Below are 576,716 nucleotides of genomic sequence, written 5' to 3' on the forward strand. Positions count from 1 at the left end.
AGCTGGATAAATTCCAGACCTTGAACCTCCAAAATATAGGACCACTTTTGCGTGCGCATAACTTCCCATATGCTTGAGAATTCGCTGATTTAAATTATGCTCAGAGATCCTTTCTCCTAATTAATAAACCAAAACATGCACAGGGACAAACTGTATGGATTCACTGTGCAACAATGAATTTTCCCCCAAAAAGGCTGTTGATCTTGATCAACAAGCATTTTACTTGATTTGTGTCAATACAGATGCATTTATAATGACAGTTTGTAATGGCATTGCATTTTTAGCTAATAACACTTATTTAGGACTATGTTATTTTTTCTAGTCTCTTCTTCACACTTACTGTAGTGTGTTAAGGACTTTATGAAAAGTCTTTGTAGCTTGGCCAAGGGGGGTTGCAGTCTGCTGGCAGAGATGCACATGTTGTCTTATCAGAAAATTGAGTATAAATAGAAATACAAGGGTATGACATTGCAGCTCTGCAGAAAAAGCGAGGAGTACAGGATAGCAGAGAGGTGAGACATCAGCGCTCTGAGGGGAGCGAGGCTGCTGGAGATGGGAGGATGTGGGGGGAGAAGGGGTTGAGCAAGGGTGGTGAGTAGTGGGGGGAGAGCTAAGAAATTCTTTGAACATAGTGACTGGCAGCTTGATTTCTTCATGAGATAAGAGATGAGTTCTCAGAGGGGCATGAAGAGGGGAGCGATTTGATCAAATACACAGATAAGGGGCTTGGCAACTGCACCTCATTTGGCGTAAACAGGGTGATGCACCACAGCAGGTCTGACGGGAAGGTACTGCGAGGGGCAAGGTAAAAGAGAGAGAAACAAGGAGCAACTGAGAATACAGATTTGATACAACACATGCAGATGGAAGAAAATAATCCCAGATTGTGGCCCATAGTGATAGAGAATGTCGTAGCTGTGTTAGAACCAGCAGGATTTAGCAGGCTAGATTGGCCATTTGGAGTTTTCCACGTTGAGCTCAAACTGATGGTGGGCCAGCTAAGATATTAAGCAGGGAAAAAAAGTAAAAATGAGCAAGAGGAAGGAAACAAGACAACACAGCCAGATTTGGGTGCCATTGATATAAACATGGGAGCTGGTTTCAGTGGGAGCTGCTAACTAGCTCTGTTTTGCAATACCTCTATCAGCTGATAACTCTTCATTGTTGAGCTGAGGAGAAAGGTAAGGGCTGACATATTTTTGTATCCAATCTTGCTACGGATCTACTCCTTCATTTTTCTTTTTTCACTTTAAATCCAAGCCCCACGTGTAGCAAACACAGAAATAGTTGAGTGTTACAAGCCAAAACCAGAGTATGAATGCTATGTTTAAAGGATGTATAGCCAGGTTAACATGTATAAACTAAAATCATATGGTCTAAGAATTGTATTTGTATTTAATTATACATTTAGGAGAGAGTAACCTGATTATGTATATTTGAATTTAATTTCAAAGATCATGGTTTCCTGACTAATTTTTAAATAAAATTGTTTTAAATAAATTATTTCTTTCAAAACATGAACTGTAGACAAAAATAATTTTTCATTATCCATCTGGGTGACTAACAGGTTATAACCCTTTTAAAGAAAGCCTCAGACATTTAAGGGGTTCAGGACCTTTCTACAGTAGAGTAGGATGTAGGTATATATGTCCATATTTATTTAAATAGAAATACAACACTTGTCTAGGACCAAGTGGTCTGCAGAGCTGGAATATGTGAGGATATTTGCAGAGCTCTACACACAAAGTACAGAGTCTTCCTCAAAGGGCTCTCCTCAGGAGAGCTGAAATATCCCATTAACACAAGTATCTCATTTCTGGAAGCTGACACTGTATTATGGTACAGTTTTACACCAAATATATGAGCACGCTCCTTTGAAGACTTCTGGCACCACTATATATTTGCATGGTACAGAAATTATGTATCCTTAATAGAAAATACTTAAATATAACTGTCCTAAATATCTTAGAACCACTGCAAGACTATCCTTCAAGGGATGATGAATTTTTTAGGTATCCTACATATTCTCTGCTTAAGTGCTTTTATAAAGCCTGCTACCATGTATCCTTTGACACTTTTTCATCCATATTCAGGAAAATCTGAAATACTTTAAATGATTCAGATTTAAGTTTGAGCTGCTGTGTGCTCTAAATACTCCTCTGTGTTGGGTAAGTTGAGGTTACAGATAAAGTTATTCTTATCAACTGTGGCCTCAGTGGACTCCTTTTTTTTCTTTTAATCACCTTTGTTCATTCCTTGCTACCTCCTGCAAACTGCTCTATTTCTGCTTTAAAAAATGTTATTTTAGGGATTGGATTTTTTGTAGGGGATTTACCCAGATTATGCAGTTCACACTTTGATTACTGCCGACTGCGAAAATCTCCCCACCCGCACATCCTGCTCTGATACCAATGCTTATGTCCTGAAGGCGGCAGAGAAATGTATCAAGTTAAATATAGATTATTTTTGTTTTTGTAAAAAAAAAAAAAAACAGTCCACAAGGCTGCAACTCTCTCTTCACTCTCATAAATTGACCTATATACTTCTATCATGTGTAATATTTAGGTAAGTTTTACTGCCTGGGTGCCAGCTCTTCCTTTACACCAGCTGCTCAGTATGATGATTATTACTCCACTTCTAAACTTCCATAATTCCACCCATTTTGCTACTTAGCTTAGAGCATGAGAAACTCTTATTTAGGTTACTCAACTGTCTTGCTGCTTTGGCAGTTCATTATCACCCCAATAAACATGTCTCCAGTAGACCCAAAGAACAATACAGAAAGCTGCAGAAAAAGGGAAGAATTAGCCTGGTCTTTCTGAGCCAGATGCATCCAGCTTTCTCCTAGGTCTCACAATTGCACCTTTGAATCTGCTCACACTGCTTGTCCCAGTGACCAAGGGAGTTGCTCTTGTAGAACCAGAGCAAGATTCTCCTGTGAACTGTCTGGGACGCCTGGGAAAGCAGATGCCTTGTTCTGAGCATTGCTAGGAGGATGTAGTGAATTATCCATCATTTGAATGCCTGAAGTGAATCACTCCCAGACTTACTGATGTTGGCAGTAACATTGACAACATGCTTTATACTGGAGAACTTGCACAGGGTTAGGACAGGCTCTTCTGTGATGAAGGGACAATTAATTCTGTCCTCAGCTGTTCTCTTAGGGAAAAATGCAGAAAGGGAAACCTTTGGTTGTACCCAAACTGGGAATTCGTTCCAGCTCCTTTTATCGGTGCCTGCCTATCATGGTTTCTTTCTGTTACTGTCTCCCTCTGAAGACACAGGCATGACATACACTGCTGGCAAAATGGCAGTGCCAGGGTTTATTCTGGCAATATGACATGTTTGCTGCTACCCAGGTGGCTGATGGATGGACAGGGATTACTTCTTCATGCCATGCAGATGCATTTTTTGAGACATGTTCACTTACATGTTAGAATAGGTTGTCGCCGCAGGCGTGTGACCAAGAAAACACACAGCATTAAAAATCAGGCTGGGGAGCTGCTTTCAGAAACAACATTATGACTATGAGCACAGAAAAGACTATTGGATGATTCTATCAAAATGTGTGTGGATTTTGAAGCATGTCAATTTATTAACCAGTAGTGAGATACCTGTTTTATTGCTAAATATTCATTCAAGCTCTGTGCCGAGCTTTGAATCTGTTTGAATCTGCTAACAGGCTGTTTAGTAAGAAACAGGTCAACTGTCATGTGCAACTCCCATATGCACTGCCCAATTTTTACATGATAGGAACATTAAACTTCTTTCCTACATTAGTAGGTGTGCCGACAGGCTGCAGTTGATATTTTAGTCTGAGGAGTCAGGAAGAAAAAGCTGCACAGTACTGCACTGCAAATTCATTAATTCCCACAGCCACAGCAGGAGACAGGGAGATGGGAATTAACCACAGCAGATGGAGACATAAAGCTTGTTCAAGTCCCCTTCACCACCAACAGGCTCCTTTTCTCTTCCCCTCCTCCCTGGTATATTCTACAACAAAGCCTGTAACAATCACCAAAAAAGGAATTCCTGAGCTCATTGCTTAAGCAGATGTAAGATATAACTCACCTAAACCCAACAAGAGACTGGAAATGAGTTTCATTTTGGGTTTACTTTTTCAGACAACATGAGAAAAGCACACACACATTTATTTATTATTCAGAGTGAAGTAGCAGTCAAAAATGGAAGAAATATGTTGTACCACAGAAGAGAGCAGCGCTCTTCTAAAAAAATGCTTGAAAACGGGGTTTATATTTACTGTGCTTCCACAATGTTTGGATTCAAATTGTGCTAAAATAACAGCATACTGCAATGGTACACACTGTACACACTGCTGCTGAATTAATAGAACTGGAGCGTTTGATACTGAAACATGCCAATTTGCCTAAAATTAGTTATGAAGAAAACGAACATAAACGTAAGCAGTAAATTAAGATGTTGTCTCTTTGAGGTGAAGAATATCATTGTACTGATTCACCATCTGCTGAAGGGGTGTCCAGATTCAGTCCCACAATCTGGAGATGCTGTAGGAATTGTGATGCTTTATCAGTGGTAGGTTTGTACTGGACAGCATCCTTATTTTGGAAAAGAGCTGAAATGTAGCAGAAAGCAAATTGGAGAGTGCTCCTCATAACACTATCACTCTTAATTTCTCATTTAGAACCACTGTAAGGAGAAATGTTCACAGCTTCCCATAGGCTGGAAAGGGTCATTCATGGGTCTTCTGAGAACCAGCCATGCTACCAAGAATGAGACTGAAAAACTTTAGTCGACATTATATCCCCTCTGTCTTGGCCACTACCATACAGACTGAGAAAATGAGTCAAGAAGATCACCAAGATCATGTAAAAAACAAGTGCTTGGCCCTCACTGTCTTCTCCTGTTTGAAGTCAGGGTGTTTTACATCCTTGCTGCACAGTTCACTGAGTGCAAGGCACTAGAGAATCAAGCTCAGCTCCTGTTAAAAGAATGTGAAATCAAAGTCTGGAAAGTCCAATAAAACCAAAGGTGTATTAGTACCTCCTTCTACATGGGTTATCTCACGCATGTCTGGAGGTGATGCTGTTTATTCCTTGCCTGTCTTTCAGAGTATGATGTAACAAGATGATTTAAGAGCTTGCTGCCACAGAAATGAGGAGAACCGTTCCCCTCCCCAGCTCCCCAACCTCCTCCTTTCCTCCTGCCTATGCACTCTTCTCTCTTAAAAGCTCACCCTGATGCTCACAGGGTAGATAACACACGTTGACTTAACTCTCTAGAAGAGCTGAAAACTTAATCCAGAAAAATGGCAGTAAGGTTTTCTGTGTGGTTTGGAGCTGCATCTGTTTACTTTGCAATCCAATGCTTGACAGTGACAATACAAAGTGCTGAGAATAAAGGACTGCACAGCCAGAAGTGGGGGACTGGAGGAGCATTTCCAAGGGATGGTTAGCCCAGATCCAGAGCTGAAATGCTAAAAACTGAACACGACATGTGCAAACCACCTTATCCTGTTGTGTTTCTTCTGCATTGTGTTGCCCACTGTGGCTTCCCATTAGGATATTTATGCACAAAGGATGAGCACCTTCTGTACCCAACCTCTTGGGTCTGAGCAATCCATTCACACCCAAGACACTTCAGTCCATTTCAGTGTTTCTGAAAAGAACACTAGATTAACTCACATCTTGGGGCACCACAAAATCCTTAATGTAAGGACCTTTGTTTCATTTTTTAAGTCAAAGTAATGGCACCAAGGGCAGAAAATGTGAAAAACCACTTAAAATATCAGGCAGTATCAGATCTGGCAGTCTAGAAATTATTGATAAACACAGATTGAGCCCAGCTCAATTTCATTACCAAATGGCAAGGATACTCTCCTTTGGACAATATGCATAAATTGAGCCCTAGTTACTTAAAAAGAAAATCCTCAGCTCCATGTTTGAAAATATAACATAGTCCACATCCATATATACATGAATGTGGATAAATACTAAACTATGATGGCATCAGTGAAAAGGAAAACTTAACTCAGACTAAGGAATGAAACAATACAAGATTAAGAAACAATGTAATAATTAAAATCATCAGCAGCAGAACGTAAACTGTGTAAATACTGTACAGCACTGTCAGAGAACAAGGACATTGAACTTCACTTAGGGTAAGACTTCTTCAGCAAGTTCACTGAAATTCCCTGCTATGTGACAGAGACTCACTGAGAATGAATGTCTCAAAGGGGGTAATTTCCTCTTCAAAATATATTTTGCTTACAAATGAAACTAGATCAGCCTATTTCACCACCAGGGGTGTACTCACTGTCAACTGTAAAGTATATTGGTTTGGAATATATAAATATTCAACTATTCTGTAAAATATCTGTACATCATTTCAGGCTTTCTAATCAAATAAATCTATTCTAGGTCTTCTTTGAATCGTTTTAGAAATAATTAACAGGATCCAAGCTAATTATCATTCAGCTGAAACTTTTTCGATGACATGATCGATCTCGAAGCGTGGATCTGTAAATGACAGTGCGTGTGCAGGCGATGGGTCCCTGTCACACCAAGGCCATTGCTGCCATCTGCTGAGGGAGAGAGGACGGCACAGGAACGGCCAAGTGCCAAAAAAATACTCCCTGTTGGCCATTCCAGGGAGAGATTCCTGCAGAGGCGATGCCAGAAAGCCCAGCTCCTACAAGGTGAAAAACTAAAATCCACGGGTTTTACTTCAACTCCCTTTAGAACAAAACTGAAAGAAGAGCGACGGAGCCGAACTGTTTATTAGAATATGCTCAGGAATGCTGGGAACGCTTCCAGGGTGATGCTGTGATTCCATGGTCAGTGTTAATGCCCGCGGTATATTTGGATGCGTGGTACCGTGTGATCACCCCACACGTGGTCGCATTAAATGCAATCACTGCGTAATTCAGTGTTTAATATGCAACAACCGCGCTGGCAGAGCCCCATCTAAACGCGCCCCTCCAGCTCAGCCCGTGGCTGCAGCCAAGCGGCGGTCGGATTCTGCTCCCCGCAACCAGCGACAGGACAACAGGGAATGGTCTGAAGCTGCGCCAGGGGAGGTTCAGGCTGGACATTAGGAAGAAATTCTTCACAGAAGGGGTGTTTAGACATTGGAAGGGAGGTGGTGTGGACACCGTCCCTGGAGGTGTGTAAGGAAAGGCTGGACGTGGCACTCAGTGCCCTGGTCTGGTTGTTTGGCCACAGGTTGGACTCGATGATCTCAGAGGTCTTTCCCAACCCAAGTGACTCCGTGATTCCTACGATTCTGTGTCTCCCAGTAGCGGGGCCACCCTCACCCAACCCTGTCCCCGCAGGGACGCCAGGCCGGTCCCTGCCCTCCCTCCCCTCCCCTCCCGGTTCTTCCGCCTCAGGAGGGGCTTCTGGCGAGGAAGCCCCGCAGCCCTGAGGGGTGACGGCGACGGGACGGGACGGCCCCGCAACCCCCTCCATGTTCGCCATAGCGTGCACACCCCGGTGCCCAATTCGCGCTTGGCACCGCCCCCGAGGGAGCTGAGTGGAGAGAGCGTCTGACTGATGTTCGCGAGAGCCAATCAGAGTGCGGCACCGAGAGGCTGCGAGCCAATGGGAGGCGGAGGAGGGGCCTCTTTCCGGAAGCGGCGGTGCTGAGGGAACGCGGCGGGCGGTGAGGGTGAGTGAGGGAAGGTGGGGGCGGGCGGGTCTCCGCGGGCCCCGGATGGGTTCTGTCCCCTCCGCCAGTACCTGGTCACATCTCTTCTCTCCTCAGCACTGGTCTGAAGAGCCCTGCGGCCCAGAGCTCGGCCCAGCCCGGAGCAGGGCAGAGAAGCTCGGCGCGGGCGGGTGTGGGCCCGGCCCAGTTTCTGTCGTGGGTCGCGTGTGAAGAGGGGAAGCCACACGAGGAGCGGCTGAGGGCACTTGGTCTGTTCAGCCTGAAGAAGCAGGAGACTAAGGGCAGACCTCACCATGGTCTGCAGCTTCCTGACGAGGGGCAGCACCGATCTGTGCTCTTCGTGACCAGTGACAGGACCCGAGGGAATGGCTGGAGCTGTGTCAGGGCAGGGTTAGGTGCATATTAAGAAAAGGTTCTTCACCCAGAGGGTGGTCGGGCACCGAACAGGCTCCCCAGGGCAGTGGTCACGGCCCCAAACCTGACAGAACTCAAGAAGCATTTGGACAACGCTCTCAGGCACATGGTGGGATTGCTGGGTTGTCCTCTGCATGACCTGGAGTTGGACTCTGATGATCCTCGTGGGTCCCTTCCAACTCAGGATATTCTGTGGGGTTCACAGACTGGGCTCCAGCTAGGGAAGGGGTCTCCCCCTCCCTGTGGCTGCTCAGTTTACAGGCTGGTCTTTCATATTTTGGGAAATGAGTGTTCTGTGTGCTACTGTAGTTGATCCTGCTGTAAGTAAACCTTAGTGAAAAGTAACATGGATTTATCAGTAGTTTCCTGTATTCTGCACATTGGGTTGTCTTTCTTCTGGCTCATTTTCTCAAGGCCACTTCTCTTGCATTGTCTTTGTTTATATTTATCTATTAATCTTGTGACACAAATTGTTAACATATGTTTCTTGTTAACATATGTTTCTTGGAACATTCCCATAGGTATTTTCGTCTGGCAAAAATGGGTGAACCTCAGCAAGTGAGTGCCCTTCCTCCACCTCCAATGCAGTATATAAAAGAATATACTGATGAAAATATCCGTAAGGGCCTGGCTCCAAAGCCACCTCCCCCTGTGAAGGACAGCTACATGATGTTTGGAAATCAGTTTCAGTGTGATGACCTGATCATTCGGCCCTTGGAGAGCCAGGGTATTGAACGGCTGCATCCCATGCAGTTCGATCACAAGAAGGAATTAAGAAAACTTAATATGTCTATCCTGGTCAACTTTTTGGACCTCTTGGATATCTTGATAAGGAGCCCAGGGAGCATAAAGCGAGAGGAGAAACTGGAAGACTTGAAACTGCTTTTTGTCCATGTCCATCACCTTATAAATGAGTATCGCCCTCACCAAGCCAGGGAGACACTGAGGGTCATGATGGAGGTGCAGAAACGTCAGCGCCTGGAGACCGCGGAGCGATTCCAGAAGCACCTGGAGCGGGTTGTGGAGATGATCCAGAACTGCCTGGCTTCCTTGCCTGATGATCTGCCTCATGCAGAGGGAGGACTGAGAGTGAAAGTGGAGCCCATGGATACTGATGATGGCAACAACTGCATCGGACAGAGCGAAAAGCAGAGAGAGCGTTCAGGTGGCAAGAGAGATCAGGTTTTAGACAAGGATGCAGCGATGTGCAGCATTATTGACGAAATGACATGAAGAAAACACCTTGCTTTGTTAATGCACCACAGGGAGAGGCAGCGTGTATTCTGAGGCTACACATAGTTTGTTTTGCTGTTGTAAAAGCAGATAAAACATTTCTTGTGCACATATTGGAGGTTGTGAGTGAGTGGGCAGATGAAAGTGTTTGATATTTTGTGACCTGTGTTTTTTTGGTAGAAAGAAAAAAGTATAATTTTTGTGAAGTGTACCGTGAGGTGGTAGGCACAGATTAAAGTTGACTTTTTCTGTCGTACTTTCATTTGTCAATTCCTGCGTATTTTGGGTTCATCTCTCTGATTTTTGGGTATGCCATTCTATGGTTCTATGTGCTCTGAGTCAAGAAAAAATTTCTACAGAAGTGGTGCTTGTTTCTTGCACAAGGAAAACACAGGAACTTGGAAAACAGGCACATAGAAACTCAAATTGCACCAAGGCATTCCTTATAGTCTGTGTTTGAGGTGAAATCTAAAGCAAGTGGGTTAACTGTTGTCCTGTAGCTCTCCCATTCTCTTACTATGTGACCAGAACAGCTTTCCTGGGATACAGACAGCACTCAAACAGCTGTTGACTAATGTGTGAACAGAATAGCCTGGGTGAAGTGAGTAAAATAGACACAGACAGAGCTCTGGGATAAGAGTTCCTTTATTTTCTCATCCTGTTTATTTATTTCAGAGCTCAGACATGGCTCATGCAAGGGAGGAACCTGTGCAGACCCGTGCACAGCACATGTTTTGCTGGGGACTGTGGGAAAGGCCATGTCCTGGTGTGCAGGTGGGTGTTTGCTGCACACTGAACCACCAGAGCTCACCAGCCCGTGCCAGGCACTGTGGGGAATGCAGTCACCCGCCTCCTGCCAGAGCCAGCTCGCCAGGATCCTGCTGGTCATTATCAGAATTGTTCCTTTAGCAGCTGTCTGCAGTTTCCTGTTTCCACAGAAACACCAGGAGCGAAGAGGAAGCGCTTTTCTTAGTGTCCTGCTTCCAGCTGCTGCACACAAAAGTCACCCTTCATCCCTCTTACTCTCACTTCTCTCCTGCAAGTGTGTTGCTAGTGTTTGTCTCTCAGCTGCATTAATCCCTTGGTTTTCCTAATTTTCACTTAAAGAAACTGTCACTTTGGTGCCTCTGCTCTCTAAGGTATCCAGTGTGAGACAGCTCTGTTGGTTCTAACTCCTTAGTACTTAATTTCATCTGTATAAAACACTGTGAGGTAGACTAGTAGCTTCAGCAAAGAACACTTCTTGGCTCTAGATCAAATACCCTTGATCACAGCTGCAGTTCTAGTCCAAACAATATAAAAAGACAAGATATCCTTGAGAAGAGTTTGGTGATCCAGGGACACAGGGAGAGTGGCCAGGGAACAGCCTTTCTCAAAAGCTGTATTTCAGAATTCTGTCAGAGTGAGCCTTGAGTCTGGGATGAGACAGTTTCCACACTACTTTTTAAAGTGATTCTGCATTCTGGATGTTTTGTCTATATTGCAAAAGCCCAGGTGCATATGGAATTTTTAAGAGTCAGATGAAAAGAGACTGCAACTCTATTTGGCTCAACTGTGTAACAGTAGGACAGTTTTCCAATACTACCAAATTATTGCTGCCAAAGAAAATTTGCCAAAAGATGCTCTGAGCTGCTTCTAAGTATTAGAACCAGAAATTTATAATTAAAAGCTTGAGTAGTTCTTCCTAGGAATCTTTTATTTTGCCAAGTCCTTTCTACTTACCACAGCGCTACATATCCTATGTAATCTTTTATCCAGTTGCTGTCTACTATGGCAAAAGCAGGTGTGGGAAGCAGTCTGGGGCAATGGTTCTGGTAGTTGTGTGAGCTCAGTGGTGCTGACAAGTTTTACTTATGGTAATCAAGCAGATCTGGAAAAAAGAGAACTAAATTTCTGTGGTACTGCGAAGTGCCGCCTCTCAGTCACACCCCGTCAGCGGCAGCTCAGCCCTGTACACTTGTACCTTGCCTGCAGCTCTGCCTCTGCTGCAGGGGACAAACAGCCCAACCACGGGCAAAAAAATTAGATTGGACTGAAGGGCACCCACAGCTGTGTCTGGACATGGTGTGCTAAGAAGCAAACAAAGAAGTTTACCTAGAAGATAAGTTTTCTTGAATGAGGAGGGTGAGCGGGAGTGTTCCTCATCTTCAGCCACAATGTTGTCTTATGTCTGCATGAACTGGATTCTTCTGGTCCTGTTTACAGGTAACTAAGTGGGCCTAAACAACTAGATGGAGGTGGATGGAGGTATCATACATCAGTGATTCTGAGGGTTGCAAAGTGAGAAATTTTATCTTACAACAGAAAGAGTGGTCACATATCACAGAAACTGCAGCTTTGTGTTAGACTTTTATCACAGTGACTCAATAGTGTTCTAGTGGCCTTATCACCTTTTTAAGATAAAATCATGTTTGAGGGTATGATGGTTTTAAAGATGCTCCTTCTTGAGGTAGTCTTGGCTTGTCTGATTAGTGGGCTTTTAAAAACAATGATCTGAGATGAGCAAAGAACTTTAAATCATTTTAGAGAAGTTGTAAAACAAGGATATTTCACTTTGGCAGACTTTGTGAAGATGAGTGCTTAGGAAGACAGGGAAAAGGCCAACTATGGCTTCTGGTGGTTTTTAGCTAATATGAAATTGTATTGGAACAAATTGGTAATTGCTCCTTTTTTTTTTTTTTTAATCTGAGAAACCAGTCCTAGATTTTTAAAGGCAACAGCACTGTAAACAACAGGTTGTAAAGTGGCACTAATAAAGACAGACATTAAAAACTTGGTGGTAAGATAATTCAGCAGAAAGAAAAGGGATATTACAGATACTGTTTCTTGTAGTTCTTTATACAGTCTTTTATGATGAGATTCATTTCAAACTTCCTTTTTATATTAAATAAAAATTATAGACCAGACTGGACTTTCAGTAGAGATAATTTGTTGCCTGTTCTTGCTGCGCAGAACTCTATTCCTGAAATGTTAATATGGATGGATCAAAATATTTACACATATGATCCCATGTTACTGAATTTGATAAGAATGGGCAGTAGTCAGTATATAGAAAATGGTTTTCTTTGAAGTACAAACAACGTGTGCACTTTGGGAGCCTCACTGCATACCCTTTTAGAAGAAAGTGGTTACAGGATGACTGTGACTGGATCCCCAGAGCACAAATCATTTTGACTGGTACTTAACTAGCTTTTAATAAAACTCTTCTAAAGGGAGAATTGACTGGTGTGATCTAGATACACAAAAGAAACTATCTCACTGTAATGAATGGGTGCTAGGGCTCACTGTGTTCACCTGAGTAGTGTGACACAGCCTTCTGGAAACGTGAAAAATTACCTTTAAGGGGAACCAAACAACTTAGAACCTGCATAAGAGTGAGAAGAGAAAATAAGGTAGTGAAAAAAAAGAGTATAAAATTTCTCAGAAAAGCTCTGAAAAATCCCTTCTGATCAGAATGGGCAAAACCTGACTTTGGGAAAGAAAATCAGAAATTCATTCAGCAGTAATCATTCTGATGAAACCTTCCTTTTAGTGGGTCTTCATGGAAAGGGAAGAAGAGTTTCCCACAGTGATTTTGATTAAAGTCAGTGTCTTACTGCTCCCCTCTGTGTGGCTTGGATTAAATCTAAAGGAAGGAAAAGAGCTGACAGACTGCACCTGGCTCAAGAGAAGCCACAGAGTTGAGCAGATCCAAACACTGTTGTCTCTTCACCTCACTGCCTACCTGCAGAGGCTGAAGAAAGTGTATTTCTTCTTTCTGTGATGAGAGACACGTTCTGAACATGCAATTGGCCTGATCGTTATCCCTCACTGCATCATTCCTGCCGGGACAAATCTATTTGTGGAAAATCTGCTCCAGCAATGCCTGGTGGTGGTTGAGAGCTGAGAAGTGTCAGGACAGGCAAGATGCACAAAAAGCCCCCCCTTGCATGCCCTGTACTCAGCAGCTCTGTTGTTTTGTCCACAGGCCCCACAGTATCAGAAATAGTGATCGGAGAGGTTGGTCAGAACGTCACCGTGCCCTGCTTCTACAGCGTCCGGAGGACACAAGACATCACATCCATGTGCTGGGGTCGGGATAGCTGCCCTAATTCACGGTGTTCTCGGCCCATTGTCTGGACAGATGGATGGAGGGTGACAGAGCAGTACAGCAGCAGGTACCTATTGCGAGGGAACCTGACGAAGGGCGACGTTTCCCTCACGATTGTGAACGCCGAGGAAGCAGACAGTGGGACTTACTGCTGCCGTGTGGAGCACCGGGGGTGGTTCAACGATCAAAAAACTAATCTCAAGGTTGTGATAAGGAAAGGTGAGTACAGAGGTGTGCTCTTGTCTGAGTACCCTTGTGGTAAATCTGCTCTTGGGTCTGGGTTTCAAAGCTTGTGGTGGAAATAGTTTCTACGATCATCCATAAGGCTGATATTTAGGACCTTGCGGGTCTGCTGTTAGTGCTGTTCAAATTGAGCTGTCTTTGGCAAAGTTCTTATCCCAGCACAGTCACTTCAATTAACAAAAGAATGTGGTACTTTGTTTCACAGTGCACAGCACTACTGAGCTTTCTTAGAATAACTGAAGAGTTTAAGAGAAAGGGCAGCACACAGTACTTAGTTCATCCAAAACGTTATCGCTGCACTATTTTCATGGAAAGCCATGTTTGATTTTCCCTGCTTGATTCTAGAGTAAAGCCCAGGGACACAAAATTGATATAGAGAAGTTTTTTATCAACTCTTCCTTTGAGTTTTAGTTTTTCTCTTGCTTGTGAAAAGCATGATAATATATGGAACAACTGGCTGACAGAGGTACTTGTGTAGCTGGTGCTAGCAAATTCTTACTGTAGAAACACTGTCTCTTTTTCACTACATAAATGCACACTAAGGTTAATTATAACATGTGTTGGTTTTGTTTTATTTTTTAACATCAGCTAGGATCTCTACTGCAAGTCCTCACACTTACACCTCTGAACAGACATCAGGTAACTTTTATCCAAGTATTAATCTCAATAGTATATATAAGGCATATTGCAAATGGGGATCTTAGGAAGGAAACAAAATGATGCTGGATGATAGAAATGTCTTGGCTAAAATTTACTAAACATTACCATAGAATGAAAGATCAGAACTTGGATTTAAATTATACCTGATATTATATAAAGAGTCCAACAGAAGGAACATGTATATGTGGGAGGAAGCTTGCTTCCAGGTGTGATACTTTAGAGGTTTTAATGGTGCTGCAAACTTTGCTTTTATTGTGGCTGTTGTTTTGGTTTGTTGGTTTGTTTGGGATATAAAATCTCACCTCTTCTTCTAGAAATGCATTCCCTGAGGAGTAAAACTCAACTTTTGAGGAGTTGGGTGTACCCACTGCTTAATCAGCTAATTTGTTGCTCAATAATATAGAACTGTTTTATTGGAGTAGCTCAAAAGCACATCTAATCCAGGATCCTGTCTCCAGTAGCAGTCAATAGCAGATGATTAAGGAGGATCATAGAAACAGGGCAGTAATTTTGTGATACAGTGCCAAAGTATTCTTCTACCTTGGTATATGATGTGTCTCAGAGGTTGCCCACATCCTCTGTAGCCTGTGAACATTTAAAAACACGAGCTCTCTCATTGTGGTAGAAGGGACAGTGCACAACTGTTCCCTACTCAGTTTCTCCATTCCCCTCACAAGTGGATACATTTCTATCACATACCCGCTCAGCTGCATCTTTTTCAGTCTGAGAAAGACACCTTTAATTTCCATTACACAAGAGAAAGCTCATGGTGTAACAATATTTTCTGGATTCTGAAAGAAAAATCAGGGATGCCATTTGTATTTCTCCCTTAGTCTTGGATGTTTCCAGCTAAGCAACTCTAAATTAGATTGTTACAACAGTTGCATTTCCTTTTTGGAAAAAGAAGTGAAAACTTTCTCAGATTGTTTCTATTCTAGTTGCAAATAATATGGCTTCCCATCTTAGAACTCATGAGTTTTCTTAACCCTATGACATCTTTGTTGGCTGATGGTGGAACAGTGTTTTAAGTTTTCAGAACACAAGTTCTGAATGGCAGAGAACAGTGAAGCCAATGATCCTGTCCTCTTCAAAATAAAGCTTCTGGGAATAAGGGTAACAATGTAAAACATTAAAGCAACCAGCTAATGTTGTCATAAAGTGAACAGGAGATTTTATTTTTAGGAGGTTTTTGTATCATCCGAGAACTCGTGGAGAAACCGAGACTGATGATAAAGAAGTCAGAAGTTTGTAGCTCTTAATTTTAAATATTGCAAACAGCTTTGCTCTGGGAAATTACCTCAAAATATGCTGCAGGTCCTTATGCAAATATATCACTTTTTTTGTCAGTCTGTTTACTGCACAGCTGTCTGGGACTTTAAAGTATCACTTGCTTTTTGACTCTGCATCAGTTGCTGTTTCAAGGCCCTGGGATAACCTTCATCAGTTTTCACCAGATAACCTAAGTTCACTTTAGGCATCATTTTTGCTTCAAGGCCGGGTTGGATGGGGCATTGAACCAACTGGTCAAGTGGAAGGTGTCCTGTCCTTTGGCAGGGGGATTGGAACTGGGTGATCTTTAAGGTCCCTTTTAACCCAAACCATTTCATGATTCTATAATCCACTGCTTCTTGGCTCCAAACCCAGATGGCTACTTTGATAACTCCTTCCCAGTGTTCACATAACAGCAAGAGCCAAGTGTTTCCTGGAAGGAATTCAAAGCTCTGAAAAGGGCAGCAGAAACTCCAATATTCAGAGTTTTGTGCTGCCCTGTGAAGACACCAACCTCTTTATGATATGCAGAGCCCAGACTACTGATAGACATTTAAGTTCAGTGGTTCCAAGTCAGCAGTACAGATTCCTCTGTGTCAAGGCAGAATGGTTCTTTGTGCAGGTGATGTGTTTGTCTTGTCTTTGCTCAGCTCCTGGAAGCACCAGTGGATCCTCCTTTACTGTCACAGAAACGTGGCCAGCATCTGCCTCAGAAGCTCCTGAGAATGTAAGCATCTCCTTTGCTGCAGCATAGCTGGGCAGAGTGGATAGAAATGAGAGTTTATGGGGTCATCCCTACAGGCACTTCCACTGCTTTTTTTTTTTGATTGCAACAGAATATTGTTGTTTATAAGAAAGAGTTCTTATAAAAGAGGAGGGGAAAAAACCTGCTTAGCATGCATAAAGTACTTCCTACTAATGGAGGAAGAGCTTTAGCAACATCTGCATTGCCTTTCAGGCCTCTGGTCCCTGCTCTGACACCTCAGACTGCTCAGATGTTACTGCAAACCTGCAGGTATGGCAGGATGTGGGGGAGAGTGGAACTTGGACCACGTGGGAACACAGGGATGCCCTGCACTTCCTGTGCAGTGGGGTTCAAACAGGCTGTCCTGCCAGACCTCTCCCTGTCCTGCTGAGTCCTCCAGCACGTATTACAGGGTGACAGGCACTAACAGCACCCAAATTTTATCAGGAAGACCAGCCAGCCAAACCAGCCTTTGGGGAGGCCTGCTGTGATGTACAGTCAGACAGTCTGTGCTGTGGGAGTTCATGCTGCTGAATGTGCAGGATGCAAGTCAGGGACCATACTGTGCTTCCAGTGTCTTTCCAGGCCTGAGATACCAATGGCAGATTAGATACTAACAGCTGGCATCAGAAAGAAGTTTAGCCTAAATAAAAAACAATGCAAAGAGAAGGTGCATTTACTTATTGGTATAAAGCCTTGAATAATTGCTGAATAAGCTGATAAGAAGGTGGGAGGGTGTGACATCAGGAGATATTTTGATCATAGAAAAATTCACCAAATGGTATTAAACCTCAATAAATGAGATTTGTCATAACCTCAGATCATTTGACAATCTCAGAAATTTGTTTAACAGCATGGGTCACCTAAATGTTGCAGTGATTCTGCTTGAAACTTGTCCTGTTTCTCAGATTAGGCTTTTGGTCTCAAATAGACTTTTCCTGCAGAGTTGCAAAACATATAAATGGCCTTTGAGTGCTGTATGGGCTTCTTGCTGCCGGTTCCACTGATGCTCATCTGCCTTGTGTTTGACAGAGCACCTCTGTATCGCTTCCCAGTCAGCAGTATGCAGAAAATGGTCTGTACATTGGGATTGGGTCATGTGCAGTACTTCTGGTCATCCTGATTTTGGCTCTGTTCCTCACTAAACGTAAGTACTTTTCCTGGGCAGTTATTCAAGGATTGCTCAGGTTTGTCCCATGACAGCTGTGGCAGATGTCACGCGTCTCCCGCTTCGGGGCAGTGAGCTGAGGTCTCTGGATTCCTCACTCAGTCCCTGTGCTGTGGCTGCTCAGTCAGCTCTCTCCCTGTGGCCTCTGGGGCCCTGAAGAGCAAGGTGTGAATGTGGCCTCCTCATTTTGTGACTCTTCAGCAGCCAGACAACCCAGGCTGTGGTTGTGCCCTGCTCATTTCCTCCTACCCATTCCGCAGTTCCTTGTTCTCCCAGTTCCTTCCTGAAGATAATTATTTATTTTTGAACACACTGCTTTACTTGCTTCTAATGGTTTTAAAAAAACTATTTGTTTTTCTTTTTTTTCTTTATTTTCATTCTGGATGGTCCTTAGAATACTTTTACAATACGAAGAAGATGGGTGACTTTGCAAAGTAAGTATTCTGTTCCTGCCTTTACTGATAGGACAAATGAGGTTGCAGAAAGAGAATGTCAGTATGCTGACCATTCCACCACATACTTTGACTTTCTTTTTTAATCTCAAGTTAATAGAAAGCATTAAAAAAAGAAATTAATAAATTCTGCTACTTTTCATTACTTAGTAAACAAAAATGAGTAATAACTATCAGTTGATTGCATTAGGTAGCATCAAGTGTGGAAAGATGATTCATTATCAGTCATGATAATAAGAGTTTATGCATGTTTCACTCTTTCCAGTGAGCTGGTTGATGTGCTCTTCTTGGTTTTATTGTCTTTTTTTTGTTTAAAACCATTATTTTTACTCTTTTGTGCAGCTTCATTGCATTTCAGAGGCCACAAGGTGTGGGGAATCATAATGCCCTGGAAGATGAGATCCATGCAGAGGAAAATGTTTACATCATACACTAAGGACTGTATTCATGCTTGCCTTTGTCACTGTGGGGACGTTAAATAGTTGGCAAAATGTTAGCTGCTCCCTCTGCTCAGCAGCTGCATGTGTCTGCACTACTGAAGCATTACTCACATCGTTCTAATAAAACAAATAAAAGCTACACTTGCAATTAAAATCTTTATCAGCCTGTTCCAGAAAGAGAAACTGAAACCCTACTGTTTTAAATGGAAATTTCCATTTCCTAAAGAAAGTTACCATTATATTTATTATCTGCTTCAAATTCTCGCTTCCTTTTTGGAAAAAAGAGGAAGTGCCAGAAGGGCAGAATTGACTTCGCTGTGAGTTCTGTCTGCCACCTACCACAGAGCTCGTGCCATCAGAAGGCAGAAGCAATATCAAAGCTGCTGTGACAAACCTGTCACATGGGAAAACTTGGTAGTATTAGTGATTTAATGTACATTTAGTTGGATTTTCAGTGAAGACAGGTATACCCAGTCCTGGTAACAGCTCAGTAATACAATATACTAATTCCTGTCCACCTGCAGTTAAAGCTGGGGGAGCTATGGATGCTCACCCCTCATGGGATGACCTCGGAGCCTACAGCATCAGTACTTCAATGAACAATATTCACACCTTGTGTTAAGAGCACTATGACTAAATGTGTTTCTCTCTACAAAATACATCTCTTTTTTTCTGTGGTTTTCTCCTCAGGCCCACCTATACCCTGAGAAGCCCTTGGGGTGGAAAGTCTCACTTCCAGGCATCTAAAACAACTGAACAAATAATACCCACTTTGTAAAGTTAATTAAGTCCTCTTCTTAGCTTATGGAGAAGTCATGGACATTGCATGAAGTATTGGTTTGAAGTTGGCCTGCCTTCACACCCCTCTAAGTACCAAACAACTAATTCATAAGAATGCTGAATGTATTTGATGGATTTTAGCCCGTAAATACAGAGAATCTGTGGTTGAAGTCTTTCCTCCATTGCTCCTCAGTTAGTGATGTGTCTCAGCTCTTACCCTCTGCAAAACTAAACTTTGGTTTACTTTAAATAAAAAAAATGGAGGCAGACCCATGAGTATGAATCAATCCCTTAAGCATTGTTAAGCAGGAGATAAAAGACCAAAATCATCTTTGAGTGGAAGAATAATTTTCTTCAATTGTTTTTAAGAACACATTTTAAACAGGGGCTGGGGACTGAAAGAGCAGAAAAGTAGCAGAGGCAGGAGAGGGACCAACTCTTAACAAATATTGGTCAGTACATTTTGCCCTGAAGCCCATCCCAAGCAGCAGTGTGGAATTATCTAGTGTAGACATTGCTGTCACAGGAAAGATTCACAGATGTACCACAGAGTTTCTACCATTGAGTTAATTTTCAGCTTCAAAATCATTTTCAACTATGCAATGAGGCATAAAGGTGGAGTAATGAAATCAGCAGGTATTTATGTCAACAGCTGAGATGCTTTGAGGCCACGGTCTGGTTGTATTTAAGGGGAGCTGGGGTCAGTGGAGCAGTTACCCCTCCCTCTCCCAGCTGGTAGAGAGGGGAGGGCTTGGGTTGGCTGGGGAGGGGAGTGGTTCCCCAAAAGCCCTGGCTGAGGTGGGATCTTGCAGGTGAGTGTGCTTGCAAATAGTCATAAAGGAGGGAAAGGCTCCTCATCTTGTTGAGGAAGGAAGAACTGGAAAGCAAACTGGGATAGGTGACCCTGGTGTGCTCTGTATTTCACTCGTGCTGGGTGTTCTCTTGGGGCTGTCTGTTGCAGCAGGGCTGAAAGTTTGAAAATGTGGAGGTGGGTTCATGGCTGACTGAAGTGCTCCATGTGGGAGCAGAGCTATTACTGTTCCCAGGGGCAGGAAAATTATGGACAACACCAGCTCTGCCATCTTCTGTCTTCATGTCATGTGTAGCTTTGTGTAAGAAGGTACCGAAACTAGAAAGCACCTGCTGGTGTTAGACTGTATTTTTGCATTTGATTATTAATAACAATTACTAACCTAAAATCACTGCCTCTGCTAAAGACATTGCTTTTCTTCTGCCTGGCAGAACATGTTGCTGCTGTGGGCTCTAGCCCGTGACTGGAGATAGAGGAAGTCTGATCTGGTCTCTGAACTAGATCTCAGAAAACATCTTCAGCAATTTCTGCTTTCTGCAATTTTATGAAGTTGGTCTCTGCTGGGGTCAGAGTTAGACACTTGTAGGGTTTCCAAAATCATCTGATTGCAACCACCCCTGCTCTTACAGGGTTTGTGGGCCACCTTTAAGACTGCTAATCATGAAAAATGCTTGTCCATAAGGGTTTTTTTAATATAAGTATTTCAGACTAAATCAGGCTAATTATTATATCAGCAACTTTTACAGGTAAAATAAAGTTCTAGAATATCTGATAACCAAAATCTTGAATAAAGTCTCCTTTCTCCTGTGCAGTTACTTGGTAAACAGACTTCGCAAAGATTGTGCAGAGCAAGAAATTTGCAGTATAATACACACAAATCCATGCAGGCAGAAGCTCCCTGTGTTTTTTCATTTCTTCCACTTGTGCCAGTGGATCTTGGAACAGGCACTTCAAAATGAGTCCCAGGTGGCACTTGGAACCTTTTCACACATTAAGAGATTGTCCAGCTGCACAAACTGGCAGCACACTGAGCTGATGAGGCTGACGAGCTGCAAAATGATTTTTTTTTTTTTGAGACAACTCTCTGCCTGTCCTTTTCTGCCTGCAACAAGCCACTAGATAGCAGTACAGAAGCAGAAGGCAAGCCATGTTTTTCTGGTTCTTCCCAGCACACTTGGATTTTGGATGGCCCTTTTCAATGCACTCTGCTGCATTTAGCCCAGTCTTGCTATAGAAACAAAACTGATACAATGCCACGTTCATCCTGCTCCTTCTTTAGTTTCCTGGAACATATGACTGATTCTGTTTGGACAACCTCCATGGAAATTTGTCACTGAATAAAGACCCAAATTTGTCCCCCAGGTGAGATTGAGCTTCTCCCTGCATTGGCATTAGCTGGACATCAGCTCACAGCCACTGCTTAGTGGTGAGTAACAGGAGAAACAAGGGGAAAAGTCTCCAGGATATTGGATGCTCCAGGTTTCATTAGTTCTGTTCACAGAACAGCTGGGGCTGTGTGTAAATGACATTGTATGAACTGTATCTGGTAGAATATAGCAAATAAGGTATTTTACTCATTGCCTTAACTGCAAAAATTTTATTTGATTTTTTTCAATGCTAGCAAGCAGAAGAGTGATATTTTCATGGGCTTGACTGTTCATGATAAGCCCAAAATCTCTTTACTAAAGGTGTAATGCCTGGTTAAAAGCCCATCACTTTATTGTTTGAACTTGGAATTGCATTCTTGTTTTACACCGTGCTATATTTATTTGCACTGAATTTTGTCTATCTGAAATTCTTCAATCCTGAACTTAATGTCTTGAATTTTTGCTTTAGTGCTAAGCTTGTCCAGAGAAGAACTTCCAGAGAAGTTCTTTATTAAGTGGGCAGAAAGTTAAAAAGCAGCCAGAAAGAGTAGAAAATATTTCTTGAAGATGATGTTGCAAATCTTTGGGAAGGATGTGGTTTTGGCAAGGAAACATTTGTGAGATTTCCTCCAAGGCTGTCTTTGCAAATAGAAAATAAGAACCTGGGGAAAGAGAGGAGTCTTCAAGCAGAAATCAGAATCAGGGGAAAGGAGGGATTAAATGAATGTAACTGAAGACAAAGTCAGAGGTGGAGACTATGCCAAATGTTTAGGAGTGCAGGAGCACAGAATGTGTGCTTGCTACTCAGCGCTGTGCAACAGTAATGAGCCTTAAGAGATCTATGGGATGGCCAGAAAAATTCAGTATTGAAGTTTCTGGTGGTAGTACCATGCTGAGTGTCTCAGAAGAGGAAAGGAGAATAGGATGGCCTGTTCCACTGTTTGACCACCCTCTTGGTAAAGAAATGCTTCCCCATGTCCAGTCCAAACCTCCCCTGATGAGCTTGGAATCATTCCCACGTGTCCTTGACTGGGTACCAGGGAGAAAAGATCAACATTTCCCTGTCCATATCCCCTGCTCAGGAAGCTGCAGAGAGCTGTGAGGTTGCCCCTCAGCCTCCTTTTCTCCAAACTAGACAAATCCAGAGTCCTCAGCTGCTCCTCACAGGATGTGCCTTCCAGCCCTGCCACCTGCTCTGTTGGTCTCCTCTGGGTGCATTCAAGTGCCTGAATGTCCTTCCTAAATTGTGGGGCCCCAAACTGCATACAGTGCTCACACTGAGGCTGCACCAGTGCTGAATACAGCAGGACATCCCCTCTTTTGACCAGTTCCCATCCGGAAGTGTAGGAAAGAAACAGTTGCAGTGTGTAAAATCTGGAAATGGAGAAATGAGACTCCAGTGGGGCTCACTCAGCGTCTCTGGAAAGGATAAGATTTACTTTTCTCTTCTTCCACTTGCTGCCCTGGAGTCTCCATCAACTAAAATGACCCATTTTGTGCTGTTTCACTGGATTCTGATACAGATCTTTATAGGTGAGTCTTCACCTGCTTTTTTTGTGCTTGCTAAAAACCAAAAAAAATTTAAAAATTAAAATCAACGACACTTGTTTTGTGAAAACAAAACATTGAAAAAGACCATAATTGTATACAGAACTTCGAAAGTTTTCTTAATTTACTGAGTTAATACTGGTTGAGGTTTGATTTTTTTTTTCACTTTTTAAAAATGTATACAGATTCCTCTGTGTATAGGCTTGATTAGTTTCCTTGTTCTCTTCCCTTGCAGAGCTCCTTAAGGATGAGAAGGGTTTTTGTTACCTCCTTTTCATCTTGGCTCAGTGCTGAGAATAGGTGGCCAGTGAAATGCTTCTTTTCTGTTTATCAGTTGTATCCTCTGCAATTGCATCAGTATAGAACCTTCAATAAGAAAAAAAAAATGATAGGGCAAAGATGCCAAATATCTTCTTCAAAGTAGGAAAATTATTCCAGAAATAGATCAAGGGGAAAAAAATTCTTTTTTCAGCCAGCTGTCTTGGCTGGAGGATGTATGTTTTTGTCTATCCAATGACTAGTTTGTGGGAGAGAAGACCACTACAATAGCAACTATTGGGGTTACTGCTTAATGCCAGCTGTCACTGAGGATGGGTTCAAGGGACACTATGTACAAATATGTGTGTACTTGTATGATCTGAACAATTGTGAATACCCCTTTCTAATTTGAATGATATATTAAACATCTGGAGCCTGTTTCTCTCTCACTGATGAAGGACTTAGAGCAGGAAACCTCACAGACTTCAGTGGGACCACCCAGGCAGAGCTGATGCTCAAGGTGCTTTGGGTCAAATTTGGAGGCCTAGAGGGTAACTGCCATGGAGAAGGACAGGATTCCTCTCACAGTAGGACTAGGGTGTCACAATAAAACCCTCTCCTTATTTCAAACATGTTTATTCAGTCCTATTAACTATTTACTATTTCCTTGGGAAAAGGTGTCTGTGGAAGAGGCTTTGGTTGAGAAATAAGTTTTTCAACCCTTGCAGAGGTTCATACTGTTGAATCCAGGCTGCTGCAGTACTGAAGCTTTCCACAGCAACCTGCAGTGCAGGCAGATGTTGGCAACATTTGCTTCACGGAAATTAAAAGAGGATTCGAAACTGCAAAACCTGTAACTTTCTAGCATAACACTAGTGGGAAACTGCACTGGAGACACTCTGGTGCCTTGTGTCTTCCTTATTCTTCTTTTAATTTATTTACTTAGTTATTTGTTTACTACATCCAGGGCTCTGCTCCTTTCAAAGGGAAGAGCAGGCAAATTTTCATTTGTTAAAGGGCTGCCTAACAAAGCTTCTTTAGTACTGTGCAGAACCGGGCTGAAATAAGAGCAGAAGATGAACCCATTTCTCCTCAAGAAGCAGCAACCTTTATTCTAGCAACAGTTTTAGCTGGTTTTGCATGTATCATTGTTGGGCTGACTTGAAAATATGTGTTAACTCAGTGACTAACCCTTTGCTCCCATAGAAATACTTTCAAGGTCAAGTGAATGCTTTGTTCTGTGATCACAGAAAGAGGCTGTTTTCTGGTTTTTTGTAACAAGGCAAATGAACCTCCCTTTTCTAAGGACACTATCTTGCACAGCTTTATCCTGTTTCTGGCATATCCTACCATCATTTCACTGCAAAAACTTCTGCCCTTCACACCGTATTGCGTGTTGTTTTGTCTGCCTCTATTCTTCTAGCATTTGGAGCTGTGGAAACCTGAACAAGTTGGCTTATCTTGCCAATGGGATAAGCAATAATGAATCTGAAATGTCATCCCAATAACGAGTCATGAGGCAGCCTGCCACAGACTAAAACCTCACCTAGGGAATAGTCCCTTAAAGACAAAACAAAAGAGACATGGACACAGTTGGAAGCATCTGTTTGCTATCTGGGAGTCATGCCAAGAAGGAAAGGTATTCAAACAGCTGGCAAAATAGAAATGTTTGGCAAACCAGGGCCAAAGCTGGATACAATAGCAGCACCAGCAACTGTAAGTCCTCTTTGGGGTAAGCAAGCTGGCCATGAAACATCATATCTGCAGGATGATCCTCTTGCTGAAGCAGAGGACAGGTCTGGTTGCTCTGCAGATCCCTCAATTCCTGCTCCACCATATGTAAAGGATAAAAGGGGGAAAAAAGGCAGAAAGGTAAGATGACTAATACAGACTAGATGAATGTAAACCAGAAAATATTTATTCCTATATGGGAATCTGCTTTGTAGAGTGCTTTTCATGAAGAAGAAATCTGTTTTAGGGCAATCTGGGAACTGGATAGGCAGCTAAGAGGGAACAATCTATAGTAAAGATTCCAGCCAGGTGCCACGTTGGGAATTGGCTGTTAACACCAACTAAAGCTGGCCATTAAGAGTAAAAGGACAAGGAAAGCATGTATATGCTCTTTTAAACATCAGTGTAACACTGGCAGCTAAAGCTTCTGTGTACACAGTGCTTAGCAAGGTAAGTGGGAGGGTTGGCAGTGCACTTTCTCAGAATAGGTTCACATAGACAGATCCCACTGCTCTGCCAGCTTAATTAGGCCCTAATTTCACACATGAATAGATGTTTTGGACTCTGCTTTTGAGGCTGTCAATGAAAGGCAACTGTGACAGCATTTCTTTTTTGAAGGAGATGATGGTGTGGACTGAGAGAACCAGATGTCTTTCACACCATGTTTCTGAACAACTTTCAAACAGCCTCCTAGGTGAGGAGATGGGATGGGAGCAGAGTTCCCAAAATCCACTTGCCTAGGTCCTGTCTATGCTTGGGCTACCAGCGACAGACCTCAGCTTCACTCACCACATCTGATGTGAGTGATGTGCTTCATGAGCCTCCCTCCAGCAGCTGGCTGGGGCCAGAGCATGGAGCCCTCCAGCAGCAAGCAAAGCCTGTGGGCTCCTGGCTGTTGCCTGTAGTGCCCAAGGCCATGATCTGCTACAGGCTCCAGGAGAAGCCTTGGGGGATCAGCAGTGTGGCCTGCCCGCAGGCAGGAGTGTTTCTTCACCTGCCTCATTGTGTTGTGTAGGTTGAGTCACTCACCGGAGACTGACAGCACTCACCTTTCCTTGTTCTCCCTTGGCAGCACACACGGCATCCCAAACTGTTGTCAGAGCAGTGACAGGGCAGCCTGTCAAGCTGCCTTGTGACTACCAGGTGACTCGGCGTACGGGCATCTCCGATGTGTGCTGGGGCAGAGGCTCCTGCCCAAATTCAAAGTGCAAGAACACCATTTTGGAAACCCATGGAAGTACGGTGAGATCCAGAAAATCTCAGAGGTACGACCTCCAGGGCTCTATTTCCACCGGAGATGTGTCTCTCACGATTGGGACGGTGGAGGCAGGAGATGCAGGTGTGTACTGCTGCCGTGTGGAGATCCCGGGCTTGTTCAATGACATCAAGAAGAACATACGGCTGGAGGTGGCCAGAGGTGAGGCTGGGGACCCTGGTGATGCAGCCAGCAGGGAGAAACCTCTCCCTGGATAGTGAAAATCAGACCTTATGTGTACTTTGGGTGGTTTTTTGGCCAAAAATATTTTTCCTAAATTACATAGTTTTCAAGGGAGATCTGCAACTAGTTGCCAATTTGAGTCATATTTCATATGCGGTTTAGATGAAAACAAAACAAACAACTTTACCCTTTTTTTAAATTTTTTAAAATTAAATATTTTATTTCTCATTCTGTAACTGCATTTGAATTTTTAAAATATGATGGAATTATAAGAGGAACTTATAATTGGAACTGTTCTTGGAATGAAATTCAGTTTTTCATTTGGGTTCCACCCAACACTGCAAAGACTTCTGTTTCATTCATGTCATAAGGAGACCCACTGTGACTACCCACCCTTAAGGGTGCTTCCTTCCCCTTAAGGGTGGGTTGTCACACCCACATATTTGGAAATTATGTCTCAGAATCTTGAGGGATTTCTTCCCCTTCCTACTATTTTTCTGAGCTGCAGGATAAAGCAAGGTCTTACACAGGAAAAAAAAGAGATACCCACCCTCCATGCTGCAGAAAGACAATTTTTTGGGGACTTTCAGAGAGTGCAATTGGTGAACACAGCAGGTTTGCTTGTCTGTTCTAAGCAATACAACAGGAAAGTGGGTGAAAAGTGCTGCAATTGCATGTCTGTCCCTGAGTTTGAAGGCAACAGAATCCGTTAAAAAAAAAAGGTCTGGTTGCAAAGATTAGCAAGAAGCTCGTAGCTGCAAAATTGAGCTATTTTATTTATTTTATTTTTATGAGGACATTGGAAAGCAAAATCACAAAATTTGCAAGGTTTTGGGTTCTACCATGCAAAATTCTGGCCCTTCCATTTCTAAAAGAGGGTCAAGGGGTGGGTGTTTGAGACCTGCCAAAAAAAAAAAAAAAGGCAGATCTCTAAATCTGTGAAATTCTCTGGTGGGTCATGTCTTCTGCTAATGAAGCTTTCTGAATAGTGACTCTTCCACCTCTATTCTCAATATCTGAGTAGCTAGGGAATTTTCATTCTTTTCTGGCTTGCTTTCCCTCAGGGTTGGTTGTGACTGCTCTGATCTGGCTTTTCCCTTGTCTGTGTTTTTTCCATGCAGCCCCTCCAGTGACAACAACCACCACGAGAAAGGCTCCCGTTTCCCCCAAAGGTGTTAGAAAAACAACTTTTGCTCCCCAGGCAACCTCTGGTCTTCAACCAACAGCAGAGACTGCTGTCCTCCTGACAACCACAAGCACCGAGTCTCCAGCCGTAACTACACTGGAGACCATTGCTCCTCCAACAATTCCTATGACAGAAGATTATGCTTTTCCAGTAACCGTGGTGACAACCAGTGCTCCCCTGGATTCTTCAGCTATCTCCCATGAAGATGACATGTTTTGTGTCACAGAGCCTGGTCCCCTTCCTGGAAGTACAGAAGGTAATCAACACCAATTTTTCCTTTTTCTCTATAGCAGAGGTGATCTGTGTGAGCATGACTGTCACTATAGACACTCTCCAAATACTTATATTTGTACCTGGAAAGTTTTCTCTGAGATGCCTGTAGGTATGTCTAAGTGGGTTGAAGGAAACATGGGCCAGGTGTTGTAGGTAATGCTAAACTGGCATGAACAACCAAGACAGCAGAGGGTCAGACTTCATTCAGAGGAGTTTTAACAGCCTAGAGAAATAATGTGACAGAAACTTCATGAAGTGCAACAGAAATAAATGCCAAGTCTGGCTCCTGAGGTGGAGTAAGAGAGATTCACCTAACTATTTTTTTCTTGATTTGGAAAAGACAATTGAAATGATCTGGTGAAAAGGTTAATTTAGAACATGTTCTGCTGGAGCAATAAAGTCATTGAGAATTTAAAACATGTTAAAATAGAAGGCTGCTTCTATTAGTAGTCAGAGTGACCTGTTATCATCCTAACCATTCCTAGGTTGCTACTTTATCCTCATTAGTGACTTGTTTTCCATGGATAGATAACTGCACAATTTTGAATGCCATATGGAGACCCTCCTAATCAGTAATCTTTATAAGCATTACTTTTTACTTTGTTTCAGTGACTACTGAATTCCCAAATATACTTCTGACTGAAGAGGGAAGTACAAGTGCTGACACCTCTGTCATGATGGAAGAGGTGCCAAACGCAGGTGAGTAGGATACATTGCAAGGTCAGAAGTTGCTGGTTCAGAGAAATTAAGAAGTTGGCATAAATAAAAGTATTGATTATTCCTAAGAGTGTACTAAACAGATACTGGTAGTTATTCATTGCATCTGGCAGTAAGAAGTATCTGGGATCCACACAGAAATTGTTTCAAATCAGGATGTAACAACAGCTGAGAAAAACATGTTTTTAAGCCTCCAAAGAAAGTAGATTTTGAGTCACTCACTATTGTTGGGTATCTCAGGTATGAGAGAAGTTAAAAACTGAACTTTTCAGCATCCAAGCTGAATTTTCAGATATCTGATTTGTCATCTCTGTGAGTCGTTTGAGCTTTCCATTTTAAATCCTTCCTGAGTGTTCTGAGCTTTGAACCTCACTGAATGTATTCAGCCAGATATGGCTGCAAGCTCAGCTCTCCATGCTCAACACATCTCCTTGGTCATGATGGAAAGCAGCAGGCAATTACCACAACTATCAATCATGGGAAAAAGAACTGGAACACAAGATCATACATACCTGAGAAATTAATAAACTTGCATGAAGTTTGCACTTTATGTCTCTCAGTCAAGTATTCAAGTAGAATGGCACAAGTTATTCAGGTGTGATAGTTTGCTCACCACATGCCCTCAAATGAGGACCTAAAAAATGAAAACTAAACTTCAAGGATGACACATTTGGCCTTTCAGTTTCAATAAGTGCCAGGAATCTCTTAATTTTTAAAACCACAGCATTTAGAGTTTTACAGGTCTTCTTTTGTTAGACCTAGAGACTTGCAGCAGAAATAATGTTCTTTAATGCCCCTGGAGAGGGCTCACAGAAGAGACTAAATTGGTCTCCTAAGCATTTGTGAGGGTTTCTCACTCCTGTCTCACTTGTCATCCTTCTGATATAGGACTGGATAATGCCTGGATTCTGCAATAGTAAATAGGAAGCTTTGCAAAGGGTCTTAGCTATGGGATTCTTGTGTGCTAGAAAGAGCCACCACAAAAGCAATAACAGCAGAAGATGTACTGAGCTGATGTGAGCCACCTACACCCCCACCCGTGTGAAAACTTGTGTCAAACTGTCACAAGGTGTGAAAATGCTGAGGCACAACTGACTGCTGTCTAGCAAGAAAAAGTGCATCATCTTCATAGAGCTTTCTTATATCTGAATATAAAAATGTGTCCTGTGGTCATGTAGCTTTCAAAACCTGTAATCATCTAAGTCTGACCACAATTAAACTGAGGCAGTTCCTCCACTTGAACATATACCTTTTTTACTACCTCTGCTGTCCGTGACATCTTGTCATGTTACAGAAGTGAGAACTCCTTCACAGCAGACAAGTTTCTACCATTTTCTACCATCTTGCTTCATGTGCTGCCCCTGGGAAGCCTCCTCTTTCTTGATGAAGACTGACATTTCCCAATAGCTTCCTCAACCACCACTTGTGGTGGAAACTGGTTATTCTCTTTCGGTGCAAGGTGCTTTGTTTCTCCTACTCAGGGTCAGATTTTGCCCTCCTCATTCCCTGAGAGTTCATTACTCCTTGACTGAAGCAGTGACAGCCACAGTAGCCCTCACTCCTTCAGGTGACTGTGCCAGTAACAATTTCAATCTCTTTCATTTTCAGGGATTGCAGCAAATTCAGATGGCAAGGCTGAGCAACATGATGATAGTGGAGATAAGGTAAAATTTCCTGTAAGCTTCAAGAGTGTTTGAGTAGAAATCAGAAGGACAGCAGGACATGATAATGATTTTTAATGTATTCATACTAAAGGGGACAGCTTTTGCAAACAGTAGCTTGAACTTTTGTTTAGAAGCTCAGGAACCATCTGTTCATTTTTTCCAGTGGATAGAGCCAAAGCCTGTGAGCATCCCATCTGGCTTGGACACTTCAGAAAAAACTCATCCCCCTGACGCCCCTGTAAGAGAGGCAGAGGATAAAAAAGGCAATTTAGGAGGGTGTTACACTTCCCTCTGTCTAATTAAGAGGAGGATGAGGGTGAATAAGCTCCTACTTTAGACACATTATTAAGAAGTACATGTTAAGTGGGATGAATCCAGCTTCAATATTTCAGAAGAAGATTTATTTGATACTGAACAGGTTGTTTATCATGATCAACTTGATGTGTCTTCTCTGCTTTGTACTGGCAAGCTCAGAAAAGCCCAATGCAGATAGTTCAGTGCTCTGAGCCAGTAAACAGGCTGAAGTAAACAGGCTCCTAAAGCCTTTTCAGTTTTTCTCTTCTCCCTTCCAGTTTCCCAGCTCTGTCATTCTCATTGCCTGTGTCACAGCGGGGGCCATTCTTTCCGTGTTGATGTTCTCACTGTTTTGGAAACGTAAGTATCCTTAAGCACATAATTGACAAATGATTCTAACACTGGCCAGTTGCACGTGTCCCTCTGTGTCTCTGGTTAATCTTCTGGGAGCTCTGCCATGGCCCTTGTGACAGTGCTCTGTTTGTTTCATGGGCACTGCTGTCCTTACTCCAGCACTGTGTCACCACAAGGAGACCAGGGAGCGTGGTTTGGTGGGGATGAAGCAGGAGAAGGCCTGAGCAAAGAACTTTTTCACTCACTTGTGGCAGGTCTGGCTCATCTTGTTGGCTCTTTCTTTATAGTTTATTCATCCCATAGTTTCCTGGAATTGCTCCTGAAAGACATTGGTGTAACTGAAATCAGAATGAGAACCTTTCTTTCCTGCTTAGCCCACAGAAATTTTGCAACTTGCTCTCATTGCTTTTGAACTCATTTGACAGATACATTAGAATTATAGATTTTGTTTTGCCATTGTGACGTTAATATTATTTTGCTTCTAGGTAAACACGTAAAGAAACTTATAATAAAAAGGTAATCCATTTTGTAATTCCCTATTAAAAGTTCCAGTGTAATTTTTCTTAGAGACAGGAAGGTATTGGCCAGTGATTGTAATGGGTGTAGTATTGGCTTGGGGTGCTGACTACAGGAAGCTTCAGATAATTTCACTGCAGAAGATCAAAGAGTGTTTCCTGGATACTGCTTCTCTGTACCACTAGAGAACTTAAGCAGTGGTACTTACTGTGTAGTGACTTCAGCTTAAGGAAGTACCTCATCTGCTTTATTTTTGATCTAATACTAGGGAACTGAATACCTGTGCAGGTGTAACTGATCAGTTCATGTCTTCTGGCTTATCTTGAAAAAAAAAGGATTTTCTGTGGACAAACCACAGTGTTGTCAGTAAAATATCATCCCTTTTTCAAAGACCAATAATGTTTCAATGGTAGATGGTCCCTCACTGCATACTCCACCTCGGAGATAGGCACTGGGGGCCAAGGAGAGACTTTTCTGAATCCCATGGTGGTTACCCCACAGTCATTATGAGATCTGAACAGGCCTTTCCTATCCATTGCAAGCAAGGTAAATATTTCTCTGATGTAAAAAGTGGGTGTTGCTCCATTTCATTTAGTGGACTCAGTAGCTTCAGGCTTCTGTTTCAATGGGAATTTGCTGATGTTACAAATCAGAAAGGATACTCTGAAAGAACAAAATCCTTTTGCTCCATCCGTAGTGATCTCTGCTTCTCACTGCAGTGTTGGACCTCCAGAAGAGCGTGAGAAAGTTTTCAGTGGTGCCGAAGGAGAAAACAACATTTTTTCCCTGTGAAGACCTCGTACATTATCTGTAGATGCTGTGGAAAATAAAAAGGGCCTGTTTCATGCTGCACTAAGAGATGCTTATGAGCCTCCAAAATATCAATGGGTGTAAACCACAGGCCTGAGCTTCAACTACAAAAATTTAAAATCTTCATGCAAATTATGCCATATCACCCTTAACACTCATTGCATAAAGAAGCTTATTTGAGAAGGGGCTTTATGCATTATTCATGGATGCTTCTGGCATCTGCCTTCTTACTAACACCATGTTGCACAATTGAATTTATTTTTCTCCATTTTTGCTAATGCTCTTCTTTGAATACAACTTATACTGTGAGGAAGAGAAAAGATATTACATGGAAGGCTGCCTATCTTCAAATTGCCAAAAGGAAAGAAAAAAATCAGAAACTATAGTTCTTATTGCTTTCATGTAATCAACAGAAAAATTAGCTACAAGAATGCTGTGAGTTTAAATCAAAAATGCAGATTACTTAAGAGGTACCAATACTGCCTGTGATTCAGCATGTTTGAATGACCCTTGGAGATTATGTTAATAAACTTTTAATTTACCACTGGCAATTGTTTTTTTATGCCACATCCTAAGGTATATGAACAGGAGTTAGTTATTCCCCAGGTGTTGAAATGACTGGTGTGCCATCTCAGCTCTCCAAAGAACTACTGCAGCATTCCCAGAGGTGGGAAAATACCCAGAAGACCAACCTGGAGGCTACCCTGCTCCCACAAGCCCTCATACCACTCATTCCTATATCTGTTAGTGAAGAGGGACTGGCCATGTAGGCTGGGGGGATCACCTGTGGGATATGCTCCAGAGTTTTTGTGTGTCTCACTGGGGTCCTCACCGATTCTGCTGCAGCGACTGTGGGAATGGCATGGGAGAAGGTTCAAATCCATGACACTGTTTGTTACCTGTGTTGCCTGGAGTTCACCAGGGCCAGCTATGGCACTTCTGGTCAGCAACAACTTGAAGTAAGAGCACATTGTAGGAATAGCATTTGTTCAGAAGGAAACGTGTGGCAGCTCTGGACTTCCCCACCAGTCATGCTCAGCGCTGTGGTGAGACTTTTGGATCCTCCAGCATCCTCTCAGAGGCTGTAAGTTGGGGGAGGTGGGGGAAGTTCCTCTTTGGGGTCCCTCTTGGTCTCCTCTGGGTTCAGCACCCTGGTCTAGTGGTGTTGTGGCAGGCAGAGGAGAGTCCCCAGACAGTGGATGTGGCTCCAGGCTGGGTTTGCTCAGCTGAGCCCTGTGACTGTCACACTGATCACTGCCCCAACACACAGCACATGCTGAGCCTGGGGCCTGGCTCCTGGCACTTCTTCTAGGCATGAATCCCACACAAATCTGAAAGGAATAAGAGGAAAAAAAATCCCAAACGGTTTTGACGTACTCCTTTGAAAAACCCAAACTTTTCTTGTTGCCTTTTTTACCTGTCCAATAAAACCTGCTAATTAAGGCAGCAACAGCTCCGTTGCTGCTCCAACTGGCAGAGCTGGGCCAATCCTTTTGCTCTTATTAATTAGCTCTTCACTAATGACTTCTTTACAGCAGAGCTGGCTCTCACTTGGGAAGGTTCCAGCATATTTGCTGTGGTGCTGGCTGGACTTGAAGGCTCTGCTTTTGGGGAGCTGCACAAAGGGAAGAAGAGATGGGAGCCAACAAAGTGAGTTTGATCTGATCAGCCATGTGGAAATGCAGCCCAGAGATGCTGTAGCAATGCTGTAAGTTCAACCTATGTTGCTGAGTGTTTTTATTTATCTTTTATCCGCCCCAATTACTGAGGCAGAGGTTTAGGTTTAGAATGGCAATTGGAAGCAAGGAATCTGGGAGGGTTACATCTAAATGAAAATACACTGAAGTTATTTGTGAGGAACTGACTCTGGCTGTCAGTATGTTCAGGGAAAGGTTAAAGGGAGCCTTTTAAAATGTAGCTGGAGGAGACAGAAATGCTGCTTTCCAAAAGCAACAGAAGCCCCAGAATGCAGTCTTTGGGTCCAGTGGAAAAAAACTAGATGAAAGCAGCACATATTTAGAGAGAAAAGTATTTAGAGAGAAAAGGCTGTTGGAGAGGATGTCATTGGCATCTGGAAATGCTGGCCTTTATTTTTTAAAGACTTTTACCTTGGAAGGCAAAGAAATGCACTTGAGTAACGATAAAGCACTGTAGCCAAGAAAACCCTCTGTTAACAGATTAAAACAATACACAGGGCAAAGGAGCAAAGTTGTTTGCTTTAAAACTGTCATGCATTTCCCCAAAGCTCCAGTGCCCCCACCACCTCTCAAACTTCTAAGCACCAAGACTTGAAATCGCTCAGATTTGAGGCCTCTCCTCAGCACTCCAAGCTGCTGGAGTTACCTCAGCATTTATGGACTTGCAATGGGAGCCTGTGGTAGAACAAAGTAGGGTTTAATTTTTTCAGAGTCCATGTCAAACCTAAATGGTGTTGTATCTGGGGAGTCTGGCTCAGCTCCATGGAGCAAGGTAGTTAATTAATGAAAGATTTAGCTTTTGGTCCAAGTAAAAATTTTTACTGCCCCCCAATACTTTATGGACAATTGTCTGTATCAAAATGACTGATTAAACAGGGTAAAGGAGGTCTGACGTGAGGAGATAATGACTGAACTACCCAATTAGTGTGGAGGAGGTACAGAAAAGCAATTAAAAAGGGAAAGTTGAATATTTTGGGATATGGGATTGACTAATGAGAAAACAGGAGGAAATACTGAAAATGAAAAAAAAGGCAAGTGCTGAGTTAGGAATACAAATCCTTTAAAGGGAAACCAGAGGAATGAATTAAATATCATTTTGAGATTAATAAGAGACCTCTCTTAATAGACTTCATTGGAGCTGACTGTTCTGGCAGTCCCTTTCCATCTCAGCAGCACATTTCATTATGTTTCTAGGTTTGTTTCTTAGCCTTAATGTGCTTTTCTAGGCATTTTTTAAGGTTAATATAAATAAATCTCTTGGTTCCAAAGGTGAAATGTAATTGGGGCTTAAGAAAGAGCAAGCAGAAGGGAAGAATGTGGCTGAGTACATAGGAAATTAGAAATAAGAATAAATAGCATCATGGGACTTGGGGAAAGAACAGAGATAACCACACAGTGTGAGATGAATGCATGAAAAAGTGGAAAATTTTAGGCTAGTACAAAGAGGAAATGGGACGTGTTGCTGCAGACATGACAGCAGATGGCAAAATTGAGCTGCAGAGACTGAGCAGAGAAACATCTGGAGAGATTAGAAGAGGCTGTAAAGGTGATGCAGATTTGCTGACATCAAGCAGAATAAATGCAGCCCACCCCAGTGATGGTGGAGGTCCCAGCCAGGAGTTCAGTTCATGGTTGGCTCCAGGGAACTCTTTCAGCACGCTTGGCCTGGGCTCCAGCTTATGTGCCCTCTAGCAACAGAGCTTCCTGCAAGTCTTAGTAAAACTCTGGTTTTCTTGTGCTGCTGAGGCTGTGGTGACCATGCACTTCTTGGTTTCCTCTTCCCACTGCTGTCTAGTCCCAGCTGGGAATAGTGTGGTTTTGGTTTCTCTTCCTAACTTAAAACACAAACCCCAAGATTCAGCAGTTCCTGTAATCACACTGTGGAAGCAGTGACCTGGGAAAGGAAATGTCAACCCCAACTCATCCTATAGCTCATCTCAGCAGGTTCTCCCTCCTGCAAGGAACACTGTGATTAGAGTCTCCTCATCCCGTAGTATAGAATCACAGAATAGGATCACAGAATCACTTAGGTTGAAAAAGACTCCAGGATCATTGAGTCCAACTTTTGACTGATCACCATCTTTTCAGTGAAGAAATTCTTCCTGATGTCCAACCTGAACCTCCTCTGGTGCAGCTTGAGGCCATTTCCTCTTGTGCTGCCCCTTGTTCCCTGGGAGCAGAGCCTGACCCCTGCTTGGCTCCACCCTCCTGACAGGGAGCTGTAGAGAGACAAGGTCCCCCCTGAGCCTCCTTTTCTCCAGGCTGAGCCCCCCCAGCTCCCTCAGCCCCTCCTCACAGGACTTATGCTCTAAAGTCAGCTAAAGAGCTCCCAGTGGTTTGAAGCTGAGATAGGAAAGGCCACAAGGACACTGGGGAGACAGATGCAAACCATGTGCAAAGACTGTACAAAAACTGATGGAAGGATTGGGGGAAGGATGTTGGGAAATGATCTTTGGTATAAGTTCAGCGACTTTCTTTAGTCTTTCAAGCATTTCTCCAAGGGGAAGGGAAATCCACAACTTCCCAAAATAGCTTTTGTGGGTTTTTTTGTTGGTCTTTTTTTTTTTTCCTAAGAAGAAAATAAGATGTATGTTCTCTGGCTATTTCAAAATGCAGGGTTTTTTTGGTTTTTTTTTAAGCATCTAGAAAAAAAGGAAGGTTTTGTGGCAGTGTGTTTTGGTGTTTTGTTTTTTTTTTAATATCGAGGAAAAGAGGTATGTGATAGGTAATCCAAAACAAGGAATAAATCCTATCTGTAGTTATGTTTTCTAAACCAAAAAATGTTAAGGCTTGGCTCTCCTCTCTTGTGTACTGGTGTATGTTCTGTAGTTCTACTGATATTAGGGAACCTTGAATCCTTGAAGGTAACCCCTTTTCATGCTTAAATGTACATCTGATGAAGATTCATGACTTCAAAGGTGCTCTCAAGCACCAGAGCTGGTGTCATGCTTAACCAAGCTATCCAGTAGTTAATAAACATCACACTATCATTTGCATATTTAATGCAGGGTACAGAATTTTATGGAAAAATCTATAGCTTTTAATCCAGTGATGAATCATTTATGGGATTTTGGATTATTCACTTTACACTGAATTAAGTTGTCTCTTTTCACCAAGTGAGCCTCCCCAGCACAGTCTGTGTCAGGGCCGGGCTGCACAGTGATGGATGTTGCTGGGATGAATTATTTATTGGGTGTTTTAGATCATTTGCCCAGCAGTGAACTAAGCCCGTTAATTTTAAATCTGTTCATATCCATTCCTGAGTGCGCAAAAAGGTTTCCATGTGCATGAAATTCATCTCTCTTTCTTCCTCCCACTCTCTCCAGAGCACTAGTGAATTACTCATGGAGTTTGGGTTGGGTTGGTTTTGGATGCAAAGTTTTCCTCAGTGGATGCAGTGACTCTGCCCTGGTGGGAGGGACTGTTTGTCCAAGCCAGTTTGGGACCTGGTGTGAAGGAGGTGTTTGTGTGAGTCCTTCAGTTCTCACTTGTGTCCTACTTTAAGTACTGTGGAATGGAAACAACTGTGATTTCTTAGCTTGTCAGGCACATGGTGTAATCCTCCTTAGTCCAAGGGGGTTGTATCAATGGACCCAGTATGGTGAGCAAGGAAACTGCCATGGGCTGTAATGATCAAGCACTGATTTTTTTAAATTTTGTTTTATTTCAACCCAATTCTGGGAGAGAGCCCTTTCCCAGGGCTTTCCTGTGAGCTCTGCTTCAAGGACAAAGGGAATTTAGTCTCTCAATGGAGCAGGTAGTCTATGCTGCTTTTGAATTCTGCTTGGTGTTTTATGCCCTTGGTCCATTACTTAATGGGGAATATGATGAGGTAATTATGGAAATACACAAATTGCAACCTCGTGAATACCAAAGAAATTCATGATGATCCATGCTAAAAGAATGCATAAAAATGCAAATCATTTGTAAATGGGGAGTAGTAAATCTTGTTAGTATTAATAACTTGGAGCATTTAATTGCATCAGGTCTTGATGAATTCTAACCAAAGACCTCTGAAGAGATGGTTTTAAGACTCTATCCTGTGAACTGTGTACCATGAGGTCAAGGGGAACTCTAACTCGGATCCACTTGGTGGATCCACCTCTGGCTCCTTCCATAGCTGAGGGAGGCAGCAGAAGTATTGCTTGGCCTGTTTTTTTGTGGGCTAACAATGGGATTGGGATTTATCTTCAGGATTCTCCCTGTTTTTTGTCATATCACATTGAATCTTGTTTGGATTTGTGGGAGGTGCTCCCAGTAGCATCTTGGGAAGGAAAGAGAGAAGGCATTCTGCCTGTGTTCAGGTTTTTGCCTTTTTCATGCTGCTGTTGTGGTACATCTGGCCAGGTGTGTGAGGGGCTTTTGCTATGAGTCTGCTGGGGTGAGATTCCCTCTAGATATGCACTCACTTGAAACTTTTCCAAGTCATTATTAAACAGTTGTTTCTTTTCCTTTAAACTTTACCAGGCCTGTCAGTGTCTGGGTGTTTGGTAGGGTTCCTATTTAGCAGCTCATTCTTCTCTCTTTTAGTTCATTCATTGTCTGCCCACAGATGAGTTATTCTACCCTAATCAAAGATACTGAATGGTACTTTCATACATGAACCCTGCAGCTTCATAAAACCTGATGAAGGAGAGAGGAATATTCCAAGAGAAAACAAGAAACGGTCATGATTTATTGCTTATAAACAGCTCCCTGTATCTTATTATCTTTGCTGTGTAGAAGCCTGAAGATCTAGATTGGGCTTTATAATTCACATTGAAATTCAATGAATCACATGTCTCCTGTAAAGCCACATTTTTGAATAATACTCAAACCCTATTAAACAGGTACTCATTAAACCACAACACCTTATAAATTCTTCCTGAGTTTTGTTGACAGTACACATCAAACACAAACCGTTAAGTGCTTTTCATTTTCCTGGTAGTGGGCTATCATAATGCATTACATGACAAAATAATGTGTTTACATGACAGATTTAATGCTTGATCTGCTGCATGAAATGCTTCAGAGCACCAGAAGACAAAAATGTAACATTATACTTCCAAGTGTCTATTAATTCTTAACTAATAATAAATTACAGTGGAATGCTGATAGAAATGGATGAGAGAGGCACATGCACATGGGAGGAATTCATGAGGATCAGTGACATGGCAATGAATACTAAATGCAGACATCATAGCTAGAGCAAAAACATAGCATTTCTGTGTTGGCAAGAGCTCTTGGAGCCTGTGGACTTGCTACTGCTCCATAAGGGTGTGTTGCTTCTTTTTTGTCCTGACAGACCATATGGGCTTGTAGTGAAGGTCACAGATTTACTTTCACTTGTCCCTCCCTCCAAAATGATGCCAGCAAGCAGTGTCAGCTTGGCCTGTCCTGGGAATTGGGCAGGCATGTGGCCAGCACTGAAACTGAACCCCAGCTCTAGGGACATGAGGGTGCCTCACCTGCCCTTTGTGTCACCCTGGGGCTGGAAGGGTCACCCACTTGTCCATCAAACCTTGTGAACAGCATGGCTTACTAGATCCAGTTGTATTTCTTTATAAATTGTGAGCCTGTGCCTTGCCTGACAGCTGAGGGAGAACCATGGGATGGCTCTGTAGACCTTGCAGATCCACTGCAAGCCTCTGCAGGGACATTTTGCAGGGATAAGGGGTTCACTGAGGGCCAAAGGCAATCACCAATCCTCCTGGGGTTTGGAGAACCAAACAGAAATCAACCCTTGCTTACAAACTGTCTCTCACCAGCAAAAGAAAGTAACAAACTTTCTGGTTTTTTTTCCCAGCCAAAAAGCCTTTTTTCCTCTCTCCTTGTCTCCTCTAGCTGGGAACTGCTCTATCCCTGTACCTCCTGTGCTGATCCACACAACCAGGGATGTGCTGATCCATGAAGCCTGTGCACAGAACTGGGCACGTGGCTTCCCACCAGCATCCTGCATATCTCAACCACTCCAGCCCATGCACCTTCAAATCAGACCCAAGGTGAGGTTTGCTCCCACGTGAATGAACTGCTGTGTTGGAGCAATGATTTCATGCTCTGGTTTGGGCATTGCTTCCTACTTAAGCTCAAAATAAAGCACAGACAAATTTAGATAAAGCACAGACAAATTTAGATAAAGCACAGACAAATTTAGTCTCAAGGCACTCTGTATTTGATTTTTTTTCTGAAGATTTCAAAGGAAACTGTTACTTTTGTTTGTTTGTTGTTTTCATCAAAAATGGTTGTTAATTTTGGCATTTCTTTATGAAGAATTGTCCTTCAACAGGCTCCATTTCTCCACATTGCCAACCCCTTCCCTCCATACAGTCCTACTGTAATTCATGACATTGTTGACTTCCAGCCCCATCAGATAACTGTCAGAGCCTTGAATTTGGAGTTTCAGGAGTGATATTCAGCCACTCCACAAGTTTAGAGTATGAGGGCAGCTGTGTCTATTAATCTTTAAAAAGAACCCAAATCTCTGGTTTTTATTGCAAGTGGGAGCTAAGAAGGAATTGGTGTGTGAGAAAACAATGCTGTAATGATGACATACAATCAAAGGGGGGGTAATAAACCTGCTAGTTCTCTGTATTTACTGGGGGAGTTTGCTGGGGAGAAGGAGCTGAGGCTTGTTTTAACTACAGACAGCTTTCTCCTTTCAGTTTTTATGGCTTTCTCAATCACTTTGCTCATCTGCTGCTGGAGGTTTTATTTGCTGGTAAGGGCTGTTAACTAGTTGGAAGGTCAGACCAGTGAAGTTATGTAAAATGCAGCAAAGGTTTGTGGCAGGTTAGAACCACAGTGCTGGAGGAATGAGGGAGATGGGAGGGCTTCAGCCCCTCCTGTTGGAAAAGCAAAAGTCCTGAGGAGGGGACAAGTTGCCGCAAAACAGTGAGGTTTATATATATTTATAAATATATATAAAAATATATACATGTGTGTGTGTGCAAATATAGTACTGCAAATTGCAGTAAACTCAATACATATCCCTCACTGTTTTACTGCAATTTTTTTGCTCTTTGAGGAGTGGACATATATACATGTCTAAGTATATAATATTTATATTTATATTTATATTTATATTTATATTTATATTTATATTTATATTTATATTTATATTTATATTTATATTTATATTTATATTTATATTTATATTTGTCCCTGCCCTGCGTGCTGATGGCTCAATGGTTTCCTCTCTCTTATTCTGTTTCCTCTTTTTCAGAGAAATTTCTAAAGTCTCCTTTGACAGAGAAATGAATGACAAATGTTGATGCAATGGAAGGGGTGCTGAGACTGCCTTGCCCCAGGTCAGTGATCTGAGCAGCATCTCTTAGTGAGGAAATGACAAGTTAAACTCCAGGAACTCTTGGAGGTACATTAAAGGCTACTTTTGAAGTGACTTTGTAGTACCTTTCCTTATCTGGAAGCAATCAATAGTAGAAATGGGAAAAAATTACCAGATTTTAACACTGCAATTGTCCTTTGAGCAGACTGCAGAGCTGTGTCTCTGCAAGCCTGGATGCAGGCAATAGTGCTGTGGCTGCATCCATGGTGAACCTGTTTTCTTTGGTTTGGGTTTGAAAGTTTATTTGAGAGTTTGGGTTTTTTTGCAGAGGCAACAGTGATTACAGGACTGCTTTGTTCTGCTTTCTCAGCCATTATTTATTTATTCCTATTTTTCCCTTTATGAGAGAATTAAAAATTAATCTGGAATGTCATGTCTGGAAGATTGTGAACTATACATATATATGAAGAAACTTATATAGTTTTTAAATTAAAAAAATAAAAATCAAACAAACCCAAAACAAAAAACCTGTTCCCAACATCCAGCTACTACTTTTCAGGTTCCTATTGCAAATTGATAACATAATTCAGTTGACCTGTGAGCACTTTGAACAGTTTATCCAGTTTTACAATTTTTATAAGGTTTCTAATATGCTCATTTCATGTCTCCAGAGTGAAGGGTTCTCTTTAAACCCTCTATTTCTCACCAACTGGTTCGAGGTCTCAGTTACCAGAGAACGGCAACATCTGGTTTTCAGACAAATTGCTGGAAAAGCAGGTATCCTTTTCAAATGTCACCTTCATTTGGTCATCACCTGAAAAATGAGGAGTGTCAGGTTCTACTAAAGCATTTCAGTTCCTCTTTGCTGTTTCAGAATCTTTTTGCCTTGAGAAAAATTGGAAAAATTTTGTAATCCCTTCTTGTCTCACCTCTCTCAGAGTGTGTATGAGAGGTAGGTAGCTGCCTTTCTACCTCCTACTTTTAGTCTTGAGAAATTTCCATGTAACCCAAAAGAAATATGACATGATGACTCTGTCTGGAAACAGTCCACTGTGATGTGACATCTCCTCCTCCCCAGAGCAGAACAGCCGTGCACATATCCTGGGAGAAATACTGCTGACTGCAACAAGCCATTCACTTGACTTTCCTTTTCCTCTTTGGAAACAGTTTGTTCAAAGCCCTCTGCAGTCAGGAGCCTGAGAAAATAGTTTTAAAAGCTCCAGGAAAGGATTTACTCTTTGCATGAGCTGACAGACTGCAATCTTCAGTGTAGAACAGTTAATTGAAAACCAGGGAAGGAAAGGCTGTTAAAAGGTATCATGTGAATCTTGGCTCAAGGCAGTAAAGCCCAGCTTTCAAGCTAGTTTCTTCCCTGTTTTTTCTTGAAAGGTGTGCAAGTTCAAGGAACAGAGATCTGAGGGGGTTTTGGATGGTCATAAAACTGCTTGGTAATGATGGAGCATCTCCTGCTCCATGATGGAGAGAATGAGTGCAAGGTACTCACTGAGAAAGCCCCATGGGGCTTTGAATGCATCTTGGAGTAACTGATTTCCTCAGTTCAAATATATGTATTCCCTCCTTGCTATTGCATCTTCTCTCTCTCCTCTAGCAGTCTGGATTTTGGGTCCAACACACTGGGACATGGTCATAGCAGAGCAGGTTGGTGTCCTTGCCCGACACCTCCTGCCACCTCACAGGCAGTGGCTGCTGCATTCACCCTTGACAGATTTACCCAACTACTTCATAATTTGAAAAATCACTTTCCAAACTGTGGTCTGTTAACTGTGTATAACATTGGCACTGACTGTGAACCTCACTTTAGGAATTCAGAATTCTAAAATCCTTTCAGAAAAAGTGCAGCCAGTGAGTCTGCCCACACATCCGCTGGCATGTGCAGTGTGTTCCCCTTCCTAACCTCTGCAGGAAGGATTTGAGATCTCCTTGGCTGATGTTACATCTTCTGATGCAGATGCATTAAAAATGGATTAATTTTTTTTTTAGCAGGCTCCACTATTTCCTGCTGGGGCTATTTACGTAGAACTAGATTTAAACATCTCCTATTTCATCATAAATTGTATTGACCTGGTAAAATCCGTGCCGTTTTCAGCAAAGTCTGTTCCATTTGGAAATAAGATATAAATCTCCTGACTTCAGAAAGTTCTTCTAAGAAACCATCATCTGAGGCACAAGTGGGGGCAAAGTGAGGTAAAAACTGAGATCTAAGGTTTTCTGTGCTCCCTTCTCACCCACCTGATACCAAAATCCAGTGAAAGGGAGGCCTGGGCTCTGGACCCTTCCCCACCATTTCTTTGCATTTTCCATTCAATCAAGTACACAGGCTTTTGGACCAGGAACAAAGTGCTTTTCCCTTTGTGATTGTCTTAGTAAGTAGTTTGTACCCACATAGATGCCCTGCCCCTTTTGCCTGTTATGAAGATTGCAGGTGGATCTTCCTCTGGATGGTTCAGCTCTGGCTGGATCATTTCCAAGGAAGCTACTAATCCCCGTGCAATGCCCCTCTTCCAGGCCCTTCCCTCCAGGATCTGGATCCACTCCAGTAGCCAAGCACCTTTCCTCAACCCCAGAAACTGCTGAGCCTAAATTTCAGATGCAGAAGGTACTTTCATCCCACCCTGAGCGTATGCACAAAGGAATAGCTGAGCTACTTGGTGAACTGATTAAAGATTTATAGTTCTTAGAACACATAGTTGTCTTTTGGGGAAAATCCTGGATCAGAAATCCATCTCTGTCCTCACTAATCCAAGTATTATTCTCTCTCATTACTTTCTATTGATTCATTTTCATTCCATGTTGCAGCACTGGGTCACCAGTGTATATCTGATATTACAATACATTATTTAGCTGTGTCCTGACTCTCTGGTATTTGGTGGCATCTGTTAGCATGTTTGACTCCTCTCTGTCTATGTGTTTATTAATGGTACCTGAATTTTTTTATTAATAATATCAACATCCTACTGGTCAATTAGCTGGTCATATTCTACCTGAATCTGAAGTTAATTCTTTTGTGCCTTCTCTTTTCTTTCCATTTTACTATGTGCAAAGTGTTATCAGGAATTGTTTTTGACTCCTTTGACTTCCCAAGTGATGCAGACCCTATATATGGTGTTATCCCACGGGAATTTGCATAGGAAAACAGAAGGCAGAGAGCTCCCTTCTGCTCTCAGGTAGCTTTAGGCTGCTATTCAACTACTGAAAGGAAGTACACGGTGCTTTACAAGAGAATATGTACCCAGACCAAGTGCCACACAGATCCAGTGTAGTAGGGCCAGACTTCTGCTTATTTTATCTCTTCATCTATATATTTTTGCCTAAACATTTCAAGCTGCAGATTTCCCTCCAAGGAAGGGAGAGTGGGACCTGATTTTTTGATTAAGGACCCTAGACGTTATTTTAACACAAATAGAAAACCTTTTTACTTCCCAAAGCCCACTACACCCCACATACTTGTCTCTAAGAGTATGGGAATAAATCAGCAAGTCCTTGCTTTATAGTGACAAGTGGCTGCAGCAAACAGCAAGGCCAACGCCGTGCTCCTGCCTGGGCTGGGTGTAGGAGTGAGCTGGCACAGGCAAGGGCACAGATGAGTGACATGTTCTCTAGCTGCCTGCTTGCACAGCCCTTGTCTTTCCCAGAGACTGGTCCCTCTGAAGAGGGGCTGCTCCACCTCTCTCTGGGTGTGACCCACTTGCTGCCTCTCATCGGTTGTGATGGAACTTTTAATATTTTAAAATGTCAGAGAACGTGTATCAGCCCCAGCAGCAATGAAACCTTTCTTACATGTTCCCAGGCTTGTAAAAGTGATGTTGCAAGGGACTGCAGAGCACTTCTGTTTAGTTTCAAATCTACTTAGAACAGCTGGCCTGTACCATCTCCGGTGCTCAGAGCAGCACAGCACGGCAACTGCTCTCAGCAGGCTGCTTTCTCCATCTCAGCTGCATCCCTTCAGGGTGTCTCTCATCCAACTGGCCCTTCCTGAAATGCATAGCAGATGCAGAGTAACAATCCCCTCTTGGGATTTCTCATTGCTTTTATTTGCTGGACTGCCTGAGCAGCAACAACAATACCTCTAGCATTGCTCTTCATCAATTAGAAAATCCAGTGAGCTCCCTAAATTGCAGCCATTCCACTCATTTCCTGTGTTTTTACAATAATAATAACAGAAGGCAGCTGGACTGTGCTGTGTAACTCCTTCCTTGCTTAGCACATACTGTTTCATCTTCCAGTTTAGCATGGTCTGTGATTCTGTGAAGTTTTGAAGATATGGCAATACCTTAATTCCAGGTTTTCAGTACCACAGCTATGCCAACAACTGCCCCATCCCACTGCTGGATAGAAAAGCTGTTGGAGAGACATCACAGCAGGGTTTAGGGGAAGCTTGGCTCCTGGAACTACGTGTTACTCAGAAACACCTCTATAGGCTCCCTGTGACTGGTAGTGTGAACACAGAGGTCTTGCAGATAACCCACCCAACTCTTTTTCAGGAGGACTAAAAACCCCTAAATTTTTGATTCTTTTCATTTTCCACCTTACCAAGCATATGGGCCTCAGCTGTACAGTATTCTAACCAGAATGTAAATGGCCTAATGTTGTCCAGAGGGACAATTTCTGCCACCCCTGTTCAGACTTTGGCTCCCATTCATCCAAGAAGGGCTGAACCCCAGAGAGCGAAGCCAGAGTTGGTGCACCAGGACTGACTTCCCAGCTAATGCCATTCTTGTTTCCAGAGTTATGGGTGGCATCTGGTGTGTGCCTGTCCCTGCTGCAGTAAGATGAGCTCTGACTCAGTTCCCCCATGAGAAAATTGGGATCTTGACTAAACCACCTCCCATCAATGCAGTCATTTCTGTTTTGGTGATATTGATCAGGGGAATGGGAACTCCACCAGGATTAGTTAGAGACCTTTCCCTGCTTCCTTTCTGGTTTGATTGCATCCAAATTACAGTTATAGTTTCTTACTGTGCCTTTCTCCATCCAGCACCAATGCTTCTTCCCCTTGAAAGCACTCATTTCCAATACTGCCCGGCCTTGACTGTTTTAGTAAACAAATTTGACCTTTAAAATATCCCATGGACATTTTTCTAAATCCTATATTGTTTTGTACTTCTCTTTTTCATCTGGTTCAGTTTTTTTAATATGCTTTTAAGAAAAAGCCATTGGCACCAGAGTGGAACCAACATCCTGGGTTTGTCTCACCAGTGGCAGAGTTGGGAGTACAATTCACCTTCTTCCTTTTGCTTGTCCTCGTGTGATTGAGCTGGATGTGTCCACAGTGTGTAGTTCAAATACTTCCTGTGATAGAAAATCTATCAGGCACTAATGGAAGATGTTCTCATAGTTAATTACTCTCTTTCCTTTGTAGAAAAATAATAATTAGAAAATGACTCCCCATACTTAGCTTGGATTGATCCAGTTTCAGCTTCCAGCCATTGGGTCTTATCCTGCCCCTGTCTGATAGATTAAAGAGCTCTTTCTTAATAGAAAATCATGTGGATACTTTAGAGACCTCTTAACCTTCTCTTGCTGAAATCAAATAAATGGAAGCTCTTTGGTCTCTCACTGCAAGGCAGGCTTTCCTGACAAGGGTCAAGGCAGGCCAGCAGGGTCCAGGTCAGAGATCACAAAAGAAGAAAATATTTATGTTCTTGGCCCACTTTCTGGAACCCCAAAATAGATGAGCTGTGAGAAGGGACTAGGCACTTAAATATATTTCCTCTCTCCCTTATTCATGACTCAAATTACTAGAGAACTAATGGATAAAATTAATCAGGTGGTGTTTCATCTGTCTTCATGAAAAGGCAGGTGAACATTAAACTACATTAAATATTACTTTCTTATGAGCAAATTGAGATTCCATACAAATACAGTTAATTAAAAATTGAGACTGGCCAATTACATGAATATATACAAGAATGATTTGAATATGGATGCTACAGGATTGGAGGAGGGATGAAGGAAACCTGTGTATGCTCTGAAAAACCCATTTGAACAGCTTAGTGCTGGATTTCATATTAAACTTAATAAAGACATTTACTGTTAATGAGATGATAAATGTGCTGGAAAATAGGACTAAGTGATTAAAATAGGAAATTCATGAGGTGTAGCACTTGGAAAGGGTGGAAATGGGAAGGAAGTGGGTTACTGTGAGTATATGTTAGGAAGAGCTGCCTTGGGACACATCAGACTGGCAGGTGGGCACCCAAAGAGGTGTCTTGTAGTCCCTTTCTTGGCCTCTTTGGCTTCCTGACCTTCCCGCTCTTCCTGATGTTGTTAACTGTGTTGCTAACGAGTCCTGATTGTGCTGTTGCTCTGTAGGTCCGCAAGAATATAAATGAAAAGAAAATCTCTGCCCAGTGATTTTTCCAACCTATGTCCACTTTCTTGTCCAAAACAAGAGTACCAGAGGCTGGGTTAATGAGAAGTTGGTCACAGGAGCAGAGTTTTGTTGAATAAAGAGAGCATAATTTAGCCCTTGGATTGCAGGAGATTTGTGACATTCTTGCATTCTGCTGGTATAGCTGGGTGAATTTCATGGGTTTAGTGACCTCCAAGCAAGGGCAAAAAATACTGCTTTTCGACTAAAGCAATTGTCTGCAAAAATAAGATATAGTTTCTGGACACAGAAGAATGAAGGCATTGTTTCAGAAACTATGTATGGGATTTCTATTTGCAAAGTTTTCATTCGTTATAAAACATTGATCAGATTAATTCAGCGGCTCCATTCGCCTCTGGAACTGACCTTCTCCCAGGAACAGGCTGCTGAAGTATTTAATATTTAGATTGCTGCAAAAACTACCTGCAGCAAGAACTACACCAAAGAAATGGGAGCACATTAGGGTTCTCTCTTGCTTGTGCCATAAGCACTAAACCATAACAGCCAGAAATGGGATGGAGCCCACCCCTTTTGGATGCCCAGGGCTTGTCAGTGCTCTGTCAATGCCACACAGGTTGAATCTGAGGAGCTGAGCTTTGTGTTACACCTTAGACTATGTGACTTGCAGGATGGAGGAGAAAATAAGGTAAAGGTTGTTTTGATTTCAGATGTACAGGCACCATCTCTGACAGGGAAATCAAAAGCTGAATTTGTGAAAGGAAAGATTGTCTTTTTGTTTGTATTGTGCAGAACAGGATAGGGTGTAACACAGGAATGGTAGGAATGTTGGCAAGGGAGAAAAGGAGGGACAGAGCAGTTCCTTGAAAATGTTTGGCCATTAGGTGACACTCTTTTGCTACATTTCCAACAGGCAGACACAAACTCCTTTATTTTGGGTGATCCAAGTGGGACTGTTTCCTCAGTCTACAGGTTTAATTCATGTGGGAACTTCACAATAATTTTTCTGATCATCCAATTCCTGATTAATTTGATTCTCCACTTTAATGTCATTGATAAGTCAGGAACCAGCTTCCTTGCACTCAGAATGAAAACCTCCAATATATTTTGCTTGAATTAAATCTCTTTAGGTAGGTATTGAGAAATAATTCGATCATCAGTTCCAGGGTGTAACTATTTAATTTGAGCAGAGGGTGGCATTTTAGCACTGTGGAAGGTAAAGGCATTCAAAAAACCCCCATGAATAACAAGAAAAAAAAGAGGATCCAGCAGGGAGTTATTTTGCTGATATTTCTGACTGTGCCACTGAGCCATCTTATGACTTTGGTCAAAACAAATATGCTGAAAGCAGCACAGAATAATCCCAGTCAGAGAGACTAGTTTGCCATTTTCTGACAGCAAAGTCTGTATAAATGCAACTGTTCCACTGTAACAAAAGATAAATGTGTGCTTGGCCAACCCTCAAAAGAGCAGCATTGACTCCTCAGATTACATCCACATTGTAATGACTCAGATGAGAATGATGGCTTACATGGGAAAAGCAGTACCATTAATTTTTCTTTTCAGGAGCATTTGAAAGATTTACAGCAAACTTACATCTTAGTTCTAGGGAACTAACTAGATTAGTACTAATTAAAGACTATTTTAGATTGTAAAAAACCCAGTCACTTACGGATTGCAGATATAAAACTCCCTGGTTTTTGCTCCTGACTAAGATTTTGTTTGCTGCTGCTGCAGTCAGCAAATGAAAAGCTCTTGCTTTCTGCAGTGTACCTTGCTGGGAGGAAAATTGTCAACATATGAAGTCAAGGAGACTGGTGGGAAAGGCATTATTTATTCTGTTTTAATCTTTTTAATATCCATGTATAAGGGACACAAAGCCTGCAGTGATCTCTCCCCAGGTGACAGAGTGCCTCTGCTCAAGGTCACTTATTGATGCCTCTATTTGCTTGCTCCGGAGCCCACCTATCTGCTCGAATAATTCATGAGCACACTCAGGCCCAGGAACCCTCTTTAATGAGTTCAGGAAGCAGCCAGGGCTCAGGACTCAGGGCTGCAGTCAGCTTCAGAATGCTGAAATGCAGGGCATGGGCTGCCCTGTGCCAACATCAGGCTCCAGTCTGTACCTAAACCATACTGGTCTCCAGCAGTTCACACTCAGTGAGGACAGAAGAGGAAATAGGCTCCAACAGGAGGCTGCCAGACTCACCCCAGTGTTTCTTCTTCATCATCTCTTCAAGATAATTGAGCTTGATAAGAGGTGAGGGACAGAGATTTAATTTCTGCTGGGAGAGCACTCTGATATTTCTGTTCTCTTTTGGCTTGTTTTCCCTGTTTAGGGCCAGATTCACTCTGCTTTGCAGGTTTAACTGAGTCATCGATGCTGGAGGAAAGTACTATTTAATGGGAAATCAAAGGGATCCAGCTGGGCTTGGAGGAACCAGTGCATGCTCATGTTCTGTCTTTGTATGACAGGGATTATGTCTGCTTGCTCATCTGCTGAGAGTCTCCCACTCATGATGCTGTTCATAAACACCAGGGCACAGCATCTTCCTTTTATGCTGGATTTCTGGTTACGTGGCTGAGGGGTTTGGGTCCCTTGCAGGCTCCTGTTGCAGCATCTGTACACTACAGCTCAAGAATAAGAACTACTAAAAGACCCATGAGTTCCCCCCTTGCAGTGGCCACCAGCCTTCATCCTCCTCCAGCTGAGCACTCCCTCAGGAGGAGCTGGTGTGGAACAGGATGCACATGCCTGCTCCAGCCTAGCTGGGATTCATAAGCTTGCTTACAAGTTTTCAGAGAAAAATCAGCTTTGCAGATGTGCTTCACTAATCTGCAATGACTTTGGTGTTGGTTTTTCATTTCATTGACATACTTGTACTTTCTTTTTTTCAATACTTTAGATATTTTTTTGCTGTCTTCCTTTCTGCATCTGTGTGAAGTAGGCAAGGCAATTTTCTGTTTGAATTGCTTCTGGGGAAGGCACATTTAAAGTCATACACATGCTTAAAAGGCATGTTAAAGACTTAAAGGGTCATCTTAGGAACCCAGCTGTGTCCTCCAGTATGTGAAAAAGGGCCATGGTCTGGATGGGGTCTTCTGATGCTTTCAGGAAACAAAAGAAAATTAAAAAGTTTCATGTGCAGTAAGTTTTTGATTGGCTTTATGGAAAGGTTTATACCTCCAGGTTCATTGGAACAAGCTAAAGGAGGCTTTTGACAGCAGGTTATGTCATCACCCATCAAATGCTGGTGTATTAGATCTTGCAGTAAAAGGGAAAAAGGACTTGATGTCCTCAATGTCCTCTTGGATTCCCTGTTTCTGACCTGCTCTCCCAGACACGGGTAAGAAAGCACTATATTATTGACCTCACTGAGTTTGTAACAACTTTTGTCTGGATCTGCTATGAACCTGAACTAGACTGGTGGTTAGATTTGTGTCCTCCCTCATGGCAGTGCTCTTGTCTCTCAGTAACTTGGTTTTGCTCCCTGTGTTAGAAGCATGGGCTAAGGTGGGATTGTCAAACCTGGAAAATTATTTGGTTTTGCAACACTTGTTCCTGTTTCAAAATGAACTTTAAAGAGCAAGGATCATGACCCATAAAGCTGTATTTTTGGATTATGGGGTTTTTTTGGTTGGTCAGTTGAAATAGTTGATATTTTCCATATTGCAAAGTAAATACTGGAATGAAAAGCCACACTACACTGCTGCTGAAGTGATTGAAGTGCTCCATCTTGACATTTTCAGACCAGAAGACAGATGTTACACAGATGCTTATTGGATGGCCTGTGTTTTTCTTTAATGAGAAATCATTAGCAAACAAATGTCCACAGAAGATCTGAACTTAAATGAAATGATAGATGTTACAGAAACATGCTGTTGCTTTTTTTTTTAATTTATTTTTGGCAGTTAATTGGTATATTGTTTTTGTGCATATGTCCTTAATCCTGCCTGTATGATCAGACCAGAGCATCTTCCTTCCAGAAGACACTGCCCTGCATTCTGCCCTAGGCCACATTCCCAGGGGTTTTGCTCTATGGAGATGCTCTGTGAGAGCTGCCCAATCTTTCCCAATTGCCTGCTGATTGATTGAAAACATAACTAAGGTGTTAACTAAGACTGTTTTCACTAAATTGGAAGATTAACATTAGCAAATTGATATTAAACAAGTTTCAAGGCAGTAAGAGCTCCAAGTGCAATCTCTGCTTATCCTTCTGAAAGCCCTGGCTGGAAATTACAGTCCTATAGGGAAGAGCAGTGTTGGGTTTTAATCTCAGCCCCTTCTCTGGTTGGGTAGCAAGAATTTCATGGAAAAAACCGACTTGAGACCTAAGGGAACAATGTGAAAACCAGGTGTGATCAGTGGATCCACAAGACTGTGATACTTGCAGGAAATAGTACTTGCAGGGTGATCTTTAAGGTCTCTTCCAAGCCAAACCATCATCTGCCTTCATCCAGCAAGTGGTTTAGGAAAATACCAGTGCAGAGATTCCCACATTTGAAAAGCACTGAGTTTGCTGTCTTTGCATAGGATGTTTTCCCTGAGAGTCAGAGCTATATACAGACCAAATGAAAATTCCTGCTTGATCCTCAAGCTGCAGACCCGTATCCCTGAGGCTGTAGGAGACCTACATTTTAGTTGTTCTGCTGCAGGTGGCACTCCTGTTCCTTTTGTTTGCATCATCCCAAATCTGAAGTGATGAGTTATTTGCTATGGTCCAAAGGGCACCAGAAAAGCCTGACCAAATTTAACTAAACCAGAAGGGCAAAAAAAGGATTCTGAACAAAAGGTGAGTGGCTTGCTTGCCCTGCCCATCCCTTCTCAATTACCAAGAGCAAATAACTTTCATGTAATGGCTATGGGGGAGAGGTGTGGAGAGAAATCAGAAAAGTCTTTTTGGCAAAAAACAGTGAGCTTCGGGCAAAAAAAAGCAAATGAATTGCACAGTGTTTGCACAAACACAGTGTGTGCTTGGCTGCCTTGGACTTCATGACTGGCCTTGCAGCTGCCACCCCAGCAGCAGTCTGGCACTCCAGGCTCTGTGCTGGGGGCCCTTTCAGATTTAATGTCCGTCCCTTGGACTCTGGCTTGGAGGGGCAGGTCTCCACAGCACCAGAAGATATGCCAGCAGGGCTCTCCTAACTTAGCTAAGGACATAATGGGAATTTTCTCTCTTAGCACCACGGCAGTGCTTCCTGTCCTCCAGGCTGATGTGCTGGAGGTGCAGTGTGGAGTCCCCAGGACTCATCACGTGGGTGATGTCTGTAGGGTGGCCAGGTCAGTTTTCCCAGGCAGAACCTGGGCAGCCAGGTTTCTTCCATTTCTTAAAATCCAGGTGAAGCTTTGTTTTCCCTTGTGAGCTGTGTGGGGGCAGTGAGAGGAAGGAAGCCTGCAGCAGTTAGAGAAGCCAACACAATTATCAGGTAGGAGGAGAGAGGAGGTGGAGTCTCTTATCACCATCCCAAATGAGCCAGCAGGGTAGCACAGTGTTTGAGTCGGTTCCACCTGGCCAAAGATGTCCATCAAATCATAGTGGCTTAAAAAAATAACAACAAAACTTGAAGACATAAATGTGCTGGGCTGAAGAAACTCAAATATTTGGGGGTTTTATCCAATGGAATATTACGACGTGACCCAGTCACAGTCTATAAGTAACAACAGCAGGCAGAATAGTTTTGTTTAATCTGAGGGAAAGAACATAAGTAAATTTCAAAGGCTGTGAATAGAATCGACACAAATCCAAGTGGGAAATAAGGCATGTGGAATGCTATTCAGGGGCTACCCTGGCAGTAACAGGAGGGTGCAAGCGAGATGTATTTCTTGTCTTTGTGCAACACCATGTGCACTAATCTAAAAAGCCCATAAAAGTCTTCCTGCGCTTTAGCTTTATTCTGTGCAGTACAGGAAGAGTAAACAGAGAGGAAAAGTATATGGATTGAGATGATGGAAATTTACTTTCGACTGATTGAAACTGAGGTGACATAAAGCAGATGGAATTTTCTCTCACCACTGCTAGCTTAAGGAAATGAAGCCTTTCATGATGATCCAATTTTTTTTATTAATTTTCATATAAGGAACACAAAATATTGTGGCTGTGAAAGACCTGAATATGAAGCAGAAATAAAATATGTACATAAACCAGGATAACTGACAGGCTTAATTCATTTTCAATTTATATGTGAATATAGACACAATTCCCCCCCTGCATAAACCAAACCTCATATCCACAGGCTATGACATGGGAAGCATAAAATCAAAGTGATGTGAGGCACTTGAGCTAGAAACAGGGTGTGGAGTGGTGGCAGAGAGCAGGTGGTGCTGGTTGGGATCATCCCTCCCTCTTTCCATCAGACTTGCTCAGGACCTGACAGGCACAAGTCTTTGGGCTTTTTGAGCAGTTTTGAGCAGTTTCTGACACTTTCTTCATCAGCAGCTTGGATGTTATGCTAGAATCAGAGAAATCATCAAGGTGAAGGCATTGATTGTAGTGGCCAGATGTGACAGAAAGAAATTTGGAGGCAGAGCCAGTGTGACAGAAAGAAATTTGGAGGCAGACAATCCACAGAGGTGACTTCAAGACTGTACTAAACTGCACCAGGCTCAAGGCAGATCCTGTGTGACATCAGGCACGCTGGTGCCATAAAACCACCCTCACCACCCCTTACCACCCCACCTTGCCTACACTTAACTCCAAATTTTTGGCTTGCTTATATAAAAAAACCAAAACCCCACAGAAACTAAAGCGAACAAACAAAAAATACCCCCCAACAAAACAACAAAAAAGGAATGAAAGGAAAAGAGGACCAAAAAAAAAAAAACAGAAAGAAAAAGAAAAAAGGAAGAACAGAGACACAAATACAGAAGAGCAGAATAAGAGAGGGAAGAGATTAAAATTTTCTGCACCCACAGCAGTAACCTATCTGACTCCTGGGATGTCCAGCTGTGCCCAGCACTGCCGTTTTAATTACTGGCATAATCAGGTCGTGTGGCTAATCGGCACCCTGGTGCTGGAGCTCCTGCTCACAAGGAGCCTGTCCTCTGCCAAGGCTTTTTTGGAATTTGTTGAGCTGCACGACACAGTGAAACCTCATTAGGAATTAGACGGACTCTCCACAAAGGATAAGTTCTGATGAGTGGGTCTTTTCTCTTCTGCTTGAGCTACTGTAAAGGGCTTCTTGAATTAATTTAATGTAAGCAGCAGCAAAAGCCTCTCAGGCAGCTCTGTGCTCTCCTTCCCCAAATGGCTGTTTAGAAGGATTCCACTGCCTTACCTGGTGTTTTTCAACACAAAATTTGCAAATATTTAGCAGATCCCACCAGAGCCTGCTGCAGCTGTCATTCCCTCCTCCAGGATGATTGTCCTTTTGCTGTGGCTGCTTCGCCCTGGAGTGGTTGGGTGACAGTAACATATTGTGAGAACAAGGTTGTGCTGTGCCTGAGGACAAATATCTCCAAGAAAAGTGGAGTAGGGATTTCCCATGGCTTCTGAGAAATGTTCCAATCTAGTCCCTCTCTCTGAATCCTCCCATGGATTTCTAGTAGTGCCTCAGTCTAAATCTCTTCTCGGCATTTCCAACAGCTTTACTTGAATCCCTGCGTCCAAAACCTTTCTAAAAAATCCCCATGGCTTTCCAGTTATCCTTGCATTAGAAGTTTTAGGGCAATACCTCTGATTTTTCAGGAATTCCTCAATCTGGAGTCTTCCTAGGAATTAATGTGTTACTTTCCAGCAATTCCTTGGGCTAGAATCTGTCTAGGAAATTTCCTACTGTTTTTTAGTCAACTTCCTGCTACTTTTTGTTAATTTGCCAGCTGTTTTTCAGATTATTTTTTTTATGACTTTGTAGAAAATTTTCTCACAGCCTTTCAACATTTTCTAGGAAAATTCCCGTTGCTTTTTGTGGATTCTCTCCATGAATTCTAGGAGTTTTCTTATTCCTTTTTAGGAATTGTCATACTACTTCCAAGGAGTTCAGTTCATAGAATCTTAGAATCTTTAAGGTTGGAAAAGACCTTTAAGATCATCAAGTCTGGCCATCAACCCATCATGACCACCATGTTCACCATTAAATCATGTCCTCAAGTGCCACATCTACACATTTTCTGAACACTTCCAGGGATGGTGACTCCACCACTTCCCTGGATAGTCTGTTCAAATGTTTCACAGCCCCTTCTTTGAAAAAAAATTTTCTTAATATCTAACCTAAATCTTCCTACACCGTTTTTTCTCATCCTGTCAATTGGTGCTTTTCTTTGTTGTTTTTTAGAAAATTAAACTAACAAATTAATTTAATTAAAAATTAATTGTGGTTTTCTAGGAATTTTATTGACACTTTCTTGAAATTTTCCCATCACTTTCTAAGAATTGGCAGGGTGCTTTCCAGGCACTTACCATTAGATTTCTAGGAATTCCCAGCAAACCCACTAAAAATTTCCCCATTGTTTTCTAGGAATTTTCTGCTTCATCAGTTGCTCTCCAGAAGTTTGGGTGGTGCTTTGGGGGAATTGCCCTGCGCTTTCTAGGAATTTTCTTAAGACTTTCAAGGATTTCCTCTACTGCTTTCTAGGCATTTCCCCACTACTTTCTAGGAATTTGCTCTGCCGCCTCAATTAATATTTGAGGTGAAAACGTTGTAAGCCACTTTCTGCTCTGGTAGCACATCCTGGTGATAATGGGGCCCAAATTAACAGCACATACCACCTGTAGCCAGGTAACACAGACCAACAAGGCAGGGCAATGGTGTGGAAAGAAAAACAGGACAAGCTTTGCACCTTCACCCATGACTATAACTTGCTTCTGTTATTGCAATTTCTGCCTGTATTATGTCAAAGCTGAGATTTGAGAAGGAAATTCTATATTTTTGAAAAGAGGAATATTTTTTCCATAGAGTAACACTTAAAAGAGTTTTGCAATTAGAATTGTTAATGTTCAAGTGTGGTAACAGCCAAGCATGATGCAGCTTTTCTGTTTGGCACAGTAGTGATGAATTGTTAGAAACAGGAACTGATTCACTTTACTAAATTAGAACTGATGCCACAGGCACTATGAATGTTAACATCCATGTAATTATGCAAAATATTTGTACTTTTATCTGCATTAAGTATGGTACAAGTGTACAAGACACAGAGGCTGTCATAAAAAACACCCACAACTTACCCAAAAGGAAAGTTCCTTATCCCCTACAAAAAAAAAAAAAAAAAAAGGAAAAGAAAGGTGTGGTGACACACTCTTAAAGAGTAAAGCTGCTTTCCATAGTGCATAAAATAAAGCAGAATTCAGGGTTTGAGTTCTTGTTCCGCTCACATTCACATACCTGTGGTGATGACACAAACCTTTGCAGCTCTGTAATGCCATTGGTTTAATATTTTTCTCTATTTGGGGAAAAAAGTTAAATCTGAGTAGTTTAAAAACTAAATCATCCCACATGTTCAGAGCTGCCAAAGGAACTGTAGAAATAACGAAAATATATGATTTCCCTTTCAGCTGTTCAAAGTTTTAATCGGAATTTAATTACAGCTGGGGGAGTGGAGGTGGTGATGTTACTACAGAACATTGGAGCTCCTGTGATTGCCAATTTGAAGGTGACTTCTCAAAGGAGAAACTTTCTTAAGAAGGGTTTCAAGGTCAGTCACGTTTATTTTTAACCAAAAAGGCAGCTGTTGAAAAAGATTCTGAGCAGCAAAACCCTTGATCCTTTGCTTTGGTTTCACAGATTCATTTTAGAAGTTTTTGTCATTTTTTCCTGCTCATTATTTATTGAAGAAGCTTCATGCCTATGAGAGATATTTGATCTTTGTATGTTAAAAGTTGTTCAGGTAGCAAGTTCTTTAATAGAATAGGCACTTTCCTTCAACAAGGCAAACCTTGGCTGATGTATGTATAAAACCATCACTTTCTGGACAGCAAAATCCCCCGGTCCTGTGAGGGATGCTATTTGTTCGTCAGGTTTGAGGAATAAATGACTTTTCATCAGTATTAACATAGTTCAGGCAGTCAATACCCAATTCCTGTGCTTACACTCGGGAAGATGGTTTGAGACAGCAGAATATCCCAAGGCAATTCCTCCATGGGTCCATGGTATAAAAACCTGAGCAGTTTGTTCCCCTTTCTACTTTTCTGAGAGCCGTTGGAGAGGGTTGTTATTAGTGAGTCAAGATGACTTAGTTAACCTCAAAATATCTTGAGAGCTTTGTAGGCTGTGAGGTTCTGGGCTGGATCTTGCTGTAGAAAGGGGGTTGCTGTTTCCTTCAGCACAGATTGGGTTTTAATAATATTATTATCAGCAAAATAAGTATCAACACAGTGTTGCACAGGTCAGTCCAGATTCTGCCTTACCAGGTGAGACTTAAGGGGAAGGGATGTCTGCTGCTGCCTGTGACAGAGTCAGGATTTAGCCCTCACACGTTCTGAGTTTGTTGTTTGTTTGTTTGTTTTTAAAAAGAGAAAGCAAAAACTCGTGGTTCTGAAGTGCCAGCCTGTTGTAAGCCAGTAAAGCTGTATTCAGCACATCTCCTAATCCATCTCATTCACAAAACCCATCAGCTAATCCTTTCTATTGCTTGTGATGATCTACAAAGCTTCAAAGCAGTTTCTTTTTCAGATGGCACATTACACAGAATTGGTTCTGCTGTAGGTACTTTACTGCTCAGCAGAAACAGTCATGTTTAAGTGAGAAACTGCAGTAAGGGGGATGTAACAGTAACAGCCATGGAACATCAGTGGTGTTTGCTGTCTCCCCTCATGAGTGATGGTCTCAGAGCAGGCATTCCCATGACCATGGTTAATGCCTGAGGCTATGCAAGTGCAGCTCATGCTGTTAGCAGAATTAACTCTTCTTTTCCTGATATCATCTTTATCATCTTATATGTTATATGAGGGTTTATGATGTGGGGCTACTGACAAGTGCTGCCCCAAAGAGGGCACTGGGAACCTGGCTTGTGGGATGGTCAGGGATGGATTTTAAATAAGCTCTGTTACAGCAGAAATCATGATTGTACTCTTCCCTGATACTGTCCAGATGACTCACAGTGATCAGGATGAATCTTATGGATTTTATTTGCTGTTCTGCTGAGTCTGACTGGAAAACTCTGCAAGTGGTTTCTCACAGGTGGACCTCAGTCCTAGAGGTCCAGTACCAATGTGTGTTTGTGTTTGTGCACATGCATGTACAAAATGCTGGTTTGTGTTTGTGCACATGCATGTACAGAATGCTGGTTTGTCATGGAAAGGCATTTTAATCCGTGGAGAGAAGGAAAAAACTTTTCTTAAAAAAACCCCAACCAACCTATGGTTGCTTAGTGGTAATTGCTTGACACAGACCTTTAGCACTTTTACACCTTGTCTTCATAGTCAGGTTACTTTAAGATGCTTCAAATTATGTTCCCCAGATTGGATCCATGCCTCTCTTGGAGCACTGGTTGAGCATGGGGGAGGCAGCAGTGTGTGTTCACCGTCAGACAGGATGTGAGTCAAGGAGAAAGTCTGTCTGGTTGCTGCTGGGTGAGGCATTGTTCCTCAGTCCTGTTACCTCCTTGTTGGTTCATTTTCTGGAAAACAAGAGCTGAAATGGAACAAGGTGTTTTCCAGCTGCTGCTTTCAAGCTTGAAAATTAACTGCAACTGCTGGTGGGATAGGAGGGTCCACAGTGAAAAGCCTGAAGTGCTGATTATCCCAACCTTAAGCAAGATATCTGATTTTTAAGCTAGAAGATACACCAAGATTTAGCTTGGGAACAGCCTCTGAAGTTGTTTATAATTCTTTCTTGTGCTATGTCTGGATGAAATATTTTGTCAGTCATGAAATGTATTCCCAATCCCTGAGAACTGCTGGGAAAGAAGCAGTTTGTACGTGATCACAAAACAGCAGTTTCTTCAGACTTACTGTATATTTACAGCTCTCCTTCTCGGGAGTTTTCAGTTTCAATTAGAAGTCAGGATGCATAAGAAATTGCTTTCTCTGGCTCCTGCATAGATCGGGTCAGCACAGGAGAAGCAAGAAATTCAGCTGAGCAGTGGCTACTGTACATAGGAGGTATTTGATTAGTATTGACTATCATAAATAGCTTGAGCTCTGAGATGTGATTCAGACTGGGGACTGCCAAACTTCTGTGCCAACATCACAGAGGCAACAATAAGAGAAAGGAGGAGAAATAACCACAGGGAGCAAGCTCTGGAAACAATCCTTCACAGTGTAACTTTCTGCGTTGTTAGACAAAGAAGGAGCAACTAATTGGAGCATTATTTTCCTAACAGAAGCTCACGGTTACATGTCAGCAGCTACACTAAAATAATTGGAATAACACCTTCAGCAGCAGTAGTTCAGGTACCATGGTGATGAGAGCTAATAGAGAGACTGGTTAGATAAAGCAGGATGCACAGATGACAGATTGGTTCAGTTAAACGTATTTTACAAGTCAGGAGGATTTGCACCCGTGGCTTTCTTTGGAACCAAGCACTAAACCAGATAGCTTTAGAAGTCTTCTGCCCAGAGAGCTGTTCGTTTGCAGGAATTTTGCATTTGCTGTACTAATGCTTCAGAGATCTGAATTCTGTTTTCTTTGAAGTCAACAGAAATTTTGCAGCTATAAATTGTGATCCTCATTATGAAATCTCACTTATTACTGGAAATCCAGACAATATACATTTCTACCACATCCGCTATTTGATTTGAAAGAATTTTTTATATGATACTTCTAAAGATGTGCAGGTCATGAGTTTTCAGAGTAGCCTAATGAGACCTGGATACTAGTTCTGAAACACAGCTAGAAAATCTGTAGGTAAACTGTGCAGCATGTCTATAAATGTTTCATTGCTATGAATATTTGCTGAAGATCTGTTCCCCAGGCATTAATTACAGAGGACAGAAACTGATTTTTAAAATTCCCGTCTATATTTTTACCCAGCTAACAATCAAGTAAGATTAACAAAACTGTTCTTGACTATGATTTTTCTTTTCTTTTTTTAAATCATCTGAAGGCAGTGATTAGGAAGTTTAAATGATTAAACCTATGATCATTCTATGACAGGCCTAAGTCAATATTAACTTTATTCTCTGAGCTGTATCTCAGGTAAATTACTGTGTCCGTGAGGGAACTGGGCTGACGTGCCCAAAGATGAAATCAAAGTGGTTTTGCAGTAAAGGCAGTCACTCTCTGCCTACCAAAATCTAGATAATCCCCTCAGACTGGGACTTAGACAGTATTCCCAGACAGTCTGTGTGAATCTCTCTTGACAGTTAAAAGGGAGCCAATTTGCACCTCAGACTGCAACATTTCTTCACTGGTGTCCTCAGAAAAAAAGCAGCTCAGCCATCTAGGACAACAACTCCTCAGCCTCCTCCCTTCACTCCTACTCTCAGAACTGGGATCTTCCGTCTGTTATTTACTCAGCACCACGTACACCGGCTGACAAAGGTTTGCAGCTTTCACTAAGGGTTACTCCACAGAACAGAGCCTACAAAACTGATGCTTGTGAGAGCATTTGCTTACAACTGCTTTTAAGCTGTTCAGCCATTAAAACGCCATTTGCACTGAAATGCAACCGTGTATTGAATTGTGATGATCTTCAGCTGCATTTGTTTAGGAACCTCCCGAGGGAATAATGAAGTGCTTTGGTTTCATAGAGCTGCACAGGAGATCAAAAGCTTCGTTCAGTGCAGGGATACTGATGTTCATCCAGAAAAAGGAAGCATTGACCTGTACAATAAAGCAACCTGCATGAGCTTTTAGAAATCAAAGTTCACCTTTATAAGAGGGATCATCTTTTTCTTTTTAGCAGTGTATAGAAGTTAAAGTCACTGCTCGATAGGTTGTAGCTGACAATGAAAATTATATGATCTGACGAGGTCAGCTTCCATGGTATCAGGAATCATTCCTTTTATAATTGTTCTAGGTAAATATAGGTTTCTTTTATAAGTTTCAGTGAGACTATAGTATAAAAGCCCGTAGAAAGACATGGTGGGAAGCAGATTGTCACTTTATAGGTGTCTCAAAACTCAATACAAGCTGCAAGAATTCAGCAGAAGATGACTGCTACAGGTATCTTCTAGTGATACCATGTGGGCTCTTTTCAATTTCTTCTCTTCCTCAATTTCTGCTTTTGTCACATTTTGTCTAAGACTTTTAGATAAACAACTTCTGCATTATGTAGTGCTCAGATATGATGCAAATGGAAGGGTTCTTTGTTGACCCCTGCAAAAGGGCTGAAAATGTGCATTTCTTCTAATATGACAGATACTGGACTAGAACTAGGAAAGTATTCAGTATTCAGGCTATCTGAAGCTTCTTTGTGCTAATTATTTCACTGAGTAAGAGAAGAATCTCCCAAGAATTTTATTAATCCCAGAACAGACATACTAAATGACTCATATGGAATTGTTCTAAGCACAAGGTTTCCTGGACCCTCACCTCATGCATTTATCTCAAAGTCAATCTTCCTCAAATAGTTTGCTCTGCCTAATTTTATCCAAAGACTGAAAATTTGCAAGTTTGGCCTGAGTTCCACTTTGCAGTGAGAAGCCAGAAGTAATGGCACTTTGCTGAATATTAATATTTCCCCCTACAAGGAAGCTCCTCCAGTTCTGTGCCAGCCAGTGGCTGCTCTGACAGACGAGCGCAAGGTATTGGCACAGACAGGCAGTTTCAGAGCCCTGAATGGAGAAGTTCAGATCTTTTGTCCTACCTAACTATATGTCAGATGTTAATTCTGCCTTGGAGGTAACTCAGATCTTTCTAAATTCTTGGGCTAGAGCACAGTGAACTCACTCAGATGAGCCTCAGGATTAGTATCTGTACAACCAGACGTCATCTCTCTCTGCTGCTCTTTACAGTGGTTTCAAGTCTGGCCAGGGGGTGGAAAAATGCTGGTTCCACATTGAATTCATGTTGCTTGCTTGCCTTTATCATTTTTGAGAGCAACTGCTTGCATCTCAGAGGTGTCTGACCTGATGGCTGCAGAACCTACTGCAGGGAATGTCAAATCGACATTTGCAAACTTCTGCCAGTTGGAGGAAAAATGATCAGAGGAATACATCTGTCAGTCTTGTGCCAGCTGAACATCTAGGAAATAAAATGTGGTTCCAGAAAAGTTGGTGCACTGAGACATTTTAACAGCTATTTGCTAAGTAAACATTGGTAATTAACAGAGACCTTGAGAACACTGCCTGTCAGGTGTTCCCTGTGCCTGGCATCTCATTACCCAGTGCAAGGCACAACTGTGTTTGTTACTCAGTGTCAGGCTTCCATGTCAGGAGGTGCTCCAGGGAGAAACCAGAAGTAATACAGTAACATTTGATAAAGAAAGGTAGAACAAAGCAATGTTGGATGGAGCATCCTCTGCACCAGTGATTTCGGACTCATCTCCCCAGACTGCCTTTCTTCTGGGGAAAGTAACAAGTATCTTGGACACAGGAGCTTGTGTTCAATTCTCCTTAAGAACCATACTAAAAATAGCTGGTTTGTCCTACTGCTGCTCCATTGTGAAGTTACTTTCCTTCCTTTGGAATGAGCCAAGTCTGAATGATGGAGGCCTCCAGCTCTGTCATTTCTTGAGAGTTGTTATCGCAGGGACAGAACTGTGGTTGATTCTGCCTCCTCACTTCTCCCCAACACAAGAGCACAGGGAATCCTCCATCTGGGCAGAAAGGGAAAGGAAATGAGAGCTAGAGATGGATTGAGGCTTGATGTTGTTCCAACACAGCATTAGTTCTATATGTGTTTTGTCTGCTGTGTTCAACTCTTGACTCTCAGTATTAATGAGGAAGGGAAGGAATTGTCTTTTCTGGGAGCCATCCCATACAATTTATCTTTCTGTGCATGAAAGAAGATGGACTAGCCAGGCAAAATACCAATTCTCATCACAATGATGATATTTGCTTGTCTTCTAACCCTGTTGTCCCATTTTGACACTGTCTTCACATCTGCCATGCAGCAGCAGATGTCCTGGGCTTCAGAGATCAATAATTAGCAGCAGTCAGAGTGTTTCTTCCAAAGGCTCAAAACTGGCTTATCTACAAAGATAAATTCCTGGAAGGCTAGGTCTCTAAGCACTGCCTGTGGCTTTTCCTGTTACAGGATTGAGCCAAGTACCTGGGGTTCACTGAATGCACGGATGATGAATACCACAAGGCGAGAGAGAAGTTGTGTGAGAATTCTCTTCATAGCAGAGTCTTGCTGTAGTCAGACTCCCATCCTGGTATTTTTTTGCATGAGTGGGAAGTATTCCTGGTCCCCTGGAGACTTGCTCCCTTCAGTGGAGGACACAGATGTCCTTGGCTTTCCAACCCTCTCCCCCTTCCCCCACAGAACTTACTGCAAGTCCATCAGTTTAGGCTCTGTAAAGCTGGCTTTAAATAGAGCATGTGCATAAAGGTTGCTTCAGTCTGCTTTAGCCTCTCCCTTTGCACCTAATCAACCCTCTCATCTTGAGGGAAATCATTGCAGAGAGATGTCAGGATGTTAGAGGCTTGCTCTGCCAGCTCCCCTGTCCAGCAGAGCCAGAACTAGCTTCCTCTCTCAGGCAAACTGGGACATAATCCATCCCATTTTCCACAATAACTGTAATCCTAACACTATTTATTCAAGCATGGCCATGCTACAATTAGAGTCAAGGGCTTTAAACATCCAAATGATGCCACTGGCAGAGCTTGTGCTCCAGTGAGTGAATTACCAACACCTCCTCTATGATTTGTGCAGCCTTTTCCCAACCAATAACTGAAGTGCCTTAGTATGGTCTTGAATCTAAGTGGAAGAAAGGGCTTTTCCAATCTCATCTCTGACTTCCATATGAAACCCTGACTCCTCCAGCATACCTTGTCTTTAAAATAGCTGGCATGCCTGAAGGGACCTTCTTTTTCTTCTGACACTTTTAAACTCTCACTCGAGGCAGAACAACCTTCTATCTGAAAACTGGGTGAAGTCCTGAACAGCAGCTCCAGGGCCAGAAAAGGAAAAGCTTTAATTCCTCCAGGAATTCCTCTCTGTGCAGCATGTTTAAAATCCACCCCCAAATCTATCTCCTGCTGGTGAACAGAAAACCCATCCTGCTGGCACGGCTGTGCCCCTCGAGAGGGAGCCGCCTGGCAGCCTGCCAGTGGCCGCTGCAGAAGCATCTGCCTCTCCTCAGGTATGTGGATGTTCCTGCTGAAATCAGTCCTATCCTTGGCATTTTGGACCAGGAAATAAGATTTCATCGCTATTCTTTCAGCTTAAGCTTTCCCGTTTGAAGGGATTTTTGCTGAAGTCGTCAGCTTCCTAAGAGGCTCAGACTGAAATGGTGTTCCCTGGAAAATGCAAGTTAAAGCTAGTTGTTAGCAGCCTAATGCAGACAGGTCTTTTTCTTGTCACAACAAGCTTCTAGTGCCTGTTAGTTGACCTGTTGTTATATTAAAGTCCTGTAGTTCCCCACCCTGGCTCCGAGTTTTCATTACTCACAGGGAGGAACAGGGCAGGGCAGGGGGGTCTGTGAGCACCAGCCCAGGGGTGCTGCTGCCTGGGCAAGGCCATGCCAAGAGGGTGCATGTGCCTGAATCACAGCCTGACTTGTGCTGAGCAAGAGGTTTGTCTGCTGGTGTTTGGGTGAGGATGACTGTCTTTCCTGTGCTGTGTTTCTGAGTTTCTGTGCACTTTGTGTAAGCAAGGGATTGTGTTATACTTCATCCAAGTTTGATGTGTGTGGGGTTTTTTTTTTGTGTGGTTTTTTTTTTTTTTAGTGAAAACCATCAGCTTTTAAGTCTTTTCCACTGTAAGCAAACTACCCCAGGAGACTCCACTTGGCTTCTGGGGTTGAAGGAAGCCACAGAAACTGCCACTAGACCAATGCACCGTGTTTAATTTCTCATGGATATGACTAATTCCAAGAGTGAGAAATCTTGAGTCATGTAGAAAATTCCAAGGTGAGAAATCACTGCCTGCTAGACTTTGTAGTTCAGCAAGGATCATTTAGAATTGGCCATTTATCTAACTGCAACCAACTGAGCATTTTACAAGATCATTACATGTGACTTAATCTCTGCATAGAGCAAACCCAAATAAACCAGGACAGTTCCAGTGTCACTCCATTGTGATATCCTCCAAGGACTGTATTCTTTTCTAGATTTGACCAAAGAACAATTGCTTCTAGATTTGCCAGAATGTTTCTGGATTTGCAGCCTAGGTATTGTCATCATGGTGTTGAATGTTTTTGTTCAGGTGTAGATGTCAACACTAAAACAACAATACCCTGAAGTCCTGACTGCTCTCATAAATTGAGTAATTATGGTCAGGTCAGATAAAGCTATTTGCTGGAGTCCATGTAACTTTATAACAGCTTGGCAGTGACTTCTGGTGCACATGACACCAAAGCCATTGCAGCATCAGATCAGCTCTGCATCTGATGGAGTAACTCAGTTTCCCAGTGGTCCCCAAGCCTGCTGCATTTTTTTCCTGTTGCATCCAGTTTTCTGCTGCAGCCCAAAGGGCTGGAAGAGGTGCATGACAGCTCTCAGCCTGCTGCCTGCTGGGCTGGTCTGGGCAATGTGCTCCTCGCCTAATTATTTTTTATGTGGTGAGATGAAAACATAAAAAGACAGGTCCTTCTTTAATATGCAATTAGAGGTCACTTTATATAGGCCATGCAATGTTAATGAATTTTATCAGCTTATAAATGTTTTTTAATTGCGAATAACTCACTGTAATTTATTGAATTGTTCACCCTGAATTGCCTGACACCTCCATTCCTGCACCTCCTAAGGCTTATCTTAAAGTCCTTTTGGCAGTTCTCATACAAAGCAGGAATGAAAATACTATTCTGAGGGCAGTAGCTCTCAGATGGTGATGATACTTATTGTTATTAATAATTAATTTATTTATTTTTAGCCTTCCTCTTTTGGCCCTGGTGGCTGTTTTAGCCTTGTATTTCTCAAGAAGGGATTAGCCCACATCAATTCTCCTGAGCCAAATTGGCCTACAGTTTGGATGACTTTGGATCTGAACTGTCATTCATATCATGCCAAACTTTGGCCCTTTCATTTTAAGGTGGCTGTTCCATCTCTTAAAAATGTGAGTGAAAATCTATATGTTGACAGAACACCTACTGATTTCAGTAGGAATTTCTTGAACTTTCTCTAGAGTTGGAGAGCTTTCAACATTTCTGCTGTCATTTTTGCTCTCTTCCACCATCATCTTGAAGAAAGGAAGAGGTATGGCAGTGAGTATGTCTTAAAATGTCATGGCTAACAGAGGCAGCTCTTACATCAGTAATAAATGACATCCACAAACCCCAGACAGACACTTGTTAGGTGCTACAAATGTCTTCTTGTGTGAGAGGGGGAAAAGTGACAATTAAGATCCATCAGTCACTACAAGAAACTGGTACCTGTGTCCACCTACCTCTCACCTCTGGGACCTGTGAGCCCCACGAGCTTCCATCTGGCTCACCATGCTCCTACCTCTTTGTGATACAAGTTCTATGTGCAGTGTCCTTGTTCTGCAAAATGCAAAACCCCATGTTTCTCCTTGGCACATTGTGCTTATCAGGCTTGTCCCACTCAGTGCTTGATTTAATGGATGTGGAAAAGGATTTGGGTCCAGAAGTCAACAGAGGAAAGAGAAAGGAAGAAAAAGGCAAAATCCAGGAAAATAATTTCATGACTCTGCTGTTCTTGGCTACTCTGCCTGGTCTGCTCACTTTGTGAGAGAAACATTGACCATCCTCCCAACAGGCAAAGTCTGAGCAGAGTCTGAACTGTGAAGGTGTCTTAAATGTTTCACATGGTTCTTAAGCTCAGATGATGTCAACTTCTTTAAACTATCACAACATCTTTTTGCTTTTGTCTTCAGTCTTGCTGGTGGAAGACAGGACAAAGGGCAGCTTCTCACTTGAGATATCATGGCTTCACCTCATCATGCAGAGCCTGCACAAGTGTGAGTCAGACTTACCAGGGAATGTGATGCTGCTCTTCCCACAGAAAAACTGACTGCCTGGACACAGGGTTTCTGTCATGGCACTGCCAAAAAAACCCCATTCCCCACCTGGCTGGCAGGACTGTGCACTGCCACACTGTGCTTCTGGACAGGGGCACAGCCAGGGTTAAGGGCAGCTGGGATTCATATAACTTAGAAAAGTGACCATTACCAAAGTCAGTGTGGGAAGTGAGCTAAACCATGCTCAGAAGAACGTTTTAAGGGGAGCAGCAATCTCATGCCCTCTCCTGGAACCAGGCAGGACTCTGGTGTTGCTTTGGAAATTAATGAAAAAGAAAAAAGCATTTTAAGCTCTTCAAACTGCAGCAGCCAGAAGCTGTGCTGAGAATTGCCTGCTGCTCTATTTGCACAAGTAACTGTGACCCAGCACAGCTTGTGCCTGGCAATGCCACAGGAGCTGCAGCAGGCTCAGAACAGCCCAGTCCAGGCCAACCTGTCTACTCTGCTTTTGGGTTCTCCCAAGCCTCTCCTAATTCTGTTCTCCTATTAGCTCCAACACCTCCCCTGTCCCAGGAGCTACTGAATGCAATTCAGGAATCCACCCATGTTTGTTTATGTCAATGATCCACATTTGTGTAACAGAGAGAAGATGCACAGCAGTGTGTTAGCCTGAGAGCCTGGCACACAGCACAGTGCCCAGCAGCAGGACTGTGCCTTGGCTGCAGCTGCAGACAAATGAGGGATCTCAGCATAGGAGAAGAAAAAAGACCCACAAAGGCATTAACTTAATGCCACTCTAAAGGCCACTGCTGGTGTGGAGCCCTCAGTGCAGAGCCCATTCCAGCATTAGGCAGGGACAACCCATTTTACAGCCTGCCTATAAAAAATTAATTTAAAAGCAGGATGTGGCCTTTATATCTCCTGATTTCGTTGTTCCATCGTTAGCCTTAAGCAGCAGCTGACTGTACATGTATTTTAGGTTAGCAGAAAACCAGTGTGGTAGGGACAAATTGCCTGTGACCCAGCACTGCCTGAGCGATGGCATGTGCCACTGCAGTGTGCAAGTGAGGTCACAGGCTGTGCTGGGATATTAGTGCACCAGTTTGGAGTTTGCAAGGAATTGAATTCTTGTCTTAAACTTTATTAGTGTGTAACTCATCATGCACACTGCTAAATGTCTTCTTGCCACAGGAACAGCACTCCCGTGTCCCCTGCCATCACCCCAGGCAGGGCTGTGCTGCCTGTTTGTGTTTCCTTTGACTGCTAAACTGTTCACTGGAAATTAATTCATAAATAATTCATTGGACGTTGCACTCTGTGCTTAAAAGTTCATCGTGTAGGTGGTAGGTTGTGGGTTTTCTTGGAAGTGCTTTTCTCCTTTCTTTTTTCTGTGTTAATCATGTGTATGTGTGCAGACCTTCCACAGCATTTACAGCCTGATGGTTCCACTATAGATGTTTTAATGTCTTTCTAGCAGATAACAGTTATTTTCAAATTTAGTTATTATTGTTCAGGATTATTGTGTTGCAAAAACTCTTTTGAGATTGTAATATTGTAATACCCAAATGCTTTTGGGAGTTGTTACAACTGACACAAAATCAATACATTATTTAGAAATGCGTCTCCTCCCATAGGAGGACACACACACACACACACACACACACACACATTCACACACTCTCACACTTCCCAGTCAGTCACTTATTATTCCTAAGCTGGGTGATACTGGAAAGCAATGAGAAGTTTTCCATCACCCTGGTTTTCAAAGGCAGGTTATGTTTTTTGGGTGGGTATTACAGTAAACATGGTCCTCTCTGGAACCAGGGTCAGCTTTAACACTGCTTATTTTAGCTCTGGGACTTCTTTGATTTGTTCCCCAAAGAGCATTAAATGCTGTATAAATATGTAAAATATGTAAAAGGGGGTTTTTTTTGTCTTATCTTTTTTGGTTTTCTTGTCTCTCCAGTCTGGCAAAGAAGATGTAAGACCCATATTCAGCAAGTAAAATCCCATCTCAGTTGTGGTCAGCATCCTTTGGCTGGCTTGGAGCTCTCAGCTGCTCAATTCAAGTTGTAGGTAGAGTTTAGGCCAGGTAATATGGATATATTTTTTGTTTGAAAAGGTGCTGAATTGCTGAGCAGCACTGTGGTCTTACTGTCCCCTGTGTACCTGTGGGTTATGTTTCACAGTCTGAACCAGGGGGTGGCATGGGAATAGGGCTGTCACAGAATCATTAAGGTTGGAAAAGACCTCTGAAACTGAGTCCAACCATTAACCCAGCACTGCTGAAGGCAGTGTGGAGGAAGGAGAGGTGGGAATGGGGACTCCAAGGGGGAGCCTGGGCTGCTGACAGCTCTGCCCTGAAGCTGTGTGCTATGGTGGTTGGAATAGAAAACAAGCTAAAGGAGGTTATTCCAGACATATCAGAGGTGTTTTGTGCCTTCCTGCTCCCTACATGCACCCACTGAATGGAGCAAAGCAGATGGTCATGTGCATTCCTCAGCGAGGAGGCAGCTTTTTGCCTGCATTGCTGTGCTGCTTAGGAGACTGAAAGCAAAGCCTAGAAATAGGGTAAAAAAAATGCCCACGTAGGTGTGAAAGGGAAAATACCAGAGCTGATGATACACAGGCCTGGCTGTGTGATGGCCTGAAGCAGAGCTGTTATGTGAAGGGCTATTCACAAGCCCCAATTTTAATAAGTGCAGATCATATCAGTAATGTGTATTACAATAGCCTGATAGTGTGAATCAAATATTTAAAGACTACTTACATTCTCCTTTTTATCCTAAAATGACTGCAGAAAAGAGCCAACTTCTAGCTGCTGCCCTGACTTCTTGCTTTTTCTCTATTAAATGAGGCCATATAATTTTCCTCTGGGATACATTTGGCACTGGAGCTATTTAGGTCTCAATCTTCATCACTAAATTGAGGAGGATTTTTCTGTTCAGCTTAAGGAGAGAAGAATCAAGGTCATAGCACTGGAGAAAAACTGTTAAAACCAGATACTTCTCACTGATTTCTGGTCACTGTTCGTAAAAATAAAAATAATCACCCTGATTTAACAACTGAACTTCAGCAGCAGCAACTTGTCTGTACTGGACTCAGATGAAAAATATGAAAACACAGCTGCACATAAAATTTTAAACTGTTGAAGTTGTTTTCATTTTACAGAGTATGAAACGGACTCATTTTATCTAAGTGATTCTTTTCTTGGTAATTCTTCTTTTGCTTGGTTCATCTTTCCTATTTTCTATTTAGGATGAAAAAAAGAAACCATTACCTGTCGGGGTAGAAAGGAAAGCAAGAAAAAATTTGGAATTACTTCTTAAAAAGTGAAAGGAAAGAAATTACATTTTGATAATTCTCCCAGGAGTTGATTTTGAAAGACAATTATTTTTTTAAAAATTTTTTTTATTTTTAAACTACATATTCCCAGGCTTTTAAAATAGTGAGTACCACACTTAGCATTTCCAGCATGGGGGTACTGCAAGTATGTTCCTGTTCAGGCTGTTACAGAACTACTCACTGCTTAAATCACGTCACGTTCAGAGGTAGGTGATGAGGAGTTTTCCTGTGCTGGGGAAGGACCTGGGCAGTGGCTGCCATGGCAGTGCTGGTGCTGCCCGTGCAGCTACACAGAGCTGCAGCTCATGTGGATGCTGGGAAGTTCCTGCCAACATGCTTCTTAATGGGGGTTAATTCATGAATTATTTCATTGTCAGTTTACTAGAAATTCCAAATTCAGGCCAAGAACTGCAGCTGATGTTCAGCTGAAAGATGTCTTTTTTTATAAAGTGCAAACAGTCCAAAACCCAGTGAGCAACAAAAAGACTGTGCATGTCCACCCAACAGTACTGAGGGAACTTATTTGGAGCCTGGTAAACAGTAGACCCTGCAGACTGGTAAACAAGTATTCCTACAGCCTGGATTCTGGCCGTGTCCCAGCAGCAAGGACTGGGCTCGTTCTCTCCGTGCACTCGGAAGGCACACACATCTTTTCAGCAGGATTAAATTCTTGCTGTTTGTTCAGATAATGAGCCTCAATCAATGCTCTCATTTACTGACAAAATCCAGGGCAAACAAATTCAGATTTTAAACCCAGCTCCCGCAAAACGCCCTCAGAAGTGATTGTCTGGCATGTGCAGAGTCACCCACGAGCAGCTGATTAGTTGGCCAATTAAAATAAAACTGATGGATTGTTAAAGCAGCCAGAGGTTTCCAAGAGGCTTTCTGTGAATTTGCCCAGGCTGCTAGATTTTTTTTTAATAATTATATTTAATATAATTATTATTTTTTTGCAGGCAGACTTGAGCTTGTGCTCCCTACACTGTGTACAGGTGGGAGCTCATTCCCAGATGGGTGCACCTGCACTCTGGTCCCTTCTAGGCTGGAAAACCTGGAGTTCCTGCTGGTTTGGAGCACAAGCAGCACCAGATCCCTTCCACCAGAAAGAGATGCTCTTTGAGAGGTCTGTGATGCTCAGGAAGGACCTCAATGCCTGCAACGTCTGGGCTGTGAGTCTCTAATGCCAGGACAATTTCTGCAAAACTAAGCAAGACTCAACTTCCCCCAAAGGCAAGATCTTTTGTTTTGTTGTTGACAGGTTTTCCTCAGACAGCCATTCAGAGAGATTCTCATTCCATCCTCTACACCATTTTTGGCATGAATATCCAGTTACTTGATCCTGTGAAGTGAATTGCTATTGTGATCCAGTCTGTATATCCTATGGATATACAGAACAGATCCTATCCATATCTTACAGACATATGAAAGTTTGAGGTCTAACTCATGTTTGCCACATTAAAACAAACAAACAAAAAACCCTCAACATCTCTTTCCTTCTTAACAATCATTATTTTATTAATATATTTTACAAGATTGCAGTTGAAATCATTTAAATACAAACTTTTTTTTATACAGAAAGTGTAATAAAGTTAAAATAGTTCCTTGTGTAATTCATAGCATTATTGCAATGCTTACAAAATTTTGCATAGAGTGTGCAAGGATTGATGTTATTGATACAAAAAAGCTTTATATTTTCCCACACAACCACACACATACATAAATTAAAAAGAAAAAAGCCAAACAAATCCAAATTTTTTAATGAGAACTGTGATAAGACTTTAAATTCATTTTGTCCTGTTTACATGATCAAGGTCATTGGTGGTTTTCAGAGTAGAGGTCAGACAAAGTGTTTTACCATCACAGATGAAAACTGCTATAGCTTATGGTTCATGCCTTTTATGCTACTGCTGTAGATGAACAGGGGTTTGGTTCAACTCACACTGAATGTTGTTCCTCTGTTGGCTCTACCTACATGGAGCATTTTTTGGGTGAATATTGACAACTCTATTGGCATTTGCTCACAAGGAAACTAATTCAAATAAGGGGTGGGCAAAAAAAAGAAAGCCCTAAACCAAAACCTAAATGGATCTGAATCAGATCCAGCTTGTCAATCCCTTCCCTGCTCCCAAACTACTGCACAGTGAAGATCCAGACCAAGACCTGGGTCACAGCTCAGGAAAAGCTCTGACCTAGGGAGGAATCCAGGTGTGAATGCTGTCGACTTAACCCATCTCCAATAAGCACAGGGGACAATAATTGCTCAGATCTGCCCTTTATGAGGTTTCTGGCACATTCTTACTTGGCTGAGCAAGGGTAAGATTTGTTCATCCTAACTTCTGTTCTTGCTCTGACAACCCACAAAAAGGGACAAGAAAGTGAATTCCTCCAGCAGCTCCCACCCTGTGGAAGCCACTCTGCAACCACTGCAACCTTTCCCTATTGCCAGCAGGACCAGCAGACCCTCAGTGCTTGCCCAGAGAGACCTTCTGCTTCACACATGATCCACCAAATCACCAGCTGAAATCCTGCATGGTTTGTACTGGTGCCTGGAAGGAAGCTGGGTGACCATGCCTCCGTTGTCAGCCAGCATCTTGAGCTGGCAGTGATGGCAAGACTTGCCACAGCTGTTTATCAGCACCTGTGTGATAAGGAAATCCCAAAGGTACCTGTGTCCCATGCTGCCACCAGGAACACCCAGGCTGTGGGTTAGACAGAGCAGCCTTTGGGATCTGCCAAAAGGTGCTAAACCCTTAGGTCCAAACCCTCGGGCAGTGTAGGCTACCAGGGAGTTAAATGGAGCCAAATCCTGATTTACACCAGCTGCAGAGCCAAATTGCCATGCTGTGAATGGCCCTGTCACACTGCTCCAGACCAGTCTCCCAAGGCAGGCATCATGCCTTGCTGCCATTTCTAGCACAGAGGAGCTGGCAAAGGGATGAGATAAAAGTGAAAGGGCAAAGCCACCCAGAAGGCTCTGCCACCCTGCAGGCTTTCTGAGTGAAGGCAGAGTACTGGGAACCATCCCCTTGGATGCTGTACACGTATTAATGGGACAAAGCAGAGATGGCTTTAAGAGCTACTCTGCTTCACCTCCAGGAGTTACTGCTCTCAGGGTGGCCAAAGGCTTGTTAGAACAGCACCCAATGACTACCAGTGTTATTTATACCCCTCAGATTGCAGACACACATCATTTGTATCATCTCTAAAATCACTAAAACTGCCCAAGTGTTTTGTTATCTGTTACATCCATGACAGCACTGATATCAAGCACACAAGCCCAGAGGAAGACCTAGATGAAGACAAAATTATCAGGCTGTGGCTTAGTGTAGGAGCTAACTCCCTGCCCTAAGGCAGCCACCCTAGAGAGATCTAGCCATGGTGTTGGGGGGTGGTGGTGTTTGCAGCTAAGTAAGTGTGGGAGAAACTCTGATAGCAACATTTTTTTCAACTACAATCCAAGCTTCAACAAAAATAGCACCACCCACAAATAATTATTCTTTTGCTCTCCAGCATGAGCCTGCCTCAAGATATTTCAAGGACTCCATTATGAGGAAATTTTTAAAAGACCAAGGAAACTACATTGCTTTAGAAAGCGATAATGCAAATAGCAGTAGCATGTTTCGGAGTGCTTTATCTCCTATTGGCATTTAAGCCTTTGAATGGGGAAAAATGTGAGAACAAAGCAATTTAAAATTCCTGTTACATGCAAAGTTGCACATGGCCTGTGCTTTGCAATGGGCTTGTACCTATAATGGCAAACATGTTAGAAATGGTAAGATTTTCCATTTGGGTAGGACCCGATGAGAGACTCCAAGGAGTCCTTTTTAATCTCTGAAGAAAAGACTGTTTAACTAAAGCTGCATGTTGTTATCTGAAGCATTTCGTAGCACAATGTAAATGTAACATTTTCACACAAATTTCTCCTTCTGATATTTTCTCTTCCTGGCAGAAAGTTTTAACCAACTAAATGTGAGGCAAACATACAATTACATGTCACTTCACAGTGGACGTATCCTTACTATTTTTTGATACCACTTAAAAGCTAACAAAAGCTCAATCCATGGAGACGATTTGCCTCAATAGAAATCTGGCTTCCTGTGAAAAGGCAGCCCATCACTACTGAATGGTGGCAGAAAATCCCAGCCACCCCGTGGCTACCAGCTGCAGTAAGGTAAGACATTTCCTGGGAGTGACACCAGTGCTAACTTTCCCACAGGAATTACACTTGTAGCAAATTAATTTTTAAGGGACTTGCACCTCTAGTTTAAAGTGACTTGGATGGGAAATCTCAGTGGTGCACCAAGATTATATTTTCATCTCGTTTTGGATAAAAATCCTGCAGCTTTTCCTGTATTCTTTATACAGTGTGTTGCTTTTCACAATGGCACAATACAATTCAAGTGGCAGGACAGGAGAGGATGAAATGATAAACCCTCAGGGCTGTATGTGCATAACCACGGGCTTCTCAACCACAGCAGACTTAAAAGCTTTCTAAATACAAGCTATTTACAATAATTTCCATCCAAGCCCCAAGCCACTGTGGTTATTGTGGACGGAAAAAACACTCCAGCAACCCTGAACAGCCCAAGCTGTAAGTGGTTTCAGTGACAGCAATTCCAACTGTGCATATGATCAAGCATAATTGCTACTGTATTTAGTAAAGTGGATGTTATTAATTTAAAGTATAATAGTGCAAAGACACAGAGAAGTTGGCTGCATTACTGTGATTAGGATGATGTCTCACCATTTCTTCCCTTTCACTCCTACCTGCCTTTGTTTAATTCACTCCACTCTCAGTTGAATAACATCAGCACCACATCGGTGTTTTTAACCTTGCTCCACTCACAGCCATAAACTTGGCTACACGAGCTATGAAAACAGCAACTGCCACACAGAATTGACCTAATAGTCCTGAATTTCACCACAGTGCCACTGCTACACACAGGTTTTGGGGTTCTGTGGGACCGAGATGTGACACGATGCGGATTTAGGGACTGCTGGTTACTGCACCCAGGTGCAGGTACAGCAGGACATCAGCTACCAAAACGTTACACAGTGATTTCAGAACTGAGGAAAAATGGTTAAAATGGAACTCTTGCCAGGATCATGCTCCTCAACAGCAAGGGCAATAAAAAGGCTGCTATTTTTACGTTCGAAAAGCACCAAAGCAGGGCTTGGCAAAGCTTGGCAGGAACACACCCTGTGCTTGCTGGGGTTGAATTCTGGATGATGACATTTCAAAATTTAAAATGTCAGCCATAAAAAAGAGTACAGCCTCTGACTTTTATTTTGTTCTGGTTTTTTTTTGTTTTGTTTTGTTTTTACTGTATGTACTTCTAAAATGAAATCATTACAGCAGTTACTCTTCTTCACTGAGCAGCCACTGGAGCTCCTGATCTGCTAATGCTCAAGTGGAGGTAAGTGAACAGCCAGCACCATTTACTCAGTTTATGTATACTTTCAGCCCAGGATTATGTCTTTTGGTTCTGGGCTATTTCTTCACATTTCAGATAACCTTGTTCTCTGCACACATTTCAAGATTTTTCACATTATTTCCTCTTCTCTCCATTAACCAAGTTAGAGACTTCCTGCCACTTTACTCTCTCAAATGTAGCTTTATGATACACCTGTATTTCTCCTGCCCAGTTAAAAAAAAAGCACCATTAAAATTAATGCATTTCAGGTGTGAGGGCAACCAGAGAGGGATGGATTTCTTGAAATCTTTGGTCTTTGTTTACTCTCTTTTGCAATGCGAAACTTAAAGCCAACAAATATAAAGAAAATTGGCTTTTGTTGTAAACAACTGCATATGAGTGTGTGTGTATTTGTGTGCATATGTGAACATCTTATGCCTACAAAAGCTAACTTTCATTAAAAGCATTTGCATTTGCAAACTAAGTATGATGTGAACTAACCTGACATCTCCCCAGGTTCCACTGGAATCTCTAACTTTGGAGCAATTTCTAGGGAGGGTTTTTTATTGGCCATCACTTTGCCATACTGTATATTGCAGACGGTATTTTTAGTCTTATGCCTTCAACTTTTTTGTTTGTGCAATTTAAAAAGGAGAAAAAGAAACCCTCTTAAAATACAGTTGTTTGACAGCACATGACTGAGATAACCAAATACAAACCACTCTTCCAATATGTAGTTTTTAAAAAACGAATACTTAGGAGAGGCCTTACACATATTCTAGTAGTTACTGGCTTCTCCTTTTTATGACTTCCTTTACTGTTAACAGTTCTTTGTACTCTTTAGCTACCCATTTCACTGACAACTGGGTAATACACTTCAAAAAGCATAAAAACTCCAAACAAACCAACAACCAAAAAAACCCCACAAAGAAACTCGGAGAATGGATACAGATGTATAGTCATTATTAGGACCTCTGCTTTTGCTAATGGCAAAGTCTTTTTGCTTTAGAAGAACCATCCTAACTCAGCTATGACAGCAGAATTGTCATACACTACATATGGATAAGGTACCAGTCATGGGTGAGTACTCACTGTCATTCTTCTGACCCTTTACATAAAGTGTCACATTTATAGCAAATTGGACAAGGTCCTGAAGTCCTATGAATTTAAGAGCTACAATACATAAATGCATTTATGAATACTGCATGGTTGCCTAAGGTACTTTGACATTAGTGTCACAGTCCCTTGATTAGCATTTCGATGGGGTTTTAGTGCTCACAGCTGCAGTGCAGGGTTTGGTTTGGACCTACAGCAGCCCCAAGGGCTGGCAGTGTTCCCACTGCCCTCAGTGCCCTCAGTTGTCACCTACCCAGCTCCTGTCCCAGCTCAGGCCGTGAAGTCATTGACTCAGGCCACCGATCTCAGCAGAAATGAATTCACATCCAGCCTTCCCTTAGCATTGGGAGGTAAAATCAAACCAGTTTTGAGATAAACCCCTTTCCCAAATAGCAAATGCTCAGCTGAACTAAACTGCAGGCCTCATTCACAATGAAACACTCAAACCCTTGTTTGGTTTTGGCATTTTATCAATGGTAGGTAGAGCATACGGATGAAATTCCAGCAGGGAAGCTCTGATTTAAATGGATTCAGGGAAAAATCAACCCACACAGGTAAAGCAACTGCGAGGGATTTCTGGGCAAGGCAGGAGGAAAAGGGACTCATGCATTTGCCTTGTCCAACAGGTGAGTCAGTCACTCCACAACAGCCCCCAACAACAAATTGTAGAGTGTGAGATAGCTGGGTGTGTTTGAGTGCTGCTTTTTAAACAAAATACCTGGTTTTTTCCTTGGGATCTGACACAGACAGTCCCATTTGCTCTGGTTTCATAGAATCATAGAATGGTTTGGATTGGAAGGGACCTTAAAGATCATCCAGTTCCAACTCCCTGCCATGGGCAGGGACACCTTCCACTAGACCAGGTTGCTCCAAGCCCCATCCAACCTGGCCTTGCACACTTCCAGAAATGGGGCATCCACAGCTTCTCTGCGCAACCTGTGCCAGGGCTTCAGCACCCTCACCATAAAGAATTCCTTCCTGATATTTAATCTAAACATGTCCTCTGTCAGTTTGAAGCCTCCTTGTCCTATTACTCCCCACCCTTTAAAAAGTCCCTCTCCAGCTCTCCTGTAGCCCCTTTAGACACTGAAAAGAGCTCTAACATCTTCTCTCAGCTGAACACCCTCAGGTCTCTCAGCCTGTCTCCACAGTAGAGGTGCTTCAGCCCTCTGAGCATCTTTGTAGCCTCCTCTGGGCTCGCTCCAGCAGGTCCATGTCCTTCTCATGTTGAGGGCCCAGAGCTGGGCACAGCACTCCAGCTGGGGTCAAGCAAGAGCTGAGAATCCCCTCCCTTGACCTGCTGGCCTAACTCCTTTTGATGCAGCCCAGGACACAGTTGGCTTTCTGGGCTGTGAGTGCACATTGCAGGTTATGCTGAGCTTCTCGTCAACCAAGAACCCAAGTCCTTCTCCTCGGGTCTGCTCTTGATCCATTCTCTGCCCAGCCTGTATTTGAGTTTGCCACTCACTGAACAGTAGAGACTAATCATGTGGCCAACCCAAGCACAGGCAGCATCACCCAAACCACAGTCTTAAAACTCAAATGATTCAGTCATTCAGTGAGGGTTCAGATGATCTACAGGTCTCTACAAGGGTTCAATCTTTCTAGCAACAACTCCTCATCTGTCAGTGCAAAATATGATTTTATGTTTTTTAAGATGGAATGATTTTAAAATATATTGAAACAACTGGAATTCCTTTGAGTAGACATAATTAAGGTACCCTTTGTTCACCTCAGAGAAGCATCTGCAGTGATGGCACAGATGTTAAGGTTGTTTCCTAACGGCTCCCCAGCAGAAATTCACACCACAATAGATGGCTGAGTGTCCTTAGCAGTTTCATGTCCTTTGTGACACGAGAAGGTGATAACCTCATCCAAGAGCCCCAGCTGAGAAAACCAGCCACTCAACATTTATTTGTTGGGATGTAAATCCTCATCAGAGCAGCCAGAGGGTGCATGGAGATGAGGATTGAGCCAGTGGTGCCTCCGGAATGGAGGACAGAAATCAGGATGCAGCATCCCTGCTGGGTCAGTCCCTGTGCTCAGCCCTGCCTTCCTCACCACCACGAATACTCTCAGGGATGGGAAAGTTAATGCCACTCGTTTTCTGTACAGGGAACTCTTCCTGCAACAAGTGTCTTCATAACTGCTCACACAGGATTTGTTTATGAATTGGGCCATGCTTGCTATGAGATTTGTGATCAGTAATGAATGAAACAGGGAAAAAAATTCTACAGTAAATGTAGGACTATGAATGGGACTTCAGTCGTGGTCCCAGAGGTAACATACACAGTTTTCTGCTATATTTAACATGGTAAAAAAAAAAGTCTGTATCATTCTCGGTGCCCCTACAATCTTAATGTATTTCATCAATATCTGTTTTAAGTTGCACAACCAGTTCCCAAGACACCCTCCTGTCCCTCCCCCCCCAAATAAACTAGTTTTAACAACAAGATAAATATGATGTGCTTCTCCTTGCTGAGTGCATTGACTTAAGGCATAGGCACAATTCCCCTCTTTGAACAGAGATGGTATAGTCCTGTGTCCCAATACAATTGTTATCCTGGGTGACCCTTTGCATTCAAATGTTGACTCAAGACAAAAGAATTACAGGAATCATTCATTAAAAAATAGTTTGAATTCATTAATTCATGGAAAAGCATTACTGAAATAAAAGTAAATTATTCAATCCTCTTTTGGGAATAAATTTTACAGGAGTGCTGCTTTGTTAGGCAGCAACATATCTAATCTAAACTCCATAGAAATCTTCTCTTTGAGTCCAATCAGTTTTGGATTAAGACAGAATTGTTAATTTAAAAAAAAATAAAAAAATCAAACCCTGGTACTCTCCAGACCACAAGAAACTATGTGAAAAGCTGTAAAAAAGGAATGGGCTAAATTAGTTCTAAAGATTTCTGTTAGCTACATTTTATGTTGGAGATCACTTGAAGAATACCAGCTTTGGTTAGATATCACTAGGGATGGGCACAGATCTGTCTTATTTGCACATGAGGTAATATTTCAAAAGCATCTCAGTGGCTTAGAAACCTTGCTGTCCTCGTGAGATTTACTGCAACTTGGAAACTCTTGCCATAATTAGTATATTTGTTCTTCAAAGATTTTTACATGCTCGTGGATGTAATTATGGGTCAGAATTCAATGATCTGGGCTCTTATTATTTTCTGAAATTTGAACAGTGGAAAGAATGTTACCAGATCAGATTTCATGTTTTATGCTGCCTGTGACTCCTAGACTTATAAAATAAGGAAAAATGCAAACATGAAAAAAATCACAGTTTTGAGGGATCAAATTTTAGAGGAACCAGCATCCAGAGCCCTTGATTTTCAGTCATCTGGCTTTGTCAAAATCTTTCTAAGTTCTTTAAAAAAGTCTGTTTCATTGTCAACATCTCTGAGATTTGCAGTCTCCACCAAATCTAAGTGGCCTTGGACTGTATATCTTGAAAAGAAAGATGGAAAAAATTCTGGCATATCATCTACATTATACACCTAATTTGTATGATTTTCTCAGTTTCTAAGGGTAGGATAGGTAATTTTTTCTGTTTCTATAGGTATTTAGGCAATATCCAAATCTTAAATTTTCACACCTTCACGCCATATATGTTCAGAATTAAATTAATGGAGTGCGTGTAGGATGATCCAGGACTGTTAACTAAGGAGGTTCAGGATTTTTCTATGTAGTCCAATTTTCACAATTTTTTTTCTTCCAATGGCTAAATACAACAGCAGTGTTGTTAGCACAGAGATGACTTCAGGTTAGAGTTTGAGCGGATGCATCACATCTGAATGGCAAGCTGAGGCATCCTTGGCCATGCACAGGCAAGTGTTGAACCTCTTCAGAAAATCACATGGATTATTCCAGCAAGATCTAGACTGTCCTACTGGCCAAGTGCATCCATCTTTCCCAAGAGGAAGTCCTGCTTTGGGTGATAATTAAAGAGTGTAATTGAACCTCAGGTGTCTTGGATCACTGTAGGTGATCAGTACAGCACATCTGGCTATTTTGTTGTTTGTTTTTTAGTTTATTTTTTTCCATGCCACTGATTTAATGGTGCAAAAATAATCAGAGATGCTTCTCTTCCCTTTGTATGTTGGTGGGTCTACATGGGTTCCAGGGTCTTGACCAGCCAGCAATCCCATTGCTCTGAGAACAAGATCAAAAACGAGGGGGGATCATGACACTGCATTAATACAGAAGGGTCCAGGGGACCATCAGATCCAATTCGGCAGATTGTACCAGTAATTTTGGTGTGGGGAAGAGAAATGCTACACAAATGTAACAGGGTCACCCTGGGATTCCTTGTACTGAAACATCATTTTACACAGAGGATATATATATATTTTATATATATATTTTTATATATATATTCACACACACGCGCGCGCACACACAAAAAAAGTCTTTGATAGGCTTTCTGTGTTCTAGTAAAAATAGTTGGCAGCTGAGATCTGTGAGACCAGAACTGGCTTTTGTGCTGCCTGCAATGCCCCACTGCAAATTGTCTCTCAAAGGCAGACGCTTGTATTTATCTGGCAGGTCGAGCTACTGCCTGCCTGAGACAGGAATAACCTCCCATTGGGACACACACAGAGCTCGTAGATTTTTTGCCTGGACCCTGCAGAAGAGGAAGATCCTTGAGGCAAGTTAGGTAGTTTGATTTTTGCAGAATTCAACGTTATCTGAAGCCAGAGGGGGGGAGAGAGAGAGAGAAAAAGAGAGAGAATTAGCAGAGAGCTGTTATTTTTGATGTTGTGTTCAAAGATGCTTCCTTCAGTCAACTCAGCTGCTACAAAAACTTGGTAGGCAAGTGTATTAAGATGGGGAAGTCTGATATAAATCTGAGTAAGCACATCATCTGCCTTTACCACGAGTCACCTGCGACCTCCAGTTTGTTTCTGCTAATCTACCCACTGTGTTTTCTTGGTTTGTGGCTTCCCAGGGCACCTCCACATTTGGGTTTCCCAGTCAGAGGCTGGGGTAATGCCCACTGCAAGGTGGTGAGTGTGTATGGTTCACCTCCAACAACCCCTGCTCCTCCACCAGGATTTCTGTCACTGTGATCCCACTGCCAGTTATGCTTGCACTGACTTTTATGCATATTTCACATTTATGTATATTTAACACTTTTGTGTACATTAAAAATAACTTAAATGCTGTAACAGACCTGAATTGCTCCTTATAATACAACATGAAGTGAATATGTGGCATCTTTTAGATACATGGTAGCTATAGGGAATTGCTCTGACATCAGCAAGAACACCTGCACATCAGAATAACACCGGGCAACTAACAGTATTTACAATTACAATTTACATTTACAATTACAGTAAGAATCTCTAGTTCTAGTATCCAATCGTCTAATCTCCTGAAAGAGACAGGTCAATTTATGTATTTTAAAAGCAACTTAGGGTTAAAAACATTAAGGCAACTGCTTGCAGTTGTGAAATGCCTTGGGTTTCACTCGCAGTGTATTGGATAGGGGGTTTTTTTGGTATTTTTGAGAGGTTTTTTTGTTAACACATGGTCTGGATTTGGAATGTCTTAAAATGCAAATGTTTAGAAATAACAGCAATCAAAATCCCATTCTATTTTTTCCCCCTGACACTAAGATAGGAAGACATTAGCTTATGTTGGAGCCCTCTTGGTGGGGTTTCCATTTCATGGGTAGCTCCTCCTGATGAGGCTCTCAGTGAGTTCTCCTGTGGGAACTCCTCAGCCACCTTGGTGTCCTCCATCATTGTGGTAGAAGGAGGGGATGACAACCATATGCCCACGTATATTTGTGACACCAGAAGAGTCTTAACTCCAAAGCTATTTTACTTTTGCTCTGTGTTATCAGTTTTAGTTTTCTCTTCCCCTTTGGAATTTTCCCCAGTGTAACAACCTGTGTTTCCTAATGTGTCCTTTCCTTCCAAAATGAAACATCTACTACAAAAGCTTTTCAGATCAATACCAGTGAATTAAGGTCTTCTTATAGAAAAATGTATGATAAAAGATTTAATTACGTTGGCAAAGTAAATCTTGTTTTAAAGTGACAAGGAAACAAAGAATTTAGGTGCACTGTGTATATTACAGCTGCATAAATCTGCCGGAACAACAGATGCTATTATACACGCACTTTAAAAATAATGAATCAGCCCTTGCCACAGAGTGAGTCTCATTTGCATGTGATGTGTTCAATCACAGCAGAAATGAAGTTAGGAAAGCCTGCTGCACCTGGGCTTTCACAGCAGCATTTCGAACACAGCGGCTCAGTAACCTAGAAGGCTACAGACAGGCAGGACATCTGTGGCTTGGTTTGGTTTTGCTGCAGGGCCTGATGTGCTTTGCTTACCTCTCCATCTTTGGATTCCAGCCTGAGCTCTGTCCTGCACGTGGCTTTCAAGCTGCCGGCCTCGGCGTTGATCTCGATGCCTTTCGGAGCCTCCATGACCAGCGCGCGCGTGGGCGACTCCAGCCTGGAACAGAGAGGGGTTACAGGGCCTGGTGGGTTGAACAGTCATGCTCAGTCTCAGGCTGTTGCCTTGCAGACCCTGACTGCTGCCGTGCACTGCACAGCATCCTAGGACCTACTGATGTTCAGATCCACGCCTGTTTTAGTCAGAGGAAAGAATTCATGCACGGTGTGGTAAAACACATCACAAATCTGACCTACTCATGTTTTATGTCAACTTTTCTGTGCTGGGTCAAGATGCCAGGTGCAATAAAGCTGCCACCACGATCAGCTTGCTCTTATTTCTGGTGGAGATTTCCAACTAATCAGTGCTAACGGGGGATATCAGCAAAGCTGTCTACACAGAGACTGCAGGTGCTTCTCTTCCTCAAACACCTGTTCAAGCAGGAATAAATTAGTTCTCCTGACTTCCTGTAATGTGAGATTTGAAAGGGTTTAAAGACACAAGGAAATAGATGAAAACAACCAGGCTGAAGACCCCAAATTTTGTAGTGTCCAGTCCTAGGCTCATGACCACGTGCTCTGCAGTGCTTCAGCCCCTCCTAACCGTGGATACACTGCACAGGGATCTGACAACCCTGTTACAGCACTGTAACACAGCCAAGCCTTTTACTTCAGACAATTGGGGTTAATGCTATAAGATGCAGAAGTGCAAGGTTCAGTCTTCCTTGTTGATTATCCATTGTTAGGTCTTGTATTATACTTGTCTCTTCTCTTCTTTGTAATACAGTCTCATTACTTTCCGTATTGAAAATGATAATAAAAAACCAATTCTCCCTCTTTGGGAATAGCCTCTTAGTTGATTTTATCACCATTTATTTACTGTACTATCGCAGACTATGATCTCCTCAGGTGAAGCAGAACAGAAGCTCCTCTGCTTTGCCTGCTTTGGGTTGCCAGCCCCGACCAAAGCGAAGCAGGGGGCAGTCCATCACCACCCCCAGTTCATAGGGCAGCTCTCAGGGTTTGCTTGCATCAGCTGTTTCTCTGCTCTTCCTATATATAATCATTTGTGCAAGTAAGTGTATTCTTAAATGGACTCCTGCTGGTACTGAGACAACATTATGGGAGACTGAGGGAATTCAGCTGTATTTATTGCAGCCAACAGTTCAATAAAGCAAAGGCACACAGCTCCCTCTCTGTGGCACTTTTCAAGTTATGACTTTCCCTCTTTTTGGTGTTTTCATATTGCTGCTTTTTGAACACCTTTCCTCAAGACCCCCAAACTCATGCATAATTTCCTGTCTAACTAAATCTAAATTTCAGGGAACAACTGAGGCATATACAGCTTAAGGAAAGAGCATGGTCTCATGGTTATCAGCCTCTGCACAATCCTTCTGAGCTGCTTTTTGTTCTCTGCAAGGAAGCTACTTTTTACATAAACCTTCTTCTGATTCCATCCACTGGTATCACCCCTTGGCTGGTTCCTGTATGAGGAACCCAAGGTAACTGCTCATACAGGTAACTGATGTTACTTTTTTTTTCTGCCTCAGGAGAGGAGGAGAAAAAGCTTGCAAAGAGTGATTGCCATTAAATAGTGCTACCTGGGATATGATTCCCTCTGACCTCCCAATTGCAATAGCTGCCTTTCCAATATCAGTTAGAATTTCCTCATGGTAAAGAGTCACAGCGCACAGCTGCAGGGCTCTGGCACATGAACTGTGGTGGCTTTTGTTAGAGTGGCTTAACACACTGTCTGACCCACGTTTTCCCTGGAGATTTCTGCCCAGGGGTACAGTATGCTCTCACCCTTAATAGAGAGACACCTCACAGACTGGTGCTTACCCTGAAAAATGAAGGACCCTCTGCTTGCACTAAGCCCCCGGATCTGTGCTGCAGTGGCTGGGATGCAGGCACACATTCCCTCCTGCTTCCTCTGCCCCACAGCAGGATCCTTAGAAGGAGCAGCAGAGAGCTGGGACCAGTTATGTCTTAAGTCACTGTAGCTAAATTCACCAGAGGATGTGTCCAAACCCCAAGACAGCTGAGCTAATCTGAGGATAAAATAATTCCTAAGAACATGGCCAGGTGACTCTTCAGCACTCCAACATCTTAGTGATTCTCCAATTTCTTTGATGTCCTGGCTGTCTCAATGTATTTGTTCATGTGTTAATCTTGTAGCTCTTCTACCAACTGAGAAATAAATCTTGTAAGTGTAAAACAGTGTTCAGGCACCACAGTAAAAACACACTCCTTTGCAGCAGCATCAGCAGCATCAGCAGCACTCAATTCCTGCTTGTATTGGAGCAGCCTCCCAGTCCTACACCTTCACTGGAGAGTGTGGAGAGCTGGAAAATCGGTGAATGTCTTCCCATGGTGGTGGAGGATTGAAAGAGGACCTTCCTGCACATCTTTCCTTACGCACACAGGTCCCCCAAACCTCAAACTGAGTTAAACTTGTGCTTTGAATAAGCTACCAAAGATACGGAGTGTATTAGATAACATCATCCCAAAGTTTATCCTCTTGTCACATCGAACAGAGTGACAGAGTTATCCTCCCTCCTCCACCCGATGAAAACCCACAGACAGAATAACAGCACTGCTGAAAGCCCATTGATTTTAGACACATTCTAATCTGTGCAGAGCTTCTTGGCTCATGGGGGCACAAAGGACCCTCTCAAGCACCTCCCCACAGTCCATGGTGTGACGTGGGACAAATACACAACTCTGGGTCTTTGCTGCTGCTCCATCACCCACCTTGCTGAGCTGACCCCCACTCCATCATCCTAAATCACTAGCTCAGACAGCTACAATCTTGCTGACATACTGAATCAGCCCAAGCCCAACCCTTTAATAGTAAAAACATAATTTTGAAGCTCAAGGAATTTTTTAGAACCTTATAACTACAGAAATGAGTGCAAGTACTGTAACAGCAAAGTGCAGCTCTTCCAATAATGAAAAATTTGGGCTGCAGCCCACATGGTTTTGTATTTGTTTGGAGTCAGAGTCTTCTCTCTCTTCCATGTTTGATATTGGTGTAAGTCCATCTGTTTGCACGGGACTTTTGTGCCAATTTACACTACTGTAAAGGAGGATGGAAAGGTCTTAAAAATGTGTTTCCTTGGCATTTGAGGGGCATATGATTGTAAGGAATTTAATTTGATTATTTTCTGATATCCCAAATGAATCCCTGAAACACCTGTCCCCAAACCAGGAGCTGCAAAATCTATGCAAAGCCAGAGAAAGCAGTTGAGGAGTTTATGCTCTGGGGCTTTGAGTAATGTTTACTGAATACTTTCATTTGAAGCAAGTGTTTAAGACACACTCTGCTTTTGAACCTAATTCTGCCTTCCAGAGCAGAACCAATTTGGAGACTAATAATGAAAGAAAATGATTTAGCGATGAACAGATAATTTGTTCAAAATCAGCATTTGTTTTCCAGTGTGATCCTCTGGAGCTTTTAGTAGGATTCCCATCTCCCAGTTAGATGTAAGCCCATACTTAGAGCAGTAGGCTGGAAAGGTGGCTGCATGAATATAGATTGTTTCATTATTTGCTCCTGCTCTTGAATTTTCCATCCCAGCAATTGGCACATAAGCCCTTTTTATTGACCATGGGTGCTGCTTATTTTTGCTCCAGTATTTGCAGGACTGGATTTTGACCTCTCTCACAGAGCTGGGCAAGAAGGGTAAATGCACTGCTATCCACAGACTTACAGCTTCTGGAATTCAGGACTGAGATAAGGTACTGCCATAAAATTTCTCATGTCCCATCTACAGTCTCCTAGTAGGTGGATGAAGAGACATTCCACGGTCTGGGTGACTACTCACAACATAGGAACCACTCCTATGGCTCCCAGGGTGCCATGAAAGTCCAAACTTTTAAAAGAAAAGACACAAGTAACAGGATTTTCAGAACTATCAAAGTTCCCAGGTTCCAATTATTACAATGGGTGTTAAGTACTCTTGAAAATCTCACTGAGCACCTAAATGCTATAACAAATCTGACCCTTAATCTCAGTTCTTAGTTCTGCAACAGAGGAAATGGCACTTTCCAACTCCATAGGGAGGGTGAAAAGATAAATATATTATCAGTTGTGAAGCAGTTACGTACTGTAACAGCTGAGGCCAGGGAAGTACCATTGCCAGAGACAGATGGTTGGCACGTGGATAACTGATCTTTTCAAATCTGCAGTATTAGTCTCATACCTTCATGGAAAATACTGTTAGTCCTGTTCCTCTCACTGAGCACATTCACTGAGGGGATGATGTATGCAGGGGAAACCTTGCTCCACTCACCAGGCTTGATGGACAGTGCTACCCATGCCTCTGAAGGCCTTCTACTCAAACCTATCACCAAAGCATCTCACATTTTAAAGAGAGGTGATGGCATGTGTGCATCTTGCAATGAACCCCTCTCCTGCTATTCCCTGAAAATCTGTGCTCCTGGGAATCAACAAGGGAGAAAAATTTTCAGTGTCATCCCCGCTTTGCTTTGGAAACTTAAGCAGTAATTTAAAGTAGATCAGCACATGAGTTTGTACTGTGGTTCCAATGAAAGTTATTCACTTGGAAAGACCATTATTTACCCAGACTTCTAGTTTTCATTTCATTCATCATAAAGAGTCACATTAATCACTCCAGTACCATGGGATCTATTTCCTTCTTGCCCTTCCTCTCACCCCCTCCAGGATAATGCAGCATTTTTCTTATTGTTATGAACAGCCCTTTGAATTTGGGGAGAAAAAAGGGTATTAAAGATGTGAAGGCAGTATCAGCAGCTGGGGGCTGCTGATGTGCTTCCAGTAAAGTGGATATAATTTTGTTAAAAAGTAAAATTTATTGCAAATAAATTTTATTTTATATTTATATTGCGAATATAAACCATAAAATATAACGATAAATATAATATAAAATATTATATATATAAAAATATAATATAAAATTTATATTGCAAATATTTATATTGCAAATACTTCAGGGGGAAAAATTTGCCCAAGTCCAGCATTGATGCAAACTGGAGTTGCAAACTGTACCAAAGGCTGCAGCAGAGGAGGGAGAAGATCCTCAACATGTGAAAGCAGTTAGTGTGTTCAGAATTTCTTGAGCTCACTGGGGGATTTTTCTGTATGGGGCACAAACATTGCTTGCAGTATGGAAATGGGTAGAGAAATTTACACTCAGGAGGTGAGGAGCATATGATGCAACAGTGTGGTAACAGGAGCTAATTTAATTTTGCTTAGAAACCTCTGGACTGAGAATAGAGCCTGTATTACTGCAGCTGTAGCCCATTACTTCTAATGACTCTAATTATTTCTTATGGTATCCATCTGACCTGCTATAAGATTCACATTGAGCATAAAATTAACCAATGTTACCACTGTGCCTGCTTACATCTCATACAATTGGTAAATTACGCTGGCAAGTAAACATGGAGCTTCATCAATTTGCTGGTAATGAACCAGTATCTCAGGTTGAAATTTGTTTTCAGATTTAACTCCCTTGTTTCAATGAAATCAATGGGATCAGCCACTCACAGTGACTTACACTTCTGACTTCATTATTTGTGTGTTATCTTATATATGTCTACTCATAGGTAAAAAACACAATGCTTTTCTCACTATTAACTGTAAGTTAATTAGGTTTTACTGAATTGCAAAGAAAGCATGCTTAGTTTCTTTTTCTGAAATGCTTTTAAACCCTTTTTTTTTTTCCAATTTATCTTACATTTGCTTGTATTGGAACAGAAAAAAGTTTGGGAGGCGGAACAACAGGTTGAGCCTGGACTCACCTGGTAAAAACCTCAGCTGAACATAAGTTCAAGCAAAGTCTTGTCACCTCCCAAAGACCAAAAGGCTCTGTCCTGAGCTCTGCCCTTCATCACTAGGTTTTCTTCCTACTGGTACTGCCATTTCATGACAACAACAGAGACTAAAATATGGCAAGAACAGTGAGTCTAATATAAAACAGGAAAGAGAAAAAATAGAGTTGGCCTTGGTACATCAGAAAGAGAGGTTAAAATGCTCAATGTCTTTTTCTGAGACACCATGATTTTGAGAAAATATGACCTAAATGGCACAATAAAAAAGCAGCAAGTACTCTGAGAGCTTACAGAAGAGACCATCACTAATAAGAAAATATGTATCCCTGTTATTTATTGCTTAGCATTGACATAAATCTTGTTTTCAATTACATGTTAATGAAGCACGCCAATTACTGTTTGAATAGGGACATCTGATTACAGTCTCAATCAACAGAAATAAATCTTGCTTATGGAAGCTTTCCAGGGTATTTTTTTTTAGGAACATTAATTACAGAAGTAAACAAGAATATATTATCATGTCATCCAATTGTAAATCCTGCCTATTGCTGTAAATACTGGTTAGTTTGACACTGTGTATCACCATTCAGTTTCCAGTGTTTATTCTGCAAATCTAATAAGTGACAATTCCCATGCAGCCATACTCTGAAACAGATTGTTATGGCTGGGGGTCCAAAGCCTCATGTAATTCCCAACTGTGAACAATGAATGAAAATTCTTTCAGCTATCATCCACAAATGATGGTTAATTCCTAAGTAAAATCCAGTTAAATGTGTTAGAGAGCTGACAGGTGCAGAGGTCTAATGATGCTTTATTGGAAATCACAGTTTTCTAATTGAGCTAGAGATAAGTCTGGTTCAAATGGCAAGGGGTGCAATGACTTTTCTTCTCTGTATTTGGGCAGCACAGATGCTGAAGAGATTTTATACAAAGCTTAGTTAAAACAAGGTTAAAAAGGAATTGAGAAAGTAATATGAATTACCCTTGAGAGGGTCTAGATACATGAGGAACCAGAGGAGTTTGTAGGTATGGTACTGGCTTGCAGTACCAGGCAGGTGGGAACCAGCTCTCACTTTACCTCCAAAAAAATGCCATTCCTCAGCAAGAGGAAAAGATCCAACATATGGTTCCTCCCACCACACTGCAAATCCCATTGTAGATTTCCAGCACCCTTTGCACTAGCTGAGCTTATTCAGAGCACTAAAAAGCACCAAAACTAGGAAAACACAGAAAAGTCAAAATACTATTGATTGCCTACCATGCTATAGCAAGGGAATTACTGAATATGAGGTAATTTGGTAAAGTTGTCCTAAATGTTTGCTTGAGATCAAACAGAAGATATCAAATTAATCTAGGGAGAAAAAATGACTGTGTAATACTATTGAGATCTAGTTTCATTATGAACTGGAGGACTGATGAAGGGCAGAGACTGTCTAAGAAAAAGGTACAAGATTAATGTTTAACAAAGTGAAGCTATGGCTGAGAAAATTAAAATCATCTGCATAATTAAAAAATTCTGTTCCTTATAAATCAAGGAAGGAAATTATCATAGAAATTGGGAGATAGTTGAACACTATGTGTGGCAAATACACATGTGGTTAAAGAAGATAATGTGTTTAAGTGCCCAGGGCAGGGATTCAGGGATGCTAAAAGCATGATTCTTATTTCAAGTGTAGAGATGACTGCAACTTCACTCTCCTCAGACCTGGTGCATTGTGAGTAGATTGGTCTTGCTCCAAAACCCTACAGTGCCTGAGACACCTGAGCAGTGAGCTGGCTACGGGATTACCTCCATCCTGCGGTGCTCCATCTTTCAGCCTTAACTTCCCTTCTAACCCAAACCATTCCAGGATGATCTCTGACAGTAAACAGCCATATGAGACACTACATAGGAGCAAAGTAAGCTCTGGCTGGAGGAAACCAAAGGACAGATGCCCCCTCTCTTGTCATGGTCAGAAGTGGGACAGTAAATGACATTATCACAGAGCAGGCTGAGCTCCAGCTTAGTGCTGCTATTGATGCCACTGGCTGGCACTCAAAAGCCAGTAATTAATTTTATTACAAAAACCTCACCACTAAATGTCTCCTGTCACAAGTTACATAGTCTGAGTCAAAATTGCTTAAGTAATGGTCTGGAAATTCCCTCATGGCTAAACAGAGAGCTTGGGGCTGCAGAGTGGTTCTGCCTCTGATCCCACCAACCACAGCTTCCCTACACTCCAGCATGGCAAACAAACAGACTTGGAGTAAGACATGCCTGATCTACTACCTAAACCACCTATTCTTTTCCTTGTCTGATATACTTTGTTATGTGACTTATTGCAATAAATTAAAATAAATAGAGACAAAATAAAATCCTCCTCCTGTTGGGTGCATTAATGACCACGTTCATTTCGCATGGAGTGGCAAATAATTACTTTTCATGTTACCATAATTGCCTAAACCACAAATGCATTTTTTAAGAAGCAGAGGTTGGGCTGGTGTAAGTTTTTAATTATAAGCTGAAAGCTTGTAATTAAAAGGTATAAATTGGAAGAAACCCTTTCAAGCAGAATTACAGGAGAGGCTGCTAAGATTGGGTATTATCTTGATGCACTGTCACCGTGCTAAGGAGGAAAAGAAGAAATAGAAATCAAGTGTTGCAGCTCTTCCTCGGGGCCACTGACACCATTTGCTAACGAAGTGCTGCCATCATGAACATGGAGGAGAATAACACAACCCAAGGGAGGTCTGTAGGGCCACCAAATCTCAAGGCAACCCTGAGCCACTGGAGCAGGGAGAGCAATGCTGTCCTGCAGGGAACAGTTCAGGCTTAAATCAGCTTTTTCCTGAAGTTTATAGTGGCTTCTGGGTGGTGGCAGGAGGACAAAAGCCACCTGTGTTGGCCTAAAATTATAAAACCCAATGTAAAGATGGATACTTGAGTCAGCTAAAACTTGCTGTATTAACCCATACAGTATTTATTAACTGAGATGTTACATGGTGCTCTACCTTGGGGTGAGTGTCATGTGCAGTCAGTGGCTGACCACTGGGTCAATTTGGACCAACTCTCCACTACCTTCATGGTTTGATCTACTGCTCTACTTTGGAAGAAGGCAGAATGATGCAATTTTTTTATCTTATTCTTCTGTTTTTCAGGGTGTTAAATAATCCTGAGGAGCAGACAAGCATGTCATCACTGATAGAGAAATCACTTTCCTGTGATAACCCAGCATACTCGAATGAGAGGATTACTGGCAGGGGTGCAGTGCTATGCAAATATTGCAGTCATTATCATCAGTTCTTTGCATGCAGTCTTCTGCATCAGAACTGCTTGATGAAGAGATGTTGGTCTAGATTTTCCTTTTAAAATTCTTTTTGAAGTTTGTCTGTCATGGGATTTTTACCTGCTGTTTGGTCAGCCATAAAGGAAAAGGATCAAGTGGATTAAAATCTCACGTGGATAGCTCACAGGTTCAGCTTACAGCACTATCTGCAGTGATGATTTTCTCTTCTATGATTTATTCTATTCCTTCTAAAAAGACTGGAGTTAATAGTAAATCACTTACAATGAGAAATATAGAGATAACAAAGCTAAAAAGGATTTGAAATGGAAGAATTAAAAACCTGCTGGAAAAAAAAGGTGTGTCTGTATGCATCATATACTCAGTGGTGATACCCTTTGGAAACATGTACACACTTGCCTAAGTGGATTTGAAGAGCTTATTTAGCATGACAAATTGGCTACAACCTGATGGCTATTTCTGAAAACCCATTTATAGACCTTCAGACATTCACACTCCTGTGGCACATCCATTCACTGTACAGTCAATTTATAATGATTCCACCAAATTAAATCTTTATTAACAAACTTATTGACTCTGGCTTTGACTTATTGTCCCCCCTTTTAATTAACTGCAGTAATGAGACAAGCAACATCCAATATAACAACTGACCAAACATTTTGTTTAAAACCTGCAGTTTATTTCAAGCAGCTTCACAAAAAATGAAGGCTGAATTGTTATTTGCTAAATGTCAATTTTCACACTCTGTTGAACCTTTTCTGAAACCTGTCAACCACAGATCTGTAGTCATTTTTCCCCCTCTGATCAGAGCTATATAGAGCATATAACAGGTTTGCAGTTATTTTTCATTCTTATGCAGAAGATGTACCATTTGATGTCCCAGTATACTTTAAGGAATGGTAAATATGCATAAATTGTAAATGTAGAGGGATGCATATGCCAAAGTTGTGGCCTCTTTCACAGTCACAATTTACATCAGCAATATGGTTATATGTCTGCATGTGTAAGGTCACAGAAATGATCCAAACCCCTCAAATCCAGCCCCATTATCATGCAACAATACTGCACCATCTTCTTTTCAAATGTGCTGGCTCCTGCTCAGAGTTAGGGATGTGTTTCACCCTACAGGCCATTTGTTCACAGTCTTGCTTTTGGAGTAACATTAAGACAAAGCCAAGGACTGGGTAAGACCACCAAGGACAGAGACTGTGAGAGGGGCCCAGTGCTACTCCTTGTGACTGGTTACTGTTACTTTTTCAGCATAGAGGAGTTTGAAAGGGCAATGGGAGGGAGGAGGAGTATTTGAAGAAGTCAGACTCAAAGTTCTTTGATAGCGCAGAAATGAAAATCTTACAGCTATTTGAGATTTTCAACTAATTTCTTGCTTTCAAATATGCAAAAGAAAATAGGTTGGGAAATGGTGCAGAGAAAAAAATAAAGGAATTGCGTGGGTGGGTGGAGAAAGGAAAGGAGCAGAGAGAGAAAGAGATCAGGAAAAAAAAAAAGCCCAACTTGCTGAAAAAGAGAGTATAGAGATGTCTCCAAAGGGACTACTTTAATTCATGGAATAGGATATTTTCAAATTCTTAGCATCAATATATCTTCATCTAAAAACAAAACTGTTTTCTGTTTATCTTTTGCATATAATCACTCCTGAGTAAAACATGCATTTTAAGGTAAGGTTTGGCAATCTTTCAAGAGAGATATGTTAGATGATGTTTTCCATAACTACAAGAGAGACTGAACCTGGTGTTGACAATTCACCATATGCGGGGAGATGACCCTATTGGCATGAACCCGCCTTTACTTAGGGGAGGAACATTCCTGTCCTGTTCACCTGGTGAGAACTGGGAGCTTTGAAACCCTGTTGCTCACAGGTGTGTGTCTCAGGAAGCTCTGATTCCCTCATTTGGCTCTCCTTATGCTATTCAATATGTGTCCTGTGTCTATTGCTGGCATCCATGCTGTAGGTGGCTGACCTTATTTGTTTGAAGGTATAGAAATCAGCTCTCCTGCTCCTTGGGCCAACCACAGTAAAATGAGAATATGTTCAACATTTCTTGACTTCCACAAGGTTCCTTCCACCTTTCCTTGGGCAAATATGTGTTTTGACTGTAATAACCTCCCTCATATGTTTTTTTTAAGCAGGTAAGAAAGAGACAATTCTAGTTACTAATGTAAGAGGTCAAATGGAGGTGAAATGAAATGGATTAAAAAAAAAAACTGATGTCAGAAATGCCTCTGTACCACTCAGTGGCATAACTCCTTCCTAGAAACAGTTTTTTGTCTGAGATTTTCATTTCATTTTACTCTATTTTATTTTGATTTCAAAAAGTCAGGCAGGCAGAAGAACTGGCTTTGTGTCTGAAGCACTGGAATTGAATTTCCAGCCACAGGATGAACAGCCTTTCTGACCACATGTGAGTGCATTCAGTGGTCCCTGGGTTCGTTGCAGTGTAGCAGTGGTGGGGATGGCTCAGCACAGCCCAGGAGGAGTAATTCTCCCCAACACAGCAAAGTGATAAAGGCAAAGCTGCAAGGTATATTTTTTCCCATAGAATTCCTAGCTTTTTCTGAATTGTCTGCACCCTCGTGGTATGTCTCAGCAGTCACATTAACACTATTGATTGTCTGCTTGGTAGGTAACAGGAGGAAAAATAAAACAGGCAAGAACTTAACTCTGTTTAGGTTTCTCCAGTGCATGTGGAGTCTGGACAATTTTCTATGGATGGCCACCACATCTAACACCTTTCTGGTGAAAATTGCTACCATGGCTTTCCTCTGAGTCAGTAACCAAAACCACCATGGACTGGGCAGGGAGGGAGTCAGGAGTGTGTGTCTTCCCTTCTCTTTAAAATGCCGATGTGTTTCTGTTCTTTGAAGCAGAGTGTGCGAGATGTCCTGATTTCTACCATTCAAATCTGCCAACCTGCCAGGTTTGCAAATGTCACCTGCTCCCCATAGCAGAGAAAAGCTGCGTGCCAAGGCTGGCCTGTCACCCCCTAGTACAGAGAACACAAGTCTCAGCATTCCCTGTAACACCCCTGTGTCCCAGCAGCCAGGAGTGCTTAATTCCAGTTCCAGAACAGTGAATTCAGTCCTCACTCTGTGGCCCCATGGAAATGTGAACATTTGAGTCACCCTCACACACCACACTGAGGAGCCACATTCAACACTGGATGTTCCAGTTCAACCAGTACCACCACCCACTTGCCAATGTTACCTAGTGCCACTGCTGGGATAAAACAGAGCAATGAGTCAGCCTAACAGATCTCGTTTTGACACTGAATATCAAGCCAAACATATAGAGCACAGAAAATCTACATATCTGTAGCAGAGAAATACAATAGAAAATTTCCTTCAGAGAAATTTCCTCAGTAGGGAGGGCCATGTGAAGTCATTTACTTCCCGTTCCCCCTTTCCAGCATTAATGATACGGATGTTTCCCATGCTTTCTTTCATTTTTCACAATCAGACTTTAAGGTTGTCCAGACATCAAAATTCAACTTTTCAAGTTGGATCCAAACTTGAAGAGTGAAAGGTGAAGAACCCACAGTCCCAACCCATGGCTGTACATCAACCTGCCAGGGAACTGTTTAATCCTGCCAGACCAAAGCTTCAAAATGGAAACTGCAGTATTTTTTCAGTTGCTGTTCTAAAACACATTCCCATGCTCATGCACCATTCCAGCATCCCAATGTTTTCTGGCAGTGAATATTTCAGTGCAATTTTGAGGTGGTGGAGAGGCAGTGGCCTGGGAGTCCACCTGGGTTTTCTCCTGCCTCAGCCCCTGCCCCAAATGCACACCACCAGAGAGTCCATTTCAGCACATGGTGCCTGCTCCCCTTTGATTTTCTTTTTTGCTTGGGACACAGCTTTGTCTACACAGCATTATGCACAGCAAGAACTTGTTTCATCCATAGCATTTTGGAACTAAGCCTATGTAAGAAAACATCAGCCAAACATACCCTGGTTACCCAAACTCAATTAGCAGTGAATTGGAAGGAACTATACTTAATATAAAAGGACCATTAAAAAAGCCTGGGGTTTGTAAAGATATTTATGTGCCTGCTGGCCTGTTTCTAAAATTCTGGTGTTGCACCTTTCTGTGCCCATTGCATATAAAGGAGGTAACTCACTCTCACCTTCTCGTGGTATCTGCTGCTGGATCTTCTGGCCTAAATGATTTTCATTCCTATGTAACAAACCACATTAACACTCAAGGGAAGGAACCTATTTCATCCCTAGACTCAATAAAACACGGACAATGGGATCATGAGTCCCATCACATAGAACTCAATAGAACATGACCCTGGCTTAAACAGGAAGAGACAGCTGCCTCTTACAAAACCTGGAAATTGCCAAAGAATTACTTCTCTGTTCCTCAGATATTAAGTTCACTGCAGATCTTCCCTCCATCTCATTTCAATTATTTCTGTGGTCCTCTTTTTTTCCCCTGTGTTCTGCTGTAGAGTAAGTCACCAGGTAGAAACAACACTTGCTGTTACCCTAAAAGTGCACATTTGCAATTTTTAGTGTATAGGTGATGACAGTAAAGGAGCACGCAGGGCAAAATCACCAAAATCACACAACCCCCCAAACCAGAAAAAACATATTCTGCCACTTCAAAAGAGTTCAAACAACTTCATCCCAGCAGCATCCATGGTGGATGAGGTAGGAGCTGCCCTTCCTGCAGCCTGCAGAGAGATGGGCTCCTCCAGTGGGCATTTCTGCCCAAGGCTGCTGGGCATGGCTGGTTGTGGCAGGGCACAGCTCTGCCAGCTGGAATGAGGAGTCAAACCTGGGGTCAGGTTTTACCCAGCGATGCTGACTTCACTCCTAGTATGCTTTCACAGTATCCTGAGTATCTTTACCTCTCTAAAGGATATCTTCTATAAAGCAGCTACGTCCTGCCAGTCATGCTGCTTTAACTTTACTGCTCTAGTTAGAGGTGTAATGTGGGGAGAGCTTAAAGAGATGTAACTGGACAGGTCTGTTTTAATTGTTCCCACTAGACCTGTGCTCCGTGACCTTGGACATCTACAGAGCCATAAATATGAGCTTTGATTGCTGTTCCCATAGTGACTGGCAGGAGGAACACAGTGGAGGGTGGTCTAGGTCCGCTTCAAGCAGGCAAGCAGCAACTGGAAATGATTAAGTTCAGAAGCTCTGGGGACACTAATGTCACTGCAGGCCAGCCAACTTGGAAGATAAACATTGCTGGGCACTGCGAAAATGATTTTTCTATTTGCTTTCCACTGAGAGAGCGAACTAGGCTGCACTTTAGGCACTAGGCTTGGCAAGTGAGACCGTGAGCTCTTCTGAGGCAATTTTACCAGTCCTTTCTGCTGCTGGAGATGTCAAAGCTACTACTGGGGCCTGTCACACTTGTGCTGTGAACACTTACTGCTGAGGAACAGAAATCCAGTCCTTGAGTTCAGTCAGACTTGCACAGCTGATTCATGGGGAATGTTTCTACCTGGAGCAACACACAACGTGGGAGGGTAAATCATCCCATGCAAAGCTGCCCACTACCTGGGATGTCCCCCTTCAGTGTCAAAGCCAGTGTTTTTATTTCTATACTGCTCTGTGCTGTGCAGCAAGGGGTCTCACAGGGCATAGTGAGGAAATGGGACACCTTTGGCATCCCATTCCAAAAGGGTAAGGACCTGGTGAATGGACTCAGGGAGAGGAATGCAGCTTGTCCTGGGACTGTGACATCCAGCTCCCACTCTGCGAATACAGAAATACAATTCAAATGATTCTCTAAACTCTCCTATTTCGGTAAAAAAAAAAAAAAAAAAAGCACCATTTCAGAAAAAAAACGTAAAGACACATGCTGGTGGTCTGAGTATATATAATAGATGAATACATATAATAGCAGCTCAGGAATACTTATATTAGCAGTGCAGGAAGAGCTGGGCTGTGCTAATGGCAAAACTGTCAGAGTGTTTCTGAGCTCAACAGCATGGTGTGATGGGTGCTCTGCCTGCCCAGTCACACGGAGCTTCATTAACCCCCCAGTAATGAGGGCCTCCCACATCACATAGGAATGGAATTTAAACATGGTCAAATCCAGCATCTCCAAGAGATCACTCGAAGTTATAACCCTCAGAAACACAACAGCTTCACCATCTCCATCAGTATATTCAGGTTTGGAATGGAAAATAGCTCTTCTAACATCCACTGAATCTACCCATCTATACACTTTGTACACTCTCCAAAGTCTCCTATTTACATAAACTAAATTCTTCAGACTTTGGCATCATGGTAACTTCAATGCCAAAAGAAGGCAGATAAGCCCATCAAAGAACAAGTTCAAGGCATCACTTCTCCCTTACTACATATAGAACTTATGCATATTTGCATAGGTCTGTTAAAAAAACAGGGTAATGCTGACATATCTTGAAGCCAAGATTACATGGTCTTTTATAAGAATTTTAGTGGCACACCACAGGGAGACACTGTACTATTCTCACGGGATAAATGATTATCCCGGTCTCTTCTCCATGCCTCAGCCTTTCACTGAAAGTAGATCCCATCATTTTTCAAGTAGTTGAGTCAGATTTGCAAAGTCTGCACATTCTTTTAGTGACCACAAGTACTTAAAGCATCAGCTGTTTTACTTTTTTCTAAGTTTGGTTCCTCTATTTTTCTTTTTCTAATCAAGTAGAAAATGCCAGAATTGTCCAACATTCTGTTTAAAAAATGACCAGCCTGTGACCCCCTGATATTTATACAGTATGGACCATCCTACTCTGAAAAGTCAAGCACTAAAAAAAAAAAATCTCTCAGGTACTCAAATGTCTTCAGTTACTTTTGGAAATATAGACTAATAATAATTATTGCCTGCTCTACTTCACTGTTAATCTCTCTTTCAGAAAATGCATTTCTTGAACTGTAGAAAATGACACTTTTAAGAATAATTCTGCGTTTTTTCTGACTGCAGCAAACCATATGGAGAGTGCCTGACGGGTCCTGATGGATAACACATATACTAGCAGCTTCCCAGAATACTTATCTCGGAAAAGAAAGAAGCTCTGCAGAAGTAGCCTGGATAGCTCCATAAATCAATGCCACATCATTAATTCCTGACAGATACTAAAAATTAAGGGATGGTCAGTTTTAAGTACTGGTCCTACAAAAGTCTTGCAATTGATCTTTCAAGAGAGCCATAATCTCCATTTGAGGAGCAAGACAACCATTATACATAAGTATTCAGTGGTTCTGCTGAAATTTCAGTCTGGCTCTTGAAGGCTAATTTTGCTATTCATCACTCTAAGTAAAAGTTCAGCCAGAGATGTTGCTTTTGTTTATATCAATATTTTTTTCCCCCTGGAAATTCAAACCAAAAAAAGCATTTATTTTGCTGTAGAACTGTTTATTGCAGAACAGTCCCACTGGTAGGTCAGTCGGGGCTGTAACCTACCACAGCCTGGCCTAGGAAAGCCAGACTCTGAGGAGATTGAAGGTTCTTTGCTTCACTTAGGGAACTGGCATCCAACTAGAGGAAATATTCCTCAAAGAGATGCTTATGAAACCAACACTCTCTTTGGTATTGCAGGGACATTTAGACATACTGCGTGAGTCAGAGAAACACCTTTAGTGTGTATCTGAGCACCTTTGCCTGCAGAGCTCCCATTCCACTGACACTGATTCCCTTTCAAGTCACATCAGCTCACAAGGTATGATGCAACATCATTGAAAATGTGCATGTATTTATTAGAGGTTACAGCATAAAATATGCAGGCACCTTGAAATATATTTCAGACGGTGACAGCAAGCAGAGTGACTGAATATATGTCAGAGGTTTATGATGAACTCTGAAGTGTCTTCATTTGAAAGACAGCATCCTTTTTTTTATAGGCATCCTCTATTGCTTGATTTATTCTTTCTATCTGTAAGTAACCTCTAGACTCATAGATTTAGACTCCTGGTGTGATGTTGTTTGAATGCTGTGTACCTCAGAGCTCTGCAAAATGTTCTGACAAATTCATTGCTTGGTCCTCTCTCACTGTTCAGCACAATGCCAATGGATGGAGAGATTAAATGGTGCCCTACTGTTCAACTGAGAACCCATAAAATCAACCTATTTAGTGGGTGTTTTAGAAAATTTGTCACATGCTAAGCAGGAAAGAACAGGAAAGTACCAGGAGAGGTTTAGTGTTCCATTTTTCATCTCTTTAGCAGTATTGCCCTTAATGTTTTCAGTAAGAGTTTGTTGGTTTTTTTGCAAAGGATTAGGCATGAACTAATGGTGGGGATGAAGAACTAAGCCTAAGTAAATGACAAATTACTCTCTTCTTCATACAATCAGTTTGATCCCATATAGATAAAACTGAGCATTTATGGAAGCATACAGGGCACAGATGGGCCAAGGCCCTCTCTAAGGCAGCTGCCAGAACCCAGGGCTGAATTCAGGACCTGGGTTGTATCCAGATGTGCAGTTCCTACAGTGTGGTTATATACATTGTGGTTACCAGTGTGGTTACAAGCACACATTTTCAATCATCAATTGGGTCTTAAGAGAGAGAATTTAATTTCAGAAACCTTAGGAAGCAATAATAATCTTTAATCTCTGGCATTGCAGGAGAAGATACTGCATGTTTTCTATCAAAATGAACAGTTTTAATAACCTTCCATTAATATCCATTTATGTTGAAGTGAGTTATTCAGTAGTGACCAAGGGACACAATGTGGTGTGCAAGGCCATCGTTATCTCATGACTTCATGAGATCCATTCTTGGAATAAAGGCAAAGCACTGCCTACAGAATTTAGCCTATTAATAGTAACACCAATACCATAATGGTTATCCCACATGGCCAAAGTTTCTGTTCTTCAAAAGGTATTAGTGAATTAAGCCAATGCCTGTGGTGGGATATTCACCTAGGGGCTCGGATTTGGCGAGAAGCAGAAATGCATTTCCCAAATCTCCTGGCACCATATGGTTGGGGTTGGCTTTTTCCCCTGTGCTTTGAGCACAGATCCTTCTGCTGCAGGGGAACAAGAATTGATTATCTGGTAGTGTGAGATCTGGAGGCTTTAGAAAGAAACAAATAGCATTTATGAAGGATTTAATTTTTGTACCCTAAAACACTCTGTCAGAAATGTCATTTGTAATTAATTAGAAATGTATAAATCAGAAAAAAAGCCTGTTAAAGTCAACGAGTTTTTAACCCAGGGAACCATGGGTTTCAACCTCTGGCTGCAAGCTCAGAACCTTTTCAGAAATTGCTGTGTGCTTTCCGGGTGATCCTCCTGGCAGCATTTGAGTTTCCAAAATGGCTTATAAAAAAGCTTCCCCCTTTAGACAGAACTCCTCAGCTGATTCCTGTAAGATATCCTGTTTTTCTAAAGAGACTTTTATTGCAATACGAATTTATTACATACCATTTCACATGCACACATTTTCAATCATACCTTTTGGGTCATAAGAGAAAGAATTTAATTTCAGAAACCTTAGGAGGTAATAATAATCTTTAACCTCTGGCATTGCAGGAGAAGATACTGTATATTTTCTATCAAAATGAACAGCTTTAATAACCTTCCATTAATATCCATTTGTATTTATTACTCCTTCATTAAAGTTAAGACAGCAAATCCTTAATAAAAAAACCCCCTAAATAGACATTTTATTTTACTTCTTTCTCTATGTTTTAAAATGCTAACACTTAAGGAAGTGGACAGGACATGACATATTTTTATCACTGCCACACAGTTCAGCACTAGCAGCGTAAACCCTTTGTGTCTTGCTTTTCGCCCTTATTATATCAAATATAAGCAGATTTTCACTGAGTTCACTGGCAGGGAACATCTCCTTAGAGCAGCACATCCCCTCATTATCCAGCCCTCTCAGCTGTTCTCAAACTCACCAGGAGGCCATTTCCCCTCTGCTTTACAACCTCTTTTATGATCCTTGATGGCCTAAGTTTGGAGTTTTTTAGTTTACTTTCTTGCCTGATTCTCCTGTGCCACTTTATAACATGTCCTCAGCCAGCCTTCCAACAGCCTTCCTTAATGACATGAAACCAGGCAAAGAGGGAGAAAATGTGTTTTTCTTTCTGTATTGTGAAAAGCAAGAGATAACTCATGAACTGAGGTCTACTCAACATGAGAAACACAGACTGGTAGCTGAGTTTCAGTTGGAGGAACAAGTGCCAGGAGGGTCTCAAGATCCTGAGACCCATTCCCATGACCCTAACCCAGGGCAAAGCTCCTCTCCTGCCCACACCCTGGGGGATTTTCTCCTCCTCTCTGGAGATCTGAGCTGTATTTCTAGTGTGTTTTTCTCTGATTTTCTTGAGGCCACTCACCTGCTTTTGACTATTACTGGGTTAAAATTTCTGGTTCCTCATCTACTGCATGGCCCTGAAGCCACGAGACACGACGTGAAATAAATGATTTTAAGTTTGTTTTCTTCCATCCAAGGACACAATGTCCTTGCAGAGCTGAAGTGAATCAGGGCATTATTTTACTTGCCAGCAAAGCTGTGTGTATGTACTGGGGTATGTATTTATAGCAGTCACCTCTGCTGACGGATGAAATGGTGGCTGGTATTCAAACCAGCAATGCTTCACCTTTAATACAGTGATTTCACAAGTCAGGTCTCAAAAAAAATCCTTTCTTTTTAGAGTGAGTCACTCCAATGCCAATTCAGCTGGGAAGCAGAGCAGGGGACTGCCAGCTTCAGAGTGTCAGCAGAACCTGGAAATGAGGCGGTGAAGTCTCAACTTTCCTAAGATGGAGACGAGAAACAGGAACCACCTGCCAGCTTCTGCTGTGCTGCCAGCACAAGTAGCTTCTGCATTTCCATTTCCTCCCTTCCTGGGACATGAGTGTTCACAAGGTGCAAGACGGGTCACTGACCTTCCCCAGTCCAGCACAGCTGAGACAACTCACTACTGAGCCCAGAAGGTGCACAGCAGCACACAGCTAATGCTCACACTCTGAGAATATATTCTTATCATTCTAGATGAAGTAGAGACTGGGGGGGAAACTATGGGTTGTGCAGGGGATTGACTGATGAGTCATTTTTATTAAGGGGCTGTCATGAGCCACGTGCAGAGCAGAGGCCAAACACCACTCGAGAGCTGGGAGTGACGTTCCTTTAGTATGAACTCAGTAATGTTACTTGCTCAGAAATTATTACAATTCAAAACACCCAGAGGTGCCACAATAATCCATGGGATAAATCCATACTGCAGAATACACGAGCAGCAGCAGTAGCAGCCACCACACATTAAAAAGATAAAATCAATTAATGATGAAAGGACATAGATACTCCTGTTTGGCCTAAGGAAACAACTCTATTCCACATGAAAAAAATTCAGAATAAAAATTCCATAGTCACAGAGAATATTTATGATTTCTCTTAATAAGCATACAAAACACTGCTTTCAAAATTAAGGATCCCACTGTAGTTATGAACACATTTTTCTCCTCTCTTTAATAAGGTTATGCAACAGCTATTGATTCCTGACTACAGTCTAAACTACCATTAATGTATTTGTAAAAATGTCCTTTTTAATCGCAGTGGACTTGTATAGCTCCAAGTACCTCATTCAAACTAACAAATAAGTATTATTGCTATCATCCAGCCAAATCCCCTGGCACCAGTACAGGGTAGTAGGAAACAAAGCCCTGAGGAACTCCTCACTTGGGCAGGAAAGCATCTAAACTCTCCTTCTCTGTTTTGAACCAGGTTAATGAGAAGTCCATGTTAAATCCTGGGTTTGATGGAAGCTGTTTCTCTGGTTTTTAACTGCTGCAGTTCAGCAGGAGAAACCCCAGCTGTGGTTCCTGTGCCGGGCTCTGCACGTTGGGAACGTGGAGCTCAGTTTGCCAGACAGCTCCCAGGCTCATGGGTGAAGTCTTAGCAGGGAGACAGTCCTTCTTAAAAGCGGGTACCGAGTGCTGAATAAGGCAAAGATTTTTATTTTGCCTGCTTTGCTCTTCACTTGAGGTTTTAGAAATGTGATACACAGCTGGAGAGACGGATGGAGAGAAATATTAAAGAAAACTGTGTATTTTTCTACCAAAAGCAAACACGGTGCTCAGTGGATTATATTCGTCTCATTTCTTTAAGATAAGAACAGTGTTCAAAGGAAAATCTCCTTCGCTTTGGAGCTATTCAGTCATTTTGAACATGATTACATCCTAAACATCACAGTATTTGCAAAGGATTGGGATCATAGTGATAGGTGGGTAAGGTACTTTCCTTGCCAACTTTCTATTTACTTCTGTATTTCATGCTCAATATCCTTGGTACAAATAGCTCTATCTCAAGTACAAATGTTACAATAAAATAATAGTTTTTGCACCTCTCACAGAGCATGACAAGTGCTGTATCCCAGAGCAGCACACCAACTTATTCCTGGTGCATCATCGCCTGACTGCCCTGTGGAACAGCAGAATCAGCCAGACTCTGCAGCAAGGGAAACATGTTGCCCAAGTTGCACTTAAAACACCCCCTCAAAACGGTTTGCCTGCCCACCTTTCTGGATAGTTGTGTAATGACTGCTCTTAGGGCACTTCTGGTTGCAGTCAATCAATAACCTGCAGACCTTGCTACAGTTGACACCTCAAAACCAGTCCTTAGAGCCTGCAGACCAGGTATTCCTGCCAAGGCACAAGCTGTAAGGTATATCACTCTGGAACAAGGCAGTCCTCCTTAATCATTATCAAAATGTAAATGAAAGGCAACATTTTCTATAAACATCTGCATCGAGAGGCTAAAGGGTACTTTCATAATTTTCTATAAGACCTTCCAAAAATACCATCTCAGACTAACCCACTAGACAGATACATCATGTTAGAGGTGTCACCACATCCTTTTAATCAGTGCATAGTCAATACTCTGTAGTATATGAATAACTAATTAGTTTCACAACTTATTTCCACAGATGTCATTGCAAAATCTATCTGAGGAATGTCATCTGCACTTGAGAGAAGGACAAGCATTGTAATTAAGCATTAAGCCATTTCACCAGTGTGAGTCTGCCGTGGAGTGTGAAATGGCTATAATTCACGTTTTTAAGACCTCACATTTATTAGCATCTATTTTCTACTCAAGGTTAGCGGTGTGCTGCACAGAGAGTTAAAAAAAGCAAAACAAGCTCACTTTTTTGTTATTCAAATGGGTACATGTGCACGTCTGACTGTACAGATTGGTCACACTGATGGGGTTTCTCTCAGGTCCCAGAGGACTTCTGGCTCACACACCTTTGTGAGCAGCACTCGAAGGTTAGATGAATGCTCTGATTGTGGAGCAAGTGATGTTCTGCTGTTGAAAGCTAATGACAAATCCAGGCACAATGTACCTGGGCAGGATACAGATCTTGTATACAAGAAAGGTATTCAATCTGAGATAACAGCCAGGATTGACGATTAATATCTCCCAGGAAAAGATTTTGTTTGCGTTAGGAAACCCCTACAGAATAAATGCAGAGAGAGAATAATGAATCTGGCTGTTGGGTTTTATTCAGGGCTCAGAAAAAGTTAAACTGGTTTCTGTCTGGAGCCATTGCTCCAGTTGCAATTATGCAGTTTAATTATATGCAGAAGAAAAGGAATCTTGTGTCTTCCTACATCATTTGGTGTACCAACCAGGAAATGAGAAGGATATTTCCACTGCTCTCTACCTCATAAGCAGTGCTGTTTGGCAGCATTGCCTTTAGAAATCTGCCTTTTCTTCCCTATTCCTACTCCTGTTCTCACTTGAAGGACCACATAGCTTTGATGGAATATGCAGGCTCTTGCACCCACCCATGCCAGGAGCACAGGGGACAGGAAGGCCTCTGGGAAGACTCAGGCACACTGTGTAGGCTGCTTGACCACCAATTCCAACTGCTTTGCCTCTTTTCTCAAGTTTGAGACTATCTCATTTTTTACTTCAGCAATATACTGTGTTCAAAACAGCTTCCTGCCAAGCTCCCCTTCCTGCCAAGCCTGCCTTCACTGTCCATTAGTCCTCTGTGAAGAGGATCTGCCTGTCTATGGACAGATGCTATTAGCAGCACTGTGGACAGGGAAGGGCCATGATTTATCCATCTGGGATAAATCAGCAAAGCTCTGTCAACACCTCTACCACTTCCCAGGTGTGTGCCTCCTGAGCAGCTCATCCAAATCTAGGCTTCACTTTCTAAAAACAGGGAAGAAAAGGACACCAAGAGCTAAATCCCCCCTATCTGGCGCTGGGTGTGAAAGAGATGAAGGCCATTAAGAGATTTGCTGGAGTAAGGAAAGGGAACAACAATCCCTTCTCTCCTCCTTTTTGCAATAGAAATACCGTAACAAATGTAAAGATCCAGAAATCAACTGCCTCCTTAACTCCAAGTTTTACTTCCAATAGTGAAATATGTCTTAATGCACCATGCACAAGAAGCCTATAGAAAGACTGGCCTTGATTTGGGAGGGCTGTGGCTTATCTATGTAAGAGGATAGGTAGCAGCTTTGGAGGGATGTGAACAGGATGAAAGACTGAAGCAAGGTGGCTGCAAACTCAGTGTGCCTTCTGCTCTGAGAAAGTCTCATCCAACAGCAAGAGTTTCAGGAAGTGTTAACTGTCATGGGAAAACTGTTAGATCAGATGTGGTGTCCTCGATAAGAAAATGGAGTGATGAGGAGCTCTGCCATTCAAAGAAACTTATCACTCGTAAGGCCACCCAAATTAGCTTGAAGTTTAGAAACCAGGAGCCTGGTCTCTCATTTTAGTTGTATATGAATAGATATGTGTTGACTTTAATGGAGATAGTTGTATAAATCCAACTCATCTGTATCATGTGATAACAGTGCTACAATGTGGAAGGTAAAGCTCGTCCCAAGAAAAAAAGTCTGTTGTTTTTTAAGCTGGTAAGGACTACCAAAATTACTGTGATTGCACTGGTATAACAAAGAAAAAAAATTGCATCCTTTGTGGCAAATCAATCGGAAAATAACACTGGCTAAATACAAAGGTACATTGGTTATTTCCCCCTTGCTGACACCTCACAGGAATCCACAAGTGTTTGTTGTGAACTAAACAGTGTTTCAGTATCACACCCTAGTCTTTATAAATTACTTTCATTTTTCACCAATAACTTCCTCTTTCATACCATTCATTTTTTGCATTTGCTCTAATTTTTATTCTCTTAATCTTTATTAATGTAATGGGTTTTAGACAGAAACATTATATATGTTCCTACTTATCTATGCTGCCTTGTGAAACACAGCTGAGAGAACCCTTAATCTGACAAGAATTATTGTTTTTCGAAATGAGTATTGTTACGTTAGCCAAGCACTGTATTTAAATTGTTTTTTGTTTTAATAGGTCTCTCTTGGACTATTTGGGTAGTTCAGTTCTGTACATTGTAAGGTAGAATTGCTCTAATAAAACCAAGCTGCAAGCACATTTCATCTGCCATTTTGTACTTCCAGTGCTTCATAATTAACTTTGGTCAAGAATTACCCCTTTAAGCCCGAGGGATTAATTCTCCCTTAAATGTATTTGTGCATTACAGAAAAAACAGTCATCCCTTGGTTTCCTGGCCTTGGACGAGCGATTTACTGCATTTTTAACCTACAATATCTGTGGATGAATTCCAGGTGTGCGCTTGCCCCCTCATGGAGTGAATTTCATGCTGTCTGACTTCTTTTTATTTAACTCTGGGAACAGAAATACTCTAAAGCAGGTTTCTGTGCTGCGGGTGCCCCTGCCCAGCATGACCTGGACACTGGGGAGGTGCTTAACACTGGCTCTGAGCTGGGGGATGGGGTGGACACTCAAACACAGCACTCCTCCCCTCCTTTTAATCCTCTCCCCTCAAACTATTTCCCTTCTTCCTTATTCATTGCCCAGCCTTTATCCCTCACCTTGGAAGAGTGCTGATCTTGTGTTTGATGGACAACTTCTGTTGGCATATATTTGCTTTTTTTGGAAAAAGATAAATAGAAAAAGGCAGGTGATTCCTGCCAGTGTCAAGGAGAGGCTCTCAAGATAGGCTCTTGACAAGTTACTTGGATGCTACTAAAATAATCCAGTGAGAGAAGGTCATATTGAATTCAACTTTTATACACAAGCAATCACATTAACATATGTCGAAGGCACCAACCTGCTTTAAAAAGAGTCAATGCAGATGAGTACGAATATTTCAATGTCCAAACAAATCTCCCAAGCCCTCCCCTTAAACTATTTTGGGATGATACAGGATGGTAAAGTTAAACATTCCAAGCATTTGAAAATAATTTGAAATTGTTTGCTTTCCTTTTTACTGTTTTTGACCAGTTTAGAACCCAATGAACAACAACCAAAACATCTGGGTGTCTAAAATTACTTTAAATAAGTAAAAACATGGAATGTTCGCAGCAGTATATAAAATAATTTGCCAGCCATCTCTAGTTTCCCAGTAATTATTAAAGAATATTCTAGAGCATGGGTAGGAAAGTTAATTACACCCTCCACTAAACAAGACATTTATGAGCTCTGGCACTTCTATCACAGGGCACACTGAACAGGATTGTTTTAGGACACATTGGTCTGTCTGCAGCAAGGGAGAGAACCTCCTGAGAAGACTCAGCAGCAAAGTCCAGACCTGGCTCAATGAAGCACCAAACCAATTCTTGCAGCCTTGTAATGGGCTTAGCATGCAAGGAAAAGGCTACACACATTTATCCACCAGAACTGTCCCCATCTAATCCATTGCAGACAAAAGTATTTTAAAAAGGACACCGAGAAAAGAGGCCCACCAGGACAGTGACCACCTTCTAGAGCCACTGACTTACTAACAGCTGAATTATGAACCAAAGACCATTTGTCAGCTAAACGAGGACAAAGTCTGTTGAGAACAAGAACTTGGGCTGTGTCAGTTGTCATGGAACAGGGGCACAGCTGAAGGCCTTTGGGATATGGGAGGGAAAGAAGGAAAGAAACAGAGGTGACTGGCACAATAGCATACTGCCTGTCTTGGGGAATTCAGACTGTTAAGGAGAGAGGAGGAAGGGAAGGAAGACATTCAGGTGTCCTGACTCCCAGTGGTGACAGGAGCAGTTGGTCTCCTCACTTTACCATAGCAAAAGTGGCTGCCACCTTACTTTGGAGTCTAACAAAAAAGCAGGAATCCATATGGAGGTGAGAAGAGTGAACGGATAAATCACTTAACTAATCACAACTGTTTGGTCCGGGAAGAGAGAGGGAGGCTGGTGGTGCCTGAAGCAGCTGAATGTGCACTTTCCACCTGAGAACTTCAGCCTAAGGAGTGAAGAAAGTTTGCACTATTTATTACAGAAAAAGGTCTTTTAGAGTCAAGCCAGCTACTGAGTGTGTGTTTTCAATGCTGCTTTCCCAGCACCTCGGGACCTATAGGCTGCCATTTCATCCAGTCCCATGTCACTGCAGCATCCTTATAAATAGGCAAAAAGGACAACTTATGCACATGCTCTGCTATCAAAATAGGAAGGAACCAAAAAATCTCCCCTCAGAGTAAGATTATTTTCGCTATTAACTCTGTACTGCCCCCAAAAGGCACCACTTTGCCTAAGAAGCAGCCAATGATCCAACATGTTGAGACAGATGGATAGTTCTTGGTTTGGGAAGGAACAGAGGATTTGTATGGGAAACCTTGCTTTCCCAATACAGTGCAACCACTGGCTTTTTCCTTCTCAGGATGGTGGAAAAAACATTTATTTTTGCCAAGATAAAATTGTCAGAAGCACAAATAATATTTTAGGACTCTGTGGGACTTTTTTCCTCAAGGTAAATGTTATTCAATAATTTTCCTTAAAAAAAAAACAACAAAAAAACAAACAAACCAAGATAATCCAACAGATTTTTACAGGACTTTTTTCACCCAGTCCACTAATTTCAAATGAAGTTGGTTACCTAACAGCTCTCTACATAGTGAAATAAAAACATTTCTTAAAGCAGATACACTGAATCAATCCCTTGCATGGATACTGAGGCAAACCCCTACAGCCCTCTTGGTCAGGAAATATCAGGAGATTCAGTCAATAATTTATTAGGCCATATGGTTAGTCTCTTCTCAGAGACTAGCCATCTAGTCATCCAAACAAGCCTGTAGTGCCACACTTTTTTCTTTTTTTAATAAAATAAATATAACACCCAGCATTAGTTTGAGGGCAGAGCTGGTTCCCAAGGGCCGTGCTGTTTATTCCCTCCTGGCACATTGCTGTCAGCAAGTGCCATCTCTGCAAGTGTCAGCAGCTTCATACATGCACAGCTATACCCCGTGTAGGTCAGGGAGGGTTTGTAATTCTGCAAGGCAGATAATACTGGAGAACATTATCCTTTTGCCTGCTGCTACTCCCTGTGATCAAGCACAGATTCCAGCATCTCCCTGCAAAACCAGGAAAAGATCTGGTTTTTTTCCAAATGCTGAGCCCAGGGTACACAGAGCACGTTACAGAGAACAAACGATGCTCTCATGACCTGTGATTGCCTTTAGCTCGGTCATATCACAAGCAAATATGGCAGGTCCCTTCCCTTCCATGGCATCCTCTTCATGATGCCTTTCAAAGCCAATCCCCGAGCGCTTATGCAAAAGCAGAAATGATGCCCAGCAAAATGCACAACTCCAACAAGGCTCCACTGAGTTACCATTAAACCATATTCCAAAGTTTACCTTAGTTCCTTGAAGGGATCTGCCCTGACATTGGGAGTTTCTATAGATTTAGGGAACACTGTGCCTTCTGCTCCTGAAATCACAAAACAAAACAGAAGACAAATTGTAAACATTATAAGCTGTTATCAGGGGAGTGATTGTCAAATCATACCTAGGTGCAATTTAACCCATTACCTGACCCCATTTCTCTCTTGCACATCCCTTCTGTCCCCAGAAAATCCAGACCTTGATCATCTGCAACTGGTTGTCTTGATTACAACTGGGATTTGCCTGTAAGCTGCACTTCTGGCTGGAGAAGCAGCTGCTTGCACCCCAACTGTGGGAAAAGTTTGCTGATCCAAGTGATGCAGGGAGCTTGGAAAAGATACTCCTTGTTAACCAGGCATCTAATCCAGCTACATCCCTCATTAATGAACCTGGATGCATGTCACAACATTATTTTTTTTGCTGGGTTCTTAGAGATACTTAAAGGAGAAAATTTTTGGCTCTATTGCTGCAGATGCCTCTCTGGTCAGGCTGTGATCCTGCCTGGGCAAAAGGAGGAATGTGTCCACCTGACACAGTGCAGCACAAGTAGACTCTGCTCCAGTCCCCGCCTGGCCACCAGTTTAATGTGTGACCCAGAAGTCATTTAACTTCTGCTCATTTCCCTCTTCTCTCAGAGATGGCGGGGAAGAAGCACTCCCCCCATTTGCTGACTGGCTTTAGATCACGAGCTGTAAACTGCTGGGTACTGTGAACAGTTTGCCTAAGTTTCAGGCCACTGCAATCCTCTGCATGGCCACCTGCACAGCCCAGTTGGGCCATTTCACCCAGTCATCCCTAAACTGGGTCCGTATTTTGTGATCAAGCCATGCTGTCTTCTCTAGAAAGATGTTCTCTCCTCATATCATTGCCTCAAGACAAAGGCAGCCCCTGCCATCTTCTCCTAAGCCTTTCCACTAACTGTTCTCATTTAAAATGTGCATCTAATCTGAATTGGTCTCACTTCATCTTTCAACCACTAAGTCTTCTCGTGTGCACCAGCCAATCGACCCCACACGAGCAGAATCTCCACCCTCTGTAGCCAGATACTGCCAGTGACCCAACCACCCCAACCTGCTCTGGTTCTCTGAAAAGTTTGGGCTTTCTGAATCAATTACTGTGAAGCAAATTCTCTGGAATTCTCATTGCTCTTTTCTGAAGCTGTTCCACTTTTAAAATGCTCTGTTGGAACACAGGAGTCCCCAAGTGCTGTCACCAGCACTCTGTGCTGCTGAACATCACGTTCCCGCTCCCACTGAAACTTCCAGCTAAAACACAGCTAAGAATGGTACTAACTGCTTTACACACAGAGTGCACTAGAAATTAATGTTCATGTTCTCCAATATATAGCTGTCAGCCCAGTGAGCAAGTATGACCTGTCTTCTTAAATTAAAACCTGTGGTCTTGTCTTCAGATTCATTGTGAACAATTAGTCACTCATTATCTACAGTCATCACAGCGATCTCAGTGTTACATGCAGACAGAACCAGTGGCATTTCTTTATTTCTTTAATTCTTTTTTTTTCTTGATAAAGCTATTTATGCAAACTACAGATCCTGATGAGAACTTGTACAAATACAATTTGAGATATCTTGTAACATGTGCTATTACAATGGTTACCTATGAGCAGCCTGGAAGTCACCACTATAGAATAACAAATGTTCTGAGACTATGCAAAACATGTTAAGAAAACATCCTGCTGTAACTTCTGCTATAAGTGAGGAACACCTATGGCTTCAATAAGACTACACTTTCTTTGCACTGAAATAAATTAAATAAGCTGTCCCACTGGGTTAAAGAAAAAAAAAACAGAATGAAAACAAGCGCTCTAACATTTATTAAAGAACTCCAACTCTTGTCAAGCTAGAGAAAAACAAAGTAAACTCAAAGATGATAAAAGTTGGAATCTTTATACTTGGAGTTTGAAGTTGATCCTGTGGCACAATAGAGATATTTAGCTCTTAACTTTACTATAAACCTTCATCGTTACAAGTTGTCACAAACAGCTGTAACTTGCCAGCCACGAAGGTTATTACTATCAGATCTGTCCTCTCTCAACAGTTTCCAAATGATTTAAGTCTCTGCTTATCCACTCGATCGCCTTGGCTCTTGGCTTTGCACTGAAACGTAGCAAAAGATGGAACCTGCACATTTCTGCATAACAAACCAGTGATTTTTGGGGGAAGGAAGGAGGAGGTGCAGCTGGAGAGATGCACATAGATATTCTTGTGCCCTTTCCACCCATATGGTGACTTTATCATGGGAATTTTAATTCATTTTTACACACCTTAAGTCAGCTACTTAAGTCATGCAAAGCCCAAAATAACGAACTGCATATAACCAGAAATGCCTGCCAAATAAGGAGAACCTTTAGCTTGTTTCTAAACTTGGGGTTTTCCAGGCTTTCATTTTAGTTTAAATGTAGGAAGCAACATTGGAAACAAGGTTAGTGAAACTTCAATGCAGTCATTTCAGCAAGGTTGAAAATAAAAGAGCTGGCTATTCCTTTCCCCCATTTCCTTGTTTTCCTTTCCCTACACAGTTCTTAAACCCCCTTTCCTTGCCTCCTTTATTCCTAGATCCATGAATGAGTCCCTTATGTGCTGGGAAAAGGAATGAGATTTCCAAACCCTTCTGTTTCTCTGCTTTGATCAGAATCAGAAGTGAACCTGCCTTGATAAGGCTTCCTGCCCTGACAATATAATTTCTTATTATTCTCCTTTAAGAACACAGACTCTCCCAAAGGGCCACCTGTCCCTGTCAAGGAATAGGACATCAGCCATGAGGGGATGCTGAGGGACTAGGACTGAGACATCCCTCCCCTGACTCTGCCTGTCAGCAGCTGAGGGACTCCTTGAATTGGCTGTGTCATCCATCCACTGCAGAGACACTGATAAACTCTCCTCACCTCCCCTAATTCTCATTTTAAGCATCCCCATTCTTTAGCAGGGGGCTGATAGATGAATTAAATATTCTAGAGAAGTTCTTCCTTTGGTTTCAACCTGCTACCTGATGATTTCAGTAAAGAACCATCCTCTTCTTTTTGTGCTACTGGAAATTTATATTATAGACTTCAAATGTGCTCCCTCCCATCAGCCCCCCCTCTCTTCTGTGCTGGAGAGTCTTGGTCTCTGCCTAGGGGATTGGCAGCTCCCGAGGGAAACAACTGCCTTGGACTAATTCAATTCCACTGGACATTTGTGTCAAAGTCTGGCTTTTGGTCACTGTGGAAGTCCCCAGCCAGGCTGGGATAACATCAGTGCTGGATGGAGTTGAAAGTGAAGGCTGGAGGAAGTGACCTCGTTTAGTGGTTGTAGAATCATAGAGTCATTTATGTTGGAAAAGACATTTAAGATCATTGAGTCCAACTGTTACTAAAGGCTTTGGCAAAAAAAGAAGGAAAGTTTGAGGGAAATGTGCTGTTGACACTGAATTGGGCTATTCTGTCTCTGCTGAGGAGAACTGGAATGTCATGGAGAAACAAATGACTGAAAATAAGAAGTCCAAGGTTATGTGCTTAGAAGTAGTAAAAATTTCTTCTACATGCTTCCAGGATGGGAATATCCCTGGATAAAAGCTGAATGCTACTCATGATTCATGGCAGTGGGACAGAGCCAAAGGGATGGCAAACATGACATTAAATTGAAAGGCGTGAGGAAAGTCTAATGCGAACAGGAAAAGAAAAGCACATTATTTTAAGAATCATCAGTGAATCCTTGAACTGGGGGTCCTTGTGGTCTTCCAGCTCATTCCCAGGGAGGAGAGTGTACAGGGAGGAAATACTGTTATGACTGCACTAACAGGAAAAGTCTATCCTACAAAAGAAGCCTGGAAGGACTTTTCTTTGCAGCTTAGCAGCATGACGGCTAGGGAAGGATACTCATGCTGTGTATTAATACATTAGGAGGATAAATAACATGAAGGAAAAAGAGCTACTGGCTCTAGGCCAATGTAGATATGAGAGCAAGTGGCAATAAACTGGTCCCAAATATATTTTGGAAGAAAAGTGTTTTATAGCCAAAAGAGGAGCAAAATGGGAGCAGCTTTTCAGTTAGATGGGACAGACAAGCTAACAGATTTGACAAATTCCTGACTGTAAGACGTGGTGTCTCAAAACTAAGGGACAATATTTGCAGGACCAGCAATTGCCTTCTAGCCTTGCACTCCTCTAGTTTTGTTTTCACTGTCCTCTACCCGAGGTTTTGGCGAGCAGTATTAAAGCACAGCTCCAACAGTTCAAGAATCGGCTGCTACAATCTCCCTTTTCAATCAAAGTACTACCTCCTCCTTTCACTTTTACTGAGTCTAAAGCAAATGTAAATTGCATTTATTATTGTACAACACAGCTTCTGCTTCCTAAATTATCTGTTATTAAACTATTTTCTATTTACCATGAAAAATGCCTAACAGAAAAATTCTATTTCTTTGCAAATACTGAAAATATTTTCTCATCAAATGAGACTCTCTGCTGTTGCTAAGGGTAACTTATCTGCAAACAGAGGAAGACAGAAGAAAACAATACTATCATTAGTATATAAACATACTGTACTGGACATCCCTAGGCAATAAATTATTCTTTCTTACAGTGTTATATCAGAGGGACTTCTATTAAAGCCATACCTACTGATTCCCTCTTCTGACACTGTGTAATTTACCATCGATAAATGTTCATAAACAGTTTGACTGAAAAATCCATAAAGCCATTTCAGCTTTATTTTAAGTTCCATTTAATGTCCCTCAAAAATCATTTCATCAATGTGTTTCCATTAGCTGGTTCTCTGCCCAATAACTTAATTCCACACAATCAGTCAGGAACTTACAAAGCATATGACAGGATCTACCTAAAGTATTTTGAATCACCATAAAGATTCACGCAATGAATGTTTGGCTTTTGGGCTTTTTTTCCCCTTTCTAGGGCATAAGGTGTGGGGGCACAAATGGCAGAGACCCCAGCATGTGTTCACTTCATTCAAGAACAGAAATCAAGAGTCCCACGGCAAGAGAACATTTACAGTTCAATTTCAGGGTTTGGAGATTTCTTTTTTGTTTCTTTCTCTTCTGTCATTTGAGATTGAGAAGAAACGCTGTGAGAACAAGTCTGTTTGTATTTTCTCTGGCTCTAGTCGTTTCCTAGAGCTCTTCTGCCACATCCAGGAGACAAGCCTGGTTGTGGTTGGGATCACTGCAAGTGATCTGTTGGAGCAACATCCAGCTTCTCGATCTTCCCTCTTCCCATTCTGTTCCCACCACAGGAGCCTCCAGTGCCACTGGTCTGTTGCATCTAATGAACAGCTCCAGCTCTTGCACAGGAAGACACCATCCTTTCTTCTGCAGAGCTTCTGTGTGGCACAGCAGTCTGCTCTCGCTGCTCCCAACATGGAAGAGCCAACAAAAAGAGCCAGTGGGCTGGGCTTTTGGCAATCATCTTGTTCTATAACATGAACCCAAGATGTGGCATAAAACAATGTGGTTTTTTTATCCCAGTTTTGCATTGAAACAAAGCACAAGCATTATGTTCTGTACGTGCATATTGGTCTGCCAGCCTCCTGTCACAGAGTGCCTTTGGAAGCACCAGCCATTCTTGTCGAAATGTAGAGTTGGTTGAGCTTTATGAGAAAAGACTGAGAAATTGCTTACACTCCACCAAGGTAAAGGTGATAGTGTGAACTCAATGCTGGCTAGATGCCAGCAAATCCATAGGGAATGGAGGAGCTACAAATGCCACAAGAAGGGAATAAATATCAGCTGGAATGTGCATCTTAACTAGTAGCAGATCCAACCAGAGGAATGTGGGTATCAATATTTCAGCTTTTCAAAATGCCTCTTGCTTTCCCTGTGTGCTGCATGGCACTGTCCTGGCACCTTCCCTGGTGCAAAGGCAAGGGCCATCCCTGCTCCCTCTGGCCAGAACTGAGCTCCAGACATCATGGCAGGACACTGTTTACACACCACTTCCTCTGCACAAAACTTGCTTTAGGCTTCCCCTGCTATCAGCTGGAAGAGGGAGAAGAAGAGCTCAAATGCAATGTGATGAGAAGTATTTTTAGACTAATGATTGATGCTCCTGCTGTCAAGGGTAGGTGGCAATCAGCTGAACAGCACTTGGGGGTGAACAGAATGTGAAGAGAAATCAGGTTTCCGCTCAGGTGCAGATGCACCTTGTTGGCTATTCCCCACTTTCCTTTTTCTTTCCAGACAACACATTTCTTTCCAACTCTGTGTATTATTTTAGTGATAATTCCAGACCCACACTACACCTTTAGTGTTGTATATCACTGCTTTCTAATGGAATTGAAGACTCAGAGCCCTGTGACAAACTTGGAGATAAAGTAGGTGTATCTTATGTAGTACTGTGCAAATGAGGGGGGAGGAGAAGGATTTGCTGTGATTTTTTTTCCAGCTCAAGTCAAGAGGCATTGAATAGTGCGCTGGTGATCTCCATAAACTACCTCTATTCCCACTATTATTGATCAGGACACATTCAGAAATTTGTTCATGAAAACACCCATCTGATGAGGTTCTCTCCTCTGTAGGTCTCATCAGGATAATATGTAACACGCTCAGAAGGCTGTGTGCAAACAGATGCCCAGGAAGTAAATCCAATCCAATTCAATACAGGTAGAAATTATTTGTGGCTGCCTCTTTTAATTCCTCACTTTAAAAGCCTTATTCATCCTTAATTTATGTTTTTAAATGGGTGAACATAGTAATTGCTGTTTCTCCCCTTGAAACCCATCAAATCCGAAATCAATAAGAGCTCCATCTCAGGGCCCAACAGTAATAGCCTGGTTAGGTTAAGCCAGTGCACTGAACAAAAGCCATAAACTTTCATTCATGTTTCTTTCTAAGATTCTATAAAAACAGTTCATTGCAAAGGTCTGTCTGTTTGCCTTTGTTGTCTAAGTGTCGGGGAGTTGTTCTTTTACGGGCAATCAAGAAATCATGAATAATAATGGTAATAATGAAACCATCAACAAAGTGTTTGTAATAAAAATGCAATATAAATTATTTTAAATCTTTTGGATGTTGGTCTTGGCACTGTGTGCACATGGGGAGTGACTCAGCCCGTCGGCTCAACTGGGTTGTGGCTGAGTTAGGTCAGATGGGAAATCCTTGTGACTCCAGTCCCACCAGCTCTGCTGGGTGGAGGAGAAACAGTTCTCTGACTCATAGTCCCAAGAAATCAATGGAGCCTGGTTTTAGGCTAGAAAAGTTGCAAACAGTAAGATGGGATGCAAGCTCTAAGGTGAGCATGTGGGTCATTAGTGATGTATGTGCCTGTAGAGATACCATCTTCAGCAGCCTTGCCTCAGAGGTTGAATGTCTGAGAAATATAAAGAGAATAACAGAAAAGAACAGGCAGGCTCACATCCAAACTGAGAAAAGATACATGAAGAAAGGTTCTACAACTTATGCTGACCTCTAGATATTTCCTTCTTGACTAGTTTTTGGGGTCCTTCAACACTTTTTCTGCAGCTCAACAATAGCAATGTCATCACTGAATTCCTTTGAAGCTGTTCTTGGCATTCTTGTACAAAGTTGCAAAGAAACTCAGGAGAGCACCTGAAGTAGGAATACACAGTGGAAATTTATCAAGGAGAATATTATGTGAGCTTCAAACAGATCAGCTGGGGAAGACACTTAGGAAATAAAATATAAATCTGCCACACTTTTAAACTTGATTTCAGTGTTTGGTAAGTGTACAGTATGTTTCTTTCATAATCCTTGTGACATTTAATCAATATTAATCTGATGGTGGATGATTCTTCTTTTTCCTTAAACAGGATTAAGGTAACGCAATATGAACACACATTTCAGCCTGGACTCAAAGCCTATACACTTTACATAAATGCTGTCCTTTTTGCCTGGAATGTACTTTGAAGTAAAAGCAAACACCAGGAAAACTCCTCAGTACATCTCCCTCCCGACACAAATTGTTCTCACCAAGAAAAGACAAGTTTGCAATCTGGGTGACTGGATTTTGAACAAGAAGAACTTTGTTGGACTTGCCACTGAAAGGAATGTACAACAGTGTCTACAGCTATTTTCCTCAAGGCAGTAGAGCCATCAGAAATATTAATTCAAGAATTGGTAATTTTAATTTCTTCCCTTGCAGAATATGAGGAAAACTTTATTTGGAAGAAAACATCCAAAAAACCCATCTCAACCTCTGGGAAAAAAAAACCCAAACCCACCCAATACAACCAAATCAGGGGTTTTTTTTCTATATAGCTTTTTAGTTATTTGTCACTGCTGATTATAGGTTAAATCACTTTGTGGCACTTGACTTCTACGTGGATGCAGCAATGGCATGATTACTAACTGAGAGCAAAAAAAGAATTTTCTTGCGGCTTTAACCACTGATGTGAAACATATGTTTTTGCCCCCCCCTCCCCCAATTCCTTAGTTTTGCTAAACATAATTTTTTTCCATCATCACAGCTCTGCAAGGAGTGCAAAGAAATGTGACAGAACTCTGCTGCCTTGACTGAACGCTACAGACAGTGGAGGCTGTTTCCAGTCTTGTTAGTGACAGTGCTAAAACCTGGTATCTTCATTTGTCAGCACATTTCCCTACTTTCCTCATTTTGTTCCCTGTCCCTTTTGCACAGGACCAGTGACTACAGGACAGCTTGGCAATTGCTCCAGGACTGCGTTGCTGTTACTGCCTAATTACCTACGGGCACTGCGTGCTGAATATTCGTAGCTGCTTCCTAGAGAAGTTCATACATCTTCAGCTAAAGGTCAAATGCCTGTCCAAGCCTGGCGAGCAGCCGGCTGTGGCACGCTCTTTTCTCTGGCTGAGAGCACAGAAGGGAGCTCTGAAGCAACTGATACCTTTGAAGCAGACTAAGCAAGCAGGAGCTCATTTGCAACCGGGTGAACTGGGAGAGGCCAGTGGCCCCCTGCTCATGGAACAGTGTTTGCTTCCAGAAGCAGAGCAAGGTATCCCAGTGAGGTACCCCATCCACACTTCAGCAGCACCAAGCCAGCTCTGGGCTAGAGGCACCTTCCCCTCTGCTGCCTTTGTAAAGGAAAAGGATCACAGTAGGAAAATGTCTCACATTCCTTAGCAATAGGTATTGTAGCATCATTTGTCCTTCGAAAAAGCTACTCACAGACCTGTAGTAAGGACATGTTTCTCAGGAAAGCACACAAAACCCACACTACAAAGATTCAAGCTTGGCATTTATCCTCAGGCGTAAAGTTGCTGCAGACTCACTGGTGAGACCAGAAAGCTCAGTTTCCTCTCTGGGTCAGGCCTGATTTCAACACCTGGCTACCAAAGTTGTTCCCTCTGCCACAAACACAACAGCAAAATGCCATTTTGAAATTGTAATGGCTGCTGTAAAGGGCAACAGTGTATGTCCTGACTCATAAATAATGGCTTCTGAAGAAGGGTGCATACTGTAAAAACGTGTGGTAATTCCTGGCAACCGTTAAATTTCTAGCTTACACTACCCTCTGAAATGATTGATACCAGTCAAACAGCTTTGGTGGATTATTTTAATGAAATATAACTACTCTTGCCATCATTAAAGTTACTCTTCTGTAACTATTGCAGCAAGTATAAGCTGGAAAGGACATGTCAAGAAGCCACTAAAAGTGTAATATGGAGGAAATGTGAGCACAGCCCTTTAACCAGGCTGGCACTGCAGCCACAGGGCTTCTCCCAGATCAAGCTAATACAAGGCTTGCTGAAAATGTTTGTATATGTGAAACTTTAGAAACAGCTGGGCAGTAGTATTAGTTCAGAGTTAGAGACAGTAGTATTAGTTCAGCACATTCACAAAAAAAATGTTCTCCTCTTGTCCAAAGTGAAGGACACTGCAAATGCTTTTTTAACCCTTCCATGGGTAAGGAGCTCCAACACTTTGCTTTCTGCAAGTGCAGAGCAGGTTACCCCCTCTGCCTCCAACAACAGAAAACTCCAGCCACAACCCTCCCATTTAAAAGAGCTCTCTACAGGACAGTCACAGAATCATAGGAAGATTTGGGTTGGAAGGGACCTTAAAGATCATCTTGTTCCACCCCCCCTCCACGGGTAGGGACATCTTCCACCAGATCAGGTTGCTCAGAGCCCCATTTGGCCTGGCCTTGAACACTTCCAGGGATGGGGCAGACACAGCTTCTCTGGGCAACCTGTGCCAGGGCCTCATCACACTCACAGGGAAGAATTTCTTCCTAATATCTAACCTAAATCTACTCTCTTTCAGTTTAAAGCCACTCCCCCTTGCCATGTCTACATGCAGCAATCTCATTGATTATAAGCTTGGGCTACGTTGCTTTTATCATTGGTGTTCCCCTACTAAACCCTCTAAAGTCCTTAGTATACAGCTCATAAATAAAATGCTGGAAATGTGCCTTGAATTTAATTACTCCAAACTTATTCATAAATTTGCAATAACATTTCAACAGCTGACTCCTCTTTCCAGGTGCGTTCCCAGGCAGCTGGAGAGAAACTAGAAGAAAAAAAATGTTCCCAATCTAACATTCCAGAAAGTCTAACTTGTGGTCAGCATTGACATGCTCCACACGGTTCACTGCCCAGAGGGAATAGGCTACAGTGGAAAAAGGCTACAAGGTAGAAACAGAGCTACTGGCTAATTATTTGAAGGCAGGGCATGGAAGGGTTGGTGAGATCAAAGGTATATTTTAATCAGCCATGGTGCTGGGGAGGGCTGCCATGCCTGGCAGGTGGGTCACACTGCTCGGGTAGTCTTTATTCTGGGAGATGAAAGGCATCCTACCCCACTCTAAATACAGCTATTTTAGTTAGGGTTTGCCACGGGGAAATGCTTTAGCCAAATTTTTATCATTAGGCTCCATTAGCAGAAAAGCTTCTGCTGTGCTAATCTAAATGTCTAAGTGAGAGGCACATTTTCTAGGGACCCAGAGTGGGAGCAATCCCTCTATTGTTCTATTACAGAGAAGGGACTTTGTGGGTTTGTGATTAATCCTATCCTTATTGCAAAGCAAAAGGGTAATCTTAATAGTGGTTAAAAAGCGTGGTTGATTTGTAATGGGACACCATCCAGCCCATGCAATCCAACTTCCCACACAAACCTTCCTCCACATTAAAACCCAGGGACTTCCACAGCCTGTAAGCTGCAGGGACACATCTTTTGTGCTTTTATCTCAGCTCACTGCAACGCATGTGTATTCCCATCAATATTTAGTCTTTAAAAATATTGGTTAAATTCATCATAAATATTAAACACCAGAGTATACTGGCAAGTTTCCCTGAAAACAAACTTCAAAAAATAATCTCCAAAAAAGATGTCAAGGCCCTTGGGAGAACTGACACTGGCATGTCATCAGATGTTGTCTTATAAGGCTAAATTAAGCATCTGACCAGAGCTTAATTTCTGTAAAAACTCATGCTAATTTAAATTGCTTTAGATTTAATTAAAAATGGCTTTCTATAGAGATAATAATGTAACTCTGTTAATTAGTATCAAGTGGCATCTAGAGGGCATATTTAAAAACTAATCTGGAGAATAAATAGAGCTAATTAACAGTCAGAATAATGCTTTATGATTGTCTTTTATTTATAAATGCTATAACGTTCAATAAGCTATTAAATGAAATTGTAATTAATATATATCAAAGTTATTTTTTAATACTCTTTTAACTAAAGAGTATTTCTTACACACCATTTTTCAGGCGATCTGAACACGTTTCGTTTCTGGAGGGAGGGAGGAGGGGGAAGGAGAACTGCTGAACGATGTACATACAAATTCAATTAGCAGCAGCTCATTTATCTGCCCTGTGCAGAATGTCTGAGGTTGTGAGCCCACAGGGCCATCCTGTGAGGCATTGGTTTTGTCTCCGTGGTGTCTGCAGAAGTGCACTGCTGACCAAGGCACTGTGGGGCCGTGTAGTGGGCAGAGAAGTGGCAGATTTTGCCTTCAAAATCTAAGCCTTGCAAAACCATGGCCAAAGGGCTCAAAGGGCTGCCCTTCTCCTCAGATAGAAGTTCCCATTATCTTCCAGTCTCCCCTACGATGACAGGTTGGACTGAATTCACTACATCAAATAAAATCACTGAAGTACTCTAACCTACATCATGCATGAAAATCAGAGGCAACCAACTGTCTTTTGTGTCCTTTAATGCTTATAAATCAGAAATAACTCCACCAAACACAAATCAAATAAAAAACACTTTCATTTGTTATTCTGCACTGTCCATGTTGAGCAATTTTTTGAAGCACCATCAATGGCAGCACATGTACTACTTGCATTTGTTTTTAATCCATAATTCTGTGTATTCCTCCCTTTTTTTATCCCTTGCTAGTGTTGAAAAATCCTCTAGCTACCCATTTCTTTTCTCAGACAAGGATTCAGCATTAGTTTGTAGCACAAACTTTCAGAAGAAACTTTGAAGACCATACAAAGAAAAAAGTTACTGTCACTAGCAAGATTCAAAGCCAACCACAAGAACTGCTGCTCTGACCTGTGTGAGATGACTTTCATGCCAGATTGCTGACATGCACTTCCCTCTACAACAAATACTTGTTCAGCAACAACGAGAACAAGCTGAGATTATTTACATGGTGTAGGTGGGTGCCAGCAGACACATACCAACAGCACCTGAGATCCCAAACACCAGAAAAATGATCAAAGGAATTTGTCCATGTACTACAAGTCAGACTGGCCTCCAGCACAGACAAAAGCACTGGAAGAAATATGAACATATGGTATAACACTTCCCAGCATGGCAAACAGCCATGGCAAACACTTTTGGAGATAAAATTAGATTGTGGAAGCAAAGCTGGAGAAAAACAAAGCCAAGTATGAACTCTGAAAGCATTTCAGCTCAAGGTCATCGGAATACTTGCCATGTAACATCACCAGTGTTGTTATTCTACCTTTTCTTTTCTGACAGATTTGCAAAAGCCAAAGAAACCTCGAGAAACACTCAGTTGCAGATAAAAATGAAAGTGCACTACAGTGATCAGCAGTATTTTTGATGCTGTTTATTCTGGAGACTAAAACAAGGCAGAAACTCAAAATAGCTATCAAAATTAACTCCTGGTTTCTCAAAAGTACAAAGTAACTACAAAGTAATATTTTTGTAAGTATGTAATCTGAAAAGAACCTTGTAAGGAAAAGTTTCTGCTTTGGTTTTCTTTTTCTTTGTTTGGCTTTTTGTTTGTTTGTTGTTTGGTTGGTTTTTTTCGTAAAACAAGGATGTAAATCTCTCTTATTTAAAGGTCTCCAAGAAAACACTTAAAAACTGTTCCTTACTGACTCTATCTACCCTGCACAAAAATTGCACCATGAATTAGCTCTGAATGGTGCAGTGTGAAGGGAGATTTGTGGTAGAACATGGATTGTGACAAATGTTCCCCAGCTCTGTAACATTGCAAGAATTTTGAATGGACCTTTTCAAAGCTTTAAGCTAAAAAAGATACTGTTAATTTTGTGAAGCTCAACATTTATCCCGTAAAACTCACCCAACTTTTTACAGCTGGTGAGTGAACGTGTCCAGTGTGTAACAACAGCGACCTGCAAAGAGCTACAACTGGCCTGTCTATAAACAGGAACCATCCAGAATAACAGGACATCAGGCAACATAAATGTTAAGGATTAGATGCAAAGTCACATTTAGATTATGCACAGAACACTAATAATATACTATGTAATATGTAGAAATAATAATAATTAAAAATACTATATATATATAGTTCTAAGTTCCTTTATTGATCTGCCTGTTTTTAGGAGCTTACTAGAGAAATAAAGAACAGTTTGAAATGAACAGATGCATCCAAATCAAGCCCCTAGAAAACAGTTATTGGTGCATCTATAGAGACCAGTGGTACTGCTGTGTGACTAACTGCCAGCAACACTAAGATACTCAGTCTAGTCCTATGTGAAAACCTTCCTGAGCAAATCTTAGACAAACCAAAGGGCATGGATTGAACTGGAAAGCACGAAAATTTAAGTTCTAGACAGGCAATTTCATATAATTATCAAATAAATTTTAAAATTTACGATTACCACAACTGTTTCATTTCTCCAATTAAAGAAAAAAATCCATACAAACAAGAAAGAACCCCCATGCCCCAAACCCAAAGTGTATTCCCAGTTTTCATTAGGAAATACCTATGTAAAGCCTGGCAAGCAGGACAGCTGGGGAGTCAGATCCTGCACAGGCAAAAGGAGAGCTCAAGCTGCCCTGTGTGTCTGGAAAGGCAGATGGGGAAGTGGTGGCAGTGGTAACATTGGCCTTCTCTCCTGTGCACAGAACATTTATCCCTTCCACAACACCTCAGAGATGCACAGTGTGCTCTTGCAGGGGGCTAAGGAAAGACAGCTAATGGAAAGGCCACCAAACTCTTCAGAGAACTAATGTGGGATCCTAATTAATTTTGACCTTTTCACTGCAGGTTTCCCTCTTGGTGTTCATTTCAGAATGAAGGAGGAGCTGGTGACAGTGATGGAACCGAAAACATGAACCCTGAGGTTTCCCTGTGCACAGTAACTGCAGACATGGACACACCCTTAGAGCCATCCCTCACTGTCCTTCATCCCAGACACAAGAGATAAAGTTGTTCAGTTTCCAACACTGGTTTTAAAGCTACTTTGCTGTGCAAGACAAACCACTTCCAGGGGAGTTTTTTTCTGGAGGGGAAATAACATATTGTGAAAGTTAAGAAACCCCTCAGATAGAAACTCCTGGCCATTATCTGCTTGGAGAAGATTCAAAGCAATAAAGACAGCACAAGGTTTTATCTCCAAAAGTAGCTTTCAATAAGTATGAAGGAAAGTCAGGCAAAACTATACTAAAATTTGAAGAGGTGCATATTAAAACTGTGATTTAATGAACAAACTCTTACCTAAAACTCTCAATCTCTCTGCTCCAACCACCACTTCGTTGTCATCTGCAGAAAACAGCAATTTTCCAGAGAGGGTTTTCACCTCAAATTTTTGGCTGTGTGCTTCCACTGCTTGGGGACCTAAGAGGAGGATCACAACCTTTTAGTGAAAAATACAAAAAAATAATACATTTCATAAACCCATTTGCTGAGATTGTCCTAATAGCTCTGCAGATACAACCTGCATCTGAGACACTAAACAGGAGGTCTGTGCTTTTATATCTCATTAGAAAAGGGCAGTTTTCTACCCAAATAAGAACCTCTCAACTATTTCTATCTGTGGGGGTTTTTTTTAATGCTTATGTATGCCATAAAATCACCATTAAACTCGATACAGCTGGGAAATTTTTACAAAAAGACAGTACTGTGAAACAGTAACGAATATACCCAGCCTTGCTTTGAGAGTATTGGTGCAGTAGTAAGAGGCATCAAAAGCTTCAGAGTCCATTTTGCTTAGACTGATACTGCAGTGTAAAAGATTCCTGTTTTTCTGCCTGTTAAATATATCTGGTTTAAAATTCTATCAGTGTCATGCACAGCCCAATTAAAAAAAAAAAAAAAGAAAAAAGACAAACACCACCACAGGAGCAAATGTTTTCTTTCAGAATACTTCAATCATGTGCAGGCCAAGAAAAATGGCAGCCTCTCATGTTGCACAAAGTTTTTAGACAAGTAAAACTTTCCTTCGTAGATCTTATTTCAATTCTGGTGCTTTTCCTGCGGGCTGCTGTGCCCTGCAGTGCTGGAAAGCCTCTGGCAATACATTTTGTTGTGGAGTCTAATAAACATCAGCTGCCTGAATAGCAATTCTGTGCAGGTTTGTGGCTCAAAGGCTGCAAAGAGCAGAGCCCTCAGTTACTGACCTAGGCTAAAACTTCGGACAAATCACCTTCTAAAAGCCCAGCCAACTCTGTTCAAGCCACAGTCTCCCTGGAATATTACCCTGCACATGGCAGGCGACTGGGCTTTGCATTAATTCTGGCCATTTTCATGACTAGTCTCATTTCTCAAAAGACAAGAGAAAGAAGACCTGAAAGCCAGTATTTTCTTATAGGCAGCTTCAAAGTCCATCTCTACCCAGCGTTTCCCTGCACAGGCCATCTGTGTTGGCATCGGGGCACACACAATCATGCACATGGTTCTGACAGCAGAGAAGTGTGGCCATGCTGAGATCCCTGGAAACACTTAAGAACTGTTGCAGCCTTTTTGAGAAAATCCATTACTTTAAGTTTGTATTTGTGTCTTGCTTATTAACCACCTCCCTGCTCATCACTGAAGCAGGAGCTACATGGGATATCTTTGCTTCACTCCAAAACCAAACCTGCTGCCAAATGCAGAAAAAGATCAATAACCAGAACAGCACACCAGGAAATATCACTGAGTGTGTCCTCCCAAGCTCTCATGACATGGAGGTGCTTTAAGTTAACCAAACAGCCTCTTGAAAATATATGGAGAAACAACAAACTCAACATGTTCATTCTGAATGTGAGAATCAGGGAGCTTGGGGTTGAATTTATTTCCTTCCTTCAGGCAATTTTCACGCATTCTGCCTAAATAATTGCTCACTGAAGCTGCATATTTAATTATTTAATACTGTGACTAGAGGCCAAGATGTTATATAAGCAAACCAAACAACCCTGCCTCGATGTAGAAACATGTTTATGAATTACTGGTTCTGCCATTCAGCAATACTTCTCCCAGTCCATGGATAAATCTCAACAAATATATACCTATCCTTTATCATATATATATTATATTACCATATATAATGCATTAGTCTCTTTCAACCCAAATTACACATGCAATCATTCAAAGGCTGCTGTGCACTGGTGATTTATGAAACACCCATTCTTCTATCAAAGATACTCATGTTTGGGAGCACAAGGGAATTCTTCATCAGCAGAAGGACTCTAAATTACAAAGCATCACAACTCAGCCACAGATGATCTCCAGAGTTGCCAAGATTTCAGGCAAGTTGTAAGTGTCTTAGGAAAAACCTGTGCTTGTTACAGAAATGTCAGCCTGCATATGTTCTTCTTGACCCTGAAGTCGTACAACTAACATTTCTGTCTCTGCATTGGCTTTCAAATGAAAACAATGGTCTGCTTTGTTATCAGACAGCACCAGCCAGTTGCCTCTCCAGCACAACTTTCATGTCTCCAGTTTTGTTTCCATAAAGTAGAGCGAAGTTTTCATTTGTACTTCACAAGACACATGGGCTCCCCTCCTGAGCGCTGTCTGAAGCCAGCACAGCATCCCACAACACACCCACTTTCATCCCTCCTTAATCTTTCCAAGCAGGAATCCTTCCTTTTCCCCTCCTTACCTGTTACAAGGCGAGTGAGGACTTTTGTCTTCTCATTGAGGATGTTCACTGTCACATTTCTGGCGGACTGGAAGTACAGTGGGTTGCCCTGGAACAAGACCACGAGAACAAGGATGTGAGATGGAAATGGTTGCCTGGGACCAGCCTGCTTGAGACACCTGGAGCTTTGCCCAGCACTGGGGTAACGGCCCCAAGGTTGGGTGTGTGGTTGGGGTGCAGGCTACCCTGCAGTATTTCAGGCTACCCTGCAGTAATTCTTATTGTCCAGGATAAAAGCAGAGTGCACAACCACACCTTTGGCCCAGGCAGTGTCCCAGAGACCAGCCTTGTTTTAGGGATTGTTGGCTTTATTGCTGATATAACCCAACCAATCTGCTATTTTAAAATGTGCAGATGATATGGGGACCCGACCTAAGCTTTGTTTTGGGAGGGTGGCTGAGTGCAGCAGTGCATTTCAGAGTCAAACCTGCAATATTACTTCTGATGACTCCAGTGGGTGACTGTCTACCACAGGGCCACGTGAGCAGGCCATGCCCAAGAGCTGGGAAGGAGAAAACCTGGTGAACTTGTAGAGAGTGCCTTTCACCTCAAAGCACTTATGAATCATCTGGTATCAATCACCATCAGACTGAGGTGGGATGCCAGCTTTGAATCAGACCCATCCCACTGGGTCTACAGAACATAAGACATGAAGTCTTCCCCATTCCCCACTTGACCATAGAGATTTCTACCAATTTTTCATTTTTATGCTTTCAATACACCTCTGAGAGAAGAGCCAGAGCAGCTGTAAACACACAGGAGCCACACAGCTACCTGGCCACATCCATCTCAGGTATTTCTCCTGCAGAGCAAAGCCAAAGAAAACCCACAGCTACAACCATCTGGCTCCTTCTGTGTGCAAACACATCCAAGACACCGGGGAACTCGTGTTTTCTTCAGGCAGCTCCAGTCTGCACAGTTGGTTTCTCAGGGGCTATTAGCCACCTACAGCACTAGCACAGAGTGACCCCAACTTAAATCAGCCAAAAATCTAACATGCAAGGTGGAAATTCACTGCCAGTATCTCTTTGCAATGTCTAAAGCAGGCAGCTGATCAAATTCATCAACTGACTAATCCACAGGATAGGCAGAGGGGATAAAATAGCAAGAAAATCAGCAAGGAGTTGAAAATTTTACGTCTGTGTGCTTCTTCGACCAATGTCTTTTTTCAGCATTTCAAAATCTTTCCACTAGGAATGAACAATCAGGATGGGGACAGAGAATCGTGTAGGTCAGACATGTTCTCCTTGCCTCCTGGATTTCTAAGAAACACAGTTAATATTTTCTTAGATGCCATTTTTGGGGGGATCATGGCAGAAGGTTGTTTGCATATAAAACATAACAAGAGCACAGAAATTACTTATGGGAGTCCTATGATGGACTAGAGCTTCAAGTAATACTCTGGTGACAGACATATGATTCCCAGTGGTGTTTGCAGAAGACAAACCTCAAAAAACTAAAGTAACACTGGCCCCACGTATTCACAACAATTACATTTGCTGCTTTAACTTTTTTTGCAGCATGTGCCCATGGGATCAGCCTTTCAGTAAGAAAGGGGGAAATGGGATTTATTTGATCAGTTATAACTAGACCCTTATGACTACATTCAGACTATTTACAACTAAATAAAAATAACAAAAGGAAAGAATTCCACTTAATCATTTCCAGACCTTGGAGAAGTTTCAGAAGCTCTTGGTGTCTCTGTGTCCTCATACACTAAATGAGGACAAATCATCCTTCTACACCTCTCCAATGTTTTTGATAACTTAAGTAATATACTATATGAAATTGAATTATGATTAATAAGTTATAAGCAAGGATCACTGTTAATGACTTGTAATGATTTTCCTCTTCTTTAATTTTTATTTGTGATCTTCTACAATTCCTAGAAATTAATGCTGATTTTTATTATTTTATGGTTAACAGCACAGAAAAAAGGATGGCTTCACTTGAATATCCATTGCACAGGAACCTAATTTGAACACCCTTAGTGACAGCACTTTAGTGCTACATATTCATTTCCGTTTTAAAGGTAGATAGCTAAAATCTGCATAATGCATAGTCATAGGTGAGACTATAACTACTATAAACATGCCATATGAAGCACAGAAAGTCTCACTTTTGACTTGCACTGTTTGACTTTTGTTTACGGAGTTATGCAAATAGCTACAGTGTTTTGAAAAGGCCAGGAAACCTTCTGGTCCATATTCAGGTAGGAAAAATCATTCAATCCCCATGGCTTTGAAACTGTTACTGCTCTGCATAAGAGCAGATTGCACTACAGAAGTATTACAAGATAAGTCAAGTGGTTAACAGGAAGAGAGTCACAGAGAAAGCTGATCTAAAGAAGACTTACAAGACAAGTTAAGAGCTGGTATCCACCTACAAAAGACTTAAAATACATCATCAGACCTTGAAATGCTTACCCCAGCATAGTCATCTCATTCACTGATTCAGAATTCAGATTCATGCAGCCTTGAAAAAAGTAAATTTCCCTAATGGAAGAGTTATGTTTTTATTGGTCTGCAGGGAAGGAACATTTCAAGCACTTAATGCAATGCCTGGTCTCATTTCCATAATTCTTTTCCCATTAAGGAATGAAAAAGAATTGAAAAAATTACTCCCTTTTGCTGAAAATTCTGCAGATTTTCTGTCCATCATATTCTGTTTACAAAGGAAATAACACTGACATCTTTTAAATACTGAACATTAAAAAAAAAGTTTCCTCTGTTGCAAGCTTGGTGATAATGCAGCTTCTCTCAATCACGCAGAAAAAGAATAATTAAAACATTAAAAACCAGTTAGGAATCAAAACTGAAAAGACAAAACCTTTCCCTTCTCTTACACTTTAATCTTATCATGACACAAAATGAAATATTCTAATGCACATGAGCAAGTGGAAAACTAGATCAGTATGGCTTCACCACCACAATGAAAATAGTTATGCAGTGAAGCAATATTTTCATAAACTGTCATAACCCTTGACAGACTTAGAATATCAGCAGGAAATAAACAAGCACATCTTTTAAGAACTCTTCGGGCTGGTTACCTACTTCCAGCCCACCATGAACCTACTATTCATCTCTGCAGGAAATCCTACAGAGCAAATACATCATTTTGCTTCTTACTTGAGTCCCTCATTACCAGACCCAATGCCTTAACAATAATGCAAATGTTTATAGACACACAAAAGCATTTGCCACAGCTACTCAATATATTAAAACATTGGACACATGCTGCAGAATAAAGAATATGAAAAGTGCGAAAATATGTCAAAACTATATAGCTTAGTTCCTCACTAAGCAGTGAGGTATCCAGTAAAACATGGAAGACTTCACAAAAGGTATCAACTCACTGTTTGCTAGGTTAAACACATGGCAACACAAGCCTAAACAGCTCACTAGCTGTCTTTCTTTGGCTCACTTTGGAAGAGATGCTAAAAACTCCCAGATCCAAGACTGAAACAGAAAAAAAGCATTTTGACTGACAACCTTAATTTGCAGCTGAAGCAATCCCAACCAGTGCTGACTTTAGGAAAATTCAGTACTTTAACAGATGTCCTTAGACTGTTATAGGGAATTATTAAAGATATTTGGAAATCCTTTTAAATTTTAACAGGCAATTTAAAAATAATGCTTCACAGTCAGCGTGTTTGCAATTTGGATGGTCAAAAGGAGTAGCTTTGATTTGATCCTATGAATTCAAAGACTTCACAGAGTAAGTGCAAGTGAAGCTTGTGGAAATAATGGAAATGGTGAATTTCCTGCAGGCTGACAAAGTAATGGGAAAAATAAAATATTAAAGCATAATCGGGGTTGGCAAAGAGCAGTCTACGGAGAAGTCACTCAGAGCACCATATTCCTGCTCAATTCTACTTCTCACTGACATTACAGAAAGCAAACACTGCTCTATACACAGGTGGACTGTCAGAGGGTAAAAGCTTGTTTTCTGTAAAGCAAACAGCCAGCAAAAGCTCTCCTTCACTTGGCCTACTGCCACATTCCCTGCCTGCACCCCTGAGTGTTGTTCTAAGGAGCAGCTAAAAGAGGGGAAGTATTTATGTGGGTTATAACAAATATATTCCTTTCTTTAAGTCCAACCAGTCCTACTGTACCACCAGCTAAATGTGATGACAGTAATACAGCAGTGATACTCCCCTGAAATGCATTTTTCATTGGTAGGGACAACTCAGAGCTGCACAAGGTAATGTCTCAGTTTTGTCTAGTTTGGAGTGACAAGTATTCGTCGCCCAATAACGGAGAGACAAAGCAATAATTTTAGGGTACCTGAAATGTCCTTCATCAAGACTGATAAACCTCTAATGAAAAGCCACAAAGGCATCACCTCTTAGTCCTTCCTCAGCATCACACACTGCTGGGGACACAGCACTGTACGTTGCCTGGTAGTGCAGGTGTCAGGCATGTCCCCTTACCTACAAGAAAAGCTGACTTGGTAACCTTTACTGTGTCATTTTTTGTCTGTTGACATGGATATGCTTAAATTAGTATTCCTGACTCAGTTTTGTGTGTTCCCAAATGACTTGTTCATCTTTCAAAGGGAAGCACCAGTAATACCTCACTCAGTGCAGTTTCCTAACCACAAAGGTCTCCAGAACATGCTGTGAGCACACGTGTGCATTTCTTCCCCTCAATTCCTGCCTTAAGAATAGAAACTCCTTTGGAGAGTGTCTGATGCTGAAAAAACTCAGAGCTGCCCCCATAAAATGGAGAGTTGTGAGAAAAAATTGAGTAAACCCCCTTCAGAATTGATAACAGATGCTGCAGGGATCAAGCAACTGGCACCACCACGAGTCCCAGCAAACCTCACCAGAACATTGTACAGACATCACTCATCCTGAAGAGCAAACATGAACCACTGGACAGCATCTACCTTTGTCTGTGAAGAAGACAAACTTGGGAGTATCTAGTGAACCCCCAGCCTTAAGATCATGCTTGGATTCTGGTCTTCAGCTACATTAACAGAAAATCTCAACTTCAGGCTTGCAAGCCAAGCATTACTGTTTCTGATCAAGCTCCCCACAGCAAGAACAGGATTTTGCCCAGAAGCCTCCTGGTACAAAAATTTAAGGCATGTAGCTAAATCCCTAGGTGCTAGATTGAAAATAGCCCTTAATATGATTTAAACATACTTTTTGTTGTTTAATCCCTGAGTGTCTTTTGATCTTGATTTTGTCCTTCAAACAGTTGAACATAATGTTCATGTAACTAAATCCCTTTTCTAGTAAAACTTCTGATTTGACAGTGTAAGCTTTTCACAGCAGAATGAAAGCCAGCTGTGAATGGAATTGGTAACAAACAGATTAAAACAAATGCTACAAAATGCCCCAGCTATATTTGTGTCTATAAATGGTTGCTTTTATGAAGGAGGCAATAGGTCCAGCGCAGATATAACAAAATGTAGTCTGCATCCTCTTCTTCCAGGAAACAAACTCTTGTCATAGTTGTAATGAGCCCAGGTCATGTAACCTAGATCAGTAACAGAGTTGATACAGCCCTGACCTGCCATGGGCATTCAAAGGCATAAATGTAGTAACATGAGATGAATTAGTGTTCTGTGTTCTGACTTCTGATGCTTTATTAAGCATTCAAATGCTTAAAAAAAATAAATTCAAGTTTCTTCTTGTATGCAAACAAGGTGCAGCCACCTTCACAGAACAATACCTTTTACAGTACAATGAAGATGAGAAAATATTGTGACATATTTTAATAGCACAGATTGAGCATGTTAGAGTTTTATGTCCAATACCACAGACCCCCCTCTTTAACGGCACTTCTTGAAGTTCATTTTAATAACAACAGAAACAAAAGATAAATTTCCCTTTGCTCCATTAAAGCAATTATATCTCTGACTCTTCTCTTTAAAGTGCAAAGAAGGCAGGTTTGTGATGTGAGATATAAATGACTGGGTTCTGCTTTTGCAAGGCTACCCAAGGGAGTTTGTATCCTTCAAAGTGATTTATTTCTGGCAATCTAGGGGTTTCTCTCTTTAGAAGAATACCTGTCATAATCTCATGAACACAGTGCTTTGAGAGAGTGGCTGCTTCTTCAAGATGCCCAATCAGCTGATTTGCAACTGAGACTTCTGAAAATTAAATTACACCATCACTGCTGACATTAAAAACAACACTGAAAAAATCTCCAAGACATTACATCTGCCTTGACTTTTTTTGCTGTTTTTTTTTTTCTTTTTTACTTCATTGACTTATAATACAAGGAAAACCACAGATGACATGATGAAACCGACATACACATAAAAATAACATGCAGTTGTGCATGTTGGGAGTTCCATTCAGCATCCATGGGAGTGGGAAATCTGGGTTTGTAACATTTGAAGGCTGCTGCACATTCACAAAACTTTCTCTGTTGGTAGGACTGAACTAATCATTACTGGCTTTGGAAGAAAGTCCAATGCATTAAAGCATTCTCAGCTCCAGGAGTCCTCTCACAAGACACCCTCAGACAGTTGAAATGAAGAGAACAGCACAACTTGTAAAATGACCAAATAATTCCAAAAATGCTTCAAGCACTTCACTGCACTCAGAGTTCACCCAAAAGTGTTACACCAGAGTCAGTCAAATGTGTGCTGATGATTAACTCAGCATCAGTGGGGAACAACTCTCCCTTGTACAAACAAAGCTGGACTCAAGCAACTCTAATAGCTCTAAAACAGGAGAAGAGCAGTTCTGGGTTCACAGCACATTGATCACCCCTTCCAGTATAAAACCAACCAAGTATTCACTAACCATTTCAGTTTACTTGAACTCTTCTGCAGAAATGCCAAACTGCAGCTGCTGCTCAGAGGCAGCTCGCTCCAATCTGCTCCTCGTCTACAGGAGGTGTTGTAGCAGCGGGACTATGGATTTGTGCTAAGTTATAGCCTATTTTCTACCTCGGGCTGTCCTAGTTATGATCACAGTCCAGTGGTGACAAATCTCCTGCCGAAGTAAACACACTGTAGGCAGGCACAGGAGAGAGGGAGAGAACAGAAGAGAGGTCTGCTCAGGCTTCAAGTATTCTAAATCATCCAACTATATAGCTACTCCACTGCTCGTAACTTTTACTCCAGTCAAGCGTGCAAACCTCCATTTGTGTGTTTTCATTTTTATGGCCTTTCTGGTACCCCTACTGCTGCCTTAAACATCTTTTAAAACTGCTGGTAAATCATACTTCACTATCTACAAAAGACATTAGAAGACAATGTCATAATTATACAGAAGGACTAATTTCTGAGTAACTTTCCCTTATGATCAGCTTTACTTGGACCATACTACAACCACAAACAACTAGGATCTTTGTCAGTCAGTGAGGTGAATACAAATTCCAGAGCACATACTGTTAAAATTAAGAAAAGCATACCAATACATTCCAGAAGTCGCATTCAGCAGAGACACTTGGGTTCTACAGTGCTCACAGCACCTTTTAGGCATTCTGTTACTGCACTGCATAACACCAACTTATATATCCAGACATTTTTCTCCAAGAAGGCTAATAACATGGCTATCTCTGAACATTGCTTTGAAATTATAGCTTTCCTTTGCTGCATGTCATGGATCGCTTACTTCTTGTATTAGATTATAAATGGCTGTGCCAACTTACGTATGCATGTACAGCACAAAACACAGGCAAAGATCCCAGCAGAGGCCCCTGGTGTTACTGAAATTCAGCTGCTGCTAATAATAAGAAGGGAAAACATTTCCATATGTCTGGATTGGGAAAAAGAATTCACGAGTCTCTGATTCATCTGCATCCATATGCTGATATGTAGACAATACTTATGGACACATAGACATATGCGAGGTAGCCAGCAACAGGAATCAAATCAATCACAGATCACAGCATGTGATTTGCCTAATTATGAGCAACACCTCACATTTTTTATCTACGCAAAAAGCACTTTGTGAGCGAGCAGATGGCACTGCTATGGGATGGCACCAGCCTCGACAGTTGCAGATGCAGAGCATTTACACAGCACGCTGAAAAAATGACACAACACAAGCTGCTTCCTGGGAAAAAGATTCAAATTGAACAAGTGTCACCAAACAAAATACACGTATTTATTGATGTTCTGAACTTATCTGATCCAGCCTCTCTTTTCCAATCAAATATATATGTGCAGGTCAGGGAGTGATGATATCCAGACATCACTGAAGTCTCTCAGAACTGCCACGTGAGCTGCCTAGCACAGAGGAGAGGAGTTGCAGACCAACTTGAGTCTAGTTACAACCCGCAAACCATTTAAATCCACACAAGCAGAATCAATAGGAAGAAGCCCTGCAGAGAAAGCAATTACACTGCAAAAGCAACTATATTACAGCACGGTGAGGGCTGGAGGCAGGACACAGGCAGCCATCCTCACTTCTGTGATTACCCAGTAGAGTTCTCTCCAAAGCATCTGGTCTGTGAAATGACAAGGTTCAGCCCGGACATGTTCCTGAAATCAAAGAGTCTCTGTTTCTGGGCTCCTGTTGCAATTAAAAGCCTCTTCTTTACGAGCCCTATCCTTCAGGTTTGCTGTGCACCACAGGCAAATGCAGGGCTGTGCATCAGGAAGCAGGTTTGAAGGGCACAGAGTGCTCTCCTTTCCAACAGCTTCATGGGAGTAATAATCTCATTTCCTGGATCTGTAGTTATTTATTCATTGGAGACTGAGCACTTGCCACTGTACAAGACACAAAGAAAGATCATCTGACCATTCCTGGTGACAGAAAATTCAGCTTTTCTATTCCAATTCTTGGTTTTATTCGTGGTTTTTCTGCTTTTTTTTTTTTTTCCTGAGCTGCTGTAAATGCATGACAGGTTTGAACCAGCTATAAAATGATTGATGAAAACCATATTTAGGCCTTGTTGTGGGAATATTTATTGTGGAAATATACTCAGTTAACCCTGCAGGGGGATATCTGGGAAAACGGGAAGGATGGAAAAGAAAGGCTGGGCCCATGACTGTACCTCTGATACCAAAGTAACTTGATCTGCTTTAATTATGATACAGGGTTATGGGGTCACAGAAACATTAGCACAAACTAGTTTTGAATTGCTCTTATCTAACCACTCTGTTTCTTCTGCTGAAATGATCAATACTTGGCTTTAAGAAGGATGCTCTGTTGGTCTACAAGACTAGACAGAGTCTTCCTTACAAGAAAAAACAGACGGGCCAAGCTCTGACCGCAGTGACAGAACAGTTCATGTGTGAGTTACTGTCAGACAGGAACTGTCTCAAAGAGGGAGACAACTCAACTGTGCACCAACTGCAAACCTCCCTGTGCCTCAGAGAGGCTGAATGTCCAACAGCCAAGGCGATGGCACACTTGAACAGGTAAAATGACAGATGCAGCTAAGCGTGTGACATGGAATTGGACTGATCCGGAGGAAAGATGCTAAATCATGCTGGACTTCGCTACACTGAACACTGCACCTACAGAGAGCACAGGAGCAAAGTTCTGATCAGTGGGACAACTGCAGGATCAGGATGTTTTGTGTTGGGATTTGATTGTGTCTTGCAACTGCCAGTCAACAGACACTCCTGAGTATCTGCTTCAGGGTGAAGAGAGGAGAGAACACAGGGTATTGCTGTGGTACAGGGCCGATGAGCAAAAAACACATCTCTTACCAACATCACTGGGGAGCCGGGGAGGGGTATTTCAAGAGATGTCAGGCTCACAGGAAAAGCAGCAGATGCTTTTTCCATGCCTGGAAGAAGGCAGGAAAGTTGTTTGGGGAAATAGTGAGTAATGGCAAAAGCAGCCAAAGAGACTGGGGTGTGTGAAGGTAACACAGAGCACAGGGAGGCATGCAAAAGCCAAGGACCCAAATTACTCTTTGGCAATCAGCAGGGCAGCTCGTCCTCTTGTGGTTTTTAACAGAAGGCATTTGCCTCCCGGTGTTTTTATTCCTGAAGTTCTTTCAAAACTCTGGAGGAACAAAACTGATCAGTGAAAACACCCAATGAGTGGTTCCTACCAGCAAAGGGTACAGGAAGGGTCCTGCCTGCATCTTCCTTTTCCTTCTACTTCACCTAAGCTATGCTTCCCAGAATGCTGCATAATAGATAATGCTGCAGACAGAAACAAAAAGCCTCCTTCTTTGCCAGGTTGTACCAACATCAGGGCTCATAATTTATAAATAACAGTTGGGATGTTAAGAAAACATATAGCAAAGGTCAGTTTGCAGTAGGAGCTGGGGATTTCAAGAGGTAGCAGAATACAGATAGAATATTTTGGCATGAAGTAACAGTAGGCATGCAATCAAAGGTGCTTCTCAAGCCAGCACCAGCGACAACACACATGCCATTGCCCAATGTGGCCTTTACTTCATCTAAAGAGTGAAGGATGTTCTGCAAAAAAATGGAGGGTACAGGCTCTGAACACGCAACCAAAGAAAGCATCAGAGGAAACGTGGTCAGGTTCATGCCACCAACTTGCTGCCTTCCAGTCATGGACACCAAGACCCTAAATCAGCTTCAACTGAACACATACTCTTGACCTTTTACAGCAATTAGCGTGTGTTTGGATTATGGATTATTTGGCGATTCATTGTGTGGCTTCACCTGTGTGTACAACACGACAGTGAATCTGCCTAAAGGAAAATATCAACTGCTCTAGGGTAATGAACAGCTGTGCCCACTTGGTACTTCTAACCTGCAATATATACTTAGAAAAAAATCAGGATTTTAACAAAAATAATGAAATGTTCACACTCTTACTGATCAGTCCAATCAAAAGAAAGAAAACAGCTTTTGGCTAAAGAACTGAAAGCCTTGCTGGAGATCGATGCTTGTTCTGTCAGACAAGTGACCTTTCTTCTCCCCTCAATGAACCCACTGTCTGTAATTTTATTTGTTTCTCTGCTTTTAAATACTGATATCCTACAAAGCTTCTCATTGGAAAAACACATATTACTGTTCAGCTGTGCTGCCTTGGGCTGCAGTTCTATCAGATTACATCCAAGAAGGCTCAGTTTGCACTAATACTTGGAAAAGAAGACTTTCCAGGCACTGTGAAGAGGAATATGAATAATTCAGTGAACAGTAAGCCTCCCCCTGAATCCGTAACCACCCATTCATGGGGCCACAGGTAATCTTTTGCAGCTGCTGCTGCTTTCTCAGAAGAGAAACAGAACTCAGACATTCATCACTTTTATTCATTAGATGCCCCATGACAAATCAACTCCTTGTCTAAATCAATAGAGAAACAAGAATATCAACCTGCAGCTGGAAAGAAAAAGAGAGGAAAAATCCTAGGTCAAAAAAAGCCATTTTAATTGCCTAGTTTTAGATTACTAATTAAGAATCCAACAAAGTAACCTACACCGACTAAGAAGATAGTGCGAAAATCTTGGCATGTATTTACTCACCATTTTCATAAACAGACAATGATTTACAAATCGAATTTTAGCACTGCTGCATTTGAAATAAATGTTAAATGAAACTTTCCCTTGTAGACCATAAAGAATAACTTTCCAAAGGAAGATGTGTCTCTGCCCTTAGAAAGGATGTTTCTGGCGGAAGTTGGATGAAAGCAGCACTGTACAGATGATGCACTTTGTGGAACCTCAGAGGTGTGAAGGCAAAAGCCATGGAGGCTTCAGCTCCACTCCTGCTCAGGGAAAAAAAAGTGAGGTGCTGTTTTATGTAAGGATGGTAAACAAGGACTATGCTTGAAGGATGAACAAGGAAGACATACTGTGAGCCAAAACACTGAGTTTTCTTTCTGTTCCATGTTTGTACAGAGCTGAGCAGGATGAACTCCCACCAGTGGCTTTGCTCTGCCACACACATGCACTACATGCAGACATATAGACATGTAGACATTATAGACATATGCAGCAAAGAACCAACTCTAGGCATGGGAATAGCCTTACTCATGTCAGTGAAACTACTTATGTCTAAATTATGCACATAATTAAATATCTGGTTGAACAGTCAATGCCAATCAATGATTTACTGACAAGTCAGAATGTCTAACTCTGTGACTAGCTATAGCCATTTTTATCACACATGTACAGCAGTGTTCTGCACTCCAACACTGTGCCACTAACACTGGTGTGGGACTGCCCCTTCCTGCCCCGGGAGTTGATGGCCAGGCACAACCTCAAGCAAACAGAAGCAGAGATCAGAAACAAAGATATTGCAACCAGGAAGATGTTAAGAGCTAAAGAAACAATATTTTTTTCTTTCAAAAGCAGCAAGTCAGCTTTCCCAAGACTCTCAACTAATTTGTCCTAAAAGAAAAAGGAGCAAATTTAGAGTTGTCCTGGTTTTTCCCTGTGTTCTTCTTTCTCCAAAGACATCATCTGTCATTTAGAAACCAAACAGTCAGAGAAACTCTTATTACTGGCATAGCAACTGGCAAATGAATCCTGGAAATCCTTACTTTCCTTTCCTATTGCAAATCAAAGAACCGTCTGAGCCGTCTGTAAAACCGGTTGTGTGTGCCTGCACTTGCTAATGACAGCACAGCTTGTCTTGTCAACTCATGCCTCATAAAATACATAACTTTCCTGCCAAATTAGTTTTGATCAGCAGAAGAGTTGCAGAAGTGTTTGCTGTCCTGTAGTAAAAAGACACAAAGCTCTGCTTTCAGGCTTCTTGGAAACATGAGAAAAACATTCTTTTTCTTTATAAGTGGATCTTTCTATTTGTCTTTTAGTGTTTCCTTTGTCTATTTGCCTCTATCTTCCCTCTACCCATACTGTATAAAGTTTCATTTCTTTTTCATTTTTAGTATTAGCAAGTTGCTTTTGTATTTCAGATTTTCCAAAGCAGCCAGAATCCTGATTGTCAGAAGCAATGTTTAGAAATGGTAAATCCTTAAACTTTGAACTTCAGGGAGACAAATGCAGCCTACACAATCACACATGTTTTTCGTGCCCCACTGTCCTCCTTTTCACAGCTGAAATACAAGTGATTTCTGGGATCACGGCAAAAATGCAATGCAAAAGCTTAGAGCCCACAAAGCCCCCAGCCCTAACCCAGAGCTCACTTTGAGCTGTGACGCTCATCACTTGTTTTTAATGACCACAGAGTCCAGCTGCAAAAGTTTAAAATGGAGAGGAGGTGGGAATCAGATCAGAACAGCAAAACAAACACATGATCTGGGCAGTTTCCCTTTCCTTACACAACCAGTTCAAGCAGAGATATTCTACCTGTCAAAGGGAAAAAAGTAAAATACATTGAGAGACCATTTTAGCTCAGAAGCTGTTAACTTGTCCACATCACCTCCATGGCCCAAACTCCCTTAACAAGAAGGTGAAAACTACTGATTATAAAGTGGTTATTCAGCTTATGGGTTCAGATACTTCTGCAATGACCATATGGGGTTTTCTGGACACAAAGTCTCCACTGATGTCAGGATAAGAAAGCACGAACATGTTCCCAGGGTTAGTTCATAGATGTAGCCATAATACAAATATAGACAAAAGCTGAGGTAGGTAGCCCACTTGGCACAGCTGATTGGCTTTAATAGGTGTTGATTACACTGCTCATATTGCATGAAATTAAAAAGCTTACAAATGTTATAAGCCATTACCCTTCCATTTAAGAGAGCTTATGACAAGTTAGCAACATTTAATGAAATCCTTTTTTAAATGCCATAGGCAGCCTCCATGAGGTTTTATTTTGAAATGCAACTTGTGGAGTTATTTCAGAAAGTTTACATCAGAGCTTCCTTTCTTGCACTTCTTTGGGATACTCTGATTTGGCAGCCAGTGGGATACTTCAAGTTCCCTGTTGCAGTCTCAGTGTGTGGCTCCTTGCACAACCAACCAGGAAGAGGCACAGCAAGGTTTAATTCTGGTGTTATTGGACACGCCCCTTCAGCCAGCCTACACAATTCCCTTCAAATGCTGAGAGACTTCTGACCAATTTCACTATGAAGGTAAAGGGAAATGTTTTCATAGTTGCTGTAAAATTTACTTAACTTCAACCTTTTCAGCACACTGGAAATATCACAGAGCCACGAACTGCCCCCAAAGCACTGGGGCAGCCAAGGTTCAGTCTGAAGTAGGCTCTCTGGATTTCATTGCTTAGGAATGAAATTTATTATAGGAGAATGTATCAATTTTATAAACCCCACTGTACCCTCACAGCCTACTGCTGTATGCAGACTCCAATCTGCTTTGGATGGTGATGGCAAAAATATCAGTACATCAGGTGAGGACACTTCTGCCAAAATGATGCCTTTTGCAACTTGCTCTTTCACTGCATCCCCCTCTGACTGCCAGCTCTCCTCTCTGCTGATCACTGTCAGGCAAGCAAGACTCAAACTGACCAAACTGAGACACATCTATAGCAAAAGCACACTGGCATGGAATCTAACAAGCTATCTGGAGTGGTGCCACAAGGAATGCTCAACAAACCCTACAGGGAATAGAGGAGATGGCCAGGCATGGCTACAAGAAGCTCATTTCTGTTGGCTCTGCCATCACTAGAAACCTTGTTCTTCCCCCTCCCCCCTGCCCCAAGTTATTAGGGCAATATCTTAACATCTGAACCAAAAATCAATCAAGAAGGAGCAAGCTACGAAGATGCAGTCAGGATCTATCCTGACTGCAGCTATTGTGCTTCAGGAGTCAACCTCAGGTAGTGAGATGTTTTCTACCTGAAGCTACAGTGGCAGCTGAACTGCCCCAGAGGCCAATGCCAGGAGACCAACACCTCCATGAGCTGACAGGAGCTCTCACTGGCTTGTATGCAGCATAATATGCAAAGAAGATTCCTCTCTTCTATAAGATCCATTCTCTAAGGGAATAGTGAAATGCTGGGAGGAACAATGGCCTAAGAGGGGGTGGGAGCACCCAGGGACTGCTGACTGATGGTAGCATGGTGAGACAAACTTCACTTCCACCCTGTGATGGTTTCAGTGAGCATGCTGAAACCCTTAAGCACTTTGCTAGACCAAATCATCAGGATCTAATTCAATATCCATTTATTTCCCTGTAAACTTTGACAAAGGAAGGAAAGAAATTATTCTTTCTTCCACAAAAAAATAGCAGCCTTCTTTCATGCTATCTACCTGAAAGCTACATTTCTACTACACAGTTTGAACCTCATACAAAGTTGCAATTATCTTGCCATCTGCATTGCCTTTTTATCTAAATTAGTATGTTATATTGCTTATAAGTATGTATTTATGGCTATGAGGCAGGTATGCCCCACTGTGGGCACATGTCATTGTTTAATCCAAATACATGGTTTATTGTTTTTCAGGGCGTATTTTTAGCTTGGAGGCAGGTAGACCTGCAGAGCAAATAATACAAAAGAATAGGTCCATTACAGAAGTGCTTCTGTGCTTTAAAATAATAGCATGCTTCCTCCAGATCCGAACACAGTGAGGCAAAATACATTGGCAAAATAATTACTTATCACTCTTAAAAGCTTCCTTTAAATTTTCTATCATTCAAATACTGGCTGGGGAAAATGTAAAGGACAGACAAGCATATTTCATGCACTCGCTAGTCTAGCTTGTATGCTGATGAGAACTTACTAAACACCAGTAAAGGGAATAGCAGTTATCAGCCCTAATTCACAACTGTGAATTTTTTAGACCAAACAGATGCCTTTGCAGAATCCCAGCCAAGTGTTAATGACAGCCCCAGTTCCACTGGAGTCACTAGTTATTTTGTATGGCTTCAAATGAGGGCAGGTTTGCTCCAATGATCTGAGCAAGCATGCTGCTTTCAGAGAGACACTCACTGCTACAGTGAGTAGGACAGGGTCCTCTAATATTACCCAAAGAAAGGAAAATAACAAAAAGACATAGTCCTTTGCCTCAGGGTTTTTTTTTTTCCTTTGACGTATAGGATTTTTCTTCTAAACTCTTTTTTTTCCCCAGTTGATTAAAAATAATGGGGAGCAGGCCTTCAGCATGAGACCATCTAAATACAATAACAGATCTCTTCTAAAACACCCTTAAAAATCTCCCCAAAATCTGTTCAGTGAATTTTGCCATCTCTCTGTTCAACAACAGAGCTTGGAACTCCCCCAGGTAGAAGAGACCAAACAGGAAAGGTTACTGCCCACGTTTAGTTCTGTGTTCCCAGACCCATCAATAGAAGAGCCTGCAGAAGAGCTGAACAGGCAGGACCTCAGTCAAGTGCTTTTTTCTGAAGCAAAGTCAAAGTTGTCAGGCAAATCCATATTCTTGTCTTTAAAAGGATTCAGGATAAGAAAAATTAAGTCCAGGTGTAAACATTTGCAAACCGAGGTTTATTTTTTTCTATCTATGCACTTGAAATGAACATTGAAAGGGCAAACCCTTCCTAATCCTATCATGGCAATGTCTTTCTCTGCTTCCTAAAGCTGAGATTATCATCTCATTGGTTGTCACACAGCTCCTGAGAGAAGTAATTCACTGGATTTTCCTGTGTTATCACAGCACAGGATTTTATTTCTCTTGTTATCGGAATGGAAAATGCACATAGCTTGTTCTCTGTCTTGCTCCTTTTAAGTTACTTGCAGACCTGGATGTGGCAAGCTTCCAAACACCCCAACTGCACTAAGAAAGTTAAATCTGGGCAACCTGCTTCTTAGCAGCTCATCTCAACACAGGCAGGAAAATTTCCAGTTTTAAATTTCTATTCCAATTAAGGCAATGAAGACTGAAGACCCCTAAACTGTTGCCATTGCTTTCCAGCACATAAAATTAACAATTTGTGCTGCTGTGTGCAACTTTCAGTCAAAGTTGGTCTGATTTATAAGCAAGCAGATGGTTCACACGATAGTCTACAATAAATTACCACAGTTAGAAAGACAGCTACATTTTGAGAGTGACAGTGCAGCTGAGCTACAGATGGGTTTATAGATGACCCTTCCAATTTTTAATAATCTCCATAATTTATCTGCAAGCAAAGAAATGTGAGAATTCCTAATGCACCTTCTTGACTAAGTACAAATCACTTTTATTTACACAAGTAATACTTCATGGTCCAGTTAACTTCTTAATTAAAGGCAGCAAGATGCTCATGTTCCATGCAAGTGGCATGGAAAATACTGTTCAGTGTACAATATGTTCTGCTGGGAGTTTAAGATGCTCTGAACACTCCTGGAAAAGGGAACTCATCTATCTCATTTCTTTAAAACTAAGCATTAAGACTACAAGGGTGCAAACACTGCTACCACCAGTTACTTTTCATTAACCTCCAGATAAACTTTAGGGTCATGCAAAGCCTAAAGTTTATCTAAAGGTTATTTGCAAGATCTGATGCTTGAAAACAGACTTCTAATCCATACCATAAACCCGGTATTGCTGAGCCAGGACTAGGATGGGGAAACAGCAGGAACAGAGACCCTCATCTCTGTGTAAAGACAGAGGGCTTTGGAGGGGTCACTCTTGAGTGGGTGAGGGAAAACGAAAGCAAGCCTGGGGGGTGTCAGCTGTGGTGCAGAAAGAAACTGGCTGGAAGCAGCTTTAAGAAGCCAGTTCATGTCAGTGATTTCAATGGTCACTTCTCTGGCCTGGGACCAAACCACATCAGTCCAATCCTTCTGCTAATCCTTCTTCCCCTTTTGAAGGGACTTACAGAAAGATACCTTTGTTGGGTTGTTATTGATTGCATGTCATGGTACAACAGATTCAGTCCTTCATGGCTGTAGTCTCAGTTGCAATGAGAAGCACATCTAAGTACAAGTACTCTGTCTGTAGGGTGGTAAAAGCAGCAGAACCTACTAGGGCTCTTTAAGGCATGAACTACAGAAACTCAGAGGGTTTCCCACAGCCAGTCTCATGGAATGACATTTGAGGGCTTTTCCTCCTCTCTAAACCTTGATCTTCCCTTCCAGCCAAATTAATTTGAAAAGGGATCCACTTTTAAGAGGAAATCCAGAACCACTGTTAAAACAGAAGGCACAGCTCCCAGGAAAGCAAGTCTGTGTATTATTGTAATTACTGCCTTCCTGGGAATTCAGAGATGCAGCAGAGAACAGGCAGCAGTGACAAATTCAGGCCTTCAATAATAATCAACATTCACGTTTTGCAGATATTTTGGCAGGGTTGCCCAGCTCTGCCCACAGCAGGGCAGCATGAGGAGCAGCACCACAGAGACACACGAGTGGGAAAACCACTGCACAGAGGTGATGGGACTGCAGCCATTAATACAAAAAGTGATTCTTCTGCTTCCCTTCCCTGGCAGCACCAACACTCCTCTATCCACAACACAGAACAACACTGAGTGAAATCTGTTGTGTTTTTTAAAAAAATTAAAATTAAATTCTTCTATAAATAACCAGCATCTGAAAGTCTTTGGAACTTATATGAAACCATTACTTATTACTGTACACAACTCTTAGGTTGTTTCATTAAACATATGAAAAATTGTCTATGTCAGATTATTTCTGGGATGCTCTTTGCTGTTATTTGTCATATTGTTGCTGTTATGCTTCACATATTTAAAGCTGCATTATGCACTTCTGAAAACCCAGAGAAGATCACTATGGAATTAGTATGGATGTTCAGCTGTTACTGAGTGCTGAATTTGGCACTTTATTTTAACAATATTCATCAGGTTCAGGAGCTGCAGGCACACTTCCCTCCAAGACAACACTTGGTCATACTACTGTTCTTTAAAAAAATATAGTGTTGAATATTTAATAGTATTTTAAAATATTCTATAACTACAATACTTCGATTGACTGCAACACTTTCCTTTGCTTTCAGAAAGCCAAATTCACATACAGAACAATAAATCAGTTGTCTGAAAGCAACAGGATCACTCTTGTTGCCCCCAGCCCAACAGTAATTCCAGAGTTATCACGAGCAGCCGGAAAGCCAGCACAGGCTAATCCAGTTTATTCCAGTGAAAAGTCAGAGAAACTATACACATGGTTTGTGTAACTATATAATTAATACAGTTCCCAGGACTCATCTACTGAAGCCTGCAGGGATGCTCCAGCTCACTAGACTGTAGATCAAACCTTCTCCACTAACAGTAAAAATAATCCTGGATAGGGGATAAAGCAAGGAACGCACACAGGCATTACCTTCTACTTCTTGTTCCTTGTATTCAGTAATCTGTCAATGGTGTGGAAATTATTTTCACAACCTTAGGAAGGGGGTACCTTTTGTAGTGCCTGATGTATGAAAATGCAGATCAATATGAAAACAGTAAACTCCCCAGTAGCGAGTAGTTCTTAGTTCTCTTAATAATCAAATATTATTTCCATCAACGTAAGTAGCAATTTGTCAGTCTATTTATCAAACCAAGTGCTGCACTTGGTTCCCACACATCTTATGTTGAAAAGCACCTGACATGTAAGGTTTTATGGTTCAGTTTTAATTCAGGGATGAAAACATTTAGAGATATGAAGGTTTTCTTACTAAGTTTTCTTCCTAAATGATTATGCTTGTTCAAACCAATTCCTAGCCATCATGCAGAGGTTACAACCTTCAATAATTAAATCGGATATTGTATTGGCTGTTGTGTTCATTATGCTACAAGTTCCAATTTCTACAAGAGCACTGAAATGCTAAGATAAAAGGATGTTAAGTTTATTTAATTAGCTATCTGCCATTGTTATCAAAATGGAAGGTTGGTATCTGACTCAAATTAACACTTTAGATCAGGAAATAAGACAGATGATATCTTCTGAGGAAGATCCTGGAAACTCTCTGTAGTCATTTCAGTTATTTTAAAGCTGCTCAGGACAAACAGGATTGCACTAGAAAGAGCAAAAGTCACCGACAGTAAATGAAGTGCTGCTATGAAAATGCCATTGCAATCACACTTGGTTTTTTTCTCATTTTCAGTTGTTAACATTCTTGCCACTTTTGTTGCACAGTCACTTCTAGCAGCACTGAATTTTAACTGCACATAATTTTAAAACAACATAAAATAGGACTGAGCACATAATACAGGTTCATTGAGTCAACAAACAACAGGTCAGGCCCTTGTGCCAAGACATCAGCTCTCTGCTCTCTGCAGAAAAGGCATAACTAGTAAAAAGAGAGCTGGATTTCAGAACTACCTGCCATCCCTCTGCCTCTAATATCTCCTTTCTTACCTAATAGAAATATTAGGTCCTTCAGTGGAGGTTTGTTTATGATATATCTCAAAAGAAGGCAAAAGACAGTGTGAAACCTCAGAGGTCCTAGAAATGTTTTAACTGTAGCTTACACAAACAAAACCCGTGAGTATCAACTTTGCAACTGCCCAGAGGATACAGTACCTGAATGAAATCTTCAAAGGACACCCATTGCCTCACTCCTCAAATTGCATTTGTATAAAGTGGCCAATGGCCAAAGTAATTTATCCAATAATGACATCACCCTGCCACTTTTTGGTTTCTTTCTGTTAGGGCTACAGAAATGTGCTTATTCCCTTCCCAAAAACTTACTGGTCTTGACCGGATTTCTTTGGCGTAAAGAGGTTTCAAGAATTCTGAATCTCCTTCAAGCTTCAGACCCTTTTCCGTGATTCTCAGGTTCCCCATTCCATCCTGAAAGACAGACAAAAAGAAACAACCCCATTAGTTACAATTACTAAATTCACCAGGTTGCCAATAGCTGATTTTTTTCCATAGAAGATAACACATATAGCACTGGGAGGCACTAGAGAATGCAATTACTTCTGTTATCCTTGTCGCTCGGTTTCTGTGAAAAAAAAAATTCTATTCAGAGCAATCTGCAGTGCCCCCCAGTAAACCATTTACACAGATGAAAGATGTTCCTTTAAGCTAAATCATTCTCTGCTCACAGAGATGCAGCAATGCTCTGTGTTAACAGGAAACTATTCACTGTAATATTCACCGTCTGCCTGTATATTAATATACCTTCTCATTCATAGCAAATAATATAAAGACTGTGTGATTAATTCTGCCAAACTCCATATAGAGAATATGTGATTCCACTGAATCAAGAAAATAAGGTTTGGCTGCATAGCAGTATTGCAATAAAATGTGGTAGGGAACTTTACCCCTGTTATTTGGGGAAATCTTTGCAAAACATGTAATCTTTGGTGGGATTTCTTTAGGGCTATCAGCCTTTACAATAAAAAGATGTGGAATCACACTGATTATTTTCAAGTGTCACAGTCTTTCTGTGCTTTCAATACTGTTAAGATGCTGCACAGCTTTATTGGAATATACATTTATGCAAATATTCCCTCTGGAAGAAGTAATGATACAAAAGGAATAAGGCTGCTCTCCTGTCTTGGGCTAATTTCTGGCTTTTCTCTCCCTCAGTGATCAGCTCAGGATGGGAGCCCTCACTTTGCTCCTTGCACATCCGAAGGACATCCCAGCAATCTGAACCTCTGCATTCAAATATTTGGGTCTTCTGAGTCATTCCCATGCCCTTCAACCAACCACTGCAAAGACCATTGGCCAGGCATTAAGTGACTGATGGCTTCTGTTGAGTCCCAGTTCCACAGCTGTAGCTCTCAGTCCCCACCCTCTCCCCAGCCCTCCCAGGCTCCACAGTTCTACTGCACCCTGCACTTCCATGGCAAAAATCTTCTTGGCCCCCAAGAGATGACTGCAAATGGCCCCTTTAGAAATTGTTTACCTATGTTTGTGCAAGATGTAATGAAAGATCTGAAAAACCATAAGAGCAAAGAAAAGGTGTCAAATTTTTATGAGTTTTTCTTATTTTGTTGTTGTTGTCATTCTTTTTTTAATGCAATAAGACAGGTATATGGACACACTGGCACAGAGCAGAACTGTACCAAAATATATTTCACCTTTGACACATGAAAGCTCTAACTTCTACTAGATGATGGATTTACCTTCATTTAGGGTATAATTGTTCAGAAAGGTGAGTGTGTGACAGAAGCATGGGGTGGGTAGAGAATTGCACAGGTACATCCATAATCAAAACCACATCAAATGCAAGGTACTGTTTCTAAGATTCAGGGTGATTTTTAAAGTTTGCAAGGATTGAGGTAAATTGGTTGTTTTTCTGAGAAAAAGATGGTCTGCAGAATACCTTTTAGCATAAAATTGCCTGAAATCACTAGGATTTGAGAGTAACACTAGCACCTCAGTTGTTTCAGGGATTTTTTAGGAAAGGGGAATGCACTTGGGTAGAAGCCTTAAGAAGATCAAGAGGAGACCTGGAAAATCCAGGGAAACTGCATGTATTTGGATATACATCTTGCATGCTTTCTAATTCATCTGCAAAACCCCTTCCCACCTCTCTACTCCCTCTCTCTCCCATTGCGAGTGCACCTCCAGCACCAGAAGAGGAATCACCGTCATTACAAGTGAATGGAGAACCCAGAAAGACTTCCATGAACTACTGCCAAAAGGCATGAATTTGGAGGGATAAGAATCAAAGACATCTCACAGCTCGGCAGTGACACTGGTCACTTGCCAGAGCTTCTCCTGTTCCAAGAAGTACCATTCCCAGGTAGTTCTCTGCCAAGTTAAAATCCTTCTTGCCAGAGTGTGGTGTCTTACGAACAAAGGTGACGCTGGGTGATAAAGTGACCGCTGTCATCTCCTTTTGAACTGAAAGCTGTAGGCAAACTTGAGAGACATATGCTGAAAATGCTACGGATCGTTGAAGAGAGGGAATGAGAGATGGCTCATAAAACACCACTTGCTACATTCCTTGGCCTGGGTGGAAAATATTGGCTTGTGAATTCTGGGTTGGTGGTGGCACAGAAGGGGTTCATTTATTTCAAACAAAAGGATGGAGGAAAATGAGTGAATTGTGATTATGCACCAAAAAAACCCAGATTAAATTTTAATAGCGGTGTGCTTTGCGATTCGAGTGAGCAGGAATTATTACAGCTATCTGCAGACCCTCACATGTTTTGGGCTGCTAAAAAAAAAAACACCTGTATTTTTTTTTTCTCAAGGTAGATATTTCAGTAAGGTTACAAGCTTTGAGGGCTTTCACATAGCAGTGTCTTCTCTGGTTTTAAGAAAAGTGGCAGGTCAGGCAAGCTGGTATGTGTCCCATACAGCTGCAAGAATGACCACCTGTGTGGATATGCAATGCTGACCATTTCCAGGGCTTGCTCCTGAGCTGAAGTGGGGCAATACTTTACCAGTAATGTGGACCTATGGACAAAAAGGGACTTGTCAAGTCACCACCAAGCTGTGGCAAACCAGAAATTTTGATGGCTCACAACTATGTTCTATCATAATGATACATATGATTATATTAAAAACACACATTTAGCTCACAGCCAGCAGGTCCTATATACCCCAAGAGAGGTATCAGGTCTATGGGACAACATACTACAACCAAAACATCACGAACACATTTGATTAATTAAAGCAGGTGTATTCTCTTACAAAGCCACTGGGTTGGAGAAAAAGAGGTGTTTCCCCATGTTTTCTTTTCAATCTCCAATCCCCACTCACCTTTCCTTCCTCCAGTGGCCGCCAGAATTAATAAAAGCTGCACCCACCAGATGTCCTGCCTTGACCTCCCTGGTGTTTGGGAGCAGATGCAATGCTTAGCACTGACTTATGACTAACTCGCTGCTGCTCATGTTTCTCATGATTAAAGCTGACAGTTTTTGTAGTGACAGTCTGGGTCAGCAGGTGAAAAAACAAGCAAAGGTTGTAACCTGAGTTCAACAAGTATCGTGGCCTCTTATTGTACAGTCATTATAAAATAATATACATCTATTATTTCCCATTAAAAAAAATAAGAAGAAGCTTGCAGAATTATATAGAGGTCCCAAAATACAGATACATTAGAGAGATATCACTGTGTGAAAGACTACTTCACAAGTTGTTTTGGATAAAGTATCTTCATCCTCCCTAAATTATATGGTTTAATAACAAATAAATGTCATATTCTGCTACAGAGAATATATATGAAAGTTCCTATGAAATTTCACGGACTGTGACCTATAAAATGTAGCAGAAAACTGCCTAGAGTGACAAAGACCAAAATGTTTTATTAAACATTGTGTCTGTGATTGGTATATATCCTTTTCTGCCACTCTACTGCTTGTGAATAAGGACAAAAAACCACCAGTATTGATTATTTGATACTCTAACATCTGACAATCATTGTTTCTCTCCTTTTTATTAATAGACTCCTCGGCAGAGTGAATTACTTTACTGCACAGGCACAAGCCAGCTTTGTGGGAGCTCCTAGGAGGAAAGCTCCAAACAGGAAGCACAGAGTCAGGAACTTTCCATTACCACCTTGTTTGAATTATTCCATTTTTTGGTAGGACATGGCAAAAACTTTCACATCAATTATATCATCTATGCCCTCTCTCTTTTTATGCAATGCCTTGTACTGGACAACCATAAAAATGTATGTGCTGTTGCTGACTGCTCTGGGTTGAAAGGGGAGAGCAATCCTGAATAACATAAACATCATTTTGGAGATGCTCAATGAGAAGGGAATTTGTTTTTTTTTAGTATCCCGAGAAGCAATTCATTTTTACAGCTAATTATGAATGATGGTATAAGTGTTAGGGGAACAGCCCAGCATTGATGCCATCTGATCATCAAGGCTCCTCTCTGCCTTTTGGGTAGCAATGTGGCCATACAAGTGGCTAAAGCCCAGTTTGGTTTTGGTTTACTTTTTAACAGTTGTGGGTTACTTTAATTTTTTGGTTTTTTTTAAGTGTATGGCTGGTAGCAGAGAGATTCAGTTATCAGAATAAGAAAAAACAGCCAACCTAACCAAAGAGATGTAACTGCCGTGGTAGAGGCTTTAAACTGAGAGAGAGTAGGTTTAGATTAGATTTTAGGAAGACATTCTTCCCTGTGAGGGTGGTGAGGTCCTGGCACATGTTGTCCAGAGAAGCTGTGGCTGCTCCAACCCTGGAAGTGTTCAAGGTCATCTTTGAGCAACCTAGTCTAATGGAAGGGGGGGGGGGTTGGAATTAGATGATCTTTAAGGTCCCTCCCAACCCAAACATTTCTGCAATTCTATGATAAATACCTGGAAGTGGGACTGACCACACCAACCTGAACTGCTTTCACATAGGGACAGAGGTAATTTTCAGCTTTCCTTGCCATTCATGGGCAGCTTTATTAGACCAGGCTGGACTCACACTGCAGCTTAACCCAGTCAAGAACCAAGGTGGTGACGACACATATTCACTGTGTCCCAGGATGCTTTATCTCTCACAAAAAATAAATTCAGCCTTACACTCTTCTGTGCTTCCTCTGTTGTCCTGAAATTTCTGAACATAGAGGCAAATTTGCTGTTTACTGAGGTCTTTGTCAGGATTTTAAGGACACCTGTGATGGGGAACAGAGATTGCTCCAGCTGCCTGCTGGCCACCACCAGCACCAGCAGGTGTTTCCCCATGGTTTTTTCTGCACCTCCATTCCTTTCCAGTTTTCAGGAGGAAAAATGTTGTCAAGGTTTCTTTGCACAGCAGGTAAGCACTCACTTTTTTGCTAGGAATAAACTGAAGTTATGTTCAGCAATGTCCTGTGGGAGAGAATTATCTTTGGAGACTGCTCATGTCAGATGGCTGAAACACCTGATTATCGTTGCTTGTATTATTGATTGCTGTGCTCTGCATTGCTTCCAGATATGTGCAAGTTATTACACAGCTCAATACATCCAAAGTTAGGAAAAAAACCCAGCAAATGCAAGTGACCTGGTTTTTTTCTTCCCTTCCTAGGAAGATTTCTGTGCTGTTGTTCTCTCTCTGACTTGACATTAAATGTTTCCAGATTCCATGAATTTAAGGAAGGTCTGTACAGAACACATTGCTGCCAGTGCTTCAGAGCTATACCTCAGCTCGAACACCTACTTGCTCTAATTGGATCTTCCCTCCCTCTTTCTCATTTGCTTCAGTTAATTTGCCATCTTTATAAGAATCCCAGCATCCAGCTGTGGATCAGCAGCAATATTTTCCTGTGGAAGCCAGAAGAGCCTAAACACCTAACAGCAGCACCAGTACTATACAGTTAAATCTGGTTACACAGCACAGTCCAGAGCAACATACACTTCGACAAAAGGAGACAACACGTGACAGCTTCTTCCTCTGGTGTAAGACCTTGCTTTGAGACCTCATGTACAGACTCAGGTTTGTGTGGACAGCAGAGAGAAAAACAAGCCAACATAGTTTTACACAGCCTATATGATCATATCCCCGTGTGCACAGATCCAGGCTTATGCTGTGGATTGCACTGTGAGGTCTCACGTCCACAACTGGCATTCATCTCCTTCTTCCTCTGCTTATTGACCTGAGATGTCCCTGTCAGATGTCTTACTGGTAGCATTTGAATTTAAAGGCGACAGGCACAGCGCAGGATCACTGTGCTGAGACCTTGGTGGGTGAGGGAAGGTGACCCCAAGCACTTTGCATCACTGTGAGACAGTATATATACCCTCTCCAGGGAAGGAGGGGGACACAGATGAAGAACAGCTAAAATCTTTGCAGCTACTCGGTGCACTAAAACAACATTATAAATCGCAAGATTAGCAAGCAGCTCCCTGTTGAAGGCTCCATCCAGAACCTTGTGAACAGCCTGTGAGAAGACACCTCTAAATAATCTCTGGTGCTGCAGTCATCAGTCACAGGGAGACATGGATTTGAATGAATAAAAACCAGCTGTGGGAGTCACCCAATGGAAAAAGACCGCTGGTGTATAAGTTATCTAGGCACATTTAAGTTCCTTCCACAGGTATGAAGTCATTTGTGACAGCTACAGGAGAGTCAGGTGGCTTCTAGCTTATGAAGGAATTTTGTGCAAGTGGAGGAAATGCAGACCATTGTGGTTTATGTGAAATGCAGCCCAAACGAAGCCCATGAGAAGCTCAGAGCCCTTCCTTTCTAGTGGTAACTTCTGGTTTTGTGAGTTCCTCTGCACAACTGCACAACAAGAGGCAGATGATGAGGATACAATGAGAAGAGGACAAGAACTAAAAAGACATCCATTTACAGCAATGAGCTGTGATACAGAAAATCTTGACTTTATTCCCATCAGGCTCGCATGCTATGATGGCATTAGGGATGTCTTCCAGGTGCATGTTCCTGTAGCACCTTTTCCCTCTATCTGTTCCTTCCACAATGACCGTGTGCTCACCAGAGCCAACACCATTCATGATGAAGGTTACTCAAAGAGCCCTATGAAGCTCTCATGAAAGGCAAAAGGCACTGATGAATTGGCTTTAGTGGAAGTTAAGGAGAAAACTCTTAATGGGCAGAAAGAACAGGATCAATTGTGGTTTTCCAATTACTGTTTCAAATAAGTTACAACTGACCAAAGCAACTAAATGTCATCCCTTGAAACGATTCCAAACTAGTCTTGGAACAATTTCTAAACAAATCCTTCTGCCAAAGCTTGAAGAAAGCTCTGCTCTGGATTTACTGCATATTGCTGAAATTACTTTAGGCAGGAGGTATTTCTTTCCAAAGCAAAGTGCTAGTGAGTTTACTCAAAGTATGATCACGTGTGACACGCCAAAACCGGGATTTCTATGAAACAAGCACCCCATCTGAGAATATATTTTTTTGCAGGGAAAAAGATTAGCAGACCTTTTGGGGAGATGATTATGAATGCCACTATTGTTACTACAACTCAACCATCACATGCAGAATTCCTCTCTAGGGTTCCCTCTCCATCGGTACAGCAGGGAAGAGATCCACACTTGGCTTTCACGCCTCCAACTCCTTGCTACAGAGCACTTTGGCACTGAAGCATTATAAAATGAGCCATGTTCTCTTGAACACTTTTCCGCTTTTTTGCTCCAATGCAAATAGTAAGGTTTCACATCTTATCATCAACATATATTCCAAACGTGTCCCTCGAATTCTCCATCTTTTTTAGTCTAGCTCATTACCATAATTATGCTAACTAGAAGGGAAAAGTCCCATCCTGCAGAAATTTGTGCTCATTCAGAAGTGGAAAAAAAGATTCTTATACTCGTAGGAACAAGTAGTCTTCTAATGCAGTGATTTAATAATAAAATCAGCACATAAATCCACTGATGCAGAGGTTGCAGAAACAGGTTTTATAAATTATGGCCTAATACTCCTTAATTATGATAGTCTGTCAATCACCAAATGAAGGATAGAACAAACACTTCTTTTTTCAAACTATAAAGATCTTGGACACAATGTCCCCTGTGGCATCACTTCTCCAAATTACACCAGGGCTGATTGGACTCATTCAGCTTGATAGTGATGGAAGAAATTTCAAGGGAGAAGGAGGTATTTTTTTTTTTTCTTTTCTCTATCTTAGTGGATCCCTTCTGTGTTCTGTACTTACTCTGAAGTAAGATTTTTCTGACTAATCCAGTATTTAGCAGTTCCCCCAGCCAGCAATGAAGTTGCAGCTTAAGGCCTGACACTGTGAAAAGGAAAGTACCAAGTCTTCCGTGGCATTTCTGAAGGTGAGCTCTCAAAAATGGGGCCAATTATTGGGTCATTTGTGTCTGATGTGAACATGCCAAAAGAACTCAAGGCAATTATTAATTGGAGTATAACACCAGGTCTGTGCCAAGAAATAGAGCTCATGCAAACACGATTTCGTTTCAGTCCTGGTCAAGATCCATATCAACACTCAACATACCACAAAACAGGAGGAAAGAGACCCAGCAGGGCTGTGACCCCTCTCCCAAGTCCCATCCTTTAGGCACATATGATGATTCCATCTCAGCAGATGGATTTACAGCCTATGGGGAAACTCAGGAGAGGCACCTGTTGCACTGACCTTCTCCAAACCCACCGCACCTGTGAGACAAACTCGCTGCTATGGCAACATCAGCCTCTGAAGGCAGGGGAATCACGATGAGAATCTATATTTTAGCTGGTTCATTCACGCTCCCCCACTATTCTCTCCTCTACTTCCAAAAGCCAGGAGAAAACAGGGTGGATGGGGAGAAATATTTTCAATGCACCTCAATTAATCACTTCCGAGCCCCGACTCAGCTAATCCCAGGCATTTAACTGATGAGCCTGCACTTGAAGATAATCACCCCGTGCTACTTTTGCAGTCAGGGGAGAGAAAATGGCAACAGAGTCCACATAGCATCCAAATCATTCCCTGGAAGTGCTTCTTACCAGCTGCTGTGGAGCTCCTCCAAGGTGACAGGCATCTTTTCTGGCTGCCTATAGATTGTTGCAATAAACCTAGGCTTCAGTGGTGTGCAACAGGATTCAAACAGAAAACAAACGGGTTGCCAGGCAAACCAATAAACAGATACCATGAAATAAAGTATACCTAAATAATGTGATTCCAACTAGACCCACACTGAGTGACTTCAGGGATTATTTTAATGATTTCTTTTTTGTTTTAATCAAGACTCATACCTTCAATATGAAATAGGAGATTGAACACATTCAATTTATTTGCACAGGTAGGTAAAAAGAAATTTACTTTAAAATCAAATTCTCTGTGCTAAGAGGTTTCCATAGTCCCATTGTTAAGAAACTGCCCTCATGGCCAAAGAACCTCCACTGAATTTTTATAGCTGTATTTGTCGCAAAAATATATGATTTTGCTCTTTCACTATCAGAACATACTGAAAAATAATTTAAACTGTCTTCCAGACTTATCTACAATGTGTCTATGACATTGTTGTTAGGAAGGGAGGCTCTGGGGATGGTAAAGAAATGAGAGAACTGAAAGCACTGCTCCCAGAGAGGCTGAAATAAGTATATTGCTTCTATTGCTTTTTGAACAATTGGCAGCAAATAATTATTCATAGAGGAAAATATATGGGTATGTTCAGGATCTCTTGCTATCACAAATGGTGGGCAATGAATGAGATCTGATCTGTGGAGTACATCTATTTATGTGAAATAGCTCCATCAATTTACACCTACCTGGTACCTGGTCCTGGAGTAGGGGGAGGAAAACATAGAATAAAATAATGGTTTGGGCTGGAAGGGATCTTAAAGATCATCTCATTTCAGGGACACCTCCCACTAGACCAGGTTGCTCTCACATCTGTACATGACAGGTGCTGCACTGTGTGCACAGTCACATGCACAAACACCCTCAAAGGGGAAACTGAGGCACAAAGTCAGACATCCACCAGCAGTCACATGAGAAAGCTGTACTGAGGGAAGGACTATCAATTCTCTCTAGCACATTGTTGTGTCACAGCACTGCAGTTCAGAAACTATAAATATCTTGCTCATAAGAAACAACAGGTTAATCTTAGCAACTTTCAATTGCCAACAATTCAGACCCCAGATACTCTCTCATCTCCCTGCAGTTTGCATTCCTCTGCCTCCTTGCCAGAAGGTGCATTATGCTTAATGCCCCTTGTCTTTCTCACAACCTTTTAATGCAAATTCAAAAGTGTTTACCAGAATAAAAACAATGATGATTATACAGCAAGGGAAGTAGGAGCTTGCTGGTCATCAACCCAAATGCAGAAGCCTCCTGCAAGACAGCGTTTCCTGATGCAATGTCCAAAATTATCATCACAGCAGTTTATACATTTGAGCTGCAAAGTAACTGGAAAACATTGAGATAATCTTCTTACTGTTTATTTTTTGAGGAAAATAAAGGCAATAAGGCATTTTTTTTTTTTGGTATCCAGTACTCATGCGTGGGGTGTTTTCAATTTCAAATTATTTATTGAGTGGGTGTTTACTGAGTCATAGGGGACTTTTGCCAGATGCCAAGAGATTCTCTTGGAAGTCAGGAGTACAATATTATGCATGTGAAAGTCAGGCAGTTACCTGAAATAGAGACGAATCGCATGCAAAAATATACAGCTGGCATCAGCAAGTGACAACAGAGCAAGACACAGCAGCTTTTTAAAATACTTTTTTAAACAGAGTCTCAAATCCACAGGGAAGTGATTGCTCCTACCATGCTTTGGCCTTCAGAGAACACAGCTCTGTGTGTCCCTTCATTACAGAAATATGCCTTATTTGGGGATATTAGCATTTCTTTCTTCTTCTGTTCCTTTTTAAAACATGACACCAGCTGAAACAAATTCAGTGACTCACAACCTGCACAGTTATTTATTTATTTATCTGCTGCGTGTAACCTCAAGTCAGCTTTTTAAATTTTTTTTCAGTAGCACCAAGGTCATCTAAATAATGAAATCTTTCAAAATAAATACTAAGTGTCTCAGATCTGAATTTCTTTTGTCATGAAACACCTTTGAACCTTCTTCCAGGCTACGTGCATTTCAGATGTGAGCTGCTCCTGGGCACAGTTTTGCAGCTACACCAGCATGAGTCAGAAGCAATGCTCGCTCCCTCCAGGCCTGGCACACCAAGCAAGGGTGAGCAGAGCATGTGATGCTGTCAGTTTAAACATGTTATATTCTCAAGGGAGTGTCTGCAAGCTTTGGCAGAAGCCCCAGTTTATGCTCCCTAGGACCTTTGCAAAGAAAATAAACAAACCAGTCACAGGAGGAGGATGCAACTCTTGCAGGGAGCAGCTGCCTGGTCCCACAGGGCAGCCCTGGCTGGCTCTCGGCACGCTTACAGGGAGGGAGATGGGAGAAACATCAGGCTACATTAAAATAATGTTAAAATAATGAACTTGGTGAAATTATTTCCACCAGTGAGTGCTGGTGGCTGGGAGTGCACTGGGATTCTTCTCCACACAGCTCTCTGCAGGCAGAGTCAGGCTGGCTCAGAGGCAGCAAGAGGCAACTCAGCTCTTCACCATGATCCAGACAGGGCTCTGAGGACAACCTAGACTTTTCTTACAGCTTTTTGGCCATTTTGGCACTCTGTGCTTGTTACTGCCTGGATAAGATTTCTCTTTCCAAAAAGAGAACTGCTAGGGGATAACGACACGCAGTCGCCAACAGCCTGGTTAGTGACCGAAATTGCCAGAGAAGGAATCTCTGTTCATTAAAAGAACAAAAAGCACAGAGAAAAAACTGCCAAGGCTAACATTTATATTTCCTTTTGTCTGTCCTTTGGTGAGCATCCAGATCCTGCCTTCAGTCTGAAGCCATGAGATTTCGGTCCCTCTCTGCACTGAGGCCACGCATCAGCAGCTTTGTCTGGGACATGGCTGTGACAACAGGGTAGGAGCTCTGCAGCACTGTTACTTCCTCCCCTTCCCATCCACCTGAATCCTAAACAAGATTTCTCTCTCTTGTTTTGGCTTTCATCACTGACCTACTTGACAACATTAGTAAATTTAATCTCAAAACACTCAGAGATATAGGGCAAAAAATATTTTTCCCAGGCTACTGATAAAGAATGTAGTTCCCAGCAGCTTAAATGGCTCAATAGGACATTTTGGTGACCAAAGGAAATTTAGAACCTTATGATAAATTTGGGGTATTAATGTAAGAATAAACTCAAACTGCTAGAAGCAATATCTTATTGATAAAACTGCTAGAAAGTTGCAAAGGCAATAAACCAGGAATTGAGATGGATTACTAGGGATATGCTTTTGAATGCATTACTCAATGCCAACTGTCGGATACCTTGTGAAGTCCTTGTGTACTTGGGTAAAATACTGCACCTATATATATCTCCCTTGATTGGGACTGTTGATGAGAATAACTATGCTAAGTGTGGTCAGTGACTTGTTATCAAGGCAGAGGTACTAATGCAAGTGTTACAGTTAATTATTTTAATTGGTTATTTCAAGTCTGTCTTTGCTGACACTGTAAGAAATTTATATCTACGGCTACATATCATGGCTAATTAAAGGTTTAATAAAGAAAAAAAATCCAGTTTCTTCCTTTCAGTCTTGGCAATCAGTGCAATACACTGTGTATCTCTAGGAAATCCTGGAAAAATATCTAAAATTCTAACATGGGGAATGGGACCACCTCACCAGAATACACTCCTAGGGGATGGCTGCTGCTTTATCAAACAATTTCTAAGTCATGAAATGTCTGACAAAAATTTCTTACTTTAATTAGTGTTCCAAGTTTCTGTATGCTGTAGGAGACATTCCTGAGAAAACCATGTTTATTCCTCAAATGCTTAAAGATTATGTCATAATGTTTATTTCCAACATTTGCTACCAAATGCAAGCAGCAAATGCTGCAGGTCAAAATGTTGCATGACTTTGTCAGAAGTCCTAGAATTTGTTAAAATAAAAGACATTGCCTAAGTACAGGATATTTTTATTAAATGAAAAACTATTTAAGTATTTCCTCATGGTCAACAACATCCTTTCCAAAATAAAAGAAAAAAAAAAGAAGAAAAAACCCCCACAGTTCTTATGAAGTAGCAGTGGAAGTCTTTTAACTTTACAGACCTTTTTTAAGAGTAAGCTTGAAAAGATCTGTTTGGAAGCTGAAAATCCTCTGTATATAACTTATGGATAGTTTGAGTTATTCTGGGCAGAATTTTAATTTCTGTGAAATGATGAAAGAACTAAAAGAATATCTCAAAAGGCAGACTCAACTGAAAGAAAACAAACATTAAAACACTAATTATATAAACACAGGGAGTATTTCTGCTACTCAAAAAAACAAATAGAAAGAAAATTGGGATTCAGCTACAAACTCATTAACAACCTGTACTTTCAAAGCTTCCTGATATGTCTGGGGCAAATATTCCATAGACATATTGAAATTTATAGTAAAGCTACGGAAAGGCAAAAATAAAATCTCTCTGACTCAAACCCATCCCTCAATCAGCATTTCTCTGATCTCAATATTTTTGTTTTGTCTCAGCTTGGTCAACTCTTCCACATCTACTAAGAACCTCTGCAATGAGTTTGTTAAAGTCCTGCTAAAGGCTTGTGGTTCTTATCGTTTTTTTAGTTTGGTTTTTTTTTTTTTCCCCATCCTCCTCAATCATAATAATGGGGGAAGAAAATCTTATGTAATTTAAGATAAATAATAGCTTCATTTGTTAAATATCAGACTTAAGTATTTCTGGAAAAGTGATGGAAAGTAACATTAGTAAATAGAGAAAATAGCAGGGTATAAAATTCTAATTAGTAATTAATTTGTCTCTTTCAAGACAGCTCACTGAGTGATGTGCCGGTAGCTGATACGAAACACATTAATTGCGTTAATTTATTGCAGAATTTCATTTGGAGCCTTTGCCTTTGCCTGTTTTAAACAGGTTAAAATACCAAGGGTATGCGAAGAGGACCCAAGTCACCTTCAACAAAACTTTGTCACCTCTGAACTGCTTTGTTTACTCTGACACAAAAGAGGGCTGCTAATACATTTTTTCCCACACCATAATTCATGGCTCAAGATGAAGAGAGTCCAAACTTCTGGACTTCTGGATGGATCCTCATGTCTGGAATTTGTCACAGCAGCTCTGCAGAGGTGTTGAAAGGTGAGTGCCCAAGATGGTCCTCTCATGGACCACAGGCACACCTGCCCTACAGCCACACAGGACTCTCAGCTGTCCAGGATGTATTTGGAGGACACATCCCAAGGGCTTGGGCAACAGGCATTGGAGGGTGGGACAGGGCCCAGTGCCACACACAGATACCCAGCGTACAGGAGCTGGAAGAGGGAGCACTGAAACTCCATTACTGCCACACTTCACTGAGCTCTAAATAAGTGACCTTGTGGCTCCCTACACAAAACTGCATCGTACAGTACAAATTTACCCATATGAGCCTTCAGCTATTTCATTTCCCACAGGTCTCTTGTCATCGTTTCATTACCCGCCATCCTTTTCCAGTGAAACTACATTTTACTTAAGAAAGGCTATGAAGAGTAAATGCAGCTGCCATTGAACAAACAAGCCCGGTCTGTGGGTGCACCTGACTTTCAGAGGAATCTTGCAGCAGTTTCTCATTTACACTGAACGAACTGAACCCTGCTATATCATCAAAAACAATTTTTTTTGCCCATATAGCATCTAATTTTTAAAGTTTCCTTTTTTCTGTTGGATCTTATGCTGGTTTCTAAAGAACTTCTTGTTTGTTAGCATAAGGCAGAGATTCTGAAATCACTGAAAAATATGGTTTTATTTACTTAACTTTTGGATAGTGCAAACAACTTACACATTTACTTTTTAAGCTTTCCTCTCAATTTGTATACTACTAGCGTCTTTTTAAGCTCTCTATAAATCTTTCCAAGAAGTCACTTAAATCTGTAAGCTCTCCATGTTTTGGCTCCTAGCTGCGTTTGGGACCACATTCAAATATTTGTGTTCTTCAAGTTCCAAGAAACATCTTATCTGTCCCTACAATCACTCAAGGAATTTTGGCATAAAACTGCCTTTTATTTTCTGAACAAAGAGAAAATATTTGACAGCCAGGTTCTCTTTCAGCTATTAAAGGCACTGACTTACTGGTTAGTTGCTGCTTGTGTCCAAGTATTCACCTCTGGAACAAGCTGACACCATGGGAAAGGTGAGCACAGGCATGGCATTGCTGAAATGGCCTTTCTCCTCCATTGCCTGCAATTTTGGTGAAAGTCAGTCTCTGCAGTAGTTCAGTTAGTTCCCTAATGTAACATGAATTCCAGCTCACTGACTTCCAAGTCCTGTTTATTGCTCACATTGTTTTAAGGACCCGTAGTTAACAAAAGCTTGTGCCATGGTTAATAGGGGCAATATCTTCAATAGGCACAGCCATGAAACATCAACAGCTGTCCTTGGATTATCTGCAGAATCTTTCAGTTGGAATGGGAGTAGAGATGAATGCCTCTTAATTCAAATTAATTAATGGCCTTATGTATGTGTGGACATTCAGTAGATGCTTGTTCAGCAAAACAAACGGGTGCGTGTTTAATTGTGGTTCATTTCAGGCCGATCCATTAACTGTTGTGTGTCTTCCCAAGAATGCATGTTCATTAACTTAAGTTAATTGCTATTCAATTACCTTGAGTTATAGTATGTCCCTGAACACCAGTGCAGACAGACCCCCTAGAGATTTCATGTGCTTCAGCCCTTAATTAAGCTGTACTGAGTATTGTTGGTAACTGATTACATCTAGTTTTCAAATAATAACTTCACAGCTACACTTAAATTGTTTTCTATTAGGATTTTTGCAAATCTCCTATATAGGTAGTTGGAATGATAACGTCTTCCTTGCAATAAAGCACACTTGGTTAATATTATTATTATTATTAACATTATTATTACTACTACTGCACTTGGCCAAAGATGTTCTGTGTCATCTTCTTTTTTATATAACCCCTTTGTTTAAGCAGAAAAAACAGCCTATATTTGACCTGATTATCTCATAATGATGCTCATCAAAACAGATGTTTTGTAAATTTTAGGGTTCTTTCTCTTCTAACTTTTGAAGTTGTTATATCCAACCAGCACTCTAAATCTTCTGCTGTGAGTAGGGAATGTGAGGAGGGAATCCCACCCCCACAGTTCCCCATTGAACATTCACCCCATGAAAAACTCTTTGCCCTAGAGGAGAACTTCATCACACCATCAACAAAGCAAAGATACCATAAGCACCCATTTCCTCCCAATATTCTTTAGTCCACGCTAAGAGAGAAGCTTTGCAAATTTTGCAAACTTGTTAAAGTTCTCAGCTTCTAAGAAAGTGAAACTGGGTTTTGGATGTGTGTGTGTGGAAGCAAACCCAACTTCTGGCAGAGCAGCTTGCAGAGCTCCTGGTTTGGTCCTTGTCAGTCTGAGAAAAAAAAACCACATTCTGGTTGTGGTCTCCTCTATGTTAACTGGGAAATGGGCAGAGGTGGCACTACTGGCTCTGAATGGACCTCAGCAGACCAAGGGTTGTCTGATGGGCAATGGGAATAGAGGAGTCAGAAGAAAAACAAGTGAAGGATAGAGGAAGCATTAGAATATGCAGTTTTTTATATAAATGTAGCAGCAGATTTCTTTGTTTCTGAATCACAGACTCACAGAACCGTTAGATCAGTTGCTCTGATAACAGTCATTAAACCATGGAAAAATGAACTCTCTGCTTCTGTTCACTGGAGAGACAGAAATCACAAGAAAAACACTGCTCTTCCCTTCCCTGGGCCACGGTGCAGAGAAGCTGTAGAGAGGTGGGGCAGGACTGCAGCAAGATGAAGACACTGAGGCAGAAGATAACCCTGAACTCTGCAGAATGGGCTCTAGCCCCTGCTAGTCTGCCTCCCTTGCAGGGCATCTCTCTGCAGGGAGCACAGAGATGCTTCAGTGAGCTCCAGGGGCTGGAGAAGTCCTGATTTAGAGAGCTGGGATGAGCATCAGTCATGAAGGCTGTGTTTTATCCTTTACATGCACTGATTTCCCGATGTCATTGATCCCTTTTGCCAACATACTTTCTTCCCCCCAGTACAGTAATGAATTATGGCACCTCCAGTGCCAAGTGGAAGAGGCAGGCCAAGGAGTGGCTGTAACAGGGCTATGCTGAGCTGCAGAACATCTGACTAGCATTACTGAAGCAGCCAAAAAGCAATAGCAACTCACAGTGCATCTAACACAAGACTCCCATCACGATCAGCTCTTGCCAAGCTCTAATATCAGTATAAAAGAAGAGAAAAATTTCCAGCTGTACATGGCCAATGAGCACCCTCTGTGCTCCATGACAGCACCTTGGGAAGCAGGTGCTAAGTGACACCTGTCTTCTGAAAAATCTTTTCAACGTCTCTGATCCCCTAAAACAGAAAGGAAAACCCAATCCCCTCTGCCAGAGCCCCAGAGCCATTCATTACACATTTTCCTTCACAGTGTAGAAGACCTCCTGGTGCAGTTCCCATAGGAATAAATTTCCATTAACTTCCCCCAGGTGAGACAGTGGAGTTTGTCCCAATACCACAGACTCAGCTCCCACATGCAACATATGGCATGTAGATGAACCTTCAAAGCATCAGGAGATACAGCCAAATTCTTTAGGTGCCTTTAGCTAAAAATCCAACAATTATTTAATATTCCCTTTCTCAAAATGATGCTTCTTATTAATCTGAAAAGGCCCACATGCCATGGTCGGTTCAAAACATTTCTATATTTCACTATATGATGCAAGAACTCAGTTTGGATTCCTTCAGACATCTCTTCAGGACTGCTTTGCCCACATGTTGCAATTACATGGGCTCTGTTAACACCTCACAGTACAGCTGCAGAATTTATTCACAATAATTTAAAAAATAAAAATTACATTTCCAAAGTCACACATGCTGCTGATTCCCTTATCTCAAATTAAAAAGCTTCATCTTCATCTCTCTTTCCCAAATTTAACTTTCAGCATTTTAATTGTGTCTTCTTTCATTGTTAGATCAGTATCAATCATCATCTTCAGTTACCAGAACTTGCATGCTCCTGAAAATTATGTTAAATTTAGATGCTAATGAAAACTGTTTATGCTGTTTAACCACAGAAATGAAACCTCTATTGCAATCCATAAAAACTGTTAGTGATAACAAGAAACCTTAATTTGTACCTCAATCTCCTTTCTACCATCTGCTGTCCTAGAAGACCAATCCCAGAAACCACGGACTAAACAAACAAACAAACAGTAAAACAGATAATTGTTAACTTGCCTTCACAGCACAACAGACATTAAAAGAATTAAAATAGTCCCATTAACCATTATACTGAATATTATGATATAAAGAAAACTAACCCATGAATGCCAGCACATGCTGATATTCCTTCTCTCCAGACAGTTTCCCAACCAACCAACAAATCAACCACACATTCTATGTAGAAATATATAATTGACCCATAACACCCACTGAACACTCTCCATTCTTTTAGAAGGAATAAGACGAAAAACTTCCAGCCATTAAAAGAAATACCACAAATACAACCTACCACAGTAATAGGTGATAATTATTCTTTCATTTAAAGCACTATACAGTTAATTATATAAAATCATTTAAAATATGTATGTCTTAAATAATATTTGCTCTGGCTGATCCCTCAGAACTGGTTGTGTGAAACACTGAGACTGCACCTACATCTGTTGTTCCCAGATGTTTTCCTCATGGGTCATCATGTGTCGTTGTACAATTACAGACACTATCATGTTCTGGGAAATGCTGCATCAATCAGCATCAACTTCTCTGCGTGGTGGGATGGAGAGAGCTAAAGGCAGACAGTGGGTTTCAGGATAAGGACCATATTCAAAAGGCACCAAAATGGTCTAAATCTCCAAACATACACTGTCATTCATATTTCTTATCTAAATCCAAAATCTAAATAGTGTGTGGGGTGGGAGAAGGTTAAAATATAAAAAAACTCTAACAAAATATTTTAATTATTTTCTGTGCTGCAGTATCCAAGCAATCTTAGGGAGTCATCTTTACTTTTTTATTGGATTTAGATGAGATACAATCTGATAAGGAAAGACACTCTGTACTGTATTTTACTTCTTAATGGTTGAAAATCTTTATTTCTTCCTTTTTCCTTATCTGCCCCAAGAGGACACTCAACACACCTCCATCAGGGTTACAGTATGAACAAAATTGTTCCATTTGTGACTTGCACATTAGCCACGTTCCAAGGAAGACCAAGCAAAATCAAACACAGCCACGCTACACAACTTCTCAATATGTCCCATGAAGTAAGAAGGTAATGATCTCATTTAAGCAGTAGTGTGAGTGTGTTTTATGCCATCTGGAATGCACAATGAACATCTCATGCACTCCCTGCTTTCTCTTTCTGAGTCCTAAACTACCTGCCCATTTCCCCTCCCCAAGATACATGACTATAGGGCGATAGTTTTGATTCCTGGTGTAAATCCACTGACACACAGGAAAAAAGCATGCATTTTTACTTTTTTAAAAAAGAAAATAAAAGAAATAAATTCTACATAAATACATAATTCTTTTTATAATCTGGACAATTCAGTCAGGAGCTACAGTCTACCTCTTGACTGAGCTAATTCTCCACTTCAGTTATCTTCTGCACCTTCTTTAATGAATACCTGTTCCTTTGATTAAATTAACATTTTTGTGTACCTAATTAGCCCGAAAAACCTGTGCTGAACCAATCTAAAAGTGACTTCATTAATGCTCATTGGTGCATGTTTGCTACCCATCACTGTCAACTCAACAGGCAAAGGATTAGGAGAACATTAACTCCGGCTTATTTGGCTTTCCACAGCAATCGTCGCGCTCGGAGCGCGGAGCCAATCCAAGCTTTCAATCGACCCGATAGGACAGTGACAGATGTTTTAATTATGTGGCTTCATTCATTAATGCTCATTTGCCTGGTTGGCCAGGTTTGTGGTTCTGAGAGACAGCTGAAACAAAAAATAATTAAAGTAACCAGTTTAATTACCTTCTTACATTTATCCTTCAGCTGGTACTGCTCACCAAGTAATGACAAACTGAAAACGTACATAAAAACCAGTTTATCCAGACCAATGAGCGGTAAGTGTGCTCACTAGAAGATGCATCACTGCTTGTCTAGGAACATAAGCACAAGTCGCTTAACAGGCACTTAATGTGCATCAGTTAATGAAATCATAGCAGAGCTAATGAATATATATAATTGGGTAGGCAGCTGCCACTAAAAAACCAAAAACACAGTGAAACCATCTTGCTAATTCAGTTTGCAGAGATAATTAGAGAAGGCCCTTGAAGACAATTCAATAGACCCTGCTAATACTGTGACTGCTATCGATTATTCGCATGATGATATCACATTGCTTCTTTCCTGTCTGGCTACTCATACAGACAACCCCCATCCACCTCTACAATACTAAGTAAATAAATAAATTCAAATAATTTTCAAGAAAAAATGAAATAATTTAAAAATATACTATACTAAAAACCATCTAAACCAGTGACTGACACAATTCAATAAATTAGCCAAGATTGCACTCATCAATCATCAGTTCTGATTCCATCTAATGTAGAGGTAAAAATGTGGCTGAAATAGTTTTTTTACTGAATAAGCACAAGGAAGATCTACAGCTCAAATCTTTGGTGACAATTATTGAAGTCTGCACTGCAAATCTGGTATGTCAGGCCTTGAGAAACTTGTGCCACCAAAGACACTATAAAACAATATTTATTACAAACTCTCCAGCTGTTTTAACTTTTTTATTTCATCTGCTTTGTTCTCTCACTATTAGAACTTGCATCACTAAATGTCATTCTTCAATGAAAATATCTCTTCCTCTATCCTTTTCTAGAAACCCTTCAAAATATTAAAAAGCTTCCACATTATTTTATGTTTGGCATGATAAGAAATCCAACATCTGCATAGGGTGAGAAAGTGCCTCTGAGGATTTTTATTAAAGGTTCATTTGATTTTTTCAGCATCACCACAGAATATTTTTTTCCCTAGTTCCCAATAACTGAATGAATATGAGAGAGAACTGAGGCAGAAAGGTTAGAGCACCTTTTTTCAAGACCACCCTTGACTAAACCAAGACAGGATGCTCCAGCAAGCAGGAGTTATCTCTCTGGCATGGCTGACAGCCTGAGACAGGGTCTGTGAAGTGAAGCAGAGGCAGCCCCATGGACATCCCCAGCCAGACATCACCCCTCTGCAGCAGACAAGAAACACTCCCCTCCCAACCTGCAAGAAATCAGGAGATGCAACAGCATGATAACATGGTCTTCCCTCACATCATTTATCCTCCTGACTATCGAAGAACCTAAAGTAAAATTTGAGGCTTCTGCAGCAAAATTTACCAGTCTAAAACTACTTGATTTTTTAGAAAGTTCTGGATATATAATAAATATTGATAGTTGCATTTTATCCCAGTCATGGTTTGTTCTTACCCTTTCAAAGAGATTTTTTTCACAAAATATCCTGTGGAGACCATTTGGAGTTTGTTTTCATTTTCAGGCTCTGCTGAGCTAAGCATTTGATTCAGAGAAAATAACAGGTTTGAAAGAAAGGCTTTGGGAAACTTAAATGTAACAGATGCTTATTTGCAGACATCTGATTTAACTGAACTGAAAACCACAGCCTAAATCCTGAAACCCATAAATGTCAGCCAGCTAGAACAGAGTAATAACCACTTATCGATATGGATGCACCTAGTAGATAACGGAGTTCCGGGATCATAATATTCATATAACTGTGTTCAGTTTGCTGCTTCCGAGCTCTCAAATTACAACTGGCAATCCCATAGTTCATTTCTCAGGGCTGTGCAGATGGTTCATGGTGAAGGGATCAGTTCGCTACCAGCTGGTAGGGGTTTTTTTTCCAAATCAGGTGTAAACTATTTAATCTGGAATTAATGTCCAAGGAAGCTCATCCAGGACATTCCCGGCAGTATAAAGGGCCAACTGTAGGCACGTCCGTGGTTTTCAGAAGAGCCCATTGAATGCAAGCTGACAACTCACACCTTGTAAATCTAAATCTCTTAATCTTTGAAATCACAGAATCTGTGTGATCAAAGTAAAGTCACTGTCAAAACCACTGTGAAGAGTCAAAGCAGCCTGGATTGGGTTTGGCTTTTCTGTGTGTCCATAATGAGGTAAAACTAAACACTCAAATAGCACTGAAGTTTGCAAAAATTTGTTGAAAATCTGAAAATTTAGGACTGTTTGAAACAAAACTCTTGGCATCATAAATCGACCTGGATGCACAGAGCAGAGAAGACACCAGCATTTTAATGACGATTGTGAAATTTCAGCTTAGAAACCAGGTTTCTATTTAGCACTTTCTTATGCTTTACTCTTTACCTGGGTAAGGAATAGGACACTCACAGCCCAAATCACTTGGATGGCATTTTGCCCTTAGCCTGGGAGTTACATTTTGTTTCCTGTGCTCTTATCCTTTCAAACTCAGAACCACATTATACCTTCATGAGTCACTGAAGCATTAGGTGCACCACCCTGGCGAGGTGCTCAAATTAAATCTGTAGCCAAGGAAAATAGAAAGCAGTTACCAAAGAGCAATTCATCCTGCCCAAACCAGATGCCTACTATGGGATGTGCTAACCAAACCCTCTCTCTGGATACCTGAAAATTGGCAAAGGAAATTTCTCATCAGATGTGTAATTTTCTTGATTCTTAAGCCAATGGTCTATCCCAGCAGTCATAATACCACTGCATTTTCTGTTTGTACTTCTAATTATTTGTCATTATATCTTTCAACTTGCCTGAGACATATTTTGAGAAATGCTGGCAGTTTGATTCCTTCATGACTTAAAATAACAGCTAAAAGCCTGATATGACATTAATATATTTTAATTAAATTCATTATGCTGTTAATTCAAAGTAATCTGAGGTAGTCTAGAACATTGTTGCAGATCTCAGTGGGAATTTGGGTGAACATCTTTGACACGTATGAGCTGACAGACACGGGGGGGGCTGGGTGAGGTTGACTGGAGATCCAGTTTATGTTACAGGCTGTGTTTTTGGGTGGTATATATGCACCACATCTATTTTGTTGGGCAATGAAGTGTTCTCCAAAATCTGATGAAAGTATACAGTAGCCTCACTGAGACTTTATGCAAATCTCTCAAGAGGAAAAATGGATGCTGCATGTCATTAAAAATGAGTACAAACTTCGTTTATTAAATACTCCGTGATTGCTGAGGTGACCAGCTCCAGTTCAGGTGTGTTCTGTAGTGGAATACGGGATTGTGGTGTATGAGGGAGTTTCCTCAGTAGGGGGAACTCCAGGGAGGTATTGAGAACCTCCAGGAGCCAGCATCTCACACAAGAGCAGCTGAGGAGATGTGAGGGCTGGGCAAGAGTTACAGAGACCACCCCCATTCCCACAAAGGGCCCAGGGAGTATGGGTGCACAAGGTCATGTAAATGTTAAATCTGGGAAAAGCTAAGACTCCAGCATCGGTCACCAGAAAGAGAAAAATCAATTTTGTATAAAAAGTAGCTTATTCAAGTTAGTTGTGAAACAGAAGAATTTAATTTCATCGCTACATATTGTGAAAGGGTTGTTCTATTGTGTTGATTTTGGTAGGTCAGGCCACCGTGAAGAGAGGGAGTTATGGAATGAGACAACAGTAAGAAAGAAAAGGAAGGACAGCAACATGAAAAGAAAAAGAAAGGGAGACAAGGAGCTAATAATAACACGCTCTGTGAGTGGTCAGGAAAGGAAGAGAAGACAAATCACTATACGGTCAGAGAAGTCAAGAGAAGAGATCAATAATATATACTATGGGGCATAAGTCAAGCTGAAATGTAATGTATAATGAAGGGAAGCATCGTTAAAAACTTGGGTCAGGACTCACTGGGTGCTGTAAATGCTCAGGCCTGCTCTGGCAGCCCGGAGGGATTTAAGCTGTCAGTGGGATGCGGCTGTGCCAACACAGCTGATTCCTGGCCTGGGGCAACATGTCCCTGAAAGTCACTGTGGAGCTGCCCACAGCCACCTGAACACAGCTCAAAACGATGCTCCAGTCAAGCCTGGCCAAGGGTATTTACTGCCAAATGCAAAGCAGAGAAAAGCAGGGAGCAGCAATGGAAAGGGGCCCTGGGCAGCACAGCTCAGTCATGAGCCCTGCAGGAGGTGCAGGATTTCGCCACATTCTTGATGGGGCTCAATGTTATCTTCATTCAAGTATGTTCATAAAGAACAGAAGGCAAAAAAGGTCACATGAATGCAATATGAAAATGAACTCACAGCTTAAATATTACATGCACTGCTGCAACTACAATAATGTCACTGCATCTAATACAGCTTTCTCTCGCATCCATGCTCCTCCTGAGTACACAAAAATCATTATTCTTCTTTCTCCAATGGCCTTTAGCAGAAAAAAAATCCCTCACATCCCTAACAGAGCTGAGCACTCCAGCACACCCCATTTCTGGCAGTGCCACCCCACTGAACACAAAGCCTTACGCTCTATGCTCATCGCAGATAAGCAACTGTGCTTGAGAGCAACAGGGCAAAGCCCCACGTGCACAGCTGATGTGCTGCCTTCCTTGTATCAAGGCATGTATCAGAAATGTAGGGCTAAAAAAGCACTTCAATATTATTTTGGCTGTTCTGTGACATTGATATTCATTTTTCCTCGCATTATAGCCACACTTCTGAAGTTAAGAGTAGTAAAAGTAATATCTCTTTGCCACAGGGCAAAAACTTTCATTACGCACTTATGTAATGTACATTTCTATAGCAAAGAAAGTTAGTGAAAAACGAGCTTGTAGAAGGGACTCCTCTTAAAGTTAATGTTCCAAACTTTTTTTAATATGATGTGTATAAGTGAAGTTTTACATCCAGAATTTATTAAGTAAGAGGAGCTGGGCCTTAAACGTACTGTCAAAACCCTGAGGACACTGCAAGAACATAGTCCAACCTTTTAAATTAGATACTATCTTTTCTTCTTTCTTTCTTATTCATGGACTGCTTGAGGTAAATGGCTATGTGAAGAGTAAAAAGGAGAGGCTGACAGATATTACTGAAAAACACATCCAAATATTTCACTACCAATACTGACATGGGGAAGAGCTAAATCTCACGTCATCTGGAGAGTCCATTTAATCTGCCAAAACTCCATTAGTAATTACTTTCATTATTATCCCTGTCCCCAAAAGGCTTTTATCTTTATTAAATAATTGATAGTTCTGACTGTCCCTTTTCAAAGGTTGCAGTCTAAAATTTTTGAGAGGAAATCAGACAGGAAGCCTAAGTGCTGGGTGTTTGCAACCAGATAAATCCATGTCTATGTCTGCGCAATAAAGACCTGGGCACACAGGTAGGTCATGACAGCCAAATGCACTGGTGAGGGTCTACTGAGCCATTTTATCATGCCTGTTCACATTTGTAATGTGTAGTAATAGTTGAGTAACTATAACAAGCATTCTGCATTTAAACAGGGTTAACATAACACGAATTTTCTTGTATTTGTGGTGGACAAGCGCTAACCAGCCGCACAGCCTATTGTTTGGGCTTGGTAACTCTTGAAGATATGTCTGAAGGCTTTGCTGAGACTCTGTCTCAGCTGGGCTTTACCAGCAGTGGGCACCAAAAGAAAGAATTGCCTTTACCCTATCACTAGTTCACCATAATTCACAGTGGCTGGGAAGAGGCTCATTCACCCACGCCCGATCTCTGACAAGAGGGATGTTACGTGCCCTTTGTAAATATGCCCATTTCTCCTCTCTTTTCACAACAAACCAAAACCATTTCACTTTGGAATTCACTTGCTTTTATGCTGTGCACTGCAAAAATGCTCCTGTGTTTACAGTTGATCTGGATGACCAACAGTAATAGTTATGTTTTGCTTCAGCACTTGCACCTACGGCAGCAGTGATAACATCACAAAACTCACCAAAAAGATGGCTACACTGAACTTTTAAAGATATTTAAACTGAGGATCTACTTTTGCTCCTGGTTGAAGTTTCAGAAACAAGTACAATTTATGACTAGGTAGTCCCAAATCTGCCTGGGCCCTCTGAACGCAACATCTGCAACTCTGGGGAGAGATGCTGTGACCTGCAAGCAGAGCCTGGGGCAGGCAGGCTGGGGAAGGGGACACATGGACACTGTTGCCTTGCTGAGAGCCTCAAATTGCCCAAAGTTTTATTGCCAAATCCACCAAATGTGTAAGCCATATTTTACAGTTCAAAATGTTGAGTCCTTAATCAAGTTCAGCCATAAACACACTTATTTAGAATAGGGTTTTGCTGGGCTAGATTTTGACTCATATCATACAAAAGAAGATCTCCTAGGCTACACAAAAGCACAGTGTTGCACACTAGACAGCAGTTCTTCCTTTTAGGCTACTTAACAAAGAAGTCTGTCCTCCTTTCTTTCTGAAAGAAAAATCTTTCATAGTTTTCAAAAAGCAGTTGAGGGTATTCAACAATTACCCATCTCCAAAGGCATGTTTAAGTTCCCTCGTTTATAAAGCTGCTGGATAATATTTAGATGTTCTCAGCTCTCACTGGTGACCTCTCCTTCCCCACTACCAGTACTCCTCAGTTCCCATACTTGCAAAAGTAAATATTTTTACTTTCTTTTTTTATAAGCACATTGGAACCATTAATCCCTTTAGAATTTAGTGTATTCATATCTCTGGGTATAAAAGATCTCATCTTCAGCTCTACAGAATATTTTCAATTCACCCTGAATTGCAGGAAGGCTCAGAGTTTGCAGAAGGCATTCAGCACCAAAGTGTGCCTGGCCCTCGCCTCGCCTCCTCCTCCTGCTGTTTGCAATTCAGGCTTCTCCCTTTTGTGCTTCCCACAATAGTCAGAGGGATCAGACAATTTGTGGGACTAACTAATAATCCCTCAACATGGTGATGGGTCATATAATAGAGACACATGTTTTTGGAACCTGATAATGAATCCTTTTGTGATTCACACAGAGAGATGAGCACTTAAACATAGTGACCACATGTATAAAACGAGAAAGATGCACGTCCAAACTTGTATCATACATTTTAACAAACAATTAGAAAGAAAAGATGTCTAAGATTGAAAAAAAAAAAGAAAAAAATGGGCACAAGAGTGCAAAATTGTGATTTGTTCTCAAGTATCACTTCAGGTATTTAAGATTGCACCAAAGGATGATGACTATTTTTGCCTGTTTTTCAACATTGCTAAGCTCATTTAACCTGGCAGAACATTTCCTAAATCCTGCCAAAATCTCAAATCAACGTGTGGAAGAAACAATAATCAGCCATTAATTGATTTTTGATTCCCTATACATCCCAATCAAATTCATCGATGTGCTCTTATAAATCCATGACTACTTATCAGAGTCACTTTATCATCTTTCGCCTTCCTTGCAGGATGGAGCACAGAAACTGTCAAGGAAAAGCCACTGTAACTCTATGGGATGTCACCAGCCAGATACTACATGAACTGACACCATATGGGGTTTCCTTTTATTTTTTCATGCAGTTTGATTTAAGGATTTCCCAACAAAAATGTGCATATCCGTTCAAAGCTGTGTCTGTAACTGGAGCTGCTGTATTTGCATGTTTGGCTGTAGATGAGGCAAACTTACCCCCTCCTTGAAAGTCACAGTTCAAAATCTAAGGAACAAGTAAACTCAATGTTGACCTTAGACAGGAATACAACACATACAAAACACCCCACACATACATCGATTTTACTTTCTTCCTTAGCAACCTCTGTAAGGTAAATTTTCATGTTTTGGTTGCAATATTAAAAAAAAAAAAACACACAAAAAAACCAACTCCCCAGAAAAGCTTAGACTGTGCCTTCCTTCAAGTACTTTTCTGATAAAAATTCATCAAACCTCATTTTCATGTCACTAGCTGAAAATCTGAACTCATACATCTTTTTCATACCTGATGCTTAACTCGCTCCATTTAAAAAATACACAAATCAAGAAAGAAAAGCATTTCAGAGACAGCAGCGGAGCAAGAAGAACGATTTCGGCAGTGAGATTCACTCTGCAGTCCAGGTTTGAGCATAAACCAGGATCTCTTGTGCTCAGACCCACAATTTGGCTGTGCTCTGGTGGAGAATAACCCACAGCCATAACCAAAGTCCAGCTTGTCACACTTCAGTGCATACCATGATTCCCAAACATGTTCTGCTGCATGCTGTGTGCAGGGGGAGATGGGACAGATTCACTCTCAGAAAGATAAGAATCATTTCCCTTTTTTTTTGTTTTTAATTTGACATAGGCAATGGTTTGACAAAGGGGCCTGCAAAGGGCCCATGGGCTGCTCAAGAGCCAACTCGTGCTTAGCATTCAGAAGAGTATATTCACTTAGGAGTATTTCTCCAGAGCCACTCTTTGCTCATTAGAAGGGTCTGAGCTGCTGCCACAGTTGCAGGGTAAACTCATTCAATATCTTCCCAATAACTAACCAAATCTACCTGAAATATAAGCTTTAGTCTCAAGCACTGCTGAGGCTGTGGGCAGCACAACACCCAGTATTGCCAAGAAAAAGAAAGAAAATCCTATTTCAAACCCTTCAACCATATCATATTCTTTTCCTTTCTCTAGTTCATAATGAACTATTACATTTACTTTCATTCTGCTCTGGAAGCCTTTCAGAGTTTATGCAAATAAAAAACCCCAAACCCACTTTTCTAAAGAAATACTAAGCACCAAATTCTAATTCTTCATCTGTTTAAAGAGTTAGAAAAGAGATTTTTACAGCTTCAGCAGGGCTACATCTATGTTTCACGGCTGCTTTGAGGGGCAGGTATACCATGTTGGAGGGCCCCTTGGCACACTGTAACCTCCCATGCATATATAGCTTGAGTTAGAAAGGCAAAGACATATTTATACTACAATTAAAAGCGTGTTTAGCATTCCCTCAAGGAAAACCACCTTTTCTAATTATTTTCTGCTAAAGGTGCGTTAACCTGCTGTCACAGCCCACCACGATGAAGACAACAGTTGTTCTCACTGCTGAAATTTAAATACTGAGTGTGAAAACCAATTCTGGATTTTCATAACCTTGAAATGTCACCACACATGGATTATACTTATGCTTAACCACAGCCTGCTTTTTTAAACAGAGCCTTTAGAAGTCCTCACACACAAACAGGGCTTCATGCTCTTTGACAGAAACACACTTCACCAAGAAGTGTGTGATTCCATTTGCTGTGGGAATGCAATAAACAAAAGGCAAATGTGTAATCATGCAGCCAGGAGAAAAAGTAATACAAAGGCAAGGAAAAAAAAACCCAAACAAACAAAAACAGCAGGAAAAAGAAGGAAGGAGCAAAGCAAAACAGATAAAGTCCTTCCACACTCATCTTTTTATTATACTAAAAGAAATTACATAAAATAAGTTCTGCTGCACTGCAGCGAGGCCATTTCAACTCACTTCTGCTCTGGACAACTTTTCTCCAAACTCTGCTGCAGCATAGATCCCACACCACCACAGGTGAGCAGCCAGCTGCTGGAGTACCCACCAAGCATCCCAGACCAGGGACCACGTATTCCTGACATGTTCTGGAATCTGCAGCATCCATAAATCACACTTCTGCAGAAACAGAACTAACGTTGCCTTTTGCAGCTTTTCTGCATGGATTGCCTAACACTTTCCAAAGGTATAACAAGGCTCCAGACCAAGGCATGATGACGGCTCGCTACATCACTTTGAAGTTGGTTTCTGTGTGCAGCTATTGCTATTATCTTGTACCAAACTCCAACAGCTCAGCCGATATTTGAGAGCGAACAGAAGCTGCACAATGACAACCTGGCTGGTGATCTGCTCCACAAATTGCTCAGACTGGCTCGAGCTTATCGAAATCCGTCTTCTCCAGAACAACCTCCAAAACATGACTAATAGGCTGATTCTCCTCCAACAATATCTATCTTGGTTCCTGCTGTAAAATAATCAATTACACTAAATGGAATTATTTATACAGAATACGAAAGCAGTTCAGCTTTGGTGGAAGTAATATGCTTATCAGATGGATTAAGATCTAATAGGCTTTTCTCTCTCAAAGTATTGCTGTTCCTGATAGTCTATCAACCCTCTTATGTAAATTACTTTGCTCTTGACAACATAAATTAGATAAAAGAACTGGATTTTGTTTACAGATCTCAAGTAACAGGATTTTAAATGTATTTTAAAGCCATGCCAATAGAATCAAAAACTGTGTTTATGAATTAAAATTGCCTTAGCTTATTGCAACTAATGAAACAGAAGTGAACTCCGCATCATTTTTGTTAATATGGTGACTCCATGCAAATCAAATATTTATGTCTTTGGTCTAGACGAATTAATATACAATTTCTCTATCACAGGAAAAAGAAGGCAATGGCTTCCTTAATGTGTTCCTTAATGGAGTATCTTATTTCTCTAGGATCAGCTCAGAAGAGCTGAGGGCTGCACAACGGGGTTCAGGGCGATGGCTGAGGAAAGCAAGAGATGATGACCAAAGCCAGCCCAGGGGACAGCACCAGCACATCAGGATGACAAATGTTGCCTGTTCTCAGATTTTTAGAGGCTATGCTTTGACTTTTCTTACTACTTCCCTTCAGGAAGATGGTAGAAGAGCCCCTGTACTGCAGTTGGAATAAGAGGAAACATGTTTCTCTGTCTTTGGAGTTACGTTAAAAGTCCTAAAAGCATTCTTTGTAATACCTTTATTATACATAGGACTAAAAAAAATTTTTTTAAATGTTTGCAATAAGTAAAGGCAATGGTTAAATATACTTAGTATATTTAGCAATAAGGAAATGATATACAAAGCAAAACTTTGGACTTGGATTAACCTGAAATACAAGACAAGAGAGATATTTGGGCATTTCTAGATTCATTTTTTAAAACTGGGTAATGCAGCACAAAAGCAGTTTGGCTCAGTATGCTGATTTCACAGCTCTGGACTAATTAATATCAAGTAAATTACACTTGGCCCAGAGCTTGGATAAGCAAAACATAACAACACACGCTAAAACAAGTCTTAAATAATTTTTCCAAAGCCCAGATGATTTTTGCTATGAGATGCAAATAAGCATTTTTGCCAAAAGAGAACAAATAATTTATGATGCTGTATAAAAGCTGGTAACTGCTTCTCTTACCTGAAAAAAATAATAAAAAAAAGGTAAAAAATGAGTCTCTGGCTTGATTGTGATTCACTGTGTATGTCAGTCCTCTGCATCATGGGACTAGAGCAGCCTTTTATCTGTGTTATTCGTCAGGACAGACTGAATAATGACAAGTGGAGTGCCGAGCCGGAGTTTACTCACAGATTGGTTAACATCATTTTGTTCCCAGAACAAGTCTCATCGGCCCTTATCAGGAGTCTCCCAGAATTGTTTGAAAGTTACAGGCAGCGCACCAAGAAAATTAATTTCCCTGTCTCCCTCCCAGTGTTGTCCAAATCCCGTTACCCTTATTCACACACTAATTCAACGATCTGAGCACGCGATGCCTCTGCATTTTTGCTTAGTCTTACAAAACCCAGTAACATATAATTTCTAGGGACTCACGCAGGGTTCATTTTCCATTAGGTTTGCAGATGAAATTTTCTTTTATACACACATATTTTATTGCTGCTTACTCTAAGTTTACTTGCGGCAATTATGAACTTTGCTCACCAACAAACTGCAACATTAGGAGGGTCTTAAGAGGAACAAGGTTCATCCTGCTGTTTGGACCCAAGAGTGGAGCCCACTCCACCACCAAAGAAACCACACCAGCACAGAGATGCCACTTCTGATTTACAGCAAGATACACACCAGGGATGTTTTTATGCCTCAGGAAATCCAACACTCTGTATTTTCAAAGAATATAGATTTTCTGAGCTCGCTACCAGAATTAGGAAAAATATATGTGAATCAGGCTATGTATTATTCTTTCAAGTCTACCCTGAGATTTCAGCTTTATGAATGAATCCAATAGAAATGACACAATAGGAAGCTGCTTGTACAATGGACTGACTGGGAAGATGAATTCAGGAAGCAAGTTTATGGATAAAAAATCCCCACCAAGATCTCCTAATTCAAACAAGGATGGATGTAACTTTTAGTGCTGGTTTCCTACAACAAACATAGGCTGTCTGATTGCACTCTGCATGTCTGCATGAGCAACTGTGGGTCTGTGCTATGAATTTTTAAACATATATTACCTTTTTAATCAAATTCAGCAGAGATTATGTTGATGATTTCATTTACCTTCTGCTTTAGTGGAGACTTCAGCATGCAGCAATGTACTAAAGAAAACAAATCTATGGTTTGAGCTTTATGCTTGTTTTCAAACAAATTTCTAGTGTTTTATCTCATCACATCAACATCTGTGGAAGATGCCCAAAACTATTCACAGCAGCATGTATGCAAGTGAGAGGTGCTTCCCACCCATCTAAGTAGTCTTAGTCCTGGGATTTGTTTAGAGATGCTGCCTGTGGCTGTTTCTAGCCATTTTAATCCTCGGGGAAGTTCTGCACTGAAGCTTTACATTTCAAGTGACCGTGTTCTGATTCAGACGCACAGGTACTGTTGCACAGGGACTCACGGAGCAATTGCTAGATTAGGTTTCTGTTCCAAGCCCAGCAAATCCAAACATATTCCTCAAGCATGCACCGTGGTCAGATGTGCTGCTCTGCACAAAGCCGAGCGACTGCGAAGTCGTCACCTCACCCCCACACCCCGCAGTTCCCGAGTCCACCCCCACGCAGGGCACCCAGCCAGCCCTCGACCCAGTTCTGTCAAACCAGCCAGGATTTCCAAAGCCTGCTATTCAAAGTGTTAGAGCCAGTTTGGATCTTCACGACAGAACCGAGAGAAGGGAGCTTGATGTGTACATTTATGCCAGTGGATAAGAGACAAGCAAGAAATCTTCAAAGGATGAACTTCTCCCAAATCTGCTCATCACCCCTGACCACTGTGCACCCTCCTCCCTAGGACCAGTCTCCTTGTGGATCCATGCTCCACATCAGCCCACAGCTCATCATGAACTAATTCAATCCTCAGTTTTACCTTCACCACATTTGAAGACCTGCTTTTTTTTTTTTTTTTTAATTTATAGGCTGCAGGCAGTCATATTAAATAAAATTTACAGTACTTTACTGAGGACAAGGGAAAAACATTGAGGTTGCAGACCTCTCCAGCACGGATGTTAAACAGATGTTTTCAGTGTCTATTTGCATTTTGAACTGAAATTACAGGGCACAAATCTCAATGGCTTTGAGATCTCTGCCAGCAACTCGTGAATACCAACAAATGGCACCTAATGATGTATCAAAATGGGTGATTTTTCTAATTCTCCTTTCTGGGAAGTAAAGATTTAACCAACTAATCAAAATAAAAAAAGAGAGAAGTGAAAAAATATCAAATAATAAAATCAAGAACTTAAAACAGGATCTTAAAGCTCCAGCTACAAAGCCTGACAGCCATGCAGAAGTCTGACAGCAGAGATAGGGTTTAATATTCTCTTATGTGAGAGAGCTTTGAATCTCATTTAATTTTATCAGATTTAGAATCATTTGCTAGGGGCCAGACAGCCAACTAGTGTAAATCAGTTGAGGTCCATTAACTTCTACGGAATTACAGTTTCCAATTTACATCAGCTGAGAACCTTGCTGTTATGCTACTATTATTAGCTGCTATTTATAATGCAATAATACCTAAAGCAATCATCTTAAACATGAGGCTCAACAGGTTCTCTGACATTGCCTGCAGACACTGGAAGGCTCTGTTACTCCAGGCCATGTTGCCCAGAAGAGTAAAGTTTTCTGTATTGCATTACTTGTTCCACAGACAGTCAATAGACTACCAAGAATGAAGTCCACTGTTTAGTATTGAAGTCTGAGCCTAGGTTTGCTATGATATATAAATATTACAACTCATAAAATAATGTGGATTATTACACAAAAGCTGTCCCTTCCAAAAGGATCTCACAGTGGCAATCTGCAAGGGATTAGGAAGGAGAAAAAAGGGCCAGAGAATGACATGAGGTTACACAAAAGGACAGCTGTGGAGCTGCAGGGAGAACAGGAAGCCCAGCACTATCCAGTGTGATAGCTGGGCCACTTGCTTCTCAGGGAGTCAAAAATCATCCACATAAAAGCCGTAGAGAACAAGGATTACAGAGGTCCAAATCTCTCATTTCCTAGTTTTAAACAGAAGTTTCTGAAGTTGATGCATTGGGAATATTCACACTAACTAAATTTAGGACCTAACTTATGTGCTTGAATTAGGTGGCTAGAGACATTCTACCCTCTGCCATTCAGTGCAGAAGCATAACTTAGATGCCCTGAATTATTTTCTGAAGGATCTTAATTCTCTCTCTTGGCTATTCAGAAGACACTAAGGAACTCCCCTCCTCCTTGCTATTAGACATGAAAACAGATCAGTAACAGAAACAATTCCCCTACATCCATCTTGGGAACACAGACAGGTTTGATACCTTCTTGTGTCTCACTGTTGAGTGCTCATTTATTATGGCTGTACATCCTACACTGCCACGGTCCAAAGAAAGAACTGTCTGTGCCCACAAAGCCCACTCAAGTCACAGTCCTTCACAATATGTCAGGATGTTTTCTCCCTGACTCTGTAAAGCAGACAGAATCAAAGGAGGACAAGTCATGGTTTTGATCCACTTCCACCATTTGCTTACTTGACCTTCACACAAAATTGGGAAGAGCTTTCCCTCACACCTGCTAGATTACCTGCAGATCCTGTTTCATGCTCAGATTCATTTGTCTCCTCTTCTGCAACACATAATGAAGGCAGACCCCAACCACAAAGCTGAAACCCCCTTCAGAGACAAACCAGGTTTTTCTCTGAGGTTTGGCACTGTCCTGTTCCCACATCTAGGCAATGTGGGAGGATGGAAACTGAGATGCACAGATCTGTTGGGACTAGGAAGAGATAGACAGAGAAGAGACACCAAAGAAATGATCATTCCCATTAAAAAATGCAGCATGAGGCCCATATCTCATGGGACGATCAAAACTTTGCAGCATTCTTAATCAAAGCAGCCTGTGTTCACTCCCTGGTTGGCTCCCTGTTTTGAAGCTGAACTTCCCTTAAGTTCAAGGGCTCTGAAAGAGAAATCTAGTGCAGATCTTTCTCTTTTTATTTATGAACTCCTACTCAGTAGACTTCAGTCTCACAAAGTGCTTAAGATTATGCAAAGTCTCTCTGAAGCAAATGGGAGTGTTCACTGGTCTGAAGTGCAGCCCTTTGCTGGAGCAGGGTGGCAGCTCACTCCTCGTCAGTGTTCTGAGCTCTAAGGGTTACTGTTAAATATAGCAAGTCCTCTGTTCTATGGGGTTTTTTTTTTCCAAGACTGTCACTCGCTGCTGGGTGCTACAGCAGCGCTGTCCACAGCTCTGCAGGCATAAGGCTGCCACTGCTTGTCCCCCATGAGGGAAATGATGGCTGCTGGGAGAGTAATATAGATCATCTCTGAACTTATAAATATTAAGAGAAAGTTTTCCATTAGCACCCAATAACTGTTACTTGCTTATAGTAAATACCACATTAGAACATCTTATTCTGCCCCTGTCAATAATTTGTCTGACCACAAATCCTGAGCTATTTGCTGGGTTTGTGCTGCTCTCCAGGAGGATGATTGAGAGCTCTGTATAGACTGATCAAGCAACCCATTAATATTTCACAGTTGGGCTCGGACTGAGTGGCAGCAATTATTCCACAGATTACTTTTTCATTTGAAGTGCAGCTGGTCATCCATTACTTTCTCCATGGCTTTGAAGGTCCAATAATTCCAATTATTTTTATCAACAGGAGACAGGTAAACTGGCTCTATGGAAATCTTCCCCGACACGGGCACTGAGTAGGTGACGCAGCCCACCCCCATTACAAATCCACTCCTGAGAGCTGAGATGTTTGTGTACACTGGCAAACTCCCTGATTTTCCAATCTAGAACACAGTGTGTATTACTGCTGTAAAAGCCTGTAGCTTTGGCTTATGCTTAAAGTTGGCAGTCACTAAGCTCTCCTTGTGTTCTCAATTACCTTAAATGGGGCTGGGCCATCAACTGGTTTCCATTAATGAAGATACTGGCCAAATCTGTGAGATTCAAAAATAAAGCCTTGCATTGCCATGGGTCACCGACAGCCGAAATCATCCCTCAAGGCCATGTAGGGTTGTCTTCACTAATCAGCTGCCCACAAAACATAGGTCTGGTAGGACCACTGGGCTTGGGATGCTGGAGAGCTGGATGTGGCTGAAGGGACACAAGGGCAACTGTCTCACCTCGAGGGCATCTGGCTTTCACCAGGCATCACAGTGGGAATTGTCTGCATTGCTCAGAGCAAGGGACTTTCAAGCTCTACCACATTTCTTGCCAGTTTTCTCTATGCATACACCACTATAACAGGGAGCTCGAAACCTGCAGCAGCTTGAGCACTGAGAATTGTAAGGACAGAAAGGGTTCACCACAAAATTGGCCATCAGATCTAGTCTGCAAGCAAGCATTTAATCTTGGAAACATTAGCTGGATTGGACCTGACTGCTGATGAGTTATTCTCCCTTGCTTGACTGGAAGGTCATAAACATCCATGATATTAACAGCCTGGTAGAAGTCAAGGCTCCACACGGATGGACTGTTCTCTCCTCATTCCTCATCTGCTGAGAACTTTCTGCTCCACTTGCTCAGCAAGTGGGCACTTTGAATAATGTGGGAAAATGCCACTTATCTATTCATAGGGTTCCTCCGTCACTGCTGCAGTGCTGCCAACTTTGCTTCAGGACAGAATTTTATTCCGCACCTATTTTTCTTAATCTGAAGGTCCGTTTAAGAGGTCTGCTCTACAAAATGATAGTTCTGGTGTTCACTGCTCTGCTCTAATAGCAGCTACATTTATTTCATTTCAGTGGGAGTGAGATTGCTTCTCTTTGACTCAGCAGGAGGGAAACTGGTGTGATTTTTTCATGCCATTGCTTGAGCATGTGCACTGCAGCAGCTTCTCTTACATCGGGACCAGGCCAATAGGATTAACAAAGTGAAGCTGTAGGGCTTTTCCTTTCCCCATTATTCTGATCAAGGTCTTTCTTCTCTCCAGTGCCACCCACCAGCAAACTGACTGAAATGTGTGTGTGAAGTGCACATTTCTTACTGTTCCTCTATACACTACTCCTAACACAACCTCATGCTCCACTAGAAACACAGAGGCAGTTGAGACTTCAGAGGAACAGGAAGCCCAAAGGCAGATGTAGAGGGGTACATTTGGGATATTCTTCTCCACAGACTGCATTGCAGCTACTGCCTCAAGCCTACACTGCTGACAATCCTCAAGACTGTTCATGCTTTGCCACAATGTGAGACTCTGCACACTCCTACGCAGCACCGTGTGGAGCGATACCTCCCCAAAGCGTGGAGGCATCGACAACCAGCAAGTCCCAGCTTTCCACGAGCATTTATTGCATGCTTGTGAATGCTGAACTGGATTTTTCCTCTCAAGGAGCCACCTTCAAGGCTGAAGACCCAACTCTGCCCAGGGCCTATGCCAGTAACAGACTCACCTGGAAGCCAGGCTTCCTTATGCAAGACACAGAGGTGGCCCCTATATGGTGCATTCATCTAAAATACCTGGAAAACACTATTAAAAGTGCCCTTATTTCAGCTCACTGAGTATGAAATACATGCATAATATTCAGGAAAGATACCAGAAGATAATTTTATGGCTATAATAGCCCATCTTACTGAGTCCCTGAAGGCACACTCCACAATCCAGCAAGCACAGGAGTATCCCAGTGGGTATGTCTACATTGCTTCTTTAAAAGAAGAGGAAAAAAAGAGTTCTGGGAGCAGCTGAGAGCAGAGCTTATGGCCACACTTGCCTCCTGGCCATGCAGGGGCCTCCCAGATGACGTGCAGAACCTCCTGCAGCAAGTCTTGCCATTCCAAACTGCCTCCCAGCAGCCTGAGCCACCTGGCCTGCTTGGATCCCTGTGGCCCCTCCAGGTTCCAGGCAATGCTTCCCAGGCATGGCCTCAGGCTGAGCTCCCAAGCTTCAATCTGGAAGGGCAGCAGGCTTTGTGCTGGGAGTTGTAAATCCCCCCTGTGTGCCCTGCTCTATCTGGAGACCTGGGGCAATCAAATATTTAACCTACTGAATAAGAGAACTCCCTGCTAAGAGGAACAGCAATTAAAGACCTGCTGGCTCATCAAAGGGGAAGCGACACAGTGGGGAATAGAAACATTCTGAAGGGGCCAGACGTCTGCAATGCACTGGGCCAGGAATTCCCTTTAACAGCATCCCAAACAAGCTGGGAACAATATTTGTTTAAAATCCCCAGTGAGGAGGTGCATCATCAAGAGAGTAAAAAACAAAGGAAAAAAGGGTATTTTGAAATTTATGAAAAATATGTCCTATATTCTGCAATAAAAATGATGAAAGATGGCAGTGGATGCCTGGAAGCTGACTGTACAGCCAAGGAGCAGTGTAGATATTTTGGAAAACACAGCTTTTTCTGCAAGCCCACTTGCATGTGCATGGACATATGTTTTATTATGGGGCCAGTCCTGTTATTTCTGCTTGGTATCTCCTCCTGTTTGTGCTGCTTGTTGGCCCTGAACCAATGCCTTGGCTGAAAGAAGGTGTGTGTGATCACAGGTACTGCATCTTCAGGTCACATCTGATTTTGCCTGAGCAGAAGGCAGTGTGTGTAATTGCTGAATCTGTGTGCCGATAACACTTAAGGAAAAGGATTAGAAGGCAAACCTCAATTCCAATAACTCATCCATGAGCCTAATGAAAGCCAAACTGGACCTGCAGGCACTAACAGCCACCTGAGCATGGCTGCTGTGAGTACCCAGGTCCCATAAAGGCCAATACTATGTGAAGTGACTTGGAATCTTCTGTGATTTACTGTCAGGAGACACTAAAAATCTAAGAAATTGAGAAATTACTACAGCTGACAAAGCTGAAGGGATATTTATGACATAATTCCACACCCTTACAGATAAGCATGTGGCATCACTTACTGGTCAGCAGCACAACACTGGAGTCCAAACCTTTGTGATTACTAGACAGACTGAGCACCCCCATTGCTGCAAAACCATGCTTAAAACCAAGTAACTGCACAAGTCATTACAGGATTGGTGACTTATAGCCTGCCAGCTGTTCCTTTGGGAAAACACCCTTGATATCACCATATGGTTTACTTCCCCAAAAGTCATAACAAAAGACAAATAAACTTTCTCTCTGCAATATCAGAGGTGAAATTTAAAAGCCACCAGGGCAAGCCAAAGCTGCTGTTTCTCTCCACTCCAAAATGTTCCTCTGCTTCCTTTTCCACGCACCTTGCTGGTGTCCTGCAAATATTCCCACAGAATTACCCACCTGTGGAGACAATATTCTATTCCTCCACCTGAAGGTCACTCAAGCAAATTCTGTATACCTCAGTTCAGGTGCTCAGTTTGGCTAACCTTAAAGCAAAGTGCCCTTTAAGTGCATATCACTTTGGCCCTAAAACACTTAATCATTAACAATTTAAAACCAAAAGGAATTTAAGTGAGTTAGACATCCTGTAATAGGCCTTTTGACTAGGGCCATTAGGAACATTTTGGTTCAGTTCAGACATAATTTATCATCCTGAGTGGAATTTACCTGAAAGGCAGGCAGTGCCTTCTGCTCTTGGAGCTATTCTCTTAAAAAAGAAAAAAAAAACAAAAAGAAGAAAAAAAAGAAAAAAATCCATTCAGCTTTTCTGATTTTCTAAATACCTTAAGGTTATGAATACCAGATAACTTCCAGCTAGGCATTTACTGTGTTTGTAATAGCCAAAACCTATCCGAAATCTCCCGAGGCTAAATACAGAGGAGAGAGGGGAAAAAAGTAATAATTTTATATTCCAATTCCTGGTAGGAGAAACCTGCTGAAATAAGGTTAAAGCAGTGTAAATTGATTGGTCTCCTTACTACTGCTTACCTCCCCAGTTAATTATCACAGTTTGGCCAGTTCCTGAGCCAACATACAGCTTTGCTGATCAGGATAACCACAAAAGCAGCAGAGCTACCCCAGGACCTCTGCAGCAGCATCCCCCGACACCAAGGTACTTCTGGATAGCAACAGTAAATTAAGAAAAGGGCACAGCTTAGCTATTAAATAGCAACAGGGCCATAAAATAAGACATTTCAGCAACTATACGTGATTTTTAGGCTGGTGTCAACTTACAGTGATGCTCCAGTTATTCTGTGGAATAGAAAGTCTGACAACCTCTATAAGAATGGCTCATTTTTATATGGGAAACATATAAAAATGCTGATGCGTTATTCTGTTGTATATAAACATGAAAAATAGCAAAGGTAAGCCAGAAAAGGCTTAAGTCCTTCAGAATTTAATAGAAAAAATATCCAGCCATCTTTCTGAGTGATTACAGAAATTTACATCCCTATCACAGAACTGTGAAAGATAACAGAAAACTGCTGGGATGAACATGTTCTCTGCTTAATTTAGTAGATTTTGAATGTCATTTCTACCAAACCATAGTGATTTCATTACTGTTAAGTTTTAAAGATTTCTTTTTCTATACAGACAAGACTAGAAAGGGTATGAAATACCTGAAATACATCTCAAAATATCAGAATATAAAAATACCATATTCTCATCTTACACTGCTAATAGTGACATGTGTTACCTCTCTCTCCTCCCCATAATTTGAAAGTAGTCATGCCATTACATTTCTTTATGGCATGGACCATCCTGACACTTCAGCTGAAGAAATTTGGGTACACCTGGGCTGGCAGGTGTCAGCACAGAAAAAAAGATTGTATTGAGTAGAAAGGTTCATTACTTTGATTATAACAAGATGATGCTGGATGCCTGACTTGGCATGGTTTTTAATGGGACTGAGGTCAAGAAAGATGGGAACTTACTAAAAATAAATACATCAGATTGCTTGTTGTTTTTACTAGCAAATATGGATGGGTGATGAGGAAGGGAATATGTACACTACCTTCAACTGCAGATTTTTTAAAAAATCTAATTTTCTCATTAAAAATCCATGGAGACACCTCTGATTGGACTCCTTATCCACAGGATAAAAAGGAGGTGCAGAAAAACAGTGATGGAGCAAGTCTACAGTAAGGAAGATCACATCACATCCATCAAAGTCATCTGTCCCTCATCCCCACGACACAGACACAGTGACTGGTTACTGCCATGTGACTGCAGCCAGAAAGTGTGGGCAACTGCTCTGCTTCCACCCTCCATCATTTTAAAGGATTTTCACAGGAAGCTGGCAGCTTTGGTAACTGATTAGTGTATATTACTAAGACAATTTGCAGGGATTCTATAAGCCAGAAGGAGCCATGCTGGGAGATCTGCTTTCTGTCCTAAATATAGCAGCACGAGAAACGAAATGCAAGTGCCAGATTTCAGTGGGATTTCCCAGGGTGAAATGCATTGCACACATGGCTCATTAGAGACCTTTAAAACAGAAACAAGAACTACAGATTGCATCAGTGTATTCCCTTCCCAGTGCTGTTACTGAAAACATTTTGGATGAATGGTGGTCATTTCCCCACCATGGATCTCATCATCTCTCTACACTTGTTCTCAGTGAGCATTTCAGCCAGCTCCTCCAATAGGAGCATCTCTGATAATTGTGACTGAGCAGTGAGTTCACCCATTTAACTTCACATTTCTTATTGGATGGAATAATTTTAAGAACAGGAAAACATGCATTGAGGAAAAGGAAGGAAAGAAATGAGTACAACAGACCAGTTTACTCTCATTTATCGGCGTATAATTATCCACTATTTCCAGGTTCCTGTGCCATGTTTCCCAAGCTGGAAGCCTGCTTCAGCAAGACTTCAGAGCACAGATTTGTAGTTGTTTCCAGCTATTTCAGTCCACAGAGCTCTCTTGGGTCCTTGAATGTGTTTTGTACTGCATAAATCCTCACAGCATCTCTGTATTTGTTTTAAACTGACAAACTTAATAGGTGAGTGAAATCCATTTAACATGTCACCCTGCAGATTATTACCAATCCAGAGCAAGAGTTTCTTCTGTTGCTTATAAGGGGGGGGGGGGAAATCCAGAAAAACCCTCCAAACCAGGACAGACTCTTCCTTCCAATTGCCCAGATATTGTCTATATCTCAGAGTTTACAGCCCTGTCCTTTGCAGCCTGCCTTCTGGAGCTGTACACTGTCAACCTGTTCTCTCCTCTATATCTGTGTAATCCCGAAGTGATGCCACACATTTACATCCCTGTAAGAGGAGAACTGAGTCATGCATCAAATGACAGGCTTCAGCCATGTCTATTCAGCATACTCTACAGGCAAAAATGGAATTAACTACCTTCCCAACCTCAGGCTTTAACCCCACCTGCAGCACAGATTTCTGCCCTCAGGTGGGAAGCCATTCCTTCGTGCAGACTGCTCCTGTAGGGAAATCTCTTAATGCCATTTTGGTGAGTTCAAGTTTGTTATGAGTTACAGTGAGCTGCTCTGGCTGGTATCTGGGAGGATGGGAAATGACTGCGGTGGCTGGTGCTCCTGTGAGAAGGGAGCAGGGGATGCCCCAGCTCCTGTTGCTTTGCAGGAGTCCCAACATCGAAAGAACAACAGGGTCTTTACTGGCCTCAGCCTCCCTATACACAGAATTGTTATTCTAGCCCTGAATATGTAAAAGCTCCTCATTCTCATGTCAATATAAAAAGGGCTGACAAGGCAAACTCTTCTGTAGAAAAGCTTCCTAATAGAAGAAAGGTGTAACAGCAGCAAATGCAGCTCCACTGGGAAGAAGAAAAGAATTACATCAGCCTTCTAACATACAGCCTTCCTCTTGGGCCACATACAAGACTGAACCCTGTATCATACTAACAAATATCTTTGGTCAGTAGGTCTTGAAATGCAACTTCAAATAAAGATGAATTTTGTCTTTTAATCTATACCTGCTGGTGAACTGAATCATTCTCCCTTCTAGACAAAGTAGTTTTCTGTAAAACCACAGCAGAACTGCTAAAATCCATCTGATCTTCCCATAAACCAGCCATCAGCTGCTCAGGCTGAAGTTCCTCCCCTTCACAAGGCTCAAGGCTTTGCTGTAAACCTTCCATCAGTCTCTGTTGATATCTCCCTGTAAATAAATGCTTGATTCAGAAGTGGTGTGTGTGTACAAATATGTAATTAGCAGGAATTCCCTTTCCAGTAAACAGAGAAAATTCAGACTATAAAAGGCATTTGATCTTCTAGTTTCCTAGAAGAAAATTCCATAATGTGTTGTTTTGAAAGATTAAATATTTGTTGTCAGAAACAATACCACCCTACTAAATAATCTGAATCAAAATCAGCACCTACACACGTCTATATGACTTGCACCTACACGAAGTACAAAAGTGCTTCAGGACTCTGCATAAGGAATCAAGGCAATTTTTTTCTTTTTTTTTTCCCTAAAATGAAGACGTGCACTTTTCCAAGAATCTTTGCTTGCTAAGAATTAACAGAGGCAGGTCACAAGTGTTTTCATGTTTTTACCTGCAGCTGCAACTTCAAAAAATATGAGAAATCTCCTGCTGATGAACAACGATGTTTCCATTTCTGACAATTCACCCATAGCCCTTTCGAAGGTCACTCTGAAATATTTCAGTCCATCTAGAGATTTTATGTGTTTCAGTGTACATTAAAGAGAACCTTCAGGATAATAAAGAGCAGAATCAGATGCACATTCCTGCTAACTTGTGTGATATAAGGCGGTAACAAACAAGGCAAGAACACAGGAAAGCAGAACGTTCTCATGGTTTTCAACATCGCTATCTTCAGTGCAAAGAATGAACAGCAGAAAATGGCCATGTCTGCTGCCACAACATACACATTTTTATTTTTGTCATGCCTGTGTTCAGATCTGTAATACAAGGAGGGGTTTTAACAGACCCGAAGGGTGCAAGCAGAAAGACGTCACTGCCAGAAGCTGCACAGAAATGCTGAGAGTTGTAATTAGGCAAAACGTGTAACTGAGGTGCCACACGCTGGAGTTGGAGGTGGTGTCTTCATCATGATGTGCCACACTCCTCCCCACGTCACCCTAGACCCCTCCAGCACCACTCACCTCTGCACCAGCCGGGCACCGCGGCCCCTCGGTCAGAGGAACAGGCTGGTTCCAAACACCTGTGCCATGGATGGGTGGTTAATAAAATGCCACCCCTGCTGTAGGAACACACTCCATGCACTGGGATTACTGGGAATGGTGCTGGCATGACAAGGATACACTTTTTGCAGCAACAAAACTGTTATTTTGAAGCCTGGACAGGTGGAGGTGCAGAGAGATGTCTGAGGTGTTCCCAACCCCTGAGACTGTAGTGCTGCTCAACCCCAAACACCTCCAGCTGGCAAAGCTCCTATCCTGTATTTCACAGAACACACTAAGCCAAAGGTTTAGCTAATAATAAGTAAAATACTATTGGAGGTCAACAAGAACTGTACAAAACCAGAAACCTGTGAATGGAAATGAAACCATCAGGAGGACTTAGGCACCTGCACCCCTGCATCCATCTGGACACTGCCACACAGCACAGCAGCTCAGGAACATGGGATGTGCCCCTGGACTTCTCCTAAACACACCACAAACCAGTAATTAAACTTTAATTTTAGCTGGTTAACCCACACTGAAGAATCATTTGTGAGGACCCTCAGTCACCTTAATTGCATAAGGATAAAATAATTTTCAGGGACCCTCTGCGTGGGAGTAAACTTTTCAGGTTTGGCTTCTTTTTTTTTTTCCTTTTCCTGTGGTGGGGTAGATACTCTAAAGACTTCAATTAGAAGCAATTACTGGAGATGTAGAGGCTTCTCTGAGGTTAAGCTGCCCTTCATTTTCCCAAGAGAAGCCTTTAATTAAATGCAAATAATCACAAATTTCATATAGCAGATTGCCATAATTTCTCAGTTAGTTACTGGATCTCATTTAAAAAGGAAAGAGGTGGGCAGTAGTGCCGGGCGGATGCGAAGTAATGAGAACTCAAGAGGTCAAGGCTGATTTACCTGCATAAATCTATTCCTCTTCTTTAAGTCTGTCTGTAACCATCATCATTTCAGTGTTAACAGGTTGTCCTTCATGCAAGTGCACTGGAGTGTAATCCCACAGAAACTCAGGCCTCAATACAAATAATTACCTCCGTTCATCTTGCTGTTGACCACAGCAGCAGCGGCAGGATGGGTAATGGGGAAGGTGCAACTGAAGTGGAAATGACCAGAACTAAAACTCAAGCTATGATGAATTCAAATGATATATTCAAGTTCATCTCCACTGCAGAGCTCTGGAAGAACAGGCACAGGAAATGGCAGCACATATTTTAAATACATCTGTCAAATCAGGCATGGGAGTGGATGAGTGGAGAAAGGATAATACAGCATCTGCAGGAGGAGAAAGGCAGACCCTGCACAACCTCAAAACCCTCAGTCATCACAGCAGGTTCTGACAGTTGCAGAAGGTAAACAGAGTAAATGCACAAGTGTGGGGGGAATAGGGTACTTCTCTCTTATTCTTTTTATTTAGCCAAACACAAGCTCATTCCAGCAAACAGGCAGCACTGGGGTTTCACCCAAGGCAGATGAAGGTTTCTGCTGCTCAGCACTTCACAGTTTCCTTCAGTAATTTACAGTTTAAGAGAGAGCCACCTCCTTCCCCTTTCCATGGATCGTGCTCCGACGCAGGGTGCAAACAGCAGGGGTTTGGGACCAAATGCCAGGAAACATTTTCTGAAAAGCTGATGGCTTTGCAGTTCCAGGACAAGTGGAAGGAGGCATGGAGGCTACTCCAAACAGCACCTCAGCCTGAAGGCAACCACGCAGAAGAGGTGCTTCAGAAGAATTATATTTTTGTTACAGCAACGGCTGCTGGGTTTTGAAAGCCTAGAAGGTCATTGCTCTCTGCTGTGCGGAGAGTTCAGGAGGGATGTTGGGAAGCTTAGAAGGAAAAAAGGAGCTCAAGGAACAAGAGAAGTGGCAGTGGAAAACTTACTCTATGGCTCAGCATGGCATGTCATTTCTGTTTAGATTCCCAAATTAAATCATTTCTCCTACTGTACTGTGAGAATATGGGGAGGGATCAGTTTGTAAGCTATTCAGAGGAATCACTGATTATCGACATTTTAGAAGCAAGCTTGTTTTTGTTCTTTCGCACATTTATAATAATACCTTTTACATGTTCTCTAAGAGACAAATCTATCTCTGCTTCAGAACTGCTAGTCTGAAGATCTTTTGTTGGCACTGAGATGAATGTTAATAGGAAATATCTTATTTCTTTAGATGAGAGAGAAGCTGAGAACAATCCCCTCTGGAGGGAGGTGACAGGAGGCAGGATGTGGGATCAAGAGTTTATGACTCACCCCTTGCACAGCCCACCAATGCCCTCATTGCTGTTCCCTATCACCCTGTGAGCAGCATTAACCCCTCCTGGGCTGTTAACCCTTCCCATCGTGCTCCCCACATCACAGGATGTGGGGCCCCAGCAGACAGGACCCTCTCTGCTCACAGACAGAAATGCCTGGAAACGAAACATTATGCCAGAGACCAAATGATTAACCTCACATTGCAAACCACCCAAATCCCTGCCACTCTTCCTCCTTCTCCATCTTTTTGTATCCCTCTGTTCTTGGACAGATCAAACAAAGCCATCTTGTATTTTGAATGCAATGAGGTGTTTTACTGCTGTGGATATACACAAGACCAGTTACTGAGGCTCAAGAGTCTGGCCCATACAGCATCTGCCAGATGATGGTTTGCCTGTACTCATGCACTGAACTGCAAGTATGAGGAGATGGGTATTGCTGAGTTTTCAAAAGTTTCCTTCAAATCAGAAGTAGTAATAACCAAGAGATGCTGGATCCTGAGGTACCTGGATGTCAGGGCTAAATTCCCTGATGTCCAGTAGGAAAACAGCACCGATAAAAACATTTTTCTGGAAGGGGGACATTTATAATATCTCTCACGTAGTAAGTACAGAGCTTATGCAGCAGTTTCTTTCACAGTAGAAATGCTAATAAATAAGACTGCTTTGTTCTGCCTCTGAAAAATTCAGAAACTAAGTATGTTTGAGATATTCCTTTCTCCTGGATGCATAGTTCTGTTCAGATGGCTATGAACAGTGGCAGAAACATCTTAGAACTGAGAGCTGGAAGCCTGTCCATTGAGATGGAAGCACATGAAACCCAGCCCAAAATGTTTGAGGGGAAAGGTCCATCTGCCATCATAACACTGTACCACACAGACTGCCTTGTGCCATTGTCAAAGAAAAAACCCAAAGAATTACCTAAGTGATTGCAGTGCAGCATATGCAGCTTGATTTAGTGGTACTAGTACAAGACTTACTTTTTTTTTTTGCTCCCATGGCATAATCTGTCAGTGTATCCAATGCCATGGCAGGCCTCTGAAAAACTCAATGGTTCAGCAGAGAGTAGAGACAATGAGGTAAAAATATGGGGAGCTTTCATCACTTTTCGTTAACAAGGAAGAAGAAAGTTTATGTGCTTGTGCTGGCTGAGGAAATGTGATTATTAGGATAATAAAAATGAAATATTATCAGAGACTGAGGTTTCAAAGGTGTAGCACTAGAAGAAACTGATGCACTATAACTCAACAAGTCACCAGTACCAAATGATTAACACCATGGGGGATGCAGCAATGCCCGGGTCAAACTTCTAATAGCTTCACACGATAACCTATTTAAATGACTATAACATGACTATATTATTCTAAACTCCAAATGAGTGAAGGCAAAAACAGTACTTTATGTATCTTTAAAAAAAGATAAGTAATCCCAGTTGCTTTTCATGCAGAAACACAAAATCCGCCGGGAATGAAATTCGGATCTCTAAAAAAGAGTAAAAGAAAAGCATAGCACTTTTTTCCCCTCAATCTAGAGGAAAGAAATTAGAAATTACTGTAAAAAACCCTGCAACTAAAAAGCATTACAGTGAAGAGCTTGATCCACTGATGTCAGTGCCAAGATTCCAGTTAAATTCCAGTCGGTAAGGATTTCACATGTAGGAACTTCCTCACTTGATAGTACAATTACTCACAGTATTGCTGGTGTTGTCAGACCACTACAAGATTAACATCTTTATATCAGAAGATGCAGTCCATGTGAATGAGAAAAGAAGGGAAATACACAAAGTTCTTGGGTCATGCAGGCAGTCCCAGAACAATTACTTGTTTTATAGAAAGAGCAACATGAATTAGGATGGGAAAGTGCACAATTTTGTGTATGTGTGTGTGTGTGTGTGTGCGAGGGGGAGAGTGAGAGAGAGAAAAGCTTCACTCTTAATAAAGATATAGTAATATTAATTCTAACTCAAACCAGTTTTAGCTGACTGATTACAGTTGCCCTACAAAGCCTGAAAAGTCAAAAAGATTTCTTTCCCATGTTGGCCCTACCATTGCAACTAAAGAGACCCCAGAGAAATCATGTGAAGGGAATATAAACAGCACAGCCTTTTTCTTCTGAGGCAATCTCTAATTTAAAAAAAAAAAAAAAATTAGAAGAAAGTCTACTCCTTTAAATCTTTAATAGAAGAATCCTGCCTGTTAGGGCAATGAGCTTTCCTAAGTCTAATCCATCTTTACTGCTGTGTTATTACCCCACTGTTTTCCTGTAATTGAAACGTGGCAGGTAGTTTACACACAAGAGGGAGTAATTGTATTGGAAATAACCGTTCATAATCAAATTTTAAAAGCTCATTTTTCATATCAACTTTTAATAAAGAATGCAAGATAATAATGATATTTAGCATTTGTGCCACCTACAGCAGCATTTTGTCTCTCTAAATTGCCAACATTTCATTCAACGATGCTAAAACAGACCCCTTCAGCAATGAACACAGCCTGAGGCAAAAAAAGGAAAAATCTGAACAATTGCAGTCATTTGTTCCTGTTCAATTAAAATAATAAAATATGGCTCAACCTCATGTTGAAGTGTGTAAACCTTCAAAAAAAACTCGTGTGGTTACGGAAGGAGAACACAAGAGTTGGCACATGCTGTGGTTCAGGACTCTCCAGCCTCAGCCTGACTGGGCCAGGGGGAAAAGATTCCCCTCTCTGCACTCAAAGGAAAGTCCACCCTAAACCCTGTCTGTAAGTACCACATTTACATGTCTTGTAAATACCCCCAGGGATGGTGCTCTCCCAGTTTGGAGGAACATGTTAAGTTTGGCTCACAAAGGGACTCCTGAATACCAAGTTGCAGAATATTTTCCTTACAAAAACTAATCTGAAGCCTTCACTTTATGTGATCCTTAGAAGACAGTTCTCCAGGAATTTCAAGCCTTGCAGGTTGATTAGGAGGAAAATATTATTTTTCCATTTATTACAGTTTACAGTCTAGTAGAACCTGCCACTATACAGGACTACAGGATGCCATATGCAAACAGCTTCTGTCCCAAAACAATACAATCCAAAGCAGGCTAACAGGAGCTAGGATAGAAATACCAGCAAAGGGCAAAGGAAAAGCAAAGGGTCTGAAGTGGTTTGATGGGTGGACAAGTAGGTGGGTGTTTGACATTTAAATACAGCCACGACAGGACACAGTTTTCATCTCTCCTGTTTAGAGCTCTGCCTGCTGCCTAACAGACTATAAAGGAGTACTAATGGATAGTGCTTCAGATTCCTAACACCATTTAAAATACCAAGCATTGTGCACTACCCTCATGGAAAGAGGTCAATGCACTGTCATTGCCCATTATCTGAGCCTTCTAGCCTTGTACTGCTTAAAATAAGGATATTGGTTTGCTGTGTTTATGTAAGCACATCTTTTCTTGTGGTATTCAGAAGCTAATACAAGAGGAAGCTTTCAAAAAATGTTTTAAGCTCACTAGTAATAGCTGAAACAGAGATCCCCAGCACATCATCGGTGGGCAGCATAAAATATGCATGTGCTAATATGCACAGTTATGGGCAATCCTGCTGCTAAGGAGCTACATTACGATTAAGAGGAAGGGTTTTAAGAGCTCTGGTTCGAGCCTTAGAATTATGTTGGCACATAAGAACCCTTGCAGGGGTTGTGCCCACCTCAGCTGAGCTCTGTCGAGCTCGAGGTTGAGCCCACCACAGCTGGAAGTTGACACAGTTGGAGGCTGAGCCCTCCACCCCACCAGTGGCACAGCAGGACACAGCCATAGCCTCCAGACTTAGTGGCTCAGTCACACACACAGCCCACAGGCATTAAAATATTCTCCCCAAAACCAATATATGCAAACCATGCAGTACTACCAGGCTTGTCCAAGACCTGAACAGAGTTCCTTCTACCAATACATCATTGGAAAGTTGAGCACTGGATGGTGGTTTCTATCTCAATTAGGTTAGGCCACCTTCGTGGTACATTTGGGTTTCAACCCAAATTGGTGGCTCTAACCCAGATTCATTCCGTGGTTTGGCTTAAAATCTAAGCAAGGTTTAGAGGTAGCAGCCTTCCCAGAGCTTCCCACAGTCCCAGAGTAGCACAGCCAAGATGTAAATGAACAGGGTAAATGGAATTGTGTGTGGAAACCAGCTGTGGGACAGGCAGATGACATTTGAGGTCCCCTCTAGGCCTGTTTTCCATAGGGTCTGAGACTGATAAAGGCATTTAAAACAAATTGAGTATCAAATAACACAGGAGAAATGAAGGATTGTGCCAGAGGACAGAGTAGGCAGTGACCAGCTGTCCTCACACAAGCATGATACTGCCTTGACAGCCTCATGTAAAAGGCAATAGCCACACATAAATTTATTTAAGCCTTGAATGTTCAGATAAACCTAGAATAAATAGTGATGTCTTGCTTGTTAAAAGCCACTGATTGGAAGCTTGCAGCTTGATTTCACAGGAGTTGTCTCCTGAACCACAAGCCAGTGGGGCACATAGAAGACAGAGAATTTAGGGCTGGACCGGGAAGTGGAGTGCATGGATACTGCTAGAACATGCAGGAGAAGGTTTGTTTTTTTTCCCTGAGATTGTCTTGCTTCATCTCCTCCCCCCTTCTCTACTCCCCACTATCAGCATTTAAAACACCCCCGAGTTTTCCTGAGCAGGTTTGCTGTGCTCATTAAAATACTGTGAGCACTTATTGGCTATAATGAGCATTATTAAATTCTGGTAAGTGCCAGGACTGTTCTGTGGAGTTGAACAGACTCAGATTCTGGAAGGAGAGGTGGGAAGATACTGGAAACACTATATTTTCTAGAAGAATAGAAATACAAATTTTCCCCTTCTTTTTGCTCTGCAAGCACTGGGGTAACTCAGACCTGTTAAGCAGCAGCTATTGCTTACCGACTACTCAGATCATTTCCCTGCCTCAGAAGGACTCTCAGCTCCTCTTATCAGAACAGGAACAAATTAAAGATTTTTCCATATTTGCATCTGCTCATTTGATAATTCTGCTACATTTGTTACTTAGAGATAAAAGTCTGCCTCTAAAAATTCACTTAGCAAAGTGGTTTTCTCAGCCTTAGGGAACGGTGCAGGACGGATTGCAGAGCAGGATCCAAAGCAGCTGGCGAAGCTGCGGGAGCAGCAGGAGATCAGGAGATGAATGGGTGCATACTGGGGCAAGGATCACATTTTCCATGCCCAGTTCTTATATTTATTTCCAATTGGCTGTGTCAGAGACACGCACCCCGACTAGTGTGGCCTTGCCTACAGCCATAAAGCTGTTCCCACTGCAGGACTCAGCATGACTGTCTGTGTTTCACCACCAAAGGCCATCACCTACTAACATTAGTAGACATGAATTAACTAAAACCATATACAAATATACTTTACCCTGGAATAATCCCCAGTAATCAGAGGACAACTAAGGAAATAGAATCAGACAAGAAACTGAAGATCAGTGCATCCCCTAAAAAGCCAGTGTAAATCCTAGTAGGGTGGAGAGAGCTGCTGGAAGTAGCTCCCTGGGAGACAGCACTTCAGCACGTGGCCTGCAAAATGCAGTGCATCACGAGAGGGCAGTGAGGGAGGAAACAGCAGCGAAGTTCACCTGACTTCCCAAGCAACCTGTAGAGAGCTGACTGACCACCAACAAAGAGCAAAAAAACCACAGGACTGACATAATGAAGTTACGTTACTACAAAGAAATAAAGTTGTATTCCTGAAAAGTGATAATTTGAAACTCTGTTATTTTGTTCTTGGGTTGATACCCACACCACTCCTGTGTGACAAGCATATGACCAACTCTTCCCTCACCTCAGAAATACCTATTTTTCAAATACATTAATCTAAAGACCACAGTTCAGCATGAAATGGGTATCAAAATCAATTTCACAAGATTAAATAACTGGTTTGGTTAAGTATTAATTGCTCCAGTTTGGTCACTCTTTGCCCACTCACAGGAGCTTTTTGTGGATTACTGCTTTATAATTACTTGCTCCCTAAGCACACATGCACTGCAATTTTCTGCACACCTTGACAGCTTCCTGGTTACAGAAAATGAATGCTACATGTTCCCCTGACACAGCATTTTATCTGCTGGATACAGTAAACCAGAGATTGTTTATTCAACTTCTCATGGCCCATTAATGGCATAATGTAGGACACAGCTGTTCAGGACTGCACAAGACCAAGGCAGAGAAGGAAATGCTGTGAGACTCCAAACATGCTGCTCAAACCAGAGCTTGACTGGGAAGGCCCTTGGAAGTTGTCTAGGGGAATTTAGCCCTACAGCTCTCACATGAAGTAAATCCAGGATTAAAGTTGAAAATTTTCTCCTGAAGACTCAAATGATCTTAAAACACCCCTGTCTGGGCAAGGTGGCAATGACTGCTTTGAAGAAGGGACCAACCATTTCATTTTCACTCTCCTTGGCCAAATTATCTACTGAAAAACTAAGACTTGTCATACATAAAGGCTCACAAGCCCTGGAAGTGGGCTGTGCCTGGCCTGTAATGTCCTGACTTTCAGTGTGTGTGAGCAGGAGAGGTAAAGTTCACTCTGTAAAAAGACAATTCAAGGTCAAGGCACGTCTTGAGATCTCAAAAGGAGCTTGAACAGACTTTAAGTGATGCACAGAGTGCTCTGGGCCCAGAAGGCACCATCTGCCCCACTGCAATCTACCTCCCAGTACAGCTGCCCAACATTTTACTAGGGACTTCTGGAAGGCTAACCCTGGCCAAGGAGCAGGAGGCAGCAAGGTAGAGCTGCTGGCAGGACTGATGTGCACCGAGCCCAGCACGACAAGGACAAGTACAAGGACAAGGACAAGGACGTGTTCCACCTAAGTACCACACCTAGCCAGTTACCCTGTGAATTTTACTTCTCTTCATGAAGCTTCCAGAAGCACACCATTATGGAACAACATGAATTTTCCCCCCAAAAAAGCAAATCCAGTTTCTAATCTTCCCAGTCATGGAGAAAAGCAGGAAAATCTAAGAGAAAGGTTCAAACCCGTTCTGGATTCCACACCCCAGTTCAAAATAACCAATTTCAATAATTTTAAAACATTTTATAATTGAAATTTAGGTAAGGTTGGTATACTGTTTACATATATACATCTATATATACATATATACATATACAGCAAGTAAGAGGAATGTGATTTTCAATGCTGAACTGATTCCTCAGTTTGGCAATATTGCAGACATCTCCAGCAGAAAGAGAGGATCACTGGGTAAATTTGCTCTTCCCTGTAATAAGGATTATCCATGGCTACTAAACACCCCATTATGGAAGCTGTATCTGAAGTCATGCTCAAAGACCATCACCCCCCCTCATCGTTCCCAGACCTTTCAGGGTAACCCCTACTTACAATTGTGAAGTTCATAACCTTCAGAATCCAGATGGTCATAGCAAGGTTCACCAGGATTAAAATCATTAGGAGCAGCACAAAGAAATAGAGGCATCTCTTCCTCCAGCCATAAATCCCCACTTTGTATACCTGGGGTCCTTCTGAGGTCTGCATGGTGCTCCGGTGCGCGTACTGTTCCTGAGGCATCTGAAACGATCACAGAGAAATCACCACGTGTATTCAGTGGCAAGAGAAAGCTGATGATAAAAGCTGCTTGTGTCTGTGCCTCCTAGAGGGTTTTGTTTTTTCTTTTTCAGAGTTTACCGGCTGGGCAGCAGCTCTTTGGATACCTTGGTTTTGCGTTATTTTTCCTTCTGCTTGCTGCATGCAGAAACATAACAAAAGAGAAATTTATGTGCTAAATGTGTATATCTATATTTATAAATACACATAAGCATGCTGTCTAAAGGTATCCTACAGAAATCACTCTGGAGTGACTCTGTTCACTGCCCCAGGTTTTGCAAGGCAGGCACTCCAGGGCCTCTAAGGATCCTGAGGGGAAAATTTTGCATGCGTTTTGTAAAAGCAGTTGAGTTCAGCAGTTTGTTTGGAAGATGCAATATGACTTCTCAGAGGTTTAATTTAAAAAAAAAAAATCATCTCAAGCAAAATCATTCCTTCCAACCAAAGAAAAAAGTCAAAGGGGAAATGTCTGCCTTTCCCCTTACCGCACTCTAACTTTGCCTAAACAAGTTAATGTGAAGCACAAGTTTCTCCAGTTGCCACATCCCTAACAAATTATCTATGCTGGTTTAACAAGGACTCTGATATGCTGAGAGGGTGAGCCTGCTTAGACAACATCAGAGGCCAGAACCATGGAAAGAGGGAAAGAAGGAAAGCCAGTGCTGAGGAAAGCAGCGCAGTAGCATCCGCAGGAAGATCTGCTTTACAGCTCCCCATGGTGAACAACCTCCCCCTCCTACAGCCTGGTACCTGGCTGGCTCCAGGTAGTCAGGGATCTGGCTGCCCTCACCAAGGATGCAAAAACATGGATGCTTTTAAAGGGCATCACAACGAGCTGGGACAGGGGCCCAGATCACAGCCACCTCCCAGTGGCTGTGTGCCACCAGCTGTGTGCGCACAGGAGGGGGCTGTGGAGGTATTTGGTGCCACTTGAATTAAAGTATTCATGTTCTCACCTTCACATTGAGGTTCTGGAAAGCCACTTTCACAGCCTTCCCCAGGGATCGGTTTTTTATGTTTTCAGACTTTTTTTGATGCACAGGTTGAGGATATAATCTCTAGTAACACATACCTTGCTGAATTTTTTTGCATTTTAGACTCTAGACAGATAAGAACCCTCCAAAGACGTTCTTGCACTACTAATTCCATGAGCGCCTTCCTCAGTATCTGGCACTCACATTTCTATGTAGCGAGTTACAAAATTTACATCACAGGAGGGAACAATGTGAGTTCCTCTGTGGGAGTTGATCTGTGAGGTGAGAATGAGGCAATGGTAGAAATGAGATGCTCATGGGGGAGAGGAGCTGGGTCACCAACAAACACACAGACTTGGAGAGAAACAGACCTTTTTACACTGCTACAACCACTCTGATCTGTACAAAGGGAAAACTTACACAACAATAAATTACAGAGTTTCCACTACCTGGGGGAAATTATAACTGCAACTACTGTACAGTCGAGGATTTTATTGCCTAATATTTTAACAGGGTATCCTGGAGAGCACATATTAAATGCAGCTTCTCCCTTGGAGAAAATGAATAAATTGCATTGCTAACCCTCTCAAACCATGGAAGAGGTTTGACCAAGGAGAAACAATATGAAATATCCAGCTAAAAATACCTCTTTATTGCAAAACTTGTTTATTCACTTTATCTCTTTCCTGCTCTCGCTCCTTTTTTTCTTTACTTGCAGTCTCTAGGACGGAGAAAATAGCATATCCAGCTGGGGCAAAACTTTACAGACATCAAAAGAATTTACAGCAACAGAACACAACCACAAAGAGCAGCCTGCATCCATGCAGAAGCCTGGTGTTGAGAATTTCTCCAGTTCTGATAAAATATTTAGCTCACAGCTGCCCTAGCAGAGACAGAGCAACTAAAGTACTACAACACTCATGACGAGCAAGACTTAGTAATACAGAATCAATTTAAAACAAGAAAATAACTCAGCAATTGTAGATAGCATGTTCTTTTTATACAGACTCTCACATAGCCACATTTAAAGCAATATATGATTTCTAGCTAGTGTTTCCTCCCTGAATTGTAACTGCTCAAAAAAAAAAAAAATGCTCATGTCCGTAGTTTTCCAGGAAGACAAAATGATGGACCCAGAGTGCTGAGGTGTGTTAAACCAACAAGCAGAATAAGAAGGTCTGCAAGGCAACTACATGTGGAACCAGCTATATCCGCTATCAATAATCTGTACTGTGTGGGAGGGAGAAGTATGCTAGTCATAATTTACATTTTGGCAACTTTTCCTAACTCAAACACTAAAAAGAATTAAGGCACCAGAAGAAAACAGTATTGCTGTGAAAGAACATCCAGTGTCTGCACTTGCTAGGTGATATTCCCCCTTTCAATTACTGAATTAAGGGGAAAGGTGGTGGTTGCTGCTCACTAGGATTCTTTTCTTCTTCTTCAGGAAAATACTAGGAACCAGCACTTAATTATGTAACAGGAGAGAAAAGATAATACTGAAATAAATATACAAATTGGAAAGGAGAATGACATCTTCCAAAAGTCAAACCTAAAAGTGTCTGCTTGATCTGAGAGGGGTTAAAGACACACGTGCACACCACTGGACCACTACCAGTGTATGGACAATCCCATTTACAATACAAAAAATGCAGCATGCCAAATCTTTGCAATTTAGCCACAGACAACACAACTATGACTACAGAAGTGTAGCCTGGAACCTGGGTAATTTTCCAAATTCCAAAGAGTTCTTGGTGCTGCACAAAAAAAAGTAGAATAAAAAGTTTTTGTACAAGAGCTGTACTCTGAACACTGCAAACAGGGCCTGAGACAAAATCCAGTCCACTTAGAAAAACTATTCATCCTTTTGCTTTAGCACACCTTAGAGATATGGCCCACGACAAGACAGATATATATGGTTTTTTAAGGCCACTGGAAGTGTTTTGTCACCACATATGCTGATCTGCACAGGTTGCTTGACAAGTACTTCTGCAGAGAAGCTTCAGCACTTTCCTGCAGTAAAGTTGAAACCAGGCTCAGTCAGCTGAGGCACCATAAACCAGAACTGGCACTGAGATTCCAAAATCCCACCTGCCCTCACCAGTTAAGGCAAATCTTTGTTCCATGCCTCTCTCCCTCCTCCCACCATGTCCTCCTGCCCTGGCAGAAAGTTTCTCACTCAGGATGTGCAACCCACAGTAATGATTCACCAGGCAGAAAAGTGTTTTACATGCCCAGGAATGAATAAATACCTTTCCCATACGAACAACGGTGCTGTAACATTCCCTGGGCATGCTGGCTCTGTAGGCTCAGTGAGGGCCATGAGTAGGGTGAGGTACAGCATAAGGAATCAATAATGTTTCTCTGCCGTGGGGGTTTCTTTGATCAGCACTTAAATGATGTATGTTTAGTAATAGAACAATTTTAAGCTTAAAGGGGATGCAATCTGGGAAGGTGGTTTTTCTCTTACGAACCCTCTTGAAATTTGCTGCTGAAAATGTCCTAGAGCTCATGGGAACAGTTCACTGCAGCAGGGACTGAACACCCCTGAGCCTTGCACAGCCGACAGTCTCCTCTCCCGCCTGCTTGCATATAACTGAGGTGTAACAGCTTCATCAGAAAAATGAAGAGCATCTGACCCCAGGCTAACCTGAAGCATGGTGATGGGAACATGTTTCTAGAGATGAGAGAAGGGTTCAAATTCCCTCAGGTCTTGGACCTATATCTCCCACATTCGCCCTCTCTTTGTGCCCATATCACCAACATCCTCTTCTCTTTCTCTTTGTTTTCTGAAACAGAAACCTTTTCTTTTGGGCTGAAATAAGCTAAAAAACCCCTAAAAACCTTCAGAGGTGCTCTCTGCCATATCACTGGAAGGCAATGTACTTGTATTCACTAGCTGTAAATGCTCCACAGATTCATCCTCTTTAATTTCTCTGTCTTTTAAGTGCACAGTATCCACCAGGTTCAAAAGAACAGACATTTCTGGAGCGTGACTGAGAACAAAACGTGGCATGAAGAAGAGTGTTTTGAGCCATCTATCAATGAGACATTTTGCGTCTCTGCTCCCCGTAAAACTCTCTCAAGTTTGACACCCCCAGGTCTCTTAATCCACCAGTTTCATGGCCCAAATTTGATTCATGGCCCTGCACGTGGGTCAGACCACAGACCAGATCTCCATATAAAAGATCAGGCTTTGGAAAATTACATCTAACTTGTAGTTTGGCCAGCAAGGGCTGAGTACTGCAGAACAGTCCAAGGGATGAAATATTTGCTGGGAAAGTGTAATCTCACAGCACTTTTCTCCAGGACCATCTAAGCCATGAAACTGGCCTCTTCTACACTGATAGGTGTGGCATGAAACTGGCCTCTTCTACACTGATAGGTGTGGCAGTGTAGCCTCTGTTACTGCCACTGGTGCCCCTAAACCTTCATTCTCTGCTTGTCTCTCTGCTTCTGTCAACAATTCCCATCCCTCCACATGGGGAGCAGTTCTTCCATGAGTTGGGAAGACCATCATCACTCAATGCCCACTTCTCAGGTATCACCGTTATGTGATGTGTCCAGAGAGACAAAAAGTAAAAGGAAAGATCCTAAGGAATGCTCTCATCTTTTATAACTTGCCTCTATCAGTGGGGTACATCACATGTAGTGTTCTTCAAATATCCAGATTCTGGCAAACATAAGCATATGAACAAGCTCCTTCTGGTCTGCACAGTCCATTGGGGCATGCTCTGCCTAGTCCACTGGAAAATACCTCTTTTCCCATCTCCACCTCTTGTATCTCATGGAAGTTGGACTCACTCAGCACAGGCAGCTGGGGAGACCTTGGGGATTTATCTTCTGGTACAGTATTTCTCATCCAGATCCCTCAATGCTCCAGGCTACCCCCTACCTCTAACATCTTGAAAGCTCATGTGATTTCCCCAGTTGCCAGGGCTGACAGCATTTCAGCAACAAATGTGCTTGAGGATAAGTGCAGTGCAGAAACCTCAGCTTATAAACCAGTAGCTCTGAGCAGATGGACTAAACCAATAAGCTGAACATAGGACTTCTGCTCTGCCCTGTCACTTCTCTGCATTCAAGGAGCACTTACAGTAAAACTCTAAACCTATTAGAATTTGCCAGAACAAAACAAAGCAACAGGCAGCTCCATCTCTGAATAGTATTCCCTAAACCAAAAGTGGTATTTTATTATGCTGCAAGAGTCTGTGAGCAATGTGATGTTACTTTTGCTTCTCTTCTCTGAGAAGGAGAGAAACATGTCTGCTTTCTTATTTATGAGTCTCTTCCAAATTTCAGACTTTCTTCTTGATAGTTACCTTGTCTCAATACTTTTTCAGAATTAAGAAGAAAATGAAAAGTTAGCAAGGAAGAAAAAATTTCTGCAGTGAGTTCTTTTATGTATCAAGCCAGTCAACAGGGAATGTCTTTCACAAGATGCTCCACAATTTGTCGTGATACGTTCACGCCGCATGCAAACACCACACCAGCCTCGCTGCATTCACACGCTGGTTCCTCTGCACCACTCAGAGCATGTGAAGCAATCACAAGCCTCTGTCCATTGGTGCCAAGTTTACAAAAGCTCTTTCCCACTGGAGTGTCTCAAAGCAGGGTGAACAAATATGAGAACTACACCAAAATAGCCAGCAGCAGGTGTGACTGCAGGAGGCTCTGTGAACAGAAAGAGGAATATAATCAACTGAGAATCTCGAATCAGAGAGCAAGCTACAGGAGGTGATACTTTGCAGACTTCTGCCCCAACACACTCTCACCCCAAGTACCAAGAAAAAAAGTTACGGTTTGTAGAAATGTGCAAAGCAAGATCATAATATGGATTTATATGGCTGGAATCCAACCAGCATGGCACAAATTGAGAGCTGTGGGCTTGAGCATGTGCCAGGATCCAGAGTACAGTCTCTGCAGTGATCCTGCTCACACAAGTTAAAACTTGTTCTATCTTCCCTCCACCATCTTCCCTTCACATGATGTACCTTCTGTGCTTATGTTTGTTCTTTTGCATAGACACATTTGCTTTCTGGTTTTCTCCTGGGAAGAACCAGGAGAAGGAATACACGTAATAGGGTGGGCTAACGGCTCTCTTATCTACACACTTCCAAGATCAAGAGACCCTCTACACTCTGTCCACACATGCACACACCCTTCAATCCTCCTGGATTCAAAGCAAAGCTTGAATACTTGACCCAGGTGGAGCTGTAGAAAGGTCACTTCTGGCAGGGGGAGGCTCAGGAGCAGCTGCCAGATTTAGGGAGGAAACACCAACTCCCTTGACTGAACCCAGCCCAGGGCATTGCAAAGAGCCTCTCCTGCCCTTCCTGGACTCACACCCACACACCAGTGTCTCCACTGGGATTCCATCAGGAATGTGTACAGCAAACAGCCCAGCTGGACACTCGGGACATCCCATGATCCAGACTGATCCCATACCTGATGAAAACCTGCACGGTGTGTCTCATACACATGTGGCTCTGGAGCACCTCCACAGCCAGGCACATCAGTGCAGCCCTGGCTGCTGTTGGCTAAAACAGACATATTTCAGTCTTTTCATCTCTCTGGCTCTTCAGTGCTGATGATCAGATCTGGGAGGTGGGATGCTGCATGATCAGAGGCAGGAACTTGAATTTTATTTTATCTTTTTTTAAAGAAGCTTACAACTAACTTCTTTTTTAAAGAAGATAGGAGGTTGACTGGGTGCCTAAATTAACAACTGCTGAGAAAACCAATAAAGCTCCAAATCTGCACAGTAAGATGGCAGCCTGCAAAGGCTAAAGTATTCCAGATCATATGAGACCTTCATTTAACACAGCATTTTCACCGCAGGTGTATTTTATGCAAAGCAAACTTCGAGCTTATCAAGTCTCTTAGTTTTCATCATATGCCTACCCCCTCCATAGCTCATGTCTGTCCTTCCTCTCATTCCCTTTGCCCCCATCAGCCTCCAGGAAGGCACAGTACATCCATGTCTCTTGTAGGATGCCCTTTCTGCACTCCAAACCCACAAAGTCCTCACTTGGTTCAAACCAACTTAACACACTTCAGCAGCATTACTGGGAGAAAGCTCTGGCCCTGCCACATACTCAATCTGATGCCTTTTGGTGGGGGACCTCTCCTTGTCGCTAAAGTTTTTGGATTGCCAATATAAATGACTGCTTGAGCCCTGTAGGTGCAGTCCTGCTGGATGCAGGAAAAGCAAACCAGCCAGAAATGCTTCGCGCTGTCCCACTGTATAATTTAATGTCCTTAATTCATTCCTTGTTGAAAGGAAAAAAACTCACCACCACCACAAAACATAGCTGAAAAGCAATTTCAACACATCAAAAAACATTGCTCTGAAAATCCAAGGAAGAGGCACTAGCAGAGGCAAGGAAGTTTGTGAGGCAGACTCCTCCTGACACCTCCATCCCCTGACGAACGCACGTTCCCAAACTCCCGATCCCAAGCCTGCCATATAAGGTGCTGATATCTCTGCAAAGGCAAGACAAGCTTTAATGCTGCAACTAAAAGGATGAGAGAACATTGCCTAAATCTGGCAGGCTTCTAAAGAGAGAGCGAGTTTTTCATCATAAATGTTTCTTAAGTTATTTGGGGAAAGAAGCGCAAATCAGAAGAGAAGTTGCAGATAGAAGAGTCCCTAAATTAATGTTTTTCCGTCTAATCTGCTCTATGTGGCTTCTGACTGTGTTGTCTGTTGCAGTTTGCTCATGCTTTATAAAATACAGTAAAAAAATATGCAGAGAAATCACAAGGCAATGATTATTACTGAGTTACTGCCTCTCTTCACAAGCTCACTGTACTAGGAATTGCCAAACAACCCCCAGACAAACATGCTTTCAACTCATTAAACAACTACAGTCCAATGTACTTATAAATGTATTTACTGTGGCCAAATCACATTTTTCATCCAAATCTATGAGTGACACATGGAACAGAGTCAACCTTTCGGTGGCTTCAGGTTATGTACACACTTATTGCCCAAAAAGAAAAAGTTTGGGATTATTTGGGTGTAGCGTTCCCTCAGTCAGAGACGCAGCGCGGGCGTTGCTTTGCCTGCAGCATTACTATCGACACAAATTTAGCCAGAAACCACCACCCAACCTCAAGCAGCTCCCAACCCTTCACAAACGTGCCACAGTTTCCCGTTCTTGACTTTTTTTTTTTGCTCTGAACAGCAGTCTGAAAGCGAGAAGCCCCTCTGCACGAGCACAAAAGAACGGCAAAATCCCCCCAGTCGCAGCAGGACGGAGCACGGCAGCTCTTACCTCTCCCTCGGTGGTGGATGAACACACGGAGGGTGCGGGAGGCTGGTGAAGATGCAGCACAGTGTTCGGAGCAGCACGAGGCCTGGCCTGTGCTCATGAGCTGCCCCTGTCAGATTTTCCAACAGCAGAATTGCAGCCAAGTCCCTGCCCATGCCTGAAGAATTTCCTGAACAGCATTCCCGTTCTTTTTGTAACTGCTTTGAAACCACACTGTCTGTACTTCAATAAGGCTTTGTCAGGCCAAGTTACAGCTACTGGGCTGGCTCCAGAGAGCAATTGAAAACACATGTGTTTTGCATTAAAAGCCCCCTTCTCCATGCACAGAGTCAGACACAGACACCCCCGTCCGCACTCAGCCCCAGAGTCTGCCTGTCTTGCCTTCACAGCTATAGAGCCAGCCATTTCAGTCAAAAAGAATAAAAGGATTATGTTGGTGGAGATTTTCTTTGGGAAAAGCAAAAAGGGGGTGGGAGGGATCCCATTCCCATGGATAACACCTCGCCCTGCCTCCTGTATTTTGCTGGGATCAGTGGGTCACGGGTGCCCAGGTTAACAGTCGACTTCGCCGAACCCCAACAAGCAATGAAGCAGAGGGATTAAAATTTCAGTTTACCACTACTCTCCTCTTACCTTTGCCTCTGTCTCTTCTTAAACTATGAGAAAAGAAAGCATATTTTTAGCATCTCTAGACTCAGTTCAGCACATCAGAACTGTATCCTAATCTTGACACATACTCCTGTATCTGCTTATACTAAAAATAATACAACTATTTTTGAGTACTTTCATCCCTCTCTGCTTTCCAGCTGTCCAAACCCTTAAAAATATTTTAAGCACCTTGCATCTCTTTCTAAAGAGCATTAACATTGCTCTGGCATTGGTTTATGGAAAAGAAATAGAAGATATAATGTTATACCTTTAATCAGAATGGGTCCCAGTTCTTAAAATCTGTAATCATTTCCAGACAGCACCATGGGTCAAAGCAGCGAACGAGGGCTCTGCAGCTCAGGATGCCCTGCCTGTGGCATGTGCCTGTGAAGCAGAGCTGGAGTAGATGTGGAAATGCACATGGATGTCCCCCTTATTCCACCACGGCTAAGTCCCACCAAAGATGAAACACAGCAGCAGAGTTGTCAAGGTAACAATATAGAAAAGAGACAGTTTAAAGAGAGAGAGAGATATTTTTCCCTCCTAACATTCTTTTAAAAAACTGTGCACTCCACTTCTCTCAGATTATTCTGTTCTGTGATTTACAGAGGTGTGGTGGCCAGGTGAAGTGTTCACAAGGGATAAATGCAGTGGTGATTAGAAGTAACTGAGAGCCCTAAGATCCAGCACTCTCTGAAGGCAGTAGGAATCCTGCTGCCTTCCATGGGCTGTGGGTTTGGTCCATAGCAAGGACTCATTTACCCACAGGAAGGTGAGATCTGCCTTTCGCCCACGAGCAACGAGAACTTACAAAACCCACATGGGTTTCCTGTATTGAATGCCTGCAATTCTTCATCCATCCAACCTGTTTTGAGGGCTGTTGTGGTTACATCACACGTGGCTCTCTCCTGCACTCTGCCCTACTACCAACATGCCCTTTTCTTACTCCTGCCCAGAGCCACACACTGGTCAGCAATACTGCCCACGTGTCCTGGCAGAGTGCACAGGCCAGATGTGGGCAACCTGGACCCGCCCCCCCAGCTGGCCTCAGTGGTGACAGATCTGGACTATGATGCTATTTTGCAGAAGACAGGATGGTATAAAACCACATGGTTATTTTGCCTCAGTTTTCCAGACTGTCAAAGAAAAAGCACGCACACAAGCCACACACACACAAACCAGTGGTGATAGCATTTCACATATATTTGCACAGCTTGTGAGGAGTCAGTTTGTGCCAGAACAGAAACCACAGACTTTTGGATTACAAATCAGGACAGCTATGCATGCAGCTAAGAGAGAGTCTCCTAAACGAGCTGCCACAGCAGTGATAATACTCTTTGGGTTGGCAACAGGTAACGGCTGAAACCACAACGGCGCCTAAAACCTTTGGAGTCTCTTGGTATAAATAAACTGAAACAGAAAAATATGAACTGCAGATTCACATAATTAGATTTTCAGTTGTACAAGACAATCAGGCATCTGCAGAGCTGTTTGCAAGATGATAGCAGTCCATGCCTTCTGTCTTAAATTTCCCCATGGTCTTTATTCAGCAAACCAGTTACGTATGGGATAGGAAATAACTTCAGTGGATTGATGTGTGTTTTGAGTTAAGCACATGCTTTAGTGCTTTGTGGGCCAGGACTTCTCATGGCAGCCTGGCTGCAGCAGGACCAATAGTCAAATTATTTAAAACATGGCAGAATAGTACTTTGAAATTACTCAGTTCTTTACACAAATATGGTAAATCAGTGGTTTTCCAATTTTTCTCACTGTGTGAACCCCTAAATATTTGACAAAGGTGGTGCTTACCCCTGTGATCATTTCATAGAGAGATTTCTACGTACCTTACAAAAAACTGTCTTTACTTGTCATTTTTCACTGTTCCCTTGGGAATAGTCCACAGGCCTCCTGTACGTCTGGGAACCACAAGCTGGAAACCGCCGCTGGAGATAACTTAATCCTTTATTAAAAATCTAAGTGATCTCTTCTGTTTATGTGATGTACTTTCTACCTTCAGAATATTCATGTGAGCTACCATGCTGGCAGGTAGAGACATGGGGAGGTGACAGCATTAATATTGCATTTTTTCTATTGGCATAATTACTAGGCCAAGTCTATAAATATTTACATTAAATCTGTCAGGCATCACATCAACCTCAGTGATAACTTCAGGGGTGTCTTACTGTAAACTGCATTAATGCCTCACTATTTTGTCATCAAGTAACACATAAAATGCTCCTTCAAGCTAAGCCACTTTGTGAAGGTTGTTTTTATCTCTTTCTCATTTGGGTACAGGGTTTAAAGATGCTTCAAGCATCAGAACTGTGGCTCAGGGACTGTTCTATTTTTCTGTTATTGAGCTATCATTCGTATTAGTGCCAGCACTACCAAAAATATATGAACCTTGCAAGCATAAACCTTAAGTCGATGTCGACATAACTATCTGCGTAACTGCTATTATTTCTCAGAACTGGCAGGGTTATGAGGATTAAAAAAAACTAGTAGAGCTCTTTAGGAAGATGAAAACAAATTAACCCCCCTCAAAGCTTCAATATCTTTGCAGCTGGAGATTGCAACATGTAGGGACTTCCACTTTGTGCAGGAGATCCAACCCACCTGGATCCATGAATTTCTACAAAAGATAGGAAGGAAGTTCCTTCTTTACCACTTATACCTGTCCTGCATTTTGACATCCAGCATTTTCTAGAAGCAGTTGCAATTTACTTGGTATTTACTATTAAATTATCAATATTCATAACTAATTCCATTTAACAAACAATATCTATTTGCATAAAAATGCAACTTGGGAATTTTATGCTGTGCAGATTTCCAGGGACTCATTCAAATATTCCCCAAACCTTCCTAAAGAAATCAGCACAAACCAAACATGCAGAAAGAATCAGCATGTAAATGCAGGTGTGTGCGCACCTGGAGTGGAGGAAGAAGTCAAAATGAAAATTTTAATATCTGAATGAGATAATTAAGCAATTCCTTGTTTGAGCTTTCCCTCCAAATGACTTTTTTTAAATTGCTTGAAATATCACAACAGAATACATATAAATGTTTAAGTATTTTTAAAATCTCAACTGAAAGAAATCATCTGCCTAATTATTATTATTTTAAATCTCCCCCAGATTTGGACTCTTTTAAGAGATCTCTCGAGTACCCACGTGTAAAGAGAGAAGCCAAGACTCATTTCAGCTCCATCTCCTTAAATACAGAATTAAGGGAGCTGATGGATTAGAAAGTTAAGTATTTTGGGTCAGGAACAGCAAGTGGAGAGAAGGCAGCTACTGGCATTCCTGATGGATTCACACAGCCTTGAGTATCCAGAGAGGACAGAGGGCAATGTAATGAGAAAAGGAGGAGAGGAGGGGTTCCCCAAACCTGTGTAGCTAATGACAGTAGTTGTAGGAGCGGAATGCTTCACTGAAGGGAGAAAACCCATCCCTCTGTGTGTGTGTGTGTGTGTGCAGGGAGCAAAGGCCTGATTTGATGGCAGGGAGCAAAATCCTATTGAAGTGCTGCAGCTGCAAATGCTGAAGGCACACAGGTCATCAGGTAATCACACACAGGGCTGAGATGGGCTTGTTGGACAAGTGAAAAGGAAATGGGAGAAAATGAAAAAGAACGTGCATGTGTGTGTGTGTGTACACGACCATGTGCTGAAAGCAGCCAGACCTGCAGTGCCTACATCCTCACCCACTGCTCTAGTTTCTTCAGAAGAGATAAATATGGCTACACTTTAGTAAGTATAAATATAGGCCTGGTTATGAGATGCAAGATCTGCTAATGCTTGGAAACTTAAGAAAAAGAGGGGCAGAGCTAACGGCGCTGTGGCTGCTCTCACAGACAGGCATTCAAGGATGCTCTGAATTTCATGCAGATGAGAAACTCCACTAACAGCAGAGGTGACCCTGAAGTGGAGGCCTCGAATCACGTGACACTGAGTTATTTAGATATGAATACTAAATTTCCCCTTTTATTCATCCAGAGTTAGCAAATAGTATGACAGCATAAACAAATCAACAGAAACACAACAAAAAATCCTGGTTCCATGGCAATGGTACAGATCAGCTGGGCAATGGCAGGTCATGGCAGGTGTCGGTGTTACTTGCACAAGGCTGAAAACACAGTGTGAGGCGAAGGACTGATCTTTTATGAGAGACCAGAGCCAGAGAGCTGCTGCTCAGAGTCTGGACTTCAGAAACATCCACATCTCTGTGCTGCTGCTATGAGACAAGGATCAAAGTGGTAAAAAGTCATCACCAAAGGCAGGGACCTTCCACTGCACAGGCTCAGGAGAGCTGGAGACAAGGAAGGGTGGAGGATGGAAGTATTCAGCACGTGAGAACAACAACAGGCTCATGCTTAACTTTGCACACATCAATGTCTAACACCTACATTCAGAGCAACGTTCTCCTAATGGCTCTTTTCTCCTTAGGGCCCAAACCTGCAGACTCCCTGAGCCCTTTTGCAGACTGCAGTGTTTCTAATCCGAAAGTTCTGTGCCGTGCCCCTTTTCCCACAAAAGCTGCAGCAGTGTTTACCCATCAGCCAAAGAGCCACAGCCAAGACTTAATCCAGTCCACCCCTCCACCCCAACCACTGCTTTGTAATTACTCTGATGATTTCAGCCATTTTCAAGCTCTTCTCAGAAATAATTTAAGGCCAGCAGAGCCTGTTAATAGGTAAAATGGAAAGTGTTCCTTTTCATTTCTCCAGCAACATTAATGTAATTATCCTGAATAATTCTCAAACTACGTGGGCTGTAATTTCAAGGCAACATTACTATTACAGAGCCCTGTTCTTCCAGCCAGCACGTCATACTCCCCATCCAGAGGTTATTTATCAATAATCAGAAAGGTCTTCATTTGCAAACAACAGAGCCTCTTCATCTGCAGCATGACAAGGGAGCAGGATGTGTGTCACCAGGCAAAGATGTGCCACGTCCCTGGTTTCTAATCCTCTGGCATGAGAAATGCAAGAAAATAAAAATAACTGTGAAGATTAATTCTATATGGATATAAGAACAAATATTCAGTTGGCCAGGCCAATAATTGTTCTTCTATTAAGGACTTAATGGTATCCAAATTTATTACTCTTATCTGAGCAGCTCCACCCTTTGTTCTTTCAGAAATCAGGTTCAAGGCACAGAGCTGCTCTCTAAACTTCAGTTAGATATATATCCCAGCACAGAGACATCATCACCTCAGCCTGCAATAATCATCTTCTGGGAAAGCATTTCAGTTTCTCTGCTAGATCTGTTGTGGTGGAGATTTTTTGAGCACAGATGTGCCACGCTGCTCACATCTAATGCAGAGCACAGTCACTGGTCAGGCAGAGCTGTTCAGCAGCCTGTGCTCATCACAGCCTTTCCCTTTCCACTCCCAGCTATTTTTATTCTGTCAAGAAAGAAGCTCTGCTTGTTCTTACACTTAGGTATCCTATTATATCACAAAGTTTAACACCACTCGATGTACCCAAATCTGGCTCCACAGAACAATTTTCGTGGGCAGCAGATCTGTGTTTTCACAAAGCAATTAGCAGGACTCTTGCAGAACACTAACAAGGCAGACTGTCAGTCCATCAGCAGTCCCGGACACTGCCATCTGTTTTAACAAGCTCTGGACAGTAAGACTTTTGCATGATCCTGTTAGACTCCTGAGATGAGCAGCAGTGACCTTCATCCACAATATCTGATCCAAAGGAGAACTGTTGCCCTCCTCTTCCCATGACAACACTAGCTGCTCACCATCAGGCTACAACTAGATATACCTAGATCAGACTAGATATAGTTGAAGACATTTTTACAGTGAGGGTGGAGAGGCACTGGAACAGCTTGCCCAGAGAGGTGGTGGAATGGAAACACTTAAGGCCAGGTTGGACAGGGCTTTGAGCAACCTGATATAGCTGAAGATGTCCCTGATCATTGCAGGGGTGTTGGACCAGATGACCTTTAAAGGTCCCTCCCAATGCAAAACATTCAGCGATTTTAAAACCTGATGTACAAATCTGCTCAAGAATAAGCAGCAAGGAGACAGCAGTTCTGGTAATCAGAATGGTGAGCAACCTTTGGCCAAATTTTGCAAATTCTTTCTCTCTGGTTATATTCTGCAAGAGGTGGTGAGATACATGCTGTTCATAAAGCAGCTCCTCCTGACAGTATGAAGACACTTGGAGCTGTATCAGAATAAAGAACGATTATGCTTATATATAAACAAATGCACACATGCACAGATACTCACATATTTTCAATTTCAACAGAGAATGAGGGGGAAGGATTAAAAAGCAAGTTGATAGGAAAATTAAGCTACACTGAGATTGTGTGAGCCAGAGGGAAGGGAAAAAGATGCAATGGTTTGAAAAAGAAATACGTGTTTGTATGTCAGCAGTCACACCTGACCTTTGCTAGAGAACTCAATATGGCACAGGCATGTTGGTGAGGATATTTACTCCAAGGACCATGAAAAGGCCATTGTGCAAAAATTCCAGACTTGGATTTATCTGCAGAGATATACTCAAGGGCCTCTCAATCTCAGCATCTCTGCTTATTTTATTGGCTGGATGTCGCAAAGGGTAAAAAACTCTATTTGGGAAATCCCTTTATTTCTGTAGCTATTACCCCTCCATTTCTGAGAGGATTCCTTGTGCTTTCCCATACCTAACCAGTTTTTGGAGCCTGGGTTAGAGGGTTTTCCTGTGTGGTAAACAGCATCCGTAAGGGCTACAATGTCCAAGAAAGTTGATGAGACCATTTGCACTTGGTCAGCTGTCCTCTTCCAAATACTCACCTCATTCAGCAGCTGGTAAGGCTTACCCTCACTGCAGTGTCAGAGAAGGCTGCTGCTGCTTTCAAATCTCTCTATGAGACAAAGATTCATGCTAAGGATTTCTGTAAAAATGCTTGGTCCCATAAGAGTATGAAAGAAAGAAACAAATGTCCTGTCCCTTCCTCCGCAGAATGGAGAGCCAACATGCTATTTGGTTCTTGGCACCATGTTTTTATCCTATAACCTTATAGTTAGTTATGTTCTTGGATTACTTGTGAGCACAGTGACCCCGACAGCCTCCACTAGAGTCTGCAGAAATCTTCACTGCAGAATTAGAGGAATGGACTTAAGTTTTGGCAGTATTTGTTTCTACATGGCAGAAAAATGAGAGGCTCATTGCACGACTCTTCTGTGTGAGCGAACATATCCTGTGGTTTGGCAGCCACAGGATCTTTTCTTCATTAATAGGACACAGGGAAAACCTTGCCACATTTGTATATTTTTAAGTGAAATTTCATCACTGCTGTGATTAATGTTAACGTCATTTCTGCCCTAAATTCTCCACTCGCTCAGGCTAAAAATAACCTCCTGGATTTCCTGATATTGTCCAATGAGAATTACAAAAGGAGAGAGGGCAAGGAGAAGAAAGGAGAGAGAGGTGCTCTGTGTCTTTTCATCCAGACTTTCTTTTTGAGCACAGTAGCTGTTGGGAAGGTAAGAGAGATGTTCTGTTCTAAAATGTGAGGGATTTTACCTGCCCACTTTTCTCCCCTAATGACGACAAAAGTTTACGTGCATGATTTTCAAAGAGTAGCACAGTTTTCATGTTATCCCTCACTCAAAATATATTTTCAACTACAGTTTAACTGTATGAAGTCACTAGCTGATAATTAAATTAAATTAATTAAAGAAAGGTTATTTACTTTTCCTTTTTTTTTCTGAAGTGCTTGTGTGACTTATTCTCATCATCCAGACCTGCCCTGCCTTCTCTGTTTCTGTGGGTTAGGGGCAATCTAACCCTACTCAAACTCAAGTAAATTCTCCGTCCACAATGGCAGAACACATGCAAAGTGAAAAATTAAATCCTTTTCCCACAAAACCTGTTTTCAAATGCAAAGATGAGGGTCTAGAGGGGAAGCCATACAAGGGGAGGCTGAGGTCACCTGGTTCAGCCTGGAGAAGAGGAGACTGAGGTGAGACCTCATCACAGTCTATAGTTTGCTCAGGAGGGGAAGAGGAGGGGTTCTTATCTCTTCTCCTTGGTGACCAGTGACAGGATTCAAGGGAATGGCCTGAAGTTCTCTCAGGGGAGGTTTAGGTTGGATACTGGAAAAAAAGTTCTTCACTCAGAGGATGGTTGGACCCTGGAACAGGTTCCCCAGGGTTTGTCGTCATGGCACCAAGCCTGACAGAGCTCAAGAAGTATTTGGACAACACACTCAGGCACATGGTGGGATTCTTGGGGATGTCCTTTGCAGGGCCAGGATTTAGACTTCAATGATCTTTGTGGGTCATCCAACTCAGGATACTCTAGGATTCTATGGTTCTAATAAACAGCTTGGGGTTTTTGTAACCCCCTGCCTTAGAGAAGATCAGCATGAGAGAAATCAATGCAGAGCATTTACTCTCAATTGTCTGTGAAAACATATATATTTATTTAAGTAGAGTGGTATTTAAGTAAGAAGGAATGTCTTGTAACAGTGGGGTTAGGTGTGAATTCTATAGCAACTGTTTCTCAACATGCTGCTCTATGGGAGCAGCTCTGTGCTGTGTTTGCATCACCCTCCTCCTCTCACCCCTGCAGCTATTTATCATCATCACAGAAAATTGGGAGGAACTTAGCATGGTGGTACAGAAGTTTCCATCCTGACTACTACACAGAGGTTAAACAGATCTCTCTGCAGCACAACAGCAAAGCCAGTGCCTTTCTTTTAACCTAAATCACCCAGGCAGTTATTAGGCTTTAAAGGGGAGCAGGTGTGGGAACACGTGTTGGGAGCAGAGTCTGGAACAGTCCCAGGGTTTTATGGGTTCATCATCCCAACACATAAACTTTCTCCCAGTAGGGTTCCCTTTTACTTACCTGTTTTTATTATTGTACAGCAAGATCTCCATAGCAAATCTCTCAAAGGTTAACAGGCCTGTCCAGAAAGTGCAAGAAACAGCCAGGCTAGTCTATGAATTTTAATGCTCTACATTATAACGACATCCTATTTTTATACTGGATGGCAGTTCACAATCAGCACTATTTTGGTAACTGTAAGGTATGACAGAGGCCAAGGAAGGGTGCAATAACAGTTGTAAGACAACTCCAAATAATAGTGGAAGACCACTATAAAGATGGAACAGGGGGGAGAAGGGAAATAACGCACCAGGAGGACTCAGAGAAACCCCAGCAAGGACACCTCCATCTGCTATAGTCTGGGAAACCAAGGAAATGTTGCTGTGCTACAGCAGGTCAGAATGTGTTTCAGACAGATGGAGATCCCGATGTGAAATTAGTCCATCTTTGAGAGGTTTCAGAAGCCCTGCTGCTGTCTGCCTAAGAGAAATGACACCTTAATGCTCAAAGTTACAGGTTGTCGCAGGCAAAAGGACAGAAATAAACCCACACAATTTCCCCATCTGCTGTACACTCAAGCTGGCCATGTGTTTTGCAGCAAGGAATGCCTGCAGACACTGAAACATCTCTCAGACACGTGCTCTCCAAACCAACATGCTTTAAAAGCTATTAAAAAAAAAAAAAAAGAAGAAAGCTGGCTACCAGAATACATGCGCTCATCTCTTCAGTCACTGCAGTGCAGTGAGCAGCAAATCTTTAGCTGATGCTTAAGCTTTCACACATCCCTGTAAAGGATTTCTGAGCCACTTACAATGAGAGAATGTCACTGGGCCATAAACAGGCCCCATCAATTCTCTGGTAGTGCAGTGAACCCTGAACTTGCTTCAGCACTGGGGAAAAGGCATTTGCCACACCAACCTTACAAAGGTTGAGCAAATCTTGACCCTTCCCAAGGGGCAGATGACCATGCCAGCCTGTGCAGGATCAGTGCAGCTCTGGCTGGGATGCCAAGCTGCACTGAGCTGCTGAAGGTGTAACCAGAGCGTTCAGGGTCTGGGGATACACCCAGCGGGCTGCAGACCTCCTCCTGTAAACAAAGCACTTGAGCACAGGTCATGTTTTAAGTACTTTCTGTAATAGATGCTTACATGAGCATCTGACATAACTCAAATTACATCCAATTCTATCCACAGACAACTGGAGTAACCCATGAATAAAATATTTCAATAAAATCCTGCTTCGGTGACTTCATGAAATGAGCACCAGGAGCACATCAGTCTTGTAATTTCTCCTTCTTTTTATCGACTTTCAAAACTAAGTAAGCCAGGTTGCCCATTAATCTTCTTCCAGCCTCAAATCCATGAGAGCAAGGGTCAGACCCTTAAGCTGGAGAACACAGCACAAGGTGTGAACAGTCAGTCCAGGGATAAAGTGTGTAATCATGCTTGGAGAGTAAGGACAGGCAAATCTGCACCACAATAATGCCTCTTACACCAGGACCCAGAGAGAGCTCATCCCTGTCTATCCTAAAATATTTGCATTTTTATATAAAGACAAACCCAAGGATTCATTAAAGATAAAATTTGTCACAATTACGTGTTGGCATGTCTTTATAATTGCCTTAAATACTTCAATCTGAAGAAAAAGTGGTTGAAAATGCAAGAAAATTATGCTGATCATTTGCTCATAATTAGACAGATTTAATAAAACCTGGTGCTTAACATGTTTTGCATCTGTATAGTCTTTATACAAAATTAATCTCAAGATATCTCTATCACTTTTTAATCCTTTGCCTTCAAGTACATCTGATCTGGAAAGGATGATCTTCATAAACAGAAATCTCTTGAGGATTATTTAAAATCATTACTTTGCCCACAAAACTGTTCCTTAGCACTCCACTTTTCCCTTCTGCTACTGTAATGCAAAGCTTGGAGAGCTATGGGCTTTGGCTTGTTCTGAGAAGAAATCAATTATGAAACTGGTGATTTTTGTTGGAAGCCTGGTTATTTATGAAGGAAATAAGTCTTGTTTCCATGGTGGGAAGAAAGTGGGGGGAAAAAAAGTAGTAGCCCACTGCTCCAAATGTCTTTCAATCAGCATTCAGCCAAATGTTTGCTCAAAATGTTATCTGCTTTTTGAAGCTAAAAGCAAGGATGAATATGTACATCTCAGCACAAAAGATGTCTTACCTGGGGAACACTGATGAAGCTAAAGCTACTGGTGGACTCATAAATTCTACTGCCAAAGTTTACTTGTGGCTGAAACTTCCATCTCCTGGTCCAGATAAACAAAACCCCTAGGAGCTGATAAGCAATTGATTGTTTTCCTATGCAAAATGGCTCCTGTGTCATGGAAGTTCTACTAATTTTCTTGAGAGCAGATAAAATTAGCTAAAAATGCTTATGTGTACTAAAACAGATAAAAGATATTTATGGAGCTCCTTTCTACCATCTGTCCAGAGCAGTTCAATATGTCTTCAGCCCAAAATATAAGCACCTCTATTTACTACTCTGAGTATCTGATCATCTTTTCTCTCTGTGTGAGAAATTTTTCTTCTTCTTCAGAATACTGTCCTCATTTCTAAACCTGAAGAATATGAAATAAATATGAAATAAATATGGTACTGCATATAAACAGTGCATAATATAACAGAGCTTCTAAATTCAGAATCAGCTGAAGATATTAAGTTTTTCTTTCTCAGTGATTGATGCCCTCTAGAAGAAATAATAATTATATGGCACAAGGAGGAGGAAAAAAGGCATGTTGAATAATATAAGCATTTAGTCAAAACATAACTGAAACATTGAGGGGAAAAAATGCTTTAAAACTGCTTAGCCAGAAAAAGACAGCATTATCTGTAAAATAGATGAAAAATAAACCCCCTCCAATAAGAAAAGAACTTCAGAAATTTGTTATACACTAATGCCATCTACCAGACATCAGTGGAAGTAGCAGAAAGAAGTGTCAAAGAAACAACAAACACAACAAGGATTCAGTAAACAGGTATGCACAGTCCCAAGTCTTTATTTTTTTAACAAGTACTGAATTCCAAATCTTGTTCTGTCTTTTTTTTTTTTCTCAGAGAAAGGATTTCAGGGCATCCATGAATGCAAATATTTATCACTCCTTTTAATTGGCAAGGCTGCAGAAAAGTCTTTTAAATTCCCCCTCCAACACAACTTTGAGGCACAACATCGAACTATCATTTTTCTCCTGCAAGCTGATGCTCTCTTATGCAAGGAATAAACCCCCTTTTTCTGTGTCAAATTCCATGTTGTCTCAGGGCCTCTTCAATCTGCCCTGACTCTTTTGATCAGACTGCAAGCTCAGTGAGCTTTGCAAGCAGCTACACTGGGAACTTTACCCCCTCCCTTACCTGTTTTATGGAGACCAGTTTCCAAGATTCCCTGATAACTGTAAAGGGATTGCTACTTTTCCTCTTGTCCCAAGTGTCCCCAGATTTATAGCCAGCTTCAAAACACACCCTAAGGACTTGGTGCCGAGCCTTAACAACACAGTTGCTTTTCTAGGAGAGAGATTTCCATTGCCACTGTGGATGAGCTCCCTGAGTTCCCTCCTCCTAGAGCTCCTTCTCCCTCACATCTTCCCAGCTGTGCCTTTTGTGCTAAGACACAAAACTGAAACTAATGAACCCCAAAGCCAGCATTGAGAGTGTTTCTGTGTTATTTCAGAGAACCAAGAACATCTGTGTATTGTCATCTTTTGAATACTGCAAATGGGAGAGAAAACTACTACTGCATCCTGTCACATCAAGACTTGCATGGCCAGCACTGTTTTGATTTCTCTCTGTGCCCTTCCCCTGGCAGTTCACCTTTGTTATCCCCAGGGCACTCAGGCTTGGAGTCACACCCCACCTTCATCTTGCAAATACAGATTGTTGCAGCAGGACCAGTTTGACAAAACCTCTTAAATTGCCGATTCAACCTTTGCTTCATTCTTTAACTCCTGCAAGGAAGTTTCTAAATGTGATCTGAATTCTGTCCTGCAATCACCAGTTGTTGTTTCAGAGTTCATTTCCTTTTGCAAAGTTCACAGCCTCTTGGAATACTATTTTCAGTCTACTTGTGAAGGTTGTGTAGATTTTTGTGGATTCCCAAACACCCTTTATGTGGAAGCAGAAAGTCATGAAATCAGTGAGACATCATGCACATGAAATTCTATTTGTGCTGTAGCCTGGGCATAACAAAATACACCAAAAAATGAAGGTATCATTTTACAGCAGAAGTCTATAAGCAGCTGAGGACCCTAAAACTTGTGTCACTGAGACAAGAAAGAGGAAACAGTGGCCATGACTCTGTCCTTAGCCCGTGCACTTAACAACCCCAAAGCTAGGTTGTTCCTGGCACCCTTCAATGTTCCTTTGAGACACCCACCAGAAATAAATGGTAGATGCCTGTTCAGTCTCAAAACAGTGAGAAATAGATGCAGCTGCAAAATCTTCCACTTCTGTGCCATGGACACGGTGCCCATCTGCTGATGCAGAAAGGGGGAGACAGACAAACAATATCTGAAATCAGTAGAGCACAATGTAGACCTAAATCATGTTGAGGGCCTAGAGAATACTTCCATTTCAAAAGGAACATCATATATCAATGTGTTTGTCCTTTCAGACATAACCTCATTTCTTCCAATAACTAAATTTACCCCAAACTAACAAAATTTGTTAGACTTTTAGTCTTTAAAATTCTTACCATTGGAAAGAATCTAATTTTCTATATAAATGTATTCAGATCAACAACACCTCTTTGCACCAACTTTACCTTTTTACCCCCCTCTAAACAATCCCATGGTTCTCAGAATTATTTACAGATACCAACTAAGAGAGGCACCCTCCAAAAATTCTGCCAGTATTTGTCTCTTTCTGTTCTTCCAGAAGGACAGAAACAAAACCTATTTAGCTGCCACACTCTGTCTGTCTCTACAATGGAAAAGTTCAAATGATGAAGCCAAACTGAATAGCCACTGATTAAGAAATTGCAGCAGCGCTGAGAGCTGCTGTTGATTCAAGGTGAGAGGAATTGCACTGAGCTGGAGTTAGTTGGCAATGCACAAAGAGAAATTTCCATGTTGTCAAAAATCTTCTGCTGTGTCTGATTCTGGCATTATTTCCTACTGGCTTGTTAAGAAAAAAAGAGCCCTCATCACACTCCCCTGGTGCTTCCTTTGCTCCTTGGATGAATATGCTGTGAGTGCAAATAAAATGTTCAACAGCAGCAATTTATTTTCGTTTCTCACAAAAAGGATTGCAGGCAGCCAGGCTTTTGTATCAGGAGCTGGAAGCAAGAGTGTTACAGCAAAGCCTCCCTGCCATCCCCGAGTTCCCCTCCTTCTGTCCTTTGCTTTCTGTGAGATAACAGCCATAAGGTACCACAAGGGTCAGACTGATGTGGTGCTGGTTCTCAGTCTCATTTCTATTGCTCCAAGTCACAGTCTGACACTAGCAGGATGTAGCCACTCATGAAATTTAGTCATGAAGATCCAAACCCACGTTCTTGAACTGCAGAGAGAGGATGCACAGGCAGTCCCAAAACGGGCAGAGAATCAATATCAGGGAGGAATATCTCATTATTATTGCAGTACAAGTCTAGGACTTAAATAGCCCAGGTGAGAAGAGCTGAGACATGGCATCACAAAATTTTGATTAGCTATCCATTAGCTTCCAGCTTCCCAGAGCAACAGCTATGCTTCAAACTGTAAACTTTTTTTCCCTCTGTCTCCAAAATTGCAAATACACCATGCAACAGTGCTTAAACCTGTTGGCTCTCCTCTCTTTTACAGAACAGTCACTGCCTCTGTTTTTGTTCTCTTTTCTTTCTCAGGGTTCTGGCAACACATGGGTTAATGAGACAGGCATTTCCAATAAATCAGGAGATAGCAAAAGGGAAATAGCACTAGAGTAATTTCTCCTGCTCACAATTTCATTATGCTCTTGGCTTTGAGCCATTATAAGGTAAATCAGTCAAGTCATGTTGCACAGACATTTCTGAAAGAACAGTTATTTAAATCACTTTGTAAGCTATAGTCCTTGTTTTGAATGGAGAATCCCGCTTATTTTGTATGGCATTTTGTGCCCATTTAAAAGTTTTAAAAAGGAGAGCTGCAGTCAAAGCTAGAGCTGTAATTTGGCTGCAAAGAGTACCTCACAGCACTGGTCTCAGGTGTGTCCCCCTCCTATTCCCTTTTGGCAATAAACCTCAGAGTAATGCTGACCAAAGAAGGGATCACTGCTTGTACTACCTTGGCCTGGGCAAGTCCACCGAGCTGGAGACACTCACTAAACCTCTCCCCAAGTTTTCATATCCATCAGCCTCTGGTATTCTCTCACCAGCCCTCAGCAAACATGGAAAACTGCAAAAATGTCCCGCTTTCACCACTGGGAAGACTGTCTTGGAATGAAACTCCCAGAGAAAGGAAATGGTGACTGCTGGCAAAAATATTTTAGTTCTGTCAGTCTCTTCGTTCTGTTCCTCCTCCACAACACTGGTGAGATCAAGAGGAGACAGAACAGTGATGCAACAGCAGAATATTGTGGACAAAGAAGATGGAAGATGAAGACAACGCAAATACCACGTTGCTGCACGTGGCCTTGAAAGCACCAGCTTGTCCCTGCACAAAGTGTTTCCCAGTCATTTTTAATGGCTTCTAGCTTCACACACTATCATTAATGTTCAGTATTTTTCTTTTTATAGCTCACAGCTTTCAACTAAATGTGTTCATCGTTCTTCCCCCCGTTCTCCAACCATCCCCACCCCCCTGAAGTCCCTGAAAGTGCCTTTATCTTCATGATTTGGAGTCTTGCACAATTTACAGAAATACTGAGCATCAGTTATAAAAGCCACACATAAAAGCCAAAGACACGATGAGAATCTCAACACAGTAAAAGCATCCTCACAGGCACTCCAGCAGAGAGAAATCCCAATTAATGCCTTACACAGAAACACAAGCTCTTCATGCTTAACCCTCAGATTTTGAGTAGAAGCCTGGTGTTTGCTGAAAGTAGCTGTGGCACTGTTTAAACATCTGATTTCTGACTATTCAATACAGGGTGATGGCTGCTTGCTTTTGCTCTCCATCCATCTACCAACCTCTCACGTGGTCTAGGTTAGCACAGCAAGCAGCTACTACAGGAGGCAGAGATTCCTCACCAGTTTCTGAACTAGTTGACAGATATTTCCAGCTGATTTTCAAGGCACATTCCACTGTCAGTCAAAATTACAGGGTATAATTAAGCAGCCAACAGTTAAGCAATGTCTGTCTTCTACCCAAGAACCCAATGAACAGATTAATTTACCAGTGAAATAGAGTAAGATGAATTCCTCTAAATATAAAACCCTGGCAGAGTTAAGGACCCATCAATTTATTTCCTGTCTAGTAGCAGGTTAAATACTGTGTTTTTCAGCAGAGTTTCAAAAGTTGCCAAGAACTCAAAGCTTTCTGTATCATTCCATATTAATACTGGTGATCTCAGTTCAACTTGCAAATTCAGCTCCTGAAGACATCAGTGTGTCCTTCGGCCTCATGGTCAAGACAACAATATTTTTTACCAGACAAGTTCCACTTTGGTGTCCCACGAAAATGGCATTTTCTGCTCTGCACAGGGAACCCACCAGCACTGGTCATGCCAAACACAGAGCAGTGCTGTGTCCCACTACCCAGAATCATCTCCCAGAGCCAAGACACAGAACTGACCCAGGGAAATGCCCTAGAAAGATTAAATCACCTTCATCTCCCTCTTTTCCTCTCTGTGCCCCTCTGTCCCTCCAGCACACTCCCACTGTGCACCTTCATACAGACCTGCAGAAGCATTTTGGGGACCACAGACCTCACCAGGGCACCCCCTGTGCCTCCTTACAGCTATTCATAAATGGTATCAGATATCAGAAGGATGATGAGGTGACACATAAACCATTGTAGGGTTGACAGAACCTGCCCCAAGCTGTTGTAGGCTCCTGAGACCTTCTAAATACCTCGCCCTATCTGACATTTCTTTGTGCAGTATCTATTATATTCACTTTGCATCACTGAACTTTAATTACTTTAACAACTTGCAGGGGACTTTTTAAATAATATTTTATTTAATCAACAGGTTTTTTTCCATTGTAATGTTCAGTAGCAGCACGAGATCATGCTAAGATAATGAAAAGCATTGGAGCAGCTGAAACTTAATTAAAACACGTAAAAATTAATTATACTGCTCATCATTGATTTTGTCTGAAAAAGCTGATATTGCAAATAGGAAATCAAAAGCAAGGAGGTCATGTAGAGAATCGTTGATGCGAAAGTGATATATTACAGACAAAACACGTTCACGCTGAGAGGAACCATTCACTCCCAGTGCTGAGCTAAATTCCATCCCACATCACAAAATTGCCAATCAAGCACCAATAAGGAGCCTGATTGGGGTGAAGCAAGAAGAACAGAGAACATAGAATACAACTATTATGTAGACAATTTTATGTGAGATTAGAATCACACGATTAATAAAGTCAGCTTTTACAGAATCTTTTTCTGCCTTTGTACAGAAAAAAAAGGGAGTTTAGTAGTGTAACCATGAAATGTCACTTCCTCACACTCTCCAGATATGTCTGGATAGGACTACACTACTTGGTGTTGCAAAAAGGGATTATAACATCATTTAATGCCCATAACTAACCAGGATCCTGCTCATGCTTGCATTCAACCCCAGCGTTAGGCAGGCAAAGGGAGCAGACAGATGTTCTTACCCTTTCTGCTTTATCCTGGAAAAAAATTATGTACTGCCTTCTAGTTTAAATAATAATTTTCTCTCCCTCCTGTCAGTTCCTGAACTTGTATATCAAGCATATTATATCCTATTTTAACTTGGAATCAGTAGAGTCAGTTAATACATCCTTTGAATACAATACCACAGTACAGAGAGGCCAAACTTGTATCAGCATAAATTTTATCCAGAACTCTACTATAGACTCCTTTGGGCAAGTCACTTAACTACCCCAGGCCTGAAGTGTGGGATAAAGGAAATATTGTTTTATCAAATTCAGCAGAAAGATTATTTAATACTATCTAATATTTATAAAGCACTTTCAGATCCTCAAGTAAAGACCATGGAAATGTAAAGAAGCACTGACCCAGATAAGGGTGAAGAGCAAAATCTTTTTCCCACTGAGAGCTCTCAAATGACCTTGTAATGTTAGGATTTACTTTCAAGGCAAAGGAAGATCTGTCAGGTCTAGGAGCCATGTTTTGCTCTAACTGCAGATGACTTGCTATCAACAAGAAAACAAGTTTAGTCACTGATCCAAATGTCAAGAGCTGCCAAATCAGTGCTTTGATGAAATGTCAGGAATACTAACGTGGTTTCAGAGTTGCACTGATTTAACAGCCAAAATGGAATCTGGTCACACTCTTTTATTCCCCCAGGAAAATAACAAATAACCAGCTATATATACATTATATACACCGCTTCAATTTCTTTGAAGTAAAGTTGAACAAGCTCAAAAAAACACCTAAACCCATAAATATCTAAACCAATAAATATTTCCACTTCTGTGTTTTAAAGGAGTCTGATCTCCACATGCTGCAACTTCAGGAGTACAAAGATCCCATTTAATGAGAGAATTGAAAAATTCAAGGATTTTTCCTAACCTGTCACTGTACCTTGTACAGGAAGATACTCTGCAAAGAGAGTCTACCAGACATAAGGTTGCTCACAGGAATCAAAACACAGTATTTTACATGAATGAATGTTCAAAAGACAGAAAGCACAAAGCAGGAACATTCACAAAAGATGATTGTATACTTTAAGACTATTTTCTTAGACAACAAGAAACCAAAACCAAAACACTACAACTAATAGCTTTTATTTAAATTAATGAAACTAATCCCAAAGGGATGCCTCTTTTGTTTAAAGTAATAAAATGTTTCTAAATAAAATATTTAAAATATTCTTATGCTGTTGTCAGAAAAGCTCTGTGGGAAAAGAATGGCCATCAAATCCTTGTAATAGCAAGAAAAGCAGTGAAGAATTTCAGTACTGGGAGAAACTGTAGATGTCTCACATGTTGGGCAACTGTAAGAAGCTCTGTCCCAGCTATTAAACACAACCTTACAAAAACCTGTATAAGAACAATTCCACACTTAATACTCCTGCTCATCTCATTGACCACACAGAAAGCATAACTAAACAGAAACAAAACCATCTCCTTTGCTAAGAAAGAAGTGTGCTGCACTTTCCCTTTCTGCACCCAATGACTGGTAAGGAGACACCTGTAAAGGGGCAGCCAGGGGGTTGCATGAGCAGGGGGTTCCCCCACTTTACCTGAGCAGCAGAGAGGTTTGATGCTGAGGAGTAGGGATGATATTTCCCATGGGATATGTGATGATAAAAGCTGGTTGAGTTATTGCAAAAATACAGCTCTCACAACTGACACTACCACTCATGAGCTCCAGACAATACCCTGCAATACATTTGTCCGGTATTGACACATATTTGAGTGTTTCTCAAACAAAGGAGCCTTTTTGTGCAGCATATAATTGGTCTCAAGTTTTGGCACATACTTTAAGTTAATTATCTATCCAGCACTACACACTGAGGAAGTCATACTGTGGAACTTGAGAACCCAAATAACATCCCATTGCCAGCATGGCATTGATTCATTTTATAATTCAACCTGGACAGCACTTCCACAGGAGCGAATATAAAAGTATCTCCTGCCAGGAGAACACTGCCAGGTCTTTTATAAGTACTACAGAAGTTTCCTGAGCAGGTGGCCCATCAAACTCATATAATTGATCTATGTCAGTTAGACCTGGAAACTCAATAGTACAGCACATCATTACAGCAGTCAACATAAGAGGAAAGCCTTTGTGGTTTCCCCTCCAGCCAGCACTTGAAAGGAAACTGAAAAGCTCTGCTCTCTTTTCAGCTTAGCACATATCTCCTTTGAGGTATTCAGGGGAACAACAAATACAAATAACTCCTGCAACAGGCCCCTCCTCTAAGACTTGCTTACTTTTCTGAAACATAACTTCATTATAATGTTTGCTTTTTCATTACTGGAAACAGTTCAATGTGGGTGAAAATAAATACACACACTTGGCAGGTTCAAGTAGTGCTGTTAAATATTCCATTTCCTTATGGAATGTGCAATTTTAATGGGTAACTTTCCTCCCGTCCAACCACAACCCACTTCTCTTGGCGACACTGCCGTGACAGTGGCAGGTAGCGAAGGGCACCAGTTGATCTCCACAGGCAGATTTAGCAGTTGCAGCTGAAATCACTACTGCCTCACACCTACCTGCTGGAGGGGACGGGCATCTCGGTGCATGAGACCACCACTGCTCATAGCCTGACCCCTCCCAGTTACAGTGGTTCTCCCTGGTTACGCCTGGACGTGATTCTGGATCTCCTCCATCACTGCAGTTTCTCAGGTCAATCACAGCTTAAGTTGGTTATAAGTTTTGCTTAAGCATCCAAGCCTTAAATTTCCTGCAGTTTGGTTTCCTGTGAAGAAGTGAAGTCACTCACTAACTGTGTGTTAGGACTTAGAAAAGATGAAAGTGATGTCTGAATCATTGCAAGCACTGAAGAAAGCTCTATCAGCCTCAATCACTTCATGAATTATTTATTGAATTTGTACAGGAAAGTCAGAGGAAATACAGCTATTGAGGCAGCAGCCCACGACCTGTATGTTGCCATTAAGATCTTTCAGGAGCCACGGAAAATCTAGATGTTTCCACCAAAACAGTACAAAGGGTAAAGGCTGGTGCTGCCTGTGGTGTTTGCTCCTTCAATATCACACGTGTGTGGCCCTTAAAAGGTTACAGACCACTCCATTAAGGAGACATCACCATAAACTGTGACGTACCAAACATATTTCTTTTCTTATGATAAGCATTTCTGTTCCTAGAGTCTTTTTCTTAACTCATTTGGAAGCTCCGTCAGTAACTACACACATAACACTTTCACAGATGCTTACACGAGTTGTTTCAAAACACGGCAAACAAGCTGGTTGTGGCAGGAGGAGGAGGCTTAGAGATACTTCTCCCTGCCAAAATTTTGTGCCACCAAATACATGCCACAGCATCGACTGAGATTCCTGGCTGAAAATGAGCTGCTCCACATGAAACCAAATCTGCCCAGGGACTGCAGTACGAACAAGCCCTAATGGTGCCTGTAGGGATCCTTTGCCAGATCCCGGCTGACAGGCATGGAAACGTCAGCACTCCTGAGAGCAAGGAGTGAGAGAGTTCTCTCTTCCCATCTCCTCATTCCACTACACGTAAGGACTCAAGATGCAACCCTAAAATGCTGCAGGTGAATGAGGAATCCTGCCACGGGCCTCTGAAAAACCCTTGTGTGTTATGGCTTCATTCCTAAGACCCAGCAGATCACCTGCAATGTGAGTCGATCCTACAGGTATTGGGACCTTTTCCAACTGAGAAGGATGCTAAAGACACCTTGGACATTGGACTACTGCTAGAAACAAGTATGGGAGCTTTACTGATTTGAGTTTGGTTTTTTTGACCCCCTCAAATTTTAGGCAGTGGTGACAGTGAGCTCAGACCTAACGTTCCAGTGTTCCAATGGGTGATCCCAGGACAGCTCCGAACAGAGCTCAGGTGGGTTAAATCAAGTTCTGGAGATCCCTGCTCCCTCTGCTACCTAAAGAGGAATTTTGGGTGCCTGTGCTCTCACCTAAACCCTCCAGTCAATCTAATCAATGTCGAAGAAGGTCAGGGAAGGCCAAAGAACATTAGATAAAATGATATAAAGCCTTTATTTTTCAGTTTCCACCTCCACAAAATAGGTATAATCATACTTACTTACTTTCAGAGAGACTTGTAAGGCTTAATTAAATAATTATCATGAAAGTGCCTCTAAAAAGGCTATGTACACACAAAGCACTACTGTATTATTAGTGTAGGCAGGCATGGGGAGCTCTTAGAGATTTTCTAGTAGGTTATTTGTTATTCTGTGAGAAGTCTTTAGCTGCATACAGCAGTGGTATAATTATTATCATCAGATTCACTTCCTAAAGATATTTATGAAACACTGTATGAAAAAAAAAGCATCAATTTAAGTAGCACTGAGCTGAGCTTCTGTTTTGTTACACGTGCTGATTAGGAATGCTGTTAAAGTATTGTTTTGCTGTAGTGAAAATGCTGGTGCCCGAAAGAGTTATATGTTTCTTACTAGAATCATCATTATTTAGATATAATTGGTAGGTATCACTGATTTCCACTCCTTTTTGTTTTTATTTGTATTTCTTTGCAGCTGGATTATTTTCTGGAGTCTACTGGATCATTACAAGAATATGTAGAAAGTCATGAACTTGACTCGCACTGTTGCACAGCTGGTTTTGGTTGTACCACACATTCAGGAATTTCTCTCTTCTGTGCATTGCATAAATATGGTACATATATTAAAAATCACTGAATTGTGACCATGAAAGCAAGGATTTCCACCAGGCAATACCTGTACTATTCTGCCTTCATTAAAATATACAAATTGCAAGTACTCCACCTCAACTGTAGTACTAGGTATGGGAATAAGCAGGCCAAATTTACTCACTTATGTCATATAAATACTTCTGTAGTTCATAAAATTTCCCTTAAGAGCCTTGTGAGGAGGATTCCACCCTACAACTCTATTTCTTTGGTTCTTTTTCAATCAAATGTCATGGCAAACTATACTGTGATCAGGTTCACATGAGGGTCATACATCTACCTGAAGTAAAATCAGATATAGTCTTATTGCAGGTACGTCTCCACAGCTCAGGACTGAGACTTGAAACATTTCATTAGATATGCTTATTCAGAAGTTTCAGGACAGTCCAACTGTTGGACCCATCAAGGATGCTCTTCAATATCTAAAAATAAGGCAAACCTAAGACTGCTTTTCCATTAAAAAAAAAAATAAAAAATTCTTTAGAGAGTATTTTGTACTGTCCCTTCTGTTATGGCTTAAGGAATGAAGATGTCAATTCACCCATCAGGGTACAGAGGCTTTCATTTTTACTTTGTATCAGCAAGAAACAGAATTAGCTGAACAAATTCTTTTCAGAGTGATGGAATAATAAAATTGAGGGGAATTGGATTCAGCACCTTACAGTTTCTAATAGTCCATATCATTATTTGTTATTTTGAAGAAATCAATAAAAGCAACATAGTCTCCAAAGAGAAAAGATCTATAAACCTCATTTGCAATAACAAATTTAATTTTTAAATCTGTTCATTTTGATCATTCTGCAAGATTCTGGTACAAAACTGGGCAGAAAATGTGTTTCCACCCAACTCTAATTGAGTAGAAAACCCTCCACACAAGAACAGGAAAGGAATCTAAACAACATCAAATATTTATATCATGGGAAAACATCAAGAGATCTTTTTTGCGGCTTGTACTGTATATATTTTACATGTAAATGAGGCTGAGTGGTTCCTCTTCATAGCTTCAAGCTGCTGCTAATGCTTCATAGATTTTTCAGGCAGACAAATATTGGTGAAAAGAGTTTTATAACCTTCATACTGAAGATTTATGACTATACATGACCTAGAACCCTAACGCACTGACATGCGGCCTTGGCTCAGTCTCATTATAAAGTAATCTGTATCCCCAGTTTAATTGCTGTTCTTTGATTGTAAATCATCCCTCCTTCCAAGCTCTTCCACTTTGGATGTTAGTGGGACACACCAGATCTGCTGACACTAGAATTAGTGTCAGCTTGCTCTAAAAGTGTTGCAGCTTTGGAAAAAAGTTCAACCCCCCCTGTTTTGCTCTCTTTCCCAATGCAAGCTGGCATGGTTTCTTCCTGCTGTGGCTCCACTCATAAAAATATTCTGTTTGCTATTTTTAAATATGTGCTTAGACACATTGCTTCAGTTCAGCCCTTGTACTGCTCCTACAAGAACAGCACAGCCACACGACACGAGGTGAATTGCAGCACCTCCAGCAGCTGGCAAATCTCACGTCAGCAATTCATTGAGATTTCCAAACAGCATTACCCTAAATTAATGCTTGGGATGGAAATCGGCCAATGCAATTAGAACATGGTACTTACACTATGACATTTTCTATTAGCAAAAAATGTATGCCAGGTATTGCACCTGCTACGAGGGGCCATTACTGCAGTGGACAGCCATTTACCCAAAACAACAGACTTCAGCATGAGCAGATGGCAAACTCCTGCATTTCTCCTACCTGCTTTCAGCCTCAAATCTCTGGCTGGCTACAAAAGCAGCTGCACCGCTTTAAAATGTAGCAACTACTGTAATTAGCAAAACCATCATCCCAGCGGATATTTTTCAAGCTCATGAACTATTGAAGAGTTTAAATGGTTTTCAAAGGGACTTAAACGCATTCTTAGAGGGCAGGTCCATGGTGGTCTAAATACAATTGCTGGCTCAGAAAGTCTTTGCAAACTACAAACTGTCAGAAATGAGGAGCATATGGCCTGGGATGGATCACTTCATCCATCCTGCCTATTGCTGCTATGTTAGCATCCACTACCAGTGACAGATGAAGTAAAAACATTTTGTACTTTATCCAGACTGGCACAATGTTTCTTTGCATTTCATAACCCAGGACCTCCAGGAATAACCCCTCCACAACCACAGCAAGTTAATGGGTGTTCCATAGAGCCAAAGAGCCAAGGATGGGGGACAGTTCTGCAAAGGCCAACCCAGCACATCCACAGTGTCTGAGAAGAGAGATCTGCCTGAGAGACATTTTGTACTATCCTCATGGAAGAAGAGGGAGAAGAGCCTTTAACCTGGACCCAAAAAGCCACATCTGCTTTATGAGATGTATGTTTAAGGCAAAGTTGTGTTTAAGTGCCTTATCAAATTTACATGGATCTATCAAAGCAACACAATAATTTATGGAACTAAAGCCTGAAAGCAAGAGTTTCTCTTGTTTAACCCAAAGGTGTAATTTTTGGCTAGCAGCTGTAGAAGGCTGATTGTCTTTTATAGCTCAGACACCAGGGAAGGCAAAAGACACATTCTCGTTGCATTACACCCAATAGGTACATACAATTTCTCTCCCTACAGCTTCAACCAAGTAATGACCTTCACCTGTGTTTGACACAGATAAGCTCGTGAAAAGATATAAATATAGAGAAGATAGCCTTTTCTTTAAGAGCCAGCTATGCTGCCTTCAGCTGGGATTTGTTTCCCTCTTGAGGATTCTTGGTCCAGTTGCATTTTCTCATAGTTCTCTCTGCATAAATCTCTCAAACACAGACTGATCTTGCTGCGTTTCCTCTGGAAGATGCTGCACTGGGATGGACTGTGCCATTAATGCAGTATAACCTCAAGGAATTTTTGCTGCACATGTGGATTGTACTGTGTTTTCTACAGGGTATCTTCAGAGAAAAACCACCAGTACATTTCTACAAGGATTTTTGGCAAGTTTATGGCAGAATTCTGAATTGAGGACAGAGGAGCCTCAAAAAAACCCAAAAAGTAGAACTAGGCTTATTTGAAGCATGGCTGCAACTCTGAGTCGATGCTACAGGCGACTGCAGGTACAGGGCATTTTTTGGCAGCTCTCTTCCTCCTCAAACTGTGTTAAATGCTAGTTAACTTGGGGCATCCAGCACTAGCTTTCCTGAAGTTTTTTGTCATTTTATCCCATGACAAATGCCAGAGAGGGAGACCTGACCTGTTCCCTCTCTGGCTCAGTCATCACATTCATACTGAACTATCGAGTCTAGAATGACAACAATGCAGGGCTACACCAGCTTGCACTCCGTGAAGATCAAACCCTTGGTTTTCTTACCCTACTGTAACTCAAACCATTAAAGAAGAAAATCATCTATTATCACAATAGCCTCATTATGGCTATACAAATTGATTTTCCTGGAATATATATTTACTGTAGAGAACATATGTATACACGCACTCAGAAAGCTATTATGTATGGAAATACATTTGAGCATCTTTGAACTATGATTATTTCTTTAGCTACAACATCTATCTCTTAAAAATGAGTCATACATTTGCAGGATGCTTTTTATTTTAAAAGCAGGAATATTGTGCTTTGCTTCTGACTAAGAGTAAGCAACAGGGATTGCACCTGATCTGTCCCCAGAGAGTAAATCGCTGTTCTGATGTTAAATCCTGCAGATGGGAAGAGCAAAAAAAAATCACCTGATTTCACATCACCTGCAGTGATGGTTTTCCTAAAACTTTCCAGTTAACTAGTAGGTCCAACTTGCTCCATGTTATCCGACAAAACTCACTCTCCTTAGTTACAGTCTCTAAGGTAACTAAAATATATTGGAAGGTGACCCTGAACAGCTTTATCCTGCACTGTGCTTTTCCCATACCAATTATTTGTACTGAGCAACTGGAGCACATGGAAGATCCAACACAAGAAGCAAGTGGATGCCAACAGCAGCAGGATGAAGAAAGAAGGGGAGCAAAAGAAAGTTTTATTCCACGTGAGTGGGAGGTCCTGGGGGAACTGCATGCTCAGAGATGCCAGTTTTTTCTTGGTTTTCCAATTTTTTTCCTGCTTCCCTGAAGAAAGAGCTTTGCAGAACACCATGTTTACCCCAGACTACAACTTTGCCACAAGAAACTCCTCCTTCACTCTGCCAGAATGGTAGGTTTTTGACTTTCCTGTTGTTGCATGGGGGATGCCAGTCAGTGAGAGCAGTCTGGAAAATATTCCTGTCTTTTTCCCCCTCCAGTTAGGTCAAAACCTTCGAAAGGAACAAAATCCCCATCAGCTTTGCAGGCTGAGGACTAACAGCATTCTTTCCTTGTGTGCTTGGTCAAGTGGAAAAGAAGAGGAAAACCCCATATGAGAATCAACCCAAACAGCCACAAATTCAAGTTTGGTGGGAAGAGCTGGGAAAAATTATGTGGGATTTTTTTAAATACTTAACTATGGATTTTATCTTCCCTTTCCAAATCTCTGTGTTTCTTCTGTGGTCTAAGCATCTGTGCAAAGAACAGCCTGAGGGAAGGACCACAGGCTCGTAGTCCAGGAAAATACTTCACTCTCTTCCTTTTAGCATCACCATTATCCCTTCAGCAGAGTTTCCACCACCGGGTACATCATCCTGAGTACAATCAATGCTTAAAACATTTGAAAACAGGACTGTCACAGCCCATGAAATGTACAGGATTTAATGTCTGCAGAAGCACAAAAGCACTGTCTCCAGAGCACTTAACATATTGACAAGCTGTGTGAAAAGGGAACGTTTTTCTCCAAGTTGCCAGTTATTTTGGTTCCTCCGAGGAAAGCATCTCTATCACAATATCCCATGCAGACAGAGCCCCTTGCTGCCTCTACAGCCCCAGATGCTGCAAGTCGCCTCAGTGCACTTTATATCAAAATAATCATAGCAATTAATCTAAACTGTGCAAGGAAATTTAAACTTTAGGCAGGGAAGTCTGTAAAACATGTCAGAATATTTTCCAAGGAAGAGCTTATAAACAGCGAAGAATTTCACTTTCAAGCTTTGGCTTTAATAATTTGATAATGAAAAAAGCAATCATACAACCAAGTGGCACTCTCCTTAATTAAGGAAGTCAATTCAGAATCAATAAAAGGGCAATTAATCTGTGGGTGTCACTGGCTCTGAATTATGCTGATAGCCCCAAAGAGGGACCCTGTGACCTCCAACACTTCTCCCAGGGTCTGAAGGTTTTCACTCCCTGATCTGTTATTTTATGACAGACACATTGTTAGAAAATACACTGATAGATGTCAGGAAATGCTGAAGGAGAAGCAAACTGAAAAGCCTGAATCTTTTGCAAAATTATTATCGTTACATTCAGTCTTGCTTTGGATCCCTTTTAAAGACATAAAAGCTCATTGAAGGGAAAAGGGGGATTCGGTGGAGGGACCCCCACGCAGTTGGCAGCAGGAGTCAGTGTCGCTCTGGGCAGCCTTCTCTTCCTAAGGGTTTTCTGAAGGGTCTCTGGTAGGGTTTGGAGAGGAGGATCACACAATTTAGCACACTCTCTCTGTCCCTTCCTTTCCATTCTCTGGAGAAACAGGGCAGTGCAGGTTTTTCAAGGGGAAAAAGCAGAGCACTACGCATTGTCAATCCCTTGGCTCACTCCCTCCCACATCTGGGCACAGATCACTGTGGCACATGAGGATTTATGTTATCGGTGACACACACAGACTGGCACAAAGAGAGATTACTTGGCTTGTTTAGGGCCAGAGTTTAACAGCTGATGAGACATCTCAGTGCTATGGAAGGGAAATGCAATGATATCCAACAGAAGAAAAGAGCCAACTGTGTGGAGCAACTCCCTCCTCAAAAGACAATCCCTCTGACTTCACTGACACTTCATTACTTATGGAATATGGGGCTATTGGAGCATGCTAAACTATCACACTGAGCCCTTGTAGAAGTATTTTACTAAAGAATATGTAGAAGTCAGATCCAGGCTAAGCAGAGGTGCAACTAAGCTGCCATCCAGGGGTGACTTAAGAAGCTTATCTGCATTATGCTGTACCACTCTCCACTGACAACTTTAACATTCACTCTAAGAAGCATCTTATTTCCTCCACTGTGTCCCATGCATCTCTAGCTAATACCACATCCAGCAGAGACTTCATTACAGGTGTTTTTTCCTAGCCCATACCGCAGGAAGTGCAGTCTTGACTGGAATAGCCCCATATCTGAGAATTCAGACTTGATCTGTCTCTTCATTTCTATTCTTTTCCTGGTTCAGGGCTTTAGCTCATCTTTTGGTGCCTCCCTTTCCCTCTTCTTTATTACCAATCCTCTGTCATCAATTCTGAGTTAGACATTTCACCTCCTCTGGCAGGAGTTCTCCAGTGTGAGATGACTAACAGACATTAAATTGTTAGTCTTATGTTCTCTTTAAAATGTGCTCAGAGCAAATGCTAATAGCAGCACATCTCAAAAGACTCCTACCAGCATTTGTCTTGATCTTTCATTACCCATCTGTCAAAACCCTGGTGACAGTTACAAGTTTAAATCAAAGTTCAGAAGCACCTGTTAGTTTCAAAAAACTTTTGCCTCTAAGGCCTACATTTTAAGAAGCTGGGTGTGCTCGCCAAGTCCCAGCATTTGAAATGTTGGCAGAAGATGAAGTATGTGGGCATTGTACATGGAGGGAAAAGTGAGGCAGCTTTCCATTTAATAAACACACAGGGACAAATAAATCACAGCCCCCGGGCAGAGCATCCAACAAGTTTACTCTGCAGCTCCTCAGAGGGGCTCACATAGCTTCAACTTGACAAACCACGCAGGGTAAGGTGACAAAGAACAAAAGAAAAGAGGCACCAGCTAAACAGCTGGCATGACCAAAAGTCAGGCAGCTGCCTGTTTTGAGGCACTGGAGAACATTAGCCTGTGCTAATCTGACCAGAGAGGGAGTTACAGATGCACACCCCTGCTCATGGAGCAGAAAACAGAAGTTGTGGTTAGATGTGAGGGAGGATCATTGAGAAAGACAACCCAAGAAAGCTCTCAATCCTCTTCAGAAACTCCCTCTTCTCTACTGGAATCCCAACTCTTTCGATCTGACCTGCAGTTTTAGCCTTTGATGTATGAATTTAGCTCTCCAGACTGTTTTGAACTGAAATTAAGGTGAAAAAAAATTCAGAACCAAGTGAGAAAACCCTTCCCAAAGCTCTGGCAGACTTTGGTGGAAAAGTGACCTTTGTTCAAACAACTGGCAACTGTAAATCACAAAATCATCAGCCACAGCCTGACACTAAGTTTATTTTGCCAACTCTTTGTAGTGCCTGCTGCGGACTATTACTCTCATACATTTCCAACAGTTGCAGCACATTTGCCACTTGTTCAAATGGCTTATTTTAATTTGAATGTCACACATCTATTGAAAAACACTTGAAAACAGACTACTGTCAACATCTTCCTGGTAATTTCTGGATGCTGATCAATGCCAGTTCACGTCACAGTGTGTCCTTTAGAAAGGACAGTCGGACTGATGCTTTACCAGATATCCTAGAAGTTTGCTGGACTAGGAAAAATTTACTTTTACTTATAAGCAGAATTTCTACATAAAGACATTAGCTTTGGATTTCTATTTCTGTTTTCCTATTTTTCAGAAAACTTCTACCTGTATCAAACAAAATAATTCATGGCCATCACATCCCAGCTGATATTGAAACAGGTGTGGAAAATAGTTTGCAACACAGTCAAACAGTACGTTCCTGTGCAGAAATCATTTTGCAGCTCCATTATTTGCAATCAACTTGCAATACTATGCTTCAAGGGTTGATTTTGTTACTCTGAGTAGAAATGTTGTTTCCACTTCTCTGTCTTGTTACAGACAACTTGGCAGCTCAGTCTATGCCTTATTACTAATCCCGTGGTTTCATTCATAGCATTTGGAGGTCACATCAGAGTTGAAGCTCCCAGCTTCAGTGCACTGTGCATATCTATATCCCAGTCAACCCTTCCTTGGCTTAACCTTCACCTTGCCTGCACACTCCAAGCAGCTTTAAAAAACAGCCTGGAAGTTTGTTCTAAACAACAAGAAGAACACAAAAAAAAGCACATGCAGCTTAAAGGTACCACTGCCTCTCTGCAACAGGTCCTGCAGGAATCTGACTCACTTTCTGTGCCAGTCTCTGAAATTAGACCTAATAAATCAAGATCAGGCTATAAGCCAAGCAATGTGTCTTTTTCAGTGGATGGCAGAATACAAATGCAATAATTCGTTCTGATTATAGTGTTTGATTACTGAGTGTGAGAAAAGGCTCAAATAGAATGTAACTTTTAATTACACCATTTTATGGCAGTTCATTGCAAAGCCAGGAGCTCTTTCAGGGCCATGCAAATGTTTCCTCATCCCTGATAAAGCCTGAAATATGTCTCAGTGCCTTCCACAGCCTCTGGGCATAGTCTGTATTCGTTCTTGCAGATCTCACTGTTGATTTGCTATATTTTGCTACTGCTACCCTGGCAACCCTATGAAACACAAAAAGCTGATTTCTGTGTCTCTCATTAATATAAAAAATGTGTTTAGATACTTCTAAATAAACAAAACCTGCTATCTAATGTGAAACCATGAAAGAGTGTAATATGGTTGTCATTATGCAAATTATGGTTGACCAAAAGTTGCAAATAAATGCACCCCAAAAGCTCTGCACTTCCTCTGCAGGCATTACACTGAGCATGATGCATATTTCTCTCTGGGAAATCCTTTACATAAAAATGGTCGCCTAAGGTTGTAGGAATAAGGTGGGATTTGAATTGAATGTACTATGGCTATTTGAATATGTTTTATGTGTGTAATTGAGGGCAGAAATACTCCCAGCTGAATTTTTTTTTTACTTAAATATCTCAAAGATTAATTGATTCATTTACACAAACCTTTCAAGCACCCCCAGCAATATCTATTCGTGAATTTCAGACAAACTAAGAGCAACTCACTTTCCCCTATTTCCTATATTCTGTTAAAAAACCAACCAACTTAGCAGTGTCTATCACTGAAGTGAAACAAAAGCATGAAGAACTCAAGAAATCTCATGTTTGTATTAATACAAAAGCCTGTGATCCTCTGGGCATAACAAGGAAAGCATTTTGGTCTTCTGAAATTAAAATAATTTCCCTTTTTCCTTACCGGCTGTTTGTCCCCTCACCCAGTACCAGTTTACGGTGTGGGGAAGTGTGGAAAGGGAAGGGAAATGCAGGTTGTAGTAGATCCTCCCAACTTTAGATATGGAGAGACAGTACAAAGAGTTCAAAAAGCCCCAGAGGTGGATGCTATAGTTAGTGTCAGTTGCAGGAGCAAAGGAGAGAAAATACATCCAAGAGATGCTGCACAGAAAGCAGAAGCATTTCACAAAACCTCAGAGATGGGAAAGAGTGAGAAGTGACACCACTGCTGTGAGCCTGTGGGACATGGCATGGTGTGGAGCTGTCAACATCAATGGAAAAGGAGGAGGCTGGGAGGATTTTGAAGGGTAGATAAAGAGCTTGGGGCTGTTGGGCTTCAGTTGTCAACAGGACATCCTGGATCTGCCAAAGAAAAGGGAATGGAAAGAGAGAAGCCTATGAATCATCAGCTCTGGGTGGCAATTAAAACTTTCATGTCATGAGCTGCTCTGTTAGCAAGCCCCACTCCTGCAGCATGGGTGGAAGCTGCTCAACACCTGGCATTCTACCCAATCTCCTAGAGGAATACATGCAATCCATTATTCAGGGCCAACTCCTAATTATGCTCACATGAAAATTAAGCTCACATGAAAATTAAGCATATATAGGTTAGAGGTTGACCTGTGCTATCCCAACAAGCCAACACTGTCTCCTGATTTTGGTTCACCACACACTAGAGAGCAGCTGCCAAAAGAGATAGATACAAACTTAAGAAGCAGTTTTTAGACAGTCACTCCTTGCATAATAATTAGAAAGAGCCCATTGATTAGGCTCATGGTTAAATTAGCCAGCCTGCCTTTGAGGCTTGCTGGGGCAGCTTTCCTCTCAGAGCAGTCTGAAGTTTATCACTCTATTTAGCTCTGACTTGTTAGGACCATACCATATTATTACCGCTTCCAACATGTGCTTTGATCATTTTCTTGCTTTTTCATCTTAGAATGGCCACAGACTTGGAACTTCAAGACTCATGTCAAAAGAGGAAAATTCAAGATAGGGTGTGTGTGTCTGTACGTGTGTTCGTGTGTAACTTCCCACCTGAGATGCTTCACGTGATCACTCACAGTGAACATCTGTTCAACTGAACCCCCTCACCAGGTTCAGGCTGCCCTCACAGCTTCGTTCAAAGCAGACATATCTGTTACAGGGGTTTGAAGCAGATCTTGTCCCCACCTCTCTGCCTTTCTGACTGCCAGAAGGTTACCCCAAGGTAACCACTCTCCACTGCCCCTACCAAGTCCTGAACCCGCCTGTGATCCATGTCTTCTAGAGGCCTCTGCCATACAGCAGGACCATGTCCAGTCTTTATCAGAGCTGCCAGTAAATATATTATTTTGGACTGGTTTTGCATTGCACAGCAGGGTCAGAAGAAAGCCTCAGTGCCCTGAATAGAACATTGAGTCACCATGTCAGCAACTGCAGGACACTTTATTTTAGAGTATGATTCACCCTTACATCTTAAGGGATTCTTGTGCCATTTTACTTATCTTTAATTTCAAATTTTGTAAAAGATTTAAATGCAAACATTTTATTCTCAAATGTGAATCAAAGTATCTCTAATGAGGTCATAAATTAGGCATTTATGTCCCTTCCCACTAGACAAATGGCATCACCTTAAAGTATAACAGAACGTGCAGTCCACATCCCCTCCCCAGGGAAGTCTCTCTGTCCCACTTTCCAGCACCCAGGGAAGAAGGATACACCAAGTTTCCCCCATAATTGCCCTGTTTAGGCCCAGTTAAGCAGCCTGGCCAGGATGGGGATGAGCATAATCCATTCCCAAAATATCTCTGTACCTGCCAAGACGATAGAGATTCTGACAGAGATCTCCAGAAAGAAATCAGAACTATATGCAGGGTTTCCAAAATCCCTGAGAAAACCCAACTCCTAAGCTTTCCTCCAGAAATTCTTACTGTAATCACTTCACACTCACAGTAGTCCATGTAAGATGGGCTTGAGAAGCAGCTCAGGCTGCATCGAGCTCTCCTGCTTGTAAAAGCACTCTCCTGTTTGCAGTCATACAAAATGGGTCATCCTCCCTCCCCAGTCACAGCTTTTCTAACAGGGAGAGGAACGCCCCTGAGGCAGTGTTGGCCAGTTTTTCAACTGTATATTTTATTTTTTTTGGTTCTCAGAAACATCTTCCTACAGCCTAGTCAAGGAATACCCCCAGGGAGAGCCACATCTGGGCTAGTACATAAAGTTAAGTCAGCTCCTCTGAAGTATAAAACAAGCAAACAGCCCCTCAATGTGCAACTGTGCGTTGTGGGTGCAGATTTTAGATGGAAGTCAGAATTCAAAGCAAAGTTTAATGGAATTTACTGTTCAGAAACAAGCCTGTCTTATTATTATTTTCAGTACATTTCTCAGACTTGTCATTATGTACTTCTGATTTACAGTTTTAATGCCAGGCAACTGTGTTACCTTTATTCTTCCCTGCAGGATTACGTGAGAATATTCTTTAGAGAGAACATCACACTGGGCTAAGGTTAAAAAACAATCAAGACATGCAGCAAGCTCCAAGGTGCCTTCCCGTATCTCTGAAATATAAACGATTCCCTGGCATAAAAGATTCTGAAATACATACCCATAAAGTCAAAGCTCTGCTAAGCAAATAACAAATACAAGAAGCAGCTCTGCTTCCAAAGGCTCTGAATCACGCCGACAGCTACGGTATGTGTGAACCTAAAATATTTCCAAAAAAGCCAAAAGCTGTCACCAGAAGGTAGCAAAACACTGGCCAGTTCCTAGACTTTGATTATAATTCACACAGAAATACACACTGGTGGGATGGACCTACAGCCTAGGCAAAGTGCAGCCTGTGTTTCTTTGAGACTTTTATATCCAGGTAAAGACTGAGGGTCTTGCACTCTTCTGCAATGACACTCAGTAACTAACTGGTAACAGCTAAATACTAACCCATACCAGAATGCCAACTGGCTTGGGAATTTCTTCCTGCCTCCTGAGAGCCAATATCACTACTGGATACAATCAATCAAAACACACAATCTCGCTTTGCTTTAAAAAAAATTCTGTCCATTAACAACTGAAGAGTAAAATCAATGTACATTGAAGAAGTTACAGAAGCTGGTCACTGTCTGTATTCATGACATCATCACTTGTGTTTTAGGACTCAAAATGAGACTGTGAGCCTTTTTTTTTTTTACAAAAACATTTTTCTTTTTCCCAAAATGCAAGAAAACCATTTTAAAAGCCCAGCTGGGCAAACCATCTCCTGAAGATTCAACAAAGCTTCTCCCACTGACATACAGCACCTAAACATAACAGGTTCTGGAGTTCAGGATGAATCTTTCAAATACACCTCTAGCCACAGTTCAAACCCAGCAATTTGTATTTCTCAGTGTAGATGTGAATTCCTTCATCCCCAGACAAGACCCACAGTGGGCAGTTACCAGATCAAGGAGAGTGGATAAATTCAGTGTCTTTGGTCCAAGGCAGCACATTTCCCTGGCTGCTGTAAAGGAAAATTAGGGAGCACAGAAAATTACTCCAGCAGATAACAATATAAAAGTTCCAGAGTTAAAAAAAAACCCAACAAAACAACAAACTAACAACAAAAAAAAACCAAACAGCAAGATCAGGGGCAAGGCTCAAGTTCTTTGCAGGCAAATTCATGCTGGTTTTTTGCCCATCTCAGCTGCGTCTCTACCCAAAGCTGCAGGAAGGAGCAGTCTCTCAACCAGGTTTATTGTAAATACACTTCCACACCTTCTCTAAACCATAGCCTCTATTAGTTTAACCTGTGTCACTGCAATTGTCTTTTTTTCTTGTTCTTTCTCTTTTTTTTCCCCTAGGCATATAAGCCTTCTTGAATGTGAATTACTTGCCAGGAGACATAAAGGATTAATGTCAGAGGCCTGACATACAGCATGAAAGACAACGAGCCAGACTTTTCCTAAATTCTGAAACACAACCTGCAAGGTATGTCCAACAATTTTTCTTCTTATTCCAGATTCCAGAAGGAGTCATTAAATTTTTTATCACAGTGAATTTTTATTTTTTTTAATGACTGAAAATACAGAGAGTTATGTGTTGAGTAATTCAAGCTAAAGGTGCATGGCTGTATCTCTGCTAAGGCGTATATATAAGATTATGCAGATCATTAGTCAGCTAACTTCAAGCACTGTAACATGCTACACGCTGAAATACCCTGTAATCTGTTCTACAAAAGAAGTCACAGTCAGTAGTGATCAACCTGATTTGCCTGACAAAACCCTAGAATATTTCCAAAGAAAGTGCAGACCAAAGGACTATATTCAAAAATCCTGTCAGAAGCCCTGTTTTTGCTACTTACTTTCTGTAATCCCCTTTAAGTGAACATAAGCTGCTGGAGGTCCAGGTGCACGAGGCTGAAAGGCACTTCCACCACCCCAGCCCAGATCCATGGCACACTGGCTGCTCACATCCCATAGGTAATCATCCATCAAAGCCCAGGATAAAAATCTGGCAAGTTTCATATTAAAAATGCCAGAATGAAATAAGTAATATCCTGAATGCACATGGAAGTGTTTCAGTGCAAAGCAAGTGAAAAACCAGAAAAACGAAAGGAACCCTGTCTGCAGGACTAACCCTTATAATCATGCAGCCTCAAAAGATTAAGTAAGAACACACAGGCACCAGCTTCATTTATCACCAGCAAGTCTAGTAGCTCATGGTTATACTGCACAGAAAATTAATGTTATATATAACTCTAAATTCAAGTTTGCTTTCCTATCTCCTATTTATGACAAAGACAGAGCAGTGGTAAACAAAGATGAAAATATCCTTCTTAAGTAAGATCCCAGTTCAGCAGAGTGCTGGAGCACTGAGGCACTTCAAATTTGCCTGGTATTGTTCAGGCACACAAACTGCAAGCAAAACCCACCAAAATCTTCAGAATGCAAGACCAGCTTTCCCTAAACAAGTAATCCTAGTGTAGATGTATCTTTTCAATTCAATTTCCAAGCAAAGCAATGTTTTGTGATTTAGTCCCACTAAACCTTAACAAAACAGCACAAGGAATGCATCTTTATCTCAACTGTTGATACGGTCTTTCAATATTAAAATAATCTGGCATGGACTGGCTTGCTAATAAGCCAGCTTTTCAGAGATATTGCAAAACAAAACTGTCTTAAATGTGTGATTTGTGGAGGATAAAAACCATAAAAAATATGAAGAAAAAAAATGCTGTCATTGGCACAGCAAGATTAAAAAAAAACAATTACAAGGCTGAGTACATTAAATTAAACTTGGTGCAGTCATTCTTGACAGAAGTCCTACTGTCAGTAATTGCACATATTTGGACTTGTAATTGTTAACAATATCACACTGCAAGTGTTTGATGCATCTGAGATTCTGCTGCTGAAAAGCCATACAAAATTCCCAACAGAAATCTCAGGTTTTGTTTTAACAGGCACTTCTGTAATATTTGATTCTTTGCTGCTTGCTCTTTTACTGTTTATTGCCTTGGGATCAAGGATCTGTTTTGCAGCGGAAATAAATTCCAAATCATTGTTTGCGTGCTCCTTTACCACAAGAGACATAAGAGCTAGTGCAGAGTGATTGAATCCCATTCGTCTCCCCAGATTCCTGGTCCTCCAGGGATTCCAGAGCCACAATGTCAGATTGCAGTGGTTTAACAGGGCTGCTGTTGTCTAACTACCACGGCTTTTGCTTCCAGTCACCCCCAAACTCAACAAATTTGCCCAGTGAAGGCCAGCAGACAGATCCCAGGTGAGGCCTGAATTCTCTCCCAGCAGATTCTATGTTAAATTACACCTGAAAAGGGATGTGGTGTTGAAGTGCTCCAAAGCAACTGTCACGAAATTCCGAAACAAAGCCACGTACCACCATTGAGTTAATCAACCTGCTAGAAACTCAATTTTACACAATAAAACAGAATCTAGTCCTACTTGTGTCCTTCAGATCACGCTAACTTCCCTGAAGTAAGACAGCACAGATCAAGTAGGGGGGGACAAAGTGAGGGGGGTGCCCAACTATTTAGTTAGTAAAAATATTCTTGCTGTTTTATGTGCAGTTCACTGGTATTTACATATTTTTGTTTCACAGTGCAATCTCCAGACATTTTAATACATCTAGTAAGTTACTTGACCACTGTCATGGTTCCCAAGCTCATGTTTGTGAGACACAAATCCATTTGCTCTGCTGTTTCCCAGAGCAAATCTCCTGTCTAAAACACACCTATGCCTTCCACAGCAAGCACTCAGGGAAGTCCTGCTTTCTCTTGGGGAAAATACAGTTTAGAAACAGAGTTTGACACCTGCCATTTCCAAAATCACTGAAGAACATGAGTACCCAATTTCTAGGCAAGTTAAAGTGGCATTCTGGATCGATAGAAAAATCATTTCCTAGTCTGTACATCTGAATTGCATTATTGTAGAGGACCCTTTATTCTTTGTTCAAACACAGGCTTTTTCTTCTGAGCTTCTCCAGATCAGTAGAGACAGATGTTGGCAGAGGGTCAGGCAGCACCATGTCTGTGGGACATTGGTGTCCTCATTGACCACAATTCAGCCCCAAATCCTTTAAGCAGATAAATTAAAGCACATGTGAAGTTTTCTTGAACTCAAGGGAATTATATGTATGCCAAGTTAAGACTTGGGTTTCTGTATGCTGTTGAACCAGGAAACTGCTTGGCCCTTTCACAGCTGTAGGGTGGAGGAAAGAAACTAGTCATCAATATATGCCTATGGTATACCAGGAAAAAGTTACTATCTTTGTTCAATACCTTCAACAAAATAGTTTTGCCAGACTCCAATGCAAATCAGTTATCCAGGCATGTGAATGGCAGCTGATGGGATCTCCTGTAACAACTCTCCTGTTCCTCTTAAACAGACTGTGGAAATTTTTAATCACTGCTCTTAAAAAAGCACATTCCTTAGTGAGCGTTAAAAGAGTTGCATGCTTATGACATTTCAAAAAAAGTTGTCCAGAACAACGTACCAAATCTCATCTGACTTCACTTTTTTTGTGTCTGTTAATGTGGGATGTTCCCCACGTCACATCACTTGTGTGGCTAAACTTGGATTAAAACCTCCACAAGGCTAACTAAGCTCTTGCCACAGCTGCCAATCCCTACATGGCCCCTCCAGACACCCTTCTCTGGTTATCTCACCCTGCTCTGATGAAGTTTGGATGCAGCAGACAGGTCGTACCACCAACACATGGGCTTAGTCCAACAAGACCTCAAGACCTGAGAGTCAGGACAGAAAGGGGTAACCACAACTCTGCTACACACCAAAAAACCCTCCACCCGCGCAAACGTTGCCAAGCACGATGGGAATACAAAACATTATTATTATTAATTATGGTTGGCAGTTGTTTTGCCCTCACACGTCGGGCTCCTTCTCCCTCCCCAGCAGGCGTGGTGAGCGCAGGGCTCAGCAGGGCAGGGCCACCACGCCGGGGCTGCTCGGCAGCCGCTCTCCGGTGGCCTCATTAGCCGAGCTCTTGCGAGTGCAGCAGCCAAGAGCCGTCCCAGATTTTCACTCACCGGCTCTGACATTTTATAAAGTACTTTCAGTCATGGCAAGATCAAAACCTCAGCATTCTTTCAAATCTCACAATAGCTCTCAAACACCCTCAGCACAAGGATGGGGGAAAGAAAAAAACAACCAACAACCCACAACTGAAAGTGATAAAGCTCTTATGAGATAAAACTGGAGGAATTATGGGATTTGTCCCCCACCTCCACCTCACTCCAGGCTTCATTTAATTTCTGCAACATACTTTACTCTTAGAGAACACTAATCACATTACCTCCTGGTCAGGCCTCATTTGCAATCACTTCAGTCCTTCCCATCATCTCTTCTGCCAGCAACTTATTCAGTCGCTTGTGGCTCTTGTTGGACTCTCAACCATCTATTCCTATGATTATATTTAAATTTCAATGTGATACAACCCCACTTGTTTAGAGCCTCATCCTCCAGCCAAGCTTAAACAGAAGCTATGTCAGGGCTGTAGTCTAAATTATTTGTTCTGAGTTGTATAAAGGGACTGTTTTCTTTTATAGATTTTGCCATAAAAACTATTGATCAAAACTAGGTTCTTCATGTGCTTGCACTTAAGAATTGCTAAAAGTGACTGGGGTGGAAGGGAGTGTAAAAGGTTGGGAGTACAGTAGAAAGGACATCTCTTGGTCACAGCAGATCGTATAAAAGGTACCTGTATAGAAAGACATATCAGAAATTGTGTATGTGTTTACTTAGAATTCTTAAGCTGTTCTTCATTAATAATTCTCTATAAGCAACATAATGACCTATGGCACTCTCCCTTCCCTGTAACCACACATTCCTGTTCCTATGGCATGTTTGGACTCTCCTTGCACCACCAGCATCAGCAATAATTGAGGACACCTCCTGCTCTCATAACATTATTAATCCAGAAGGACAGCACAGAGTTTAATCTACCTTTTCTCCTACTTCAAAGTCAAGAGCTTGGCCAACACATGTGTTTCAACAAAAGCATGTTGTACACTGCAGGCTGCAGTTGTGCTTGACAAAGCAAGGGCACTCAGCCAACACCTCAGCTAACAGTGTAAGTCATGTGGTGCAGAAGGGAGGAAATGCTGAAGGTATCAGGTCCCTGGGAAAGCCTCTTCCTAACTTACAGTGTTAAAGTAATTCTCTAAAAGTGAAATATTCCTGTCTTTTTTAATTTTCTTGGTTGCTGTAAGTATTGCTTTTCCAACCCAAGATGTTCCTTAATCTATACTAATACTCATCTTTATTAATCTGGGTAACTGTATACCCAAGTAACATGCTGCAGTTTATCTATTGGCAATATTTTAGAAAAAACCAAAACACCATTGAATACTGCAGACACTGTGTTTCTTCTGTCTTGTTGTAATAGCTCTACTGATAGTTCCACCTAGAGTAAGCATGAGAGTCCCTGAAGTACACATGAATCAAAGCAAAATAATAACATGAGTGTACACATGGACAAAAGGATTGATGAATTTTCTGGGTTAGAAGGTATACAGTTTTGTTACTTATTTCTCTAAAGACTTTGTTTTTATTTTCCTTTTGTTGATTCATGGCCCTTAACTTTTCTTTTCACTTGTTTATTCCAAACATAAACCAGCTATTAAATTCAAGCTGTTCAAAAAATATACAATTGAGAACATTTCAACTATAAACAATACTTGCAGATTTACTCTATGAAAACCATAAATGAAAAGCAAAGAGTGACTCTTCAACACAGTGAAATCAGAGGCAAAATAGGCAGGAAACAATTTTAAGGAAAAACAATAAACCACACACCACCATTCCAGACCTGCTTAATAGCATTCCAGGGCTTCATAAAAAGAAATGAGCATCAACCATAAGAGCAGACTTTTAATTAGTAAACTGATGTATTCTATAGAACAGAGAGTCATGTTACATTGTTTTCAGAGTCTCAGGTGTGTTTATATGACTTACTATAATGAAATCTTTCATTCAACCTCAGCTGGGCAACTGTATGCAGCATAAAATACAAGTTTGTGTTTACATAGCTAAATTATGATTAATGTGCTCCATATGGAAGCAGGGGCCAGCCCCAGTGAACAGTTGTGTCCACACAGAAACTCGGAATGGGTTTGTAAAAGAGGCGACCTGGAGTTTGCTAGGGAATGGCAAAAAGGATTAAAACAGGATATCCACCAATGGGTTAGCAACTTCTAAAATAGCAACACTAGCAATTAGAATAAATATGAAATCAAACATTAACCAGGCAAAAATAATTCTGCAAGCAGCACTTATGAATGCAGTAGATAATCGGGACAGGTACTTAGGGCATGGGGATTATTCGTGGGTTTTCATTAATAGAGAGAATGCAACTGATATTTCATGGAGCAAATTGCATAACCAATCTGAAGGATTAAGCTCGTAAATTAATCTGAGCCAGGAATGCACAGGAATGTATAATTAACACCTTGTTCAGGCAGCTCCTGGCACGACACAGAATTCCGGTAAGCAGATCCCCAGGAGGTGTCTATAACCCAGCACAGCTCCAGGCAGCTACAACAACCCACAGGGCTGAAAGTACTCTCCCTACTGCCCCAAATTAAGGCAGCTGGCATGTAAGCACACTCCTACTGGCCACATAGTTGGTACAGGTAACAGGGGAGTGGAAATAAAGGTATTCCATGAACACAGTGAGGTCATTTAACCAACACTATCCAGACTCTTAGTAGTCCTTGTGTTTCTGATCCATTTTCGACTATGTTAGCCCTGATGCTGGAGCAGATGCAAATTTCTGGATTCCTGCTAAGTCTCTCTAATTTGAAATAAATGATGTATGAACAGGATTGAAACAACAGAGCCACAGACCACAGAATCTCTCTCTATGGTGTGCATCACAGAAAGGAGAACAACTCCAGTTTAATATCTCAAAAACTCTTTTTTTTTTCTTTTAATTAGAGTTGTTAGACAGAGAAGAGACCATAAAGTTGTCACTTGCCAGAAAAATGGAAGCTCTCCTGCATAACACCACCACACAGGTCTTCCCTGAACCCCTCTATAAAATGCTATCATAATTTGCAGTTGCTTACTTCAAGACTGAATATATCCTACTGTATGTGCCCAAAGCAACTATTTTTCGTAGGTTTTTTTGTGCATTTGGGGTGTTGGGGTTTTCTGTGGGGGGTTTTTTTGTTATTTTTTAATAAGATAGGCAGAATAAACGATAACTACAAAGAACTAAATATTAAATAACTTTTCTAGCACTTCACATGAAAAAATAATAAGTATATTAATCCCAAAAGAAGAGGAAAGTCCATGGCTTGCAGTTCTGAAAAGTTTATGTTTGTAAGATCCCAGCCCCAAGGGCTGTAAGTGAATCGTGTTCTGTGGGGCCAAGTTTGGCTTTTTGTAAAACTACAAGAATTTTAACTTTCCTGACTCTTTCATAGCACCAATCACAGGTGCAAAGCTGCAAGAATCTGGATCAAAACCACAGGCACAGTATCTGACACAAGATCACTCAGCTTTTGGAGCTTGAAAACCTACTTGACCTGAGACTGAACAGCTCCTTGTCCTGCAGAGCATTCAATTTGTGCCAAACTTGGCCACTTGAAAGGGTGTTACACACATTAAATGTTTATTCATACAACACTTAAAAAAACACCGCAAAACCACCAAGAACAAGATGCAAGCTCTAGCAGATATGCTTAAACAGCTGACATTAATCTTGAAGGAATTTGCTTCTGCTTATAAATCTCAACATAATCTTCAAAACCGACTAAATTTCTAGAAGCTCAAACAGCCTGATGGGTGATGCCCCAGCCTGATTTTCTGTGCAGCAGCTAAAGACTTATTTTCAAGTACTGGTACCTGTGAAGGACTGGGTACCTGAAGCATGAGTGCACACGTGGGGAGCACTGATGTCCCCCATCCCTGTTTGTGGCACACAGAGCTTCCCCATGATGCCCCAGTACCTGTGTCAGGTTTGATCATCAGTCAGTTCCTGTTCCAAAGCAGCTGCACTGAGCTGAAACATGGGCCTGGCTGACACATCCTGCCCACCCTGGGTCTGAATTACTCTTCCTGGACAAAATGAGAAGGTCCCCAGAACAGGAGTTCTGTGCAAAGGGACTTGCTGGAAGTTTCTGCTGTGGGCTACTCTTTGCCACCTAGACATAGAGAAATGGGGCCAGAAGGGCTCTGGAAATGGAAGAGACCTGGCAGTTAAAGCCCATGGGAGGGTGGACCTTGTAAAAGCCCTTCGATGACAGAAGCCATGAAGACCACCTGAATTGCATCAACAACAGAAAATTCACTCATTTTGTCAGTTCTGTTTCAAACCAGTCTGGCAATTTCTTATGCCCCTGTAAACTCTCAGAGCAAAAATATAAAGCTCTCTTTTCTCTAAAGATGAGTTTTGGGCTGGAAGCTAAATTATGGCAACTAATGCCTTGAGACTCCCATGGAAATGACACCCGTGGGGTGTGGGGCAGGTCTTGTATTACTCAAGCATGTTACTCCAGTGTAGAGAGGAAATAACTGGGAAAAAGGACTTGCCCCCAGCAGAAACAGCATTTTCTCATCTTCATTCAGGTCTTCACAGAAGGAAACAGAGCCCATTTTAAGGGCAAGTCATGGTGAATGTGTTGAGTGGAGTTTTGGGACAGACCACGGCATTCTTGAGCCTGTGCAAATGGTTTCACTCTGCAGACCATGGATTTGAGCTCAGAGCTGAGCACATTGCTCGCTTGGCTGCTGCTGCCTCCTCCACAGCCCTCTGGAAAGCGGGCAGGGAACAAGGCATCCAACACGGTTCCCGTTTCAGGTCCTGAACCACCTTCTGCTCAGTCCCACAGCTCCTTTCAGGTCCTGCTGCCAAGCAGATTCACCCGACATGGTGCTCACAGGACTGTACAGTAATGAGAGCAAAACAGGCTCTTCATTTCAGGGATGTTTGTATGCTAAGAAGGGTGTAAAAGTATAAATCAGACCAACAGACCTGCAAAAGCCTGCTCTGTATTCCTTCAATTCTCCTCGCCTCATTTTCTTCTCTTGCATATTTTTACCTTCTTTAGCCTGCTCTGTTTGGAGCTCATCTAATTGTCACTTGAGATGACAAATGTCCTTTGCCTCAATGCCCCTTCCTCAGTAACGGATGTTTCCTTTCTGTATCACTCTGCTTGTAGAATTAATTTTCTTCATTAAATGATGTCTGCATTTATCACTTCCTAATTTTTATTCTGCATTTTTCTACCTCTCTTTCCTTGGCAAATGTGTTTAAAAACCACTGCTCGTGCTCTTTTTTTAATATAAATCAAGGTTTAAACCTCATAAATCCTCCCCTTAAAAAAGCACCAAATGCTGGTGCTGTTGCTAGTTTCTACTTTAACTTGCTGGTTTTGCTACTTCCCATAAAATATAAACATCCATCCAGTTCAGTTCTGGAAGAAAAATGAAGCATCTGTATTGATCAAAAAGGTTTGAGGCCAAAAAGTGCTATTCTGATCATTAGTTTGACAGCCCATGCAACACAAAACAAACATTTGTCCCTGGGATTCCTGGCACATGCTAAATTCCATTTAAGAGCCAGTTGGTTGCTTTTACGTATGGATTTTCAGTCTGTTGACCTGAAGTTGCCCATGTTAGAACTAAAAGAAACCAGCAAATATTACATTCTTCGCTGTCTTTTGATCTGTTCTTTTTGTTATCGCTGTACTACTTTAGTCAACCAAGAAAAACACCTAGTTCTCAGCAATGATTGTGATTTATTCTTTTACTTTTGTTATCAAAACTGTAACCAAACATTTCATCCACAATTTGATTTTAAAAGAGGCCAAAGGCAATAAGCTGCCTCCGACAGCAAAAAGTGGTGAAGGTGAAGTCTTTTTATCTGAATCGGGAAAAAACAATATTCTAAGGTTCAATAGTATCCACCAAAGGTTTTACACCACTACCTCCTATGACCTCTGAACCCTGTTATAAATATGACTTTCTTCTGAAGCAAGAAAACATTTACCTAGGATATGAAAATAATTTGCTTTTTTAATTGTTTTAAGTATCTTCCTCTCTCTCCTTCCTTTCCTTCTCCAATTTTCATCCATCAAAACACAATGGTAGCAAAGCAGGAGAAAGTAAATATATTTCAATGGCATGATATTTGGTGTGGAGTGAGCAAATTGCCATTTGCATTGATGGTATTTGGGATTTCTTGGCAACCTCCCATATAAAAAGCTATCCGGGGTCAACACTACTTAACCTACAGATTCAGATGAAATGGAATACATTCAATCCATTCGATCTACAGACCTTATAACATCTGACATCATCCCTGCTACAAAAGGTGTCTAATAAAATTAAGATGGTGATTGTTTTGACTTAAGTCTGAAGAATTAGCAACCCATACTCTGGGAAAATGGCAACAAATGGAGGCAGAGCACTTTCTCTGCAGAGAGCCGACCCCTCAGGTTCACCCTCCTACATGCTTCACAGCACTCAGCTGGGAGAGCCCCCTGGAGCTCCTCCAAGTCCAGGAGAATGGGACCATGGACAGCTCCCCTGTTGGTCTCCCACCCCACCCCATGGTGGGACAGAAATGGACAGACGTGTGACAGTGGAAATGATTTAAGACTCATCTTGCAACTCATCTCACTCTACGTGTATAATGAAAACATCTCTATTTGGACAAGTTATATAAATATCTGTTACAGTTAATGGAGACAGAAAAGCCCTTCTAGGAGATGAGTCACGTATCCACTGAGATTTATACTTTGAAATAGAAGGATTGTGCCTAAGGGAAGGATCTGTTTTCATCCCCTGATTACGACAGGGATCTCTGTGATTACGTCAAATACTGATATCCATAACTTCATGAGATACCTAAATTAATAAAATGAATCCAGGTCAGTGTCCAAGCTGGTCACATATATGCAAAACAAACTGCTGAATAGCCCCGGAGTAACAAGTAACAGTAAAATATGATTCAATACATACTCCTACAGCCTCAGTGTCTGGTGGGCCCCTCTGCTAACAGGGTAGGTCATGGTACACCCAAAATGTCACAGCAATGAGGGAATTACATGGGTCACAGAAGAAAAAAGCCAAGAAAGGAATTTTATACCTGTCACTCCCTGTATAAAAACTTCAGACAGTCAAAACAGACACTGTGCTACACACCCAGAAAAGACAAGGAAATGAAAGGGAAAGGAGGGAAGAGGAAGCAAAGGGAGATTGTTAGTCTTCTATGAAATACAAGATGATTAAATACTGCCAGGCTTTAATCCCTGCTGACAAGCAGAGCAGGATGAGAGATATGAGTTGATTAATTACATGGAAAAAAGGTTGTGACACAGGCATATGAGGCAAAAAGACCAAAAAGGAGGGATTTGTTATTTATTTATTTATTGCTAAATAAAAGGCATTAGCTAATGAAAGGAGAGCTGCTCATCTGGATCTAAAACTTTCCACTCTGCTTCTAAATCCTGATGCAGACTCCCAGCACACACCGGGGAAAAAAGGATCTCACGGTTGAATTTGCTTTTCATACCAGAATTGAAAGCAGGCCCTGTGTAAACCTTTCTAGTTTGTACACTGGGATTTATTGCCAGCAAAGAGCAACCCTGGAAAGGCTGGATCAATGCAGTGCAATGGCAAGCAGACGGATGGCCAAAGGGACTGACGTAGGACAGCCCTCAGAGCCTGGAGATGAAAGAGTTCAGGGAGATGCAAGTGGAGACTTTTTGACAAGTCAAAGTGTCAGGCAGGATGCAGTTCAACAAGTATCATCAAGGAACAAACAACCATGGTTGTTTTCTCCTTTTTACATGACTATTCAGTATTCAGGGCTTTTATGGGTTATTTGCTGTATGAAGAGAATTTGATCACAGCATTATTTTTCTTTTTTTTGTGGTGTAGCCACCTTCCCTCCAAATATAAAGCATAGCTTTTTTTTTTCTAAAAATAGAAAAACTATTAATCAGAAACCTGTTGCTTTGCTTGCAATCCTAAGCCATGTGCTCTGGCCACAGCTCCCCCAACAATCCTCTCCAGAGGGCTTTCTCACTGGGCTCTGTTCTGTTTGAGGCACTAGGTTGTCTGAGATGTGACTGTTATTTCACCCAGATAAATCCTTGTCCCAACATCCATAACTGATCTGCTGTTTGGAAAGCAGTTTCTGTTGTTTTAGCAGTTGCTAAATAAATGGGGATTTAATTCTGGGCTTCCTGGAAATCAGTCAGCCTAGGTCTTGTATGGCACTGCTAAGGTAAGCTTTTGGGTTGTGACTTTGGAAAGACATGAGAGAACAGACAAAAGAAAAAGGAACAAACAACCAAAATAAAAAGGAAAACACAGTTTTGTTCAATGGTACATTTCCCAGATATTCTAGCAAGGGGAATAACTCATTTGAAGTAATTCATGTTATAGCTGAAAATACATAGGACACATTCCCACACTTTGGAGTGAAGAAAAACTGACTGAGACAGGTTGCTTCATCCTAATTTAGCCAGCAGAGATGACCAGGGCATCAAGATGTAAAAAATTCAAAATAGATTAAAAGTCCAGATTCTCCTTGATCACAATTTCAGTTTTCCTCACTAAACCACTCTAAGTTTTCAGATACTAATTCCAACACCAAGAAATAAAAGAAGGAAAAGAGGAAAAAGATATAAGAGAAGGAAGAGAAAGGAAAACAGAGACAATCTATTAGAGCCCCATAATTTCATCCTGCAAAATTTCAGTCTGCATGCACCACTGATTCAATTACTGTACACAGTTCTACCCTTCAGCAGAACTAGAGTTACAGAAAAACCCATTTTTGAAGGTTAGTGAAAGAGTTTTTCATTGAAAGTGACCTGCCTCAATAGGGGCACACAATATAAGGTAGGAATTGCATTTGCCTTTCTCCTCCAAAACAGATATTTAAACTTGTTTGGGGCTTTGACTGAAATACATCTGATGATCTTAATCTACTCCCCATAGAGAGCAAAGCCAAGGAACAAACTCACTTGACCACCAGGTTCTGTGCAAAATACTGAAACGGGTATTAAAAAGCACATTTTCCTAGACAGAGATGCTGATCCCTATGGCATGTTTAGGAGTAGATAAAAAACACGAGTCACAGCTACAGGGCTGGCAGATCAGAAGGGTCAAGGTTTAAAGCTCCCAGCATCGGGAACTCAGCTCCTCATCTCACGTTGGCCTCACCAACCGTTTCTCCCAGCACACCTTCATTGTTATTTTGGCAAATTGTATTTACTTAGAAGGTAAGTATTCCAGGCTATGTGGGACAACCCTGGTGCTGGTGCCAGAGGAGACTTGACATCAAAGCTGCAGCTCCTCAGTGCTTTCACAAGTGCAATTTAAAGCATTTCCCTAATGTTGTTCTAACGTGCTCAAAAGCATAAGGGCATAAGGGCTATTTTGATGAGAAATAAGTGGGGTTATTGCTTCAGTATAATTTTTAATTACCTAAACAATGGTAAGCATGTTGCCAGCACTTGTCAGACAAGGTAGTAACATTATTTTCTCCTTTTTATTCTCTCAAAACAATGTATTTCTCTAGCATGCTTCATTTACAAAGGTTATAACCACAAGCACGCAGACCTTTCTCTACAGTTTAGACTCTCAAAAACCAACCAATGAATAATGTCTCTTTGCAATCCAGGAAGAGCATGCCTACACCTTGGAATCATAGAATCTTTTGGGCTGAAAAAGACCTTTAAGATCATCAAGTCCAACTGTCTACCCAGCACTGCCAAGTCGACCATTAAACCATGTCCCCAAGTGCCACACCTACACATCTTTTAGATACCCCCAGGGATGGTGACTGGGCAGCCTGTTCCAGTGCTTGACAACGCTTCTGGTGAACAAATTCTTCCTAATTTCCATCCTGAATCTCCCCTCATGCAACTTGAGGCCCTTTCCTCTCATCCTATCGCTTGTTATCTAGAACGGACTGACCCCCCAACCTCAGCCTCCTTTTCTCCAGGATAAACACCCCCAGTTCCCCCAGCTGCTCCTCAGCAGACTCGTGCTTTAGTAAATACATTCAAGTCTCTGTTAGTTATGGAAACAGTTCTGAAAGACCGAAATGCTAGAGAAGAGGTCTCCAAAGGGAGCAGTATAAGTATGTATGGTAAAATAGCAGCCATGTGGCTTCACTGAACCTGGAGAAGGACTGAGCTTATGGGATGCCAGTGATGCCAAGAAAAGATAGAATTATTATAACTACTTATATAATCAGACACATTAAGACAAGATACAGTAAAGGTAGCAAAAGCACTACTAATTATATTATTCTTAACTTGGTGTTCTCAACCCAACATGGAGGTCTCCAGGGTAATTTTCTTGATTATTTGCTTTAAATCAGCTAAATTATAGCCTTCCAAAAAACTGGGCAAATGAAAGCTTATTCTTCAAGAAGACTACTGTACAATTGGATGGGTGAAATATCAAGATCATTTCCATGGAATATATTCCCATTTCCCATCCTAATTACTGGTGCATTAGTTAGTGTCACTGGAATTATAATAATTTGCCTAAGTAGCCGGTTTTTAAATAATGATGGAAATTGTATTCAGAAGCTGCTCTTCCACACATTATTTATACATACTGTGGGTCTGTTTACTCTCCATGCATGAGTGGCTATTTTGTCCCTAAAGACCCAAGATAACACGATAACAAGGATCCTACAAGCACATACACACATTCATCTTTTCTCACTTGCGAACATTTCCATTTACAGGACTATCACCACGTCTGCCAGCTGGCGCCCTGCTGCAATTCACACTCCCTCTCCCCCTGCATATGCACCTGCAAGACTCATGCAGGGGGTTGCTCATTCCAACAGTGACCAATTCCCTCTTCCTCTTCAGAAAAGATAGGAAAATTCCCTTCCAACCTTCCAGCTTCGATGAAGGTGGGCTAGTTGGTTGAAGACCAATTCTGATCCCCAAGCAAACCCCTCTTCTGCCCCCCTTCAAGTGACCGAGTCCCCCTGGGGTGACACCATGCACCATTTCAGCCATTTTGGGGGATTTTCCTCCTTCCCTCTTTGGTTTTTTCAGTCTCAGTAAGGCTTCCAAAAGACTATGAGCTGTTTTCTTTTTTAGTAATTCATTTGCACAAACAGAAACACTTTGTACTACACACAAGGAAGCCTTCTGGAATAGGCTAGGCATCACCAACTTGTCATCACTACACTGTTTTTAGCTTGTTGATTGCTTTTTCCCCTTCAAAAATAAACATAAATTATTTGGAGGAGAGAGGAAGATTTGTTTTCAAACTAAACCAATCTCTACAAATCTTTGCCATCTGCAATCTCCCACTGCACCAGGGTAAGAAAGCAATGCTCAGGTTGTGCCCAGCAGGCTCCAAAAGCTGGGTGAGTACAGAGATGAGACCTTGTGCTTTCTGCACATGCCCTCATCTCCACCAGCCCTGGACCAGACTGTGAGGCCAAAGTCCTGCAACAACACTAACTCTCATCCTGCCCTCAACTGACCCCTGCCAGCCATACCTCCTATATGCTAAGCAGCAAGATGATCCAGAAAGTATTTGACCAAATACTCGGCCTTTTGAAGCTTTCCAGAGTTCTGAAGTGTTCACTTTTACATCCGTTTTGCTCATCGTAAAAATCTCATTTCAACTCTTGTGTAGCATGAAAACTGAACCTAAAATTGAGCCATTTTCCCCCCTCGGCCACTAAAAAACCTCAAGTGTAACAGTTCTGATCAGCCCAGAATGGTTCACTGAGCTTTAATACCACAGGGGTGCCATAGCTGGGGCTGCATGTGTAGCACATGTGTCTGCTTGGGAGATGAAGTCAAGGAAAGGTTAATAGTAAAGCCACAAAGAGAAATAAGCCGCTGAACTCTTACCAAAAGCCACAGGGAACTGGGTGATTAATGTCCTGAAAATCCTCCTTATCAATCAGTGGCTATTCTGAGGACCAAGATAAGTTCAAAACATCTCCAATTAAAGGGAGAACTATATTCGGTTATTTGGAAAGTGAGTCTGTACTTGTTAAAAGCTCAGAAAATAATCTATTTTTACTATTCTTGTACTACTTTCTTTCTTTTCTTGGAAAATGGGACCATTTTGAACAGCAGCAACACAGTGTTCCAGGATGCAGAACTCGGCACATACAATATGAAAGAACACCACCACTGCTCCCATTTTACAGGGGGCACAACAGGAGGCAGTGAGGGCTCCAAGGACACCTTTCATGCAGTGAGAGGGAGAATTACATCCTGGGAACACAGAATCCCTTCTCCAGCCACACTAATAAATAATACTTTTACATATGAAGGTAGCAAGTACAAAATACTGGCAGGAGTCCTGGTGTGGTAATGCCCAAGTCTGGCAGGAAACCTGAATAATCACTTAACTTGGGATATAGAAGCAACAGGTCCCCAGTTCAGTGCAATATTCCAACAAGTTTGGAAAACACACTAGAAACTGCTTAAAAATAATTTTGTCTCTTTCCAGAAAAAAAATTCCAACAACCAGACCTTTTGAAGTTTGTGCATGTGATGTCAGTTCATTTTTTCAAAGGGGTAACATGACAGCTGTGTTGGAGATAATCGAGAAACCCAGAGGCAATTAGGTTTTAATGCTGCAACAGTGAGGACATTCATCAACCTCCCTCTTACAGCCACAAGTTTCTTGTGTTCTATAATAATACATGGGACATCATCACTTCTTTGGAGAATATTATTGTGATTTTTTTTTCCTGTTCTTTGAACCATTTGTGATGTTTTTCGTGTTCTTTGATTATTTGCAGATGCCAATCACAGCTACAGCACCCTATTTCACTTGAAGTAAATGTTATTGCAATTATAATCTACATTAGGTAGAGAAAAGGAAGTTTTGCAGACATTGTTTTTTTATAAAAACTGAAGAAAAAATATGACAGCAGGCAGTGCTACAGAGGGCACTAGTCTTCCCCAAATCCCAGGTAAGACTGAGGGAGTACCCTTGGAAAGATGAAAAATCTGAAGCAGAGAAGCCAGTGAATTTTTCACAGAAAAATATATTCCATAACAGATACTCAACCTGGGATTAGTTTTTTCCACTCTGTTACTTTCTTTTGTTGGCACACTGCAACTCTCTGTTTGTTCACAAACACTTATGAGCATGTCCTCTGTGAAAAATGAACATTCAAGGTCTGTTTGGAGTACAGTCTTTTCCTGATGCAACACTGTACCTTGGGCTGCTACATCATCAAGAACGACATGGACTTCACTATGTCACAGAAATCTCACCTGTAAACTACTCTCTGAGCCTAAAAGCCCATCTAATATTCATTAAAGAAAGCTGTAAAAATATACTTATTTTCATTATTTCCCAGAGCAGTTCAGCAGAGGAAAGGTTTGGGGACTCCCAACCTGCCACAGGCTCCTGACGTGCTGCTCATGGGAACGACGCAGCTGAGGGCAGAACTGCCATCCATCCTCTCCCTGCACACTTCTGCTCCTGGTGCAAAACGTGGTTGATCTTACCCTCCCTCCTCTGTATACTTTCCCTTCTCCAGTTCTATGCACACTATTTGAATCATTTCATCTCTTATCGTGCTCTTGCAGAGAGAGGAAATGGAAGAACATGTGAGTTAGAGGTCAGGGGGATCGTGCTTAAGTGATGTGCTGGGGAACTGGGAGGGGAGAGGATCCCAGCCCTGTCCCACTGTAACCCCCTTTCCTCCCCACCCCTCTCAGCTGTGTGAGTTCAAAATCAGCTTTAGCAAGTCTACGCTGTGGAACATAAAGTAGAGCAGTATCAGCTTCAGCAAAAGGTCTACATCACCCAGCAAGGCACCAAACACACAGAATCCTACCAGCACACCTCACCTGCCAGGGTAGAGCACCCTGGTGGGACATGCTGTTCAAATGGCCTCTGACTTCCAGACCTAGAGGCCCAGCCAGCTCTCTCCCCTTCTCCCTGAAGGGCCCCTAACGGCAGCATCAAATGTAAGCTCTCAGTCAGTGTTGTTTTACATTCAATTTGCACAGGTGTAAACTGACTACTCAAGGCAGAGGAGAATCAGCTTTCTTTGGCAGCCAAAGGTGAAGTGATGCTGTTTTCAGGTGTGCAGTCTCCTTCTCTCAAAGCTCCCCATGCCATACAAGCCTGCTGCTGTTTGTCTTCCCTTCCCATGAAGGAGATTATACATTCCCACACCACAACGTGCACTGCTGCCACACAGGAAGCCCCAGATTGCCACCAACAGAGAGAAGGGGAGCAAAATATGGACCTCATGGTGAAAAGCTCATGTTCTCAGTCTTCTCTCCTGGTTCTGTGCTCAGACTTTGTGCCTGACAGAGTTTGGTTTTATATGCAGGTCACTCAGTCATTCTTCTCACATATACATGAGGTGCTGCTGGAAAATGTGGCCATTATCCATCAAGTCCTTAGCTTTAGTCAGCTTCCAGCAGAAGAGTAATAGATGCACTTGTGTTGTCACATCATTGTCCAAAATGTCAGGGTAAGAAGCCCTGAACATTAACAACTCCCTAAGGAAATCAGTTCTTAAAAAAATAGAATAGGGAAAATCAGAGTGAGAGGGACAGAAAGATGCAGAGCTTCCCTTTTCATTAGGGATAAGTTATGCAGGTGCCTGACCTGTTCTATGTACCCACGCTGTGGTCTGATTTCCACTGAAGTTTATATTTTTTCTGGATAAAGTAACATATGCATATGTTGGTTTTAATTTCCAGGATCCAGAAACAGTCATCTCTTTGGACATCATACACTAAAAGAGACGTATCAGTTTGAAGGGTGAGTGTCATCTCATCTCAGGGCACTTGCATTAAGATTCAAACAGCATGGGGAGGTGATAATATCGGGCAGTGCAAATCTTCATAGACAGTACAGGGAAAAGGGGGAAAACAGAAAAGAAAAAGATGAAATCAAAGGTGACAAGAAGCAGTAGTCAAAGTTAGGAGGAAGAGGAGGTCAGGCACACAAACTAATCAAGGTGAGACACTGATATTTTCCTGGTGTGGTCAGCCTTTATGATCTGCTTTTAAAAGATTTGCTCAAGTTAAGGGAGAACTACACAGAGCTTCAAAGCTTTTAAAGCCAGGTAAAATGTAGGCATGAACAAAGATATTTCTTTGCTGAGATGGGAGGAAGAACAGGAAAGTGAAATGGGAGGGAAAGCATACCCTGTCCTGAAGAGCCTGAAGGTGAATTTTGGCGACCTCTACTCACAAATTCCTAAAAAAACCTGACCTGGGACTACAAACCCTGTAAAGGAGCAGCTGCCAGTGCTGGAAGGCTTATGAAACTAGTATATACTTTTCCACTTGCAGCTGCAAGTACACAATATCAGAACCTCAAATGAGAAAGACAAGGTGCAGTACATCCAAGAGCACTTTGCCCACTCTGTTTTCACTGAGTGTCCCTTTAACACAACCTCTCATTGCAGCATAGTCAACACATCCAAGAAAAAATGCTCATAAAAAATAGGAAATTAGGCCAAAGTTAGACCAGACTGCAGGAATCTGTCTCAGAGATAAGTAACACCACCAGTTCAGTCACCTGCACCAGATACATCCCTTCCCTCCCCAAACTGAGAGAAGCACAGCCACGCTCTCAGCATCACATCCCACCTCCAGTTCCTTAATTGGGTTTGTGGATTACTAATAAGTAATTGATACACAGGAAATGAATGCGAAGCCACCGCCGCCTCTGCTCCTGCATACAAATACCGGCAGCTGAAAGCGCAGCAGCAGCAAACACTGCAGCCCTGCCAGTCCTGTGGCATTTCCCGTATGAACGTGCTTAAAATATCTCAACATAAAGTGTTTCACTTTGTACAAATGATGCTGGTGTGACTGCTCAATGCCTTTTCAGAGAGGAAACTGTGGAGGGCCTGAGGGGGGTCAGATAAAAACCAAAGATAACGTGTTATGCAGACACTACTCCCGATGAGTATCGGGAGGAGAGAGACTTTAAGGGGCAACACAATAAGAAATCAAGATGAAGATATATTTTGTGGTGCACAAAGGTGGATATACAGCTCTCCATACATTCAGCCTTTAGGGACAATCTTCCTATTTTTTCCCTGGGAGCCAAATAAAGCCCCAAAATTAATCTCTGTGCACAGCCTAAATTTGTACTTAGTGCCAACTTTGCATCTGTATCAAATTTCTCCACAGCATAAGGTGCAACACTGTAAATAGGCTCATTTTTGTTATTTTATCAAATTACATTAACTTTGTCTCTGCAGCGTTCTCCGAGGCTGGCAACACGGAGACGTGCAGGAAATGTAAATCACTCCCCTTTTGATATGATAACCGGAGCAGTGAATTGCATCCCAGAAATCAGCTCAGGATTATAGCCGAGAACTCGCTGAAAGGCACTTAGCTGTGGCGTGGTGCCAGGAGGGGAAACTTCAGCTGGCAGGTCAGTGTGAAGCAGGCTCAGGTCTTAGGAAAGAAGAACAATATGGAACATCCAGCTACCTGCGGCTGCACAAACCCCAAAGCCAACAGCCTCAGGGTCAATCTATAATTAAAAGATGCAAACAGGTGTTAAAAAGAAAAAGTGTGTATTTATGTATGCAAATACATGGGAGGGCTATATTAAACATGAATAAGCACCTAGGAAAGCAACAGCCACAGGCTGTAGGATAAAATCTATCTGCCAGACAAATGCAGATGTTCATATAAGCAACCACACACCAAAAACAAATTGCATTTCCTGAATGGAACTATTTGTGGTAGAGAACATTATAATAATCATTTTAATCATGTATTTTAATTTAAATATTTTTTTCAGTTTCAAAGATTCAGAAGATGTTGCCATGCAAATAAAGATAATCAGAACGTGAAAATAATTGTTTTCCTAATGCCCTATTTTCATGTGTAAATGCCACTGCTAACAGCTACCAGCATTAACTCTGGGCCAGAACTCCACTGAATTCGGTACTGCACAAACAGTAAAAGAAAAAGCTGCCTGAACCCTAAGGAATTTGCAGCTCTAACAGCAAAGAGGCAGCAGATGGATATAGACAGAAATAATCAAGAAGTAGTAGTTAACAAGGCAGGAGTTAGTCTCAGCAAACCAAATCCCTGATTGCTGTGAGCCTTGTACAGGCACCACAACAAAGGGGAGTTTTGATCATCAATGCCCCAAAACACATGAAGCTCTGCACATCCTTCATCTCCACCGCTGTGCTCCATCTGTTGCCTCCACACTTGCTGGCAATCGTGTCTCGTTCTCCCACCATACTCAGATTTTTAACACAAAAGCTCTTTGGGCCAAGGACTGTCATGTATGACCTTGCTCTCCAGCCCTGAGCATAGCAGGTTCTCAAACTAGGGTCATGAAGACAGATAAAACCATTTATGAACAAAATGGCTCATTAGTAATAATGTTTATTAATAACTAGTCCAACAGAGGATGAGTATGCATGCACACAAGCTTAGTCAAACTTACCACACACAAACTCCATCAATACCTGAGCAACAGTGCCTTCTGATGGCTTTTATCGAGTCCACACACCTCTTGCTCTAAACATGAACCATGTAGAGGAGAGGAAGAGTAGCTGGTACATAATTATCTTGTGAAACATGGACATGTCATCTGTAAATGCACATACAGTGCCCAATGTCTGCTGGAATCTCCAGAGGCACCACACTACATACCTACTACAGGAATCAAAACCAGCCCAACAGATAGACAGCTGGACAAATGAATCCTGTAAAAATATTTAAAATGTCCTAAACAACTTTTTTGTAACAGAGATACATCTGCAGGATAGAGCATTCCTGCCAGAAGGTTTATTTCATTACATTTGACTCAATGATCTACTTATTATAAGACCTCTCAGACTAAGGCAATCATAGAACCATAGAATTAGCTGAGTTGAAAGGGACCTCTGAGATCATCAAGTCCAACCCTTGATCCACTACCACAGTGGTTCCCAGACCATGGCACTGATGCCACATTCAGTCTCATCTTAAAAACCTCCAGGGATGGAGAATCCACCACTTCCCTGGGCAGCCCATTCCTATGCCTGATTACCCTTTCTGTAAAGAATTTCTTCCTAATATCTAACCTAAACCTCCCCTGGCAGAGCTTAAGACCATGACTCCTTGATTTACTGAGAGTTGCCTGGGAGAAGAGACCAACCCCCATGTGGCTACAACCTCCTTTCAGGCAGTTGTATAACCATACCTGCCTTTCTTGATGCAAGACCATTCCACATGGTTTTCAGCTTCTTAAATTGAATGCTTAAAAGTGATGAGATGGGGAAATAAAAGACTACTCTACAGCATCAATCTGGCCCTTCCTTGCACCCAGACAGACCTGCATTGTGGGGAAGTGTTGTTCTTCCAGCCTCCACTTCCACATCATCCTCAAAGGGTTAAACAACAGATATATTTTTAAATTATTCTTTAGTGTCTCTTTGTTTCTTTTTTTATTGTACATTCCTTTTTTTCCCCTAAAGACCAAAAGTAACAAATAGAAAATACTGTTTAGAGTCCAAGTTCACAGAAGTTTCACTCCACACAGTTAGACTTGTTCCACATCTATTAATTACATTATGTTTTCAGTGAGGTATAGTGAAATGCAGGGTATGAGGGCAGCTCCTTCACAAAGACATGCTCAATAAAGTGTTACCTGCCATGCTTCAACATGCAATATGACAGATTTTCCGATGCAATTCAAACCTCAAAAGTGAAAAAGAAATGGCATGTAAACGGATCTCACTTGCCCTTAAATCACTGTTAGCAAATCTTAATCTCTTTAAGTCTGGTAGTTTCAAATCAGGCCTATTTAGCTTGCAAAGGTAGGTCAGGTTTTATTGATCACCCCTAATGTTTATAAATGCACTCTTAAAAAAATGAGAGCAGTCAGATACACAGCTCGGTTGATAAAGGCCTGCTGCAAAACTGTCTGATAATATTCCCAGCCTTCAAGCTATGCTGTTGTAAGTGCAATTTCTATATGCACCAGAATGCAGATTTCAGGCTTGCCAGTTCACACTGGAAAGGGAAAAGAAGAGCCCTACCATAGTAGAGGTGGATTACTCTTTGCATTTACTAAAAGCACAACTATAAACTTCTAGAATACAGTCACAGCAGCCCGAGCCCATTTACTTCTCAGTTATCATTCCTCAATCTTTTTTCAATGCAATATTTGGTGCCTGGATTTCCTACTCAGAGTCCATGCTATGCCCTGAATTTTGAACTGTGAACAACTGATGATATTATTCCAGTTGTTATAGAAATAAGGTGGGTTATTGTTATTTACATTATGGCATCATCTAGAGTTCCTTCTACAGTTCTCAGAGAGGGACCAGAGGAGAAGCAAGTTTGTAATACTGATGAGGTTTTTAAATACACAAGGGCTGAGCACTTGAAGAACCTATTTTTAAAGAAAGAGATGACAAATAAAGGAAACAAATATATGTGACCTGACTGAAGCCCAGTGATCCAGGGAACATCTAAATAAAAAGTGCAGTGTTTTCCACCCACATAGGTAAGCTCAGATCAAACACATTGCAGAATCTCAATAGTCTTACTTGGTACAGCTTTTTTGCTCCTCATTCAGAAAAATAAAAAGTATTTTTCCATGCAAAGTTAAACATGATTTTCACTTTGTTATTTTTCATGCCATGCTAAAATAAAGCCCCAATGGCTTTCCAGTTGATACCTGATATATCACTCCCATTCCAACTATTAAATACTCATTTTTTGGCCTGAAAGAGATTCTAAATGGAGTATTTAGAGACACAGAAACACATAAACAAACCCACTGCAGTATATATACCAAGATCAGACACAGGGTTTCTGGGTTTTATTCTACTGAAGACTTCTTGTGCATCTCAGACAAGTTCCTTAATCAACCTTTACACGAGGTTTCCTCCTCCACCTAATGAACAGGTGAGCTGCAGAAATGGATCACTGCCTAGGACATGCTCTGGAGCTATGCTGTCAAACAGAGAAGAGCTTAATAGTATAAATCCCCATCAACGACTTCTGGCAATTATCAAATGTTTATTAGCCTCCAAAGTGAAGGCTAATAAACCTGCTTATTTTAGCAGATAAAGTCAAATTACCTTGACTGAAGTTGGTAAGTGTTCGAAGATTAACAGCGCGGGCCTCATATGCTTTTAGTCATTGGTGATGAAATGTCAGCTCAAAAAACTGAAAGATACTTCCTAGTTATTTAGGCAATGTGAAAACTGGGCAGTTATTTTCCAGGAAACATGCCTGTTTGACAGGTTTTAAATGAAGAAAAGTGATATTATTACAATTATCATTAGAAGAAGATGTCCCTCATCAAAATGTGTCTGGATTTTAATTGACAAGGTCCAGGTTAATGCTGTGAAAATGCCAATGAAAGCAAAGCCTGTGGCTCAAACTAATTGTCAGCACTGAGCAACCTCCACCTCTAACCCACCACAGATTTATCACTCTGTGCACACTGTACTCATGACAAGAAACATTTGAATTAATCATTAACAACTAGAAATTCCTCCCAGAGAGAAAGTAAGCAGAGTGCAGGGCTGCCCAACTCCCTTTCCCGTGCTCCCAAGCCAATGAGAGGTTGCCGACAAGGAGAAGGACTTTTTTTATTGTTGTTTTGCCACATTTTTCTTTAAAGAGCATTCTGGGGAAGCTTTCAGTGATCCTCTGTGTTTTGTTGTCACCCCTGGGGGTAGGACAAAGGTGTAGAGAAAGACTTACAGCCCCCCTACTGGAGTCATAAACTCGGTAACACTTTGGAAGGTGTTACCCATCAGCTGCAGTGGCAGTCAGCACCCAATTTTATACATAAAATCTAAAGGGTCTGTAAAAAACTTCCTGAATTCTTTTTATTTATATTTCCTCTATATATGTGCCCAGCATGCTGGCACAGACCCACTAGAGTATCACTGGGCAGAAGGAGAGAAGCTGAGAACCTCCAGGACCTGACAGAGGCATGAGCTCTGCCAGGGAAACGGCACAGTCCCAAGCCTCACGTTGCCTTTTACAGTCTTTACTGAGAATGCTTTGGTTCTGTGCAGGTGATGGCATCATCACAACCCAGACTGAGCACACATCAACTCGGGAGTTCCCCCAGTCCAAGTCTTTATACCACATCACATGCAAAACCAAAGTGTTCCTTCCCTCACAACATTGAGATTGGAAAGCTCAACAGTATTCTGAAGAAAGGAAGAGGGGAATCTCTACAAAGGTAAAGGGCCACTTTCACAGGTGGATGAAAAGGCATCAGGTCTCTAATGCCAAAAGCACCAAGCTTGTCTGGCAAGATATAATTGGAGCTATACTTACCCCATATAGTAGAGAGAGAAAAAATAAAAAATTCCCCATGTTATCAACCGGCCAGTCAGGAGAAAACACCAGATGGCATTTGCTGTGGTGAAGGAAGAAGACCTTCCTTAGAGGAGGCCAGTGCTAGCAGGGGCTCTGCCAGCTCCTTCCCACCAACTTGGAGGCAAAGACTGAGGGGGGTGTCAGCCCATCATCAGAAATGGGCTCACTTCATCAGAAATGCTGCTCACTTCACTGTCCCTTTTCTCCCAGAGGTGAAAGGCAGCCATTTCCCTGCCCATTCACCTCCAGTGACCCTGCCTTTCTAGTTCTTGCTGTTTTCTATATATTCACCACAGAAACTACAGGCTGGAGAGCTCCCATTAAACGATGCCAATAATAACTCTCCATTCACAGCTAACACTTGGCTGCACACATTCTCTCTTATTTCCAAACACTTTCAGTATGTTTTAATTTCCCTTCATCAGACATGCATAATTATTTGCATCACATCTAAACATGTACAACAGGTTTATGCTTCCAAATACAGTCCCCTAGCTGCAAAAAATCAGCATGACAGCACTAGAAAGAAAGCAGCAGTTATGTCGATCAGGAGGTAGAGCTCAGGAAGAGGAAAACAAAAGCCACATCATCATGATTTGAGTCCATGACTTTCACCAGGCACAAGTTTGGACCTTTACAAAATCCTAGGTATTTCTTAGAGCATCTTCCCTCAGTTAACCACCAAATTAGTCAGCAACTGTGACAATAAATTTCATAACAAAAATCCATGAAGTGGAGACTTTTGGTACCTTACCTGGAAACTTGAAGAGCCAAAAGGATTTTTCTGGTCTCAAGAGACACTATTACAGAGCAAAGTATCTCTGCAACACTTCACACCTGTTACTGTTGTGGCTTTACAAGGCTCTTTCCATTGCACCCTTCAATACCCTTTGGACTAAGAAAAGGTTTCAATCAGAAAAGTCACAGCAAATGCTCACTTCTTTAGCTCAGCCCCAAATAGTCACTTAGAAATTTGTCGTGGCTTTCCAAAACCCTACCTCTTTCAGTCTCTTTTATGCATCCTAGAGAGCTCCCTAAGGAAGGGCATCTTTGGGACTTAGATTGGCCTGTGCTGGCTCTGCAGTTCTCAGCTCAAGTTAGTAGTTCCCAGTCTTCAATTATCAGACCAGAACAGCTCCTGAAGTACACACGGTGCTGGGACTTCCAGCAATTACTTCTGTGATCCTTAAGACAGGGGTTGCCCAGGGACAGAACTGCTCCTTTAGGTAATTACATTCCCAGCGCTGCCCAGTGTCTGTCAAACTCTCCCCCCACCACACAAGAGGCCAGTTTTTGAAGATCATTATAAAATAAATATGTCATCCTGAAGGATGAAAATATAACCAGCTGCAGCTTATCTGAACCTGAACATTACCAAGTCAGCACTATTTCCACATTTTGAAACACAAAATGTTGCTCTCTGACTGGATGTGGGACACAGGTGACTTCCCCATCACACACACAAGTCTTTATCAGCTTGGATGCACAATTAAGCTAATATTTGTCCAACAAAAGGTAAAAACTACTCTCTGGGTGGTGTCACAGCTGCAGGCAGAGCAGTAAAAGCTCTAGAGCATCCCAAGTGATCAGTCTCATATGAGACATTCTCCACTAAGCTTTGTTCTGGCAACATTCCCGCTATTTGAGGAAGGAAATGCAGTATTCTCCTTTATTTTCTGCACAGTTGGATGTAAAGCTTGGAATGCAGAACTGCCTTAACTACATGGCAGGAGGACAGCAGTCCATAATTAATTTTCCACATCAACCGTTGGCCGTCCTCCTCTTCCTCTCTGCGAGGCTGTAAACTGTCAGTGGATACTTATCCAAAGAGCAGACATGCCACAGAGCAAAAAGCAAGATTATTATTAGCTAGTATTTTACAGTGTGTGCTAGCCAAAAATCAGAGGTAAGCAAGCCTGGGCATAGCGAGAGTAGCACTGGTGCAAAGGTAGCCCTGCCTGCAGCTGCCTGTCATCCAAGAGATGCAAACCCAAAGGGGATAGGAAAACAGGATGAGGAGAGTAAGACAGATAGGAGAAGGTTGCAAGGAGACAGAAAAAATGTGTTCTCAGACAAAGGTTTTGAGCCAACTAATTTCAAAACATCTGCAGCCCAGAGAAACACGTGCCCTCTTCCACCCCGACTGGACTCTGCCCAACACATGGTCCACGGGCTGCCAAGCAGCAGCTCGGCAGAGGACAAGGGGCTCCAAACTGCTTTCTCTTCCGAGAGAAAGAAGGTGTGCTCCACTCAGAGCCAGCATTTTCCACTCCTCAGTCTCCAAATCTCTCAAAGACCAGAGTGCAAAGTAATTACAAGGAGGCTGTCAGTCCTCACAGGCAAAAGGTCTCCAGAAGAAAATAAATGATGCTACTTCATCAAGCTCTCTGAAGCACCACTACAAACATCAGAGTCCAGAAGGCAGAGCCACAGGCTGACAGCCCAGGGGTAAGGCCATTTGTACAACTTCAGGCAAACCCACTGACTTCTCAGTACTTCGACAGCACAGGTAAAGGACTATTATATTACTGGTCTGTGATTGATATCTTAAGAATTTCATTATCGTTTTGGAGTTCCTGATTTTCTTTCAGAAATTCAACTCAGTTCTGCCGCTGCTATCACCTTTTTAATTCATTTTACAACAAGATATTTGTTATCAGAAATTGTGCTTTGATATGTGTCAGGTTGATGGATTCAATAAAAGCCCTGTCAGGAGAAGTTGAGTGAATAGGGTTGCAGAAGTGGTGTCATCAAGGGAATTGATATGTTAACAGCCAGTCTGCTGATCTTGCAACAAAACATGCAAACATAATGGGTGTTTATTTCATCACCCTGGCAAAATAGTCCAGAGAAACACTAGAAAACATTTGCATAAATGTTACTCATGGCAAACAACCTCAGCATGCTCACTGATCAAAAAACATCTGTAAAACGTGATCCTGCACGCTGTCCTGTTTCCCTGTTTGGTATGCAACATTCAATCAAGAAGAATAAAGGCTTTATTCAAAATAAAGCTTTGATTTTAACTTTTGGAATTCAGGCAGACATCCTGTGATGCTCCAACTGAGCTTTTCCCTCAATAATGTTGGAGGACAATTTTACTGACACATTTTCAGGTACAACCAGTAGACCTGCACCCCTCAGCAAGTCATTGAAAAGTTGCACCAGGGTCTTACTTTGACAGCCTAACCCACAGGCATATAAAATCAGTCTTTGTTTCTGATTTAAAAAACGAAATCACACAAGAAACAAGAAAAACGTGAAGAGAGAAATAATAGCTTTTTATCAGACCACAATACAGGAAGTGAGACAAGGACACCAGTCCACTGCTCTGCTATAGGTCAAGCAGAAAAAAAGTCTCTGCTTCGCCTGATCAGAGCATCACATCTGCAACATCACCTCTGCACTGTCCTGTAACGCAGAGATTTTGTTAACTGGAACTGACTTACAGAACATCTGGAAAAAATGTGATGCTGAGATCCAACGTTTAGAAAAACGAAATAATACTACAGTCTAAACAAAGCAAAGGGAAAATTTCCACAGCAATTAATTGTAAAAAGGTGAATTACATTGAGGATTTATGTTCATGTAATGAAGACAATTAATTGCTACGAGAGCTATAAAACACATTAAATGAACAGGGTTTTTTCCAATTCTACTTGCAAGATAAATTTTATTAACTATGTTTAATGGTTACTTAAAATTTTTCTCTTACATATTTATTAAATGTGTCTTTTCAGCAGAACAGAGCATTTTACTAATCTGATTCTGCTAATCTAAAAATGAGTAATTTCAGAAAAAAATATTACTCTGCATGTTATCTGAAGATCCATTTAAAATAATTCCTCATACAATAAGACTGCCATCACCACAAATGCATAAGTGCTGCTAAAAGGGAATCTGCTTGTCTCACATGAGCAAACACTCTGCTGCAACTGAGTTCAGTTCACATTATTTGAACAGATGTTCCAGTTTCCAGTAGAGATATGGAGCAAACGTTGAGTCCTGATGTCATTTGGTGTTACTGTAATCACTTCATTAAAAACCCCTCTACTTGGGAGAGCAGGACACAGGGAAAACACTGGCTTAGATTGGAGCAGTGACCTCAAACAGATCCACATCCAAATCTTGTGCTTTGCACTATAGACTCAGCTGCTCAGCCAAGGCTATCTGTGTACCTCCAGCTGTGGGTATTGGATGCACCTTCTGCAGTTGGATTGCATGCAAATAAGAGACAGATGATTACCACCTAAAAGTGACCTAGAACTGACTCTGTTTCTTATTCACCATTTATAAAATGGGGGTAAGAAGCACTTCTGTCTAACAAGGGTGTTATGGGAACAGATAAAGTTGATGGTAGTCAAATATTCTGGTAATCATGAGTCCTCAAGATGAAGAGAATCGATAAAGAAGGGTCCTCAGCTACTTCAGTGAACAAGAGTTTGGCCAAACCTTTATACTGAAGCACAACCTTCTCAATCTGCAATGTTCTTCCTTAAAGATGAAGTTGCCATAAATGTGAGCTTCCCTTAAATAAGAGTCAAGTTTTTAGATCTGACAGTCACAAAGTAAAATGACCGAAGTCCAACCTAGCGTTTAATGCCTAAATAATAGTAAATCAATTATATAGAAAATGCTCTTTGTCCTCTGAAACTGTGAGGTTCTGCAAAGTTCTGCACAACCTCATGCTGCAGACTGACATGTGAACCTCAGACTGAGAGCTGGACTGACTCCAATGGAAAGGATGGGGTGAGCTCATCTAACCACCATCCTGCCCGAAGTAAGGGCAGCACCACCATCACACCACAACCAACATCTCTGGAGCAGATCCTCACCCGCCCTGGCAACCCTTGCCTACCCAGTAGAACACACATCCTCATTGCTAGGAAGATTTACATGTTTCAACTTAAAAATCTCAAACCTGAACAAAGAATAAACAAAACTGCTGTGATTTCTACATTAGAGCAGTGCAAAATTTTTCTCTGAAAGAGTCAAGCAGTTCTCTTAATTATGAAATACCTCTCCTACAACCTTCCCTTTTAAGTGTTTTAATCACAGGAACAGTAGCTTGGAAATAAACAAAAGTGAAGAGGATAATGAAGGCAAGAGCAACATTTAGCAGCCTCCTCTTCTAGAAACCAGGTGCTGCCAGAGCAGAGAGACAACTCTTGCCAGCAGTGCCGTGGGTTAATAATGGGAACCTCTCCTTGACAACTGTGTTGTTTTCCTGAAATGCCTGTACAAATTAACAGCATATGCTGTGGTTGGAACAGACCTTTCTTGACCCTCAACATTTAAAAGTTAAGCACCTAATTTAAGCTATTCCCTCCAACTTTTCCTTGCAATCGCTGGAGACAGTCAGAGCTCTGCTGAAGCGTGAGAGTTTGAGCCTACAATTTCCAGAGGTAACATGACTGGTGCAACCAAGATGAAAAGCAGGAGAACTTATGCACACTCACTTGGATGCATCATGTTTTCTTAGAGGTTTTTAAGAAAGTCTTGACTTGTTCTCTCCCCTACTCCACTAACATCAAGTGCAGGTGTTACATTGCTGCTGTACTTTTCTCAATGAGATTATACTGCTGGATCAGTCATATAAGAGAAGTCAATATCCATGTGTTAAATGAAAAAGGATAGTATCATCTGATACCATTCTATTAAGATCTAGGAATCATTGCTTTAAATTTGTTTGTTTTAATTCAGGAAACTTTACCTTCACAGAAATAACTTGACCTAGAAAAAAGAAGCTGTAGAACCAGAGACTGCATTACCATAAGAGCTTATATAGCACCATCTTCATCAACAATACATTCTCAAAGTCCTGGCCTTCAATTTACTGCTAAAAGATAGTTGCATATTGCCTTGCTACAGTTTCAGCATAGCCAAGGCAATTTGTGTGGATATCAGAACCTCCACACTGGCAAAACTTTTAAATGCCCCACGAAAAAGGGGACATACAATTATACAAGAAATTGGTAGTGGTATTTCTATCCTTGGCAAACAACAAGAATATACAAAGTACAAAGGAAAGCACAGGGATGAATTACAAATGGGCTACTTCATTTTATTTTTTTTCATCTCTGACCCTCAGAACTGCAGACATTTGTGAAACACAACAAGTAGGACTTTCAAAACATGGATGCCTATCACCAAGTATACTCCACCAACAGTAACACACACCCACCAGCAAGCATTTTGTTCAATAGGGCACTTAATATAAACATGCATCCCCTCAAGCCCAAGATCATAAAAACACTTCAGTCCTGATGAACACTTTCCAAATTCAGGGAGAGCAAAGGTTATTTACAGATGCAGTGCAAGCATGGCACGTGCACAGCAATAAACACAAAGGCTGCTAATGTTCTGTTTTCCGCGTATGTAGTCATTCAGAAAAGAGCAAAAATTAAAAAGCAGGGGAAAAAATACATACCTTACCAAACCTGAATGTTGGACACAACTTGTTTCAGAGCAACATTGGTGTGAAGGTAAGCTCCTCAGGCGACCACCAACTGCAATTCCTTTCTGAGCCCCCCAGAGGCTCCAGCTCTCCTTTGCCTGTGTCCCTGAGGAAGATGCGGTGTCCTCCAGTATTTCAGAGCCTCAGCTGCAGAAGACGCTGCTCAAAAAAAGGGGAAGAGAAGAAGGTGTGGCATTTTATTCTAGGGTCAGTTGTTTGGCAGATTCAGAGCAGAACACAAGACAACACTGGATAGGAATGAAATGTCAAGGCAGGACAGAAAGCCTGTGACAATCCATCATGTGTGGCACCTTCAGAGGGCAATCATTGAATTCAAGAACTGTGGTGCAAAGTTATTCTTGCTTTACAGTACTTTTACAGTGTCCCTAGACCAGGAAATGAATGACAGCCTGGCTGCTTTTTATTCCAGTCCAATATCATAATACAAAAGTAAGTAATGTACTTCTCCCATAGGGAATATTTTAATTCATAATAGCATTTCTGAAGAATAACAGGACTTTCATATTAAAAGCAGAGACATCACCTCAGTCTTAATACTTCGCACATTAAAACGGCTCTTACTCAAGGAATTCAAAGCTTAGGAGTTTACAGCAGATGGGAAGTGGGGAGTGTCCACCCAACACACAGCAGTTGCCAGTGCTCTGCCTCCAGTGCAATTGTCAAGACAGGTGAATGTCCTGGAGTTTTCTGGGCCCAGGGGGCTCAGCACCACCATGTTTTCTAGCTCACTGTCACTGCTAAATGTGCTCAGTGTTTTCAAGAGGTCAGATCCTGGCACTGAACACAGATGTGGGAGCCTCACTGCAGACACCCAGGTGAGAAGAAAGCAATGGAGACGATCACTTGGCAGCAGTGCTGCCCCGGAGAGGCACTGAGAAGTTCGAATATTCATCCCTAATCCTTGGCATATCGGAAAACAGTCAAAGGAGCATCCTTCCCCCAGCCAGATAACACAACCTGTGAAGCAAAACCAGGCACAGCAGCACAAAACAGGTGAGGACTGAGGAAAGAGCAGGATCTGACCACCCTCGGTCAGGTACACCCAGACTATGTGGTTTGTGCCCTTAAATCAAACTCAGAGGTTCCCTCCTAGGATTAACTCAGCAGCCATGAACACACTCTAACTTTGCCTAGGAATGCAAAAAAAAGTACAAGGAATAAAATAAGAGATATACAGGAAAAAGCCTGTGGCAGCTCAAAATACCACAAAATCCCATTCCATCTTCACAAAAAATCCTGAACCCCTGAACAGGTTATACCTATCTGGAAAACACATTAGCTTTTGGGCTTGCAAGAAGGAAGATTTCAGTAATCAGCACGTGAAACTGTGCATACCAAAAGTTACCATCATATAAATCATACCATATAAAGTTGCCTTTATATACATACACACAAACATACATTTTTTTTTTCGCTTTTTTACCAAAAATCCACATAGCAAGTATGGTCACACAGATCAGAACCATCAAATACATTCGCTTTATTTACCACTAATTACTTTGCTGGAACTCATATTAAGTGGTTTATGTTACATACACACCCAAAGGCTCTACAAGTGGAACAGCTTGTGAGACACCCACAACAGGAGTCACGGTGGTAGACCCCAGTCCTGCATTTCTTGGTACACATTTGCAGACTTTCTGCCTCTCTTGAATTCAGATATGAAGGACAAAAGTGGACCTTCACAGTTCCTGTCCTCTTCTAGGCTAACCATGAAAAATCGGACTGCCAGCTGAAAAGGCTGCTGAATGACTTATGGGTACAGAAATGGCTGATGCTGCAGTAGTTTGATCTGCAGGCAGCAGCAAGACCTAATTCTACTGCTTTTAAGGGATTTTATCTCTGGAGACGACAGCTACAATTACTTTTTCATTTCAACTCGTAAATTGTAACGCAGAATAGTCACAAAGAAAATCAGTACTACATTTTTGTGCATTAACCACAGCATCAGCTGAGCTGAGTAGCAGAAGTAACAGTAACAGGACTACATCATTACAGCAAGCTGAGTGCAGGAGCCTGGTCTCAGGTTGGAAAAGACAAGGTCTTGGAAGTACAGCTGGCCAATGCTCACTGGAGGCAAATCTCTATGGTAAGAAGTTGGTAAGTTGCCTTAATATGCTGCTATGTATGCACATAGAGTTCTTGTACCTTCTCAATTCCTGCACTGCTGGGTGCACCATAAACTCCAGCCCAGGCAGGAGCACGCACTTCCAGCTCTTGGAGAAGACAAAAACAAAGCCACCCTCTTCCTTGGTGCTGCCAAGTGGTTACCTGATCCAGACTGAAAGCACAGAGTACTACGAACATGCAGTAATGTGAAGGATGAGAAGTAATGGGAGGTGTGGACATGGAGGGGAAAACAACTTTAATCATGACGAAACGCACCATTCCCATCTTTCATGGTACAACAGAGATGGGGGTAACATAATAAAATTAAATTATTGGCCAGGTTTCCAGTTAGCAGTGCAGTGCAGATGCTCCAGCCTGAATGCAACGTGCTTCCTGCACACTGATGATGTGTATCACACAAATACAGAGGAAGGGAGGTAGGCCAGGGACCATCCTAGTCAGCTACAGAGTAAGGTAGAAGGCCACAAAATATAAATGCAAGAAAACCCTCATGAGCTATAATTTGTGTTGGCTCAGAATTTTCTGATGGAAAAAATGAGACAAAAAAAAAAAGTATACCAGTTCTGTTGCCCAAACTTGCCTGATTTTGCAGAAAAAACCCTTCACACTCAGTGAGCCACTACTGAATTGGTGGTCACTGTCCAATTGGTTTTCCTCTCACAGTCAAGGAACCTGGAGAACCCTTCACAGAGCTCCTGAGATGCTTCTCAGACCTCCTTGAGTCTGAGCAGCTCTAGTGAGCAGCCATCCTGAAGGGTGAAAAAGGTCAAGGTCATGGTGGGCTGATGGAGCAACTCCCCATGCTCAGAGCCCCAGGACTGCCCCAGAACTGCAGAGTGAGAACAGGTAGCCCAGAGAGCTTGTGGATGCCCCGTTCCTGGAAGTGTTCAAGGTCAGGTTGGATAGGGTTTGGAGAAACTTGGTCTAGTGAAAGGTGCCAGGGGAGTTTAAGGTCACTTCCAATTTAAACCAGTCTATGATTCTATGATCCCTGATAAAACCCCATCCATTTCAGTCTGCAGCTGCTACAGGAGCCAGCACTGTTTTTATTTGAAACAAAACCAAGTCTGAACTTACAGAAGTGCCCCATGCACAAGAAATTCCACAATTTTGTTGTGATGTTTCTAAGTTGTGCTCCCCCACTAGTCTTCGATCAGACACGTGGAGGGAACCACTGACAAACTGCAAATTACTTTCATTATCCCACTTCAGATTTTTACATTCAGTTAACATAGTTAAGTAGTATCAGATCAGTCTTCCAGTCACAAAAGCTGGCCTATGAATGTTCTCATTAATCGGAAAAGGCAGGCAAGACATTTTTCCAGTAAAAAGAGGGTATTTCCCTTGGAGGAGTCTCAGTCCTTTACTGATGGAAAGCATGAATTATACAAAATAACCATATACTTTTGATGTAACAAATAAGATCAAATATTAAATCTGAAGACACCATTTCTATCTTGAGATGTTTCCAGACCACAAATCAATGAAGTCTGGGAGGCTCTCTCCTAGGAAGCCTTGCTATATCTTTGGTTTTATACTTGTCTTTAGGCATCAGCCATTAATCACTGTTGGGGTGAGGACAGGAGCCATCTGGGCTCCTCTCTGACCCAGCACACTCATCCTCATATTGGTGTGTCACACAGCTTAAGGTGCAGCTTGGACCTTGTGGCTACATATGACAATATTGGTGAGCACATGCAACTTCATCAAGGGCAAAAAGAGGTATCTAGAAGCTAAACAACATATTTGCAAGCAAATATTGCAGTGTAGTAGATATTCAAATTAGTATTAACTTGTCTCATCAAAAATTAATTACAACGTACCTAACTGCAATTGAATAAATTAGTTGGGCACAGAAAAGATTAAATATTTAAAGAGGCTGATTACTTAAAAATAATTGAAACCGTAACTCCTTGCCAAACTGTTAAATTTCTTTTATTTTTACTCCTAGTGTGGCCCTTAAGAAATCAGAATTCCACATGTGTGTGCATTCATGTAGATGTGTATGACACATTCAGGTACACGGAACGTGTTCATGTATAGTCTCCTAACTTCCCTTTTTCTCTAAAACTAAACTTGGGTAAATATTTTCAACTAATAGAGAGGAGGTCCATTGGTAGAGCCAGAAGAAAGGCTGTGAAACAGGCAAGGGAAAACACATTTTTCTGCTAAGTATTTAACAAGGTCACCCGCCTCTGCAAGTGCAGGAAAAAAGATCCCACAGCAGGCTCTGAACACAGCAGGAGATTATACCAATTCATTAGCAGGTATACTTTCTAATTACAGTCTCGGACACAAGTCCCCTTACAGCTGAGAAGGGAACAACTGCCGCTTTTTGCCATATCCTCTGGATCAAGCTCACTGTTTCCTACTGAGCTCCAGGATAGAATGGCTTAAGCACAGTCCCACCACAAAAAGCAGGGGTACTCTGTTACCTCAGAGGATGCCCCTGGCTCCTCACAGCCCCCTTCCCGAGGGAAGCCAGCTTCTGCAGTTTATACGATCTGTTCCTCCGCTCCTGCCACATCAAGAATGCCGTGGGATCAACAGCTCATCCTGTCAGCTCCATCTCTGGTAAAGATCTCACATTAATTTAGTGTAAAGGTGACACTGGTGAAGAAGGGAACAAAATGAGACTTCGAATCCCTTCTTCCGAAAGGCTAATGGTAAAAAATTGGAAGCAATGCAACTTTGGCACCTTTCCAACTATAACACTTAGAGTGTTGCCCACAGCCGTGCCCCAGACATGCTTCATCATTCACGATGGCTCAGTACAAAACATAAATAAAACAGAAGTCTCCAGCACTACTGGCACTCAGCTGTTTCGAGGCTTTTTTTTTTCCCTTCCCTGCCAACAAAATAAATAGTGAAATAGAACTACAATTCAAATGATAACATCCACGATCAGAAACTTGGTGGGGGCTTGTGGTGGGGTGGGAAATTAACTCAATCAAAGAATGCAGGCAGTAATAAAATAAAGAATACATTGACTGAGATTAATATAATGGAATACTGTGATGTCGCTGAAGATCAGTGTTGTTTTTTGTCATCCAAGTACAAACTAACAGTATCCATGAGAAAGGAAATAAGTGGTTAATCATGCTTGTTGTAGGAAATGTTCCCATCATAATAGTATCAATATTACATTATGAGGTTCAAGAGTGTAATTAATATCTTGGTGGGTTAGAAAATGCTGCACAGGTTTTGCTGCTGTTGCACACGAGTAAATACTTTCTGAAATGAATCCAAGAAGTGCAGTGGAAATACGCCCAATTTCAAATAATATAAGCTCCTTCCTTCAGCAGGCATGTTTTAACCAAAGCTGCTTCTCAAGTTCAAAAGCATTAAGTTGCAGGCTACTGTCTAACTCTCCAGCTGCCAAGACTGCATTATACTATTAAGTGTTTTTATTATTATTACTCTTACTACTACAGTCTGGTTAGACTATAAAATAAGATCTCTTGGGCTCCTTAGACTCAGACGTTTACATCTGCCCTTGTACTGAAGCTCTTTCATGAGATTATTGTTTCTTCTGTCAGTTCAATTGAAAGCAATGATGAAGTTATTGCAATGCATATGTCCTTGTCAAATAATGCTTTCAAAGGGTTGGAAGCACATTTCAGGGTGGTGGTGAGGGGGGATGCAATGCTCGACTCACTTCCCAGATTTAGGAGAGAGTGAATAGCAAACAGCTTGCACTTAACTGGTCAGATCATCAAAATAATCAAGTAAAGAAATGAACCCATTTCTCCCAACAAGAGCTGACAGGTTTGTACCAGAGGCAACTGTGTGATACAACCTTTGTTGATAGAACAATATCTAACTGGATTTCCTCTTATTCAAACTCAAAATGGGAATCTAACTAGAAAACAATCCCATCACTCATCTTAGTACCACAGTCAGACTACAAGCCTTACTTTCACACTGAGTGGGGAGTAACTGGCTCTGTCAGGTTTCTTCTTTGCAAATTTGAAGCGTGTTCCTCTGGCCCCAAGTGCATTGCATCAGCAGTAACTTGTTTCCAAACTCATTAAAAAGCTTCATTTCCAAATTTAGGATGGCAGAGTCCTTAACTCAGTGGTAAGGCAAAGTCCATGCCTTTCTTTTCCCTTATCTTGTTATCCCCTTTTCACTGAGCCAGGGTCAGCTGTTTTGCAGAAGTTTGGACAGATTATCTCTTTTTCAGCCTCAGTTCTACTCCTGTGGCTCACATATTTGCACACCTCTGCCAGGGTGTTCCCAAGGCTAGGGCTCCACTCTGCAACCACAGCATCACAGAGGTGGAATGTGCTATGAAAATCCCAGCACAAGGAAAACAAAATTTATCAGTATGTGCAACAATGCATAATAAATTACACTAACTAGAGAAAAAACATTTTTTGAGCCATCCCACAATAAACTTCTACTCATGCAAAGCAAGCACACAAACTATTCTGGGATGTATTTTCTATATTCTATAATTCAGGTACATTCCAGGATGAAGAGCACTGTTCATTATGGGAAGGTTCAAATACCTTTGGATCTCTTTACCACAGCTGATAGCACATAAATGGATCCTATTACAGGATCAGGACATTAGAGCATAAGCTTTTTATACATACACTCTACTTCTCTTTCTCTGTATCAAAGGTATTAACTTGACCACTATTAACTTTAATCTCATTTGAACTCAGTGCATTTGTATTTTGTCACCCAAAACTGACTTCTCTGAATCTTCTTCAGATATGCTTTTACCTTCCTTATGCCTTTTTTTTTTTTTAATTTAACTTTCTGTTAGTTTGTTTATTTTGGTTCAGGGACTCACTCTTTGAACACTTCAGCTAAAACTTCCCAACATTTCTGGCACTGGCTGCACTCTACTCTCACTGGAATCAGTGAGCTTTATGACTTGCCTGCATTAAGACAGGTCAAAATGCCTTTGCTGCCCTAATCTGTCACTGCTCACAGATACTCTGCTTTGTGTTACTGCCACTTGTAACTTATTTTCTGTTGGAAAATTAATAACTAAATGCATATACACCTCCATCTACTGTTAAATGTCATTGCTAAGCAAGCCTTTTGTCCTTTGCTTAAGTTACTTATCTCTAAAGTTATTTAACTATGTAATGTTATTGTTTATCTTTGTGGAACATATTGGGATAAGCTGGTATACCCAATGCTAGAGAAAATACAAGTATATTGGATTCTCTGGCACCTTGAGGACACACAGCTGTCAGTCAGCTGTCAAGCCAGAATCTTAGCAGGGTTTTCCATTATAAATTCAGGTTATTATTTTCAAACTTTTGATTTTAAAAGCCAAACATAGCTTCAATCTCTATTGCATTTCCTGAGAGTCTAAAACATGATTCTCCTATGATGTTTTAACCCGACTTCAGTTGTATTTGGAAAAACAATTGGGTTTAGTAATTTTGCAAGCTTCAAAAAGTTTGGATAAATTATATACAATGTGCTGTCACTCTGGAATTCACACCCACATCTCTACTTTTACACTCTTACAACCCAGGGGAAAGGTAGGAGTCAACAAAGCCTATGAATGACACAGAAAGGCACTGCTCTCAGTGCAGACACCTGATACATTAGCCTGGAAAGTATATCAAATTCAATGACACCTGAAAAACACCAACCTCTGAAATGTCATTTTTCCTACATGGATCATAGATTTGGAGAAAAATAAACTGAACTAGAGCTGGTAACCAGCATAAAAGTCTGGTAAAACTCTAGAGCCTTTAAGTGCTTTAATTTCAGTCACCAGCACACAAAGGACAGAGCAGGAGAACACAGAAGAGATCATGCTGGGGCCTGGCACAGCATCATGGAGGAGCTTCCTAGGAGAAGTGTCAGGAGTTTGGAGGAAGCTGAAGCAAGTTAAAAAGGACTATAACAATAATAAAAAGCCCCAGAAGTTTGCCTTTTGGTCCACAGCCACCAATGCATTTGCAATTGCAAATCAGGACTTCCCTAACGTCATCTCCCCTTTCTGAATGCACACACACACATCTCTTTTCAGACTCCACATGAGCAAGATCTTGAGTTCACCCACGCAAACACCTCCTGCTGTCTGCTCTCGGAGAGAGCAGGTTTGTTGGACTTTTACAGAAAGTCAGCAAACTATCTGAAATACTGCACCCATAAAATAAAGCAGCGTCACACTGTTCCTGTTGGTAAAGGCTGCTTTCCTTGGTGTGCTGTAAATCCTAAGGAACAGAGCAGAAATACAGCACCCAGCAGAGCCAGCCTGAACAACAAGTGTCTGAACTGCCTTCAGTCTCAGGTGCTCAGAGCAATCTTTCGACTTGTGCTGAAAAGCAAAGCAGCTAAAAGGGGACCATCAAATGCAAGGGAGTTTAGAATAACCCTGTTACAAGATAAGCTGATTCTTGTCAGACACGGCTCAAGACTGCCAACTCCATTTGGAGCCCATGATTAGCAGACCCCAGCCAGAAATATGTCACTAAACCCAGGTAGAGCTTGGCATGAGATGAAAAGGCTCATTTAGTCATCATGGGCAAAGAAGACATGCGCAGACCCCACCTAAATCTAGACACAGCCAAAGTGCAATAATGAAATACAGATTAAAACTATTCCTAATAGGGCAGCATTTGAGATAGAAATTGGCCTTATCACTGATCTTTTACAGATGCACACTGACACACAGAGCAGTGCTCACATAACAACTGCCTGTGCCACCAGGTGGTTGGATCCCCACTCTCCCACTCACAGTTCATTATGGCAGCAAGTAATTGTGTTCAATTAAAATCTCTTTGGAAATATGAACCCACAAATACCGTGCATAAAAGTTTAGAGTGCTTTGACTCTTTCTAAAGTCCTTCTAAAACCCAAAATAATATCTTTGTCAAAACCATACTGCAGTTCTGCATGTATTTAGCCAATTAGCAAAAATTCAGCTCAAAGGTTGTTTGGGTTTTTTTTTAACCACTAAAGCTTAAACAATTGGATACTGGAAAAAAGCCTATAGCTATCTATCTGCATAGCACTGCAAACACTTTGAACACCACCAAAATAAAATTAATTGACCTGAACTTATTTCTGGTGTAACTTCACTGATTTCAGCGGGCTTTTACCAGGGATAAATTTGCCCATGGGTTTCGGGGACATGAAAGGACTTTGAAATCACAGCTTGTAGAAATGTCAATGAGCAGGTTTGGATGTGGGCAAGCCTGTGCATCGAGGAACTCTTCTCATTACAAATCTGTAAACCTTTGGCAGTTTGCAAAACACTGTTCTTAGAAACATTTTGAACAGCTATAAATAGACTGCTCAGCCCATGATAAATTATAATCTGTGAAGGCTGCAAGACTATAAATGTCTACAGCTCTGGCTTTTCAGTAGGAGCTTTCAGGACTTCTCTGACCAGACCCAAATTTTCACACTTCAAGTTTCTATCTATGTGTCTGTACATGAACATTAGTCACTTCTTCTGAGTTCTTCCCATTTCTAATGAAGACTAGTCTTTTTAAGAGTCACAAACTGACACCACTCGTACAAACTGAAATGCTCTTGTGAAACTCTCAGTTAAAAAATAATAGAGAAAGGTCCAAGTTCATATAGCCTGGTGTTCCTGAAGCTTCTGAGCTTCAGAAGTCATATGGTTTCAGACACTCCTTAACTGTCTCTCACAAGCAAATTCAGAAATTTTGATGCAACCTCCTGAAGTCTTGATCCAACCTGAAGTTACAGCCACATGCTCTGCTCTTTGGGAACAGCTACTGAAAGGGCTGAATTTCACCAGCTCTGACCTGCATTCAGAGTGCAAATAGCTACATGTTTCCACTAAGTCATCTGTTTTTATGAAGAAAAGCACTACTGCTCTGATTGCTCACTAAGCTTGAAGGCTGACATGGGAGGATGGCATATGCCCATCACAAAAAATCTGAAACAGTAAGTAGAAAAGGAAAGCGGATGATCAAATTCTCAGCTTGTGTAAGTCAGACTGGAGTCTGCAAAAGTTAATGACTACAGAGTAATTTTTACCTTTTCAGATCCATACTGTGCATTGTGGTTATCCAATCAATACAACAAAGAGATGTCACAACCATTTTACAGTGGCCATTACAATTATACACAGGCAATTACTGCAGTGTCAGAGACTGATGCTTTTCCCTTCCTATTTCACTGTGGAAGGACAACAAAAAGTAATTAAAGTATATATTAATGGTTGTTCAAACAATATACTTGATTACACCCACTACAGAATATTTTCCTTCATGTTTTTATAATGAATCTGACCATGAAAAACAAATTTATGCCCACAGTTTGTATCATTATAAACTCAACTCATTTGATGTGAAAAACCTACAGTTTAATTGCTTGATTTAGATTTGGTTGGTTAAATGCGTACTGAAACATTACTATTTTAATTATGTTAATTTATAACTGAAAAGCTAAATTTACAAAGGCAATAACATTAATTATTTACTTGCCCATTAAAGCTGAATATTTATTACCAGAGTAATTGGCTTCGTAAGTCTGCCAAAAAATTAAAAACGAGTTTATGAACTGATTTATACAGGAGTGATACTGAAGTATCTCCCAGCAGGTTGTGTGTGTTTAATAGATTCCTCTGATATACAACTAAATTTCTGCCATTTATAGTCTGTTACATATAGTACTTTCAAAAGATTTTATTTTTTCCTTTATAAATATGCCAGTTGTGACTTAGAGTAAGTTCCTTTACTGTTCTGCCCTCAAAATCCTTTATGCAGAATGATGAACTTTCACTGGTCTGTAATAATTTATGAAGATTGCATCTTGCCTGGTCATCCAAACTCTCCCTGAATGTGGGATTACACTGGGTTAAATCAACTGAAAAGGGAAACAGTAACTCAAAATAATCCAGCTCACAGTCACAATAGCAGAGTTGTTATGAAACACATATTAGTGAGGAATCTCCACCCTCACTAATATTTTAGCTTCATTTCCATTTGCAAGATAACAAATATATTCAATGTTTATTTATGCATGCATCCTCAAAGTAATACAATTAAGTTACTAATGTTTACAGAACAATTTGTATATTACCTTGATGTATGATGAAAGGCTAATTTTCACTGCTGTCTAGACACAAATTCTAATTCCATTTGGCAATGTCTTTCAAGCCCAGCACCAAGCAGATACCATCCTTTCCTGCTTATGTTCCTTAAATACATGACTTTCCCAGCAGGTGATGGGATTACTAAAGAGCTGCAGCAACACGGCCATTAGCAGGAGACAGGAAGCACTGCTGTCACCTTCAGTTTTCCTCAGGCTTGGGTGAAAGTCCTCTTTGACTGAGGTCTACTACTAACTGGTCTGCAGAGTGCACAAGATAATCCAAATAAAAGAGCCAGCCCTGAGACAGCGCTCACGGAGACACTGACTAGGATGTTCAATATTTATTTACATGGGTGTCCTCAAAACAGGATGGTTAGGTCCAGATTACAGTCTAAACTTCCAATCATGCTGTAATAATACTGCAAAGGAAGGACAGAGGCATTCATGAAAGAGAGGCAGTAGGTCAGTGGATTTGGCATCTCATGTGAGAAGGAACGGGTTGAACCACAGTTTAAAACTCTGCTGTCCTTAATTTTTTTCCTGCAAATCCTCTGCTCCTGTCTGAAGCCCAGCAATGTGGAAGGTGTGAACCTCTGTTTTGGGGAAAAAATCATCTGGCTTTAAATATCAACATCTCAGAAGATGAGATGCAGAAGGCTGCATGCAGGACATACAGTTGTTTTAATTATTATTGCTGTTGTTGATGATATTATTATTATAAAATTGATGAAGAGGAAGGGAAAAAAAACAAACCCCAAAACTTCTTTGTCCACATGCAGCTCCCATCACAATACAACAGATCTTTGCCTTTTATAAAATTATGCAGGACATTGATCCTTTTGCTAACAGAGCAGACATGCCAGTATCTCTCAGTGCCAATTTTCTCTAAATACAAAAGAAACACAGCACAGTATAGGTACAAGACACAGAAGTGGCAAGAGCCAGAAGAATTTACTAACATCCACATTCAACCCGTGATGTTGAAGACAGATTTTTTGACAGTTTAATTCAATGCCCCCAAAATGACATGGGCTGATATTTCAGGTGAGATTGTTAAATCAGGTTGAAGCTGGGGCTATTCCATATACACATGCAAAACATCATGGAGACTGCATGGCAGGTTGCTGCAGGTTGGACATGAAGGCTCTTACCTCTGGCTCCATGTCCAGACTGAGATACAATGACACCACTTTTAAGGCTTTGTCTCAGAAATATCTGACTTCCCTAAATTGCATCTTCCTTTCAACAAAGCACAGTTCAATGAGATAATAGCAAAGATTCACTAAGCAGGGCAGAGGAGGAAGTTTTTCTAACTTTAAAAATTTGTTACTTAGTCCAAAGGTCAAACTGTCAGAAATATTAATAATTCAGAAAGCTATTATGAGTTCAAGTCTATATAAAACTCATTTATTTGTACAATGCTTCACCCAAAGTTAAAATTTTTTAGAACTTTATTAACTCCAATGTATGAAATATTTGAAACTGAAACCTGAGTCTTTTTATTTAAAATGCTACAGAATAAGCTAATGTTAACTCTAGAAGTTTTGTGCTGTTCCATTTTGGTTTCAGCCCAGTGTATGCTGAACCTGGCCTCTCCCTTGCTATTATCAAGGTATTTATGGTTTGGCACCAACCAGTGCCAACACATCAGACTGCAAATTCCAGATCAGGTCTGGCACGAAGCAGCAAACCTCACCCTGGTATGAGGTAGGGGTGGTAAACAAGAATAATACTGTGTGACAGACAACTAGCAGGAGAGAGGAGGGCAAACAGAAGATAATTGTCAAGCATGTGGTATTTTTAGCAACAATCAACCAAAATGCCTTAGACATCAATTTCAAGCCACTTAATCCTCTTAATGACATGCTATGGCATTTGTTTGTGATTAGGGTTTCTCTTTGTTTTCTATAGAAGATTCCCCTCAGACTCTCACATCCCATGTGCTTCGTAAATAGTTCTGCCAGGACGCTGAGTATTAGGTTAGAGTTTAGTTATCACAGTGCTAAATTATTCCAGCTGGGTTATTATTAATTCTCCTAATTTTACTGTCATTCACTACGATTACAACAATGCAGCACCCTATGGGTACATTTATTACAGAGCATAAATCCAGTGCTTGCCTAAAGTGCTGGAATGCCTACTCTGCAATCTCTATGGAAAAGCCTGAGGAGTGTTTAAAAAGAATTATCTTTAAGAAAACTTTTTAAAGGTTTACCTCTACCTTCCCATCCTCCACCCACCTATCACACTTTTGCATGATGTTAGATAAGGTTTCCATATGTGATACTCCACTGCAGTACAGGCTATTGCCCACGGCAAAGCTCTTTCATAGTAAATACACTGGGGAAAGGGATGGTGGAGAGAGAGCAAAGAGGAGTATGCTGCCATATACACATTTTTTATTCAGAGAAAGCATTTATAAAAATAGGTATTTAAAAATATCCTAATGTATATTCCCCACTCCCTTCAGAGAATTTATGCACTGCATATATCCTTTCCCTAACACAAGCATATGCTTGATTGGGTCTCAATTCAGCAAAGCAATTCATTCAGGGAAGAGCTTTTAGCACCTGTAAAACCTGTCAGAAAAAGTTAAGCAGATGCTTCACTGTTTTTCTAAATCAGGACCACAACTGGATTTACCAGTGCGCAAATCCCTCCACATCATACAGATTTTGAAATTTTGCTTCTGTTATCAAGGCAACTCTCTCCCTGCTTGCACACCTTTGAGTCTGGTAGCAAGAAGCCATAACTCAGTTTTAAGCAGCTCCTCTGAAATAGTCCCCAACGTGCCACTGTCTGTCTGACCTTCCCAGGTTACTTCCATTCAGTAAAGCTGCAGCATTTTCTCAGCACAGTAAACCCCAGACTAACATTAGTGGTACTAGTCCTGGGTTAGTTGCTTCCCTCCAGTGTCATCTATACTGTGTGGGAACACCAGGTCACTGCAGCTTCTGTTTGACACTCCCCCATTCAGGGTCCACAGCAACATCCCCTGAGCTCTCCTGAATCAGTGGTCTCCATACAGCAATTCTGTATGTACAGCTGGTTTTGGTTTTTAATGACTGTGGCTCATCCACACTTGGGAAATGTACTTTCTGGTCCACCATTCAAACAACTAATCTAATTCATTAATGCATTCCCACACCCCATGGCTAAAATGCCCAATAACATTTGAGTTAAATATTAATAAACTGCCCTTAGATTTCAATAAAGCCAGGTGTATAGCCAGTGCTAGTTGTTGGGCAGTGAAATCCTTGCTACCTAGGAATATGCAGGTCTGCTAAAACAGATCTACTGATCCACTGATCAAAGATTTTGACAGCCACAAGTCTGAGCTCAGCTTTCTCTCAGATATGAGAACATGGTGCTTACACAAGCATCAGACTCGTGGCTCCAGACAAAGTGCTTCTGTTTTCCTCCTCTCTTTTGTATTAGTCAAACAGAGAAGGAAATTAGGTTAGTTTGTGCTTAAAGCATGTCAGTTATTATGTGCTGCTCATAGGTATGTGCTCAGAGGTCAGTTCAATAATTTGCTCTGTATCTTTCTGGATAACTAAAAACCTGTTTCCCTTGTAGTGTCCTCTTCGATGACAGGCACTGTGTTTGCCTTCTTTCGGAATTCTGACAATTGCCCTATTCTCCATAAGCTTCTGAGAGTTGTAAATACTTTGGTGGCTACGTTTTATAAGGCCACACTGACCCAAATATATCACACTTACCTAAATACTCCTTATCTTGTTCTTGCTTTTGCTCGTAACCCCTTGTTAAAGGGAATGCTGTTACAGATCTGACACAGTTATTAACCTTTCTGTGAAGTGCAGCACAAAATAATGGCATTTGGTATTTCTGTCTTCTCTGTCTAGTCCATTTATTTGCTTCCCTTTCTTCCTGATGGACTTTTCCCTTCTTCTTACTTCCAGTGCTTTTGTAAGTCATCTCAAAACCCTTTATAGCTCTAACTGACTTTGCCTCAAGGTCCTTTTGATTTTAGCCTGTGTAGCTGCACAACTGGTGGTGTTCTTGGCCACATATCTTTGGTTTGTCAGGTTTGTACTATCACACATTACTGAAAAGCTCCTGGTGCTGTCCTGGCAGTGGGAAACAGGGGCACACAGGATAAAGAACTAATCAGAGGTCTTGTTTCTTTGCTGTGCTACTGCCCTGAAATTATCTAGTCTTTGTGCAGTAGAGTCCCCAAAAGCCTCAGCTCTGCAGCACTGTTTTTTAAATAATAAATTCACACAAAGCATCTTTAATATGAATGTGTGGGGTTTTTCCTCTCCCAACATTTTGCACTCCAGCTTATATCCCAAAAAAGTTCAAAGGTCAATCTTTCTGTTAATCCAGTACCCTCTGCCCAAACCCAACCTGTGCAGACACTTAAAAAAGAAGATACATGATATATCCTGTACTTCTGACCATCAGTGTATCTGTGTCCTAAGTTGTCTCCCTATAGCCCACTGATAAGCATAAGTTATTTTTCTCATCAAGAGCAATACCCTTGCAAAAATGTCCCACAACCAACTTCAATCAAAATTTCAGCTGCTCTCCACTTACCCCATTTTCACAGTTTCTCTCTTGAATATTCTGGTGGCATCATGTTGTCTTCAATACCTTTTGGATTTTGTACACCTTGGCCATGACCCCTCTTAATCTCTTCTATTCTAATGAATATAAAAATAATTTTCTTAACCTCACCTCCTGTTTTATAACCCCTGAGGCCCTTTATCATCCTTGTCAAGACTGTATTCATAATTAGGGTATCTAAAAAGATCAAAAGGAAGGAACAGGAAAGTGCTTACTTAACACAAATTGTTACATGAATAACCAACATTCACCCTTCCCATCCCAACCCAGCTCTCAGTGTCAGAGGGCAAGTGGTTGATGATTTCTGCACATCAGGTGGTGTAGCCAGGACAGGTTTTGTCACTGCAGGGTGTACCACTCCCCCCAAGGGCATTCTGCAATATCACCTTTCTGCTGTTTGTGCTAACTCATTACAGCTACACACACAAGACACATGCATTGATACTCCCCACAGATAACTGAAAATTCACACTTGCCCATGTCACATATCAAACTGCCCTCCATCTGTGCACACAGACAGCAGACTGTTCCCTGCATGTACACACCTGTGCACGTGCACACAGATCTGGGGGCATGTTTAATATTGCTGTTACCAAGAGAACACAGACTGTGACCACTTTTAATACAAGAATTACGGATGAAGATAACACACTGGTTGGCTTCAGTGCTCACTGTAGCCAGTATTCCCTAGTTGTACAGATCCTTGAATACTCCACTGACAAGCAGTACAGAAGTCTCAAAGGGATGCAAGTAAAACTACGAAAGTGCCCAGGGCCTGGAAGTTAAACACCTTAAAGGGGATATCACTGTGTCCTTATGGATTATGTTATATGATATTTAGAATTTGTAATTTGCCATAGCAGATCAGACAAGTGCTCTGTTTAGACCATAAACTGGAATCAGACAGTAGCAAAAGCAGATGCTTCAGGGAAGGGTTTGACAAACCTTTGCAAACAGTTGCACAACTACTAAACCACCTGGTCTATTTTCCTCCTCATCTTGATTCACCAGATAACCTGAAAAGAAAGAATTTCTCTACCTCTCTCAAGCATCTCCCTTTCAGTCCTTACCATTGCATGTTGAATGGTCTCAGTGCTGTGAAATCAGGTCCAGCCCTTTGGACTTCAGCTCTTGAGTTTTTTGTCCCTAGTGGCACCTTGTCACAGTTTGTCCCCCTGCCTTGGCAACTCCACAGCTCCTCCCATACCCACAAAATATCACAAGATCACGGCCAGTGTGCTGCTCTTCTAAAAGGTTCCTTGCAAAATTTGCTCACACATTAGTGAATCACTTCCAATCTGTTTTGCATAAGCAAATTTAAGGTGTTTCATTATGGAAATGTATGCCAAAACATCTTCCCACAGAGCTTCATCCTGTCATGGTGTGACGCAGTTACGTAGGGTCGACACTGCAGTGTGTTTTACAGAACATAAAGCTGCAACCTGTTTGTAAGGGGGTAACAATCTATGCAAACATAAAAGGTGAAAATGCATTTATTTGTCCTTGGCATGCTTTGCAATCATTTATCTGCTACTCAGCAGGTATAGCCAGTAGTAACAACCTGCAGAAGGAAACGGTACTAAAACTGTAGCCCACACCAAACTTACGACTCTGTTTTTCTTTGCCATTATTAGATATCAGATGGTTACTATGAAACATTATCTGCATATTTTATCATGCCTACATTTATGCTACAGGAGCAAATCAGCAGCTGAAAATAGCTTTGTACTCCACCAAGAAATCTCACTGCCTTTACGAGATCTTAAGTTGGTAGTTCTTTATCACCATCTTATTTATCGAGGCAATTTCCGCGCTGCTGGGCTCCATCATTACCAAGGGTGGGAGACATGCACTGCTGCTAGGGCTCTCAGCTGCTTGACTGGGTTGAGGCTGCAGGATGCAACAAACATTTACAATGCTGCTATTTAGTGCCACAGCATCATCCATCAGCTTTGATACATAATGACAGAATTATTCCATAACATTTGCTTTGTGCAGTTCTTTGTTTTATTTGATTTTCAAAAGGGGTTTTAAGTCCCCTCAGAAAAGGAACGACTTGCTCTTTCCTTTCTACCAACTAACTGCAAATTTTGATTTTAAATCAACTCTTTGTGAACAACCTTGAGCAGCTGCCACATACGTACTTCTCATCACAATACTCTGGATGAGATTTTCATATTGGTAGGAGCTTAAAATAATGATGAAGTTCATATTTCTTCACTGGGTACATGTTTGTATGTGAGCTTAGGAGTTCTGCTGGTAATTTTACTCTCCTCCTGTAGATGCAAGGTACAGGAGCTCATACCTAGTTCTCATCTACTATCTGGGCAACTGTGGTGATAGAGCTCAGACTACAGAAGACTATTACTAAGCTAAAGCATATCCACCATGTTCTGGCCTTTAAACTAAGTAAATAATTCCATAAGATGTTCTCTAGTTCTTGAGCCACAAATAATAGGCGGGGGAAAAAAGCAGTTCACAGAGTTCCTGGCTGAAACAGGGCAAACATTGAGTAAAGATCAACATGTGCTCTAATTCTTGCCTTTAGGATATAACTGGTTAGGGAAAGTCTACATACAGATGTAACTGGGTAATTAAATAATTACGAAGACTATGAATGTTATTAAAAGTCCCGCTGATAAAAGAGAACTGCAAAGTTCAGGTCTGTGAAAAGCAAAACACACACACAAAAAAAAGGTAAGAGCTTTTTTTTAGACTTGGCTGTTGGTTAAAAAAAGAAAAAGAAGAAATATGTTATTACTTCTTACTGGCAAAGGTGCTGGTTTGACAGCTCTGAAGAGAGATCTATTTATTCAAAGTAATGCTGGTAGCAATGGTACATTTCTTCCAATGTGCCCAACCCTGTGTCTATTTTCAGTTCCATCAGTAAGCTAAAGGTTAAAGCTATTTATTTAAACCCACACCCACATGCCATTTAAATTGACCCAAATTATTGTCTGAGTTGTAACCTCTCTGTATTAAAGTCCCCTTAGGGGCTGCTTCTTCATTTCAGGCTCAAAAAATTCCTCCCTCGCAGGATAAAAGTGGGTAAGGAGCAACTCCAAATAGAAATGGAGAAGGAAATGGAGAGGAGGAGTTCAACTTCAAAGAATGCTCTTGCTGTTGTGGACACCTCAGAAAGCTTCAGTTTTATTAGATAAATAACTAGAGAGGTTAGCTCCAGTCTCAGTAAATGATGACAAAAGATATTGCCATTCCTGTTTTAAGGATTTCTTAAAAAATATTATTAAAAAAAGTAAAATAAAAGAAAAAATACAATATATATTCTGCCGGCCTTTGTAATGCAACTGGAATGAAGTTCACCAAAAGATATCAAAATTAAAAAGGAAAGGTGGTCCCACACAATCAGCTCACAGAGGAAACAAACCTCTGCGACAGTCCTCCCTGTGCCAGAGGACCAGGAGGACCAAGGAGGAGCAGGAGCCTCTTGCAGACATGCACCAGTTAACACGAGCAAAGAGCCATCCCAGCAGTGAAATTACTCTCTAGGCTGATAAAAGGCAAAGGGAAAGCAGCATCTGGCCTACAATATTTAGCCTTTTCTACACAGTTTAATGCTGTGTGAAGCATGGTAAAGGCAAAGCTTCCTCAGCCCCGGGAAGACAGCTGGCAATGAAACGCAGCAGGGACACCATATGATGGAAGGCTCCTAATTACAAAATCTCTGTCTTGCCTGTCAGAGCAACTGCTCAGTAGCATAGCATAGCTTATGGAGGAGTTGGGAAAAAAAAAGTCAAGCATAGATAAGACTTGAAATCCACCTCCAGATGCAAACTTTCCCTGCCTTTGAATACAGCTGGCTCCTGGAGCTAGCTCCAGCCAAAAAGATGTGGTTCAGCAAGGGCAAGATATTCCCAGAGCTCAGGGATTGTCCAACTTTGGCTTCTGATGGTGAGTCAGTTTTACAAAGAGATATTCAGTGGAGAATTTCTGCACTGACGCATCACAGACACCCAATTCCATCAGCATGAGTGATAATCCCTGGACAACAAGATTCACTCACTCCAAGACAAAGTACAAGAGTGGGGGGAAAAAAACCCAATAACCCAAGAGGTTTGAATTTCATTTGATGTTATTTAGACACATAACTGGAAAAGAAGGACTTTCTCTTTCAACCAATATAGAGTACCTCATTACATACTGATACTGTTAATTGCTATTCAAGTGCCCAGAGGCAAAGACACAGTACAGTTCTAACAAGCTGGAAAGTATTGTTAAATACATGAGTATTATAGAACCATATAATCCCAGAATGGTTTGAGTTGGAAAGGACCAACCTTAAAGATCACCTAGTTCCAAGTCCCCTGCTGTGGGCAGGGACATCTAACACTATCCCAGGTTGCTCAAGCCCCATCCAACCTGGCCTTGCACACTTCCAGGGATGGGGCAGCCACAGTTTCTCTGGGCAACCTGTGCCAGGGCCTCACCACCCTAACAGTAAAGATCAAAATCAGTAAAATAATACAGAGCAAGGTAAATGCCACCAACACCATGAAAACAAACCTGCAGAGAGCCAAGGGAGGTGACTCCACGCTGATGGACACACTGGCACTGGTATCCACTAAAGCTGATTTAACGTGCTACACTTCAGTCACCACTGTGACTACACAAACCCTTCAAGTCCCCAGCCATCAGCACCTCACTGAGATCACTGCAGTGACATGAAAGGCCACAGGTCAATGAACTTCTAAACTCGGGCTTTCCCTCCTCCCCTCTTCTATGGTCACTAAAGCTTTATTATATTAGTGCATTGGCACCATCGTAATTATAAGGGCACATTGCCTGCTAGGAAGGAAGTGAGCAGGGATATTTTCAGCTGCACTGCCACCATGTTTCTGCAGTGCCATGAGGGGAAAAAAGCACTGGAAAAGCTGACTGAACTTGTCAATAAATATAATTAAGCTCCTGCTAAACCATATGACTTTTGCTAAATTTGAAGCACAAAAAAGCCAAATCTGGTTTATCAGCCTTCTGCTGAGTAAGAAAGGGATAAAGAATTAGATTTTTACAATTCAGTATGAGGCAACCACAGCCGTGCAGAATCTGCATCATCCGGACTGCGCGCGGGTGGCAGAGCTGCGTGCTTAATTTTTCAGACAACAGTAGATGGATATTTAAAGCTATCGCTCAAAGGGCTTAAATAATGAGTTGTAAATTAATTCATTACCATTTGCTGTATAGCTGATGAAAAACCAGTCAGATCTCATATGCTGCACAAGTTTTGGTGAAATCTGACAGGTGACGCATTTGGCTAAGAAGCAGAAGCACCTAATGCTAAAGGCTTCATTTGTGGCCATGCTTCAAATTTAACAAGCATTTGTTTCCCACAGGAGTCAAGTTTTCATGAACTGGGGGTAAATTTGACTAATCTTGGTTAAAGTTTCAAAGTTAGCAAGTATGTGCCTAGAAGAGAGCCTGTCAAAACCCTCTGGGATCAGGAGATTCTTAATTATGCTGAAGCATCATAAGATCCAAACAGCTCAAACTCAAACCAAGTGCTGCTGTTTCAAAAAAAAACAAAGAGAAACTGTTAAGAAATGGTAACATAATGGACTAGTAAACACAAAAGTCAGTCAGAACAGTATGTATACTTTCATTTCAAAGAATAAAAATGGTCACTGAAATTGTCAAATAGCAAAACAAGACTGATAAGCACTGACTCTCCACAAAATTAAATTACAGCTAAAAAAAAAGAAAAAAAAAGAAAAAAAAGAGGAGCAGTGAGTTCTGGTAGGAAAAATGACTGGATTAACATATCAAAGGAAGGAGATAGGAGAGTAATCCAGAGGGTAACACAAAAGAAAAGTTTAAGGGACACCTTGGGATAAGTTTTCTTTGAAGTACTGCACTTCCTAAAATAATAGGAGGGTTATCTAAACACGCCCATCATGCATCACAATTATTGTACTACACTTTTACTTACAGAAAACTCATTGCCTAAGTAGAGAGTAAGTGCTCCTGTGGAACAGGTCTAATTAAGAAGTTTTCATTATGTGTGGAATTAGTATCAGGGACACAGAAGCCAAGCCTGTATTTCAGACCCTGGGAGTGCATCCCGGGCACACAGGATCCTCCAAAGCAGAGCAGCCTGGCAGTGACTGAAATCTTTACAATCAGTGTGTTTCATTAAGCTAAAAATGATGTCATCATCCTGTATCTCACCTCTTTCCCTCCCATCTTCCACCTCCACAGATTGTGCCGGGCTCTGACACCAGACACAACAGCTGCAAGTTCATCAACAACTGTTACATCACATGCAACTGGCAATGTTTCATTTTCCATTTTTTGTGGAACGAAAAGTCTTTTATCACTAAAACAGCATAAACCAACACAGAATGTGAAGACAATTAATCAACCATCACATTGCAGCAGATGCTGCAGGGGCAACTCCTTTGTGGAGTCATCCCATTTGTCTGCCAAAGAGAAGAACTGGACTTCTTTAGTGATTTACATCACACCTAGTTCTCAAGGAATAATTTATTTATTGGGAAGACTAAAAGTAGCACCACCTGAAGAGATGTCCACTTTCTGCAGAGCAAGAGACTACTCGTGGCTGTACAAGACCAAAGGGTTGGCCACAGCAAAACCCTACCAAAGAGGTTCCTTTGTTGCTTTTTTGAATTGTGGGAAATGTAGGGATTGTACAGTTCACAGGGAAACACAGAGAGAGTGTATTGCCTGAGGAACTCTTTGGGCAAGGCCTTTTTGGAAGGATAATCCTTCTTGCTTTCCTAAGACCATCCATGTCTTATCACAATGAGGTATGACTTTGGCACATGCTTTTATTTTTGGAGATTTAAGATCTAGAAATACTTTATCCTGTATAATTGTCTTTAACTTTAATGGAATTAATTTTGCCTAAAACCACTACCCCTTCCCAGCCCAGCTCCATGACCACAGAGCAGTGGGGCATACAGAGAGGATTTGCTCACCTGAGCTGTATTGCATCCAAATGGGATAACTCCAAATGAGGAGCAGCAGATACTAATTTCTGAATGTCATTTTCCAACATATGAGACAGATGATACAAATATCTCCATATGATTAATCTACATCCAATAATCAAATGCATGGTAGATACGATCTTTAGATGAAAATCAGTCTGGAAGTTTAAAAGGAAAAGGAAATCAGATAATTAAAACCCCGTCCTTAGTAGTACATTTTTTAAAGTGACAAAATCTATAAAAACCTAAGGCAGAAACATAAAGTGCAGCTGAAAGAGAATAATTGAAAACCAAATTAATATTTTAATTCTGTCAACATGGAAAAAGGCCTCTAAATGAGATGAAGTTCAGATTGAGTACCAAACACAGTGATTTATTACCTTTCTTCCATAATTTAAATTACGGTTTCTTTAATGTTCACTAAATTCCTCCCATAGAGTTTCAGCCATAAATTTCTTACAAAAGAAAAAAAAAAAGTTGAAGGAATAGTGAATTAAGAAAAAGCCAGTGGTTTTCCAGTAGCCATGTCAAAAATCAATGAGGCTGAAGGGCCAGAGGTGAGATTAATAAAGCTTTCTTCAATTCTGTAGCTCTGCACTTACTCCCTAAGCAGTAGGAATGGGCTTGTTTACCATACAGTCTCTGGGAACAAGAAGTTTCAGAGAATAAAACTAAAGACACTCATGTACTTGTAATGCAGCACGATGCTTTCAAAGCCAGATCAGTTGGTTGGGGCAATATTTAATTACACACAGACTTTAAATGATTTATCCAGCTTTTGCCTTATAAGGTGCTTCCTTGAAACATATCCTCTCGAAAAGCAGTGAAAATAAATTAATTAATTAATCACAAGCATTTGGTTTGCTTCAAAGGTCTACAGCAATCACTAAACGAAAGGTTGTCAAAATTGCAGTCTTAATTAAATGAAGATTAATTGTTAAATATACTGAAATTTAATACAATTATGTGATGCATCATGTTTATATAACTTGATAAAAAGCAGTTAGCAGCTTGCACTGATCCATATTTAATAATATGATTTTAATGTTCAGTTGACACCACATGACCACTTTTATTAAATATATACAGTGATTAGCATGGCACTGTCAGGCCTTTCCAACATTCTGTCATCAAACAAATGAGAATTTACAGATGCTATTCCCTACCATCAAATATCCATACTTTGATATAATTACACCAGTACATAAAGCATCCTGGCAAGGGGATAGGGGGAAGTCATGCTTCTAAAATAACACAGCTGTCAGTGGTGAGCTCCCTTGAGTTGAGGGGTAATGGTTGGAATGCAAAGCTCCAGTGGGCTGAGCCTGCAACCAGCAGTCCTGGCCCCTGTGGAGCAGGGATGCTCACTGTGCCATCCCACAACAGCCACCAGCAGCTCCACCATTTCCCAACTACACAATGCTCCCAGTGGCACATTGAAAATGAGTACCCAGGACCCCTGACTGAACCAGAAAGGGCCCCATGAAGGGCCCCATCAGCAGAAGGACAAAGTCAGATGAAAATGCCCAAATGATCCCAGAAGACAGCAAGTCCTATGTAGAAAAGGAAAACAAAAGGAAACCTGAAAACAGCTCTTGCCTTTGATCTAAAGAAAAACTTCTTCTTCACCTTAAGCCTTGCAAGTAAATTAATTCTGGTTAATCTCCTGTATGTTTTTTACAGCAGTGCCTCTGCCAGGCAGCCGAGATTCCCAGTAGAACCAGAAGCAGTTCCAAACACCACGTACCATCTTGCCAGGCAATCTCATTAACAATGTGATGTTTCTAAATAAGGCTAAAGGATAAGCAGAATGGAAATTGTGCATTAATGTGAGCAAATGAGTAACAGTCCCGAGGCACCACAGAATATATGACCAACAAAATGGCAATTCCAGTAGGCACTAAAAGGCATCCAGAGTCTCAATGGCCAGTGACAAGCTTGATTTTGCTCATTAGAGCAGATATCTTATGATGAAACCCTCCACTCCCAATATCATCTGTAGCCTCTAACACAATGCTTTTTATCGAAGACTATTTGTCCCCATCTTTAAAATAATATACGAAAATAAAATAGTCTTTCATGGGCCTGTCTTTACAAATTAGAAAATGTTTCTGAACATCATGCTTTAGATAAAATTTAGGTTCTTTCTGCTGAAAAAACTCAATGCAAGGTAACAAAGCATTCCCATACACTGGGAAACCAATTCTGGCGACTTCAGCAAGGGTTTTATTGAACAGAAACATTTCATAGACTCATGCTGTTGTTCTACATAAAAGTAATTTCTATTCCATCCACAAATCTCAGGTCTTAGCCCCAGTGTAACAATTGCATCTCATTAATTTTATTCTGACAGGCAACATATTTAGAAAACTACTTAATAATTCAGTATTTTCTCTTAGTCAACACACACCATCCCTTTCCAGAAACAATCAACACTGTGGGATTCGTTCTGATGTGCCAACTCATGCACAACTGGATTACAAGAATATGGGAATAAGATGAACAAAAAGAGCCACTCCGTATTCCTAAAGCAGGAATTCAATTTTATCTGTCACTGGCTTGAAAGTTATACTGAAATTAGCTTAAAATTTTAAGAATCCCTTAAGGGCTGGATCTCAGCTCCTGTTAATTACATCACACCACTGAAGGTAACAAATCCATGAGGATTTCTACTACCTCAAAACTGCAGAAGCAGAACTTCAGCAAGAAGCCCCACGTATATCTGAAGGCAGCACTTAAATCTTGTAAGGAAATGAAGCAGCTTTCATGTCAAATCCCCAGAAGAGCAGCACTGGAGCCTTTCAAGCTGTATGAGGAGAACTGACTGCACGTATGTGTCTCTGCCCCTCCCAGACAGGTGAATCACTGAGTGTGCAAATAACTGTGGGCTCCAATTACCTAAAAGTGAGCTCTTAACTGGTCAAAATTGGGGTCTTTGAGTAATAGCAAAACAAAAAAAAAATAATTTAGGGCTTTATTGAAATATTTATGTGTCACATCTCACAGCTCCTCAATAATCTTTTGTCCCTTCCTTACTAGCTTTCAGTCATGTCCTGATCCACATACTCTTCATTTTTTCTCATTTAAATGCTCTCCAAAGAGTTGTTTTGTTTGGATATTCATGTAAATTCTTTCTACACCTCAAACAGATGCATTATTATGCCAGGCACCAGGATTTGAGAAGAAGCACCACAGCAGTGCCGTGGGACTCGCTAACTAAACAATAACCCACTTCATTTGCAACCAGTCGACGAGAGCTGTGTTTGTCTCTGTGTGTGTCCTGCTGGCTCTGCCGTTGGCTTCTCTGCCTCTCACCAGCCCAGACACTGCTGGGCTTTGATCTACCAACCAGCTCCAGCTCACACTTCATTTTCAGGACGTGAATTATTCCAAAGATGACATTACGGATCTGATTTTCAGTATTAACAGTCACTCTTCAGCACTAGTAAAAACAGATCAATAAATTTAAGAAATCAGCTTGGTTTAGAATAGAAGAAACATCCCGGCAGCTGGATTTTGCCTTTGGGATATGCTCCACTGTGCCTCTCTCAAGCAGCGCTCGGTGTTTGCCCGGCAGTCATCCCACCACCTGTATCTCACAGCAGCAGCAAAAGCTATTGGTATTCAAAGCACACCCCAAGCTAAGACTACCACCATATGCTGACAAAATATCTCGTATTAGATCCCAGGACAGCTGTTTTGCTACCACCTCATATAACATAAGGTGAGAGCAAGAGGAAATTATAGGGAGGAGGAGAATTAAAAAACCCGAACAACTCAGCTCAGACATCAATCACTTGTATTATCCTGCTTGGGCGTAGGGAAACTTTGTGCAGAAAGCTGGATCCTGCTCTCAAAAAGTGCCTCTGTTGCACAGATTTACTTCCATGGACGTTTAGGAAAAATTGTTTCTAATTTAAGTCATTAACAATGGTGATTCAGAACTGCCAGGGGAAATACGAGGCACCCTCCCACCTTGTAAGAATAATGCAGCAATCTGGAAATATTACAGCAATATGGCACTTTCACTTGTTCTAAATAAAAAGAGAGAAATAAAAATTAACTATCGTTAAGCACAAATGCTATTTCATTCCAGATTTCTGAAGGGCATCAATTTTAGAGTGTAGTGCATCTAGACATCTCATTATTTAAAAAAATTAATTTAGCTGTGCATTAATATTAATTTCCTTAGTGAAATTTGATCTCACAGCTTTTCTAACTTCATTAGAAACCTCTTAGTGAAATGTGAACTGCTACACACTGTCCTTCTGCAAACTGGGCAAAAATATCCCTCAGGGATCCACTAGAAAGAGAAAGGGAAGACAGGGAAAGTGCCACTAGCAAAATACCTGAGAGTGTTTAAACTGTTGTTTTCATGTAGTGAGCAGTGCTGGCTGCTTCCTCTTCCATTGTTCCTTATACAATACAGCGCCTTGCAAATAAAATTACAATCTGAATGCACTGCTAAACTGGTAGGTGAAAACTATTACATGCACAATCTTTGCACAAAGAAAATCTAGCCTCCTCAATTATTTGTTTAAAAGGATTATTCTATTTATATACAAATATTTACACTGCATTAAACAGCACTACGTTGATCTGTTCTTGCAAAGAATATGTTATATTTTAAAAACAGAACTATTTCACTGCTTTCAATGACTTTTATGAGTATCTATCACAAAAATATCCTTTGCATTGGGAATATAAAGACTAAAAGACACTTAATTTGGTGTTTATATCCTACTGACACAATGCAATGGAGATCTAAAACAGTTCCATAAACATGAAGCTAGTTGGCCTAGAAAAACTTGATATTAAAAATATATTTGTGATTACAAATATTTTCATTAACCAAAGTTAAGCAGCCTTGAGCTACCTCGTATTTACCCTTGTGCATCTACTGTGGATTAAGTGGGATACAGCAGCTCGTTATGCCAGAGCCCACACATACATGCTGACCCCAGAGTAGCTTAGCCTTAAGATATGAATCAATAGGGTAGATCTCTAAGATGTCATCCCTAAAGAATATAAAAAGGTCTTCCTAGATTCAAGCAGCAGAATTAATGATATTCTCATGGCACAGACACTAATTTCTCACACATCTTGTGTCTGTCAGGTAAGAGAGATCCTCATGTGGCATGGACAACCACACTCAAGAAATCCTCCTGGGAATCAGGCAAGCACCAGGAATTCCAAGTGAGACTTAGTAATAAAACCACTCATTTTTTCTAAAGTGAAAAATATCACAAGAAAATGATAGAATTTTTAGCCCACCTTACTTTTCTTCTCCCCAATGACTTGAATAGAAAAGAATACTGAAAGCACAGTCAACACTTTTCCCTTACCATGAAGTCACTTTTTTTCCAGTCAATTCAATTTCTAACACCCATTTGGAAAACAGATTAGAAACGTTTTGGAGAAAAACAACAGTCAGAAATACTGGGGGCAGGGGGGAAGAGAAGGTCTAATTTCAAATAAAAGAAATAAAAAAATTACTAACCAGGCTTATATTTAGCAAACAAACATGTTCAGTACACCCAGTCAAATACACCTGACCCACACTTCCCATCGACCCACTGATATTAAGGGACCAGACACACCATCACGAGGCAAGAGTATCAGCTTTACAAAAGGGGGGGAAATAAAAAAAAAAATTAAGTGCCAACCCAGGGGGTATTGTCACAGAAATAGGCAGCCACCATCGCATGCCAGACCATCACTGGAGGCATTTGCAGGGGAAAGCAGCCGTGTGAAATGGATCTGCCCTGGCTCACACCACTGCCCCGGGAGGCTGCAGAGAGGCAAGGAATTCAAACATGAATGAAGTGTTTTCCTTGCACTGTCCAGCGTAACTCCCCAGCATGCCTGGCTGGCGTTACAAAATTGTCTGCTTCAGCACAACACTTGCCAGAAATTATTAACACTCAGATTTCTCACAGAGAAAGACTGGCTCCTCTGCTCGGGCGAGGCGGTGGGTGGAGGAATGAGCGGCAGCACGAGGCAGGGGGCAAACTTCAACACTTGATTTTCCCATGAGACACAGGGGAGCGCTGAAGAAGCTGTTTGGTTCTGCTTCACTTGCCATATGCAGGCAAAATTTAGGCAGGTGAGATGGGCAGTGATTTTGGACTCATTGTGTGGGTACAAACTTCCTCAATGCAAATTTCAGCTCCTTAAGAAAAAAGTCACTTTCCAGGCCCTGCTCCCAACCCCTTCTCACTTCACTGGCTGAAGAGCCTTGTTTGGCCCTGTATCCATAAGCATCTCATCATCATCAACAGATGTATTCTCACAAATCCCTGGGAGGCAGAGAATCCCAGTTGTGTCATTCTTGCAGTTTGCTGTTATGTGCCACTTTCCCAGGCATTGGATCCAAGTCCCACAGCAATGCTGGCAGGGCGAGGGAAGGACTGGTACCCACCCCACTCGGATGCAGCTGCATCCCCTCACCAATCACTCTGTCCTCAACAAAAATAACCTGTCCTTTCCCTTAATTCCTCCTGCAGCTTTTCAGCATCTTGAGTATTATCTAAAATACCAGATCATACCACCTACTTACATCTCATTAAACATTTGGGACTTGAACTGCAGTGAATTCCTGACTATGGCAGGTTCAGAACAGCCCATACACAACTGGCACATCAGTCTGCAGGCTGAAGTCCCAGTTGCTGTTGCCTTATACTGCTAACAAGCTGGTAAAACAGAATTAAATGGCAGATCTACAGCCAATACATCAGTCAGCCAATGCCAAGCCCAGAGCAAGAGTTTCCAAGAGCCACCTTTGCTCCTTGCCCAGCTCAGGACAATTGTTGCCTCTCCAGATACAAATGAATTCCCCTTCTATGCCCATTCAGCTACAAGGTATGATATTATAAGCACCGTGACTCACTTGTCTCCAGTTTTCCAATAAAAGAACTACTGTGTTATTGACAAGGTTTACTCAGATATTACCTACTACTCTTAACAAAAACACTGTTGAAATCCACTATTTTAAATCCAGAATACATATTTTTAAAAAACTCTTGTACTAGAAGTGTGCTTTTCTTTCTTTCCAAAACTGTCATAACTATTGTTCTCCAGGTAAATACAACTGCACAGATCATTGGGAAGAGGATCTGAGATCCATACAGAGCCTTTAGAGACCATCATGTTAATTTGGCTGCCAGTCATTCACCCTCAGAGTTGAATTCAGCTAAAAAATAAAGACGAACTCCAAACTCCATAAAGCTGCATGAGATGCCTCTCAGGTCTCTGGTGGAAACAAGCTTCTCTTTGCTTTAGTTCATTTCAGTTACAACACCAGACCTCAATGTCCCATGTTTACAGAATCAGACAATATTTTAATGTACATGGACAAATGCTTATTTGCCCACATGTGGCTTTACCCTGTGTTAGCTGGAACCCATCTGTGCACCTCAGGATGCTCAAAGAAGGAAAATGGGTTATACTAATTTATTTAATCGTTAAATACATTGAAATAAGTGCTTTAAAACAGGGATAAAACGAATTATGGAGAACATCAGAATACTCTGGACCAAAAGGTTTGTCAAAGGACAAACTAGGAAAAAAAAATTAAGAAAAAGCACATTAAACAAAGTTTTGAATAAAGACACAGGAATACATTTAACTTTCTTTTGAGTCTACTGAAAGGCATAGTCAGCTTGGGACAAAACTGGAGGAAAACTAAGAGTGTTTTGCTGAATTGGTCCTAAAAAAGACTGAAAAGGAAAATAAGTATTTGAGATGTGGAGATGTGCCACTGCTTTTTTTGTTTCACACTTTTGATGAGGAACTGAACACAATCACTTATTTTTTTTCCAAATTTACAATTTTTAAATCACTTTTCTAACTTGACAAAACACTTTTAACCTAATCTTCAGATTTCACAGGTTATTTTTCAGTGAAGCAGAGCAAATCCTCTGGGAGTCCCAGTGTAGGCTGCAAAATCCTCCACAGGTTATAAACCCCTCCCTCTCCTCTCTGGTTCTGTTCCCAGCTCCTGCCCAGCCTCCCACTGGCATCTTAGTGGATACTGGAATCATCAACTCACTGTCAAAGCTACCTTGAAACAGCACAGCTATATATCCAAACCATCTCCGTATGGCTTGTTCTGAAAGCAAATGCTGCAAATTACAGCTCCCAACTGTGTCATTATGTCACCAAAACAACAAAAACCAGCAATAAGGAGCAATTCTTTGAAGAAAACTAGGAACCAATATGATACACGAAGTAGCCACTTTTATTTGAATTGCGGAAAGCTCATCTTTTTCTTCAAACTCAAGACTTTTTGGCATGCTTTCACATGCCTAAAATGTGTTCAGGTCACATGTCTAACACGATCCAGTGTTAACTCAGAGACAATCCTAATGTAATTTACATCTCAGGTGGGTGAAATGATTTTAAAGTCTCCATTTTTCAGTGTACAGTAACAACTAACGGGCTGGGTAAGAAAAACGAAGATGCAATGAAACTCAAAACATGCAGGTATGTTAAGCCACCCAAAGTCAGGAAAGTCACTCACAGAGCTGCATGGGAAGGAATATGCTTATGGATTGACCCAGTGCAGCTCAGCAAGCTTGCTGTGTTAAAAGAACAAATAAAGACTTGTTGTTCTTGTTGTTGTTTGGGGTTCTTTTTTGAGGGGAGACAGCGGAGAAATAGGAAAGCCACATTCATGATACATGAAAGTAGACGTCTTACCATAGTGCACCTGCCTATTATTCTGGTCACCCTGAGGCAAAAGTTTGGTGTGATTTGTAGCCAGCTCTGAATATGCAAAATATGACCTGTGCAAAGCACCCCAATGCTGTCAGGCCACAGCACACTGCTCTGGCCAAATGCTGGCTAATGAGGAAGGGAAACAAAAGCCCAAATGCAGTGTTTTTCCCTTAGCAAAGGATAAACTTCAGCTAATTACACACTTTTTTTGAGAATGAAGAGAAATTTAAACCATGCTTGCTCCCTCATAGCTAATATTTATGCTAATAAAGAAGAAAACATCTACTAGAATGCACCTAGAATGAAGGGTAGCCCATTATATACCTTTTAAAGGATTACAGTGGTATTAAACATAATAAATACGAGTGTGGATGCTACCAGTTGAGACCTGCTCTGAACAGGACTCCACGCTGGATTTTTCTTTTTTATTATATAACATTTTAACCAATTAATTATCCTACTCTCATGGGGTTTTCTTCCTTTTTCACCCCTCGGTAGGTCACTGGATAGTGATGCTAATTTGTGAAAGCTTTCATGCGATTTTCTGCTTATTAAAAAGTGAGGAATCACACACTGCAGTTTCAAAATCTATACCACATGAGGCAACTCCAGTGCCAAGGTCTCAGAGTGACCTCTCCCTGCTAAGAGAGGAAAAAATAAGACTCCTTCATTTATATCAGAGATTAAAGTCTTTATCCCTTGCTGTATCAGACACTACAACTTCCTTTGCAGGCATATCTTGTTTGTGGTTTTGTTTTGGTTTTTAAGTACGTAGACAGAAAGAAGAGGGAATAACAAACCAGGTTTGTTATTCCAATCCAATTTCCTTCTGACCACAAAATTTAATTACATAAAGATGAAAAATGAATTTTATTTTAAAACAGCATTCAAATGTGTTGAAATGAAAATTCTTTATTTACCAAGAAAGGATGGAAATTATCATTCAAACACACATGTAAAATGAGAAGAATTAGAAAAGAAAGTGCAGTTCTTTGCTGTAAAGGATTCAGTCACAAGGGAGAAAACTAAAGTCTCTTTCCTCTCATTTCAAAACAAAAAAAAAAAGAGAAAAAGAAAATTTTACTGCTCTAATTTCATACATCCTTTTCAGTATATGGTATTTTGGGATGCTTAAATGCCCCCCAAAAATAAGCAAAAAAAAAAAAGCCCCAACATTTTGACCACTTCAGGCTCCCCAAGGAATCCATTTCAGTTGCTTAAAAAAAAGACCTTAAGCTCAGAAGCAGTGAGCTGGCCCAACACACAACAGCATGCTCAGCACTTGCTAGAGCTGCCCATAAATCTTCACATGCTCCAAAAAAGAGGCTTCAGACAGAGGCTGCTGGCTACCATCCCAGCAATAATTCACTTCTACAAAATCATTTTCTACCACTCATAAGGAGCCAGTGGCCAGCTTGGTCTTTGAAAAAAGAGAGGCAAATTCAGTAGGAGGTACAAGGCACAGGTTTGGGTTGTTGGGTTTTTGGTTTTTTGTTTGTTTTTTTTTTTTGGGGGGGGGGTTGTTTGGTTTGGTTTTGGGTTGGGTTTTTTTGCTAGAAAGGCAAAGGAGGAGGTCTCAGACTGGCAGAGGCCAGGACTGGATTTGGAGGAAGGGTGGAATACTGAGAAACAACAGTTCTTCCCACCCATGGTCAGATCCAGGTTTCATATTTCCAGGAGAACAGAAACCATAAATGTAAGAGTCTAAAATTATCAAAAAATTACATTTTGATGGGAGAGCAGGGACTGCTTGTGGTGTGCCCTGGAGAGAAATTGGAAGGTAGAAAGACAAATCTGCTCAAGGCAGACTGGGTTAAATGGAGCTTGGCAAGAACAGATAAGAGGGTCTGTCAAGAAGATTAAAATAAAGTAGATGGTTGCAATGGAAGGACAGAGGGAAGATCAGAAACCAAGCAGTGTGAAATGGGAGGAAACCACAAAACACAATGGACAGCCTGAAAGGTGAGTCCACCTGTAAGACAGTGATGGGGAACTGCTGCCCTGATTTATGCCTGTTCCATCAGGTCAAAATGAAGCCCTTACACAAATAGAAAAGGTGAAAACCTTGGGATCTGTTCTAGGCATAATATTTAAATTCATGGCAGTCTGGGGGGGAAATTACCTTCCCAGCCAAGAGAAGGAACATAGAAAGACTAAATTTTTCAGACCTAATTCCCAAGCCCATTCAGTGTCATGGTGTGCTAAATATTGCAAAGGTTCAAACTGACAGTAGCAGGTTATATGGATTATATTTCCATCTCTTTAAAAGTTATTAGTTTGAACAGGTTTGAACCAAGAACTCAGATCCAAGCCACATTAAACTTAAAAAACAGTTCAGAAATATATTTTATGCATAATTATTGTCCTTAACACAAGTGAAATCCAAATCCTAACATGATCTGAGAGGGTGAATCACAGCTTCAAGAGTCTTCATATTACCCAGTATCTTGCCATGCTTCTCACAAGACAGGAATACCAAGCGACCCCCTAAACCAGCAGCCATCACATCTTCAAAGGCAAAAGAAACTAAACTGGAAACAAACTGAGAAGAGAAATTAACACCTAAATCACAGCTGTGATTAATGAATCAACTATCTAACGCGACGACAAATACTGCACTTGACTGAATTTAACTGCATTTTACCTGGCAAAGCTAATTATAAAAGCATGAGATAACTTGCATTTATGCACTAAAACCATTGCATTTTTCAAATGGCATACAAATGTGATAGTGCCCATACATCAACATGTAACACGTGCCATCCTGATCTCTGGTTTTACCCCAGTGAGTGTGCCAGGCCAACTGAAGCAATAAACTACATCCCCTACACTCGGAATACCAAAAGTTTTTCCAAGCGCTCCTTCTCCCTTCCCAAACTTGCAAAGGGCTGAAAGCATTAAGTTTGACAATGAAACACAAAGCTCTGCAAACCGTGTTTGTGGGACGTTGTTCACACACCACTTTCAATGAAATACACTGGAGTGGGAGTCCTTCAGTGTTCTCAAAAAATCCCATCACGCTCCAGTTCCAGGAAATTGAGATGTACCATTACATTCACCCGTACGTTTCTAAGCTACGTGGGAGAGAGAAGCACCTACCTCCTCTTCACCTCTGATAAATTAATTCCCCAATATCACAGAGCAGTACAGCAAAATTGAGCTTTATGTTGTACTTAAGCTTAACTCTGAATTCCTTGTTTTTGCAATGTTTCTTTTGGTAAAATTGTTATATGCCTGTAAAACTGTGGAAAGGCTGGGAAAAGCTGCACATAAATGGTAGTCTCAGATCGAGCTTGGATGAGCTCAGGGTTGTTTTTGGAGCTTCTCTGAAGGCTGAACCTGCCTTGAATAATGTCACTACAGAAAATACAAAGTTAGCAACCACGGGGATGAGACAGAGCAGGATGATCCATTGTGTCCCTGGGATGCAGGTCCAGCAGATGTACCTCACTGCTCCAATCCGCTGCTTCCCACACCATATCCTTGTCCACAACCTCACAGGGATGGAAGAGAGGTGAAGGGATTCTGGAAGAAGCTGCAGTTGCTTTGCCTCTCTTCTGTATTTGCATCTCCAGTTCTACTCCTCTCTCTCTCCCAAATTTCTCTCTCCCCAGTTATTTTCCATCACTGAAGATGCCACAAAGTTTTCTCATCAGCATGAAATGTTCACTGGAAAGAGTAAAGTTTATTTTGTTCAATGTGTTTTTGCTAGATAAGCATTTGGGAACTGTTATTTGTCTTGCAGAAGTCCTGTTTCCTCTCGATACAGACCAGTACCCTGCAAGCCCTTTTCTGTAGTATTCTACTGAATTGTGAGTGCTGTGTCTTCAGTCAAGTCTTCATGATTATTCTCAAGTACTGCTCTGTCCTGATATGCATGCCGTTGTAACTTTTGTCAGATGTATTTATATTCAAATATTACAGGTCTTTGTTGGGAGCAATTTCATTCTTCCTCTGCAAGAACAGGGATGTGTTATGCTGGTGGTTGGTGCTGAAACAGTCCCCAAGAGCTTCTTCTGCAGGAACAGAAAGGAGGCTTAGAGCACACAGTGAATCTTGAACAGAGGTCAGGAGCATGCTGTATTTTCAGGCTTATCATCCTGATAATAACTGACCAGTGGTGGTGAGAAAATAAGTGCTCCTTGTCAAGTAGTCACGAGGTGATGGTTTGTCTCCTCGCAGAAATAACGCACCCGCCAGCGACGGGCACGGCTCCAGACAGACAGATTGAAGCAAAACACACATCAGCTCAACCTGTGTCAAAACTCATTTGTTCAGTGTCTCCCAACAACTTCTGTACTTTGAAACACATTACAGTAGCATAAAAAGGGAGGATCACTCGCTTAATGGTCTGTCCATGCCCTTGCCATAGAAGGACCTCATGGTGCCTCACAGCACTCAAGAAAATTCCCACTGATTTAAATTAGTCTTCTGATAAAAGTAAGCCAGAAGACAGGACAGAGTTTTTAATGCTAGAATACCACCCTCTTGATGGAACTACTTCTTCTGAACCATATGGCTGGAAGGACAAAAGCCTAAAGCCACTGCACCCAAGAGCAATACAGAGCAGCATCACCCAGCATGACCCTACTGGCACCACAGGTGGGTGCTGCACCTCAGTGCCTCCAGGAAACATGAACACGGGGCAGATGCCTTTGCAGCAAAGCTTGTAAGGTAGCAGTGAAAGAGACAGAAAGGGAAATGCTTTAACAGGCTCAAGGCAGCCCTTCCCCTGAGCACTGTGGTTTCTGTTGAGTCAGAGCTGTCATCTGCCCTGCAACAAACTTATCTTCACTGGCCATTTTGCAAGTAAGATTCAATCAGGGCTCCCTGGCTCCTCAGGGAACCAGCACTTTAGCATGAACTGCTTCCACTCAAACGTAATGGAGTGAGATTGCTCATGCCATTATTTTAAATGGTTTGAGGCCACACGGTCCCCAATTTCATTAGCTTCATTTATAAACAGACCTTACACTTGATACTGTGGAACACAGAGACATGTATACATGACGTGTCATCTTCCCACCACACACACACACACATACACACACACACACAAAAAGTAAACCCCAAAGAAATTAAAACATGTCTCAATATCAGCAGATGATCAGCATAAACCAGAACACCACTTTAAGTGTCTCCATATGATACATCATCTATGTGGAGAGGATATTTCTGCAGATATGTATAAGCAATAACTGATTGAACTCTTCAATCAACTGTTTGCAAGTGGAAGATACAGAATGAGTCTCCTCCTATACTGCTTCACAAATTAGAAATAGTTCAGTCAGTCAGATCAGCAGGCAGTGCAGAAATGTGGGAGCCCCAGACTTCACCTGCACACAGGAGTACATCCAAGTTCAGGTTTTATATTTAAACTAATTAGCTAAATTACTGCCAGAGGCTCTGTGGGCACTTAAGAGATGAGTCAGATCCATGAGCTTGCAACGATGCCCTTCCACAGCAGGTTGAGGGGTCTGGGAATGTGCCTGAGGAGCGCTCTTGGTCATTCACTTAAGCCAGTTTACCTTAGGCCAGTTTACACTGAATTGAAACAGATTTAAGCCTAAACTCAGGGGCTGATATGTTACTGAACTGCAATAACTCCCAGAGCATATGTCTGCATATGGGGCAATACCTCGGGGTCTCTATAACCACATGCAAGCAGGAAATAAGAAAATAATAATACACAGATCCCAAACTGAACACCCTGACAGGAGTGAGAGATGGAGAATTCAAACACAAAACCAAGAGCAATTCAGCTTTAGTGGCTGAACGGGTGAGTCTAATCAGTGCTCATATGCCTTTTTCCTGGAAGTCTTATAATTTTGAATCAATTTGTTTACTTTAAAAAATAATTACACAACTCTGATAGACTTTGCAAAGGTCTATAATAAGCTTATATACTTGCCTATTCATTTATTAAGTATTATTAGTGTCTTTTGTACTTTTGCAAAACCCACTTGAAAGAATAATAAAGTAATATTTAAAAAAAGAAATAAAAGTAGTGGAGTTGAATGCTGATATGTTATTACGGTTTGTTGTTAATTGCAACATGGATACAGTTAAACAACAGATGCTGTGAATACTTTTTAGCTGCTGGTACTTTCTGTTTTGTTCTGTTTTTCTCACAAAACAGATTTTTCATTTAAACAGCTGTTGGGTGATTTTCAGTATGGAAAATTAAAATCTTCTCCATCACTTAAAAAAGAAACAGTGATTTCCTAGTAATCCAAGGAATAATTTAAAAAAAAAAAAGAATAAGCACACTTGTATCCAAACTCAAGGTATTAGAAAAAGAAAGGGCATAATCAGCTGGAATACGAAGTTACCCTGCAAACAATGTCCCAGGCAAAACCTATTGTAATAAACAGGCCAAGTATGACAAGACAAATCTGGCTCATCCACCTCAGTAACTGCTTTATGGAGGCAATTTGCTTTATATTCTTCCTTTCCTCACCCCAGCACCTCCCGCTCCGCAACAAGGATACTGTAACACTGTATTACACAGGGCTCTGGGAATATTCAGTTGAGCGATCATGTTACAAGATGAACTTGCAGGTTTAAATTCAATCTGTATTTTGCCCCTTACTTTGTGTTAGAAAAGGGGAAGCCTGGAAGGGGAGAGCAGGGACCCCTTGGTGCTGGAGCTGTTTCCCCAGTTGCAGTATTACAGCCAGTACTTCAGTCCTACCCAAAAGTGAGAAGAGAGACTGTTCAGCAGACACAGAATCTGCAACCACCTCTGCCCAATCATCGTACAGGGCCCTTACAAGTAGTTTAGGCTGGAGTATTAAATCTTACACAGTTAAGTCCAGAGAACAGCAGCAGGATCCACACTGGCTCACCATTTGGCTCCCAAAACAGAGGGCATTGCCCAAGATGGCAGGACCCAAATGTCTCCAGACACCTCAATGACAGGCTCCAGGTATTTCTGGAAGGGCACTGGGAAGCATAAAGGGCCTTTTAGAGGCAAGTAGAGACCATGAGAGCACCAGGAATGAGTAACACCATCAGAGGGGGAAAAAAGAAGCAACTTTGGGTAGTTTTGCCTCACAACAATATTAGAACTATCCTGGAATGCAAGTATTATAAACAATGAAAAAGGTCAGGATGCAATCACCTAGGCAGGTCCAGAACAACAGTGATCTGAGATGGAAAGTGCAGGCACTGAGGCCATAAATTTATGGGATGAGAAGAGAAGCCGCCGAAGTACAATATTTACTGCCTACTCAGTATTCCTTTTTATTTTCCTATGTTTGTTTGTCCTTGGACGCTCCCTGTTTGGTATTCTTTGAGCAGTGCAGGGCTCCCTTTCAATACCCACAAGCCTTGGCCCTTCCAGGCTCACAGGGTGAGGTATTTTACCCTGCTAACATCAGACACCAAACACAGGAGCTGCCTTCTCTCCCTAATGCCCAAGATAAGGCTGCAGTGACAGGCTATAAAGCCCTACACACACACACACACACACACACACACACACACACACACACAGAGCTGATGAATATTCATTAAAAGTCAACACATAACATTTATATCATTCCAGCCACACATGGAGGATGAAGTGCCTCCCCCAGGTAGCAACACCTCACTCAATTCACGATGGGCCACTTTGTACAATGTTAGATAAAACCCACAGCCGCTCACATCCTTTGCATTTCAAGCCAGTTTTTCTCCTTCATAAACAACATTCAAGAAAGGAGACTGAGGCATGCAGGGTGACCCTGCCAGCACTGCAGAACACATCACCTTTTTCACATGCATACCCCAAGGTATTTTTCCATGAGATAATAGTTTTCAGGCTTTTTTGGACTTGGAGAAAAAGGGCTTCAGTGAAATAAAAACATCTCTTATCTTAAATCAACTGTCAGTTTAGGAAACAACTGAGCAGCATATCCTGGGTATGTACATTGTTTTATATGAAGGCACTCCTTAAAACAGAATCCCAGAAGTCCAATTAGTTTGTGAGCATATACCTTCCACTGACCTCTCCTTGCACCATAAATATGTATCCTAGGTTGTTCTCATGCTTTCCAAGATTGCATCTGGGCTAGAAACACTGTATAATTATCTTTAACACAGCAGCCATGAGCATTCGAGGCCTTTTAGGACTTCTGTACATTCATCATATTCAGCATGGAGAGCCCTCCAGATTAATACAGAGATACTGGAATGGTGATGGGGAGATAAATGGCTGAGACTGAACAAACTGTAGATTAGAAGGCTTTTAGGCACATTCCTGCTTCATCCTTATGGCCCCCATCACCTCCTTGTGCATGTGCACTTAGTCATCTCTTGTACACCTCACAGATAAAGTCACGTGGACGGATCCTCAACCTTAGTTATACTGAACTGCACCAGTTTACAACAGCTGAGAATTGAGCCCTGTAGCTTTGGAGAGACTCCATCAGCTTTCTTTCACCTCCTGGATTAAGACCAAACTCTGTGCTCATCCTCCCCCTCCGCTTCGCTCAGAGTTCATGACCTCTGACCATTCAAACTGGACGCATGGCAGTTTCCTCCCAGTATGTTCTGGGAAGGGGAACAACAGATTCCAGAAAACTCTGGCTGAATGTTGCTGTGACAGCGTTTATCTGAAGCCTCTTCAGCACACTATTGAGGAAGACTATGACAAAGACCACTGGTACCTGGGAAGGGCCAGCACACCTCATGCCATCCAACACCTGCCCTTCAGCTCCTGCTGCAGAAAGCACCACCATGATGGATGGCAGCACAGCTCCCTCACTGCTTCAGGCAACCTGACCTGAAAATATTAAGTAATACAATCTCAGAACATTGCCTGGTGTCCAAAGCAATCACTGGATGTGATTGTATCCCTACCCCTGTGTGTGAGAATGACTGCAGTGCTCTCTGGAGCCCACGAAGGAGACCTGTCCTCCTCCATCCTTCCTGATCCTTCCTCAAGCCCCCTAGGTAGAAGCTGGCTGCTGGGGTTGAGCCTGGGGGTCCCAAGAGACAAACATACACATTTCACAGATATTCACACCCTGAGCTCTAAAGTACCAGTTGTTATAGAAACATAAAAACAGATTACAATTAAAATCTGATCATTTGTCAATTTTCAAAGGTGATCAGACATCCCGATCTGACTCACTGAAACTCAGATTTTACAATCCCAGCTGCTAAGCAGCTTGCATCAGGCTGCTCATTTGTCATATGTCTCCTCACCCTGTGATTCTTGAATTGTTAAATGTTATAGAGTAGTCATACGGCATTGTTCCATTGCTTATGAAAGCTGTGCAGGAAAAAAAAAATCAAAAATAATCTAGGCCAGTTCATTTGAAGTGTAAATGACTTTTGCATGCAATACAAAACGCAACAAGTGCCTTTCAAGCTGTCTCATTTATGATAACACTGCAGTTGCTGATGGAATGAGAATTCCCAGGTAGTTATCAGGGAATTTTGCATATCATTTGTACTTCATACTGCATTAGCAACTCTCACATCATATCAGCAGCCTGAAAAAAATAAAACAATGAATAACATCTCTCCCAGTTTTATTCTGCTTTGATTGAGTAATCTCATCACTTATCTCAAATGATCTTGCATTCACTGCAAAATGCTTTGTTCTTTTTGAAAGGAAAAAAAGAAACCTAACACTTCCCCTGAATTATCCCAGTTTACTCAGATGAACAGTCAGCCATCAGCAGAAGTAGTATCTGGTTATAACATCTCCGAGGTACACAAGCTGCGTAAGACTATCGGGTATCTCACTAGTAGCAAAATTGATAGAAGCAGAGCTAAGGCTGTGTTTCATCCTTGACCTGTACAAGCAAAAGAAGGAACAACCAGCATCCCGAAGGTAAGACAGTCATGGTCATATGGATGAATTTTAGGAAAAGAAAGTGACACCAGTGAAAAAACCTACATTTTTACACTTTCACTTGAATTCTTCACAAAAGCCAAGGAAAAAACCCAAAAATTCTTCAGTTTTTTTGTTTTAGTTCATTGCCCTGGCTAGAGCTGTGTTAACATTTTATCAGCTTGACACCACAGTTGGCAGTTTGTACGGGTCAGGAAGAACAGGCAGTAAGAAAGTAAACACTCCTCTGTAAAACTGCATTTTTACCTTTCCAATATCTCCAACCTGGGCTCTGGGTTTTCTGTCCCACCAAACACCACTTTACCAAGGTTAGAACACACCCTGCAGTGCAGCAGCTGCTCTAAACGCTTCCCTGGCTGCAGGCAGGAGCCCAGACAGCATCTCCCTCACATACTGGGGAAGTTGAAGCCATACCATCACTTATGCACCAGTTTGACTCCAGCAGTGGAGAGTCAAGAGGCTGCTGGGCAAGGGAACCTGTATCTCTGGGATTACACCACACCACTTCTTTCCCCATCATGCCACAAGTCTATTCCCTAGGTTCCCCACAGCAACTTCATCCAGCAGCAAAGTTTAGAGCCTGAAGAGGTTTATATCAGCATGTGGTACCAACTCAACATGTGCCACCACTGGCTGGAGTCAGACAGAGGCTTTGTGGATGCTGTGACTGGCACCAGACACATGGCACTGCCAGCACAACTGAATCCTGGTCTGACACTGCAGCTCTGGAGAGTGTTAAAAGCAGAGTTGGATGCAAGGGACAGAGCTTTGTAATTTGTGCAATTTGCAATTTTGCATCGTTAGGCTTATGTCCCCTCGTTAGGCTGTGCAGTCTATGTCCCTCATTTCTGCTGTCATTTCTTTTAGTACCAGCAGCACTTCGGTGAATTTCTGAAATAGTCCTTACTAGATATTTGGTTTCTCTTAAAATAAAATTCGCAGAAAACAAAACCATAACATTTAAATGCCCTTCAGTGATCCATCTTCTAAATTACAGTACACATTAATTTTTCACAGACCTTTGTGAAGCAGTTTTATTTTCTCATATCACACTTCACATGACAAGAGGAAAGGATTTAGCAAAAGCACCGATGTAAGGTTTATCAGCAAAAAATATGCATTCAAAAGAATTCACTCTAAAAATTGCCTCCTGGTTGGTTGGTTGTTCTTTTTTTCCTTTTCTTAAAGATTGCCATGAAATTGCAATTTCTGAAATAAGGGGACTTTCATAATACCTCCAGACAAGTGGGCAGGGCATCAGAGGCCTGACACATACACTGAATAAAGGCAAATGTTGAAAAATCACGTTTCAAACCAAGAGAGGGGAAAATAAAACAAAATAAAAACACACGCAAAAAGCCTGTAGAAAAACCCAAACAAACAATCAAACAAAAAGAATCCAACCAAATGGAAACAAGCAAGAAAACTGATCCTAATAGTTAATGGAACATGGGCAAAATCAGGCAGATTTAATTGCCTTTCCACAAATGACACTTCAAAGCAAGTAAGCAAATCTCGGTGCTGAGGAATTTTAAGGACACCTTAGACAGCCATCTGTCAAGGATAAAGCAAGACCTAGATGAACAGGTCCTGCCTTCAGGCAAGAGGATGGACAAACTGACCTCTCACTATCCTTCCTAGCCTCATTTTCTCTGTGAAATTGGAGCAATGCACATATGTAACACCTTCTCAAATCTTTAGACTAGTAACAGGTTGGAACAGAGGATACTAATAAAGCTTGTTCTAAGCCCTATGATACACCAGGTTTTCTTTCCAAATTTCAGAATAAAGCGCTTTTTGTAGCATAATATAGACCTGGATAGGTAGTAGGGGAAGCAAGGTTAATTTTCGAGTCCAATATCCCTGCAGGCATCCCTTTTCTGTTGGAATTACAGCGTCTCCAAGCCAACTGTGGCAATTCACACACATTAAGCTCCAGGGTAAACTGCTAAGCACATACGAGAAAAGGCGACTGCGCCAGGTGGGCAGGAGAAAGGAGCACGTGGTGTGCACACACAGAGCAGCAATTAGGAACCTAAACCCAGACAAAATGGTTCTAAATTCTGGCCTAAACTTATAATTGTTTTCTGCACTGAGAGTTATTTTTCTTAAATTTCCTGAAGGATCTTTTGGAACCGTATTCCATGAAAACCTGGGAAGTTTTAGGTTGAGCAAACATGAATTTAATTCCAGCAAACTGAAAGCGAATGCAGTGAAATACCTGACTACATCCAGTGCCACAATTTGAGGTATTGGAGCTGTATCCAAGTTACATATGAATGCCCACATTGCCTTGAGTAGTCTAAAAACCTACAGGGGGTTGTTTCACACATTGAAAAATATAAAAACAAACTTGGGAAAAAGATGCCATGAGGAAATAGTTTACCTTTTCCATTCATTGCACATGCATTTTTACAGAGACAACACACACAAGATGGATAAGAACAATTTTCCATCATTAAGGAAGCCTTAAACAACCCCTGACTGCTAATACCATCATCTCTTAGGCTCCTACTAAATTGCAGTTATTTGTTCAAAACAAAATGATGAGGCCTGTGATACAATACAGCAATTTAAGCAATGAAGAATACAACACCTGTAATTCAATTTCATGGCAACTGCTTTCACAACATGTTTCTATAACACTATTACGATATAGGAAACTTCTCTCAGTGTAGCAATTGTTTTTTTAAGGAAGCCAGGCTCTCAAGAGAGAAGTGAGCTTTAAGTAGACAAATACTGTAAACAGTAAGCAATTTGTATGTCCATGCCAGTCCTTTCACGTCTATCTCCAGTTAGTTCCCACTCTTATAGTTCAGTTTATATTTCATATTGAGAGGCTGTTGTCAGAAAAGGTTAACAATAAAAGTCACCTGAGATTCCTAACCTTGAGAAAGTTTCCAGGCAGAGGAACATATGGGAGCATCCCTTCCCATTCATCTTTGCTAGAACAGTCACCAAAAAAAGCTGTAAATCCCAGGCATATGACCTTCCCAAAAAGTCAAGGAGGGAGCAGGGGGAAGATGGAGATATCAATAATGACTAGTCAGTGCAGGATATACAGCAAGCACATTCTCCCAAAAGGAGAATTCTAGTATTAGTTCAAAGCCCCACAGCTGAACTGCATCCGACATCAAATCTTTCTCATTCTTCATGGAAAATTATGAGACCACTTGCTATCCTAGTGGAAAGTTCTTTAGAGTACAAATTCATACAGATATAAAAACTGAGGTTTGGAAGGAGTAACACTGATGTTCTCCTTCATTCACTATTGAATCATGCCACCATGTTCACTTTATATACTGAAATTAGAAAGAAATCCTACACCCAATTAGAGATTTCCTTCTGGGTTTGATGGTTGGAACAAATATCAAAGCAATAGTTTCAGGAAGTCTTTGCAATGGTATAGACTAGCCCTTATAATGAAAATCTTTCCATCTCTTCTCCCCAGTTTTCTGTTCCTTATAAACCTTCTTTCCCTGCACCAGGGCAAGGATTTGGGCAGAGACCTGGATGGAGGAACTGTGCCAGACTGAAATGCCAACAACGGTGAAAGTTCTTCATGCAGAACAGAATAGAATTCCCCATGAAGAAAAGGCAAACATTTGTTCTGGAATAGATCTGGTGGAAAAGATCAAGGGCACCCACCTCTAGGTTTCATGGAATGTATGTGCAATAGGAACATGTTGCATCTCAATGACTGTAGGTTGGAGAAATGCCTCTCAACTGTAAGAAGAAACAAGAAATTTCTTCTTCTATAAGAAGAAATATTCCTACTGATGAAATGTATATCTGGTCATAAATCACTCCTGGTTAACCAGCTCTGCTTGAACCCCAAATCAGCAGGACAAGAAAGCCACCTTAAGTCCCATTCTATGCTACTCTCCACCCTCAAAGTAGAAAACCAGTATAACCAGAATGTTTTAGTAGCTCCTGCCTGCATTTAGTATCTGTTCATACTTATATTATAAATAGAAAAGCTACTGCCTTGAGCATGAACTATCCAATTCTGAGATTCTTCATCAACAACTATTACACCTACACTGATATTTCCCAACATGAAAGGAAAACAGCTAAAAATATTTGAACTCTATTACTATTAAGAACCCCATTTGAGAATGGCTCTTCAGTTCCCCCTGCTTAATTTTTACATCGCAAGGCATCAAAACAGGCTGATATGCTGAAAATACAAGAAGGTCCCAACCTGTTTGTCCACTTCAGGAAAATCTTGAATGAGATAATAAAAGTTGTTGTACCAAGCTCTATAATTACGGAGCGAAAAATTAAGCACCTCTGTAGCTACTCACAAGGAAATAATGATTTCTGGAAGTGTATACACAGAAAATAAGAGTCAACTGAACTAATTTCATCCCCTCTAACCCTTGATTTGGTTGCTTCTGCATGCTGCATCTGGTTGCACATCAAAGGTTCAGTGGGGCTGTTCTTTAAACTCAACAGGAAACCCGTGGCTTTTTTATCTGAAGATATTCAGTCTGTACTCATCAGTGACTTCTTCCTGTAGCCCATTAATTAGCTCTGCATGCTGCCTGCTATTAGAAACATGAAGGCAACTACAAATGAACATGTGCACTGCTTCTAACAAAATGAGACCGACACAACTGGCACCCTTCTACGCTGCAGATGCAAAATACTGAGTAGGACTAAAACTGGGTGTTTTGGGAATGAAAATATGACTTCAAAGAGGTAAGACTTCAGAAACACCAACAACACACCTGGTGTTTAAATAATTTTGATAATGAAATGTGCAGGTTGTTACACTATCAGAGCACAGAAAAGGAATGTGATGTTCACCAGGAACTCACAAGGAAACTGGATTCTCTTCTCCATTCTCCTTGAGATGGGGCTTTTACCCACCTACGAGAAAGTCATAGAATCATAGAATGCCCTGGCTTGCAAGGGACCTTAAAGATCATCCAATTCCAATGTCCCTGCCATAGGTAGGAACACCTTCCACTCGATGAGGCTTCTCAGCTCCATCCAAAGTGATTATTGAGGTTCCTTCTGGAGTCAGTGAAGAAAGACTACCATGTCTAGCATGCATTTCATTATATCCTAAGACAGAAGATAAAAAGATTCAACTGCATCTGGAGATGCCTTTATTTTCAACATCTACAGAGAGAATATTAAAAAAAAAAGAAAAAGACTAGGCAGTTTTTGTTGGCTAAAACTAAGCCAAGTTTGGTTCTACTGCAAACACCTCAGTGAACCTCTGCTGGCCATGGACATCTCTGCATCTCAAATCTGCAGGTAGAAGGTACAGACAACACATATCCCTTCATAATTCACAATGACCACGGTCACCTTGGATTGAAATATGGAAAAGGGACAGCCTTCAACAGTGTATGGCATAACAAAGATTTAATTTCAAGTAAGGCTTCATATTACTGATGAAATAACAACAAAAAAAATTCTGTAACTCCTGATGTTGTTTTTAGCAACCAAGCCTCTCACGTAAGCACAGTGATTTAAAGAAAGTCACCAAGCAGCCCCATCATTTCTGAGCACTATGACAAAAGCATATCAAAAGGCCAGAATAGGACAAGGCATTACTGATCTTGGTTGAGAAAGAAGAGGAAAGCCACAGCCTCAGCAACTGCTACAGCACTACACAAAATACAGCATTTACTGAATATTTCACCATTTCAGGACTCTCAATCATCCAGCTGCTTGTGGTGTTAGTTCTCTGTCAGGCCTGATGCTGATTAAAAATCCCTATGCCAATCCAATTCCCCTCATCACACTCCTATGGCATATTTGTCTTTTACAGGGGACCTTGATGTCAACAGCTAACAGAGTTTATCCCTTCTTCTAGCAGGTGAAGGACCTGACCTGACTGAGATATGAGTTTGGAGTTACCGTCTATTTCCTCACCAGCTTCTTTAGCTGAAAGAGGGTTTGCTGGGAGCAAAAAAAATCTCAGGCACCCTAAATTTTGAATGTTTTAAAAGGACCTCTCAGGGTTTCATCTTTCTCTTGTCACATCAGCTTCTCTTTGCCCAGAGAAGCTGTGGATGCCCCATCCCTGGAAGTGTTCAAGGTCAGGCTGGATGGAGCTCTGAGCAACCTGGTCTAGTGAAAGGTGTCCCTGCCCATGGCAGAGGGGTAGTAACAAGATGATATTTAAGATCCCTTCCAACCCAAACCATTCCATGATTCTCTTTAAGGAAAAGTATGAGACAAAACTCCCTTCAAAGGCTACAAGGAGGTGGGCAAAACCTAGCATCTTTCACAATTAATGCCTGAAGAAATCACAGGCAGAATTTTGCTCTCATTGAAAACACAAAGAGATGGGTTAGGCTTCTACTAAACAAGCACAGATTTCAAATGATGAGCTTATATAGTTACTTTTTGTTCACTTAAAGCATTCCTAATTTATAAATTACAAAAGAGATTACTTGTCACACAAACTCTGATCTTAATGCTATAACAGTCTTGGCCTAATATTAAAAAGGAGGGGGGGTGTATTTTTTGGGCTTGGGGGTCAGTTAAAGGTAGAAAGTTGGTAGTATGAAGGCAGAGATTGTTGTAGTATGCATTTCACAGCATCTACCTCAGTTGGCCTTTCTTTATAAAGTCAACATTTCTCTAGCTGTAACATATAAAACAGACAAAAAAAGATTTGGAAAGGTTTAGCACATTCATTTTACAGATAGAGAACCAAAGGCCAGGGAAGTTAAAGCACGTGCCAGGGCTCTCCAGTAAGTACATGCTGGAGGTCTATAACAAGAGCAGCCGTCCAGGACCTGAGCAGGATACAGGTCACAGGGCTATCTTTCTTCTTCAAGGTAATTTCCCAATTCTCTTTTCTTACATTTTATGAAAACATATTGAAAATTAACTCTTTGAATTCCCATACTGAAAGAAATCTTATGCAACGTATATTTGAGCTTCAGTTCAGGCAGTTTCCTTCCCCCACTGCTGAGGCTCCTCACACAAAGGACTTTATACCTACTGACTTGATAACTTTTACAAATACTTCATTATTATGAACCAACCACGGCCAGAGAAAATGTGCTACGGTTCAGGCAGGGTCTGTGTTACATATTCAAATTCATTAGCTCTATCAGCCTTCTAAACCTCTTATGTTTGATTAAGTCTCATCTCCCAAAAACTGATTAAATCTAGTCAGCCTCTTTAAATTATTATCCCTCATTGGTGCAACTGTGCTAAATGTTTCTAAATGTGACAGTAATCTAGTTTTAAACAAACCAGCTGCAGAGTCTATAAAATCATCTTTAGCAAGGTGGTAATCGCTGTGATGGATTCACCAGCAGCAGTGAGTGCAACGCGAGTCATGTCTGAGAACCTGCCCCAGCACAGCTGGGCCACGGAAGGCTGGAACTGCTCAGGCTGCCACTGAGAGCAAATGCACCAGTATTTCAACAAATTTTTGCACTGTACACAAAAAAAAAACCCAGAAGACAAGGCCTAAAGGCCAAAAGTTAAAAGGAAGGCAGCACGTCAGAAATACAGAAATTCGTGCAAAGATACTGGGCCTGCAAATCAGGGGCTGCTGACCCAAACGTACTGTATGCGTGTCTCAGCTTCAGCTGTTCTACTTGTAGCTGTACACCTCTAAAAATCTTTATTTTTAGATTGTTAACTTCCTTCTTCAAATACTACGCAAGATCCAAGCTGCCTTTTTAACACACACACACACAAAAAAAAAAAATTCCCTCCATAATCACTCGCCTGGCAGTGGGAGGAAGCCAACATGCCACTTCCTGCCATGCAGTTTAAGGATAAAAGACAGTCAAGTCTGATGTTATCTAAGGACCTTGGACCCCAAATTCATTTTTAGAAACATGATCATTCTTAGGCAGGTGAGTTGGCATCCACTTGCACCGAGCCATTAGCACAAACGGAAGAGCCCCTGCCTCTGTCTTCCCTACGTGCACGGTCTCTCTCAGGAAACACTTTGATCATTTTGGCAAATTAATGAGAACCAGATGGATTTTTCTCTTTTTCAGCCATTGCTCCGCAACTTGTACAGGGCCACTCACACTTCTAAGTAGTTCCACAACAAACATCAGGAATATAGAGTTATATTTCAGTGCTGTGTTGAGCTGGGGTGATAAATGTGAGAGAAATCTCCTGAAAAGGAAATGTCTTCCACTGGTCAAATTAAGAATGACTTTACAGCAAAGAAAACTCCTGATATAAAGTGTTCTTTTGCAAATTTAGCCCCAAACACCATTTTTCTGGTCTGACCTATTGTAACAGATACATAAACACACATATGGGCAGAGACAAGTTTTTTCTCCAGGGGTTTGTGCCCCTCAGCAACTGGGGAGTCTTTGGGGAAAAAACAATTATTATTAGGTCACAGGAGATTGCTCTGTGCGTTGCTCAGCTGAGCTTTCTGTCTTCCAAAGGTAAACAGCCCTTTCAACCCCAGCAGCAACACGATGCAAGCAATCACCAGTCATGTTGAATTGCCATCAAACCACTGACGTTTAGTAAATTAAAGTCCCTATGCCATCAGCTGTGCTCAGGGCCCGTTTCAACCTGAGGATGTTCCATTACGTTTCTTTCAAAGAACTTCATTTTTTTCAACCTGGGAAATTGCAAGTGATTGGATTCAGCAAGCAAATAATAGAAAACTCATACATGCTGGAGAATAGGAATGAGTAGCCTAGAAAGCATCAAGTGAGGACAAGGATCTGATGACGGTAATAGCAGAGGAAAACTTGATATAGACGTATGAGGGCAAACTGCTACACTCAGAGCCACTGCATCCAGAACAGCAGTAGACTCCCTTTGTGAAAACAGTTTAAATCACCACCTGTGTATCTGTACACCAACTGCAGTCTGGGGGCTACAGCAGCAACAGAAACTTTTTTTTTTCCTTGAAACACAAATTTCTATTGTAAAAGCCTGACTGCACATATATTCCTCCTGCCCAAGTCTCTTAGAGCTATAGGTTCCTCAACCTGACAAGCTCAAGCTCTGGAGCTCTGGAGTCCTCAAGATTTAAGGATGCAGAAGTATGGATCTGAAAACCACCTTTTTGGTGGGCCTGTCATACACAGAGACTTTCCAGGTGTGCAGCTGGGACTCACAGTCACACTCTCCACATCTGCACACTGGGCAGTTCTCTTTCACACTGGAAATGACTGAAAGAAAGCAAATTCGCTTAATGAGCATGTTCATAAGGTATTTTCTCATAAAATTGAGTCTTCCTCTTCCTGTCCTCTTTGGCACACCCAACAAATATCAGTAGAAGCAACAGAAATTCTCAGTGGGTTGGTGGATTCACAAACCACAGACTTCACTGTGAGGTTACAAGTTTCAGTGAAACCAAGCACAAGCCAACTGCATCCTCAGCAACATCTCCTGCTGTCACAGGCACTTATGGTGGTGTCTCACAACGGGTCTACACCCAGTAAGTGTGAAGCCCTAGGCTTGGATTTCTTGTTATAGATGTGCTGTTTTATTATTAGGCTACAATTTGTTTATTCTCCTCTTCTAAACTGAAACTCAAAAGGGACTGTCAAGACAGAAAATCCAATCTAAACGGGCTCCCTAAATACACCCATCCTGGGGCAGGTCCAGTGGTTATTTGAGGATGGCAGCTGGCACCTGTGGCCTTCGGTGCGGCACTTTCGGACAGTGATGGAAGAGGACAGCTGGCTGGGCTGGCACGAGGTGCCACATTTGATTGATCGAGTGATCCAAGTGTCACAGGCTGGTAGCCTGTCATTAACGCTCTGCGCTTCCTCCGAGCGGGAGGCACGCACCGTGCGGCAAAGCCGGGGCTGCTCCAAGAGCCTGTGTGCCATTGTGCTTCCCAAACACACCCAGCTTCATTAAAGTTATTCTTTACGTATATAAATATACATATTTTTTTTACAGACAAGGGGTATAGGGCACCGCAGCACACAAGTACCGAAAAGTCACTCCCTTTTACGTGAAAAATTCAGCCATTTTTATGGATAAACGAGTCGTAAAACATTTTGTTCAGGCTATTTAATTCATCAACTAGCTGGACAGAAAATATGCTAGGATGTTAATTTAACAGAATTATTCCCCTCTCAATAAGGTAAATGTTAGATGAAGATCATTAGGCAGGCTGGCAGCCCTGTCATCTTCCTTCTGCCAGATAAACCCACCAAGCGAAGTAGCTGCTAAAGAGGCTCTGGCAACGTGAAGGGTTATAATCTTCCCTGAGTGGACCCTCCTGCTGCCACATTTCCCATATTTTTGAAGCTGGTTTAGGATTGTTCTTTTAGCCCACAGTTTCATTTGTCTTTTAGAATACCAAAGCTATGATTTCAAAAGTCAAACAGCCACATGAAAATCCATCAATATATTCATAGGAAAAACAAAGCCTTCTGCCTAAATGCTGTTCTGTGTGTAACATCACAGCCAGGTATCCTACTCCTGATGCGCTATCGAGTTTATTTGACCATCAAATAAAATAACTTTCACAAATTGGGTTAGTGTTTTTCCCCACGGGAAGTGCTATTATTTATAAGTAGATCTTGACCTTAAAAATGAACTCCATCCTGCCTTAGATAGTCTAAAAATGGGCCAGAGTTTCTGGCAGTTCTGTGATTGAAGGCTGCATTTCCCTTTGGAAAAATAAATAAATAAATAAAGTAATTTCACTATTGGTTCAGATCTTTAAACTGAAAAATCTTTATGATAAAAAATATTTAAGTTTTTTTCCACTCTCGACTCACTGCAATGCCACAAGGCAAACAAAAGCCTAAACAGAGGAGAACAAATACTCCAAACTGCAACAAGGAAAGTGCAAGAGGACCCTTGCATGGAGCACCCCAAAAATGATTTAGCCTGCTCCTGGTTGCAGAAAAATATAGACACAGTTTTAATAAGAAAACAACCTGAATTTTGAGGGGTTTTCACAGAAACTATAAAACCATTCAGAACTGTTAATGAACCTATGATAACACAAGAGCGCACTATTTTTGCCTGTCCTAGCAGCAGAAGATGATAGTTGTTGAAAAGCACACGAGGCTTCCAGGCTGGAAACATTGTAATTCAACTGAATTGGAACTCATTTCTTATGTCTCAGTCCCTTATTTCCAGATGCTTCCCTTTGTCTTCACTTTCTACAGTTCGGTAAATTCTTGTAGCAGGGATTATAGTTTCCTGGGCATTCGTACAGCACCAGCACAGCAGAGCCTCCAGCACCAACACACACCCAGTCAGTGTGTCAGAAGGGGGTGAAAGATTAAAGGATAAGCTAAATTTACTGCCTTTTCCTATCATTTTTTCCCCATTCAAATCTCTGTAGGGTCTCAAGTCACTCTCATGGCCGTCAGATTCATTCCTAAGTGCACATAAAACAATATAACTAACATCTGGGTTGTTATTCATCTATGTTCTTCCCCAACATTAGGAATTCTTCTATCTAATGTGGCAAAGCTGAAGCCAATAAAGCTCCCTTGTGTTTACTTATCTTCATGAAAAAGCTATTGAAGCATCTCAAAACTCTCACCCCTCTGGGTCCTGAACAGGCTGACACACATCTCTCTCGTTTCTATTCCGTTTTTGTTCAATTGGAGCTGCATTACGTGGTTATTGTTTCACTTCTGAGCCCAGGACTGTTCAAAGCCTCCCTCTTCCATGTGGATAGTGCTTTTGTAGGATAGATAATAAAATTTATTCAGCAGCTCTTAAAAGTCTCCTCACATAGAAAGGCATGTGGGGAAAACAGCCTTTCAAAGCTTTGAAGCTATATACCAAAACATCTGTTCAGGTTTCAAGGAGTTTACAGCCCAGTTCCCAGAGCTCCTATCAGTAGGTTGAAGAATCCTTCAGAGCTCCAGTACAGCTTTTTTCAAACATCTTCCTGCGATCAGACATAGAGGTTTGAGCTTAAATACAAAATGTAATACTTCTTCCCCTCTCCATGTTTTCAGGGCTCTTTATCTAATTCCTCCAGTAGTTTTTTCCCATAAAACCTTTTATGACTTCTCAGCAAGAAAGGTTTGGATTTCTTCATTATTGAAGTTTCCAATTGAAAAGATGAGGTCCACCTTGCACGTCAGACAACGTATCACATAGCAGCATTTAAATAGACAGACTGATCAACATAATCATCCTAATATTTACCAGTTGTTGTAAAGATGAAAACTTTATAAGACACAGAAGAACATACAATATGTACAAACCTACCAATTTTGAGAAGCTAGATCTGACGAGCCAAATAAATCAATTGACATAAACCATAGAACTAAAACAACTATTGTTTGACCTGGGACAAAGAGAACAGGATACAAACACCACACTCTTCCAAAACAATCCTAACTTGTGGCCCAAGGGCTTCCTGTGTCAGCAGAGGTTATCTCTGCATATGAGAACCACAAATGCTTTTTCTTGCATCCAGGACTTGAACTCACAGAAACTTTCAGCTATCAGAGTATCCTGCATGGAGATTTCCAGAACCAGGTTCTGTGTGAAGAATAATCTCCTTCTGTATATGTTTAAGTCACTTGAAGTTTCTATATGATGCTTTCTGATTCTCCTACTATAAAGGAAAATAAACAGTATCCCCTATTAGTTTTTTCCATCTCATGATTAGCAGACCTGCACCGTTATCCCCTTAGTCTGTCATCTCTTTTCCAGTTGTTTTTCCATGTCTTAAATTGTTCACTCATTTCATCATTTTCTTTAAATTTAAAGCTATTATCACCTGCCTCGCAGAGAATGGTTTGAAATTTGACTTCTCATTGACCAGAAAATATGGAGCTATGGCACACCTGCAGGACATCCTCCTTCTTTAAAGTGATATATTCTTGAATAGAGGTGATAAAGAGACAGCACAGATTGTTTTGGATCACACCAAAATACCAAAACCCCTTTTCACAAGGAACATGTCTGCCACAAGGACTACAATGACACCACCATATCCTGCGGTATTTTCCACAAGTTATCTGTGCTACATGACAAATACTTTCCCAATTCGCTCTTTGACTTTTTCCTTAAGGAATCTCTAGGATGAAAAAAAAAAAAAGCCCATAGCTCTCATATTGCTCAGTTATCAGCAGCCACAGCTTCAACAAAACAAAAAACATTCTTTACAAAGACCTCAAAACAGAAGCTTAAAAGATTCTCAGTTTAGTCATCCCTTAAAGTTTTCTCTGCCTTTTTCTCTTCAGAGTATTAGCAGTCACTGAGAAGAATTTCTCATGTGGGTAATTTGATTTTTATCTCTGGAGTGGGTGGAAAGGACTAAGAGGATGATCGTTCCTGGCCTGCCCAAAGAAGGGTTGGGAAGGGTTTAACTTCTGTTTCTGGGTACACCAGATAAGGAAACTCTCAGGGGGCAAAAGCCTATTTACACTGAAAGACAGTGCTGGCATAAAAACAAGGGGTTGCAAACTAGCTGTGAGTAAATACCTGCTGGACATCAGACAATGAGGGTCTATACCAGTCTTCCAGTGGAAGTAGTGGGGGCCAAAAGTGTTTGTACCTCTAAAATAGAGTTTGATCAATTAATGAAAGGGCTCATGTGATATGATCGCTTATGATGGCAGGAAAATGCACCTAATGACCCAGGAGGTCCCTTCCCAGACATATATTCTCCTGGTGAGGGGTCAGCCAGCACAACGAGTACAAAGAACAGGTAATAGTAGACTCTGTGTAAAATTCCGGTGAATTTTCTGAGTTTTGCCCAGGACTGCAGGAAAGCTGGATTTTCAGTCCAGGTACACAAGTGAGGGTACTACAGTTTCATATAAAGCCCTATCAAGATACTCTTCTCTACACCACTTGAAAACAATCAAGTCAGTGCAGCTGAAAAGCACATCAGTACTAAAAAAAAAGAAAAAAAAACCCCAAACACATCAGAAATTGGATTCCTATTGAAGTTGGAGAGACAGTAGCCTTCAGCATTAATCTTCAATAAATACAATTTTGCCCCTTTAAGCTTCTACTAACTCTCCTGGCTCCAGGTGCTCAGCAGCCAATCAGGACACTTTGTTACTGAGTTGCCCTTGAGGAAAATTTAAAATTCTTCAGAAAAAAAACAAGATCAGTTGTTCGGAATGGTATCAAGCAAACAGTATGTGGAGCACACACCCAGCAATGCCCCCAGTCTCCTGCACAGGCAGGAGCAGTTGCCATAGGCACCTCTGGCCATCATGAACAAACATCAGCTACAGGAAGGAACATCAACTCATCAACATCCCCTTTTACAGCCAGGGGATGCTCTGCTTTTGTATTTTCCCTACCTCATATATAGAACCCCCTCTATTTAGCTTTAATGCAAATACAGCACCTTTTTCACAAAACCTAGATTTCTCTGACAGTGTGAAACTACATTTTTTAAAGGACTGCATAAACCATCCTAGATCCCCTGCTTGTGAAAGGCTTTGGAATATTACACCAGCAGCAGCATGGTATCTTGCACTGGATATCAGAGATTTTTAAGACCAGAACAAACCATTAGCTGATTTAATCTGATCAGTCACACAAGCCAGTTTCCCACAGTCCCCTCAGTATTAAGCTCACACCTTCAGTCCAGCCAGAAGTCTCAAAGTCATTCTGTCCTGATCTGAGAACCTCAACAGTAGTTTGGTCTTCCACTATCCAGCAGAGCCTCTGTCTTTCAATTTTAATTTGCCTGGCCTTAATTTGGAGCTGTGGAAATTCATATGCCTTTTCCCACTAAATTAAAGGCCTGTTATCTGTCACAGCAATATGTAGAATGGAGCAAGGCCCAGTTCTGCAATGCAGTCTGACAAAGAGAGAGAACTTTTCCTTGTCCAACTGGAGCAGCTTCCAAGGCTAGTGAAAAATCATCATGCTTCTAATTCAGCTATACTGATTTATACTGAGGAAATATGACCTCCATAGCCTCAGCAGCAGTTTACAATAAAAGGTGCTAAGGAAAATGCCATTTCCAAGAATATTTACTAATAAAATGTAAATTATAACAAAGCTGATGTCCAGCACTTATCTCACATTCCTTTTTCCCACTTATCCAGACTACGTTCACACTAATGAAACAAATGTTCATTCTCCTATTTATGCACTCTGTTCAAACTTTTTGTGCTCCCCTACACCTCTAGTCAGCTGTGTCTGAATGATGGCAACAAGATAAAGATAACATGATTATAAAAATAAATCAAAACAGTACAGAAATGCTCCTTCGGGTTTTTTTTTAGTCTACAAAATGACAGTCTATTCCCTTTGCTTCATTGCCAGTCATCACAGTTGATAAACTGTGCTCTCTCATAAGCAAAGTGATTTTTCTCAGTAGAGAAAGCAGACTATTTCTGCTTTAAAGAGAAAACATTTACACAATCCTCATGGCTCCTAGGATTCCTCACACCACAAGTTTCCTATTTAGAAATCTCCTCCCACTTACACACCCCAACAGGCTGTGTCGGTGGAATGGTTTAAAATCCAGATTAGCCCCTTCTCTATACAGTTCTTCCCTACCCTTTGCACTCTTCTAAGAGACTGAAGAAATCAGGATGGCTATTTAAATTACACAGCACACAACACACTCCCTACATGTTTGTTTTTAACAGGTTTTCCATCAGATGCCGTAAGTACTGGAGAAAAGTTGAGAATTTTAGCCTTAAGAGGTGATAGAGACTTCCTGCAAAGGTGTGAGGTTTAACTCTCTGAGGGTGCATCCCATGAGGAAAATGGAGAGCACAGATAAGTCTCTGTTTCGTCACTTTAGAGAAAATTAGAACCCTAATACAACTTTGAAATCAAACAGTGGTCTGAGGAAAGCCGTCCTTACATCAGGACACCAGAAACATTGGGACAATTCAGCACGAAGACTCCAGCCAGCACCTTCTGGACAGTGAGGTCCATTTTCACTGCTGTAAGAATATTTAACCCTCGAGCAGCTGAAGCCGGTGTTTGCAACAACAATTAAAATACAATTAATTACGAAGGAACTCCTAATAACTGTGGGCTTTACAGACCATACAGCAGCACCTCAGGCCAGATGCCTGAGCAGTCAGGGATGAGTGTGATATTTCTCTCAGTGACTGTGGGATAAGAATGCACAAATGCGGCAGTGCAGCAAACATCAGTGTATTAAAACTGCCTGCTGCAACAGAAATGAACAGTTGCAAAGAGCCTTTGTCAAGCCATGTGGAGCACTTTCTAACACTCTAACTGCGTCAGAGGAGCTGACCTGCTTGCATTCCAGCAGGAGTTTTGAGCTGACTTCAAGTCACACACAGGAGTTAAGAGAATGAAGAACTGCGCTGGAGTTGTTTTACAAAAGCAGCCAACAGCGAGGTCCGCTTTTGTTAATGTAATCATTATATGAAAAAGATGTCAAATGCTAGCTTTTATGCCAGCTGAAACTTCGTCTTGGGAAAAATGCTCTTTGAAAGTTGCAATCACTCTGGCTGTGTTCAAACCAAGCATTTAGACCAGAAGAATCATTTTAGTTTCCTTTTTTTTCCCCCTTCACACAAAGCCCAACCATTTCCTTGCTATAATATGAGGGTTCCACCTCTCCATTTGCCAGCAGATGTCCAGCCCACCTAGTCCCCACTGTTCTCACCAGACACTCAACCAGTACTTCAACTTCCATACAAATCCATTCTTGAATTACCTTCCCTCCCAAACTCCCAGCAAGGATTTCCTGCCCAATATCCAGTTCCCACCTCAGTTCCCTCTATATTCTAAAATCCCCTCCCTCTACAGCCTCAATTCTCCCTCCTGCTCCCAGTAAGGTTCCTGCCTCACAAATTACTCTCCTAGACCAATCTCACACAGAAAGCCTTTAAGCCTAAACTCACCTAAAGCATTTTGATAATAGAAAAGCATTTAGGTGTGGATTATTTTATACCCAAGTGAAATGCACAGGGAGATATGGCCAGACTACCCCAAGCATAACTTATCTTTAAGCCAGTGTGACAATCAGAAGCAACAGCACAATCAGAATCCCCCGTGGCTCCTCCATTAATGTGACACTTTGCCTACAGTGACTTCAGCAGCCATGGAAAATTGCATTGAGGTTTGTATGGTATTTCATATAAACTGTGGGAGCAATACTGAAGGTCAGAGCAAGAGCACTGCATCTGCCTGAAATTTTACCTGTAGCAGCCGAAGCAGCCAAGAAGTTTGTCCAGAAAAGTTTGAAGAAAGCTGCAAGGGATGGAAGAGATCTCCGGAGGTACTGGAGCAGACTTTAAGCAAGGTGAGGTGTGTATGGCAATAAACCTACAGCTCAAATATCGCTCACAGGCATAAGCACTCAGCTCCTCTTTCCTCTCCATTAAATCACATTTCCCTCCCACAGATGAGAGCTGTCGGGAGAGCTCTGTGCCAGCCAGAGGAACAGACTGAGATGAGCAGGGAAAGATTAATTGAAAACTGAGAAAGAGGAGGATGCTCAAGATAGCAAAGCAGTAGCTCTGCAGGGCAAACAGTGAAGAGAAACTGTGTTTAAAAAGGAGATTTAGAGAATTGGGTAGCAAATGTCTAGAGTCACCAGGACTTGGGACCGCAGATTTCCTAATGAAGGAAGCAATAAGACAACTCATTTTTTAGCTATACCAGCCTTGCTTCTGGGGTGACTAGTTCCCTTCCCCTGAAGCCTCTGGCTTCCTCAACCCTGAAAACTACAGTGTTCTCTGGGCTTCATTTCTCATCCATAAATTAGGGTAATGATGCCATGTCTAACTCCTGGGTTCTTCATGCAAGCAATACTTTCACCATTGTGACAAACTATGCAAATATCATTTACATTAGCACAGAGGATACCAAGACAGTCACAACAACAGGCAGTTCTGGTTTTAGTATCTTCCAGAAGAAATTAAGTCATTTGATACTGAGAATCAAGCACTTCTTTCTTTTTCTTCTTATTCAGACTAAGATAGCCAAATGACTTCAAATCTGTGCCAACAGAAGAGTTCTCATAGGTTAGGGGAAAAAAAAGTATATATCCTTAACTGACCAAATTTTCATCCTAAATTCTCAAGTATCTTATTTTTCAGCACAGGTGATGAGACACATCAGCTGTGTCAGGTCCTGTACCAGGAGATGGGTGTCAGCACCAGTCACAGTGAGCCAACCATAGACCTACAGGGACTCCCCTTCGTGGCAGTCAGAAGCTTCCAGGGAGGTTATTCAGTCAGAACCTCCTACACCTCCTGCCACCAGACCATATTCTGCCTCCTCTCAGTCCCCAAAGGCATTTGCTGGTGCCAGCCCAGACAGAACCAGACCTGCTCTTGTTTGCTCTGCCCTGAGAGGTGGAACTGCAAGTCATTGCCACTCCATGCACAGTGGCCAGCACCATCGTACCCAGATGAGGCACTGCAGCAGCAGAACAATGGCTTGCACCTGAATTGGCATCTTCAGTTGCTAACCCCAATCTTACCTGTCTTTCATGAACTTTATGATTTGTTCTCCTCTCGGTTTTGCTGAGTTTGGTTTCACATATTGATAGATGTTCATAAAATATTGTGTTAATATCAATTACTTCAGAGACTGCAGAGGCATGTGAACTAAAAGATATAAGGAAAAAGGCCTAGAGCAAATGCCTATTGAGTCTGGAATCAGTTTTGTCAGCAACTGGTATCTTAACTAGTGATATTCAATTCAAACCAGTCTCAACTGAAATGAGAGAGATGCTCTCTAACGTGCAAATGACACTAGAAACTACACCAGCAACAGCATTACAAAGTCTCCCATCCTGCCAGTGTTCTAAAAGTGCTCTTGTCCCACACAAATTCTGATTTTGCTATATGGGGTTGCATGTAAAAGGGAGAGCTGGTGACAGATTGAGAGTACTGGAAATAGAAGTCACCTAGTTTCCTAGTACTTCTGTTACATAGTTTCTTCCTTTAAGAAAAACAAAAACAAACAAACAAAAACACAAAAAAGAAGGAAAAAGAGAAAAATGGGGGGGAAAAAGGGGGAAAAAAGAACAAAAAAGAAAAAAAGACTTGTTCATGAATACCATAGGTCTAAGAAACAGGAACATGCAATGCCCATTGCCTCTCTGCTTTAAAACTGTTCATCCAGTTTAACCCAGAAGGGTCTTCGCACACCATTTGAAACAACTCATATGAGTCTTTACAGTAGATAATTCTTGTCTTTTAAAGAGGGAAGTAAATTAAACTCTGAACCCTAATCACGTTATTAGCCCTGCCTGACACCATAAATCACTGATGTAGCATTTTGTTCGTGCCCATAAATTACTGACACCGTGTCCTCCTGCAGAAGATTCCTTCTCCTTAAGAGCATATTAATACATTTGCACCCCCTCTCCTTTCTAAACACACTGGCTCACATGGTCAGCTTTCCTAGTGCTCTAGGCACTGATTTCAGGTTTCATAATCAATTATATCATTTTGCTTCGCAGCAGTAATTTGATTACTGCTTTTGGGTGTGACAGGCATTTGTGACCATTTCTGCCCATCTTCACCTGAAATTGCTGATCTTCCTTCCTTCCCTCCTCCCTGCAAAACCTGTGCAAAATTGATAAAATAACATCAATAAATCAAGGCACTTGCATTTTCCCTGAAGTGACTGTATTTCAGATTTCTTCTCTGAAACACAAACAAGGACATAGTTCATCTAGCTCAACAGCATGACCAAAAGCAGTATAAAATGATGATGATGTTTTGTGGCAGTTATTGCCAGTTTTGTTAATATGACTGACTGCTTTTCCTGTGCAAGCTGTCTCTTCTAGATTACCTTATCTTTGAAATAATCACCACTACCACCTAACATTTAGTAATAATTTACTCCACAGCAATTGGTATGACAGAGCCCACATCGGCAGAAACAAAACTGCAACATTCAAGGAAAAAAAAAATAATTCACATTTGTTTCTGTCAAGTTCAGAATCCCTGTTGACCAACCTGTACACTGCACTGTTGAAATATGGTACATTTAGAACTGTTCATATGCAGCATCGAAGGAATGAAGTTCAAACAAAAGTTGCCACCTTCTTCCCACTAATTTCAGAAGTTTTAATGAGAGTGAGAAAAGGAGGGAAGAAATCTGTGTATTAATGGGCTGCAGAAAGATGCATGCCTATCCCTGAATCTGGCTGATTTCATCAACCACACTGTTTCTTAAGGACACTTAAATCCACTTACATTTCCACAAACATCTGGAGAGGCTCTAAGTGGGATGTGGCCCGATAGCATCTACTGGGTTTTCTTTCATGCTAAGCGGGTTTTTTTCAAGGTTAAGCCACTGATTACTTTCTTCCTCAAGCCCCCATTAATACAAAGCCTCCCAAAGGCAGGCTGGGGATCACACACACATTCTCTTAGCAGGGTCGAGTAAAACAGATCTTTTATTTTTTCCCCTCACCCATAATTTTTGGGGACAATAAAATACTGCATGTGTGATACACAGATTTAGACCATGGAAGCCTAGAGTAAGTGGTTTAATTCAAAAGTAATATTTTCATTAAGTACACAATTCAATATTTTTTCTCCTAACTGCTTTTTTTTTAAGATATTTAAAAGTAAGTTGTGACCCCAGATTCCATAAAATATTCTGTTTTCCCTTGAACTATCTCACAGCAATCTAATATTTTCTGTTGGAAAACCACAGAGACGTAAAAATTTTCATTAAACTTTTATCTGGAAATATGATGCAATATGTTAATTTACAACTGCATAACAGAAAGTCCATACCTGAGCCAAAAGTAAATGGAGTAGAATGAAAGAATTTTCAAGCTTAAGTCAACTGTTGAATTAGGGCAAAAACAATTGTCCAAACAGTCATATTTAACCTGTGGGAATTATTTATCTCATGAGAGAAAAACATGTCAAGAGCTTGTTTGGTAGAAGGAACCATTACCATGAGAAACCCCCATAAGTCAGATGCATTTTTTTATGCAGAGAAGTTGTTAATCTTCTCCAGGAGCTAAAGCCCAAATGCTCACATAGGCACTTTGAAAAGGGTAAAGCAGCAGAACATAACTGAACAAAAAAATGTCTTTGAAAAGAGCAATACCTGAAATGAAGAATTCCTTCTAGCCCATTTTATTAATTCTTTCTCCTTGACACTCATATTTCTGTCATAAATTATCTGCAATTTTCTTTTCCCACAAAATGAAACCTATGCTACTAGAAAAGCATAGTTTTCATATTCATATTCACTGTGAATTACTGAAACATCCATGTAACTTTTTTTTCTTGCAGGTTATTTTCACAGAAATTCCCTTTAACCAAGTTAGAAACAAGTTCTTTTATGATGCCACAACAGCAATTTGTTTTGCTCTTGTAGGTCCCATTTACTGAGCTAATAAAGACATTCATAAATTAAACACTAAAAGTGACTTTAAATTTAAAATTAACATTCTGACTTCAAGCTACATATACGAAGCTAACATGTTGCTTCTGCTGATATTCATGGTTGAAAAGAAATAGCAGACCTGACCTATGTCACAAAGCTGCTTTGAGGAAGTTTAGCAGAAGAGTCACTTCACATTTTGCTGCTTTCAAATAACATCTCTTTGTTCACGGTCTTTTTCACACTGAAAAGATTTTACCATTTGTCTTAAGGCTGTGTAAGGAATTTAAAAAAAAAAATAAAAAATAATATCTCAAAGAGTGGTTGAATAGATACTATTGTAAAAAAAATCTATATCCACACATCCCTGTTTGCCAGCGTTACAGTTTGTGGAACAGAGAACAATTCAGTATTTCAAAGGAAGCCAATAACCATCACAAGAGCACCCATGGGTGACATTACTTAATCTGCAGTTTCATCTTCCAGAGGAAAAGGGAAACTACAAGGAAAAACTATTTTCATAAAACAAGGGACTTAACAGCCAAGGAGAAAAAAATGTTTTGGTTAAGTGTGAAAATTCAGGCAGTTTTGTCTTACAACCCTGATCATCCCCTTCCTCCCCTCAAAGCTGAGGAATACTTGAAAAGCAATGGAAGCTTGAGACTTTGGAAGATGCAGATCTTGGGGAACAGGATATCAAAAGGGGCCAGTGCAAAGAAGGAACTTCATTTCTGCATCAGGCTCCCTGCGGCTCTACCTAAGCAGCAGCAATAACACAATTACATCTTCCGGAGCGTGTGCCCCACAACACACCTGACTGGAGTGCCTCCATCCCTGCAAGGAATGTTAGAGCAGTTTGTTACTTCTCATCCTCCTCTTTCATCATTTTAAAGCTTTCAGCAGTGAGCAGTAATAGGCTGCTGGAGAGAGCTACCAACACCAAGAGGGAGAGAGTATCTGCTACAGCTGATACGCGGCGCACAAAGACAGCGTGCAAGGGATTTCCAGGGGAGGAGAAGCAGAAGGAATTGCAGGCACTTCATCCTACAAGCATCAACAAATCCCACAGACAGACTGCAATTATGTGAAATTGTTTTGCAAAGGGAAATACGAGAGGAACAGAAGTTACCTGCGATTTTAGAGTTCTCACTGAAATGCGACCTACATTTTTAGGAGACCAAGGAGGAGGGACATTATTTATGTCAATTTGGAGGGCACAAGGAAATCAAGAAGGGAAGGGAGGAGGATTCTCTTCTGCCACTTTCAAGACCAGACAAGTGACTTAGCTAAATAAAGGTCTTCACAAGTATACAGATAATAATTTAAAACTCTATAAGCAAAATATGCATTCCACTGGCAAAGCTGCAAAACTTGTCTGGAGATTACACACGATGCTCTAACCACACTGGCTCCTCAAAGCTGACCCATAAAAGCAAAAGCAATGACTGAGAGATGCAATAAAAGTTTCTGATGTGCTTTTTGGGGAACAAGCCACTGATTTGTATTTGGAAGCCGTTCCAAACTGTGCAGAGAATCCTGTAGAATAAACAGCCTTTTGCTCAGCTGCCAACATACCAGCCCGAAAGCTCGACGAGGTGACTTCAGACAGAAACAAAAAGCCTCTGTGTTTCTACCTACTACAGCTTTCACTAAATTCCCCTCTTCTGACACAGAGGATCTCGGTGCCAGGGAGCAACAATGAATTCACAAGGGCAAAGGCTCACATCTGCTGCTTCGCTTTGAAATCCTTCCTCGCTTTTACAAACTTAAATGAAAAGGAAGCCGGAGCCCAGTGCCACGTGGAGGACCCCACTGACAGCACTGTGGCCACACAGCACAAGCCTGGAGACCTGTATCTCTGGACAGCTCTAGGTTTTGAAGCATTGTTTCCCATATGTGGTTACATCGCTGATTCAAGACCTGAGTGGCCAGGAATCTCTCCTGTTGGTTGGTGCACAGCTGGTGGGATAAGAAGGTTCAAGGTGCCTCCAAATGTTAATCAGGAAAATAGGAAGAAGTAATGGTCTAATAAAGCTATCACGATCCCAGCTATGGGGGCAAAAACTGGAATACATTTATTGAACATACAAACCACTATTTAAGGGTCTGGGGAGCTTAACATGCTAATAAGGAGGCAGGGTTATGTCAAATAGGGGATTCCACAATCTATTAGCATTTCCAGTAACAGGGGTGACATAAGGGGAAAAATGGATTTACATTTCTCGGATACAGTATTTACATTTTGGGGGAAAAGGTTTGATATTTCCAGTAAGTAGGGTTATACTGGGGAAGTGTGATCAGCTTTACCCAAAAGAAGGATTTACACAGGGAGGGAGAAAACAATAGGATATATGATAGCATCATGCAAAGTCTTTCTACATCCTGCTGGGGGAGATCAGGACAATGGATCTTGTCTGGTCTTTTAGATGGTGTTTTTTTCCCCAGCCCCTGTGGCCCAAGGTTTCCTGTTTAATCCTAGCAGTTCCTTTTCTGTTGGTATCCGAATCTCAGACTGCAAAAATGAGTCCTTCCACAATCCACAAACACAGAATCATATGAACCCTAGAATGGTCTGGGTTAGTAGGGACCATAAAGATCATCTGGTTACAAACCACCTGCCACGGGCAGAGAATCCTTTCACTAGACCAGGCTGCTCAGAGCTCCATCCAGCTTGGCCTTGAACACTCTGGCATTGGACAACATGCTGATTTTCTTACTGGAAAGGAGATTAAAGACAAAACTGTTGCCTGTGTAAGTCTGTCCAGACATTTCTGACAGAAATGTGTTTCAGCCTTGGTCATTGCTTCACCAAACTAAGCACCAGCCTTTACAGCTGAGAGCTCGTCCTTCTCCACAGACTGCTGAGGAGCTCCCTCTGAAATTTAATCATGAATTGTAAGGTCTCCCCTCTGCACCCAGAATTCAGGACCAGAAAAGCTTAGTTAGCCAATAAAACACTACCTGTGAGTAAACACAACAGCCTTTTGGTTGTGACAGAAAACCAGATATAGGGTAATTCTTGTCTTTATTCACACATCCTAGACTAAACTGCAGTGATTTCAAACACTTGCCTGCTTTTCTCTGCAATGCATACCATATCATTACCCCCCGAGAGGCCACTTTACACTTTGCTCTCCTGCCTCCTCATTCCTGCTTTGTTGTATAAAGTTATATGGAAAATAATACCTAAGTGGCTCCGCATCCTGCAGGGAAGTTGCTTAAAACATCACTCAGTTTTTCTGAAAATTTTCATGCCACTGCAAACAAAAAAAAAAGTCAGTCATTATACCTCAAACTTGACAGTTTTTTTCGGCATGAAAACCATAAATTAAGTAAAAAATATTTATTTATTCAAATGCATGGGTTTGCTTTCCACTAAAACACTTCTGACAGTTGCAAAGATGACAGTAACCTGTGATACCTGCTCTGCATCACCCTTGTGGCTGTCTTGTTATTTCAGGAGACCCAAAAGGTACCCTCTGAAAAATCAAATCACTCTGTCCTAATTAGAATCTTCTGAAGACAAACTTCAATTGGGATGTACACTTCCCACACATTAAATACTAATTCAGAAAGCAGGAAGCCCTTCTCACTATGTCCTTCAGATGAGAGGTTGCAGGCTTAAAAACACCAGGTTTAAAACTCAAGCTGAAAACTCTGCTGTTTAATAATGAAACACAGCAGTTGCATTTGAGATGTTAGAGTTTCTCTAGTAATAAATAAAACCCCGACTGCAGCAAGACAGGTTTTGAGAAGCTTGCTCACAGTCACCAGGTTTTACAGAACAGGAATTTGCCCTCTCGATGCAAATGTGGAGGTGATAAACACTTTTTCCTCACATAGCTGCTATTACAGGAAGGGGGTATAACTGCATTAAAGGCATCACACTCCATGTCCAGGCATGACACTGTCTTCTAGTGAAGAAGACTGGTGATCAAACACACAGTTTGTGAGCAATCAGGTCAAAATACCTCAAGTACCACATTGTCCCCCATGCTCATCTTTGTTGCTACAGGAATATTAACTGGGCTGATTTAGCTTTTCTGAGCAAACTCTCAGCACTTAAAAACATCTCACAGTCAAGGTCATTCCAAATAATGCAAGTGTCACTGTTGGACAAGCAGAAATGGATGGAGAGGAAATGAGCCCTCCAGAGCCTGTTATTCCTCTCTGATCATCTAATGCTGCGCATAATGCTAATCTAACCATTTTTATGGATGTGAGATAGTTTAATGTCCATTCTTCCTGGGCAAGGAAGGGATTAACAGCAGCCAAAACATAAATTTAAGGACTATTAATAACCTCACTTCCAAAGGCAGTTAGTATTTTCATTTGTGGTGAAAATTCAGTTGCTTTGTACACTTTTCTGCAAAAACAGAACTTGCCTGCAGTAGGCTAGGAATTCGATATGACCCCATTTGAGCTTCTAAATTATTGATGCAAACTTTTCAGGGCAGGTATCCAGTGATTCAGGATTAACAATCTGACATTATTTTTGCCTGTATGCTTCCAAAAGCCAAAACACACTTTGGGATTTTCTGGCAGCATGTGTGGCTTAGGCAGCAAAGCGCCGTGCCCAAAAACAAACACCACCAGCAGTTAAATCACATAAGTGCTTCCTGGAAAACACTTGAACTCTCAATTTTTACCTACTTATAGGTTTATCACTTTCCTTTAAGTCTCACAATAAAAGTACTGGTTCATCTCACAAGGACAATTTATTTTTTACCTTCTGTACAAGGTAAAAAATGCTAACACGTATTTTTATTTAATTAAATATAATCTATTAGCAACAAAACATAAGACCTCTTTGAACAATTTGTGTTGCTTCTAGCAGTGTGCAGCTGAAGTAATCCAAATTTCTGCTACTTTCTGACATGATGTAAATTGGCATAATTCTACTGAGGTCCTGTTGACCTACACCAATGGGTTTTGTGGCTGGCTGAGCCACATAATTTCAAGCCCTCAAAAATATATTTGATATACCTCACCTGAATAACATCAGAGGCCAACTATTGTCATTTGAGCAGCATATCCCCTCCCAGTCCTCTCTCCCTGCCTACCAGACAAGGCCAGCACCAGACGGTTCCCTCCAGACACCTAAGCCATGTTTCACGGGAAGCAATAAGTACTTAATTAAGGGCTTTAATCACTTAAAAGTTGCTAGTGAAGTTGGAAAGGAGGAAACCATTTAAGTCCCTCTCTTAAATGTAATCAACCTGCGATGTTCTACTTTTGACTAGAACAATTGCAAAGGTAGGACTTGAATTGTCATTTCAAGTCTGCTCCTCGTCCTGATGCCTCAGAGCATTCTAGCTGAATTACTGTTGTTTACTCTTTAACTTTTAGCTGAAAGATATGGCCCTGAAATATAATCAATGCTCACTTCTGAAACCCTACGATTTTAATTACCATTTCCAGACACCCTCTATCACATGTTTTATGTACAATCAATGCTGACACATAAAAGGAAAGCACTCTCACATTTTGGAATACAAGAAGTTTGTTCTTTGAGAAGAAAACAATCAATTAGTGATCATCTAACTACCTCTGTGTGCATATCTATCGCTCTTCTGTTATTGCAGATTAGACATGATTATGTCCCAAGAAAGCAAAAATGCTATAAAATTCCACTTCTGATTTGTTTAGTATAAGAATTTATTTATGTTCTTACTTCTGGTGATAGGATTTATTTTTTTTAAATCTACACAAAGCATTGTTTCCTGTATAGGGGAATAATTAAATTTCGAAACAGAAAAATTTGATCCCTGTGTTTTGACACTGCTTCCTTCCAAATCATTCTTAATATGCTGAGATCCGAATGCGTGTTGAGACATCAAGATACCATTGTGTGAGAGTTGTCATGTACTGAAAGAAAGCTCCTCATATATGTTCTCTTGTTTTAACATGTTGTAGGAGGCCATTCCATAAGTAGCTTGTCATTCCCAGATTTTGGGCTTCAACGTTTCTTTTTGTCCTGTCAGGGGTGGGGGATCAGCCTGTAATTTTTTTCAAAGATGCATTATAAAGTGTCAGTAAGAAAATTACTGGCTTTGAACAGGCAAGGACAATGCTTTCCTTGTTAGCACACATAAATAAGAGGCGCAAAAAGCCTCTTGACAGACACTTGGAGAAAAGATGTGCCAGAACATCCACGTTCCTTAGTTCAAATGGAATAGGTTGATAGAATGCTTAAAAAAAAAAAAAAGCCTACCTTAAATTTCTGTTCAAAATCCTTAGTTCAGGTAGGTAAGGTAGGAGTACTTTTAAGTAAGTTGGTGTATCAGGTGCATTTAGCTCAGCCAACCTGCTGAAATCAATAGCATTTACACTGGCCACTCAAAGGTTATGAGCTAATAGGTGTATATCTGGGGCTAGAGACTTGAACATAGTAAGAACAAGCTCAGTTTTTCTTACCCCTCCTTCAAAGGACCTAAAAATGCACATCATATGCACACACGCCTCTGACAGCACGACAAAGAACAGCAACCCCCCAGTTACATGCAAACCAGAGATTTGCACAAATGGCAGCTAAACTTAGAAACAGAAGGGATGTGTAAGGATATACATCCTATGGAACACTAAACTGAGCACAAAAGTTGCATAAATCTTATAACTTAAAAAAATCAGGTCACAAATGTCAGTTTTTTCTCAGAAACAAGGACTGCAGCATGGAATTAAATGATAGGCAACTCAGGGTTACAAAAGATGGGTGAGAGAGCTCTGCTTATGCTAAAATCTTTTGAGACATTTCTACAGTCAATGAACCTTCAGGGATCCAAGTTACTTCCATCTTCAGAACTGAAGCCTTAGATACAGCCACCAATATCCCCACAGCTAATCAGTTTAGGAATTTAGGAACTTCTCTCTGAGTGCCAACAAGGCAGACAAAAGTCATCTTGCTGAAGTTATTTACCACACACCTTGAGCTTTACTGAACTCATTTATTTATTCATCTTAAAAAAACCCTGTCATTACATGCAGGTCTGGAGGAAAGTGGCAACCACAGCAGCCTGTCTTGGCTGTGCAATAATATTCCACTCCTTACCTTCTCCTCTTGCTATAGCAGTGAACCTTGCATGTTAATCCCTAGAATCCTCCTTATTTAATAAATGCATTAAAGTTTATTGATTTTTAGTGACTATGAAAGGTCAAGTCAAAACAAAGCAGGAACATTTTCTAATGCACAGGGCTGTAAAGAGGAAAAAGATTCATAATGAGAGTAAGTGGTTACTGTGCAGATTGAAGAGAGACTTCAACCAGTCAAGTTCATCTGTAGTTGCATGGATGTAAGCAGATAATAATTCCACTTGGGCCAAAACTTTAGGCAATACTCCCTGTGGTCTTATCCTGAATTTATATTTGCATGCCCTTGAGACAAATTTTAATCTCAAAACCTCAGACATTATTAGTATTTGTTTAAAGGCCAGGAGAAGCTTTTCTAATCTTTCATTGGGACCTCCTGTTCTATACAGACTAAAAGACAGCAGCCAAAAACTTCACCAGTCACCTCACAGGGGAAGGAGGAGAGCCAATGTCCCTCTACATACTCAGGGTATTCCAGGTCAAAAGAGGCAATGGGTAGGCAAATGAGAAGCAAGCATATTCTTCATTTTTAATATCTGTGATATGAGATCTCTCATGCAAAGTAAATTACTGCATAGTCACATTTTCTTTTTCCAGACTTTCTCATTCTACCCAAACCTATCCACAATGAAAAATGATGCTGTGATTAGAGGCATGCTTAATTACTTTTCAGCAATAAAAGTTTATGAACCCAAATTTTATCCTAGCCTGTGTATTGTCTTATTTATTTTTATATTGTCATAAATATGCAAAGCCATTAAGATGATTACTAATTGCAGCAGAATACAATTAGGTGGCTTTCTACAGTAGAAGCCTTTGAAACTGTATTGTGTATTCACTGCTTTTACAGCACCTGTCTCAAATTATTTAGATTTTCGAGGATCTCTGTTATCATGATATAATGAATGTTCTACTTAAGTAGCATCACTGCCTAAAAGAAAGAACACTGATCTATTACTACATTAAGCTCAGCCATGTAGTGAGTTGTGTCATATTATAAAACCTTCTCAAAATTGATTACCTGTAGAGCCTCACACTGTTCACAATGTTAGCAAGTCACACACTTTTTGGACACAAATTATCATCTTTCCCTTTCCCCAAAATAATTCCTCTTTAATATTTTCATAGACTTTTACACCATTGCTACTTAATTTCCAAGTTAATATATTTTAAAACATTCTGATCCAAGTCTCCCATGCAGACTGGATGGAAACAGTTACGTTGTGCCTGCAGCAGGGAGAGACCGTTTATAAGATTATAGACATTGCACACTATAAAACAACAAAAATTTAGTTAGCAGAGTGCCTTTTCAGGAGCTAGTCCTCCAGAAAGGAAAACTCCTTTTGAAGGTCAGCAGCCTGACCTCATTGATGTTTACTGCACTGACATCCCCAGTAGCCACTTACAGGATGGTTTCAGCATCTCACTTTGGTAAGTGGTGGCAGCCTTCATAGAGGGCAGGATATTGTTACAGCTTGCAAGAACTGACATTAACTTTTACCCTAAGTGGTAGATTTTTACCTCCAAAATGATCATTTGCTTTTGACTGCATGCCCTTAAATCATTTTAGTCCACCCTGACCTTACTCCCGTTCCGTGCTCTTCTCTGCCACACGCTCCCACAGGTGTCAGCGCCCGTTCCCCCCTTACAAGCCTATTAGGAGAACTGAAGTACCAATTTAGAAATATTTTACCCAATTATCCTGTTATCCTCTTCATCCAACTTGCTAATGGAGAGGCAACTCAAGGTGATGAAGAAAGCAAAAACAGAGTTACAGGGCACCGCCGAGGCTGCTGACGTTAATGCTGAACAAGTCAGCACGCGGAGGCTGATGGCTCCCAGGAGGGGACTGTAAGAAAGGCAGTTGCCAGCCGTGCATCAGCCCAGCAGCAGCAGCGAGGCACATGCTATTAGCCTGCACCATTCTGCCAAAGCGACTGTGTGGGAGACATGAAATGTGGCAAGTGCTCCCAGAAATCTCCTCAAGTCTCTCTTGGGATTCGGCAGAGTTTTATTAGTTGCTGCTTTGATAACAGTAAATCCAGCTGAAGGCACCAGGCGGTGGTGAGCATTGGACTTCAAAACTTTAGAATGTCAGGGATGGCGCTGCTCCCTGCATGCAAAACACAACTCGTATTTCTTCCAGAAATTCTCACATTTTTCAGCCTCAGCTGCATACAAAACCCTTCTAAGCAGCCAACCTACCACTGGTTTTCCCTCTGTGAAAAACTGAGATGTTCCTGAAATAGTATCATGTTATACCGCAGTACTATCCAACCCTGATCCTATAATTCCCTCTAAGAAGGGGGGACCCTGGCACCAGTGCTCAGAGTCTACTGGCAGCATAGGAGCCACCCACAAAGGTGCAATTTCAGGATGAAGGATTTAAGGAGGTGGTTTGAGGAGCCCTGTACATGTCCAGCAGGAGAGGGACTTGTAGCTGCCCTGGTGTGGTAGTTCACTCTGACTTAGGATCTAATTACACTTTTTCCTTGTTGTTCAGTCAAAATATAAGATACAGACCCACTACCTCATCTGAGACTACACTTTAAATTCAGGGTTCTAAACCAGTACAAAAAAAAAAATAAATCACATTCCAGTCAACCTTTTTCTTATTAATGCTCCTTGCAAAGAAGAAGAAAAGAAAAAGGAGAAAGAAATTAAACGAGAAAATTAAAGAATAAGAGAAAGAAATTCATAGTCCTATCTAATTTTCCTAAAGGTTTATTTACTCATCTGCCCCTTGTTCAGGACAAATATCTGTTCCACAGAAACTTCAGAAGAGGAAAAAAACTCATCATCCACATGGGACAGTCACACGTGCCAGCTACAACACACAACCTATTTCTAGAAGGTATCCAGAGCTACTGAAAAGGAGGAGGTGCAAGATGACGGAAAGGTGTCAGCGCTGTTTCTATCTGTGTAAGGCTGGGAAGAGAGCTGGAGCTGACACCAGCAAACAACCTCCTTACTTTGATCTCTTTAACCACTGATTTACAGCACGGGAGCAGCACCCACCACACCACCCTACTTGTTTCCAGTCATTATCCCATCAAGCTGGAGCTCATCCAGCCAAAACGCATGACATGAATAAAAGCAGTGATTAGCCAACAGGAGCTAAATGAATTATCAGGCAGCATCCCTACTGTAACTGCTATTTTTTTGCCACGTAATACCAAGATACCAAATTTACTTTCCAATTTTATTTAATTCAATTCAAAATTAATACGGCAACTAACTACAAAATTGACAACTATGTTTTACTAGCAGCCAAGGTTTTAATTAAAAGAACTTAACACAAAGCTCTCAAAATACTTTCAGAAATAAAGCTCTACTAAGAGGTTAACGTGCTAAAACTTGTCACGTTGGCATAGGAAAATTTGATGTATTAGGAAAGAACTAAGCTGAAACTGAATGTTTTAATCAGATCCTAGTGACATCATTTTTACAGAAGCAATTTGGAAAATCGGAGAGATTAAAGCTGAGATCCATTAGTAAGATGGCAAGTGAATATAAACATAATTTTTGCAATTTCTGCTGATTCAATTTTAAAAACCTACAAGATTAAAACTAAGACCTATTTAAAAGATGGCAAGCGAGCACAAACTTATTACTCCTCAGACCACAGAACTTTTATATGAAAATAATCAATGAGAAATCACATTAAAGCTACTTTTCACATTCATCAGGTTATTTGGTAAAGAAGCTAACAAAGTTAAACCCCTCCTGATATGATAATATGAAACAAATATAACATTTTCCAGATCACAAAAAAATACATTCCAAAACCCAGAATCAAACTTGCAACGCAAATCAACAAAATATTATTAAATTAGACCCAAATATGGAACAAGAGACTCTGTCCTGGGTTCTGGCTGTTCTGTACCCCAGCAGGTCAAGATGCTGCTGGGAAATCAGCCAGACCGATTACTGTTATAAGAAATCTTTTATTTGGCTCTTCAAACCACTGATGTCAGCTCCTCTCGATTTTAAAAGAACATGTTACATTACAAATAAGAGCACAAACTGAAGGATTATAAGTAGGAATAAAGAAGAAATAAACCTATTACTCTAGTAGGCATCCACACAAATATTTTCACTGGGGTATATTAGATGATATAAAGCAAGATTAAGCTGGGTACCTTCCTTCAGGGTCATCAGCAGAGGATGGGAATGGGCCACAGAGGTATCAAGGTTCAGGTTCTCCTCCTGCCCATCAGCCACAGTCAACAGTGCAATAATCTCTAATCAAGACCCAAAACCCACACACAGCTGCTGCTTCCCCTTGGCTCTGGCACAGAGCAAAAGCTGTGGGGAGCCTAAACAGCCAGATCCAGCTCACCTCAGAAAGGTACACCACCTAACACCTAAGGTAAATTAAGGAACATAATCCTGACCTCTCGGCAACCGAAGGAAAGCAGCTGCTTTAGGCCCCAGACCAGCAATCGTATCCCCACTGGTGGAGCCCAAAGACTACAGCAGCACCTGAGCAACCTTCCTAGTGCTCAGGGATCCTTCTGCTTGCTTCGGATTGCAGCAGCAGTTTGTAATGAGAGCATATTCTGCAGTTTATAAAGTGTCTGATACTTCCATTGCTCTGTCCCCTCCAGCCTGAGATTGGGGATTTTATTTTTTCTATGATTCTAATAGCACTGAATTAAGACACAGGTTCTGGCTGGCAGCCCTGAGTGACCTTTTTAAAGGCCCGAAATAGATTTAAACTCAAAGTCCCTGGCAAAGGAAGCCTGGCAGGCTGCTTTTACGTGGCCAAACAAGGCTCAGTCGCAGCAACACTCCCCCACAGACCAGATAGGATGAAAAGGGCAAGTCTCTTAAAATATGGTTCTGACTTTGAAATTCAGATGACAGGGCTTCTGTACATACGGTACCTGACAGCTCTCTAACACAGCAGCTCTGGTCACCCCTTGAAAAAAATTAATCAAAGTTTCCATAAAGACAAGCCCTTCCAGTTCTGCCTTCGTAACTTCGCTGAAAGGGTCCGTGGGTTCCAGCAAACAGACCCTTTAGAGGGAGCAGGCAAATTGAAGCAGACATGGCAACTCCTGCAGCCTTGAGCTACCAAAGTGCATTTTCTCCTCCTTTTTTACGTTTAAATTCCATAATTAAATACAACACATCAAATTCAACCATGAAGCAAATAGCACTCAGAACACATCGTTGAGCGTAGAATAACTAATTATAAAAAAGTCAGTTCCTCAGAAAAATTACACAACTGGCTTAGTCAACTTTTTTTAAAAGTTCATAGGAGGGAGGGATGATAATTTCCCGATTTAAATATTATTATTCAAATTAAACTTGAAAATCCTGCAAATACACTGCCCCATTTAGCAGAGGTAAGCAGTGACCAGCACAGGTTTCACAATGCAGTACTGTGCCCATCAGACCTCCACATGGCATTCCACCTCTTCTCCATCACTACTCCACTTCTACTCCATCACTCATCCTCTGCTCCACTGCTGCAAATGCACAGCTATTTACTGAACATAAAATATTCAGGGGAACATAAAACATCTAAGTGAATCACTGCATTGTGCAGCCCTGTGCAAAACGCCTCCAGGGATTTCTCATCTTCTGACTGTCACTTTAAGCCATGGATGGAAAAGCAAGAAGGCCAACAAGAAGGCCAAGAAAGTCATAGGCAGTTGTTGAAATGAGCACGGTGTCCTGAGCATGGTGCTTCTCTCCAAACACAGACTGCAGGAGCGGGGCAGTCACCACAGCAGGGACTGTTCCTCTCCACAACTTTGACTGTAGCAATTACGTTCAGACACGTGGAAAATTAGCACAGCTATTTCACAGACCAAGGCATCCTGGAGCTGAACTGGAAAACTACTATGCAATAAAACAGGACATTTGTTTACCTCGAGCCTGACACCTCGCTTTTATTGTGCAATCTTCCACTTTACTAACCCAAATTGAGAGCTGGGGAAGCCCTAAAGCAATCCTGCAAGGAAACCACTTAAAAACCATCACACGCCAATAACAGAACAAATTTAATTTCATGTCAGGAAGAGATGAAAAAGGGCAAATATAATGGGAATCTATTGTTTCACACCAGCCTGTGATACTCTCAGGTGTGTCAGGGAGAGAGAACTGTGAGGCTGTGTGGGGCACTTACTGCCACTATGACACCTGAATAAAAACCCATCAATTCCAATATCACACTGTCTTGGTTATCTTTTAATTTACTGTGGTTTTTTAATCATCCCTAAATCACCATGTTATCACTTCAAAGCACAAACCTTAGTCCTTTTGTACCTTACAGCAATGGTCCCTCGTGTGCCTCCCATCGTAAGTAAGGTTATTAGAGCAGCTCTTACAGCTCAGGGCCACACTGTACCAAAGTCCTGTACAAACAAGCAAAATAGTCTCTGTTCTGGACAGTTCCCCTTCTCATCATCTGCTCCTGTCCACATTTATCTTATTTTAACAAGGCAAAAACAGTTCCTATTCCTGTATCTGTTGAAGCACTGAATATGACATTGGTACTTAACAGCAACTCTAACTCATTTTGTCTAATTTGAAATTTCTATTTCCATAAAATAAAAAGTTTTGAGTGACTTTTGCTTTCAAAAAGTTTTGAAGTGAGTAGGATCCATTTTAAAAACAGAGAGAAAAGACCTAGAGGGAATGGACTGAAAAAAAAAATAATAAATACAGGCTATAAAAGAATCATATGACAAATGTAATTGAAGCCAGTCTCTCCAAATGAATAAAAACCATCCAGCAAAAAAAAACTGTGTAAGGGTAAAAATGAAGTGTGATAGTCCCGACACCTCTGGGGCTTCAAGGGATGAGTAATGAAAAGTCCTGGATTAGAGTTCATAGAAAACAGGGTTGAGAGGGACCTCCAGAGGTCATCTAGTCCATCTCTGTGCCCCAAGGCAGGAGCAGCTCTACAGATATCATTCCTGACAGATGTTTTTCTAACATATTCTTAAAGATCTGCAATGATGGAGTTGCCACAACCCCCATAAGCAATTTAATGGAGTATTTCATCCTACAAAGTTTTTGTCACAAAAGTAAATCTTACATGCTGCAATTGAAGCCCATCATTTCTTGCCTCATCCTCCATAGACAAGGAGTCTGTTCCCTTCCCTGAGTAGTAGAAGAACAAGGCAGCAGTGTCCTGAGGGACCCAACCTCGGTGTTTAAATCTTTGCCGCTGCTGCTCCCTCTACACTATTAGGTTTGTAATACTGATTTTTTGGACTGCATACCGAGGGTAACACTGTGGTAACAGGATAGAAATTTTAACTGATCTGTCCTGTCTCCAAATGGTTACTCTTGAACATAGGAGGACATGGGCCTGTTGGAGTTAGTCCAGGAAAGGACACGAAGATGATCAGAGGGCTGGAACAACTCTGCTATGAAAACAGGCCAAGAGAGTTGAGGTTGTTCAGCCTGGAAAAGAAAAGGCTCTGGGGAGACCTTGTAGCACGTTCCAGTACATAAAGGGACTCCAAGAGAGCTGGAGAAGGATTTCTGACAAGGACAGATAGTGACAGGATAAGGAGGAATGCCTTTCAACTGAAAGAGGGCAGGTTTGAAGGAGGGCAAGGTATGAAGACATTCTTCTCTGTGGGGGTGGTGAGGCACTGGCACAGGTTGCCCAGAGAAGCTGTGGCTGCCCCATCCCTGGAAGTGTCAGAGGATGGGTTGGACAGTGCTTGGAGTAATCTGGGTTAGTGTGAGATGCCCCTGCCCGTGGCAGAGGGGTTAGAATGAGATGAGCTCCAACGTCCTTCAAACACAAACCATTTTATGGTTCTATTGTTGATCCTCTCTTCTCTCTAAAGATGAAGGGAGGATCACAATTCTTCCTCCCATGACCACAGTGCTGGTATTTCCGTGAGGATATTAAGGCTATTGTGTCCAGCATTGCTCATCTCTCTGAACCTTTCCCTTTCAATTAACAGCTCTTGACTGTGACAATGCTAAAAAATGGGAAGTAAAAAAAAAAGAAGCAGCTGTTGAGTTCAGTTTCAAGGGCCAGCCTCTAGGTAAAGACAGGAAAAAAGCAAACCTCTCCAGTCAACTAAAAGTTGTTGGCTTGATGCAGATACTGCTCGGGAAACTACAATGGATTGTATTACATAAGATCTCTTGTTTGACCTGTAATATTATGGCATTAAGAGTGAGTCAAGCAGGCTTTAGAGAGCAAAGAAGCAGGAGGTAGTGAAAGATATATTCTCTTAATAAACACAAAATTATAAACCAGTTATTTCTGGGTATTTATACAAGACAGCAACACCATGGGAATGAAAGCTGCGGGGGTCCTTTTATTTGTTTGGTGGTTGGGGTTTTTTTCACATTCAAATCCAAAGCTGTCACATCTTCAAGCTGTTCTCCCCAAATATGCAGGCAAACATCTTTTCTATCATCTTTTTTGCTTTATCACATCACTCTGACAGCAAAGGTATTTCTAAAAACCACTAAATATCTTTGAATTCATAACATCAGTGCAAATAGGAGACTTCCTAGGGGTATCTCCAACTCAAACAGTCCTTTTTTTGTTCATTAGTCCAATGACCTGCTCTGTTTCCTAATGCCGATTAAATATCTACGAAAAGAGAAGAAGGGGGGACGTCAAAATCATTACACTTCTCTTATGCCTTCCAGCCAAAAGCTTGTCCCCTTTTCTGAGCCTTTTATAGTCTAGGCAGGTCTCACCAGCGTCACCAGCCAAGGGAGAGCTCTTGCCTAAGGAACTGTCTGTCTCAACTCCTCAGTTTGTTAGAGCCCACAGACAACAGGGAGAAAATAGGTGCAGTCAGCACAGATGAGTTGCAGAAAAACTAAAATAAAAAACATTCATCCATAAACAAGCCTTGACTGCAGAATTCAAAATGATGCGTAACGAAGTGCCCTGATTAATCATTAATTATACCACATATCTCTTAAAAGCTACACATTCACTTCACCAATCTGAAGGTCACAGCCAAGATGATGTGGTCACTCAATCCCACAGCTTCAAAGCACACAATACCAAGTTTTCCCCCTTCTGGATCAGATCCTTCCTCTGATCTCTTTATGGACATTGACTTAGTACAATTAGGAATACACATTTAGCAGGATCGAAATTAATGGACCTACATAAAAGAATTGCTTAGCTCCATAATCAATCCCAATGTCGAAGTCATTAGTAAGGAAAAATTCCCATTCAAAGTAACAGGAATACAAAATACTTAAGTCTTGGCCCTTTGGAATGGATTTTTAGAAGAAAGCTGCTTCTATTTCAGTACCAAAGCAAGTAGCCAGACTTCCCTAAGCAGTAACTTCACTTACATGCTCACCAGGTGCTAAGCCCTTACAGAAAGTGTAACAAAAAGTGGGTTTAAATGTGCTGCCATACCTGTGGTGTTTAATGACTGATCTTGACTCTTCTGGAGAAAAAAAGGGTAAGGAGGAAACAAAACACTGTACTTGTAGTCTGCTTTCCTTGCTTCCTAGTGGACTTCTTTCACTCATCCAAAAATTAAATCTGCCCTAGTGTTCCACTGTTTCAGCTAAGAAAAACAGATAAAATGCCGTTGCCATGAAGACATCTATGAGAGCTTGCATCCCCCTCTACTTATCAACATTTTAACTGGATATTGACATGCTCAAAATTAGATGTTGTTTAAAAAAAAATAATTAAAAAAAAAACCAAAACACACGACTCTTGCCATGTTCTTCAAGTTCTTTTCAGTCAAGACTTGCCCTTGAGTCAATTATGTCTCTTAATTAACAGCTAATCTTTTGAAAATTAACAAAGGAAAGCAGTACTAAAAGCTATGGATGTTACAAAAAGAAACAAGAATAATGTTGTTAGGTTTTTGCTATGCTGGATGAGACATTAGTGTGCCAGAGGCACAAGTAATGGAAATGTACTTTTACATAAATCTCCTTTCTGTGCTTGGATTATTTTAAATGACTCCACTACAGTGTATATTAACCTAGCCACCAAACTTCCTGCAGTCAGCTTCCTTTTTACAGTTTATTAGGAACACAACCACTGTGGAATCACCAAAGGAGGGTTAATATCATCATGTTCTCCCTTTGTTTGTTAAAGACACAGAATGATCATGCTAGAAATTGAACAAAAACAGATTCTAGGAAGCAAATCTTCTGCCCTTGCCATCATATATTCCATTTTTGTGTCAGATACGACATATGAGCAGACCTGATTTATTTTCAGCACAACAGCTTAGCCTTGGCCAGAGGTTACACCACCAAACAGCAAACAAGCACCAGCAAACTGGAGTTGTTTTCTCCCCCTTTTCTTGCTGACTTGACTTCTAAATGCATTTTCTCAGAGGCTGGGGTTCACACTGTTACTGGTTAGCCCACAACAGATCAGGGGTCAAGTCAGGAACACACTCCATACTTACTCAAAAATACCTATTACTGTTCCTTTGTTATTTTACCATTTGTTCCTGCTCTATCACAAAGCTGTGCTCTGACCAAACCTGCAGTCACGCTGCTACACAGGTAAATATTGTCCTTCATTTGCCACATTAAAGATACACGTTGTAAGTAGAAAAGATTCCTCTCTCCCAGAAAAGTATGACTGTGTGAATACACAACAATATTCAAAACCAAGTGTTGAATATCTTGCCACTTTATCTTCCAAACAGTATGTTGCATTCAACACTTTTCTTAATTCTCCTACCCTACAGCACAGATAGAAGCATCCTACTTACTCTGGAAGGGTACAGGGGAAGTTCAGCTTTTAGCAATGGTGAGAAAATTGGTTTAGATCCCTGAGGGAAGGTGCTAGAGAAGTGCATTCAATAGAGTTGTAATTCAATCCAGTTTGTTGGAGCTGAAAGCAAACAAAACACTTTCAAAGTTAAAGCGAAAGCCAACATTTATTTTATTTTTATGTGTGTGTGTACATATATATACAGACACATAAAATAGTTTTATATATATACTTATATAAATATAATTGTGCATGTTTTTACGTGTGTGAATATACATATATATATATGTACACATCTATACCTATAAACACACACAGCCTTAAAACTTTAGGAATTGAAATCTCTAAGGAGGACACTGGAAGGACAAGGTCAGCACGAGGCAAGTTGTACAAGATATACAGACGCATACACTATACGAAAAAGAGTAGTTAAAGGGATTTTCTTCTCCTGTCATCATTTTTTTGTCCCCCTGGGATATGAACAAAAGAAAAATCAAAGAAATTAAATCATTACTTTGAGAAGAAAAAAAAAATAAATTTAATTGTGCATAATCCTCTGAGTTGCTATAATGAACACACCTACTTTACTTTGACTAAGAGAAAATGTGTATTTTTTCCTCCAACATATGCCCTGGAAAAGGATGCTGATAAAGTCTGAATTCAAAGAAACCAAAGCAACTCCCATAATACTTCCCTTAAAAAAGGAGGGGGAAAAATAGCCCATGCTGTGTAATTAAACAACAGCCAGGAAGGCTCATGGCAAGGTGTACCATAATCCAGGTGATTTGTCATGCTGACGAGCTTCCAAAGGGGAGAGCCTGCAACAAGAGCTCTCCCCCTCTTTATCTCACACTTCTGCACAATGCAAATTGCAGAGCAGGGAGCTCAGTTTTCCCATTTAAATTCTGCAGTATCGGTATTTTGTCTCTGGAAGTTTGGTGTGCAGTGTGAGAACTCTCCAGTTATACAAAACAAGGCAGAAGAACTGCTTCAAACAAGCAAATTACATATCTGCTCCTCTCTGACCTCCAGCACCTCGGAAAAATTGTGTGGATGAAAGAGCCACTGGCACTGTTGCCAGCAGATCTCCCCGAGCTCCTGAGCCTTGGCAGAATTATAGGGGGCAACTTTACGCATGGATGAACTGTTCTGGAACGATCTTTCTAATGCAGCTGACACAAACAGGCTTTCCTCCAACTCTAGGAAAGCATGTCCCACATGTTTGTTTCTTTTGAACAGTATTCCTGCCGACAACCCAGCCACATTTCTGGAGGGCAGTTTCTGTCTGATAGTGGTGCAGGGGTCAGTTAAGTCATGGGGAAGGAAAGAGGGGTGGGTGGAGAGTCTCCAGCATCCATTACCAGACCAGGCTCTCTCAGGTGCAATCCTATAGAAACATGGGCACATTTCTATGGGGTCCCAAAAACTGAGGAAGAAACATTCGTTCATCTCTGGGTCAGAGTTCAAAATCAAGAGAGACAAATACTGGCCATACTCATGGCCAAAAAACCATGGAATCTTAGAATATCATGAGATGGAAGGGCCCCACAATGACAATTGAAGTCCAGCTCCTGGCCCTGCACACAACAACCCCACAAATCACACCACGTGCCTGAGAGCGTTGTCCAAATGCTCCTTGAGCTCTGCCAGGCTTGGTGCTGTGACCACCACCCTAGGGACCCCGTTTCAGCATCTGACCACCCTCTAGGTGAAGAATCTTTCCCTAATATCCAACCTAAACCTCCCATGACACAGCTTCATGCCATTCCCTGTGGTCCTATTGTCAGCCATCAGAAAGAAGAGATCAGTGCCTGCCCCTCTGCTTCCTCCCATGAGGAAGCTGTAGACCACAACGCTGGATCACTCATAGAAATAAGATTACCTTAGTGGAGAAAGTTCTGGACATCACCTACAAAAATTACATTGCGCTGCATCACGATGTCACAGCCGTAAAGGTGAGCACATAATGAGTATGGAAACTCCAGCTCCCATAGGAAGCCCCTTCATCCACAGGAGTGATTCTTAAAGGTGTTTGTGCAGAAAACACTTTTTCTCCTGCTCTGTCCATTACCAGCACAGGGAAAGCAACACAAATGTCAGCAGTGGCCAGTTCGACACATTGACACTGCTGCTCTTTGGTAGAGATGTACAGCATGAATATAACCAGCCTTGGCTTGAATAATTGTCCTACCCCAAAACAACCCAAGGATGAATGCAAGACCTCAAAGATTGCTGAGTTAGAGCACTTCCAGGATTCTCAAGTTTAACATTTCAACATTTAGTGGTGCACGTTTCCTCAGTGATAGAAATAAAGATAAGTATCTTCATCAATTTGATACACACCAACACATGTCAAACACATATATTCCCCATTTTCAGAGCAAAGCTGCATCAGTTTTTATCCCCAGGAATTCAGGAAAGGACAGGGTGGATGAAAAGTAAGGGCAGAGGTTGACAAAGGTTAACCTCTGACATCAGAAGGAACAGTGCCACAGGGAGCATCTCTGCTCAATCCCTGAAATCTCAGCACTTTGCACTGAGATTTAGTGCGATATGTACTCAGCAGTACATACAGTGTTGACAAAGTTTTTATTTTTAACTAAATAAAGCCCAGAAAGTACAAATTTCCTTAACTCTCCAGTGGCTTCAATTATGCAGTGCTGCATGCCCCATGTAAGCAGTATTTCCAGAGCTTTAGCACTTGACATTTTGAGATAAAATGTCATGAATAGTATTTGTGAACCTCTCTCCATCTTTGCCCATCCACACACCCAACTATGACTTTAAATCCTTAAAGGCATCAGACCACTGCTTCGAATTATCCCCTTCCTGTTCTTTCCTCGAATTCAGGATTGAAGACCCGACAGACTTTAATGGTGTCTTGTAAACAGTTTGCTCTGTCTTATTTCAAGACCTCCTCCAGTTTGCCCACTACTAGGCTAATCAATGATTTTTCTGCTCATTAAGAACTGCTGGTGGAATCACTCTTGCCTATCACTAAGACTCTCTGCTGGCTGGTTGCTTCTCCTGCCTTCCCTCTTCCCAGCCCAGGACCACAACAGTCTCTTTGAAAGAAATCCATGCTGCCTGCTCAGCTCAGAGTATTTTGGCCTTCTGCATTATTCCAAACCTCAGAGTCTTTCAAACGGTGACTCCAACTTAGAGCTTCCTGTGCCTTTACTCCTGCCTCCTTGTGCTCATCCTCCTCAAATCTACCCTCATTTGCTATGCCCTGAGTAAGAAATGACAGGCAAATAGAAGGCACAAAACTAAGTAACAACTTTTAGTGAACTTCTGTGAACTTCTAGACTGCCCCACATGTGAAACAGGGAAACAGGAAACCATTTTGCCAAGTTAAGCCAGTCAGTACAAGGAGCTTAATGCTGTCATGTGTGTGACTGGTTTCCCCATTGGCACGTGGATTTATCATCAAACTGAAGGAGGACAGTCATTAATTTTATCAGACTCCTCAAGAGGTGGGTTCACCACAACTCTGTGCTCAGAAAAGTAGATTTTGGACGCATTTTCTCTGCCTGAAGATGGAGACAATCTAAGTCCCAGCATCCTCTTGCTCTTATCTGATGCAAATACGCTGCTTTCCAATTCCACTCTACCTTGTCTGCTACTTTATCTAGTTTGCCTCTAATTATACAGCTTTTCCTGAAAGGTCAATTGTTCCTCATATAACTGATGGCCTCCCAGTGGAGTCTGAACTGATTATTACCCTCTGCCTACTTATATAAGCTATGGTGAAGATGATGTTTGGCATTATTAAGATGTGATGTCCTGTGAAGGATGCCTTCACCACTGGAAGAGTGATTGTGACAGCTCTGAGCTGGGAGAAAAAAAAAAAAGAAAGAAGAAAAAAAAAATTGCTTTTCTTCTTCTCCACTATTTGCCCTGTGCTGTCAGGCTGCACGAGGGGGCCATGCTGGCATGTGTTATCCAGGCCCCTGAAGGAGTCCTTCACAAGAGTGACTCTGACTGCAAAGGAAACAGGAGGATTTTGAAGATGGCATGTGAAAAGTTGCCACAGGTCTTCCAGAAATCTTTTCTGTAAATCTCCTAAGAGCTGACCTGGGGCACACGAAACCACAGCACTGGTGAAATACAAAGCCATCGCACTGAACTCTCTTTCAGCCATTTGCATTTTCAACAATTTCTCTTCAGAGCGATGCCCTGTGCCTACGGGAATATTTGCCTCTATTCACAGTCGACTTTTAATCTGAGTTGGAATCTGTTGAATCTTCTTTTATAGTTGACAGTGAAGTTGTGGCTCTGTTAGATGAGTGTTCTTTTCCGTTGCCTCTTGTATAAAATTCCTGGAAGATGTGCCCTCGAACAAATCTCCCAGAACACCAGGGCAGAAATAAAGTAGCATCGCTATTACTGAAAGTGCTCAGCAAATCCCACACTGACAGAAGTTGTTGAATAAAGATGCTCAGTCTGGCCAGAAAAAAAGTACCAAATTACCAACATATGTTGAATTATAAAGCTTGAAATTCAGAAATATCTGTTAATCCTTCAGATTTGTTACAGTGATGTCTAGGATTAGTTGTTTGGGTTGTTGTTTTTTTTTCAAAGTCAAAATGCGGGAACTTTCTTAAACTGATGCATTTTAAATATAAAAAATATCTTAGGACATGTCTAAAAGTATAGTAAAGGGAACATATTCTATAAGCCAAAGGCAAGGCTGAAGTGATGTTGTTAACCACTGCAAGTCTTCACAATGCTGTTACAAATTAAATTAGCTTGTGTCAAACAGAGTTCACAGGTGAAGGAGTCAAACCTCAAAAAAGCTGATCTGTCCTCTCTAACTGAGGTGTAACTGAGCACTTGTTTCCATGTGAGGATGTTGTTTAATAATAGATTTACATCCCACTGTTTCACTGAAATAAATACTTCCAACACACAAGAACAGATATTCTTCCCATGTTTGTAGGTTCAGCTGAAGAGTATCCTACATACCCTGAGGAACACAAGAAAGATGCCCAGCTAAAGACAATTCTTTCTATGGAAGAACAGCAGGATAACAAAGAGGAAGAATTTCCCATGGAAATGGCATCATTCGGAGAGGAACTTTTGCTAATCCTAGGGGACCACTAGCTAGGTATGAAAAATGGGGCAGTGGAAAATTCCACAGGGACCCTCAGCCCTCACATCCTACAAGGCTGTGTGGAACATGAAAAGCCATTTGGAACTTCACCTAAAAGCCTTCTGTCTTATCACCACTCCAGTCACCACAGCAAAATACTTCTCAAACATCTCAGCAGATGAAAGTTAAATACAGATGAAGGGATTACACAATACTGGAAGAGAGTTGCTAATAAAGTTGTTTCTCACAATAGGGAAGTTCTCATCAAAATGGGTACTAAGGGGAAAATAGCTACCCTAGAAAGTACTGGCATCTGTAACAGTTTGTCTCCCAACATCACCTGTATCAGAGAAGCAGCTCATCTCAATGCATGCTAAAAACCCACATTGTTAACCACAAGTGTAACCCTTTCAATTACTCTTCCCACTTCTGTGCTGTGGGATCAGTAGATCTGAAGTGTGTGTAAACAACATTTAAGCCCAGAGCCCCCTTAGGTAGTGTCTGCTGCCAGCATGATGAGAGCTGACAGAGCTCTCTGCTAAGTGATTTCACCCAGCAGAAAACATCCTATATTTGAAGGAAGTTCTTAGAGAGTAAAAGAAGAGTTCAAAGTCAGAAAGAACAAAAAGGAGAATTGAGGTGGCCTGCAAAGTAACAGTACCCCAGCTAAAGGAAATTATACCAAGTCACAGAAAGAAAACCAAAGTAAATTCTGCTTTCAAGAAGAAAAATCTCACTTGCTACTTCATAGTACTGGGCTGTCCCACCACAAACTGCAAGGATGAGTGAGAGGAGTCTGGACTCCTTCACTTGACTCTGCCACTATGCAGGTGGGAGCTTGAGAAAATTCAGCATCTCTAGCAGACACACTGAATTAGTCAAAAAATTAAGTGCTAGATTTGAGTCAAGAAAACAGAACCACAGGCCAGATCTCAGCACTGTAATTAGCAGAGCACAGAACAGTGACAGCCACAGCAGTGCTTGCAGTGTAGACATTGAACAAGGCTTCAGAAATCAGGGCACAGTGTTTCCAGAGAAACAAATGGGGTTAGGAGCCCAATTCCCCTTGAATGAATTGCATTTCTAAACCCAGAAATGGCTTTTTTTGCCTATCTTTCATATTCATCCCAAATGTAAGTTGCACCCAAACACCCACCCTCTTTGCTGAAGCAGTTATTTCTTTCTACAGAAAAATATCACAATAAGAAAAAGAAAACTCCAAACCAACAGTTGAGGCAATTTGTTAGTTAGTTAGACAGTTTTGCACTGTGTGGTATTTTTAACTTTGTACAGGAGGAGCTCTTCAAACTAAGCACTCTGTGCAGGTACTAGCAAGAATGTGTATTCTGTTAGTCTCCCAGTCAAGAAAGTCTGCCCAACTCAAATGATGACTTAGTGTCACGGGAATCATATTTCTTTTTAGCCATTTTATAGCCACTCGTCTTGAGCTGACATTGTACAGGCTCTTCACTGCTGGTGTCAGATGCTATATCAGCATCCAGAGCAGCCTCGGCAGCTTCTGGATGAGGAGTTTCTATGATTAACTTTAAAAACGTCAATCGTTCGCCACGTTCAGTATTCAGGCTTGTTCATCAGTTAGTAATAACATTCCCAGCTGAACTGCAAACATGTTCTGAGTAAGGGCTGGAAAAAGGAAAGTTTAAACATCTGACAGCAGTTAGAAATGAAGCAGACTATACTTTTCATTTCTGAAATGAGCATGCAGTGATTCCAGTAGGCTTCTGCAACAGAAGAAGCCAAAAGATTATGGAAACAGACCTTTTCTTCTAGTTTTATGACAACTACAATTCTACATTCCTCAGCTCTGTCCTGCAATTAAAAGGGGAAGATACCAGAAATAGCTGAAGAAGCAAGAAACAAGAAAGGAAAAATAAGCTGATTCCAGCTACTCCTCTCTTCTCCCTGTGTGCCATACACATTTCATTATTAGATTAGAAGCATCTTCCAGCACCATCTCCACAGGCTTTGAAATTGCCACCATAAAAGTACATCACAGAAGTTATTTTTAAACTGTGGATTTTGTTACAGAGAGAATCTCATTTTAAAAAATGTAATGGAGGAAAAGCATTTATTAGAAGACTATGAAAGCTGAAGGAAAAAATATTCATCATATTCAGAGGATACAGAAGAGAAAAACAACTTGGAATGTGTTCTTGCTCTCTCAGCCTGAATACCTCTCTCTTTCCTGACTGGTGTCAAATATGATCAATCAAATTAATTCTGCACATACTAAAAATGAGCTTCTCCAACTCATTCAGCTCTAAAGTCACAGTCCCCCTTCATCTGCACTGAATTTAAATTACCATCTAAATGAAAAGGGGCTGGTTCCACATGCTGGAATGTAGGTGGATCTCCAAGCAAATAAAGCAATCCAGTGTTCAGAGGCTTACAGTGCCTGCAACATGCATTGGTTATGAGACCAAAAAGAAAGTGATAACAGATCTCTGACCCTTGTGGAGGTAGTGCTTGTAGCCATAGCTCTTTCCCATGGACCTCTGATCAGCTTTCACTGGTTAGATGGTCCTCAACCACTCCCACTCCCCAGTGGAGACTCCCACTGGGGGGACATCTGCTCCCCCTATGCTGCTCCACACCACTGCAGTGTTTCAACGCCCTCAACAACAGCTGAAGACAAGAAATTATGTTTCAAGCCCAACTCAGAAAGGAGTGAAACACCAAACTTGAAAAATCCCCCTGACTGGCAAAGGGAAGTGAATTCATGTCCTGCTCAGGTGCTCAAAGGAAAGGACAGGAAAAAAAAGGTCACATACAAGAGAAAGGACAAGACCAATGTTGAATGGGAAGTGAAGATTTCTCCCACACACAAGCAAATAAAGTTCTCATGCATTATTCATGGACTGTGCAGCCAGGGACTGGTACACCTCTTCTAGAAAGGAAAAAACATTCAGTGTTCTCATAGCTTCAAAACTGCAGCATGGCCCCAGGGAAAAGATCCAGGGAAGAAGCTGAGGGGTGAGGCCAGTTTACAAATCAAACAGCACAAGATGGGTTTGGGGTTTTATTTTTTTCATTTTAGATGTCAGATAGTTATCCAAGGATATGTTAGACTGAACTGGTCCAAGTTTGAAAATTGTGCTCAGTATCTATAAATGAAGAAGAAAGGCAGAGGGGTAAAGAATTCTTATTATAACAAGGTACTACAGCCACATTTAAAAGAAAGCACATCCACAATTCAAGCATTATTCCATTTTTCAATTCTGTCCCAATAAACCAAACCTATGCAGGACTCTTTCGCACTACAACTTCTTAATCCCACCCCCCTCAAAGGACACACTGCAGTCTCTTCATGCACAACCCAAGCAACACCAATAAGAGCCTGCAAGGGTCAGGAGAAAGCCCTGAGCCAGAATTTTGGCAGAAATACAAGCTGGAAGAGACACTGACTATACACAACAGCAAGTGGAGACAGACAGCTTTTCCCCAAAGTGATATTTTAATTCAGAAAAGAACCTTCACTAATCTCAGGGTTTATTATTATCTGTGTAGCAAATGGGACTGCAGTTGGTCTACGTAAAGCATTAGTTTCCTACAGGGCATTTTAGACTGTAAATGATGAAGGACCAGACCTAAACCAGAAGTCTGCTGGAACTCTGCTCTTACCTCTAATTTGATATAAGCGTGTCAAAAGGCAGGGAATCAAAGTGCAGCATTCACAAAAAGACCCTGGTGGAACACAGGACATGAGGAGGGATCCCCTCAGGCTGGGATCTACACAGGAACCCACATCTGCACCAGACCTCCCTCCCTGGGACCGATCCCTGCAGAGGGCTGTGAGTGCAGAGCAGTGACTGGGACAGTGGGAGATGCAGCAGTTGCACCTTCACCAAGCTGAAAACACAATATGTTGTCAGTGGAGCTGTCGAGCTGAAGGACAGCTGTGCATGCAACACATCTCCTGGGAAATCAGTGACCTCACTCACTAAAGGCACTTTGCTATCTGGCCATGATGGTTCTCAATGTATTTCCATAGTTACATGAGTGAATTCCCTAAAGGCTTTTGCCAGTGACCAGCCTTGGACAAGACCTCTGCTCCACAACTCCTCCCATGTACATTATAAAAGGAGAGAGCATCTCTCAGTGTGCACCAGGACAAGACTTAGCACAAGGGAACAAAAATCATGGTCATGGATGCCAGTATGACAGAAAGAGCAGTAACTGCACTGGAAAAAAATGTTTCACCATAAAATCATAAATAAGTATAACCAGCAATGACATGACCTTCCAGCACAGAATTTCCAACCTCTCACACGCTGAGCCATTAAACACAAGGATGATGTCCATGTACACCAACCTCTGAAACCTAGTAACTCACAGGGTTAAAAATGACTGTGAGGTTGTTATAAACCCAGAGCTGATCCTCCACTATGGCACACATTCCACACCACTTCACTCCCAGCCCTTGGCCTGAAGATCTACATTACAAAAGAGATTTCCTCCAAAGCTCTTCCTGTGATGAGTTTTACTGAAGAAAAGAGGAGAATCTAAAAGAAAGATAAAAGCACAAGGATGTGGGTTAGAAGAGGTCAAAACTAGACACCACCGTACTGTTAGCTGGTTCACAGGAATGCTTCATTATTAGGTATTTTTCTTCTCTTCCCAATCTGCACTACAGATAAAGTCTTTTTCCAGAATGCTTGAAGGTACCAATAATCCATTTAAAACATATGAAATACAGTAAAAATGCATTTTTTGAGCTGTGTGCATTTTGGAACTGAAAGCAGAGTATCATAGAGTAGCCATCATTAGGAAAATGGTCTGCTTAAAGAAATTTTCTCACATATGAAGAGGACTGTCAAGTCTTTAAGAGTCTAAAAATATTTTTATAGAACTTGTCGTGTAGGAAGAGCTAGGTGGGAATTTTTCAAAAGCTGCTCTTTTAATCTGAGATGTGTGAGTTGTACCTAGAGGCTCTTCAGTTATCTAATGTTCTCATCAACTGAACTACAATTAAATCCATGCACTGATATCTACTGGCTGAAGTGGAGAGGAACTGCAAAAATGTTTCTCCTCTGAGCTGATGATGGCTAACACAAAAGCTGATTATCCTTCCTAAAGATTACCACTCTGCCCTCAGGGTCTGCAATTCTCCCTTCTTCAGGGCAGTGCAGTTGTTCTGTTTGGGATTCCAGTCCATGAGCAGTTCACTTCTATTTTTTTAATGATGGGTCAAAACTGCAGCAAACTGCCTGAGTATTCAGCACTCTTCCCAGTGAGGGAAACTTTGCCAGGATTCAGTCCTCTTGTTCTGGAGGAGATCCAGCCAGGTGTCTCATCCTCATGCAATCTTCTCAGCTCCACTGACTCATGGAGCAAGTTCACTCAAAATTTTGCACAAAAATACACCCAGAGAAATTGGTGGAACTCAGAGCTTCACAGAATCACTGTGAATTTGGAAACAGATTTAAGCAGCAGCTTGGAGCCAAGGTTTCAGCTTGCGACACGTGTGTCATGACTGCAGTTGCCTTCCAGTTAATCACAGATCCACATCCCTCAACCAGCCTGCAAGTGCTCTGCTCAGAAACACCCTCCAACACTGGGGATGTACAAGTCCCCCACCAGCAGCAGGTCTTGCCATGCCCCTTCATCTGGACAACACAGCACACTGAAAGTATGTCATCACCCTATCTTTACTTGTCACTGTGTAGACCTGCATTAATCATAACCAAGTGCAAATTATTAACAAAACATAAGAATAAAAATCTACAATATGACTCCAATCTTTGATAAATGAGCTACTACATAAATTCTGCTCATCTGACATGTCCAGACATTTAACCAGTAGTTAAAAAACCAATCCATGTTTTTATTTGAGGAAAATGATGCACTGGAAGAAAGTATCATAACAAATAAGGTATGCCAGGGAAATATTCTGAAAGATCAAAAATGGATACAAAACAGTTAACATTCAAATTACACAAATGACGAGGAGGAGCACAATGTACTTACTGAAATTAAATGTACCCACTCTCTGGATATAAATCCAGCACCAGCTATTCCAAGCTCCCTATATTAAATTTTATTCATGAAGTTGAAACTAAGATTACGCTGATAAAATGCCAGACTGCATCTGTACTCCCCAGCAACAATACTAGTGATAATTCCTGTTGCTCCTTTGCTAAATTCAGTATCCTTACGTTTTATTGCAGCCGCACCAGACCCTTCACCCAGCCAAGTTTGTGCTGCCAGTTGGCATGACAATCCTTCTGAAAATAAACCTACTTGTAGTTCTGCTATCTTGGCTCAAAAATGTCCATTTCTCTTCAGCTTATGATCAGACTAGTTGCTAACACACTACTCACTGTCCTGAGACACCCCATGGGGTACAGACAGGCACAGAATAACTCCTGCGATCGAGATGCCTCCTCCTGCCCTTTTTTAAATGCTCTTTTTGGAAATGTTTCTTCATAGCATAGGTTTGAACAGTGAGTGGATGTGTTTTAGAACACCATGTCCTGGCTCAAGCAGAAATTATGCACCCAACAGCAGAATTTGCCTGTTAAGTTTTGCTGGTCTGCATCGTACAAAAGACACGGGTGCTTGGATTTTAGGTTTCTGTATACTCTATCCTGCCAAGAGGATGTGCAATATTGCACCTTTGGACTACTACAGCTCAAATTCTCAGCAGTGCTTAGGATCACATTTTTTGAAGTGCTACTACCACAAATATTACATAAGAGCCATATAAGCCATCAAAACATCTCTTAAGTGCTGAGGCAACTTTGGGTGGCAGACAGTGTTCAGTTTTATGTACTGCTCATTAAACAGACAGAGTCAAATGAAGAAAAGCATAGTAGAAGGCACTCCAAACACACCAACATGTTAAATGAAACATTCATGTTAAATGAAACAAATAACCAAACAAGCAGTGTAGAAAAGAGAAGACCAGGAAAGCATGAAACAACCACCATCAAATGGGTAAAGTGATTAAGATGAGAAGGAAGAACAGCTGGTCCCTCTGTGCACCAACAATTAGACAAGAATGACTAGTTTAATTTATAGCAATGGAGACACAAGTTCACTCATAAAGAGAAGAAGGAATAGTTTCGTCTACTTGATTTGGCATTAAGTACAGACATGCTAAGGCTTTTGTTATTCTGACTCAGACTTCAATACATTCAAGGAAAGGGTTTTTTTAAGCAAACTTTACTTCCCAGAAATGTTGACCGCTCAACCTAAGTGTAATGATGATGATGATAAATAGCCATTTATTTTGAACCAACTTCACATTTCAGCTGAAGATTATGAAATATGCTTCTATACAGGAAAGAAGTATGGCTTGAAGACAAAATGGATAACCTGCAGCACTCTTCTCTCAGACTTCTGCAGGCAGCAAATCCATTTAAGCCATCCATACTGCTGAGGTTTTTAATGTTGGTCCTATGCTAGTGGCTCCCTCCCGATCGCACAGTGAGACCCTCTGTCTGCACACACACCACTGCACGGCACACCCAGACAACACTCACTCAAGCAGATGCCTCTTCAAAGAGAGGCACAGCCTGAGGAGCAAGCACAAACAGCACAAGAAAAAAAATCTTTTTTTCAGGTTTGATGGTGCTGGTGTAAACTCCAGAATTACCTTCCATTGCATTTTCTTTCTCCCAATACACCTAATGCCTCTTCCATCCTCTCAAGTTCCAAGGCTTCTCAGAGGTGAGACATACACTTATTTCTTCTTCCCACTAAAGTCTTATTGCCCAGACATGACTGCATAGGTATGTTCAAATGCAAAAAGGTACAAGATGCTGATGCTTAGCTTGCAGGCAACAAGGAAGGATTTTTTTTTTTCCTCAGAAAAGAAGCATGAGAGACTGGGCCTGATGCTTCCCCAAATCTACTGCTGTTTATCTTCAATCTTACATAAAAGTCATTTAAAGGAGGTCTCATTTGAAACAGATACACATAGAATCCTTCAGGTGGGAAAAGACCCTTAGGATGACTGAATCCAACCACTAACCCAGCACTGCCAACTTATTTAATGATTTGTTCATCACAGATTCCAAGGTAAAAATAATTGTGTGTTGATATGATACGTGGCACCTAGTGTTAATAAAATTCAGGGAACCCAAGTGTGCCAAAACATTTGTCTGGGTTGCTGGATTACTTTCTGGGCTTTTAGTGACCCATATTTCCAAACACAGCTTCTTCAAAACAGATTACAGAAAAGCAACATCACTTTAATTTGCTGTGGTAGGTAGGTAATATATGATAATATCATAATACCTGAATTAACATTTTATGTCTCCTATTTAATAAGAAAAAAGGCAGCATATTAAGGATGCAAATACTATATGCATTTGCACCTCCTTTCCTTCCTCTGTATCCAGCTCCTCACAGGAGTTTCAAGTCCTGAAGAAAAGATCCAGTAACACATTTTGTTGCCACTGTTTTTCCCAGAAACAGATAATATGTTTTTATATGGTTGCAGAATTCAGTCTGAGTGCGACCCTTAAGTAATAAAGCATATATTTAAGAGAAATGATTTATTGGTGACTTCAAGAGACTCACAACCCAGCACTGAATAGAGGTTTTATCACTGAAATACAGACAGTAAAGGGAATTACCTAGAAAAAACTTCCTCTCCACCACTACAGGATACTTTAAAAAAAAAACAAACAAACAAAAAAAAAACCAAATCACAAGCACAAAGTGGTTTTGTCTGGATTGGGGAGGGACAGGAATGTTTAATGCAGAAGCTTTCAAACAGACCTCAACTTTTTCCTTGAGTTCTGACTTTATACCATGCCTTGCATATATTTCCTGTACCTATTTACCTCATCTGCAAATCAACTGTTAACTAAACTATACAAACTATTCAAGTTTTAATGGAATACACTACTTAATGTGGAAATATCTCAAAGGACAAAAACCTGTCAAAACATAGAGTGTTACACAGAATGAAAGGCCAAAAATAATTTATAGGAGACAAGTGCAGCTCAGAATGACAAATCACATTAGCTGTTGGTTTTTGAGTCAAAGAACACCTGAGCTACCAGTATTCTTAGCCTTAATCCTCTTAAATTTTTAAAATAATTTAAGAGTTATGCTTGATCTAAGTTAATTAAGCAATAATCCCTGACAAATCACATTTCTGTGTAAAGGAATGATCAGTGGGCTAGATAGTTTGAGGCTGGCATTTTCCAGAACTCCTCCATCATTTTCCAAGCCTTTCCTCAAGCAACACCTTCATGAAGCCCTCACCAGACATGAAATACTTCGAGGAGGGATGGCTTCAGGGCAGCAGGAAAAGTTATTTGGAGTGCAGTCCCACACATCAGCAGTGTGAAGTTTCAGCCAGTGCATCACTCACGAGTCAGACGCTCCTTTGATGCGGCAGAGGATAAATAATATGGAATCTCTTTGTAAGGCACACATGACACAGGACACCTCAAATGCATTCAGGTCTTCAGCCCAAACAGGAGTCACAGCCAGAGCACCAACATAGCCCAGCAGTACAAAAATCTATTCATGAACACAGAAGCACTCACATGCTTGCTCAGAAAAGCCGAAAATAACCATTTGAATTGCTGAGCAGCAGTTTCAATTAATAGGGCCATTTTCCCCATCTATGCACAGAGGATTTGCTTGCTTAACTCTCATTAATGCTAACAGAGTTGGACCCACAAATCCCTACCTGAAGTGGAATACTGACATTACTACTGCTGCACGTTTTCCCAAAGTTAAGGCAGAGCAATTCACTTCATTTTAACCTCTGCCCATTTTGCTCACTCTCAGGAGCTTTAAATGTAAACTTAAAAAATGATAAGCATTACTTTGAGAAGAAAATATATCATTTAGCTTTTTTTGGTGTTTAATCAACAAGCACAGCCATCCCAACAGACCAATTATAAACCAATTCAAATAAGAAAACAAATCGTAATACTAAAGTATACAGATAGGTCAAATACAGCTTAAAGGTTAAATTTTGAGATGAAGCCTTTTCCTCTCTAAATAGAACAAACATCCCACTGGTTTCTGTGCTTACTCCCTACCAGCTCTAATGCAAAAAAATAAGCTGATGCTTCTGAAAGGTAGATTAAGCAATAAGAGATATGAGCAACACTTGGGAAAAAATAGAGAAAAAAATAACTACTAAAGGATTCTGGTTCAGGTCAAACAAGTCAGCACAGGCAACTTTCAGACTGCAGTTTCAACTGTGGTCCAGGTCACTCTGAAGTTTGCTATGGGCTGGGTGATCAAGTCCCTGGTACACAGACACTGACATACAAATGAACAGTAAAGGCAAAATCCCAAAGAGTACTTTATCCTCACCAAAAGCTTCCACTGGAACATGTCTAGTGGAAGTTTGTGGATTCATATCACTCAAACAAAAAGCAAAGAAGTGTGGACGTTGGGATGGGCAAAAATTGGTATCAATGTCATCACATGGGGAAAAGCTTCCCCTGAGCCTCAACACAGTGAGCTGTGAACTTGGTTACTGGGCATATTAAATGTCCAGAATAGATGAGATACCATGTGAATTGAGCCACAGCCTGAAGTTCATCAGGGCTCTGCCTGCAGCAGACATTGTGCAGTGGGTGCGAGAGGCAGCTGCCTTCTCATCGGGATCAGGAGTGACATGCTGTTCACTGACAGCTTGTCATAACACTGTCTAGAACATGTGGGACTTCCATTTTCAAAAATCTTTTCTATGCTAATGACTTCCTACAGATGTTTTGAAATGTTTTAACTGTTCTGGTTTGATTCAGTGAGGCACTGATACTGTGATTTCAGAGAAATGCAGCAGGACGTGCAGCAGTGAACCCATCCAGGATCTTCCTGGATATCCAGGAGCAGCATATGGAGAAGCAAATTTCTGTCTTCCCCAGGAAAACAAGATATGATGAAAGATGAGACAAGTGTACTGGTGGGACAAGAGCACCTGTTTTGGCTGTACCTGTTTCCCACAGAAAAGGGAATTTCCATTCTGTACGAAACCTTGCCATTTGAACTGACTTTTCAAACCAAGCAAGAAGAAAAGGTCAACATTTCTATATACCAGAACATTTTTAATGTTGATTCAGAAGTATTGACATCTCCCTAACAATATCAAAATCTCAAACATAAATATGGCACCAAATAATAAATCCAAAAGTCAAAGTGAAGTCAAGCATAAAAGCAACACACGTGTACAAACATCCCCCCCTAGCAAAGCAAGGGCTGAGCATGACATGTGCCCCCAAAATGCTTGGCTGCCCACGAAGCTGCATTTTCATCACAGGCTCCCACTTGTTTCTTCTCCATTTCCTCCCTCACCCTGCAATTTTTCCATGGCTTGGCCTTAGATTTTGTTTCTAATGCAGTGATGCTCAGCCTTTAAAACCCAACTGTCCTATTACAGAAAAGTAATACTCTCCTCCAGAATAATTTAAAACTCTTCTTCCAGTTTTACTATTTCCTTATGAAAATTAAGTGTCAAAGTTGTTGCAGTGCAAAGGTGGTCAGAGAACACCAGACAGTGGGAAAGCCAGCCATCCTCCTCCTCCCCATTCCACATGCACAGTCTTACTTTAACATGAGTGACATGCAGTGGGCTAAATGTAACACAATTTCTCTCTACAACTAATTCAGCTGGGAAGAAACAACCAGGCTTTTGGGTTCTGCATCCCTTCACCAGGCATTTCAGTTTAATATACTTAGACCTTATGGTTCTTAATAAAGGGCAATTAATAAAGGGTTAATCAATTAAAAAATTTAAAAAACAGTGCAAGACTGAATGAGATCGATAAGAAAGACTGAAGGGCAGTGCCATGACATCTGTGCAACAGTTGATGAACAGCAGAAACTCCTGAGACCAGTGATACCATGGGCTTTCACCTACATATGTGTCGAGGTGACTTGTGGCCCACCAGGTTTGAGAATTACAAACTAAGTAAAAATTTCTAAAAGGCTCAGAACCTTTTCTTTCAGGTGTGCCAAGTGCAGGTGATAAATATGCTCAGATGCATTCAAAGTGCAGCAGAACCCAGCTGGCCAAACACTGCCAAGAACTACAGAAGATATTTTAGACTTTTCACATAAAGCAACATTTTTGTTCCCCAATTAAATGTTCCAGTAGATCCAATTAAAAATTTGAAATAAGACAAGGATTTTTTTTTTTCCCTTCACAAATACAGTTCACCTGAAGCTGAGGAAGAAACCAATCACAAGCTTTACTGCCTGTGTTTCAGCACAGATGATCTTTCATGCTACATTTACACTATTGCTTTCTCCACAGGCACATCACTGCTGTCTGACTTCCTACCTTCTCTCCACACCTCCAGAGGTTAATGAATCAGTCACATGGTGAGATTTTCTGGAAAAGTTTAGTAAGAAATCTTCTGGGTAGAGGAAATAAGTTGTTACACTAACAAGTAATTTACAATCTGAATGCTACACACACTGTATCATCTTATTTGTATTTCACAGTTAATCTCCCAGCGCACAAAAGTTTTATCGGATTGGAGGCATGTGCTGTATTCCCCTTTATAAAATTTTACCGTCCCTTGCTATTCTCAGGGCTTGTTTTATAGGCACAATTTGCTGCTTTAATCTCACCCAATTGTCATATTCTAAATCACGGTGTATAAAAATGTCTTAAAAGGAGAGATGCGCTGAAGGGTAGTACTTAATTACACTTACTGCCTGATTTAAATGTTATCTGTGCTTTGCCAAGTGCCAGGCACAGAGTAACCCAGCAGTGCAAATCTGCATAAACCAATACAAGTCATTATTGGGCTTTTAATAGCAACCCTGTTCTCCTGTGCAGCATTCTGATGAAGGTGTGTTCCTCCTCCTCCTCTCACTCAGCTTGTGAGAAAATTAAGTAAGGAGGTAGGAGAGCTGGTAGGGTCTTCCCAGCCACTCTTTGCTAACTTATATATTTTTATCTCCATGCAGAAATCTTTGTCAGACAATTTCACTGGTCACCTTCATAAGTCTAAAGTGTTGTAATGGAACTGAAAAGCTGGGTGCAGAGAGCAAACAGGAAATCCATTGGTTCAATGGTTTCCTATTCCTTTTGTAGCACTTCCACTCCAGAAAACCTTCTCTTTACACCCTCTTCCCCTAAATCACAGAAATCAAATAAACAAAAAACTGAAATTGAAAATATCACCAAAATTTCAGGCAATTCATGTTTCAATTTCTAACTTCCTCCTCCCTCACCCAAGTGAGCAAAGCAAGGGACTGATTTGCCTCTGCACTAACTACATTAGACACGCAATTAAATTCTCTGGCTCAGGGGAGCAGAAATGCAGTTTAGAATACATCATATCTAAGTACTTTCTACTTCATGCTCCAATCCCTGCTCCAACCACACGCCAGAGAGATCATCACAGGACCACTTTAGTCAGATCGCTCTGAACTTAAGAGAAAGCACGAGAGCAACCTTCTTTCTTAGGTTCATCATATTTAATGAGCCAGTGGAGGTAGATTAAGTACTACAACTCCAACTAATCTATCCAGCAGCTTTATTTCTTGGCCATACCACCAGCATAAATTCAATTCACTACTTCTTTTTGTTGTTGTGCCCTTGAGCATGTTGTGCACATGGTCCAGAACTGCCAAAGCCTGGAAGGGACTAAACCAGACTATTTTGTGCCAAGTGCCCAGCAAGTCAATGTGAAAGAACATCATGGAGTCAATCCCAAATACTCAGCAGCTTTCTATTCAAATGAAATTTCTAGCTTTGCACACATTTCAAACAATGCCACGGCAGTCACAGTTATGCACTACTACTCCTTATCCATCTATGTAGCATGGTTCCAATCGCGAGATGTCAGCATTGTTTCATGCAAGATAAACTCCAACATTGTCCCTTATGGGTCTATGAAATACATATGTGCTACTGTTACCAGTCACAACTGTGCTTACACTTGCCCTTATTTCTCCCTTGGCAAGTAACCAACTGCTTTAAGCACTCTTGTGGCTAAAGCATGGCATGGGGAATAAAAAGAGGGGGAAGAAACCCAACTCACAATGATCAGACATTTTATCATCTGATTCCAAGCATCTTCTAAATCCAAGTGGTGTGGAATACTAACCGTCCCTCAGCTTCACAGGGAGCTGAAGCCACAGGACATCTCACATGGCAGAAGCTCAACCTCTCAGCAGAAACTGGCCTGAGAAGAGAAGGGTACAGAGCAGCTTTCCCAGTTCAAGGTCAGTGCAATCCTAGCAAGAGCCTGGTAGGATGACTGTGCTGTAAGCAGTTCCCAAAGTCCAGCCACCAGATCCCTGGCAACGTGCCTTCATTTGAGCAGAACAAGAAGAAGAATATGAGGTAGCAAAAAAGCCATGGCATTGGGAAAATGCTGCTCCCAAGAACCTCATTCACTCATTTTCTCTTACAATGAAAAGCAATATTTTCCAGACCACTGGTATCTGAAGCCATGTGAAGAACTTCACATCTGTCTCAGGGGATCCCATCACACTTCAGGAGTGATTATAATGAAAATTCTGATGACAGAAGCATGTGGTCCTCTGCAAGTAATTTAGAGAGTTAAAGATGACACATAACTCCAAAGGGCCTGAGACTAAGTTATATAACTATAGGCTTAGAAGTAATGAGTTGCTGGCTTCAGTTTGTTTCACAATTATAAAACACTCCCCCATGTAAAATCTCATTTGAATGGCCACAGACTAAAATTTCTCTGGTGGCTTCCAGGAGCAGTCACTCCTTCAGAGGTAAAGCACATTAGAGGAATGGTGCAACAAAAACATCACTTTTCATGGTGGTCATATTGCCTTCCCAGGAAGACTGGCTCCTCTGGTGGATCTCACCACACATCCCTTTCCAACACACATAACAAGTTTGGCAACTTTGGGGCTTCTTCTCATCTCCCACAAACCTAGATTTTTTTTTCCATTTTCTAAAGTAATAATATTACAGGATTAATTACTTATCTAAGTCTCTATAAACTCATCTGCCTTTGAAACGTCTACATAAACACCAGTGAAATTCCAGAGATAAACAAACACAAACTCCCCTTTAATTAAGCACTATGCCTCTCTGTAGGGGGTGACAGAGTGAGCAGATGCAGGGGGATTGCCAATTAAGATACAACTTCTTTGATAGGAAGGGTACAGCCATACACAGGAGGAAAAAGGAGAGGAACTTGCCATCCAAGTCATTATTTTAATTGGTTGCTCGGAAAGATTATGCATTCCCCACATTTGATGCTGCCAAAAATGTATTACTGATCCAAAATACTAAAGAGCCATCAAAACATGTTCTAAGCTGCTTGTGCCCTGTTAGTACCAAAGCTACCTGTGCTCCTCACTCATCCTGTTTGAGACAGCTGTAATATAGGGAACTAATTCTCAGGGTTAATTAGAAAAAGAAACTGAGAAGTCTTGGATTTAATTTTCTGTTATTGATCATTATTTTTCTCTAAACACCAGGCATTCTTAGCAAAAACTACTTGAAGGGAATGCACAGTATTTCTAGTCTAAATCAGTTAAAAAAAAAGTAAGGAAAAAAAACCCAAAAAACCTAAAAACCATGTGAACAGCTAAAATAAACACTTGGAAATTGCAGGAATTGGGATGCACACAGAAAGTAAACCAGAGGATGGATTGGTCATCTTCTGTGTAACTTCCACTGATTTGATATCCAAATATTTTCTGTGTGCTGACCTTTACTTTCTGTGATCCTGATGGCAATACTGTCGTACACTCTTAAAAAGCTGCATATTAGCATTCACTTCTGCTTTTATCAGGTTTTAATGGCAATGCAAATCAGTTTTCGCATGGTTTGTTCCATGCCTTTGTATCCTTTGGGGAGGAAAAAAAAAAAAGGCAGGAAACTAAGAAATGGTTTGTTCAATTTGCAGCCTGCTCAGGAATCTTGATTTTGCCTCCTTACACACTGTGTCTTGACCACAGAGGACAAAGCACTGTGCAGGGGGGAATTCAGGCACAGGAACCCAGAGCTGCTTTATCTGAGCCTTCTTCTTTATTCTTCCCCTGAACATGACAGCTCTGTCATCCAGTCTGAACAACACACAAAAGAAGATTGGGATTTCACTGTCTGTACTCAAAATAAATGAATGTGACAGAAAAGGAACCCTTGTCTTTGCAAACCAAAGAAGAGCTCAGCTCTTACTGAGAATGGGATAACCAGAAATGTATTCCTGCCTCAGGAAGAGACCCCAGGCTGCAGAGGTGGACTGGGGCAGAGAAGCTACTCCCTTCTGGTTCTCTCCAGCTGGCAAGTTAAAAACAACATCATTACTGAATCTCACAGTTGTACACAGCAAAAAACAATTCTGGCCTTTTTGGATGGACAAAAAAAGACCGTAAAAAAAAGAAACCAACCTGTATCTTTCCCCATTTCTTTCTTCTCTCTGGGAAGAGCCTCAATGCCACTGACAAGACAAAAAAGACAAAAGGTCTATGATACTCTCCCTCCCTCCAGCTGCTTACCCTGTGGGAAGTGCTCCATTTTCCCTTTTGGGGCTTCTTGGAATCACTGACTTCATGGCACTGGGGAGTTCTCTCCAATGCACAATCAGTACTGAATGTCCACCAACCTCCAGCCCCTCTCTCAAACCATGACACCATAGGGAGTGCTGAGGGCCAGACCCCACCTCAAAAGCTTCCCCCATCTCTCCCATGTTTTCTAGGTACACCACTAGTGCACAGCACTGGCACAATACTTCTAAAATACAGTAAGCTGGAACAGCTTAATGGTATTACCATACTTGGTTATTAATCAAAATGAAATGCCTGAAAAAAATAAAGGAATTAAGCATATTTAATTTATGAGTGAAAAGGTGAAAAAGTAACCTAATTACAACTAGCTAATTCCTGCACATGGAAAGTACATCTCCTGCTTTGGGGTTCCCTCATCTGCCCAAGTTCCAGCATTTGGAAATCAAAGCCAGATCCACCAAGGCTCAAAATGGAAACAAGATGCAATTTTTCAATAAAGAGGAAAGTGCTTCTATCTTCAGTTTCCTTAGGTTCCATCACTTGAATCCACTATCCATATCCATTACCACTAAACTAATCCTAGCTAATTTTCAAAAAGAATAAAATAAAGATGAGAGGAAGGAAGCAGGAAACTGTTTTCAAAGATGCAACAGGCAAGCAGAGAGAAGTGAAGAATTGATTCAATCTAGGCAGCTAATTTAAACATCAAGTTGAGAAACTCAATTCCTCACATAGTCAAGAGAAGAGAATCAGGCTCTAAATTCAGAGCTTTGAATCACCCTGTGATGGTATGTGGCCTTGAGGACCCCAAATTAGACAACTAAACTTGGATGTGTCTACAGCTATTAGCCACCTAATTTTCAGTTAATTAATTAATGCTACAGGGATTTAGACACCTAATATTTCTTTTAATTCTTGCTTAACTGTAGTGACAACGGTCTCAAGAGTTCTCTCACTTTTTAAGAAGTGCTGTAAAGTACATGATACTCTGAACCACCCATAATCACACAGTATACACATCCTATCTGCAGCACTTTATATTCATATACTTGATATTTCAGCCTCTAAAAATAATACTCGCAGAAATACATATTTGCCATAAACATGGGCAAAGCAAACCTCATGCTGAAGGATGCATGCAAACAAAACCAGAGAGCTTGCTTTAAAGAGATCATTGATGCAAATCACACTGATGACTGTTTTTTACAATCAGATTTTGTAATTCCTCGTTTCTGTCCTTGGCATGTCTATCCTTCGAAATATCTCTTATATTATTGTACAACTTAAAAGCAGCAAATATCAAATTCTCACCTGTCCCTGACTAAAAACTCTTTCAGCTCTTGAAAAAAAAGTATTAAAGTGACTGAACTTGCACATAACTCTCGCTGGACTTTATCTGGTACAGTATATTGTCAAAACCAGAAAATGCAGGTTGGTCTCACATTATCTGTAATAAGACAGACAGTCCTTCATTTTAACAAGGTACCACTGCCAATACCAGCCCTGCTGTGTAAAAAACCTGAGGCAACGATTTTTTATTTATACAAGTGCAGTGAAACCCAGCGAGATCAGATGTGATCGAAGGCACCTTCCAGCACCTGGCACACAGTGAATATTCATGCAGGACCTTTGAGAAGCATCTTACATTCCACACATTTCATGGCAAGGCAGCTACCAGGGCACTCCCCCACCCTGCCAACAGCAGGAACAAGCAAGGACACACACACACACACAGAGAGGTAAATCAAGCCATTGCAACAATGAGAATGAGTTCAGTGATTTCTCCCCAGTAAAATGTTTAATTTTTTCCGTGTGCCAGATCCAGTAAAGCTGGATGGTTTCTTCACACAAAGAGATGCTGATGCTTCTGGGACCTGTCACCCTTCCAAGTCACTGCAGCACCAGCAAGGCTTGAGCACCATGAACTGACTGGGCAAGTAACCCTGCTAACCCAAAATGTGACCAGAGGCACCTCTGTCAGTTTTGGGGGCACAGCACAAGGGCAGCAGCACAGATAGTTTGCATTTGGAAACTCTACTCCTGCCACCAAGAGCAACATCAAAGAAAATGTCGAGCTACTGTCACATTCAGAGCTCTGCCTTCTTGGGACCAAGTGACTGGAACTGTGGAAATTTTATTTCTTTCAGGTGCCACCACCCTAAGATGGCTCAGAACTGAGAGTGCAGCTGCTCTGTGAATGATAAAAGCTCTTTCACTTTTAACTGCAAGTGAGGCACAGCAAATCCCAGATACAATGGAAGGGAGAACAACAAAATTAGGTGGAATTATCATTTAATTTTATGTCCAAGTCATCCATTGATTGTTTTGATTTTATCAAGAGATTTTGAGGCTATTATGTGAGTCTCAAAATCTGCTCACTGCCAAAACAGGTAGCCCAGGTTTCATCTTTAAGACGACAGTACATTCTTCTACAATAAATGACTTTTTTAAATTACAAGGTCACCATCATGGACCAGAGAGAAAATTCTTGATGAGACAAAATACACCCAATAGTCCTGTAACCCCTGGACAAGACTTTTCCCCAACCTTCAGTGAACAAGACGACAACTTAGTGAGTAAAAGCTTTCTGCTGCTACAGTGGAGAGCATTGATAGCTCTATTAGCCTTGGCACATAAGGTCACAGGTACATGTACCCACCATGACCTGGTGCTTCAGGAGAGACCAACAGTGCAAAACAAAAAGGATTGGGAACTGCCAGCCCCTCCCAAGGTGGGTATTTATGAGGACTGTAGCTTTCTCCCACTGCTTTTCATTACAAGACTTCATATATATATTTCAGATTCTCCTGCTGAGAACATAGATAAGCTTCTAACATTAAATTTTCCATAAAACAGAGTTACAACACAAGGCTAGTGACAAATGCTGGCGTCAGGAGCCTGCAGTACTGGTATTCTGTTAGAGTTTTGGAGAGCAATGAGCAAAGATGTAGAGAGTAAAACAAAAGCATCTTCCTAACTTGTAAATTTATTTCTGGAATCTTTAAAATGTGACAATAAAGTTACTTTTCTGGGCATGCAGACAGCCCTATGTCTTGATAATTGTATGTACAAGAATGGCTTAAAACTGTAATACAACATTTGGTTTCAGTCAACATTAGTTCTAGTGTTCAATTCATTCCTTGCAATAAATAGATTAAAGCTTATTACCATTGATAAAGTCTATCTTGTAAACCCCAGGGCACCGCTTTGAAAATTTTCATGGTGAAATTCAGCAGTGTCATGCAGAGTTGCATGATAACACCATGGTGACGTATCAGTGATGCTGATGCATTATTTCCATGATTTCTGATTCTGACCCCACAACTCTGAACAAAGCTGTAACATTACAGTCAGGAGAGGGACAAAAAAAACACCCCAAAACGCCATAATACTCACAAAATATTATGCAAACCATATTTGACTTCTTTCATTGTCTTTCCACAGTTGGAACATTTCATAAAAAAGCCAAATGTTCAAAGATACAGACCACTGAGTTTAACTTCAATACAAAAAGAATTGATAGAAAATATAATGAAGAATTGAATGAGTGGGAGCATTACATACCCAGAAAGAGTCAGATATTTTGCAGAGAGCAGTAATGCACAACAAATCTGTTACACTTCCCTGAAGGAGTTAATCAGTGTGTGAATAAGGTGACATGGTCTGCAGGGATATCCAGGTGGCTGATGCAGTACACAGGGCTCTTCCCAAATCCTTCAGCAAAGAGTCTCAAAGAATCTTAAGAAAAGCCTTAAAAAAGGTAGACTTTGTGGGGATAGAAAGAAAAGGTATCTTATGGATCATCAACTAGGAAAAAAAAAACCTGAAGTAAAGGAAAGAATAAAGAATCATTTGTCACAACCATGGGAGGCTGTTACCACATCACCTCAGCATCTGTGCTGAGACCTGTACTGGTCCAAATATCCATTAATGGTCTGAGAAGGGGGTAAGGGGGTAATGAACTGCTAAATACACTGACAAAACAGAACAATTAAGAGTAGGCAAAATTACAACCGACATGAAAGCTACAGAAGAGTCTCAAGATACTGTGACTGGACAGCAAAATGATGGCATGAACTAAATGTTAATAAATGCACTGAAATAAAGGAGTTTGATTGTCCACACAGACTGACAGGCTCTGAATTACCTGTTATAATGCAGAAAAGAGATGTAGTCACTACAGGCAGTTTTCTGGAAACATCAGCTCAACAGCAACCAAAAAACAGTGAATAATTTTAGAACTTTTCAGGAAACATATCAAGACTGAAATATAAAATACCATGCAGATAAATCATGAGTTTCTGACATTTAAAAAATGCATCTATTTCTGGTTATCTTTAAAAGAAAACATACAAAAACATGCTACTGAGATGGATCAGAAGACCAAAATTATTTCTGAACAGTGAAAATCCTTACATGTCAAGAATGCATCAGTAGGAATACATTGGGACTCTACAGCTTGAAGAACCAAACCACCCAGGTCTGAAACATATCACCAACAGGATGCTGGGCTATGTGAGCCTTTTGTCTGACCACCTGCACTGTTCTTACTTTCTTGTGAGGTAGAGGACACGGTGAGGACAATTTCTACTTTCTTGTGCAGTGTTAGCAGGATAAGCCAGAGCATGTATAGATAAATTGTATTAATTGGGCTGAGATCTGCAAGAGACACTTTTCTCACTTCCATCTGCCCTGGAAGCAAAGATATTAAATAAGACATTAACCATTCGGCTCACAATGTGCTATAAAATTTTACCTTTGGTCTTATTAGGGTAACAAATGTGAAATATCATATAAGGCTTGAAATTATGGAGTAGAATAGATTCAAATTGCTTCATAAGTTAGAAAAGAAAAAACACCCTCCAGAGCCATCTCCCATCCCAAAAAGGACAGGTCTAAGTTCAGCTGGACACCAAATTTTCTATTTTCATCTGAAAAGCTGCACATGCTGCCTTTTTCCCCTCTACAAGCTGAGGGAAAAAGCAACTTCTGTGTATAAAGGGTATACATAGGGAGTACTAAGCACAGCACTGAACAGAGAGACATCTAAAATACCAGATAATATGCTCAGGTTAGGTTAGAGCATCCTGGGTCTGTTAAACAACTTATGCTGTTGTAACTCAAAGATTCATGTCCAGGTTGGATGAAAAGCCAAATTCAAGCAGATCAGAAGCTTCCCATAAGTGTAGGAAAATGGAAGGGCCAAAAAAGAAGTATTTTGATCCCTGTAAGAACACCCTTGCATAGCACAAGAAGCACATGAAGACCAAGGGGGTTTGTGCCATTAAGCATAAAACAGCCTTTTCCCACCTTAAACCCAAATCTTCTTTTCCTGGCAAAACAATAGGAAAGGATGAAACAGTCACATGAAGCAGCTACTCTGTTACATCAGGAACACATTCATCTTTTGGGTCACTCTCTGAAAGCATAATTTCCATGCCCACTATAGGTTTTCCCACCATGTTCATGAGTAATTACCAACTGCCCAGGTTGTAAAATTTGGAGAAATCATTTTTGATTTCTTGAATCTCCCCAGTCTCTCTTAATTCCTCTTCTTCTCTATGAACAAACCAAAATACAATAGAATGACGCAAGTCCTGGCATACTGTACATTCTGGTGCTGAGAACACTCCCACACAGAAACTATTAATTCACAAAATCGTGTAAGAAACCCTTCTGCTATTTACAAACTTCTGTGCTGTATTATTTTTCAAAAGATTTGACTGAACACACACAGTTTCATGGTAGTCAAATAAGGGGCCACAGCCAAGGTTTTTAGAGCCACCCCAGGATCGGTTTCCAACTCATTTTCAAACCAGTTCTCATTTTCCACGTTAGACACCTTCATTCTTCAAGACAGAGCAGAGACTACTGGCAATACACTCCAGCACTGCAACTATTCATGATGTGCCACACAGGCATCAAAATAATGGACTCTTCAGCTGTAAAGATACACTAAGAGTAACACACACTAGTTTAACAACATTATGTATTCTGGCTTTGGAAATATGTTGCAATTTGTTGGGGGGAACCAGGGACAAAATGACATGCAGCTCCCCGGGACGTAACAAAGAGAGCACTCTGAGAAAAGTAAAGGTGGTTACTCCCAAAGGTTCAGTTCTTCTCTCAGATAGGCTATGGTTTTCACTATGCCATGCTTTTCCCTTCACTATTCCCACAAATACCAGCTCAGCCTCACAGGCACTATCCTCCCTCAACTTTTCAGTGAAGACATTTCACAACAGTGTAGCTGAAAATAAGAACAATGGAGTTTAAGTGCACCATTTTTCTATTTCTGATTCAACTATAATAACTATAATATCCTCCATGTCAGTAATAAGACAACTGTTAAATGTGATACTTAAAATCATTCACCTCTGGCTTCACAAAGCTCTTTCAGAAACACCTGTTTCCAGAAAACATCATTACCGTAACACTCAGTAATTAGTGTGTAGGTGCTTTTTTATCTAAACCAATAAAATGCCCACCTTCAAGATTATTTTCAAAGTGTGAAATTAAAGCATGTAACAGCATATAACATCAGCCTGCACAAGGGCCCATGCCACAAACTGTCAGATACTCCAGCCTGAGCAGAGGAATGTGGAAGTGCCTGTTGCTCAGCAGCCAACGAGCTCTTCTGCTGAAGTCAGATAGAAAGAAGAGGAACAAAGAAAACAGGGTAAAAAAAAAGAAAAATATCTAACAGATTTATTTTTAAGACAATTCAAACAATACATAAAATCTTTTATTCACAGCTTCAAAAACCATCATCTGTAGGTAATTAATTACTGCATGCCTGACTTCACTCTTAGTATTTTCACTGATGCCAGTGGTAGTAGGGCTGGCCTCTTCCCTATTAGCTAACTCAAACCTATAACTTGCTCTTGAATATATCATTCAGATCTAATATCTTCTTTTACGTATCCATTTCTGGCAGAGTGTAAAATACTCAACCTATCAAAGCACTGCAGTTTCATCATTACCCCCCCAAAATTAATCATGTTTCAGTACACACAAGGCAAGTCTTTTGCAGTACACTGCTAAGAAGGAACAGATAAAAGTGGATTTCCCAGTGCCCATACTGACACAGTAATACAGCTAATGATTTCCTGCAAGCTCTGTGAACAAAACTGCAAAATAACTCAGCTCTTCAGAAGCAACATGTAAGCAGAAAACTGAGCTGTTCTCTGTAAGGGCTTTGATTCTTCTGTGATCTCACTGAAACAAAATAAAAAATAGTCAGGTTAAATAAGGCAAATCCTTGCTTTAAAGTTTATTTTGGATTCATTTCTTTGAGAAGTCGCGTATACTAAAAAATAAAATTTTATAGTTGGAATATATGTGAACTTGATAATGTAAAACCACTAAAACTCGGTCTTACTGTTTTACCTGAGCGTGACAGTAACAGTGAATTTTATCCTCCTTCAGACAGATAGAACAAGGCAGAAAATCCAGTTACATCCCATTTATATCCATAAAATAAGTTGCAAGAGGAGGGAGGCTGCCCATGCTGACACTCAAGAAAAGTTTATGCTTTCTGTATAAGCGATTTTGTAATTCAAATACAAGCAGAGATTTGCAGGTTATTTTTTAAGTCATAGAAAGGCTCTCATAGCCCACACCATGGCTATGCATTTTGTACATGAACAACTCTCAGCACAGCTGAAGCTTCACTCCCCAGCTCCACTCTCAGATGTCACACTTGCAACTGCCTAAAAGTCAGAATAAAAGCTGGGCGTTACTGCAATGCACAGTTTTGAAAGACTTCAAGAAGTTACTGGAGCAAGACAAACTGCACAAGATTCTTCTCTGGGAAGCCAGTCTAGCAGCAGCCCAACAGCTCAGAAAGGCTCTCATTTAATTAGCTGTTTGCAATGTAGAAGAGAGGCTGTAGAAGTGCCCAGTGCTGCATCCTCATTTGTGCTTCGCCGTGATCCCTAAGGCAGCAGTTCAGTCCCAAGTGAAACAGAGCTCATTATCAGCAGAGACAACCCTCCTCAGGAGAGAGGTGTTTCTCGTGCTGTTAATAGCATCAGCTCGGTCTGATCGCCCCTACCGCCTGCTCTGAGCAGAGCACAGCCGGTACAGGCAGACTGTGAGCTGGGAAGGACCTGGCAGAGCTTAGCTGGAAGCAAGGATAGAGACTGGTCTCTGACAGGAAAGAAACACAGATCCTTCATAGCTGGTTTGAGGAACGGTAAGACATTTAAAGTAAACTCGGAGCTGGCTTTGGTTTGAATTTGGTTTACAGGAAAGTGCAGATGATGGGAAAGCCGTCACTGATTCTCCCCCCTGGCTCACGGGCACCTCTCAACAATGCTCCTTTTGCTTTCTGGGTAGCACATCCCACATTTGCCTATTGGGCACATTTCCCTGTTTAAAAGAGGGCTAAGACCCCTACCATCAGCCTCTGCAGACTCTTGGCTCACGCTTCAAAAGAACACGTTTACTCGGGAACTGCCCCATGCAGAGCCACGTCGCAACCTCTGATCACACAGGGGAGAATTTGGAGCCCACTCCACTTCAGCTGCCTCGTGCTACCAGAGCAAACAGCCTGATCTGATCTACCTACTAAACCCCTCAGCAAACGGCACCTCACTGATTTAAGGAGTGTAAGAGCACTAATACTCCCTGCTCTGAAAACACAGCCCTGAAACCAACCACGTCACCCGCTGGGCTGGTGGCAGATGGGAAAAGAGCCACGGCTCCACAAGGCTGAATTCAATTTAATTGAATGGAATTTCCTAGATTTTTTTCCCCCGTTCATACTTATCATCTTGCTTTTATCTGGCAGCATTTTAACAGCTGTTTTCTTTATCACATTAAACCGACATTTCTGACAAAAAACAAATGTCTAATTCTCCTGGATTTCCACACAGTATGCTACAGGGGAGCAAATCTCTACTGAACCATGCTATCCTATTAGCCTGAGCACAGGTTTTCCTCTTTAAAACAAATATCTGTCCCATCCTCAAAAAAAAAAAAAAAAAAAAAATAAAAAAGCCTTCAGTGACAATCTTCTGCTCAAACTTTACCCCCCAAAATACAGCAGGCCATTCCTCCAGCCAGTGGCACAAGTGACACAGCACTGGAGAAGGTAATGGAGCTATGCTGATTTACAACAGTTAAAGATCTGACCTGGAAATGAGTCATGGGCATTACTTGCTGCTTGAATTGCAACTAATTCAAGGGGTTTGTTTTGTTTATCTTTGGATGTGTTGTAAAGCTTCAGTCACTAAAGGTCAACTCCAACATTTCTTCATAAATATTTAGGAAAGCTCCTGAATATTTAGGAAATGCTTGGACGTATGAGATTTTTCAAGCATGCTGCTTCTTGGATTTGGACTCATCTTTTCTATCACCTACTCTGCCATCTGAAATAGTCCATTAACCTACAGATTGAGGCAGCTACTTTTGGTGAAGGGGTGAAAAATCACAGCTTAGCTCTGAGCGTCAAAACAAGAAGGAAAGAGGAAAAAAAAAAAAATCACATAGGGAGGGAGGCTTCGGGACTCTTCTCCCTGCTGTCTGTCAGAGAGATGTGGCTCTGGCTGGTTTTAGGTGCCTTCTGCGTTATGGTCTGTTCTCCCTCTGCTGAGCAATCCAAGCACTACAGAGAGTAACAGAGCTGCCTGAAGCAAGAGGTTCTTCAGTCGTGTCAGGATTGCACGGGAACAAACTTTATTTCTCAGGCTAACGCCAGAAAAAAAGAAGAAAGGCACGGGGACATGCTCAGCCTCACGCTCCCACCTCACCCCAGAGACTGCGCTGAGCCAGGCTGGAGCTGCCAACCCCCACGGCTCGGCTGAGGGCTGAGCAGGCTGGTGCAAAGACCTGCTGAGGTGAGGAAAGCTGTTACCTCAGCTATAGACCAGGGACACCTCCAGAGAAGGCACAAAAGATCTTAGCTAGATGGTTTGCTCTCGCTGCCACACTTGCAAAGAAGAAATGAGACTAACTGCTCACATGTCTTCCATACAAGAAACAGATAAAAAGACTACCTACCCCAGCACTTCATCTGCTGGGGTGATCGTAGCAAATCTTGGCTCATCCCAGCAGTGGACAACATAATCCTGGATGTGGTCCCAGCACTGCTCTTCTGCATTCACAGTAATTCTCCAGCACCCAACCTGACACACCCTACAGTTTCCTTGGGACAAAGAAGGGAAATAATAGGTATATGCAATACTACCAGCTTACCACTCTACAATGCATTAGATTCAGGGAGCTCCCTGTGCAGCAGCTCAATTTTAAAACCATAATTAAATTAATAAAAATAATAAAACCTCAATGTCCATATCAGATTCTGTGGTTGAACTGAGTGGTGATGCTGAGACTTTAAGAAGTTTTCACCTCCATGAGGAACCAGTACCTTTTCTTGCTAAGCAGAGGAGCAGATAATCACCCTAAGGCTCCATCTTCAGTGAAAAATAAAACCCCCTATTTCTCAAAGGAAAAAAAAAAAAAACCAAACCACCAACCCAATCCACATCCATTTTCACTAGCTCTATTCAAATTCAACAGAACAGCAGCTAAAAATACATCAGGAATCAAGGTGGGGATGAAGAAAAGAAAAAAAAGTTTGACGCCAGAATGGCAGGATTTCAAGGGTGACCCACTGCCTGGTAATGTCAGTGGGATCCTTTTGAACCGCTTCCAAACAAGTCAGACACAGCTCACCTGGAAGTGGCTTGTTACTGAGCACAGCTGATTGAGGCAGAGGGGAAGAAAGCACAGAATTCACAAGGAAAATGCACAGATATGCTACTCATACCAGCCCCTGATCAGTGGGCAGGGGAAAGCTTTCTTTTAAATATCTAGCCCCAAACTGGAAAAAATACCAGCCTTCCCATAGGATCCATTTTAAACCCGAGGAGCGGGAAAACATAAAATGTAGCTAAAACCTAAGATTTTTCAAGGTTATATAAACAGACATTGCAAAGTTCTGTACTGTTTAGTAACCTACTGCCCCCAGAAAAGTTAATATGTTTTAAAACAACTCCAGGTATATTCAGCAGAAGTCTGTTATTAAAATCAGTGAGAGACAAGCTGTTAGCTGTACACTGTGCTAAGAAAAGCTGCAGATGAAATGCAGAAAGCTCCTATGCTTTCACTCCACATCCAAAAATCCAAACATTTTCAATAAGCTGCACCTAAAGTGGTACCTTGACAAAACTTCTAGAAAAGCACCAAGGTAGCTGTCAATAATTTTTTTTTTTACAACCACCCAGGAAACATTTCAAAGGTGAGGAACTGTGGGCTGGTGCAAATCCTGCCTCTGTTACTGTTCTGGGCTGACAGGATCAAGGCGTCTGCTGGTGGCCAGAGACAAATGGACTCAAGAGAGTGATAGTGTGCATGAGCTTTTAAGCCGAGATACTTTCCACTTCAAGCACACCTAAGGGACTCGATGTAAACTGGTAACAGAGCCTGGGATTCACACAAATTAAATAAAAGCAGGAGTAGACAATGAAGAAAGTTAATTTTTCACCTAGAGAACTGCAGTGTTAGAAGATTGCCCTGGAGGATTTAATCAATGCAAGTGAATCTTGTATATTTTCCTCCAGTATTCCCAAAATAAGTCAATAAGATGCCAGCACTTTCTCAGCATACAGTGACCATTTCCCAGCAAGCTTGAGTTCAGGTCTTTATCAAAAGAACTAAAGAAATGCATTATGATTTCAGAGAAAAATAGCAAGCAAGGAAACAGAAGCAGCAGGATAACCTTACAAGGCACAGTAGGTTTTCAGAAAAACTTTTTCACTTCTTTATTCTTCAGGGCTATTGGAAGAAGTGAAAACTACTAAAACCAGACATTGCTGGCACACAAAAGTACCTGCAGCTACCCTGGCCTTTAAGAATAGCAAAGCATCCAAAAAATGTTCCACACCACCATCAGGTACTAAGTAAAGGTATTTCCAGATCCAGAACCTCCTCTCCCATGAGCAAAACACACCTACTTGTCCATCTGCTTCATTACAGATGATATAAAGCTCCCTATGCCTTCAAGCAACTTCTACTGCACCCACCTTCTAATCCATCACCTAAAGGATCTGTGCAAGTGTGGTGGGTCCACACACGTCACCTGAAATAAAGAGCTACAGACCACATTACGTAACACACTTCTATGTAATTATAAACACCTGAATAAATGGCCCTGCTTGTCTGAAGATTTGCACACCGGCTCTCTCTCTTGGCCAAATGACATGTAGGCAGGGAGCTTTCTCAAGCTGTAAGTCAATTTACAACCCCACGTTCAGCTGGAGCCTGGATAATCTGTTTCTCGGAGCATTAAAAATCAAAATCTTCATAATTTCCCCTTTGTAATACTCGGTTTGCATGCACAAAACAAAAGAGCTGTCAAGTCCTCAGTTTTAAAAGCTTTAAGCAAAATTAGCTATTCTAAGTTACCTGCAAAGCAAAGAGGTGCAGCTGAAAAACACCAGGGGCATATGATCCACAACTCTTCAAACAAAGTGTCAGAAGTTTCCAGAAGGCACGATAAGGATAGAGTCAACATCCTCAGTGCATTCCAACACAAGAATTTCAAGGACTTCAAGGAGCAAAAACATAGGTAATTTTTCAGGGGCATCGAGAATATTGCAACAGTTGTACCTATGCTAATCAAAGGGTTTGGAAGCCAAGCTCACACTGCATTGCTCAGAAGTGATGCTCTGAGAAGAGCTTCTACTACAAGGAATCTTTTCTGCCTTGTTTCAAAATGATGACTCTTACTTTTCCATTTATCAGTATAATTTCTTCCTCAAACTGGCATTCAAATATATAGCTCTTCCTCAGGGGAGGAAGAAAACAAAAACATATTTTGAAATACAAGAGTGGATTCTCAACAGATATACATCAACGTGAGAAGTCAACAAAATTATGTTAATTTCTGCCAAATGAAACATAACCAAGACTTCTCTCCTTCGAGATGAAGCTGGGATGATTATGGTCATTTAGAGCAGATGCTGCTACTCATCACAGAGGGCACAAGAGCTTGTTCCCATGCCTGTGTAATGTCACTGAGCAAATACATCTGTTAGCAGGAGGAGGACTGAGTTCAGCACACTGATGTAGCAACGTCACTGGCTGACCTATTCTGCCCAGCACACAATGGAGAGTTGTTCATTTTTCTTTTCAATGAGACACTATGCAAGTGTTGATTTAATGGTTCATTTATCAACCCCTCTGAATATTAAGCAATTCATTTTGACTTAATTTGAGCAATTCAATTTCACCCATCCTTTCTCCCCTTGAAAAATGTGAATTGCTGTCTAGGGAGAAGCCGTTTGAAAAGTTGACTTAACAGGAAGCACTTGGCTCCATGGGTTTTATACCCTCTCATATTCTGATATATATTTATAGCTGACTTTTTATTCGCCTTTTACATTTTATATCTGAAATTTGCAAATGCTAAAGCAAAGACACTTCAACGAACGTTCTTAACACTGCAACCCAAAAGGCATCTTCTGCAGTAGTAGCTACTCCTCAAGAAGACCACCAGAAAACGAAGTGCATTGTCAACAAACCCAACAAGCCTATGAAATTCTGTAATACTCAGGGAAAGGAGCTTCTCATTGAAAATCCGTTACTTAGAAACTTTTTGCTACTGGATGCATTTTCCCCATAGGGACAAAACAACAAGGCAGGAAACACTCGAGCTTTAGTCTCACCTGTAAGCAGCACCTCATACCCCCAAGTTCGCATCTTGCGGAGCTCCCAGTGCCACGCACCAGCCCCGCTCTGCAGTCGGACTCAGCCCGGCCGGTCCGAGACCCGCCCGCGGCACCGACCCCCGGCAGCGGCTCGACGGGACAGCCCGGGGTCGGGGCAGCCTCCCCCGGCACCAGAGCAGCCGCGACCGCTGCCCCTGGTGGTACCCGTCGCATTCCCCGCGGCTCGCACAGCTTTTTTTCTGATTCAGCCTGATTTGTACCCGTTTTCACCTGCTGCTCCCAGGTGCCGAAGCCCCTCTCCGCAGCCCCCCCGACACGCGCGCTGTTAACATTCAGCCCGGCAGCTCCATCCAGCCGCGCACCCCCGCAGCCTCATCCCAGCGGGTCACTTCCAGGAGTCCCTTCCCCGCGGGAACCTCGCCCCCCGCAGACACAGAGCATCCCCCGCAAACCTCGGCCGAGCCTTCCGGAGGGCCGGGCAGAGCCCGCCCGCTGCCGGGAGCCACTTTTCCCTCTGGGAATACGAATACGGAGGGAGGGATGCGAAGGAGCGATGCGAGGCAGGGATGCGCGGGGGGCACCGCCACCGCGACCCGTGGAGCACCCGAAGGGCCGCGGCTCCCCGCGAAGGGCAGGGCTGGCCAAGCGCCGAAACTCCGCCAAGTCCGAGCGCGGGGCTGGGGCAGCGCCGCCCGGGCACCCCTTGGCACTCACCGGGGCGGGGGTCGCGGGCAGGCTCGGTCCCTCAGGAGATCATGCCGGCGGGAGCGCGGGGCCGGCGGCGGAGCGGCTCCTCCGGCAGCGGGGGCGCGGCGCTGCCTCTCGCCGCGGCGCAGAGCCGCGCCGCCTCCGACACGCGGCCGCGGCGCCCCGGCCCCGCGGGGGGGCGGCCGGGGGCGGGTCCGCTCCCGGCTCTGCCCGCCCCGGCCCTGCCCGCCCGCGCCTCCGCCCGCCCCGGCCGCACCCACCGCCACCGGCACCGCCGCTGCCTCCTCTGGTGTCGGTCTTTTTTTTTTTTTTTTCTTTTTAATTCCCTCCTCCCTTCCCCCCCCCCCTTTTATTCCTTTCCCTCCCTTTTATTCCTTTTCTCTTTCACCCCACTTTTCTTCTTTTTCGCCCTTCTCACTCCACTGTTCTCCCCTTTCCTCGTTTCTCCCCTTCTCTCCGTTTCCTCCCGCTTTCCCATGCCCTTTTTTCCTGCTCCCCTTCCTCCCCCACATCTCATAGAATCACAGAACCACTCCTGTTGGAAAAGGCTTTAAAATCAAGAACATCAAATCCAACTCTTAAGCCAGCACCACCAAGCCCTCCACTAAACCATGTCCCTAAGTACCACATCTGCATATCACACCAGGGATGGTGACCCCACCACTTCCCTGGGCAGCCTGTTCCACTGCTTGACAACCCTTTCCGTGAAGAATTTTTTCCTAGTATCCAATCTAAACCTCCCCTGGTGCAACTCAGGCTGTTTCCTCTTGTCGCTTTTTACCTGAGCAGACGCCAACCCCCACCTGTCTACAGCCTCCTTTCATGTAGTTGTGGAAAGCAACAACGTCTCCCCTGAGCCTCCTTTTCTCCAGGCCGAACACCCCCAGCTCCCTCAGCTCCTCCTCTTAAGACTTGTGCTGCAGATCGTTCATCAGCTTTGTTGCCCATCACTGGGCAATTCTTCCTCCATTTTTCCTTTTCTTAATTGTTTTTTTTTTTTACTTTTGCTTTTCCCCATCCCTCTCCCTGCCAAAGCCTTTTAGCAAAGGAGACTGTGCCCAGCAGGCACTCAGCTGCCCAGTGTGGGACAAAGGCTCCAGAAGTAATACAGGTGGTTTTCCCTTTGAGTTCCATGTGTTGGAGAGGAGATCAGTGGAAATGGGTTTTTCTACTTTTAAAAGTTGGTTGTTTTGCAACTATATGCAAATACTTTGATTTTAGCAGATGGCAATGAATGCTTTCTTTCCACGTTTTATTCTGGAGCTAAGAATCAACGTAGAAAAATTTGTTTGCAATAAGCTCAGTAGCTACTGACTGCAGGTGTACCAGGTCAGGTTATACTTGTGTTCATGGAGAATTTGTCCATCACATGCCCACTTGCTGTTCTGCTCTCCCTTCTATGAGCCCCGGACCTTCACTTTGCCCTTTAAGTTCCAATGAAGTGTCAGGTTTGGTTCATCAGAGGTCTGTAAAATCAATTCCCAACTAAAGGACAGGGGATGCACCATATAACCCTACACTGGTGCCTCTACACATGCCCTCCTTCTACCTGCTGTAGGTTACATGCAAATTACTGAAGAAAACTGTCAGGGCAAAAGAAAAGCACATCAGCAAAACTGGGAAGTATCAAGCACCGTAACTTCTATCAAGTTAGTCCAGCAAGAAATTTGACCTGTGGCTCTTCATTTTCTTTTCTGTTATTCTTTTCATTTTTAGTACTTCCCTATTTTCATTACTTCAGAAAGTGTTGTTGTCCTTCGTTTGCACTGATTTGCACTGTGCACTGGATCCAGTTGGCCAGCAATGGCAGGGAATGCTAATTCCATTTAGTTACCGGAAAAAAGCAATAAAAGCAAATATGTTTCCCTGAGGCCCTGGCCCAGAGTGATGAAAAATCCAGACCAACAAACATATTTGTCAAAATCAGTCTGAAGTGTCCTCTCTTTTCCTATTGAAAAATAAAAGTAGGAAAATAGCACACTAGGCAAACAGAAATATAAATGATGGACCCTTCCCAGCTCTAGTAGTTGCATCCCAAATATATCCCCAAGCTGAGGAAAGAGTGACAGTCTGTATCCCAGAACTGGGCAAGCCCTAATCACATTTCAGATGTGCCACGGACAGCCATAGCTAAGATTATTTAAAGTTATGGGGTCAGTGACAGCAGCAGCTGCTGCTACTCCTGACCTCAAGGGAATCACAGTCCTGGTTAACACAAAGTCTTGTCCTCCCATTCCTCACTGGGACTTACTGGGAGGTGAGTGGTCCTTTGAGCTGCTGCAATGGGTTCCCTGTGCCGTGCCAACCCACTGGCAGGAGTGGGCTGAAGGGGCAGAGGAAAAGGCAGCACAAGCAAAGCTAAAATAACTGTTCCTGTTAGAGATTACTCTACTTATTTTCCCTGCTTTTAGAAAGGAACAGCTGCTTCTCAGGTTTGCCAGCACCCAGAACTCAAAAAACTGGGAGTGAGAGATTCAGAAATAGGATGATTGTCTGTAAAATAGTCTGATGTCAAGGGCGGGGGGAAAGCCTCTTTTATTTGGTCTGTGATTACTAAGTCTTCAGAGATCCTTTTTTCTCAAGCTTTTTCCTCAGTTTTGGAGGAGCAGAGATCCACTTTCTTTTTTTTTTTTTTAATGAATGCTGGGATTCTAACATAATCAACTAATTCCAGGAGCTGAGGCTTCAAGATAAAAAGAAAAGTATACCATGTTGCAAAGCTCTCAATGCAATCTCATTGCATTGGCTTTGGCAGCGGTTCACTTGGCTCTGGAAATAATAAAGTGGGAGACTGAAATGACAAACAGACCGGAGATCCAAACTGAAGTACCACCAGGGAATGCAAAGCAGATGGCCAGCAAAAGAAGACCAGCCCAAAGAATTGCTGTGGTCCTTGCAGGGAGATTACTGACAGCACCCACCGTGGTGACCTCCTTTCCGTGAGCTTGCCTGGCATCGCTTGCATCTCGATGTCCTTGTAATGAATTATTATTGAGAGGAATAAACAAGCTAGAATGACCTCTTGATAGCAAATCATTTGTGCACCCTCTCATAGCAAATAGGGAGACCCAAGGGCACTGGATAGCCCACGAAAGGGTCAGAACTACAGTACATTTCTATGGCATCTTGGGCCTACCTTGTTTTAACTGGTCATTGGGCTATCACCAAGATAACGCTGGTGTGTGCATTTAGGAACAATGCTCTTAGCGTGCTCCTATTGAAATGTCTGCTTTGTTTCAATATGCCATAATATTATTTTGTCAAGAGAATTTATTTAAAAGTTGCAAAATTAAGTCTGTGCTAAACAGGAGCTGGCACAATGGAAATGAGATTTTTTGGGACCGCCCATAAATATGTGTAAGCAAATGAAATCTCATGTAGCAATTCATTTTCAGAAAGAGAAAAAAGCCCTAAATTACATTCTCTGCTGTCATATCCAGTTAGCTCTGGAGAGAAAAACACATGAATATCAACTAATTTGAACTAAGCAGTGTAGTAAAACACCCTGAAGATCCCCATCAAGACTGATCCTTTCTGCTTATCCTAATCAATACATTGGTTTACTGGAGAAGGAAACCATTATTGTGGAGCAGGTTTCAGACTGCAACCCCAGCAGATTCTCTGTGCTGCCAAATAGGATTTCTCTTTAGTCTATGTCCATCTCTAGCACTTAGCAGAGCTGACCTGTCCTCTTGTGTTTCTCAGCTGTTTTCTTCAATTTTCACTCTTCTTACCAGTATAAAACCACAATGTTTAATGCTTACTAAACCTTACATGCTCTCCTCTGTGACCATTCACAGGGACCAGGATTTTGAACTTTGGACTCAATAGGAGAAGTTTTTCAACAAGCACCTGGAGCTAAATCCTACCCACCATATTTGTGGGTGTTGCTCCATTACCTGCTGGTTTGAAATAAGCAGGATTTAATCATTTGGGGATGACAGTGAATTATAGCCCCTCATGCAGGGATACAGCACTCCTGTCCCACTCTCCCAACCCGTCTGCTCACAGGCTGGTGCATCACTGGAGCACAGCCAGGCAGCCACAGAAATGCATTGAGTGAATAAGGTCTTCCTTCCCTATCAGCCAATAAAGATAATTACAAAGGCCAGCATATATTAATTTGGGTTCAATCCTTTTCCCACTCAAATTAATGTTGGTTTTGCCATTGATGCTGATTTTAGTAGAAGCTGGCCCAACATCAGGGAGCTAAAATTAGATTGCTTCTGCCATCTCCCCTCTACCAGCCAAGGGAGTTACTGGCCCAGCCAGGAATTGATACTAACTCAAGGAACAGCCCAGGTATCCCAGGCATGCTGCTGATGGGCTCCAACACCTACTGCAGGAGCTCAGGCAGACAGACACCCACAGTGATCAAAATCATGACACCTCCTCCCCACACCACAGCCAGGCCCCTGGGCACGCTCACCCCTCTCAAACTCATTTGCCAAAACCAGCACTAACTGAGGGCAGAGAAGGAGGCACACACAGAAAGTCCTTATCCACTTGGGCTCGGAGGCAGGGGATGGCAGGTCTCGGTGAAGATGCCTACACGTGCTCACACAGGTGTGTGACACACACTGCTGTTCTCGGGGACTCCCTGCACGGGGCTGTCGGATTTTTGTCTGGTTTCCACAACACCAAAGTTGCTCATTGTCAGTATTGGTGATGCCACTCGAAAAAGTCAGGGGAAATCCATCATGGCCCATGAGGTTATTGTGGTGTAACGAGCAGCCCTTGTATCTCATTTTTCAGCAGTGCAACTCAGCCCTTACAACTCCATTTCTGTCCTGCACAAAGCCACAGAGGTGGTGGCTCAATGCAAAGCTTGTGGGGCTTTGCTCGGGATCTCCCTGCATCAGTGCAGATGTGGATGCACGCGGATGTGCACACACAAAAATCATACACATACAATTATCCTCCACAGTTCTCCCCTGAAAAACAATATTTTCCTTTTAGGCAGTGGTCTGTCAATTGGTGTGTCTGAGTATATAGATACACAGGCACTTAGCAGCAAGGATGAAAAGCCACACCTCCATGGAGCGCACGTAGCACCCTGATTTGCACATACCTCAGAAATACAAACAGTTCCTCTCTTCTCATATTCTGCTGCTACAATAACTTTATAGACAACTTTGCTTACTGGACTTGTTTCGTGGTGGGAGTAACTACCAGCAATATCTTGCCTGCTACTCGGAGCAGTCACATGCTAGGATTGCTCATATGCCATTCAGATTCTCTAACAACCGAGAGAGAGAAAAAAAGGGAGGCGAAAGAAAAAGACACATTGCTCTGCTGTTTCTGCCTGGGCTGCGAATGCTGTTACACTGATTTCCTTTAATTGGTCAATCCCCACCCTGTTTCCACAAAACACGGAAGACGACTGTTCGTAATTCCAAACTCCCAGCCTTGTGCCAGATAACATTTGCCAATCAGCTGCCAAGGAAAAAAAAAAAAAGAAGAAAGAAAAAAGGAAGGAATGGCAGATTAAACAGACCAGTTCTGATTCTTACCTTCAGAAGCAGACTTCGTTCAAAGCCCACAAATACTTTTACTTTGCTGTAAGTCTGAGCTATTTTTAACTTCCCTCGGGGATGCCATATAGGGAGAGCAGCCCCCTCCCTATCATTACTAATCTGCCTAACATAACAGCAGGACACCTGCTGCTGGTGAGTCATATTTTGTGTGAAGCTAATGGTATATATATAGGCGAAATGTAAAGACAATTGCTTATTTCCCTGCCTACCCCATGTGGTGTTTGTTGCTCTAAGCAAATCAAATCATTGTAATGAAAACACCGGAAAGAAGACAAATACATAGGAAAATTCATGTTCTCTTCAGACCAGAAGCTCTGTGAATGCCTAGCAGAATTATTCTTGTTTATATTTTTGGTGTGTGTACCTGTGTGTGTACATATATCTGCACTTCTGCATATGCACAAAGTGTTTGTGCTCTTAGAAGCTCCTGCTCTGGTACATGCAAACTAGTGTTTTCACTGAAAACTTGAATGGAAATTTAAGGACTACAAATCTAAAGCTCCATCCTGAACCTGTCTTCCCTACTCACTCACAGTAAGAAAGAACAAGCATGGAAAATGGGCATATGTAGGGGAAACTCAGGTTTACAACCTGCTAGCACAGAGAAACCTATAATGTGCTCCCCATACAAGCTTTCAGATGTGAGACAGAGGTAGCTTTGTGGCTGTAGAGTGGCTGTTAAACATCAGCTGTTCCCTTTTGTTTGCTTCACAGCCCTTACTTGCAGTGACAAACATATCTATAGAGCAGCCCTTGCTCTGTGCTGGGAGCCTGATTTAGCTCTGGCCCTCAAGCCATGCATTTCATCGTTATGGGCTTCACTTCTAAACTTTTGAGAGCTGCAATAAAGCGCTAGTACGTTTGGCTTTGTGATCCCTGGAAGATCTCTCTTTTATTCCTCTCCTCCTCTCTCTCTCTCCTTTATTATTTTTTTTTTCAAAATGTGAAATTTTGGTTATTTCTGTCTTTGCAGAAAGGCATTGTCCTGATCTTCTGCCTCAGGCAATACTTCCATTCATGGTGGATATTGGCACTCACTATTCTTAACCTTAACTCACCCTACTGTCCCTAAATTCTACAATATAGTCCTTATTACAGACAGTGGTAAAATGTCCACTAACACCAGTGGAAATAGGATGGACACTTAGGAGGTGCTAGAACATCTCACAGTAACTTTGTCACTTCCAGAATAAGTCATTGGGCATTGCAACACGTGAAGCCATACCTTGACTGATATAAGCACATAAATTTTATTTTCCTCTAATAGGAAAATATCTAAAGTATTCAATGGATAATGAAAAACTTCCTGTAGGTTTATAAAACCATCATTTTGAATGTACCACAGGAGAGTGATTTTAAAATATATATGAAAAAAGTGTCTCTGTTCCCAGAGAACTATGTAGATTTTCAAATATATTTCTTTAGAGCCTTGCTTCCCCCCACCCCATCTTCTTCTCCTGTTGAACTGGATGAGGGATGGTAGAAACTAAGAAACTCTCCCAGCCTATCTAGTTACCTTTCTCCAAGAGGGACTGGACAAGGGAGCAGCAATTGGCCAAATTTTACTTCTTTGAGCAGTGTAGGGACATATGCTGCCTAAAACCTCCCAAAAGATGAATGAGGATCCTAAAAAATTACATTTACATATCTCTTAGGCTCTCTGCACAGAGTTCAGAAGCATATTTCAAGCCAAGTAATTTAAAATAAGCTCTGGCAGATCAACATCTTACCACTTAAAATGACCATCAATCAAATCCTGAATGTTTGGGGTAAGACAACGTGCCCCAGTATCAACACGGGGTGTTCTCCACCAAATAAGGCATAAAGAAAGCAAGCCTTTCCTTTCTATATCCAGCTGCTTCTCCCAGTTCTGCTGTAGCAGAAGCAGCAGGATCTCAGGCAGACAGATCTTGCAGCATTTCCAGTTTTCACGAGGAGTGTGTCTGTGACCCACAGGCTCTGCGATCCTCTATCCTCCCCTAGTGACCAGCGCATGCTGAGGGTATTAAACCAGCTGGAGCCTTCGAGCTCAGCAGAGCTGCTGCATCTCGTCTGGCTTTGTGCTTCAGCAGTCCTGCTGTCCTCTCTGGTGCCAAAACCCAACCAAACCCCCTCTTCACCCCTGCCTTCATCTCAGAAGGACAGAAGTAACCACCTGTGTGTTATGGGCCGAGCGTGGGGGTCAGTTCTCCCCTGCCATTTCCCCGATGGCAGCCTGAGTGTGCTGTCCACATATCAACTGACACAGCGCCTTTAAATGTCTGCTAAACAAAAAAGTAGAAGCATAAGGGGGAAAAAAAAACAAACCCAAAGCCCCTCGGCATGTCTGCCTTGAATCCTAATTAGAAAAGAATTGTTTGCCTTAATTCTAAATGTATTTAGAATATAGAGCATGTATTTCCAAAGGATGTTTTGTATTTACAACATGTCTGTCTGGTTATACTGCTGCAATGTAATTGTTTTCCTGCTGAGAATTATAGCAGGGAAGTTACTCTGGGTATGATTACAGCTCATTATAGTTTCGTCTTGGAATTTAAAGGCTCCCCTGCACCATTCCTTCCTCCCTGCTTAGAGGCACTGGCCTTGGAGCATGTTGGGACTGCTGCCTGTGATTGCAGTAACCAAGGTCCCTGAGGTCACCGACAGCTACATGAGATCTGAATTCATTGAGGTTTACTTGCAAGAAACAGGTAAGGCATTACAAAAATGGTATAAAGGGAAATCTATAATGAATCCCCTATGCTGAGTCTGGAGCTGGGACAATCTAAACCAAAACTTTGCTTGATCCGGATAGGGGCAGGGAGAGAAGGTGGCAATTCCCACCTGGCAGGGCTTTGGGAATGAGAGCACAGCATAATTTGTATCCATATGAGGATTTTTTTGACAAAGAGAGTTATGCTCGGGGTGGGTAGCAGCTAAAGAGCAGAGAGACATTCACTCCTGTGCAGAGGCTCAGCACAAGGTCAGCTTTAATATTGGAGACAGAGCCCTGCAACATGGGTAGATACAGACACAGCTGGGCCAAGCTGTGGTGAGTTCATTCACTGCTTCCTGATAGGAAACACTCCTTGACATATTTCATAACTGTAGTTGTTCCTTTTGCCTCTAAATCTTTAAAGCTTGATGCTGGAATCAGGTTTGCACCATAAATCTCTTCCTTCTATCATACCATTGCCTGTCGCTGCTGATACTTCTGAGCAGAGAGCTGAGCCCCGGCTGCGCTGGAGCCGCCCGAAGCAGCCTCGACGTTAGTTCAGCACAAACCGTGTTTGATGGCAGTGGAGCAATTCCAGCACCTGAGGAATCCTGCCCAAACCTCTGGGGCTGCTTGGGCAGAGCAGTCCCGGGCAGCCCCGTCACTCTCCCGCCCAGATGGTGCAGCTGCAGGAACAAATGTACTCCGCTGCGGAGCGGCACCGTGTGTTTCAAAACAAAATGTCAACGAGCTTTCCAGATTAAAACATTAAAAATGTATGAGCAACAACTGTCACACACGAGGAAGTTAATAACGCTGGTAGAGTTTTTCCTTCTGAAATCAGGAGAGGCTGTTTTCAATATCAGTGTGTTCACGTGCAGTTACAGCGTCAACAAGTTGAAGACCAGGAAGACTCATTAGATCTTCATTTGACCTTATAACAGGCCACTGTATTTTACCCAGCCATTCCTAATTGAACAGAGCTGTAAGTCCCAAGAAAGTCAATAGTGGAGAAAAACACCAAGTCTTGCTCTGGAGCCATCAAAAAGCAAAGAATCCTCTTTTTTTTTTTCTTTTCTCTTGATAAATAGCTCTAATGACTAAAATGACTTCCTAGTTAAAATAAAATAAGCCCCCAAAAAACTCACTAAAACCCACATCGCATTTAATAATATCCTTTTCAGCTTTCAGGTATAGGCTCTTCCTTCATTTTTCTTTCCTTTTAGGACAGAGTTATTTTCTTCCCAGAAGCGGACTCATGCACAAAAAAATCACCTCAGACTATTTTTTTGGTCTGTGAAACACATTGAGCCTTTCAGGCCTCCTATTGTAAAACATTTCCTCATACCCTCAGATAATTTTCACCTCTCTTTCCCATCCACTTTCCAACTTTTTCATATCCTTGCAAAGTTTCAACATAATATTTTGCTGTTTGGGACCTGGGTTTAGCGATGCTGCAATAAAAGTAAAATGACCCTGTTTTCCTATTATTCAGTACTCCCTTGTTTATATACTTATAGGCCACATAAATTCCCTTTGTCAGGTCATCACAGTAAGATCAATGTGCAGAGGCTTCTTGGATCACTGCTCCCTTCATCCCGTGAGCGCTCCCCGTGCTCCAGCCTGCAGGGCCGTGCCCTTGCACAGGCCAACACAGAGCGTGATGAATTCCTCATCCTCTTTACCAAAAGGTTCACCTACCCCAATGCCAACCTCCGTTCTTCTTCACTGGGTACCATTCTCTTTGTGCTTTACAAATATTTTTCATCTTGTGTTTTGCTACAGACCATTGATATAACCGACAGAGAGCTTTGGTACTTAACCCTCGTGTGCCCCAGAAACCACAGGTCCATTCAGCCCTGATTCCCCATCGACAGCTACTTCTTGAGCCCTGTCAGGCACTTTGTTAGCCTTTTAATGCATATTCTAATGTTACTGAATGGTGCTAATGTTTAATCAGCACACCATTCACTGCCAAGTCAAACACCTCACATAAGTCTAAATGCACTAAATTTGTTCAATCATTTTTGTCAACCAGACTTGTAATATAATCAGAGAGGAAAAATTAGGTTTCTTTGATAAAGTTTGCCATAAACCCATGTTGTTTAGACTACTTACTAATTTACTTTTGCAACAGCTTTTGAATTATTTAACACAAAATGATTGCGTACTAACTAGCCTGCTTGAGTCTTAGCAAATACTTACTCACAACAACCTTCTCTCTGAAATCCATATAGACATGTTCCATACTACCCTGTGAGCATTAGCTCATTCACTCCTGGGGAAACTGAACTGAATTTAGGAAAGTTTCACAGGTAAACTGGGCTTTGATGGGACCACATGCCTAAAGTAGGGGCACAGTATCTGGTTCCTCTCAGTACTCCTCCTCGTCTGCTCTGCTTACAAAACCTCACTAGCACTCATTAGGTAATCAGACAAACAAACCCAAAAATCTTCGGTATAAATTTCTTTGCAAAAGCTCAGAAACAACTTTACCAAAATGGAACAAATGTGTCTTGGGTCATTTGTGCACGTGCCTGGCAGCACACAGTCACTGCTGCACATGAGCTTCTGATTTAGGGTCCCAGAAAAATCTGCTCTTTAACTACCTTAGTACAAAGCTAGAGCCATAACTTCATGGGTTGAAGGGTGATAATATTTAGGAAGGGATCCAGCTGCTGAGAGAATTTTTATGCTGGTTTCTATGTAAGGTCCATTCACAAAGACGAAAATATCTTTGTAGTAAAATCCACCTCTTTTTGTTCAGCCCATGTTATTTGAAGGAGTGTAAAGGTATCTGGGCACATCATTTCCTTTGCCCATTCCCTACTCTGCTCCTTTAAACAAGTTCATTTTGTCCTGCCGGAACCACTGTTGCCTATCTCATCAAGTTACAAGGAAACCTCAAAGAATTCAGTGGAGAGCTGTATGTTTTGTACATAAAGACATGACGGCTTCTCAGTGCTCCTGCTGTTATTCAGAAATCATGCAAAATGAAGCTGAGGCAGAGAGCAAAGCCCAGTACAAACTTGAAGCATTCATACCTCCTGAGCATAACTCATTTGCTCTGCTGTCAGTAACTCAAAGCCCCAATGAAAAGAGGAGGGGGAAAAAGAAGAAGACATAAAAAGAAAAGGAGTAATTAGATGCAAGTCACTAGACTTAGCACTTTGCTTTTGGCAAAATATTGACTTCTGAATGATCTTTGTCAAATCCTATAAAAAACCAGCCTCCAGGTGATGAATCTTGCCACAGGCATTAAGTGGGGTGCTGCTGGAAAAGGAAGAGAAGGAAAATGGAAAAGAAGGCTTAATTTTAATTAAGTAAACTACCTGTGTCTGTATTTGGTCAGAGCTCTCACAAACTGGAAAAGCAGGATGCTTTAGGGCTTGATTTTTTTTTGGTTTAAATATTCATGGAATTTAAAACATCATCTCTACTGGGCTTGGCAGTCCTGAGGGGCTGAAGCAGCCCTGGGATTCCATGCCATGAGCCTGCTCTGAGGAGCACCTCAGGACGCTCAGCCAAAACCACAGAGCAGAGCAGAAAACTTACAGTGAAGGCTCTGCTGGGACCCCTCGTACAGGGAGCTGAGAACACTTATTGATTTCAGGAGGGAGATGGATGAACGTGCAGCATGTCTGTATCAGCAATCCAGACATTCTGGACTGGTTTTGCGTGCTGACATTTCACTATGACCTGGGTTTTCACACAGGCTTTAACCCGACTATTGAAGCCAGGAAGGACAGCACTATGAACAAGGGCTAACCAGTGGGGAGGAAGAAGAAGAAAGTATTTGTTATCTACAGCAATAATTTATCATTTCCAGACAGTACAGCAGGATAAAAAATAGTCTCATGGATAAAGAATTAATTTGAGACTGGAAGAAACAGGTCTGTCCCAACCTTGACAAGCTCCCTGGCAGATCTTGGACCTGCCAAATAGAGACATAAATAGAAAAAGTGCTCCTTGCCCACGTGTGGTCAGCGTGGTGGTCCATGCCGTGGTCCATGTCATATTGACAAGAGCCCCAGTTAAAATACCAAGGAAGAAATTATTGTTACATAAAGTAACCTGGATTTTTCATAATTAAAAAGGTGCCATAAGCAATGCTGAGATATTCTACTCGCAGTCTGCCATTTCCAGTTTCACTCTAGTCACTTATCAACATTAATTCAACATTAACTTAGGACTCAATTTCTTCACCCCACTCATGCTGGCATCAGGCAATACACCCATAGTCTCTCCCTCAGACTCCTTTTTTTGGAAGTGATTTTTAAAAATCACTTAAAATGATTTAAGAATACTCCTAAATGTCAGCTGCAGGCAGGAGGAGACAGTTATTGGTCTAGTTTTAGAGAGAATTTTTGGCTCGGTTTCTTCTTCCTACCCTGCTCATCACTGATGTATTTTTAAATGAATCCTAAAATACACACCAGGAAACTCTATTAAATAAAAATCATGAATGGCATGCAGACTGTGCTATTACTGTGCATAAGAAGATAACAAGACTCAAGAGACTGCCCTTTACATTCTGCTGCTCTTGCTAACTAGAGATCTGGCCCAGCAAATGCACATGTTCCATGAAGAAGTGAGAGTGCCACAAACCCTAAACAGTTATGCCTGGAAAGAGGCTGGAGGAATAAGAGATTGGAGAGATAATGGGGATGCCAAGAGCTGCATCTCCCTGTGTTCTCAATTAACTAAGTGATTGGACATGCACAATCAGAGATCCTGAATGCATTGTTTGTAGGTTATCAGCAATATCGGACATCAGATGGAGCAGTGCTGGACTCCCCCTGCCAACAAATTGGAGGGAAGAATTAGAATTCTGAAAGCTTTTTAAAGCCAGGCTCTCACCTCAAGACACAATAAAAGAAAAGCTTTTAGATCATTCCTGGCAGAGGAGTTGGAAAACTGCCACGCTCAGACAGAGTAACTATGGTAATCCATATCAGGTTGCAGAAATCATCTTTAGCATACAGTCTTTTAAGCTCTCCAAGAAGCTTTCTTCCTAATCTACTTAAAAACAAAAAATAGAGGGTGTTTCAAGGTCAGACAGTACCAATAATGGGATCAAAGACACTGAAGGGGAAACAGGTCGAGGGTACAGGGCCCTGAGCACCAACTGATGTCTCTGCAAGGAAGGAGAACTCCTAACCAGGATACAGGAGCTGAATGGGAGATGGACTTCCCTGTCCTGAGCTCTGCGTTGCCATGTGAGGTTGATCATCTATGCTCTGCAGGGAAGGTTGCACAATTAAGATGCACTGCCAAAACCCCACACTTAATTGCTTTGATGCTTAGGTGATTGGGAGCTGAATACATTAGTATGTCAAAATTACTGAACACAAAGGCCTTGATTCTGTTCTCTTCTGTGCCCACGTAAGCGATGCCCAGACTTCACCTCCATGGCACTTGAGGATCACTGGAACTTTACATAGGCAGGCTCAGCCCTCAGTGACACTTCAACTCTATTTAAATATTTGGGGTTGCAGTGTGCTTGGTCTGAAGGAATTTGATTTTATTGTTCACTTAGGCAGAATTAGGAGCATAGAAAATCAAATTCCACTATTTTAAAATTAGTTCAAAACTAAACTCTGCTACTTATATCCCCATGCTACGTGTCGCACAGACTTTTGTTCTGCTTCACCCCATTGTGTGCACAGAGCCTACGTGATCATCCATCCATCCTCATGACTATTCCTCAAGTACTTGAGAGATCCCTGCATCTCTCAAAACACCCCTGAAATTAAAGGCAAATGAGTACTATTTGGAGCTGGTCCCAAAAACAATCAAGAAGAGTAAACGTGGCACAGAGGCATTTGAGGGAAAAGGCAATGTGTGATCAGTAGAAAGTATTGCACATAGAAATCCCAAATGGCTGTACTGGAAGAAAGGCATATCAGACCTCCTCGAGTCTCTGCTGCTTTCCTTTGCTGCCTGCTGAGCCAGACACCAGCTTTCTCTCCTTGCAAAAATGGCAACATCTCTGATGAGTCCAACACAATGTCAAAACTGAAAACTGTTCCACATCAATCTCACACTAAAGGGCCAACATCAGAGATCAGGCATCTATCAGGGAATGCATGTTCACATGCATCCTTTTTTTTTTCTGATAATTCAGCTGACAGTTTCCTTGGTTATGGGCCTGTTTTTTGCTTTTCTTACGTGCAAAATGATTTTACTTACATGCACACAGCAGCTGAATGCTTATTTGGCTGATCTGTTTGTATGAATACAATACAGGCTAAACATCTGTGTTTTATGGGAAAAAAATAAATAGATATAAAAAAAAGCATGCAGGCAAAAAGCCTCAACAGTAATACATACAGGTTTGGAGATGACTGGAAGATCAGGGCTAATATCTCAGTATCTCTTTTTCTCTGTTATAATGACAAGATGCTGAATTGCTGTGATTTCAGTACTCCATAACTTAATGGAGACACTTTTATTATGTTTGATCTAACAGTGCTAAGAATATTTCTTGGGTATGTGCTAAACATTATACTCATTACACATTAAGGTGGTTTTAGGTCTATTACTTGTCTGTAATTTGATATTAGAATTTAGATCATTCTCCTCAATTGTCAGGTGCAGAAGCTGGGGGGATCCCTAAGCTGCAATTTAAAAAGGAAAAAAGTAATTATTTGCCAACAAAATCTCTGTGGCGCTGCAGAGTTACAGGTGAAGGACCATCAGTTATGTTCTCCAAACAGTTCTGAAAAGGTTCCCAACAGCACCCAGCATATAGCAGGGGCCAATAATTTGAAGCTCAAGACATGTTGTGCACAATGTAATTTTTTTCCTGTTCTTTTTTATTTCTGCTACAATCTCAGACTGTTTTCAGGAGCACCATTCCAGTTCCTCATGCTGTGTCTCTGTCCCTGCTCCCTGGGAGGCAGTGGAGAACAAAGGACGTTGGGCAGGGCCATGATGAGGAAGCAGCAGGAGCATGAACTGGGGAGCATCTCCTGTGGCTGAACTGCCATTTAGCAGAGAGCAGTGCCAAGCTCTGCTGTGGGTGCCATGGGAGAGGGTTTCACTCTCAACTGCAGTGCCTATTTTGGCCTCTTTTCTTCTGGGTACAAAACATCAAGTGGAACCAGTTTCAAACTGGTATTTGCAAACAGTGATTTTGCACATGCAAAGTGGTGCCAGGCTTTGGGTCATTTGCCCTTCATTTTTTTGCCTTCTCCTTGGACACAGCTATTGACACAGGAAGAAGTAGGATATGCAGTAATTCATTCAATAAAAAGACCTAATAAATCTAGTTCATAAATTAAGCCTGCAATGAAGGCAGATCATTGCTCTTCAGGCATTTGCATAGCACCCTGCTGGCCTGCCTGGCTGGGTTTTTCTTTAGGGAGAATATTCACAACCAGTCACCCAGTGTGCATATGTTGATTTTAAGACACTGAACTATATCTTTAGGGGAGGTGCTGGCATTTATGCATCTTCTGTAAATATTCCTGAGGATTATTTATTAGATTCAAAACACTTTTTTTTTTCCCAGAGAGAAACCATCTAGACAGGTCACAGTGAACTTCAAGATTTGTGGATACAAAAGAGAAAACTTGTAGCTCTCTTTTGGCAGGTAAAACTAGCAATGATGAATGATATATCCTCTCCTTTGTATGACAAGTGCTGTTTCATCAAGAACAGCCTAACACAAGACTTCTACATTTTTCTCATTACGTTTCCAGAGCATTTCACCCTTGTTTGAACTAGAAATGGCCATGCCGATATTACTGAATAATAGAGGGGCTTTTTACCATGCTTCTGTCTAAAAAAGCAAGTCTGGAGCTAGTAGTGCTTCTTTTGTTAGTTGATGTTATCTACCCCCTTTACCTTGACCCCTCTTTACCTTCCACTTCCCCTCACCAGGTACCACAAACCAAGAAGATGCCTCATCTGCAGCAGGAAGAGATGACACCAGCCCAAGAACCATGAGGAAGTTCATTGTCAGATGAGGTCTCATCAACTCATCTGCACTCAGGCCACCAGCAGCAGCAGGTGAGGTGAGGACAGAAGCAAACCTGTGTGTGATCACAGTCCACACCTGCCACTGCTTCGCTGGCTGAAGGGCACCGAGGTGGCAGGGTTCTCATCACCTCTGTTCAGTGCAGGGGGAGATGTGAGGTCTGAAAACTGCTGACAGCTGTGCCAAGAGCCGGGAAGGGGGAAAATAAAGGTGGTGATTGCATCTAGGAGGGAGGGTTGGCAGTACCATGTGCTACAGCCACTGGCTGCTTTGCAAAGCAGCAGCACATTCAGGGTCTGTTGACAGCAAGCCACACTTCCCATGGGAGGGGATGAAGAATAACACCTTCCCATTAGTGAATGGTGTGTGTTTTAGTCACGTGGATGCTCTTTAGCACCCACATTGGTGGGACATGCTTGTTAAGGCAGCTCTGCTGGTGGCTGCTGAGCAGACCACTCATAGGAAGACCTGTGCAACCTCTCCACCTATTCCTTCCCAGGTCTGGGAGCACTTTGGGACATGGCTGTACAACAGTGCAGTGCCTTGCTGCCCAAAGTCTTCCTAAAGCCACCTCCAGTCCGGTCTCTACACAGGTTTCTGAGGAAGGGAGCAACACAAGCAGGAGCACAGCTATCCTATGCAGCAAGAAGTCAAGTACAAGCACAATCACTGTCCCCTCAAGCAGTCTTTTGTACACACCCCCACAAAAAAATGGCAGGCATGGACTGTCAATGAGTATTTAATTAACAAGTTATTATATAACTACTTTGCTAAACCGAGCATCCTTTGAGGAAATAACATCTAGGGAATAAAAGCACGAATGAGACACTAACTGCCAGCTTTACAAATGCCTACTGTTGGGATATGGCTCCTTCAGCCGTGATGGAAGGAGCTTATGCTTTGGGAAATAGATATAGGAGCTGATGCACAGGCTTCTTGTGTGCACATTTTCCACCTGGAAAATGTCTGTGAAGATACGGTCTGTTACACCGTGTGTCTGGCACAGGAGGGAGAAACAGATGGAGAGATCATCTAAACCCTTTTGTTCTCCATAGCTAATAACCTGGAGCTCTTCTGATGTCTAATATGTGTAGGTTGGCTTCACCTCCATGTGCCTGCTCTTCAGAGGAAAACCAACTGCATTCATTGGTTGGCTGATAGGAAAATGTGTGACTGTTTTATGAAGAGAAACGGATAAGCTCTTAAAACCATTGTGTCCTTTACAAAATGCTGTTTACAGCAGATCTGTCATGAACATCAGTAACTCACCAGCCCATCTTAGCACGATATGACATTTTAGTGCCAGTGAAACTGGGAATGAAACCAGGCACGTTTTGACACAAGTTTAGAAATTGGGAAAACCTTTCTTTTCTTTTATCTTCTTTCCTTTTTTTTCCTTTTTTTTTTTTAACTCGAAGGTTGATCTGTTCTAGTGGAACACTGTGGTGCTTCTGAACAATGATTTTTCAATACAGCATCTCACGCTCAAAATATAGCACTGGGTTCATTTGAACTTAAATAAAATTTTGAAATTCTTATTTTCTCCATGAAAGAAATGTCCATTTCAGTCTAGCTAAACAACAATTCAATACTGTTGGTGGAAGAAATTTCCTTCCTAACCCCTGCAGAGTTTGTTGTACACTCTGAAATACCTGATTTTATTATCCTTAATTTACCATGCAAAGCTACAAACAGCAGTGGCCATAAAATTATCCATCCCTTGTTAAAATGCAGCTGAAATACACACCCTCCTTTGATATTGAATTCCAGAGGAGGACTTCACACTGTGTGAAGAATCACACTCTTACTCCCATCCGTGGAAAGCTGGTAACACTGACTGACAGGAGGCAAGCAGAGCATCTTCCCAGCTCTTGCCAAAATATACCCTTTGACAACCGAAACAAAAGTCTTTAGCTCCTAAAAAGCCCTTATCTGACACTGATGCCTGTGCCTCATGGCAGTGAGACTTAGGCACCTGTTAGGAGTTGCCATGGGAAGCCAATGTTGCTCATTCAGCCTGTATCTCACAATTTTCCTGTTCATGAGTCAACTGCTTCTCTATGACTTAGGGGGAATACAGATTTTTCTTGGGACACCAGTGCTCAAGGGAATTACCTGTAGTTAAACATCTGATTAATGGCTCATTAAGAATCAGCAACAGTGTTTATTCAGTCCCTGTTTGAGTGTGGTTTTGCAATTATGTGCTTTTGAGACTGCAGGTGTGTGTTATATTCATAACCCAAACGGAAATATGATGGAAGTGCAGTTTACGCTTGCTCAAGGGCTAGCTGTTCTGGGTTATGAATATAAAACAGGAAAGCAAAAGGGCAATTAATAGTCTGCCCAGGAAGTATCCAGACACTCACTAGATTCTTTACAAAGATATTAAGCACTAAATTTCTGTCCCAAATAATTTACACTAAGTGGCAGAGCCTTCTATCCCCCTCATGCCACCTCTAACACATGCTACAACAAGGCACAAGGCTTATAAAAGCAACATTCATCATCAGATTACTTGTGTAGTAACCACTGCACCCTGAAGGATCTGTGCTTCTCTGGGGGACCATCAGGGGAAGACAGAGGAGAAAGAGAGACTGACAGCCCTTGGCTGGATCTGTCTGCTAGTTTGTGGCCATATATTAAACCTCAGTAGTGGAGCTTTAATTCTGTTAAATGGTGAATCATTCCTTACACTCAGCCCTTACCTGCCCCCAGAAGGATGTAGGATTTGGCCACTGACTCCTGTATATGATGCACTTCTATGATTTTGTCCATCAGCTCCAGAGCTGGGCAACAGCAACAGATTACCAGTAATTTTAAAATACTAAATATTTTAAAATATGCAACCATAATGCTCTAGTTTTGAAGGTGAAACAAGAGATTGCTACCTGAGCAAATACTGAAACTCAAGAAGTTTCCCCATCCATTTCAGGGGGGGAAAAACCTCTCTGAAACAGTTACCTTCTCTTCTCTGTAGCTGCTGCTCTAAGCACCGAGCCTTCTCAAAAGCTGCTTCCTTTTTCTAATTTATTTTATGCTGTTGTTTTTTTAGAAAGGTCATTTCAGAATTCCTCCGAGACCCATATATACTGTGCTACCACCTTGCAGAGGCTCCCAGTGGTACTGTACAACTAAATATTAGTCACAGGAGAACAGGAACGGATAGCCAGGCAGAAGCAAATCTAAAAGCAGTGAACCATCAAATGTGAGGAATGCAGGAGGAAGCTGACAAATGAAGGACTGTGCAGAGTCCCTAAATCCAAAGAGCATTTCTGAAAGGGCACTTCCTTTCATGAGAAGTACTTCTAATAGTTTCTCTCCACTGCAAAAGGGAAGGACTTATCTACTTGCCATCGCTGATTGCCTGGTGTAAAGTGCTTTACATTAGCCTAAAAGAACACAGTCGAGTGCTTCCAGATGGTGGGAGGCAGGAGGCAGGATGGCCATGGCCAGGCAGTGCCTGGTGTCTGTTCCCCACCTGCAGCAGGTGTGGGGCAGGCTGGGGGTGCAGCCTGGCCCTGGAGGCTCCCCAGGCAGCAGCTGCATCTTTCCCCGCTTTGCCTTCTCTTCCCCAGGCTGAACAAGCCCACAAATGTGTTTTCTTCTTTTGGCTCGTGAGTGGGAGTAGCCTGAGAGAGACAATATGTATGGGCATCCACAGCATGAGACAAGAGTTCCAGAGGAACCCCCAGGCAGTGACCACACTGAAGATTCCACCACTTTGGACTGAACGCTGCTTTAAGTTTTAGAAATATGCTCAAACTCATTTAAAAACATATTTAACGTTGGGAAATCCACCATGGTGTGTGGTAAGCTGTTGTTCATTGAAATAATTTTACCTATTTTCTATTCTGAGTGTTTCTCAGCCCAGTAGCTGGACTCAGATCATGCTGTGACATTCTCCATGACATGTCTTCTGCTGCCTCAGTGTTAGTACTTGTAAGACCCTTCCCAACTCCTCTCAAAGAACCTACTGAGATGGACCCACTCTTAGCCTGTAAGCCAGGACTTCTAGAACACAAACCATTCTTGTAATTTTTTTTTCAGAAGCGTTTTCAAATTTGTGACACAATGTCTGAAAAATGCTCTGCCTTTATTTCTCTGTGTAGTAGTAATATCTGCATGAACTCATTCTTTTCCAGTTCACACATTCAAGGTTCCTGTTTAATTTTTCAGCCACTGCAGACAGCTCACACTGAGGTGTTTATCATTTCAAAAATACAGTCACCTCAGCCAGTGAGCATGACCTATTTTCTTGGTTCCTGGACCTCATATTTTCTGTCTTGTTCAAAGGACTCTGGTTGTTCATTGGATCCAGATCACTCTCAAAAACTGATTTATTATTTACTAATTTGGCAGTTTTTCTGTCATCTGTGATTTTTGTCTTAGAATTTGGACATTTTCTTCTAGATCATCGATAATGATGCTCTACGACACTGAACCAAAAATAGATTACTGGGCAACTGAAGAGAAGCAGCCACACTGAACGTGGGTTCCCTGCTCCCAGTTACTAAAATACCTGTAAAAGTGAAAGCCATTTTGAAGGCACATTTAAAAAACTTTTGGAGACCCTCCAAAATAGAAAAAGGGAGACTTCTGCACTGTTGCCAGAAGAAACAAGCTTAAATCTGTTGTGGTTTGTTGGTTTGTTTTTTTGTTTGTTTGGTTTTTTTTTTTTTAACAACCTCTTTTTCATGAGAAAATACTTTTTAACTATGTCAGGGCTTTTAAGTTCTGAAGGATTAAGGACATACCGGGGGAGCCATCCCATTATTGTCCTGTTAACTCTTTCCTCCTTCTGGCATACCTGCAGAATGTCAAGGTGAAAACTTTCCTTGTTAAAATGTCTCTCATCTTTTCAAATTTGTGGAGAGCCACTGTTTACTCTCAGCTGTCATTTCTAGCAAAATAAAGGAGAAAGTCTGGAAAAAAAAAAAATTCCCCTCCCAACCTTCCATCATATTCTCTGTTTGAAGTTATATGCTTGATAAGTTCTAGCAATATGAAGCTTCAAAAAGCCATTTCCTTTAAGTTTGAACTAGAATAGTTTCCTATTATAATTTGAATACTGGTCAGGCTTTTCTATCTACTGCAGAGAGGCTTTCAAGGATGTGCCAAATGTTAAATGTTGGCATTACTTATTGTAGTATTGTCAGCACATCTTTCCTTTTTTTGCAAAATAGATCAATACACAACGTTAGTCCCCACCCATAGAGCTGCAATGAAGCAGCAATCCCAGAAGAGGCTTCAGGGCACCAGATTAGTGGCAAAAATATCAAACAACCTGCAATTATTAACTAGCCTTGCACTATAATGTCTTCTGCCACCTGGCTGGAATATTTGTGATGTACTTCTAGGAAAGGCAAGCTTTGAAACAGCTTCAGAAGAAGAAAGGATGTGTTCACACATTTGCTTGTAAGTATTTTATCTTTGCAGGGATGAAATGCAGGCACAGAGAACCAAATTATGAGCAGTCTTAGGGAAACCACGTATTTAACTTTAGGTGTGCACCTGTACACAGACACAGGGTTCCTCGTGGCTTCTCTAACTCTCTTTGCTATGGGGACTTGAGTTGCTCAGCCATTTGCAGTTTTCTTGTTGGCAGACAGCTTCTTAATACATGAGATCTTTCTAAGATGGATACAGAGAAGGTCATATGCTTTTCCTCAGCTGTGTGATTAATAGTATTCAAGGCTTTAAAAAATATGTAGCAAGAGACAATAATTGCCAAGGTTTAGGTGTATGTCTAGTGAATTCATTGCTTCCTTCAGGAGACAATTTGCCATACGTCTGATGGAGTAAGACAGTATTGTAAACAAAAGGAACTCTAATGAATATAACAGGGAAAGAAAGAGGTTCTTGTCCCCACTGTCACATAAAATATCTCCCTCTCTCCCCCCAGTGTAGGATAGAATAATAAGTAAGAATACTTATCGATACTATGTTTGAATTCTACCTGTTAATAGCAGAAAATAGAATAATTTTGCAGGACTAAGTCCTTTCTAAAAGCAGGAGAGGTTCAGTCAGAGAATTCACTAATAGCATCATTAGAGTACAGTTCTCAGTCTCCAGCCTGTAGTCCCCCAGGGCAAGGACAACACTGCCCTCAGTGTCATCCTCAAGTTGTTGAAGGCTTGTTCACTCCATGGTCAGGGGAGTCTGTCCCTGGGAAGTCCTTCTCCATTTGTTTCATCTAAAAGCCTTCGCCAGGAACCTGAGGTCTCGTCTTTGTCACAATGCACAGAGCAGACCTGCCCTTCATTTCAGGGTTTAAAGCCAAAAAGATGCAACCAGTGCTCTAATTAGCAGCTCTGCTGACTTCTTCTGGACTGCGAAGGATTGAGGAATCACAGCCAACCTTTGATTTAAAATCAAGAGAGTTACAGCCTGGTCTTGCTTTGAGAAGCAGTGATTTGCGCACTCCAGGACTCATTAGGGAGGAAGCTTTTACTGCCATACATATACTTTGTTAAAAGGCTGAACATTTTAATAGATGAGACGTTACACCCAGATGTTCAATTCTACCCCTTCTCTCTCCGTGCCCTCTGGAGATCTGTGGGGATGGGGCTGCAGTGCCTCTGATGCACCATTTCCCTGGTTCATTCCAGGGGGTTTTGCACAGGGAAAAGCTGATGCTGCAGTGAAGGTTACTTTACTGGTTATATAAGGGCTTGGGGTGGGGATTTTTTGGACTCCTCTGTTACCAAGGCTTTTCAAAAATCCACAATAGGACCAATTTAGCCCAACCCTACCGAGTGCCTTGCAGCGTCTGTGAGAGCAATTAAGCAGCACTATTCCCTAAGCTGTCTTCTCCTCAATTATGTCGGCAAACAAAGAGGCGTGACTGGGTAAGACCCTCTCTATTAAACAAACCAGCCCTACTTATTTTCGCTTTGATCAGGGGAACGAAGTCAGCAGGGAACAGGGAAGGCGAAGCAGCACGTTCTCTCCTGAACTTCTGAAGTTTACAAATAAAAAATAAAAAGAGAGAAAGAAAATAATGATGATATGAAACTGGAAACCTAACCCATCCTTTCTGCCAAGCACCAGGTACACCAAGAAGGGCAGTGGGGCCTCAGGTTCCTGGGACTGGAAAATGAGGGGCTGTTATAGTTACTTTAAAAAAAAAAATAAAAGAAAAATTTCCACTGGAAATCTATCTTTCAAAATCCCTTCTTTTTTCAGAGGAGCTTATAACAGGATGATATATGTTTTGTATCCCTTTCTGTTTCAGATGTGGCAAGAGATACCATTAATTGCTGTGCCTCTGCCTCATCTCTTGAGAAAGTAAATAAAACCCAAGGAATTATGATACCCTGAACTATGCTATTATTTTTATCAGTATAGTTAGTCTGCTGGATATAAAACAAGAATGTATTCCATAAACTAACAGTATATTCTTTTCTTTCTTTCAGATTTCAATAACTGCCACTTTGTTTGGGTTAGGTTTCTTTAACTGAGCTTTTTTTGGGTGAAGGTTTTTGACCGAGCTTTTGTGTTGAGGCAGAATAAATGTTGTCCCACATCACAGACCCCCGTCACCTCTGCAGTCTCAGCTGGAAAAGCCAGCTTTACATTTCTCAGCTAATGAAACATTCAGCAGTGTATGGGCAAGGAGGGTTACTATCAAACTCTTCCAACTGCGAGGTAAAGTGTATCACAGTGTTTCTTAAGTATGTGTTACCTATTTTGACATCACTCTTCAAACATTCTTGGTCTTGCTTGTAACAGACTAGAAGAGGAGAGCTGTGCTAATTCCTCAGGGTCTCTAGGAAGCAGCCTGGGGAGTTACAGTAGCTCCAGCAAAGCTGCACCACGTGGGAAATCTGCACATATCACTTGGCCAATTCCTCAGCAATATCTCCAGGATATGTGAGCAGGGGCCTTGTTCAAGGGATTCTTTTTTATGCATTAATTTAGTGTTTGCAACAGCAGTGGACGCAGAACAATAGAAACAGAAGCCAATTCCTCATCCATAGACCTGTGTCTTGAAGCATGAGAGCTACTGATGGCTGGGGAGAGCAAGAGCAAGATGAGATTAGAGTCTTTATGTAAAAACTTTCTCGACCATTACTTCATTTTAATCTCTTATTTATTACTGCTTGCATCTGCTTATAAATTAAGACAGTAAGTTGTCTGGAGCTCTTAATAGCACATTTCACTGCTGCTTTGAAAGATCATCTGTACAGTCAACAAAATAATATTAATGGGTCATTACTCCAGTAAAGCAAACCACAGAATGATAACAGCAGTATAATGGTGATAATGAACTCTTGGAACTTCTTTAGTGCCTGGTATTAAAACACTTTCCAAATGAGGTCGGTATTTTTACCCCATTTTACACCTGGAGAAACTGAGAAAAGGAGCAATATCTGGAGTGTTGGAAAGTAACACAAGCAGATGCTTGAAGCTCAGAAAGTGAAATTGATATTTCTTACAGGCTATACTCTAGAGTTTTAATTTTAATTTACTGTCACTTTCTCTCTTTGAGTCTGAGCCTCTGCTAGCTCAGGGGAAAACTTTTCTGAAGGAGAGGGAAAGGCTATGGCTGCCCATTGCCACCTTTATGTCACCCCCTTTTGCTGTAGAGTTTCAGCTCTCTAGAGGTACCCTTCATCCCTAGAAGACCTCATTTCCTGAAGTTATGCTGTGTATGCTGCTGGTTCTTTTAGGGCTTGCCTGAATGGAGATATATAGGAAAACTAATACAAAAATCCTCTGTGAACTTGCTTAGAATCAAAGTAGCCTGAAGTGATTTAAGCTAAACTAATGAAGGCCTGACTGAGCCTCTCTGCACAAAGCTTTCAGTGCCATTCTAATCATCCACTTTATCATACCCTTAATTTGGATCAACTGCATTACAGACAAACCCTCTCAAAATAAAGGAGAAACAAGAAAGGATAATGGGATGTGGGTAACTATCAGTAAGTATTTTCACAGTAACTACTCTACAAAAGCCAAATCTTATAGTTCTGACCAGGAAAGACAAGAGGACTCTGCATCAGAGACTTATGAAAAATGAAACCAGAATTGTAGTAGTTCAGAAATGCACCAGAATCTCCTCTGAGTCCTTAATTCTGAGGAAGAACTGAAGAGGGAGTGATTCAATGCAGACACTGCATTAGCATAGGAAACCTGTACTTGGTCAGAGTGCTGAGGGGAGAGGATGTGGGAACACAGCAGTGAGAAAAATAGACTTCCAATAAAGTTACCCACCAGATTTGTCACCACTCTCTTGGTACAAGTGCAAACTTTGCAGTATCTAGTTGAGATCCTAAAACCAAGGGGTCACTGTGATGCAGTGTAAAATTATGTTACACGTACTTTTGATCATCAGTTCTGTAACTGCTATTAATTTGAGGAGTCTGCACTTGCAAACATTAATCTGAGAATTACTTTTTGGGCAAATATTTGGAATGCCCACCTTCCACTGAAAAACATCTCTGACCCTTATGGCTGGAGAGGAGCACCTGAAAATGTATCTCCCCAAAGACCAAATATACAAGACAAATAAACTCAGATTTAACCCTTTGCTTTTGACCTTTTCTCAGTTTCCCATGAATTTCAGGTCAGCCTCAGCATGGTTATTCAGGCCCCAGTTCTTCTTTCCTAGTGCTAGAGGATGAGGTCCAATAGCACATTCCCAGAAGTGAGCCCACCAGCCTTCCTCTCCCAGAAGGAGGGAACTGAGCTTGCAGCAACCATACTTAAAATACTTTAAAAGACAGGTTTTTCTGCTAATCTGTTCCATTTGAACAGTCAGTGGTGGAAGGAGACCAACGCCTTGGAAAAATACTTCAATTTCTCCCAGCTTTAGAACCTAGGCATCATTTTTGATCTGCCTGTATACTCTCACTAGATCAATGTATCATCACAGCAGTTCCCTCTGCTGAAACAGGGTCATCCTTCTCCCTGCACAGCTAAGTGTCTCATCATCTTATACCACAGATCAACTCTAATTTTCTTCTCTCTAACACAGAAAACTGCCATTTTGCCCTGCTTGTATCCTCTGAGAACAACACTGTAAATAGAATTTTCTTACCTTCCCTTCAGACTATGTTTTTCCGCTCTACACAGCCCTTCTCTCACCTCTCTTCAGCAGCCACATCAAACCTAAGCTGCTCGGTCTGTATTTTCAAGGCACTTCACAACTTATATCTGCCTTACCCATCGTTTTTCACTGAATTTCAAGAGATGAGCTCTCACCTTCAATCAGCCCCAGTGCCAGATGGAAGCAGCCCCAAATCCTTCCCCCACCCTGTTCAATACAGCTAACTAACATGAAAACAGCAACTCCTCCCTTCTGTGCCAGAGACTGTGGCAGATGGCACCACCCTGTTTATTACAGGATAATCCTTTTTTAAAAGAAGATAAGGAAAAAGGAATACACAGAAAGTTTAATGAGGACTTTGAAATGGAATTCCTGCACATTTACACAGACTGGAAGTCATCCCTGAGGTCACCAAGTGCAGTCCCTGCCATCTATGCACTACATTGTATTATCTCTCCATAAACTTACTGAGCTGTGGCTTGAAAGTAGTTTGGATTCTGTTCATTGCCATTACCTCCAAAAAGCTTTCCAGCCTCCCTGTCTTAACGGCTGGAAAACTTATTTTGATTTCCATTGGGTTTTTATTGTTCTCCAGTGCAAAGAGTCCTTTCTCCTCTCTTGAGTTTTTACAGGCAGAAATGATAACCCTGCTAAACCTTTATTTTGCTATGATCAACAAGCCATGCTCCTTTAACTTTCTCTTGTAAATCAGGCTCTCCATTCTCCTGATCTCTGTAATACCTCCATCTGCATGTGTCCCTGTTTTAATTCACATTTTTTAGAATGGATATTCCACAAATGGCTATATCAAGCAGGGGTGCTAAAAGCTCCTTATCTGTACAGCCAATACTTCTGATGTAATCTATGTCCTTTTCACAACTTATCACAAAGTGGACATAAAAATTTTGTCCAGAGATTTTGATTCTGTAGAGCTGATGTCAGACTAAAAGGCCTGTACACACTTCTCTCCCAATTTCTCTCCCTTTCTTAAATACAGACACTGTGTTTGCTATTCTTCAGTCACACAGTGCCACCCTTGAGTTGATAGATTTATTAAAAACTCATACTACCAGATTTGCAATTTCACACATCAATTCTTCCAGAACTTTAGGAGCAAAGTTTCCACTCCACAACTCCCCACTCCCTGCAACCTGTGGTATGGGAGACTTTTAGCTTTTATTCCACTTGTGTTGAGGCAAACTCTGTTCCCACATGCTCCTTCCCATTATCCACTGCCCTTTGACCCCTGTGCAAACTGGTTACCTTGAATTTCTGCATACACACGTTGAGGTATGATCCCCAATAAAACAACTGATGGTTCTATGCCTACAGTGAAAGTAGAATATTGGATTTGTGCTGAAATGTTAAGAAACACATAGGATATATTAAGCATTTCAGAAACTTAACAGGGGTATTAAGATGAACAAGTATGTTTTAAAAATCTCACGTAATGCTTGAGGTGGAATAAGCATCATGTATTGACTGGGCCGTTAAAACAAAATCTCTCCCAGGATTTGAGTGCACTTCTGCAATAAAGTGAACAATGCTTGCAGCAACCACAGCCCCAGTAATTGCCTGGGGACCTCATGAGAAACTGAAGCCCAAAAAATAAAGGAAAGAGGGAATAGCACAAAAAAAAAAAAAAAAAAAAAAAAAAGAAAGACAAAACCAAATATTGCAAGACACCTGAACAGTTATTTCACTGCTACAAAAAAAAAAAAAAAGCAATGTACTTTCCTTAGGAAAAGCATCCTAACGCTCTTCCTTTCCACAAAATCAATGGAGAGCACCAGAGGAGTCCATTAGCATCACAGTCAGCTGCTGAGCTATGGATCTGCTCTCTGATATCCATGGGAGCCCTCAAATTCTCCTCTTTAAGTCTGTCTGACATGGAAATGGGGCCCACAGCTGGAACACTCCAGGCTCCCTCCAGATAAGGCTTAACTCAAGCTCAGGAGCTGGTGAAATCACTGGGCTCTGGGCCCTGGGGAGTGGGATGCCTGCTCTGCTGTGTGTGTTGGTGACAGTCCCGGGAGGCAGCTGGCACTCAGGACAACACAAGCAGACACAAGGAAAGGGCAGTGGCAATGAAGCATTTAAAATGCAAGTGGTGTGAGCATGTGGGGTACTAAGAGGATCACTGCAGCTTCTTGTTATTTCTCTCTGGGCAAATCACTTCAGAAGCTAACACCCGGTTAGGGGCAAAACACAGATTGCATCTTTTCCTCGCCTCTCCTTGGAGGCATAAATACACGAAGCTAAGGGGGCCCAGCAGGTCCTAGTGGTAGGCAGGAGGAGCAGCCGGTCCTGGACCAGGCTGCCCTGCTGCTGCTAAGCAACGTGCAGGCACAGCCCACAGCCTGTGTCGGAAAACCAATCAAGGAAGTATCGCGCTCCCCTTACATTAAATGTCAGTTTACAAATGGAAGTGACAGATCACAGACCATCCCCCTCTGTAGCGATGTGGTCTCATCATGAACCCATCTCCCCGTGCTCGGCTGGTGCAAGGCGATTCCACCTCTGGTAAATGACTCCCAGAGTCTCCAAAGTACAATTTTGTTTTATAGTCGCTGTCAAACCAAAACGTTTCATGTTAATGTCTTACAACCTTCTCCACTGTCTGCTTTGCTCCTATTTGATATTTATTCCCCTGTCAAACGTGCATTTATTTGCTGACATTTTTATTAAATTAGACTGCAATAAATCTGTCTGCATTTATGTTTATATCCCTTCATGCAGAGGACCCCGAAGTAAGTTCCATACATTACGTGCATGGTCAAATGCTCATAAGCATTTTGCAGAGGGTAAATAAAGTCAAAGTACTGGTAATCAAAAATGATAAGGACTCAGTCTGGCCAGGCTGGGAGGGGACCAGTGGAAGCAGTGTTTTTGGTGAAGAGGGCAATCTTCTCTCTTCTCAGCAGAGAGGGAAGATTCTGGGAACAGCCCCACTTCCAGATTGTGAAAATTCACACTTTTTATTTTCTTTTAGACAGGATAGAGAATTTCTTGAGCCCCAGTGTTAGCAGGTTTTTTTTCAGAGTGAAAAATAGCTTTTAAATGTTGCAAGTTGCAAAATGTTGCCGTAAGATACGTTATAAATGAAATTCCAGCATGCAGTTAGTGGTAAAATGCTCCCCAGCTCTTAACAAAGCATTTAAAGACCTACTTAGCTCACCAAGCTCTGCGTAAATACAGTTGTGCACGGTAAAAGTGAGAGATGGAGGGGTGGGATTTTCTGGATGTCACCCATTAAGCCATCACCAGTCAGGACTAAAGATCAGACCAGTTAAACGCCGTCTGGAAAAACGGGACCAGATGAGCTGCCTCACATTTGTGTCGTTTGAAGCTTCTCCCCAAAACTTCCATGCAAAAGGCTATCGTTGCTTGAAGTATCTTTTTATCATAGTTGCAACAGGGAGAAGAGCAAGTTAAGAATTCACAACAGCAAGGTCACTCAAGGTTGAGCCTTTTCCTCAGCTCTCTCCTGCTGTCCCTTGTATTGGTCGTGCCTGATATTATGCAGCACACATGCCCTGCAATTCCTGGGCGTCACAGGACAGTGCTAAAGAGGGTCCTCATACCTTATTCCTCCCTCCATGCCATTTACACCAAACTTGATAAAAGGAATGCAGAGGAATTCAGAGCAGCTCCTCCAACTTCAGAGGACTCTGAACACAGGAAATTTTTTGCTAAATTACAATGTCTTGAAATTGGCAACAGCACACTGATTATGTCTCATTGTGACTGTGATGTCCTTGGTGATGGAGCTGGGAGACTGCAAAGTGAATATAATGCTCCTATATGTGACTCTAATGACTGATGATGCTCTGCTGTGGGTAGCAATTTTGAAATAACTGAGAATGACGACAAAGAATATTGCCTTTGTCTTTTTGCTTCAGAAGAATTTTACGTGTAACTAAGGAGTACAACACAGCATTGCCAGCCACACACGCTGCTAATAGGGAAATTTGCAGACCCATCAAGCAGTTTGTGCTAATCTGCCCCATATAGAGTCCTGCAGGGCAGGCTGAGCATACAAAATAGAGAAAGGTGGGTCCTCACTCCTAGACAGGATCTTTTCACGTGCAGGATGAAATCTCAGGACACAGGGAGAGCCAACAAATGCTGCAGACCACAAGATCAAATTAATAAATTAAATTAAGTGTAGCATTTTTTAAATTGGGCACCAGATGCTTTCCTCACTCTGGTTGTTTCCTGTCATTCTGATAGCTCAGAGGAACCGTCTCACTGAATAAAACAAGTGCTGATCCCGCAGAGGGATGAATTGAATGCTTTGGTGACATGCAGAGAATGCAGTTATGTTGTCTCCAAGACCTGACCTAGTATTGCTGTTTGCCAACCCTTTGTGCCACAGAGAAGTGCCAATGTGCTCAGGAGTGCATCTTGTGCTTTGTGACCCTACTCAGAGTCAGCATATGCACAGGGGACACACAAAGAGTGTCCCACATTAGACAGGATGACGGAGTTTCGCTCCTGCCTTAACTACCATCTGACAGAGCATGAAGGACTTCGGTACAGACAAATGTCACTGTCAGTCAAATGGAAAACACCGTGTGTCAGCAATCATCATGTGGATGGGAGAGGTGAAGAGCAACTCACAGAGGGAAACACAGAGGAAGGCTGAATGCAGATCCCACTGCCCATGTATTCTGTAGGAAACTCCAGATCTCTGAGCCTCACCCAAGAACTTGTGTCCATCCAGACCTTAGCCATCCCTAGCCAGAGCAGTCTGCAGATCCAACCTGGCTGAGGGACCACGGAGCACTGCAGGAGGCGGCACCAAATGCACTGACCATCACACATGAGCTGACTGCTTTAATTTTTACACAGTCCGAACAAGTTAATTTAAACTTGTGCAGGTCAGTCTCCAGAGACTGAAGACTGACATAAGAGGGGCACAGAAATCTATTTCTGATCTGCCAGAACAGCAGGTCCTGAGAAGTCCAAGTGCTGTGCTGGCAGAGCGGTACTGTTTGCCTTTGAGAAATGGGAAAATCAGAAAAGAAGAGGTCAGCTAACTTCAAGATAACACAGCTGATATGGAGGAGTGTCACCATGAAGCCTTTGCTTTGATGGTCATTAGGGTTGCTGAAGACACTGGACTGAGCAAATTTTGTTTTAATCTATTCTGAAGGATTTTAAACTTGAGATATTGTTAGGAAAATGAGCTCCTCACTCAACCCCCTGCGCAGACTTGATTTGCCATGGTGGCCTTTCTGTTCCACAGTCACAGTTTATTTTTGCACAGTTTATTTTCCCCCATTATTGCAGGAGCCAATAGAGAACAGAAATGTCACTACAGGTCTAAGTAGATCTGTGTGAAAATCTTTCTCCTTGAAGAGAGCAAGTCAGTGCCCACAGTATTTAATCTCATCCTGCTTGTGAGCTCACAGAGGAAATGATGCACAGAAGGTGATGTTTTCCTCACACCTCAGGAACAATTTAGGTGGGGCACATAAATCTGTGTCCTGTTCCACTCAACAACAATCCAGAGGGTCTTTTTGAACCAGAAGAGACTGATCACACCTAAAGGGTGTTCCAATTAGCTACTAAGGCAGAACATGAATAGTTTTCTGTGCACCATAAGCCTGTCTCTTTGCCCCTGCCTTGTATTTCCTTCTAAACGGAAACCATTCTGAAGCACAGTTGATGTGCCCTTAGCACATTCCATAGCATTGCAGCTTTCTGGGCAAAATCCATTCCTTGTATGGGGCAGAGGCCTATACAAGTGCCCAAGACCCAGTTCCACCTCAGTCTGGAGAACTGGGCTTTTCACAACTCTAAATGGCGATGACAGCTCTGGCAGTCAAGCTCTGAGGAATCTAGCTGAGGCAAATTAAAAAGTTAGTGCTCCCAGCTCCACTTTCCCCAGAACAATTAGAGGCAAACGTGCCTGCATTTCAATGCCTTCAGCATGGAGGTTGGCATATCAATGTGAGCCCACCCTCAGCCAAAGCACTGAACTGGTGCTGAAGGGGCAGCACGGGTCTGGCTCCTGGCAGTAGCCAGGGGCAGATCTCTGCTAGCCCCATCCCTCAAGCCCATCTCTTCATACTCTCAGCCTCCTGTCATCCTCCCAGCACACAGCCTATTTGTATTCATGTTGTTTGATGCTTCTGCAGGATTTCTTGACCAGGCTATTTTGAGAGGGGTTTGGTGCTGGTGCAAATGGTGGGCTGGGCACTGTTGTGGTTCCAGGTGCCTCCCAACCAGCAGCTGCAGCCTCCCACCTGCAGAAAAGGAGCCAGGACACACAGCAGCAGTGTGTGGGAGTCTGTGTGTGTGCCTGCAAACCATCACACAGGGAAGCCCAGCCAAAGGGATGATTTTTTGAGTGGAAATTTGCATCTGCCAAAGTGAATGACTGTCCCAGCTTCTCCTTACTCAGACCTGCTCTAGTGTTCCAAATGAGCGAGTTTTGCCTCCCTTCCTGCAGCTGAACATTGCTTTTCCTCAGAAACACTGGGGAACAATTAGAGCAATGAGAAAATGGTAAAAATAACACAAACTCATCACATTCCTCGTGACACTGACAGCCAGAATGCTGTGTAGTATGGCAGAGAGCAGAAACATTAACACATTTAAAAATCAAACAGGTGAGCACGATCTGTACTTTAAAGCACTAATAACCACACTCTCTTTGCTAGAAATATTTTTAGGAAGCTGGAACACCTCCTGTGAGCACATAAAACAGTAGCTGGTAATTTGGCACTTGGGATGACAATCACTGTTGAGCTGGTTTTGGCTGAAGTAGAGTTAATTTTCTTCATAGTAGTTGGTATGGGCCTGTGCTTTGGATTTGTATTGAGAACAGTGTTGATAATTCAGGGATGTTTTAGTTGTTGCCATGCAGGACTTACACAGAGTCAAGGCCTTTTGTGCTCCTCACCCCACTGATGAGGAGGTTGGGGGTGCACAAGGAGCTGGGAGGGGACAGAGCTGGAACAGCTGAGCCCGAGTGACCCTGGCCACGTGGCGTCATGCTTAGCATTTAAAGCCAGGGGAACAGGAAGGACTGAGGGGACTTTTGGAGTGATGGCATTTGTCTTCCTAAATCCCCTTTATGTGTGATGGAGCCTGGCTTTCCTGGGGATAGCTGAACACCTGCCTGCCCATGGGAAGTGCTGAAAGGATTCCCTGTTTTGCTTTGCTTCTGTGTGTGGCTTTTGCTTTGCTTATTAAACTGTCTTTTTCTCAACCCGTGAGTTTCCTCTCTTTCACTGTTCTGATTCTCTCCCCCCTCCCACTGCAGGGGTGAGCAAGCAGGACTGAGTTGCCAGCTGGGGTTAAACCACGACAACAGTATAAAATATTTTTTATACTGCTTCATTTGTGGCAGCACTGCAGTACAAAAACATTCAAACATTGCTAGGTTAAAATATGTGTTTTCCCAATGGTAATTAGTACGAGAAAATCAGACTAAATGTATTAATTCGAGTTGGCTTTTTCATTCTCTTCCTGTAGTTTTACACTTCACAGTTGCAATAATTGTAGCCCTTATGAACAATTATGTAAAATTATGTAAAATGCAATATGATCAAGGTGTTAGACTATTATTATCCCAGCTGTAAGTGCATGAATCATTACTACAGAGTACCTAAACCCCTCAGAATTTTCTGTCAGTTTGAGTTTAGGGGACTTTTTTTGTCATTTGGATGTTGATGACAATTAAATCATACCTTGATAAATATAAAAGGAAAAAATCTAGCATAATTATTAGGAGTCCTCATTAGAAAACAAAACAGTGGGTTTCATGTTTTGTCACTTAGTTAACTGTCTGGCTTATAACTTAGCTGGAGAGCCCTTTCTGAAGCAGGAATCCAGGCAGGGCCGGGACAGATGTGAGCGGAGCCTTTGGGGATCAGCCTGATGGGGAGAAAACATTTGGCAGGCTGGCTTGACTTGATATTTAGAGTGGCCTGTTGAATGCATGACAGAGAGCTCACACATGATAGAAGGATCCTGGAGGACTTTAGATATGAATGAAGACAGAAATTTCCCTCTCTTGAGCCTGTTGCTTTGTACCTTGGGGTGCAGCAATGCAGGTTTTCTCTTGGGCATAAAAATAGAAATTATTTCTTAACTATATTTTTATTATACATGTGTGTCTAAAAAACCCCATCATATAAAAATGGGTCTCATTTTTTTAGAAAGGTCAGTAAACACTGTATTAATGCAAAGCTTCATCCTAGTCCTTCAGCCTGACCTCAAAATCAATGGGACCATAGACAGACGAGGATAGATAGATCCCAGGATGTGTATTAATTTTCCCCTGTGCTGAAGGATAGCTATTCCCACTGATTTTGAAGGAGTTAAATTAATATGCTGGGGGAAAGAACACCATGACCCATTTCTTTTCTTTCTGTTTCCTATAGATGTGTATGATGATTTGAATGTAAGACAAAACTCTGGAGATTGCTCAGGAAATTCTCATATAATCCACTCTCTCCTGAAGCTTAGAAGAATCATGAAGATCGTATTACAGTGTTACAGAAAATAACAGAGCCTTGAAATTAGGTGAAAAAGTCATAGAAAGAAATGTGGCTGAGCCAGGTTCTATGGAAATTATGTACCATTGGCTCTTTTTTCCTGAAAAGAGGAGGAAACAGAACAGAGATAAACCACTAACAAATATGGAAAGAAGCATCTAGTGTATTGAAAGTTGAATAACCACTATGAATTGGTCAAAAAAATAAGACGATTATTTATATACAGGTCCAGAATAGAGAAATTCTTGCCTTGGATGGTAAAGCTAGTGACCTAGATTCATCTTGCAGCCAATTGCTCCTATAGCCCATCCCTCTTCTTCCTCCTGATCAGACCTGCAGTAATACATACTGATTTCCTGACACGAGGCATCCATCCAACACCTGTGTCACAAAAACTGGACAATTACTTCATTTAAGAAGAAGAAACTGGACCCAAAATAGCAACAGATTAGGTATTTATCTTACCTGTGAGGGTGGTGAGGCCCTGGCACAGGTTGCCCAGAGAAGCTGTGGCTGCTCCATCCCTGGAAGTGACCAAGGTCACGTTAGACAGGGCTTGGAGCAACCTGGGCTAGTGGAAGGTGTCTCTGCCCATGGCAGGGAGATTGGAACAAGATAATTTTTAAGATCCCTTCCAATCTAAACTATTCTGTGATTCCATGAAGTGGCAAAGAGGGAAAAGAGACAATGATTCCTCAAGGAAAAGACACCACAAATGTTCCCCTTCTCTAGGTCAAAATACAACAGTCACTCTCTAACAAATTGTTATGGAGAGCTGGGGCTTTTAAGGAAATTACAGGGAAAAGCTAATGCTTCCTTCCCATTCACAGAATCACAGGCCCTGCCATTGAGCCTGTCAATGACGAACAGGTGCTGACAGCAGGACCCAAATAATTCTCTAATATAAAGGGAGAGCACCCAATATCTTCATTTGGAGCAGAAAGCCACCTCCTGTTCAGGGTATTGCCTACAGGGAACAGCAATAAGACTTTGTATCTGGAGTCGGGCTGCAGATGCCCAAGTTTGCAGTAATTATGTAACTGGCAAAGCCAAGCCAGTTAAACTTTAGATCAGCATTAAAAAATGCAAGAGAAAACTATCTACCTAATTGTCTGGAAAAAACTATGCCCTCCATTAGAAAGAATGAGACAATATTAATTGTCGCTCAATAACACGAGATTGTTGTGTAAGAGCCTTGCTGTGCTTTATTTTTTCCTTAAAAAGGAGAAAAAAATAAACAAAATAAAGAAAAGTGTGCAAGGAGAGAAGCTGATATAACTAGAAGTGAAATGTTAATGTTATTTCATTAAATGATTTGTGGAGAATGAGATAAGAGATCGACATTCTCAGAGAATAATTTCTTTAAATACCTTGTGCTCAAGATTCCCCTCTAGGCGACTTTTCATCTTTCTTCATTAAAAAAAATAGCATTAAATTTTATTAAAGAGTCCTAATTAAGCTGGTAACTTGCTTCAAAGAGCATCCAGGCTTGGGGGGATACGTTAAACGTTAACAGTGATGGGAAGATTCGCCCGCAAAGCTGATTTTAAAAACAGCATCTTTCTGACTGGTACAATTTGGCTTGGACACCCTTAAGGCATTCTCCCAGACCCAACTGATACTTATTTTGGGAAGTAGCACATAAATTCTTGACTTTAAGGTCAAGTAGGTGGCAAAGTTGTCTGTAACAAATGCAAACTTTTCCTGGTAGCTTTGGAAGATGTCAAAAAAACGATTTCTAAAATTGGCATTTTTCTTGGATACCAAATTGATCTGATTTGAGGGTGGCACCACACACACCTGAAGCAAACCCTGTGAATTTAGCTTGCCTTGCTGTTTAAGTGTAATTTGCAATAAACACATAAGCTCAAAAATAAACATACAATGTTGAAAGGAGACAGGTCAGAGGAAGAAAGATGTCTGTCCCATCTGCTTTAATTCTCATGGTCAAAACCAATAGGAAAGTGAACACACTATATTGTTTTCTGAGTAATATTCAGAGTATGAATTTAGGAGAAAAAAAAAAAAAGACAGATATGACCAATGACCCTCATAGCCTGGTGCATGAGCGAAAAGGGACTGAATGGATGCAGGGTGCTCCTGAACATGGCAGCAACCCCTGGGAGAGGGGAGAAGTTGTCTGGTGACAGAAGCAAAGCTGCAGAACATCTAACGCTGATGAGGGTGGAAAACTGCCTTCGGATTGTACACGGCAGGAACTGACTGCATGACCTGGCCAAATGCTCTTTTGCTGATGCCTGCCTGTGGGAATGGGATGAGCAACACTCTACCTTCATCACTTTATGTTCTGGGGAGGAAGAGCAAGATATAAACACAAATATCGCAAACCCATTCAGAAGATTTAGTAAGCTATGGTCTGAACTCTATGGGAAACCTGAGAGAAAAAATGGAAGGGGAAAAATTCAGAGAAAACCACTTGCTATGAATCTTGTACAATGACAATAGGTAAATAGGACAGGGAGAAAAAACTGCAGTGCTCCCAGGTCACTGCTGATGCCCAAGGGAGAAAGAGAATGGGAAGAGAAGTGAAGGACAGGTCTTCCACTTGAGAAAACCACCTTAAATCCAGACTTCTCCTACCCTCTGTTGTTCCTGTGGCAGATCTCTCTGAACGATGCTGCACAAGGAGACTATTTATGCAGCCATACAAATGTCACATTCATATTTAGACATTGATATAGTTCTTTGATTTACATTCACATCCTGCATTTCCTTCAATTCTAATCGAATGCTAATTTCACATTCATTCTTCATAGCCAGGTTTAGACAAGGCACCCACTGGTGCATACTTAGGAGGGTTTATTATTATTATTTATTTTTTATCAGAGTATGTCATTCCCAGGTAAAGGATGTGCTGCCTGCAATGTAATTATGTATGCTGGATAAGGCTTGCATTGACTGGGAGGCACACAAGTCAATTGCATATTGTATTGCGTATTATTTTATATTTATTATTTGCTGTCAAAGTGGTTTGAAAACCAATTCCTATGAGCTCTGTGTACTTTACTATAAATAGGGGGGCTCCTGGAGAAGGTACAGGGATCAGGATAAATTTAATTTGACAATTCTGTCAGAGGTAACCTCCACTTCTTTCCAATCTGCCATTTGCAACAAATAAGCCAAACTGGTGTTGAATGCAGAGAAAAAGAGCTGGAGGGACTAAGTAGTAAATATCACAGTGGGAAGATACAGGAAGTCTTGCTTCAGGAGGTCAGTAAGGTGCACAGTAAGACTACATTTTCCTAAGAAAAAGATTAATAGCACCCCTGAGATAATGCCTCCTCTTTTTCAACTCTTTTTTTCCCTCTGTTTAATTCCTTTAATACAGGAGTAAGGTTTAAAATTATACTTTTCTCCCTCTTTCAATGAGACAGCACATCTCACAAGGGAAAAATCAATTTTAAGTGGGAATTGTGTATATCTCAACATTTATATACAATAATTCTCCATTGTAGACATCTCCACCAGTGACAGATAACGGAGCCAATTTGCAGTGGGTGCCATGTGGCAGCAGCTCTGCCTATTCCACCCCAAGGCTGGCTGAGCAAATTTACCTCATCTCAGACAACAGAAGGCTGCTGAGAAGTTCTTATCAGTCCAGGATGTACAGGGGCTTATAAGTGGAAGGAGAGAAGAACAACATTCCCTGGAAGTCGTCTAAAATGTTTTACTAGTGCAATTATGGCTGATGTTATGGCTTTTCACATTATGTTACTTCTTTTCCTGGGGACTTCTCACTCCCCTCACGGAGAGCTGGCTCCAAGTGGCTATGGGCTGCACCAGAGCCTCTGCACTGAGCCTGATGGATCTGAGCTGATCAGTAACCACGGAGGACTTGCTTCTTCAGCTTCACTTCCTCACCCTTCCATGCTTATACATGTACATTTTTTAAATGGGAAAAAAAAAATTGAACAGGTATTTAAAAGTTAGATGCCATGAGCACACAAGCTCTGGATGGAGAAGGCAGGAGATTGTATTTGATGGGGACTTAAAAGCCCGGGAACACCCTTTTATCTTCTCCTTCTTCAGAATTGTTCCTGCTACAGCTCATCTATCCTGGTTCAGAGACTGACAGGGACTAGGACATACCCTGTGTGAAAGCACAGCTTCTAGCAGGGGGTGGCTGGAGGAAAAAGCAATTATATTTTATGGTCTATCTTCCCCTCTGCTTTCGTTTCATTATCCTATAAACCTTCACAGGGAATAATCAAGAGAGGTTCACTGGCTGTACTGCAAGTTTACTGAGGTCAAAGCTGCTTGAACTTGCAACTTTACCTTAACTATCCTGTCAAGACAACACATTGACCTGCTCTCCAAATTGATCACATAAATCTTGAACACAGCTGTTAATCACACTCCTTATTCCAGCTTATCTTTCACTAAAGATAAAACATAGTTGCTTAGCTGTTTATCATAGTGTTGGCATGGTATTACCTGCCTTGAAACTTCAAACTCCTCTTGCTCAGAGATGTGACAATTAATAGGAATCAGAACTACATTTTTATATATAAAGTAGGATTTTACTGAAGAGACTTTTTGAGCAGGAAAAAAAAGCACTATTATGCACAGATCTCTTGTCAGCAGTTGCTTGTTACATCCTCTGTTTTAGGTAATGCTTTTATTGAATGATCAGGACTCAATTTCTAGAGACATGAACAATTACAAGTTATCTCCATTTCTCATTTGTAGGGAATCCTCTGCATTAAACCCCAGTTGACTACCCAAAATCCTTCAAAGCTTTTATCTGGAAAAGGTAGAAAAAGGGAATTTAAGAATTAAAAAATGGCCACTTTTTCTAGCCACAGTAATAGATGTCCTTTTAATGCTCCCAGAAGACTTAACAACAAAAAAAAATCATTTTTGTGAAGGACATGGTCACAGAAGAAAATGAAAATTATGTGGACCTTCAGTGCCTAGGGAATGAAATATAATATTAAAGAAGCAGGTATCTGCCTCACATGGTGAAATGTGCTTTATATTTATCAGCTTCTACCTTTTGTTGGCCTCAAAGGATGAACCCACCACTAACCTCAAGAAGTGTCTTTTAATTCTGCTGAGGTCCCAACATGGTTCCTGGATGCTTTCATAATGATCCTTAGCAAGACCTGTTCTAGAAAGCAAAGCCATGAAAAGATGTGATGTTTCTGCCTGAAGGCCCTTGGGGTGCTGGAGGGGAAGGCAAAGCAGGTGGTGGTGTCAGTAATGCTCCGAAGCCTGAAGAAAACCTTGCAGCAGAAACATCACCTTTCGTGCCAATCCCCTCCCTTCACAGCACTCCTGGTTTTCTAATCTGAATTTCCTTACTGTATTTTTATTTTGCTTTCTGCATAAGGATGAAAACACAGGGCTGGGTTTGCATTATCTCTTTTTTTAAGTGATATCTGTAATAGACTTGTGGAGCACAACGGTGCTCACTGAGTGAATTGATCTAAAATTGCTGTAATAATACTGCAAAATTCCTTTATTAGTGCTGGAGTACATCAAGAAGAATCACTGAGATAGCCATCTAGGATAATAAACACTTATAAGCAAGTGCAAGCAGCCCACAAAAAGTATCAATTTTGCAACTGCTCTTCTCTTTCATTCTGTTTCTCCAAGAGCCACTAGCCCATCATCACCATAAATTAGCTGATACCTACAAGAGCCATATGAAAGGATCTGGTTTTCATATGTATGGTATTTGAAGAATATGAGGGAGAGAAGAGATGAAAGCAAACTGTACCACCAACACAATGAACTGAGCTCATAATTCCTCATTACGTGCTAATGTTGGGAAGAAGGGATTGATTCTCCCTCTGTTTATATCAACATAAATACAGAATCACTCTGATGACTCAGGGAACAAGTCTGGATGCTGAGCTGAATGGTCAAGCCTTAAATCCCTTTTCCAGGACTCAATCCAAGAGATCCTTTCAAAGAATCCCAGGCCATTATTGCACTGACTTCAAAGGGATTTGGACCGGACCTATTTTCCCATGAAGCAGGAGGAACAAGGCTTAGAGGCCTCCCATGGTGTGTATGCAGGCAGTCCTGCCTGGCTGATCTGCTGAGATCAGCCCACAGACTATTTAAAAACAAAATATCCATTCCCTGAGACTGTGTGCCACAATTGCTGTATGAACCAATAAACAAAGCTGGCACCAGGAAACAGTTATTACTGTAAGCCATATTATATAAGTGTTTCTTATGCTTTAATTTTTCATTTCCAGATGAAACATTTCAAGGATATTTTATTGAATCTTTTCCATGAGAATTAAGGTCGGGTATAGTTGTGCTATTTGAATGCCCTTCTTGGTCCAGACTGTTTGCAGAACTATCACAGAGGCTCTACAAGCCACTGTGTTTTGCTGAGCTTCCAAATTAAATTACAACAGATCACACTCACCTAAATTGCATATTCCATACTCAGATCATACACAACCGAAAAAATTACTTGTTAGCATAATTAATGCAATTATAGTCAGCAAATTTCTGATTCACTGGTGACTCAAACTTCAAACAAAGAAGTATTTTTAGAAATATATAAATCCTATGGGTTCCGTTTGCTCCTAGAATTCAGGGTTTATCCATACCTCTCACATCCCTGGTAAGTAAACCATATCAAGTACCTCCATTGCAGTGATAACTGGTGGGAGTATGTCTAAGGAGGGCTGCCCTATCTCATTCACTAAGGGAGGCTTATTGCTATAGCAACAACTGCATCCTGTGATTTACTTGCTACAAACACCAGCAAAAAATATTCTGAAATGATCCATGCAAAAAACAACTGGTACTTTGACCTGAGGTAATTAATGTGTTCAAATCTGAATTATTTCTGTCACAGGTTAAGCATTCTGAATTCAGATGACCTATATGCAAAGAAGAAGTTCCTCTGTGCTTTGGATTAAGGAGGAGAACCCTTATTCTGAGCTCTGTACCACGTCTGAACTTCCCCAGAGTCAGTAACAGGAAACAGAGTGACACCTTGCTCTGGGTGGTGGGAGAGACCACTCAGACAGAGGAAGGAGCAGGGCTTTTCCACTCAGCCCTCAATGGCAGAGCACAGCCATCCCTTCCTGACATTTCCTTGTCCAAGGGTTAGAAGTCACAGGGACAAGATGTGACCCTTCTGTTTGGAAGGGGTAGGTAATTCCATAGAATCACTTGCTGCTCTCGTACTCAAAATTTAAAAAAAAAAAAAAACAAAAACCAAAGACACTGTCCAAATGACCAGCAGCCCAGTCCCAACATATGAATCACTCTGAGTAGGGTTGCTCAGCTTAAGCACTGCATTTTCTTTTTTACATTCCCAGACAGTTTTGTTGTCTGTGTTATCATGCAGGAGTCATCCAAACAGGAAAGCAGCCTTAAGCTAGATATTAGTGTGTGCCATAAAAGTGTTTGTCAAAGGATCTTGAGGAGAAAAATGAAAAGATATAACTCCTCTTTCTGCCTCTTCCCTCTCTTCTGTAGGGTATTCCAGTGCAAGAAATAAGAAAGTAAAGTCTGGGAGAAGATATGGGCAGGACCTGATGTTCCGCTTTGGGATGGCATATTACATTCCTCCCCTCTCAGGAGGGAGAGAACAGACCCTTTGCAATGCAGAGTAACAAAATTTCACTTTATTTTTGAGCTTCCCTGTGAGTTAAGAAAGGAAGGAAGATAGGGGAGCCTGTTGAGCAAAGTTGAGAAGAAAGATCTGTGCTATGGAAGACATTTTATCTTTTTATCATTTTCTCTTGATATTGCAGATCTCTCTTGTTATGTGCTTCCTTTTCATGTCTCCTCACATCTACTGACAACTGAGGTGAATGAACCAACAACCATTTGTTCTACTCCTACAGGAGTGGCAATAATAAAATTCAAGGAGCAAAAGACAGCAGCACTGCCAGTTCTGGCCTCAGCAGAAGCAGCATCTCCCAGTGACCAGGAAAGCTCTTTTAGAAGCAGCCTGTAATGGGGAATATGCCAGTAGCCTGGTGATCCTATGGAAATTTCCTCTTTCCTATGTAAATATTACTTCTTAATCCACATTTATAGCATCAGAGCACACAAGTAACATTGTCCCTGTCTCAGCTGAGAAACTTGGTGTGTGTTTCCCAATCAAAGTTTGTGTGTTTCTGAGAAGTTGCATTTGAGGCAACTACTAAGAGTGAGGCAAAATGCACTGATAGTGTCTCTGTGGAAGGATTCATAACCAAACTCTACAGACTGTTTCTGAATGAAGAACTGTCTTTATCCTCCCACTAAAAGGCTTTTTACTAACTGAGCATCTTTCAAACTGTTTAAAAATGGAATTGCAATTTCAGCAGAGAAACTAAAAATGTCTTACAGCCTTGCTTTCCTTCCACACAAATAAACATTTAACAAGGGAAGCAACTTCACATGTTAAAGTCTGAAAGTTGTCAACTGCTTCAAGAAATCCCCTCTTGTACCACAGCTATTTAAAACCACATGGCACCAATTTGGGATATGAATGATCTATTGTAGAGAATCTGATTCAGTGCCTCATAAAGGCAAATGCATCACTCTGACCCATCTGTTCTATGGACATAATCTTAATTGCAAACATAGGGTCACATCCCAATAAATCAGCCATGCTGCAATGAGGGTGCCTACATTTATGCCAGCTGAACATTTACCCAGGACTTCCTACAATCATTGCTCAGTAGAATTTAGGGACAAAAAAAGAACAAGGAGATTGCTTTCAACCCCATTTTTCTTTACAGTGACTCATATTTATTTAACCTAACGCTCTTCATGGGTGAAATCCAAGTCTTACTCCTATAAAACTCAAAACTTCCATGGACCACAGCTTTACCCCATACATATGGCACGAGACAACAAAGACGTTTGGGATGAATGGCAGCCATGTAAACACTAAGGAGAAATATATATCAAGTCACAGAAGAAACACCATAGGATCTGTTCCAGTCTCGCAGAGCTGAGCATGCAGAATCTGAGCATCATTAGTCTCAAAATAAAGGTAAATGATTAGACAGGATAGAAAGGAGAAAGCATCTCCATGTTTCCCTCTTCCCCAAATGGCACAGGCACAGATGATCTCATTAACTCATCTGTGTAATTTACACTTCTAATATGGCTGAGGAATAAAACAAATATGCAGAAATAAGCAACAGGATGGGGACAGAAGAGGGGGAAACCTTACAGCCCTTTCTCATTTAAGCTCCTTCTTTCCTTGCCAAATATTATATTCCCTTCCTGGGAACTCCTCCAAGTTTGTGTCTCCAGATGCCACATTGCAGTAGGCTGTCTGGAATCCCTCCTACCCACCTCCACATCACTCACACTGAACAGGCAGGGCAAACACAGGGTGGAGAGAGTGTTTTATCCTTATTTATTTCCAGATGGAAAATCGAGCTGTGGAAAGAGCCAACAAAGAAAAAAAAAACCCAAACAAAACAAACAAGCAAAAAAACCTCCTTAGCCATCTTGGTAACAGACTCTGGTAAAAAAAGGGAAATACATATCATGGGTTGAAATTTGGAAGTATTGACACCTGAGATTTGTTTTCTTCTGTTAATTTGGGGTTTTGGCAGGTGACTTATAGTAGGGGCATGAGGGAAACCCTCATCACAAGCAAATATAAAAGCAATTATTAAGACCACGTACAACTGAAGCCCAATGGGATTTACTCTTTACTGACTATTTGGGCATCCTGGTTAACTGTGAGCATTCACTTGAGCCAGGACCATGTAACTGTAGGCTCCTATCAGGGCATGAACCATAAATACATAACTTCTGCTGAAGGAATCTCTTACTGGAAGTACCTTACTGTCTATGGAGGAAGTTTAGGCAGAGACCTAAGAGCTGGTGCCCAACACATAGCTGGGTAAAGTTAAATGAGGTGAACTCCTCCCCAGGAGCAAGAGCTGAACCATCAGTGCATCACTCTCCACCTCTCTTTTCCTAATCTTTGGAGGAAACCTAGAGTGACTCTTGCTCTGCTTGGGGCCTGAACTTACATGGGTGGGAGATGAGCCTAGGAGCTGGTGGCTTCCTAGAAGCAAAGTAATGGAATCCACAGTTAACAAAGAAACATGTTGATCTTTAGTATTTCTGACACTTAAAAATGCGCCTGACTTAAATACAGGTGCATGGTTGAATCTGGTTGAAGAAGTAAATGCAATCAGACCTAAGTAGGTAAGTGAACTGGTCTAACACAGGCTCCTTTCATCCTTTTCCTACATATCTCTGAAGACCACTGCTATCCCATCTATATCTCTCCACCTGATTTTCATTTTAGAATGTGCTTTAATGACTGCAAGTAGGTCTGTAGTCCAGAAATAGAAGTCTCAAAGTGCAGAGGGCATTATGTTCTCATACACCTGACAGGGCAGGTTGGAGCAGAGTCCACACCCAAATTATCTGAGTATTAGAGGTGACCCTATGCCACTATGCATTTCAATTTAGTCCCCTTTCGGGTGCTGTCTTACATCACCCAGCTGGCTGCCAGTCCCAGTAAGAAACACTCTGAGATATATCTGATTCTCTCCATTCTTCTCTATTTTTCTCTCCCCTCTCCTTCCCTTGAACAAGGAGTGGTTGGTAAAAATTTATTGTGGGTGGGATTTTGAGGTACACATCCCATTAAATTTAATGGGAACCGAGCATCTAAATCCCTTAGGCAGCTTGAAAATTTCAGCCTCTGTTACCAGTGCTCTTCTCATTATAACAAGATTTGTACATGACAGCTCGAGAGCTCTGACTCTGCTTTTAGTGATGTGGTTCCATACGGTGCCACCGACGGCACTCGGCACAGGCTGGAGCCTTGCTCACAGCTCATCTCGTCACAAGCTCTGCTGCTAACACGAGCCCAGAGAGCAGCCTGTAATTCTGTTGTGATTGGGGAACTTTCTTGTAGGGGGTCTTTCCATGAGACAAAAATAATACCTTTGTTGTGATTATTTGAGAACCATTTAATTTTAATCGTAGTCATCAACTTCTGATGTGCAGCACATGGTAGGATGGACGTGGGTGTGTTGCACAGGTGCATCATGGTATCAAGAGTTTTTTGAGGGTCATTGTAGACTTTGCTGAACTGTCAAAATTGCCAGATTCCACCATATTAAATTTTTCATCAGCATTCTGCTTAATTTACTGAAATTATAATTTACCAAGAGGACATGACTGGAAAGAGAATGGCTTTTTAAAATGTCATGCACATCCTGCAGGTCTTTGTTGGTAAGGTGTTTAACCATGTTGGTGTTAATCACACCTGACAGGACAGCCATTCTCATTCTCATCAGAGACTTTCCCGTCTCTTTTCATGTCACTCTGGTCCACTTGTGCTGTGGGATAAAAAGGGCTCAAAAACCTCCAGGAAACCTGGGGAAAAGTGAAGAGCAATTGGAATGTCAAGATAAAACCTTACTATCTTGTGCATGCAGTGAGGAGAATGGGACTCTAGGAAAGGTATCATTTCTCCATGGTAAACTTTGGTTGCCTATCACCTTGTATTTTGCTACTGTCATTCTTCTAAGGTGTCATATGTAGTCATGTCCTGCTCACAGGATGCTACCTGCAATTGGGCTCTGAACTCACACCATCAGATCTTTGAAGTTATGCTAGTGCCTCCTCTTGAAGGTCTAAATTTTCAGAGAAGTAAGTTGAAACCCTCCTCGGGGATATCTGAGGCTGTATTCACAGTGTGAGGGACAGATTTATAACTGACTTTTCCTTTACCCATTACTGCTACAGCTGATGTTGGAGCCAAGGACTTTGGGATCTCTTTGTGCAGTTATGAAATTATTGGGATAAACGGTATCAGGACCTTTGACCATGTACCTGTGGCAGATGTTACAACAAAGGGCTGGGTGTGTATTTGGATGGATTTTGTGTCCTGTTTTAGGTAACAGCTTGCCTCCCCTTGCCTAGATAATCGATGCACAACTCTTCATTGCTTCTCTTATGGCTTGTGCAGTTTTAATAGTTCTTCCCATAATTCAGGAATAAGAAAAGGGCACCCTTGCACCAGCTCTGGTGTATAAACAAAAATAGGGTCTATACATTAACACAACCCTGCCTCTGCCTCCTCAACTTCTGGGGGAAAAGAGAAAAAAAAATGGAGGAAAATGATGTCTCTGTCTTCTCTGTGCTACAGCTACAGATCTAGGCAGTGAGCTTGCTGGGCTTTCTGCACACAGAGCCAGAATATACACACTTCAGTACTTCTCACATAAACCTCAATCTTCTGCCCTTGAACTAGGACATACCTTTCTTTGAATTTATTTTTCAGTTTCCAAGGAAGGTTCCTGGGGAAACAGGAGCTCTATAACTCTGCTGTTCTCATGAAAAAAAAGGAGCCATCCTTCAAGGGAAGTCAGTCCTTTTTCCAGGGGTCTTCTGGAGCTGCTGCTGCAAGAGGCTACAGAGAGAAGTAGGCAGGTTTGCTCCACTGCTGCAGCACATCTGAGTTGTAAGATAAGGCAGTAGGAAGGCTGGGAGAGGGCTGAGACAAAAATTAGCCAGACCCTTTGAAAACACACTTGGTAATCCCACTGATGAAAATACACTAACACTTCATCTTTCCATCATTAAAACACAGGTAGGAGAGAACACCAACTCTAGCTGGTACCTTCACATTCACTATACAAAGCTGAGTAAAGTCAGCTGAGGATCCCTACGAGAGAGCTGTGCTGCTCCAGCTCCTCGCCAAGGTAACAAACCTGCATCTCTTCGGTGCTGCCTGGCTGCCCCCCAGCAGAGCTTCTCCATGAGCATCACTCAAGGAAGAGCTAAGCAAACTGCTTCAATTAACAGCCTCTGGAACCAAATGAAACCATCCTTCATGAGAGCTGAAAACATTGAGGCACTTTGCATTGCAGGTCATCCTTGCCCCTGGTTGTTGGCCGAATTATTCCTTCTGTTGATGACAGAGGGACACCCCATACCCACTGCAATCTCTGCAGGTCTCAGCTGTGCTGGTTGGGAGCTGTGGGTCTCACTATGTGGCCATAGTTGTGCTGACCTCTCTGCTCCCATTCACTGGTTTTCCTGCACTGAAGTACCAGACAAGGATAATAAAGCACTTCCAGATGTTTCTGCCATGCAGGAAAACTCATAGCTTTAAACAAAACTGGATTATGTTGTTTAACATGAGTTAAACTTTGCTTTTCTAGCAAGAGTGAGCTCAAAATCCCATAAAATCGCTGCTTACATCTTTCACTTTAACTAGACAGATGATTATTTTTATCTGGAGTTACCATACACCATTTATTTAGGCAAAACCGTCCATGGAGTTCAGATGAGAGTTTTGTCTCCAATAAACAAGAAAATGGCTCTCCACCTCCATTAATATTAGACTGTCACTAGTTAGATAAGGCTGATACATTGGCACTTTCATACCAGCAAGGGACAATCTCTGGCTGGCACTGTTTTGTTTAAAATGCAGAAACTTCAGTCTCTAGTCTCCAAGTTTTCATCAGAAAATATATGAGCAGTGGGTTGGGGGAATGGAGCCCAGAGAAAGTGATAAGGTTAAAGGTAAGAAAGGTAAGCAAAGATGTTAAAGCCCATTCAGGTGCACATTAAGGCAGGAAAAGATGTTCGAAGCATACAAAAGTCTGGGATTCTCTGCTAGCATACTGCAGGAAGCTGGGAGGCACTTCAGGAGAGTTAAACAAGGTCAAATGTATCTCAAGCTTGGTGTTTCCTTGGGTCCGAAGATCCACACAGCATCTTAGGACAGACCAAATTCTTTGTGTGCCAAACTCTCCCCCAGGGCTGTGCCTGGGAACACAGCAGCAGATCATCTGAAGCAGCTTTCTGTGCAAAATCCCTTTTTGTTTTACCAGCTTGAGGAAAGTCAAAATCTTCTCCATGATGTGTACGTGGCTTCACAGACTGCATGACAAAATTCCAAGTAATTAAAGTGCTGATAAAAATGGTGTTAAAAGAGCCAGCATCTCTTCAGGACACTTCAGATAAGCCCATCATTGCATCTTCAGAACAATGATGTCTTCTTTGAAGACAGAGATGAAAAACAAGATGAGTTGCTGCTATATCTGATATGATATGAACAGAAATCTGTACGATATTATTAGAGATATGAATGACACCACAGTTATGGTTACAGGAATTGTAGTAGGAAGGCTTTAATGTTCCAGATGGAAATCAGAAAAGGAATGCTACTTATAGGGAGCCTCAGATATTTGTGGTTATCAAACCATTTCTTTGCTGCATGGCCTCTGGGTAAAGAAAATGCTTAATACTTGGCTTTAGGGGAGCAATAAATTCAGGTAGAAAACCTACTTATGAGAAATTATTTTGTTATAAGTGAATTCACATGAGCCTATTTTCTTCAAATTAAAAGCAAATTTAAAGAAAAAAAATCTATAAGCAATGTTTTTCCAAAAGGGAAAATCGAACTTTTCCAAGAGTACTACTTAGTGGAATTATCTGAAATGAAAAGCTTAGTGACCAAACTGTAGCAGCACAGAATAACTTTAAGTTATAGATTCAGCCATCACCTGGAAATGAAATATGAAACAATTTTTCTCTTTTTCCCAGTGCTGGGGGCAACACTGACAGATTTAGCCTGAGCATATGGTGAAAGTTTACAGGCCAAAAAGTCCAATGGAGAACCACAAGAACAGCAAAAGTTCTCAAAAAGCATGAGAAAAGCATGAGAATAAGTCTCAAGGGGCTTAAATAAAAGTAAAGGAGATTTTAGTCAGAGATTAAGAAAAATTCTCTAGCATGAAACTAGTGAAATGCTGGGCTAAACTCTCCGGTGATGGAAATCCCCATGCAGTAGGTTTTGAAGAACAGATCAGACAGATAGACCCTAGGAGCAGTTAATTACGTGTTCACCTCCTCTGAGGCAGAGAGATGGATTAGATGATCTCCCAAGGTCCTTCCCACTCTTATAATTCCTGTTTCATCTATGTAGCATCTCCTGCTTTTTCACTTCTTTAATGAAGCAGAGGAAGGAGACAGTGCAAGGGAGTATTTCAGGTGTTTATCCAGCAGGATGAAGGACACAGCAAGCAGAACTAACTGAAATCTGAAGTCCAGAGGAAAATTAACTTATGACTGACATCTTGGGCAGGAGAAGAGAGAATATACATTGCATCCTGTCCTGACTGGTCTTAACATTTCCCCTGAACTGGGTAATTCTCAGCTCATCTTTGAGGAAAGGAATCCATAGCCTACAGGCAACTTGGAGCTGTTTGAACCACAGTATAAATAAAACACCCCCATATTTAAGTCTTTTCTTTCCTTCTGCTCTTTACATTTTTTCCCTGATTCTTAAAGACTGGTATTTTCTCTACTGTATCCCACACAAGAAACACTCCTCATGAAAACAAGAAGAAAAAATATAGGGCAGTTGGTATAATCTACGTCCTTAAAATTAGTAATTACCGTGGAGAATATAGCGCATTTCCAAGGCAGTCTCTGGTGTTACTACACTAATTCATTTGCTTCATGCTATTATTGGGCCTTAAATTTCTGTTTTTCAGGCTGTTGGTTAAAAATAAAGTGCTTCAACATAAAGGGGAGTGAAATAACTGGGATGATTCAGCCCACTCAGGGTGCTATATATTTCTTCTCTGCTCCACCAGTACCTCTGAATTGTAGTTCCCAAAGCAACCAAGCCTCAGTCTTCAACCCCAATCTTACATCTGTCAAGGAAAGGGATAAGAAGAGCTTTACATTGATTTGTGTACTTGATAATCCTTATTCTGCAGCTGCTTGTTTCTACAAGAGAGCAGAGGATGAATTCTGGGGTGTGTTCCTTCCTACAGTGTTATATATATGACTGCACAGCAACTGTTTGCCATAAAGAAGCATCAGCCATGTATTATTCCCCTATATCACCACAGTGTTCTTTACCTACAGTGTTATGATGATATACAGCATGTTGGATCACTCCTCTGGCTGCTGAGCTGTATATTGCAGCCCCCCAGCCTGGCACTTGCAACACTGTTCTGTGCTACTTGACTCTCTGAACTGAGGTCCAGACCGTCTGGAATGGAAATACCAGGCAGTAAAACACTTACTAGAGTCTTGTGCAGTCATCACTTCCCCTCTTCCTGCTCCACAGCTACTAGTGCATGCAGCAAAATATGAGCTAACAGCTGGATTTTGTTATGAAATGCTTTGTTACTTATTCCCCCAAAATAAATAAAAATAAAATGTAAGCAATCCTGCTTTCAGTAAGAGAAGAAACTGCTGTCATGCTGGTGTACAATGGAATACAGTAGCACTGTGTTTCATTACGATTCAGTGTGTTTTCATGTTAGTTGCCAAGGATTCAACAGCTTAACATGAATTCTAAATTAAGATTAGCATTCCAAAAAGAATATTTTTGAAATATGTGTATTTCCCATTTCATTAATATGAGCTTCAGCAAATGCATAGTACTTCTCCTGGGTATAATTTGAACTCAGGAGGGACACAGCAAAATGCAGCCCTTTGGGACCACCTGGGCACATAAAAACAAGGTACACAGATGTCTGGGTCAGCAAACCTGCTAAGCATGGGCTCCACAGCCATCAGAGCCACAACATAGGAGGCCTGGCTAAAGAAAGGCAGCACAGCTGCAGGTTTCCTCTGTCCTTCTGGAAGTCTACAGGACTTCCCAGGACAAGAGTTTGCACATGATTCTCTGTCTCACATAAGGAATAGTGCAATGTCCCCCCACTACCTGATCAGGTAGCACAAAGTAGGAAAAACCATACATCTAAGTTTCAGTGTAGCCACTCAACTTGAGAGGTTTTAAACAGTCTTTAAGAAAACCAACAGAATCAGTTTATTCCACACTCTGGAGCACGGACCCCTCCATTGTTCAAACATCACCAGCGGCTCCAACATTACCCTTAGTTCATTCATCTGAGTTACTGCAGCAGCTAATCAGGGCAACATCATTTGCCTTTTTCTACTTTGAGATGTATCTTATCAGTCCACAGCAGCCTTTGCAGCACCCCTACAAAGGGACAAACTTCTCCTTTATCCCTGCTCCAAGCCCAGCTGTATCGCCCTCCCCTCAGCATGGTCAGGGCTTCCCAGAAGGCACCAACACAACCACAGGAATGAGCAGGCTCTGAGGTCTGTGAAAAAGATCCTTTTCACAGCACAGTGGCATGAGCACCTGCAGGTCTCACCTCTTCTCCAGCACTCCACGATGTCACATCTTTGCTGAACAGTAAGAAAAAACATTTGGAATTCAGTCCATAGTGGGACCACACATGGTAAGAAAAATGACTAATGCCCAGAGTTATGAAGCAGCCATGACTTTCTGAAAACCTTATTCCTAGAGGATCCTTTTTGTATTCCTCTTCTGTTTTCTTTTTCTCTCCTCATTTCTTAAGACTGTATAAAATGCTTACTGAGTGGACTCAAGGCCCAGAGCTGAAGGATGATGTATTTCTAGCTAACGGCCTTTTAAAAGAACTAGTTAGAAAAGAGGTGGCAGCATGAAGCAGCAAGATAGCTCTGTAATTAGTGGAAGTCATATGGGAAAAGAAGACTCATATACCGGGGCCAGGAAAATGCTGGAAAGAGAGCAAGTGGGGAAGACAACATACAAAGGAAAAACAGAAGTAGCATGGAAGCTGGTGGGTGAAAAAAAAGGCTCTGGAGAGATCTTAGTGATGTACAGTCTCCAGGAACCAGTGAAGGATAATGGCATGTGCAGTCTGTGATGACGTAGCTGTGGCCAGTGAGGAAGGAGAGAAAGGGCCAAACTAGCTGTGACTTCTGGAAATGAGGCATATTCATAAAAAAACAGGCATCTCTGGTGCCCTTCCACAGCTCAGTTAGTCACTCACCCCCTACAAGAGGGGACAATAAATTGAAGTGCCTTATCACTGAGCTTATGATAGGGCAGAATATCCTGTGACATTAACTCCATTAACTACTTATAGCATGGAGTAAAAATCCAGGCATCACTTCATAGCTGCTGTGGAGTCCCTGGACTGTGATAAGCTTAGGAGTTAACTCAAGAAAACTTCAATGAGGGACTTAAGAACAACTATTACATAGACGAGTCCTGGAATAAATAAGAGCAGGATTTTGCCCTGTATATTTTGGAAACAGTATCCATGACATCTCCATGACTCTCCACACTTCCTGACAGATCTCTGGCCAAACAGAAAACAAGCATTTTCCTTGCTTCACGGAGTAACATCTGCTCCAAACATCACTCCATATTGGTAACAATGTTGGACCTGTATAGGGTAAGAAACCAGTCTGGCTATAGTCAGAAATTCTGACACACTATGCTCCCAATTGGCTCTCTGGCCACACTATGCAATGGAAAATGTTTAATTAGAATTACATTGACTCATCCTACAGTACTGAAAAAATTACAAACTCATCTAGTTTACTGTAGGTAGGTACCCAGACATGAGATAACTAGGCTGCTGCTGTAAGACACTCCACTACATGTTCCAGACTGTTCTGCCACTAGTCCCTTGTCACCCAAGGACACACAGACATCAACCCTGAGATCTGCATTCCCTCCAAAACAGCCTCATCCAAGGTGTTGTAGAGGCAGCCTAGAAAAAAATGAGTGCCCCCAAGTTCTTAGTATGAGAAGTTATTAAAACAAATGCTGAGAGAGAAAACAAACTTGTTTTATAAGAAGACACTATATTTTAACACAGCAATTTATTCCCTGAGCCTACAGAACAGATCCAGTTGATCCAATGACAGGGTGTCAATACTCTGTTATTTTGTGCTGTAATAATTATGTTTCCCTCTGTGTTAGTCCACCACACTAATGGAAACTTACATATTCTGGGCAAAAGTGAGTTCAGATTGGTCTGATTTCTACTTTCTGGTCATTTTAAAATGTTTTCTTACAGTACTTGCTGAAAAACACTGATTTGAGCAGCTAAAAATATTTTCTCAAAACAGTCTTTTTTCAGAAACTGAAACGGTTCATTGTAATAAATTGGAATCTAATGTCTTCAGGGTGTTTATAACTACAAAGCCTAAACCTAATCTGTCTTTTTACAGATTGTTTTCAAGTTAAGTATTAAAAAGAATTAACTAGAAACTTGAGAATAGTTATCAGTTTTCACTCATTTTTTTCTGGGGAGCTCTCAGAAAATTAAAAAATTTTCATTCTTATTATTTTTCTCATTAATATTTAAAAAATATCTTTGAAATACACTGCAAAACTTTTCTCCTTTTATTTTTGGTGGAAAATAAAACTTTCAGCCACCTCTGGGGAAGCAAACTCTCTTGTTCAGTGTAAGGCATGGACAGGAGGAGGAAGACAAGCAGAACTTTTATCATATGGTGAGTTCTATGTGTTCATTCTTTAGTCTCCCGGAGTACCCATAGACTGCTTGAACTAATTAAATGGTAACATAATTTATCCATGGCATAACTTCAGTGGCATTATATCAGGGATTGTATTTAGCCCAACTGTGCAATAAAAAGATGCACATTACCTTGCTCAGATTTGGTATGAGAAAGATGTATGCTTATAACACTGACAGATAAACTTTTATTATACTAACAGAAATCCCAACTTCTTTTCTTCCTAGAACAACTATAATATTCCAAAGCTGTCACCTCTCATTTGGAGATATGTGCTCCCAAAATATGGCATTTCTCTGGTTATGAGAATTAAAGGGTAATTTTCCAGTTGACTATAGCAAAAGGAGTGATAGAACTTCCAACCTGGAACTGGCCAGGATGCCATTCTCTCTCTGGTATCTAACCACGTTTTCTTCAGTTTTCTCAGGTATATGTGGCATTCTCCCTCTTTTCTGCTACATTTTATAATGATGTACTACAGCACTGAAGGATTTGAATACTGCACACCAAATCTGGCTGCTGGAAATGTTCTTTTAAATGTTTTTAGTTAATATGCATTATTCAAGCAAAAGACACTTCAATATTTTACTTCATATGAAAACGTCTTGGTTTAGCCAGAACAAGCAGAACTCCTTAGTTCCCATTATTATGTAAGCAATTACCAAGGTGCAACTTTGGAGCACAATTACTAGGATGTGAGCTGTGGTACCTGCTATTTTGCAGGTGTAAACCAGCCCCTCACAGATTTCATAATCTGTTATTCTGAATCAAAACCCAGGAATACACGAAGATCAAAAGCCTCCGAGTCCATCTTCAGTTTAAATAGGAGTCTGAATATTCAACATTTGAGTATCTGTTGCTGTACCAAGTTTGTACAGTTCTTTGGAAAATCTAATGACCAAAAATCTTTTGATCTAGCTATTTTGTACTTGTATTGAACAGTTCTTCTACCAAACCTGCTTTGGCTGCTATGCTCAAACCTGAACCTTGAAAAACAAGATAAGCAGATTCTGTGCTGCTCTGTCTTGTTTTAAGAATGGGGAGGAAATAAGTAATTCCTGAAGCTGGAGAAGATTCAGTGCTTTGTTCCTTTACAAACACCACCAAAAGAGTTACAGTGAGTGTCCAAGCCTGGCTTGTTTGATTGCTCAGCCAGGGTCCAGAGAGGGGCTTTCAAAACAATGCTGCTCTCACCTTCTCCTCAGACCTTGCTGGTGAGTGTTTTGGAGACAGAGTCTGTGTTGGTTTTTCCTCCTAGATTTCTCTGTATATTGGTTTATGCACCTGCTGCTAAGGCCTCCCTTATTCTTTTGCTGGAGAATCCTTGACTCTGAAGGATAAGAAAAACACCCTGCTACGAAGGACACCGAAGAAATCCGCGGTGCTTTTCTGGGGCTTTGGTAGTTATGACTGACCTAGATATCACAAACAGCAGGAGGAGGAAAATGCAAATAACTCTCTCTCCCTCTATATAAAATTATTCAACACAACAGAAAACTAAGGGATTTGAAAGGTGACGGATGATTTATAAGGGAAGATGTGGGAATATTCTCTTTCCACTTGCCCAGCTGTGGATTTGTGGTATGCACAGCTGTGTCCTCTTTTTCACTGTTTGAACTGCTGTTTCTATAGCACAAGCCTCCTGCCTTTTTTTTTCTCCTAAAATCCTTGCTTCAGCTGGCTGTTTCTTATTAAGCTTACCCCAGAGATATATGTATTTTGAAGATATTAAAATAAAGAAAAACTAAAAAAGGCCATGTGTCTGTGCACAGACGTGTATGTGCCAAAGCCTGTCTCAAAAATATTCTTTCCTTTCCTCTTTTGTTTTTTAATGTTTACATAGAGGGAAAAAACCCTTTTTCTGTTTCAGAGGCTTGTAGCTCTGAACAAATGTTGCAGTTATGTTTTTTAAAAGCAGATAAATGACAGGTGAAAAAAAATTAAACTCAGACAAAGCAGGTTCAGAATATCTGTAATCAGCCAAAATTACTTCAGTGAGTCCCCTTTTGGTTTGAAAACCCAGCAATCATGATGATTTGAGCTTTTTTAATGCATTGTAATTAAGTTCCAATTTGTGACATCTCTCAAGTCAGCTAGATTTATAACTTAGAGTTTAGCAGAATTTACAGGTCTGCTAAAAGGATGCAGCCAGTGCTGTACAGCCAGTCCATGAGATATTCACTCACACCTCTGCATCATTGGTACTAGTCAGCTAAAAGATATAAAAAAAACCACTCAAGAATACCCGGGATACTCTAGATTGCTCTCAAGGCCAGCACTGACATATCCAACACAGGCTCAAATCTCTGCAATACCTTGAAGTGCTTCAATGTCATGCACAAAAGGTATTTCCTGGCCACTGCTGAGACAATTACAGCAGCTCCAAGTAAATATTTCAATCATCCTCATCCCCATCTACACGAGCTTTGCAGGGGCTATGTCAAGTCCACAGAGGCAGCACGAACAGCCAGGCTCCCCAGCACGGTGCTGCTGTGCCCCAACCAACGGTTCTGAGGATGCAGGGAAGATCCCTTCACCTTTCCTGTGACTCCCTTCAAAAGCAACCCCAGAAGGGCCAAGACACTACTCTGCAAACCCTGCCAGACCTTTACAAGGGCTGCTGTGTGAAGGGGGAGTATGTATCGCTGCCAAAGCATCAGCATCAGGGGTAGAGTTTGCTCTGGTAACGGGAGAAAAGCAGTTTCTGACAAGCCTGTACCAGTTCCCTCTCCTGCTCCTTTTTGTTGCAAGTCACTGAGAGTAAACATGGTAAAGCAGTTTAAAACAGCCCTTAATTATCTCTCAAGCACTTCCGTCATGCAATTTAGCCAAGGCACTGTGATTCTGCCCATTTTGTTTTCCCATAGTTGATTACACATGAGTTCAGAGAACTTCTTTTTCATCCTTCCCTCCATCCCTGTTCCTCTTTCCCTCTTAGGTCCTCTAGAATGAAAATTCCCAGAGGACTGTGACTATGCAAGACCTCTGGGAGCTACATTCCCAGGAGTTCAAGGCAACACTGCATCCCCTCAAGTCCAGCACTGGAGAATTTTAAGCTCTATTAATGGGTCAAGTGACTGATAAGCTCAATTTGCCATCCCAGCAGACAGGTTTTTGCCCTAAGCTAACATCACAGGAAAAGCCATAATTCACAGCTCTCAGACTCTGCTTCCACCTGTGAACTGAGATTCACTGTCAGAGCTGTTACAGCAGGAAAAGTTTGGCAGGCAGTTTTACATCCTCTATATAAAGTATTAAGTATTTGAAACAAACCTATATATTTATAAACTTAATTAGTCCACCATCAACTTGTAAAAGTTTTAAAGTTACCTACAGATGATATATATTTGATGCAAACCATTGAAACTTGATAATAAAAAGATTAGTTATAGTGCTATAAAAATGTTATGTCAGGTTTTTACAGCTGATCATTAATACCGTAAAATGTAGTTATGTTTTTATGTTTTGTTGGCTGACAAAAACAACCAGAATCTGAAGGAGACCGGGAACTTTCTTTTATCTGTATTAATGGGTCTTAAATTGCAGCGTTCAGAGAAACATCTTCTTAAAGGCTATAAAATACTCCTGCAGTCCATAGTACTCCTTATGAATAGGTTAGGAGTCAGCAGAGATCTCAAAGTCAAAATGCAGTATGTGCATTGGGTAGGTACTTGCTACGGTTCAAAAGAAAATAAGATCTGACATCAGGAGCAAAAGAAAGATATTTTGTATGGGTTTTTTTGTAATAAATTTAGAATGGCATTCAACAGTCAGAAGTAAAACACAGCAAGCTCACTGGGTGGAAGAGGGATAGATAGGTACCATATTTACTAATCAGCAGCAGGAAATGCAAGCAGACAGGAAATTATGACTTTTTTAAGGTTGTGTGGACATACTGACAGGCATCAGGATTTCCACACGCAGGAGCCCTCAGGAGACCAAACACAAACTAAATGTTGAAATCAATCCCTTCGATTCATCAACCAGAATTGTGGCCAGTTTAAGTTCTGGTTAGGAATGCCTGTATTGGAATTCATCTTATTGTCTTGGGAGGTGAATTACAGCAAATTTATTCAAAGCCACTCACAGTCACGAACTAGAAAACCCACGTGGAGCTTTACTGGGTTTAGGTAATTCACAGATGTAACTATCCCTGACAAAATCTGAGCATCTCCATGTTACCCAGGGCTCATCAGTGTGTTGGGGGCTTCCCACACTACCCACCCTGGCCTCTCTTCCATTTTGCTACTGCACATCTAGCCTGCATTTTACTTTTCCTGGAATATCCATAGGAAACTCATGGAGCCCCCAAGCCTACAATCTGCATTTTTCTGCACTATTAATAACAATGTGCTGAAGCAATAAAAGACCTATTGACGCCCTGATGGATTGTGAGAAAATGAAAACTGATTTTTTTTTTAAAGCTGCATTTTAAATCGGCTCATTACACATATTGTTTTAGTTTATTTTGCACTGCATGACATCAGCATTCTCTATTTGCTATTCATTGGAGGTTAAAACATCCAAATGTACCCTGCTTCCAGGCCTACAGTCCAAGTTGTGATTTGGTTAAGCAAGACTGGCCAGATTTTCTCCTGGAAAAAATCCATTCGAAATCAGGAAAATTATTCATCCCAACAGATAATTTGGTTTGGAAATTATATTTTCTTTTAAAGTGATTTAGCAGCGGCCTGTGCAAATCCAAGCAAATTTACACTGACCATGAGAGTTCTAATGTAAAATCAAAACAAAACCTGTATATTTCCCAAGAGGTTCCTCATTTGCATTTGCACCAAACTACTAAAGATATCTGTTGCAGTAGCCTCGTTGATGGTTATTTTCCCTTTCTTTAATTTTGCAGGATCTTTTTCCCCCCAAAGAAGTCTAAGACTGGGAAATGGGCAGATTCAGGTCGGCACAAATGACATTTTCCTAATCATTTTATCTTGTCCAGCTTAGAAAGAGGATTTTGGGATGCAGAGAAGCCCAAATTTGAGAGTGGGGAGCCTACACTAGGTGTCTAGCTGGGGTGGGTTGGAGAAGGAATAGGTCTGGAATTGCACCAATCTTGTCAGACCAGCATTGACGTGTGTGCAGAGCTCTCAGGGGGGAGGACAAGGGGAAGTAGAGAATTTAATGACTTGGAAAGTCTTTGTATTAAGAAGGGATAGGTGCAGGGTATTGTGGAATCAAATCCTGAAGCTGTGTCAGGAAGCTGTTATAGTTGGAGAAAATCCTTCCAGTTTCTTAAGTAAGAATATACTCTGTTTTATTTTATCCTTTGATTTTGAGCTAGTTCAAGGTTTCACATGGAGGAAATTGTGGGAACTGGATTAAGTACCACACTTGGCTTTTATTCTTAAACCACGAGCATTAGATGGTCAACTTACAAATGCTTTCTAGTCCGAGATAACTGCAGGTTCAAAACTCTGTCGATTGGTGAGTCTAAACTATTGATAACAAATAAACATATACTTTGGAAAAAAGAACCAAGAAGTCTGTATCTTGAGGAGTCCAGGAATAGAACTACACGGATTAATAAATTTCACAAAGCAGCCCCACCAAGGAATGAGAAGTTATTAACCTGAATTATCACACAAAGAACTCCGGTTATAATTTCAACTAGAAAAACCTCACAAACCAGGGGATAGTTGATGTATCTTCAATCCTGGGGACTACAAACACCTACCTCTGTGCACGGTACATCTAACAGGAGAAGACCAGCCTGCAATCGATGTCACAGAAGGGAAAATCTTCTTTCAGTCACCAATCATCCTGCCACGTGCACCTCAAACGCTGAACACGACAGGACTCCACACCTGCTGCCACCATCAGCTGGCATTTGCCACAGATGAGATCTAAAGACAGAAGATCCAAAATGCAGTTGAGTGCCAGAGGACCTCAGCCATCAGGACAAGGTTACAAAGCAGGAACGAGTCTGTGATGCACAGTCAGAAGATGCGCTGATCAATGCCAAGACTGGCAATGCACATCATGAGCATCGTGTACATGAACACACAAACCTCTGGTCATTTCAGAAAAAAACAATAACCTTAAGCTTTCACCCTACTTTATCTGCCTTTACAGTTAGGGGTGTGAGATAAAAACACAACAGCACAAGAGAAAAGCTGCAACATACTCGACAGAGAGTGATTACTGGTGATTTCACAGAACATATCCTAATGGCACTAATAAGGTCACTATATTTCTTCTCCTGATGCTACAGTCTGGTTGCAGTAGTTCTCCAAGGGGCTATCCAGAATAATACATCCAAACTAGAAACTTAAATATTTCCATTTCTCATACAGCTAAGCTTGTGAGAAAAGCTCTGATAGTTCATATTTTATGTCCTGCTGCCTTTTCTTCTTTCCAGCTTTCATGTTTCTTGAGATAAGTGTTTTTTGTCACTCTCCTTAAAGTGAATTACACGTGGTAAATATAGTCAGTGTGCTCTGATCTTGGCTTGGAGAAAGCTTCTTGGCCTGCTTAAAAACCCCACAACATTTAAAGGCTTACACTTTAAGATTTAAGGTGAGTATAAACAGCAGGTTGGCTGCTAGTCTTGGGCTTTATTACAGTGCAGACATGACTGAAATTATCTTTAGAAATGAGATTTCTGTTCCTGAGCTTCTTTTAAAAATGTGACTCCCTTGCCCGTGTGCAGTATATCTGCTTTAGTGATGGAGATGTTTTAAATCTGTGTGAAGGAATGGAGCTGTTTGGGAGGCTGAGGCTGGACTGGTTCACTTCAGGACTAATCAGGGAAGGAAGATGCTGGGAACTGTGTGCTCAGGGCATCCCAGAAGTGAAATCCTAAAAAAACACTTCGTGCTTGTAAATGAGGTGTTTACAAACAATAATGAAAATTTGGGCTGTTTACCCAGCTCCCTTTGCAGAGCAGTGGCTCAGGTGCTGGAGGGTTGTCACTTCTCATTATCCAGGAAGAGCCACGGAAGCTTTGGCTTCTCTCACCTGCTTTAACCATCTCAACCAGGCTGCAGACAGTCTAACATGAGCAAAAAAAATATGTATCTGCTCCCTTCGTTCCTGGTACTGTACAAATGGAGCAGCACTGGGTTTCCATATTCCTCCCATTACACCAGTGGAAAATACCTTCATAAATCTTTTCAAGATCAGTCTTTGTTAACTGCTGTCCCTATTATTCAGCATTTCTGAAGCATTTAGTTTCACCTTTTCATAGTCTGCTTTATTTTAATGCTAATTAGGTACACTAGGTATAAATCTCCCTTCCTCCAACTTTTTCTTTTTCTTTCTTTATTCTTTTTCAAGACACCAGTCTTCCCTCACCTTGGATTTTCATAAAACACAAAATCATCTGCATGAATGAACTTCCAGTATTTCACTGGGAAAAAAAAGCTATTTACCCATGTACCCAAGAGTGACAGTTTCTTATTCTCAAAACACATGCATGAAATGCCCCTGACCCCGCCTCTGCCACAGCAGAACATATGCCACTTATAATCAAACTAACTGCCTGTTTATTAATCTAAACTCCCAAACCAATATGAGGATGAGAGGAAGGAAAACAAAAAAAATAACGAAACAAAAACTTGACAAGTCTACTGTGTCACCTAATCAATTTTCAGTAAGCTGCCCAAATGTCTGGAAAAAAGCAATCACTTGGAGTTCAGCAGGGAAGATGACCTCTGCCTCCTGCCTCTGAAAGATACCTAGTGACATTGGGTCTGTGGCTCTCTGAAGAGGGAGGTGGCTCCTTTTAGATTTTGCTTCACACTGTTACTTCTACCTCTTTGGTTCACAAAGTTGCTTTCAGCAGTTTCCTCTAAAACTGCTTCTCAATTTGACTTGCAGGTGAAGGTAGCTGGGTTTTCAGGTAGACAACCAGCACTTCAAGGAGCCTTGGGAGGAGCTGTACAGAGCATGTGGGAGAAACCTGCTTACAATGAGCCAAGTTACTCGTTCAAATATTACATGCAGTTCCAGAGTCCTTACTGCAATTATATGCCTGTATTAAAGACATGGGCTTGAGTTCACAAAATATCTTCTGCAATTTGTGTGGTTTCAACAACTCCCTTATGTCCTTTCCAAGCTTCAATCACGACCATATTCTCCAGGCACTGGGTAGAAAAGTGGTGGGACTTTACAGTGCCCGAGAGTTGTGATTGATCTTCCCTCTCCACGTCCACTTGGTTCTCACAATGATTCAGGATGGTAAAGGCAGAGGCATTAACAGCTGTAAGTGTTCATTAAAAGCACTGGGCCCCATGCTGGAACCAACATAAGGGAACAGCGTGTGGCACCACATCAACACCTATTTAGTTTTACAGTCCTATCAGACCTACCCAGCACAATGGTGCAGCTCAGCAGAAGGAACTGAAATGTCTCATTGAGTTAATGCTTATCTCTGTGCTCTGAGCTCACCTGTCAGGAAATCACCATCCAACCCACAGAGCCAGGCTGCTCTGCAGGCAAACACACTCTGTTACTCAACATGTCACTCTGGAGAGGTGGTACACAGCTGGTTTCATGGAGGCAGCCGCCAGGAAACTTTGCTTTGAAGAGAAGGGTTTGCAGTGGCCCCGGAATTGGGGATGGAAGGAGAATAAAGTGCCCTGAACATCCTTGGAAAGCACAGGGAGCCCCTCAGCCCCCAGGCAATGAGTGATCAGCAGAGACATCCCTGCGCTTTGCAGCCCGTGAGCAGCAAGAGATTGCAATGAGTAACAAGGACACTGGAGCTGTTCATAGGCTGAACTCACACCCTCGGACAGTGAGAAATTATTGTGATTAGCTAGTCAGAATGATTAACATTTCACAGGGCAAACTGAGATCCATGGACAGGGAGATGTAATGATTAAGTGGGTCATGTCCACCACCTCATCAGGGGGAGGCTCAGATTCATGGGCAGCAAGACGGTTATTAACGTGGCGACATCAATAGTTATTAACCTGGCTGCATCAGCGTTGTTCACAGAATGAACTTCACTTCACGGGGGGAGACGGGGAGAAAACAATTAACAAAAGAACTTAGCAGTGCTCTCAGGGTGAATTAAGATGTGTGGACAGAAACAGGATTAATGCAGATGCATCAGTGTTGGCCGCAATGTGACCAGCCTCACAGGCAGAAGACTCAGATTAACACAGTCTTGTCATGTCAACTTGCTGGATGGCTCCTCGTTAGGAAGGCTTGGGCAGTGGCTATGCCTCCAGAATTCAAGGTTAAATGTTACCCAACTTGGCAACCGGTGAAATCAAGCCAAAAGGGGAAGCAATTATCTAGTCTAGACAGAGCCTCACATCTGTACAAATGTTTTGATGTCAGTTGGCTGGTGCCAGATACATCAATTAATTTGCAGAGAAGCAACATTAGAAACCATGTCCTCTGTCTGGTCTCCAACACAAGATGCCTATGGGTTTTCACAAAGGGTTAATGAAACTCAGGATTCAAGACGAATCAGTACTTTGCAAGCTTCCTATGTTAGCACAGAGGCAACAAGTAAGAGTCAAATGTAAACAGTCTTTACCCTCCCCTATGGTACAGTGTGGCATAAAATGTCCAGCAGCTATAAAGGTAGTGCCAGACACACAAAATACACTTTCAGCTACTGATAAAACTGATTAAACTGATAACCTTGCAACCTAAACCTCTCTTTTCACAGGACAGAAACAGCAGCATAACTGATTACCAGAGGCACTGGTACAGCTGGGATTTTGGGAGAGGAGTCAGGGAAAGAGTAACTCTCTCTGAGACTGCAATACTTCCCTTTATGGGGGAACCTTGGATCTGTTCCCCAGTTTCTGAAAAGCTGAGGTTCAGTTCAGATCAGTCAATATCAATATGTCCTAACTGTCTAGTCTGCATTAACACTTCTCTGAGCTCTTGGGTGTACTTAATAAATTTGTTGATGCATTGGTAATGTCAGAAACAGCAAGGCAGAGAGCAAGAGCTGCTATGAAATACTCAGAAGCAGATTTTCCTAGACAATTCTTCTGCCCACCATGATGACTAGTCAAACTCTTACCTCAGTATTTCAGCCACTTACATACCAAATTGCTTCCTGAGGCCTGCAAATGGCCAACCTTTAGTTAAGAATAGAGGACAATGATCTCAGAGGTGACAAACTATTTCATGGTCCTATTTTGAGACCAGAAGGAAAGCTTAGAAAACATAGTCAGCAGGGGATCAAAGTGTCAGGAAAAGCTGTCTCCTAGGGGTTAGGTACAATGCAATTTTGTGTACAAACAGCTAGCTAATTATTTCTTACTGCATATCAGCTAAGGCTGACCTGATTAAAATCATAAATCAGCCAATGGCTCCGTTTTTATGCTGCGAGAATCCATGTCTGTGTTTGCATATTAATTAAGATATGCTAAGTAATCAAAAATGTTTGCTAGGAAAAAGAAAATGGATTGTAACCTGAAAGAAGCAAACACAGGAGCATAGAATATGAACTTTTCCAAAAACTTCCTCTGTTTACACTTCAAAATTATGCAGTTTCCAACTACCTGTGAATTCCTTCCATCAGGTTTTCAGGGAAAATGTCTCTGTCATTTGTATCCCACGACTTGTTTCCACTTGGAGATTGCTGTCAGGCTAGAAAGCTGCAAACTTTATAAGTGCCAGCATATTTTTTGGCTGTTCTTCCCCATGTGCTATGCAGTATGAGATTAATGTCACTGTTCAGCAAAGCCTGAAGCATTGATGTTGAAACATTAAAGCTATTTCATCAATACCAGGTTTGGAGAGAGGTCATTTATGGTCATTAGAATAGAAGAGCATTTATTCTGGACATCAGAGGAATCCCCATGAGTCCTAGAGATCATACTACAATCCCCATAACGCCATTAATATAATGGCCTCTTTCTTCTTTATTAGAATTTTACAGCTAAGTAGGATGTAAGGAAACCCATCAAACCAGTGGAGTCCAGCACCCTACAGTCACTCCTGTCACAGAGTCCATATGCTGCTCTCTGTTGGTTTTCCTGTGTGAGAAACAACATCCATTAACCAGCATTGCTGAGCCTTTCCTCTTAGCAGCTACAGGATGCTACAGGGCTGATATCTCCAGCAGGATGCTAAAATACCCTGCCCCAGATACAGTGTACAGAGCAGCTGCAAATGATCTACTTTATTTTATCCTCCCATTATGCTAATTCAACAAGAAGCACTTCAGGTTTGGGGCGTTTTTCCCCACATTGTTCCCAGTCAGAGCTCATCAGAGGGCTGAACCTGGGATCACCACTTCATTGGAGCAGTTCCTGCAGCCCCAACACAAGGGAAAATGTTTCTCATCAGCAATTTAAAAGCATCTTTCACCAGTCCATGGTGATGGGGTGATAGACCTGCTGCCACCCACCCACACCCCAGATGTGGACACTTCATTCTCCCACTTTTTTTGCCCCATTTTTAATGCCCCCCGGAGGCATCACTAAACCTGCAGCCTCTTGGCCTCTTTCTCTTCTCTCCCGGCACAGCAACAGGTGAAATCAGTGTCACACAGGCCACACAGAACTGCCAGTCAGCTGGGTTATGCTCCAGGGCCCACTCACAGTGATATCCCCAAAAGAGATTTATGCAAAATGTTCTGCTAATGTAGGCAAGAGGCAAATATGCTGCATCTGTCTGTCTGCAAGGAAGGGGAGCTGCTGCATTCGGATGATGTTGCTGCGAAAGCAACACCACAAAGACAGATGGGCTGAGCCGGCAGCGAGTATCAAATCCCAAAAAGTGATGATTTCCCGACCAAAAGACAAGCACCCACCCTCATGATGGAAGAACCGGCCGAGGCTCGGTTGGCTGTCCTCGCAACACACAGTTGCTGGGATAACAGTGTCCTGCAGGGCAATTTTGGACTGAGTGATGACATTGCCTCTGCACAGGGTGAGGCTCTTTGTTTAGCAATGGACTTGATCCTGCCTGGAGCATTCAGATTGAAAAAGGCCCATAAAGATCAAAAAGAATATGTTTCAGGTTTGGAATACAGATGTTACACTTTACAAAACACCCAGCTCTCTGGTACAGCACTGCAGTCCGTGTCTTATGAGACAAGTCCAAACCAAAGGACTTCGCCAAAGGAAATACCACTGCCTGTTATGTACAGACATAAAATTAGCACCTTGAAGAGAGCTTTACACATAAAAAAGTGTTTAAATCCTAAAATTCCTTAATGCTTTCCCCCCTAGCATGGGTGCTTAAATTGCCCTGCAGAGAGCACTATTTCTATTCTTTAGCTCCTGCCTTTAAAAGTAAGGCAGGGAACCCATTTCAAACAACCCAATAAAAATGGCAGATAAAATATCAGACACACTCCTGTAGGAAGTTAAGAAACCTGCAATCTGTTCAAGGACGTTTTGTGCACAGGAAAAAAAAATAAGTTTGAGGAAGAAAAAGAGACAGGCTAAATCCATCAGTTAATTATTCACTGTGAATTATTTACTCAGATGCAGTTAATTAAGAAACACTTTTAACTTGAACATTTTCCTGTCCCCTGAAAATGCAGCTATATTTAAAATCTTCACAAAGGCACAATGCTGAGGCAGGTGTTGGAGGACTTAAGCCCCCCAGCTGATGTTTCTATCCAGCCAGATGTGAGCCAGCTCTGGGATATAACCAACAACACCAATGGCATTGCAATGGGGCTGAGGTAGGGTGGTCAGATTCCCCAGTCCAGGAGCAAACCTGGATACAGTCCTGCCCCAGTGAATCTTGCCATATTCAAGGTTAGAACCCGCTTAGAGCTGAGCAGGTCGAACCTTAGGCAGGGAGATACAGACGAATCTGATGGGGTAAAGGTACACAAAGTTTCTTGGAAGAGGAAATGCCTTGTTATACCTCGTGCATAAGACCTGGGACAGCTATTCCTTACTTAGAGCTGGGAATTGCTCCTGCAGCACGGATGAACTGCAGCAGCCAAGAATGTAAACGAAAGGCAATCACACCAAATGATTGCATGTTTTAAGAATAAGCCTCTTCTTACTTCCTATCCATGGTTTGTATTACTTTCCTTTGTCTTCTCCTTGAAAACATTTTGCATTTTCTGTTGTTTAATTTTAAGTAACTATCTGACCTCAGTATCTTTTCTCACTGGGAAGACAAAGTAAGAAAAGCTCGTGAGAAAGGATAATTCTGCCTGTGGAAACAGCAGAGCTTTCAGGGTGAGGCTTTTTCCACAATGAGAGATGGAAAACATTCATGTGCCCTGGTACACGTGCAAGCACTGCAGCAGCACAAGGACTGTGCTCACAGGCATTAATCCAGCTGTGTACAGAGCCCAGGGAATGCACCACAGCCATGAGAAAGCAAGACTCCTGGGTCATAATTTTTCTCTCTTTGCCTACACTTTGGTGCAGTAATTTAACTTCCTGGTAGGAATGACATTTGCAGAATGCGATAAGACGGCATCATTTCTAAATTATGGATTGTTGCTTCTGCCAAGTTTTGTCCTCCTTATGCTTTTCCACCATGTGTTTCCTCTACAGCAATTGTACTTTATCACTTAGAGAACAATATTGGAGCTGTTCATAGGCTGAACTCACACCTGTTTCTTTGAAAGCTTCTCCACAAAAAGGAAAACACGTTATTTTGTTAAGTTATCCCGAAAATATGATTTTAAGCTGAGCATGTCTCATGGCTGCAGTACGGGTCCTATTGATCTCCATCTTTCCCAGGCAGATAACATGCACAAAGGACTTCATACACATGAAAAAGAGCAGCACTCTTAAACCTTTGGAGCAAGATCCAAAAACCTCTGACCCTCTACCACAAAGAGAACACCAGTTTATTCTGATTTGTCTGGGGAGTGGATGCCTTTGGTTTCCCTCACAAGCCAGAAGCTCACTGCAAATGTTGTGGATGATAAGCTCTATGGTCTGTATTTTACATCTGGTGAGAATAGATGAACATCATAGTTCCTTCTGAAATGAAAAAAATTAAATCTGTTTAAGGATGAAAAGTTGCAATTTTTGGTAACATTTTGCTTTTTAGCTTCACCAGTCACTGAAGAAGGTTGTATGGCTGATATCTGAACTAGCTTTAAAGACATCCAAAAAACAACCTTTGAACATTTTCTCTCAGTGGCCACCCAGTCACCTTGATATATCTGCTCAGCCCATCAGCAGCAAATAATCTTGGTTGGCAGATTAATTGAATAGTGTACATTGCAATCAATTTTTCATAATTCCTCATTTATACTGTAATTTATATAAATGTTGTATGACTCCCTGGGACTTTCAGCTTGCATTTTGGATTGCAACAGTCACAACAGTACAAATTGACAATGCCAAAAGTTATTATGGATTTCACAATCTGATTTTGGTGACTGTTTTAGATAAATATCTACTTTCTGGATGTCATTTCATTAGTAAAGCTTGAGCACAGAAATATTTACAGAAAACAAGCACAAAAGAGTGACAATGACAGCTGAATCAAAATCAACCATGGATTTCAAATAAACATGAAATGATATTTTCTATTCTTAGAGCTTCTGCTGCTCTAATATTGAGTTGCAGCTCTTCATAGCTGTGTCACACACACAGATTAACACAGGGTCAAGCTGACAGTTTAATTCCAAGCATAATTTATATTCATTCATAATCTTTGCAAAATATTTGCTTTTCTCATCTCTTTTGAAGACAAGAGGCCAGAAGAAATTACTTGTGTCTGGTAAAAAATAGTTTGTCTTAGCAGGGATGCTGTTAATCGCTAGATAGCATAATACCTTTCATAACTTTCAAATTAAATATTAAGCATTTTAACAACAGTTTGGCTTCTCTGCCAGAACCACCCTACTGTAGGTCATAGTAGGGCATCTGTCTTCAAATATTGCATGCTGTTTATTGCTGATCATCCTCTAAAAGACTGATTACTGCATTAAACTTGAATATAAAACCACTGGTATTGCTCTCCAATCTACACAGCTGGATAAATTAATCTATTCTGGTTTATGATGAAGGGAAACTAAGAGCTACAGCAGAGCCATAAAGAGACTTGGGGGGTGGACAATGCACAAAAGCAAGCTTTTTTTTTTTTTGTTTGCTTTTGCTTCCACCTAAATGTGCTAGTGCTGAACTCACCCCCTGTTCTACCTTTTGTCCCAAAGTTCCCTTCATGGCATGTGAAATACACAGGAAAGATGAGATGTCTGAGCAGGTGGCACCAGCTAGAAGATGCCAAACAGCTTCTTCTGATTGTTTGCTATTCCCTTGCAGCTCCTATTTTGCCCTTATCATTCTACTATTTAAATACCAAACAACAACACACAAACTAATAGAAATTAATTCACATACAGTTATTGCATGCTGTCCAGTGCTAAACACACCAATGCAGAGGTTTCTAGTGAAGCTGCTCATGCTAAGTTTCTGATTTATCAATGCACAGGTGGTATCTGTTAAATGTTTCCCTTTTCCTTCAGGCTCCTATTTAAGGGATGAAGTCCTGGTGTGGAGACAGTTCATACCTTATGTTTCAGTCTGATGAAACTGCCAGCCAGAATTTGCTGAGTGATGGGTCCTATCTGATAGAAAGCTTTGTTCTACTTAAAATCTCCCTTATTTCAGGAAAACACCAAAACATGCACAGGCTCACATACTACCTGTTTCTTTTTTTTTTTTTTTTTTTAATTACTGATTTGCACATATTGCATTGTTCTACATGGTCATGGCAATAATGGTACTTATTAATTTCTTCAAATTAGCAACAACTACTCCACTGGACTCAAATTCTCTTCTGGTCTAAGTTCTGGCACCAAAGTATACGCAACTCATCCTTTCTCTTTACACTATATATTTACCAAAGGCTGCTGCTACTGGTCTTTAAAACCATCCTGAATTTAAGCTGCAGTCTATGTCAGTAAATATTATGCACATCAAACACCCTTGGAGCAAAATGAAGAATTCTTTACCAACATCATGCCTGTGTTCAGTGGCTGTGGCACAGGAAGCATAAATCTACCAGGGCCACAGGAGATCTTGCTCAAGTTTATTTTATTTAGATTTACTAAAGATAACATTAAGTAGGTAAATTACTTTGAGTCCCCTAAGAAATTATCATAAAAAATGTGTATTAGGAATAAAAACCCTAGCTGCCAAAATTTACAAGGACTTCTTTTGTGGGAGTAAATGGCTCTGTCTTATTGCCTTAAAAATAAATGCACAAATTGTTAAGCATTTGAAGTTACTATTAGATGTCATGCCACAGGAAAGAAGAGTAAAAAATTATTTCTCTCTGCTGGCTATACACTAGACACAAATTTAAGAAATGTCTTGAAGGAGTGTTAAAAATTGTATTTTCTTTTACTCATATGCTTACAGAATGCTTAAATGCTTCCAGAAGCTGAAGTAAGTATTGGCCAACACAAAAAGACAACACGTAAATTTACCCTGCATCTTACTGTCTTGCAGAACCTCAGTCCTGAACATCACAAGTCTTTTCTGTTTCAATTCCACACCACCATGCATTTTTAAGAACACACCTTTGGTCTGCCTGGAGTAAATTTATGTAACCTGAACCTGGCTTCCCACTTTCCTCTTGCCCAACTGCAGCGTTCAGGGGCTGCCTGGTGCTCAGGGGTGGTGGCTGAAGAGAGAACTGATCCTCAGGACCCAAGCTGGGTTTGCATCCAGCATTTGCCAGGAGAAGGCTCTGGTGGAAAAGGTTCTTGAAGGACACTGCAGAAACGTTCTCATCCCTTTCTCCTCCCAGGCAGACTGCCACCCACATCCCAACAGCTTGGGCACACTCACAGAGCCTTCTCCAGTGGAGACAGACTGCAAGAGCTGGAGGTGCTTACGGCCAGTTGGCAATTAATTTGAAACAGATCCTGTAAATCTGTTGTTGGAAAGTTTAGTAGCTAATTTGCATCCAGAGGCTATAATATCCCTGATCACAGTATTGTGACAGTTTCCTCTAAAAATTCCTGAAGCTTTAATTGAAAATAATCAGCGGTGGAAGTTGCTCTAACAGTCCACATTCACTGACGTAAACAAACACAAGACTTGAAAGCTGTGAACGCTTCTGTTTGCATCTGTGGCTCTTTCACCAAAAGGCATGTTGTTGATTCCATTTATTCCAAACACAGCACAAATGAATGCCTAATTTGGGAGCCTAAAAATAATGAGCATGCTCAATTACCGCAGCAGCATCTAGAAGCAGGCTTGAAGTGATGTCCCTGAGCCACTAATGCCATTAAGAACTTCCATGTGCTAAGTCCCAGACATGCACACTCTGAAGTTCACAGGCAAGTGCGTTCCACCCACTTTGGGACTTCTTGGATGTATTTCAGGCACTAATATCTCTGAACAGCACAAGGCCCCTTTATGAATTATCCTCATTACTGCAATACTCCTTCACTGGTTCCCAGCAATGATGTTAAACACAAGGTGAATTTAGTGCAATAGGAAACAACAGAGAAAGAACGATGCCTTTATCAATTTTCTTAATAGAGAACAGAACGTGGTAGAGATCTGGGGGGTATTTGGCTAATTTAAAGCAATTTTCCTGATCGATAACAGTGAGAGATGCACAGCTTGTTACCGCTGTTCTGAGTGACAGGCACCTGAAACACATCCCTTTCCTGACATCTTTCTCAGTAAGAGACAAGTGATTCTGGCAAACTGTCTGAGAGAGGCAGGCATGTAGCTGAGATTCACATTCTTTTCTCTTTACAATCTCTCTGGATCTGTGGGATGACAGGATGTCACATCCATAAACCAAGAAGCCTTGATGTACAGGACAGGACCAACACGCACCACTCAGCTCATGGTCTCTCTCTGATTTCTAACAGATTAACTTTTCCTCATTGCAAAATTGCACACTTAGATATGACTCCTCATCAGAGATGAATGTACCACCAGCTCATTTTCCTATGGTCTAGGATCTAACAATATGCTTGGATGTTGACCTCGTGCTACTGAGTTTGACTGATCGCTTTTTCACCCAAGCCAGTCGCTGTCACCCCACTCACCAAAAAGAGACTGGCACTGGAGAGGGTAATGGGATGAACTCCCAGCAAGCTACAACTGCATCAGTTGTCTCCAAATCCTGCTGTGATCAGGCAAGTAAGTTCTCAAAAAGTACTTTATGCTTAACTCAGCCATGTTGAGGAGGTGACAGGCACAGGGAATAAGACAACAGCAGAGCTCAGCATCTTCAAAGATGGAAATTCCTCTATTATTGATAATTACTTGGTTCACTGAGAGGCTTCTACTGAAAATCTTCAGGGACTTGGAGTGGAAGTTGTCACAATTCTGTGAACAGCAGTATTAACTGTGCACACTGAGGTAAGAGAGGGAGGATGAGACATCCTGTGCCCTAACAGGTCCTTCTTCTCCCGCAGGTATAATTTCTACACCACCATTTTCTAAATTTAATCTACAAATACTTCCAATTAACAGGCCAGCAGTGTTTCCCCCGCCCTTGCCACAGGTCCAGCCAGCTGCTGCAGACAGGACAACTGTCATGTTTGAGCCAGGTCTGGCTATCTTTGCTCACAAGAGATTGGCATTAGCACAAGGGAGGGGCTGGTGAGGCTGTCCCTTTGCTTTCCCATGCCCTTACTCCGAAAAGTAGGTCAGTCATTACTTCTGCCAAAGTCTTAATTGTACTTTCTCAGGACGAGACACATTTTAGGCCCCCCAGTACCTTCACTGCTTGCTTTGTGACTAAAGCTAAATACAAATCTTTCCTTCTTATTTGCCTTTCCCTCATTTCTTGACATCTTATCTGATTTTTTTCTGCAACCTATTTTTAACACACAGATCATCAGAAGTGTAGAATTATTTTAGGAATGACATAAAGATACTTCCTTTCTCTCCTCTGGACCCACACAACCACCTCCTGCTGCTCAGATGCCCAAGTACAGCAGATGCCAGATGGCACCCAGGACTTCAACAAAAGACGTGGACTTTCTTTAAGGAGACAAAACTAATGACTTCCCCTTGACATTTGAATACCATCATGGGGACATGGCAGAGGACAAAGTGATAAAGTGCAGCCGGTCTGTGGCCTGCCTTAGCACACATAAATAAATAAATATGTATTAAAAAATACCTACAAGGGATTTCCTGTTGCAGCCTGGTACAGCTTACACATCCCTTCAGGAGCTGAAGGGCAGAGATGAAAATCTTTCTTCTCTCCAATACCTTATCTGTTTCAGCTGAGTGCCTTTGCATTTCAAGATACAGTGGGTGAAGACAGGTAAAAATCAAATTTATTATCTGGGGCAGATAAGAAGGCAGTCAGAGAAACAATAGGGAGGAGAGGCAAGACCAAGGAGTTGAATGAGATCTTTCTTGTCCCAAAATTGCCCCAGGGTGGGCAGCAGTGGAGAGAAAGTGTGGAGAGTGAGGGTCCAAAAGTCAAAGGGAATGACCAGGAACGACTGACAACTCTGCCTAACTGAAGTGATCACAGTAGACAGGGCTGTCATATTTTATCTGTGCAGAGACTCTTAATTTTGAGAGATCTCTTGCCAGTCATGTTTTTAAAGGCATTCCAAAACAACACTCCAAGCAGTGACCTTGGAGCTCGCTTACATGGTGCTCTCTCAAAGCACCTTCGAGTAAACCAAAACCTCAATTTTTTGTAGTTTTGTGAAATTGCCACATAAGAGGCAAGTCTAGGTTAAAAATGGTTACAGGTTTCCAAGCAGTCTTTCAACTAAAATTTAATAGGACATTAACAGTCTCTAACAGGAAATTAATGAAATGGCTTAAAATGTAATTCCTGCATGGTAAAAATTCCTCAACATTTGTGTGTCTGGATCTGCTAGCCCGAACACAATGAAAATATTTTTAATCATCTATATAGGCTTATCTAAGAAATAAATAATAATTTTTAAAATTCAAGGGCATTTATTACAGAAATTAACAGAGCTCTAACAGATTCTTCATATTTAATAAAGACTTTAAACTGTGTTTGTTTAGTTCCACTAGATTTCCAAATTCCTTAGACTGAGTTCTGATACCAGATGTCCTTTCTGTAGTAAGGATCAGTTGCTGACCCCAAAGTTGTAGTCTGAAGCTCAAAAGAGATTTGGAAAATTCCTACACAGTCCCAGTAACATGACAGATTCTGAGAAGGGGTTTTGCAATCTTAGGGGCAGTGTGGGAAGCCACACACACACACTCACAGTGTAAAAGCCTCTAGTAATAGGGTGTTTCTCTGAGTGTATTGGGGATGCACAAATAAATGAGACAAAAATGTATAAAGGTTTTGAATATTTCTGTATAGGCAAGATGTTGTATCCAGCAAACTGAACACTAAGATCTGGTATCCTGGCAGCATTAAAAACAACAACAAAATTCCCTTTCACTGGTTCTCCTTTGGTGTGCAGAGCATGTAAGCAGGACCCAAACTGCTTATCAGTATCAAAGAAAATGAAGGAAAATTGCAATTCCAGGAGGATATTGTGTGGTGCCATTCTTCAGTTGTGAACTGAGCACTCATAACTTTCATTGCCAACAACCCATAAAACTCGCTGTCAAGCACTCAGTGTCCAGGAGGCTTAAGAAGTGTCAAGAAATGCTTTATGCTGTTGCTAACACACTACAAAAGGCTTGATCACTAGATTAAACCAGAGAACAGGCTGGCACTCTCCAGAAAGAAATTTGGATGAGACCATAATGACAGCAAGAAAAAAGAGCTTTGATTTGTATAAAATAGGATGTATTAAAAGGTGACCACAGGTTGTGGTTCTCACAATCAAGGGATCCAGACAGACAGATGGACTGAGCAGGAGCTTTGACTGACTGCTTCCAGCCAGTTGCCTGATGGAAGAGCTCTCTCTGGCTGTCAAAAATAGAGAGAGATAACAAAGGTCATGTTTCCCAGCACTGTTCCAGCCTTGTCCCTCAATTAGATGCAGCAGGCTGAAGCACTTTTCCTTGCTGATCTGTGATTTGAACAAGAATAGCCTCAGGACAACTTCAGCTCTTGCTTGGGTGCCTGTAAGCCCAAGAAACTGTAAGGACAGACAGAAACTGCTGGAGGATGGATGTATGCTTTTCCTACAACTGTGTCCTTTACTCCTTCTCTATCTGGGAAGAAGGGAGAATGCACAGCCCTGCATCACACAGGGCTTCCCTCTGGTGCGAGGAAATCCTAGAAGTGCATCAGCTTCGTGCTGCAGGAATGGCACCAAAGATCTGCAATGCAATGGAGAACGAGGCCTCCAGCTGGGAAAGATGTGTCCCTAGGCAAGTCAGCTAGGATGGAGTGCACTCACTGTGGAGGATTTTAAGGGAAATGGTAAAATGAGGACAGAATCACTGGGACAATGTCGACATTTTAGTGTTTTGCAAAGGCTCCAAGGGGAGATGAGAGAATCCCTCTGATGAAACAAGAACTTTAAAATACGAACAAAACAAAATGATCCATCTTTGGAGGCTACAAATATCTTAATCTCTCAAACTAGCTCTGGTTAGAACTAGAAAAACACTGAGCTAGAACCAGAAAACATTGCACATCTTTCAGGAACCATTACTTTGATATATCCAGAATAGATTGAAGAAACACAATTAAATCTGAAGAATCTGAAACTCTCAGATAAAATATTTTTGAATGCTAAATGGAATTTGTGAAGCTTCATTGCCTTAACCTCTGCTAATAAGCTGCTCAATAAACTTCATGAAAACATATTTTATGTACTGATAACATCTCAAAGTGTGAAAGGTTTTGCAGTTGTTTAGCAATCAGTTACCAGCTGGATTATGGTCCACTAATGCTGTTAGATTTCTGCAAGACAGAAGGCAGCTTTTCAACCATTTGTTATTTTAATGATGAGGAATCTCACCATAAGCCTTGTTAAAACTTCATTTAATCTGTTACAGAAGAAACAAAGACATTTAGAAGTGAACATAAAAAAATTTTCAATCTATCAGAGCAGAAATTATAGGGTCTAGGGAAGCTCTTAAGGAGCATCCATGGAATAAAATGACTCTGCTAATTAAAGAGCTCTATCTTTTCAGGTTTGACATTTAGGGACTGTCTTCAATAGGGACTCAACTACTCTGCATGATAGCACAGGTAATGACAAAGTGAAAAAGGGAGAACCTTTACAAAGTTGTAACCAAATCGCTCCATCTATTCTAAATATCACACAAACATTTGCAAGGGTGTTTTTCATTGAGTTTTATTCCCAAAAAAGGCAAAGAGAGAACAGAGGGTGCAACCTCCTCACCCCTAGATCATGAGGAAATTCTTCCTTGAAGAGATGACTTTGGTTCAGCAGCAGCCCTAGGACAGAACCCAGTGAGAGGTAAATGTGCTTCAGGGTCTTAATTGTCTTACTGGGAAAGATGGGATGTGAAATCAGTTCAATGAATTTCATCATGCACAGCCCATGTAACTATGATTGTCTAATCTTTTGCTAAGCCTAGGAACGTGCCATCTGAGGCAAGCAGGAGACAACTCTGCTCCTTTGTTCTCTTAATGTGCAAAGTACTCTTGCAGATCTGGAAGAGGCACTTCCATGGGGCCCTCAAAAGAGAAGCATCATGCTCTGGACTCCCTGGTCCTTCTTTAGGATGTCCCATTCCATATCTGCCCCATTGCCTCCTATACATCAACCGAGAAAATACACATAGTGCTAGAATAATCTGGTTTTATAATCTCCAGAAAATATCAATGCAATATGTTACCTGAATGAACATTTATGTCTAATACAGTAGAGGTAGAAAATGGTCATTTCTGAGTGCACAAAAAAATGCATTTTCCAAAGGACTGAACACTAACTTCAATCCTTCAATTACCCTTAAAATTCTCTATATGCTGAGCAACATGCCAAAAAATTTGCAATCATTAGTTCAATAAACAAGTTTAAATTTGCACTTTCAGGTGCAGATAAAAAGTTTATCCTCAAAAAGTGAGGCTACTTACTGAAAAAACACACTGAAATGCTGTAATGTCAATTCTCCAAGATTTCCTGGAGCAGTAATGTCATTTACAGCACAGCTTCTCATAGCCCTGAGGGAAGGACATGCTATTCCAAGTCCTGTGATTACTACCACCTTTACCAGCTCTAATGAAGTTCCCAACTGCTATTGTAAGAGTTAGGCAAAGCTCCCCTTGAGAGTATATTTCCTGCAAGGATTCCCCCAGAAATGAGCTTATAAGACAAGCCACCTACTAAACCAGGAGAAAGTTCAGGGCTCTCTGTCAGATCTTGATCCCATTTAAATTAACGATAAGGAGGAGAGTATGATCTATAATATCTATCTGCTTTCTTCTCTTTGTTTATGGGAGGTGGAAAACTCTGGACAAAGTTATATCTATCTTGAAAGTCCAAGTACCAAGAAATTATAAATAAACCAATATGTTTTCAATTTTGAATACAGGCCACTATATGTTAAACATCCCAGTTCTATGGATAAAAAGGGAATTGTGCTGCTTTGGGTTCTTCTGGTATGTTTGATGTAAAAATATTCTCCAGCTCCCACACTCTTGCATAGCAAGCCAGAAGTTTACCAGATGTCCAGCTGGTTTGAGACCTCTGTCTCCAGCTGGGCTTCCTAAAGAAACAAGGCTTGTGCAAACATGTTGTTTGTCTGTCTCCTTCCAGCAACTTTTGAAACAAGTTGCATAAGCTGTTTCTCAAAGAATTACTTTTTAAAGTTTCTTTCCCCCCAAGCTTGCAAAATATTAACATTTGAAATCATTTTACATAATATCGCTCTTGCAAGAAACTGCTGAAATGGTAAATTAAGTGCCATCTAGACTGGCTAAGGAGGTTTTGATAAGGGAGTGATTTTGAATAAAAAAATGGATACTTAATTCAAAGTCAATTAAAAATGGAATTATAAAGTATCTAGATGAGAATCACATAATGGATATCAGCAGCACAAAGTCTATAAAAGAAAATCAACCCTGAAATTCTTCCAAAGGGTCAGCAAAGTCTTGAAAACCAACTTCACCAAAAACTTCAACTTTTAAAACCTTTCCTGAAGCTTTTCATAAGACTTCATTAATTAAACTAAGCAGTCATAGACTCAGAAACAGGAATGAGTTCTGAATCTTAACTAAGATTCTAGTTTCTTAACTAAAGTACAAGGTTTAAGAAGTGGTCATTTTTCATTGTAGTATAATATTAATAGGAGTTGTCTCAATAATATTAGCTGGATATAATTTCTAGAATACATAATTTTACAGATCACATTCTGCTCTTTGTTAACTATAATAAAGGGAAATAATTTTTAAGGAACTAAATCTGTTTACTCCCAAAATAATCATGAATAAAATTTAACCCAGAGAGTCCAGCAGACCAAGAAAGAGAAGTTGAAAGTCAGAAGCTCTTGTGAAACCATGACTTTCAGAAAGACAGAGCACTCAGGGTGACTGTAAAATCACGTGTGTATATGAAAATATTTTCTTTGAAACTGCCAAAATCCATCTCAAAAAGCAATGGAGGTTAATAACTGACCATTTGCCTTTCCCCAAGACTGCATGCCTGAAGAATCTTCTTGAAGATTTTTCTTGAAGAATCCCATCATTACAGTCAATTAAGCATGTCCAAAGATGCCCACCAACACAGACCACCTACGAGGGATTGCAAAGGGCTAAAAACACACCGATCCTCTCTGCTACTTAACTGATCTACAAATGTCAGACCAAGCCCTTGTTCTTCCAGCTGATGGGAAGAAAAATGGTCTAAACTAATTTTCATTTAAATTCCTTAATGCACTGCACCAGTTGTTTGTCACATCCTGACATGCTGTCATGTTGTTTTACAACATGATGTATTGTAACATGATATGAAGTGAACATATTTCATTTAGAGGAATGCACTAATGCTTTTAGACTCTCGAGGAGCAGACAGGTAGCTGCATCATTTCTTAGCACCTGATCTAGATTTATTAGAACAGGTGAAAACAGAGTAAACTACCTACTCTGCTTTCAAATGATTCTAGGAAACATCACAGCATTTACCTGGTGCACTACGCTCAGACCCATCCTACCAAATGCAAAAGGTGCTTGACCATGCCAGGAATTGCATCAATGTAGAGCCAATTTCTGTTTAAAAGAATCAAAAAATAAGGTCTACTAAAGACTTTTTAAGTTTTCTAACTCGCTTTCCTTCCTGGAACACAAGAATGTTTATTTTATTTGTGCAAGCCTTTTTATGTGTATGTAGAGGAAGGAGCTGCTCATATTTATGACAGAAGTATATTATACTACAGACGTTGTCATATTTTCATTTAAAAAAAAAACTCTCCAAGACAAGTCCCTAAACTTCAAAGAAAGAGGTCCATATTTTTCCAAGAATCTCCAAATAAATCCTTGAAGTTCAGGTGAAACTCCACATTTGATTATCTACAATCTGTGTGATGACCAGAAGGGGCTGCCCTGTCTCTCTCCCTGCTCACTCTCGGCAACAAACAGCTCATATCCTTCCCTTCTCCAGGGTTAGCTGCACACTGACTGAGAGCTAAATTTTTTTGCAGAGCTAATTTTCAGTTACATAAGACAGATACAACTCACTGTGAGACTGCACAAATGTTAAAACTATAGGGAAAGAGGGAGGAAATACATGGCTGGCAGCATGGGAAGGCAGGGAGACTACACTCTCATTGCTGTTTGCTGCAGAAACTGAAATTCGTAAACAGAGACTGAAATTACACATATTTTATCCCCAAGTACTACCAAGGGAAAATACATGCATTATGTGCATTGACTACAACTTAAAAGAGTACATTTGTGAATGAAAATTTGAATTTCAGCCCTTCTCAACTCCTGTGATTCAGTAGCTGGACTCATCTCTCATGGGCGCTGTTACTGTTAAGCAGAAAGCTGATAGATAATGAAAGAATATTCTTTTACTCTTTCCACAAATAATATTTAAGATTTAAAAATTATACTCTTAAAATACCCACTGAGCCTTGACTGTAGTCTGAGAAGAGCCCTAATATAAACAACACTCCTTAATTTGTATAGTTCACAACAGGACTTCCCTTTTAATCCAGGAAGATTAATTATCATAAGAGCTAATTGATTAACTAGATCAGTTACACTTGGTCCAGGGTATCTCTGGATCTATAAGGTTCACAATTTCACTGAAATAGGAAATTACTAGATATCAAAACGATTTGTTTTAATGACCACCCCCAGCCCTGCCAATAGCAATATTTATGAAGGCAGCCAGCCAGTGGAAAGCTTCTTGAGCTGGAGAAAACATCCCATCACTCTCCTATTCCTAAAAATGCCACAATGTAATCCAAAACCAGTGAATTATTTGTGCTGACTGATATAACTCTATATCTTGGAAACACTGAAAGAGGCACTCCCCATGATTAATGAGCCACGATCTAATCAGTATGTGCTGCTGGGCAGGGGATCAGCAGGAGATGCTACAGGAGGACCTCCAAATGCCTTCTGCATTAACTTCACAGAGAAGCTAAAGTCATAGAATCAGGTAGGTTGGAAAAGTCCTTTAAGATCATCAAGTCCAACTATTAAGCCAGCACTGCCAAGTCCACCAGTAAACCCAGGAGATCCCTTTGCAAGAAGGGAGGATTTCAGAGTCAAGAGCTGTGGAATCACAGAACTGTTTTGGTTGTGGGGTAAAAGGTGAAATACAGCAAAACGTCTCCAGCAGAATGCATTTGAGTTTTATTCACAAAAATAATGCTAGAGATGGGCTCTGGAAGGAGCATGAAGCAATGTCATGCCCCAAGCCAATGCTCTAAGCATGCACCCTATGGATTGACATTCACTCAGCCTCACACCTGCCGTGTGCTTACTGAGCTGCATAGCCCTGTTCCGTGACCTTTCAGATCAGTGTCTTCCTGGGGCTCTCTGAAAAGTGTAACAGCATAACTAGAAAAGTTAACTGCATCTCTGAGACACAAAACAAAGAATAATTCTGTCTCCCCCTCAGCTGCTCTCTCCCACGGTTGTCCCTTCCAATCCAGAAAGGCAGATTTCTCCGGCTGAGAGCACTTGAAGCACTTGACAGTGCCAGCCGCCCTGGCCACACAGAGTACTAGTTTGGTGACATATTCTTGCCATCACCTGCAGAAATGCCCTGTTTCCCCAGCAGCTGCAGGATATGACTGTAGCTGACAGTAAACTGTAACATCTAATGAACTTGCGTGGAGCGTCTGAACGCCTGAGGAATTCTGTCATGTGTCAGTGCCGCTCATGTTAAGAGATCCATTAGGAGTGCAATGATCTGAGGAAAGGTCAGCTGTCACAACTAGTGCCAGAAGTGTCACCTTTGTTTAAAAGGATTTTGCACCAAACTCCCCAGCTACCTAGATGGCGCTGGTATCCTTGTCTTAAAGCCACAGACGTCAGACTGGCACACATGTACCAACATCATTTGCTGCAGAAACATGAGTGCTAAGCCTTTTTCCAATGGGCCTGATCAAAGTCCAATGGCACTGTCAACATCCCTGACACTTCTTTTGGGAGGTGCTTGGACTTCTTCAGGTGTGCACCAGAGAGCTCTGCACTGAACCAGCAAAGCACCATAGGAGGCATTTTGTCCGTTTTTTGATAGAAAACAAGAAATTCTACTTCCTTCTCTCCCATTGCTGGGTCTCTGATACGAAACAATAGCTCTGCCCACACTCAGGACAGGGGAACAGGATGCAATAAGCATAGCGAATTAAATCAGAAATAACTGCAAAGAAAGATAGCTGAGTTACAGAATGGAAAACAGGATTAGAGGCATGGCAGAATCACCACGGTGTAATTACTGTTCTGGTGGATGGACTCGCATGCGGCCTGTAATCCGATTCAGCCTCGAGTTTGCTTCTCCAGGACTACGCCTCCCCAGAAAACTTCCCTGAGGTTTGGAAAGAGCTAATGCAGAACTGATTCATTCTCAGCTGATGGAGCCAAGGTGTTAATGACAAAACACAACTACTGTGTTGAACTTGCAGGGTAAAATTCCAGCACAAATTTTTGTGCTCTCAGCACGAAAAATGCCACTGCCCTCAGTGAGGCAGCTGTCCCTTGGTCATTAGCTCTTACACTGTTATGAAAGCATTCATGTTTCAGAGTCATCTTGCAACTATTTGCTACTCTGAAAACCTGTTTTTTGAATACCTGACATACAGTAAAATTATCAGCTTTGGGAGAGGTGAAGTGATTGTTTGTGTCTAGTTACTGCTTTGCTTGGATTCTTCAGGCAGCAGCACTTGCATAAAAGCTAACGTAGCTCATCTATTTGAGTAACAGTAAATGGAGCTTTAAATAAGCTGTTTTAAACCACAATAGTGGATTGTTAAGTAGCCGGGCTATGCTGACATATCACTTTTATATTTTCAGTTCTTTGAACTAATTCTGTAAATTATAAAAATAAATTCACGACTTGGGTGCCTTGTCACAACGGACTGTGTCTGTATAGAACTGCTTTGTAATAGGGATTGAATATGGTTTAATCTTGTCAAAGTAGGTTTTATTATTGTGGTGCACTCCAGACAAGCGATCTTGACACTCTTGAAATAAGCATGGCAGTAACTGTGATCATCCCCCAGCTGCTGAATGACACTAGAACTCAAGTTTTCTTTGCAGGAGAGTCAAAGTGGGAAGCTGACCTGTAGTTTGTCTGTGATGGTATTGGACAAAAGTTTAAAAAGAATCGTGATTCTCAGGGAAGAAACTTGTACTGTGCCAAAACTGAAAATCTGGTTGGAACAAGGGTACAGAAACAGAAATTAATGCAGGAAGCACAAGAAATGGCCCCTCGTTACTTTGTAGATGTCTGAATAAACCCAGGCTGATTTTCAGGACTCTTTCACAAGATTCTTCAGCCCTTGTTTTCCTCTTTTGTTATCCACAATGAAGGTAAATTGCAATTCAGGATGATTACATCTAACAGGAAATATATGTAAGTAATGAAGGATTTGGGGCCTTAAGCCCTGACTTGGTGGCTTCAAGACTCAGATTCTGCAGTGTCATGGCCGTGGACACCAGAAGAGGGATCCGAGTCTTGGCTCACACCTAGAAAGATGGTGAATGACCACATCCTCCCTGGAGCAATAGGCTCAGGTGCAAGAAAATAAACTCCAAATTATTTTATCCCAAAGGAAATTACTATTTTGGCCGGAAATTTTGTACCTTCTGCTCCAAACTATGCGTTTAGACAGTATGTTTTAGTAGAGTTGGACAGCTCAGTAAAACCAGCTGCTTGTTTCTGCCAAGCTTAGGGACTGAGGTTTCACTGCTTTGAGAGAGAGCATAAGTCTGTCAAAGGGAATGTAAAAAAAAAAAAAAATCCCTCTAACATAAAGAAAAATAAACATACAGGTGAAAAGTTTTGTAGTTCTAAATTTTTGGCTGTTTTCCTACCACCAGGGGTTGGGAAGTTAAAACAAAATAAAAATCTCTACACTCTTATGTAGTCACTTTTATTCACCACTAAACACATTCAATATCAACCTCTTCCACACATACAGCTCTTCTCTATCAAAAAAATTACAGGGCAGTTGCTCAGAAGTGATGGTATTTGATGATTTTTGCTACTGAATATATGTATTTCATGAAACAGCCCCAAAAGGATTCTGTGAAGGTTCTCAATTCTCATTGAATTCTGTAATGCTTTTTCAAAAGGCAAATTTCAGAGGCAGAAATCAATGTTTCTGAAGGTGGATCATTACAGACTAGAAAATGTACACTTCCATTCACAAATGATCCGGAAAAAGAGATGAATAGTGAAAAGACAAAGTTTGCAGGTGATACAAAATCATTCAGGATAATCAAATCTAAAGCAGACCAAGAACTATTGCATAAGGAACTTGCAGCACTCAGGAACTGGATGGTAACACGGAAGATGAAATCCAGTTTTGCTAATGAAAGGATTTCATGCTGGGAAAAGTGTCTATACATGCAAATCAATAGGCTCTACATTACCTATTGCTGTTCAGCACATGGATGGTGGAGTCTTTCCCAGTGACACTCAGTTCCATCCTCAAAAGTAAACGCAATGGCTAGAAAAATACCAGAAATTGTTAGGAAAGTTTAAATAAAAAAAATGTAGGGCATCATTAATGCACCTGGTTGAGGTGAAAGAGGACATAGAAATTTCCAAAAGTGTGCAAGTGTCAATATGGAAGAGAGGTCTAGTAGGACAATAAAGACAATGATCCAACAGCACCAAGCGTGGGTCCTAGGCAGCAGCAGATGGAAGGAGGATTGCTCTACCCATGCCCTGCTGCCTATATTCCTTTCCTAAAGGTATGTTCTTGTTATTCTCTTCGGTGTTGTGGAGAGAATCTGTAGCCACATAGAACCTTCCCTCCCAAATATGGCCAATGTCACAACATGAGAGAAACCTCAAAATGTGCCAGCAAAATGTGGAAAGTAGAAAACTGTTAGTTATCTGTAGGTCAAAGTCATTCAAGAAGCCCTTTCTGAACTGAGCAGAATGTGCTGGTGCTTAGAACTTCTGAAATAAACCCATCACTTCTCCATTGCTCCCAAAGTGTGTTTTGTTGGAGGGGTGGGACAGGCACAGTTTGTCTTTTCAGCCCTTCAGAGATACACATTCACATACATTTAGGGTTACTGGAACTTGAAAACCAATTTTCATTCTTGATTGATTTTTTCAGTAGATGGAAATGTTCATCTAACTGTTTTTTAGTGTTTGACCTTTCTATTTCGTTTGGTTAATCTTCTTGATGATGAAATAGCTTTCATGATATTCACACAGGAAGGTTAGAGCATGAATGCTAATTTTTTACAATGTTCTGCTGCTGTGGACACCATAGAAACAAAATCAGATTGAAATAAGAACTTCAGCTTTTGGTGCTTCTGAGAGACTGATTAAATTTAGTTTCCTTGTAGCTCATGATTAGTCAGGGGTGTCTATACAGGGTATCTGTGGAAATCCATCTTTTGGACCATGCCAGCACCACTGAATTTGAACACAAAATGGAAAACCCTCAAAATAATAATTTCTTTGGCAAATGTTATAAAACCTTTCAAGTTTGAACTCTCCCAACAACATGAAAGTTTCATGAACATCCTCACAGGACAAGGTGCAAAGATTAGAACCTTCACTGCAGTAGGGGTGGGACTGAGCCTGGTCCCCCCACACTCTGCCTAACAGCTCATGAAGGTGTTTTTGCCTGGTCTCACACTCACTTCACACATGTGGCTAAACACGCTGTCTGTCTTGGCCTACTGTCTGTGTTTTCAGGTAATTCTTGGTGCCTTTGAAGGTTAAAGGACATGTCCTATCTCGAACTTGGGAAGATTTCAACCTGAAAACCAGCAAATATTTTGCTTTACGTGAAAAATCTCCCACTCTGTAATAGGAAGCATTTGACAGGAATCACATGTGCTAAAAGAGACAACTCTTAAAAACTACTTTGTAGCAGATGCAAATTCTAATAGAAGTTCTCAGTTTTGCAGGCAGCAGCATCACTGGACAATCTTATCAATAGGCAGTTACACAGCACTGAGAAGAGCCATCAGCCCTACTGGCTGTGTGGGTCTGCAAATCCCTGCATATCCCTGACCATGGGACCTGGTTTGTCCCATGGTCCAAAGATTTCCTTCATGACTACAAGCTTTAGAGACTTTACATCAAACAGAAATTTGCCCCATGTAGTATAGGTCATCTGCATGAAAAGAAAGAGGTAAAATACCAGCCACTCCAGTCTGATTTGGGCTAAGAGTTTCCTCACTGGTTTTCAGACAACTTCTGGTATCCCACAGTGATAGAATTTCAAGTTCTAAAGATCTTGTGCCATTTTTCAGTTTTTCCTGCAGCCTTTTGTGAAGAAATCAGCTTGATTTCAGAGGAAGCAATTCTCTTTGCTGCCTCTGCCCACAGAGAGGACAAAAACCAGGCTGCAGTCATTTGGCACCTTCACTACTCCTTTGTGCAAAAGGTCAAAAATTCTGCAGAAACATCAGTTGTCTGTTCTGGCCCTCAGAACCACCTTGCTGGGCTGAATAATGCTCTCAGTTGAGCAATATCAAGCACAGTGCCTGAACCTCCATGCAAACTTTCAGCTCATTGCCTGGAACAATTGGGATGCAGTCACCTCCTCTCCATTTACTCTGCTGCAGCTTGCTCACAGTATGCAACAGGGTGGAACTCCCACCTCAGGCACATGCCATGGGGAGATCAAGCCCTCCCACTCACCTTTGATTCCTGGAACAACAGAGCTCTGGGATTTGTTAAACCACACTTGCTGAGTGGTTTGGCCCCATTATGCAAGGCAGAGGCATAACAACAAAAAAGAGGGAGAGAGAGGCAGATTTCCTTAGGGATCAGCATGTTCAACGATCCCTTCAAACCACCACAAAGCTCATTTACTAAGCCCCATAGGCTCTCATTAAATTTCTTTGTCAAAATATTTGCCTTTATAAACTCACCCAGGAGCATGTCATTCTGCATTCCAGCCAGCCAGAACACTCGTGGAGCGTTGAGCAACTGCTGAGATTTCACGGGCACCCACTTTTAAGCTCCTTTTGGTCAGCAACTCTGCTCTGTTTCCATGAATAACCACCATATAGCATCTAATTTAACCTACTAAGGTTAGATTTCTCCAGTTCCTTTTTTTCTCAACTACTTAACAAACCAATTCTTTCCGAGAGACCTCAGTTTATTCACAAGCGGATAACAATTATGCGCCACCGTGGTTTGGCAGAACAGAGTCAGTCACGGTTGAGGTGGGAAATTCCTTTCTGCACTTTCAAAACGTGAGAAAGACACGAGAGAAATGCAGGAAAAGAGAACACGTAGGAAAGCCTGCAGCTTTGAAACCTGACAAGGAAATGCTAAGTGTGTGAGTTGACTGGAGTCCCTTGTCTAATCCAGCCGGTGTAGACAAGAAGGGCATCTAAACCATGTGCTTCTCTTCTCTTCTCTGGGAAATGAGCAATACTGACAGGGTAAAAGTATGCCAAAAGGCATTTCCTTTTGTCTTCACTTTCTTCTCATTTTGTCCTGAAAAGGTGTAGAGGCTACACAGGAAGATAAATAGAGAGAGGAGAAAGTCAGGCTTTGCTTTCAGCTTCTTCTCCTTTATGGAGGCAGCAGCTCCACAGTTTTCAGCAGACTCACTCTCAATTTATGCCGGGGTAACAGAGCAATATGGGAAGTTGGATGGAAGTTACTTCTGGGTAAAAAAGCAGCTCCCCTGAGCAGAAGCAGCTGTAACACGTGATATGCAGTACCGAGCCCCCAGGTTTCCCCTCAAGTCCCACCAGCATCTCTGACACTTGGTACAGCTGAGAGAGAAGGCAGTGAAACACAGCTGCCACAGAGAGGCAGGCAGGGAATCCCACAGCATTTGGAAGCCTGAAGGGTCATACAGAAATGACATTATCCAGCATTGAGAAGGTGCATGGCACAGACACACAGTGCTCTGGTGACCTCCAACCTCTGGAGTTGCTCTTACATGAGCCATTTCTGCTGGAGCAACAGGGATCAAAGTGCCAGAAAACTGCACCATCTTGTCTCAGAAGGAGCCTTATGTCCTGCTTTCCCCAAATTTGTCAGAGGTGCAGATATATCACAGGTATTAAGTTCCTCCAAATGAGGAAAAAAGCATCCTGCTACTGGAATGAAATGCAGAGGCTCAGCAGAGAGAAGAGGCATCAGTGATGCAGCCGTCAGGTACCCTTAGTTTTTTGTGTGTATTTGCACAATACCAGAAATTAAATAGGAAGGAATGTTTTAGCTCTGTCTAGTGCACTAGAGAAACTGTTAATGAAGTTTTTAAGTACAAAAAAGAAAAACTATCTTGCCGTCTTCTGATATTTTCTCCCTGCCCTGTTCTCTTCTATATGCATCCTCTCTCCCCAGCACACTTATCTAATCAATCCTGCTCTGCCAGTCTAATGCATGCAATTTTGTCTTAGGGTGCATTCTTATCACTCAGGTATCAGAGGCTCATATATATATATATATATATAAAACAAGCCATGTGTTTTAAAAAAAAAAATCCCTTCACACACTTCTTCAAAAGCCCAAGATACTAAAATGCAAAAAAAAAAATGATAGAGTACCAAAAATCAACTCTAATATGCTTGACTCATCTGTTGATTTTAATTGAATGGTCGGTGTCTTCAGGCAATTTCATTATTCTCCCCAGAGCTGGGGAGCTAAATGAAAGACAAACCTCGTTAACCTCTGACCATGAAAATCAATAATTTTCAATAAAATTTAGGCTCATTTGTTTACAAAGGATCCCACATCTTGGCATCATGTGCTCCAGAGCTAATCAGTTATGGAATATTATATTTTTGCAGATAATTTTTGCCAACTTAGCTACAAAACCTTTAACTTTACCCGAAAAAACAGGAATCCTTGCATTTATATGGAACAGCTTCTCTCCAGGTCATGTGGTAGTATAAGCAAACAGTATCCAACCTGTCCTGTATTCATAGCTACTCCACAGTGACAGTGTAAACACTTCAAAGAGCACTACCCTTATTTTTAGTTCTGTTTAGGGTCATTGATTCTTCTTCAACCACAGAATTGATTCCTACAAGTTCATGTTACACACTGTCTCACTGAATTCTGCAACCACTGAATGCAAAAGTACATTCCTCTTTTAAATACAAATGCCAGCCTTCCCAGCTCAGCACTGGAAAAAGCTGAATATGGGCTTGTTTTTGTGGAAGCACCAAAAGCAAAGGGTGAAAAAAATGCTTAATATTTCTTTTGCCAACAGGAAACAGTAGAAACTGTGGGAGTCTGCTAATGAAGTGCTTAAGCTATTAGATTCCTCCAAGTGGCAGTGAGAGGATATTTGTATAGATCCTGGCTATACAACATGAGGAAATCCATTCCCTACCTCAGTGGAGCATAAAATACAGAAATTTCAGAACAGAAGTTGGTGTTCTGCAGAAAGAGCAAATATAACATTGCTGGAGCGTGACAAATATTGATAAGAAAAACAGATCAGTGAAGGGAAGAACCAAGCAGTCCCCCCAAATACAATGCACAAATCCCCACTGGAATTCTACCAATGTTATAGTAACAACACCAGTTTACAACAGAGCTATCACACCAACACAAAAATTGATGTTTCTAATTCCTGGGCTAGGTTGAACACTAGATTATAAGGCTTCAAAAACAACTTTTATGAAGAAAATATTAGCAATAAGAACATTTCCAGGTCATTGGTGAGCAGAACTCTCCAATGGTTTTCTTTGAGAAGGAAGCCCCTAGAAACTGGCCAAGAGTATCAAGAAAAGGGAATAATTAGGGAGAAGAAAAAAAGGCTCAGTGGAAGATAATATCCATTCTCAGAGAACACACTGCATGTGCACAGCCAGTCTGGGAGACTGGATGACTGAGTATTCCAAGTCCACCCTCAAGATTTGCAGATGCAGGCAGATCTGAAAGCAGGAAACCCAAAATGCACCCCCAGGACACTTTCACATCACAGAGTCAGTCACAGAACCACAGCATCCCCAAAGCAATAACTCCTCTGGATGGACTAAAATCTTTGTAAAGGGGCTGAATAAGTTAAACAAGCAAACAGAAAATTCAGTTTCACAAGAATAGATATTAATGGAAAGGACAGCATTGATAGCATTTAAGTTTTGTTCCTCTGTGAGCAAAAACTCCCACCACCATGCTGAGAGCTCTTGCAGGCCAAGGCATCCAGCCCCAGCCTTCCTTCTTGGAGGATCCCCTCCTCTGGGTGGAAAACCAGTTCTTGTGGACCACTTCGGTTTTGACTGCACTGTGGAGAGCTCAGGTGGAAACACTGAATGTGACAATGTGGCAAAGGAGATGTTTTGCCACAGACATTGGAACTGAACGCTCATTCCCATGTAATCCCATTTCACACCAACCAGCCTTTGCCACACGGCTCCTTCACCTCTGCTGAATTCCTCCTGCCAGAGAAATCCCACACCTAACTTACACCCTTGGCTAAGGGAGACACTTCCTCACGTTAATCAGCCCAGTAAGAATAGTTCTTTTGCTGACTGAGAACCTTGGTGGAAGAAAATCAAATAAATTATATTAAAGGTCAGGCAAAGTTGCAGCCACCTTACAGCAAATTCCTTCAAACACAGCTGAGCATTTTGCAGAACCTTAATGAGGTACAATCAGCTTGCTCCTCTGACAGCTCAGTTTAGGGAGTGAAACAATGACTATCATATAGGCTGGTAATGTAGACAGCAAAAGGTACATGATGAGATCCTGCTTTTGGTGACTCAGCACAAAGACTCGGGAAAGCACAGTTTGCAGAACATCAGGGAAATCACAGCACTGCTCAACTTTATAAATGTTATAAAAGCAGTTGACAATTGATCCCTTTTCTCACTGCTTTCAAGTGAAAGTCATCAAAAAAGTTATATTACGCATGCTAAAAATATGACAAAGAGGTATCCTACAGGGAAGGATCACAGATATTCCAAGCAAAGAGCAAATATTTATCACTAGAGAGAAGAAAACAATGAACTCTCAGAACTAAGGTTAAATACTATCAGACACTTTTCAATATTAGATAAGAAAAATGAAAAATATTAGACATTGGATTTAGATTAGATATAACATTTTTCTAATTTAGGTGAAAAGTCAAAGAAAAGTTAGTTGGATTTGCCATCAGGAACCTAATTTCCACAGACAAAAATATAAGGTTGCATCTTTCAAGTAAAAGAAAACAATGTTCATCAAAAATCTGCCATGTACCAGGAAAAAAACCTACCAGTATTTTGTACTTGAATTTTTTGTCTGTTTTCCAAAAGAGCACAGCACCTGGAGTCACCCAAAGGACAACAGGTTCTTGTTTCTTTCTAGATACCAGGAATACTTGTAATTGCATTCCATCTTTCCACTCGTTTCTCATCTGAGAGGCTTCCCACTTTTCAGATTTGAAACGAAAAAGCTCTCAACACCAGGCAGTGCATTCTATTGAACACCCATATCAAGTCAAATCAAACTGACTGACCTCACATCATTTTCCCAAACACTTGTGATATTTTCATTGCACTGTCCCTAATAGGATTTTTACAGCAAGATTCATAGCAACTGACTGGAATCTTTGGCAGTGGAGCAGTGATTGCATGGCAATTACTTTACAAATATTATCCATAACTGCTCTGTATTACAGGAAGCACTTCACTTATGCTGTGCTTGAGAAACTCAAATGGTACCAAATAACGTTTCCCACTGACAGCTGTACCTGCTGCCTGGCACAACACAACTTTCAGTTTGGAAAGCAGCACCATTTGTCCTCCTGATCACTATAAATCAAGTAGATTTCTGGTTTTCCTTCCAAAACTTTTGCTCAAGGGACCGTACTGGCAAAGCAAAATACTGTGAAAACTGATGAACCAGACTTACCTGTGCAAAACCTTTACCAATCCAAATATTCCCGAGAGTGCTCATCACAAACTAAGGCTTTTAAAACAGTTTCTGCCCTCAGTGACAATTTCTACACTCAGAGACAAGAGGTGCTGAGGCTTGTAAAGCCGAGTTTGGGCAGCCAAACACCAGAAACTTCCAGACATTACCCAGGAAAGATTGGGAGTATAAGACATGTGAAATGAACCTCCGTTTAGCAGTATGGCCCTTACTGACCTTGTTAGAAACTAAGCACAGTACATTCAGGCATTTCCTTAAATACCCTAAACATTTCCCAATGATGTAAACTGATTTCTTGTCACATCCTCTGAGCCTTAGAACGCCCTATTGAAATTTTGCTTGCTTTATTTATTTATTTATTTCAAGACTATCAGGGCAGCTCACAGAGGCTTTCCATGTGCCTTAGCTCCTTTTCAATATTAGGAGAGATGTCAAAATTCATAGTTCGAAAATTGTGGTAACTTCATGTGAATTGTTCACAAAGGGGTTCATCTGCGTGCTCCCCATACCCCCTTGGAAAACTGACTGATTCAGTGGTGATTGTTTTATTATAGTGGTATTGATGAAGAAAATCTATGGTGCTAAATATACACCTGTGGCTGTGTAGCACAGCACAGCAAAATTATGTGTTAGTGTCAGCATGGCTCAGTAGCAGCTCTTCCCAAATTAGATTAATTTAATTTTAAAGAACAAAGCAGCTGGGCATTCATTTTACAACACCAGTCTTCCTTCCTACATGCAAAGAGTCTACTCTGCTTACTGTCAGCTTATTAGCTTTTAAAAAAAAAAAATTATACATAGAATGTAGTGAGGGTGTATAGGGAAAAAAAGTCCTAAATATAATTCTGCTCATGTCACCAATTTCTAAAACACAAGAGGGTTGTTTTTGCAAGAGGGCAGCAACTCAGGAAAGTACCAAACATGTGCTTAAGTGAAATCCCTTCCAGTATAGCAATTAAGGTGTTAAAGTGATTTGTTCAATAGGGATGGACATTCAATTAGAACAGAAGTGTATAGATCACGGGAGTTGTGATTTTCAGTTGAAAATGAAATCAACAGCAAAGGGATTTTTCCTTCTAAACTTCACATAAAAATACAAATTTATTAGATCTCGTTTAAAGTTATTGAAGACTATCAAAAGAACATTATTCCAGCATTGATTCAAAACCATGGGGTGCACTATCAGCATAATTAAAATGAAAGTATATTGAGCTATTTTCCTCTCCTGCTTCCATATTATCGTCTAATTGTTCAGAATGTCTGTTTGTTACAGAGGCAAAGTAATTAAGCACAGCACGTTGCAACAAGGGGGATCATAAAGCCAGAGCTGGCTGCATTACCAACACAGATATCAGCAAAGGAAAACATTAAGGAAAGGATCGGAATTGTAATTGAAAATAATTGGATGATCCAGTTCATTTGGCTGACATCAGGACCATTTCTGCACTCCGGCATTCTTTAGCCCTGCATGCTCCCTGTTCACCTGTGCTCTTAAAGTGGATCTATTCAAAGGAAACTCTGGAGGAAAGTTAAAGATCTTCTTGCAGTAACTATGGCTTGGGAGAAGGCCTGAGCATCCCATTCCTTGTGAATGGTCACTGGGTTGATATTTAGGTTGCTTCCTACAAAAGAGGTCAGATTAAAAGTGCATGAAATACAGGAGATTCTTGAAGCCAAATCCAGTATCCCTTGAAATCAATGTACGTATTTCCTTTCCCATTAGCAGACAAGGACAGGGATATCTCCAGGGAGAGCTACTCTCCTTAGAAGGGGAGTGTTACTCACCCATTTAAAAGAATTTGTGGTTCCATGTTTTGTTAACAGAGCAATTAAGCTGAGGCCTGTTGTAAGCAGGTTTAAGAGTATAAACAGGAAAACTTTAGCGCTGTCCCTCAGAACCCCAAGCACGACAGATCTCTCCAGCTCTCAGCAAGTTTTGGCTGCACAGCTCACTATTTTTTGTAGGTCACAACTTGGTAAAATAAAAATTTATCACTCAGCAAAACCCAAATTTGCAACTCAGCAACATGGAAACAGCCAAGTCACAATTCCAAAATTACTGAGTCGTACAACCTCCAAAAGAGACTATCACTTCCTAATAATAATCTCACAAAATTGATAGCTTAACATGGAAAGAGACATACCTGCTTGTACAAAACCCTTCACAGTTCTGAAAAAATGGAGCTCCATCATTCTCAAACTACTGCCACCAGCCAAAACCCCAGGAAACATGCATCTAAAATGCAAATTTAATTAAAAGAATTGCACACACGGGAAATTTGGAGCACTGTGCAAATCTGTTCAGGATTGCAAATAATTGTGTCCATAATTGACATTTTCAGTCAAAATATAACAAAAGGCCAGAGAGACAGCAGCAGGTGTGAAATTACTAGTCTGGGACTAGATCAGGATGATAGCGTCAACTCAGGGAGTACCGGGGGAAAAGGTAAAATAGGAAGGGAAGGAGGAAAAGGCAAAGAGAGTTTTCAAATGAATTTGCTTTACAACCTGGACTTGTGTTCCACAGGACCTGCACAAGAACTGTTTGAGGGTCTTTTAGATTCAAATGACAACTTGAGGACTGTTGGGTGACCAGGTTTGAAGACTGAACCTGGCATCTCTTGTTATAACAGCATCAGCTTATCTGCCCTCAAAAAATGCTGCTCTTGTGTCACCAGCTCTGCTCACACAGAAGTGCTCCCTGCCAGCACGTAGTGCAGCACAGGGCTCAAGGGAGAGATCTTGAGTGGGGAACCTTGAGCAACTCAGTCACAGCTGTTGACCTCTCCAAAGTCAGCTTATCAATGTACAGTGCTCTCCTCAAATCATAAGTACTGCTTCTTGCTAAATAATTTACATAGTTTCCAAGCAAACTGCCTGCTCAGTTTAGATTTATAAAATGAACTCTTCCATGCAGACAGCTTTAACATCCCCCTGGTGTCTCCTCACACCGACAGCCTCTACACAGTCATGCAAAGGTTAAAATAAGGTTAAGTCAGAGCAGTTACATTGAATGAAATTCACTGATTTAAACACCCTTGCCTGAAATTCTGCGTCAGCCATGAGAGTGGCAGCCTCCTCTCCCGGGCAGGCTGGCACCAGCAGGCTCCCAGCTTTAAAGCTCTGTCAAACCTCTCTCAGTCCTTTCTATGTAACTACATTTCCTTGTGCTCATAACTTTGTTGCTTTTTTTTCTGAGCTCTTTGTCAGGAATACACCAATGAACATGGAGGGAGACATCTGAAATTAGAGGTGCTCTCCACGTAACAATGGTAGTGTGCAGTAAAACTTAAAAAGCAATAAGAATTTGGAATAAAGGGAGCTGTAAGGAGTTCATTTTTAATATAACAGGACAGTGGGCTTTTTATTAGAAGCCTTTGATTCAAAATTTCTTGGAGATGAATCGGTTTAGACAAGCCCTTAATTAAGAAAGATTTCCCATGTCCTGTACGGAGTCTGAGGTCAAGTCAGACAGATTTAACCACCCCAAAATGGCCAAAAGCTGGTTTCCCACATTTAAAAACCTGCTTCAGAGGAGAAATCCACTTAAATGAGACATGGCATTTATACAACCTAAAAAAAAAAAAAAAAGGCATCTCTGTCTTCTAACTTTTTTTTTAATTTACTTTATATAAGTAAGTATTCCTTGATCTAGCAGAGAGGTAACCCAGCCCAATACACTGTCCAGCCAAGGGGATACCTGAATTAATTTCTTTGTTCTGAATCAAACAGACCCACTGCCAGAACACAAATATCAAAGGAGTGTCTTCACTACCTGGACTACTGGCTAATCTGGGGTGAGGTTTGGTGTACAGCAAAACTGTGCAAGTTAAACAGTGATACTGAGCCCAAAACAGAGAGAGCCCCTGCTGCTCAGTGTTGGTTGCATCTGGAGTTGTGTGAATAATGGCACAGGGAGACTGCTCCTAAAGCAGAAATTAATAGACTGCTCCTCTAAAGAGCCCATAGTGCTGTTGTCTCCCCAAAAGCTGTTGGAATTAACATAAGATTGCAAGACATTTTTAATAACAGCCTCAGCAAATTCTTCCTGAGGGCCTTTTTCTGTTAATTCAACCATCACTGGTCATGAGTGTTTCCTTAAGAGGAAGTCTGCAATTAGCAAAAATAACCTCAAATCCCTTGTTTATTTGTTGTTCATTTTTAGCTGACCAAGGTGCAAAAATGATAACATATGTCTTCAGAGACTAATTGCCAAAAATAGCAAGCAAATTGAATATTTAAAAACACTCTGTAAGCCACCAGCAAATACTTTATGATAATAAACCCTGAAAAACCATAAAGAGATAGTGAAAAGTTCCCCCCTCCCCAGGAAAAATTGCTGAAATCTCTGCTAATAATTCAACAATGTCTGCTTTGAATCCTGCAGTTTTCAAAAAGCAGAATATTTTTTTCTTCACTTAATTTTTTTTCAGTCTCTTGGCTTCAGCTCATGTGATGGCCCACACCATCACAGCTACTTTAGCTACATTAGCTCACTCATGCAATGTCACCTCCTGTTAGTACCAGGCAGTGGGGAAAAAAACCAACATGATATGATATAGTACTACATGGTCCTGCTGAATGTAATGCAGGTTGTCAGAGGATTGTAGTACTAGGCTTTAAAGGGAAGAAGGAAGATCTCTTTGTGAATGCAGGTAGGGAGGACTATGCCTTAAATGCCACAGGAGTTATCCTTCAACAGTCTCCAAGGAACCAGACTCTTCATTGCCTATGTGAAACTTTCATGGTCTTCATTCTTTCCATCTCCTGTATTTCTCTTTTACTCTGAGCAAATCAAATAGTTTTTTTCCTAATTTCATCCATATCCATTAAGGACATGGATGAGGAAATCCAGTCTCTAACATCAGGGTCCAGAGTATGAGGGGTTCGAACTAGACACTTTCATAGTGTCTCCCATCTAGGGCACTCAACTCAGCCCAGGCTAGTACCACAGAGTCTCAGTCACAGCTGCTCTTCACAAGGCAACACCTATTTCACCCTGCAGCAAAGCTATGGAACAGGAAATGAAACTAAAGCAACCTAAGGAGCAGTTTCTCTACCTCTCTCCACAGGGTTACTCTTGTTCCCATGACATCTCATTTGGAGTAAGGTACTACCCAATAAGGGAAATGGCCAAGTCTTACTGCTTTCTAATTTGAGGCTTTATGTTGTACTGATCACCTGTAGGAAGCTTTGTTTATCCCATGGTGAGGAAACATGCTGAATTGTATCCACAGAAGAGAAAGGAAGACGTTTTAATAAACTGGAGACTTCTCTAAGCTAATCAAAATCTTAAAAGTACTATCTGTGATGGTAAGTTAACAAGGTGAGTTGGGAAAATAGTTCAGTTAAATGCTGAGTAAAGTCTCTTACTTGGCAATATAACACTGTTATGCACAGCCAGTCTGTTAAGAGTAATGAAAATATTTCACCTACTTCTCATCCCAAGACTTTGGAAGCAAAATAACAGCAAGTGAATTTGGAGTAAAAGTTGGAAAGATTGAAAAATATTCTTGAAAAAAAAATTCACAAAAAAACATTTGAATGACAGGCTTAGTTGTGCATTTTCAGACCTTTTTAAAACCTGATCTCAAATATATAAGCAAGAACTCTCATCTGTCACTTTTGCATAGGATGCAGGGTACCCCTCATCAGGGCTGATGTGCTCTGTTCCTCAAGTGCAAACCCAGAGAAGTCACCTGGCAGTGGTTGGGAGCAACTAAAACACAAACTTTTGAAGTTCACTTGAGAGTATGGTATCCTGCAGCTTCAGAGAGTCTCAACCAGACTCAGACTCCTGATTTTGACACTGATCCCCTGGTCCACTCAATCAATTGTTCACACTTCGTGCTGATCTGCAGAAGTGGAGAGGACAAATGGGAAAGGAGATGAAACAGCTGCTCAGTTCTGAAATGGCTTTGTCTTGGAAAAGTGTTTAAGAGGGAAAATGATAATTAAATACTTTCTAAATTCTTCACCCAAATTTCACAACCTGTAGAATAAAGGGCAAATAAGTTTCTGTGCTGTGGCCCAGGAGGTCTTCTCACTATCAAAAGGGCTTACATACACATAAGAGCTTCAAGAGCTGTCTGAGGAACAGCCCTTTCAAAATACAGTTACAGTATTTTGCACCGTGATCATCAGGCCATAATGACACCACCTATTTTATGTGGACAATGCTGTAACTGAAAGCCAGGTAATGTTTGTAGGAGTGGATTATGTAACTTTTAGGACAGCTCATGCAGTTGGAAGTTACACACACGCTCTTCTTCAGAATAAGCAAGTCAAAAGCAATTTGTCTGACTAGAAATATTGATTAGACCAAAAGAGAGAAGGTAGTTGAGTAACTGAGGAGTAGGGGCAAGAGGTTAGCATGGGAAGAGATGTATCCCAATGAAAGGAAGTGAGAGGTAATTTATCATCTATGGAACATGGAGAGATTAACGTAGCAAAGGAGAGAAGTTGTAAGTGATGGGTGTTTGCCTCCCTCCCTTCTAACTAATTTGGCTTTTATGCAAAAGTTCCATCCTGTCACTTCACCACGTTCATCTTCTTGCCAACCACAACTAAAAGGTTCATTTGTATAACTAACAAACAGAAAGCAAATAAAAGTAGGTAGCAGTCCAGCTAATGACAACAGACTGGCTGGTACCTACTCCTACCACACACAGTCCAGGCTTTAAATTAAATAGTTCTCACATCACTGATAAAGGTGATAATAACTAAAATGCTACTTTTTTAGGTCTCTTGTATTCACATTTCATAACCCTGTTGCTGAGATCAGATGTTAGCTGGTGATCTGTCTTAATACAAACCCAAATAGACTAGAGTGCTTTTATGAGAATAAATTAGAGGCAAACAAAATTTTAAGTAACTAACATCAGCTGTGACTCTTCCTTGATCTGTTAAAAACAGCTTATGGATATCTGACATCAACTGCAGCCTGGCCAGGTCACACACAGGGATCGGGGCAGTTGGAAGCACAAATACAGGCTGGGCAGAGAATGGATTCAGAGCAGTTCTGTAGAGAAGGACTTGGTGGCGTTGGCTGATAAGAAACTCAACATGACCCAAGCTGTGGATGTTCCATTCCTGGAAGTGTTTAAGGGCAGGCTGGATGGGCTTCTGAGCAACCTAGTCTAGTGAAAGATGTCCCTGACCAAGGCAGGGGTTGGAACTAGATGATCTTTAAGGTCCCTTCCTACCCAAATTACTCTATGATAATATTAGCTTTGTCAAAATGATGCTAAATGTTATTTTTTCCACTATAGCACCCAACAGCCCCTCAGTCTGGACAGAAAAAGGGTTGCCAGTGGCTAAAATGTACAGCAGATATCTCTACCCTGTCCCTTGCTCCTGTGTACATCTCATATTCATTTTCAAGTGTTATTGAAAATGGCAGTTGCACCAGCGTATGAGGCAGCTGCTGCCCCAGGGTTCTGTGATGCAGGTATTTTCAAGACTTCTGCAGACTGCAGGCTGGACTAGGGAACCCTCAGACTGCAGTATGCTGCCTCATGCAATAACAGGAATTTGAAATAGTAATGAATGTGTGAAAGTAGAACTATTTAAATGCTCGCATCCCACTGCAATTGCACAAATACCCACCAATACCTCATAAAAGTTTATCTGTAAAGGATACTACATACTGTGGTTTCCAATAAAGCAATACTCATATTACAAGCTTAATTATAAAACATAAATGATAGATTTAAATGCTCTCTACATTTTTCTGGCTACTCCACATTTCCTATGTTAAATGTCTCAGCAATCCCGATGTCAGAAGTTGATATGATTTCTGAAGACTAATGGTGATTTTGGGTGCCTGTCAGGAGTCCCTGAGAGGTGAACGACTTTCATGTGATGCAGTTCCCTCCCTCTGCAATTCGAGTCTATTAAGCAAAACACTTCAGGTCACCAATCACCCTTCAAAATCCTTGCTGTTCATCACCACAGCACTCATTTCCACAGAGGGAGGAGAAGCTATAGCATCAAAAATATGTAAATAGGCCCAATAAATTTGGTCCTCAGATTTGTTTTTTAAAGTCAGAAAACTAACTATTACTGCCAGCCTCTTTGCAGGGGCTATAAGAGATGATCATTTTCCCTTGTAATGGTTCTGACATAAAGTGTGTATCAAAAACTGCATACGCTTCATATCCATCCAGCTGTGTTGAGCAATAAACATGATAATTATGCAGATAAGGCTTAAATAAATTTCTATACCTAAGGGCAGCTGAATGCTTTTTTAAGCAAAACAGTAATTAACCCTCCATAGGGCTGAATGAGCATAGACCTTTGTTCCCTTCCCAAGGTGAGAAACCTGCATCTTGGCACCTGCCAGGCATCTGTCATGGATATAAATGGGTCAGTGTACTTCAGAGGAAACAGGTTCAGGGCTGTTCCTCGTGAGGTCCCAAAAAAGGTCAAGAACAACAAGATCTACTTGTTTCTATACCTTGACACTGGAGTTTGAGGTGTGTTCCGGACAAATGTCAAAGGAATTGCAGGTAAAGGAAGAGAAGAGCATAAAACACAAGTGGAATTGCTCGGTGAAAGACAAAGAGGGGTTAAGAGCTTGGCAGTGAATGAAGTCCCTTGCAGTAAACTGAGAAGCTCAAGGACTCAGTAGTACCAACCAAGCTGTTGCAGTGTAATGAACACATCGGTTGATCTGCAGTAACTGCTCATATGCACACGCTCAGCTCACAGCAAAGATGAAGATGTTTATCTTAACCTCCTTGAGGTTGAGGCTAATATGTTTTACTTTGGATCTCTAACAAGCCAAGGATCTCTATAAACTGCTACTACTTGAAGAAGCCTGTGAACCATGTTGATAGTGTCTCTGGGCTGATAGGGTAAAGAAGGCCATCTTCTTACATGGCCAGTCACTAGCACGTTCAAATGTGTTTGTGGCTGTCCACACCATCATGTGTGACTACTTCAGTTATAAAATCTTTCAATGCAGAGATTTCATGGTCATACAAATGCTATTTTACAAACTGAGTGCTAAACTGAATGGTTTGCCAGGCTGTTCCATAGCAAATAATGATAATAAATCGTACATGCATATACTGCCCCTTCTTTCTGCATTCTTCTTGGCCACTTTTTTGATCTGAGACTGAGTATCAAAAGGAGTCTAAAATCATCTCAATCCACAAAGCATCTTGCTTCAGAGCCAGCATAAGAAACATGGGAATTGTCATACCGTTTTTTGTGCACTTGAGTTCTAACTCAGTACCTGCCAGCCATTGGCTGTAGGTGTGCAGAGAGATCTAAAGACACCCTTCCATGGTGAGGAACTGGGAGAAGTTACCAGCCTCTGACTTTTCTGCATCACTGTGATTACCAGTCAGTGCATTTCCTTCCATAATGGCTTTTGGAATTCATCCAAACTTTTTATCCCCACCAAATCACATGGTAGCACACTCCACAGTTCAGTTCTGCACAGTGTGGAAATAATGCTGCTTCTGAGTTTTTAACCTGCTGTGAGATTCAGATGCTCCCTAGTTCCTTTATTGTGAAAAGCAGTGAATAATCATCCTTCTGCATTGCTTCTCCACCCACAGCTCTACAACTGGCTGCTGCAGCACTGTCCCACCACAGCTCTGCCTGGAGGGACAGTGCTGGTGACAAGTGACAGATGGTAGGAGCTCTAAGCTAGGTCTGCTCTTGAATCGCTGAGAATACAGGGCAGTGGTTCACATTTAACAAACCTCCATGATCAGTCTTACAGGGGGTGGAAGAATTAAGAATTTCTCTCTGCTCTATAGAAAAAGAAAAAAATAATAAAAAAAAAAGAAGCCAAGCCTGGCTGTGGTCACTGAGTCTCTCTGAGGTTTACCCAAGGCAGCTCTGTTGTGTTCTGGTGCTCTCATTTTTGTTTGTGATACTCTGACAGAGCTGAGCAGAGAAGAACAGAGATTTGACCAGACCCTCTCTCTGCATTTTAGAGCCTTACCTATAAAGTTAGGTAGACTCCAGAAAGGCAGGTTTAAAACCACATGGAAAGTCTCCTGTTCCCCCTTGCATTCACTGACTTTCCAAAGCCCGTTTCTGCAGACCCCCATTGACTTCATCTGTTCTAAGAAAGGACATCTCTAAAGCTATGTCACTCTGCACAAGGAGCCCAGACCCCAGAGAGGCTGGAAACCCAGCACAGTCTCCTCTGAGAAGCACATTTATGATGATTTCAGAGGGCTGGCTGTCCTGAACAGTGCCGTGTTGAGACAGCAAGTGAAATTCCCTTGAAATCCATTTTTCAGTGCCTGATGCTTCTGTCTCGGACATCCCAGCTGGATCTTGGAAGCATGAAGTAAGAAGTGCCTCAGGTTATCCATGTACCAGTCAGTCTATACCTGTAACCACTGCCAAAGAAGTGTTTAGGTGACCTTTACAGTTATTCTGGTTTTCTGGTTTTTCACTTAGACAAGTGTCCTGGGGCTTGATGGTTCTCCCCAGACAGGTTTCTGAGGTTTCACTTAGACAATTTAGACAATTCAGCCTGTGAGAGAACTAAGGTGTCCAGAAAAAATCCACATTGTCAGTCTTTTAACAGCTCCCCAACAAGCAGAGAAGAGCATTTCACTTGCCTGGACAAACCATGGAAATATCTTCAGCGGGAATAGGACACCTCTGGACTTCATCAGAAGCAGAACTGAAGCAGCTCTATGAACTCATAAAAAATACCATACCATTGATCCAGGACTAATTTCAGGAGGAAAAGGAAAGATTGAATGGAAAAATAGCTCCAGGTAGAAGAACTCAGATTAGACAACATACTGTCAAAGTCTCACCTCCAGTTGTGTTGAGATCTACCAACATTGCCCAGCTCTGGCAAGCAGCACATTGTGTTTATCTCCTCACCTGGAAACTGTTAAATTATATAAACCAGAAGCTTAACTAAAGGACACTTTTTTTTTGTAGACTCATTGGTTTCATGCATCTCTCTCTGGGTTCCAATCCTCTGCTATAGAGCACCCCTTACCCTCTCACTGCCCCGTATGACTTCATGGCACTTGCACAGAGAACTTGCTGCCAAAGCACATTACTTAGCAATTTTCTGCATTAAGCTACCCTGTGCTCATCTCCCTGGACTCAGGCCATCCTCCAATGTCTCCCAACAGCTTTGAGTCATATGCTCCCACCATCTGACCCCCTGGACTCCTCTCCTCCACTAGAGAGGAAGGTTAAGCCTGAAGCCAAGTAGAGTTGAACTCCAGCCCTTCCAAAGGCCTTACATTGCCCAGCAACAGATGGTAGAGTGTAACTTCTAACCAGCGGGAAAATGATGTTTTCCTCTCACCAGCTGGAATACCAATAAAAATCTGTATGTATTTTCCAATTTCAGTTCAGAGCTTCAGCCTTTCTAATGCCACCAGAGCAACTGAACCTTAAGTAATACCACTCAGTTTCCTTTTTGGTGCCTCAGAAGAAGGAGTAGTGAGGGCCACTCCAGGTGACTTCACAGTAAGTACAGAATTCCTACTCAGAGAAGTGGGTGTTACTGCTTGTTATCTTCATAGTGGTAATAATGAAATCACTGTTGCAAAATGAGGAATAAAAACTTTTAACCAGTGATACAAAGAACTAAGTTTTCAGTAAAAACATATAATCTATTCTGGGAATATTGTCTTCAGGGAGGTTAATGTGTAAGATTTTATTTCTAGTCATGATCGTTCCCACACTCTCAGAAAATCATAGAGTGGTTTGGTTTGGAAGGGACCTTCAAGATCACCTAGTTTCAACCCATGGACAGGGATGCCATGGGCAGGGATGCCACGCTCTAGCCCAAGTTGCTCAAAGCTCCATCCAACCTGGTCTTGAACACTTCCAGGGATGGAGCACCCACAACTTCTCTAGGCAACCTCTTTCAGCACCTCACCACCCTCCCAAGGAAGAATTTCTTCCTAATATCTAATGTAAATATCCCCTCTTTTAGTTTAAAACCATTTCCCCTTGTCCTGTCACCATCTGCCTGCTCCAAAAGTCGCTGTCCCTCTTATTTATAAGCCCCCTTTAGGCACTGAAAGGGGTTCTAAGGTCTCTCTGGAACTTTCTCTTCTCCAGGCTGAACACCTCCAGCACTCTCAGCCTGTCTCCACAGTAGAGGTGCTCCAGCCTTCTGAGCATCTTTGTGGCCTCCTCTGGACCTGCTCCAACAGGTCCACATCTCTCTGCTGCTGAGGACTCCAGATCTGGACTATGAGAGTGATGGGCAGGCACCATCCAATCCAACAGCTAATTGCTGCTTGCTATTTTTAAGGCATTTTATAAAAATTAGATGATATGCACACCTTTGTAATTGAAATGCAATGGTAGGAACTGGTTTTGTGTGAGACCAGTGTTTTTCAGGGCTGGCCTTTAGTCAGCACTCACAATCCCTCCTGTATTCCAGCTACTTCCAGAACAGTTTTGGGAGTACCTGGTACTGTGTTCATTATACATTTAAAAATAACTCCTACTCTCTAAAGCAGAAGCCAGAAGCTACTGTAACTTAGCAACATGACAAAGTACCAACAGTGCAAAAGAACCCCTTAAGACCCACCTGCTCCCTTGGTGCTTTCATTTATTTGCCAAAAGTTTGTTATTTACTGATAAGCAAAGCAAACAACATATTACTGTGAGACGTATGTTCCACATTTACCCACCAAATTTATTGTGGACAAAGAAGTTCATAAGCAAACAAGAAATTAATAAAGCCCTGTATACACAAGTGAAAGTTGATAAGATCAGTAATATCGTCTGTCAGGAAAGTTAATATAACCAACTTGCTAATTGCATGAGAAATACTGAGAAGTACAAGAAGGCCATTTGCTTTGAAGAAACTTAATTCCCTATAATCAAACCTGAGTATGGTCGTACCAGTCTAAACATTTCCTTTTATGTGGTAACTATCAAAACATATGACCTGTTTTCTTCTGATTATTTGATCTGCAAAAATACAACATAAGATGACTTGTTCAGGGTTGTATCTAAAGTCCAGAAGAAATCAATGGTAACTATGAGAAAAAGACAGAGCTTTTTGCACACCAAATCTTTTTCTTGTACATTAATTAGTAATTATGCCTTGGATTTTTTTCAAGTGAGCTATTTCTCCTGCTGACTCTTGCATTTTAGGCTATGGGAAATTGCATCTTCATTCTCAGGGGCAACATTGTTAAAAAATATGAACACAAAGATGGAATTCTTAAATGAGGTTTCATTTTTTCTGATTTTTAAATGGGAACTACTAAAAGCTTACATTCAAAAAAGAATTAAAAACATCATACAGACAGTAAAGCACAGAATTGGAAGTTGAGTTTTTGGCTCCTTACCTTATTTCTTTTCTTTCTTTGCCCCCTCTTTTTTTTTTTTTTTGGTAAAACTTTCCCTTTAAAAATGCCAATCTTGTACACAATTCCACCTACCAACCAAGAGGCCATGGAAGGCTGAAAAAAGCAATCAAAGCTTCAGTAAGTGATAAATTGTCTTTTACACTGGTAATTAGGTTGGAGACAGCACTGACTTATTTCTCAAGAGACCAAAACAAAAGACCAGTAAATGGCTTCTGCAGAAAAGGTTTCTGCTGAGGAGCTGGAAGGCTCTTCCACCCTGTGCTCTCTCTGACAAATCTACCCATGTGTGCCATAGTTGTGCATAATGCTGGTTATGCTTCTGGCCCCCATTTTTCAGAGCCTTTCACTTAAAGGCTGACCTTTCTCAGCTCTGGGCTGCCCTATTTGGATGGCACCAGCACAGCAAGAGCCAGAGCTACAGACCCCTCCAGCGTGTGGGACCCTCATCTGGCACAGATCCAATGGTTTTGGCTGCCAGCCTGCCCTCCTTGCTCTGAATAATCCAAATCAAGGGAGAGATTAATTAGAGCAGCCCAGAGGCTGCCTAGATCAGTGCACAACCTCGAGAGCAAACACCATCCCTTTCCTGTTTGGGTCTTGGGCTCAGTAATACTAAAGAATCTGTCTTAGGTCTGGAAATCAAATCAGTCTTGTATGCACTTGGCAATATTGCCTTTCAGAAATGTTTTGCTTCGTTTGATAACACACAATAACTCTACATGAGCTTATTCTGGTCTCACAGGATCTCAATCAAGTCTGTGGCGTATTTAGTCTCCTCTTGAAGCAAAACATGATGGGCAGTGCTGGGTCTATATACCATCTGTCACAGCACAGGATCAGACACCTTTTAACACCAGCTCCTGCACAATGAACACTGCAAGGTACGATGGGTTCCTTTATCTCCAACCTAACAGGCATCTTTATCTAAGCCGAGCTGACAGTGGTCTCAAGGCAGGCTTTTAGAAAAACCTCACCATTATCTTTCAGTCACTCACACTGTTTTGGCATGAGCAAGTCCAGCTGCTTCTGAAAGAGAGAAGAAAGAAGAAGCAGCAGCATCCGTGGCTCAGCCTTCTCCCTGGGGACCAGGAGGCCCTCTGGTGTCTCCAGTCAGTTTGTGTCCCTTCCACTTGACATTAGCCAATTCATGGAGGTTTCCTTGCTGCTGAGCTGATGACCTCATTAGAAAACTAGAAAATATGTGGAAATGAGCTGCAGCTCTATGAGGAGCTCTGCCTGTGCAGCACCTTCCTTGTCCTCTTGGCATTCTCCAGCAACAAACCTTGTTGATCTCTAAACATAACAATCTCCATATGCTTCAGAGAGAGGGAATGCTACAGCAGTTAGGAAAGGAATTCACAGCAAAACATCTTTCCTGAGACTTTTCCATACATGACCTTATCTTCTTTCAGCGTTTAAGTTACTCCCTCTGAGAAGCAAGTGGTAACCCTTTTTCAGAGTGACCAGACTGATGGAGGCTCTTAAAAAACCCTGCCTCTACGAGTCACTGCTAACCTCCCACCTCAAAACATACTCCTGTATCCCATAGGAGTGCTCACATATATATGCTGTGTAGCCAAAGGCCAGTCATTTAACCCCTCGAAAGAGGTTAAAAACCTCAAGTGTAAAAAAAAACAACCCAACTCGAGTAGTTAAATGACTGGCCTGCGGCTGCAAAGGTGAGGATCAGATGTGCATCTTCTACCAGAAGCCTGCTAACAGAGAAAACTGATTTTTAATAATTAAAACATGTAAATATGCTTCATGGATCCACTAGTTCACGACCAGGAAACACAAATAACTCACTACTATGACCAGTTTTTAATTAAAATAAGCCATGGTTTTCCTGTACGTACAAAAATACAGTCTCATACACAGATTATATTGCAGTTTTCTTGTTCTAGTTTTACTCTTTCTTACCCCTCATGAATAAGACACCTTAGTAATGTGCAGAAAAAAGGACCTTAAACCTCCAGCAGAGAAGACACCTTTATCTTGCCTTAATTTGTACTGCTTGTATCAGAATGGCATTTTTAAGATTAAGATGAAGAGATATAAATGTAATCTCTCTGGAGTTAAACCAAGCTACCTGTGGGCCTGATGTTCTCATGATTTGCCTCAGGAAAACAAATCTTTCATCCTTATCTATGTATTTCTTTGCTAATTAAAATGCATGGACTGCTTTAAACACTATTTACCCAAGGGGCCCTCGGCAGTGCTCTTTCACCATTTAAAAAAATATTAAAAAAGAACATACCAGCAGTGCAAGGTTTTAAAGATGCCACATACAAAAGCCACTCATTAATATTCCTGAAGAGTAATATTATCAAAGCAGGATATTAACACTACAGGTCTAGCTATACAAAACAATTGCCAATCTAAACACATGGCAACAAGTGAAATCAGAAGCAGCCAGAGACAGACACGGGGAATGTTCTCAGATCTTGTCGGCTGTTGAGGAGAGCTAAGTAATTCAGTGTCACAATTTGCATTTTTCCCTGGGTATTCCCAACACGGCACAGAAAACCTTGCAGCAGTGAGACAAAATTATCCAAAGCAAATTGGGGGAGGTTTGCAGTGCTGCTAGCAATGATTCTGTTATATTCTAAATTCAATTAGAAAGGGAGGCAGCTAAAATAGCAGCACCTTGCTGATGAAGCAAATCTTTCCCAGAGTGAAGGATAAAGTGGTATTTCTGAAGTCTGCTCATGCAAGAGATTTTACAAAGCCTGACAACAACAAACCCAAGTACAACAGGTTCTCCTAATATCCTTTGCTTCTGCTGGCTTCAGGTCAGCCCAGAAACATTAATTATGGGTGTGGACTTGCAATTACAAGCAAATGAGGGACCAGAACTTCTGATTTTCTGCTTATCAGCCAGCTTGCCTTTATCTATTTCAAGACAATGTATTTCAGTCTGTGTTTGCAAAGATGAGGGCCGTGCATGTGGCCAGTTCAGCAGCACAGCAACAAGCAGGAAATCATGAAGCACAGGAGCTCACATGCTTGGAATAACAGCAACTCTGTAAAATGGGGAGTGCCATGAAAACATCAGCTTCTGCCACAGATTACCCTTCATTATTCTTACCTTTACCCATCTACCCATTTTACCAATGGCAGATTGAGATGACAGCACGTTACTGAATCAAGGTTATGCAGCAAATCAGCAGAGAGGTAGAGACTACAAAACTGCATTCTTGCTATTTTCTCCTGGGCTTTTCCCTGTAAACAGAAACACTCCCACTTCTTTTAGCAGAAAGTGTTTTTAGCAGACCTGCTTTGCATTTGACCAATCAGGAATTCTTCCACATTAAGCCACCTTCAGAGATGGATAAGCTTGAAACTAAGATGCTGGTTAACTCTGAAGGGTCTATATTTAAGCGAGAAGAATGGAGTATAATTATTTCTGAAAAAATTTCTGAAGATGAGATTCCTCTGAGAATCCACTACAGGTGTGGCTCTAAAATCATTGGTATCATCCTCATTTTGATATATCATCCTAATTACATTGTAGTGCCCTTCTGCCTAGTACTCACATACCATTTAGGAAAAGGTTCTTCACCCAGAGGGTGGTCGGGCACTGAACAGGTTCCCCAGGGCAGTGGTCACAGCCCCAAGCCTGACAGAGATCAAGGAACATTTGGACAATGCTCTCAGAGACATGGTGGGATTCTTGGGATGTCCTGTGCAGGGCCAGCAGCTGGACCTCAAAGATTCTTGTGGGTCCCTTCCAACTCAGGATATACTATGATTCTCTCAGACACCGAACAACAAGACAAGTCCTGCCCCCAGACCTTCTGTTCAAGGGTGCTACACAAATGGAGGGAATATGTCCAAATTTTAATACCCTGCTTCTGTCTTGTGTCATGTTCTCCTTCTGAAAAGAAAGCTACCTTGGACCACCTCAGGATCCTGCAAAACTGAGAGCAAACCAACCAGCAACCGAAACCTTCTGCCTAGACATGGGGAATATTAAAACACTAGAATCAAAATCATCCTATGTGCAAGTAAGGGGAGAGCAGAGATCTGATAGGACTTTCAAAAACTGGAATCCATTTTAGCAGCCAGAATTAACTGACAGCATAAATTCAACCACTTCAGCTGTTTACCAAGTGACTGGTGCATACAAATCAAGGGTGTTCAGTGTCTAAATGCTAATACCTTCATAGACTATGCAAGCACAAATTTGCACCTACAAGAACTGGAAGCCACTTCCTTTAAACTTTAACAAACGTGACTGAGAGAAAGGAAAATGAGAAAGGCAACATGAATATTTCAGGGTCTGAATCCTGAAAGCTTTGGTGCAGCTGCACAGCTCCAATTAAATTCAATAGAAGACTCACATCTAAAACCCTGAGCAATGCTTTGAAAAGTCCGAAGGTTTGATGTCAGAGTATGACTTTCAGAGTCAATTGCTTTTGTTCAGCAGAAGCCTTCACAGAAGAATGAAGCACAGTCTCTCTCCTCTGACAGAAAGAGGAGGCTGAAGAGAGCAGGAAGGGAGGAAGGAAGTTCAGAGTAGCTATTGGCATAAAGATTTGTCCAACGCAGTGTCTAAGGAATTACACTGAAACTGTTTGTAATGGAAACGATTAAAGAGGTCAGGCTTTGGCTCTTCCATTACCGAGTATCAGAGATGACTCAAAAACAATTTCCATTTTGTTTGAACCAGTAAAGCCCAATTGGATGAAGGAAGCTCCTGGATAAAAGGATCAACCACTGATCCAATTCTAATCAGCACAATGATAATTCTCTTACCTCCAGCAGGATTAATCTGATTGTTTAAATAAACAATTTGGTTCATCTTTTGGAAGCATTTAGAGAGCTCAGATGTCTTTGGACATGCATGTGTAAGTGCTTCACTGTGGATCAGGGTGTGCTTTTGAAGATGCTCTCATGATTTTCTCCTTTTTCTGGGCTTTGGAGTACAAACAGCCTGTGCTTGGTGTGCCCCATTTTATTTTGGGATAAAGTTAGATTGGAAGATACACTCCAGGAGCTCACCTACTGCCCTCCAGCCAACCAGTCAGGCTACAGCTACCTGAAATGTGTGTAGGGTGGGGGCTGGAGCTTCAGCACCGTTTTGCTCTACAGATGTGTCCCCGTTGAGATGCACTACCATTAATATGGGCAGGGCCTTCATGGCCTCTTGAGGGTGGTCATATATATGTCCATAGTCAGAGAGAGTTTATACTAAAAAGCCTTGCAGATGCTGGAAAACCATCTTTCTTTTGTATATGACAAGTTGGAGTCTACTAATGACTGTGTTGATTTGCTAAATTCCAATTATAAAGGACCATTTAAACTAAACTGTTTCCAGCAGGAATCACATAAACTGGCATATTCCCCTCAAACTCAGATGTGATAATTGACAATTTTTTGTCTCAATATTTTTGCTCTGAAGATGTTTTCTCTTTCCATAATTTTTAGTAATTTGTGTTATTTCGTGACAGGTCTGTGGCATCGTATCTACATATCACATATTTCAAGTTGTCATGTCCCATTCCGCAAGACTACTGCTGCCATGTCAAATCATCACAGAGCAGAGCAGTTGCTTTTCTTTATCATTAAGGGCAGCTGCTACTCTGTACAAATTGAAACATCAATATACCGCAGAAAGGTTCCAGGCTGCTGAAAACAGTTGCTCCTGAAATTAGTACACCAAATGCTTCTCTTTTTTGCTTGTTCAAAATGTTAACCTGTATCACTCCAGTACAGACAGGAGGCATTTTGTTCAAAGAAACAAAGTGAAGGAGGTTCAAATATCCAGAGTCTGGTTTTGAATGTCTAAAAAGACAAAGAGAATGTGAGGAAAGGTCATATTTTTAGATACCTTTTGTATCTAAAAGTACACGCAGAGATCACAGAACCATTAATTGTAGTCATAGAGGAAGCCTTTGACATATCTGGAAATTTAAGCTTGCATCATTTGCATCCCACTGCAGTGCTTTAACCATAAACCATTCATCCTGGCACAGCAACGAATTAGATGAAGATAAAAGAGGAAAAGAGAGAAGTCACTAAGATTACACACACTGAAGTAATTGTTTATATTTCAATTTTTCCCTGTCAATTGCTCAAGTGGAGTTGAATAAAATAGGATTCAGAAAATAAATCTCTTCACAGATATTGTCAAAAGGGTCATAAATTCCAATTCCCTTAGAAACCTTAGTCTTGGGGCCTTAATTCAGGTCTAGGAGAATTGCAGGCACCAAACATTGTAGATTATCCCCAGTTCAACTTTTCAGTGAATAAAGATGTCAGAAGAGATCAAATACATCATATTATGCTGTAGAGGCAAGACAAAGGCTAAGAGTCACTGTGCAAAATCATCAGTGCAGGGACTGCCTGAGTACAAGTCCCATTCGACAGGGACGTGCTTCAGTGTGCACACAACTTCTCCTGGAGTGTTACAGGCTTCAGAGTGACTAAAGGATGGAGGAAGGGCTGTAATACACTCTATGCACAACCCATTCAAAAGCAGAGTAATGGCAGCATCCATGACTGGAAGACAAGACTTTCCAAAAGCTGCAGACATAAGAAAAAGGAGGAAAAAAAATGAAGTTTCTGTTTACAGAAGCAAAGAGGCTATGAATACATAGCTTAAATTTATGTTTGCCCTCCTACTTTTCCATGCCAAACATATGCAAAGGATGGAGGATGGGGGAAATCAAGTTTATGGCCACAGTCTCCTACCAACAGCTTCTCAAAACAATTCAAATTTAGTTTTACATTAAGTGCACTGCAGTACTTGGATCACAAGTTCACAAGGGCATTGAAGTAGTTTGCATATAAAATAAACAAGCAAACAAAGCAGAGGGAAACTCATGAAAAGAGAAATTTGCAAAAGGAAAAAAAAAAGCAGTGATCAGATGGTGGAAAAGCATTTTTCACAAATAGCTTGACACCTCCCTTTTTCTTCTCCCTTTCCATGTTCAATATATGGGCCAAACATCATCAGTGTAACAGACACTAATCCATTATTAGATATTCCTCCTGAATACTGGTAGGAAAAAATGGGACCCGCGGCTTTCCTCTCCCAGAGGATTCAAACCCAGCCCTCCAAAGGAGCTGTTGCACAAAGCAGGCATTGCTTCCCATCAGGGGTCTCTGGGTTTCAACTCTCCTTTGCCCAGGGGCTGAGACATCCCAGTGGCACCCAGTTTGGATGCAGCCATTCTCAAATGGGGACACATGTCTACCTTTTTCAGCCCCAAAACTACTGGAAAATATTTTTGGAACATCAGCAACAATACCAGGAGTTTCCTCTCCCAGCAAAAACATTCAAGAGCTGCACAGTCTGGGTAGTGAGACAACTCTGCTTCAGCTTTTTTTTGTTGGATTAGAAAAACACTGATTAAAAGTCAGTCTTATACGTCAGCGTAAAGTAACCTTCTTTTGCACTCCCTTTCTCAGCAGACAGCAACTCTACCTTTGAAGATAACCATTCATGCATAAAATTACTAATAGAGATCATCTATCTGACAAATGTCTGTTCCTTAATAATTTATATCACTTGATCTATTTTCAAAGGTTAGTCTTACATTTAAAATTACAGTTCTGAATAGGTCAGCCTGTTTCTTAAAGATAAATTACTCCACCTCTTCATGTTACAGTGTTGTGTTTTGATAATGACAGGCTTTTTATTCCCATGCTTTCCTCTTCCTTCTCAGAAGCAACACAGCAAAGTACTAGCACAACCTACCTTGCCCATACCTCCCTGTAGTCCCATTTTGATCCTTTTTGACTAAGGCAGTCTGAACATCACCAGCTTACAGTCCTTTACCTGCTTTTAGCAAAGACTTAGGAAGGATTCAGTGCTCCAGGATGAAAAGATGAATCAATGATGCGTGATAAGACTAAGCTTAGTCATGCTGTGTGTGAACTAAAATGCTGCATAACCAATACCATTAAATTCATTGTAATTAAAGGATAATTTCTTCTCTCCTCTAGATAGATAAAGCAATAAAATGACAATGTTTAAAGAGGAAATGCCAGTGTAATGTTCACACATTTAGCAGCTACCCAGGAGATATGCATTGTAAATATACTTATAACAGAGAAGTTCCTACTGTTTTATGTACAGAAGCATTTTGTGGTGGTAATTTCATACCACTGAGTAGTCTGGAAAGTTACTGGACCACAGAATACTCACTTTTTTCTTTTTTAAACACGTGGTATTGGTATTTTTCTACGATTGTGAAGAACTGTCAGGTTATAACAGTTTGTCACATATCTTATTAGAAATACATCTCTGAATTACTGAGGGTGAAAAGCTCTTCTCAGGCAGCCCAGACATCTGCACACCAGATTAGTGCACCCGTCTGTTAGTTCTGCAGCAGCAGGATGAAAGGAAAAAGCAGCGTTTGGAGTCTGTGGATCTTCTGTATCAGCTGCCTGAGTTCAGGTCTCCAGGAAGAGCGTCCAGCAGCGAGAGCGCCAGGAGAGCAGTGACATCCCTCCCAGCACAGAGCTGCTCTCAAGTATGATATGGCCTGAGACAGGACTGAGTCCCATCCTGCACAGAGACCATCTGGACAGGGAAATTGAGACAGAAAGCAATCATCCAGAGGAACTGTTGGGTCTCACGTAGCATGCAGCAATCCTGAGGGTTTTCTCCAAATTGTACTCCTTATGCAATAGCTCAAGTGGAATAACTAGCCTTTGCTTTGCAGAGAAAAATGAAATGAGAATCTACATTTCCCATTGAAAACAGACTCAGAGGTCCACTCTGTCTCTCATGAAGCCAGTGCAGTTAATGAAATTGCCTCTATTGTTCCTGGCCTGTGTACCACATTCTCCCCAGAGTTAACCAGGACAAGCTTAGGAATAATACAACCATTTCAAATACAATTTCCTGAGGAGCCTTCTGAAGTAATGCATGTATACAATATATGTATGTGAAGAGTAAGAAGTCAGCAATTCCAACATAGATACTACACAAACAAGCATCCCCACCATCAAGTTCCAGGAACAAATATCAGCAGTTATCCAGGGACGAATTGTTCACAGCATTTGGTGATAAACAAATCAGTTCTACATAAAGAGACCAACCAACCTCAGCTACAAAGGCTCCAAATTCCTTTTGCTGATGTTAGCCAGGAGAGAAGAACCCAGCCCAGCATCTGAACAACTATCAGGTTGTGTCCTTTACCTATACAAGGTGTAAGTGCTGACTTTCCTGAAGCATTTGAGTCCTGTGTGACTCCTCCTCTGCAGATAAAGTAGGTTTCAGGTAGCCCTTAGGGAGACTACTGAAGGTACACTAAGAGAAAGAATGGACTAAATGCATATTCCATATTTTTTAAGCTAACTAGATATGAAAAGCTGCAAAAATTGATATATCTCATTGCCAGCCAGCACATCAGCTCTTCCATGTATCAACTGAGACAAAAAAGCCTCTGTCTGCTGTAGAGATACTACCCCAATGTAGAGATTCAGGAGAGGCAAGAGTGATGTAGGGAGCTGCAGCCCACAAGGCAGAATTGCATTAGCGCAAGAGATATTTTTACTCCATTGGCAAATTTGAATTGTCATATTCCGTCCACCCATTATTATCTCCTTGAAAATGGTTGTGATATATAGTTCTTTGGGGGCTTGTAAAGCATGGAAACCCACACATCTCCACCATAATTTAAAACATTTAAAATGTTTTAAATTATATGGGTTTCTCCAGATCACCTTCCCCAGCAGTAAACTAATTTAGACTACCTTAAGTGCAGCCCTTTCAGCAAACTGCAACCAATGCCTCTACCTTTCTTACTTCAGCATTTAGTCCCATTCTTGTCATGGAAGGATACAGTAGCTACAATTTTAAAAACTAAACAAACAAACAAAACACCCCAAAACACACAAACAAACAAAACCCCAAACAAGCAAACAAAACAAAAAACACAGAAACACCCTAACCAAACCAAACAGAAGAAAAATCTAAACAAACGTATCATAAGAGCATCTCCAGCCCACACTCCAGTTTCTCCTTGCTAATCTATTTTAGGAAGAACTGGACAAGACAAAGCCTGATGCCTGCAATCCTCTCAGTCCAGGTGGAGTCCCATTTTTTAGCCAGCAATCCCATATTTCCTGTATCTAGAGCCTATTCTGATTCTCCCAGCTTGAGGCCTCGTTGGCCTTTCCTTTGCCATGGCTCTCGCTGTGCAATTATCTACATTTGCTCATTTGTTCTGTGATCATCCAGAGGCCACACTGTATGATCTTTGCTGCTTTACCATGCACCAAATCCCATCAGTTCCAGTGCTGGGGCTGGCAGGGCAGGCTCTCATTCCTTAGTCACCCCCTCAAATGCCAAGGCACTGAGATGCCAGCACTGTCTGCTCGCACCCAGAGCCAATTACATCAGCCTCCTGCCAACCTGGGGCCTTATCTGCTCTCAGGAATTAATTTTTGTTTTGCTGCAATGCACAACCAAAGTTTTAAGTTCCTTGGCCAATTTATTACAATTAGTCTTTCTGCAATGCATTTGGTCTTCTTTATAATTGTCCCTCAGAGGCTGTGGTTCTGGGAATTGCTCTGTGCACTGCTCTGCTTCCCCAGTTCCCACACTTTGATGCAGAGGCAAATACCTGCTTTTTCACCCCCATTTCCTCCTGTTCATGTAAATCAATCAAACTGAAGAAATTGAAGCAGCACTCAGGCATGGGGTGGTGGGAGATAAACTGACAGGCTGACAAACATGCAGCTCAGGTGGTTTCTCCACTTTGGGAAGTTTATTCACAAAAGATTTCATTTGATCAAATCACCATTACTTGGTTTGTCTGTTCATTTTGTTTGTCATCTCAAGTAACTGAACAGCCCAGCACTATTCTGCTCTGAAGAGCAGCTAGAAAAACAACCATACAAGGTATTTTCCCACAGAGCTTTCTAGAGTGCCCCTGCACAAGTAATCCTCTCCAAGGAGGAAGTAATTCACTAAACTCTTCCATTCACATCTATTAGCATGCAGACATACTTTTTATGAAAAATGGTGGGCAGTGTTAGGGCATCAGACATGTAGAAAGGATGATTTTAAGGTTTTTAGAGAAGGAGGGGAAAAGACTTTAAGAGATGCCTCTTGAGGCTGACAGTTGGGGTGGGCTGACTCAGGGTGGTGAGTTAAGGATTTGTGAAAACCAAGCTCCCACTAGTTCACAGGTAAACAATTGCTTTTTCTTTCTCTGTAGAAGACAAAAACCTGAATAAACTCTGAGGAGATTGTCAGCAGGACCTCCCTGGTAGACAGCAAGGCCAGTTGCCCTGAGGACAAGATTGTGGAATCTAGTTTCCCTGAAGTTTCACCAGAAGATGATGGGCTGAACCCTGCAAAATCCTGATGCTGACCCAATTTTACCAAGAACAAATTTCATTGCCTCTGGTACAGAAGCACTATTGCCTATATTACTAAAGTCAACATATATAGAGTACTCAAAATGCTCTGAGGGACTGCTAAGCATTAAATTTAACTAAGCTTAAATTACACATGGTCAGGGTATTCTGGCTGTACCTATTCCCCTTCCTGATCCTTTTCTCAACCTTAGAACAAACTAAGGTTTTGGTTACTAGCCTCCCCAAGAAGTTATGTGGCAAGCTCATCAGAGTTATTAACTCCTACAGAGTTGCAGACCTAATTGGAGTTGCAGACCTAATTCTATTAAGTCTATAGTTACCCCAAGCATTTTCACAGAGAACCATATGGTCGCGGCAGGCAGGTGTTCTTCAAAGCCCTCAAACAAGCATCAGTGTGCATCATGTCATAGTGCTTTTATTTCCTGGAATGTTTCATTTCATGGCTGCACATCACATATGAGTTGTTGGGGAGAGGACCATGTTCACATTCAGGAACTGTTTGTTTCTCTGAGGATGTTTTGATGCAACTGTCTCAGCCATTTCACCTTCAACTGGCCCTCTTTCCACAGATGACCACTCATCCAAAACACCAGAGAGATTTAAAACCTCCTTGATCTAAGGGAAGCAGATGAAAAAAGACATGATGCAGGCAAATGTCACATTTGTGTCACTGACTGAAACACTACTGCCAGGATACATTATTCAGTACCTAACAGACCTACTGATATAACTCTGAGCTGAACTCTCCTCGAAAGATCAGCCATCTGTGACTTTCTCACAGCAGGTGGAAAGATTTACTGCCACAACCCTAGGGTCAGAGAAAGGAATACCTACCTACTCCTGTGTGCCCACACAGCCCATGAAAATGCATTATATTGCAAGTAACATGCCCACTTTTTTCTTCATGGAGAATTTTTCATTGTCATTCTATATCTATAGATAAGGGAGTCCTGACTCTAGTCACTGAAATGAGGTTGGCTTCCTACTTGTCTTGTAAGTCTATGCTATGTGCCAATGGAAAACATTAGAACATACCATTTATTTTCCCACAAACATGTTATTATGGGTAAAATTCTTGTTACCAACAAGGAGAGAGCAGAAGCAATGCTGCCAGCTCATATGTTCAATCCTAGTCTTACTCCACATCCTCACATGGAATTGGAGAGAGCACCAGGGCAGTGGCTGCTCCCTGAGCAGCCCTTTCCTGTGCTCTGGATCTGTGAGTACAGATAGAGCTGGACACAATCATCTCCTGTCACGTGCACAGCTTCACCTCCCATCTGACCAAGGGAAAAGACACTGGTAGGTTCTGATCAGGTTTTGCCCTCCTTGTTCCTCTTAACTGGCTTTTTGCTAGAATCCATTTTGGGGGTAATGGAAAGGAAAATTGAGTTAGACCTTTTTAAAGGGTTTGCTAATGAATTTATTCATGAAAGGTTTCTAGGCCTGAGTTTTCCATCAAACACCAGCACAGGCTTTGTTAACCAATACTACCTTAGAAAAGCCAAGATGCTGCTTTCCTATTGCTTCAGTATCATTTTATATCTAACATGTCTTAGCCATGCACTGCCCCTGGAGAGTATCAGACCATCTCCCCCAGTGATGAGATCAACAGGAGTGAAGACCCTGGCACAGGGTAAATCATAAGCATCTCATGCTCCAGGACATCTGCTTTGCAACTGCCAGATGCCATATACCAAAAGTCTAAGCTCTCCATTCCATTCTCTTACAGTTTTCAAGAATGTCTAGAAATAGAGGAATATTCAATGTTGTTTGTTCTTTTTGAAAGTTAAATTAAAAACTATGCCAGCCAATCTGTATTAGGCACAAGAAAAATCTTTCTTTTGCCAGAACAAAACCTGGTAACTCTGGAAATGCCAGACCCCACAGTCTGTTATAGGAACCTGTGGGAACTGTAGACTCAACCCCTGTGTCACAGTGAGGCCAAAAGGCAAACACCAGGTCATAAAGGCACAGAAAGCCATGCAACAGACATGTGGCTTCCAAGATCAGAGCCAGCATCCCTTTTACTTAAACATCTCTCATAATGTTACAGCTGGAGCTCCAACCACACAAAAAGCTGTATTACCAGATCCTCAGCCCAAACCCTTTGGGTGTGCTCTGACCACAAAGTGCTGGAAAGTTTCATTTTCTGTTATTTGTGTGTTGCATCTGTCCTGATACAAAGACAGGGTGCTGGCCAGGCACAACCCAGAGGTGCTTCTGCTCCAGCTAGACAGCCCAGCACAAACCCTAAGGTCACCAGAGAGAGCATAAAGCACACTATTTAAGCAAAAAGATTGTAAAACTGTGATGAGTTGACCCTGTCTGGACACTGGATGCCAACCAAAGCTGTTGGATCACTCCCTTCCTCAGCTGGACAAGGGAGAGAAAATACAATGAAAGGCTCATGGGTTGAGCCTTTGTCTTACTCCTCTCCCTCAGTTGCAACTGCACAGGTCTTTCCCCCTCTTCTTTGCTGTTATCCCAGAGGGGATAACACTACCACTGTCACCGACAGGCTCAACCTTGGTCAGCGGTGGGTCCATCTTGGAACCAGCTGGCATTGGCTCCATAATTTCTAGCAGCTCCTCACAGAAGCCATTGCTGTAGCCTCCTCTCACTACAAAAACCTTGCCATGCAAACCCAATACAAAATAAATTAAAAAAAAAAAGAGGTGAAGAAAACCAAATCAGACCTCTGTGGCTGAGGGAATTAGCACTGAGCAGTTCTGCAGAAGGAGTCTCCTAATGAGGGATTTGTCTCACCCAGAGTCCCCTGTGCCTTTCTGGAAGTGAGTGTGTCAGCAGAAGTCCTGCAGTGCTCGGTGCTGCCCAGCTCAGCACAGCACTTACTCATTACTTAGGCTTCACACAAGCATGTGCTCATCATAAAGCACATAAAGTTGCTCCTGGGAGTTGGATGATGGAAGATATGATCTCTGATACCACAATAACAAGGGGATGTGGGAATTGGAGAGGAGTCCTCTCCATTGCCTTGTTTAAGGCTGGCAGGAAAAAAGGTACTCTTCTCCCAACACTCCCAGCAAGTACTGGTACTGGTATCACTGGTGTGCTCAATTCACATATTCTGCCTATACAGGAGAGACAAGCAGCTCAAGGAGTAGATGCAGCAGTGAAGAGCACTTAGAGGACAGTCTCACATGAGTCCTCCACCATCTAACACTGGCTTCTGAGAGCTGGGGATTTTGCATCCTGTCACCCAGAGGAGGTTCAGATACAGAGTGGGCTGGCAGCTGTGAGTACCAGGGAAGTCAAAGACAGAAAATAAAGGGGAAACTCATCTTCCCCTTGCAGCAGCCTAAGGGTTACAGATGTAGCAGGAGGTTATGTTTGGAATTCTGACCAGCAGAGCTGGCCAGATCAAAACACAGAGCCAGACACAGCCTTTCTAGGTTACCTTTCCTGCTATAAGACTTATACACCACATTACCAGAATAGAGTGTATGACACATGCAGGTGATTAATGACAGCAGTAATTAAGACGGTGGCTGATTTTCACATGTAAAGTCCTTGCTGCTCCCCTCTGGATCTCTGCTTCTCCTGATGATCCCTGCAGCAGTGATTTATCTTTTTATCAGTGAATGCATTGGATGTCTCATTTCCTGCTGCCTGGGGATTGCAGCCTTCCATCCTAATCAAGAACTTGCAGGAAAGATAAGGTGCTCAGGTTTAATGTCTGAAACTCAAGTTGTTGGGAAAAAAGTTTGGTACAGGGGGTAGAAACATCAGGGCAGCATGAAGCAAGATGAACTTTCATAAGCCTTTTGCTTAAGAGATAGAAAGAATATTCTAAATAGTTATGGTTTTGGCCAACCCAAACCATCATCTTTAGCAAATTTCTTTTATTACCTTATTTGTCTGTTATTAAACCCTTTTTTGTTTGGCCTTTTAAATTAAAATATAGTAGTTCAAGAAGTAGCTGAGATTTACACTAATCTTATTAGAAATAAAGTAAATTTCAGAAAGTTTGTGAAACCAACAGTGAAGTCACAGAGTAGTCCAGGTGGGTGCAAAGTCCAGAGCAATAGAGCAAGCAGCAGGGAATGGCAAGAGGTCTGTGGAGAGTGAGATAGTGTTTGCTGCTCAAGAGCCCTTCAGGTGGATTCTGCTGGGCTCTCCCAATGCTCTTCCCAGACCACTGGCAGAACCAAACCTGGAATGAGGTGCCAAGCAATGAGCTGATGCCTCAAAGTCATCCAAGACTGAAAAAGGCTGGATAGGATGCAAGATTTCATGGCATGTGGAACACAACCATAACGAAGAGATGTGAAAGATGCAAAAAGACAAATCTGAAAGCTTTGGCAATCTTTCCTCCATCAGGCAAACAGGTATTGGCATCTATGTCTGCTCAGGCTTTACCTGGTGAATAATTGATGCATTTCCATGTGTTTTTATTCAAAACTGACTTTGAAATTCCAATCTCCAATATATCCTGATATTCCTAAGGATTAGAAGTTGTTAATTGTGATTTATAATCAACAAAGAATTTACATTAACAGAGACTTGGGGGGAAAAAAGTGAGCAAGTAAAAGAAAGAAAGGGGGGGAAAAAGGCATCTGTAATAACCATGGCAGGAACTAGACAGACATTTCCTTCACACCAAGCTGTCAGTAAGTAAAAACATATTGTGGCAGGCTGTAGTTTACCTATGCTTGTGTGCAGGCATCTGAGGCTCAGTGGGACTAATTACAAAAATATGATTATAATGGATTAGTAATTCTGTCAATCAGACACATGCATACAGTAACAAAAAAGCAATGGATGAAAATGCCACAGGACAGAGGAATTTAATGCTGTGGGTTAGTACCAAATATATGGCTCATGGGAGAAAAAGATTTGAGTTATGCTGGGGGAGAATTGCTGGGATTATATATTAATAAGAAAACATGCATCAGATCTATGGCTCAAAAAAGCACTAAAACCAACTGTAAAGCCATTTTTCCCCCTTCTCTCTAAGGGTGATTTTGACTTGCTTGGAAAGGGTATGATATCAAACTGCACTGAAAGTTTGCAAGCAGAATTGGTAAACCTCAGTATTAGATGGGCCTGCTCAATCAAAAGAAAGGGTGACATCTCAACCAAAAAGGGCATTTCATTTATCTTTGAAATAATATCCTAGAACCAAAGAACAAGAAAACCTGAGGAAAACACCGCAATTTAAAATTGAAGAAGAAAAAGAAGGTATCTTTGAATGTTTCCTTAATGGATATCCCTCCCTTTCCTCCCTCACCCATATCTGGTTTGCTATCCAGAACCCTGCAGGAGAGCTGGACTATGATCAGGATGTCTCGGGGAAGGCAGCTGAGGACCTGTCCCGTGTCTCCTTTTCTGTAAGAAAACCCCATGAAGTAATTTATTCTGCAACACAACGTAATGTTTGTAAATAACTGCAAGCACTTTGAACTTCATTCTCTGCTTTACAGCTCTGCCAACATGCACCCCAGTGGTTTGGCCAACTCTTGGCACATTAATATGTTTTATTATAACTTTTGTTCCTCGTTAGCTCAGGAGGTCTGAGGCAGCTCCCGTGTTTATGGGCCACTCTGGAAGGCACATGTTCCTCCAGAGGAAGGAGCCATTTCCTGGCTCAGCCTCTGCAAACTTAGGGGAGCCAAACACAGCTGGGATCAGATCTGCCTGCAGCTCCCTGGGAGGCTTGGGCGCACTGTCATCTGGAAAATTAGGATGCTTCAGCTTCCCCAGCTTTCTCCTTTGCACTGGGGACGGTGGGGATGGAGGGGGCTGGGAGACTAATGGGAACCAGCTTGTCAGTCTATAGCACTAGATAACTGCCAGAGCATTGTTGCTGGCCTGATGATAAAAATATCATCTTTCTTAAGCTGATATAAAACCGGCCAATTAAAGTCCTTCTCCTAATCCCAGACGGTTGCCTCAGGTACTGGCACCAAAATTGAAGGATGAATTTGTACAGAAAAATGGACTGGAAACATTGGCCATAGAGTAAGGCTCTGACAAGACACTGAAAATAGATCAAATGAAGACAAAAATATCTGTATATTCTTGGCCTTTGCTTTGACCTGCTACTTCACAGGTGCTTCAGGAGGCACTCTACCACTAACTGATGGGACAGAAAAGAAAAACACAAAACTGAAATATAGAGAATAACTCAGAATAGTTTTGCACTCTCTAGTTCCATGTCCTTGGTTTTCCTCAAATAAAAGTGCTTTTTATGCATTAAAATTACTCTAAAATTATTGCTAAGTCTGCATTCAGGTGTTGGGTATGAGCCTGCCAGTGGCACCTCTGCTAGGATGGAGAAGAAAGAAAGGAAGCAAGCTAACACAAACAGTTATCAGCTAAATACATAATAAAAAATTGCCTATTCAAATGGAAGACTAGTTTAATTTTTATTATAATTTATATCCTACAGCCTAGCAGGTAGAGAGACAGACTTTATGCTGGTAAAGGCTCAATGAAAAACCCCAGCAACATCCAAATGTCCAACCATAAAGATGTGCTCCTGGTCCCAGTCTAAACCACTGACAAGCAAGAAGTGCCATCAGGAAAAGAAAAAGATGATAAAAAGGCAAGAAAGAGATAAATCTCAAATAGGTGGGAATAAAATCCATCTGGTTAGACTGGGACTTGTCTCCCCCTTCAGACAAGGGACTGAGAGCAACTTTTGTTCAACAAAAAGTGATGCAGACAGTTCCCTGCAACAACCTTACTGAAAACCTACTTGAAAATGAAGACTATGGAGAGAGAAGAGGAACCAAGGCACAGTGAAATGAGCCCTGAGCACATGGACCTCTCCTTGCTGTGAACACCTTCTTTCACCACCTTGTGTAAATTCAATAGCAACAGACTGAGCACCAGCTCAAGGGCTCCCTTGTGAGTCCCTTCCCTACTAGCACAAACGAATGGATTTTCAAAAGCAAGAATGTATGGAACTCTAGCATCTTGAGGTTTGAGCAGATTCTTGAGGCATCAGTTCCAATTTGGACTTGTTTTTATGTAAAAACAGGTGAACAGTAAGCACAGGTGTGCTGTCACTCTTCTAGAATAACTTCCTTCCACAAACAAGTTTCTCCCTGCTGAGCATTTTCAGAACCTGCTACTTACTATCTGTCCCTAAATGAGCAGCTGAGGGTCCCTATGTGACCTGTGCTGTGATTTCAAGGACTTTCCCTGAGCTTTTGTTTCAGATTAAGTAATTCACAAAATGGAATTTTTCTGCAGAAGTGGAATGGCTGTTGCCAGAGGGGGGGAAAAAATTAATTCAGCTCATTTTGAAACATCACTGTTGTTCAGGGGAAGAGCCAACAAAGGGACCACACAAGCAAGTATAAGCTGCGGTAAAACTTGTTAAATACGATTGTTTGGTAAAATGCCATCATGCTGATAAGGGCATTTTAGATAATACTAAATCCAGTTCATGCATGGTGCCCCCTCAGTCCACTATATTTTATGTCAGAGACAAACTTTCAAACATCCTTGGTAGCTTTTTGAGGCCGTGGTAGGATGTTTGTCTCTTTGGTTGCTCAATGCGCGTTAACACTGCCCTCAAGTCCCAGCCTGTCAATAGCCCAGCACTGATCTGGTTTCCAAAATCATGTTTCCCTGCAAGTCACCCAAATAGACCCACTAAAGTGATTTGGACTTGGAACAGCCTGTGTTACAAGTGGATGCACCTGCAATAGCTGCCGAGGAGTTGTTGTAACCATTGAACAAGTAATTCTGAAGACAGAGGATTTACAGTTGATTTTAGTAACCTGTATGGTTTAAAGCCTTGTCATTTTTGTGCACCATGCAAACATGCTCATTACCTAATACAAGCAGACAAAGCAATTAAGTCCTGGTGGTAGCTGATGAGGCAGATCCATGAAAGGAATGGGATGATATTCCTGGCTAGGAATCTTCCTCTCCTGGAGGTGCAGGGACCTCCTAAGTGGGTAACTAAGGGCTAATCTCTGATATTAGGATCACTTTAAGATGCACCATCATAAGGTCTAAATTTTAGACAGCAAGGTTTAAAAGAGTTTTCATGAAACTTTCAGAAAAAAGGACTCTCAACATTTCAGCTTTCCTTTCTACACTGGCAATATACTTGTGTGCACTTTAAATTGGATTATTTAGCCAAATCCAGTACTCTAGCAATGATGGAGCAGCAGGATGCAAATAGTTCAGATGTTGATAATATCACATACTTCTTTGTCCTGCTGAAAAGATAAATTCAGTGTGCTGCTTGCACAGGCCCTCTCATGTGTCTAATGAGACTATTTTCATGTACTTGGTGGCAGACACAAGTGAGGTGATGGAAGGAGCCAATTTTGGGAAGGACATTTGAGATTAATCAGCAGGTGCTCTCCCTCCACGGACACATTCTTTGCTGAAAGGCACAAGCCCACTCAGAGACCTGCTTCACAAAATCCCTGCAGCTACTGCGAAGTGCAAGCCAGAGGCCAGCTGATTAGAAAGGCACTACAGCAGGATTGATTTCGGGTCTACATCTTACATTTCAGCTGAGCAGTATTTGAAACCAAGCTTTAAAGGGAAACCAGCTAAGACAGCAGAGAGCAGATGTGAGGCAGCAACTACGTACCACCGGATGCTGCTGTAGAGCTGGGGCTGTGCTCTGCCAGCTCCCATGGGACATCCACCAGGTGTGCTCAGAAACTGCAGGTACGTGCCCCAGTTGTGGGCCAGCACCTCCATCAGATCTGAAATCCAAGCTGGGAACATGATGCTGTATCCAAGTTTGATAGGAAAGGTAACACTTGCCACCCCTGCAGAATTTCCCCCATGGAAGTCCATGAGGAATTCCTATCAATGTGAAAGGGTTCTTGAATGAGTCCCAAAGATGTTGTCTTCATTTTTTGCTCGCATCTGACTCTGTGTTAGAAAAGAACCTGGTAGCAGCATTCTCCATGAGTCCAATTTACCAGACACAAGGATAAAAATGCACCTAAGGGCAATGGAGCTTGTCCAGCAAGTACAGAACTTCTGGAGAACTCCACTACATCAGGAATTTTGGTGTTCATAGCTACAGTGATGGTCCAACTACTTCCATGTTTTTTAGGAAACATCAGTCTTAACAATATTTGACCTTGAATTTCCTAATGGAAAATGACAATAGCAAAAAATAAATATTCTAGTGCAGAGACAATGTAGAAAATATTATAAGGAAAAATCATTGGAAATCAAGAACTAAACCTCAACCTCTCACCATACTATTTTCTCTGAAACTATGTCACCATACTTCGACTATTTTCCTATATATCACATTTCTTTATCTCAACAAACTGGAGCTTTTCTGATATTTCATTACCCCATGAACACGGCTACTGCTACATTAATAACAACAATACTGTTTCTCAAGGACAAATAAATGTATTTTGATGATATCTGAAACAGAAGGGGGGAAATAACCTTTAGTCTGAGATAAAGGAAAGAAAACAGCATAAAAGAAAGGTGCATAATTAGCTAATATATGAGCAAATGAAAGAGGTTTTATTACAAACAGGCTTTTCTTGAATAAGAGTTTGTGTGCCCAAATCAATCAGTCTGGTTTTCCAGTGCTGTGCAGTCTGCTCAAACATATCCCTTCCTCTATAACCTCTCCTACCCCATTCTGAGGGCTGCCAACATTCACCTCCCTACTGTGTTGTTCTCAGATTCCAGCAATCCCCATTAAAAGGTAAGGTTTCCAATTGCTCATATTCATAAGTCTCATTCTCAGGAGGTAGAATCTGTCGTATCCTCTCTCTACCTATTTCCTGTGTAACTAATTCCTGCAGAGTTTACAGGGACTCTTCAGTTCAGGCGCCGACTCTGCCAAGGTCAGAGCCCTCCTCCGCTCAGCAGTGCCGGGTGCCGATTCTTTTTCATTCCCTCCTCTCTCCCCAGAAATAAGAATCAGGAAAAAAACTATTCTCTCTCATTTTTAAAACAGTTTTGTTCAGCTAGAGCTCTGCTACCACCTTTCAAATGATGGCAACTGCTGGTAATTGAAAAAAAAGTGGAGGAGTTTATGACTCCAGTTGAGAGCAATAGTCCCTTATTTACAGGGCTACAGATTCTGCTATATCCCTACATACCAAGAGCAGCATTCCCCTCTTCCCTTTTCTCTAGGAAAATGGGACCACTCGCAGACTAGAGGAGAACCCTTCCTAAGATGCATGGCAGAGTGTGCCTGCAGTTTGTCAAGGCAAAGTAAGAAAAAGATTTTATTGGTATCATTTTATTTCCAGTTAAGTTCCATAAAATCAATCTCTGGGAAGTTCCAGTAGTTGATGTCTGCATTTACAGGCTAATGCAGTGAGCGGGCATAGCTGGAAATAGATAGCTGTAAAAAGAGATAGCAGCAATGCAAATTGAACTGAATAAGAAAATTATACCCTGAATCGTACGACTGTAAAAACAGCAAAGGCAGAGCAAGTAAAACTGAGATATCCCTCCTTAAACTATGGTTTGTAAATACTGTGGAAGCAGGTAAAGTGACAGTGCAGCACTGGAGAAGCAGCAGCCTTTCCTCTGGGAACTTGTTACATGCTTTTATAACTTAATTTGTATCCAGAGACAACATAAGCCTCAAACTATACAAAAATGCTTATGTATGCAAAGCTCTAACTGCACGTAAAAACTCTAAACTTACATTTTTATAGATGAGTTTGCTGGGTTTTTGAAGTCACATTTAAAAAAAAAAAAATAATCAGGTCTTTTCAAGTCTCCAGGTATAATTTACTATGCATTCCACAAACTCACTCACTCATTTCAAATTGGACCTCAATCCTTTTGGTTTCTTTGTGGATAGAGAACGGGATCCAAGCATGCTGCAACTTTCAGTGTACCATCCCTGCTGAGCAGGCATCACTACAAAGCATTGATAACTCAACCTTTCTCTTTAAACATGAAACAGCGTTTTGTGCCAGGACCTGTGGGCTTTTTCTTAGTTTGGATCCCATTTAAGCTGCTGCCTAAAGCAGAATGCCTGGAGCATAAATGAGAGGGCAAAAATTTAAGCCAGAGGTATTCTGCTAACTCTAATTGTATTTATATTTCAACTAACTAAAATCAAAACACAGGGAATTTGAAATAAAAGCTATGACTCTCAGGACAGCCCATGGCCCAAAAAGGAGATGTAGCAGATAGGCTGTGCCTGCTGCTGCCGTGGGGCTGAGTGGAACCATAAGCGAGGTTGTACGCGAGAGGAGTACCTGTTTGACCTTTGAAGCAATTCCCTCCTTGTGAAAGCAAAACACTGACTTAATACCCACAAAAAGTGTTCTTTCAAAAAGACAATGACCAATTTCAGGAGCAGTAATTGGAAGCAGCCATGTAAATTGCAGCAGGGTAGGTTTCACCAACAAAACCAGCCGCTGTTCTGATTTTCTTTCCCTCAAGCCCTTTCCCACCCAAGAGGGCTTGGTACCTTACTCTAAATGTGCTTTGAGCTAAGCTCTGTCCTGATCCCAGACCTCATCCCTCCACAGGGATCCCAGCTCAGAAGGTCCCCAGGTCCCCAACCCTAACACTCCTCCTTGTGAAAAATCCCCACAAAGCCAAGTACATGCAGCTCCCGACAGAGATGGGGAGTAGAGCATAATGGATTTGGGAAGAAGGGAGTGTGGATGTGGGTGCAGCCATATGTCTGTCCCACATGGGCTGTCTTTAACTGGCTTTCTGTGCTCCATCTTCTCCCAGGGGTTCATGGCCCTCTCTCATCCCAAGCTCTCATCACCACCAGGAGGCCTCAGGAACATGGACAAGGAAGGGTGTCAGGAAGGGACAAGGAAGGGACTGTACATGCTGCAGAAGAGAACGAGGTGCCTACACATGTCACACGTGGCATCACAGGAGGAAAATCCTTGGCTTTTGTATAGATATGCCCCTTCCTAACAGTGGAAGATCACACCACATAATTCCTGGTGCTTAGGGAATCTCAATCCAGGATGCTAATCTTTCCTGAACACAGCACAAATTGCAGGCAGGTGTCACCAACTTTAGATATCAGAGCGTGCTCCATGCAGTTCTTGAGTTATTCTTCTTCAGTCTCTCAATGTCTTTCTTTTTAGCCCCTTATTCCACTTAGCAGCTACCTCTTTTTTAACAGAAATAACATAATTTTCAAACAGCTCCATTTTTTATCCTACTCCCAATTATACTGACCACCACTGGTTTTATTTATTTCTCTAATATCTCCCCACTACTGTAGCATGCAGAATTACAAACTTTCTACAGTGCCACATTAGTCTCCCTCAAAACTTAGTACACCCTCCAAATAGATTCTTTAAAGAAATTTCAGTTAAAGGAATGAGTCTGAAGGTTTTTTTAATATTGGAAACATAATTTCATTACTTGGTTTTTAAATTGTAACAGTTTTTTAGAAGCATCTGGCAGAGGAGGATACACCAGCAAACATCTGTACTCAAAATGCAGCAAACATTGATAGTGCCGTTGACTTTGAGTATATGACTGTACTGCCAGCAAATGTAGAATATAGTGGAATAAATGCCACTTGCTGCAGTTTTATATGCCAATCTATACATGTATTTTTGTCAACAAGACAGAAGGGCTCTCCATCTTTGATGCTGCACCTCGTACAAGCCATCAAGACAGGCAGAATGACATGCTGGGAGGTGACTGAGGCTGAGACCAGGATGTTCCCACTGTGCTGATACAGCTGTTTTGCCTTTCCAGCTAAAACAACAACGACAACAAAAGCAAATCAATATTCTGACTGAGCCTGCATAAAGCTGGGCTAAGCTTTTTCTAAGGCAGAGACCAACTGCTATTGCCCAGCATATACTTTCTTTCAAAACACTTCCATAAAAGCTTAGGTCCTGCTCTAAGTTCTGCTGCTCTTAACATGGTGACTTCAAGCATTCCAAGTGCACAGCTGTCTGTGACAGGCTGGGAAAGGCAAAAAGAGATGGCATATATATCTTAGCCCACTGTGGTATTCATTTGTCATAAAGCTGGAAAAAGTTGAGAACTTGTGGCTATTGGATGTTCCAAGTTTGTCACTGAATCTTCCCTTGCAATATTCAGCAGGATGAATTTTTAACCACAGAAAACTCTCCCTACAAAATGAACCTATCCCTCACAACTTGCAGAGGTGAGCAAACAACAAACCTTTACTAGTGAAATTTTACCATTCCTTTGGGGGATTCACAACAAATTGTTTTCTAGGTCAATACAGGTCCCCAATCTATCTAACCCATAAAGAGTCACACTGCTAACAGATGACTGCAATAAAATTGCCTTTCTAATCAGGTCAGAGAAGGCAAAATAATCCCTTTAAAAATGACCATGACCAAAAAACACATCACAAATCTGCCTAGAGCTTCTAAACAACCTTGAGGAAGAAAGTGCCCAGAGAATATCAGAATAAAAATATTCTGAGAAACTATGGAGTACTGTGGAAGAAAACCACACTTTCCTTCTCCCCAAAGGCAAGGACTTCCCATAACATCAGTTTGCAATGGGACCTGTCTTTTATACCCAAAGCATACAAAAGAAAGGACAGTTAAATGACCACTGGATGTCTCTAATAATTTGCATTTAGGTAGACAGTATCTTCTAGCAGTTTCCTTTTTCTTGGGCACATGAGGAAGGGGTGAATCAAGAAAATAGAAAAGGAATAGCAAATGCATTTGTTTGCTTGATGTTTTTTTCCAAATATTCATAATGCAGAGTCGTGCAAATCCTTCATTTCTGCACCAACAGTTGCAAATAAATCCAAAGAGATTTTCCAGTGCACCAGTGCAGCTGCCTTCAGTCTTCACAGGGTACAAAGCACTCAGAATGCACCCTGCTTCAGGCCTCTTAGAGCAAATATGCATCATGAAATAATAGATTAGCTTCTAAGAAAGTAAATGCACACGTCTTTAAAGCAACCCATTTGCTTTTGTACCAGCTGAAAAAAAATAGCATCACATCCTGTCTGGGCTAAATCAGAGCATATAATATATGCACGGAGAGGGTTTGTGCAAACAACATGACAAATAAATATAGAGAGAGATATATAGAGAGACATATAAATATATAAAGATAACATCATTCTGAGGTTTTACAGGACAAATAAAAGTAGGTTTTAAACACTTTTGGAAAATAATTAGCTCACCAGTTTGCTTGGGTCCCTGTGTCTTTTCACAAGCCTGCAGTTAACTGAAGTAACTTCACCTCAAGCTAGTTTTGATTTTCTATCACTCTGAGAAATTGAATTTGTTAATATTTATATTCCTGCATTGAGTAGCAGCTCCTTTATGGAGCTGGGCTCCATTGGGCTGGCTGGTCTCCACATACACACCCATGAAAGGAACAGTGCTTGAAGTGCTGATCTTGATTTATTTACAGCTATTTTCTACGGTCAGAAGGGGAAACAATTGTCTGAGATGAACGCATGGCCAGCAAGCAGCAACTCTTAGTCACATTACGATGTTTCTGCTCCTCAGCTAAATGTTCAAAGGGCATGTTTGAAAGGAAACAGTGAATGTTGCTGTTGAAACTACAAGAGCAGTAGAGATGCCAAAGGTGACATCAAACTCTTGGGAAAAGGGGTCTATCAGATCTGTAGCTCAAGCAAACACATCCTGCTCCCAGAGAGATGTTCCCATACAGCCCAGTTACTCAAGTAAGAGCTCACAAACCCTGGACATTGAATGTATGTGTATCCCTCTTTTAGCCAAGTCAGAGCCACTGCCAGCTGGAAAATGCTTTCTTACGGACTAAACAGCCATAGCAGATATCATTAAATGTCCCTCCATTAACAAACTTCATTTCAGTCACTCTGCTGCAATGGATTTTTATTCCATTAAGCTCAGTGTACTCTACCCACCCCTGGAAAGAAAAGCATGTGATAATGTTTAGTAGAGCAGCCATTAATCTACATTTTTGGCCCTGCTCTGGAGGTCTGAACAGCAGGGATCACAGTCATACATATACAGTGATTTCCTAAAGCCTCCAACACAGCCAGTTGCAGTTGGGTTTTGGCTGGGCTAACTCTTACTTGCTGTCCCCACTGTTCCCTTTCCTGGCTTCTAAAACTGCCATTGTAAGCAACCAAAGAAGCAGTGGGGGTCCAAATGATAAACAGACTTCGTCTGCTCTCTTGTCTCTGCATAGGCATTACACTGTGAAGCCTCAGGCATATAAATATTGCACTGCTAAGTCAGAGGCAGTCCTTCATTGGCTGCAAGCAAGGATTACCAAATCTCAGATGGAAGGATCAGACTTTGATTCTCAGTCTACGCACAAGAGACAAATCGATGTGTGAACAAATGAAGAAGCAAACCAACTGGGATGATGTTAGACAGGTGACTCATCCAACCAACAGCCCTTTAGCAAGGCAGAAGACCTCCCTGTAAAATGAATTCCCATCTGGATTATTTCCTCCCAAAGCAATAACATAAATCCATCTAACATTTAAGCACAGGGATATTGGATTTGACAGATCAACAATGATCATGTTTGTCTATGGAGTTATAAGGTCACTGCTGAAGACCCAGCTGAGAAAAGCAGGTGCATGTGGAAAGGGGCCAGATATCACAGGGTAGCTAAAAGAGATTAACCTTTGAAGGAAACAAAAGATATTAAGAAATCATCAAGGCAGAAGCAGACCCACAGGAACCAACAGTTAGTTCACTTTCCATTGCTAATAAGAGCAGTAAAACCTATGTCATTCTGCAGTCATTTGTTGGGATTTGGTTTTCCAGATTTTTTTCTCAAGGTGAAGATCAACTGACAGATCACACAGTCCAAACACCGTGAAGCAGTCACCATGCAGAATAAACCCTCCTTTGAAGCAGAAATCAAGCTAACAGTCCAGGTTCAAGGACCTTCCTATTTTCCAATCCCACTCATGGTCAAGCAATTTCTGATGCAATTGATTTGTTTGTTTAAATTCCTTTGCATCTTTAGAGGTGTATTTTTTGCCCGTGGAGTATCATATTGTTTTTTGAATTCCATATTAAGGGGGAATGTGGCTATAGTAAATAAGAGTAAGTATATTTTATATATTTATATATTTTATGTCTAAATCAAAACATCTCCATGTGCTCACAGTGCCTCCTATGCCTTGGTGTACAGCACAGTGCCCTGCTCTTCGCAGAAGCAGACAGAGGCAAAGTTTTGAGTAATGCAAATGCTATAAACACATGAAAACAGCCCATGTCCTCTGCTGCTTTCGCTTTCGGCACTCCAGGTTTGGAGGTTTAGAGAAGATCATCCTCTGAGCTGCAGCTCTGCCACCACAGTGGTCCTGCTGCAGTGGCTAATCCCAAACTAATACTGTCAGCGTCACTCAGCACCTTACAAGCCTCGTGCAAACATTGCTTCACCTTCTCAGAGACAGGTAACTGCAGGACCTCCAGCACCAAGTTGAAAAAACGAATTATCTGGCACTGTGCAGACCTGGGAGCAAAGCTTAGGAAATTCCTCCATCACCAACTGCTGTTCAGACTCTTTTTTCCCCTCCTCCAGCCTGGAAGGACTGAATTAAAAACTGAAATAGCACCCGTGGTTTTCTCAAAGATGCTCTGAGAAAAAAAATTGAACAGGCATTAAGTAGGCAAGCAAGGATTAGTTATGCTCATTTGGGGAGACTTAATCCTGAGAAGAGGTAGCAGAGCCGCACAAAGAAGCAGACAAAAAGCTCAAAGTGCAATTCTAATGGATAAATAAAGGCCACCTCTTACCTGCCTGCAAAATCAGCCCATTCCAATGTGATTTCTGTAAACTCTTTTCCACTTAAATTCTACTTTTCTCCTCTCTTTAGTCATGTTCCTTTTATACCTTGTTGGCTGCCTTCATTTTTTATTTATTGTACCTCACCCCCATTATGATTTTTCTCAGCAAAGTTTTTGCCGATTGCAGCAATCTCACACCTCTCCTGACTTGCTGCTAGGAATTGATGGACAGCAGTGTTCATTATTTCACAGGTGCCCTCCTTTTGGAGAAGCTACACCATTTACAATACAAGGGAGAGCACGGTGGTGGCAAAGGAACTTTTCTGTCTGAGTCAGAGCCTACTGCAGAATTTTCAATATTTAGTCCCTGCCCTCCTGTGATCAGGAGTGATCTCCTCATATAACATGCCTACATCCATGCAAAAGGAGTTAGACCACAATGTCTGCTGGTGTGAGCAGATGTAGGTCCCTCATGTCCATAGTTTCTGCTCCAGGATCATCTTTGATTGTATCAGACAGCCACGGCATTAGGATTAAAGCAGTGCTGAATTGAAGTCCACAGTGTTACACCTGGGAAGCATCTAGCCCAATTGGCTGCATTTTCTAAGAGGTTTTGAGCCAGTTTCTAAAGCTCTGAGCTTTATTCTTTCCATCTGTACGTATTTTGCTCATGCCACCGTATTTCACACTTCCCTTTCTGAAAAAACCTGCGCTTGAGAGCACAAACTGCACCCACATACACGAAATGGGGGGCAAAGCCACTGGAACAGAGCCTGGCAGGGCAGGAACCTGGGCACACATCACAGCAGGAAGGGCCACGGAGGTGTGCAGCACCAGGATAACATTGTTGCCACAATGCTGTAGGATTTCAATAACAAATTCGATATGTTTCAGAGCTGAAAGCAAAGCACAAATGAAAAGACCAGTCAGACCTGTTTTACCGGGAGCTTGGCATCCACTGAAGAGGACAGCAACAAAGGTAAAGACAGAAATAGAGAAAGGCAGATCTCCAGAGACTGGGAAGACTAGAGGAAATAATGAGGCCTTTGCTTTGGAGCCTGAAAATTTTATGATAAAATATTTCCTTAAATGAGCAGATTGGAAGTAAAATACATTCACATGCGGCAGGGGCTTTCGGGAGACTCCTGCATGCCTTCAGCTGGTCACAAGCAGAAGGAGCACTGGCAGATAATTTTAGAATAAAAAGGGTAAATAAAGAGGAGTCCAGCTGCACTGTACAAAGCAGCACAGTGAGATACCCATTAGAGAGTATAAATCTTCCCCCAGACAGAAGCAAAACACGACATCACGCACGAATGTTTCAGAACTATTTCGTACTACCCCCCCAGTTAGGGTATTAAATATACATTTCTGTGTCACAGCAGAAACAGACACAAAAGGGAGCGTGGCAATACTTCAGCAACGTGTTCCAAGCTTAAAAGTCACTTACAGTAGAATGGAACCTATTCAGTATTTATTTTCCACAGGTTCAAGTCAACAGTCCTAAGCAGATGGCTGCCTTTAGCATAAAATGAGCACCTGAGGAGGGAAGGGGAAGCAAGTAACTCCAACCAGCCATCTGTTTCTTAATTTTAAAGCAAAGGGCACACAGAACTATGAGGCACTACCAACTATACCCACGCTGTGCCATACCCTCCCAGTTACTGAATTGTCAGTATCAGTTAATTCCCTCATTGTTGTGATGTGATGCACTCCCATGCAATGCCTGAGAGCCATAAATGATTGTGCCATGTGTCACCGGTAGCTTCTCCAGAGAAAGTGTTCCCCCCAGCCAAAATACTTCATTTGCAAATCACACCTGAGCAGAAGTTGATAGGAAAAGCTGGCTCCATCTGTACTTACAGTATCTCTTTGGCTTCGGCGGGACGTAAGCAAGTACTTAAACGCTTCACAAACCAAACCCTTGGAGCAACATGTACCTTTCTTTCAAACAAATATGTGTATTAATCTTGCTCCAGACGGTAAATGTTTATACATTACCAGTTATTTATGAAAGTTTTTGCACTGCATAATTTACAAATGACAAAACAAAACTGTCTACTTCCAAGCCCCAGACACTTGCTTTTCCTTTTCAGATATTCATGTTGGCTTTGGTAGGGAATCGCACTTGACTTTGTATATGGGTGCTCTGACCTCGAGCACCCACAGCCTACTGCAGCCTAAAAATGCTGACAGAAAGACAAAGAATGATTTGGAAACTTTATAAATATCAGATATGCAATCTGTTCACAGTAAGTGTTAAAAAGCTAGTGAAACCTAAAGGACAAGAAATTATGGCATTGACTGAGACTAATGAAAGAACAAGGAAAAGGAGAAACTTTTAAATTTCTTTTTAAAGTAAATAAAATAGTAAGACTTGAAACCTCACAACTAAAAATGTGAAATCAAAATAAGATATGTTTCAATTTTTTAAGAGGGAGGTCATCCCAGGTAGCCTGAAAAATACCAAGTGCTAATTTGTAACAAGGGAAGATACACGTTGTGCATATGAAATTCATTAAAAACTGACAGCAGAGATCAAACATGCAACAACTTGAATGACAGAGATTCCCTTTCTCAACTCTCCACAGTCCTGTTGTCATCACCTATCTGACAAGATCATAAAGGAAGACAATGGTGACCATGGGGGGCCTGGTTTTGCCTCCTGTCAAGGTAAATGTTCCTCAGAGAATACATCATAACTAAATTCATTTTTAATCTTTTAAGGGGGAAAAAAACCCCAACCCTGTCAAGAAGTAAAACAAGGAAACAAGTTAAAATTCAACTAAGTAATTTCTTGTCTTATCCAGCAAAGACCCAGCTGTCCATGGATTATTTAAGTTAACTGACAGATAGTTTTATCAAAGCCTTGTCTACAGGAAAAAGAAAAGAATAATGCAACTTTAAATGCTACTAACTGCTAGAAGGTCATAAAGATTTATGGTTTACCCTCCTGTAAATACCATTCTTTATAACTGATTCCCATGAGATTTACTGAATGCTCAATAACCTTTCTCTGGTGGATGCAAGCAAAATCATCAGCACCATCTCAAAATCCAGTTTATTCAGCAAGCCAAGAGCACTGTGCCTGCAAATCGACCTCAAGAGTGCTGCTCCTTCTCTCCCTCCTTCTGCAGGTTGGTAGTAATGAAGATGCTGTTGTGGTGGAGACTTCTCACAGTCAAGGTTGAACTTTAAATGTACTTGGAAAGAATTCTCTGAGCCAAATGTCACCAAACTGGCCTTGTGGGCCCAGCACGGGAGATGAAGTGTGTACACTGGGCTCTGCAGGATTACTGCTGGAGAGACTCCTTCACCTGCAGCTAAAAGAAAAACTAAATGTTTGCACTGAACTAGGCAGTGACTTGGCAAATGGAAATGGGAGCCACATCTGCTATTACATCATTTGTGGTTTTCTTGACTTCCCTGCGTTAACAGGGATCCCGTTACTAGAAAAAACAGGTGAGGAAATGGGAGAATGTTTGAGTTAGGTCAGATTTCCAAGTATGTCAGCAGGAGCCTGCTTAAAGGGACCTGACAAAATTATCCCAAATCCTGTGCGTAGTAGATTCAAGAAAAGTTGGGACAACGTACAAGACAAGTTATCTTTTCCATCAGTCATGAGGGTTTTATATCCTTGTGTAGTCTCAGACACCACCATGACTGCCCAGTCCAGATCCCAAATAACAGGAAATTTCTGCCTCCAAAGATCCACCCCGATATCTTTATTGGCTTCCAGGAAAACAGGGCATGGTCTTTCACAACACATGGCACAATGGAGATGTTATTTGGCACAGCACAGGGCAGTTCTCAACTTCAGCAGGTTTAGCTTTGCAACAAGAATGGGTGAGCACTGTGGTCACAGTCCAGATCACCTGAAGAGCCTCTGCCTCCACAGCAGGTCCAGGTTCCAGACACTGCTGCAAGCTGTTCTCCTCCTGCTTAGAAATATATTGGAGTAACCTAGTCCCATTCGCTGGGATTTCCAACTCAAAATTTACTTAAAACTAGTGGGTTGACAGCTGGATACAGCTCTACATCTCTATAAAGTTTTCTTAACGCAAGAAACATGGGATTCTCTTCTTGCCCCATGGAATCCCTCCTCATGACTTAATCTCAGCCTGCAGCAGCTGTCCCTGCAGGGGAGTTGTGCAGAGAGCATGAGCCTCCTGGCAGAGGATCTCGATCCCTTTTCTTCCGCTCCTCTTTTCCTGCATGAAAAGAGAAAGCATTGGCAGGGCTGACAGACAACAAGGATATCATGTGCACATCTGGCTCTTAGAGGCATTTGCAGCCAGGGTCCAGCCTTATCTCCCTGTGTGTAGAAAGGCTGACTTGAACACAGTGCCAGGAGGAGCTGGGTGGTGTGAGTGAGCTTTGGATCTCTGACCTCTCTGACTTGTACCAGGGGTTTCCTTTTGGCCCCCCTTCTTACTCTCCAGATTTATTATTTTCAATAAGCTTATAAAAAAGGTGGAAATTGCATCTCCACCCACACTATCTAAATACTTTCACAGCATTTTCAAGAAGAAGGTTGGGAACATTCCCCTGACCCTGGACCTTACTGTCCCAGTGTTGAAGATGACTCTGATCTAGAGTTATAGCTGTTACCCACCTAATGCAAGTCTCATGCCTCACAAAGTTCCCAAGACAGATGCAAATAGATCCAAAGCTTTAAGGGGCTAAGATCTGGTATACTGGTTTCTAACCCATTGCTAACTTGGAGTAAAATTAAATCCCTACTGTAAGCAGCCATCTGTTATTTCCAGTCACCCAGCACAAAATAGAATATTTAAGAAGTGATTTATGATTCCATTTATTTTACATACCTCGAAATGAAGCATGCAAATAGCTAAATATTTTAAGCCAACCAGTGAGCAGTTCCCAAGTGTCTGAAAACATCTGCATCTCCCTCACCCACACACAAGAGATTCCAAGTTTGTAAGTAAGAAAATTAGGTTTTAAATTATTCTATTTTCAGAGAAATTATGTCTTGAATGAGATAACTTGGCCTTTGCAAAAAAAACCAGCTCCCCTGGGTGACTCTTGGAAAGACTGGAAGAAGAGTTCTTCTTACGCTTACCCTCCAAAGAACATTAAATCACACAGATAAAAAAAACCAAGAAGGTCAAAATTGTTTGAAGTTTGGTCAAACATAAATACCATCTATGATAAGCAGTGGCCCTTGGGAGGGGGATACCACTGACCTTTTGCAACACAAGAGTCAATAAACGGCATCTAATGCCAGGGGAGGTATTACAAAGGTCTCCAAGCATGAAAATATATGTGTATACACTAATCAGCCTGAACATTCACTCTCACCTGTTTATTCTTTCCACTGATCTCTCTGCCACAGGACAGGGGGAAATCCCTAGTGTTGCTAATGATCTACTTCATGCACTGAATAAGTCAATCTAGATGAGGGCAGCAAAGATTAACGGAGTCTTTGCTGTGGGAGTTCTGCTTCTGTTCAAAAGAGGTACTGAAAACATTCCCAACAGTGACTTCATACAGACAAAAACTGTTCCTATCATCCTGAGAGGAGGTGACAAAAAAATAAAAAAATTCCTAGTTTGATTCACACTCATGACAAAGAAAGCCAGAAGAGTACAAAAATCTCTTTCTTTGTCAATTATGAATACTCACACTGGATCTTTTAACGAGAGGAAAATGTTTCTTCCTTTGAGGATTCTTTTCTTATTTCTGTCTTCCCAAGAAAGAATACACTGGCAGGTCAGTGGAGAACCAGAGGGTCTGTGTTCTTTGAGCTGGCAGAAAAGGTCAGAGCAGTACATAAATGCCTACCCTGATGGACTCCAGGAAGTAATAAGGAAGGCCATAAGAAGACCTATAAATAACTGGAATGTTTGCCCTTTCTTGACATAATTTCTGGAATAAGGTGTTGAAAGCACTCTCAGGACTTGATGGAAAGGAGCCCAGTGAGCAGTGCTGCTCCCCTCCTGCAGCATCGTGCACAGACAGACACTTCAGCTGTCACAGCCTCCCAAAATCTGAGGTTTAACATTCTGATCATGCAGCTGGAATTCCTGGGTCCTGTGTTTCCAGCTGGCCCTAGAGGTCATCATGCTCCTCAACACAACCCCACATCCAAGCTTTGGGAAGCCCTGTGTCCTTGTGGTTTTGGCCAGATTTTACATCCTCCAAACAATTGTTACATCCTCTTGCTGCATCCCAGGAGGGAATTACGAGACATGCATCATGGGTGAAGCTTTTTAAAAACTGCGGTATGGAGCATCAGACTCTTCTGACTCTGTTGGCCGTAATTTCCTAGGTTTTCTAATTCCTGAAGATGTCAGCAATGCCAGTGCAGCCTGTTGCTTGAGGGGTTTTGTTAGCTTCAAAGGTGGGACTTCACCCAGAGAACACCATCCGAGTTCCTCTCAAGTGCTGTAACCACATACACAGCCCTGTGTGTTGTAACCTGGTAGGCAAGCAGCAAATCCCCCACAGCAAAGCTGCTGGGGGTCTCCAGGTTTCACTCCTTCCTTGTGATCTGTGCTGCATCCTGGTGCCCCAGCAGAGATGTTCTCTTGCAGAGGAGTCACAGTATGCCCTGAGGTTACTTCATCCCAACTCAAGAACACCAACAGTGAAACAGAGCATGACCTGATGTGCTTTGTTATGCCCAGTATCACATCTGCAGGTGACATAATCTGAGAGGAGAATGCTCAGCCTAGCTCTACTGTGTACCCTGAGATGATCAACAGAACTTGAAGAAAAAATTATTGATTCCATGTTTAAAAAAACAAAAACAAAAAAAAAGGAAATACAATAATAAAAGGACTTTTGCTAGGAAGCAGACAGAGATAGAGAAGTGAGCACAAGGAGAGAGCACAACTTGTTTTCTTCCTTTTGTTGAAGCTTTCCTGAGCTCCAGAGAAATGAGAGGAGCCACTTTGCATTCTACCATGGTCAGGACTTCATAAAGCTAAATTATATCACTCAGCTACACTGGTTCTTACTAAAGAAAGATGATAAACAAATAACATCCTGAGAGAGCTCAAGAATAGAGAGGCTGGTGCTATTGTACAGAAAGATGGAAAGAAAACGTGAGAGAGGCAACAAGGAGAGAAGCCATCATTCTGTGAGAACCCCGTGAATGCCTAAAAAAAGTAGCATTTGCTCAAACAGTTTGTCCAGTGCCAACACACTGAGTTTCAGAGGGTCAGTTCTGATCTTCATGAAATGCAGCAAATTGTAGCCATTTGTATAGATCAAGACAGGCTTTAAGAAGGCTAATTGATACTCTTATCTTTATAATGTCAACAACAGAAAAAGTCTAGATGTCTATGGACTGTGTTTGGCTTGCATCACTCCATGGATGCTACCACTTAGAAAGGAGGACAATACAGCAGAAGACTGTGTTTCAGTCTGAATCAAGCCTGTCACTGTTAAATAGGAAATCTGGGTCTGGGGTGGATTCTCAGGATAGCCATCTGGAGCACACATCTGGAAAGAAGTTAACCAGTGGCTGCATGCCACTATCATCATTCCTCTCTCAAGTACTGCAAATGGAGCATCAAAGCAGAAAGCAGGTGGTTCTTCCAGGAGGTAAATGAACCACAAAGAAGGGTCAGAAAGTGTGACATGCATTTGATGAGGGTTTTCTTTCATACTCATAAAAATTGTCAGAACAAATTATCCATTGGATGTTATACCAGGTTATTACATGACCAACATCTCCAAGCTTGCTGCTTTGCAGAGTCTGGAAGTTCAGTGAAAAGTTTCCTCAAGCAGGCATTGATTTAGATGTATAAACCAGGTTTTAGTTTCTCACATGATTGGAGATCTACCATACTCCAATATTGAGAGACTTCTTCTCCTGCCATGGACACTGTTGCTAATTTGGGAGCATAAAATTCAGGAACTTGTGAAATCTCTCAAGGATTTGAAAAGCTTTCCCATTCTGCACCAGGGTAATCTTAAAATACCCAGTATAAAGGGAGAACACCTGTATGGGATGCAAGAAATGTGAAGAAGAAACACTGTTTTGCTTTCTTGGCAAGCTCACAATGACTCCCTATTTACAGATTGACAACAACGAGTTTTGTCTGGCCAGGGTCAGACTGATTCCTGTTCCCAACAAGGCTGCTGAAAAACTGCTGCTGTTTTTCTGCTATATCTTTCACTTTTAGCCCAGTACCAACTACCTAGGTGTTTCTAAGAGGCTCTTTCACATTATGTGCAAGTCAATACTTTTATTAAAGGAGTACACATTGTCCAGCAAATAAAATCGGAAGAGAAAGAAGAGGAGAGGATGGCAGCTCAAATCTCCCACTTGCAGCAAGATCTGCGCTATTATAACAAGCATTTGGATTTCTTTATCTCAGACTGAGTCACTTGCACTAACCTAAGTTAAGCATAATACCAGTGACTGAGTATTAAGGTCTTTGAGTTTTCTTTTTATTTTCTCCCGTTTCTTTAAATCCACTTAAAAAAAAAAAAGTTTATCTTCTGAAATTGCTTAAGAATTGAAATGTAAAGGGGATTAAGAGACACAGGCCTCCTGCCTGCACTGACTCACCAAGCCCACACAAACACAACTAATGACTAAAGCAGGTGCTCCCAGACACGCTCCCTGAGAGGCAGAAGCCAGCAGAGGTAGGAAACAGCTCCTGCTGCAGTACCTCCACTGTCTTTAAACTGAAACTCTTCTGTTCAAGCTCTTCTTTTTTTTTTTTTTTCTCCTTTCTTCCTCTCCCCCTCTCAGCAGATAAGAGCAACAAAGAAACACCCGCAGTTACCAGATGCAGATCACCCAGCCTTTAAACTGCCTGGTCCACTCAGACAGTCATGCTATTTGATGCCCAGTTATATGATTCTAAAACCCTTGCACCCCAGAAATTGTATACCTAGATCTCCCAAGTCATGTCCTTTTGGACATAGCCATCTTTTAGCTCCAGTAAGACACAGAAATTCCAGTTATGTCACTGCACAAGCGGGTCAACTGAACATTCAAATCACAGCCAACATTCCTCGGTCACATCTGAGTAAATGTACACAGGTTTTACCTGCCACTTGTTCTTGTATTTTCACATTTTTTCCTGAAGAAAACACAGAATTATTAAACTCATATCTCATTTGGGTTACCCACACCTATTACAAAAAACCACCCACTTCAGGAAGCTGTATAAACGGGAGGTGAGTTTGAGAGAAACTCTGGCCTTGCAATGTTTACACGAGATCCTACAGAGAAGCAAATTCAGCTCTGACTTGTGAGAGCTAAACTCAACTCTCCAGAGCCCTTTCCTCCTAGCCAGTAAAACAACTTCTCTTTTCCTGAAATTCTCCTTTCAAAATCAGTTCCCTAAGGCATCTGCTACCACACATAAACCATCCTGACAAATGCCATCAATTTAATTCATATTAATGGTAATGAAAGTTAAATAATAGATGTTGCCCACAGTGTTTGCATGTCTCTAAGTTCTGCCACATCTCTAGGGGAAAAAAAATATCCAAAACAGAAACCTCTGAATTTCTTATGCAGAAAAGATGGACAATTAGCTCTTAAAGGCAAAAACCTCTCTTCATTAACCGGAGATCGAGTCATGTGTTGACATTTATCTAGTGCAATTCTCTGGAGCAGAATGATGAAGGTACCAGAACACAGGCTGCTCGTGCCCAGCCACATTCCTGCAAGGTCCAGCAGACTCACAGTGTGATGGGTGGATCTGCCAGCAGCTCCTGGGGGCTGGACCACGGACAGGAGCCTTGCCAAGGAACAGGTCAGACCATCACACCGCTGTGCTTTATGATAGCACCTGCCGTGTGCTACACTGACAGGCCAGAGAGAGCCAGGACAAAGCATTCCCTGCCCTGCACAGAGCAGATGGCAGGACTGGCACTTACACAGCCAGGATCCAGCCAAGGTAGCCCTGAGCATCGCACTGTGCATCCGCAGTGCTGAGGTGCTCTGAGAGGGACTGAAGGCAGCACAGCAGCACCAAAACCAACACCACGGGCCAGCAAGAACCTTAAAACCTGGTGGCACAGCCAAGAAAACAAGTCATATCTGGAACTGAGTGCTGGATTGAGAGAGAAGGGGACCACCCTTGGAAGAGACAGGCTAACTTGCAGCAGGCAAAGTCATACCTCCTGGTTTGTCAGCACTGGTTGGAAAGCACCTGTTGCCGTGGGAGCTGACAAAGTTTATCTCCTTTTTCAGAGGCAAAGAAGCTACTTGTGGAAGGTAGGAAGAAAAGTAAGCCTTCCAGTGCTGCAGCTCCCCCTCCTTTTCTTCGTTCCCAGATTTCAGGCTTTTACAGTTGGTACCTGGACAGGCAGGGTATTAAGATGACAGAGCTGCACAACGTCTTTTCCACTTTCCAGAGAGTGGTTGTTGAGTGAAGAGCCAACGTCAATTCATCACTTCGGAGCTGCTCCAATCTTCCCCTTCCCGCTGCCAGCTGGGGCTGAGCGCTCTGGGTAAAATGCCAGCAGTCGAAAGGTTAATAGCAATGGGACTGCAATTCAAGCTTGCCGAGATAAATGAAGGTAGAGCACAAGGAAAAGAGCGGGGGGAGGATCCTTGTTGTGGTTTCACGGCAGTCTTTTTCTTCTATCATCATCATCTGCAAAGCACGCTCATCGAATTCCCTCTCCTGCAGGCCCATCGGACAGGAGACAAAATGTCCCCGAAACTCACCCAGGCAAAGCAGCCTGGAGAAAAGCAGCACCCTGTCTGGGGCTGCAACACGTCAGCAGCACCAAATACATCCTTAGAAGGGTCTCATGGCACTGAAATGGCTTTGATGGAAAAGTTTAACAATTCATTGCATGCCACAGACCATGTACCTTATCTTAGTCTTGGATGAGGGGAAACACCTCTGTGGACTCAATACAGAAATAAATTACTTGCCTGCAGAGCTGCAGAGACACAGTTTGTTGCTGCAGAGTACAGAGGGCTCAGGCTGCATCCAGATGCTCCAAAATCCCCAAACCTGTAGCTTCCTACTTCTAACACAGATGTGAGTTACTCTAAGTAACCTCAAAGCTGCAAGCACAAGGAGATGCTGCAGAACTTGCTCTTAACAGCTAATTGGGGACATTTTAATACAAACTCAACGGGTAGTTTAAAACTCACCAAAATAAAGAAAATCCCGAATCTCACTCTAGTTGCTGATGTTCAAGGGGGTATTTTTCACTCCTGTTTTCATTTAATCATTTCACAGCTCATGTCCACATTTATCTCAAACAAAACATTTTTTATTTTGATAAACTCCTGTGCCTGAGCTGAGCAGTCAAAACTGGCAATGAGGAATAAAAGAGAAATGGGAGAAAAATGCAATGCCAAAAAGAACAAGAAAGATGGTCTTTGAATGCAATACTTGTATAATTCAGAAAGCTGTTAACATATGTATTTTTCTGAACAAAGTATTTTATTGAATTATGATCAGTTGTATTTCATTTATTAAAGAATAAATCTAGAAAAAATATATTTAGACCCTCATCACTCAAGATTGTGTTATTTGAGTTGCAATTCAACAAAATATTTAAAAGAATAATATGACCCACATGGCTAATTCTATTAATTTCAGGTCAGAATATTTTCTTTTTTTGTCAGATGCTTTTGGCTTTTCTTCTATCAGTTTCTTGTTTTTGCATGGAGAGGCAGATATGGCCTCAGCCATGCAAAGAAATAGTACCAGCAGATCTGACTCTCCATGTACTTAAAATTAAGGATACAGTTCCTAGAAACTGCTGGAAAACTTTTTTTGAAAACAAATATGTGAAACCTAATTTTTTTTATTTGTAAGTAATGATAAATTACAACACTAAATGAATTATTTATGGTATCCTAGGTATAAGAAATCAGCTTTGTTGCTTCACCGATTTCAAAACCAGTCCTGTACTCTATATCCTGTAAAAAACATTTATTCCCACAGTCCTTACAAAGGATTTATATATCAAGTTTCTATTTTTTCTGCAATGAAATTTATTTTTAAAGCATATTTCTCATCTATAACAGGAATGTCAAGGCAACAACAAAATGGCATTTGGGAATATAAGAAGTTTTTGAGACAAGAGACTTAAATTAAACAAAACAAATTAACAAAAAGGAGTGTGTATATAAAGAGTTCTGCACATTCAGTCACATGTTATTGCATGCCACAAGCCAACCAGAAATGTTCTTTTCTTCCATTCTTCCTGTTGTTTCTTTTCAAAAAATTTTCATTTACTACCCCATGAGCATCAGTTTGCATTATTTATAACATCAACTTGCAACCACAAATGAGGGCACATAATTCATTTATATTTCACACCATTAAGAGGAGTATTATAACTGCAAACAGTAAATAGGAAATATAATAGCATTCAGCTTCTTCATGCCCTGTGAACTAACAGGTATTAAAACTTGGTGAAAGTCTAAGTAAATGAGAAACTTTTCTTTCTGTGTTATGGTGGATTTGAAGTGTGAGGAAAACATGAGTTACACAAACCAAAAAGAATTGGAAAAGGATACATGCACTGAGCACATCAATTCTATTTAAATATTCCCCAACAAGCTAGTTTTTTAAAAAAAATTGACATAAATTTGGAGTTTCACAAGAGAAAATTAAGTGCCTGAACTCCAACCTAAGCTATGCAGGGCAAACCCCCCCTACAAAGGCAAAAACCCTTTGAGAAATAACCATCTCTGCTTGAAGTCAGAGAGGTGTGGGAGTTCAGCATTGTGCTGGATCAGGCCCAAGTTTGCTATAGTGAGTGGCTGCAAAATTTGGTTTATAAGTATCTCCACTCTGTGTAAAAGTTCTAGAGAATGCTGGCCCCAAATCCTGCAGGCAGCTCCCACAAATACTGATAGACTCCCGTTTACACACATATAACAATAACAGCTATCAGCCTTTTATTTAGGATTAGGCAAAATCTGATAGTCCAAGAGCTAAGGAGACCCATCCAGATAAAAAACCATTTAATTCCATCTATTTCAAATCTGTCTGCTTCTAGAGGGGTCAGCAGTTATAACTTTGCAGTTGAGAAGGAAGGGAAAACATTAGTTCTCTGTCATGTTTCATTACCCAAAACGGGAGAACACACACCAGAGTTCACATCAGGAAACCCCAAACCAGCCAAATCCACCAGATTCAGTGATGTGTAGATACCACAGCAACATCTGCCCAGCCCAGAGGGAACTGGTTTTTCAAAGGCTTAGAAGGCAACGAAACATTTAGTAATCACTGAATTCTTTGGAAGACCTCTGGGGAAATGGAGAAGCAGCCTGTGAAAAGACAACAGTCTTCAGGAAGTCCCAAAGAACTGAAGTAATTTGACTATGGCTCCCATGTATGTATTTATGCACAGAGCAACAGCGACACAAAAAAAATATCAGGAGGTACCAAGAGGACAATAAAGACACATGAGAAATTACTACAGAAAGTCACCCCATCTAGCTTGGCACAGATGGTTTTGCTGAGATTAAAAACTGTCAGATCACAAACCAAGTTTTATTATAAATAGTAAACAAAAAGGGGAGGCATATCCTGGGCTCTGTAGAAATCAGCTGTTTCTGGTTTTCACCAGACAGTCACAGCACCAAAAGCATCACCAAGGCACAGTTTTACAATTATGCCAAAATCCAGCAAACCTCCTAGGATTTGGGTGCCTAATTCCAAGCTGTCACTTCAAAAGGCTCAGCCTAAGCTTGGATGCATTGCAGACATCAAGGAGAAGAGCCACGAGACAATCTTGGCAGCAAATAAACTAACGAGTACATCAGGACATGCAGCAGAGACAGCAGTGAGGGTGCAGAAGAGGAGAGCAGAATGGTCTCTGCTCCATCAGAGACACCACAGGCCACAGCTGGGACAAAAAAGCCAGTCCTGGAAAGGGACAGGGCTCCTGCCCTTCAGAAACACTTCCCTTCAACAGCATATGGGGAAAGAAAAGAAATGCTGATGGAGAACATGGCAGCACATTCACAGACAAGTGTGACTCACTCAATGAACAGAGTCACACTTTAAAGCCTGGCTTTAGCTTTTGGGGCTGAACACTTAAATTCTTCATGCCTCAGTTTACCCATTGTGTAACCCATCATCACTGTAGCAGAGATGGCAGAGTCCTTGGCAGTCCTACTTCCAAGCTGAGTCCCACCACAAGGCTCTTCTGATCTCAAAGTGGGTTTCCTGCCTAGTTGCTAGAAACCAAGCAAAGGAAATAGTCACAGTAGTGCTACAGCTCTGAAGACCTCTGTGCCAAGGAAGAAAAGCTCACTTATTTCAGAGCCATTTGTATGCAGATGCTTTTTCTGATTTGCCTTTGAAGCGTGGATCCTGAATCCAGCACTCCTATTTGCAGGGGAAGCATGAAGGGAGAGGAAATGCAGGGAGAGGGAATGCAGCTGACCACAGCGATACCACAATTATACTGCAAGAAGAGATCAGAGGAAATGCATGTACATTGCAGTGTTAACACAGCAATTACTCCTGAAATCCAAGTCCTGACAAAAACACTGGTTTCTTTAAGCAATTGTTGAAGGAGTCAAAATCCATTGCACTTCATATTTCTCTTTTTGTACTTATTTTGCAATGCATTAAAGGAGGACGTTACACTTGGTTTCAAGCATCCTTGATCTTTACTTCACTGTTCGTCTCATTCATTCTAAAAGCCATTTCTGTTTTCCCCAAGACAGTCACAGTGCCTGGGAGAAAGCAACAAAAAGCAGGAAAGGACTAAAGGCTTTACACTGATTTTCAGGGTACACTCCTGTCTTCTACACAAGCTGCAGTTGTGATATACAAGACAGTTTATTCTCAAGATGGGAAGCACACACTTCTGTGGTTAAGCCCGAAGCAGTTTAGATTCCTGTAAAGCTTACAGCCTAAGCCTGTGGCAGAGAAAGAGAGTCTTGTGGGCTACCTGCTTCAGAAACACAAAGTACTGAAAACCCATAGAGCACTGGAAACCTTGTTATCAGTTAAACCTTGTTACTTTTTCCTAAAGGTGTAGAATGAACCATGCCAAGAGTTTGGGAAAAGGTCAGGAAATCAGGATTTTAAAGTCATGGTGTTTTGTACACATTTTTGTCACAGAAAAGAAATACCTGCAATATGCTCTTTTTGTTGCTTGGTGTTTGAATTTTAAGGACCACATGGCAATGCTTCACTCTTGAAATGCCTTTTTTTTCCCCTTTGCAGAGGTACAGTCTTGCATAATCACAGGACTCAAATACTCCAAGACATTTGGTAAAATCACGAGTGCTAGTAACCCTGATTACAGGTCACTTCAACCTGCCTCCCTGATTTTTTTGCCTTTCATCCATTAGATGTCAAGTATATTCAGGTATATCACACGCTACAACAGCTGCTAAATCAATCCAGTTGCCTATTTTCTAAGCGACCACACTAAATCCCCCTGATGAGGAAGAAGCACTTTGAGCAGCACTGAAATTTCCTGCTGTCTTCAACCTTGCCTCTGCCCAGCCATGGCTGTAGGATGTCTTTGCACAGAGCAGCTCACGGGGGTGGAAAGGATTGCAAAAATGGCACAAGCTCTATGCTTCTGTACTCTCCTAATCCTATCCTGGGTGCCCAGGACCTGTTCTTTTGGGATGACTAGTGAAGTCTGAAGGCTGCTGTCTTATTTGTGCTGCAACATCCCAAAGCTGCTGCCAGGGATTAGCCTTGTATTAGCTGTACTGGTTGGTTACATTTATTTTTTTTTTTCCTTTCACCATACCTATTTTTTCCTGTTTCATATGTAGGAGGGAAAAATATCACTCACAAAAGTTGACACTTAACTCTGACACCTGAGAGACACTTGGGAGTGACTTACCACCATCATTTGGGCCAAATTGCATCTGCAATGCAGGTAACAACAGCTGTACCATCTGGTCCATAGCACACACAGTAGCATATAAACATTGATATGATCAAAAATAATTATAAGCTGAAGCTTTCAAAGCCAACTAGCAATACCTGCAAATGCTCTATAGAAATGAATTCTTGAGTTCCTCTCTGCAACACAGGTTTTCTGAGTTGTGAATCTTAGCACTGGAGGCTAAAGAGGACTTGTACAAGGGAGGGATGTTTTCAAGGGATGTCTGCATGAAAACACCCTCAGAGCAGAGCATTGACTTCCCAACAAGCCTGGGAAACAGTGCTCCCAGCTGCCTCCAAGATTACCTGGCAGATTATCATGGTTGCCTCCCAAGTCTTTCATGCTCCACTCATCTCTACTTGTTAACAAAACAACTTCGGATTCACCTCTGCTTCTCATGGATATGGGAAAGGGTTGGCTGCAAAACCATTACCAGGCAAAAAATGACCACAATTTATACTGAGACAAGGAGCACAGATCTGCCTCATTGTCAGTTTTTCTATTTGGTGTAACTGGCAGCTGGAGCAGAAGTCATACAAAGAAGACCAAATCACAGATAGTTTTCTAGTGATTTACTGGAAAACCCACGAGCCAAATTCATCCATGTAGAAAATAAAAAAAAAAAAAGCCCCTATTGACTCAACTATTTTGGCAGACTGACACAAAGCACTGAGCTTTCTCTTTAGTAGTGTGCAAAAGTGCTGTTAGGAGATGCTAACCACTGCATGAGTCTCCTTCCTTTCCTAGTACAGAATACACTGCACACAGCCTAGCAGGACAGAGAAGCCATCAACTTGAGCTAAAAGTGTTTCTAAGATGTACCTGATATTTTTTTGTCTTTAAAACTTTAAGCAAGGTTTTATTTTCGGTATTATCAGCAGGCATCAGGAACAGAGGTAGGATGAGCAGAGGAAGGAATAAATGAATTGAAATCTTGCAGAGTCCCAGAGAATATATCTAACCCTGGGTTCAAATGTAAGAAATATCTAGAGGGCCAAATTTGTTATTGCCTCATACCCGGTAGAGTAAGAGACATAAACACATGTCCCAGTGCCAAGTGGATGTGAAATGCTGCCAAATCAGTTGCAAAAGAACATTTTGAGCCTGCTGGTTTTGGTGTGAATGATAAACCAAGGTGCAAAACAGCATAAAAAAAAAAAATCAGACTCTGGGAGCCTTTTTTAGATGCACAAAGAATTCACCAGAAGGGAAAAGATTTAAAACTTTAAGCACAGAACTCCTGGGAATGTAGTTGTTTAGTCTATAGAAGAACAGAGCTGTCAGAAGTTAATATGTTTTCAATTTGTGAAATCCAAGCTATTGGAGCAATCCTCACCGGATACCTTTTATTTACTTCTTCCTTGGCAAAGTCCAATTACTGAGATGCTCCAAGAGTGATGCTCCTGGCCATCTCAGCTGACAGCCTGCTCTGCTGGTGAAAGCAGCAGCTTTGGGGGCTTTTGGGGATAGATCCATTTTACCCTTCTATGTTTGTCCAAAGAAAAGAAAAACACTAAATATCCTGGGAGAAATCACTTTTAGTAAGCTTTCTACATAGACAAACTGCAACAAAGTTATTATTTAGAAACATTTCCTTAACAATATGCCCACAAACAACATTGAGATTGCTAATGTGCCCCAGGATGGCTTATGGTCCCAGGTTTTCCAGGAGATTCCTACCCTTTCAGTTTCTCCTCTCTCTCTCTTTGCTTATACAGAAAAAATGACTGACACAGAAAGGGACTCATATCACTTAGAGCTGCCCAGAGCATTAGTGGTTTGGCAAAGAGAAGCACAGTGCCTCCTTGACCCCTGTGGTAATAGTCAGGCTATTTCAGCATTAACAGCCCCATTTTGTAATTTGAGTTGTTCAGAAAAATGACTCAAAAGAAAAAAAATTTCCCTGCCTTCCCAGCCCACTGAGCTGACTCCCTTTCCTCTCAAGCACCTTGTTTTGTTCACAGCTCATCCTGCCAAGGGAGATGTGTTCAGAAACAGAATCGAGTCTCGGAGGTGCACATAATTCTCAACTGCTGAGCAGAAACTTCTCCTACCACAGCTCCTGTGATCTCAGTGAGGTCATGTCAGCCCTGTGCCTGCAAACTGTTCAACAAGGGGATTGCTGGCACAGAGCATTTGCACTTGTCCCAGTGTGACCTGGGGCACGTCTGCAGGCTCTCCCTGACCTGAGGTTTCTGCTGAGGAGATGCACAGGGGTCAGGCTGAGTGCATTAGTCAGCTGGGGGAAATTGGGTAGACCCTGTCCTACTAAAATGAGGAACAGAAAGAAAAGGAAGAAGTCCTTGGTGAGACTGAAATGGGCTGCCAAGCTCCAGCATTGATCTGGGACTGCAGGGACTAATCTGACTCCCCCTGCAGCCCTGAGCCTTACCCTACCTTGCAGACAGCTCTTCAAAGACAACTTTATGCAAGAAACCCTGTCGGTTCCTCAGCTCCTCAAACTGAAGTGCCTGTGCAGGTATCAGCAGAACAGTAGGATGGGGAGAGCTGGCTGAGTGTCACTTTTTCCTTGTCTCTTGGCAGACCTGGAGATCTGCTCTGCAGGGGAGGTTCATTGCCTCAAGCACATGTGAAGGGATCCCACTGCACAAGAAAAAGCAATCCCAAGCCACAGCAGATGCTAAAGACATCTCCCCTTCACTTGAGAATGAGAAAGGCTAATGCTGAGAAACTTGTGGTTTAAAGTGTCTGTTGACCACTATCCGAAGATAATCTGGCCCAAAGATCAATCAGGTGAAATGTTCCTCCTCTCCCTGACAAGAAGTACAAACGAAGGGGAGCATTTGGTCTTCAGCTCATCATCTACCTGCCCTGAATCCCCTTCTTTAGAGATAACAATCTTTATCTCTTCCCTCCAGTCAAAGCTATATTAAAAACACACACACACAACATCTGGCACCTTTTTGGAGCACTTACACTTCAGAAGGGTGCTTTTTGAGAAATCACAACATTGGCTTTATTCCCAACTATCACTCTTTTATCCTCTTTTTATTTTTAATAGCCCTGTCATATACACAGGATTTTTTGATCTCTAGATGCAAGAAGAGCTGCATGCTAACGGGGACCAGCCAGGAACAAGGGTGAGGGAAAAAAAAAAAAATCTCCTGGAATGAAAGAGAACCATGATGAACTCCAGTATACCACAGAGGTTTAAAACTGAACTGTGCTTGAACCCAAATATTTGATTTTTCCAGAAACAGCGTGGCATATCAAAGACTACTCCTCAAAGCCCAATTCACTCAGCACATCAACCATTTCTGTGGCAGCAGCTTGCTCAGAAATGTCCTCCCCACACAGCTCTCCACAATCTTCGATCTGGGCACAGGCAAGACCTGGTCAATGCTTCTCACCCTGAGTATCTGCCACCATCACCCCTGCCCTCCAGATCTCACTGCTGCTTTCCCCCCACTGCTGTGTCCCTTTCTCAGCTGTGTAGTGATAAGAATCCTGATGAGGGGAGCACAGGAAATGCAACCCTGTGGCCCCAGTCCCGTCCCCTTTCATACCTGCACACATGCAGCTCACTGCTGTTGAACTCTCCAAGGAGATACAGGGTATTACTTAATAACTCCTACTTACCTATTTGATTAAAACATAAATGAGATTATTTCAGATGCTATTTGATGCAAGTGAAATTTGAATCGGAAGAGAGGCAAACGTTTACACTGAAATTTCTCTTTTGAGGACAGAGAGGATAGCATGGGACCTATAAATGTATGGGAAATGAGTCAATGGTGAATACAAAACACATCTTGGAGCTGATGAGACTTTATTTCAAGGCACTATTTGAAGCCAGGTTTTGCTGTGGTGGCATTCAGGAGTAGTAGCTTATTTTGGGGATCGTCCCACTGCCATAACAGACATAAACTAAGGATTGAACCACAGATTGCATCTTCAAATCTAAAATATATCTACATATTTAAACATACATCTTTTAAATGTAGAGCAGAGTAAAAGTCCTGAAATCCTTTACTAGAGTTTGCAATAAGCTCATCCTGAGCATCAGCAATTCAAACCTCATCAAGCTGAAATGCCAGTGTGATTACAACGGCTCCAGGGCAGTCACTCCCCGAATAGGGGTGGGGGACTAGAGATGACACAGCATCATACTGTTCCCAACTCCTACTTGTCCTTGCCATTAAAGGTAGTTAGTGCTATTTCTGTTGGAACTGCATTTTAAAAACCTAAATTTATGGCTGTCTTACGCTAGCAACTGCACAGGAATTATCAGTTTGGTTATTATTTGCTAACTGGAAGCTGGTGGGACTGTCAACCACTGACCAGAGATGGACCAGTGCTGCCAAAGTTCATTCCAGCACCAGGCACAAGCCACACCCAAAACCTTCAGCCTGCATTTCATATACATGCAGCAATCCACCTACTTAAGAAAAAAAATTATGAGTTTTATCAAACCCATAATTCTTCTAATACTGTTTAGTGAAAGGAAGACAGTGATGTATTTCCAAAAAAAAAAAAAATTTAATATTTAAAATTTTGGATATTTTTTGTTGCACAGGTGGATGGGAGAGCCATTAACAATTCTGCATACACCTTATTATAAAGGCTGCCCACATCCCAGCTCAGACAGAGCATAGTCTGATAAAAAGGTTTAATACATAAATGCTTGTTTGTGTTTGGAAAGTTCCTGGAGTTTAGCCAAACATTCAGTGTGCTGAGGAAATACAGAGAGACAAGGGCCTGCTTTTAGAGCAATGCTTGTCTGCAGCTCTGTATTATCCTGAGTGACATTTAGTCCAAATACAGTAATAACACACATCCTTGCCTACTGCTGAAAGCAAAAGCCAGATTTTAATACCTGATGGAAACACTCTTGCTTTTGGGAGTATCCAGAACTGAAAAAAACCCAAAAAAACCAAAAAAAACAAACCAACATTCTGCTTATAAAAATATTGATTTCTTCACATACAAATGAGCCAGTTTCCAACAACAAAAGCTTCTCAGATGGTGAGTGTAACCTCCAAGCTGCTACCATGACAGTCTTTTAGTAACACCTATAACCTATCTAGAGAAGCTTCGCCAGAGATTGCAAGGAGCTTATTGCTCCAAATGACAACCAGGGAGCCTGGAAGCACAAACCACTGACTTTTACCCCAGGTCACCCAGCAGGTTAGGACCAGGAAGACCAGGGTTACAGCCAGGCCACCTTCTACGAGCCCTCTCTCATCCTGATCCAGGGAGAAACCACAGGCACGTGGTTTGCATGTGTTTGGCTTTTACTGAAGTCAGTGAGATGCCAGCACAGGAGCAAGGCTTGACCGACCTGCTGAGCTAAGTTCACTTGCACATCTAAATGATGTACCAGGCAATCTCACTGAAATATGGCACCTACTTTTCATCCTGCTTCCTTTGCTCCTCTGGTCAAAGGATGCTAAGTTTAGGGAGAGGTCAAGAGATAAGCCATCAAGAGGCAAGTCTCAGGAGAAACCCAGAGCTGGAATTATTTATGAGTCAGAGCGCTGCCATCAACAACCCCTCCAAAAAAATTATTTTTTCCCTAGGATGATGGGCAGGTGTTACTGGCAAGTGACAGTAAACTCACTGCTTCCAGTGGTAACAGTTACCCTAAAATCACGCTTATGCCTGCCTGAATATTTGTATGGATAGGTCCTTTTGGTATCATGGGTGAGTTCTACATTCATTGCTAGAGTGCTCCCTTTGAGGGCTGGAGCATTACTTGATGAATCTGAGCCCAAGGAGCAGCTCCAAGCTGGCTTCTCCCATTTAACAGGTCTGAATTCCCTAAAGGACTCTCTCTAGAGAACAGTAGGAGAGTGATGGAGGGGGGATTAACATGTCTGCAAAATCCAGAGTGGAAAGGTAATGAGAGGGCACCCATTCCCAACTTAATAAATGGGAGTGAGGGGTGGAATTTGATGAAATGATCAGGCAGCCTGTCTAACACAAATTAAATAAAGTGCTTTTTTACACAGTTAATTTATGGAACTTCTTGACACAAGTTATTGCAGAAGACAAAGGGTTTTAAAAGGATTTAATAAAGGACTAGACAAAGTCATGAAGACTTAGTACCTAAAGGTATGGTTTGAAAGTCTCTAAGCCAGTGATTGCCAAAAACTGGAAAGGTTTGTCTGAGATGGGTTCAGTGTCTCTTTATTTCTCATGCCTTTTTCTACACATCTGCCACCAGACAGGCTTTGGCTGACCAGATGACAGCTTATTCCATGTCATCCTTAGCAGTGAGCAGGGGCAGAGGACACTATGGAATAAGCCACTGCAAGGCCAGAGTGCAGGAGTTGGCCCTTCGAGCACAGCATTGCTCTCCAGACACCAGGACCATTGACATCTTTTCTCCTCGGTCACTACTGAGGAGCTTTCTTTGCTTTCCAAAGAGAGGGGCTTTAATTTTGCCTGCCCATGGAGTCACTTTCTCACATGTACCTGCCCATAGGTCAGTCCCACCATAGCTTGCAACATGATCAGCAGACAGGTCAGAGCTGTCCTCCAGTGGTTTTCATACCACTGCTCAGATTATCCTTATTAAATGAAAGGAGATATTTTAAGGTCTTTTTCTCTTCTCATTAAAGTCTCTGTCACAGGAATTACTTGTTGCCACAGGTTTAATCTTCTGCAGAGTCCAGTTTCCACGTGTTTGCATTCATGAGATGAGGGACAGAACATGAGGAGGAAATTGGACCAAATTAACCTGCTCCCATGACAATCCACAATAATAACAAAAGTGGAAAATGGCAGAGAATTAAACTGTTCTTGACAAAAACTGTAATGACCTCCAAGAATGCCTCTAAAGTAACTGTCCAAGTAATAGTTTCCAAGTGTAATTTCAAAGCTATGCTATGCAAACTCCCCTTGCAGAATCTCAAGCTACTGGTTAACAAGCCCGAAAAAAAATGAATGAAGGGAGGAGGTAATCAATACTAAAATTAACAATGTGGTCATCCAAAACAGGGTGATTGGGTTAAATAAGTACAGGTAGATTGGATCATGGAAAACTCTACAGTAAAGAGAAGAGTTTAAATCTGATTTGGTTTTAGCATTGGGAAAGAAAACACTTTAAAAGAAGTTGTACAACAGGGTGCCCTGCTCCATTTCAAACTCTAAGTAGCTGAGTGGAAAAAAACCCACCAAAACAAAAAAACAACAAGGAAAGCAAACTGATTTTAGATAGCATAGCCTTAATTAGTCAATCCCCAAATAGAGAGATAGCATCAATCAAAGTCAGGGCAGAATTGGATCGAAAGGCCATCTGAGATTGAGCCAATCTGTTGAATTAAAAGGATGTCCAAAATAAAACCATTTCCACTGAGTGAAGACCAGAGGCAGCATGCTGCATTTTCCCTCTTAAAGCTGGCTGAGGTAGCCAGAACTATGTTTTCCAGGGATTAACAAAGGAGAGAGAAAGAAAAACCTTGTTATTCTCCTTGTAACAATGGCTGTGGCACTATCTAAATGCTCCTGTTCAGAATCAATATTTCTGAAAATAGTGTCAGTTGCCATCATGTCAAAGAAGAAATTCAAGAGTTTGTCCCTGAATCATAAAAAGAGACTGAAACATCATCTTTGGGATAATGCTGTGTTCTGACACACCAGCCACAGGCCACACTTAGGTGCCATAAAAGGAACCTGACCATATCAATGCTCAACTGGTTCAGGGACAGTAGAAACGTACCTTACTCCTTCAGATAAAACCCAGTAGTGATACAGCACTGTCATAATACACCTCCTTAATCTAGTCAAACTCTACAGGAAGAAAGAAAGTAATCCTTAGAGGATTTCCACTAAGTATAAACAATAATATATTACCTAAGGGCTTAATACTGCTATACTGACAAAAACCCTCTAAAATGTAGTGCAGCTAAGACTCCCAAATTCCAGTTCAGTACAGTGAGCATTTCATTTGGGATTCATCTGTCCAACTTCAAATACCTGCAACATTAATATTTACATATGAAAATTCATTTAGTCTCCATACATGAGGAGTTAGGTATTCCTGGAGCCCATTACTGATGGATAAACACAAGCAGCGTTGCAGATAACTAATGCTAAAAATAAATCCTATTTCTTCGGTCTAAAATATCTGAAAACTAGCTCTGTGGCCAAGACAGAGTTTTCTTCAATTTTTTGTAAAACAAAAAACTAAGAAAGCCCCAGTACTGATTCAAAATAAATACAGCATTGAGTTAGTCACCAAGTCACTCTTGTCACACACTGTGAGCCAAATCCTTCTTTCAGGCAATATCCTCCAACATCACAAAAAGTGAGACCAAGGGCGTTGTGTAGAATAATACTGGCCTAGCTTCTGCTTCTTTCTTTAGCTACATGTCAGTCCCCCGCATGGACAATTAATCTCTGCTTTAGGAGTCAGTCTATGGAGCACAGTTGCAGTCAAAGTTATCATTGCCAAATGAAAGCAGCAGGTAGATGACTGTGTTAGATCTCTGGTTTTTTACTGTTCCTTTGATAAAAGTTGGCTTTGAGGCAAAAACCAACTTGGTATGAAGACACACAAGCAAGCAAAGGTCTGAAAGGCACTTGGATCTTGGTGTTACCATCCCAGGATGAACCCTTGGATCAAAACCATGTCAGACCATACCATAAAGTAAAGCAAAGGGAGAGGCACAATTGTGGTTAGGACTTGGGAATTGTTCAAATTGCCTGTGGATGGGTTCAATAACTGGTTCTATATTCTTCCCAATTTGTTGAAGCAGATTTTGGTAAGAGTGCAAGGGAGAAAAACCCTGCAATTTGAATAGACCTTCCTGACTGTCAGTTAGATTGATTACAGTTTTCTGCAAACAATACATTTTTAAATAGTTCTTTATAGAGTTTATTTTACTCCCAACATTTTCCCTATTATACAAACCCCATAACGAATGCAATCACATTTCTATTCACTGCCTCTCCAAAGTCTTCCTCCCTCCCTTTTCTCTGGCCACCTGTTAGCTCTTTCTTTTCTAAATTTAACTCCCTTAGCTTTGTTTGGTAACCTTTTCCTCGTGCCCTCATTATCTGAATTCTGCTCCTGCTGTGGTAAAGCTGGTAGGGGGCTGGATCTGGGTTGTTATTTTTGAATTGGGCGGGGGAGGAGATAATGAATCAGTCCATCAGTAGAGGTTTATTTATGGATGTTTTTCCTTAATAAATAAATATTTTAAAATAAATCAAGGTCTCCACCACCTTGTACAAAAAGTTGCACAAGCATAAGCATGGGAATGTATTCAGAATATATCAAAATATGTCTCATTTTTGGTTATTACATTGCCAGGGTAGTAAAAAGGCACTAGATAGTCCTTTACAGTTCTGAAATGTAAATATCAGCTGGAATTCTAACTTATTTGTTCAATACTCAGTGTTAGCACAAGTGACCCTGGAGAAACTGTGGACAGCACAGAGGGACAGACTCACGGCTGCCCAAGGCTGCTCCACAGAGCAGGGAACACAGTCCCATCCTCAACCAGCTGCTGCTGCTTGTCCCCACCTCTCTCTCAGAGCAAGTGGCACATTCAGCAGCAATTTTCCCCCTTGTCATAACATGGTATTTAGGAAGCTGGGTCCTTGAGGAGGCAGGTAACTGCCCTCTTCCTCTTTCATCCCACTGACCACAAAATCCTCACCCATCCTTGGCCAGACCTGAATGGTGCCTTTAGAGTCTCTCCATGAATTGGTGATGATACCCATTCACCCACCAGCAGGTAAAAGTATGGAAATATATTGTTCAGAGGAAAAAAGGGAAGACTTGCAGAATGAAAAGGCCCCTGCAAGCAAGGACAAGGCTGGTCTAACTTGTGACCTTTGTTACTGGTCACTTCCCAAAGAGGATAACAAAGAGAGTAAATCCACATCATTGAGCAGAGAATATATTGCCCTGAATATTACAGTTTGTCTTGTGCTTCATTCACAGCATTTTTGCCCAAACTTAAATGCATAAACTGCAGCTCTCTTTGGAGTTTCCCACTGACTCGTTACACACAAAAAACCCACAACTCTTTGGAGATGGAGATAAGCTCCAGGCCATCCTGATCATCAGAGATGCAGGAGAAAACTGTAGGTAGCACAATTCCAATGGGAGGAAAAATTTCAGCCTTTTCCCATGTCATTTTCCATGTATCCTGCCTGACACAATCTTCAACAAACTCCTCAACCACCCCAATAAATCTAACCTTGAGCTAGTACAATATAAAGACTCTATGGAAAGAAGCTGATGCACATAAAAACCACACAGCTAATGCACAGTGAGGTTACTAAATGAAGGATTTGGATGCAAGTAGGAAAATAAAAGCTATATTTCACCTACAGAGAGAGCCTGGAAACCCCTGTTTCCACAAAGTGCATACTGATTTTGAAAATATAGTGAGCCTGTGTTGGGACACAGAGGGGAGATAATTTAAAATGCCAAAGTCACTGGCATGGCACCAGGCATTGGTTTAATTTCATTCTCATGCTTGCTCAGAGCCAAAATGAGTCATCTTCCCCATGAAATACGAATCTGTACACAACGCTGGCTGTTAATTACCTTTCCTGTCTCCATTAAAGAGCAAAGTGACAGTTTCAACCTCTCCCTGGGCGAGCATTGTGTTCTCTCGCTGTCTCCATCGCTCGCCAACAAATCTGCTGCTACAACTCAAGTGGCACTTGAGATATCCAGTCTAGCACTTCAACAACGGTATAATAACTGATAATTTGACAACAAGAAGCCATCTTTAGAAAACTCAAGCCACTTATAGCCCCAGTAGAAACAAACAGAGGTATTTCTTCCCCAGGTCTGCCCACAGAGCAGCTTGTTTGGACTCGGCCAGCATTGAACACTCCAGGGCTGGGAGTAGTCATCTCCAAAATACTGCTGGTTTAGCACTTAAACTCCATCAAATCAGGTGGGTTATCCTTCATTTATTTGTGTGGTTACACTATTGTACACATAATGTTTTGAGACATTATGTGTACTGACTCTAAAGAGACAGTATCTGGCTATAGAGTGACTGCTCCCAGCATTCACAACTCACTCTCCAGCTCTGAGGAAGTCACCTCTGCAGCTACACTGTCACCCCAGGATATGCTCCTTCTGTCACTTGTGTCTCCCAACTGCATTGACATCAGGTAGTCCACCAAAATATCACAAGTTGCTTAGATGCCTTTTTACTTTTGCACAGTGCATTAACTGGAAGGAATGCAAGTCTTATTGCCACCAATAAACTATCAAAAAACCTGAATCTGCCCTATTCCAAAAATTACATAGGCAAGACATGAAAAGAAAAAACTTAATCTTGCTTGCTCCCTGGGCTTTCAGTTATATAGGAGACTCTCTGATTGTGGTCTCAAGACTTCTTGGGTAACCATGAAAGACAGAAGCAAAATTATTCAACACAAAAGAATGCATCTTTTAAGCACCCTTTTAGAGAGCTTGGTTTATAAAGTGAAATAACATAAGATTTGGAATGTAATCATAAGAAAAAAAAATGAAAGAAAAAAAAAGGCAACACTGAATTTGCTGTTCATTTACAGTTGTAACAAAAAGTCACTCCTATTCAAAGGTGAATCAAGATCCATACAAGACTTCTCTCAGTGAGCCCTTAGAATTCAAATAGATTAATGTACTTGCATTGAGTTTCCCAAAAAGACAAACCTCACCTCTGTGTGCATTGCAGCAGCTAAAGAAACAAAAAATTGCAGAAACTGAAAGCGTTGGAATTTGAAAACCTTCAAAGGCAGCAGAAAAAAGAGTCATACTCACTTCCACTTCTATTCATAAGTACAGTGTTTTACCTAGACAAAAGAACCTCCAATCAAAATCTCAGAGCAACTTGCTAACCCTCCTCAGGTCTCACTGGACACCTCTACATTAGATAACACCACTAATGAGCCTTTAATCCTTTGTGTCACTACAGAAGATCAGTGTGTTCACAGCAAGGTACAAGCACCATGCCACAGGTCATTTTCCTAGCTCAGCCTGAAGGCCACAATAACTAATTTATTTATTTTCTTAAACCAGTTGCTTCTGATTTATTTACTTATTCATCTGAGTAAGTAAATACAAACACCAGGGTTGATATCTTTATAGCATCTTTCCCGCTGAGGAACCAGGTTCTCGCTATATCAGGATATCCACCACCATGATAAACCCTTTCTGTTGTGAATTTATTACTTTGTCACAGCATGTTCTATGTTGAGTAAAACGGCTCCAAGAGAAACCAGTTCATTACTCATCTACTCTGTGACTTATGGGGGAAAGCTCTGGGATTACTAAAAATAAATATGCACAAGGACTAGCACTATTTCTCAGAGGCAAGGAAATTCCAGTTGCCAAACACCTTATCTGAGAAGCTAAAGAATACAGGAAAATAATAAAGGAAATTCTTGATTATTAATTTCATAACAGTATCTAAAGATCAAAGCACAAGACTGAATTTCAGCCTTGCAAGGTTAATCACAGAAAAATCATCTACATGAAACACACTGCCTGGTTTACTGCTGCCTTTTTTTCTTTTTTTTTTTTTTTTCCCCCATAAAATAGTTTAAAGCTAGTTATTCATTTCATTGAACTTTTCATGGGGCTGTTCATCACATTTTACCATCGTGGCAAGTGACTAATGACCTTGAAAAAAATAAAAAGTAGCCATACAAGCATTAGCAGAATAATATATACTGCAGATAAAGGAGGGAATGTTCAGCTTTTGCTCAGTGAGGTATGTAGCTTGTTCGACAAAGAACGATTTATAGGGAAAGCAACAGGAAAACTCATGATGGTTTTGAGATACAGAGCAGGCATAAGCAAAGCTGTGACTCACTGCAAGCAGAAACCCAGTCAGCCACCATGGAAATATTAATATGCTTTTGTGCTTGAGCTCACATAGCCTGTACCTATCTTATTTAATTCCTTGAATTCAGAGCCACCATGAATAACAGACTCTGTTGTGGTTTCTTCCCACAGACTAGGAAGAAATGGAAACAGACTTACAGTTTAACAGGGTAAGACCAGGGTCTACTATTTTCCTTCCAAATGCAGGAGAAATTATTCCACAGAAAGCAGCTGAAGGTGCAAGATTCATTGCTATGGGCTCCCAGTGTTGTGGTCTGTTCATGGACAGCTGGTTCAGAACTCTCATTGTTTAGCATTTTTCCTCCTCTGAAATGTGGGTCATCTCTCAATCTCTTTAAAACCTTAATGTTTCTAATACTAGTTATTTAATTCCAGGTATTCTTATTCACATAAATAGCAACGTTCCCTTCCTGAAACCTTTGAGGTGTGCAGGGGGGCGCTGTGTGCAGGAAAGGAAAAAAAAAAAGAAAAGAAAAAAAACAGCAGAAGGAATGATAGAAGGGCCCTGTTTTCATTCTGTGGAGCCTCATCTTGGTCAGGCTTTAGAGCAATTGAAATGTTGCCCAATTTGATTCTTTATGAAGCCCAAGCAGATGACAACATGAAAACCTGAGGCACCACATGCAGCTAGAAGTACCCAAGCAGACTTGCTCCAGACAGACCCTGGCCAGGAGAACCCAATGGCTGGAAGCAGGGAAACCAAACAGAAACAGAAAGAAACAGAATCTTCAAGGATGCCTCTTTTAATCATGTTTCTATTCACTAAAATATAGAAGCAAGAACTACTTTCTCTTATAATTTTAACAGGGTTTCATAGACGGATTAAAGTTTCTCTGTAGTTATTCCCTCTGCTTCTGATCTGGCTTATTTCTTTTAATATCAATAGAGTTAAAAGAGGATGAACGTCACCTGTTTTATTTGGCTTAGTTTTTCCCACTGTTACTTTTTACAAGAGCAATCAGCTAAAAGATAAAAGGTAACACTACTGTTCTGATCTGGGAGAATTTCACATCTACTTAGCAATCCTAGAGGTTATTTCAGTTGCAGACACCAGTTTCAGCCAGAGTCCTGCTTTTTGATTGCAACCAAAAAAATGCCACATGCAAAAGGAGTCTTTCCAGGTAAAAGTGTTTTGATGGACACACATGTAACTGTTGCACCCTGAAATGCCTTTGGAAACGTAAGACACTCTGCTGAGATGTTGGCCACATATAGATTACTGAGCTGGAAAATTATTTTGGACTTAAAGTCTCTGTACTTCAATTTTATGGGTAATTAAACCTAATGTGTTGTCATTCAGAAAGCAATTAAGACCGATATCTAGAATGCAGTGTCCCCTTCCAGTGAGTGATGGGGAGGAAGTGACAGGATTCACTGTGCTGATTGATCATTTCTGGGAACCCCCCTTGTGACCTTTGGTCCTTTCCTAAAAGAGAAATTGAGCAAAACATGGAGGTGGAGCAAGAGGATGTCCCTTGGGCTACACCTGGCACGCATTATCAACTGCATGTCCACGGACAGTGCATTAGCTGACACGAGGAGGACCTGAAAAGGAGATTTCCCAAGCAATTAAACAGCTTAATCTGGATATTGCTGTACTAAAGAGGCAGAAATGGCCAAAGATAAGAGAGACCAGAGATGCAGCAGTGACTTCTGCCCTTTGTGAATTCCGGATCAAACATACTGGGCACACTGGAGGCCTTTTCGCTATTTCTGTTGGCAGAAGACTACAATTCAATCCGGTTAAAGGCATCAAAACCATCAACAGAGGTAATACAGACACTGCAAAATCCCCTTGGCCAAGAGCTGTGTTCAGTGTGAGACTCTTAATTCTTACACACCAGGAGCTGCCCAACCCTGAGCAGCAGCACACCATTCCTGGTGCAATGGGGAACGGGTGCCAGGCCATGCCTACAGCCCTGGATGGATGTGAACCAAAGCATTCCACAACAGGGTGACTCTGGAGCCCCACATGTGCAGCCCATCTGCACCAACACAGCAGGAGGTGTGGTGTCCACTCCAAGCAGAGGCATTGGTTTGGGTTCCCTCAGCCCCATATGTTGCACATGACCCATAGTCCTTGGCCATATGAGGGCCTGAGCTTGGTCTACACAAACAAGAAAAGTGATATGAAGCAACCCAATAGCTCAAAACACAAAGGTAGGCTGCCCTCAAGCTCAGTGAAAGCCCTGAGTTGAGATCTTCTGAAAAAAAAAAAAAAAAAAAGAGGCAGTACCCATTAATATCACAATATTTGTTTTAAACTCTATGTTTAAATATAATTAAATTTAATAACAATGGTGCTCTGAGACATAATTGTGATCAAAAGGTTCACCCAAGGTTAGAAAGAAAGTTGGTTGCAAAGTCACAAAAAACAATCTAATCTCCTGCTATGCAGTCCTGTACTTTGAGAGGAAGATAATTGTTACTAAAGCTCACCAGTGGGTAGTCACCATAAATAAAAACTTAATAATTTAGAGTGTATATAATGCCTATTTTTTCAGCATAACTATGGAATGGGAAAGGAGATCAGTAGGGAAAAACTAAAATAAACTTACCAAAAAATACCCCACGAATATTGCATCAAAACTCATCTTACAGATGCTGTTACAATCATGGTGACCTGGCCAAAACATTGGTCTTTTTGACAGGAAAAGCTAGAATCATGCAGGGATTTAGTAAAACATTTTTCTTCTCCTCTGTTATTTTTTATACTATTATTTGAATGCACCAGCTTGCTGCTTCTTTCACGACTGGGCAGCTTAGTGATAAGCCAGAGTATTACAAATGTTTTCTCCATCTTTGAGAGCAATGTGTAATATCATTAGATTTACACGGTTTGCTTTGGCAGTGACATGTTCAATGGACAAGCTGGTCTCCCCACTGCAGAGACAGGGCCAGCTCTGAGTAAGCAAGATAGAAGAGGAGCATTAGCAGAAACCTATTATCTCTGTTCAATTTTCCCAAAAAGTAACCAAAGCCTCTTCTGCAACAGAGAATAAATGAAAACATTTATTGTCTGATAAAAATTACTAAGAGGCTCTAACACATGCCCATTCTGGCACGTTTTCTCACCAATTACAGTGCAACAAGGTGGCTTCAGGTGATGAGCAGTGAAGGAAGGGTGACAGCCTCAGCAACCTGTTCCCACCACCTGAAGACTTGGCCTGGAGAGCATTGGGGTGAAGCTACAAACCCTGGCACTGCTACTGAAGGATTCAACTTCTGATGTACAACTCATATGTCCACAAGCAAAACAAAAAACTCAGCCTTGTTCCTCTGCCTGCCTACACACTCATCTCTTCCTTTTGAGCTGGCCATGCCACATCATTACTGCCCAAGCTGCTTTTTGACCACCACTTGCCATACCAGAATGGCAGCACATTCAAACATCACACCATCCTGGGCACTTCTGGAAGATGAACTTTCCCAAGGTACCAGGTTTGTTGTCTGTTGTACTGCCTGGCTAGTTTCACACCCTGGCCCATCCCTGAGAATACTGACAACATATGAGGTCTACTAATGGGTAGTATTTCTGCATCAGATCCTCCTGAGCTGCTCCACAGCCTAGCAGTGATGTGTGACTTGTCAGGAATTTCCCAGTTTGTTGACTGCCACAGGGTTACTTTCACCTTCCCAGAAAATCAGTCCCAGGAGTCAAAAGCCAGATTTTCACTCTCTACTTCAATGCCTCTGTTCAGCATGTGCCTGTTAACAACAGTGTGTAATAATCAATAAACAGCTTTTGGCTTTCAGCCGATGGTGCATTACTGGCAGATCAGAAGGGGAAGGTGAGCTGTGAGATTGCTGCTCACAGGGGAAGGCTCTCTCTGGGCATATACAACCCCTCACAGCTCCCATACTTGTCCTGCTGATTTTGTTACCACTCTCCTCACTCTCTTCTGTCAGCACATTGCTGTGTTCCGGAATTAAAAGACTGACAGTCGTGGTGTTTTTTGACAGACAGCATTTTGATGATTTCCAATAACTACGTCCCAGCATAGAAGTTGCAATGAGCATGATGGAGGCAGGTTATCCCAGCAAGTTTTATGCTTACAAAACCCAGGACCAAGTTGGAGGCTGTGGCAGGAGAGCACTGCTTTGTATAGCGCAGGTCTGTGGTGTTCGTGATGTAGGAGGGGCCCAGCCACCACAAAGACTGACCAACCATCTCCTCGGAAAGAACCGGGTGGAGGAGCAGCCAAGCCTGCAAACCACCCTCCAGCCTGGATCAAACAAATGCAGGAGGTCTTTGCTGCAGGGTGCAGCTCCAAGAGAGGCACAGGAAACACCCATCCAAGTTTGCTACTTGTTTGCTTTGGACTATGGGTATTTTCATTCTTACTGAGGACACACTGTCTTGAAGAGCAGCACCATGATTGAAGTCATCCTTCTAAGTCAAATTGTCAGTATTCAGTACGTCAGTGGGCTGAGCTTTTTTTCTTTTTTTTAAATGAAAACAAATAAAAACAAAACAAAAACCCAAGCAAACAAGCAAAAAAAACCCACAAAACCACACTGTACAGAATCACAGCTTCTGATCCACAAAGCTTGTCAGATGATGTGATGCAACTGGAGAAGGTGAGTGGACACAGAGATTCCCATGCTGTTTATTCTCACACAATAAGGAACAATCACTGCAACTCAGTAGCTAAAATAAAATTTATTTCACACCTCAGATCAGCATGGAGTCAATAGCTGTCCCCAGCTCTCTCACACCAGGGTAGCAAACCTGGGACAAAGATGCATCTCTGAGTTACATGGAGAAAAGAGGAATGTTTGTTGCAGTTTCTACTAAAAAAAAAAAAAATATAGCAGATATGGCCCGGGAATGCTGCACAATAAGGCTAGCATTTCCTGCATTTATTTTACCCTCAGGAAAATAAAAATACAAAAAGCCAACAAAACAACAACCCAGCTGAAACACAGCTCAACATTTCCTCTCTTACTATGGCTTCTTCTCCAAACTAGATTAAGCAAGTGGCATTAAACCCATTTCAGAGCAGCTAACTGCACTACAAACCATTAACCTGGAGGTGAGAAAAGCCATAGCCCATTCCAATGGGCCATTAGGTGCCCCGTGCTGAACACTTCCACAGTGATTAAAGTGTTACATTATGGAACATACAATATTCTCCTACAGGAGTTATGCCATGTCATGTTTCTTTAAAATACCAGAGAAAGCCACACCAAAAAAAAAGCAGACTCCATCCCTGGAGGGGAATACAGACTCCAGGGGAGAAGTAAAGCTAGCAGCAAACCACCTTCCTGATCACTACTTCTTGATTAGATTTCTATTTGGCATTTGTGGAAGTGGCTCTCCAGTTTATCCTGTCACCACCAGCAGTTGTTTTTTGCTGAACTGAAGAATTCAGAGAAGATGTTAAAATGGTTTTTAAAAGGGCATAGCAAAAACTGAACTGCTCCCAGTTCCTAGAGCAGACACAGGGACCAACCCTTACTCTGTACCTGCCAGTTGACAAGGGGGAGCCTGATGTACTTCATTGACTTAGTAATCAGGATCCCATCACCCTGTGGAATACCCTGAGCCTTTGCTACAGCTAGAAAGGCATTATTTAAAGCCCCAGGGCATGGGATTACTCAATTTTAGTGTTCATGATTCCAAATTCAGCTCATGAGGACCCATCTGCACACAGACCCTGTGGTGGTTGTGTCTTGATGTGCCAGTTATGGTGGATTTGAACACAGATGGAAGGATGCAAGCCCTGACTTATTAATGGGGCTAAAGTGATCAAAACAGGGCTCTGCAACCAGCACTCCACAGAAGAAGTACTCTCCAAAGAGCTTGTTATATCCTTTCTTCCACCAGCAGAAATCCCTGCTAGCAAAGCTTCCATCTGAGAAAGACTTCCAAAAGATAGAAATGGGTCTTCTCTCCCAAATACTCAGACCTTTCCTGCTCTGGATAACCACTTAAAAGCATTAGGTGACAAATGTTTTGTTGACAAGCGCTGCAGAGGCCCCATGGAACTTGTCTTCTGACACCTTTGCTGGTAAACAAACCAGTGGCATAACAACATGACAAGGGATTTAAAAAATTAAGTCTCCCCAGACACTCCCTGGGGGTGCTTTTGCTCTGATATCCAGGCTGGCAGCGCTGCTGCTCGTGAGATGCCACGTTCCTACATTTTCTTGTTTTACAAGAAATGGATTTCTCTGCTTAGTGAAACTTTAATGTGACAAAAGGAAGGGACACCGTAATAGTGCTGGGATGCTTTTCTTGGACACCACCATGCAGAAGGCTGCCTATGGAATAGCACTGACATTGTTCCTGGACTTGCCTTTGCATGACTGATCATTCAGATCAGAAAAAAACAAAATCTCTTTCAGAAGCAATAGACAGAGTGTGAACTTTTCAGGCTGGGAAGCACCAGGAAGCGAAACAAAGTTAGAGGGGATGGACAAGACAGGTCATATCAGCAGGAAGGGGCAGGTCTCTCCCCTCTGAGCTGTTTGAAACATGGCAACACTTGCTCAAGAGCATGTAGGAGCCCTTCAGTGACAGTCCACAGCTCTGAGCCTCTGCCAGCTGAAGGTGTGTTATCAGTGGCTGTCTCCTCACTTCCAGTACCTGCCACTGTAAATCATATCCCAGAGCAACGCTTAAGAGAAAACATCTAAATCACAAAATAAAACAGGTCAGAGCTGCAATTATGATCAGTGAAGCAGGCATCAGTATGTTGTGCATAATTAAAATGACTGTAGGACTTCTCTATAAATATCAGCCAGAAAAGTGTCTCTTTGTGTGTGGGCATAAAAATGAGATGCAGGAAACAGCCTGCTCTGATGTGACAACATGACCTTGGAACAACTTTGTTGCCTCCACACCAGAGTAATTACACTGTTGAAATGTCTGATTGTGTCCCTCTTGCCATCAGCACCAACCAAGCCTTTGCAGCAATAAATGTGGAATGACCAACACTTCAATAAAGATCCAGAGATAGACTAATTTTGCAGTGCCTGCTGCTCCTTGAAGTTCTCTAAAGCTGCAGTTCCAAGAGCAAAGGCTCTTGTTTTCTCCTTTAAAAGTCTGAACTCAGCTTGGAGATGAAATCTACTCAAGATGATAAATGGATACCATGCAAAGCTTGTCTTACACACGTCTTTAAATATTTTACTTACTGCTCATCAATCTTCCCCATCTATGCAGCATTCTTAACTACTTTGCAGGAAGAAATCCAATCCCTCCAGGGAATTTGGGAAGCAAAATACATTCCCGCTCTTCTCAATGCTATGATAACTGTAAATACAGAAATGTTAAATGAAGAGTGGTGCTAAAGCAGGGAGCTGCTCCAGACCACCGTGTTACTGCCAGACTGAGCTGTGGGGCAAGGACTGGCCCTGGTTGGACCCACAGGTCATGGGCAAATCCATGGGGTGCCTTTTGGATCTTGTGAATCCCGGTATTCACACAGTTTCATTGGCAAGAACTCAGAGCTACAAATCAAGCCTGAAATGCTGTGGGCAGGCTCCACAACTGAACAGGTGAATAACATCACTATTAATGGGCAACACAAAAGGACTATTTCTATTATCAGAGACAACCCAAAAGTTTGGCAAGTGACAATATGTATGGTGTGTTTTTATTCAAAGCTATTTCAAAACACAAATACTCCAATCAATAATCACTCACCTCCCATTCAATATCCCAGTAATCCCCTTCTGTCCAGCATAATGCCTAGACACAATTTTATTGACCCAGTAGTATTCTCATAGGACGTACCATTCTTTGACTACTAATGACCAACGGGGTATATTTCTCCCTGCAGTCAAGTATTTATCAGGCAGAAGGCAAATATATGATTCACTGATTCATAAAACGTTACAGATAAATAATAATAAAAGACCTATGTATCATTCTTGTAAATGTGCTGAAAAGATTTGCTAAATGCACAGAGGTTGGGGAGAAGAAAAAAAAAAATCAAAACTGTTCATCTGCAAGAACAGGGGAATAGATATTGAGGCAAAAGCTCACTCAGGGGCTAAAGGGACTCTGCCACCAAGACCAGACTATTAGCACTGGACAATACACAGACTGATCTTGTGTCCAAAAATGTAGCATCATCATATGCTCCAAAAGAAATACTCTAAACTATCTCACAACACAAGGGGTGGTTGTGAAATATATATTGGGGGGGGGGAAATGATGGGATTTAAGAAATTAAAGGAAATTTTTGTGAATATTTCACAAGTTGAATGAGGAAAAGAGTATTGAATAAATTAATTCATATAAATGATTTTCCATATGAAATATTAATATGCTGGACAGCATTCAAAAGTCACAAATTAACATCAAATTAACAAAACAAAATAAAAGCCTGAAGTGAAACAAACTGGAACACTGAAAACCAGGAAAATAAGTACAGAGGAAACAGCTGTCATTCTCAAATCATTCAAAGATAGATCTTCCTTATAAAGAATAATGGTGCATCCAAAATGGTAATTTCCTTAAAATAAGCTATATAAAGCACTAAAAGGAGAAGCACATAATACATGACATTGTTGCAGCTCTGTCAGGTCACCATTTTCTTTTTAAGGTGTTTTACTGCCTGAGTTTCTGTTGGGAATTCTCCCTAGTAAATTTCGTTTATGTCACTTTTCAGGACTGACATTTAAAGGATGCTATGAAAAGATTTGGAGATCTTCTGAAATAACTATGTGGAGCAGAAAGGAGCACAGCAGCTTCCTGACAGTTCCCCACTTGAACAATAACTAGTTTTGGTGCAGGAGAGGAGTCAGAGAGTCTCATGAGCCATTTGGACACTAAAGAACTTCAGGTTCAGCTCCTCTAGTGCTCTGGGAAACCCAAGGTGTGACTGGGAGAGACTTTTATAGCAGGTAGGATTTGGGCAAACTAGAGAGACAGAAGGACTTCAGCCTGCTGCAGTGGAAACTGTGTTGATGGGGTAAAGTTATCTTGAAGAGTTTGTCCCCTATAGAGGAAAGGATCCCTCTTAAACCATTCCCATTGCCTTAAATTTAGATCTGAAGGAAACCTATATCAAAGCAGGGTATATTCTGTTAACTTCAGGAATTAACACTGTGTTTGAATTTGTTCTTCTCAGATACATGTGTTGTGTATGGAGTAAACATGTCCATATATACATCCACACTCATGTGCACACATCCTGCATACCTTGACCCCTGTGCAGCACCTCCACCTGTGCAGGACCTCCACCCCTGTCATGGTGGGAATGGACACAGCACAGGGAAAAAACTAATGCAACTCTGCAAAACACCAGGCCAAAGCCACTATAACCTACTGTTGTGCTAAATAAAGTGGAAGGAGTGCTCTCAAGTCCCAGCCTTGGCATGGTTTCGGCACAGCTCACACAGCAGACTGGCCCAGCCTGGCTGGCTGGCAGCACTTTCTGCCTTTTACCAGGTCACCCATCTCCTGTTGCTCAAACTCAGAGAGAAATGAGATCTGTCTGCTAATACATTCCTCTGTCAAAGCCTGTTAACTCCCCATCTGCCCTTCTCCATATCCCTCACCCTTGCAGGAGACAAACTCCATTCAAGGCAAGTAACATAAAGAAAGCTCATTTCCTTTGAACTTATTTACAAGTTTTACCATTAAACTTGCCCACATTATGCAAGCAGCTTGCAATCTTCCCTAATTCTCTGACTTTAATTATATAATTGAACAACCTAAAAACTCATTTTTTCCAGGAAACATTAAACATTACCATCTTAATGAAATTCTTAATGAAACCGTCCTCTCTGCATGCAAATGACTGGCACTGGATTTGCTTATCACACTGATAGACAAAAGGACAAATGCCCTTCCTTTTGTCAATCATCAAGAGTGACAACCCTTTCTAACACTCCTCCTCGATGGATGGATAAGGCTGACAGAATCAGAGACAGGAGTAAGACATCACAGGAAAGGGTGAGGAAGCAGCCAGGAAAGGTCAGTAAATGGGAATAAACCAAAAGCAGATGCACAGTCAATTCAAACTTTTTCCTTAAGCTCAGGTGAGTTCTGTTTTGGTATCTGGCTGCTGCCTTTGAAGCACCAGCCCAGCCAACACTCCAAACTATTTGATTTACACACTGCAGTACTCTTTTCCCAATACAAGCCCATGCTGCTCCCTTCAAGCATTTTCTTGCAGGGTATTTTTATGCAGCTAATTTCTTGTGCAGTGCCAAACTCTGCCCAGCTGAAGACATTTTTGACACAAATATTTCAGGTGCATCCATTCCTTCTCTGTCACTTTGTGACCTCCAATTCTTGTTTTTGATACCAGTTCAAAGACACCACTAACGTCTTTCATTTTTATTCCCATCAAAAACTTGTGTAGTTCAAAGATGTGACCTTGGTGTCTGCTTCTGCAAACAATACCGGCCTCAGTGCTACACCAAAATCCATGTCACTGAATCAGCTTGCTCGAGCCTCTTCTAAATCTAATTCACACAGATAAAGAGCAGAATAGTTTTATTCAATAAGCATTAATTAGTTCTTTTTTCTCCACCCTCCTGATTCACTGCACTTATAGCATCCTACCCCTTTGGTCCACAGGGGCTCCTCACCATGCTGCAGCTCCCAGATTCTCTTGATGATTTCTTGACAATAAAACTCAAGCCCCAGGCAACTTTTCCCAATTTACACTCAGATGTGCAGTTATGTGGTACATGGTCACAGCAAACTTTAAAATAAACAGAGATATTTGGGGTCAGTAATTTAGAGGGAGAGAAATAAAATACAAAGCAGTGTCAGTGTCCTGGGACTACTCTGACCAGAAGGTCTGGGAGGGAATAATGCAGGAGTTAAAGATCCAGCAATGCTTTGGAGATGGGGATCCAAATCTGACCCCTGGATGGCCTCCAGTAAGGACATTCTGCTACCTCAGATTGCTACTGCTGTCAGCTGAATGTCTGACAGTTTCAAAAGATATAAAGGTAAAATTGTCTTTTACATTTTAAGTCTAAAAAATATAAATATTTTTTAGTCAGCTACAAATATTTGACAGGCTAATTGCTTGGTATCATTAGCAGATAAAAGAATTATGTTATTTAGGTCACACATTTAATCCAGGTGAATTTCTTATGTTGGTTTGAAGAAAAGGTTAGAGAACCTTGATTTGACAAGTTCCCACCACCAGTCTTGATTTCTCAGCTAAAAAGAAAATGTTTTGTGTGCTCCTCACAATTGCAAATAGGTTCTGCTTTCCAGCTCTTCATCTTTCCTTAAAGTACTACTGCCCCGGTTACAGCCCTACAAGCGCTGCACTGGAACATTATCTGTGTTGGGAACAGAAATCCTTTTTAAAGGTCTGGTTCGCAAAGAGGTTCTTGATCCCGTGACAGTTCACAATCCTAAACAACAACAGGGATATCCTAACTCACAATTAACACAGACTTGGTGCTCAAACGGTCCAGCTGAAATGAACTGATATATTGCCCAGCAGAGTAAGAAAACATCCACAAAGCACAGGGGATCAAAACATGGCCATTGATGCCCAAATCAACTCATTAAAAAAAATAAATGGGAGCAATTCCATTGGCCTCGGTGGGAATTCAATCCCGTGTACAGCTTATAAAGCACTTTCACCAAGTGCCTTTTATTTGAGGCTCTTTACAGCAGAGGTGCATCATTATTTGCTATAACCCCAGAACCTTCCTCTGTTCTGGTTTGTTTTTTCACTCTATGATTCATTCCACTCTCTCAGAGTATTCCCTAGTCGTACATTTTTGTCCTTGGCATTGTTTCCTGTCCTGTGCATTCTGTGTGCTGTATTCCTCGGCAATTATTTATAGAAGGGACTCATCCACCCCCAGATCCATGCCCCCAGCCATGTGTCAGTGCAGCTTCAGTTGTTTGTCTCCCAGGAATTCAATCACCTTTCTGTTCCTAGGTTGCAGCTCACCACTCATGACAGCTCATCCTCTCTGCAAAAGCAGAGTTCCATCCTACCCCACAGCAGATTTCTATTTAGCCTTCACAACAGTCATTTGCACATGGAGCTATGAACTTTAAATGGGTAAAAGGGGGGTCCCCAAAATCTATTTTTCAGGCTATTAAACATAGCACAACATTTAAATCCTGCCTTACTCTAATATAAAATTTAGCTCTTCATTATCCCAGCAGAAAGCTTTTTTATTTTTATCATGGTAGCACTTGTGATGATAAAAAGCATCTCAAAGTGCTCAAAATCACACATGCTTGAACACACCAACCCGAACACAAGGACAGACTCCGTCCCTCTTGCTACATAAACTTCTGTCTAGTTTGATTTTCTCTGTTACCTCTTCTTTTTCCTGTCCCCTCTATTCTTCTCTATCTCTAAAAGAAGAAATAATTTTTGCCTCTCCCAGCAGGAAGTCTACAGTGACAGGGTGGAGAAGGAAACCCTTCAGCAATGGGAAGGGGAGGACGGCCAAGTGCCTTGGGAATGCACCAGAAGTGTTGACTGTGCTCCTGAGAGCCAGGAACAGCCTCCTGGTCACGCTCCGTGGCTCAGACCAAGAAGGATGCCCTTTCCCAAGAAGGCATATTGATTGCAGACGACCGTCCCACCACCACCCCTCTCAGCAAGAGGTCACTGCAAAACTTGCTCTCCTCTCACTCACATCTGTCTTGTTGACTCTGTGGAGATTCTGCTGATTACAGCACAGCAACTGTATTATTCAGGCTAATGAGAACGTAATGTTTCATTGCTGATTTCCACAGTTGCTTAAATTTATCCTTATCTAATTAATTTTGCAAAACAAAAAGTGACTGGCCAAATAAACTCCACAACCTGACAGCCATAAAATTGTAAGAGTCACCGTTTGGTCAGCAAACAGACCAAGAAAGCGTAAGGGGGCAAGAGAGGGAAGGATGAATAAACTACTCAGTACGTGATTGACTTTAAATCAGTGCAAAATTTGGGGACGGCAAGAAAACCCCACAACTGACCCACTTTAGCTCTGTGAAAGCGTTACCACTGTCATCCTGCCGTTGAAAGACACAGAGGCTTAGGGATGGCAAACTGATAGAGCTGAGCTACATAGAGCTAAGGCAGCCAGAGCACATCTCAGAAAAGCAAAATTAAACAACATTAGCAATGACCCATTTCTTCACTCAGCGGGGACCAACAGAGATAATCTGGCACTGGAGGAAACACGCTGAGGGTTTTCCCACACTGAGAGATCACTCTCTACCAGTACATACAACACTTCCACTAATCCACCTCGCCCCAAAATGGTTGACCATTTCTGTTTAAAGAAATAAGTGGGGATTAAGAGGAGGAAGCCTGAAATCCAACTGTATTGAAATTAAACTGGCAGGGAAGGTGAGCTGCTGAGAAAGAGCAATTTGCTCTGGAAAGAAAGGCAGAGCTGCTGCAGGACTGGGGGTTGTACAGGGGGTGTAGCAGTCACAGCCCAATGACCCCCTCACCACCGGGGGGGTTGCTCATTTCTGGGGGGTTATTTTTGCTTTTTTTTTGTTTTTTTAAGTAGAAAAAGGAATTGTCTGCCCATTCACCTCCAAGGGAACAAGTTCAAATGTAACTTTAGCCACACAGATCTTTCACTTGTGCTGCAGGTAAATGTTTTCACTTAAATAATCTAAACCACAGGGACAGCAAGGTTGGACTCAATGATCTTAAAGGTCTTTTCCAACCTAATTTCCAACAGATTCTATGATTCTATGACAGCTGCTTGAAGTGTTTGCTCTCATCCTCTCCCCCTCACTCCCCCCTGCCAGACTTTCACTTGCCTTGCCTCAGTTTACAGCCATTTGCATTCTCTTTGCTACCAGTTTCATTTGACCCACATGTTCCCTTAAAAACCAGAAGCCAGCCCCTCAGCTGATGCTACCTGACAGAGATCTTTGACTGCAATCACAGCAATCCTCATTTATTCCAGCTGAGGACCTGACCACAGGACTTCCAGTGCTTGAGCTCTAATAGAAGTAGAATCAAACCAGGCCAATACATGTTTGGGAGGTGTCCAAGACACTTTTGGGTGCTACAGGAAGCAGTGCCAGCAATTCTGCAGTTCAGAAGGGGTTTCCCCCCACCTCTGAATCAAACAGGGATGATCAGTGCAAGGGGTATGGCACAAAGGGATCTTATCCAGACACTCTTTTGATTATCAAAACGTGCCAAGATCTATCACAAGGTTTAGTTGAAGGGTGAGGAGTCATGGGCATGCACCAGCCCAGTTTTACTGTTCAAGGCTTACTTATATTCAGGTGTTTTGTTTTCAGTCTTAAAAGTAAGAGAGACCCTGTAAATCAGATGGTCTGTTGTGGTACTGCTGCATGGGCCAAGACACTCAATATGTGCCACTTCTGGCAAACAGAGCCATCTTTAGATCCAAACTGGGACAATATGTTTGAAAGGAGGTTCAAACTACCAAGAAAATCCAACCAAAGCAAACAACTGAAACAAAGGACAGGACACATTTTACACCCAAGCATCCAAAGAAAGAGGAGGTTTCATTCTCCCATTTTTTCCCTTCAGACTGCACAATTTTATCATGGTTTTTCCTATTTCTCTGTGGGAAAGACTGCCCTAGATGAGATGAAGGATGGACACCAGACACCATCTGGTCATACCTTGAACATTTCCAACAAGAATAGGTAGCAACTACATTCAATAGCCCTGAAGGGTTGCCTTCTTCAATAGACATGGTCCAGTCCACAGAAGACTAATTCCACAACTATTTGGGGATAATAATGATAATCTTCCCCAAATACAGTTATGCCTGGCTAAGGGACACAGCATATTCTGCCTAACACCACCTACACAGAAGTCAGAAAACCCTCCTGGAATACCGAAACAAAACTGCCACTTCCACTCTACCTGACTGCTCCCTCTAGAACAGTTGCTTAATAAGGTGTTTCGCAAGACAAAGAGCAGCACAGGATGACAGCAACACAGAAACCTCAGACCAGAGACCTGTATCAATATGTCACTGCATGCACGAACCAGCAAAGAGCCTGACCCTGCAGACACTGACAGCAGTTTTCCTTTACAGGAAGAGAATCAGTCAAACCCTGTCAAATACAATTAACAGGTGAGTAAAAAGACATGTCCAAGAGCAAACGTGTTTATTTGTATGGTTATTTTTCCTCTAGGGCGATGTATTCTGGCATAACTTGCCATGTCCACCGTTTCTGTCCCTTTAACACCTCTGTGAGTCTCCCTGCTAGACCAGGAACAGGAATACAGCTCTTTTTCTCAGCAATCTCATTTCTTTCTTAGTTTGTCTATCGCTACTAATGTCTTAGGTTAACTAATTGAATTCAAGTTGCTTAATTGAAACATCTTGGGTTAACTAATTGAATTCAAGTTGAAACCTGTTAAGTGCAGTGCCTTTTTCTAATGCAGCAGGAGAGGGGAAAAAACCCATAAAACAATGAGTTTCAGAGCTCTCTGCATTTATTGGCAGCATTTTTTTTTTTTACCTTGACGTGGAACAGGATCATCAAAACAATATTATGGACAGTATTCAGATTTCTACCGAAGAATGAGAGAAAAGAGGTTCCTTTCATACAACAACATTTCTGTAAATTTTGTTTAGCTTGCGTGGGATACAGTTAATTACAGTAATTTATCAAACTGGCACAAGGTAGTATTCACACACAAAGTTTTTCCTGCAGTCAGAATCCTTAGTTTTATATGAGACTGGTTTGTGCTAATTGAATTTTCACTTGGGTAGATAAAATCTTTAACAACTCTGGAATAACTAAGTGCTCTTTGTTCAATGATGTGGATCAGAATGATTTACAGCACCTTTCATATAATCATGCTAATTTTGCTTTCATATGATTAATTAAAACAATATGTTCTTTCTTTGTAAAATAGAATTAGTGCACCCAAGGAGACAGGTTTTATTGCAAACTTCTTTTTCTGGTAATAAAAGCAATTTTCACTCACCACCTTTTTGGCAAAGCTAAGTAAACACGCTTAAGTGGGCAAGGAAACTGCAGCTGGGGTCAGATCCCTCCATGGAGTGTCACCAACGGGATTAGCAGGTTGCACTAAGGATGGTTGAGCCCCAGTGCTGCGAAGCAGAGCATAGTCAGCAGGAAACTGCTTTGGGAATATCCAGGTCAAGTCCCTTCCCACTGCTGAAGTTTCCTGTGTCTCTCTCATCACATCTAGAGCCAAACTATGAAAACCAGAACCCAACCTGATATTTAAGCAAGAATTGGGATTTAAGCAGTAAATTCAAGCAGCAACAGGGACAGAACTGTTTGTGTGCAGTCTGTCATCACTGCCCTGGACCATTCAGGAACTCCCCAGCAGCAATGGACCACTTCACAACAAAGCCGCTGACTGCTACAAGAGCAGGAATTTTGGACAGGCTGGAGATCATGGGATAGTGTGGGTTGGAAGGGACCTTTAAAGATCACCTAGTCCAACCCCTCAGCCATGGGCCATCTTTCACTAGAGATACACACAGGCAGCTCCTGCCATGCACAGGTCAAATGATGGGCACACCACTCTTCATCTCAGATGCACAGATTAACCCCCTGGGCAGAGAGACTGGCAGTTCCTGCTGCTGAAGAGACAAAATTGTAGGTGGGTAACTAAACTGTCAGTAGAAACTGTTCCTGCAGGTACAGCAGTGGTCACTTAGGACACATGAGAAGGATGAGAGTGAACTTGACAGGGCCCTGCTCTGTGTATTGGATGCCAGAGAAGAAACTGTTTTATTGTCACTTGGTACTGTCCCTTCCAGTTTTTATTATTGGGCCTTGGCAGGACTATTTAGATCCTCTCCTTAAGGTAAAAACTGATGAAATACAGCAAATAATGAGACCTGTTACAGGAGAGTGGTGAAGTGGATCACACAGGGATGCCCTGGAGGAGAGGCATGTGCTCTGGCTGATGGCAAAAAGTGAAGAGGCAGCCTCAAGAGATACTCTAATAGCACCAAAGGGGTAATTGTGCAACCTGATGCGTGAGAATGTAGATTCACAACCGTCATTATAATTAATAGCAACCATGTGGGTGGCTAAACTCCACATACAGACCACTGAGTATTGGCCTCCAAATGTTCCCTCCTGTCTTATTTCACTTCAAGTCTGTAAATACCAGAAAGGTTACCCAAGTCAAAGTTTCAAACAAACTAACATCATGGTATCACAACTCTGACTAAGTACCTGGATCTAAGAATTTTTTTAGTGCATGAAACAGTAAAGGAAAACCTATAGTGCTGGGTTTCTCTAACCATTAAAAATATTCAAAATGAGAAGTTTATTTTCATCTGTCAAGCCAAGATCTCAAGTCACTTTGCCTAAAGTATCCATGTGTACCAGTAAAAAGAAATCCCTCAACTGTCAAATGTCACATTTCAAGCAGTTAACCCACCACCATACCATACAGAGAAACCTGCATAGAGGCATAAATAGGAGGAGAGTGAAGATCAGTCGAAGTAGCAATTTGGGAGGGTTGAAATAAAAAAAATCAACACTGGACAGATCAAAACAGAATATTACTAGTACTTGAAACTAACACCAATGCTAAAATACAGCTGCAAGTGCTAGGCAGAAAAAAAAATACCTTTTGGAAAAAAACTGAGAAAAATTTATGCATCAAATAAAGACAGCCCATCAGCAGGTAAAGGAACTCAAGAAATCAATCAAGTTTAGGACAAGCTGAGTATAGATGGAACAAGCACATCCACTGGTGCAAGGAAACACAAGCACTCCCAGAAAGCCTAGAAAAGGCATCCTCTCAGGAGTCATGCAGCTGATAGGGATACTGAAATGGAAATATTTAAACCTAATTCTGATTTCTATAAGAGACTCAGATGCAGAACAAGCTGGTAAAAAAAAAAAAAAAAAGGAAAAGGAAAAGTTTTGCATACATGTTTTTCTGTATCTATCAAAGAATTTTCAAGGATTGTCTGATTAAAGGACCATCACTACCCTCTCTGCTGTAACCCTCTCCACATCTCAGCTTGCTTGCTTTAACAGGCAGAAGGGTGTAGGGTTATTTGAAAAATTCCTACCGCTGCAAATAAGTCCTTGTGCACACAATCGCCTCCAGGACAGAGGATGAGCAAAAAGCAAACTGCATGTGACAGGCCACTTAATGCACTTCATGGTGATGCTCAGTACATAGTTTGGCTACAGTCCTACCAGACTCTAATTTAGGTGTCATGACTACTACTCTTCAGTGGCTGATGTGCAAGTTGTTGTCCAGGAGCCTTGGCCAGTTCCTGGTCTTAACCTCTCCGTGCTCTCTGGAGCTCATGGGATTCAGCACCTGTGTCAGCCAAGGAAGGTGCCCCTTGGTTATGTGTCTCTAATGCTACTTCATGAAATAAAAACTCCAGTTAGAAAAGCAAGGAGAGAACAGACTAATGGGCTGCTTCTGGTTCAGGGTGGTCTGGATGCCAACAGTGGTCAGACAGCTCGGTTGGTCTGTCTGTCCTCTCACTACACAGTCCTCTTGGAGCCAGAGCAGGCTGTGCCACACTCTGCTGCCACCTCCTCCAGTGACTGGCATTTTCTGCTCCTGTAAAATTAGTTTGATGACTGAATTAAACTAATAATTGCTTAATTTCCAAATACGGTCTCTGGGTGCACTTGAGTTAAAATGTGTTTCTCTTGTGAGGTACCAGGGAGATCTGGTTGTGTTACTTATGGAATCTGGGCTAATTTAATTAATTTTTGATGGAAAGTGCTTGATTTTGCAGACGGTGGCTGTCCGCAGGGCCACACAGTTGCTGATATCTTTTCACTTTCCTCTGTGATGCAAGAGATGATAAAGGGCCCAATTAATAAAGTCACCTTGAGAGGGGGACCTTCTGTTAATGGGAGAACCAGAAGCTATTCATTTGGGAAAATTCTGTGTGCCTTATTTCTATCCTATCAGCCATTCACCCACTCACAATATGCCTCTCGAAAACAACTGAATGCTGGGGGAGTCCATATGTCCACACTTTCACAAAGCCTTTCAAAGCAAGGTAACAATTAGAAGCATATTTATAACAACATCCTGAAATTGTGCCCTCTCCCTCTTTCACAGGGCATCATCTCCAGTTCCATGTGCTCCCACTGGACTGCCAGCCCCATATGCAGGAACAGGCTGTTGTTCGTATCCCAGGACAAAAGTCTGGGAATGTGAGTGCTGAAAATGGAGAAACAGCACCAGGGTAAGTGATAATAAACAGTTGTTTCAAAAGTAAGCCTGTACTGTTCAGACAGTTAAATTCCATTTTCCACTCTCCCACAGCCAAGGGAAGTCACAGACCTCCATCCAGGAGCATCCCACATGCTTCCCATGCTGCCACATCTAGAGTAGCCTCAAAGTCATTGCTAGGGCTTCTAGCAAGCTCCATAGGGAAGGCTGCTCCTCTTATCTCTCTGCCTTTAATTCCCTACGGAAAAGGGAAAATATTCTTGTTTCTTGCCCTTCTCCAAGTGATCTTGGTGACCCAGATCACTTTTTCCTGCAGGTCCAACCACTGCTCACCGCAAGTGCAGACAGAATCCAGTCCTGCGAAGTAAATGGGGGTCTCTGATCTCACAGGGATTGAGATACCAATATGACACAAGCAAACTGAAATTGAACCAGTCAGCATGTAATGTCAGCATGCTGAAGGGAGATGGAGAGTATCAGCTCATCCCCACAGCTCACAGGAAATCCTGACAGGCACTTCAGTCCACAGAGCATGAAACACAACGGTAAAGATGCATCTTGGAATTTGAGATTTACTCTCAAGGGCAAAGTGGTTGAGTTCTGCTGAAGCATGCCCAGCTTTAAACAGCACACAGAGAATAAGGAGCTCCAGCTCAGCTGCTTTCTCCAAAAATGATGCACAAGATCTAGGCCATTGTCTGTCAGCAATGAGAAGGGAACCTCCCCAGAGAAAAATCAGCTAGATGAGGAGGAAGAGGAAGTAAGGAAGTAAAGGTAGAATAGTTCTGCAAAAGATGAAGAGGTAAGAAAGAGTTTTCCAGAACTTTGAGTCATACTATAGATGAAGGAATGGTGAATTTTGGTGGTAATGTGAGATGTTGAGTGGTCTTAACCCCACTCCTCAGTGTGGGTCATTTTCTATCATTTTTGATAAAACTATCATTTCCATTTAAATATCTATTGGTGGCAAACCAAGAGTTTTAAGGTTTTATCCTTCAAACTCTCCCAAAGCACTGAATGGGGGAGTAGACACAAAGCAAATAGTACACACAGAACCATGCCTAAGTCTGGCCTTGGAAACTCAGGTGTCCTCTCCTGAGGCACTGAATGCAGCCTGCTGTGATCTGCCAGGAACTGCATCACACCAACAGAGGGAGTTAAGGATATCTCCATGGGTTTTGGTGCCTTCACAGCAGAGAATCTCACCACATAAACCCTGGCAGTAACAGATGATTTTTACACACAGTTCTTTCCTCTATATTACAGAGTCATAGAATAGTTTGGGCCAGAAGGGACCTTTAAAGGTCAACTAGTCCAATCCCCCTCCCTCAGATTCTTGAAATAAGTGTTCACTCTGGACACTCATTTCTGTTAGTGAGGCTCAGGACCTGAAAAATCCAAAACCAGAAGGATGAATACATACATCCAGCAGCATCCACACACACGCTGACAAGAGCCAGCCTGGTACCTCGTGACTCCCCTTGGGACAGAGGAGGGCTCGAAAGAGAAAAGCTCGATTCAGCAGCGCTGACGTTGTAAGGCCTCTAGTACAATATTAAATTAGAGGCTTGGTACTCCCTCTAGGACCACATACTGCTATTTGTAATACAGTTGAGCTGCACTTAAAATGACGACTTGTGAAAGGAATAGACTACCATAAAAAGAATTAGTTCTCTGTACTCCAGATCAGAGCTGCAGCACTGTAGTGAGGCCTATGGAAACAAATAATCAAAGAGCAATAAACCTATTAAAAAATAAACTTTTACTACACCAAAAGGGTGAAATAATGACCTGTCAAAGGAATGGCTC

General features: G+C 41.6%; 4 protein-coding genes across 17 annotated transcripts; 3 read left to right on the forward strand and 1 right to left on the reverse strand.

Moving 5' to 3' along the window:
* Positions 1-7,610: 7,610 nt before the first annotated feature.
* Positions 7,611-9,550, forward strand: MED7 (mediator complex subunit 7). The gene is made up of 2 exons (XM_051793658.1): positions 7,611-7,647; positions 8,583-9,550. Exon 2 carries the CDS (start codon positions 8,602-8,604, stop codon positions 9,292-9,294), a length of 693 nt encoding a protein of 230 aa, XP_051649618.1. The 5' UTR covers positions 7,611-7,647; positions 8,583-8,601; the 3' UTR covers positions 9,295-9,550.
* A 114-nt stretch (positions 9,551-9,664) lies between these two features.
* LOC127473709 (hepatitis A virus cellular receptor 1 homolog) lies at positions 9,665-19,707 on the forward strand. 4 transcript variants are annotated; one of them, XM_051793654.1, is made up of 8 exons: positions 9,665-11,499; positions 13,262-13,603; positions 14,216-14,266; positions 16,207-16,283; positions 16,515-16,571; positions 17,334-17,448; positions 17,864-17,903; positions 18,264-19,692. In XM_051793654.1, exons 1-8 carry the CDS (start codon positions 11,451-11,453, stop codon positions 18,355-18,357), a joined length of 825 nt encoding a protein of 274 aa, XP_051649614.1. In that variant the 5' UTR covers positions 9,665-11,450; the 3' UTR covers positions 18,358-19,692. The 4 variants fall into 4 exon arrangements, with proteins under 4 accessions (XP_051649614.1, XP_051649616.1, XP_051649615.1 ...); XM_051793656.1 differs by lacking the exon at positions 16,515-16,571 and having other exon boundaries at positions 18,264-19,696; XM_051793655.1 differs by lacking the exon at positions 14,216-14,266 and having other exon boundaries at positions 18,264-19,696.
* Positions 19,708-22,664: 2,957 nt separating this feature from the next.
* LOC127473708 (T-cell immunoglobulin and mucin domain-containing protein 4-like) lies at positions 22,665-32,677 on the forward strand. Of its 3 annotated transcripts, none has more exons than XM_051793651.1 (9): positions 22,665-22,852; positions 25,929-26,273; positions 27,416-27,736; positions 28,363-28,452; positions 30,079-30,134; positions 30,298-30,372; positions 30,707-30,788; positions 31,268-31,298; positions 32,018-32,677. In XM_051793651.1, exons 1-9 carry the CDS (start codon positions 22,708-22,710, stop codon positions 32,088-32,090), a joined length of 1,218 nt encoding a protein of 405 aa, XP_051649611.1. In that variant the 5' UTR covers positions 22,665-22,707; the 3' UTR covers positions 32,091-32,677. The 3 variants fall into 3 exon arrangements, with proteins under 3 accessions (XP_051649611.1, XP_051649613.1, XP_051649612.1); XM_051793653.1 differs by having other exon boundaries at positions 27,632-27,736; XM_051793652.1 differs by lacking the exon at positions 30,298-30,372.
* A 39,477-nt stretch (positions 32,678-72,154) lies between these two features.
* Positions 72,155-399,987, reverse strand: SGCD (sarcoglycan delta). Of its 9 annotated transcripts, none has more exons than XM_051793457.1 (10): positions 394,446-394,579; positions 278,132-278,317; positions 204,202-204,248; positions 202,332-202,517; positions 148,943-149,044; positions 128,561-128,648; positions 126,196-126,315; positions 111,330-111,402; positions 83,551-83,674; positions 72,155-81,895 (listed from the first exon to the last, which is right to left on the reverse strand). In XM_051793457.1, the coding sequence occupies exons 4-10, from the start codon at positions 202,515-202,517 to the stop codon at positions 81,722-81,724; spliced, it is 867 nt and encodes a 288-aa protein (XP_051649417.1). In that variant the 5' UTR covers positions 204,202-204,248; positions 278,132-278,317; positions 394,446-394,579; the 3' UTR covers positions 72,155-81,721. The 9 variants fall into 9 exon arrangements, with proteins under 9 accessions (XP_051649417.1, XP_051649413.1, XP_051649416.1 ...); XM_051793453.1 differs by lacking the exon at positions 204,202-204,248 and adding an exon at positions 379,939-379,988 and having other exon boundaries at positions 394,446-394,578; XM_051793456.1 differs by lacking the exons at positions 204,202-204,248; positions 394,446-394,579 and adding an exon at positions 399,953-399,987.
* Positions 399,988-576,716: the final 176,729 nt, after the last annotated feature.

The sequence above is a fragment of the Manacus candei genome, unplaced genomic scaffold (assembly GCF_025592945.1).
Source record: "Manacus candei isolate 608988 ecotype Guabito, Panama unplaced genomic scaffold, ASM2559294v1 h1tg000037l, whole genome shotgun sequence".
Lineage (NCBI taxonomy): Eukaryota > Metazoa > Chordata > Aves > Passeriformes > Pipridae > Manacus > Manacus candei.

Excerpts from the sequence above, each read along its gene's own strand:
- SGCD (XM_051793456.1), bottom strand. The coding sequence starts at position 202,517 with ATGCCTCAGGAACAGTACGCGCACCGGAGCACCATGCAGACCTCAGAA. Across the intron at positions 111,403-126,195 it reads AGAGAGATTGAGAGTTTTAG|GAGCAGAAGGCACAGTGTTC; the intron begins GTAAGAGTTTGT and ends TTGTGATTTCAG. Across the intron at positions 81,896-83,550 it reads TGGAATCCAAAGATGGAGAG|ATAACGTTGAATTCTGCAAA; the intron begins GTAAGCAAAGCA and ends CTCTGGCTTCAG.
- LOC127473708 (XM_051793651.1), top strand. The coding sequence starts at position 22,708 with ATGAGACTCCAGTGGGGCTCACTCAGCGTCTCTGGAAAGGATAAGATT. Across the intron at positions 26,274-27,415 it reads ACGGCTGGAGGTGGCCAGAG|CCCCTCCAGTGACAACAACC; the intron begins GTGAGGCTGGGG and ends TTTTCCATGCAG. Across the intron at positions 30,789-31,267 it reads GTTCTCACTGTTTTGGAAAC|GTAAACACGTAAAGAAACTT; the intron begins GTAAGTATCCTT and ends TTTTGCTTCTAG.
- MED7 (XM_051793658.1), top strand. The coding sequence starts at position 8,602 with ATGGGTGAACCTCAGCAAGTGAGTGCCCTTCCTCCACCTCCAATGCAG.
- LOC127473709 (XM_051793654.1), top strand. The coding sequence starts at position 11,451 with ATGTTGTCTTATGTCTGCATGAACTGGATTCTTCTGGTCCTGTTTACA. Across the intron at positions 13,604-14,215 it reads CAAGGTTGTGATAAGGAAAG|CTAGGATCTCTACTGCAAGT; the intron begins GTGAGTACAGAG and ends TTTTAACATCAG. Across the intron at positions 14,267-16,206 it reads CACCTCTGAACAGACATCAG|CTCCTGGAAGCACCAGTGGA; the intron begins GTAACTTTTATC and ends GTCTTTGCTCAG.